Genomic DNA, 576,716 nt, shown 5'->3' with positions numbered 1-576,716 from the left:
TGCCGTAGGGCAATCTCCCGCAAAAAAACTAGCCTGTTGTTCTCATTACAGCGAAATTTTTTAAAGACAATAGTTTTTCGTGGGCTACATAACCCGGAAATTTTGTTCTGTCTGTCTGTCTGTCTGTCTGTCTGTCTGTCTGTCGTTCTGTCTGTCTCAAGATTCAGCCACCCGGCTAGAAGATGAAAGAATTCTAAAAGAGGAAGTTTACAAAGGCAAAACCTTTCCAAACCCATAAATTTTGTAGCATACTTCGTACTTGTCAACATTACCGACGAGAAGTGAAGCATTAGGCACATTTCAGGAAGACATCAGCGCAGTAGGGAACTAGGCAGTAGTATTTGAAGTAAATGTACGCGTGCGCTTGATATTTGCGACAGCACAAAACATGAGTTGAAAAGAACATTTTGACCTAGGCACGTAAAAGGAGCTCGTCCCCGAGCCCAGGCCTCGGGGCGGCTTCCCGAGGAGTGTAACAAGAACGAAAGGTTCCAATGGATAGCGTGCAAGCAGAGGAACGCGGTTGAATTGAATTTACTTGACCGAACCACCATCCTGTTTATAGTGCGGGGGGGGGGGGGCGAGAAGGGAGAGGAAGAGGGCTGGAGAAAGAGAACAGAGGCACTTAAATGGCAGAGGTGACAGAAGAGTATTGCCTTTCGGAAACATGCACCGGAGTGAGTAGATACGCGGCCAATTTTAATGTTTATAGTCCACTGCATTTTGCAACCGCGTCCTAAAACAACGCCTAAAGGTACGGCCAACTTCGCCCACGTGCCTTGGAAGTGCGAGGGCCTCTATACCACGAGAAGTTCCCGTTTATTTTTTCTTATTTGTTTGATCGTTTGTTCTGTCGTTCGTTCGGTCGGTTGGTCGGTCGGTTTGTAACGATGGCTTTTTCACGAAAGACGCGTTCGTTGTGGCAGAAACTAATTCTGTGAGGCCGACCACGGGATAGAAAACCTCAGAGACCAGAAATAAGTTTTCAGCACCGTTAGTGTATTCTGTACTGTGGAACCTCGTTCATACGTTTTTCACCGCACCGGGAAAACAAAATGCACCACTCTGGAAAACGCAGGAAAACGTTCGACAATGAACGAAAACAGTGCACCTTTGACTTGCAACCATGCTTTTCTGCATTTTTGGCTATTGAACCTTAAAAAAACTCGAGAATGTAGGATTCCCACCATTTGCGATCGTTGGAAAATACCACGCGTGGCAATGCAAGGTCACTATCGTTGTCGACTCTCTACTGCGCTGGCTGCTTCCCTACTGCGTTTACTGCATCAAGCTTTTCCCTAAAGGGAAAGTGCCTCCAGTTTTCGCGACGCCTTCATGGCACAAGTTCGCAAGTTCAAAGGAGTTCTCAAAGCTAGAAGCACACGATGACGAGGAGAGCGCGTGCTATTCATGGGGTGGTGCTTTTATGGCAAACACGCAATTCCGGCATTCCGAAGTGAAACTTCCATTGTAAGCGCAGTGATGATGGTGATGGCATAGAGTAACATAGGGCCATCCAGTGGGGACAAATAGAACCCGCGTGTGGCTTCATGCAGTCATTTCCGTACGCAAGCCGGGCCCAAAGCTAGAAGCGCACGATGACGAGTCGAGCGCGTGCTATTCATGGGGTGGTGGTTTTATGGCAAACACGCAATTCCGGCATTCCGAAGTGAAGCTTCCATTGTAAGCGCAGTGATGATGGTGATGGCATAGAGTAACATAGGGCCATCCAGTGGGGACAAATAGAACCCGCGTGTGGCTTCATGCAGTCATTTCCGTACGCAAGCCGGGCCCAAAGCTAGAAGCGCACGATGACGAGGACAGCGCGTGCTATTCATGGGGTGGTGCTTTTATGGCAAACGCGCACTTCCGGCATTCCGAAGTGAAACTTCCATTGTAAGCGCAGTGATGATGGTGATGGCATAGAGTAACATAGGGCCATCCAGTGGGGACAAATAGAACCCGCGTGTGGCTTCATGCAGTCATTTCCGTACGCAAGCCGGGCCCAAAGCAAGAAGCGCACGATGACGAGGACAGCGCGTGCCATTCATGGGGTGGTGCTTTTATGGCAAACACGCAATTCCGGCATTCCGAAGTGAAACTTCCATTGTAAGCGCAGTGATGATGGTGATGGCATAGAGTAACATAGGGCCATCCAGTGGGGACAAATAGAACCCGCGTGCGGCTTCATGCGGTCATTTCGGTACCCAAGCCGGGCCCAAAGCAAGAAGCGCACGATGACGAGGACAGCGCGTGCTATTCATGGGGTGGTGCTTTTATGGCAAACACGCAATTCCGGCATTCCGAAGTGAAACTTCCATTGTAAGCGCAGTGATGATGGTGATGGCATAGAGTAACATAGGGCCATCCAGTGGGGACAAATAGAACCCGCGTGCGGCTTCATGCAGTCATTTCCGTACGCAAGCCGGGCCCAAAGCTAGAAGCGCACGATGACGAGTCGAGCGCGTGCTATTCATGGGGTGGTGCTTTTATGGCAAACACGCACTTCCGGCATTCCGAAGTGAAACTTCCATTGTAAGCGCAGTGATGATGGTGATGGCGTAGAATAACATAGGGCCATCCAGTGGGGACAAATAAAACCCGCGTGTGGCTTCATGCAGTCATTTCCGTACGCAAGCCGGGCCCAAAGCTAGAAGCGCACGATGACGAGGACAGCGCGTGCTATTCATGGGGTGGTGCTTTTATGGCAAACACGCACTTCCGGCATTCCGAAGTGAAACTTCCATTGTAAGCGCAGTGATGATGGTGATGGCATAGAGTAACATAGGGCCATCCAGTGGGGACAAATAGAACCCGCGTGTGGCTTCATGCAGTCATTTCCGTACGCAAGCCGGGCCCAAAGCTAGAAGCGCACGATGACGAGGACAGCGCGTGCTATTCATGGGGTGGTGCTTTTATGGCAAACACGCAATTCCGGCATTCCGAAGTGAAACTTCCATTGTAAGCGCAGTGATGATGGTGATGGCATAGAGTAACATAGGGCCATCCAGTGGGGACAAATAGAACCCGCGTGTGGCTTCATGCAGTCATTTCCGTACGCAAGCCGGGCCAAGGCTCGTCAAACGTCAAAATGGCAGTCTGCTCATGTTTTCTGGGCGGGTTGAGAGTGTCAGAGTGCGACCAAGGATCCGGGAAGGTACTCTAAGCCACGACGTAACAGTGAGGCTTTCAATACATGGGACTCTATGTGAGCTGCGCCGTCACTAGACAAATCCACGTAGCAGCCGGGAAAACGCAGCACTGAGAAACGTAAAAGATGGGTTCCACTGTATTCGGTAGCTGTAACAGGGAAGCCGCGTGTAGTCCGTATTCTCCGACTCCGGGGACAAGAACGTTTCCAAGCGTGCGAGACGTGTGAACTTTCCCTGCTTACGGGTGCCGTTCCCCGATTCTCCACCGGGAACGAATACGCCTACAGCGCGATTACAGACCATCTACTGAGCCTGAATGACGTTGAAGGACCACTAGCAGCTGAGCGACTTGCGGAAAAAGTTTTTGTTGACTGCTGAAATTTTCATTTTTTTGTCACGTCAGCTTCGCTGGTCATCCGCATTAACAGAGTACAATAGCTTATTCTTTTTTATTTTTCGGTGTACCTAGTTGTCATCGTGCTGTTATAGTCGGCGAATATACTCCCACTAGATGGTTTGTCTTAGTAGCGCGTGAAGCATAGAAGAGAGAATCGTACCCCCGAAGGCCTTCTGATATGTCACTTCTGGCCACCAATTTCCCGCTCCTATTGACCATTCCGACAGCAAAGTTATCATTCTACAGAATTCCACCTTCTTTCATCCTCCCATGTGGCTATTCCCAATACTGTCCCGTATTTGGCTATGTTTTAAAGAACTGCCCACTGGAGGCTACCAAAGTGCTTGAATCTTCATATACTTACAGATGCGCGCCATCTATAAAAAAAAAAGGAAAATTTTGATTTCGAGGCCTTCAGGCGCCGGGACCTCACATTAGCTATACGGTGCGCAATAGCGGAGAGCACCGGATTAAATTTAACTACTCGGGGACCTCTACGTGGGTCCGAAATCGAGGCACGCAAGTGTTTTCGTTTTCAACGATTCCCAGAAAGCCAACAATGGTCGCTGGGATGGAACGCACGCCTTTGAGCTGAGCCGGGACACGCCGACACCATAGGCACGGAGGCGGTACAATTAAACTCTTCAATTCGTTAATCTCGTCTAACTACTATATGAGGATTTTAGTTTCACAATACTGTAACTTACCGAAGTGTGAACTTATCAGTTGCGACCACGTGCCTGTGGAGAGAAAACAGGAAACGGTAATCAGACACACGTACCGTTGTATTTCGTGCGCTCTTCATAGCTGCCAACCGACCACTACCGTGTGTAGTATTCGAATAAGTGTGCTTTCTTGCAACGCTTATTAATAAGCTGTTTTTCTTTTCATAGAATTGCGGCTGAGCTTCTCAAGGCATCTGAATCAAAACTGGGTTTCAGTCGAGCAGGGGGAATACAGCACAAAGAACTACCATCCTTTCCTAAAAAAAGTTGAGAGAAGCGCCGAAGCCTTTGCTAAAACGGCGTTCAACCTTCGCTTGGAGTGCGACTAATCGATCGTAAAACCTTCAAAGGACCAAATCGGAAACGAAGCACGAAACCATGCGACGATTTCTTGCGCGCGAAGGAAACGCAGGTACGAACGATCTAAATGTACACCGATTCTCCTGTCTAACCTCATTTCAGGTCAACACTGGCGTGTCGGCCTTCAGATAGGAAGTAACAGGGGGAGGGTTCAGACGGCGTGCTGGGATCCGCATAGTACGCTCGGCAAGCCGCATGCGGCCCGTGGACCGTAGGTTGCCGACCAGTGCTTTAGTGCATTAAAAACCGAACACATTCAGAGCCGTCTTCATTACTATACAGAAATTCACTGCTTAGAACACGTTTATTATGGGATATATCAGAAAGCTTATATCAAGGTACGCTGTATCAAGGGAATTTCATTAAATATCTGCCTAGGACACAATGTATCCTCATGACACTCCATACACCGAGCCGGTATATGTTTGCCGCTGTATGTGCTGTTATGGCGCCGCGTTGCATTTTCGGAGCTGTTTCCTCCAATTCTGATTTGTCACAGTACCATCACAACTAGAGCCACTAGATTAGTTTACTCAGTGGTTACAATCCCAACCTTCCCGAATGCATATCCTTATTGTATCTCACTTTCATCTCAAATATTGGACTCCAAACAGAAGAGGTTTCCTTTCTGACTCCTACCTGGTTTTGCGGCTCTAAGGCAAACAAGGTAATCCCCTGGTGAAATGTTTATAGGCGGTGCTGCCGCCTGGAAGCAGGGGTGGAAACTAGCCACGAAGCTCCTAAATGTAGCTGTCGGCCGTCTCTCTCAAGCCTGTTGTTCTTGCATTCTAGGATTTTGCCACAGGCTATTGGCGTATATGTGCGCTAGTCATTACAAGGGGCGCTACACATGCCACGCTCATCCGCAAGCATGCATGTTTTGACTGTGCAGGTACGCAAGGCGAAATATTTCAACAAAATGTAACTTGAAGCAAAGCCTACCAGCTGGGAAGAGGCATTCTTTTATAACGCTTGCTAGTTGAGGCTTGCGTCCTTTAAATTGCATTAGAAGAACGGCAAACTGAGCGGGTTCCTAATGGATCATAGCGAAAAACCTTTAGCCATCACAATTTAGGTGACGGTTTTGCGGGACAGTTGGTTAGGCTAAAGAATCCCGGGTTCTGAGAACGCATGATATCTTGGGCTCGTCAGAAACTCCTCAGAAACATAAAGATCGTGCGTAGCAACGATGGTACAGGTCCCGCTTCGGCGGCAAAAGGTAGGTCGTCGTCCTCCCGTGTGTACTATTATGAGCAATATGAAAGGGAACACGGGAACGCGTAGAAAACACCCTCAGACCCAGTTTTGAGTGATACGCAGCGGCCGCCGTCGGAAACAAAGTGGAAAGGGGGACGCTGTTCTAACAACTGTTCCCATTCCCGCCTTGCGTCTTATTGGCTGTCCGGCGATACCATATTATCGGTGAAATGACGTAAGCTGCGGCTTTGTAGAAATGTCAGCGTGGTAGGGGTGCCAACAGTTAGTGGAAGAGCGCCCTCTTTTCCCCCTTCGTTTTTTACAGCGCCGTCCGCGTATCGCTGCGAGTCTGTTTTGAGGCTGTTTGCCACGCGTTCCTGTGTTCCCTTTCATATTGCTCATAATAGTACATACAGTGTCGCATGGAATAACGAAAGTGGCGACGCATTTTGGGGCTTGAGTATTATTCGCGGCTTCAGCTTAACAGGATATGTCCCGTGGTTAACAATCGGCTTCGTCCGAGGGCACACGGCTGGCGGGAGGAAGAGTGTACGGCATCACACAAAAACAAAATAGTAGAACTTGATCCAGGGGTAATATATGGCATATCCCTATCATGCGGGAGGTCTCACTTCCGACAGACCGGCAGGTGTTTGAACATTGCTCTGAAGGAACACATGTGCGCGGTTAAAAATCGACCGTACTCAAATTTAGGAGAGCCTTGCCGCTCGTGCTAGAAAGGGACACAAAATGGCTGCGCAAGTTGACATCGACGCACAATTAACATTGAACTGCTTCTGTGAAGGCACATTTCACACTCGCGTTGTACCGATTCCTATGAAACAGGGAGCAACCATATCTTTTCATTAACAGATAAAACATACATTTTTAGCTGAAGTAAATAAAGGACCACACTGGCAATATCGCACTTGAAATGGGCGGGACCAACGTTTCCGAAACTGCTACGCTGTGGTGGTTTATTTCTTTTACTTTGACCTTTGGGCCTCTTGTTATCCGGCTGACGGGGCCGTGTTTCGAGCTAGGAAAGTGCGCAAAGAATCAGCCCCCACAGCGACAAGGCAGCCCGCGCACGAGGAGTTTCCTGACCATAGAGGAATATTGCGCGCTGCACCCGAATTTTCGTCTCTGCCATTTCCGGCACCTAAAAAAGAATTAGTATAACCATAGCGTGACCATGTGCTCAGTCAGTGTGTATATCACTGAAGCTCCAGCGACCAAGGTATCACACCAGTGACGTCACAAGGAACGGAAATGGTGGGTCAATAGAGAAACGTACTGTTACGGATATTACTTATTATGGAATTAAAATGGCCACAGTTCGGTTATGAGACAGCGTGAGGACGCAACACACGCTCTCGACAAATTCATACAAGCTTAACTACGGTAGTCACCTGAAAGCGTTGCCTCTTGTGACATTCTTCTATTTGGCTAGATAACTGCTGGAGCGACTAAAGTGCTTGCGTAGTACGCCAGGGAAATCACTACATGCCGTGATGAAGAAGCCCTGTATATTCCTGCCACAAAGTTCACAAAAGCGTATATCAGTGTGTTCACGTAGCTGCATATGTGACTACACCGTGCACGTGGCAAAGAAAGATTGCTAGCGGCGGCGTAAGATGATGGCAAACTATGACGTATACGCTTTCTGAACATGGAAGCAGGCACATCACGAACAAGTTGCCGAATGCCATCATGTTATACGCGGCCTCGCATCATGTGAGACTGATTTGTGCACCTGGTGGAGGAATCACCGCGACAGCAATCTGGGCAACAAAATATTACAAAGAAAAAAATAATATTGGAGCCTTCGCGTGAAATAAAACCCGGAAATCACCGAAGCCCCAACAGTGTCGATGGCATGTACACTTGTATGCTGGTCTAAGTGCAGTTGAAGTAAGTGCAGTAGCGAATAGATTGCGAAACAATACTCAGTGCGGAAAGATACACTGCTGCATTTGCCGTGCCACAGCGATTCTGTCTGTTCCAACCAAATAAGAAACTTTTGCTATCCTTCCAAACGAGTACTATGTTTCACTATACTTTGTTTCACTACGGTCGAGCATCATCTGTTTATTGTTTCCTGCATGTGTACTTTCACCGTATTATTTTGAACATTGCTTTTGTTCCGTACAATGACTTAAATCAAAAATCACTCTGTGCCACGCAACAAACAAGAGGTTGTAAAAAAACATTTCAAAATTTTATGCTGGCGACAATACAGCATGCCGTGTAGTTATTTCCCTGGCCTGGGTTAGGTACCAACAACAAAGATCTTCAGATGATACGTTTTTTGCGTTGCCGTGAGGGCAGCGACGAGTGTATACGCCACCAGTAAGTCAGAGCGAGCTCGTAATGACGTAATCTTCCGCAGTACACTTACTCTTAGTTGATGCGGCCGTATCTGCTGCTGTCTTTGTCTCCATCGTGGCTGACAGAAGGGAGAAATGGAGTATAATACGAACAGTGAGAGAGAGAGAGCTCTTAGAGGAATCAAAAAAAGCACTTTTGTGAATTTGAATCAACTAGCGTTTGGTAACTTCCTCAGCACCATGCCACCGACGAAAGGGGTTTTATAACCAAAAAATTGGAAGAAACTTTGAAAAACGTTCTAACTTCGAGTGCTACAGTGATGTATGGACAGGAGTTCCGTATAATGAGGCAGCACTACAAATGCAGTTATAGCGTGTTAAGTGCACGTTAGCATTCAAGTTGTACAATGAAACAGGTTCAAGAGTCCCACGGGAATCGCAAAGTCATTTCTGGCCGGTTGCTTAGGTAAGCGGCCGCCAATTGCCCATCGCATACAAGCCCTTCTGACGTCGTAAAAAAGTTGCGCGAAAATGGCCAGGGAGTCGCGACTGCTTTATTTGTTTCCGTTATGTCTTTTTAAATTTTGTGATAAAATTGGTGTCATTATTATTGGAACAAATCAGTCCCTCCTATTACTCGAACTTGTATTTTTCGTCCGCGATCTGCTTACGCTGCTTATTCGGAGCTGTCGTAGCTGCTGCCGCCGGTTCCGCCATTGGGCCTGCGAGGAGAAAAAAAAATGGGTGTAGGCTAATACATCCATGTCGGCAAACACAGCTACGGCACGCGCTAAAGCTACGTTAGTGTAATGTGGTAGGTCAGGTTTATTCTGTGTGATGTATTGACGTGAACAACCATTACTGCAAGAATCTCTGTCGAGTTACAAAAAAAAAAAAAACTTGGCACATGTCCCTATTATTTCGCAACCAATGGCACCGAGACACGATAGAGTTCTACTTTTTTGTTCGTTTCACCCTCCTGCACCCCAGGTCTTTTTGTTGCCCTCTATTCTCTCTTTCACTTCCCCCTCCCTCTTTTTCCCTCCTCCCCGTATTCATCATTCACCCTTCAATTCCTTTCCCTGTCACGCTCTACGCACCGATTATGATGATGACGATTGCTATTGGTTTCACCTTTGTAGCGGGGTGATGACATGTCATCTCACCAAAGAGGACTAATATACTTTTGTTTTATACTTTTGGTTTAATATTAGCGCTGCTCAGGGCAGGCACAAAAAAACTTACTAGGCACAAAATACTTTTTTTTTCTGTTACAGGTGGTAACTGTCCTAGGAAATATTCCCTTCTATGCATTTCGCCCACCAGTATTCTAATCGACAGCCTTGAGCTTAACTTCCTCTGTGCTCCCATTAAATCCTAGGGCTTCTGGAAGCCGAATATTTCCTCGTGTAGATTTGGATCCCACTATCCCCCTCTCAGCCCTCTCATTTCCCCTTCCTCTCCTCTTTCCCCTTTCTCCCTCCTCCCAATTAATTTTTCTTGCCCTCCACATTTCCCCACCCGACTCCCAATCCTCCTTTTTCGCATCGCCACTCCGTGCTTGTTCCTCCTCTCCTGCTGATGATCTCTCCCCGTGTCGAAAAACTCACTCCTTAGTGTTTCCCCCTCCGCTCTTCCCTTTCCTTACCCAGCAGCCTCACCAAGTTTGCCTGACCCGCTCGGGAGTCGGGTGTTTATACGTAGGTCCCTGGATAGTTGACCGCCGCTGGGTCACCAGGGATTTTTTAGTATCGGGTTCCTGGTTGGTGGCACACCGGCGGCCTGCGGGTCTGCCATTAACCGCTTTTAAAGCGCAAATCCCTGACCCACGAGTACTCACCGTAACCTTACTGGCTGTTTTGGGTGAGAGACAGGCAGAGCACAATTTTCGCCTGACAAAGAAGCCAAAAAAGACTGTCGTCTTTAAATGTGGTCTCTGCACAGAGCAAGGATACAAACGCAGTACGCGGCTGAAGCGCTTACTCGTCAAACATTTTGCGACGTGACGTTTTAACGTTATGGAAAGTATTCACGGGAGGCGCCCACGGTTTATTCGGTGCCCGTGTCCGAACAAAACGGAGAGAGTTACTAGCGCTGGAAAGCACCCTGGACGGTATTTTTCTCAAAAAGAAAGGCGCAGGACGTTGAACAAGGTGCACTGCATGCGTGCGTAGCCCTATCCAGCATACAGCGCGATGGAAGAGGAATGTCAGCGGTTGCTGCGTTTCAGCCACACGCAGAAAAAAATCGGCAAGTGATACCAGCAATCCTTCGCTTGCTATCAAGATTCTTTCTTGCAATAAGTACCTCAAGAAATAACCAAGTAATCAGGAGGAATAAAGCAAGTAACTGAGGACGAATTCGAGAACAATAACCAAAAATGTACAACCCGGCAAGCTTCGAAGCGTGTTGTGTGGTCATTTAAAGTGAATGGCGAGTATACAGCGTAGGCAAAGAGATAAAAATCACTTGCGTGTTTGACTACAGTCCAAAGTTTCCCCGTAGTAACTACGTCCGACAGCTGACAGCTGAATAATTTAGGAACAATGCCAGAATAAGAAATTATTCCGGCCTTCCTAGAATTTCTATACTGTAGGCACAAACTTCAACTTCCACAGCAAGTTCCTTCCAGCCGCAGTGGCTCAGTGCGTGCTGCTGATGAGCCAAAAGGCGCAGACTCGCTCCCGACCGTAGCGGCTGCTTTCAGATGGAGGCGAAAATCGAAAACGCCCGTGTGTGGAGATTTTTCAGCACGTTGATGATCCCCATGTTACGCCCTTTGCTCCCCTCCATCAGACGGCCGTGTCCAGGTGGCCAACATTAATCCACAATCCCTAAACGGCACGCCTCGTAACTCGGGTTTGTAGTTTCTCGGGTCAAACCCCAAAATTTCTAATGCACGAAGTTCGAGTATACCACAGGCACAGAAGGCTCACATCAGGCATTAGTTAACATGATGCAACTGTCTGTCTGATGTTACCCTACAAAGACGCACGAAACAATTTACTCTTCTAGGCGCTGGAACATCGGAAAAGCAGGAGGAGGTCCCACGTTGTTTCAAACCAACCACAAGAACAGAACAAAGGGGACTTTTGAACCTGCGGTGCGCAATTTGTTGCGCGAAAACGTCAATTTCCGTCTTCATCGCGCGTCACGATGACGGTCGCGGCAGGCTAGTGTTAACAGCCGGAATAGAAGCATTTCAGAAATACACGAAATCATCGCATAGCGCAGCGGCCGTTTCCTGCACTCTTCTCAGTAACGTAAAGCAAACAGTGTCAAGTAATGTTCGATCGGCAACGCCCGCATTTCAAGCCGTCTGCTTACCCATGATGAGAAGACTTGAGGAGCAACCGGAATAAATGGTGCCGATGTGACAATGATTGCAATGTTTCCAACACAAACGGTACATACCCGCTTGGGAGATGGCACCCCTGAGAAAATTAGGACAACGACCCTGTGGAGCGCATTCGCCTACCTTTTGTAAATAAAAATCCCCGAGTTTCTCGACTCGACTGGCGGCGACTGTTTTTGGCCGAACTGAAACAGAGAACACAAAACATTTCCTGCAACTGCAAAGAATTAACATGAAGTTTCTGGAAGAACAGCTGAGCCGCGTGAGCGGCTGCTTCACGGAGGAATTATAAATTGACATGCAGAGCAGAATGTTGCTAATAAAGCGCCCTCAAAAAAGCAGGTGATTTTATTGGGTGATTTCGCCCGACGGACACCGCTCCCAATCCTACATCGAGCCAGCTGGGAGGGGTGTCAGCATCCTCAACTCCCCCCCCCCCCTGCCCCTTCCGGGTTAGGCTTCACTTGTCAAGTCCAGCCGAAGCACAGTGGATAAATTTGGCCTGACCCCCTTTCCGATAAACGCGTTGGGGGAATTGTCATCGTCAACATGCCACGTTACGAAAAATACACTAAACCATAAATATGGGTGGCGCTCAAAAGAAGCAGTTGAAATGCTGCGACCACTGTTTTCTCATCTGCTGTAGTAGCGATTTTAAGCGGTTTCTGTGGCTTCATCATCATAAGCCGGATGAAAAGCAAAAGCTCGGAGAGAGAGAGAGAGAGAGAGAGAGAGAGAGAGAGAGAGAGAGAGAGAGAGAGAGAGAGAGAGAGAGAGAGAGAGAGAGCCTTTATCACAAAAGGAGGACCACTGGTCACGATGGACGGAAGGAATGCGTAAGGGAGGGTAGGAGAAAGTAAGCAAATGCTCGTCGTTCTCAGTAGTCTAATAACTGGGCGAGTTCCTGAAATCTGCAGATAACGGGCCAGTTCGTGGTGACCGCAATAGATTCTCGAGTTCGCACAGGTTTGCCAATGCGTTCGAGGTCGGACCCACTCGAGCAAAAACAGAAAGGTCTGCCGGCATGTATTCCCCTACATTCTACTCTGCGGGGATGCGAAGAAGGGAATAAAGGCCCTAAAGGAAGCAAGGTGAAAGAGAAGAGAAAAGGAAGAGGCAAAAAATAAGCTGACATGGAATTTTTCGTGGGGTTCGTAAAAGTCCAGGTGGCCTCACAGGACGAGGATATATGGTTCTCGATTGTCTCTGCGACGCCGATGTCGTGTAAATAATCCAACACTGCAACTAACCCTTTTCTCTGGGTTGATGGCGATGGCCATAGTCCAAGAAGAGCTTTCAGTGATGTAGTTCCATTGTTGAGGCACTCGATCTGCTTGACGAGGTGGTTCCTTTCCTGGCTCTATGCCGGGCACTCTAGCAAGTTGTGCTCAACAGTTTCTGGCAAATTATAGTCATCACAATAAGGACTTGGAGTTTGACCGAGGCGATGTCGGTAAGAGTGTGCAAGTGCTCCGTTGAGGGCAGCCTACGGTAAAGCCTCTCGCGTCGACGTGGGATCCGCTCTGGGAGCCGCATTCTCAGGTCAGAGTCGGCATGGTACAGCAAGGGGTGAGGAGTTTCGGGGAAAGACCAGATGCGGTTTGGTTCCTCTAAGGCAAGGTACTTCGCTAGCGCTGCAGCCTCGTGCTTTGTAAAGAAAATTTTCCTTACACTGCGGAGTTGTAGCCCTCTGCGAGCCGCCTCATCTCCTTTCTCGTTGCCAAGAATGCCACAATGTGCGGGTATCCCTTGCAAGGTCACGCGATTCCCAGCGACGTAGACTGGATAGTGCAGGTAGGTGACGCCGCGCGATACATGCTCGTGAAGGCTGAAGCAACTGGCGCGGCGTTGAGTTTGCAGCGCTGCCTTCGAATCTGTGAATATAGCCCATTCTTCTGGTGGCTGGCGAATAGTGTAGCGGCGGGCTAGCTTAACTGCATGAAGCTCGGCCGACGTGGATGACGTTGCACGTTCAGGCCTGTAGGACAGCGCTTGGCCGGTGGACGAAACGTAGACGCCCAAATGAACTACTGTGAGGTATAGATGAACCGGCAGTAAAAAATGTGGGCCGTATGCGAATAATGGCCACTGATGTGGGCAAGCGCGATTTGAAGAAGGCAAGCTTGAGGGAGAGTTTGCTTTAGGTTGACACCAGGTGTGTTAATTTTTATGCACACGGTTGAGAAAGTCCAAGGATGGGGGGGGGGGGGAGGATCAGACGGCATTATTTGTCGCGTTTTGGAAGGTACAGCTATGTTAGTAGAGGTTATCATTTTTTCGAAGCTGGAACTTTCGTTGTGCTGTACGACACGGGTCAAAACCATTTTACTGCAAAGCGGTATTCCTCTAACCAGCCAAGGAAATTTTCGTATCCGCGTCAGCAGAAAACTCCCAGGCTACTACTGGCTACACAAACATACATACAAGGCTGCTACTGGCTACTGGCTACACCTTGGCTGCACAAATAAACTGCATGCACCCCCAGGGACCGAACGTGGGCCCGCGTAAAGATGAGGAGCGAGAGCCAGTCATCTTGCCGACTATGCTACACTGGGATGTGAAGAAGGGGGAGACAGACGGTTGTTTGGATTCAGCGTCTGGGGAGGGGAAGGGCGCTCTTGGGCGGCGATGCATAAAACAAGAGTGATGAGGAAGCAGTGAGAAAGACGACGCCAAAGACGCCTTGTCACCCTCTTCTTCACCCTTCGAAAGACGCTAAAAGTAGCCGCTAGAAACGGCGCGCTACAAACTGCGCAATAAGATGCCGGCCCGTGCGACATGAAAGGAAGCAAAAAAAGAGCAGAACTCCCGCTCACACACTTCAGACAAATGGCACGCGAGCACTGAGAAGGTGGGAAATTTGAATCGCATTGAACAAACCTCCGTTAAATTCCTCAAGACAGGATTGAGACAGGGAGGCAAAGAGCGTGATGGGTGGTAGCAGTGAGGGGATGCCACGTGTGTGAATTCAAGTGACGCTGCATGGGTAATCGTTGTTGGTGTCGTTAACATCATCGCAGTCCATCCACCTTCACAGGGTGGATTGGAGCCTTTTTTGTGTGTGCAGTCGATATTCGGAATGTCTCCTGTAGCCAAAATGCATCTAAAGGCAAGTAACCAGATTCCGCAACTGTACCAGCCCGAAGATTTCCAATAGGAAGGCCAAGGCAGGTGCGCAGACGATTATTTCTTTCCCCATCAAGCTGCTGTTTCCTTGTGGTCGACAGCCGCTGCAAACCCAGCAGGCGGTAAAGCAGCAAGCCATCGCCAGAAGCCTTGCAGAACACCACAATTGATTGACGGTCACTGTACCATTGGCTACCGGCAAGGAACCCAATAACTTGCGCCGCCAATGAAATGCCAGTACGTAGTCTCTAAACCTCAAAGGCACAGGAGAAGTTTCGATCCATAGTTATCCCAAGGTATCTTTGAGTGCGCCCATACTGTAGGCAATGACACCCAAGGCGTAATGGGCACTGAGTAATCCGCTTGCGGATGAATACCAGGGCAACGCTTTTCTCAGGCGAGAGGCTGGGCGCAAGGTATTCCATATATTTTTAGAGCTTTCTGGAGCCTCTGCTTTGTATTTCGACGTGACCTTGCTGCACTCTGAATGTAGATGTCATCGGCGTAAATTGTGATTTTGGTGCCAGAGGGAAAGACAACATCGTTTGCATCCCAGCTGGGCAAGGGCTTCCTTAATATTTTTCAAATCATTCTTCTCTTGCGGTCCGTTAGCCCATTATTTGTCTTCGATTTTCTTGCAGGGGCCATGCAGACAAATACAAGTTCGTTTTATTCGAAATATTCGGTTTTTAGAGTGCCCCGGCGCTTTTCCGGCAGCAAACGATGCTTTATTCGCTGAAAATTAATAAATTTTTAATAAAATTTTGATTCTCCCAACATATAGTGTGTCGGGACGTGTGCGTTGATGTAACCAGGACAGGTCTTTAAGCGCACGTTAGTGCGCAGTTTAGTCTACAGCAGACTCCGGTACGCCTTTTTAACCATCAGTCCTCCTAGGTGGCGCCACCATACTGCGAGTAACGCTTTCGGTGCACTTGTACCTGGCTTGACTTTGTTGCGGTAGGTAGTAATCGTTTCGTGAAACATTGAGTATGCTCGCCAAACAGGGTCACGTAAGAGAATGTCGCTTACGCCCATCGGCCAGTGTCGTCTGAGACAAAGCCGAAGGGCCGGACTGCTGTGCAGCTGTAACAAGCATAGTTCGCGTAATACCAGCAGCAGTACGCACTGGTATTTGTATGTTTACGTGTACTTTCGTAACCTTCATTGTTTACCCCACCAATCTTACTGGTATAGAATGAATACCCATGACATTTATGCAAGAATAGCTCGTTCAAGCTTGTAAGCCGTGCATAGCTTTCGTCTGCTTTTGCCGATCTCAGCCAATCGCCCAGCTGTGCACATTACATCATAGGTTCTAGTGCGGGAAATGCGCTAGTGAGTCGCTTTGCCATTCCATTGTTTCCTAATTACATAGCTTATTTCAGCGAAGTTTACGTTTGAAAGTGTTGTAAGGATGACTCTATTTTGCCACACTTTCGAATGACCCAAACTTGTGTTTTGTCTCCATGGCCCTTTAATAGCATGAGAACTATCTGCTGATCAGCGATATCTTCTGAATATTTTAATGGAGTCACCGTTGAAAGCGATTCAAGCAAAATGAGGAAAGGATGTGTTTTAAAGCTTGTGTTTGAAAGTCAGCTTTTTCTGCAACAAACCAGCCATAACAAAAAGCCCGACACACTAAGGGCATGTATGTTTATGAGTAACTTAAGCAATAACACACTGTTTGCCAATATGGCATGGGTCTACATATTTAATTGAGTTGGTAAAGACATAAAAAATATATAGCTGTCATTCAGCAATATTCTGGCTTGCCTTGACAGGATGAATTGCCGATGATCAAAAAGATGATCAAAGGCTAGCATTCAAATTATGTGACACTGAGTTCCTAGCTAGGCTGAATGACAGCGTTTTTACGTCTAATTTTTTATAGTTTAATAGTTCGTTTCAGTGCCTGTCAACATCCTGAAGACCTGTAGGACAGCACCACTTCGTGTACATTAGTTTGGCTTAAAGCATTTGAAAAAAGTGGTTTGGCCAATTTTTTGTTATAAAGAAAGGAAGTCAAAGAGGTAACAAAAGAGATTCCCAGTCCCAAGTCATGCTATCGCATTAAAATACATAATAAGAATAACGTACTGAAAGATGTCATGCAGGAACACTAAAATGTATGCGTTTGCTAGTGTCAGTGCGGCATGTGAAAGAATGTTTACGTAAGCAGTGTGCATAGTACCACTAAAAAGAATAGTATACAGCCAATGCAGGCTGCCGGTGATGAGATATAGGGCAGAAACGGCGGCTTACTTTCAAACCAGAAAGAAAACTAATGTTGGCTCAATATGCCATGAAATGAAGAACGTTGGGAGTAACCCTTAGGGTAAGGAAAAGAGCTGCTTTGAATTGGGAAACAATCTCGCGTGTAGGATAGAATAGTTAAAGTTACCTAAGAAAAAGTAGACTTGGGCTGGCCGTGTAATAAGATGAAATGACAACCAGTATTCCCAAGCTAACTCGATGGAGAGACGAAGTAAAAAAATCGGTGGGCAAAGAATGGACTTGGGTGGCTCAGGACAGCAGCTGTTGGAGGTCAAGGGGAGAGGCCTTCCCCCTGAAGTGGACTTAAATAGGCTATTGATGATTGTTGCTGCGATTGTGTGCACTTGTGTGTTTTCCCAGATAGGATGTACTAAAAAAGCAGCGTCAAGAACTGGCCACAGTCACAAATACAGAGCCAAAGAAGACGTAAAAATATTTAGTCATGCGCAACGTTCCCATCGCAAGGCAAAAGGTAGATTTGATGCTGCAAAAAAATAGCAACCAATGCGTTTTAACAGTGAAAATGAGCCTACACTACACTCTGTCAATGACATTACTTTTAGACAGATGCTCCCAATTTGACACGACAAAATAAATGTGAAATTGGCTTGGTTTTGCCGATTTATGGCTGGCTTTCAGTTTTTAGTGCCTATTGTTACACCTACATTTTCTTTTTAGTTCTGAAAAGTTTGCTTGGCAAGTGTCAAATGTTTGATCTTGCGCAGAGCTTTTCATTTTTTGCAAACAGAGCAACATCACTGAAAACAAATTTACCGCAACGCTGAATTTTGCCGTCTACTTTCTTTAGAGGGACATTAAAGGTTACGTATTTTACTTGAACTGTTCGAACTGAACTTTTAATTCTGATTTGTGACCGAGGATGCTTTGTTTGCAGGGAATAAAAAAATAATGTCTCACTTTCTTCAGTTCCCTGCCATCTTGCAGGATGTAGCAGAATGTGTATGAACCGCCACGTAGTTCTCGGTAAAACTTAAGAAGGTTTGGTTCCTTTTACAGAAACTGTGTGAACGACCACAGTTAAAGGCAAAGCTGATTCCGAACTTAGTTGCCTATTTGCTGGTTGTAGCACACTACAGTAATGAGCAAAAGATGGTTCATGTACTATAACTTGGCCGTTATGTTTTAAGACACCCATAAAGTCAAGGCACTTGTATACAGCCGTCGTGAGTGTATCTGTCGGCACTTTACTTCCACAAAAATCATACGTTCCAATCAGTTATTCCACCGATGCATGGCTGTAAGCATTACTAGTCTTTTATTGTGGTAATATTTGGCATAGAAAACACACCAAGTATTTCACACCCTGCAAGTTCTTCAACCGAGAAAATAGAGCAAAAGCAAGCATCTGTACCCAGCAGGTAAGAAATGCTGTACATAATGGCTCTGGTAATTGTCATCATTGGGCAGATAATGGGACATGAAATTGAGAGCAATAAGTTACACTTTGTTTTAACTGCAGTTTCGAATATCGCTGCTTCATATTTATGGAGCATCAAAAAATTCTTCTAAACTGTGTACTTAAAGGCACCTTAATTGTATTTGCAGAGAGAGAGAGAGATGTTCACAGCATGTTACGTTTGTGAACTCCATTGGCATTGCATTTCACCCAGCACCAAAAAATAAAAGCACTGCACTTTAATTGCATAAATATGCAGATGTAGTAAAAAAACAATGTTTGGTCACCCAAATAACAACCCCATTGCACTAGCTTTGTGATCACTAAGCGTTGCACAACTACAAGTTACGAGAAAGAACTGTATGGAACCCATAGAAGAGGAGGTTTGGAGCGCAAGTTTTTGTGCTAGCAGGAGCCAGTGCGGCCATGAATTTTGTGGAGAGCTGTACGGCTAGAGTATTGTATTGCTGCCTGAAATCAGTGCCACACAATTATTGTTTACTAGTCACTCTTGTTCACGCTCTTATGGCTACGAAATTGAAAAGAATTGAAGGGAACCACGCGCAAAAATTGATTGTATGCAAGAGCTGTTCAAGGATATAAACAGAACAATGTAGCAGTGCTGGTTAGTAAAACCAGTGGAGTTAAAAATTTACATGCAACGTAAAGGACGATGAAACAGAAAATTTCTGTTCTGAACAACAGAGAAACTTTTGCTAAACTAAGCAATAGTACAAATTTGTCCGAAGGTGCACTCGCCGTTATAGTACTACTTGAAATATTTCAGAGGGCAGAACTTGAATGCATTTTTTACCACTGTGCTAACGAACTTCGGTAACAAATTCAATCGCTAGCAGTGCGCAAGCTCAGTACAGCAGGCACAAACAAATTTACAATAACATAACGGCAAAACTGAAGACTTTGTTAATCTCGACATGACAATGTTCAACTAGTGGAAATCTAGTACGCTGGATTAGCCTGAGTTGAAATTCCTGGTTTCATTCTTTCAGCGCGCATACAAGAACATATAGTGCCGCTCCGCCTTGATCACTACGAAATCCAAGATAAACGGCGATGCGTTTGGACATACGAAACATATTCACTCGTCTTAACACGTAAATAAAAAGAAACGGACACATCACGTCGCGTAAAAAATTTCCTGGCGACGATACGGGCAATCGCAGGCTTCAAAAAGTTTGGCTAAGGATTTCGCACCATCCTTCAGCACCGAACAATGGTAAGTCTGAAGCACAACGCGCAATTTTTTAAAAGTCACCACCACCCACCCAACCCAGCGGGTTGTTCTGGGGTTGCACACACAGAACAGGGAGGATTTGTTGCCCAGCTGGCACACACCACGGCAGCTGTCACCAGCTGGCAGACAGCATTTCGGATCGACTAGACCGGGACTGCGCAACGGATGCCGGCGTGGATTCAAAGATCTTTCGGCGCTTAACAAAATCATCGCAACAGCGCATGCTTTCCCGATGAACAGTTTGGCAGCTGTACAGGCGAATTGTAAAATGTATTTGGGACAACTCTGTTGCTGCTACTGCCACTAAAAACCGTGTAGCGCATGTGGCGGCTGCGCAGCCTCGATGTCAGATAAGTCAGAGGCCCCTAAGGCCACGCTTCCGTTGGAAAATAGACGAAACGGAACAGCGCGGCCGGGTCACCACTTGTAGGAAAGGGAGCCGTGGACTCGGTTATTCCCTGTGGCTGTCCTACATTTTTTCAGGTGCGTAAGGCCCGGATGGAACTTGAAGAGTCGTGTAGACATGCGACCGCTGGAGCGCAGTTGTGTTCCAACTCCCGTGTCGCATGGAACTGCTGACCTGGCCAGGCGCCGCTGATGATGATTGTGGGAGGATGCAGATGATGATGGTGTTGGCGCCACTACAACTCAAATTAAAAAAGTGAAACAGAAAAAGGCAAACAAAGAACGAACATCGTTAGGAATGCTTATTCGGCGGTGATATACGAAACCTTTTAAAAAAGACAAAACCAGAAAATCAGTCAAAACGGAGTAGCTGAAGCTGATGTAAAGCGAGCAAAACTATCCGGAATCACATTTACAACGTTAAATGTGTTATAAAGAGATTTCACGCATGATAAAAATAATTATTCTTTCAGTAAGCCACACAATTAGGAAAATGAGAAACCACTACGATTTTTGAGCTCGGGATTACAAACTTGCTATCCAGAAGGAGCATTACTTTTTACAAGAACGGGAGGCTTAGATCGTGCAAGTATAGATTATGCGTATCCCGTGGATATATGTTCCTGCGTTCCCCTCGGTGGCGCCATTTGTTACTTGGCTGTGCTGCTTAGGTAACGCCTATCGCGCCCCATTTCCCCTTCTACTTCATCTTCCTATTCCCTCCCATCATTCATACCTATCATTCATGTATCACCGGTAGAGGCAATGACCATCCCCATGAGTGAGAACACAAGGACTCTCGCGGCTATATAGAAACCGAACAAACCTCGCCAGCTCTGTAGACGTACTCGGTTCACTGACGCAATGAAAAGCTTGGCAACCACTTTAATTGTACCGGTAAAAATACGGCTGCTTATATAACAAATACAAAGAGCTGTGTTAAAGAGGACCTAATATACCGGAAAAATTTGAGACATTGTCCGCACTTTATTTTGACTGGAAAACCAAAGACTGCCGTTATTTCATTTTAAAAACAAAGCTTTCGAGCTCTACCAGCCAAACGTTCTTCGGTAGCGTGCGGGACAACAAACTCCCAACGCGTCGGAGGCGGCGTCGGGGAGAGGGAGGGGGGGGGGGGGGGGGGGGGGGCTTCACTCACGGAGCACACTAGAACGGCGCGGCGAATTTCTCAGCGTTCTCCCCGCGGGAGTGCCTGCTCGGCGGCGGAGGCGGCGGCGTCCGCGGTACTGCTTTGTCGTCTGCTTCAGCGGCGCTTGTGTTGGCCCTATTCCGGTGCAGCTTCGCGTCCATTGCGCGGTGCCTTAGCACGGCTTGATTAACTTGTTCGACAGCACCTCCAGGGTAACCCGCACCTGTCTGAATTAAATGGGCGTACGGCAAACATACGTTAAGTATTGGCTTGCAGGGCGGGAAAACAAAATATGCAAACCCCATACAGACATCTGGCCGCTAGAAAACCGCTACCTTTCGCGCTCTTTTTGCCACGAATGGTACTCCGTTTTCTAAATTGGTGATTACCAATTCCGTTGTGTTTTAAGAGGTATTGCAAAAACCGAAAGTACTAGCAAGAGGTTCTGATAAATAGGAATTAAAAAAGTTCCCTGAACTCTCTCGCAATTCTCAAACTTACTAAGCTAACTACTTTAAATCGGTATAAATGGGAATCACTACGCTCGCATGCGGCATTGTTTCGGTGTCTGCGCTTTTGTCGCGGGGGGGTGTAGCCCCAAGCTGGCACATCATGATGGCTAGGTTCCGCTTTCTCACCCTTCGAAAGACGCTCCTCTTCGTTTGCTTCCGACTCACGGCCTCGAGCGCTGCCTGTAGGGGCGCCACTGAAATCCCCCTAGCGGCCCGTTTCGAAAGCGGCCGTGGGAGTTCCCCGTCCCGCTTCCAACTGTCGCCGCTGCTTTTGCGCCACGTTTACGACCGATATTTAGCGTTTGTGGTCGTTGGAAATCCATGTTTATGGCGAGCAGAGGCTCTGTTCGCAAATGTGGTGTGTTTACGACAGTATAAATGTTTCTGACGCGATCTTAGTGTGGTATATTCGGCCAGCATAAGCGCAGGTGTGTTTTACGGGCCAGCGTTGCTGCACCGGCGTATACGCATGGAGCTGTTTGTAGTTTCACTGCCCTGAAATTTAATAACCGTGTCTCCGTAACCGGCGTTTCCTGAGATGTTCATGCTGCGGCTATAGACTACGCGGTAAATCGGTTTTGGGCGCTTACATATTATATAGGAGCACTCATACCTGACAGCACGCCAGTTACGTTTGCCAATATGCTACCTCCTATATTGATCACTACCAGTTACAAGCCATTGTGTCTTAATTTCGCGAACATTAAACAAAGTACGATGGATAACGCAGAATTATACCCGGAGATCAGCACACGACAAAGGGTCGTCTTGTCGTGAGGTCGCCTTTAAATATTCATCTGCTACATATATCCTCCGCGAGCAGCACGGAGACAGACTTAGAATGTAATTCGCGTCCATGAATAAACGCACAGGGAGCCTGCAGAATAAAGCAGAAACTGAACTCATAAGGCGTTATCAGATACTACACTCTTCCAACAACACCTTTTACTGCTTGTAAACTGCCCACCCTGTATAATCCCAAAAATGCGTCCGCCGAACAATCAGCTGTTCGTTAAAGTTGATTGATTGATTAATTGTAGGGTTGAACTGGCCGACGCAGCGCAGGCGATGAGGCGCGCCGTATTGGAGGGCTCCGGATTAATTTTGACCACCTGGGGATCTTTAAGGTGCGCCGAAATCTCGTACACACGGGCGTTTTTGCTTTTCGCCTCCATCAGAAAGCGGCCGCCGCGGCCGGGAATCGAACCCGCGACCTCGTGCTCAGCAGCGCAATGCCTTAGCCACTGAGCCACCGCGGCGGGTGGTTGGTAAAGTCGAAAAACAAAAGGAAAGTGAAGGCGAGATTTGTGTGTGCGATAACTAAAATGTTAATTGCTTGATTTCGCTCCGCATTTGAACACAGCGTCCCCCCCCCCCCCCTAACCCGGCCCATGTCTCGCGAAGTAGCAGTGCATTTCACGTCTGTTTGGTTTGGTGAGTTCTACCTTGCTTAAGTTTAGACGAACGTCTTTAGCATTTCCAAAGGTGCACTGTGTTTTTTCATTCCCATACGAGCTATTCCGTTTCTTTCGGACTTGACAGACTATTTGTTTTTCGGTGGTTTCATTGGCTTTCCTTGGTCCCTGCTATGAGGCGTGAGTGGGCACATATTAAACGACACACAGCTTCGGAATATACTTAGCATTCTCGCGCGCCTTATATTCCCATAAAAGGCACAATTTATTGTCCGGGATTGGGTAATCCCATCCCCGAAAGATATTTTTCTGCGACGTATATATTTTCGAAACGAAACCGCATTCGTTGTCCGCGCTGCAACACGAAACCAACCTCACACTGTGCACAGGCTAAGCGAGGCGACAGCAGAATTCACTTGTGCCTGACGTGTTCGAAGGTGACAGTGGTGATATGCAGCTGCGGTCGCGGACGCCCGGAAGAGCGGCGACGAAGCACGCAGAACCGCGTACCCCGGGTAGCTCTTGCAGGCGATCGCGTACTCCACGAAGACGCAGCTGCTTTTTAAGTGACCTAAACGTACTCTTTGCTTATAGGCGTCACCATAATTAGTTTTATAGGGCGCGAAATGCGAAAAGAAGCGAAACAGAACCAAAACACTGCACGAGCCCCGCAGCCACGCAGCGCAAATCCCGTAAACGCCGCGGAGAAAGGGCGTCAGGCGGCGCAGCGATCGCGAAGCTCGAGGCGTACAGCGGCGGCGTCCGCCGCTCTATCCCGGCCGCGTATTCCCAAACCATATCCCGTAGGGGCCCAGGCCGACCACAGCCCCTTCAAAAACGACGTCACAGCGTGACGTCACTTTCTCTTCGTGCGCGGCTTCATGCGACGTGGATTTTTTTGTCGTTCTGGGCGGCGGCCGATGGTTTCGCTCCGTGTGTGAGGCTGGGGTTGCGGCGCTGGGGAGCTGACGCACAATTAGTAAAAGTTAAAGGCCCAACCACATGCAGCGTACATTCGGTGTTTTCTCGCGTGGCGACGGGAGCTGACGCGCGAGCAACGCCGATGTCTACGCTCGCCAGATATCGGCGTCGACGCAGCTCAAAAAAGCAGGCGGAAAGCTGGCAGCAGAAGTCGGGTTTCACGTCCTTCTCGTGCTTTGGGGTCATTCCTTTCAGCAGAAGAAAATCAATTTCTTTTTAACTTGCGGTTATCGGCTGGCTTGAGACAAACTGCAAGCTATTTCTGTTCGAAAGCGCTCATTCATTTGTGGCTTGTTTGGTTTTATTCGCCAGATCGGGTATCTGCGATAGCTTTTTTTTAGTTAAATAAAAGAGCTCTGGCTACGTCGCTTGCAGTATTAGCATGATGGGGCTTTGCTGAAGATTGGTGCGTGACGACCAAGCCTTATCAACGCCAAAATGCTATCGCCGCATGCCCTTCCATTCGTTGCTACCGTGGTTTGCGTAGGGGAGAACGAGGTTTTGCGATAGCTTTTCTTGAATCAATAAAAATTCCCCGCATTTCCCCGAGGGGAAGAATGTGAAAGTGCGAATGCACGAGTTGAATTTGCGCGGTTCGGTAATGTTCGCGAAAGAGAGATCACACACACACACAACTACAAAGAAAGAAAGATGCATTTATTCACAGACACCTATTTGTGTTGTCGTTGTACTTGATTGCTAGCGGATCTCAGCTTTGAAATTTCGTGTCAGTACTCCTTTAAGCGGGTGCATTAGCCCTTCTCACGCCCGATTCCTGGCCAATCCCCCACGTGGGTATGTGCCATGTCAGCGGCCAGGCAGCGCGCGCCCATCTCCCCCCGTTGCCAAGGAAGACGAGGAGATTCCTGGCCAATCCCCCACGTGGGTATGCTATGCGGACATCGCCGGTGGACGCAGGTTCAGGGTCGCTTAAGAAGTGCATTAGCACTTAAAAATGGGGGCTGTGGTTACATCGCTTGTAGTAATAGCATAACTGCCCTCGGATCCAAGATGGGTGCGTAAGAAACAAGCGTTACTAGCGCTCAAATTTCTCAAACACGACCAAAGCAAACCACTCGACAATAATCGTTGGCAGCCTCTGTTAGGGTACCGAATTCTTGGGACCCTTCTTCGCCTCCTGGCGTGGTCGAGCAGTTGCACGCATGTGTGCTGGTGTTTGGTTTTGACCGTCTATGGTTCTAATATTGGCAAAACATTGTTTTTTTTTTAAATGAGGGTTTCACCGGCTTTTCTTTTTTTTTTCAAGGCAAACAAAGGGGGCAGAGTTCCTTGCCGTTGAATCTACAAGTGACGTTCAACGGTAACATCAGTATCAAAAGGGTCATGGTTTGGGCCTGTTGGTGATGCATGATGGGAACTGAAAGCGCAAATTAGACATTGTATCTCTATCCCATCTGTATCCATTTCTCAAAAAGAACCATGTTATCTCAGGCGATTATAAGTGTCTCTGCGCATGTGTGTTGGTATGCAAGTGGAAAGCGTGGCATGTATATATTGTGGTTCTTCCAAATACATTTTGTTGGTAGTTAGCGCTCGTCCTGTTGTCCCCTTTGTTTGTCCGTGTCTAATTTGCGCTTTCAGTTCCCTCAGTATCAGGCAGCCCCAAAATTTGCTTTGCTCACACATTGAATTCATGATGCTGCAGTTGGTACATAACATCAAGGCTAAATCAAGTAGCAGGTAAAGTTGTGCTAGGTGCGTCTTCGTTCGTCATCCTATCTTATTTCGTTCAGATTTGATGGTAGTAGTAGTAAACGTTTATTGTAATGACTTGAAATACATTTCGCAGGATCTCAACATTTGCCCGCAAATATTTTTATGAGGCTAGGTAGGGTCTTGTTACGTGCAGTTCAACAATCGACAATAACTGCTCATAAATGACTTCAACTAATGGCATGTTTAATACAAACGTGTCGAGCAGCGCACCAACGCGGCGGCTAGCGCGTGACTATACTACACTATACCGTGACTTGACCGGTCTCATGCCCCTGTGACACGGCAGTTTCAATCGCGATCGAGCTCGATCCCGCATGAACTCAATCCTGGTTTCTCAAGCGCGATCGAGGCTTCCAAGCGCAATCGAACAAAAGCGGGGATACTCCGTCCCCGCTCAGTAATGGCACAGAAGGTGACAACTTCTTTTAACGCCACAAATGTGTCAGATAACTTAACCCAAATGAGCGTGCGGTAACATTTACATAGTTACGTATACCTACGGCCGCGCGTAGTTACCAGACGCCGGCCGCAAGTACATTGTTAGCGCCATCTGGCGTACACGAATGCAACTTCTCGATCGCGATTGAAAGCGGCAGTGCATCGAGCGCGTTCGAAAACTCGATCGCGATTCACTTCAATCGCGATTGAAAATGCCCGTGTCTGCGCGTTGCCGCTGAACAACGCCGACGCTCGCGCGACGCGTGATTTCGCGTCCATGTGGTTCGGACGTTAACCTTTTCGTACCTATATGTTCAGGAAAGCACTGTAATTAAAGTAAAGACAAAAAATTGTTTTGGTCTTATGTGGTCGCACTGCTTCGCGGCGGTCGATGGTTTCGCTCCGCGCGCGAGCATGACGTGCGCGCTGGGAAGCTGAAGCACGAAGTATACCTTTGCATACCTGTTCTCGCTTGTCACTCTCCGCACTCTCCTGCGAGCCTGCAGACGCTCGTATTCCATCCTGTTCCTAGTTAAGCTAGTGCTGGGCGCGGTGCTCTAAGTGCGCGCGCAGGCGGACGATTTTTCACGTACATGTGCCCTAGCAAAAATTCTGATAGAAAATCTAATACACGTATATGCTTATTGCCACTAATAGACCTATCAGTTTGTATTAGTCTATTTGGTCTATCAGTTTGTATAAGTCTATTAGGTGTATTAGTCTATTAGGTCTATTAGTTTGTATTAGTCTATAAGGCCTATTAGTTTGTATTAGTCTATTAGGTCTATTAGTCTGTATTAGTGGTTATTAGTCCTATTAGTGCCAATCGGCGTGCTCGCCTTTTGGTAAAGGCATGCATCATAGGCAGATGGTTGCACCGTATCCTATGCAGGTACACAACTGCAGGATCTTAACACCACATAAAAAGATTTTCTTTTGCTGCATTGCCTTTATTTTTCAGTTTCCTCAACACTGGCTGTCTGGTCTTCATTTTGTGTCTTCGTCTTCTTAGGAGTCGGCTTTGAGAGGTCAGACATTTTTACGGCCAGGATCCTGTTGAGGTCCTTTTTCCGCTTTGCAACCTCTCCAGCTGGGCATGTCTTCTCCAGGTAGTGGGTGAAAAACTCTGCGCGAAAAGATGAACACAATTAACACAAAAGTCTGAGAGAGTGCACAGATTATTCCTGCCCAGTTTGCAGGTTAATATTTCCATCCGCGCACTCCTACTATCAAAAGGACTTGGAGGAAACAAGGAACTATCCAAGTATAAAAGCAATGTAATTGACTGTGTACTTTTGAAGCTACATTTGTTTTTTTAATAGCTGGGCAATCAGTTCAGCAAGCCAGCACTCATTCCTAAAATTAAATAAGGAGACTGGAGTGGCACACATGCTGCTTGTGCAGCTGGTGGTCTAAAAGTGTGCTCAAGGTTGCACTTTTTTTATGACCACATAACATTTATTTATGACCACACAACTCTCCAAATTCATCTAGCAAAGTTCTTTCTTTTTCTCTGCTCTGGTTAGTGGAGAAGTGTTGCGCACAGACAAGGCAAAATCTGGGAATCACCTAGGCCACCTGAACATGGGAAGTGGCAACATCAGTCACATTGCTAATGAAACAAGTAAAATTGTTGCAAATTTATAAACATTAGGGTTCTGGATGAATTTCCACTGCTGACATCTCTGAAAAATAAGCTCATTAGTGAAGGCCGGTTGAGTTCCACTAAACAAACTTTATATTTAAAGAAACTGAAACTAAACATAACTATATCTACATTTATGCTGCCTACATGGACCAGCAAAAGGCCTACCTGCCAAAACCAAATATTTGGCATTGTTGATGGCCGGCTTTGCGTCTCCCTTGGTCCGGTTTGACTTGGCGCCTGTGACGCTTCGGCCAACAAGCTCTTCAATTGAAAAAATCGCAACACCAGCCTCCCGGACAAACTTGCTGTCACCCTTCAGGCGCATGAGGCGAGTGTAGGCTCCTTCCGAGATGAAAACATCAGAACCCAGGTACACCTGAAACATTTTGCAAACCACAAATAATAAGCTTGTAATGAACCCTGCAATGCCAACAAGTGTGCAAAAATAAAAAAAATATTTTAAACGAATTGCTGAAAGCATAAAACGTGATAAAATAATTGTCCCTGGGATGGTGTATTTATGGTGCAAAACCAGGGTCCATAAACGTTCACGGATAAGCAAAAAACTTTTTGTATTCACTAACCTTCCCCTCAGTGGCGGCATAGAGCCCTTGCTCTCTCTCCGGTGCAGGTGGAGGCTGGGTCTGCTGGGCAGCTTTCACAGGGTACCTATTGTTGCTCGACTCTCGCAAAACCGGCAAGGTGGTCACCGCAGAAGGGATTGGAGACGCATCTGGGCTAACTGCGGCCACTGGGGCCACTGAGGCTGCTGAATACTGCCTGTTGATAGGGGTGCCTGCGGGCACACCGAAAATCCGCTTTTCTGGAATCGAACAAGGCATAATATTTGCATTTAAACCTTAGTTAAATAAATAAAAATTCCTCGCTGAAGTCATCCTGAGCAGACTCCACACAAAATATATATCTGCTACTGTGACGCACTACACACGAGACCGAGAAACACTATATAAAAAGCAAAAATAAGGCATGCACTATAAATGAGCTTTACAGTACAATCTTGATAAAAATTAGAGAAGTTTCAATGGAACAGTTTCTTAACTGTACCATTTAACATGTTGAGTATGGGTGCCAAAAAAAAGACAGCAAGAACTGGAACAAGCAAAATGTGCAGTAATCTTTCACTACGCAATAAATCCCACATTTTACGGGCAGAATGAGTATGGAGACTAGAGACATTTTCTTCAAATTCTGGTATTACTTAAGCAAAAAAAATCTAACTGCGCATTTTTGTGGCATATAGCTTGGGCCCATAATCTGCCATTGCGGTTACTGTCTTTACCGCATCATGCTATGCTGAAGCTATTCCCTCTGTAGATAGCACACTGAATAAAACAGACAGCATTTTCTCGATCCTATGAGGTTCCGTTCCGTGTGAAACCACTGTAGTTGAAGCCTTTGCAAGCTTCTGATGTTTAATTCCAAGAAATTCAAAGCCTAGCAAGGTATTCCATTACTTTTTGAAATGGAATACAAGCAGTACGTCGGAAATACCATCTTTCCAAGAGAAAGACAAAAGTCATTCTCTGCCCCTCCTAAAAAAGTAATCGGTGCTGGCATTCATACAAAACATGCAAGAAGGCAAATCAAGCTGATGTGTCAAATCAAGCTGATTGTAAACGATGAACTTTGCCCCAAACCTGCGTCAAACACTTTGCTGCACAGTGCTTTCGTGAGCATCTTTTTGCTCCTTGAAAGTTCAGCGTTCTCCGCCTTCAATTTTCTGTTCTCCTCACTGAGCCTGGCGTTTTCTTCCTCTGTGCCCTCGTCCCACACAAAATCATTCGGGAAGTATTTTTGTTCCTTTCTAACTTGCAGGTCCTTTGGCCTGCGGTCAACAGGTATTTTCCCTTCTTCCTAGAGATGAACGCAGCAAGTCATACCGTTAGATGTGCCAGCCGGCATTTTTTCCCTAGGCATAAATGCAGCCGAGAATGTAAGTCTATGGGCACCGTTTTTCAGACAGACGAATCATACAAAATTTAAATAATACTTTTAGTTTTTGAAAAGTGACCAAACATGTATGTTAGGAAGATCATGACCTTCTCCTTGGCATCAATCCTGGCAGCTAGAGGAGACGAGCTCTTGGGCCTTTACCACATGGACAGCGTGCTCATTAAGGTTCCAGACACCTTTTGTGCTCTACAATGACTTTTACGCGTGCTTGGTATAATAACATGCAAAGAAATGTGCCCAATTTGATTTGTAGACTTAAATAGTTGCTCACTGCCAACAATAACCCATTTTTTGGAGTAGGTTTCAACCTTCACCCATTCATGCATAGGTGCAAAGAAAGCGTGCAGGTTATCCTGAATTAAAACAGTAACATCAAAGCTCAAAGAGATCTGTCGGTGGGGGGAAGGGGGGGGGGGGAGGGCACTACGTCATTTTCTTCACTGGAATCCCCGAAGAGCAGGTGTCTCTCCTGCTTCCGAAACTCAGCCGCCACCACCTTGCACCTGGGCCTGGTCTGGTTTTTTTCCCCTTTTCCTAAATCGAAATTGTAGATCACTCAGGTATACAGCAGCAGGCGGAAAAGCTTTAGTCGTCATTTTTTTATGTTCAAGCGTTCATAGACGTGCATGCAGATTACGGCCTAAATGTATACGATGTGCACGAAGTGAACGTAATAGCTTATTAACGGGCTGTGTTCCGCACTTCCTGGTGCACAAAAGTCGATCCTTTAACATAAGCCTCGTGGCAAAAACACGGAGCTACGAAAAAAAAAGCGAAAATACAGACAAGAATAGGAGAAAATGGAGGAGGCCGAAGCCGCAGTTTGATTTAGGTAGAGGTAGGCACATCTAAGCAACGTTAAAAAATAATGCTTATTAGCAGTACGTCGCACCGGAATGGAGAGTATGATTACGCACATTGCGGCCGCAACCGCTAAATAAGCAAATTTATCAGGGCTAACATGCATGCACTGTAGTTGGTGCCGGGAAGCACATGTTTAATGCGCTCTTGTGTACGACTGATGTTTTAAATACAACGCAGGCAACTCAAGAACTTTAAGCATAGTGTACTTTTCTGAATGAATCGTCACTTGACGTCTCGGATTCGCAATCCAGCGAGTCCCCGTCATCAAGAGGACGCACCGGTATTCGGATGCGCTTCTTAAGGCCTTCCTCGGCGTCCAGCTTGGTGGCTAAAACAATTTCAAAACAATCTCAGAAATTGGCAAGATCGTTCTAACTGCGCGTGTAAGGAAGGCGAACGAGGACTTACCGATCAACTTCACTACTTGGGCGAGGTAATAACCACACTGCTTCTCATCGTCCCAAAAGACTTCCTACCACTTCGATTCTTCATATTCATTCACTCCTTTTGGGTTGAAATTTTTAATGTCGCTCACGGGCAAGGCAACTTTTTTGTTGTCGTCCCTAAACCGCACGTAGGCAAACATTTTCTCGCAGAACAAGAAAACACGTGTAACTGAGGCCGCTCCACGTATGGCTAAAGGACTGGCTTGACCAAATGACTTGACTTGACTATCCGGTCTGCTGTAGTGGTGATGCAAAACAAGAAGCAATGTTATAGACATTAATTATGCAGAATAAGCTATCACCAGATATATTTTACATGATGTAACTTTTTTATTGACATTCAGTTTTTAACTTTCCAGGGTGAGGTTTAGTGTGTGTTTTTTGTAAATTTCGGATAACTGTTATGCAGCGCCGCAGTCACCGAAGTGGTGCAGTGGTGAGGTTGCGGGCGGTTTTTGTGCCGCGTTACAGTACACTGTAGCCGCGTTATATTTTACCCACCCAATCAACAGGATAATTCGTCTTTATGAGTTTCCTGATGCACCGTAAGAGGCAGAAAAAATGCGCTCATGTTCTTTGAAAACTGTAATCTTTTGTAATTTTTTATTTAATGTATGTTGTGATGGGGCGAGTTAAGTGAGGAGCAAGGAGTCGACAAGGACGTAAAAGAAGTTGCGCAGCGTTCGCTTAACGCTTACAAGTTTCAGACATAGAGGAAAGCAGCACCAATCAGTCCTCAGCAAAGCGACGAAAGCGCTATTTGCTGCCAGGCGCAAAGTAAGTGCTGCCGTGCTCAACTTTACGTTATCAAAGGCAAGTGGGCAACGGATCGTCTACTTCGACCGCACCTACAACCCATACGGCACCACAAGGCTCTTTTTTAAGCCATGACCAAGGGGCTGAACCTGATGACAGGTGTGAGTTCAGTGAGATGTATGACAGCGATGGTGAGCACGGCGGCGAGTACAGTGCGTGTGACGGGTGTCCTGGAGAAGGCTACGACGACCTAAGTGACTGCGATGAGGTGGTCTTCACTAGTGGTTTTGAACACTGCAGTGACGAAAGTGACAGTGAGTCAGACGACTGTGGAGAACCTGCGGATGATTTTTTCTCCCTGTTTACCAAGGAATGCTTGCCCAACTCTGACATAACCATCAGGGAGGCTATGATGACGTTGATGGTGTTCAGTTCATCAGCTGGATTGAACTGGACGGACATGGAAAAGTTGGTTACGATGGTGAATCTTTCCTAGGGAGAGACGTGCTGCCCACATGTAAATTTTTGCTGAGGAAGGTGTGGAGGAACTTGAAAACTGATGTCGTTAAAGAACACTACTTTTGTCAAGAGTGCGGCTACAAGTTTCCAAGCACTAATGTAGGCGATCTCACCTGCCCCAAGTGCAGCTCAGTCAGCTCCCGTCAAAATGCCTTTGCAATCCTGGACATTAAGAAGCAGAAGGAGGTTGCTCTCTCTAGCAAGACGGTTGCAAGACGGCTGTTAACATCTCTAAGGCAGAGACAGTGTAAAGCTGCAGGGACAGTCATGACGGACCTGAGTGATGGACAGCTTTGCCAGAAAGTGATGAAGGATGCTTCGCCACATGATCTTTCCTTGACCTTTAACACTGATGGGACAAAAGTCTTTAAGTCAAGCAAGGCATCTCTGTGACCAATCGAATGTGTTGTGAACGAGCTGCCAGTGGCCCTCCGATGGAGCAATGTGTTCATGTGTGGACTGTATTTTGGAAAGGGCAAACGGAAGATGACGCCCTTTTTAGACCTCTTTGTTGACAGCGTCAACAGCTTTGGAACCATCAAGTGGCAGTGTGATGGGGTGACGATCGAGTCAACAGTTCGTGTCATCTGTTGCTGCGTGGACTCCCCAGCCCGTGCATCAGGGCTAAATGGCAAACAGTACAATGGCTACTATGGCTGCAGTTTTTGTCATCACAAAGGGATCCCAAGTAACGGTGAGTTTATACTGCTTTTATTTCTGTGTAAGTTCTTTTGAACACGAAACTGTTTTTATTAAATTGACAGAAGTAAAAATGCACGCGCTAGTGGTATATTTGCAGTGTTACTGACAGCAGCAAGATAAAATAATTGTTTTCTAGCATACCGACTGCTATAATGTCAGTGCAATTATTTTAAAAGACTGTATTTAGTTCATTCTGGTTATACTAAGCTAACATAAGATCAAAAATTAATGAAGACATTATTCACAGAGTTAGTAATTGTCTTTCACTTCCAGGGTCGATCAAGTACCCAGTGGTGAAGGAGGGTCACAATGCTGCTACACCAAGAACCAACGAAACTGTGTGGCAAGACATAAAAACATCGCTTGAAACAGGAGTGATGTCTCGCGGCATAAGAGGATTCACGCCACTAGCCCGTCTTCCTCATTTTGACCTTGTGTGGTCAGTTTGCCCAGACTATATGCATTGCATAGTAGAAGGGGTAGCAAGGCAGCTCGCTGGCATTTGGTTTACCCCAGGTGCATTCGCAGGAAAAACTGCTGAAGCTGATAACCTGAGAAAGCTGAACCACAGACTGATGCATCTCAAACCACCACAGTGGTTCACAAGGTTTCCACGAACCATTGATGAGCGGCCTTCGTGGAAAGCAAGCGAATAGAAATGGTGGATCCTTTTCTACGCTGCACCCTGCCTTGACGGCATTTTGGCTGACATCTACCACAATCATTTCTGCCTGCTTGTGGGGGTTGCCCACCTTCTTTTGAAGGACAGCATCACTCGATGTGATGTTCATAACGCCATGGACAAATTGTCGAACTTCGTCTTTCAAATGGAGGAATTGTATGGCAAAGGAGCCATGACTTTCAACGCGCACCGGTTTCTCCACTTGCCTAAAAGCGTTGCTGATTTGGGCCCCCTGTGGGCGCTTTCCGCTTTCATTTTTGAGACAGGCAATGACATCTTGCCGAAGCTCATCAGCAGTGCTAACGGTGTTCCAGCTCAAGTGTGCGAGCGGTTTGTCATGAAAATGCAGACAATGAAGCTTTTCAATACTTTGAAGATGTCGGTAAACACTGAAGCTATCTGCAGCCACTTCCTGGGCATAAACGTAGCTGGAAAAGGGGAATCGGGACCACTAAGAAAAGGCACTGTGTATAAAGTTGAAGGTGCTGAAAAAGAGGCATTTCCGAAAAAGTTTGCAACTGCCACACACAGTGGTTCAGTTCTAACGTGTAGCAGTGCATAGGTAGCAACTGCTCTCCGTAAGCTACACACGCCCTAAGAAGACTCGGAACACACTGTTTAAGCGCACGCAGGGGCAGTACCACGCTGTTAATGAAGTATGTCAGCTGGCTGACCACAGCTGCGTGTTATTGTGCGCCCATCTTGTGTGTGAGCAATACAAAAATATTGCTCACATTAGCACATTCATGCAGAATTCGCGGTGTGTAATCATCTGTCTTGAGGAAGTCAGCAGTGTATCTGTCGCGTTCACTGTCAGTGGCACTCACTATGTCGGCGATTTGTCGAACATGTTTGAGAAAGACTGAGCGTGTTCTACTAAGCACTGTAGCACTCAAGAGCATTACGTGACTCAGTTGGCTGTTGGCTGAAAAGCTGTCGTCCTGCGTAGGCAAGAAATTGTTTGGAAAAAGGCTGAAGGTACAAAAAGAAAATTCCTCTGGGCAATTGGTGTGCTTATGGGCTCTGAAGGTGAAAGCGTGGGGATACCGATGACTTTTTAACTGCTTCGTTGTATTTGCATCTCTCATTGCTTCAATTCATCTTTTGGTGTTAAACACTTTGACAGGCTTCGGCATTGTATTTTGTTCTACCTTTTTTGTTTAGCCTGGTTTATATGCTAATAAATGTTGGTGCATTTAACGAAATTCCAGTGCCTCATTTATCTTTTTTTTTAATTTAGTAGAGCACGTTTTCTTGCAGCTATCGTAGGTATTATTTATACCTGTTCTGGCCACTACTCACTCATCACTGGGCATACTGTTAAAAATTGAACAAAGCCCACACAATCATTACTAAGGCCATATCCGTATGGAAAATATATGTATGTGAGGTTTGATTCTGGTTCATCACTAACTTCACCATTGTTGTGACCTTAAAAAATTTGAGTTGACTAGTTAAAAATTTTCATGGCTGAAGGCAACTTTCCAGAAGTTATTTGATGCAGAGATCAAATATATCTGAACAATATTAGTTTCTAATACACTTCAATTAGTTGTTATGAACCACAGAGTAATAAAACAGCCGCGTTTAACTTGTCCACATTTTTAATTGAAGCAATTTCAAAAAAATTACATTTCTAATTCATCAGATTTATTTGTATTAGTTTCTGATAAAACAAATGCAGTCCTATCAGTTTTCACAAAACTTATACAGACTAATATATCTGAAGTCTAATAGAGCTGTTTAGGCCTATCAGTTCTCACAAAACTTATAGAGACTGATACCTCTAAATTTTATTAGAGCTGTATTAGTCCTATCAGTTCTCACAAAACTAATATAGACTGATACCTCTAAATTCTATTAGAGCTGTATTAGTCCTATCAGTACTTATAGACTAATAAATAATGTGTATTAGACTAATACATTCTAATAGAAAAACTGATAGAACTGATACAGGTTTGTATAAGACAATACGCCTCTTATACACCTAATACAGAAATGTATAAGACTGATACAAGTTTCTATTAGAATTTTTGCTAGGGTGGTCATTGTTTACGTTCCTGAAAGCGAACACTCCCGATCAAAACAGTGAAGACGAAAATGTTTTTTTGATCTTGGGTGGTGTTTTGTATTCTGTACGGAAGCGCAGAACATTTGCTCCCAATCCGTAGAAAGCACACGCGTACGTCTGTCGCTCATCTGCTGTTAACATCAGCGAGCGTGTTGGTCCGTTTTTATAACTGTGTCATTACCGTCAAATCTGAACAAAATAAGATAGGATGATGAATGAAGACGCACTTAGCACAACTTTACTTGCTACTTGATTTAACCTTCATTTTATGTACCGACTGCAGCTTCATGAATTCAAAGTGTGAGCAAAGCGAATTTCGGGGCTGCCTTGATACTGAGGTTACCGTTGAACGTCACTTGTAGGTTAAACGGCAAGGCAGTCTGGCCCCCTTTGTTTGCCTTGAAAAAAAGAAAAGCTGGAAGCTGAAAAACCCTCATTGCAAAAAAAAGATGCTTTGCCAAGATTCGAACCGTGGACTTTCAAAACAGAACGCCTGCACACAAGCGCGCCACCGCTCGACCACGCAGAAGGAGACCCGGGACCCAAGCATTTGGTACCCCAACAGAGGCTGCCAACGAATATTGTCGAGTGATTTGCTTTGGTCATGTTTGAGAGATTCGAGCCGTCATAACACTCGTTTCTTACGCACCCGTCTTGGATCCGATGGCAGTTATGCTACTACTACAAGCGATGTAACCACAGCCCCCTTATTTGAGTCAAGAAAAGCTATCGCAAAACTTTGGTTTTCCTTCCCAAGCCACGGTAGCAACGAATGGAATGGCATGCGCCGCTAGCTTTCTGGCGTTGATAAGGCTTGGTTGTCACGCACCAATCTTGCAGCCAAGCCCCATCATGTTAATACTACAAGCGACGTAGCCAGAGCTCCCTTATTTAACTCAAAAAAAGCTATCGCAAATACCCGACCTCCCGAATAAAACCAAACAAGCCACAAATGAATGAGCGCTTTCGAACAGAAATAGCTTGCGATTTGTCTCAAGCCAGCCGATAAGCGCAAGTTAAAAAGAAATTGATTCTCTTCTGCTGAAAGGCATGACCCCAAAGCACGAGAAGGACGTGAAACCCGACTTCTGCTGCAAGCTTTCCGCTGCTTTCTCGCGCTGCGTCGACGCCAATATCTGGCGAGCGTAGACATCGGCGTTGCTCGCGCGTCAGCTCGCGTCGCCACGCGAGAAAACACCGAATGTACGCTGCATGTAGTTGGGCCTTTAACTTTTACTAATTGTGCGTCAGCTCCCCAGCGCCGCAACCCCAGCCTCGCACACGGAGCGAAACCATCGGCCGCCGCCCAGAACGACAAAAACAAATCCACGTCGCCTGAAGTCGCGCACGAAGAGAAAGTGGCGTCACGCTGTGACGTCGCCGTTTGAAGGGGGTGTGGTCGGCCTGGGCCCCTACGGGATATAGTTTGGGAATACGCAGCCCGGCGTCGCCCACACCGCTGGTGCGTTAGGGACGACGCCCCCGCGAATTCGAGGTAAGGGCTGGCAGAATATCTGGTTTCACTATTTGTAGAGCCACGTGTGTGAATTCAAATGACGTCACATGGGCGATTCTTGTAGGTGGCGTTTAAAGCTTGGCTTTTAAATGCAGAGCATTTCAGTAACTCACGATGTCACCGCGTTAACGTCCGTAGTCCGCACCGTCGTTGTCCCTACTATATAAAAAAAATAATATCCGGCGCCCGGTTTCGATCCCTCGACCCTGCGGGCGGAACGCAATGTACATGGTGCTCTACCCACTGCGCCACAAAGCCGACACAGAATGGGACGCTACGAACGCGCCTTATATCGTTCACTCATTCAAATTACTGCTGACGAGCGCTCTCTCGTCAGCAGTTGCCACAAGTGCAACAACATTAACGTAATGCAAACTACTTAACGTCGTGCGCTCCCGGAAATGCTCTGCATTTGATCGTGCCCCTCGCGAGGGGGATGTTTCACTGCGTCTTCTCTCGGTCACGGGACCCATGGCGCCATCTGGCGGAGGAGCGGCACAACTCGTAGTTTGACTTGCATCTGATGTTCTTATCGCAGAAATCGGGTTAGGGTGGGGGGAAATCAGGAGCGCCGTGCTTTGTTCGAGGATCAGTCGCGGACGCTTCAGTCGCCATGGCAGGTAGCCTTAAAGTTGGGTAACTACGTAGTAGCGCTAAATATGAATTTCGCGATGCAGAAACGAAACCGAAACTGTTGTAAACTGTTTGCGAATGGTCCTGGGGTAAGTAGAACTACCACAGTACTTTGAACAACGTGCGCAAAGGCAATAAAACTGCCTAAAATCATAAAGTAGCTTTGCAACCAGGCACTGCTTGACATTTACTTGGTGCGTTTTGTCTAAACTACTTTCTTTACACCCATGGTTCTCCGAGTGCGCGTTTTCGGGTTCGGCCTTGTGTCTGTGTTAAATTTTTTTAACCACATTCACAGCGTGGATTGGAGTCAATTTTTTTTGTATCGTGGTTGTTACGAAGTTTGCGTACGCATAGCAAGAGCCGATCAGGCCCAGAGGCTCTTGTGGATCGCACCCCTAATGAGCAGTCTCTTTGCACTCGGAACTGTGCAAGAATAAGAACAGTAATTGTGGAGCTGTTGGTAAGTATTTTAATGCGGGTACTGTAAAACTGTAAATGTTGTGCGGGGTAGGTGAGGCCTACAATTAGTGCCGTGAATAACAAGTAAAAATCTGTCTTCGACTCTTTGTAATGTAACAAAGCAGTAGGACGTGCATGCCGCAGAATAGGTAGCATAAAGAACAAAAATTCAAAGTGGACTCCACTCTAAGACGCAGTTTATTTCAGTACAATTCCCGCCTTCGTCTCTAGTCATTCAACTTCCGGAGCAAAGGTTGTTGCCGTACGTAAGGTGTCCTTGACCGCAGGTGTCGTGAAAGGCGTCCATACACTTCTTCGGAATGGTGTTTGCCAGCGACGGTTTCGTCCACAACACGCACACTGGAGGGAAACAAAAGACATTCCAGATTTTCTGATACTACACAATTTTGAAATGGAGGGACCACATATGCTGAGATACACGACGGAAACAGCGAGTTGTTTTCTGGTTTCGTTCTGTTTTGCACTGTCGCTCTTCAAAACCATTGATTCAGATTGGGTAGGTTTTCTTCCTTATGAGAATGACAGCATTCATTGCATTTGTTTCACTATGTTATTAATTTTTTATGGTGTACCCGGACGCGGCAGCGGCAATTAATGGCGAAGTGCGCCCGTTATGCCTTTAGAATTGTTCTTTGCGGAACCTTTGGCAGTGCGTGCATGGGGACCAAGTACAAGGGTCTACGGAAGATTGTCAGCTAATTCTCAACAATGCAACCTAACGAAAGGAGCTTCGTGCACTTTAGCTGAAATTTTAGGGAACTTCTCGCACATTGAAACATGAGTGGATTAACATTCCCAAATATGTTGTTCTTTCATGTTTTTAAAACCTGCCTTTTCTATGACAGAGGCCCCGTTTTGAGCATCACACGGATTTTACAGAAGAGCCTGCAAGATTGGAAACAATTCGGTCATATAGCGCTTAGCCTGGCGTATATTATTTGGATAAGGCGCCCAATAGTTGGAATACGGCGTGCGTGTAACGGGAACAGAAACAACCACCAGGATTTTAAAGTCACCGTACACAATAAAGGAGCAACCACTGATGGCTTGGAAGGAAGGCAGATACAAGGAAGAAACAGGTGGCCCTGTAAGGTGCAAAGAACCATCAGATGATTGCCGGAGAACTTCACCATTCCAACATTCTGCCTAGCGTGAAACTTCTGGAGAAAAATTTCAAGATTAATTTCGGGAGTTTCGTGTGCTGGAGCTACGGATAGTCTATATTGCGCGCCCTAGTGGAGGACTCCGGATAAATTTTCATCACCTGGGAATCTGTAAAGTCCACCGAAATCGCAGCACACCGATTTTATTCGTTCACCCCTCTATCTGAAAAGTTGCCACAGCGGCAGGTACCGACCCCGCGCACGTGGGGTCAGCTCAACAATGCCTTAGCCACTGCCCCACCGCGGCAGGTAATTTCTGAAGCAAGAGCTCTGCACTGTGAAATGTGTTGCAAGCATGATTATGAAAATGAAAAAAAAATTGTTTTCAAGTTTGCGTTATTCTCTCAGTGTAGTGTGCAAAGCTTAAAACGTAAGCTGAAAGCGTTTCCATACATTCAGTCGTTGGCGACAACCCGGGTTCTAGGTGCGGAATATAGACCTCCACGTCCGTGCGCATAGCTTTTACAATCGCCAAAATTCACACAGGAACCGGCAGGATTCGAGCGTGTGTCTGGTAGACCAGACAGAGTTTGTGTCAGTCGTCTTACCCATTCTGCTACGACCGTGAGTTAGTACCCGAGAGTCAAACGGCTTACTCCCTTACCTGTACCGGTGCGGCGGAGTACCTTAGGACCTCCCGATGTCCGTCCCCGTCCATCCGTGCGCACACCATCATCAAGCGAAAATCAAGCGAAATCCTATTTGAGCAGTGAGTTGCAGTTTCATTTAGGGAATAATCAAACTACAACACACCACTGAAATAGAATGACGGTCGGGGCGCAAATCAGATGTCACTCGGGGCGCAACTTGTATGTCATTTCGAGTACCCGTACTCCGCACTCTCGCCATCATCCACGGAGTGAATATGCTGCCATTTTTATAACCAAGTTCACTTCGTTTCGTAAATAATTGTTATTTACGCAGTAATTCTTGGTGATCTTTAGACGTGCGAGCTCTGATTGTCACTGAACGTGGGGGTCTGTTAATCCCAGCGAAAACGTTTAAGAGTTTACTTCTGGTTCTCCCTCTGCAGCCTTGCGGTCGCATCTCGCGTCAATGGGATCTGGCACGACCAAGAGCAACCTTCAGACAGTGCTCGCTTTGATCCAGTCATTGCAGGATCTTTGGTTCCGTTCGTGCCAAAAACAATATGGCCTCCTCCAGCTGTAGCTGTACTAAACTACGACTAAAAGTGCCCCTAATCATGCAATGAAACTGTGATGGTATATCCTGTCGTTTTGCGGAAATTAATGAATTTGCTAAAGACACCCCGATCCCTATCCTAGGTTTTTCGGGAGCTGGATTGCCGGGTAGAAGAAAAAGAAGAAGAAGATGATGATGATGATCCCGCGGTGGCGTGGAGGTAGAACACCCGCCTGTGGTTCGAAGAGTGGTTCGAATCCCGGTGCAGCACAATTCCTACCGGATTAAAAAAGGCCGCGTGTTGATGCAATTTTAGAATGAGGCCTGGAGTGTGGCGTGATCCCGGTGACCATTGCCGGTAACGCCCTCTGTCACCAGAGAAGGATTGGCCATCCGGGCGTAGTAATAGCCACAATTTCCCGTGAATGCGCCAGTTAACCCACGGCCCTCAGTTTCAGTGGCCGCGAAGCAACTGACCACGGCGACGGTCACACCTGCGTCGCAGCAGAGGGTGCCAAGAATCTGTGGATCCGGCCTGGCCGCCGTTGGAATCTCAAGCTGGCAGCGTTGAACACGAGTTTCAGCGAGGTGAGTCTAAAGGTGTTGTTGTAGGAATCACAGCGCAATAAGTGTGGTGTAATACGGCTTAGCAAAGTGAGCAGGACAGGTGATGCCCTTACAGTGCTGAAAAATGGACAAGTGCTATGTTAGCATGGTCTAGTGGACAGAAGAGAACTTGGAGTGAGATTTCTAGTCAATAAAAGCATAGCTGGCAACATAGAAGAATACTATAGCATTAACGAAAGCGCAGCAGGTCTTGTAATTAGGCTCAATAAGAGGTACAAGCTCAAGGAGTGCAGGGCTACGCGCCCACATCCAGCTACGACGAACAAGTAGTGAAACGCTTCCATGAAGTTGTGAATTCGGCAAATGCCAAAGTAAAAGCCCAGTATACTGTAGTTATTGGAGAATCCAATGCCAATATAGGTAAGAAGCAGGCTGGAGACAAGGTAGTTGGGAGCTATAGTCATAACAAATGGGACTTACTAGTCGAGTTCGTCGAACGGAAGAATATATGGAACATGAATACCTTCTTCTGAAAACGGCAGTGCCGTAAGTCGTCTTGGAGGAGCCCTAATTGGCAGCATAAAAATGAAATTGACTTTATAGTATGCGGTAACCCTGGTGTCGTGCAGGATGTGAAAGTGCTCGGAAGGGTGAAGTGTAGTGACCACCGTATGGTATTTTCTCCAAGTACGCTAGATTCGAGGAGGAACAGCAACATGCTAATACGGAAGAAGTCGATCTGACGGAAGGTTGAAGAATTCACAATCATTTTGCAGAACCGATATTCAGTTCTAACCGATGAAGGGGAGTTTCTGGCACAGGAATCAAGCGAAACTCTTACACGCAGTATCACAGAGTGTGCAAGAGAAGTCGGAGGTATGATGGCGAGACAGGGTACTGGTAACCTCTCCCAGAAGACGAAAGATTTAAAGGGACACTGAAGTGATTCGTAAACATTGCCAGATTACTGTCGCAAATTGTAGTCCGAAGACCAAACGCAGTGTTTCGACCAGTCTGAGTGCGTTTGGGCGGATTTATTTAGTAAAAAACCCAATTCAAAAATGCTGTCCTCCTATCTGCATCCTCGCCCTTTTTCTGCGGCCCTTTCGTGCGACGTCAGAAGGAAATGACTTGGGTTGACTTCGGTACTGTACGACTCGCCAACCTTCCGACAGAGTCAGACGTCCCAGCGTTTAGTCCGCCGGCAGCCGAGGGGTCGTCGCAATTCGTTTGCTCAGTTGAAATTAAGCGGTGACATGTTTGTGAATAGGAGAATCTGACTTTCTTTACTTTGTTAGTTTGTACACTGTATCAAGCCACAATTCAAGGTGGCTCAACAGAAGCGCTGCACAAGCACACATGCGACGCTTCGCTGACTGCCACACCAGTACGATAATATAAAGCCACTTAAAGGCGCGACAAGGGTCAGCGAAGTTAACATATCTACTAAGGAAATAAAACCGACTGAAACTTTTATCGTACAGCGTAAAACTAGAGAGCAGGAAGCACTTTTTTTGTGCTGGGTGAACAAGCACAGCGGTCAGCAGCACGACCACACATCTGGAAACGCTTTTCCGTCTAAAAAATGCAATTGCTAGACGTGAGGTATTGTGTAAATTTGGGGGACGCTTACTGCACGAGTGCAATGCCACAATAGTCACCTAAGCTGCTTGAAATGCTGGCAGCGATTGCTGGCAGCGATCCACCGCTGGCAGCGATTGGCGCGTTGCCGAGTGGTCTGGAGCGCTCGATGTGTTATTTTGCAATTCGCCAGTGCGAATCCCCGAGAGTACATTTTTTTTGGTGAGTTCATTTTTGGTTTTCGGACGATCTCTTCTATACTGAGTTCACCATTTTTGAGCCATAATGTTCACTGCTCCACGAACTAGTTCACAGAACGCGTGCAGGCTGACACTGACGCACTAGGGAGTTCTCGTTGGCGTGCTATTACCATAAGCACCGACTGCTTGTGGGCAGTGGGCACAGGCCAGAATCAGCAGACCCTTGGCCTGGCGCGAACTCGCTTTTTACGATACAGGCCTCAGTGAGGCTTGCTCGAAATATGGGGCAAAAGCACATAGCATTTGAGCGTCTGCGGTGACGCGGAGGGCCTTCATCCACTGTGTAGGCCTCGCCCAGTGACTGCTACAATTTCAAGCCCTCCTGGGAGGCTTTTCTTGGGCATTTTACAGCCGACAACGTGGCGGAAGCGCAGTATGGCGGTTATTCAGATATCGAGAATGCCCATCCAACGATGCAATCGGATGCCAAGCATGTTGTTTTACGGAACCGAAACCGAAACTTGCTTGAATGCAAATCTTGGACATCGTCCAATCACGGTCCACCTCCTCCCGACGTCAGAGCCTTTAGTTGGTGCGGCCGCCGCGGACCGCGCATGGTAGTTTGTCTTCTTTTGAGCTTCATAAAATAATTACTGACTTATCTACCGGATGAACGTTGAAAAGTGTGCTAATTTGAGGTAGTCTACGCAGCGCAAGCAAAAACGGGAGCTTGCCAAATTCACTTCAGGGTCCCTTTAATTAGGAAACGGCGAGGCATTACACTCTGCACCCCAACTGACAAAATAGAACTAGCGGAGCTTTCAGAGTTAATCAATCAGCGTAAGACAGCTGTCATAGTGAAGTATATTATGGAGAAGATCGAGCATGCTGTAAAGAACGGAGGCAGCCTGAAATCAGTGAAGATGCGTCTAGGCATGGGGAAAAATTGGATGTATGCACTTAAAGACAAACAAAGCAATGTGATCATAAAGATCGATAAAATAGTTATAGTAGCGGAGAAGTTCTATAGAGATCTGTATAGTAGTCGCGACGTCCAGGATAATACAGAATGTGGAAGCAGTTCAGAGGAGGTAGACATCCCATCCGTTCCGACAAAAAGAGTAAGGAAGGCTTTGAAAGAAATGCGAGGTGGCAAAGCAACTGGTGCGGATCAGATAACAGAAGATTTCTTGAAAGACGGCGGCAAACTGTATTAGAAAAACTGGCAAACCTGTATACTCGATGCCTAATGACCGCGAGTGCACCGGAATCTTGGAAGAACGCTAACATCATCTTAATCCACAAGAAAGGTTGAGTGACATGAAGGTAAGCTTACTGTAAGTCGTTTACAAGGTACTGATCACGGAGCAAGATATAGAGGAGCGCCGTAAGTGGCCCAGAAAAAATAATTTGCTCGGGCCGATAACGTCCCCGCGCCGCCGGCCACCCAGCTTTTCCTTTGCTCTCTTCCTCCTTCGTTCGCCCTCTCGTCGCTGTGCCTCTGTTCATGGCTCTTCCCTTCTTCGCTCTCCCCAGAGGCATCTTTTCTTTTGCAGCGACGTCTGTCGTATGCCTGTCCTACTAAGCAGGAGGAATTCCTGCACGCGCGGAATTTTAAACACGCCTGCGCAGCCGGAATAGACGGCGCAGATAATCGCACGCCACCGCATACATGGCGATCGCTTATTCGGTATCAAGGGGCGTTTATTCTGAGATTATGAAGACCCGCTAAAAATATTTTACTAACCCAGCAGATGTAAGACGCAACTGAACGGCGACGACTTCAGAAGCACCAAACAATGAGCAAGAGTAATACGAAACGCCACAACATGCCGTCTAGCGTCATTCTGCTTACGACAGATCGATGCAGCGCAAACATTACCCTCTGTTGTCGGCCCGCTCTCCGTCCGCGTGCTTAATTATTTATGCTGCTTCTGCGCAGAAATAACGCTTACAAGGGTCGCCCGGAGTCGCCATCGGCAAACGTCAATGGTACACACATTTCTGTTCCAATGGCTGAATTGGACGGCTGCCCTGTTGTAATGAGTATACAAAAACACTGTCAGCTTGATAAGGCACTTAAGAATATCAAACGCAACCTTCATTGTAACTCATGCCGCAACTTACCGCCCAACGTTCACTGTCGCTCTACGGTCGTGTTATCTCGTCGATAACGCCGTGGACTCCAAATAAAATGCTGAGATTTGTATGGCTGCAATTTTGGTCCTACCAGGGTTCCCGGCGTTTGTGTTTTCTTTAAGCGGCTGACCAGCAAAACAACCGGCTCGCCAAACCTTTTTTTTCGGCGAGTCATCGCCACAGAGATATAGGGTCCGGACGAATTCAAATATGGCGAAATGAAGGCTTGTGAAAAGACCGCACTGTCAGGGCCTCGATCCTGAGCAAATTACTACGTCGCGAGCAGTCGCGGGTGATTTTATCGCGTTTCTGTTATTTTCTGATGAGCGTGCGAGTGCCGGTCCGTGTTCTAGGCACACTGTGTTGGACGTAAGTTGGCGAACGGCGAGAAAGCTGAGGGAACTTTTATAATCGCTAGTGATCAGAACCACTTGCTCCTTTCGCCTTTTGTAAAACCTGTTAAAACACTGCCGAATTGGTGTTCACAAATTTACAAAACGGAGTCGCATTTTCGGCAAGCACTGCGCAAAAGGTAGTGTTTGTATAGCAGCCATATGTCTATAGGTGGGCTCTACATTTTGTTTTCCCGCCATGCAAACCAATCCTTAACGTATCATTGCCGTACGACCACTCACTTCCTTCGGGTCTGGATTACCCAGAAGGTGCTGTCGAACAAGTTCATCAAGCCGTGCGAAGGAGGAGCGCAATGAACGCGAAGTGGCGCCAGGCCCAAAGCACTCCGTGCCCAGAACTACTGTCGTCGAAGCAGAGGATAAACGCCGACAGAATGCGTCCCGCCAACGCACCCGCCGGCGCACGGGGAATGCCGCCCGCTCAGCCGGCGGCCCATTCGCTACGCCATCTACGTTGTGCTCCGCGAGTAATGGACATTAAGGACCCGCAGGAGAGAGCGAAGTCGGTGCTCGTGTTTATCTTGCCCCGTGGTACTGACCATGATAATCGGTAACCGAATTTCTGAAACCTTAGGTTTCAGTCAGCCGAAAGAACAAGCAGGGTTCCGTAAAGGCTATCGAACAATGGACCATATTCACCCGATCAATCAGGTGGTAAAGAATTGCGCGCATTAACTTAACCCCAATATATAGCCTTCATAGATTATGAGAAAGCATTTGACTCGTTCGGAACCTCAGCAGTCATTTAGGCATTGCGGAAACAGAGTGTAGACGAGCATTACGTAAGAATACTGGAGGATATCTACAATGTGTCTACAGCTATCATCGCCCTTCATAAGGGGAGCAGTAAGATACCTATAAGGAAGGGCGTCAGACAAGGAGACACAATCTCTCCAATGTTATTCACAGCATGTTTACAAGAAGTATTCAGAAGATTGGATTGGGAACAGGTGGCAGTAAGGGTTAATGGAGGATACCTCAGTAACCTCAGATTTGCTGATGACGTTGCCTTGCTAAGTAACTCGGGGGACGAATCGCAAAGCATGCTTACGGCGCTGGACAAGCAGAGAAGAACCGTGGGCCTGAAAATTATTATGCAGAAAACTAAAGTTGTGCTCAATAACCCAAGGAGAGCACAGTGGTTTGAATTGGTGGCGAGGCGGTGGAAGTGCTAAGCGAATTTTAAGTGCTAAGTGCTCCTTAGCCCAAGCTGTCACCCCGGATCCCAACCACGAGGCAGAGATAATTAGAAGGATAGGAATGGGGTGGAGTGCATTTGGCAGGTATTCTCAGATAATAAATTACAGTTTACCATTGCCCCTGAAGAAGATTGTTATGACAGCTGCATCTTACCGGTACTCACCTACGGGGGAGAAACTTGGAGGCTCACTAAAAGTGTTCAACTTCAATTGAGGACGACGTAGCGAGCAATGGAACGGAAGATGACAGGTTTAATATTGAAGGCAGGAGGACAGTTGGATGGGTCATAGAACAAACGCGTGTTAAGGACATATTAGAAATTAAGAACAAGAAATGGGTGTGGTCAGGGCATTGTATGCGAAGGAAAGACAACCGGCAGTCATGCAGGGCAACAGAGTGGATCCCCAGAGAAGGCGAGCGTGGTAGGGGGCAGCCGAAGGTTAGATGGGCAGATGAGATCAACAAGTTTGCGAAGATAAAATGGTCGCAGTTAGCACAGGACCCCGATAATTGGAGATCTATTGGAGAGGCCTTTGCCCTGCAGCTGGCGTAGGTAGGCTGGTGGTGGTGGTGGTGATGATTATGATGATGATGATGGTGATGATCACGGTGGCGATGATATGATTCTCCCGGCCACGTCTGCGCCGCGTGTCTTAGCCCCGGCTTTCTCCGTCACCTACTTCGCTTCTCTGCTGCGTTCTTTGCTGCTGCTTGGCGTGCTGGCTGTGCAGCAATTCCTTGTCTTTGTAATTTTTGGTAAGGCACGGGCATTGAAACGCATTCCTGAATTCATGGTTAACCTGCCTTTTCCGGTCACGGGTTTCTAGGATGACAGGGTTTTTGCGGAATGAGTTGTGTGAGGCTACTTAATGAGGCCCCTCTTCACCTGTGTCTATTGGATCCTAATCCTGGTTAACACAGGAAAACATGCCTGGTACTTTCATACCCTCGAAAGAACATTGAATTTATGATCAATTTTTGTAAATTATCGCGGTACGTGTAATAAAGTTTTCATGTTTTATTCAATAATTTTACATGCCGTCAAAAAACCGGGCAAAGTTTCTCATGTGATTATCTGCGCCGAAATTTAGCGTAAGAAAAGGAGCTTACGGTTGTCAGGTGGGAAAGGAATTACGCCGACCAGGCAAGTGCTATAATCGCTGTAGGCGACCATAGAGGTGTAGTTGTGACAACTGTCTGAAACACAAACAATATTCAGTATGTGTTAGAATCTACAAAAGCACGTCATCACGTCAGAATAATGAGATCAGCCACTTCTGGTACAGCGTCTTGAAAAAGAGGGAAACCTAGGCCCGTATTTTATTCAAAATGAACGTGCGCTAAGATCAAATGGTATGACTAATGTGGACGCAATAGTGGCTAGGTACTTTACCACGCGCCATTACCAGCTCACGCAAGGGTTGTGGTAGGCTTATGTATACGAAATTTACATAGCTGCGGAGGTGTTTGCCGATCAAAATTTAAATAAGATAGCCTTTCTTGGGCTACATAAACGGAAACATTTGACTATCTGTCTCTCCCTCGATTGAAGCGCCCACCAAAAGGTAAACGAATTCTTGAAGTAGACACTTCTATAAGCCAAACATTTGCAAACTACTAAATATCGTACCGTAGTGATACTTGTTAACATGCTCGAGCAAAAAAAAAAAACATTGGGCCTATTTGACGCAAAACACCACTACATAAGTGGTATTTGTAGTCGTCTCCTAATGAAAAAAATAAATGGATGCTTGATTTCTGCATTGGCACGTACAAAATACACGTTCGACAATTTTTGACTTAAAAAATTCAGAGCCCTTCCACCCCGTGAAGAGGGATGGCCAGCAAAGCTGCGGTGCCGAGCCTCAACGTGAGGTTTGACTGGGTCGTAGTCCAAGGGGTGCACGAAGCAAAACACGTTTGTTTGTAATTTGCGATCGAGCATTGTTCTTGGTTATTAACTTAAAGTCCAGACCTGTCCAGTCACTGCCCCTCGCGCACGCGCAGAACGGCCCTTCACAGCACACGCGAAACTGCTCAACCTCGGCCAGTGTAGCTTACGCTACAAAACAGACCGGAATCGTGGGTAGAAATTTATTATAGCGCGGGTATGGTAATCACGGCGCATGCTCTATGATGTCCCTAGGACCTTTTTAATTTTGTATGATTTTTTCCATGCCCCGGGGGTGTGGCGCGCAGTTTTACGATTCCGGGGATTTGAGTGGGCTCCGCAACGTGGCGCTACGCTCGCTAGCGATTCCTGTCTACATCGCTCTGGGACCGGAGACGATCTGCTGGATGCTTGCCATTTACAGCTTTGCTGTAAAACTGCAAGGGGTACGCGTGTCGCGTCCTACAGGGCGGCGTTCCAAAAAGTCCAAGAGTAACAAATGGTTCCATTAGATCGCGAAAGAGCGATGGGGACGCGGCGAAATTGAATTGACTGCAACCCACCTACAATGCGCTTATTGTGGTAGGAGCGGGACGGCAGGTGCCGGGCGCAACAGCAGCGCGGGAAAGCGAACATAGCCTTTGCGTGGTTGGGACTGGAGACGAATTCCGTCCTTTGACGACATTTTCAGCGATGTGCGCAGATACGCGGGTATTTTTTGCGCCTAAAACAATCAATCTGTCTACATAGGCGGCCACGCAATACGTTACCCTGCAAGCTGTCACCGTGACGAATTTTCTTTACTTATTTGCTTTTCAGCTAAATTAAATTTCTTTTTTGTATTCTGCGATGTCATGTTTTATTATTTTCGTCAAGAGCCGATGGCGAATTTATGGTACAATACGCTATTAAGGCGTTCTCTTTAAATCTCTCACCAACGCGTATTCTGGCTAACGGCTGGGATAAATGTTCGCTGGGCTATGCAGAGGGTAAGAGAAGGCAAAGATAAGAAGATAATGTAATAAAACTTAGCGTGATGACTGCTTAGCATCCAGCTTGCTAAAACCATGCAATGTGTAAATTTCGGTATCCGTTAAGATTACATGTATTTTGTGTATGGCAATTGTGCTGTTCCTGGTCTGCTCTGAGTTGTCTCGTTGTGGACATGTGTGTAATATGTACCACGACGAGAGATATAGGCGCCCTTTGTAGCTGTAATAATGTGACATGGAGGTTGCATTGACACAGCCAAGCTATTAAACTGATATTCGTCCACGCACCAAATATCCCTGGTGTTGAAGTACTGTTGAAATAGAAAATTATTACTATTTGTTTTTTTTTATGCCCAACCACTGAAGATCTTCCTTTCCGCTATCGAAGCCAATGTAATTATTGCAGTGGAGATTTCGTTAAATAAATTCACTTTTACGGCGTTCGCATATCTCGACCGCTTGCCGGGGGTATAGCACGCAACATGTGCAGTAATGACACGCCTCCCTTGGGAATCAGCGCTTGAATGCAGGCTAGTTGGTTGAAGCAAGGAAACATGGTTAAAATAGCGCAGCTTGATACAGGACGCCAATGAAGAACGACGCAGGAGTAGCGCTGGTCCTGCATCCTCCTTCCTTGGCGTCCTCTCACTAGCTGCGGTGTTTTTGCCATGTTTCATCCTTTGGGAGCTCATGTCATTTGTTATCTTGTAAAGCTTTTCAAAACAGACTGCTGGCTTTCCATGACTGCTACTCAGATACAACTTGCCATGGCTCTACGCTAGTTTCCCCACCCCAACGTCGCAAGATTTAATTCAGAATAGTTTCGGCCGGGTTTTATGGACCTCCGGTAACCCCCCATGTGTTGACACTAGGACGAAATTCCTAATTAGGCACAACTGCACTGTGATAGGTTCAATTCAATTGAACTTTTATGCGTTCGCGTAGCTCGCACGCAATGTGATGGGACAGTGCACGGCGTTTTTGTAGTGACACGGATCCCCCACCAGCTAATAATTGTTTTACAGAATTTGCCTGACAGTTATTCATGACACATAGAGAAACAAACTTTTCCGGTGATTGGAGTCGTTTTCGAGAGTTTTCTATACCCCATGGCTACCGGAGGCGTCAATCTATGGACAAATGGTAGAAATATCTTTTTGTTTAGAACTCCGGGGTTTAACAAACTATTAATGAGCACCAACAAATATTGCAATGTTTTAGACCCGTTGTTATATTGAACCAGCCGGACATCGCCTGGTGCCATCTTTTGTAACATGACATTGTAGGAGGATTTATAAGTTGGCACTAATAAACTGCGTCCTGCTAACACGACTCTGGAGAAGACGAAGGATGGAATTGGGCGTAGCCCGGGTAAATTTGCCCTCCTTACGAGGCGGTACATCATAGCTTCATCTACCGTGATACACGGTACTTGTCCTGTAACTGCGTAACAAAAATAAAGGCAGCTCACACTAACGCGTAAGACTTCAAGGAAGCAAAGCTGTACGCAATCTTCACTACCATCACGAAGGGTTGAGTCCACGATTGCTGCCGATTTGCTTCTTCTTCGCTGCTGCAACAAAGTTTACTCCATCATTCTTGCTATCAGTGGGAGCTTCTTTCATTTTTTTGTAAGTGATAATCACTGGACATCACCTTCAATCAGCGTACCCCATGACGTGTCCATCTCATACCGAGCAAGTGTTACCATGATTACGACGAACACTGTAGATCTTTTTTGGGCTGTTGTATCACTTTGCCTTTGGGCTGTTGTATCACTTACGCTGTTCTACCACTTTGCCTTACAGCATATGCGTTAGCCTGAACCCCACTTGACTTTATTCCAATTTCTTTTCTAACCCTGTCATGTAAAGCATGAACAGTATTGGGCTCAAAGGGCATCCCTGTTTCAGTCCCCGATGGATGTTGACCTGCTGGGCGCATTTCTGTCCTTCCCAAGTAAGGTGCACTCTATTGTATTTATAGATTGCTCTAAGGAACTGTAATAACTCGTCATCTAATCCCTGAATTTTCAGCGTTCTCCGCAGCAGTTCTCTGTTTACGTTGTCATGTGCTCCTCTAATGTCCAAGAACGTAATCCATAATGGTCTATTCTGCGTTTTCGCAATTTCAATGCAATGCGTTATCACAAACAAATAAATCAGCCAATGGCCTGTCTTGTATATATCCATTCTGCAGTTCCCCAAGTATTTCATTTTCTTCCATCCATGCTTGAAATTCTGATTTTATTGCCTGCATTACGAATCTATACACCACTGACGTTACTGTAAGTGGTCTGTATGAATCAATAGTGGCATTGTTGCCTCTGCCTTTATATATTAAATTCATCCTACTTTCTAGCCAGTCCTCTGGTATTTGGTATGTATCAGCTTATCCATAGCCCTCATAAACGATTCTTTACTTTTAGGTCCAAGCAGGTTAATCAGTTCCACTGGCATTCCGTCTGGGCCCACGGCTGTCAGGGGGGCTACTCCTGTTTCCCTTCCTTCGCCAACCCCTACTTTGGCCGCATCACCTTCCCTTGAATAATAGAGGACTAGAACAAAAACAATGCTGGGCTATTTTGAATGGGCTGAGATGATCCCTGGTTGCCTGGGGCACTCTTAAAGGGATTGCCTGTGACCTCAGCATGTTGTACCGTATTTACCCGATTCTAACGCGCACTTTTTTCCCGAAAAAATAGGCCGAAAAATCGCATGCGCGTTATAATCGGATACAAAACCGAAACTGCCGAAACAGCGGAAATTTCGTCCCACCCATTGCCATCGCCATCTCAAGATGGCGCGAAAGCTTTTAGCAACGATTTTTCGGACGCAGCAAGCCTAGGCGCCTAGGCTTTTCTATTGGCACTCACACGAATCGTCAAATCGTTTCATGTGCGCGCTTGATAACAGCAATGGCAGCAGCGGCTCTCACGCGTTCAAAACGAGCGGTCAGCTGAAGCGTACACCTCTGGAGAAGCTCTCTGGATGGGCGTGCGAGGCGTGGGCCACGATCTCATCGACCATGGTTGAACGTTCGTTCAGAAGCGTGGCATCGCGAACGCGCTTGAAGGCACCGGGGCCGAGATGTTGTGGTCAGCGGAGAGCGACGAGGAGTGAGATGAGTGAGATTACTTCGGGCAATAAATCGCCCGTTTCTCTCGCATTCGTTTGTCTGGGTCACAAAGTCCCGTGCGCGTTACAATCGGAGGTACAAGTTTTTTCGTTTTTTTTTGCCAGGAAACTCGGGTAAACACGGTACTTAAAGTTGCAAGTACCTAGGTCACAACATTTATCTCACCTCCATCAATGTAGTACCAGGGTTTGTCCAACAAATCTCCGTAATGAATGTCCAAACGGGTAGATTTTCTGGAATGAAACATTTTCCACTGATGCAACTTCTGTGTTCCGCGAAATTTCTCTATTCATCGCTTTCGTCAGTGGTAACCTGTGGTCTAACTAAGGTTCGAACTTAGGTTACTTGGTTCTGCAAATTGTGACAAAAAACCGCGGTCGAATTTCGGATTTCCTTTTTTCGTCCTCGTCTATTGGCTGTTTCTTGTCAAAAAATCTGACCACTGGTGAACGTTTTCAAGTAAAAGCTGTACAACTAGTATAACTATAACTTCTGCCCAAAAGTTGTTTAGCAAAGCACTATGAAAACGCTAACGGGGAACCAAATGCATCAGGGCCTGATGATGCAAACAAAGATTTGTGCTACAGGCACATGTCCGCTTCTTTGCGCGGAGCTGCTCATAACGTGATTTTACACAGCTTTTTCACGGTACCGGTAATGACACCTGCGATGACGCTGCAAAAAATGGCACAAACAATTTTGCTATGCGTAAACGGGGCTCGCGCAATTTGTATGGGGAAACAACTACTCACAGCACACAACCAGATGAAAAACATCTCACAGAAACGGAACGAAAGACACGAAAGAAATAAACACGGGCGGCGCCCGTATTTGTCTCTTTTTTGTCTTCCGTTCTGTTTCTGTGAGCTATTCTTTTGCCCTGATTATGAACCAACTATCCCGTCTTCACATTCTAGAACACATCCAGAAAGGACGTGCTTTAACAAAATCACGTCACCAAAAAGTTCATAATCGAATATCGTGTAAAATAAAATGACGCAACCAACAGTGAAGCCGTTCGGATGCCCAAACACAAAATCCCAGGGTTAACTAGATTAAACGAGCCGAGACTGCCCGTTTAAAGGGTCCGAAACACCGAAGGAATTGTAAGCGATGCCGACAAAACAGCAATCCAGGAGTGGGGTGCATGCCGGGAGGCCAAATTAAAAGAAGTATGTAAATCAAACTGAAGTTTTTTAGCCAGGCAGGTGCACGTGTTCTCCCCTGACGAGGCGTGGGGGGCTGACGTCGCCGTGGTGATTGCAAAAGTACGTTGAATAAACACGGCAGCAATGAATGACCCAAAATCATACTATTCATCTCCACCAAGGAATTCCCGCGCCGAACGTGCCTTAGTTTCTTGTTAAGCAAGCGTCGCTTTGGCTGGCGGAAAGCAGAAGTACTCGCATCGCATGGCAACCAGGGTGGAATTCGTCCCGATCTCCAGAAGGTGGCTATAGTCAGTGGTTTTCAGCCATCTCACACATCAAAGCATACTCTTCATTCCTTTTAATTATACTCCTACTGCGGCCAGTTTATTAAAACATTCCTTGAAAATTGTTCATTTTGCCACTGCATTGTTGCAACAGGTGACTCCATTTCTTTAGATGCCGGCGTAAAAGTAGCCGCTTACTTAAAGGGACACTGAAGTGATATGTAAACATTGCGGGATTACTAGCGCAAATTGTAGTCCGGAGTCCCCAGGCCATGTTTCGACCACTCTAGGCGCGTTTACGCGATTTTATTTAGTAGAAAAACTAATTCGAAAACGCTGTCCTCCTCTCTTTACGCTCGCCCATTTTCTGTGGCGTTTTCGTGTGACGTCAGGAGGGGATGAGCTGGCAATTGGCTGCGCCACGGCTGCGCTACTGCACGGCTCCCCGGCCGACAGAGTCAGTCAGTCAGTCGGCCCAGCGTTTCGTCCGCCGGCCGCCGGCGGGTCGTCGCAATCAAGGAGGTTAAAAAAAATTGCTTGGTCGCAATTCGTTCGCTTAGTTGAAACGAAGCCAGGACACGTTTGTGAATGGAAGAATGTGCCTTTCTTTACTTGGTTTGTTTGTACACTGTATCTAGCTCCAAGTCAAGGTCGCTTCACACAAGCGCTGCACATGCGACGCTTCGCTGACTGGTACGCCAGTAGGAAAATATAAGGCCTCTTGAAGGCGGGAGAAGAGTCAGCGAAGTCAATATAGGTACTAAGCAAATAAAATCAACTGATATTTTTACCGTACAGCGTAAAACTAGGGCGCGGGAAGCACTTTTTTGCGCTGGGCGAACAAGCACAGCGGTCAGCAGCACGACTACGCATCTGCGAACGCTTTTCCGTCTACGAAATGCAATTGCTAGACGTGAGCTACTGTGGAAACTCGGGCGACGCTTACTGCACGATCGCAGTACAACAAATAGTCACCTAAGCGGCTTGAAATGCCAAAACTAAATAAAAGTGTAAACCGGTTGTACAATATATACCCTATATTAGCAAGGCATTCGCGTCCAGCTCCGTGGCCTAGCGGTCTGGGGCGCTCGGAATTCGCCGCAAATATTTTGCGAGTCACGAGTTCGAATCCCCGCGGGTACGTGCTTTTTTCTGTAAGTTAACTTTTTTGTTTTCCGCCGATGTTTTCTATATTGAGTTCACCTTTTTTGGGGCCGCAACGTTCATGGCTACACGAACTAGTTCACAAAACGCGTGCAGGCTGGCACTGGCGCGCTAGCGAGTTCTCGTTGGCGTGCTGTTGCCATAAGCACCGACTGCTTGCAGGCAGTGGGCACAGGCCAGAATGAACAGACCCTTGGCCTGGTGCGAATACGCTTTTTACGATACAGGCATGAGGGAGGCAAGCTCCAAATATGGGGGAAAAGCGCATGACATTTGGGCGTCTGCGGGTACGCGGAGGGCGTTCATGCACTGCGTAGGTCTCGGCTAGTGAATGCTGCGACTACAAGCCGTCCTGGGAGGCTTATCTTGTGCATTTTACAGCCGACAACATGGCAGAAGCGCGGTACGATGATTACTGAGATACTGAGAATGCCCATCCAACAAAGCCATTGGTTATGTTTTACAGAACCGAAACCGAAACTTGTGTGATTGCTAACCTTGCGCATCGTCCAATCACGGCGCTCCTCCTCTCAACGTCACAGCCTTAGTTGGTGCGGCCGCCGCAAACCGCGCATGGTAGTTTTTCTTCTTTCGCGCTTTGTAAAATAATTACCGATTTGTCAACCGGATAAACGATGAAAAGTGTGCTAATTTCAGCCAGTCTACGCAGTGCAAGCAAAAACGGGAGCTTGACAAATTCACTTCAGTGTCCCTTTAACTGGACCTCCTGCACTATTCCGCAACTGTCTGTGGCGCCTAAATGATGCACACTGTCAAGGGTAGTCTAGGTGGCGGCGCGGTTCTTGCGCAGATAGGATGTGTAGGCGGACATTTTACGGCCTAAACAAGCTGCGCACTCAACACCAGGCAGAAACTATACAGTAGCAGAAATGTGTTGTCTTGCAATGGTCCCCGCCGTCTGGAATCGCAAGCAGTATTTTTATGGACGCTACCTAATAAAAAAACATCACGTACCACAATTCACCAAAATTCCCTGGTATTCTCTGGCGATTCATCTAGCTTGCAAATTATTTTGGCCTTACGATCACAAGAAAGAGACTGGCTGTGTCCCATCGCAGCGTTTACCGATACAACGATACTGATAGCTTGTCCTGCAGCCAATCGACTACTCTGCTTCACCACTGCCTGGTTCGCGCTTCCAATGCCGCAACACAACGTGAAATTCGTTCACGTATACACAGAACGGCCGTTGGCTGACTCTGCTTTTCAACAAAGCCGGCTGCCGACATTGTGTACCCGGTCCATCATTCAGAAAAACAGTTCTGTACTAGCAACAGCTCTGTCGAAGGAACTGCTCTTCTGACGTGTTTCTCAACTTCCACCCCGCGGTTGCTGGTGCCATACACGACGACGCAACATGTAGTTATTTTGGTTTTGCCAGAAGTAATCATTGCTTTCTCCCTCTATTTTACTGACCTCGATTGCGAGAGAATACGTTGTGTAGCCAGCTCCCACCACTATTAGGTAAACCAGCGCGCTTAGAAAGCGCTTTCGAAGACATTTCTACCCCTTAACGCGCCAAGTGTTTTCATGAAACAACCAGGCATGTATATCGGAGGTTTACTCGCAGAGTTCAATTAAAACCGCTGCATATTAGTTTTCAGCGGCTGTCAGACAAAGTACGCTGATGCAGCTGCCGAAGTTACCACGCCGAGCAACCACGCAATCGTAACCAGGCAGCGAATACCTGAAAAAACTACTTTCGTTGCGTGGCAGGGTTCAAACACTGTATTAAGGAAATATGTGTATGTAGTTTTCTTGGGGACACGCCAGTTTAGAACACCGTCTCCAGGTTTGCTCCCCCGCGTAAAAACAACGCGTTTTGTCTGCTACATCCCTACTACTACTGAAAACTCTACTGCGTTTGTAATAGCGGTAGTACCTTGTGCTTATAAACAGTGACACATTTGTAATTAGTCTCTTTGTGTAAATAACTGTACAGTTGCTCGTTCCCCTGCCATCACGGCCGGTAGATGCCAACGCAGCAGATTTAGAGACTCACTTCCGTGTACCGTTGAGACCCGCGAAGTACCACGTGTAGCTCAATTGCTTTGCACTGGGGTCGTAAGACGTGCGGTTGGCGTCAAGGCAGAGAAACGTCGGGCAGTCCGTCGATACGTAAGCTGCCACAAGTACCGGAAGCTTGCTCATTGCCTGCGTGGAAGGCCACACCACCGACTCTAAGGTAGGCAAGACAAACCACCGAAAGCGTGTATGTACAATGTATAGTACTAGGCGTAGACATATTCACGTTCTGTGCATTAATTTTTATCAAGATACTCCCGGGCGTACAATTTTGGATGCTAGACGAACAGGGTAACTTCAAATCACATCATGAGCTTTTTCACGATCTTCAGCAATTTTACGAAGGGCAATAACTACTCCGTTCCTGTCATTTAGGCACAATTGCGCTGCTGCAATGGTGCGATCACCATGTTTGAATGATTCAAGCTGGAGCTTTTTTCGTTGAGATTGGCAACTATGCTGTTAACACAGCCAGGCATGGTTCCAAAGATGTGCACATTGCTTGGTGGAGTTGAGGCATGCGCTAGTTTGTTCATGTTAGCGAAAGCAGGCGGAAAGGTATGTTTGAGGATAAAGAAGATAAAAAAAAGCACCGTGCTTGATCTCGTATCATGGATTTGGTGTGCATTTGAATATTCGCAGGAAATAAGGAAGAGGACAAAACGATTTCAGTTACGTTCAACAGCCTCGCAAGCATTCTTTGATGGCCAAGCAGTTGAAATCAATGCGCGACAGAGAGTTTAGAAATACAGGCTGAGCGCAGGAAATACAAAATTATACCTATGTAACTTCTACATTTCTATTTTCAGCCCCGAAAAGTAGAACGGTCGATGAAAAACGATTGAAGGTGCATTGGTGCATCTTCAAGGATGCCTGAGCATCGCGGCCCCTCCCCTTTCTGGGTCAGCAAAGTCGCACCCAGTGCTTCTCTATTGCACCATCGCCTGCAAAATTCTCCGGTTCAGCGCGACCGTGTCCTCTCCGTAGCTGTTTTAGCTCCCCTCCCTACGACACCTTTGGCGCTTTCGCACTCATGTGCTTTGGATCATAAACCTGCCATCTCCTAGTTCAGCTGGAAAAGTAAACTGTAGACTTTCCCACACTTCCCCTCGGCACAAGCGACGCTTCACATAATCAAACCTGGAGTCAAATGGGGCGGCCAAACATTCCTCGATAACCCCTGCAACCACTGTCTTTGCGGACGTTTACCGAACACACTTCGCCTTATCTGTTCTAATAGTGCATGCAACAGCAGCGGTTGGCGACGTACTTTTAAAACAAAGCTTTACTAAATCCAGCGGTTTCGCGGAAAATGCGCAAGTTAACCATTTGACCGGAGACACACTCCCGGCAACACACCCCTCGAAGCGCATCGCGTGATTAGCCGGGCCTGCTGTCAGCGCTGCGAACGAGGCCCCTCTGCACAAATCGCGGCCCCTCTCGTTGCGGTGGCGGCGGTGCGGCCGCGCAGGTGATCGGCAACCGAACAAATCGGCAGCTTCCCAAATATGCGCCACTGCGAAGTCTCGGCCGATGTGACTCATATTGCGCCGCGTTCGTCGAGAATAAAAGCGAGGCCGGCCCTCCTCCTGAAAGCGTTGCAAGGGAGCGAAGGGCTTTGAGCCGTCATTGGCAACACAGCTACATTAACGGTTAAACAAGCGAAACCAAGACTCAACCACAGAGACTAAGTCAAGCTTTAGCTTTGCATATCCAAGGTTAGCTCAGCTAAGCCGATTCCATTTCTTCCAACTCCTGGTTGGCCACTATCCCTTATCTCCAGAATTGTGCCACTGGCGCAATGCCCCAATCTGTGGCTGTCGCAGCACGGCGGCCTTTTGTCAGTCTTCGCCAAATACAACTAAGTGACATCACCCATCCTGCTGCAGTCAAAGCCACAGTCAGTGTCTCGAGCGGCTGAAGGCTGTACCGATGGTGACAACAACATGGTGCTTTGTAACTACAACTATAAGAAAGCCTACGCTGATTAACACGACAAAACGCACCGAAGACGCAAGTGCGCTCTCTCGTACGCAACCAACCTTTCACAAGCTGCATCCACAGGTCAAATATTACAACTTTTTGATGTAGACTTTAGCATCTGCCATTGACGTCCAAGGTAGCTGTCAAAAAATTAATTTTCTCGCTGGCACTATCGCGGTACAGACTAATAATCCGTTCAAGGCCTTCGTCACGCCGGCCCGCAAAAGACTAGTATTTAGTCCTCTTACTTCGACGGCGTCTAGATATATCGGCACCCGGTGCAGCCTTTGCCATAATACACGTGGCTGTACGGGTAAACGTCCATTACGCGCAGCCAAGCTTCGGGCTGACCCCGTGCTGTCAACTTCACCATCAAGAGCTACTGGCTTCTGGTATCAGAAGAGCACAAAGAGAATGTACGCAGAGCTGATGGCTGCGCTAAAGAATACAGCGCTACCTGCACCACCACGTTATCGGTATCTTGCCCGCTACTTGCGTGGTTTTACCACAGGGCCGTGTAAATCGTATTCAAGTTAGTCCCCTCGTCTCCTCGTATGCAAGGGCTTCTGAGTCTAAGCTGCAGCTTCAGAGGATGACTAGTCCGCACGGACAAGCACGTATACCGCAATTTTAATACACCTGAAACTCTGGACGCTCAAAAACTCAAAGCGCATACTTGCGACATGTATTTGTGTATGCAGAAATCCGATTCCGCTTTCCATGGAGGGAAGGGAACCGAGCTTGAGTATGATTTATATGGCGTCATGCTAAAAACGCGCATGCAGCTGCTAGGCTGCGCTTATAACGTGGTGACGAACATAGGGATGGTTTCTAGAACTGAGCTTTCGGTTATGCCGGCATCGTGGCCCCAGCATTCCGGTAGCGGAAGCCGTGTTTGGTGATGTTGTGACCATTGCGCCAATAGTCGCATCATAGGACCTGCTTAACATTTAATTGTTTGACGTAATGTATTACAGCCGGGGCTTCTGCAAGAGGCCGAAATTTGGAACCGCTGGCGATTAGGACCACAAAACACTTGTCGTGGCCAGCGTGCGTGCGACAGGCGTTGGGCAACAGGGTACCGACGTTTATTAGTGGAAACAAGTGGAGTTCCGGCGAGTTTTGCTTTCCTTGATAATTGTCTAATTTGTCAACGGCGATAAGCACGCTTTTTTTGGAGGCTTCATCAAGCAGTTATAAAGTTGGTTCTGTGCAGGCGCCTTGTCAGTGGTGGTTGAAGGAAGTGCAGTTGCAGGAAGTGCAGTGATTGTGAGAGACATTTCAGCGTTGTATTCGCTCTTCTACTTTTGCTACTCTTCTGCTCTTTTCTACTCTACTTCTACTCTCCTCATTCACTTCGCTACTGCTCCCGTATCCACGGTTAAGGGATTCAGGTACTCAAGATTCCGGACGCGGACTGAGAAGGCGTGAATTTGTCGTAAATGTTAAACAATGACGAGAGCGTGTAATACTGCGCTGGCTATCGAGACGGGCATTGTGTTGAGCGACGTGGTTCGGGAAATAAATGATAGGGTATTTTGCAGACGTGAAATTTTTAACTGCCTTTAAGGTGTTGGCCCATTTAGTGGCGTCAAGCTTGTTTTAGAGCACAGCCAACTCCTTTTGTTTGTTTTATTACAGTATTGAAAACGCAATGATTCAATCTCTCTCAAAACATTTGTGCTTTGCTAGATTGGAAATGTAATATGGTAGTGCCTCACTAGTCTTACCTTGAATCCATCTGTGGGAACGTTGATATCAGGAGGTTTGGTGGCCGCTGGGTTGGGAGTGCAATAGTATAGCCACGGCAATGCTACGCAAATTGATAGATTGGGAAGACCCATACTTAAAACACTCGTGCTGAGAATTTGGCGCAACTGCCGAAAACACTCTAACCGTAATTCCAAACGAAATATCAGGCACTGTACCACCAGCAACGTTTTATATTCTGTTAGTACATCTTGTTCACCTTTGCTTTAAAGTATTGCCAGCAATGTTTTTTGCTTTGTTTAAGCCGTTATGACGGATATCGCTCAGCGTCATCTACAATAAAAACGACATTAACGTTTCTTTCCCTTTCCGATTTCCTTGGCCACAAAAGTACGAACTTAACTCCTCCATTAATGTTTCCGTCGGGAGGTCGGCGTCCGATGTTTTGATGGCCAGAGTGGTGAAACCGTAAAAAATACGGCAAGTAAAACGACAAAAATTGTTCTTAGAACAGAAAGTTGAATAAACCGAACCTGTCACGGTATTTTTGATATAACTGCCGGAAGCACAGGTTCGCACTTGGAGGAAAGAACTATTGCCCTCTCATGAATGGGCTTTTTGGAATCTATTATTTTACATTTTTATGTTTTCAGAAACCAGCCCTAGTAAGTTTAGTTCGAGCCTCTACCCCGCATATAAATTTCACCTGTTGTTGAGAACACCAAACAGACGACCCCTCTTCTGGAAGTAGAATTAGTTCTGAAGCAGTGTTTCGGGCCGCTAGCACTTCCGAGCGGCCTGAAATTCGAAATAATGAAAGAGTTAATACAATTTCTTTAGATACAAAACTCGCAACTGGCACGACGAACATGTTTCCCCAAGCATTTCGACAAATGTAGCACATGTGAAAGGGAGAGTGAAAGTTTATTGAAAGTGAAAGTGAAAGTTTATTTCACAAAATAGAACAGAAACATGTTATTATACAGACGAGTGTCCCATAGCCAACAGACTGTAAGGGGACCATCCATTACGAATATACAAACACCAAATGGGCGTGACAGCTCATCATATGATTAAGCAGTATAAAAACACGCGAAGGTTATCTATAATGTACATGCACACAAAAGTAGGCCTAATATATAGACAAGACGTTTTACAGACAATTTGAAGATAATACGGCCGAAAACATGAAAGAACAACAATCATAATTACGAAAAATGCAGGATCATAACAAAACCAAAAGAAACTCTCTGGTATTTTTTTAAAGCATGTAATAGGTGACGATGATTTCACCGTGATAGGCAAAGTATTCCACAATGTGACAGCTGCGTAGCAAGAACTTTTCTAGCCGTAATTAGTGCGAAAAGTTGGTAATTATAAATTACTAATTCTTGAAGATCTAGTGAAGCCTTTGCTTCGTAAACTAACAAGATCAATCAGATCATATGAATGGTAACAGAGCAATAATTTGTAAAAAATATTGACACGTAACAAGAATAAGGACGAAATAGTCCGGGTGAGTGATGGTAATTTAATAAGGCGAACTTGTGCCTCCTAGCCAATCAGCGAAGAAGTTGCTTCCTCCGGCCCACCACGCGCTAGACTGGCGTTATATAGCTCGTCCAGCTCGGTCCACGTGCTCTCGCGCGCCACTGCCCGCGACACTCTGCTCCTCCTCGTCGTCGACAGTTCGTCGGCACGCGCTGAAGACAGGTGGCTAGAGGCGTTCCCTTCGTCGTCGTCCTCTTTAAACTTGTTGTACACGTGACATTTGCCCCCCTCCCAAGATAGCATCGTCCCGATGCGTAGAGTCACCGTATGGTATGCTGCGTAAATGGCGGGGTCACGTAGCGCTGAGGTCACAAAAGTCGTCATCGGGAGAAATAAGGCTTCATGCGTACCACGTGGACTACTTCAGGTTGTGGCCGGCGGCGTGCTCGAGGAGAAGGGCAGGACGGAACAACTTCATAAGTCACGTCGCTTAACTTCCTTTGCACTGTATAGGGCCCGAAAAATCGCCGGAGCAGCTTTTCCGATAAGCCCCGTCGACGAACCGGCGTCCATATCCAGACTTGGTCGCCTTCTACAAACTGCACGTGTGTATGCCTGAGATTGTAACGCGCAGCGTCAAAGTTGTGTTGTTGCCGTATCCTCTGACGCGCAATCTGCCGTACGTCTTCGGCGCGCTGGGTGAAGTCGAAGGAAGGTGCAGCGTCGTCCCTTGAATCGTGAGGGAGCATGGCGTCCAGCATGGTAGAAACCTCTCGACCGTAAAGAATCTGGAAAGGTGTCATCCGCGTCGTTTCCTGTTGTGCCGTGTTATAGGCGAAGGTGATGTAAGGTAGAACGACGTCCCAGGTCTTGTGCTCGGCATCCACGTACATGCTTAACATGTCGGCAATTGTTTTATTGATGCGCTCCGTAAGCCCGTTGGTTTGAGGATGGTAGGCGGTAGGCTAGACAAACACTAAGCGCAAAACGGGGCTTCTATTACTAGCTGGCGTTATCATACAGAAGTGATAAGCACGCATTTTCTTTAATAAGAAGAAAAGTTACAACATTTTTTTTTTCAAGTCTTTATCTTAAGGGGCCATGCAGACAAAATACAAGTTTGTTTTTTCGAACGATTTAGTGTTTTATAGGGCCCTTAGCACTTGATCGGCAGCAAACGGTGCTTTTTTCACTAAGAAATTAAATATTTGAAGTCGAAATTTCAATTCCCGCGCTAAATCGTATTTGGGTGACGTCCACAATGACGTATTAAGAGCAGGGCCTTAAAACAAAATATAGCCTTCGGGCCAGGACTCCTCACCATCTCACTGGCGTCTGTTTGATTATCTTGTTTATCGCCCGCTTTCATAAATGGCACCCGAATACTTCAGAAGGGCCAGTGCTCGCACTTTGCTTCTTGCCGGACTTACCTGCCGTAATTTTATTACGGTTCATACTAATTGTTTCCTAAAACTTAAGCTATGACTCGACAAACATGGTCACGTAAGCGACCCTGCCGCTTGTGCCTGTTCGTCAATGTTGTCTCAGGCACGTCCAGTGCGTCGGATGGCTGTGTTAGCGGTGTGAGCTGGCGAAGTGCCACACTAACTGCTTCGTTGTTTACTTGTTCATTCGTAACCATAATTGTTTACCCCACAATTCACGCTTCTATGAGAAGAATGTGCCCTACATATAGGCACAAATGGCTAGTTCGACAAGCTTAATTTCCGTTTGCTTTTGCCGACCTCGGCCAATCGCACAGCAGGGCTTATGCCATCATAGGTTCTGTGGCGGGAAATGAGCTAGTGGGTCGCATGGCCATTCCTGTTTTTTCCTAATTATGCAGCCTATTTGAGCGAAGCTTACTTTGAAAGTGATGTCAGAGTAATGCTAACGAGGCAATTTTTCGAATGAACCAAACTTGTGTTTCCTCTGCATGGCCCCTTTAAGCCCATTTTATACAAAAACATTCGGAAAACAATTCGACCAACCAAAAAGGCAGCAGTTACTTCACAAAACTACCATCTGTTGCGGGTACAAACGCTAAAACTAAAATACCAATACCAAACATCTGAACCTTTTGTTAGGGGAGCTTGTTGGCATAATATTAATTTTTTTATGACAAACATCGTTTGTAAGTTTAATTTAAAGGCCGCAATGCTGTCTAATTACTCCAGGGACAACCAAGCCATCACGCATGTTTTATATAGACATGGACAAATACCACATTTTGCGGATGCAGTTGACAGGTCGTTACATAATGTGGTTGCCAAGGCGAAAAGTGAACACATAACTATGACTAAAGCACAAGTGTTTTTTCATAGGGGTGGAGGGCAGAAGAGACTAAAAATAAGATTTTTGTGTTATACTACTAAAATATACTAGCCTTTTTTGGAAGTCTCCACCAAGTGGCAACCTCAGATACGCGATAGAAGTACACATCGTGTAAATATGGCAAACCACGCCTCCATGTGGCCCCGCTTAGTCAGTATGTTTTCTGTGAGGCACAGTGGTATATTTTGTTATTTTTAATATTAACGCGTAGTTAGATTTCTTTGTACAATAATTTAGAATTGTAGGGCTTAGCAACATTAAATTATTCTTGAGGATAGGACATTCCGCGGTGGTGCTTCGTTAGCTGACATATCATTGCAGCGAAATGTTCGTGTGTGTCAGTTTGGCCGTCTATTCTGATTCCATTTCCTGATTACTGATTTCTATTATTCCGTTTCTGCGCACCAAATTTCTTGACTTCCTTGACAGATCAGTGCTATCTTTCCCGCCTGACGTGCAATCTGCTAGAAGAATTTCCTAGCTTTTCTCCGAATGTGCGCAAAAAACAAAAATAAAAAGCAAAATAAAAATTTGAAGCACGAACTCTCAAGAGACCATTATCATTACAAAAAAAAACATTTTATCACCAAACGTCCGACTTTCTGAAACCATCTTTTGTAAGTCGTTTATGTATAATAGTTGCAGTATGAACTAAAATAATGTGCTGACACGATACTTCATTATTTTGACAGTCCAAAAATGAAAGTTTGCCTTGTGCAATTGAAATATTTTATTAAATTTAAGGTCATATCCACCATTATTCTTTCAGTTAAGAAAAAAGCATGATGTATTTACACAAGCAGAAAAACCTTCATCTGTGTGCCTCTGAAACATATTTTGAGTGTTTTATTAAACAGAAAAATTATAAATACAGTACAGTCGCATTTAAAATTTTACTGAATATATAACTAAGAAATCCACACATTTCTGTCAGTTATTCATTTAGGGCATCCACCGAAATATCAAATTGAAGCATGAAATTTATTCAAAGATGTAGCAGGACCACGCTTTCCGCGGTCCATCCCCCTTAAAGGTAACGAGGAGAAACCAGCATGTTACATATTTACAAGAATGCGGCAAATATCGCCGCAAAGATTAATGCCACACTAAACTACCACTTAGCGCAAGCAAAGAAACTTGTTTGCTCTGACTGATTTGAATAATTTCGGCTAGGATTATATTTTTGCTCAGGTACAGCCATCAGCAGCGCTTAAAATCCCTACATTTCCGCATGTGAAAATTTATAGATTCACCTTTCATCCAAATTGTTATTTGTTCTTCAGGAGTTCAGAGTTGCGATTCAGTAGATTTTAATTAAAACACCTAGGGACGCCAGACTCCAGATCAGTAGGGATACCGGAAATATGAGAATATGTTAAACGCCTTCTCAACTATCTTCAAACGAAAACCATCTCGTGAAGCATATTCACTAGAAAAATGAATCTAGCAAATTTTTATAAATTGTCAAGCATTTGGCTTGTTTCTGCATGGACAATACAAATATGAGGCAAATTTATACACTTTTACTGCTTTTTCAGTACTGTAGCATTTACGGGATTCGGCCATCGACCTCATGCTTATAGAGCACAATTCAATGTTCGCCAGTCATTTCCTTTCACATGGCATCCTTAATTTCCACTATAGGTAGTGGATCTACGTTCGATGCGTCTGACACGTTTGATTTATGCCTGAGGGCGGTTGATAACGTAGCTCCGGAACCGGCGCCAAAAAGCTTATTTATCGAAACGTGCGCTGACTTTTTACACTGAGAAATAACTATTAAAAGTGTGTGGTGCATTTTACCGCTACAATGCACTAACCTGCAAAAGTTTTCCGTTTTCGGTTAGCACAACTTGTTTTTTTTTATAGCGAAGCTGTCTATGGCTTAGGTTTCGAAAGGTTTTTGTGCACGTCAGAAATTTGCGTTTTCAAAAACGAATCTCCCGAGTTTTGATGTAAAAGCGCGAGGCGTTTTATAGAGCCAAAATTTCGTGTCTCTGCGTTTGTTTTTATTTTATCGATCAGTCGTTTCAAACGAAATGCGTTCGTGAACGTGCGTTTAATTATTGCAACTACGTGTATTTGCGTGCTTGCTTGCTTTTACCAGGAACTGCACTTGCTTTAGCTAAAAAAAATATGCGTTCTTTATAATTTTACTTCTGTTCTGCCGGCTCCGCTTCAGTCGTGACTCCAGGGCTCCAGGGATGTGTAACCTTTTCACGTGTAGGGGACATGTAAAAACTATCTGTGTAAAAGTGCCGTCCTTCGCTTTTATCCTGCCAGCAAATACGTCTGCTCCCCGCAACGTTTTTAGACTAGGTCATTTGGAAAACACCGCGCCGGAGGCAGCCGCATTTCGTATCCCAGCCGAGGAGCGGCGCTGGTGTCGCGTTGAGATCGGCGTAGGGCGACCGGGTGCCCGCGTCGCGTTGAGTTGCGGTGTTTACTGTGCACCTGTCTCTCGTTGTGCGGCAGTGTGCTGTCTTGTTATGACTCGTTTTTTTTTTCTCTCTTACACGTTCATCATGTGTCATTGTCTTGTGGGCCGAGGCTGATACATCACTGCCATGCCGACCTGCAGCGCGCCCGGCTGTCGAAGTGGATATGGCTCCGAAGAAAAATCTGCCGTTCCGCGTCATTTCTTCAAACCACCGAACGACCCTTAAGTGCTGAAGGCTTGGTCTGCTGCCATTCCGCGAAAAAATTTCAAGGTGACGACGAAAACCTACATTTGCGATGTGCATTTTGAACCTCAGGACCTCATCACTTGTTATGAGCACGTCATCTGCGGCAGCGCTGTTGAGATTCCGCGTGGAAGGTGGTCAATTAGGCCAGGAGCGGTTCCCCGGATTTTCCCTCATATTCCGGTTCACTTGTGGAAACCTAAGATATTGACGCCGAAAAGGAAACCTCCGAAAGCAACAGAGCCAGTAAATCGAGAGGTTCGCTCTACCGAAAGAGAGGGCGGCCTATGCTGCGATGACAAAGAAAACGGCGTTCCCGACGAGTCGTGGGCATCTTCTGATCCAGATTTGTGTTCGGAGGAAGGAAGATGGTTTCATGCCTTCGAAGGACGCTCAAAGTTTGAGTCTTGGAATGTGGAGCTCCGAGCTGAGGACATCGTTTTCTTCAAGATTGCTGAGAGCAGCGGCATTGTTGTTATTGACAGGGCCGTTGCTGTGAGAAAAGACTTCCGTGTGGCTGTAAGCTCCAGGGGAAGACTTGTTCCTCCGAGCGTGTACCGCGAACGCGGTTCGGAAAACCTGCGGCTGCTCTCAAGCTTAAAGGAAGTGTCGGCGTTCCTCAGCTATGTGGACAACCTGAAAGTGTGCACGGGATGCAGCTGCAGTTCCTTTCCTTCTATTTCGGTAGCAACGACTGCTGTCAAGACACAGGACGTGTGGAGGCACGTAAATTGTTGTGGGCTGTCCCAGCAAAGCCTGTGCCCACAATGCAAGAGCACAAGAAAAAAATCTCCGCCTTCGAGAAAAACGAAGTAGAGCAAAGAACGCAAAAGGACAAACCAAGCCTCACCGAATGGTTCGGTCAAGAGCGCAGAACCTAAGAAAGAAGGTTATCAGAGCCACAGTTTTCCGAGAAAGAGCGAAGTAAGAAATGCGTGCTATGAAGGCGCACCTGTCAAGGTTGACTAGTAGTGAAGTAGATAAAGCCATAGGGGGGCTTCCTGAAGCACAACAGCTCGCTTTTCGTGCAGCGCTGAAAGCTTCAAAAGCAAAGTCAGCTAGAGGAAAGCGCTACGAAGCCGAATGGTTGATGGCGTGCCTCCTTTTAAAGATATCAAGCCCTTCTGCATATAGGCTAATGTCAAAGATGAACCTGTTGCCGCTGCCTACCTCTTCACGGCTGAAGCAAATTATCAAGGGAATGCCTTGCGAATTTGGCTTTAATAAGGTTTCGCTTCCAAGCATTGGCGCATTCATTCAACAAGAGCAAGGGGTCCGCTGCTATGGAACGCTCATACTAGATGAGATGAAAGTGCGTCGGACTGTCAAATTCAACAAACAAACCTATAAGGTTGACGGTTTTGTTGATTATGGGGATGATCAAGAGTAAATTACTGTTGCAGATCATGCCCTTGTCCTTATGTTTGTTCCCTCTTTCATCCATGGGTGCAACCGAGTGCCAGTTTCGCTACAAAGAATGCTGCTCCTGGTAGAGTCCTGGCAAGGATGGTTCTGGAAGCCGTCATACAGCTCCATAAGCAAAATGCAACGGTTGTAGCTGTTATTAGTGATGGAGCAAGTACAAACAAGACCATGTGGTCAGCCTTTGGCGTCACAGGCAAGTTTCACGCGCATGTGCACAAAACCGAACACCCATGAATTCCAAACAAAAGTTTTTACTTCCTCTGTGATGTTCCCCACATCATCATGTGCATTAGGAACCACCTCCTTCGCCACAAGTACGGTATGGTGAGTATGCCTTGTTTTTAAATTAGGTTGCAACAACAGGTTTTTGTGCATATTTAAGATACTAATACCTTGAAATCTTTTTCCTTGCAGATTGGTGAACACAAAGTCAACTTTGACCGTTACCGTGTACTGCAGGAAGTCGAGAGCAAGCAGCAGCTTCGTGGTGTTCCTAAACTTACAAAGGAGCATGTGGCCCCAGATAATATGAACGTGAGGCTGGATGTGCAGGTTGGTGCAGTTAGACAAGTCGGTGTTGCAGTTGCATTTTCCATAACTTTTTTATGCATGTCTACAACATGGTGCCTTGTTTTGTGCCCAACAGCTTTTCAGCCGCAGCACCGCAGTGGGCTTAAAGCTGTACAAGAGGCTTCAGCAGCCTGCACTGCAAAATTGTGATGGCACAGTTCAGTTCACAACATTGGTGAATGATGGTTTTGATGCTCTTAACGTGAAGCTCCCATGGTTTGGCATCCGAGGTTCATCGAAAGAAACTGAGGTATGCAAAGTATATCCTGATAATCTGTCTAGGCACTCCTAATGAATGTTAAATGCTTTTTCTTTTCCAGGTCATTACAGAATTCCTTTGCCTTGTAAACGTGACTGAACAAAACCACATCACGAAAGGAACTGTCATGTTTGCCTCTCAAGTCACAATCGAGTCTCTCCGGGTGACCCTGGCATCTGTCCTAGACCTCATCAAAGATCTTCTTTCCGAAGGAGCAGACTACGTTCTGACTGGAAAATTTAACCAGGACCCCTTGGAGGTAATCAATGAGGAAGCTTTCTAAAATGTTACATACGTGGTGTTGCAGGAAGATAATGTTCGGGTCTGTGCCTCTGAAACAGACGTCATACCATATTTTCACTGTCTTTCAGAGATTCTTCGGAGTCACCAGAACCTTCGGAGGGGATGAAGACCACCCGACAATTGTGAGCTTTTCACACATATACAGACTTTTAAGTCTGTACACACCTATCAAGATTTGCATCGTTGGTAATGTTGTGCCAGGGCCAACTGTCGTGCTTGCTGCTGTCCAAGAAACCATGAAGGCAGGAAAGAAAGAACGGCAGGCAACACATGAACGGCTGCAAGATGAGATCAAGTCGAAGCTGTCGGAGCTCTGCAATTCTTTAAAAGCTGCTGCGGCCAGAAAGTGCACTGCGCCAGACCATTCATACAGCACACCGACTGCACAAGCTTGTGTTGTGTACTACTTGTGTGGATATCTTGTACACTCTTTCTTGAAGCATGAAAAGTGTGTAGCCTGCATCACTGAAACCCAGTCATCGTATACGCAGTGCCCAGAAGCGTTTCTGACACTGGAGAGAGAATTCAAGGAGGCATGCCTGAAATATCCATCATGGGCACTTTTCACATGTTTAGAGGCGTTTAAACCAAGATCTCTTCTCTGCTGCAAGAAAACAGCCTCTGTGTGGACACCTTCTGGGACATCCTCGATTCGCTTAAGTGCTGTGGTGTACAAGGAGTTGGATGCTGTACGCACAAAGACACTCTGACTGCTGAACTTCTGCAGACCTATATAGTGTTGCGCATGCATTTTGCAGCAAAAGACGCTTGCAAACAGTTCACTGCTGGTGGCTGCGTTGCATCTGTTCGAAAGAAGGTGAAACTGATGTAGAGTGGATGGTAAACAAACAAATGCTGCTATGGTAAACAAATGCTGCCATGGCGCTTTAAAGGGTGCTGCATGTAAATAAAGTTTGTAAGCAGAAGATGTTTTGCCTGTCGGCAAGTAACTGTATTGGTTATGCATTATACTTGTTTGTGCCTCCTCCTTCACCACTACAAGCCTCTTTTGCAGCGGTAAAGAACGTTTTATTTTAAAGCCAAGGTAACTCCCTTCGTGAGGCAAATCTCAAGTAAATGCGGCGGTAAAGTTATGCAAGCTAGTTATGAGTCAACTGGGGTATATAAAGCACGACCTGCTTGATAAGTAGCCGGTCGTGACATAAACCAATGCATCATCGCAACACCTAATCGCACGCAGCTTTGATGGACGGCGGCGGTGAATCTGATTCGACAAAAATAAAAGGGCTATATCCTCTGCCACACGCGATTAGCCAGAAAAAGACCCCGAAATAATGAACACAAAAATGCATAATTGGCGGTTATCATTATTATTCTAAATGGCTATAATTGGTTGAGAAGCGAATAAAAACATATAAAAGCGCAATAAAAGGCCTCCACATGATGGCAACCCCAACTAAAAGCCACGAAATCTACCCCAATTTGGCTCCTCGTAGCCAAATATCGGGTTATAAAAAATTCAGAATTAACATAACCAGGGTAAGACTGCTTAAATATGAGTTGAACGTTATCGGAACTGCTGCACAACTTTTTAATAGTCGACGGTGTTCAAATATTTTTCCTAAGTTCCATTAACGGCTTCGCATTTATTCAGATATGACTTCCTTGCGCCGTTCAACGCGGACCAGTAGCAGACGAACCTCGGAGAACCGATCTCAATGCGACCGCAGCGCCACCGCTTCGTGGGATACGGGCTGAGGCCGTTTCTGTGGCATGGCGGGTGCGCGCTCTTTCCCAACTGGCCTAATCTAAAAACGTTGTCTCACCGTTACCAGACCATGTACTGAGAGTGAGTAACGTCAAAGAACGGCTAGTCTGAGCACGAGATCCGCCAAGAGTTTAAACTTGGTTCAAAAATCATTCACCTCAGGCTCACTGGTCATCCACGTACGCTGATTGGACTGGCTTATGATTTCTTTCTCTAAACTCTTTGTTTTCTTTTTAGCGCCTGGCGCCAGTCTTTAATTATTCACCCACTGCCAAGAAACATGCACCCCACCCATCACGAGGCGAGAAGAGCAGCGAGAGCTCGAGCGCTCAACACGAGCTTTGGAAAAGACCCCGGAGTCGTATACACGGACGCCTCCCGTTGTAGAGGCAAGCCATACGCAACAATAGTGGTATCGACCAAGAACAGTCTCCTGGTAAGCGCAACAGTCAAGACCACGGACATCACTGAAGCGGAGGAGATGGCAATTGCTCTGGTCCTCACACAGACGCCGGCACAAACAATTGTCACCGACTCGCAGCAAGCATATCGGAACTACCAATCAGGATGGGTGTCACCAGTTACCCTTAGATTGCTGCAGAACAAAATAGCAAATAGAAAAATCAAATTGGTGTGGACGCCTGCTCACGCCTCCATGGAGGGTAACGAGTTTGCCCACCAACAAGCCTGCGCACTCACACCCCAGGCTACGGAGGAAGGCGTGGAGTACTGCCCGCTTATCACTTTCAGAGAAGTCACGCAGCACTACCGGCTAGAAAGACAGACACTCCCTCCACCTCATCCTAGCCTCTCTAAGGAGCAGCAGACAGTCTTTCGCCTCATTCAATCTGGATCCTTCCCCCACCCAACAAGGCTACACCTCATGTTCCCGGAACAGTACTCGGCCGAATGCAAATTTTGTAAAAAACCAGGATCACTCCGCCACATAATTGGGGAGTGCGACTTCAGCTCAGAAAATCCACCCCTCCTCCATCCCCCCACCCCCTCTTTTAGAGAGCAATGGGAGATTTTGATGTCCAGCTCCTCACTCGCGACCCAGCTAGCGCTGGTCGACCGGGCGCAGGCGGCCATGACATCATATGGGCTCCAGTGAATAAGGAACCACTCCCAATTTAGACGCTCAATAAATGTATTCTCTCTCTCTCTCTCTCTCTCTTTTTAGCGTGGTCGCCAACGCATTATTGTTGTTGGAAGCCGAGACGCTCCATGATTTTTTTCGGTATTAAGTTGTTTTACCTCTACGACTTTCAAATGCACCGAACCCCCCGAGAAACAAAGCTAGTTGAACAAACATCTGCAGAATGTGCCGTATCAATGTTTCAGCCAAACTAGTTCAGGAAATGTTTTAATTCCATTGTTTCCGCTTTAAAAATACGCAGAAGGTATTCTAGTACCGACTTCTCTAACGTTTATTTCTAGTTTCCTGACGAATTGGGAGTTACTATTTTTGTCTGATATCTTTCTTGACCACACATTTATTACTATCATAAATTTTATATAGACTTCTATTGGTTTCTGCATGTTTACTGTATTTCCTGGTATACCGGTGCTTACATATCGCGATCGCGCATAGGGAATAATATGCGTTTCGAAAATATAAACCTAATGCGAACGAGTTAATTAAACAGGAATGCCTCAAATTGTACAGCGGTGGCTCGCAATCCAAGTGTGTTCTTTCGGTTTCGCAGCGAAAACCGCACCGCACGCAACACTTGCTCCTCGGCAGTCATGGAGCGAAAGCCGTCGCAAAGAGGGTGGCGCGCAGATGGCTGCACAGCCAAAGCATGGCACTTTCGTGAGACGAAAAAGGGCTTGAAATTTCTCCTGCGCTAAAAAAAATTCCCGCGCCTTCCCGCGAGGGGAAGACGAGGAAATGCAGAGCATCGGGGCCTCAGTACTGGTTGAAGGCAGTGTTGCTTCCATCGCTTCTTCCGTGATGCTGGAGTAGCAGACACGAGTAAACGTGGGCACGAGCTTCAACCAAGGAAGGAAGGAGCAGCGCAGTGACTGAAACACCAGCGACCGCTAGCCGCTATATTTGCAGCGCGCGCAGTAGAGGGAGAGCGGTACGGGGGGGGGGGGGGGGGAGCGCGCATGCGCAAGCAGCGCGCGCTCTTCTACGCCCCACCGCGCTGCTATCACGCACATGTTACGCCGAGACACGGCCGGACTGGAGGAGCGGCGAGCACGCACTTTCATATGAAAGTGCGCGCCCACCGCTCCTCCAGCCCGGCCGTGGCCTAGACCGCGACGGAGCGTTTCGGGGGTGACGAGCGAACGGGCTGACTACGACGCATGCGCGCACCTGCTGCGGACGCGGAGCTGTGGACGCCGTCCGACGCAGGAAGAGGCGAGGCTAAGAAATGCTCTGCATTTAAAAACTCTGTCGTGATAGATATATGCCCGCTACGGCGACCACAAACAATGAACTACGCCGCAGCAGCCGCCGAAACGAGCGTGCCGAGTTCAACTCGGCCGTGCAATATCTCTACCGAGTTTCCTCCGAGTTGTGTCAATCACACACACCCAGCCGATTTGTGGGCGCGGCGCAGCGAACGAAGCCCCACCCATCTATGGCTGCCATGGCGTCCACATCACCGGTAGGGTAGCGTTGCAGCCATAAAGTCATTTGCATTTGATGCATCAGTAGCAAACCTTAGAAGGAAAAAAATGTGCTATCCTACCTGAGCCGGCGGGGACTGAGGGTGGCCGGACGATAACAACACAGCACGTAGATCGCCGTGATAGTGAACGCTCTATTTTGTGAGCCTCGCCGTTTTATAGCGGTGGCTCAAGGAAAGGAAAAACCACGTGAGGTACTGACGTCACGATAACAAGCCTGCAAGTTTGCAACGTCAGGATACATCAATCTTCCACCCCTAAGATGAATAACGGTCTATCGGTTTCTTCTAACGGCAAGATCGTCGTAGTTGCGGAACCAGGTTGTCTTCACCGGGAAATGGGTTGCGCCGGCGCCGCTTCTTCCTTAGGAGGCACCAACGCTGTTTTTTGCACCGACGCTGCTTGTTTCGAAGAGGCCTTCGTCACTTTGGCTGGGCTCTGACGTGGGCGAACTTGATCCAAGTGTCGCTGCAGCTCACCTTCATCCGTCTGGATTGTGACCATGCGGGATCCCGTGGTTCCTTTTACAGTTCCTGGAAGCCAACGTTCTCCTTTGCCGAAATTGCGTGCCGAGACAGAGTCACCGGGGCCAGGCGTACTTTCGCTGTCCTCCTGCGTACAGAACGGAAAAAACACAGGCGGAGGAAGGCAGGTGTCTAGGCGCGACCGAATTTGGTATCCCAAGAGCCGCTGGGACGGGGAGTGTCTGTCTTCCTGAGGTGTTCTTCGATAGTTAAAAGAAACTTCGTTAAACGCGTGGGTAGACTACCCACCTTAAGCTTCTTCAAACCGTTCCTAATGGTCCGAACGGCCCTTTCGGCTAGACCGTTTGATTGCGGGTGGTAAGATGCCGTACGTAAGTGTTTGACGTTGTTTCCAGCCAGAACCTTGGCAAATGCGTCGGACGTAAACTGTGTTTCATTGTCGCTTACCACCGTTCTATAGTATACCTAACCGGCTGAAGATCTCGCGCAGCGCCGTGATAGTAGCCTCGGCCGTGGCGTGCGGCATGGTGACCCTCTATCCACTTGGTGTGCGAATCCACCACCTCCAAAATCATCATGCCGTTCAGTGGCCCTGCACAATCAACATGTAGCCGGGACCATACCTCCTGCGTCATCGGCCAGTTAACAGGTGGCTTCGCCGGGGGCACAGGCCGAAATTGTAGACACGAGGGACAAAGGGACAATTACTCGCCATTTGTTCGATGTCACCATCCAAACGTGGCCACCAGACACTCGTGCGAGCGACCGCGTTCATTGCGCAGGCCACCTGGTGAGTCTCGTGGAGCAGTTCTAGCATCTGTTCCCGTGCAGCAGCCGGCACGATGACTCGATGGCCCCAATACACGAGACCATGAACCACAGTCAGCTCCTACTTCCTTGAAAGATACGGTTGCAAGCACGGATCGGATCCTTTCCGGTCCCGTGGCCAGCCGTTCAGTGTGAAAGTTGGAACTGTCTGGAGTAGCTCGCCCTCGGAAGTCATCTGCCGGAGCACCTGTGACGAAAGATGCGTGTTGTCAAATTGTTGCAACGAATGCACGTACTCTGGAAGCTCCTCGGTGACTTCCTTCGGGGTGTTCAACGGAAGTCGACTGAGGGCGTCCGCGTTTTGGTTGTCAAGCCCGGGCTTGTACTCGATCTTGTACTGATGGGCTCCCAGCAGCAAAGCCCAACGCCGGACCTGGGCCGCGGCCATGAGTGGTGTGGGGCGGTCTTGTCGGATCAAACCCACCAATGCCTTGTGATCTGTAACAAGTATAAAAGATCGCCCAAGCAGGTAGTCCCGAAACTTTGTAACCCCAAACACCAACGCCAACGCCTCTCGCTCGAGTTGCGAATAATTTCGTTCCGCCTTAGACAGCCTTCGCGAGCAGAACCCAATCGGCTTGTCGATGCTTCCGACTCGATGAGAGAGCACCGCTCCTATGCCGTGCGGTGCCGCGTCACACTCGTGGAGCAGTGGCTTGGTGGGATAAAAATGCGTTAGCATCTTGGCTTGCTGCAGAGAGAGCTTCGACTTGTCAAACGCTTCCTGCTGTTTCGAGCCCCATACCCAGCGGGAATCCTTACTTAGCAGGTCGTAGAGCGGAGTGAGCAGGCTAGCCATGTTTGGAAAAAACTTGTTGTAGTAAGTGAGAAGAGCAATGTAAGAACGCAACTCGCTTACGTTCTTGGGACTTGGAGCCTTCATTACAGCTTCCATTTTTTCCATTGGCTGTAGACCTTCGCTGCTGATCCTGTGACCCCAGTATGAAACCTCAGGCCTGCGGAAGGTGCACTTGCTTTTCCGGAGCTTCACGCCATTCTCACGAAACCGCTGGAGTACCGCCTTGAGAGTGGTTCCCCCGTCCAGCTTCCTTTCTGCAACCACCACGTCATCTAGGTACACTTGTACCCCTGCAATACCTGTCAGAATGGTTTCCATGGTGCGCTGAAAAATAGCCGGAGCAGACGACACTCCGAAGGACAGGCGGTTGTAACAAAACAGTCCCCGATGGGTGTTGATGACAGTCTGCTTCTTGGACTCATCGTCCAATGGTATCTGATTGTACACGTCGCTCAAGTCGAATGTGCTGTACAAGTCTCCCTCGTTGAGAGTACCGAAGATGTCTATCACGGGGAGTGGGTATTGTTCCGTTTCACACGCTGCGTTGACGGTTAACTTGTAATCCCCACAAATCCGGATTGAGCCGTCTCCTGTTTCAATAGGCACGATGGGCGTTGCCCACTCAGAATGCGCCACTGAAGACAGCACACCGGATGCCAATAGTCTGTCAAACGCGACGTCCACCTTGTCCTTCATGGCGTATGGTGGTGGCCTTGCCTTGAAGAACTTCGGCACCATACCTTCCTTCACGTACAGGTGCGCGGGTGGTACCTTGAATAGGCCGAATTCCGGCTCAACCACATCGCTGTAGTCCGTCAAAATGGTCTCCAAGTTCAGACCTCCCTCGTGACTGGCAGAGCTGTACAAGCTAAGGACAGGAACTCCCAAGTTGTTTAGCTTTTGTATGAGGTCTCGACAGCATAAACATGGCCCTGACTGACGAAGCACTGTCACTAGCGCAGTAACGGTCTTATCACCGTAAGAAACTGGTAGAGTCAGCTTACCGGTTACTGGCAGTGGTCTGAAGTAGCACGATAGCTTCAAATCGGACTTCTTGACTTCTCGAGCGGTGGCCAGCTAGCTCGACGGCAGTTGTAGGCGTCCCAGGGTAACACACATACTGGTGAGCCAGTGTCTATTTCCATAACGAGGTCCACTCCCCCCCAACAGAACTTGCGCCATACTGGCCCGACGATCTTCTCCTCGACGACGGGGTCTTGCTTCAGAGAGGACAGCTGCGCCGACTGCGTTTGGTCGTCGTCCGACTCCAGGTCACCCGTAATGGCAAACGTCTTTTGCTTCCGCTTGCCTGTCGAACGGCATAGCGCTGCAAGGTGGCCTTTTCTTTCACACTGGAAACATTTGGCGTTCTTGAACGGGCGGGCCGCTTTGGAGTGCTCCTGGCTGCCGCAACGGTCGCATGCTTTCGATGGTCCGTGCCGGTCCTTGGTGCTTTTCTATGAAGACTTTTGCCGCCGCTCACTTGCCAGCTTGTGTAGTTCCAGCCCGTGGTTCCAGCTCGACCTTCACGTCCGGAGCTTTCATCAGCTTTGCGTCTTGTCCGGCTGCTTCCGCTGCGAGCACCATGTTTTCAGCTTCCTGCAAAGTCACCTTCGGTCGAGCCAGCAAGGCCCTTTGGGTTTCGACACTTCGAATTCCGCAAAATATTCTGTCCCGTAGGATGCGGTCCAACATTTCCCTGAAGTTGCATCGGTCGGCCAAGCTTCGAAGTTCCAAAATGAACCTTTGCGCAGATTCGTCCTCTTGAATGCTGCTAAAAAACTTGAAGCTCTCCGCTATCTCGTTCGGCTTAGGTGCGAAAAAGTCTTCCAAGAACTTCACTGTTCCCGCTTAGGATAACTGATTAACCTTATGCGGCGCACAACACCAACTTAACAGGTCGATGGTTTTTGTGCCGAGTGCCGACACGAGACGCGCTCTTTTCTTAGCATCATCTACAAAGCCGTTTGCTTCGAAGCACGATTCAATGCGAATTATATACGAAGTCCACTGCGTTGTCAAACTGTGGCATTTGGCCCAACATTTCCGCAGGCTGCCTCCGTAATCTTCAAAAGGCTGGTTCGATACTCGTCGCGATTGCTATCCTGCCTGAGCCGGCGGGGACTGAGGGTGGCCGGACTATAACAACACAGCACGAAGATCGCCCTGATGGTGAATGCTTTTTTTTGTGAGCCTTGCCGTTTTATAGCGGTGGCTCAAGGAAAGGAAACACCACGTGAGGTACTGACGTCACGATACCAAGCCTGCAAGTTTGCAACGTCAGAATACAACACATTGAACGAATGAAGTCCCCAGGCCACCATCAGTCAAATGCTGCCGCAGTCACAGAGGGGAGCGGTTCGGTCTGAATGAAGTGCTTGCTCTAGTCCGGACAATAGGAGCGGCCAAGACGAGAAGATTTTCCCACGGCAGTCGTATTCATGCACAGTAATCGATGACCAATGACACACCTTCAACTGCTAAAACGCACTCCTTAAAAGGTTGAAACACGCCCATGACACGCTAAATTCGGGCGATGTGTAAAACTACGCCCGCCGTCCGGACGTAAACAAAGTTGGTCACGTTTGACAGTCGGGTGAAGGGCGCGTTCCTTTCGCTGCAGTGAACCGCTTCGCCTACTCAGTTTGGGATTGCGCTGAGCTGCGCTGGAGCCACCCTTAAACCACGTTGCAAGCACATTTCAGTGGAAGAACAGAACACCGAGAAAATCGGACCCACCCGCACCGCTTTTATATGGCGGAGCTTTAAAGGAAGGCTGGGGCCAGGCCGGAGTTTTAAAAGGAATAGCTGTGTTATCTACTTTACATAACGTACTGCACATTGCAACTCGGTTCTTGACGGCGCTGCACGTGGATGTTTCAACGTGAGCGGCCTGAACTGGGCGCGCTGATAATGCCAAGCGTGCTCCGCGAGATTGCGCCGGTGTCGCTTGAGGTTTATCGGGTGCTGTACTATCACTACTTTGTTAACTCGAGCAGCTGGAAAGTCTGGACCGAGCCATCTCGGGCCTTCTGGAATGGCGCCCTTGGTCTTGATATGATATTGGGAACTTGCCGTTATGTGGGCTAATTACATGTATTCTTGCATAATGCACATTTCAAAAATACAATGAATTGCTTTATTCGCATATTTCTTGTTGTATTACAGCCTGTTGTGTCTCCTTGTGTGTGCGCGTGCCTGCGCGTGCGGAGCGGCTGCCAGGGGGCCAAGACGACCGCACGCACGTCAAATCAGCTTCGTACCAAAACAGTCATTCAATAAAAAATTCGACCCCAAATCCTGCCGCGAACCACTCCATCGAAAGAACTGGACGCCCGGTACTCGCCGTCAACTCCATCAGCTGAGTGAGCCCATTCTTTGAAATTTCAGGAACGTTTAACTTTCCCTGCTGTTGAGCTCCCGCAAGATGGCGGCCGACAAAAATACCTGCGTCGCCTACTCACGAAAACTCACAAGCAAGCAGAAGTCTCTCCAGTGTACGTCGTGCGGCAAATGCGCCCACTCGAAATGCATTGCTTGGCCCGACGAGGAGCTACAACTCCTGCGATCCGGTCAGATCGAATTCTCATGTGCGTGTAATGAGCAACCCAAGCCCTCCGATAACATCGTCCCGATTGAAGGGGCTCCCTCGGTTGCCTCGCCCCGCGACGAGGAACCATTCGCTCCCCAGCCGGGCGACCTTGACGGCCACTTCGGGGGGCTACGCGAGCTTCTTCTCAACGCGCTTCAGGGGATTTCTCTCCTCACAGACGAGGTCAACGCTCTGCGTCAGGAGAGCGCCCGTCTGCAGAGGGAGGCCGCCAAGAACTCCAGTCTGCAGGCCGCGGCGATCTCTTCTCTCCAAGACGAGGTGCGTGCGCTGCGCTCCGAGCTGGGGAGGAGAAAGCCACAATACCCCCCTCTCGCACCGGCTATGGGAGACAAAGCGAGGGAAGCTGCTTTGACCAGGGCCCCCCTCTCCGTGGATACTCGCAAAAACCTCTGCGCGTCCGAGAATGCCTCGTCGCCTGCTTCCCTGCTGCCGGCCACAACAAACTCCGCTAAATTGGCAGCAGTGACAGCACTCGAAACAGTCGCCTGAATTTTCTTCTCTGTCTGCGCAGCCCCTTTGCCGGCCGCTGTTTCTGCAGGAGCCTTGCCTTTTGCCGTGCGATCATCTGGGGCCTTCCACAGGCCTTGATCGTCGGCACGTGTGAGCTTCGACCAGGCTGATCAGCGATCCCCGGATCCTTCTGCTCCATCATCACCAGCCACCGCTTGGAGGCACTGCCTTCAGCGACGACAGCTATAAACAAGCCAGCATCGGGTGCCGCGCTTCATTGGCAGCAGTGACAGCACTCGAAACAGTAGCCTGAATTTTCTTCTCTGTCTGCGCAGGTTAGTGTCTAATTGCCAGAGAACCTCGTGTTCCTTGTCTTTTATTGCTGTCATTGCTGCCACTTGCACTGTTCTTGTCGTTGCCGTTGCGATATGCCCACGAACGCGGAGCTTGCAAAGATGGTTGCCGACATGCAACAAAGACTTGACGCTGAAACTGAGCGAACAGCGGAAGCTGTTTTCGGTAGGTTCTTGCTAAAAATGCAAATTTCCGGCGTTGATATCGTCGAGCTCAAGAAGCAAGTTGATGAGTTAGTGTCGAGCCTTGAGCATATGAACTCGCTTGTTGAAGATCTGCGCAGTGAGAACGCTTCATTGGTCGCCGACAACAAGGCACTGAAGTCAGAAAACTCGGCTCTGACTGAAAAGGTAGCTGACCTGGAACAGTACTCGAGGATGAACAACGTGGAAATAAAGGGTGTTCCTTGCACTCAGGGCGAAGATTGCATCGCAATAATGCAAACCATTGGGGAAAAGATTGAGTGCCCTCTAGAACCCCTTGACATCGACGTTGTTCATCGGGTCCCGACGCGTTCCGAAAACCAGAAAAATATAATCGCTAGATTTTGTTCCCGAACCAAGAAATCCGAGTTCATTAGCCAAGCACGCAAGGCGAAACTTTGTCTCGGTGATATTGGTGTTGTGGCATCACCAGACACCCCGGTCTACATTAACGATCACTTGACTCCAGGTAACAAGTCATTGTTCGCTAAGGCACTAACTCTAAAGAAGGAAAAGAAATGAATGTTTCTATGGACGGACAACTGCCACATCAAGGCGAGGAAGACTACTGACAGTAAAGTTCTCCGAATCCGCAAAGAATCCGACCTGTCAAAAATCGTGTAAAGTGACTGCACCAGACGTAACCTATGTAGATCATTATCATGCCTCAGACATCCCCATCATTCTTGGCTAATGAATTAAATCGTTTCTTTCTAGCGACTCTCAATCTATTATACATTTCAACGCACGAAGTCTGCGAAAACATTTCGACGAAATTCAAAATCTACTTTCATCCTTTGATAACCATTTTTCTATCATCGCAATTACTGAATCTTGGCTATCGGACGACGATAAGGACCTGTACTGCTTCCCTTCCTATTCACCCGAATATTGTCACAGGTTAACAAGTAACCACGGTGGTGTAGCTTTATTTGTGTCTTCTAATATGTCCTATAAGCGAAGGTATGATTTAGACATCTCTGTGACCAACTGTGAATCTGTATTTATTGAGTTCGATCCTTCTTTTCTAAATATTGATGGCAAATCTTTTATCTGTGGCTGCATTTATCGTTCCCCATCAACATCGATTCCTGAATTTTGCTTAGCTCTTCAAGAGTCATTGAACAGTGTGTGCTTGGAAAACAAAAATGTGGTTATCTTGGGTGACATTAACATAAATTTACTTGATAACACATCTTCCGGATGTATTAACTATACAAATACAATTCACAGCTTCGGATTTGAGTGTCTTATTAATATTCCAACTCGTCATGCCAGTACCGGCGGTAGTTCTCTTATTGATCACGCCCTGTCTAATCTACTTACTCCGCCTCTAGCTGGTGTTCTTAACATCGATATTACTGATCACTGCCCCATTTTTATCAAATTTAACGGTACCCAGCCCCAACGTTCGTCTGCTTTTGTAAAAAATATCTTGGACAAAGAAAAGTTCGTTGAAGCGATCGAAAAAGTAGATTGGTCTGAAGTTATGCACACAGATGACACGCAGAAAGCCTATTCCCAGTTTTTACTGATAATTTCATCATGCCTGCTTTCTAACTCCTGTACCCGAAAATGCAAAAGGCAATTTCCATTTGCACACAATCCCTGGATGACCGATACACTCCTATCGGCCATGCGCAGGCGAGATAATCTTTACAAAAAAACAAAAAAACGGCCTTTCAACATCAATTTACTTGCTCGGTATAAAAAACTAGCTAACGACATTTCTGCGCAACTGAAGACCGCCAAAAGAAAGTATTACGAACATAAATTAACAGAAGCTGGCCATAATTTAAGAAAAAAATGGGAAATTATAAATTCTTTCTTAAATAGACGCATGCGTCACGATCATGTCTCCAAAATATCGCACAATGGTATCGAGTACGTTAAACCCATTCATATGGCTAACGCTTTCTGCAATTTCTTTTTCAGTCATCATCAAAGTGATATTTTCAGTTATGAGCTTAACTACGCAAGGCTACCGCATTCATTCTTCCTTTCACCTACAACACCCCAAGAAATTTTTAATACCATACACAACCAAAAAATAACCAGCTCCGGGCTTGACAATATTCACCCCAGCCAAATACAAATGGTCGCTCATCTCATTTCGGAGGCACTTTCTCATTTAATTAATCTAATGTTTAAAAACGGTGTGTTTCCGGAGGAACTTAAGCGGGGAAAAATTATTCCAGTCTTTAAGAACGGTGATCGATCATTGCTTCCTAACTACAGGCCCATATGCATATTGCCATTTTTCAGTAAAATCATTGAAAAACTAATTGCAACTCGTCTAACAAACTATTTAAATAAATTTAATATCCTTTCTTCATGCCAATTTGGTTTCCGTCCTGGTTATTCCACTGATCTGGCCCTCGTTTCCCTTACCGACAAGCTAGAATCATTTATTGACGAAGGCTTCTACGCTGGTTCAGTTTTTATCGATCTGTCTAAAGCATTTGATACTATCAATCACTCTATCCTTTTTACTAAACTCGAATTGCTTGGAATTTGTGGTCCTCCATTATTACTCATTAAAAATTACTTGCGAGATTGCGAGAATTACTTCAGGTTGTTTCCGTAAGTGACGTCTACTCGCAAGCTAGAACAACTAACATTGGCGTACCCCAAGGTTCCATATTGGGGCCACTACTTTTTTCGTTATACATTAACGATTTACCGAATTGCCTTGCCTCTTCAAAATGTCTATTATATGCAGACAATACCACCCTCCACAACTATGACAGTACTGTTTTGTCACTAACGTCTAAACTAAATGTAGATCTTCGTAACATGTTACAGTGGTGTAATCTTAATAAGTTAAAAATTAATGCTTCTAAACCAAAGTTCGTTGTCTTCCATTCCCACCAAAGGGCCATAGCATCCACACCATCTGTTACCATTGACAATCAGCTAATTTTCGCTAGTGAATACTCCTCATTTTTAGGCGTCCTACTTGACTCCAACTTGGAGTATCATCATCATATTGCTAACGTAAAGAGAAAAATGGCTTACGGCATGCGCATCCTCATTAAAGCAAGATCTTTCTTCAGTCATTCAACGCTAATATCACTATACTATTCATTTATTCATCCACACATTACATACTGCATCTCGTGCTGGGGCAATACATACGACACTCACCTTAACCCATTACAAATAATACAAAATCAAGCTATTCGAATTATCTCATCAAGCACGTATGGCGCGAATGTTCATTCATTGCTTTGTTCAAATAATATTTTGTCTGTTTCTAAACTGGTGAGTTATAACCCAGGTATTTTTTTGTTTAAGGTGCTTCGCAATGAGTTTCCGTGTTTCTCTTTTTTGACCGCTAGTCTTGTTAATACTAACACCACTAGGTTTGCTTTTAAGCACAATTTCATTTTACCGAGAGTAAAAACTAACTACGGCAAGCAGTCCGCGCACTTCTCGGCTATTTGTCTATGGAATTCTACGCCACCCACCATTAAGTCTTCTAACACATTCCACAAATTCAAAAAAGAAATTAAGTGCTACCTGATGTCCCTGTCTCAGACGTAACCAAGATTGTTCCTGATGCTTTGTTTTTCAGTGCTTTTCTTTTCTAAATTGATTTTGTTTAGTTATTGCTACCATGTAATTTACTTATTGACTCTGCTTTACATCATTCTTGTACACATCCCTCTTTTCATTTACTGCTATTATTCAGTGTATTTGAAGTTATTCTTGGCAGGAGGTCCCGCTACAGTCTTTGACCTTGGGACCTCCTTCTGTATATAACCCCCATGTATCATTTGGAGATATTAATAAATTGATTGATTGATTGATTGATTGATTGATTGATTGATAAAGAGCGCCCGGGTGACACGCGCCGACCTGTGCGTGAAGTGGCCGTCGGAGCGAATACCAGCTCAGCAATCACCAGTGTTCCCCGTCGACCCGCCAGGAAAGCCCTGTTTGTGTCGCGCCTGCACCCTGACACCTCTGTGCCCGACGTTCTCGGGCTTGTCAACTCTGTTGTGACCGACGAAAGCGCTGTGTGCACGCGTCTAAAGAGCAAGTATCCCAGCTACGCATCCTTCCACATCAGCACCAGTGCCGATTCTTTTGCTGCACTCAACGATGCTGCAGTTTGGCCTAACGTATGCTTGTTCCGCCCTTTTGGAGGGTTTCTGAAAGAAGACCGTGTGCTTAGCTTTAACAACATCAATTCAGTATGAGCTTCACACTCTACTACCAGAATGTTCGAGGGCTCCGCACAAAATCTAAGCCCTTCTTTGATAACGTCGTCTTGAATAATTATGATGCCTACTGTACCACAGAGACTTCGCTACCTCACCACACTGTGTCTACCGACTATTTTACAGGCGAATACACCGTTTTTCGCAATGACCGAAATTATCTGCGACAGGGCAAAAGTATGGCGGTGGAGTCCTCATCGCCTTGAGGAAACCTTTACGTGCGGTCAGACGGTCCGATCTTGAGCTCTACAGCGAATGCCTATGGATCGAGGTGAAAGTTAAAGGTGCGAAAAATGTTCTTATTGGCGTGTACTATTTACATCCCGCTCTTGAAAATTCTTTGTTTTGTTCAGCCCTACAGGGTTAAACAGAGGTACTTAAACCTGAAAGCTATAACATTCTTCTGTTTGGTGACTTTAATTGCCCGGGCTTTTGGTGGGACCCCGCACAAAATACCAGCGGAGAGTCCAAAGCAGCTCATTTGTTTAACTTCTTTTCTTTCAATAACATCCAGCCTGCCGTCTTGCACCCAAACCCTGCTGGAAACGTACTAGACACTGTTTTCACAAACCTTAACTCTGTTGTTGTCGATCAGTTCCCCGAACCTATTGTGGCCGTTGACGCGTGCCACCCTCCTTTCGGAGCCTCAGCCCACATATGCATGGCGCACGACAACAGCGTTTCAACTCCCAGACATGACTTTGCTCGCGGAGATTACACATCTCTCTACCATTCGCTCCACTACGCAGACTGGACCTCTGTATACAACGCGCCCTGTGTGGACGTGGCCGTCCAGGAGCTAAACCAAACTGTTCATTACTTCATGGACCAACACATCCCAAAGCGGCGAATTCGCTCCTCTAAATTTCCATTCTGGTTTAGCCGTGAGCTGCGAGGCGCGCTTCGAAGAAAACGTCAATTTCACCGCTTGTTTAAGGCCCACAATGACCCGTCTGCTCTCGCTAGCTTCAGAGAATGGCGCTCCTCAGTGAAAAAGCTCCTTGCCCGGGATAAAAAGATGTTTACGGACTACTCTGAAACACCTCTTACCCACTCCCCTCGGGAGTTTTGGCGGTACGTCAAATTCCGCACACGTCATGCACGCGAAAGCATAACCCTTCAGGATGGTGACAAGATTGTGTCTGACCCTGAAGGCGTGTGTGAACTTTTCGCACGCCATTTTTCTTCGACATACTCGACATCTCACGACAGCGGCAGCGAACTGGATTTCGATTCTCACGGTCCTGTATTGCCAATCCCCAACGTAACCGAAAACGATGTTGTGTCCGCCATCCGCAAACTCCCATCGAAAAAGTTGGCAGGTTGTGACAGCATCCCTTGCTTCATCGTGAATGGTTGTTGCACTGTTTTTGCCCCTTTGCTCTGTCACATCATACGTATGTCACTGGTTGAGCAACATTTTCCAACTGACTGGAAAATTGGTTCCTACTTCCCTTTGCACAAATCCGGAAGGGCCACAATCCCAGCAAACTATAGGCCAATCTCTCTTCTGTCTTCATTTTCCAAAGTCTTCGAAAAGGTCTTGCATCGATACCTTTTATCAGCTATGCATCCACTGATTCATTTCAATCAACACGGCTTCATGCCCGGAAGGTCGGTACATTCAAATCTTGCCTGTTTTCTAAACGACATCGGCCCTCCAGTACTGTCTCGCCAACAGGTAGATACAGTATATTTTGACTGTAGCAAGGCCTTCGACATTGTTAATCACGATGTACTACTTCGCAAATTGTCCGCATGCGGTCTTTCCCTTGAGTTCTGCCAGTGGTTCGGCAGCTACTTAAAAGGCAGGTCCAATTGTGTTAGTTACCAAGGCGCTACTTCCCGGCCCTTCCCGATGACCTCAGGGGTACCTCAAGGCTCGACACTGGGCCCTCTCCTTTTTAACATTTTTTTAATGACATACACCCCGCTATTAAGCACTGTTCGCTCTCCCAGTATGCCGACGATATGAAGCTCTATTGCACTATTTCTTCACCTTTCGATCGTGTACTGCTGCAAAATGACATCAACGCAGTTTCTGCATTGTGTGACTGCAACTATTTAAAGCTTAACCTCTCGAAAACCATCGTAATATCATACACTCGCAAGTCTTCCCCGCTCACTTTTACGTACTTGCTGCTCGGTGAACCTGTAAAACGCGCTACCGTAGTGCGCGATTTGGGCGTAATGATGGATGCGAAACTGCTTTTTAACGCGCATGGGAGCTATCTGACCAACTCCTGTCTCCGTACGCTTGGCGTAATTTCCCGCGCGACAAGAGATTTCACCGACCGATCATGCATTGTTTCACTGTATCGCGCTCTCATTTTGCCCAAGCTCGACTTTGCTAGTGCAATTTGGAATTGTTCGAGCCCTTCGTTCTCCCTTCGACTAGAAAGAATTCAGAAGCGCTTTACTAGAACCGTATTTTCTCGCCACTCACCTATGAGCCGATATGAGCACGGTGGGCTTCTTAAGATCTTGAATTTCGATGAGCTATCAGCGAGGCGCTCCAGGTGCGACCTGGCTTTTCTGTTTAATTGTATTCACTCGAAGTTCGACTGCCCTTGCCTCGTAAGCTCTGTCCATCTGCGAGTGCCAAGCAGACCACTACGGCCGCATGGATGCTTTGATGTAGACAGATCAATGAGTTTGGCACCAGCCAGCCGGTGCCAGCTCACCTATAACAGTCTGTTTCTATCTCCTATAGACGTTTTTTGCAGCGATTTGGTACTGTTTAAGCGCTCTCTGAAATGTATGATATTTTGAATACGCATGCTGTGGAGAGGTCGCTCCTGCACTTCTCTCCCTGCTCTCGTGTTTCCTCACATACAGCGCTACCTTGCCCATGTTCGTACGTGTTCTCTTGTGCATACTCCAGACACGTCCACCGAGCCTTTACCGTTCAAAAATGTTTGTGTCTCCTTCCATAACACTACACTTTTGTATATATCTATCTGCACTTCCACATTTACCAATTTTTGATTTATACGCTGCCCATATTTGTACTGTTTGTATTCCTTCTACCCATGCATCTATGTATGTTGCCTGTTCGTATTCTTTGTGCCTATGTGTGCGGTGCATCACCCGAGAAGGCCCTGTGCTGTTGGTGAGCACTTCAAATAAATAAATAAATACATGCGGGTTTCTACGTGCAAGCGGCTGCAAATGTGGCATGTTTCACCTCGGTGGCGTTTGAATTAATTCAGGCATTCTGAACTCTGAAAAGGTGTACGGAAATCCTATGTTGGTGACTCGATGGTGGCTGCAGGCGAGTACGCATTTGCATGCTTTAATTTTTGACGTGATAAGGTGCTAAATGGAAGTAATAATCGGAATACCAATTACTGCAGTTACAAATGGACTAGTTAGTAGTTCCTTCCAACACGGTACACCATAATGTTTTATGACACCGTCTTTAACTTTTTGGGCATCTAGTAAAGTTATTGTGCAAGCCGCAAAAGAACTCCGTAAGTCCTGTTTTAAAAGCGCGCCTGGATTCAAACTGAAAACATACAGTCACCTTTTTTTCTGTACAGGAGAGCCAACGCAACTCATAATTTAATATTTAAACACTGCTTATCACACAGCCGAGTGACGGAAATGGTATCACCACTGGAACCACTCATTGCAACGAAACAACTTACTGCCGACTACAATAACTGGGAATACATAGCAATTTAGAAGTCCACCCGGACAGCCGATTTAATTTGATTTGATGTGATTTCATTTGACTGGGCCCGGACATAATTTGATTTTAAGTGGAAATGAACAAGAGAGCGCGTAAGCGAAAGTAAGCACAGCCCCACAGTTGACAAGCGCCGCCAATGACCGCACACGCTCCCGTCATAACCGGCGGCGGTTTCGTAGGGAGAGGTGGCAACACTGCAAGCCTGAAACAAAACGGCCCCAAGTGCTTCGGGCTGTAAGTGGCGGTACTCTTTAGAGAAGCTTATTTAGTGATGCTAGGCAGCACTTTAGGCGTATTAAAAACAGGGGAAGATAAAGGGCTGGGCATAGAGCTCCGATACTAATACACAGCAGGATCGCACCGAAAAGCTTAAGGTAAGAGCTGTTCATTGCCCCGAAAGTAATTGCATGTTGTGTAGGGTATGTAAAGCCCGCAAAATAATCAGGTGTGCTCTGAATAACAAGTAAAAGTCTGCCTTCGAGTCTTCATCATTCAACAAAGCAGTAGGACGTGAATGCAGTCATATAGGTAGCATAAAGAACAAAAATTTAAAGCGGACTCCACTCTAAGACGCTGTTTATTCGAGTAATATCCGGCGCTTCATCTCTAGTCATTCAACTTCCGGAGCAAAGGCTGTTGCCGTACGTAAGGTGTCCTTGACCGCAGGTGTCGTGAAAGGCGTCCATACAGTTCTTCGGAATGGTGTTTGCCAGCGACGGTTTCGTCCACAACACGCACACTGGAGGGAAACAAAAGACATTCCAGATTTTCTGATACTACCTAATTATGAAATGAACGGACCACATATACTGAGATCACTAGCAAAACTAGAAATACACGACAGAAACAGCGAGTTGTTTTCTGGGTTTCGTTCTTCTTTGCACCGTCGCTCTTCAGAAACAGTGATTGAAATTGGCTAGGTTTTCTTCTTGATGAGAACGAAAGCAGCATTCATTGCATTTCTTTCGCCGTGTTATTAATTTATTATGGTGTATCCGGACGTGGCAGCGGCAATTAATGGCGAAATGCTCCCGTTATGACCTTCGAATTGTTCCTTGCGGATCCTTTGGGAGTGCGTGCATGAGGACCAAGTACAAGGGTCTACGGAAGAATGTCAGCTAATTGTCAGTAATACAATTTAAGCAGAGGAGCTTCGTACATTTGAGCTGCAATTTTGGAGAAATTCTCGCACATTTAAAAGCAAGTGGGTTAACATTCCGAAATATGTTGTTCTTTTATTATTTGAAAACCTGCCTTTTCTATGAGAGAGGCCCCTTTTGGAGCATCACACTGATTTGACAGAACAGTCTGCAAGATTGGAAACATTTCAGCCATATAACGCTTAGCCTGGCGTATATTACTTGGTGAGGAGCCCAATAGTTGGAATATTCCGTGCGTGTAACGTAAATAGAAAGAACGGCGGGGATTTTAAAGTCACCGTAAACAAGAAAGGAGCAACCACAGATGGCTTGGAAGGAAGGCAGATACAAGGATGAAACAGGTGGCCCTGTAAGGTGCGAAAAACCATCAGATGATTGCCGGAGAACTTCATCATTCCACCTAGTGTGAAACTTCTGGAGGAACATTTCAAGATTAATTTCTAGAGTTTCGTGTGCCCGAGCTACAGATAGTCTATATTGCGCGCCCTAGTGGATGACTCCCGATAAATTTTCATCACCTGGGGATCTGTAAAGTGCGCCGACACCGCGACACACTGATTTTATTGCTTCCCCCATAAATCTAAAAAGCTGCCACAGCAGCCGGGACCGACCCAGCGTCCGTGGTGTCAGCACCACAACACCTTAGCCGCTGCCCCACCGTGGCAGATAACTTCGGAAGCAGGAGCGGTGCACTTTTAAATTGCGTGGAGCAATTATTCTGAGAATGAAGTAATTGTTTTCAAATTTGAGTAATTCCCTCAGGTTCGTGTACAAAGCTCCTAACGTAAGCTTGAAGCGTTTCCATACATTCATTCGTTGGCGCCGACCTGGGTTTTTATGACCAAGTTCACTTTGTTTCGTAAGTAATTGTATCTTTCCACTTGCACAGCAGTAAGCTATCAGCGCAACGCAGTAATTCTCGGTGATCTGTAGACGTGCGAGCTTTAATTGTCGCTGTATGTGGGTGTAGATTAATCCCAGCAAAAACTTTTAAACGTTCACTTGTGGTTTTCCCGGCCACGTCTGTGCTTCCTGTGTCACTCTTAGCCCCTGCTTTCCCCGTCACCTTCTTCGCTTCTCCGTTCTTTGCTGCAGCTTGGCCTGCTGGCTCCGCAGCCGTTCCTTGTCTTTCTTGCGAAGGCACGGGTATTGAAACGCGTCCCTGCCATTGATGGTTAACCGGCCTTGGCCGGTCACGGGTTTCTAGTACGACAAGCGTTTTGCGGAATGAGTTGTGTAAGGCTGCTTAATGCGGCCCTTCTTCACCTCTATTGATTCAATCCTAATCATGGTTAAAACAGGGAAACTCGCCTCGTACTTTCATAAGATCAAAAGAGATCAATTTTGTTAAAGCATCGGGGTGCGTATAATGAAGTCGCCATGTTTTATTCCATAATTTTACCTTCCTTTAAAAAACTAGGCAAAGTTCCTCAAGTGCTAGTTCGCACCGAGATTAAGCATAAGAAAAGGCACTTACGGGTGTCAGGTGGTAAAGGAACTATGCTGACCAGGCAAGTTGTGTAATCGCTGTAGGCGACTTCAGCGGTGTAGTTGTGACAACTCTCTGAAACACAAACAAGAACGATAGAAGGAACATTCCGTGTGCGTGATAGCATCTACAAAAGCACTTCATCACGTCAGCAGAATGATATCAGCCACTTCTGGTACAGCATCTTGCAAAAGCGAAAAACGTTCCCGTATTTTATGGAAAACAAAAGTATAATAGGATCAAGTGGTGCGGCTAACATGGACGCAATAGTGGTTAGGTGGTTTAGTACGCACCATTGCCAGTTTGCGCAAGTATTCTGGCAAGCTTAGTATTACAAAATTCACATAGCTTCAGAGGAGCTTGCCACTCAAAATTTAAAGCAGGTAATCTTTCTTGGGCTACATAAACGGAACATTTGATTGTATGTCTGTCCCTTGATTGAGGCCCCTAATTTTAAAGAATCCTGGAAGGAGACATTTCTATAGGCCATAAATTTCCAAACTACTAAATATCGTACCGTATTGATACTTGTTAGCATGCTCGAGCAAAAAAAAAAACATTTGGCATATTTTACGCAAAACACCAATACATATGTGGTATTTGTATTCTTCTGTTAAGGGAAACAATATATGGATGCTTGATTTCTCCATCAGTACTAATAAAATGCACGTTAAAAATGTTTGACTCAAAAGTCAAAGAGAACGCGCGTCGCGTCCAACGGAGCGGGAGGGGAGTGTAGCGCGCAAGAGCGGGGCGGGAAAGAGGAGATAGCCTTTGCGTGGTTGGGACTGGAGACGAATTCTGTCCTTTGGAGACATTTTCAGCGATGTGCGCAGTTACGCGGCCATTTTTGTTGCGCCTAAAAAAATCAAAATCTCTACATCAGCGCCCACGCCTACGTTCCCTGCAAACTGTCAGCGTTACGAATTTTCCTTACTTATTTGCATGTCAGCTAAATTAAATTATCTTTTTGTATTCTCCGATCTCATTTTTTATTATATTTTCATCAAGGGCCAATGGCGAATTTTTGGGTAGAATACGCTATTGAAGTGTTCCCTTTAAATCTTTCAACAACGCGTATTCTGACTAAATGATAATACAATGAAACGTTGCGTGATGACTGCTTAGCATTCAGGTTGTAAAGACTTGCAATGGGTAGTTTTTGATAGCCACTAATATTAAATGCATTTTTGTATGGTAATTGTACCGTTCTTGATCTGCTCAGAGTTGTCTTGTTGTAGACATATGTGTAATGTGTACCTGGCGAGAGATACACGTACCCTTTGTAGCTGTAATGATGCGTCATGTAGGTTGCATTGACACAGTCAAGCTACTATACGGCTACTAGTTCACGCCACCATTTATCACTGATGTTGAAGTACTGTTGAAATAGAAATATATTACTATTGTTTTTTACCCCCAACGACTGAAGATCTTCCGTTCTCCTCTCAGAACCAACGTAATCAACGCAGGGGAGATTTCGTTAAATTACTTCACTTTTTCGGCGTTCGCATATCTCGGCCGCTTGCCATGGGGACAGCGCGCAGCGTTTGCAGTAATGGCACGCCTTCCTTGGGAGCTAGTTATTTGTTACCTTGTAAAGCTGTGCAAAACTGACTGGTGGCTTTCCACGACTGCTACTGAGATAAAACTTGACATGGCTATGCAGTAGTTTCACCACTCCCACGACGCAATATTTTCTCCGGGATAGTTATGGCCGCATTTTATTGATCTCCGGTAACCTCCCATGTATTCTAACTAGGAGCAATATCTAATTACGTACAACTGCACTGTGATAGCTTCAATCCAATTGAACTTTTATGTGTTCGCATAACTGGCATGCAATGTGTTGGGACAGCGCGCGGCGTTTTTGTAACGACACGGATCCCGCCCTAGCTAATTAATTTTTTAGAGAATTTGACTGATAGTTGTTCATGACACACAGAGAAACAAAACTTTCCTGCGAATGTAGTCGTTTTCGAACGTTTTCTGTACCCCACGCCTGCAGGAGGCTTCAGTCTATGGACAAAAGGTAGAAATATCTATTTTTCTAGAACTCCGCGGTTACCAAACTATTAGTGAGTACTAACAAATATTTCAATATGTGGTAAATACGTTGTTATATTGAACCACCCGGACATCGCCCGGTGTCATCTTTTGTAACACATCATTGTATGAGGATTAAGAAGTTAACAGTAAATAACTGCGTTCTCCTAACGCGACTATTGAGAAGACGAAGGATGGAATGGGGCGTAGACCGGCTAAATGTGCTCTCCTTCGAGGCGGCGCATCATCGCTTCATCTACCGTGACTCATGACACTTGGCCTGTAACTGCGTGACAAAAATAAAGTCAGCTCACACTAACGCGTAAGACTTGAAGGAAGCTTCACTACCATCACAAAGGGTTGACTCCACTATTGCAGCCAATGTCCTTCTTCTTCGGTGCCACAACTACATTTACTAATTATTCTTGCTGCAAGTGGGAGCATTGCATTTTTTGGAAGTCACTGGACATAACCTTGGATGGGCGTACCCCAAGACGTGTCCATCTCACTCCGCGCAAGTGTTGCCACGATTACGGCGAACACTGTAGTTCTTTTTTGGGCTAATCTTGACCCGTCTCCCTAAGTGGGTATGCTTGGCTTGACAGACAGACTTGACAGACAAAGGAGGGGACTCTGGGTGGTCGTCGAGAGGCACGCACACCCGAGCGCTGGGCATTTTGTAGGTTTTGTAAACCACGGGGTGGTCGCCGCGAGGCCTGCGCTGACGTGCGCGTGCTCGGCAATTTCTTATTATTAAGTGCAGAGCACTTTATGGCCTCGCTTTGTCGTGTTAGCCTGCTAACGGTCGATGCGACTGCCGGAATCAGGCGGCGGCGCGAGATAACGGACCCAAGTAGAGTCTTCTGTATCTTTTTTTAGATGCAAAGCATCTCTTGCTCTCGGCTCCATCGTCCGTCGTCCGTCTTCCGTTCGTCCACACCTCTCCCCCTCTCGCCACCAGCTGTGCGATAGCGTGCGCGCTTCTCCTCTTCTTCCTCTCTCCACGCCAGCTGTGCGATAGCGCGCGCGCTACTCATCACCGCAGCTGCGCGATAAGCGCGAATGCGTGTCTCCTCTCTAATCTCCTCTCCACTCCATCTGCTCTATATAATAAACCCGGTCCACGTGCCGTTCCCTCAGTTGCTGCTTCGGTTGAGTCACGCTGCGCCATGCGGACTTCCGTCATTTTTCGTTATTTAGATACCCAATCTCGTGAAAGTTTCGGAACCTCCTAGATGCTTCGCATCAACTCAGGGTTCCCTCGCGGGAAGGTGGTGTCATTTTTTTCTTTTTCTCTTTATTACCTTCTTGGACAGGAGTACTAAGACAACACACGTAAATGATAGTACACCCAATTCAAACACTAAAACTGCAGCCCTTCTTGGGCCTGCGGGGCAATTTCAATATTCTTTTATTACAACAATGCTTCAATTGTGGGTAGCCACTCTCGTTTAGAGGGCTGAAGTTTATGTATCTGCACAAAAGAACCTATTGACTCTTTGAATTACTGTCGGATGTGTCTGGCATCTGGGTCGGAGTAGGGTACCACCATTCTGTTTCTCCAGACACTCAATTTCAAATAACGTTGCGGACATTGTTGTACCCTAAAATGTGAAATAATATATCGTGCGGCACATTCTCCAAGCCAATCTGGAGCATTGCAGCACCAGATCGTGTGGCATCGCAACAGTCCAGAATACAACGCGCTGCTCCTTATGCACATTTGTGAATATAGAACGCCATGCAATCCCACAAGGCTGGCGTGAACCCACAATATCTTGCATTACTGTTTGGAGCCGACTCGCTATATACTTTCATTTCAATTTTTTAATCTACATTTGTTAACGATATAGGCCCGGAAGATTGCACATCTGAGTCGGACGACATCGTCCATTTTGGGAATCAGCACAGTGTGTGACGTAGAGAAGTATAGGGGTACTACGCCGAGATCGTGTTCCTCATTAAATACCATTTGCCGCACCGACGCAATTTCATACTTAAATTTTTTTATAAAAAGCAGCCGTTCAATCATCCGGTCCAGGGCATTTCCCAACATTTAGATTCTCTATAGCTTCCACGACTTCATCAAGCGAAATCGGGATTTCCAAGTATTCTTTTTTTTCTTCCTCTAATCTGCGCATTACCTGAAGAAAACCTCGCTTAAAATTTTTATAATTACCTTCATGTTTTGCGAAGGGCTCACTGTAGTATTGAAACATGACAGTTTATGTAATCTTTGTATCACGGGTAATTGTTCTTTTATTTTCTATTTCTACGATGTCATCGCGCCACGCATGCCATTTTTAAGGCCTAAGGCTGGTTTGAACGGCATCTCACCGTCCGTTATCTTTTCAGCCCTTGCCAAGCGCGCCACGGTAACGCTCTGTGTCTATCGCTTCAAGTTTTTGCTTCACTGTTCGTATGTCATTTATGTACTCGCCAGGTATGATGCATTCTTCGGCTAAGAAGGCTTGTACAGTGCTCACGGATTGAAACGCGACACTGCGAGCGCGTGGCCGCCGGTACATGCGGCACCGCCCGTGGACGCCCGTGGAAGATACGTGTTGCATTGTGGTATACCACGAGGATGAGAGCGTGTTGACGGTAGGCTTACTGCTTCCAGTTGCCAGTGAGCGGGACTGTGGTTTCCCGCAGCGACAACGGGGCGCTGAGAGCCTAGAGCACTGGAACGCGTTTGTGCGCCGACGGTAGCAGCCCGGCTGTGCGCGCAGCCGATTTCGAGACTTCGTGTGTGCGCGCTCTTGTTACGCGTGCCCTTCGAATGCGGCACAGTAATGTTCATGTAATGCACAGTCACGCTCATCTGAATAAAAGAAGCTTCTGCATGAAGGAACAGCAAACTTTATTTCGGGATGTAAAATAAACAAAGGAAAGATGCCTTTGCCGGCACGTTTGCGTGTGGTGCGGTGCATTAGTACTTCCTCGGCTCTCCTCTTTTTTTAGTTTATATCATGGAATAAAGTTAGCTGCTCCTACTTGCAGACGCTCGTTTTATTCATATCAGCGGGACGAGCCTTCCATGCATATTATCTGTGTCGCATCGGAAGGGCACGCGTAAGAAAAGCGCGCGAGCAGACGATTTCGCGAAATTGGCTGCGCGGACCGCCGGCGGCTACCACCGGCGCACAAATCCGCTCCTGCGCTCCAGGCTCGCAGCGCACCGCTGGCGCTGCGTGGAACCACAGCCCCGCCTATTGGCAACCGGAAGCAGCAAGCCTACGGTTAAAACGCTCTCATCCTAGCTAGCTTCCACTTAGCGTCCTCGGGCGGCGCTGCATGTACCGCAGGCCACGCGCTCGCTGTGCCGCGTTTCAACCCGTGAGCACCGCACGTTTGGCCGCAATAAGGCCTCTTGCTTTGTCGCCTGATGTCTTAGTAGGCTCGACCTTTCAATTGCTTTGATTTTTACACTCTGTCTGATGAGTTCCCAATTTTCACCATAGCAGCTGCCCTCATTTTTCACACTTTCTAGCAAAGTTAGCGTATTAGCTATCAACACACCATCTTTTAAAGTTTCCCGTTTAGCTTCCACCTTTCCCAACTAAAGGCATTATTTTTTCTTTTCCTGCCAGTGCAAAACGAAACCACACAGTGATCAATGAAAGTCAGCGGGCATACTTTGTATTTTCGACAATCTGGAATCCATTCTAAGGACAGATACGCTCTGCCCAGCCTAGCGTAGCTAGCGCATTGGAAGTGTGTACAGAATGCGGGCCCATTGTTGAAAGTCGCTCCTACATCTTATAGACCACGTTCATTAATTAAATCACTCAAAACAACTGTACTTCCATCCCGAAAAGGCGTTGCACTCGTTTTATCGTGCCAAGAATAAACGCAGTTGAAGTCTCCCAATAACACTGCGAAACGATCCGATTTGCAGTAGTTTCCCACAGATTGGAAATCTTCTTTTCGCGCTCGAGCTTTATTTCGCGCATATAAACACATAACTCTACAGTCCTGATTTCACAGTGTAAAGTCGCACACAATACATCCTCTATTTACACATGCAGTAACACTTTCTCCCACAGCGCCAATACTTACTCGAACAGAAAGAAGACACCCTGCCGAATTTCTAACAGCGTGACTTACACAAACGTTATACTGATTTTGGAACCGCTGCGCCATGCTCTTTGTCTGGTCTTCACGGTCAATTTTAGTCTCTTGAATAGCAAAGACATCGATGTCCTTTTCCGTGCCTATTGGATATGACTCTTTTTGCCCCTTTTTTCGTCGGCTGCCCTCGAACATTAAGCGTGGCAAATCGCAACGACTTATCTACTGGCACGGTTGATTAGCGAAACCAGGCAACGAGCACTGCACTTACCTTTCATATTATGGCATATGAGTCAATGATCCCGAACCAAATCACTTTTCTTCGCGTGAAAGCGACGACGACCTTTGTTTGTTCACATTTCTCTTCCCGACGACGAATTTCCACTTCTCCTCTGGGTGTCGCAGCCGCTGCTCCTCCATCATATCCGTAGTTTGCCCCCTTCGTCGCTTTGAAGAGCCTTCTTGGTGTTCCATATTTTCTGCGTTGCTTCCTTGGGCTGCGTTCGCCGCTTGTTCTTGCTGCTTTCGGCTGGACACGTTATCACTTCTGGATGGGGCGTCCACCGATAGCTCCTTTGCGTCTGTTTCTGCCGTCACGATTACGACAAACTCTGTTGTAGCTTTCACTTCGTCGTCATCGGTGCCGCGTCTTGCTGCGCCCGCGTACGAGCGGGTGCATTTAGCTTGGTCATGTCAGTAATCGTGACACTCGCCGCATTTCGGGACCCGCCATTCCCTGCGAATGTGCCCCGCGGTGTTACACCGTAGGCCCATGGGCGCTCTTCCAGGCACGACCACAAGAGCCGTAACTTTGCCCAACCGTAGCTGGTGTGGGAGGCAGTCCAGGGTCACGTTCTCTGGAAGAACCTAACGTACGAACCGAGTCATCAAGTTGGCATTTACAAAGTCCTCAACACTCCCGCGGTCACTGGTCACGTCCTTCACTTCACCGTACGCCCCGAATAAACGTCGGATAGTGTCGTTCGTCATGTTGAATGACACCCAGTGAAGTTTCACGCGAATTTCTTGTCTGCTGCGGTCAACCACCAGACACACATGTTTTTTTTACGTCTAGAGCCCTACGTCCAAAATCTTCTTTGCTTCGCCCGTGCAAAACTTCACAAGCCACACGTGTGACGTTTGGTACGCTCCAAGTGCTACTGACCTCCTGAATGACACCTAAGTTCTTTAGCGGCTGCCTAAAATCTTCTATTATGTACGGTCGTCGCATGTTGTCACAATGCAGCACAACTGTGCGGTGCATTTCTTCTCCTGAAGGTATTTGCGGCAGAGTAATTCTGTAGTCCTTGGGAACGGCATAAAACGAGTTACCACGGCCTGCGTTGGCAGCTGACGCAGCTCGCTCGGAGCAAGGCCCTGCTCCTATCGGCATTCTGCTTCCGGCTGCCGATAGCAGCAGGGCCTCATGTGCCGGCTTCAGGGAGACACGGTGAGGCCAGTGAGGCTTCGAAAATCACGCGGTTTAGATAATCATAACCGTTTGAACCTCCTTAACCACTGACGCTTGTCATGCACCTCCTCGTTATTTATCGCAAAGAAAACTGCCGGTACATTTCAGGCAAAATCTGTGTATATAACCAGCAGCCCCCGCGTTCATTTAGTTAAGAACGCTCATTTGGTTGGTTTTTACGACAGCAAGCGAAAAAAGCGGCCCCGCAAGAAAGAACTGTCACTTTCGAAATGACGCAGAAAGGCTCCAGCCGCCGAAGAAAAAAATGGCGTGTTCGAAATGTCGCATAACGGCTCACGCCGCACAAGAATAAATGGCGGGTTTGAAATGACGCATTAAGTCTCCAGCCACGCAAGAAAAAAATTAAGCGTTCGAAATGACGCAAGACCGCTCCACCATACAAAATTAAAGCAAGCGAAAAATTACAGAACTCTCGCTAGAGCAGTTTCAGGCAGGGAGCGCGCGAAAACTGCGAAGGCGGGAAATTTGAAATAAATTTGGTGGCAGCTGTGAGCGGATAACGGCGCTGCAGCCCAATATGGCGAATCACTCTGCACTTCCGAAAGCTTCCTCATCGAGTGGAACGGCTTTAATTTTCTTTTTTTCACTGCGGACACGAAAAAGTACGATTTGGTAAACAGCTTCGCTGTTTTGTCGAGTATATATTCTCTATCCCAAATGAAAGGGCATCACTTAAAAAACCTTGACGAGAAACGGTTTGGCTGATAACGCCCTATAACTTTTTAAATCGAAATTTTTAGATCTGCGAGCCGTATGAGTCCCTCCCAAAAATGATGCCGGCAACCATGTCATAGAGTAGCTCGGCAACATACTTTTGCCTCTATGCGAAACGAAAACAATATTTAAAAATTGTCCCCAGCTAAAAAAGTTTGAATCGCAGGTTCTCCTTGTACGTTATGTGTTCTTTTTAATGCAACAGTCTATTGTGCACGAATGCGCCATCTGTTGGGATAGACGATAGGTAGAATCTGGCTTCACGTTATTGAGGTGGGAAGTTCGATTCTCACCGAGCGCGACGTTTTTTTTAAGCTGCCGTTGGCGTATTTGGAAACTGAAATAAAATATTTTTACAGAACAAACGCCTCTGCTTCCGGCAGAATCGTCAAAGCTCCTTGAATGGGTCTGTTTACTCAACGCTGCCGTTGATTCTCGGCATGGTGGCTCAGTTACCCACACTGAGAGCAACCCAGCGGCGGCGGGCGGTGCGTCTTTAGAATTTTCACAATAATGTCTCGAAATACATATACAATTTAACCTTGTACAAATATTTTTGTTAAAAGGTTTTTAATACGTAATTAATCAGTTCAGCAGTTACAGTAGCTGATATATTTGCAGGTCCCGTGACAGGGACACGTATTGTAGTGCCAAGTTTTGACACTACGAACCGCCACCCTTCCGATTTCAGAAAGTTTGCTGCTAAGTTAAAATTATTTCCGCCAATTTGTTTATAAATTGCTTGTGGTTACCGGGCTATATAAAACTCTGGCTTTCATATGAGCTAGAGAACATATACGCGACAAAAATCGGTTGCCTGTCCCTTTAATAAACCGCCTCTGTAGTAACCTGTTCCCACCAACGCTATCCCTCCCGATGCTTCCCAGATGGCCTTCCCTTTGAAGACCCTATTTGTCTCGCAGCTCTTGTGCTGTTCGGCGCAGAGCTTGGTCTACCAAGATTTGTATAGAATGGGGTCCACTGCGGTCGTGAAAATTCCCTTACGAGATATGATCTTCACCTTAGCCTTGGCTCCGTTCTGTGAAGGGAACTCCTGTGCAACCCTCATGGACGCATCAATATCTTCTACTTGGCTACTCCTCTTTCCCCTCCTTGTCCCACCCCTCCTTTGGCCGCATCACCTTCCCTTGAATAATAAAGGACTACAACAACAACAATGCTGGGCTCTTTATATTGGTCTTACATGATTCCTGGTTGCCTGGGGCACTCTTTAAAATGTTGCCTGTGACCCAAGCCCGTTGTACTTAATTAGGGTTGTAAGTACCTAAAACAAAACATTTATCTTACCGCCATCAATGTAGTACCAGGGTTTGTCCAAAGAATCTCCGTAGTGAAGGTCAAATAGGGTAGATTTTCTGGAATCAAACATTTTGCACTGATGAAACTGCTGTGCTCTCTGAAATTTCCCTATTCATCGCTTTTATCAGTGGTAACCTGTGGTCTAACTAAGGTTGGAACTTAGGTTACTTGGTTCTGCAAATTGTGACGAAAAACAGCGCTCGTATTTATATTTCCTTTTCTCGTCCTCGTCTACGGGCTATTTCTTGTTCAAAAATCTGACCACAAGCGAACCTTTCCAAACTAAAGCTAAACTGCTGGTACAACTGCAAGTTCTGCCCAATATTTCTCGTTTAGCACAGTAGTATAAAAAGCTAACGGGGAACCAAATCCAGCAAGGCCTAATGATGAAAACAATGATTTGTTCTACAGCTGCCGGTCCGTTTCTTTGCAGCTTACACGGAGCTGCTCGTTCCTTATCTAACACAGTTGTTTCACGAGAATGGTAATGACACCCGCAAAGACGCTGCAAAAGATGACAAAAACAATTTTGTTATGCGCAAGCGGGACTCAAGTAAATTGCATTGGGAAACAACTAAACTGACGCCAAACATGAAATCCTAGGGTTAGCTAGAGAAACCGAGCTGAGAATGCCCGTTTAGTGGGTCCCAAGCACTGAGCAAATGGTAACGATATCAACCAAACAGCAATCCAGGCCTGGGATGCGTGCCGGGCAGCCAAATTAAAAGCAAAGTATGTAAATCAAACTGAAGTTTTTTTATCCAGGCACGAGTACGTTTTTTCCCCCGACGAGGTGCGGCGGGGTGACGTCGCGGTGGTGATTGTAAAAGTAAGCTGAATAACCACGGCACCAGTCGATGACCAAAAATCAAACTATGCGTCTTCACCAAGGTATTCTCCCGCCGAACGTGTCTTTGTTTCTGGTTAAACAAGCGTCGCTTTGGTTGGTGGAAAACAATTGCAGTCGGATTACATGGCAACCAGGATTAAATGTATTTATTTATCTTGAAAATTGCCGCAGAAAGACGTTGCCTAAAAAGAGAAATACACAGGACGTCCTGTGTATTTCTCTTCTTAGTCAACATCTTTCCGTGCCGATTGTCAAGATGAATCAACACCAACTCGGCCAACGTTCCATCCTGTTAAACTTATTTTTTTATTTATTTATTTATTTATTTATTTATTTATTTATTCATTTATTTATTTATTTATTTATTTACATATACTGCTTGCCAGAGGCCAAAGCAGGAGGGGCAAAATTATACAGTTATCCTACACAACATTTCAATACAACATCAACAAAAGGTTAGAGAAAAAGAAATGCGGAAAGCGTAATATTTTTATACAAAAGCAACGAAGGAAAAGAGTGGGGAGGGAAACGTGAAACAGTTGAAATAGTTAGAAAAACAATTTCAAATTTCGGCGTACTTAAGCTCAGGGGAGTGTAAACTGTTTGCAGGCAAACCGTTACACTCCTCAACGGTACGAGGAAAAAAAGAAAATTTGAACAAGTTAGTACCAGCAAAATATGGTATTAAAAAAAGTGCGTGTGATTGCCGGGTCTGACGTGTTCTTACTGGTGTGAGGTAGGGGTCAGGGTCGAGAGGAAGCTTGCGGTTTGAAAGGAGGTACAAAAATTTTAGGCGCAAGAATCTGCGTCTTGACTGCAAAGTTGGGATACCATTTGAAAGCATAACATTAGTGACAGAACTACCGGGTCTATTGAGAGAATAAATAAAACAAACTGGCCTCCGCTGAATTTTTCGATGCATCAATGTTACTTTCAGTGTAAGGATCCCAGGCAATGCATGAGTATCCTAATTTCGGGAGTATCAATGATTGGTAAGCTAAGTGTTTCAATTTCGTAGGAGCATGCTTAAGCTTATGCCCTAGCATGCATAATTTTCCAAAAGCTGCGGAGGAAACTTGTTTAATGTGGGAATTCCAACTTAAATTATTTGTTAGAGTGACACCAAGATACTTATATTCCTTAACTTCATGAAGAGATTGGTTAGAGAGCGTGTATTCAGTTAGTACTGACTTTTCCTTCTTGGTGACACGGAGAAGAACTGATATATCCAAGTTTAGTTTCATCCCCCATCGGTTGCACCATAGACTTATATTGTTTAGAGCTGATTGGAGAGCTTCTTGGTCATCAGGATTCTCTGTCGAGTTAAACAGATTACAACCATGCGCGAAAAGACGAACATTAACAGGTGGGTTTACACAATTCACTACATTATTACACTATATCGAAAATAGTAGGGGACCGAGTACACTGTCCAATGGAACACCTGAAGTAACCGGCAGAAGAATTGAATTTTAATCATTAATGCAGACAAACTGGGAGCGATCAGACCAGTAGTTAGAAAACCAGGCTAATAGAAAATTGAGAAGTCCAATTAGCTGTAATTTAACCATACTTTTTCCGGATCTCCTGAAGATGGCTATCGTCAGTAGCTCTGCAGTCATCTCACACATCACCGTATACTCTTCATTTCCTTGAAATATGCTCCTAGTGCTGCCAGTTCATTAAAACATTCCTCGAAAACTGTTCATTTTGCCACTGCATTGTTGGAACTCGTCCCTCCGTTTCTGTAGATGCCGGCGTAAAAGTAGTCGCTTACTCAACGGAACTCCTGCACTCTTTCGCCACCGTCTGTGGCGCCTAAAAGATGTACACTGTCAAGGGTGGCGGCGCTGTTCTTCCAAGCATGTGATAAGTAGGCGTACATGTTACGGCTTAAACAAGCTGCGCACTCACAACACCAAGTAGAAACTATAGGGTAGCAGAAACGTGTTGTCTTGCAATGGTCTCCGCAGTCAAAAACGCAAGCAGTATTTTTACAGACGCCACTTAATAAAGGAGAATCTCGTACCACAATTCACCAAAAGTGCCTGGTCGTTCTTTTTGGTTCATCTAGTCGGCACGTTCTTTTAGCCCTACGATCACAAGAATGAGACTTCGCTGTGTCCATGGCACCAGTTACCGATAAAACGATACCCATAACTTGTCCCGCCTGCAATCGACTACTCTTCTTGACTACTGCCTGTTTGGCGCTTAGAGTGCTGCCAAGACGCTATGAAATTCGTTCACGTCTACAAGGAACGAGCATTCGCTGACTCATTTCTTCAACAAAACCGGCTCCCAACATTGTGTACCGGGTATATCATTCGGAATTAAGTTCTGCGCAAGCAATACTTCCGTCGAAACGACTCTGTTCCTGACGTGGTTTTAAACTTTCACCCGGTGGTCGCTGGTGCCATACACGACGAAACAACATGTGGTTCCTGTGGTTTTGTCTGCAGTGATCATTGTTTTCGCCAACTATTCTACTGACCCCGATCGCGAGAGAATACGTTTCGTAGGCAGCTCCCTCCACTGTCACCTGACCCAGCGCGCTTATAAGTCGCTTTCAAAGCCATTTCTACCCCTTAACACGCCAAGTGCTTTCATGAAAGATTTATTCATATCATTCAATTGAAAATCATTGCATATTACTTTTCAACAGCTGCCAAACAAAGTACGCGGATAAAGCTGCTGAAGTAACCACGGAGCGCAACAATGTAATCGTAACCACGCAGCGAATACCAGAACAAGCTACTTGAATTGCATTGGAGGGCTCAGACACAATATTAAGGAAACATTTGTATGAAAGTGCCATGGTGACACGCCAGTTCAGAATTGTGGACAGAAGCATCGGTGTGCTCGCTTCGATCTCCGGATTTGGTCGGACCTAACACCGCTTCCGGTTTTGCTCCTTTAAAAAAAATGAAGGAAGCTCACACTAACGCGAAAGATTTTAAGGTAGCGAAGCTCTACGCAACCTTCACGACCATCACGGCGGTTTAATTCCACGATTGCAGCGAATTTGCTTCTTCGCTGCCGAAACGACCCTTACGCCATCATTGTTGCTATAAGTGAGCGCGTCCTTCATTTTTTTGCAAATGATATTCAATGCACATCACCTACCTTAGAGAGGCGTACGCTATGACGTGTCTTTCTCGTTTCTAGAAAGTTTTTCCAGATTACGGTGAACACTGTAGTTCTTTTCTTTTTTTGGCCAATATTGGCCAATCTTACTAAGCGGCTATGCCTAACTTGACAAACGTGCGCAAGGGACACTGGGCGGTCGCCGCCAGGCGCGCGCACTCGAGCGATCGGCGTTTTCTTGTTTTTTTTCCCAGGCGGTCGCCGCATTTTTAGTTAATCTCCCTGAGTGGGTATGCTTGGAATGACAGACGTGCGCCGGGGACGCTGGGCGGTCCCCGCGAGGCACGCACACACAAGCGCTCGGCGTGTTCTTGGTTTTGTTAACTGCCGGGCTTTCGCAGTGGGGCCCGCGCTCACATGTGCGCGCTCGGCAATTTCTTGGTATTTTTAACAGCGGACACGCAGAATTACGATTTGCTAAACAGCTTCGCCATTAAAAAAACACGTTTTGTCGGTTACATTCGCACTACTATTGCAAACACTCTACGCTTGTAATAATGGTAGTACCCCAGGCAGCACAGCAAGTCCGATTCTTGACCACCTACGGCTGTTCTCCAGAATGCTCGGCCATCGGCAACAAACTGGCCAGCGTTGAACATAAGATAAACTGTTTGAATACGGCCACCATTCTTAGCGCACGTTTTCGGCAGCCAATGTTCTTAAGTTAGCTTTCGCTCGTTAACCGTCAACACGGTTTCCCCTCGGCGAAAGTTACTCAGAAGTTATCTGGCGAATCAACCACCGGCGATGAACAGAACTTGCTCCAGCAACGTTCAATCAAAAGACAGGCGGCAGGTTTCCCGCCGCCGAGTACTCGCTTGTTGCTTGAAAGCGGGTTTACAAAAGATGATCAGCTTGTGCACGGCCACCAGTCGACCGGTTTGTTTCCGCTTGCAGGGGAACCCATGATGAATGGCTGTTGCCCAGTTCTAAGGTACTCGGGTTTCGTGGGCAGCCGTTGTTCAAAAGTTGTTTTGGAAGCGTACGTTATCCGGTCCGCTTATGAATCTGCACACTCCTGATCTTCGAAAGGTGAACGGCTGAAGTCTGTCGCAGGTCTAGCGCTTATGGTCACTAGATCCAACGGGTCATTAGATCCAACGAGTCAGGAGATCCACTACGTCACGTGATGCCCGAGTCAGAAGATCCAAAAAGTCGAGAGATCCAACCGAGTCACTAGATCCAACGCGTCAACAGATCCAACGAGTCATGAGATCCATCCGAGTCCTTAGATCCAACGCGTCACTAGATCCAACGAGCCATTAGATCCAAAGGGAGGAACCGCGCGTGCATGTATTTCTTTGGATTGGTTGGTCGTTGTGTTTATCGGTTTGTTTTTGTGTACTAGCATCCACGAATAACCGGTTGATGAACTGCTTGCACTGTCTAAATGCCTAAGTGTGAAAGCAAGAATGAATTGACTGCAAGATATTTTCGCCATTGAAGTGGTACTGATTTTGTGCAGGCCACAATTAGGTCTCAACCGTGATTTATATATGCATATATTTCGCAATTAAAAAAAAACAGAGAGCATAACTAAGTCGTCATGATTCGCAATTTCAGTAATTCGTTTCAGGCGTTAGCGCTGCTATTCAAAGAACATTTTCAAGAAAGGTAATGAAATCAAGGAGGATTGAGGAACGATCCTTAATAAGTAACTACAATTTCAATCGTTTAAAAATATGCAGATACATAATTATGCGTAAATATTACAATATAAGAGCATACGCAGTTTTTATAAAAATATATCCTTGAGATACCGCCCAAAGACAAACCAATACAACGCGATTGAGGCACCCTCTTTAGTACAGAATTACTGGAGAAATCGTTTCTAAGAAATTGAGAGCACTTATGATTATGCCGGGATAAAGAAAGGTATTATTAACATAAAAAAATTCCCCGCATTTCCCCGAGGGGAAGAATGTGAAAGTGCGAATGCACGAGTTGAATTTGCGCGGTTCGGTAATGTTCGCGAAAGAGAGATCACACACACACACACACAACTACAAAGAAAGAAAGATGCATTTATTCACAGACACCTATTTGTGATGTCGTTGTACTTGATTGCTAGAGCGGATCTCAGCTTTGAAATTTCGTGTCAGTACTCCTTTAAGCGGGTGCATTAGCCCTTCTCACGCCCGATTCCTGGCCAATCCCCCAAGTGGGTATGTGCCATGTCAGCGGCCAGGCAGCGCGCGCCCATCTTTGAAATTTCGTGTCAGTACTCCTTTAAGCGGGTGCATTAGCCCTTCTTACACCCGATTCCTGGCCAATCCCCCACGTGGGTATGTGCCATGTCAGCGGCCAGGCAGCGCGCGCCCATCTCAGCCCGTTGCTAAGGAAGACGAGGAGCGCGCACCCGCAGCTGTTGCTATGCGGATTACGGCGGCGGACGATTTAGGCTCGCTTAAGAAGTGCATTCGCACTTGAAAACTGTAATTGATTGCAACTGTTCACTGTTTTTTTTCTCCTATTATCAATTGCTGAATCACCTGTTTGTACCGAAATCAACCTGCACTGGAACGTGCGGGTGCTGGAACTGTGCGTGTAATCGTATGTTCATGCACTCAAAAGGCTTTGTAAAAATACCCCCAAAACAAATGTGTGATTTCATTTTTTTTGTACCCCAAATTTGGATTCTGAATCCCGATGGACGTTCGCCTTAATGGTCCGGATCCTCCCCCAATTTCTCTCGGCACATGGGAACGGGGTAAGGGGCGTGCAAGGCGCCGGCTTCCGCGGGAGCTCACCAAGAACTCTTGCACTTGGATCGGGCCACCGCTACCATTCGTGTCGTTTAATGTGCGCTGCAGCATCCGCTAGCCAAGACAACCCATGCAGGAGCTCAAGGCACAGTTTTCCCAAGTACGCGCCGAAGCGGACGACGTGGGCGATTGAGGGATGAGGGACGCGAGGGTGAAGGTGAAAAATTCGTCCCCGCGAGTGGACGAACATTTCAGTATTCCGGTATTTTTGTGAACGGTGCTCTGCACTATCGGATTCGCCGAACAGAGAATTGTTCCCAGGTCGTCAGTACGGGTGCTTTCCCTGTTTTACTATCTTGCATGAACGTAAATATGCGTGCATAAATTTCGTTGTCATACCGCAAACTTCGTTTTCATGGCCCCCTTTTTGTTTTGGCAACGAGAAGTCCCCCGAAGAGGGCAAAGCCACCCCAACCTACGGTTGGCGTCCAAGACGGAATATCAACGAACAATCACTCTGTTATTATTGACTCCTCTCCAGCTTTCCTGCTGAAAAATGTAACTGGACGGGAATCTAGTTAATTCACAAGAAAAAACGATATTTCGTACTGACCAAGGAGTGGACTTGGATATGAAAATCCGAATAGTTTGCGTGTCATTATTATAAATATCAAAAGTTACTACTCATACACTTCAAAGGGATATTTCAAAGACCATGAAGCCTGGGAGAACAAAGTTATAAACTTGAAACTGCGCACAAAGCAAGCTTTTGCCCCATCATTGGCTGTGCGAAAAGTCATTGCACCGCGCTCAATAACTTAGTAATCATATATGGAAGAATTGCGGTAAGCCGGAAAGCTGCACCTTGTCTTTTTTTATTCAACTATTTGTTACACCCCATTTATTTTGCGAGTAGGTGGCAATGAAGTTATTTTTTACAGGGCAGCTGTAAGTCGCTCGCTCGTGTGCATTTCTACTTTGCCCTGTTATGTCAGCAAGATCGTTCAGCAGATTACGCTTGGCGACAAAGCCCCGACTTATTCGGGAAACTGCTGTAGCATTAAATCCAGCGTAGACATCTCAGGTAAAATTATGGGGCCGCCTGACAGATCTTTCATCACGGTGAGTTCATTTAGTTGTCGTAATTAGGTGCTCCACAGTGAAATGGTAATCGTTGAGGAATTCCTATTTGTTGTAAACATGTGGACATCTACAGAATGAGAATGGTTTCAGAAAATGGCTGTAACTCTTGTTTTGGTAAGGAGACCCCAAAACATATAAATGAAGTCTGACTGCTCAGGAAGCTACATGATCGTGGGGAGTTTTAGCTTAGGCGATATCACAGGTAATTACCAGTCCCAGTTTTGATAGAACGAAGATAAAGCTGCTGCTCTTAAGACATTTCATTAGCGCCTCGAAAAGAACGTAAAACAGGCAACCTCATGTTTGTCTGTTAGAATAAAACTGCAGTCATTTCAAAATAAATTACTATATTGAACTGAGAAATAGCTTAAATCGCAAAAACAACCGTATTGTGTTCCTTGGGCTCGTTCGAACTACGTCCGGTGAATACGCTCGCAAAAAAGATACAACTGGCTCTCGGTAATTAAAAGTAGCTTAATAAGAATTTTCGGTTAACTTGAAGGGATGTTCTAGCTGGTCTCGGCAATAATACGTGCAATTCAATAGAAAAAAATGCCCGATGATTCGAAGCCAAAATCAATCATGTCGGTTAATTGGAAGGTATTTTGAATAAAAACAAACAGGTGGCAGTCATATCTCGATGAAATTAAAATTCTTCGGCGTGCAGACACCACAGTGCACTGTGTTATGTCGGCGCCACGGCAACTGCGGCCGCGCGCAGCCAGTTCCGCTGAAAATCGTGGGAACGTACGCATCCGTATACTTTCTTTGTACGCTCTTTGTTGTACACAACTCCGTGTAAGCAGTTTGCGTGCTGGACGCTCCAGGCTTCAACTTTAGCGACGAGTCTTAACACTTAGCACAAACAATGTCGTGCGCTTGAATTGGCGAGGAAATTCGAGGTTGCGACCAAAATAGGGAAGGAAGACGTGTAGCGTAGTTATGGCAATGCTTTCATGGTGCTTTCTGTTTGATTGATTGGTTGATTGATTATGAGGTTTAACGCGCTGACGCTACGCAGGCAATGAGGCGCGCCGTAGTGGAGGACTCCGGATTAAATTACACCTATGAAAATCTTTAACGTGCGCCGAAATCTCGAACACACCGGCGTTTCGCTTCCATCGGAAAAGCGGCCGCCTCGGCCGGGAATCGAACCCGCGTCCTTGGGCTCAGCAGCACAACGCCTTGGCCACTGAGCCACCACGGCGGGATTCTGTTTATTTCCCAGCTGGGTTAGTTCGAAGATTTTTGCGGTCCTCATGGAGTTCGTAATATATGAGTCAACTGAACTGCGAAATCGCAATTCAAAGCGCTTTTGTAACTCATTTCGTAACATCATTTTCATTAGTCTCTAACAGTTCACTGTCTAAAGGCTGAGCAGGAATGATGATCAGTTTTTATGCGAAGCTTTCGTATTTTGCTACCAACTGTGCGCATCGTTGCTGAAGTTGTTTGTTTTGGCTTTCTGCGTTTTTAAAGCGAAGCTTCCGAGAGGTTCAAATATTCCAGCAAATATTCAACAAATAGTCGTGTTTTGGCAATGCCGCATAACCATCCCCTGGCCTAAAGTAACGCAGAATTGCAAACAAGAACATTTGTAATAAATAGGTTCGAATCAAAAGGTCCGAGGGCCGCATGCGGCCCGCGGGCAGCGCGTTTTAAGCCCCGGCTTCAAAGAAATAGATCAGGAGCCCGGCGGGCCGGGAACGGCTAGCGGGGCTCTGTGGTCGCGGTTGGTGTCAAGAAGACGACATAGGCCATGTCTGAAGGATCAGTACATGTTTTTTTCCAATGCAATCGGAGATGCCGAAAAAAAAAGAATGAAACGAGATCGAGGAACGATTCTCAACAAATACTTACACGAAAAATCGTTTCAAGGAAGTCGAGTGCATTTATATGAGGCTGTGTCTTATAAGCCCTCCACTAAAGCGACACCCACAGGCGTTGTTTTGGTAAAAAGTGCCCAGTAGGGCTGTAGTGGCTACAATATACTAGGCACCGTAGTCTGGCACTGCTTCGCCTTCCACTAAAGCAACCTAACGTAAACGAATCTAACACAACCTAACAAACAGAAAAAAGTTAGGACACCGAAAACTAACTTAAGCTGTGAGAATTATAATTATAGCTGAAAATGCAAAAGAGAGAGAGAGAGAGAGGACCGACAACGACTCCTGCGTTATTCGCACTTTCCAGCGAATATAGATGGCGCGACGGGGTATCCAAAATGGAGGACGGGACGATGATCGGGACGTCGCGTATACGCGCGCGCGTCTGTAGGAAAAAGCCGATCAGGGTCCATTAGTGTCTCTTCACACCATCTTTTCCCTTGCCGATGTGACACGAAGGTGCTTTGCCGAAGGCGAAGCAGTCTCTAACGCCAGTCACAGTGTTTTGCGGCATCAGGGAGGCCACCAATGACATGCTGAGCATCGAGGGATTGTTCCTGCAACCAAATAGCGTGACCAGCCAACCGCACTGCGTGAACGTTTGTTGGCACTGCAGGTTCTATAAAGGATGCTACACTTCCATCCATGCTCGTAAAATTGTTCAAGCATACTTTACGAATATTTATTAGCCACCAAGCAGAGCTCGGTAGACGCAACCGAAGATTCAGCGTTTGTTATTGCCACTTGCGCGATTGTGTCGACTAGTCAACAACACAATTTTCGCAGTCTTGTACCGACCGCCCTCTGGAGATGCCAATCACTTCATTGACTTTGTCGATTCTTTGCTCGAGTACGCATCCTATGGAAGATATCATCTGGTTCTTGGTGGTGATTTTAATATTGTTGCGGAGCAAGGAAAACGCTTATTTACAAGTAGTAAACGAATCTGTCTCTATTGGCAGATAATTAGGAAGGCAAATTCGGACAGGCAGCTAGGTCCTTCAGCTCGTGCACACGCTAGTCCACCCGAGCGTCTTCTTCTTCCTCGACGGATAGCCAGGCTGCCGCACAACCATGGCACATGCCCACTTTGGGGGATTGCGCCCTTTGCAAGTCGAGTGTCTGGCCAGCTCATTTCTCTAATAAGTTCCACGCAGCATAGCTCCCCCGCAGGATAAGCACCGACTCGGTGCTGTGCGGCTACTATGTGGAAGGGGAATCAGGGGAGTGGTACGGCTTGAGGCGGGCGACGTGGACGATGTCACTCCGAGGTTCAGAGCTGGAAGGGACGACGGGGACGATTTCATATGTAACGTCCGTAACTTGACGAAGTACTTTGTAAGGGCCAGCATAGCGGGAAAGCAGCGTCTCAGAAAGTCCCACACGGCGAGTCGGACACCATAGTAAGACGAGGGACCCTGGCGAAAAGTGTACGACGCGGTGACGTTCATCATATCGGTTCTTCTGGCTGATTTGTGAAACGGCGAGGTGGGAACGGGCAAGCTGACGTGCTTCGTCAGCTCTTGCGATGGCTTCGTGGACATATTCGGTGCACGGGTGGGTTTCGGGAGGCAGAATGGTATCAAGCGGCATGGCCGGTTCCCTCCCGTAGAGAAGGTAAAAGGGTGAGAAGCCTGCAGTGTCGTGACGGGGGGAATTATACGCGAAAGTGACGAAAGGCAGCACAATGTCCCAGTCGCTGTGGTCACTAGACACGTACATTGCAAGCATGTCCGTAAGGGTTCTATTAAAACGCTCAGTAAGGCCATTCGTTTGCTGGAGGTTGCGGAGGTCATCCCCATCCTGGCCCCAGCTCCTCTTCGTCTCGGCTGCTGAACATCGCACAAAGGTTCTTGGATCGCGTCGGCCCGCCCCAGCCCCGGTGAGCCATGGACGCACCATTCCCCAGCCCCGTGTCCCCAGCCTGTGACTTGCCGAGACCAAAGGACGTGACCAGCCGCGATCTGAACAGAAGACGACACCGTTCCCTGCCCTGAACTCCGGCGCGCCTCCGAGGCCGTTGGACGTTGCTTCACTGCGTCGGCGGACATTGCTCTTTTGGGGTCAGTGCTCACCACGACGAATCATCCCCATCCGTGGCGGTGAGGACTCCCTCTTTCCTCTCATCGCGCATCGTCACCGCATCTGTACAGTTACTAAGGCCTCGACCGGGACGGTCGCTTTCGACGAGGGGGATGTGTCACGGGAAGAAGATGACGAAAGCTATCGGCCCAACCTCCGGAGAAGAAGACCCAGCTGGGCGGGCTCCCTCATGGCCGACATCGTGTAAATAGTGTGAATACATCACTCGCATCTTCCATTGTTCATTTCCTGTGTCGTGCCGCCACGTAACAATATTAACCTTTTCTCCGACACTTCAATGTCTAAATCATTAATAAACCGGGTAACGTCTTGTGGTTTCAGAAATGTAATTAATTCTCCTACTCGCATTACGGCAACTAGTTCGTCAATACTAGACATTTTCATCACTAACGCTGATACACCTGTTACAGCCTCGGGAACAATAAGTTCTGATATCAGTGACCACTGCCCAATATTTATAGCATATTCCGTTTCTGCGAAGGCAGCGCAAGCGAGTGGTACTACGTTAAAATGTCAACATATAACACCATTTAATCTTGATGCGTTCAGAGAAAAAATACAAAACAGTAACTGGTCCCAAGTCCTTGCTCAGTGCTCGGCAGATAGTGCATATGATTTATTTATGGAAATTTTCCAAAAACACTACAGTGAGTCCTTCCCAGTGAAAGAATTTAGGCCCCGGCGACAAATACGAAAACCCTGGATTGGTCGAGAGCAGTTTAAATTAATCAATGAAAAGAATAAATTATATCGTCATTTCCTAAGCACGCGAAATTTATCGATTCTTGCAGCGTTCAAAAAACTCAGAAATCGCTTAACATCTGAGCTGCGAAAAGCGAAGGCTCACTACTATCAACAATTGTTTTCTGACGCGTCACACCGACCGGATTACACATGGAAAATTATAAATGACGCTCTTGGCATGCGCAGAAACCCAACCGACATGCGCGAGATTACTGTAGACGGCGCGGTCCTGTCACGCACTTCGCTCTCTGAACATTTCAATAGGCATTTTATCAGTTCAATTGCAGATACCACGCTTCCTTCAGCTGAACCGTGTACTCTCGGCTTAACCGCCTCCGAAACTCTGTTTTTATTGCCAACTGACTACAGTGAAGTTCATCGCACATTTCTTTCACTGAAAAACAGTAAAGCCACTGATACCGACAACATTCAAATTAGGCCAGTCAAATATGTCCTCGATTGCATATGGCCGTCCCTTGTACACATTTTCAATCTCTGTTTAGAATCTGGTTGCTTCCCCTCAAAAATGAAACGAGCAAGAGTTTCAGCAATATACAAGGCAGGAGATAAAAATGTTCCCACCAATTACAGGCCGATTTCTGTTCTCCCGGTATTTTCGAAAGGCCTGGAAAAAATCATTCTTTCACGTCTAGAATCATTCTTTTCAAAACACAAAATGTTATCACCTCGCCAACATGGCTTCCGCAAGGGATGTTCTACGGAATCCGCACTGCTTATGCAAAAAGAAATAGTTTTGAAAAATATAGAATTGGATAACCCAACTCTGGGCGTTTTTGTCGATTACAGCAAGGCTTTCGACTCTATTAGTCATGAAACACTTCTAAAAAAACTATATCGGTATGGCGTGCGTGGAGTGCCACACCTTTTGCTGAAGTCTTATCTGACCGATCGCATGCAATCTGTTGTTATGAATGGTTATCCATCTTCGTTTCAAAATATACTGTTTGGAGTTCCACAGGGCAGTGTTCTAGGCCCCGTCTTATTCAATCTGTATGTCAACGATATTGTAAATATTGATGAAAAAACTGAATTCATTTTGTACGCTGATGATACCAGCCTCTTTATTACCAGTGACAGTACTATGAACCTTTTTTCGCGCGCAAATTTTGTTCTGTCCAAATTGCTCGACTGGTCTAATGAAAATAGTTTAAAAATAAACGTTAAGAAATCAAAGGTTATAATATTTACAGCAAAGAACAAACGTATACATATTAGTAATGAACTATACCTGGGTTCATCACGCATCGATATAGTAAAAGAGCATAAGATCTTGGGGGTGGTATTCGCGCAACGCATGACATGGAACTCTCATATTGAATTGTTAGCCAAAAGGTTATCCTCTGCTGTTGGTGCGCTATATCGTTGTCGTGACATTTTTCCAGTAAGTGTTAAAGTCCAAATTTACAACGCCCTTTTCAGATCTCACTTGAATTATTGCACTTTAGTTTGGGGCACGACCACTAAAAAGAATATTAATACCCTCCTACTACTTGAAAAAAAAGCAATCCGATGCATTAGCATTTTCATAATAACAGCGCTACTGACACAGACAGAAAGGAGAGGGCACAAACACGGCGCCGTGTTTGTGCCCTCTTCTTTCTGTCTGTGTCGGTACCGCTGTTATTATGAACATGTACCAACTCGCCCAGTCTTCCGTTTTAGCATTAGCAATGTTCCGTATCTGCATCCCACCAAACAGTTATTCGAACAACACAACATAATCAACATTCAGAATCTGTATAAGTACCGCCTCTTGTATTATCTTCATTTTTCGAGAACTGCCCACCATGCTTTTCTTGTTGAATTATCAGGTTTATCATTGCGGACTGAAACAGGTCGAACTCGTGAACGAGATAAATATGTGGTTCCTCGGCGTCGCACCGATTACTACTTACAGTCACTTAGTCACAACATTCCTGTGATGCTAAACCGCTTGCACCCACATACTGCTGAATGTGATAGGTTTAGTCGCAAAGAATTGCACTCTCTAATTTTTAACGATAAATTGTAGTGATGTTCTTATTAACAATGTTTTTTGTTCTTTTTTGCTCTTCTTAGAAACGTTTTCCGCAATATGTTTTATATTTCCCAAAGATGATTTTCTATGATTGTTCAGTGTATAGTAATGTTGTTTCTATTTAATGTGTGGTTTCCTACCAAAGTTGCCGCAGCTGCACCGCCACTCTGGCCCCGTCAAGCTGTCTCTACAGCTTCTTGCCAGAGTGACTGTAAACATTGTTCACTGTACCAATGTTTAAAAATAAAACTTGATTTTATTTGATTTGATTTGATTTGAAGTGCGAATAATGCGAATAAATTATCATTTTGTTGGGTGTTTTTAAAAGGAAAAATACAACGGTGTTTATGCAGGTTACAGGTAATAATAAAAATACCGAAACTAAACATCAAACGCTGACGCCTCTACTTCAGGGCCTGTTACATCAGCTGTGCTGTGCTTTCAGCGCGCTGTCGGAAATGGCGATGCCGCAGTAACAATTTTATTTATTTATTACAAATACCTAAGTACATCGTCCATTCCTTGGGGGGGGGGGGGGTTCAGAAAGAAAAAAAAGCAGCAAATTCAAAACAGTAATCACACATAATGCTAAAAAGAGAACGAAGCGCAAACAACCCAACAAAGCACAAAATGCAACTGGAATGCAGCATTTATTAAAGGAAACCAGCACGTTAATGAAAGAACCATGAGGTTCTCGTGTTGGTTCTTGGTTTCACTTTCTTCTCGTGCGTGCGCATAGGAATGTTATGTGGCGGCACGGCGCCTTTCTTCAACCGCGGTTTCAGTGGCTGCAGACCATCTATTAATACACGACACACTCATCTTCCACGAAAAAGACACCATCAATAACGAGAGACCGAACTAAACTTACGGATATTGCTCCAGAAGAAGTCAGCTTTCGTGAAGTGACTACTGCAAACCCCATTGTGTTGCTGACACCTTTCCCAATGCGGAGCATATATAGTTATCCAAACCTTTCAGACTTTTTTATATCTAGGAAAGGTATGAACGCTGGCTTTTCCCGGCACTGAGCGATTTCTATACGGCGGTGCACAGCACATTCGATTGCTTTTTGGTTTTGCGGTCTCAATCCCCACGTTTCCGAACGCTCCGGCTGCCTTCGCCCGGGACGCCGATCATCTACAAACTGCTTCCGAAAAAAGGCGTGCGGCGGCGCCACCGTTGCTGGAAAGTGCGAATAAGGTTAAATGGACCTTTCCAGCACCGGTCCTCCTAGCGGCTTCCACGGCGAACTATGATGATGATGATGATGATTTAGTGGCTTTCCCTTTGAATCGGGGCGTCGGTTGTCAGCAACCGACTTGCCTGTTTTATTAAGCTTGCTTGCCCTACAACCAGCTAACCTATAGATTTGCTTCCTCCCTCCCATATCCCTCTTTCCTGTTCTAAACTCATCGCCCCCACCCCCCTTTTTTCTCCCCTCGCTGTTCTAAATTCTCATCCGTATGATTACTCCGCCTGCGTACTAAAATTAGCAGTAAGGTGCCCCCTCTCCCAAAGTCAAGCTTTCCGAGAACCTGTGCAGAAAATATCCCCGTACCGCAGTCCCCCCACCTGTCACGTGTACCTTTTACATGAATGTCACGGTAGCAGGCGCACTTTCCCGTGACTAATCTGCAGTGGTCGCCGCACCCCCTTTTACTATTTTTTTTTTTCATTTTCCTTACTCCCTGACTGATAACCGAGTGCTCGCAGCGTGGTCAGTCTCAAAAGTCTTTGCCCCTTTCTTTTGAATGTGTTGTGTGCGCTTACGAACTCACCACGAGCTGTGGAAAAGGAATAAAGGCGTGCTGCGCTAGAAAGCATACCCGCTACCCAAGCAGTAAGCTGAGGGGCGCCCTTTTGTTCATTTTGTAAAGCGGGAAGGGTAGGCGGTGGGGGCACAAAGGTTTCTGGCCTAACTACCCTCCTCTCCCTCCGCCCCACCGAGTCAGTAGATCCAAAGGGTCGGTACATCCATCCGAGTCATTAGATCCAACGCGTCACTAGATCCAACGGGTCAGTAGATCCAACCGAGTCGCTAGATCCAACGCGTCACTAGATCCACCGAGTCAGTAGATCCACGAATGGATGTAATGACTCGTTGGATCTACTGACGCGTCGGATCTAGTGACTCGGAATCCAGGTCTAGCACCGCCCGTGCCCGATCACCGCAATTTCCAAGGTCATGCGTGGACACGCGCCCAGCCACCGAACAGTGTGCTGTATATACATGCGCACTGATGGACAAATGAACGAGGACACAAAAACATTAACCGAATACGCTGAATCAAAGATAATGTATAGTGAAGACAAAATAATGGCTTGCTAGTGGTATATTTGGAAAGGCACATTTTCAGTCTTGTGTTGTGACATGTGTTCCCGCTTTGTGGATATCCTGCTTGCCACTTTGGAAACACTGGAGGCTAAGGATAAGCTGAAATGCTGCTGCAAACGATCGACGAACGGCAGCGTTTTCCAGCCCCCGGATAAATAAAGTTCGGTAAGTTCATTTTTGCTGGCCATTTTCTTGCGCGACTAAGGTTCGGTGCAGAAACGTGTTACGGCTAGATTTCCCGCTTCTGCTTCAGTCTCACGGTGTGGTTCGCGGAAGCTAAATTCAAATTACTGATGGTGACGACGCTTGATATGCCTAGCGTTGCTGATGGACAGGTGGTAGGCACAGCGGAGGGGGCGAGGAAGTCTGAAATAATTGCCGGTGCTCTTGATGTCATCGTGAGGAATGAGGTGTTTTGTACCGTATGCAGGTTTTTATCGCACGAGCTCTGTTTATACAGGGTGATCAAAGTTAATTGGACATGTATTTTTAAAAATAGGCGCTTAGATTTACGCGAAGACCACCTCTACAGTGAGGTTATGCTCCCAGGGGGACACATAATAAGGAGGTACTTATTGATGTAGGCGGTTTACATAACTAAAATTGGTTAATTACGTTTTTAGTGGCGGCAGTAACCAGGCATGTTTGTATTGGAAATTTATACGCGATCGTGTTTCTACGCAGTTCCAATTGGCAAAATTCTTCTAGCGCATCCGTAGTCCGAGATATGAAACGGCGAAGTTTAATCGCCGTTCGCATGATTACGCATGCTAGAAGTCAAAGCCGGCGCATAGCTCCTCCCTTTTGTTCTGTGTTTCGATAGCGGTTCCGAGTACTGCAGATTGCAATACCGCCAGCCAAGAATGAATGGGTTCCAGTTATCACTTTTTCCTGGGTCTCCACCGCGTTGTTGAACTAAACACCGTACACAGCAGGCACGTCACAGAAGGGAGGATCTTTGCGCCGGTGCAGACTGTCTTGCATGTGTAATCATGCAAACAGCAATTAAACTTCGCCGTTTGATATCTCAGACTACGGATGCACCAGAAGGATTCTGCCAATTGAAACTGCCTAGAAACATGATTGCGTCTAACTTCCCAATATGTCTGGTTACTGTAGCCAGTAAAAAGTTAATTAGTCAATTGTACTTACTTAAGCCTCCGAAATCAATAATTACCTCCTATTTATGTGTCCCCCTGGGCGCATAATCTCACTGTAGAGGTAGCCTGCGCGTAAATCTTATCGCCTATTTTTTAAAAAAACCTCTCGGCTGGGCGGTTTCACCGCACTATCATGTGACTTCGATAGCTGGGCCACTTTGACGAAGGCAAAACACAATATGCGCCTGCTCAACTTTTCGGAGCTAAAACTTCCCTTGAGAAAAAAAGGAAACACGCGAATAGTTTCAAAATCCTAGCTTAACAATAAAAGCCTTTTCCCATTTTCATTTTTATCTGATTTCTGGCTGAAAACCTTTCCTAATGCTTTATCGGGTTCTGTTTCCTTGTAAACTATTTTTTTCTTTAACCAATTTGTAGTTCAGGAGCACCTCGGCTGAACTCGCGAAAGTTGTGCGCTCTCACCTTGAGCGGGGTGCGGCTCGCGGTGTTCTCTTTGGGGGCCTTCACTATATCACAGGCCGTGGAGTTTTTTTTTTCTCCTCAACGTGGAGGAGTTTATTTCCCGTCTGGTGCCACAAAAAAAGCAGGCATCGCTGCCTAGTCGCAAGCGCCTGCTCAGTCTGGTAGGCCGTTTTCACAGTAATGAACGTTTGTTGTCGAGGGATCTCGTTGAACGGGAACTATTTAGTCGGTCACTCAAACTCCTTGCGCACTCAAAACACAACGGAACCCCCAAAACTCTACGTACAGGTTCACTCTTAGAAGAGGTTGGTACACAGCGCCGACGAACAGGAAATGCAAGAAATAAGCCGTGAAGTTGACCAGCGACAGCAAATAGGACAGCCATGGCCGTATTGACGTTGTTTAGGCCATGCCAGGGGTGCATAATGAGTAAAATTGAAGAGAGTGCGGTTGGTTTTTCCGCGTCTTTCACAGTTATTTGCGCGCCCAACGCTTCACATGCACGTGTAATATTTGGCTCAGGTATTCCTGGCAGTGTAATCAAAACGTCGTGCAGGTTTACTTCCACTGCTCCAAGAGTGTGGTAGGGTCCCTTTAAAGCAAAATACATAGCACATTAGCAGTGCAAATATCTGCAGGGGACTCGAACTGCCTTTCTAGTTTGGTGACAGTGGGAGCTTCGCAGAGTTGTAACTTGTCCTTTCTTTGTTTTTGTTTTGTGCTGCAGGTGCTCCTGAGCATGGCAGCTGTGGTTTCCGTTGGAACTCTGTCCATGACCACAGTAGCGGTTGCATCAAATGGAAGCAGCATAACTGTAGGAGCAGCGATTGAGAAAATAAATCTGCACCACATTTTGGGATCAACAGTCTTTGTCAGTAGCTGAATTTAATTGTTTACTTAAAAGCACAAATGATTGCTGTTACGAGGTTATAAATTCTGCACTTGGCTGTAGAAACAGCTCCACTATAACCATTCTAGGCCTGGATGAAAGCTGCAGCACCACAATTAATATGCTTCCTGCAGTGGAACGGCCGGACGAGCATGTTGCATGGCTAAAGTTGAACCATGGCTGATCGGCTCTGGTTCAACAGCTGGCCCCCAAGCAAGGATGAATAGCCGTCGTCTGTAAAAGTTGAACGGCCGTGGATTGTTAAACGTTGAACGGCCGCCGGCCAATAAAAGAACGGCAACACGACAGCAAAGTCTGGTGGCCGAAGGGCGGTTGTAGGCCCCTTGGCGATGCTTTGGTCAAAGGTGAGCAGCTGTTCAGCTTCCACCACGGAACTTTCAGCGCACGGCCAAGGCACACTTTTGAGTACGGGCTTTACACTCTGATGGAGAAACGGCAGAGCAGAAATTACCCGGCCAGAGATGAACACCTTATGCTCAGCCGTACATGCTTGTGCTGCTTGGGACCTTTGTAGTATAAACAGTTAAATAGTAGTAATTGCTTTCGTTGTGTAAATAACTGTGCACTACCTTGTACCAATCTTTTCAGAGCCGGCGGAGGCCAACGCAGCAGATTTACACAGACTTACTTTCGTGTACCGTTGAGACCCTCGAAGTACCACGTGTAGCTCAGTCGCTTTGTGCTGGACTCGTAAAATGTGCGGTTGGCGTCAAGGCAGAGGTACGTCGGGCAGTCCGTCGATGCGTAAGCCGCCACAAGTTCTGGAAGCTTGCTCATTGCCTGCGTGAAGCAGCAGACCACCGACTCTAAGGTGGCCAAGACAAACCCCCGATCACATGAATGTATAATGGATAGTACTGGGGTAGACCTATTCACGTTCGTTGCCTTAAGTTTTATCAAGGTAATACTGGGCATACACTCCTGGATGATAGACGAACAGTGTAACTTCAAATCACATCATGAGTTTTTTCACGATCTTCAGCAATTTTACAAAGGCCAATTTACATCGTTCATGTCATTCAGGCACAATTGCGCTGCGGCAAGAGTGCGCTCACGAGGTTCGAATGATTCAAGATGGGATTTTCTTCGTTGAGATTGGCACGTATGCTGTTCAAATAGCCAACCACGGTTCCAAAGGTATGCACATTGCTTGCTGGAGTTTAGGAATGCGCTAGTTCGTTCATGTTAGCGAAAGCAGGCTGAAAAGCATATTTGAGTTTACACAAGATGAAGCAAGCACAGTACTTGATCTCGTATCGTGTATTTGGTGTGCATGTGAGTGTTCTCAGTAGATAGGGCTGCGGAGAAAACGAGTTTAGTTACGTTCGACTACCCCCCAAGCATTCTTTGGAGGCCAAGCAGTTTCAATCAAGCCGCGACCTGGAGTTTAGAAATAGAGCTTGAGCGCAGGAAATCAAAAATGATACCTATGCAACTTCCACATTTCTCCTTTCAACCCCGAAAAGTAGAACGGCCAATAAAAAAACAATATTGGATTCATTGGTGCATCTTCAAGGATGCCTGAGCATCCCGGCCCCTCCTATTTCTGGGTCAGCAAAGTCACACCCAGTGCTTCTCTATTAATCTATCGCCTGCAAAACTCTCCGTTTGAGCGCGGCCGTGTCCTCGCCAAACCTGTTTTAGTTCACCTGTCTACTACACCCGCTTTCGCCCTCATGTGCTTTGGATCATAAACCAGCCATCTCCTTGTTCAGCTGGAGAAACGCCCTGCAGACCTTCCCACACTCCCCCGCGGCACAAGCGACGCTTGACAAAATCAAACCTGGAGTCATATGGGGCGGCCAAACACCCCTTCACAACCCCTGCAACCACCGTCTACGCGGACGCTTACCGACCACACCCCGTCTCATGCGGTCTAATTTTACATGTAACAGCAGTGGTTGGCGACGCACTTTTTCAACTTGGACTCCTCGTTGGCCACTGTCCGTTTATTTCCAGAAATGTGAGACTGACGCAGTTCCTCTCTCTGTGGCAGTCGCAGAACGACACTCTTTTGTCACTCTTCGCCAACTACAACTAAGTGACTTCATCCATCCTGTAGCAGTCCGTCACAATCAGTGTCTCGAGCGGCTGAAGCCTCTACCCATGGTGACAACAAGATGGCGCTCAGTAGCCGCAATTATAAAAACGCCTAAGCTGATGAACACGCCGAAACACATCGAAAACCCAAGAGCTCAGTTACGCACACGACGAACCTTCCACGAGCTGCCACGAACCTTCCACGAAAGATCAAACTCCTTGTTCTAGACTGTACCAAAGCGTGGTTATTCCACTGGGTGGTGAATCCGTCATTGAAGCTTTAGGTAACTGTGAAAAAAATAATTTCTGTTGTGGGCACTATTGCTGTACAGACCATTTCCCACTTTGCCCAAGGCCTTCGCCACGCCCACCAACAAAGACTACTATTTTGTGCTCTTACTTCGGCGGCGTTTCGAGATATCGCACCCCAAGCAGCCTTGGCCATATTACACGTGGTCGTACTGTTAACCGTCCAGCACGAGCAGCCAACCATCGTGCTGACGCCAAGCTGACTACACCGTCAAGAGCTAACGGCTTCTGATATCAGAAGAGCCCAAAGATAATGCACGCAGAGCTGAAGGCTGAACTTCAGAAGACCGCCCAACCTGCACCACCACGTTATCTGCGTCTTGGCCGCTACTTGGGTGGTTTTAGCACAGGGTCATCTAAGTCGTACGCAAATTTGTCCTCTCTTGTCCTCGCATGAAAGACCTTCTGAGTCAAAGCTGCACATTGAGTGGAATCCTTGTGCGGCCGGACAAGCACTTCTATCGCAATTTTAACACTCTTTAAGCCCTGGACGCTGAAAGGTAGGAGAGTGCATACTTGTAGCATATATTTGTGTATACAGAAATTAGACTAGGATTTTGATGGGAGGAAGGGAACCAAGTTTGAGTATGAGTTATACGGCCTGGTACTAAAAAACGCGCACGCCACGGCTAAGCTGCGCTTGTAATATGGGGACGAACAGGGACGGCTTCTAGAGCTCAGACTTCGGCTATGTGGGCATCGTGGCCTTGGCATTCCGGTAGCAGAAGCCGTGTTTGGTGATGTGACCATAGCGCTAATAGACGCATCACAGGGCGTGCCTAACATTTCATCGTTTGAGGTCGCGTATTGTGGCCGGGGCATCTGGAAGAAGCCGAAAGCTGGAACCGCTGACGATTGGGACCGCAAAACAATTGTCGTGGCCAGCGTGCGTGCGGCAGGCGTTGGGCAACAGTGCAACGAGGTTGACGTGTGGGCACCACTGGAGTTCTGGCGAGTTTTTCTTCATTGATTGACGTCTAATTTGTCAATGGCGACGCCATCGAGGAACGGCATAAGGACGCCTTTTGGAGGCTTGATCAAGTAGCTTTAAAGTTGGTTCTGTGCAGGTGACTTGTCAGTGGTGGCTCGCGGACGAGAGAGTGCTTCCCAGCGTTGAAGGAAGAGCAGTCATTGTGAGAGAATTTTCAAACGTGCAATTCACTTTACACTTTTGCTACTGCTCCGGTATCCATGGTTGAGGGCTTCAGGTACCCACGTTTCCGGACACGGCGTGAAAAGGCGTGAATTTGTCGTAAATAGTAAACAGTGACGAGAGCGTATAATGCTGCGGTGGCTATTCAGACGGCTATTGTGGCACCGACGTGGCCTGGGAAATTATTGATAGGGTATTTTGCAGATGTAAAACGTTCACTTGCCTTACGGTGCTGGTACATTCAGTGGCGCCAAGCTTGTTTAAAAACGCATCCTGTACACTTGCCAACTGCCACTGTCACTGAAAACATTTGTGCTTTGCTCGGTTAGAAATGTATTACGGTAGTGCATCGCTAGTCTTACCTTGAATCCATCTGTGGGAAGGTTGATATCAGGAGGCTTGGTGGTCATTGGTTTGGGAGTGCAATAGTAGAGCCACGGCAATACCGCGCAAATTGATCCATTTGTGGGAACGTTGATATCAGGAGGCTTGGTGGTCATTGGTTCGGGAGTGCAATAGTAGAGCCACGGCAATACCGCGCAGATTGATAGATTGGGAAGAACCATACTTAAAACACTCGTGCGGAGAATTTTGCACTAGTGTCTTCAAACACTCTAACCGCAAATTGGAACAAAATCTCAAGCACTGTACCACTAGCAACGTATTATATTCAGTTTTTACATCCTGCTTATCTTACTTTAGAAATATTACCTGCAATGCTTCCTGCTTCCTTTAAACCGCGATGACGCATATCGCTCAACGTCATCTACAATAAAACCTAAATAAACGCTTTCTTTAATTTACGATTTCCTTGGCCACAAAACTATAAACTCAGTGCTTCGCTAACTCCCCCATTATTGTTTCCGTCGGGATGTCGGCATCCACTCTTTTGACGTCCACAGCGGTGAAACCGAAAAAAAAAGGCCAGTAAAATGACAAAAGTGATTCTTTGAACAGAAAGTTGAATAAGCCGAACCTGTCGTGGTATTTTTTATAATACTGCCAGAAGCGCAGGTTCGCACCGGAGGAAAGAACTATTGCCCTGTCGTAAATGGCGCTTTTTAGAATCTATTATTTTACAGTTTTCTACATTCAGAAAACAACGCTAGGACGTTTTCTTCAAGCCTCTACCACCGAGATGAATTTCATCTGTTGTTGAGGACACCAAAGACCATCACGCTCTTCTGGAAGTAGAGTAGGTTCGGAAGCAGCGTTCCTGGCGGCTAGCACGTCCGAGCGGCCTCAAATGTGACATTAAGAAAGAATTAATACCATTTCTTGCGATGCAAAACTCTCAAGTTGCACGACGGCCATGTCTCCCCCAACCAGTTTGACAATAGTAGCAAATGCATTACGTTTATGTTTTCGCGGCTGGACAAAATCAGTTGCTGCCATCATGGTTGTGCTGTTGCGTGTGCGAAATCACGGCAAACTAGGCGTCAGTGATGTAAATTAAAGGTTCATGACAAGAAAAGCTGAAAATTCTGATGATAGAGAATCCCATCCTGTGATTGCTTGGTGTGCCCATGATGATACAACCACAAACGGGAAAGTATCAGAAAGGCTGTCGATGAATACGCATGCTGTACAACAATTATTTGGATTTATTGGCATGCCATTACCACCATGCATAGCCAGAGCGCTAGAGGTGGTTCTCACCTTACGCAGGCTGAGTACCAGTGAGCACAAAATATGGATATGCTGACAGCGGTTTCGACTGCGGTGCCTTCAACAATACATTGTAAAATCTTGGGACAGCAAAGGAGAAATTGTTAAAGTTAGTAAAACGCAGTAATCTCTGAAAAAAACTGAATCTTTTATTTGGGTGGGGCCGCTGTTGACAGACAAGACAAAAGTGCCTAAATGGCAGGTCAGGGCTCCAAGCGTGCGGTATGGGGCGAGGCGCAGTGTGTAGTGCATTTAGTGTCTTTTTTAAATGGAGAAGCGAACGTAGTTGAGGGGATCATTTCCTCATTCATATCGCCCAGGCCTTGAATGTAACGCTTCTGCTGGGTGGCAGAAGAGGTAGTTTACAACCGTCCATGACGCTACTCACGTATTTTTAGGTAGACGTAGCCATTAAACGCTGAAAAGGCATATCAGAATGCTACTTCAGTTCGGAGGTCTCAGGTTTCCTCACTCTGAAATAGAACTGCTAGGCTAAATCCCGTCGTGCGTAATCGGCACCACTCTATTGAAAATACCCAGGCCAACATCAAGTTTTGAATATTGTTTTCAATGCTTAGCATCACTCACGCACATCTCTTACTGAGGGAGATACACACCTTCCCACAGCATGAAAAAAACTAGTCACCAAATTATACTTTTCGGGCAATTTACTAGGTGGCGCTGTGTGTGTCCTTCGCCATGTTCCAGCTAATGTTCCAGCTAAATGTTCCAGCTACTACGGCAACAGGGATGGATGAAATTCCTATACGGCTGGTCAACCGACTGGGTCCAAAAAGCAAGGCACAAATGATTCGAAAAATCAAAAAAGTGATAGAAACTAAGCAAGCACCGGACAATTGGCGTAAGAGCAGGATGAAGATGATATATAAAGGTAAAGGAGACAGGGCTGATGCCAGTTTGCACAGGTCTATTACAGTTACCTCAGTGGTATACAGGCTGGCAATGCAAGCTATAAAAGCGGAACTACAGGCGTGGATAGAGGGGAACAGCATACTGGGAGAACTACAAAATCGTTTCAGACGAGACAGACGCTTAGAGGACAATTTATTCGTCTTAACCCAATGCATAGAGGTCTCAATGGCTCAGGAGCGACAACTATGGATAGCATTTCTCGATATAAAGGGAGCCTACGACAACGTAGATGGACAAATTCTATAGAGCATACTTGAACGGGAGGGATTAGGCCAGGACTTTATACAGCTGTTGCAGGGAATTTACAATGACAGCGAGGTGGAAATTACCTGGGAGGACCAAAAGTGCATGGCACCGGTAGTCAGAAATAAAGGTTTAAAGCAGGGTTGTCCTCTGTCGCCATTGCTGTTCATGCTGTACATGGCTAGACTAGAAAGAAAGCTCGAAGGCAGTAAAATAGGTTTCAATCTATGTTATAGCCGCAAAGGACAGGAAGTGGAACAACATATCCCGGGACTGATATATGCAGATGACATAGTACTACTAGCAGATAGCAAACAGTGTCTGCAACATCACACAGATATCTGCCGGGAAGAAGCCAGTGAAGTGGGCTTTGAGTTTACCACAGCAAAGTCGGGAGTACTAGTTTTCAATGACAACGCCCGTAACGAATCGGTATTCGTTCTAAAAGCAGCAATACCGTGGGCAACGGAATACAAATATCTGGGCATATGGTTAAACGAAGGTCAGGCGTATCTAAAAACTCATGAAGAACATTTAAGAATGAAAGGCAGAAGAAACGCCTCTATCATGAAGCACAGAGCACTGTGGGGATATAACAGATACGAAGTAATGAGAGGAATCTGGAAGGGAGTAATAGTACCAGCACTCACCTTTTCAAACGCACTAGTGTGTGTCAAATCAGAGATTCAATCAGAAGTAAATCAGAGAACTAAATCAGAGGTCCGGAGGTCGATTGGCATTAGGAGCACACAACAAATGAGGCAGTGCAGGGAGACATGGGATAGGCATCCTTCGAACGGAGAGAAGCACAGAGCAAAATATGTTTTGAAGAACGACTTAAAAATATGAATGATCGAAGATGGGCGGCCAAAGTGTTACGGTGCCTTTACAGGAAAAGCGTGGACACACAATGGAAGAAAAGAACCAGAAGGCTCAGGACAAAGTATATGAAACCTGGAAGTGCAGGGAAAACGACCAAGGCAATAAAAAATGAAGTGAAAGAAACAGAAACAACGATCTGGAAAAAGAGGGTGGATGCGAAGAAGTCCTTAGATATCTACAGGATCGGGAAGCAGGAGATGACAAGAGAAAAAGTATTCGATAATACCAAAGGGAGTGCATTGCTTTTTGAAGCCCGAGCGGGTTGCTTGAGGACAGAAACGCTTATCCGCTAGCCGGTACAGGAAGAACTATGCGCAGACTGCGGAAATGAGCCAGAAACCATGCGACATATTGTAACGGAGTGCAAAAGTATCCCTCCAGTCCTCAATGATGGAGCCATCCGGCTTCCGGAAGCCCTTGGCTTTAAGGTTAGCGGAAAAGTGAACTGGACATCACTAGAGGTTAGTAAAAGAAGGTTAGAATGTTGGTGGGAAAAGAGCAGAGAACAATCTGGGAACACACGCGAACAAAGAAGTCAGACTAGCACAAAAAATTTATAAAAGTATTTGCTCTTTATTTTGACATTATTATTTATTTATTTTGTTTGTATTTTTGGCGAGGTAATTGTACAGTAGCGTTGCGACTAAAGCCGCTATGAAACGCCACCCCGTTACAAAGGGGAAGCCACTAAGCATCATCACCATCATCATCGCCATTGACTTGTGGGTGATTCAGATCAAGGCGAATTGTTGGATGGGGGTGGTTGGCCTAGGGCGCGTAGGAATACGTCAAGCATGGAAATTTAACATCAGTGAAGTTAGCTTGAAAGTTAGCTATAGGCAAACTTAGCTCTACCGTCTGCGCCCGCATCGTCTTGCTGACATCCGAAAGGCACTGCGTTCGTCGGGAAGGTCGTGTCGGTGCTTGCAAAAGTGCTAGCCGAAACAACAAGACCAATCACTTCCACTCCAGTTTATGTACATATGCTGAAAACAAAACGTGACCAAAAGATAAAAATCTCCAAAGATAAAAAAATCTCCTGTTGTTCTTCTGTCTAGATTTGAGACATCGTATAGCTCATCGGTAACTAAACAATGCGCGCGAAACTGGGCGACTATTAACTAGGCGGCATAAGTTATACAGAAGTGATAATCACTCATTTTCTTGTAATAAAAAGAAAATTTACAACGCTGTTCTTTACAAATCGTTATCTCACGCCATTTATACAAAACCTTACCAGACAGACAATTAGACCAACAAAAAAAATGCAGCAGTTCCTTCAAAAGACTAATCTGTTGCGGGTATGGACACTAAAACCAAAATAGCGATACCAAACAACTCAGGCACGTGTTAGGGGAGCTTGTTGGCATTGTTTAAGTTTTTTATGAGAAATATAGTTTGTAAATACAAGTAAAAGGCCTCAGTGTTGTCGAAGTACTCCAGGGACAAGCCGACCAACATGCGCGTTTTACATGGGTGTGGAAAAATCGCTCAATTTGATTGGTGCAGTTGTCACGTCGTTATATAATGTCGTTGCCAAGGCGAAGGTGAAGACGTATTTATGATTAAAGTGCAAGTGTTTTTGATAGGGGATAACGGTAGAAGTGACTAAAATTAAGACTTGCGTGTTAGACTACCAAAATATGCTAGCCTTCTTCGGAAAAGATTCACCAAGGGCAACCTCAGATACGCGCCACAAGTACACATCTTTGAAATGTCGCAACGCACGCCTGCATGTGGCCCCGTTTAGGCAGTGGACGTTTTCTGTGAAGCACAGTGGTATATTTGTTTTTTTTATTATTGAAGTGTAGTAAGAGTTTATTGTACAATAATTTAGAAAAGAAGCGCTAAGCTACTTTCATTTCTTATTAAGGTTAGCACATTCCGCAGTGCCCACTGGTCACCCGAGAACAAGCCGTAGTGGCGGCCCCTTAGGCCAGTGATGTCAATAAAGGTTTATATATATATATTGTTACGAGACATCACCATCAAGTCGGGATCATCATCAAGGAGGGAAGAGGACGCTGAGAGGGACGCGCGTGGAGTTCGGCCCCTTGCTTGGACGGCGCTTAGTCAGTCTTACTGTGCCTTCATGGGGCGAAATACTTCTCCTCCATAGACCTTCGCTCGGGTTTTTGGCAAATTGCAGTTGATGAGCTCGACCGGGAAAAGACCGCTTTCGTCACTACCGACGGCCTTTACCAGTTCAAGGTTATGCCGTTCGGTTTGTGCAACGCGCCAGCCACCTTTGAGCGCATGATCTCTCTCCTGCGCCTATTTAAATGGTCTACTTGCCTCTGCTATCTCGATGACGTCATCGTGTTTTCTCTCTCCTTCGAGACCCATCTCCAGCACCTGGGTGAAATCCTGGCTCTTTTCCGTCAGGCCAACCTGCAGCTCAACTCAGCGAAGTGCCGCTTCGCGAGGCATGAACTAACCATTTTGGGCCACCTCGTCGACGCTCAAGGAGTACAGACCGATCCCGATAAGATCAAAGCAGTTAGGGACTTCCCTGTGCCCTGCTCACCGAAAGACGTCCGCAGTTTTGTGGGCCTCTGCTCATATTTCCGCGGTTTTATGAGAGGCTTTGCTGATATCGCCAGTCCTCTAACCGATGTTTTGGAAAAGGACTCCATCTTTGCGTGGGGACCTGAACAGGCCAAAGCCTTTACCACATTGGTGCATCTCCTCACCACATCGCCCATTTTAGCCCACTTTGATGTGTCTGCACCCACCGAAATCCAGACTGACGCTAGCGGCCATGGAATTCGAGCCGTGCTGGCTCAGCGCCAATCAAGCAAGGATTGCGTGATCGCCTACTCCAGCCGCCTCCTATCTCCAGCAGAAAGAAATTATTCCATCACAGAACGGGAGTGTCTCGCTCTTGTGTAGGCTGTGGGCAAATTTCGTCCATACCTCTACGGCCGACCGTTTTCCGTTGGGACGGATCATCACGCGCTCTGTTGGTTAACATCACTGAAAGATCCAACCGGCCGCCTCGGGCGATGGGCTCTCCACTTCCAGGAGTATTCTTATTCAGCCCTCTACAGATCGGGCCGCCTGCTCCAGGACGCCGACTGTCTGTCACGCTACCCCGTCAAACCTCCTGAGCCTACGTGTTCCGACGCATTTCCATCCCTTCTCGCGATTTCCTCTTTCTTCCAACTTGGTAAAGAGTAGCACCGGGATGAATTTTTCCGCCAGATCATTGAACACCTGAGTAACGCACCTTACGACCCATCAGTACAATTTTTCCAATTCAAGGACGGTGTGCTGTATTGTAAGAATGCACGCCTGGAAGGTCCCGAGCTGCTCCCTGTTGTGCCTGTCCACCTTCGTTTGGACATCCTGGAGCAACTGCACGGCCATCCAACAGCTGGTCATTTAGGAGTTTCAAGAACATACGACCGTGTCCGACGGCGTTTCTTCTGGCCAGGGCTTTACCGCTCTATTCACCGTTATGTCAGTGCATGCGACAAGTGCCAACGTCGGAAAGCACCAACGACGCCACCCGCCGGCCCTCTTCAGCCACTGGACATACCGGTCGAACCATTTTTTCCCATTGGTTTAGACCTGCTTGGTCCCTTTCCCCAGTCTGCGGCCGGACATCGGTGGATTCCAGGGGCCACTGATTACGCGACCCGCTACGCAATAACACGGGCCCTTCTAACCAACTGCGCTACTGATGTCGCAGATGTCCTCCTTTACGGGGTGATCCTTCATCATGGTGCTCCTCGTCAGCTATTGACTGACCGCGGACGAAACTTTCTGTCGCGAGTAGTCGACGACATCCTTCGCTCCTCCGCAACCACGCACAAATTTAGTACTTCCAACCATCCGCAGACCAGCGGTCTTACGGAGCGACTTAACAGGACCCTAACGGATATGCTTTCCATGTACGTTTCGGATGACCATCGCGACTGGGACATTGCTTTACCTTTCATTACTTTCGCATACAACTCGTCCCATCGTGATACTGCCGGATTTTCGCCCTTTTACCTCCTCTTCGGTCGAGAGCCGGTGTTGCCCCTGGACACCTTAATCGAACACAACACGCCGCGTTCTTGTTATGTCCAAGATGCCATTGCCCTAGCTGACTTTGCCCGCAGCATATCGCGCACCAGGCTTACGTTATCCCAGGATTCTCAAAAGTCCCGTTACGATCGACGCCACAGCACCCGCCACTTTGAGCCAGGTTCCCTCGTCCTGCTCTGGTGTCCTGCGCGCCAAGTAGGGCGTTCTGAGAAGCTGCTCACCCGTTACTACGGCCCCTACCGTGTCCTGCGCGAAGTGACTGCTCTGAACTATGAAATCACACCTGTCGTTCCGGCTGACTCATCGCGCCCTCCGAAGACTGACATCGTCCATGTCGTCCGCCTAAGGCCCTACCGTTCACAGCCTACTGTTTTACCCTGAGAAGCACCGATACGGTGCTCCTACGGGAGGGGGTTCTGTTACGAGACATCACCATCAAGTCGGGATCATCATCAAGGAGGGAAGAGGAAGAGGACGCTGAGAGGGACGCGCGTGGAGTTCGGCCCCTTGCTTGGACGATGCTTAGTGAGTCTTACGTTGCCTTCTGTGTGTGTGTGTATATATATATATATATATATATATATATATATATATATATATATATATATATATATATATATATATATATATATATATATATATATATATATATATATATATATATATATATCCCCAGTGGCGCTTCCTCAGCTGATATACCATTGTAGCGAAGCGTTTGTTTGTGTCTGCTTCGCCGTCTATTACTGATTCCCTTTATAATTACTGATTCCTATTATTCCCTTTCTCCGCACCAGGTTTCTTGACTTTCTTGACAGATCAGTGCGACCTTTTCCGCCCGACGTGCACTCTGCTAGCAGGATTTCCTAGCTTTTGTCCGAATGTGCGTAAAACAGGAAAATTAAGAAAAAACAATTATGAATGTGAAGTATGATTTATAAAAACACCATTTTCGCTGACAAACAAAACGTTTTCTCATCAGCCGTTCAACTTTCGAAAACCATATTTTGCAACTCGCTTATGTATTAGAGATGCACTGCGAACTACAATTATGTGTTGACACAATCTTTCATTATTTTCATGGTACAATGATTGAAATTTCAGCTTGTTGAATTGAAATATTTTTTTTAATCTAAGTTAATAAGCATAACCAACATATTTCTTTTGTTTTGGACAAAACCTGATGTTAGAAAAAACTTGTGTTGGACAAAAACACAAGTAGAAAATCCTTCAGCTGTGTGCCTCCAAACCATATTCTAAGTTTTCTATTAGGCACAGAAATTGTGAATATAGTACAATTGTATTTCAATCAATAAAATCAATTGAATATATTTCCAAGAAATTTACACATCACTCGTAGTTATTCATTTAAAGCATCCACGGAAACATCAAACTGGTTGCTAAAAAAGCAGCGAAGTTATTCAAAGATGTATCTGGACCACTATTTACACGGTCTATCCCCCCTTAAAAGTAACGAGCGTAACTGGCATGTTCCATAATTACAATAAAGGAACAAATATTGCCTCAAGGAGGTATGCCAGTCTAAACTACCACTTAGCGCCAGTAAATATGTTTTACTCTGAGTGGTTTGAATAATTTTGGCTGGAATGTTATGTTTGCATTTACCCAAATGCTCAGTTATACCTATCAGCAATGGTTGAAATCCCAATGGTTGAAATCCCAATGGTTGAAGTCCCAATGTGAAAATTTAAAGATTCACCTTTCACCCGACTTGTTAAGTCTTCTTCGGGAATTCAGAGTTGCGATTTATAATTTCTTAATTAAAACACCTAGGTACTCCAGACTCCCAATCAGTATGGAGACCGGAAATATGAGAATATATTGGACGCCTTTTTAACTACCTTCACACGAAGACCATCTCGGAAACCTTCGTCACTGGAGAAAAAAATTTGCAAATTTTTCTAAAGTTGCAAGCATTTGGCTTGTGTGTGCATGGGAAAATAGAAAGATGAGACAAATTTATATACTTTTGCTGTCTTTTCAGTATAGTAGCATTCATGCGATTCGGCCAACGAACTCGGTCATTGTTCGCCAGTCGTTTCCTTTTACGTGGCATCCTTATTTTCCGCGATAAGTAATAAACCTACGTTCAATGCGCCTTACACGTTTGATTTGTGTCTGTGGGTTGTTGACAACGTAGCTTGCGGAACCTGCGCCAAAAAGATTCGTTATCAAAACGAGGGCTCAGTTGTTACACTGAGAAATAACTAATAATAGATGCCTGACATCAACTTTGTGCATTTACGTAATGTTGCAAAAGGATGGCCAGTTATGGTTCATTACAGTGGGTGGCATTGGAGTTCCTACTGAGGCATCTGTCCACTAATGAACAGTGCAGCACCTACGTGAGTCTGTGCGGCAAACTCACACTACTGTAAGCACTGGCTGGTATACAAAGCCATAGCCGGTCGTGACAGAGCCTACGAAATTTCGAAAGGCGAAACATGCGCGTCGTCAGGGTGTGGTGCATTTTATCGCTTACAATGCACTAACCTTCACGAGTTTTGAGTTTTTGCTGAGCACACCTTCTTTTTTCATTTTTCATAGCGAAGCTGTCTATGGCTCAGGTTGTGTAAGGTTTTTGTGTCCGTCAGAAATTTGCGTATGCAAAAACGCATCTCCCGGGAGAGAGAGAGAGAGAGAGAAGGCTCTTTATTGGAAAAGCAGAGAGGTTTGCCGGCATTTACCATCGCCTAAATGCTTCTCTGCTGTGGGTTTGGGATGAGGGAAGAAAAGGCCCAAGAAAGAGCTGGGCAGGAAAGAAAAAAAAACTGTCGTGGACTTGGCAGGGTAATGGACTTACATGCATATATTTGTTGTGAGCTTGGGCCACACAATTTTTAATTTGGAAATTAGGCCAATTTCATCCAAATAAAAGAACAAACTCCGTAGAGCTTGGCGCTGCTGCGACTGATGAATCCATGGTCCTAAAATAATTCTGAGAGTAATTGGTCCCTGTTCTAGACGTTCAATGTTTTCAAGGTAGTGGGATCTCGGTTACATGTAAGCCGCACATCCTAATAAAATGTGTTCAATTGTTTCGACGCAAGCACAGTTGTCCCAGTGCGAATTTGGCGTCGCTCCAAGGCGAAATAGCTAGCTATTTGTGTATGCACAGTTCAGACGTAGATGATGGTACAACGTTTCCAGGTTACAAGAAATCTGTCTCGGGAGTCTCTACTTTAATTCTGGGTCAATAGTGTGCAAAAAGCAGCGAGTATTTTGTAAGTTGCTCCATAGACTGAATTTTTCAGTCACCGCGAAGACCTGAGCCATTGCAGAAGCTTCTGCTTTCGTGAAATACAGCGTGCGGTATTTTCGGTAAAGAAGACCTTTACGGGCCGCTTCGTCCCGAGTTTTTATGTAAAAGCGCGACGTGTTTTAGAGCGGCAGAATTTTGTGTTTATGTGTTTGTTTATCTTTCATGGGTAAGTTTTTTCAGGCAAAATGGGTTCGCGTACGCGAGTTTAATTATTGCAAATACGTGCGTTTGCATGCTTGCTTGCTTTAATTAGGCGCTGAGCGTGCTTTAATTTAAAAATTTTGTGTTCCTTTAAATTTCACTTCTGTTCTGCCAGTGTAAAGGGGTGGCTCCGCTTTAGTCCTGACTCCAGGGCTCCTGGAGTGTGCAAAATTGTGACGTGTAGGGAACAAGTAAAAACTAGCTGCTTCAAAGTACCGTGCTCCGATTCTTTGCTGAGAGAAGATACGTCTTCTCAACGGTACCAGACTATCTATTGAGAGTGAGTGACGACAAGGAACGGCTAGTCAAGAGTTAATACCTAGTTGAAACGTCATTCACCTCAGCCTCACTGGTCATCCACGTACGCTGAGTGGACTGGCTCATGATTTCTTTCTCTGAACTCTTTGTTACCGTTTAGGGTTTTATTTTTTGTACAAAGCATTGTCGCGTACGTATTATTGTTGTTGAAATGCGAGACGCTCCACGATTGTTTTAAGATACAGTTGTTTCACCTCTACGATTTTCAAATGCACCAGACCCCCTGAGAAACAGAAAGCGTGAGTTCAAGAAAAAAACAACTGCATAATGTGCCGTATCTATGTTTCAGCCAAACAGGTTCAGGAAATGTTTTAATTCAATAGTTCCCGCTCTAAGAAATACTCAGAAGTTATCTTAGTCCCGACTTGTCTAACTTTTATTTCTAGTTTCCTGACTTTTAATTGATCTTACTTAGGAGCTCCAAACAAATTTGGAAGTCACTTTTTTCGTCTGATATCTTTCTTCACCGTACATTTCTCACTATTATCAATTCTATATAAATTTGTGTTGGCTTCTGCATGTTTACTTTATTCCCCGGCATTCCGATGCTGACACATCGCGATGGCCGCTGGAGAATAATATCGTTTTCGTAAAACTTAAACCCCCTGCATTAAACTCCGCAGCTTATCAATTGGCTCATTGTTTACAGAAATGCCACAAATTGTGCAGTGGTGCTCCTAAGACAAGTATGTTTTTTCGGTTTTTGCAAATGACGGCCGCGGATTCCTGAGATACATTCCGTTGTAAACGCGCTTCTCCGGCGTACAAGTTGCGGCAGCTTTTATAGTGAGATGTCCCCTCTTTTTAAAAGATGATTCACGGTAATCACGGCGTCTGCCACCGCTTTCCGTCTTTGTTCTTTAATTTTTTATCCGACTGAGCTTCAGTTTTGTGCGGCACTTCGTCGACCGAGTTTATCCTTGGAGCTCTCGCTCTATAGCCTATATTTGTTGATTTGTAATAAACTGGATAACGTTTACGCCACTTTCACCACTTATTCTTTCTCTTGCGTTGTGTTACTTCTGTGATCTCCTAGTGTATGCATTCAATTTTTCCCAATTGCAAGCTTCTTGTTTGTTACCCTAAGGCTTCCTTCTTGAATACCATTCTTCAATTCATGCAACATAATAGCTGCAAAAAAAGAGCATAAACTTTGAGTACGACATCAAAATGGGCGGTGGGTTCTCATTTTATGACGTAATATAATCCTCCCGAAGCAATGGCCCTTTCTACCTGGGAAATGTTTGAGTAGGGCCAAGTGACAAAGTCCTTTGGCGGAACTATAGCTACGCAAACATAGTTAATTATCATACCCAGATGATAACATAAAGTTTCCGGCGGTAGTGGCGTCTCTAACGAAATGAAACCCTTGATCTTCGTCTTTTGCAACACCCACAAGTCCAACACTTGTGAGTGTGCTCAGAAGCGTCAGTGATGATGTGCGGCACATCGTCGGAGATGCACAGCAAACGCATTTTCGTTAACGCTAACCGCACATTAGGCTCCACAAGACGCAATTGGTCCCTAGTCCTATTTTCTATGAAATTTCTTTCCTACAAACGTTGTCACAAAAGGTCACAATAGGAATACGCATGTCTAATGTTTGATCCTTACCCTTCCATTCTGACTCACGAACTGAGAATAGTTCAAAATATTAACACTTATCTCGTCGTACACCCTGCTGTTAGTGCCAAGGCATTCGTAATTTGGGCAGTCGGTAGATGCGAAGGCCGCCGCAGGAACAGGGAGTTTTCCCATTGCCTGCATAAAAGTAGACGCCGTATATGTGCAAGGTGGCCGCCACACAAAGGCGAGCACATTACTTACAAAGGAAAAGCTCGGGACAAGACCACATCCTGGCTTTCGCTTTAGGAATTCTATGAAATTATTATTTTGTCTGGTGTCCCCATAATCAATGTAATGTTTCACCAAAGATGACGTCACAAAATGCTTAATCAGCTCAACAGACGGTACTACTGGCGTTATAATATATTGGAAATCTTATTCGGGCTGTGGTTAAGGTGCTTAGATAACGAGATCACGTCGTTCGGACGATTCAGAGGAAAATTCTCTCAGTGTAGGCAGATCACTTTCCCACAATCTCGTGAGCAGTGGCTCTGAAAATGGGGAATTCGCTGAAGGCGACACAAGAGTGATATCGTAATTTCCGTGTTTTTGAGTACATATTCCTGACATGTCAAAGCATTCCTGATATTTATACCTGCTCTTCTGGCATGAATTCATGGTAAAAGTGGTTAAATGAATAATGAGTAGAAGGAATTCCACAAACTTTAACGCAAGTAATTCAACGCATTTTTCTTATAAATAAATAGACGCTCGTATGCTGAATAAAATAACGGATTGTTTGGCTGCGGTCACCAGAGATTACAATGTAAAAGCGGCATGAAATATTTCCTGTGAAGCATTCACCCCGGAAGTTTGAATAAGGGCTTTAGATAAGCGCCCTGGTTAGACAAACCCGCCTTAAAAGCTGTTGTTTTAGGCCACACAGGTTGGAACACCTAGGTAAATAGTTTTCTCTTTGTGCACCAAAACATTTTTTCTACCATATGTACCTATTTTTCAGTGGAACACATCTGTCCTGGCAAGGATAAAGTAACCGCGATAACCAATACTGTATCACAAGACCAACACTAAAGCCACTAAGGTTGTAATAAAACGCCCTAAGTGTAATTCAGAATTTATATGTCAACACCCCAACAATTAACCTTCTTCAGCAGGTTATCTGTTACGGGCATTCCCATTCGGAATTCCTGTGCGCGCTCGTAATTTTTTTGAATTTTAAATTATAGCATTCAATCTGAATTCCTCATATTAAAGTTATTCGTCATATTTTAGCCTGGGACGCTGGACATGTTATTCATAATCCCGTGAAACTGACGGAGACCTTGCCTTCAATATTCTTTTGCCTTAAATACTTGTTCACCTTTAATATTCTTTTGTCTTAAATAATTGTTCAATTGTTTAAGCTCCTACTAGATAAGTAGGACCGAAGTCAATATCTGTTTTGGAAATTCACACCTGACAAACTGATTTCATCTTTCGCGCTACTCACAACTTTAGGTAATATATTTTATTTTGTGTTCCTAGTTAGCCTTACTTGAGTACATTCCTTCAACAGTTTGACAGTTTCACCTCCCTTTCCTGCTGCAGTAGATATCGCATTGGGGGTATTGAGGGGCAGAAACCTTCAACCATGGCGACTATCTTTCTACCTCTAAACTGCCAGCGCAATACTCGGTAATTCAATCTGAGGGGCACGCCAAGAACGCGCCCAAAAGGAATAGGCTTCTGCGAGCGTAGCGCACGCGCCTTCAAGCCCGCTACCAGGATGATCTCCCAAGCGCCCAAACGGCGAATACACACGTCGACATCTATAACCACTGGATGTCATCATCATTCATCATCATTTATTATACCCTTAAGGGCCCCTTGCGGGGTATTACATAAGGGGGATAGCAAGTACAGAAATTCCACAGCCGGTGATGGTAGATGGTACAGGCGTAGAAGTGAGGCAGATTCATAAACAAATGGCAGCAACACAGCAAATATATATAGATATGTACCTAAAGGAACTGTAACAATAAAAATAAGGAGCGAAGACCCCTTTCAAAATAATTAATATGAGCCATTGATTGGCCACATGAACCAATCAATCCCACACATGTCCCCACCCACATGTCACCCAGCACTCACTCTTATTGTAACGGTCTAATAAACACTCACGTGTTTATTAGACCGTTCTTTGGCCATTCGGTGTTGGTGGCTCCATCAAAGCCCTAGGCACCCGTCACAAAAACGCGATTAGTCGCTCGCAATCCAGCGGCGCACAGCCGTAAGCCCTCACTGCCCTGTTGCTCAGAGCTTTTGGTAAACAGGGTATCCACTACTTTAGTTTTGTTCCTTTGCTCACTAACAGCCCATACATCGACCATGCCTAGCGATGCTTGACTCGACACTGCACTCGTCTCCGTCGAGGGCTTCACAAGCGTGTCAGTTCCCGAAGCGCTGCGCCAGTAGGCACGTGCGCCTGCCTTGTCAGCTCATCCGTGTAACAATGGTTGATTTCCGTGTGGACGCTACATCCGCCTTTTCTTATTGTGCCGGCTAGCCTACACTCAAGCTTTTTCACTTTTACCGCCACCTGAGCACACTGTGTGCTCCATTCGCATTGACCTCAGCCACTCAACGTTACACGAACTCCTAAATGGGCAGTATAAAAGCGTAAATGGCGTATACTATACACAATTATTTGCGTGAATCTCTACATACCTGCAAATACCCTGTGTCGTGTTCATGTGCCTTCTGAAAAGCACTAAGGGCCTTTTTTGCGTACATAGCTTGAGCTGTAATTCTTTTAAATAGTGGGCTGCGTGCTAGAATGTGACACCTGTACCTGACCATTAAGAAACTTGCAGCGCCACCATTATGAGCGTTGGTTATCATAAGTGGAGGGTGTACGGGGCCCACAACGCAAGCCACGTGCAGTAGGGCGAACAAGGCCGCACGGCAGGGCTATCCCCTTAATCAATGCTCTTTTTCCTGGCCGGCCTCATCAATGGTAATAACAACACAAGACCAGGTTAGCTTGTACACGGCACCTTTCCACCGCTTAGTTCCAAATTCATGGGACAACTTCGAACTTGTGAACTGTGCACCAGAGATAGTAATAAATTTTCGCACGTCGCATACCGCCAGCGAAAAGGCACTGACGAACTGCTTGCTCTCGTCCCGTAATAGCCATTGCGAACCAATAAATATGAATCCTTCCCCGCCGGAGGACACCATGCCTAAACAGTAAGAAAGAATCCTGTTTTTACCATTCATCGCAATAATGGCTGGTTTTAATCATCGAGGTGGTATTCCATGCATTTTCGTACTTTAGTGCGCAGGCCCACCCAGTGCATATTTGATCGAATCAGTGGACAGCGTAGTTCTCCACAGGACAGGGAAACGTGGTACATTGTGAAGGCAATATTTTCCTCGACACCTTCATGAATATGGTGAGGGCAGTCTGAATGGCCCATATGTTCGTACTTGTTCTGTGCAACCAGCAACCGGAGTGCAGTCAAACCCGGTTATAGCGAATTGCAATATGCACCAAGATTAGTTCGATATATCGAATAGTTCGATATGGCCGGACCCGCCTATAACGAGTTTATTGTTACGAGTTCGCAATACGCGGGAATCCCCTTGCCATCCCCGCGTGCAGAAACAAACAAAATAAAGTATGCCATTACCCTGCACAAAACAATCGATTTATTGCAAATAATAAAGCTACTTTCCACCTTAACTGCCTATTTCCAAAAAAAAAAAACCGCCGCGGTGGTTCAGTGGCTAAGGCGTTGCGCTGCTTAGCACGAGGTCGCGGGTTCAATTCCCGGCTGCGGCGGCTGCTTTTCTGATGGAGGCGAAAATCAAAAACGCCCGTGTGTACGAGATTTCGGCGCACGCTAAAGATCCCCAGGTGGTCAAAATTAATCAGGAGCCCTCCACTACGGCGCTCCTCATCGCCTGCGTTGCCTCGGCGCGTTAAACTTTACAATCAATCACTTCCAAAAAAAGCGGTGATTTTTGTTTTCCCTTTCGTTTTCGCAGCGCCAACTAGCACAGCATTCTTTACACGAGACGTTGTTTGCACCAGTTCGAGACCGTGTCCTTCAATATCGAAGAAATATTGGCGGAGGACATCGACCGCCGAAAGCACTTCATTAAACACCAGACGGCTTTCACTTGCGGCATCCTCTGCCTCCTCGGTGCTTTTCATCAGCATTACGACGGTGCTGCTGACGGTACCCGCGTCTGAGGGGCTTACAGTGACGGCAACGTCGTCGTCGGCGCGCAGGAAATCTTCAAATGACACTCCTTTCGGCACGGCATCGGGAAGGTTGGCGAGTGCGCGTCTTGGTTCGGACTCACTGACTCGGCGGTTTCCATCGTGAGTTCCGCACGTCGGAAACAGTTACGGAAAGTGTCGGGCGCCATGTCACTCCATACGAGGCGCAATGTCTCAGTGATCGCGGCCAATCAACATCTCAATCGCCGCTCCGAGACCATGCATATTGGCGGCCATTCTACGGACGCCAAGTTCGATATATCAGTTGTAAAGTTCGTTATAAGGAATATGTTTCGCGTGTATTTCCGCAACTGATTTATTTTTGTTCGATATATAGCATAATTTGTTCTATCCGGGTTCGTTATAGTCCGGTTGACTGTACACACACGCCTGGTTGGCCGGCGCCAAAAACTTGGTCTTTTTTTTTTAAATTGAGTGAGTTTCTCTTGCTTATGTGACTGTTCTGGCACAATAGTAACCCCCCCCCCTTCGTATTTTGGAAAGCCATATCAGCTATAAAATTGTGAACTTAATTTGACTATTTTTGCCCCCCTGTCCACCCACAAGATGTTTGTAGGTCTTCCCGACAGGGTAAAACTTATCGGTTTTCGCTTGTTACCATATTGGACGTAACCTGCTTCTAGGGATAGACGCACAATGGCCAGACGGCCCGCCTAACATCATCAAAGACACACGTAGAGTAACGATTGACCACTGTTGACGTAAATTCTTCAGAAAATAATAATAAGTTCCCTCCTACTTCAGAGGCAACGCCACAGCTCAATTTGGGGAAAACACACTTGAAGACTGCGACGAGCGCATTCCCTTAGTAGCAAACTGGAAAGAACCTTTCTGCACGTTCAACAAACGAAGCGCCGATTTAGCGTGTGCATCATCATCTCCCCTTATTTCGAAATAGCTTTGTAACCATTTCGGTTTTCACCCTCCTCATTGAAACATTCTTACACGTGTTTAACTTCAGCTGAATCATCGGAATCCCCCGCCTCCATATTTTTTTCTATTCGTGTTCTGATCGCTTTTAACAACCGCCTCTACTCCTGCGTTCCAATTTAATCCAAAGTCTTCAAACGGAAAGAAAAAACGCAGTGTGGCAAATCCGCGATGTGTAGACGCGCCGCGTCCCCCCGCCCTGAGGGTTCCACTAAACAAGGTGCTCATCCTTGTTTTCAACGACATCTTTTAGGCATGCTGATGTCTTTTACCCGTACACTTTTACGGTTGTTCACAACGCAATGACTTAATGTCACGTAAAATATGCATGTTTTTAACGGTCTGAAGTGCATAAACTTAGTGCTTAGCTGCCCTTACCTTGAATCAAACTGCAGCAAGGTTCGTATTAGCAGGAGTTTGTTGGGTGGGCGCGGATTGTTGGGAGAACACTAGCATGCCCATCAAGGCAATACTAGACAAACTGGCAGATCGGGAAGACCCATAACAAAACATTCCGTCTGAGAAATTTCCGCTAGTGTCGTCAAGTAATTTTAACGGTCAAATCAATGCGAGATTCACAGGACTGTGAGATTCGACATTTTAAATTCTGTAAATCGAGCTCGTTTTATTTTCTCTTGAAAACAGCGGTTGAAATTGTTCCTGCGTCAGTTTACCCAAAAGTGCCCACAGCTTTGAGCAGCAGGGATGATAAGAAAGGCTAAAAATCTTTTATGCACCTTCACTTCCACGGCACTCAACAGTATGAATTTAGAGCTTCATTCATCTGTCGAAAGATCGGATACGGTGGTTTATTAGCTGCAGTGCAGGAAGCTAGAAAATTGTAGCCATTAAAAAGCCACGTAAACCTATTGGCTTCGAGGAATATATAGATAAGGCTCCGTTTAAATTACCTTTGCAAGTGACCCCGAAATCTCATGCAGTCAAATCAGAGACGATGCTATAGCACTGTGTGACCTGAAACTTTTTGTAATTCGTATTTGCGCTTCTTTATTTCTTTGCAAACTATAGGAAGCCATTCATTATACGCTATTTTACCTCCAGTAGCGCGTATCTCTCAACGGCGTCTACAATAAATAGGGCGTATACTTCTTATCTCGCTTGAGTTCTGCTTGGATAAAAATAGCTTCAGTGCTCCGCTCACCCCACATTCATAGCGTCAATAGGAAGGCCGTTATCGGATATTTTTATGGCCGGATTGATGCGAGTGCAAACGCTATATCCGTTCCAGAAGGTCACTGACTTACTCACCGACAAGAAACAAAAAAAGACCATCCTAAGTATTTTTACTAGTGTCGTTGCGTACAGGTGCACACATGTGGTGGCCAAAGGTATTCCACTGTGGGTCCTTGGCCCTTTTACAACCGCTTAGTCCAGAGCATCACCATTTTTTCTCTATGGCAGCAGGATCCTTCCGGTGCTGTGCTGCATCGGTGATGAAGAGACCTTGGGATGTTCGCAATGAAAACGGCTTTCTTGTTTTAATGCGCACTTGGCGTATTTTAGTTTTTATGAAAGGATTTGGGTCTTCACCCAATCCGCGGTTCAGACATGCACTTCGGACAGACTTCAACAAACTTGCAGTGTTCAAACGTTTCAGACGACCGAAGGTCATGTGTATTGCTACCGCAACGAGCTTGTTAACAACCGCAAAAACCACAGGTATTTTCAAGTCCAGGGTAGCTTTGCAATTCGAAAATGGCTGAAGATGGGAATGGCCAATGCTGTAAATACTTCGCCTTGTTTTCGAACATACATTCGCCTGATCTCCGAAGCCCATATTGAGGCGTTAGTTTCAAAGCAATGAGCACGAATGTTCACCACTACAATAAATGAAGTCTACACGAAGACCGCGACATTGTGTTGCGTGCAATAAATTTTCGCCAGTGTGTGAAGCACTCAGTGAATGTATAACTTGACATCCCAAGCTGGAGCTTTTTTGCGGCATCAGTATAAACTTTGAACTCCAGTATCGGTGGTCTTTTTGCTACAATGTTAAACTTGAATATTATGAGCGTTTTTGGTGCATAACACGTCTAAAAATAAGGTTCCTTTATCAAAGAAGGAACTAATTTTATGCAACGGCCAGGACAAGATGCTTCACTTTCCTCGTGTGTATTTTGGCTTCGATTGGTTTTAGTCTTATTGGTTACTGCGTTGTCAAAGTGGAAATGCACATTTCTTCAGAAAATACAAAATGAGGAAACTTTTGTCGCCGTCCAACGTAGGACCAAAAACTTGAAGCCCGGGTTTTTCGATCCGTTTGGTGTAGTCTATAAAACACCTTGTCTTGGGGTTATTTTATAGCGTAAATTCCAGGGGAGCGCAGCAGTATAAAATACGTGGTCACGTGTACATAAGAGCCCAATATTGTTGAAGTTAAACGCAAATAAACAAAGCATTAAAACGCAACGGCAGTGGCATTACGCACTGATTGCCGTATCCACAAATTGTGTTATGCTGTGTGTAGAATAGTTGTTTTATTAGACTTTTTTTCTACTTCTAATTACCCTGCAAGTATTTTCTCTCAATGACCGATAACCTAGCTCGTTAGCAAAAAATATTTTGCTTTTTGGAAACTTTCACGGTTGTTCTCGAAGGATAATTACTAGTCAAGAGGGTTGTATACACGAAACAGCGTTAACGATGCCTCACCCACCAACTTTCGAAGACCTGTGTTTGCGGAATATCTCATGAAGTAGAGACGACAGTATAACTCGGGGAGTTTGTATGAAGCCTAGTTAAAATGATAAATGATCACATCAGTGTTGGGACAATATGTTAAAGTAGCGGCATTTTCAATTCATGATTTCTAGCTTAAGACTACGCCAACCTTTGTTTTGCACCGGAGCTGCTTTGCGCTACGTTCTGAGCGAAATTGCGTGCGTCTATCGGGTCGCGTCGATAGACGCACGCAATCTAGTAGTATTTTTTTCAATACGGTAGTTTGAAAAAATGGCTACAGCGCGAATATAAACAGGGACGCAGAAAGACGACGGGACGTACGCTGACGTCCAACTGAATTTAATAGGGGAAACCTCGCACCTTTTTTACGCACTCTTCATGTTAACACCAGTAAAATATTTAAAAGATAGAACAAGAACAACAGAAAATACACATATATTCTCTGATAGCACACCACCATATCAACACACGTTACCCACTTGGCACAATCTATACAGACACCACATTAAGTCATACCCGGTGTACCACACGTGTTGGAAAGGAAATCTATCTCTTTTTTGGACAACGCAAATTACGCCTGGCTTACACATTTACTGCCCTGCCTTTCAATTTCGTGTGCCTCAATTATTTCTCGCGTAGTTTGGTTTCCGCTTCTTCCCGTCCCTTCGCACATGTCAAACTGAGGTTTACACCCGCAAGATTTGCAATGCAAGGCTAAGAACCCATCATTTCCTTTTCTGAAGTTGCTGTCGTGCTCCCTCAATCGGTCACTAAGGCATCTGCAAGTTTGACCGACGTAAACGGACCCACATTTCCTCAGGGGAATGCGATAAACCACACGCTACACTCATGGAACGTACTGCACACGATGCTTTAAGTGACACCCAGGGTTCTTCGCACCTTACGCCCTAAGAAAGTCGTGCCCCATGCTGTGCAAACTGCCTTCGATACTGAAACGTTTCAATTCAAGACAATGATGAAACTAAGGCGAGCGAATGATATAATGGCGGCCCATGACGACACAGGCGGCCTTGATGTCAGCTGCATAGAGGCTAGCGCCAGATTCCCCTCTAGAGCATATTGTAAGAAACTCAGTCTATTATATCTATCAGTCTGTATTAGTATATTAAGCCTATCAGTGTGTATAAGTTTCGTAGGTCTAGCAGAGTTTATTAGGCTGATAGGTCTACCAGCGTGTACTACTTCTATCAGAACCAGTGGCAAGTTTGAACAAAGCAATGAAACTTGGCAGCACATTTTATTATCAGGGTATGGAGATTCCTATGGCTGACAGATATCTGGTAAAATATTTTAACGATGCATATGTTCGTAACCTCATTAGGAACGAACGAATCCACAATACGAATCCACAAAATAGTTGCAGCATGCATTCAAACAAGCTCGTCAAACCTGTATGGCGCAGCCACAGGTACAGATCGAGCGCATTAATGGCCGATTGAACACCATCCCATTGTGACGCAACTTCAAAACGGCATTCAACCTACCGCAACACGCGATTATATTGGAGTCTCTTCATTGTGAGGCATTCTCTAGAGACTAAACAAAGGCGTCCGAAGCAGCGAGGTGACGGGTCAAAGATGGGTCGTGAGGCGGCCCGGACCATAATCGTCAATGTTAAGCGGGCGCTACACACATCGCCAACAGTTCTCGATGGCGTGATGCACACGCTTTCTTCTATGTCAGGCGTTCGTTACACAGCATAGCAGAATGAGCAAAGATGTCCGAATCGGCGAGGTGATGGGTCCAAGATGGGTCGCGCTGCGGCCTGGTTCATACTTGCCAAAGCTATGCGGGCGTTAGACACATATCGAACACTTCTCGATGACGCGATGTACACGCGTATGATGTGAAATAACGCTACAAGCCGCTTGCTTCTAGCCTTCTTCCCGAATGTACACACACGCCAGCCGCACTATGTTGTTGTCGCCATATTGGCTACACAACGAAGACCATGGCATGGCTTGGCTTGCTTGGCTTCGCTGTGGTCTTGCCGGCGTAGTTGAATTTCGGGCACTTAGTTAAATTTTGCCTCTCCATCTTCTTGGTGACTGGTGTAGATGAAATAATGAGGTTCTTGAAGAAGCTCGAACCGAGAGGACGATCTCGACTCGCTACGATGACCGACGTTCGATGCTTGAAGCAGGTGAGGGATCAGGACTGCCTTTCTTGCTAGATATTAGGTTTATTTACACTATTTAGATTACTGCAAGTATTTACATCAGGACAGAATGACGGTTACATTGTCACCCTGCCCGCAGCAGCCTGTTCGGCCAAAATCTGTACTGAACTAGGTCTCTCGACCGACCTCGGACAAAACTCAACACTCCAGTTTTAATCCCAAGAACCCCGTCTCCTAAGGGGGCGTTCAAGAAAGAGCGAAAACGTCTTTCGCAATAACTAATATGAACCATTGATTGGCCACAAGACCCAGCCAATCCTGCACATGTCCCCATTTGCGGTCACATGGCCCAAGACTCTCTCTCATGCACTTATAGTACGTTTCCCACGCACGTTATTGCAACCGACAAGCAAATACAGACATCTGCCACCTAAAGCCATTGACCGCGCGGAGTGAACACACCATTACAATGAGCGGGTGGCGCCTGCTCAAAAGCCAAAGCTGACCGCTTAGAGCGTCTTCGCGCGGCTAATATCTTACACACTTGTCCACGCGCGCTCGCCGCCACAATGAGAGAGAGAGAGAAATCACTTTATTTTCCAAGCAAGTTGGCTAGGAACGCGTGGTGGCTGCCGGCCGAAGGCTGGCGGCGACGGTGGCAGCTCGGTCAACCAGAAGTAGCTGCACCCCCGGTTGCGAGCTGCCCAGCGCGTCCTGCCACTGCTCGACGCTGGAGATGGGGGAGAGTGGGTTAAGAGGGCAGGCCCACATGGCGTGGGTTAGAGTGTCCAAAGAGTCACAGAGGGGACAGTTGGGTGAAGGGAACTCAGAGGGATAGATCTTGTGGAGGAGGGACCGACTGGCGAGGGAGTTTGTCTGAAGGAGTCGCCATAGGCGCTCCTGATCGTTGGTGAGGGATGTGTGGGCAGGGGGATAGCGGCGGCGGGAGAGGCGGTAATGCTCCGTGACCTCTTGTTACGAGAGCAGTCGATCGAGGGCCGACCGAGCACCATGGTAGGGAGCAGGAGCGAGCCCAGCACGGCTGGTGAGTTCTCGTGCTGCTTTGTGGGCCGCCTCGTTGCCTCCCACCCCAGTGGGCCGGAGTCCAGACGATGTCGACTGGTTGATGAGGGGAATTTTGGAGGATAATTTTGAGTGCCGTAGCCGAAATGCTACCGCGAATGAAGTTTTGAACGGCCTTCTTCGAATCAGTGATTATAATGTGTGGTTGCGGCCTAGTGATAAGGGCCAGGGCAATTGCCGCCTCTTCCGCCGTTGCGGGGTAAGGTGTCCGTACGGTAAGGGAAGTGACTGAGGGAGAATTGGGGTGAGTGACCACTGCGAGAGCAAATCCTTCCGCGTGTCGGTACTCCGCGGCGTCTACATAGATGGTGGTGGGGGAGAGGGGGTATTTATCCGAAAGGGCATGGGCGCGCTGGCACCTGCGCTCCGCGTGATGCACTGGGTGCATGTTGCGCGGGAGTGGACGTATGCAGAGGCAGTCTCGGATGTCTCGAGGCAACGAAGCTTCGTTCTCTACCGCTGCCGGGATGCCAATTCGTAAGCGGTGAAGAATGTGCCGCTCTGTGTAGGTAAGTGGTAGAGAGGCGGCGTAACTGATTAATACGATGGGCGTCTAGTAGCTCGTGGGCAGTATTGTATACTCCCAACGAGGCGAGTCTGGCAGTGGACGAGTATAGGGGAATTTGTAATGCTGCCTTGTATGCCTTTCGGATGAGGTAGTCCATTTTGTCTATGTCGAAGGTGGTAAGCTTAAGGTAGGGGAGAGAGTACGTGATCCGACTGATGATGAAAGCCTGATTCGTTCTCTCTCCTTGAGCCCGTGGTGGCGGCTAGCGATTCGTCGAATAAGGCCAATTGTTTGATTTACTTGAGAGTTAAGTAGGAATAGGAGTTTAGCGTTACCTCGATTGCGTTGTATAATTAGGCCTAGCACCTTAAGGGTTTGCACCTCTGGGATTATTCGGTTGCCGAGGGAAACTTGTATGTTCGGCGAATCACGACAAGACCGGGCAGGGATAATGAGCAGGGCAGATTTTTCTGGAGAACAGGATAACCCAGCGAGTTGCGCCTCTGTCTCCACGATATGGGCACCATGTTGAAGGGGGGGTAAGAGGAGAATGGCCCGGAGCAGTGGATGGACGGCGCTAAGCAGCTCACCTGGGGTGTCAAGAGATTGCTGGCTTGGTGGGTCGTCCCTGCTGCGCTCTGCAGGGGTGGCCAAGTTGCAGCACCGGCTTGGGATCGATGGGACAGGTCCGGTCCACGCCCGCTTTGTCTGGAGGAACCGGGCCCGGGAGGGTGACGTCTGGGGTCCTCTTTTCCATGGCCAGGTGGGGTAGTAGCGGAATGGGAAAGGTGCTGCGATGTGATCTGGGCGTAGGTGGGTGTTCGGCGCTTGGGTTGATATCTCCTGGGGCAGTCCGTTGAGCCGGTGAGATGGGCGCCACCACACACGATGCATTGGGCATGACATGGGTGTTGCTCCGTGGGGTTGACTTGGCCGCACCGGGGGCAACGGGGAAGGGGTTGGGGGGGGCAACTTGGTGCGGGGGCAGGCGTCCGGCCTGTGGCCTGAAGACCAGCACAGGGGGCAGGCTTCGGTTTTTCGTCGAAATGGGCGGCAACGGTACGTCGTTGAGCGATATCGTATCCAGAAAGGTACCCTTGTTCCGTGGAAAAGTATCTGGGCCATGTTCGACATGTTCAGTCTTTTAGCGTCCAAAATTGGAAGGTCAGGGTTGAACTCGCAAATACTCTTGCAGACTTGCTCTTCGGTGTCGTCCTCTGGGATATTAAATATTACTCCCGTGACCGTGTTGGGCGGAGCGGCCACATGGGCTAAGACCGGGAAAGCCTGGTTCTTGATTTGAAGGGAGGGTATCGCCGCGTATGTTTCTGCGCGTTCTTCGGAGGGTGTGCTCACCAGGATATAATTGGCGATCCTGTGCGGTCGTATTTGGTCCGCGTGGCTGAGGGGGAGATTGGCCTGAGTCAGCACTGCGTCGGCAATCGTAGCGGGTGGTAGCGCGGAGACATCAAGACCACCGCGCGGCCTGAGAACGATCTTGACATCCTCGGAGGGCACAGGCATTAGTGGAGGTGCCCTCGCTGCAGGGCGTCGATGACGTAAGGGCGAAGGCTGCTCCTTGCCGGCATTAGGCTTGGTGGCCGGAGGACGGTCAGCCTGGTGATAGCTTGTTTGGAGTGAACGTTGGCGGCAGCGGACGTCCGTCCAGTCAGGGTGATTGAACTCTTCGGGGTCCACATCCACCCCCTCGACGAGATTCTCCATGGCGACGCCTCCGACGGGCGTCCGTGGTGGAGAGACCGCGCCGGTTGAGGCGGCGAGCACGTCGGGGCCGAGCTAGGCCTAGCTTTTGGAACACCGTGGTGGAACCTTCAGGCGCCGATGATTTAAAGAACTGAGGCCGAAATCACCAAAAATTGGTGTCGGGCGAACACTCACGTTGTCGGGGACGCGATGGTATGCCACTCAACGCGGTTGAAGGCAGTAGGTACGGTCTGGGAAGAGGTTTTGCCGGAGCCGACGTGGATTGCGTGAGCATCCCTCGGCCCCCTAACGGAGTTTTTCCCCGCCACAATGAGGGAATCGTGGCTAATCCCCTCCTAGACTAATGGACGCCGTTGCCCGCGTCTAACCCACGGGAAGAGCCGCTCCAAGCCCAGGCGACCACCTTCGAGGCGAAAGACCCATCAACGAACAGCGCCGACACGGGTTTGGAAAATCCTCAAAAACTACGCCGTACGCCTTTTCGACACTAAGAGACGGCCCCCTTTCGCTTCCCGTCAGCTGTTTACCGAACGACCGTATACCAACAGAGGTACTCGGTCTAAGCAGCCCCGTCTTTTGCCACACAAAAAGGAAGGAGCACAAAGCGTGCACTCGGCGGCCCCCAACCTCGCGTCTATGCGGCTGCATGAAAGGAACGCAGCATGACAGCTACAAGCGGAGGCAACGCCGATACATGAGCCACCGGCGGATTTCATTAATTAAACGAGGATCCCGAACTTAACAGCTTGGCTTCGCTGTTGTCTTGCCGGAGTAGTTAGATTTCGGGCACTTTTTACGGCCTCGTAGGCGCAGCATCAGCTCTCTTCATTTCTGATAGCAGCGTATTTTTTAGAAGCGAAATGAAAAAAAAAAGTATTGACTTATTCTGCATCATAATTTTGGTTAGAGATTTACAGATTATCAGTGAACAAAACACTTCACAATATTATACCAAATGAATGAATTTATTCATGCAGGAGAGGTCGAACGCCTCATGTTGGGGAAAGGGAAGAGGGGAAGCGGGTAAAATGCTTGCAGGTGGCATGGGTTCATTTCACACATCTGCCCCGCACACGGACCACTTAGTGAAGGTCATTCGGAGGAAAGTAACTTTCCAAGAGAATCGACTGGTGGTTTGCCGGTGTCTTTATGTCCACCCCGCACTCGGACCACCTCAAGTCTACTGAACAAGGTTGGCATCTTTCGCGAAAGATCAGAAGGACATGCACGTTTCCGTTTGGTTTTGCTGTGGCTTTATCCATTCTTCGTACGTCCGAACATAGTGTGGTTTGCGTCTTCACCTTTCTTCGTCCAGCCTGTCGCATTCCCATATAAGGTGCTTAACACTGGGTCTACTATTGTGACATAGCGTGCATATACGGAAAGGTGGTGTGGCTATAGTGCCATCCGGTCTTTTTTTGGCAAATCGTCGCATTCATTCCCACCTCTCTCTTATGTCTGGCGTGATGGCATAGCCACTCCGCGCTTTGCAGAGTAGGACCTGTAGGCCCCGTGGAATGTTCAAAGGAATCGGTTAGTCGGGTTGTGGCGTATTTTCCTTTAGCGTTAGTTGCCTAATTTTATGGCGAATTCTCCTCGCAATGGCGTCTTCGTTGACATCCAGAGGAGGTAACGGGTCACTCAAACGACATATACTCTGGTGGGAGGGATTGGCTAAAGATGCCATATCATGAGCGGCCTCGTTGCCTGGGTTGTTCTGGTGCCCAGGGGTCCAGTCCATGAAGATGGGGATGCTCTGAAGATCGATCAGTCGTTGCACTGTATTGTGAATGGTGCGGGTCAGGCTGCTCGCTGGGTTTGGGTTTTAGAAGTCTTGTGTTGCGGGCGCGTTGTCCGTATATATATTGATTCATTTCGGTTTGTGTTTAGTTAGAATTTTCCCAATGTCTCTACAGAGTAAAGTGAGAGTTAGGAGGATAGCCTGCAGTTCTGCTATGGTGGAGTCCAGTTCAGCCGCAGTGGACATAGTGACTACTTCCGAGAATGATGGGTCAGAATCATGGTAGACGCTTCCTGCTATGGCCGCTTCTTTTGTAGACGCGTCGGTGTATTTGGCACATGTTCCTGGCTCTGTGCAGCGACGTAGCCTGGAGAGCGTGGCTCTTGGATGTCTGTATCTGCAATGTTCCTTGTGGAACCGAGGTTTATGCGTGACTGATTGGGTCCGAAGCCAAGGTGGAGGTGGTGGTGTGGCTGGATGGGTACGGATCGGTTGTGCTGATGTTGCGGGTCTCCTCGTAATGGGATAGATGTCTACCCTGGATTGTCACTGTCCTACGGTCTTCATGGAAGCCGTTGGCGTGTTCTATTAGAGATTCGATTCTTGGCAGCTCTGCGTAGGTATAGAGGTGATCAGTCGGCGCGTGTTTTGGGAGGGCGGTAATGCATCTGAGTAGCTTGTGGTACAAGATTGTGAGTTGCTTCAGATGAGTACGAGTCAACTTGAAACAGGTACTTCCGTATGTGATTCCGGCTGTAAAGACAGCACGACCTGCAAGCTGAATGAATTGCGTGCTGGACCCTCCAAATGTGTTGCCAATTCATTTTAAAAGGTGTATTGTTGCGTCCCAGTTTTTCCGTAGTTATTGAATCCAGGTAGTGGCGTTGCCTTTGCCTTTGACTGGAACACCGAGAAGTGTGATCCAGCCATCTTGCGGTTCACATAAGCATGGATAAAAAGGTGAAATTTGTCACGTTCAGAAGCACTGCCTCCTATTTTCAGTACCGTAGACTTGGTGGGGGATATCTGCACGCCAGTTGATGTTAGGTCTTCAAGGATGAGAAGAGCAGCCTGGAGTTGTGTGCATGATACTTCAGTGGTTGCGTAGTCATCTTTTCCAGTCCATAAGTTGATGTCGTCAACGTACATAGTCATGCGGACGCCGCTCCCTTCATGAATTGCTATGACGAGCTTACGCATGACTATATTAAACAATAGTGGTGAAATGATGGATCCTTGGGGTACGCCTGTATTGTTACCAAATTGGATAGGAGAAGGAGGGTTACCAGACTTGACCTTCACATTGCGATTTTCCGGAACATTTCCCGCACGGGGCACATTGAGCAATCTTGGTGAGGATACTCGCGACATCGCGGACCCCGAGCCCCCCAACATAAGCTGTGAGCTACCGTGGTGGTGTGTTTTTAAGATGAAGGGTAGAAACCTCAAACGGTGGCCGTCGGGGCCCAGGTCAAGCTCCGGCGGATGGCCTCCCTGTCTGTTTACCAGGCAGGGAGCCGGCCGGGACCTCTCAAACTATCGGGGTAAGGTTTGACAAGAAAGAACCCTCGTCCCCTGCTTTTATACTATGCTATGTGGTGTTTTCAACTCCCCCCCCGTGATCGGTCCCTGAAAAGGGGCCGCACCGAAGTATCTTTTCCCCTATCGCCATCGGTAACCTTTCCTGAACCGGATAATTTCTCTCCATTTCTTGTCATGGCATCCCTCGTCGAATTTATCCTCTTGCATCGCAGTCAGTCTTCTTGATCGCAAAATATCTTGCAGCCATAATAGGAAAATTGCATAAGGCCAAAAAACAAAGGTCTGGTGAACTCCTCATTGAGGCAACTGACAAGCAGCAGTCTACAAAGCTTCTAGCTCAGACTAGACTGGCTGATTTAGACATCAGGGTCACACCCCATCGGGCCTCAACAGCTCGCAGGGTGCGATATACGAGCCAGACCTTCTGAACGAAATGGATACAGATCTCCTTGCGGGCTCGAAGGAACAGGGCGTCACTACCGTGAGACGCATCGCCATCCGCAGAGACGACAAGGAGATTGCCACGGAGCGCATCATCTTGACTTTTGACCGCGCAGTTCTTCCACAACACGTAAATGCAAGCTTTATCGATTGCTCCATCCTTCCCTACATCCCCAACGCGCGGCGCTGTTTTAAGTGCCAGCGGTTCGGGCACGGTACCAACTCCTGCCGTGGCTGAACGACTTGTGCAAAATGCTGAACGACTTGTGCACGGAGCACATCATCTTGACTTTTTACCGCGCAGTTCTTCCACAAAATATAAATGCAGGCTTTATGCGGTGCTCCCTACGTTCCTACATCCCGAACCCACGGCGCATTTTTATGTGCCAGCGGTGCGGGCACGGTGCAAACTCTTGCCGTGGCCGAACAACTTGTCCAAAATGCGCGGCTCAAGATCATCCGAGTGACAATTGTCCATCTAGCACCCCCACTTGTGTGAACTGCGAGGCGCGGCATGCGGCATACTCCCGCAAATGTGAAAATTTTGAAATCGAGAAAAAGGTATTCAACATCAAGGTCACTGAGAACATCACCTTCCCAGAGGCGAGAAAGAGGTTCGCCTCTTTCTCCCTGGGAAGGTACGCTGAAGCAGCTCGCCGGGCGGAGGAGCGGGGTCTGGTTTACCCAGGGACCCAGTTCAGGGAGTCTAACCTGGTACCTCCACCGCCCCCGGTGAGTTGCTTCAGGCAGCCCTACCCGTCACCACGCCTCTTGCTGAGGCAACAGCAGTTGTGGTGCCAACTGTCTCTGTTGGGACCGATGCCGCTCCCGCCACTGCCTTTCCGTCCTCCAGTGCATTGGAAGGTGCCCGAAGGGATGGACACCGCGGGCCTCGCAACGGCTCCTACCGCCCGTGCCACCGCTGGCACCCCCGACGCCCTCGGCGGTGGCGGCTCAAACGAAGGGTCCCTGAAGGGGGTCCAAGTCCACGGGACCCGGCTCGCCGGGCACCCCTCTGACACCTGACAAGGATATGGATGTCGGGCCGTTCCTGCCTGCAACGCAGCGCAAGGAGGGGCCTCCGACGTCCAAGCCTACAGAAAGGCCCAAAAAGCCCCTTCCGAGAGTACAAGCCCAGAAGGCGGCACACACACACACACACACACACACACACACACACACACACACACACACACACACACACACACACACACACCAGTCATTCTTAAATGTAAATAATGGGAACACAAAATCATCCAGTAGAACTGCAGAGGCCTCCTTAAAAATCTTGACGATGTGTATGAGATGATGCCAGTCAGCAAAGTATCATGTGTCTCCACGAAACTCACCTGAATTCAAAACAGACGAATTTCTTAAATTGGTACATGGTATTCAGAAAGGACAGGGTTGGCTGCACTCACTCTTTGGGTGGTGTTGCCGTTGTCGCCCAGAAATCATTAGCATGTCGCCCTCTCTCTTTAAACACTGTCCTTGAGGCTGTAGCGATCCGTACGATAATAATAGGTTGATAACGGTATGCTTCATTTACATCTCCCTTGATTTTGCACTTCTGAGCTCCGATTTCGAGGCACTGGTTGACCAGCTACCCGAGCCATACATCCTCACAGGCGACCTTAATGCGCACAACTCTCTTAGGGACTCCTCCCGAACGGATGCCCGAGGTCGCCTGATAGAGAAGTTTCTAACATCCTCTGGAGCATGTCTTTTCAACAAAAAACAGCCTACATACCATAACTTAGGGCACAATACATACTCGCAAAATACATACTTGGCTATTGGTTCTGCAGTTCTCTTTCCATGTCTTGAGTGGGGTGTGAGCACGGACACATATGGTAGTGACCATTTCCCCACTTCACTAACGTATGTACGTACAGGCCCAAGCAGTCCATCTTCCCATAAGAAGTTTAAAGAATCAAAAGCAAACTAGAGCACATTCACAGAAACATCTAAGCTACACCACACATCCGTAAAACACCTACACGTGCAGGAAGCCGCCCAACTCATCACGGCGCACATCCTTGATGCTTGCCAAAAGTTCATTCCCCAGGCCTCCAGTGCGTCCCGCAACCCTAAAAAGGCTTTGGTGGCATGAGGACTGCAGGTGGGCGCGAGAGGCCCAGAGTATGGCATGGGGGTCCTTCGTCGGTACCCCACGTCGGATAATCGCATTTCTTTTAAACGGGCAAAGGCTTTCGGAATGCGTGTGCGTCGTGAGGCGAAAAGGGATAGTTGGCGCGCCTTCCTCACTTCCATCAACTCATACATAGACACTCACAAGGTATGAGCAAGAATAAGTATACTTAAAGGACAACATACACATAGCGTACCCCTGCTTAGTACAAAAGGGGACACACTCGAAGACCAGGGTAACACACTTTCACAACACTTCCAACACGTTTCCAGCTCTGCTCACTACACAAACACTTTCCTGAAACATAAAACCGCTTGTGAAAAGAAGTCCCTACATGGCAATAACAGGTCAAAATCTGGTTACAATTCTGAATTTGCACTCAATTAGTTGATGGCTGCCCTGAGCACATTTAAACCTTCAGCTCCAGGTGCAGATAAAACTACATACACCATGATACAACACCTACACCCAGACACTCTTGAAACACTCCTAAACCTATACAAAAAATATGGCTTTCGGGGCACATTCCACACTCTTGGAGGGAGGCCATAGTAGTGGCGTTCATGAAGGAAAGGAAGGACCCTTCCTCTCCAGCCCATTATCGCCCCATTGCCCTGACAAGCTGTCTGTGTAATCTCTTTCAGAAGATGATAAACAGGAGACTCGTGTACTTAAGTACAACAGTCTTCTCGAGGGCCGCCAGGCAGGCTTCAAGGGCGGGGCGATCTACAAATGACCAACTAGTAGCGCTAGAATTCTACATTAAAGATGCCTACCTACATAAGTAGTACTGTAAGACAGTATTCTTTTATCTTGAAAAGGCCTCTCATACTGCTTGGCGGTATGGTATCCTCAACGATTTGAAGTCCTTTGGCATGTCGGGTGACATCATGAACTCTTGCTGGTTATTTGTCCGAAAAAAGATTTCGTGCGAGAGTTGGCAGCGCACTCTCAAGGGTTCATGTGCATGAAAACGGCATTCCGCAAGGTGGAGTACTAAGCAGCACTCTGTTTATTCTAAAAATGAATTCCCTCAGAAAGGCATTGCCACCATCAATTTCCTGCTCAGTCTATGTAGACGACGTGCAATTATCCTTTATGTCTTGTAACCTGTCTATCTGCGAGCACCAAGTTCAGCTTGGTGTTAACAAACTAGTCTGGGCAGATAGCAACGGTTTTTTATTTAATCCAGGAAAGTGTACTTGTGTTTCGTTTTCGAAAAAACGTGGCATTCGGCTGGATGCAGACATCACACTCAATGGTGTCTCAATTCCTGTCAGAAATGAACACAAGTTTTTAGGTGTAGTCCTTGACAAAAAGCTTACATTCATTCCACATATAAAACACCTTAAACATAAATGCTTGAAGGCTATGACAATACTAAAGATTCTCTCCCACACTTCATATAGTGCTGACTAACAGCTTCTTTTACGTGTTTTACTAGCCTGATAGGTTCACGATTGGACTATGGATGTGTTGTTGATGGGTCAGCTAGTAAAACGTCCCTCAAAATGCTGGACCCAGTGCTTCACCTGGGGTTTCTCCTGTCATGTGGCGCCTTCCGCACTAGCCCGGTCGAAAGCCTCTATGTGGAGTGTAATAAATAGAACGTACAACGTCAGCGAGCATACACAGATCTCCTTTATGCGCTTAAAATTTCATACATGCCTCACAATTCTTTTAAATCAGTTTTTTATGATACATCCATGACTGAACTCCTGCTAAATCGACCATCGTTTTCTGCGCTTACAGAGTTAGAGAGTAAGCGTCAGAGCTTGCTGTCTTCTTTTTAGATACCATCCAAACTTCTCTAACAGATTTTATAGCACCATGGCATCTCCGCTTTGTATCATGCGACATATGTTTCGCACATATAGATAAAAACCGAGTTTCCAAATGTGCACTTTTGCAGCACTTGTATTTGCTGCAGAAGTATCCGTGTTCTGAATTGTAAACGGACGCCTCTAAAACTGCGACCTCTGTGTGCTACGCTGCGCATGGACCCGGCCTTAATGTCACTAAAACTCTGAATAGCAATACTAGTAACTTTACGGCAGTGGCGTATGGTGTACTTCTTGTTAATCATATACTTCAAAGACACATCACACAATCCATTATCTGTACAGATTCCCTCAGTGCTGTGCAGGCATTGTCGCCAACAAAGTCTTCCAAAAACCATGTTGTCAATCTGATCTTCAAGGGTATTATGTCTGTGTATGTCCAGAAATTTGAACTGGTCATTTGCTGGATCCCTGGCCATTGTGGTATAGCCGGGAACGAAGTCGCGGATCGATTGGCTGCTGCTGCTACACTCTTGAATACAGTACACATAACCGCATTACCCTACAACGACGTGAAGCCACACGTCAGACAACTTCGCAAAACATGGCAAACACACTGGAGTGGACAAACAGACAACACGTTACACGTAATAAAACCGCACTTGGGACCATACACCACCGACACACGCAACAGATACACAGAAGTCGCCTTGGCTAGATTACGGATAGGGCACACACATGCAACGCGCTCGCACCTTCTCACTGGATCTCCAAGACCTCTGTGGTGCGGAGAGGCCCTATCTGTGATCCACATCCTCATACAATGCAAGACACTAGAAAAAACATGACACAGACACTTCTCAGAACTATACACACAACACATTCCACTACACCCATCGTCCTTTTTAGGGAACGACCCATAATCACCCGCAAGCGTGCTTTTAAGTTCCTGAGTGATGTCAAGTTTTTGCATCTCATTACTTACCATGCATATTGACACCCTGGCGCTTTACACCAGTAATCTACATAGTCTTTTATGTCATTTCACGTATATTTATAGTTGAGTTTAGTAGAATCATCCCGTCCTCATAAAACAACTTTTCATTAGCGCTCTTTGCCCGTAGTCGGCATTGCGCCAAAAAACCCAACCATCATCATCAGCATTTTTGAGAAAACTTGCAATATAATTGTATTCAGCCGCCATGCCGCAGGGCCTTATAGGAAGGGCGACTCGGCGATCCGCCATAACGTTGGCGGTAGTTTTCTGGTGTGCTTGTTGGTTAGCAGCCTGTGGGTGGCGGTTAATAGTACTTCAGTACTAAGCACACTGCTACAACACGTCGATGCGATCGACGTGGATGTGAAAACGATGAGCTGGTGAGCTTCCCTTTGGCGTCTGACGCTGTGCACAAGACGAAAGAGATGTCGACAAAGCGTCGCGCCGAGTGCACTCGGTGTGGTTTCGTCCCGTCAACGACGGCGGCATCAACAGACAAGATACCCACCAAAGTTTACTGCGATCATTTCGTTTCTGGTTATATTTCCAGCTCAGCACATGCATGCGCTGTTTTCGTGCGTGCCGAGCGCGCTGGCAGTGTATCGAGCTTCTCACTTTGCTTCTTGGGCGCGATTTCGCTGGGCCTGAAAACAACAGAAAAATGAAATGAACAACGTCATCTGGTCCTAATGTTACGTGTGCGCGCTAATAGGTTTGAGTTCCGTGATAGAAGGGTTAAAAGTGCATTCGCCTAATCATTACTGCCCACGACGCGCACGAACAAGGCGCAACGACAATCGTCGAGCTTAGGTCTCGCAGTCGTGCAATCATCAGCAAATTCTTCTGACAGTACGTGTCCCCCTGACCGTAATCACCTGCCTTATCACCCGGGTTTTTTTTCACGGGAAAAGTGCAAAGCGATGGCAGCTTGAATGTTCTATGAAACAGCTCGAAACGTATGCTGTTATGTTCCCACATGCAACGTACGGCTCGGCGCTGATTACATAAAACCCCTCGATGTCCTGATTGTTTCTTCTTATCTCCGTCAACAATTCTGCGTCTGCTTGCATTCTGCAGAGAAACTAGGCTGCCTCATGACACTAACTCAACGCTGGGCTCTAAGACTTGACCTAAGCTACATTAAAGCCGCTTCGATTGAGGTATTTGCTCACTCTTTGCAGCACAAGTTGGACACATGGTGTCCTGATTGTCTGCCTAGTGGTTATGAGACAAGTGCCGTACATAGTGGGGTGAATCTTCTACCTTGTGTTTTATTACATCCACCAGTTTATTTGCAACAGCAGTACTGACAGCAGAAAGCCGATGTTGTGCCCTAATTACACTGTGGGGCATTGTCCTCGATCCTGCCCTGTTACGTTTATGTGTATGAAAATGTGTGCTGTTGTGCCATGGATATTTTCATTGCCATCGCATAAGATGCAAAGTGAGGAATTCTCGAACAATTGTTGCAGGCAGAGAGCCGACGAAAAGAAGCACCAGTTGCAGGCCCTAGATCAGTACAGCAACCTTCCAGCACAAATTGTCCAAATAATGGCATTGTGAATGGATGTGTGGACATCGGTGACACAGCTAGAGGTCTTAATTTATTACAGTCAAGTTTTGATGCTTCTTTTTTTCTTACTGGCTGCCCTTTTGTTTACAGTCCCCTGAGTCAGAATTACAATGCTTGTGAAAGATGTACACACATAACAGGACATTCAAAACAAAATGGTGTAGCTTGTAGTTGCGTTTGAAGACACGGCCACTATTTACACAAGCCCTCGCCTTCTCTGCAGGTCAGTCAAGCGACTCGGACAAGGACTGTGGAGTGCCGGGGGCTCAACGTTGTGTATGTGCACCTGCTTACATTGAAAAGGGTCCAGAACAAGGATACCTACGGCACAACGTGCCCACGTGCTTCAAACAGGCATTTGGAACTTTGGTGGCAGTTGTAGCATGGGTTTCGAAGTGTTTATTGACAGGTCATCTTTAGTGCAAAGACATGGTCTAGCTACAAGAATAACAATACTGCCACGTTTCTGTTTGGGATTGCCCGACAGCGAGTGATGACTTTTATTTGTGAAAGCTGGAGAGGCAGGACAAGCAACAGGACGGTGACCGAGTGCAGCATACTCGACAGGTTGCCACCAGGTAATAGCTTATTATTGGCAGTTGTGGGTGGTTGAGATGTAACATGAGCTCGACTGCTTTAGGAATCAGAGACTGACAATCTCGTCTCTCTGAGACGTGTGCATAAGTTTGATTTTCTGTACATAGAAATTCACGTATGTAATAAACGTCTCCCCTTTCTCATAGACCATTTTGTGGCTAAGTGGTTCTCATAAATATTCAAACAATCAGATGTTACACAAGTAAAAAGACACACTGAACGGGCTGCTTTAGTGTTCAAAACAAGATGGCAATTTAGATTAAAAACGAAATGCACACTTGCATACCCACATTTGCAAACATTAAGCCATGATAGCGAACAAAGAATGACGAGACACATTTGGAGTACAACGTTCATTTTAACCTCACCAGCGGCAACTCCGGGAGAAATGCTGCGACTGCCTCCATACAAGAAAAGATCCTAAACAATGTGCTTACAACATGGTGCTTCCACTAAGCAACTACTAATTGATACATCGTTACATACAGGCGTCAACAAAGAATAAGCATTGAGGTGAGTCGGACACATTCAGCCTCTACATCCATTCAGCAGCAGCCATGGCCCCAGTGTCTCTGTCGACCGGCCCTAGGAGTTATTCCCCTGCGTAATGTAAACAGCGTGGTTAAAGGGTGATGGAGTATGTATTGGGCACAGTGCAAACAAATGTCAACACGGTCACTGCCATCAATAACAAAGCCTGTGTAAAGGTTACTGCAGACAATCGTTATGACATGGACTGTTGAACTGAAACAGAGGGGCATAAGCATCCATGAGCAAATGAGGGAAAAGTATGAGCTAAATAATGCTTACGAGGTGCTCAACAAAAACTAGGGGAGGCCAAACAACTGATCTACCTGGCTGCCCTCTCCGTGCAGTTTTTTTTTTCGCAACGTAGTTGAAATTGTCCACGAAAAGCATTTCCCTGTAGGGGACCGAGTTGTGAGCGTTCCCGTTTCATTGCTGCTCTCGAGCGCTGCCACGATCAGCCGAGCACGAAATGCGCCGTGCGAACACCGGCTTCGCGGTACCGCTCATTCGAGCATTTTTCGCCGCTAGCTGGAGAGCGCCCGAGTATGATCTTATCAGTACACAACACAACATATGATACACAGCCAAAACGTAGCGAAACAAACGATAAAGACTAGCGCTCCGTTTCTCGCTTCCTCGCCTCGCCCCGTCCTTGCGCAGTATCGCAAGTTGCCGCAGGTGCGATCGCCAGCTTCCAGCACCGGTTTTTCTGTCGTACGAAACTATAAACACTGTCACTGCCGCTAATCTAAAGTGATACGGGCAAGGTCTTTTTAAAACGCTGCCAAAAGTGCTTACCTTTCAGTGCACAATGACGCCGCCGCCAACTTTCTTCAGCTCTGGCCGCTGAACAATCAGCCACTAGTCAAACGGTTGTGGTCACCTAGTGACTTAATGGCTTTAAAGGGTTGACGCGTCACAGAACTAATCGTGTGAACAAGGTAATATTCAATGTCCGAGCCTTACACTGTAGGCAGAAGCACAGAGTCGGTTCTCTAGGTTCCCGAGCAGCGACGGATCGACGCACCACCACCGCTGCTTTTTCTTCATTGAACTTTTAAGCGCCTGCACCCAAATTGAAGCATAAGTGTTCAAACACAACCAAACAACCACCACTTGTCTGATCACTGTCAACGCCGTGCACGATAACAACATTCACATAACGACACCGCCTCCCAGTTTGCCCGAGCGAGTTTGATCGCCGCCACTGTCATGGCCGCCGCCGGCACGGCCAAGGTTGCCAGCATACTTTTGTGCTGCGGTGACGTCATGTGAATACTCCTTATACCGAAAGAGCAGCATGCACACACTACGGCAGGAAGTCAAATTCCCTTTGGACCACACTGAGCCCGTTGAAGGGGAAAACTAGGGTACAATTGCAACATTGTCTTTCCGGCGACTTTAGGGTGGTCTTCGAGTCACCAAACAAAGCCAGTTTATGCTTTGGGCACTTAAGGGTACCGCGCAGAACCTCTGCCTTGAGCAGGGCAACGTATGCACACTTACGCCAGCAAGCTGGCTAACCGGACAAAATGCGAAAATGAAGGACAGTCCTGGTTGCATCTGTCTCACTTTTGCGTACACACTGCAGAGAACTCGCTCTTTGATTTGAAAACTTCTGGTCCTCAAGCTTCTTAAAAATACTATGCGTGAATTAAATCGCCAGCTTCTGTAGGGAAAGGAAGCTGCTGTCAACGAGAACACCATGTTTTTTTTCTTTAAAGAGAGCCTCTGCGGTGAAAGTGGCAAATGCCGCAGCAACAAAAAAGGAAATCAAAAACAATGCTCTGACATATTTTGGCTCGTAATTTAGTGTCATTGTCTATCTAAAGCTAAAACAAAAACTACATATTTTTGTATTGCTTGGCACCCAGCCAATCATTTTCGGTGAGCTACTTCCAGCTGTGCAGCAAAACGGCGTTTCAGATCTGTAGCTTTCATTGCATTGCCACAGAAGTTTCTCACAGTATCACCTTGAAAGTGGCTATCATGGATGAAAGACAAAAAATCACTGCATATACCTGTTGGACTAGGGTATATTTTTGGAATCGTTTTCTTTACATTTTTCAGCAGTGTACAATTTTTTTCATGCCTAATTTAGTTTTTTTTATTTAGGCAAAGGCTGCTGCGCCCCGGGGACCCTTTCTCCCGGGGTGCTCCAGCCTCGCCTGATCGCTCCTGGCTGGAGCGCCCCACGGAGATGACATCACCTGTTTTTAGATGCGACGCATCTCTTTAACTCGCATTGTCCCTCCGGCGTCTTCCGTAGTCCGCATCCCTCCCCCATTCTCCTCGACGCCCCAGCTGCGCGCCCTCCCCCATTCTCCTCGCCACGCCAGCTGCGCGCTAACGCCGCTTTCACCGCAGCGCCATCTCCATGTTAGCACTCGCTCCCGTTGCTGTGCCACCTGTGCGTCAGCGCGCGTTAGCACTCGGTTAAACATCGAACACATGCACATGCGCTGCTCTCTCTCATTCCCCTCACCGTTAATGCGCGGTACATATAAACGCGGTAACTGCGCCGCTCCGCTCAGTCGTTCCGCCGCTCCGATGACATCCGATGATTTGCATGGAGACTAACAGGCCTGCTATCGCGATGGTCGGCGCAACCGTACGTAATATAATGGAGACAACAAATTGACAGGCTAAATGGAAACAACATAACGGAAACGCACCGGAAACCACACGATGCGTCGCATCTACCCATGGTTCCCCTCGCAGGAAGATGGTGTAATTTTTTTTTAATTATTACTTGGATTTGGTCGTCCTTGTTGATCGCCGAAACCTTGGTCCACGGCCAGACTGGAGCTGCGGTGAGCGCGCCTTCAAAGTGCGCGCCCGCGCTCCCCGCTCCTCCAGCCCAGCCGTGGGCACTGGCTTTGCCAAGTGGCCTTGCCGGCTCTCATTTGTAGGTCGGCTGTGCTATTCATTGTCTACGATGTATTACATGCCGTAAGTGCAGGCTGATAACACTCCTCCTTGGTACATCGGCTGTAGTTCAGTGTTGTGTTATCTACGGCGCACCTGCGGGCGAGGCAAAACCACTCCGAGTGGAGGATTGGGGGATTGTGTTGCACGTTTAATTTCGCCGGCTTTTGTCACCACACTTTTTTCTTTCTTTTTATTCTTGGAGGTGTGTGGGCCAGCTCACGCCATCAGGTTTTATCTACTAAGAATGGCCCTGTGTCCCTAAACGTGGGCACTGGCTGAAGGGGCTGCGGGCAAAGGTCTAAATAGTGTTGCATGAACGCTGCTTGCGCCACGTCTTCGCCGGACTGCTGCCTGCGTTCTCGTTTAGATGATCGAATATGTGGCTTTTATGCAGAGAAGAATAGGCGGAAGGAATACCTTTAAAGGCCCTCATTTGACAAGAGTTATCTTGGGCCTAGACGTTCTCATTTCTGGTGCTCACTGGATCTTCCACAAAATAACTTAAGCTTATATAGTGGCTCTTGTGCTCGCCGCTGAACACCAGCGTTTTTATCCTTAGTTTTGGCGCAGCAGCCTGAAATGTTTTGCAACCTCACCATACTTTCTGTGCATAAAAAGACCAGCAGGTGCCTTTTTTGGGGGAGTGAAAACAGCACAGCTTGGACAAAAGAGGCCGGAGTTAAAGTGTATTGGATGCGACAAAAAGATATTTGGAGTAAACACTGTGTTGATGCTTTTTTTCGTCGTGCCTAAAACTCTGTATCATTGGTCATGTTGTACCAACTTTTCTGAGCTTCCAAAGTTGCAATGGATACACTGCAGTGCTACAAGTACTGATCACAAAATGTCAAAAAATTTGGCTTCTGGTACAGTAAAACGTTGCCACCCTTGTTAGGGATGGCCTGGAAAGGATCACGCCAAAGCAGGAAGCACCGACCAATCCAGGAGATACACTGTACTTTGTTTCACCAACTTCATGCATCGTTGTAAAAATTGTGCTGGTAATCAATAAACAGCGAGAGCACAGCGTTGTACCTCACGCTGGTAAGGGCAGCAAATATAGCGCCAACAATGGTCTTCCACATAAACCATGCCCACAGCTCCTTTCAGCACCAAATTGATAAAAGTGTTGTTGCACATAATTGCAAACGTCATGTTAGTAGCGCTGCTTCTGGTCATAGCAGCAGCTGTCCAACAGCCTACCACTGCAAGTGATGAAGAACCTGCGTACCATGTGACGTTTGTTGTCCAAAAAGAAAGAAGCACTCAGGCCTTCGTTTCCTTTTGCGAGTCATTGCTTTTGCTTTCATCATTAAAAATCGGGTGCCGCGACTTGAAAATTATTTCTGATGGGCATTGTTGACTGCGCCCACTCCGGGCACAATTTTTTTTACTGCGAGTCAAACGAATTGAATGTCTCGCACCTTTGATTTACAGTTCTGAAATTGCAGGTCTCACAAATGTGGCTTCTGGCACAGCACAACGTTGCCGCCCTTGTTAGGGATGAACTGGAAAGAAAGTGTGCCATTACATTATTTCAAATTGAAAACTTCTTTGTTCGGTCTGCTCTTTGGGCCTCATTGTGCAAATCTCACCTGTTAAATGGGCCATGCAGACAAAATATAAGTGTTTTTCATTCAAACAGCTTGTTGTTTTATGGTGCCCCCAGCGCTTGTCCGGCAGCAAATGATGCTTTATTATCTGAAAAATAACAATTTAGGAGAAAATTTTGATTCTCCTGTTAAGTCATGTTTCGCGACGTCTGTGATGACGTATCTGGACCAGGTAATAGCGTCCTCGATAAACACACACCGGTGTTGCCCCAGAACCAGCGCTGTGCACACTGCCCCATGACGGGGCGCACCGGCACGAAGCGTTGATAGACGAAAGAAAGAGCGGTTCTACCCCATCTACGGTTCGTAGCCATCTTTTGGGCTATGAGAGCAACTCATAAAAGCATTTATGTGCCAATAAAGCAGCTCAGTATGACACAGCGTTGCTGCAAACTGATATTTATTGAAAACTACACAACCTATATCCCGCACACATGCGCGACAACGTACGCATAATGAACAGCCACCTACAAGCCACTTCTCATCATCTGAGAGCCACATTAATGCGACTACCAGCAGTCACGAATATCCCTTGAGCTACGGCAAATACGTAGGCCCTTCACGGTCTAGGCACTCTAGAGTCTCTGCATGATACCTCATTCGAACAAAACGAATACAAAGCTCCAATATTTACTGCTACTGGCTGGCGCATGCACACTTCATTGCAGTAAGCAAAATTCCCACATAACACATAATGTTCGTGCACTCATATGCATTCTCTGGCCGTTATTAGCGCCCGTCCTGATGAATTCGCAAGAAACTGGTCCTTGTAAATAATGATATACCCCCGCTTTTCGTCTTTACACGAGTGCATCGACGTGCCGTAGCTGCAGCAGACGGTCATGCAGATGGCGGAGAAAACTGCTTCACCAATGCCGATCATGATGCATCTTGGGATTGTACCCCTGCGCTCCGTTGACTCTCGCGGTGCACGACGCTGCAACCAAAAATTGCCCACCGACAGTGAACCCCAGTTAATTGGGGGCAGATGGCACACACCGCTGCAGTTTATTGAAGATGAAAAGGCACACTGGTGTGCCCCGGTGCGCAGTACGGTCTACCAAGGATGCCATAGGTGTTCAAGTGAATGTTAGTGTGCTGTTTAGTCTGCAACTAACTGCAAAACGCTTTGTTTACCATCAGTCATCCTAGATGGTGCCGCCATACTATCAAGACCTCGGTCCTCACTCGCTTTGTTTCTGACCGTATTTGCACCTGGCTTGTTTTTGCTACGATTTGTAGTGATTGTTTCGTGAAACATTGAGTATGCACGACAAACGGTCATGCAAGACAATGTCGCTTATGCCAATCGGCCAGTGTTGTGTGAGACAATCCCAAAGTGCCGGACTGCTGTGCAGCTATAACAATAGCATAGTGCGCACAGTACCAACAGCAGTATGCACTGGTGCTTTTATGCCTACGGGTACTTTCGTAACATCTATTGTTTACCCGATCATTCTTACTGCTACAAAACGAATATGCTTTAAATTGAAATGCAAATAGCTCGTTCTGCAAGCCCTGCCTAACTGGCGTTTGTTTTTGCCGGCCTCAGCCAATCGCACAGCTGGGCATATTGTCATAGGTTCTAGTGCGGGAAAGTGGGTCGCATGGCCATTCTCTTTTTTCCTAGCAATATAGCCTGATTGAGTGAAGTTTGTATTACAAGTGGTGTCAGTGTTATCCTAACGAGGCAATCTTTCAAATCAACCAAACTTGCAATTTGTCTGCATGCCCTCTTTAATTACGCTGCATAAAGTAACAAACTCTGCATCATTACAATCTGATGCATAGTTTATGGTAGCATTAGCAATGCTCTATTATCAGGACTCTTTCCGACAAATGAGCATTTTCCTTTCATATATAATTCTTGGGTAGTCATGTCAGTAGCAAATTTTCTATTAAAAATGCTACCAGACATGAAGGAAGAAAGGTCTCTAAAAATATTTCTGGATAGATTTGCACCCAGTATGCAAATTTATTCTGATTATATATTTCTTAGAATTGCGCACAGGGGTTCATTTGACTGCTTATGCATATTGATACTAACATAAGTTCTTACAGGCTGCAGGAGGTGTACTAACGGAGGATCCAGGCCACCAAGCTAATGACATGTTGCTCTGAAGCATTCCTTTTTATTTGTTTACTTACGTGTTATCTTTTCAGCGTCTGGCCATGCCCAGCTGTGTTATCTGTGTTCAAAGTGGAGCATGTGTTACAATCCTTTTTGTGTGCTGAGCTGGCTATTTTACTTCATAGAAAGAGTCGGCACTAGGCTAGAATGTTCTTCATTGATCACCAGTATTCTCAACCTAATCAGACAGTTCCAGAATGAATTGCACGGAAAAATAAATGCTCGCATGGCAAATACCACGGCATTCGATTTGCCAGCACTTGCTTGTGCACGTCACATTTTTTACTGCTCCTTCACTGCTTGTGTGTTCTTTGAGTTGTTAGTGGAGCACAGTTTTGCTCCAATAAACTTTGTTTTTTGAAGAAACATGTATCGTCTTAGGCTACATGACAATATTCATGAAGCACTGTGCGTAGTACTGTAAGGTGGCTCTAATAAAAATGAAATCTGACGCAATCGCAATCAGTTTCTGTCGGCACTTTGGGCTTGTGCACGCTAAGACAATGTCTCAGTGATTGTTCGTTCATCCGATATAGCTCTTGGATCAAAGCTGTTTTGTGGGACCCTGAATTTACTAATGCTTCACCGCATAATGTTTCTCTGTTTCTGGATCATCAATGTTGAGATCTGATAATTTTGCTTAGCAGTACTTGCTTTTCGCATGCAAGTTTTATGAGCCTGAAATGACATGGCTAAGTCCATCATTTTCAGATTCACTCAGCGTCGTGCATACATTATCATCCCAAAGGTCTTGCAAAAATTTTGTCAATCTGGTTTTTAAATCTTTGATGTCAGCGTATACCTCAAATCTGAATGTGACCGTCTGCTTTGTTCCAGGTCACACTGGTATTGCTGCCAATGAGTTGGCTGATGAAAGGGCCACTGCTGCTGCACTCAGAAACCTTCTACACATAGCAACAGTACCCTACACTGACCTCAAGACACTCATCAGACAACACCTGAAAAACACACTGGAGTGAACAGTCAGACAATCTACACGTAATAAAGCCACACTTGGGACGATACACAACTGACTCACACAACACACACAGAAGTGACCTTAGCAAGGTTACAGATAGGCCACACACATGCAACACACTTTCGCCTGCTCACTGGATTGGCAAGACCCATGTGCAGCAGGTGTGGAGAGGCCCTATCCGTAATCCACATGCTCATCCAATGCAAGGCACTTGACACAATATGACACAAACACTTTCCCATCATACTTTTTGGGAGACGAGCCCATGTTTTCCATCAAGCGTGTTTTTAAGTTTCTTACTGATGTCATGTTTTTACATCTCATTTCTTACATGACTCATGACAACCTAGCCCTTTACACCAGTCATCTTCATTACCTTGTGTTTTACTTTGTTTATTTTTACTGAAATGGTTTACGTTTACATTCCTCTCACTCAAATGAACTAACCATCCTTTGGCTCTCTTTGCCCTCAGTCGGCCTTGCGCCATAAAAATCCAAACATCATCTATTGAGGCATACAATAAGAAAAAATGCTCTCTGCCATAAGAATACATGCATTCAGTTGCACACGTGGTTGGTGCTTAGCTCGTGTCAGAAAAAATGCATGAATGTTTGTGACATCTGTATTATGTGGTCACATGGGCACGTGGTTCTTAAGTTTGGGTCAGTTCCAATAAAATTTCAGTTGCTAGTGATTGCTACAGTTTGTCTTTTTTCCTTTTTCGTCCATGTCGACAGTGTGGTACTTCAAGATGTCAAAGATTTATTTACACTGTCTACATAAACAGGGCATTTAGGAAGTGTGTGAACATTCTTGCTCAGGACAATTTTTAACAGAACTACCTTTCTCGCGAACAGCAAAATTACAATGGTTATTGTGAAGTGCAGTCACTCATGAGAAATCTGCTTACTTGCCAAAAGTGTTCCTGAGAGATACTGCATACATATGGTCCTGCCATTGTTTTATGTCGTGCAAGCCCAAAATGTGCTTGCGGACAAAGATTTTGCAATGTACAGAACCCACCAGTTTTACAACAGCAAGCGAGCTCTTTTTCAGAGTGCAATATGAGTCCGCTGAAAAAGTTTCCACAATATTGTTGTAATTGCACAATCATTGTGCCTTACCGAAGTATCCTTTCAGACCACTTTTTTGCATATCATGAACTGGGCTTTTTGTGGGTATGCATACTCTCATGTTTGACAAATGACTGCTTTTGAGCAAAGCTTTTCTGACAGGCATTACACTCGTAGCGCTTCTTGCCAGAGTGCAATGCTTCATGATCAACAAAGTCACATCTGATAAAGCCCTCCTGACAGATTTCACACTTAGGGCCCCTCCCGAAAATGCGCTCTTTCATGAACAAGCTGGCTAGACCTACTACTCAAGCCCTTCTGACAGATACTGATCAACAAAGTCACATCTGATAAAGCCCTCTTGACAAATTTCACACCTAGGGCCCCTCCCGAAAATGCGCTCTTTCATGAACAAGCTGGCTAGACCTACTACTCAAGCCCTTCTGACAGATACTACACAAGTAGTCCTTTCTTCCCGAATGCGATCGTTCGTGAGCATCCAGGCCACTTTTCTGAGCAAAGCTCCTTTGACAAATGCTACACACGTAAGGCTTCACGCCAGTGTGCAGCCTTTCATGAATAACCACGTTATATTTATGAATGAACCTTTTTTTGCAGATGGTGCACATGTAGGCCCTCTCCCCAGAATGACCTTTTTTATGAGCATCAAACTGGCTCCTTCCAGCAAAGCTCTTCGTACACACGGTACACACATAGGGCTTTTCACCAGTGTGCAATCTTTGATGGTCAACAAGGTTACATTTATAAGCAAAGCTTTTCTGACAGATGCCACACACATAGGGCCTCTCGCCAGAGTGACATTTTTTATGAAGAACTAAGTTGTGCTTTGTCGCAAAGCTCTTGTTGCAGGTACTACAATTGTAGGGCCTCTCACCAGAATGCAATTTTTCATGGTTAACCATCTTGACATTTGTAATAAAGCTCTTCTGGCAGATGCTACAATGATAGGGCCTCTCGCCAGTGTGCACTTTTTCATGATGGTCCAGATGGCCTTTCTGAATAAAATCTTTAGGGCAGAAGCTACACTTGTATGGCCTCTCCCCAGAGTGAAGTCTTTCGTGAACAACAAGTTGGCTACTTATAGCAAAACCTTTTTGACAGATGCTACACACATGGGGCCTTTCACCAGAGTGCAGCCTTTTATGAGCATCTAGGGCACCTTTTTGAGTAAAGCTTTTCTGACAGATGTGACACACATAAGGCCTCTCACCAGAGTGCAATCTTGCATGGGTGACCAGGTGGCCTCTTTGAGCAAAGCTCTTATGACAGACATTGCAGGCATAACAATCCTTGCCAGAGTGCAATCTTTCATGATAAACCAGGCTGCGTTTTTCAGTGAAGCTCTTCTGACAGATGCCACACACATAGGGCCTCTCGCCGGTGTGCACTCTCATGTGCGTGTCCAGGCTGCGTTTCGCACGGTAGGATTTCTCACACACTGTACAGCTGTAGGGTGTCTTGGTGCTGCGCACTTTCCCATGAGTGGCCTGGAGGTTGCTTTGTTGGCAGGACAGGCAGGGAAACAGCTTCCCTCCAAACTGGATTTTCTTACTGTCAGTGGAAAAACTCGTAAGTGGGCAGAATGAGACACAAGATTAGAAAAAAGTCCAGGAATAATTCAAGAAACAAGCTGAATGCCAACTGCTTGACTTAAAAACAAGTTTTGAAAAAAGAATGAACTGTTAATGCGAACACTGCCATAGTACAGACAGCAGACGACAAAAATGTCAAAAATTCATAAACGATTATGCAAGTTTAAAGTTTCACTGTCTGCAGTAGGAACTACATGTGTAGATCACGTTTAAACTTTACATTTTGCATTTCTGCCAAACAAATTGAGCATTTATTAGGCATTTATTTATTCACATGCCTGAAAACTGACCAGTGATCTTAAGTAATTACCGTATTTTCCGGTGGTTTAGTCGCGGTTTTTTTCTGAAATTTTCGTTGCTGCGTCTTATCTACCGGTGCGACTTATATATGGAATAAATCCGGTTTGCGGCGGCCGCGCGTGGCCAGCGCACGTTAAGACACAGCTTTATGGTCTAAATGAATCCGAAGGCCACCGCTACGGCGTTTCTCATAGGCCATATGTCCCTTTAGGACGTTAACCCAAAGAATTTGCACCTTTTTCTAGCAAGAAACAATGATAATGGCCTGCGACAACCGCGCGCCACTTTCTGATAATGGCCTGCGACAACCGCGCGCCACTTTCTGCCATGCGCAGTAACCACAGTTCATAATCATTTCAAAGTAACATTAAACTAGGTTGCAAAAACAAAATGTAGCTTATAAATTATTACAGAGAGCTACTCTGAAGGAGGTAAACGTGCTGCTAATTTTTAAAATGATAGCTTGCTGATAAGTTTCGATTTTCGGGCCCCTTCCGTTCACATCACTTCCCTCCGCCATGACACCTTTATTGCGCTGATTTACGACAGCACGCAAGAGACGCGCAACGTTGGGAGAGGTGGCCAAATGGGTTTCCGACTCTTGGGACTCCATTTCTACAAAAACAGTTGTAGCCAGAATCATAAAGGCCGGAGTGATCCGGTCCGCAAGTGGTGACGAGGTTGGCGAAGTAGACATCAGTTAGTTGGAGGACGACAGCGATGCTCCAGCGGAACTCCACTTGAAGTTGCTGAAATATTTGTCAGCCAGTCGGAGGAAGAAGACTTCGATGGTTTTGCCTAAATGCCGTCTGTAAGTACATGCCATCTGTGTATATCAATAAACTATTTTTGAGAAGTTAGTTCTGTCTAGACTTGGGACGGTATATACACATGTCTAGCCCTCCTTACCGGGGGATGCGTCCATGGGCGGCGGCCGCCGCATCCATGTACTTTCGCCACACTTTCTAATGATCTGATTCACTATGAGTTTACCTAATTAACAAGTTCATCTTGTACACCGGTGCATCTTATACACCGCTGCGACTTATATACGTTTTTTGGGAAAACTCATTTTGAGGAGGGTGCGACTTATACAAAGGTGCGACTTATAGACCGGAAAATACGGTACAAGGTCCTCAAATATATGGCCAAATAGATATGTTACACCAGAAGGTTGCCAAAACTGCATGTTTTACCAATGCACAAAACATAGCAGAAAATTTCTCAATTTATAGTATTTGCATGGCTAGGAGTAGCATCTGTGCATATTTTGTGATTGCAGCATGGCCTCCGCAATCACACCGCGCGCGTTTTCCTCTGGCCGTCCCAATCGGCCGGAGAGAGCGTAAGTTGAAAAGGGGGCGTGGCCGCGTCTTCCGCCGCAGTGCGGCGCTCGCCACCTATACATCAACTTTTCCGCTGCAGCTTGGCGCAAGCGAGGAAACGCGCGTTTTCGCAGCTTGCAGTCAAATTGAGTCCAGCAGCCAGCTTTAAAATGACAGGTACAAGACAATAACCAACAAATTTATTATAGTTAACTTAATTCATAATATGAGGAGCCAAGTACAAAGCTTAAACAGCAATCGTATGAGCGAAGCGCAGTCGGTTCTGGCATTCTATGCTGCGGTTTCACGTCCCCATTTCGATTTTTTTTAGATTTGTTTATCTTCTTTGCTGGGGTTTTTTGGCGCAAGGGCATCTAAGGCCAAAAGCGCCATTGCTATGATGAGGTGAAAATGTGCTGATGAAATGAGTGCAAATAGTGCATAAAATTACTTCAGTGCAAAGGGCCGGATCCGAAAGATGAGTAAGGAGCGTGATGAGGCATGTAATGAGCTAACAGTGTATAGGGCCATGGTAAATAGTACCCTACGGATGAACAAGGTAATGAGGTGGACAAGAATGCTAATGCTACTTTCTAAAACAAACCTGCTATAAAAAACCGATATCATCAAGGTATTCTAAAACTCTGCTGAAATTGAACACAGGACAACCTGATAAAAACATTGCAATGTGCCGTGGCATATTCTTACGGTACATTTCCGGAAAATAGTGTCTCCTTTCCGGTTCCATGGCCGAGCACTCAACCAAAACATGGAGGACTGAAAGACTCTCGCCACATCTGCCGCAGTTCAGCGGATGGTCACCAGTCAGGAGGTAGGAATGCGTGCCATGTGTGTGTCCTATTCGTAGTCTGCATCGCCAGACCTCAAAGGCCCGGCTTTTTTCCCTGGTAGCTGCTCGGCCAATTATAGGTTGTACCAAGTGAAGCTTGTTGTTTACTTCTCCGTCCCATTCTATCTGTCAGAACTGAAGGAGTATGTGTTTTACTGCTGGTTTCATATCCAGGTAAGGTGCTTGCGTGATGTCAATACTGGTTCTTTCAGCAGCTCTGGGGGCAGCCAGGTCGGCTTCCTCGTTGCCAGCTATGCCACAATGGCCAGGAACCCAACACACTATAATTTCTAAACTTAGCTGGTGTGCTTTGTACAGAGCTTTAAGAAGGGCAGTAAATGTGGGATTCTTGGTGTCCTTTCCTGTGGACAGGGCTGTGACAACGCTGAGTGAGTCTGTGAAGATAACAGAATTATGTGTTTTGCTTGTGATAATGTGGTCCACAGCCAGATATACTCCGTGTGCTTCTGCAGTAAATATGGTTGTGTTTTTATGCATTGTTTTTGCTATTGAAAGATGCTGTCCAACAGCTGCACAGGCCACAGCCAATTTGGTTTTCGATGTACAAGTGAAAAACTGAGCAGCCTTGTACTTGTCTTGGAGGTATGTGAAGTGCTGTTTGACTTCCAATAGTGAGCCTTTCCTGTCTACTTGTCTAAATGAGGTGTCGCATGATATGATGCTCGTATCCCAGGGTGCCATGCGTTCATTTGGGGTCATTTTGAGGGTGTCATCAAACGACATGGATAGTTTTTAGAGATGGAATTGATCAACAGTGGAAGCGGTTGAGCTAAGGAAGGTCGATTTGAAAAGAGCAGCATTCTTGAGTTATCTCTTATCAGCGAGTCACACAGGTGCTCGGGCTGTGACGTAACCTACAGGGCATAGGTAATACCAATAAAAGTTCGCTGGTACTCCAAAGACCAACAGTCTGATTCAGCATAGAGGCTCAGTACTGGACTAGTGCAGAAGGCACCTGTGGCCAACCTGATGCCCAGATTGAGGACAGGATCAAGCATTTTCACTGCAGTGCTAGAGGCTGACCCATAAACTATGCATCCATAATCTAGGCGAGACAAAACAAGACTTTTGTAAAGGTGTAGTAAGCACTTCTAGTCAGTGCCCCATTTCATGTGTGCTAGTATCTTAAGCACATTCATTGACTTCAAACACTTCAGTTTCAGATGCTTCAGGTGGGGGTGAATGAGAGTCTTGAGTCAAAGATCAATCCAAGAAACTTATGCTCTATTCTAACATGAAGCACTTGTCCATAAGTCGCGGTTTTTTTCTGAAATTTTCGTTGGTGCATCTTATCCACCGGTGCGACTTATGTATGGAATAAACCTAATTCGCGGCAGACGCACAAGGCCAGCGCATGTTGAGACACACCTCTATGGTGTAAATCAATCCCAAGTACACCGGTACGGCATTTCTCATAGCCCATATGTCGCTTCGGGACATTGCATCAAAGAATTTGCAGCTTTTTCTAGTAAAAAAAATGATAATGGCCTGCGACAACCACACGCCACTTTACAGTTCAGAATAAATTCAAAGTAACATCAAAATGGGTTTGCAAAAACAAAATGCAGCTCATGAATTATTACAGACAGTTACTCTGAAGGAGGTAAACGTGCTGCTAATTTTTAAAATGACAGCTTCGAGAGAAGTTTTGATTTTCGTGCCGCTTCCCATCGCGTCACTTCCGTCCGCCATGACACCTTTATTGCGCTGATTTACGACAGCACACAAGAGACGCGCGACGTTTGGAGAGGTGGCCAAATGGGTCTCCGACTCTTGGGACTCCATTTCTTCAAAAACAGTTGTAGCCGGGTTGATAAAGGCCGGAGTAATCTGGTCCGCGAGTGGTAACGATATTGGCGAAGAAGACATCAGAGTCAGAGGACGACAGTGATGCACCGGTGGAACTCCCACTGAAGATACTGAATTATTTGTTAGCGGGTCTGAGGAAAAAGGCTTCGATGGTTTTGCCTAAACGCCGTTCGAAGTACATGCCATCTGTGTGTATCCATAAACCATTTTTGAGAAGTTAGTTATGTCCAGACTTTGGATGTTATATGCCCGTTTCTAGCACTGCTTACAGGGGCATGTGTTAATAGGCGGCGGCCGCCGCAACCATGTACTTTCACCGCACTTTCTAACGAAGTGATTCACTATGAGTTTACCTAATTAACAAGTGCGTCTTATACAACGGTGCGACTTATATACGTTTTTTTTTGGAAAAACTGTCATTTTGAGGGGGGTGCGACTTATACAAAGGTGCGACTTCTAGACCGGAAAATACGGTATATTTCTGGTGCAGGGGCAATGCCCCTTTTTTTCAAGAACAGTACACATGCACTTTTTGAAGGGTTAAACTTGAAGCCATTCCCATCTGCCCATTTGGAGAGCTTATTCACTGATAGCGTAATTTGGCATTCACAAAAGGAGAGATTGCGGGACTTGAAGCCAATCTGCTCATCATCAACATGGTTGGCGGAAGTACAGTGCGTAGGGAATTCATTTTTACAATGAAAAGTGTGCAGCTTAGCACACCTCACTGCGGCTCCCCTGTCTCTTGTGTAAATGGTTTAGAGAGAGTACTGCCTATCCTCACACGAAATGTCCGATCAGAGAGGTAGCTTTCAATTGTTTTGAGCATATTTCCTTATATTCCAAGGGCACAAAGATCTCTACATATATCAAACCGCCAAGTAGTATCATAGGCCTTTTCAAGGTCAAAGAATATAGACAAAAAGTCCTGTTTATGCGCAAACGCATATCTTATTCCAAGCGCACAAGTTGGTCAAGCGTGGATTTTTGTTCTCGAAAGCCACAGTGGAATGGATCCACGACCCTGTTTGCTTCTAGAAAATACATTATTCCTTGGTTGATCACTTTTTCAAATACTTTGCACAAACAACTAGTCAGAGCTATAGGTCTGTAACTCGAGGCAACACCTGGGTCCTTGCCTTCCTTCAATACTGGAACAACAACGGCCTCTTTCAGCCTTGGAAGGATATATCCATTGTTCCAGATCCTACTAAAAAGTGATAGTATTGCAAGTTGAGTTTCTGGGTGCAAGTTCTTGATCATTTCATAGTGAATATTATCGGGTCCAGGTGCTGCTTTACCAAGTGTGTTTAGGCAAGCTTCAAACTCGGCAATAGAAAACTCAGCATTATATGCCTCACTTGGAGGTGATTTAAGATGAAGTTGCAGTTTTTCTTCCCTACGTTTTAATTTAAGAAACTTGGCTGAGTAGTGCACTGCACTTGAAACCGATTCAAAGTACGCTCCCAGTGCATCTGCCTGATCTTCCAAAGTGCCACCAGCATTATCAACTAGAGGGCGGGGGCAAGTCTGCTGCCCTTGCAGTTTGCGTATCCTATTCCATACTTTATTTTGGTCGGTGTAGGAGTTAATGCCCTCTATGTACTTCTCCCAATTCTCACTTTTAAGTGCGAATGCACTTCTTAAGCGAGCCTGAATCGTCCGCCGCCGTCATCCGCATAGCAACAGCTGCGGGTGCGCGCGCTCCTCGTCTTCCCTAGCAACGGGGGGAGATGGGCGCGCGCTACTCTCCTCCTCCTCTCTCCGCTCAGTGACTGCGGGTGTTGGGCGCCTCCTCTCCACTTCGGGCGGGAGAGCTCTCGCTCGCATAGCGGGCGCTCCGCATTCCGACGCGTGAGGGCGCTCGTGTAGCCCTCGCCGTAACGGCGGGCGCTAATCTCCTCCTCCTCTCTCCGCTCAGTGACTGCAGGTGTTGGGCACCTTCTCTCCACTCCAAGATCACGATATCCACCGTAATCGCGCAATCAACAACCGTGCATTCGCACTTACACACTCTCCCCCTCGGGGAAGTGCGAGGGAATTTTTTTGCTATCCGACTCACTCTTCTTGACTGGGATTTGATGTGTTTGAAGTTTATGTAGTTCTCAGTCGTGGGAGAGTTACGGAAAAGGCGCCATGCTGCATTTTGTTTCTTCCTAGCACTTAGCAGTCCTCATTCCACCAGGGAATTGGCTTTCTTTTTGGGTTACCAGAACTTTGTGGGATACATTCACTAGCGGCTTCAATTATGTGCTTTTCGATAAAGGAAAGTGCGCTGTCGATGTCCAGCAAATCTAGATAGGCACGTGGGAGACAGGTGAGCTGTCGAAACTTTTTCCAGTCAGCAGACCCCATCCTCCATCGTGGTACACTGTTCTGCCCATGTGTCAACACTACCTTTTCTTTTAGCACGATTGGAAAGTGGTCGCTTCCATAAGGGTCATCCAGGACGTGCCAGTCCAATTGTGGGAAGAGAGTAGCGGTGCGGAGAGCTAACGTATTTTCCGGTGTATAAGTTGCGGTTTTTGTCTGAAATTTTCGTTGGTGCGTTTTATCCACCGGTGCGACTTATGTATGAAATAAATCTGATTCGCGGTGGCTGCGCATGGCCAGCGCACGTTGAGACACTGCTCTATAATGTAGATCAATCCCAAGACCACCGGTACGGCATTTCTCATAGCCCATATGTCGCTTCGGGACATTGCACCAAAGAATTTTCAGCTTTTGCTAGTCAAAAAGAATGATAATGGCCTGCGACAACCACGCACCACTTTAGGCCATGCGCAGTAACTACAGTTCAGAATAAATTCAAAGTAACATCAAACTGGGTTGCAAAAACAAAATGAAGCTCATTAATTATTACAGACAGTTACTCTGAAGGAGGTAAACGTGCTGCTAATTTTTAAAATGACAGCTTGGAAATAAGTTTTGATTTTCGTGCCGCTTCCCGTCGCGTCAGTTCCGTCCGCCATGACACCTTTATTGCGTTGATTTACGACAGCATACAAGATACGCATGACGTTTCGAGGGGTGGCCAAATGGGTCTCCGACTCTTGGGACTCCATTTCTACAAAAAAAGGTGTAGCCGGGTTGATAAAGGCCGGAGTAATCCAGTCTGCGAGTGGTAACGATGTTGGCGAAGAAGACATCAGAGAGTCGGAGGATGACAGTGATGCACCGGTGGAACTCCCACTGAAGATACTCAATTATTTGTTAGCGAGTCTGAGGAAAAAGATTTCGATGGTTTTGCATAAACGCCGTCCATAAGTACATGCCATCTGTGTGTATCCACAAACCATTTTTGCGAAGTTATTTATGTCCAGACTTTGGATGTTATATGCCAAAGTCTAGCCCTGCTTACAGGGGGATGCGTTACTAGGCAGCGGCCGCCACAACCATGTACTTTCGCCGCACTTTCTAACGATCTGATTCACTATGAGTTTACCTAATTAACAAGTGCGTCTTATATACCGGTGCGTCTTATACAACGGTGCGACGTATATACGGTTTTCTTGGAACTTTCATTTTGAGGGCGGTGCGACTTATACAAAGGTGCAACTTATAGACCGGAAAATACGGTAAGTCAACTGATGAGGATGTTTTGTGCGTGGGACTAAAGTATGTGGGCTTCTTTTTGTTCAATATGCAAGCTCCAGTGGAGACTAGTAATTTTTCTATCATTCGCCCTCTTGATTTATAGTCATGATGGGCATTGTAGTCCCCTGCTATTATATACGGCTATGGGAGCTGGTCCATTAGATTTTTAAACTCAGATTTCTATAGTCGCTTGTCTGGGGGAATGTAAATGGAGCATATTGTTATTAGTCACTGCAACCATATAACTCTCACAACTACAGCCTCTAGTTCAGTCCTGACTTTAACTTCCTTAGCTGTGGTTGACCTTTGAAGGATAATAGCCACACCACCCGATGGTTGGTTGGTGTTTTGCTTGTAATTTCTGTATGTGATGTACTGGGGTAAAAAGTCTGTGTTTGCTGCTTAAATGGGTTCCTTGGAGACACATGCCAGAGGTGCATGCTCCCAGAGCAACTCCTTAACGCCTTCCAAGTTATTCAAAAGCCCACTGCTTCTTCTTTGGTGGGGTTTTTTGGCGCAAGGGCATCTAAGGCCAAGAGCGCCATTTCTATGATGAGGTAAAAATGTGCTGATGAACTGAGTGCAAATAGTGCATAAAATTACTTCGGTGTAAAGGGCCGGATCCGGAGAGTGATGAGGCATGGAATGAGCTAACGGTGTATAGGGCCATGGTAAATAGAACCCTACAAATGAACAAGGTGGACGAGAATGCTACTTTCTAAAACAAACCTGCTTTAAAAAACCGATAGCATCAAGGTATTCCAAAACTCTGCTGAACTCGAACACAGGACAGTCTGATAAAAACATTGCAATGTGCCGTGGCATATTGTTACAGTACATTTCCGGGAAATAGCGTCTCCTTTCTGGTTTCATGGCCGAGCACTCAACCCAGACATGGAGGACTGAAAGACCCTCACCACATCTGGCACAGTTTGGCGGCTGGTCACCAGTCAGGATACTTGCGTGATGTCAATACTGGTTCTTTCAGCCGCTCTGGCGGCAGCCTGGTCGGCTTCCTCGTTGCCAGCTATGCCACAGTGGCCAGGAACCCAGCACACTATAATTTATAAATTTAGCTGGTGTGCTTTGTACAGAGCTTTAAGAAGGGCAGTAAATGTGGGATTCTTAGTGCCCTTTCCTGTGGACAGGGCCGTGACAACGCTGAGCGAGTCTGTGAAGATAACAAACTTGTGTGTTTTGCTTGTGATAATGTGGTTCACAGCCAGATATACTCCGTGTGCTTCTGCTGTAAATATGGTTGTGTTTTTATGCATTGTTTTTGCTACTGAAAGATGCCGTCCAACAGCTGCACAGGCCACAGCCGATTTGGTTTTCGATGCATCAGTGAAAAACTGAGCTGCCTTGTACTTGTCTTGGAGGTATGCGAAGTGCTGTTTGACTTCCAATAGTGAGCCTTTCCTGTCTACTTGTCTAAATGAGGTGTCGCATGATATGATGCTTGTATCCAAGTGTGCCACGCATTTATCTGGGGTCATTTTGAGGGTGTCATCAAATGAGATGGATAGTTTTGTAGAGACGGACTTGATCAGCAGTGGAAACGGTCGAGCTAAGGAAGGTCGATTTGAAAAGAGCAGCATTCTTGAGTTATCTCTAATCAGGGAGTCACACGGGTGCTCGGGCTGTGACGTAACCTTCAGGGCATAAATAATACCAATAAAAGTTCGCTGGTACTCCAGAGACCAACAGTCTGATTCAGCATAGAGGCTCAGTACTGGACTAGTGCGGAAGGCCCCTGTGGCCAACCTGATGCCCAGATTAGGATAGGATCAAGCATTTTCAGTGCAGTGCTAGAGGCTGACCCATAAACTACACATCCATAATCTAGGCGGGACAAAACAAGACTTTGGTACAGGTGTAGTAAACACTTCTTGTCAGTGCCCCATTTCATGTGTGCTAGTATCTTAAGCACATTCATTGCCTTCAAACACTTCAGTTTCAGATGCTTCAGGTGGGGGGTGAACGAGAGTCTCGAGTCGAAAATCAATCTGAGAAACTTATGTTCTGTTTTAACAGGAAGCAGCTGTCCATTTAAGTAGATTTATGGTGCAGGGGCAATGCCCCTTTTTTTCGAGAACAGTACACAGGCACTTTTGGAAGGGTTAAACTTGAAGCCATTCTCATCTGCCCATTTGGAGAGCTTATTCACTGACAGCTGAATTTGGCGTTCACAAAAAGAGAGATTGCAGGACTTGAAGCCGATCTGCACATCGTAAACATACACTGAGTAAAACATGGTTGGTGGAAGTACAGTGCGTAGGGAATTCATTTTTACAATGAAAAATGTGCAGCTCAGCACACCTCCCTGCGGCACCCCTGTCTCTTGTGTGAATGGTTTAGACAGAGTACTGCCTGTAGAGGACGCCACCTGTTGACTTGAGTAACTGGGAGGTGGCGCCCCCACTCTGTATAAAGGCATTGGCGGGGATTAAACGGGGCTTTTTGTTGTTCGTGAACTGCGCGTGGTTGCGTCATTCTTCGCGGGCTTCACGCCCACATTCGGCACGGCTCGCGGCATCCGCGCCACCCGGGCGCGTCTCTACATGGTGTCAGAAGTGGGATCCTGCGAGAACCGTGCAACATGGAGGATAACCCAGCCGGCGCCTACGCCGTGACCGCCAGCTTCACGTTTCGAACCCCGCCGCAGTTCACTTTCGACAACCCAGCCCAATGGACCGCTTGGCTTCAACAATTCGAGGATTACTCCTTCGCCTCAGGGCTGTCATCCGCCCCCGAAGAAACCAAGGTACGCACGCTGCTCTACTGTATGGGTCCCCAAGGTCGCGAGGTGCTTTCGTCTCTTATGTCAGACGCTGAGGCCTATCGCTCGTACTCCGGCGTGACAACGAGTCTTTCAGGATATTTTGTACACCCCGTCAACGAGGTATACGAATCGAGCAGGTTCCACAAGCGCATGCAAGAGGTAGGCGAGTCAGTCGACGCGTTTTTCACGGCGCTCCGAAATCTCGTGAAGAAATGCAACTACGCCTCTCGGGAAATTGACGACCGGCTGGTTCGGGACAGATTTATCGTAGGGTTGCTTGACTCTCGCTTGACCGACCAGCTCTGCCGCAATCCAAAGCTTACACTGGACGAGGCGCTCATCCAAGCTCGTCAGTACGAAGACGCTGAAAATGAGAAAAGGCGGCGTCAGGGGACAGACCTTGCACCAGACGCACTGAACGTCGACGCCGTTGCGAATAAGCAGTACCGAATGGCCGCCGCCCCAGCGCGCGAAACTGCACGAAGTAACGTCTGTCGGCCTCCCGAGTACCGTGCCGGCCCGAAGTCGGCATGCGATTTTTGCGGCCACGCCCCTCATCTGCGATCTGAGTGCCCAGCACGGTGGGCCACATGCAACCACTGTCGCAAGAACGGTCACTTCGCGGCGGTTTGCCGCTCGAACAGTACTAGGCGCTTAAGCCAAATCCAGCTCTGCGCCGTGGATGCAGCGCAAACAGAACGCCGGCACGTTGTTGTTCATGTCAATGGACGCCCCCTTCAATTCAAGGTGGATACTGGGGTGGACGTTTCGGTCGTACCTCCGAGCTTCGCGGGGTGCCCAGTAGACCTAGACAAACCCAATAATGAACAAATGAACAGTTGATGGAGCCGGGCCGCTGCCGCCTAAAGTTGCTCGGGACATTTCCTGCTACCCTGTCGTGGCGAGGCCGGACGGTATGCAAAAAATTGTACGTCGTAGCAGACATTGACTCTCCTCTGCTGGGGTATTCGGCGGTAGTGGACCTGGGAGTCGTCCAGTTTGTTGACGCCGTGGAAGACGAAGCTCCGAAAAGGCCCCCAACGTCCGACAAGGCGGCAGCTTCGCTGTTCTCAGGCCTTGGCGAGATGCCTGAAGAATATTACATCCGCATCAAGCCTGGAGCGGTTCCATTTTCTCTCAGCATTCCTAGGCGCATTCCTATTCTCCTCGAAGGCGTAGTCAAGAAGGACTTAGACGCGATGGAAAGGGACGGGGTCATCCGGCGAGTCACTGTGCCAACCCCGTGGTGTGCTGGTATTGTGCTGGTACCCAAAGCGGATGGAGAGTACAGAATTTGTGTCGATCTCACGAAGTTGAACCAAGTAGTTCTCCGGGAGAGACACCTTATGCCCACGGTGGACCAGGTACTTGGGCGTCTTGGCAATGCCGCAGTCTTCTCAAAACTTGATGCAAAATCGGGGTTTCATCAAGTAAGGCTATCTGAAAGCTGTCAGGAACTGACTACCTTCATAACCCCATTTGGTCGCTACTGCTACCGCCGCCTGCCCTTCGGCATCACCTCCGCTCCCGAAGTGTTTCAGCGCCAAATGTCTCGGATTCTAGAGGGTCTGGAAGGATGTGTGAACATGGTAGATGACATTCTAGTATTCGGCAGGGACCGTTCCGAGCACGACAGCAGACTCCAAGCAGTCCTTCGCAAGTTAGAACAAGCGGGCATCACGCTGAATGCCTCGAAATGCTCCTTCGGGGTATCTTCCGTCAAGTTCCTTGGTGTAGTGGTAAGCGCCACTGGCATCTCGGCTGACCCCGACAAGGTATCTGCTATTGTGAACATGAAACCGCCGACAGATACGCAAGGTGTCCGTCGTTTCCTGGGCATGCTGAACCACATTGGAAGGTTTTTGCCGAACCTGTCTGCCGTCACTACACCGATTCGGCTCCTTTTGAACAAGAATGCAGTCTGGAACTAGGACCAAGCGCAATCGACCTCTTTCGAGACATTGAAGAGAATGGTGGCATCTAATGCTTGTATGGCCAGCTACAATCCAGAGCTACCCACTTTTGTGTCGGCAGATGCCAGTTCGTTCGGGCTAGGCGCGGTTCTCTTGCAGGAGCAACAGACGGGAGAGCGACGGGCTGTCGCGTTCGCATCAAGAGCACTGACTACTGCTGAGCAGCGGTACAGTCAGATTGAGAAGGAAGCGCTTGCTGTCTCTTGGGCCATCGAGAGGTTTGAGGAATTCCTGCGCGGACTCAGCTTTGTCGTTGAAACAGACCATCAGCCGCTCGTCAGGTTGCTTGGCTCCGCCGATCTTGACCTCATGCCCCCTCGCATCCAGAGATTTCGCATAAGGCTCATGCGATATCAGTTCACCGTCAAGTATGTTCCAGGGAAGTACCTGGCCACTGCAGACACCCTCTCTAGGGCTCCTGAATGCTCTTCTACGTCCAAAGTGGACAGCACAGAAATTTTTGTGTCTATGGTCGTGGCAGCCCTTCCTTTAACCCTGGCCGTACGTCTTGAAGACTTCAGGTCTCACCAAACTTCAGACGGCGAGTGCTCAATGCTGAAAGCATACAGCATGAAGGGGTGGCCTCGACGAGACCGGCTGCCGCTCAGCATGACACGTTACTGGGAGCACCGTGGGGACTTCACCATATGCGAGGACCTGCTGTTCATGGGCGGACGTCTAGTTGTGCCCGCAGCACTACGCAGACATCGTGAACCTGCTGCATGATGGTCATCAAGGCGTCAATCGATGCTTGGCGGTGGCCCGAGACTCTGTGTGGTGGCCCGGTCTCAACAGCCAGGTTAAAGCAGCCGTAGAGAACTGCCCAGCATGCGCTTCTACACGTGTCCAACGCTGTGAGCCCATGATTCCGACCGAGACACCATCAGCTCCGCGGAAGAGGGTGGCCATCGACTTGTTTCATTTTGCTAATCAAGATTTCCTTGTGGTTGTAGACTACCGTTCTCGCTACCCAGAGGTCATCACACTCCGGTCCACTTCTGCGGACGCCGTTATTTCTGCAATCAAGAGCACGTTTGCCCGACACGGCATCCCGTTGACTGTAGTCAGCGACAATGGGCCACAGTTTTCCTGTAAAGCTTTCGAGGACTTTGGGAAGACCTACGGGTTCACACGTCACGAGCAGTCCACGCTACCCGCAGTCCAACGGCGAAGCAGAGCGCATGGTTCGCACAATCAAGGAGCTGTTTCTGAAGGCCACAGACCCATTTCTGGCTCTGCTAGCATACCGTAACACTCCCGGTGTGTCTGGCTACAGCCCGGCTCAACTGCTCATGGGACACTCTCTGCGAACTCGTGTGCCAGCCACGGCTTAAAGCCTTGTTCCAGATTGGCCACAAGTGAAAGAATTCAATGACAGGGATGCCGCCCAGAGATGAAGACAACAGTGAGACTACAATAACCAGCACGCAGCGCATGACTTTCGTGCTCTCGACGATGGGGAGGAAGTATGGGTACGCGACACGCAGTCAAGGGCGACGGTCCTAAGCCCAGCTCAGAGACCACGCTCGTACATCGTCCAGACGCCCAGTGGCATACTAGTGAGAAACCGCAGACACCTCGTCCCTTGCAGCAATCCTCAGTCAGCCCCCTCAGATGACACGGGAAGCCCCAACCGTGCGGCCCCGACATCTGCGCCGTCTCCAGGACCACAGCGGGCAGCAAACGGTGCCGCATCGGACACTCCAGCTCCTGCACCTGCTGCAGGATCGCCAGGCCACCGTTGCACGCGATACGGCCGGCACGTGGTGCCACCTCGCAGACTGGATTTGTGAGACTGCTGCAAGGACTGTTTCTTGGTGGTGCTCTTTTGTAGCACTTGTGTTTGAGAGCTCCGGAAGGAGGGATGTAGAGGACGCCACCTGTTGACTCGAGTAACTGGAAGGTGGCGCCCCCACTCTGTATAAAGGCATTGGCGGGGATTAAACGGGGCTTTTTAATGTTCGTGAACTGCGCGTGGTTGCGTCATTCTTCGCGGGCTTCACGCCCACATTCGGCACGGCTCGCGGCGTCCGCGCCACCCGGGCCCGTCTCTACACTGCCTATCCTTACACGAAATGTCCGATCAGAGAGGTAGCTTTCAATTGTTTTTAGCATATTTCCTTGTATCCCAAGGGCACAAAGATCTTTCAATATACCAAACCGCCAAGTAGTATCATAGGCCTTTTCGAGGTCAAAGAATACAGACAAAAAGTACTGTTTATGCGCGAACGCATATCTTATTTGGGACTACAAGCGCACAAGTTGGTCAAGCGTGGATTTTTGTTCTCGAAAGCCACACTGGAATGGATCCAGGAGCGTGTTTGCTTCTAGAAAATGCATTAATCTTCGGTTGATCATTTTTTCAAATACTTTGCACAAACAGCTAGTCAGAGCTATAGGTCTGTAGCTCGATGCAACTGCTGGGTCCTTCCCTTCCTTCAATACTGGAACAACAATGGCCTCTTTCAGCCTTGGAGGGATATATCCATTGTTCCAGATCCTATTAAAAAGTGATAGTAATGCAAGTTGAGTTTCTGGGTGCAAGTTCTTGATCATTTCATAGTGAATATCATCAGGTCCAGGTGCTGCTTTACCAAGTGTGTTTAGGCAAGCTTCGAACTCGGCAATAGAAAACTCAGCATTATATGCCTCACTTGTAGGTGATTTACGATGAAGTTGCAGTTTTTCTTCCCTACATTTCAATATAAGAAACTTGGCTGAGTAGTGCGCTGCACTTGAAACCGACTCAAAGTATGCTCCCAGTGCATCCGCCTGATCTTCCAAAGTGCCACCAGCATTATCAACTAGAGGGCGGGGGCAAGTCTGCTGTATCCTATTCCATACTTTATTTTGGTCGGTGTAAGAGTTAATGCCCTCTATGCACTTCTCCCAACTCTCACTTTTTGATATCCGTCTCCCTCTTCTCGATTGGGATTTGATGCGTTTGAAGTTTATGTAGTGTTCAGTCGTGGGAGAGTTATGGAAAAGGCGCCATGCTGCATTTTGTTTTTTCCTAGCACTTTGGCAGTCCTCGTTCCACCAAGGAATCGGCTTTCTTTTGGGTTACCAGAACTTTGTGGGATACATTCACTAGCGGCTTCAATTATGTGCTTTTCGATAAAGGAAAGTGCACTGTCGATGTCCAGTGAATCTAGACAGTCACGTGGAAGACCGGTGAGCTGTCGAAACTTTTTCCAGTCAGCAGACCCCATCCTCCATCGTGGTACACTGTTCTGCCCATGTGTCGACACTACCTTTTCTTTCAGCACGATTGGAAAGTGGTCGCTTCCATAAGGGTCATCCAGGACGTGCCAGTCCAGTAGTGGGAAGAGGGTAGCAGTGCAGAGAGCTAAGTCAACTGATGAGGATGTTTTGTGCGTGGGACTAAAGTATGTGGGCTTCTTTTTGTTCAATATGCAAGCTCCAGTGGAGACTAGTAATTTTTCTATCATTCGCCCTCTTGAATTGTAGTTTTCACAGCTCCAGAGAGGATGATGGGCATTGTAGTCTCCTGCCATTATGTACAGCCCTGGGAGCTGGTCCATTAGATTTTCAAATTCAGATTTCTGTAGTCGCTTGTCTGGGGGAATGTAAATGGAGCAAATTGTTATTAGTCGCTGCAACCATATAACTCTCACAGCTACAGCCTCTAGTTCAGTCCTGAGTTTAACTTCCTTAGCTGTGGTTGACCTTTGAAGGATAATAGCCACACCACCCGATGGTTGGTTGGTGTTTTGCCTGTCCTTTGTGTGTGATGTACTGGGGTAAAAAGTCTGTGTGTTTGCTGCTTAAGTGGGTTTCTTGGAGACGCACTGCCAGAGGTGCATGCTCCCAGAGCAGCTCTTTAACAACATCCAAGTTTTTCAGAAGCCCCCTCCAGTTCCACTGCAGTACACTACAAAAAGACATTGCTAGTATTGAGACGTTTGTTACTAAAGACAGGCTCAGCTTGTTAGCTGCCAGAGCCTTTTCTAGTAGGAGACACCTTAGGGAGCTCTGCTTTTTTTATCAGTTCCTGGGAGTTCGTATGCTCCAGCGGTTTGTGGCGATCCTTCGGCGTGATTGACGTAGAGGATGGCTCACTTGTGTCCATAGCCTCGAAAGAAGGCTTCTTTGTTGACGGTTTGAGACCTGGGGCCTTGGCTGGCCTCCGGTTCTCCTGTGAGGTTACGACCGTCTCAGTGGTGTTAGTCAGCTGCGCAGACCGCGAGGCTGCAGCTGACACATTGGCCGTTTTCGGGCCACCATTTCCTTGAGGTGCAGCAGGTGTCGCTGTTTGCACCTGGGGGGCTGAAGATGTCTCCTGAGGTCCTCTCAACGAGGTCCCTGATTGGACAGTTGCCGCACGCGGCGCCACCCCCTGACGCGCCACGTCAGCGTATGCTATCTTATGCGTGATAGCAAGACGCCTGCGTGCTTCGGGGTAAGAGATGTTTTTGTTTACTTTCAACGCAATGATTTCTTTTTCTTTTTTCCACTGCTGGCATGAGCGTCAGCATGCAGCATGGTCACCGCTGCAGTTGACACAGTGTGGTGGGGCAGTGCAGCTTTCCAACACATGGTCGGTTTTGCTGCATTTTGCACATGTCTGCTTACCCCTGCAACTCTGTGATCTGTGGCCGAATTTCTGACAAGTATAGCACCGGCGCGGGTTGGGGACGTAAGGTCTGACTCGGATTTTCACGTAGCCAGCTTCTACAGTCTCCGGGAGAACCGTTGTGCCAAAGGTGAGAACAATGTTCTTGGTGGGGATTTCTTTGTTTTCGCGGCGGATGACTATCCGCTGAATTTTGATGACATTTTGCTCATGGAAGCCTTCAAGGAGTTCATTTTCAGTAAGGTCTAGGAGGTCTGCTTCACTTATACCACCACGCACAGTGTTCATGGAGTGGCGAGGACTGACAGTAACAGCGGTGTCACCAATTTTGTCAACTTTGAGGAGCTTGTCACATTGAGTCTTATCTTTAAATTCAATGAGCAGGTCGCCATTGGACATTTTTTGTGCCTTGTAACCAGCCCCAATGAGGTTCGACAGACATTTGGACACAAGAAATGGTGACATCTTTTTCATTGTTGTGTTCTCATTTTCCGAGTGCATCACGTGGAAGCGTGGAAAACACTCTTGCTTCTTTGAAAGAAAAAAATTCAAAGGTGGTTGCCTCGGTGCATCCTCTTTTAAGAAAGCGATTCATGGAAAAGGGATTTGGAGATGCCATACAACAAGTATGTGTTTGGTGGCAAGGCCGGTCGCCCACCACCGAGCCCAACAAGGGAACGTGGCTTTTTCAGCACACGCTAACCGTACCTTGCCACTATAACCCTATGCTTGAAATCAAGAGTGATGTCTTTACTCAGGGTTAACCCTCGCCGTCTGGAGAAGCATGGAAGCAAAGAAGGAAGGAGATGACAGGACAGGGTTAGGAAAGACTATAGGAAAGCAAAAGAATGAAGAAGAGGACAGGAAAAAGCGACTGGCTTATTCCCCCCAGGTCGGGTCAGACTGGGGGTACTGTCTATGGGAAGCGGGGGCCGAAGTGGTGTGTTGCCTCTGCCAGGGGGCCATGAAGGTCCAAAACAACCCTGGCTTTGGCTCAACCACCAGGATGCCCTTTTCCCCGGACACGGCAAAGCCACGCACAGCCGAGGGCGTGGGTGGGTCCAACCCACACGGGCTCGGGGTCCGGGGTGTTGCCACTACCGTCACCTTGAACTCACAAGGTGCCCCTGCGAGGGGAAGCCCACTGCAGTACACTACAAAAAGCCATTGCTAGTATTTAGACGTTTGTTAGTAGAGACAGGCTCAGCTTGTTAGCTGCCAGAGCCTTTTCCAGCAGGAGGCACCTTAGGGAGCTCTGCTTTTTTTATCAGTTCCTGAGAGTTCGTATGCTGCACGGGTTTGTGGCTATCCTTCGGCGTGATTGATGCAGAGGATGGCTCACTTGTGTCCATAGCCTCCACAGAACGCTTCTTTGTTGAAGGTTTGAGACCTGGGACCTTGGCAGGCCTCCGCTTCTCCTGCGAGGTTACGGCCGTCTCAGTGGTGTTAGTCAGCTGTGCAGACTGCGAGGCTGCAGCTGACCCGTTGGCCGTTTTCAGGCCAACATTTCCTCGTGGTGCCGCAGGTGGCGCTGTTTGCACCTGGGGCGTGTAAACAGCGCCACCTGTAAACATTTGAGAGTAGTGTGTGTCAAATCAGAGATTCAATCAGGGCTAGGAGAAAATCAGGGGGTTGTCGGTCGATTGGCATTACGAGCACACAGTAAAACAACAAATCAGGCAGTGCAGGAAGACATGGGATGGACATCCTTCGAAGTGAGAGAAGCACAGAGCAAAATATGTTTTGAAGAACGACTTAAAAATATGGATGATCAGAGATGGGCGGCCAAAGTGTTATGGTATCTTTACATGAAAAGCGTGGACACACAATGAAGGAAAAGAACCAGAAGGCTCAGGACAAAGTATATGAAACCTGGAAGTACAGGGGAAACAACCAAGGCAATAAAAAATGAAGTGAAAGAAACAGACAACGACCTGGAAAAAAAAGGATGGATGTTAAGAAGTCCTTAGATACCTACAGATCGGGAAGCAGGAGATCACAAGGGAAACATTATTCGATCATACCAAAGGGAGTGCATTGTTTTTTGAAGCCCGAGCGGGTTGCTTGTGGACAAAAATGCTTATCGGCGAGCCAGTACAGGAAGAACTATGAGCAGGCTGCAGAACTGAGCCAGAAACCATGCAACATATTGTAACGGAGTGCAAAAGTATCCGCCCAGTCCTCAGTGATGGAGCCATCCAGCTTCCGGAAGCCCTTGGCTTTAAGTTTAACGGAAAAGTGAACTGGACAGCAGTAGAGGTTAGTAAAAGAAGGTTAGAATGTTGGTGGGAAAAGAGCAGAGAACAACCGGGAAAGACATGCGAACAAAGAAGACAGGCTAGCACAGAAATTTCGTAAAAGTATTTTGTTTTTATTTTGAAATTATTTTTTTTTATTTTGTTTGTATTTTTTTGGCGAGGTGATTGTACAGTGGCGCTGCGACTAAGGCCGCTGTGCAACGCCACCCCATTACAAAGGGGAAGCCACTAAGCATCATCGGGCTGAAGAAGTGTCCTCAGGCCCTCTCAATGAGGTCCCTGATTGGACAGTTGCCGCATGTGGTGCCGCCCCCAGACGCGCCACGTCGGCGTATGCTACCTTATGCGTGATAGCAAGACGCCTGCGTGCTTCGGGGTAAGAGATGTTTTCTTTTACTTTCAACGCAATGATTTCTTTTTCTTTTTTCCATTGCTGGCATGAGTGTGAGTATGCAGCATGGTCACCGCTGCAGTTGACGCAGTGTGGTGGGGCAGCGCAGCTTTGCGACACATGGTCGGTTTTGCTGCATCATGCACACGTCTGCTCACCACTGCAGCTGTGTGATCCGTGGTCGAACTACTGACATATTTAGCAGCGGTGCGGGTTGGGGATGTAAGGTCTGACTCGGCATTTCACGTAACCAGCTTCTATGGTATCCGGGAGGACCGTTGTGCCAAAAGTGAGAACAAGTGCTTGGTGGGGATTTCTTTGTTTTCACGGCGGATGACTATCCGCTGAACTTTCATGACATTTTTCTCGTGAAATCCTTCAAGGAGTTCATTTTCAGTGACGTCTAGGAGGTTTGCTTCACTGATAACACCACGCACAGTGTTCATGGAGCGGTGAGGACTGACAGTAACAGCGGTGTCACCAATTTGTCAACTTTGAGGAGCTTGTCCCATTGAGTCGTATCTTTAACTTCAATCAGCAGGTTGTCATTGGACATTTTTTGTGCCTTGTAGCCAGCCCCAATGAGGTTTGACAGACATTTGGACACAAGAAATGGTGACATCTTTCTCATTGTTGTGTTCTCATTTTCCGAGTGCACCACGTGGAAGCGTGGAAAACACTCTTGCTTCTTTGAAAGAAAAAAATTCAAAGGTGGTTGCCTCGGTGCGTCCTCTTTTAAGAAAGCGATTCATGGAAAAGGGATTTGGAGATGCCATACAACAAGTATGTGTTCGGTGGCAAGGCCGGTCGCCCACCACCGAGCCCAACAAGGGAACGTGGCTTTTTCAGCACACGCTAACCGTACCTTGCCACTATAACCCTATGCTTGAAATCAAGAGTGATATTTTTGCACAGGGTTAAGCCTCGCCACCTGGAGAAGCATGGAAGCAAAGAAGGAAGGCGATGACAGGACAGGGTTAGGAAAGAAAACAGAAAAGAGGAAGAATGGAGAGAAGGACAGGAAAAGGCGATTGGCTGATTTCCCCAGGGCGGGTCAGACTGGGGGTACCGTCTGCAGGAAGCAGGGGCCAAAGTGGCGTGCTGCCGCCACCAGGGAGCCGTAAAAGTCCAAAACAATCCTGGTTTTGGCACAGCCACCAGTATGCCTATTTCCCTGGACACGGCAAAGCTACGCACAGCCAGAGCGTGGGTGGGTCCAACCCACATGGGCTCAGGGTCCGCGGTGTCACCACTAGCATCACTTTGAACACACAAGGTGCCCCTGCGGGGAGATTTGTCGATGTGAAGTTACACGCGGTGCCCTTGAAAAACCCCTCACGTCCTCACCCAACATTATTTACAAGAGTGGCGACTTGCATAAGCATCTGTCGTATAAATGCAATATTAAGACTGTTTCTGATTGGTATGCATGTCACGATAGATTTGTTGCCGCGGCTTTTAAAGGCTGGCTTAGAAAATCGTAAGCATGCAAGTCCAACACAAACCAATGGTGATACATTCAGACACCACTGTCCATTGCAATTCAGTGCCAGCGAGCATTTGCGAGGTTTTAGAAAGCGCTTTGTGTGAACTAATATAGCGCATTTGCGCGGCTGTTAAGAAAAGCTAATCTTGCATGGTCTGCAAAAACTACACGATACATCGTAGCATATAAAGCTGCATAAGTATCGCCAGAGTCCTTCAATGCTTTTCTGGTCACGAAACTTCTCCGTAACGCTATGGGAGAGCTTCATATGGGGACCAAAGCTCCCGCGCGGTGGCGCTACGAGTCCGGTGAAGGCGGCTTGAACGGCGGCCGCCGCATTTGCAGTGCGTTGGAGCGCGAGCTTGCTGGTGTTTGTTGTGTGATATAGCTTTCTGCAGTAATCACGAAGGGCAAACTATGTGAACTACCATGCCTCTGAAGTGCTGTGTACCTGGTTGCCACTCTGGCTATCGGAGTACAACGTAAAAGGCTTCGCTGTTCTGCCTCCCAAGCGACCGCGAACAACGCCACAGGTGGAAGCGAGCCATTCCACGACAGGAGACGGACGCTTTCAGCTTCGAGTCGAAGGCCGTTCGTGTGTGCGAGAAACATTTCGACCCTACGGACATTATTCGAGCCGATGAGTTCGAAGTAAGTGGGCAATCTGTGCTTCTGCAGCACGAGAAGCTGAATCTCCGCTTCGATGCCATACCCCGGATATTTCAAAACCTGCCGGCGTATTTTACGAAGCCCAAGCCACGGTCGCGCTCACAACGAGAAAATCCGTCTGCAAAATGTCGTCGCTTTTAGGCGCTGAACAACGATGGGACTGCAGCTACTGTGATTTTGGTTATCCAATCAGACATTTTGAATTTGGAAGGCGGAGCATGGCTATCTTTGCCTGCATATATATATATTTTTAACTTGACCGCCGCGTTTGCCTCCTTCGTGCTGATAAGCCCAAGGACGCGGGTTCCCAGCCGCTTTTCTGATGGAGGCGAAAAGAGAAAACGCTTGTGTGTTCGAGATTTCGACGCAAGTTTAACATACCTGAGTGGTTAAAATTAATCCGGAGCGCTACACTACAGAGCGCGCCCCATTGCCGGAGTAGCGTCGGCACGTTAAACCTCATAATCAATCAATCAATGTTTTTTAACTTGCCGTTTGGGTGGGAGGGGTGTGACAGGCACTGAGCGGGCGAATTTTTATCTGTTGACACCCTATGCCTATAAGAACAGCCGAGAAAGTCGCTCAAGGCTGTAGCATTTACTCCTACCCTGGCCCCTCCGCGCGCAATTATGCTGCTTCCATTTTGTGAGCGTTTCTTTTTTTCCAGCTGTCCACGCTCACTTTCCGAATCTCGAATATTTTTTTACATTATTAGCGCGCTATAAAATAGCGCAAACACAGCGCTAACCCAACGTGTTGTATGTTTGCACACCTATTTGCTCAGCGCAGCATGTCGCCCAGGGCTGAATACACATTTAATTCTGGCGCTAGTAAACTCAAATGATGCAGGCGGCTGCAAAGGCTAGTCAAAAATTGAAAACGTCAGATGTCCACCTTCTCAAAGCGAGAACGTAGCGGTGCCTGCCGCAGCGAACGAAAACAACATATATGCCTCAGTAACACCCGTGGTCTTGCCTCAATTTCACAGCTGAGCTACGCGACAACAACTGACTCAAAAACATGCGCACTTCGCTCGCGTTTTTACCGGTGGAAATGAAGAGCAGATGAAAGCAGGCGCGTTGCCGACGGAGAAACCGCCGGCCCGGAAGCGTCGTCGCCCGCCGGCGAAGCCTTCACGTTAACAGGGGCGATCCTAGCGGCAGCTTTTGTCCCCGAATGAAACTTCGGCCAGAGTTTCGTGACCAGAAAAGCATTGAAGGACTCTGGTATCGCGGAATGTGCGACTTATTTGTCTGCGTTTACAATTGAGAATGCTTTTTGCTTGCATACCTGTGCGCGTAGATATACCTCAGCTAGATTGGTGGTTCCATATAAATTCAACAATTAAATGTGCTAACTCCGCTATTTTTTTTTATTTTCAAAGATCACTTTGAAAATTTGTTACTTTTTATTTTTGTTCTTCTTTTCTGTTTTCAAGTTCCATTCAATTAATTAGATCGATTTACGCTATTTTTAACACATTAAATATCTTACAATGCGAATTATGCACTTCTCTGCAAAGGCAGGGGGTTTACATGGTTGGTCGTTCTCACAATATTTTTGCATGTGTTTCCGTAGTTGTTTTCAATGCTTTTTTTTTATTTTTGTCTTCCTTTTTGGAGGAGGTGTATGAATGTGCAAGTTTTTTATTTTGCAAGCTAGCTTGTATAATTATTTTCGGCTTTTGGTTCTTTTAAGATCTCCTACGACCAATCGTCTCCGTTCACACCATTTTAACGATTATTACATGTTAACTCCGCCAATTATTCATTTTGGCGCAAAGGCAGGGCGTTACACTTTGGTCAGTTTTCATGATTTTTTTTATCCTTTAATGTTTGTGAGAGCTTTTTATTGTTTTCTTCGCTCTGTGTGGGACATGTATAGAACTCATATTTTTGAATTCGTAAGTTCAATTTTATAATTTCGTTCTAGGTTTTGTATTTTTTGTTTTTAAAATACCAATCGATCAATTGTCTCTATTCACGCTGTTATGCATTTCAGTGCAAATGCCGGCCGTTACAAAGCCATAAATAGTCTGTTCATGATTTTTTTTTATTCACGGTTTTGTCATTATTTTCGCTGCTCCTTTATTTTTGTTTGTTTTGTGGAGGAGCTGTAAAGATTTATATTTCTGAATTTGTTAATATCAGTTCTATATTTCTTATTTTTCTCCTTTCTGTATTTTTGTTTTTTTTTTTCTAGGTTACGTTCCACTAATTATCTTTATCTATGCTTTGTAGTGATTAACTCCGCCAATTTACATTTCTGTGGAAATGCAGGACTGCACATTTGGGGACGTACGTGGGGTACTCGAAGGTTGTGTATACGTCCCCTCTGGAATCATCCAACAATGACAGGCTGCTCTTTTTCTAAATGCGATTGTATGCCTCATGGCATAAAACGTACATTACAGTTATAGTTGGCTTTCGCTCCGCAGAAGAACGCGAGGAAGCAGTGGTGGGGTCCCTTTATGAATCAATGAAGATCGGGTGGCTCGACTTGCAAGGGCGAAGGCCTATGCCTCGAAGGTGTCGAGTTCTCGCCTGTTCCAATGAAGGACACATCCATTACAGGCGTTCTGTGTAAGAAACTTCGACAGGAGCTGAGCAGAAATGCGGCCAATAAACTCGCAAAGACACTCGTGCCAAGACCAGAAAAACTGCAGTGTTGGCATGCCGCGAAATGCCACATAAACGGCGGCCCAACGGGCTGAACGATGCATTCAATGCACTACCGCCTGGCGGTGCGTGGGGGAACTAGCGCGCTTAAAAAATTTGGCTGGGGCGCGCGGCGATTGGGACAGCCGGAGCAAAACGCGCGCGGGGAAATCTCGGAGGCCATGGTTGCAGTATAGAGGTGTATGCATAACTTACCATACGATAGCTTCAGTACAGTGCCTAAATATCTCTACTGCACAGCCGGTTATGTGCTAAGTGAAAGAAATTCTGTTTTTAGAACCTGTAGCATAAAATGCGAGCTACCATAACAGAATAGTGCTATTCAATCACTTTATTAATTGTTGAGAGTGGAGCTGCACTTTTAAAAATCTTTTTCACTGTGAAATGAGGTAAGATCTTGTGATAAGAGTGCTTGGAAATGTAGAACTGCTTTTGGCTACTGCATGTCGGGATCTCAGTCACAAAAGAGGAACATGACATCAATACTCCGAGTTGACAAAATATAGCTTGCCAAAAATCATGAGCACAAACACAGCTTGAGGTGGAAAATATTTCAGCTCCAACAGAAAACAGCCGAAAATGAAGAAACCGGTGAAAATGAATACACAAATAAATTGCAATGCCAAGAAAGCAGGTTGAAAACCGAGATGACTTGAAATGTAGAATAAGCACAAGAGTTAGAATAGACATTATTCGACAATTGGAGCTGCTTTGAGCTCACAAACTCTCAGCTAATAGCCGCCAGCAAAATGTGACCGCCTGCTTTGGTAGCATCAACAAATTTACGTATAAACTAAAAAAACTACAGCAGTAAAAAAGGTGTATGATGCGCCTCGTGTCTCATTCTACCAACAGTCCTTCCACAACCTTTTTTCAAACAGATACTGAAACTATACAGCAGCAAGCGCCAACCATTTTATGGTGGGGGGAGCAGCATTAAAGGGACACTGAAGTGACTTGTAAACATTGTGGGATTGCGAGCCCAAATTGTAGTCTCGAGTCTGTAGGCAATGTTTCGACCACTCTCGCTGCGTTTACAAGACTTTATTCACTAGAAAAATCAATTCGAAAATGCTGTCCTCCTTTCTGTATCCTCGCCCATTTTCTGTGGCGTTTCATATGACATCACAAAAAGGTGGCTTGGCTTCACAGCGCTACTGCACAGCTGGCCGACACTCCAACAGAGTCAGTCGGCCCACCGTGTAGTCCGCCAGACGTCGACGGGTCGTCACAATTCATTCGCTCCATTGAAACTAAGTCAGGACACATTTGTGAATGTAAAAATGTGCCTTTACTTAGTACACTGTATCAAACTGTAAATCCGGTATCCAGTATCAAGCTCTAAGTCCAGTAGGAAAACCTAAGGCCAATAGAAGGTGGGAGAACCAGAGAAATTAATATAGGTACTAAGAAAAAAAAAATCAACTGCAACTTTTACCGTACAGGTTAAAAATAGGGTGCAGGAAGCACTTTCTTGCGCTGGGTGAACAAGCACAGCAGTCAGCAGCATGACCACACATCTGCGAATGCTTTTCCATCTAAGAAATGCAGCCGCTAGACAAGAGATACTGTGCGAATTTGGGGGACGTTTACTGGAAGGGCGCTATACAAAAAATAATAATTATCTAAGCTGCTTGAAATGCTATAACCTAATAAAAATGTAAATTGGCTATACATTAAATAATTTATATTTCTGTTTCTGGCAGCGCTGGCTCATGGCCAAGTGGTCTGGAGCTCTCAGTAAGTTGTTTGACAAGTTGCAAGTTCGAATCCCCGATAGTGCATGCTTTTGTTTTGAAGTTGATTCCTGTTTTTGGCCAATTTTTTCTATATTGAATTTCACCTTTCTGCGCTGTAACGCTCATCGCCCCACGAGCAAGTTTGCAGAGTGCACAGACTGACACTGACGCACTACTGAGTTCTGTTTGGCGTGCTGTTGACAAAGCACCGACTTCTTGCAGGCAGTGGGCAGTCTCTAATCAGCAGACCCTTGGCCTGGTGCGGACATGCTCTTTACGATACAGGCATGAGTCAGGCAAGCTCCAAAGATGAGAGAAAAGCGCATCGCATTTGAGCGTCTGCGGTGATGCGGACGGCAGTCATCCACCGCGTACGCCTTGGCTAGTGATTGCTACGATTCCAAGCCGTCCTGGTAGGCTTATCTGCCACATTTTAAAGCCAACAACATGGCAAAAGTGTGGTATGCCAATTACTGATATCGAGAATGCACATCCAATGATAATGTCTGATGCCAAGCACGTTTCACGGAACCGAAATCGAAACTTGTTTGTATGCTAATCTTGGACATGTATGCTAATCTCTCCAACTGAATTATATTCTTGTACTCTTTCCAGCGCCTTGTTTCCTAAGCTAAAGAAGACCTTATTGGCATGCTTATTCTTCATTACTTTATTTTATTCATATTTTTATTCCCACAGCTATGCTAGCTGATTGTAGTTCCTCAAGCATTTTTTGCAGATGTTTTGCAGTCTCACTCCAGCCGATGCAGCACCTAGCACAGCATCGCCACAACTAATTGCCACTGCGGGGAACTTCCAGATGTGACGTTCCTATCAGGACTCCGTGCGGTTGTCGCCTCTCCCCAGTAGCCCTTTTACTCGCAGCCTCATGCGAGTGAGTTGTGAAATTTGAGCATCTTGAAAATAATTGCTTTTGCACGCTTCTGTAATGCGAGCAGCTGAAGAAGCACTGGGTTGCTGAGCCATAAAGAGCACATTTGAAGAGTACCGGCGTCGGTTGACACAAGGCAATACACCATCGGCGAGCACGTACGGCAGTTGCACAATGGCTGATTTTGTGGTCGCGACGGCGGCAGCAGGCTCTCGGCTCACTCGAAGAGCACGTGAGACATATGTATGGCACGCGAGGTGATACACTGTTGGCGCAGCTGGTCGGTGTGTCAGCATGAAGAACTACTCTGGCAGCTGTGTGGCACACTCTCTACGAGTGTGCAATATGCACGACGGCCAACGTGAGACCGTACACTGTTGTCTCGGCTAGGGTTGCCACCTTTCCCCGAAAAAAAAAACGGCCCTGGGGGAGGAGGGGAAGGCGATGTGGTATATAGAAGGTTATATTTGCGTTGAAAAAAGGCGCCTTTCTTTACATGCAATGCCTTTTATTGTATTGTTTTCCTAGAGAGAAATCAACATAACGTTTGTACTGAAAGTGCTTCAAATTTGGGTTATTGCTCTAAATGTGCTGCACTGAAAAGTAACCGTCCTCGCTGACTGCGGTGGTGGCATTTTGTTGTGTTGTTACTCCCTTTGGTCCCCCTCCATCTAAGGGAGTGCGCTCGCCCATGTTTTTTCTCTGCTCGCATGCCTTTCCGCAGCTTGTCGACACATATTTATCGTCGCAGTTGGTGAATTCACGCTTATAAAAGGCCAAAAAAGATTTATTCACGGCACAATGGCCAAAAAACAGGCCAATGACGGCCGATTTTAAGTACAAAACGGCAACCAGCTTGCTGTCTAAAAACCAGGCAGGCCGGTCCAAAACAGGGCAGGTGGCAACCCTAGTCTTGGCCAGTCAAGGCACGAACAAGTATGGCAGATTGCTGTGCAGCCCACTGCACGATAGCAGCTGGTCGACTCTTTGAGAGTGCGAGTGGTGCGAGTGCGGCCGACACAAGGCGACACGCTGCTGTCACTGTTATCGCGCTGGTTGGGGCGCGACCAAGAACAGCATGCGATGCAATGCATGGAATCGTTTCAGCTCAAACATCTTCGTCAAAAAATAAAAACTTGCCACTATTTGCAGCATTTCTCTCACCAGTTAAAAAAAAACATAAAAAAGGGGGCACATTTGGCAGCATTGAGCCTTGGGAAAAGTCACAGTTTCAAGACACCAGCGAAGACACTGCAGTGCTTTCATCGCTGGATGGCATCATTATCTAAAGATTTGGAAGGGGCACCTGGCTAACAAGAACAAAACTGACAGTGTAAAGAAAAAATAAATTCTGGATTTAAAATTCAAAAACATGCGCTGAAACCGAAATCATACATGCTATAGCCAGCATGTTTCGACGCTTTCCTGCCACGGAAGCTTTTTCTTTTCTTTTCTTTTCTTCTCTCACGAACACAGGATGGTTAGATCGGCACAGAGTATAGTGGCTGTGCCGACAGCCATCTAGCGCTCAATACTGCCTTTTGTGTACCTATTTTCTAGCTCCAAGCTTTGCCATGTTCCCTCGCGATGCCTGTGTTTTCGTTGTACTGGACGATTATAGGTGCGTCTGAGCAGCTCACAGCAGAGAAATAATGGTTGAACTTCCCAACCCCTTTCGGCGCATGTTAAGTGTTTAAAAAAATGGATGACCCGAAACACATGAAATGCGTGCAGTCTCCTTGCAGGCAGCTGTGGGAGAATCCGCCAGCTGCGACCACTCGATTCCAGAGTGTAACGTCACTTTTGGCCGGCCGAAATGGCCACCCTTTTTTTCCAGTTTCGTTTTCAACAGAGAATTTTTTATCTTCGTTTACAATGCAGTAACGCATATTTGGGCCTCCTAATTTTGCAGGTAGCATTTTTTAAAGTAATAATATGGGAAAATAGTGCATTTAAGGAGACAAAAATTTCGTTGCAGTTGGCCTTTAAACATGTTGTCTATAAGTCTTATGTAATTCTTTTAAATGCAGAGCATTTCTTAGCCTCGCCTGTTCCTGCGTTGGACGGTGTCAACAGTTTTGCGTCCGCAGCAGGTGCACCTCTCCTTCCCTTCTCTCTCTCAACAGCAGCTGGCGCGCGCATGCGTCGTAGTCAGCCCGTTCGCTCCGTCGCGGTCTCGGCCTAACAGGTGCGTGATAGCAGCGCGGTGGGTCGTGGAAGGGCGCGCGCTGTTTGCGCCTGCGCGCTCTCCCCCCCGTACTGCTCTCCCTCTACTGCGCGCGCTGCAAATATAGCGGCTAGCGGTCGCTCGTGTTTCAGTCACTGCGTTGCTCCTTCCTTCCTTGGTTGACGCTCGTGCCCACGTTTACTCGTGTCTGCTACTCCAGCATCACGGAAGAAGCGATGGAAGCAACACTGCCTTCAATCAGTACTGAGACTGAGGCCCCAATGCTCTGCATTTACTCGTGTTCCCCTCGCGGGAAGGCGCGGGAATTTTTTTATTCCCTGGTCCCTTAATGATCCCTTAGCATGGTGGCTAATTTGGCTAATTTTTTATTCCCTGATCCCTTAGCATGGTGGCGGTTTGCACTGAGTCAAACGCTTTCTCATAGTCGATAAATGCCATGTAAAGGTGTTTAGTGCATTCTGCAGATTTTTCTATCACTTGATTGATAACAAGGAGGTGATCTATGGTTGAGTACCCTTTCCTAAAGCCAGCCTACTCTCCGGTTGTTGGGAATTCTGGTTGGCTCCAAAGCGGTTAACTATAACTTCGTATGCGTGATTTTATTTAGAAGAAACATCAATGCAAAAGTGCTGTCCTCCTCTTTACATCCTCCCTACCCCCCTCCGACAGAGTCAGTGGACCAGCAGCTCCCAGCATCGGCGCAATTTGTTCGCTCAGTTAAAACTAAGCTACAATATGATCCCTGCCTGAAAGAATGTGCCTTTAGCTTGTTAATTTGTGGACTTTATTTAGCTCAGTAAACTCTATGAAGACAAAGTAACCCCTCACAAGCGGACATGCGACGCTTCACTGACTGCTATGCGAGTAGCAAATCAAAAGCCAACTAAGCGTGGGGGAAGAATCAGCAAACTTATTATAGGCACTAAAAAATTAAAATCAACCGAAAACCTTATTGTAAAGCGTAAAACCAAGGTGCAGGAAGCACTTTTTGTGCTGAGTGAACAGGACAGCGGTCAGTAGGATGATCACACACTTGCGATCGCTTTTCTTAGCTAGCAAATGCAGTTGCTAGAGATAAGATATTCGCGTGAATTCAGGGGATGCTTACTGCACAAGCGTTATCCAAGAAATAGTCAGCTAAGCTGCTGCGAAGCTAAGCTAAGTCAGCTAAGCTGCTTTCCCCGACAGCACTGTGGGTAAGGCCGATTGATCTGAAGCACTGTGTACGCTGTTCCCCGCTAGGACAGGTTCTTTTTTTTACATAATTTTTATGTACTGTGGTAATGTTTTCGATACTGAATTCACAACTTTACACTGCAACCTTACTTGCTCCATTAGCGATGGCACAGTGCATGCAGACTGACATTAACGCACTGGCAAGTTCCCGTTGGCGTGGTGTTGACATGGCTCAAATTGAATGACGGACGGGGCACAAATCAGATGTCACTCGGGGCGCAACTTGGATGTCATTTCGAGTCCCCGTACTCCACACCCTCGCCATCATCCATGGAGTGGAAATGCTGCCATTTTTCTATACAAATCCCTCTAAAATTGCACGCGTTTTGTGTTGCCAGCATTGAATATGCCTGCGTGCACATTCTGTGCCCTTAGTAAGGCTAAGAAAGCTGCAGAATAATGGCTGCACAATGACAATGCGCGCCACAGGAAAAGACCATGATTCATTCTTGGTTCCCTGCATCAACTATTTTTTTAAGCGTAAAAGAAATCTCTGGTCTTTCTTTCAGCGCCGCAGTATGTATTTTTCCCATTCACTGCGGCCACTGGCAATGTCGACTGCTTCTTGAGTGCTGCTGACTGCTGGTTGGCACAGTGCCAAATCAGACAACTCTTGGACTAGTGTGAACACACCTCTCATGACACAGGGATGAGAAAGGCAAGCTCCAAAAGTGAGGGCAAAGTGCTTGCAGTGGAACATCACCAATGACGCAGAGGGTGTTCAGCCACTGCATACGTCTCGACTAGCAAACATTAGGACTCCAAGCAGTGCTGGCAGGCTTATCTGCCACATTCTGCAGCCGACAACATGGCATGGTATGCCCATTTCTGAGATGTCGAGAACGCCCAGCTAATGGCAACATCAGATACCTCGCATGTTGTTTCACCGAACCGAAACAAACTGGTTTGGATTCCAATATTGGACCTTGTCCAATCCCATTGCAACTCAAATACGCATCACTGCTGTCAGTTGTTGCAACCACTGTAAATGTCACATAGTATTTTTTCTTCTTTCAGGCTGTATAAATTAAACCCTGACTTTTCGACAGGACGAACGATAAAGTGGGTTTATTTGAGCCAGTCTATGCAGTGAAAACAAAAACAGAAGTATGACCAATTCACTTCAGTGTCCCTTCAACACGTCAAAACTACAGGTGCACTTTGTGCAGTGCATTGTGAATGGCTGCCAGCCAATTAGACCCCCAAGGTCCTTCGATGTGCAGTAAAACCTTGCCCCATGGGCGTTTTCTTGTTTTTCGTTCCATCAGAAAAATGGCTGCAGGGGACATTCTCAACCATGTCCAAATAAATGGCATTATTATAAGGAGACCAATATTTTTTATTGCTGCTTTGATAAGATTCTGCAGGAATTATGTTTGGGTTCGCGTAATACATTCTCCCATGTTCAGCAGACTACCAATTCCTTTTATTCTTTATATCCATAGGAGCATTCCTGAGTAGCTTTGCTGCACAAGACGCCTTAACAGAAGCAGACAAAAAAATTACTCTTTTATCCAGCAGCTCTCCACCACATTTACGTTCTACAATCAAGAACACTGCAAGCACTGTCACAACCCACCTTTTGCTTTTTTTGCCAGGAAGTGGACGACAAGAGCACGAGTGATGACCCGACTTGCCAGCAAGGCCCACACCACCCCGTGAAGCACGGTGTCTCTCCAATGGGGTACCAGGTTGGGTGTCTTCCTCTTTAGGAACTGGAAATCAATGCATCCAAATGCAATGACTGTCATGAAAATACCGACACGATCTACACAAGAATGTACCAAAACCTGAACATGTTTGCCTCCTGCTCAGACTTTAATACTGGTGCAGCCAGGGGCATTATTATTACGTGCAGGGTTTTGCATACCACTAAACAGCATTAAATTGCAAAAAGCATGAATGCTGACAACATACATTCGATTTGTCTGCACAAAAAGTGTAAAATGTAAGGATTTTCAAATACGCATACCTGTGTATGAAGGCTAACGTGGTATCAGAGGGATTCCTAAATCAGGATTATGGAGATCGTCAACCATTTTCGATGCACTTTGCGAAATTGCCGGAGCGCTAGTGGAGCAGCAGTAGACCATTCTGGCAACACTGCTCCGCCATCATGAAGGAAGCGAAAAGGCAGCAAACACAGAGCAGCTAACGCCTGCTGCGGTGCAATTTTGCATGCGCTTGTCGTAAAGTTGTTTTTCCGAGAACTGGGTGGGAAAATAACTTTGCTGCTCTTCGTTTGAAGAGCAGCATATTCCAGACTTTTATTCGAGGTCGTCGACTGACAGACGCTATGAGAACCAACAGTTTCAGCGTTAGGATACCATTACCTGGGGTAACGAACAGCAGCAAGAGAACACAGGATTTGTTACTTAAAACGAACAGCCTTACCGCTGCCTGCTTGTTTAGTCATTCAGTTCTAATTGTGTTTATTCGATGCACCCTTGCCCCATTGTAGTGGCAGCTGGCTGCTATGAATGGACAATGAGGGGTCTGTTCTTTGCTGAGCGCTCATGTTGCGACTGTTCAAGCTTTCTAAGCCATTCACGGAACGGATGAAAGCATGCCTAAAGACGCTGCTCTTGTCTCCACGAAATGTTCCGAATAAACTTTCGTTGCCCTGCAGACAATAAGATATTGTCCCTCATATCTCTTCATTGCTGCGATGTCTTTTTTTTCGTCCGTTTGTCAGTCGGGAACTCGTGATAGGACACATGAAAATAAGTTATGAGAGTTATAAGCCCTTCATGCATCTTCCACCTATATCACATAAGCAGTCCAATTCGTGCATTGCGTCAGGGGGTTTGTACTTACACCAAGATTTAGAGAAAAGCAGGGTTGTAGTAGAGATCAAGTAGGGCGTGCTCGCTGCACGGTATGCGCCGTTGACACCACGAGGGAACGGAATCCGCATAGTGTAAAGACAAGAAATAAAGTCCTAGACCGCATTCCCGATCTACTGCCGTTGAAATGTCAAAACAAGCCCAGAGAAACCTGCCTCCAGGCTCCCATTTCTGGCTGCACCAACACAACTCTCCTTAATGAATGTTCGCGTTAAAACTTCAGCAGTCATGATCGGCACGCGAAACTACCACAAAACAGTTCTCAAAGAAAAAAAAAAAGGAAGACGAGCGCGCTTGCGATTGACAGACGTTGAAACATCGTTCAGCGCAGGCAGAATGAAGCACCAATTCAGGCTCAAATTTGCATGCAAAGAAACAGTTCTGCTGTCTAAATGTTCTCCGCTAATAATGGCGGATGTTGTGGCCGGCACGTGAAACGCAGCTCTCAAGACAGTGCATAAAAAAGACGCATTGCCCTGGAGATTGCCACGTTAAAACGGGAGATGCTAAAGGTGCGTGCCGTACCTACCTTTCGCCCAGTATCACTGCATGTAAACATGCTGCTTGTAAAGAGGTACGCAGCAGTACGTGGGCAACGTCCTTATAATGGTACAAGAACACTTGCAGCATATACAAAATAAGCCAAAAAATCACTTTATGAGGCTCCAGAATAGTAAACCGATGGGTCAAAACGCGTAACCAAAACACCATTCCTGCACGACACTTCCTTTATCATGGCGTTGCTGCATTAAGCACCAGTGTTGCCACCACTGAATATTCAGTGTTGCCCGCCTTTTTGCAAAGGGGCTATGGTAATAAAGATGCTGAACCAGATTTAGGAAGCGTGTTTTACAAAGTCAGATACTAGGGAATTATTTCATTAAACAAGGCCCCACACAGAATCTGCAGGTTTGCAAAAAGCGTGCTAGCAATCTTTTTTGCTACTCTCGGTGTTTTTCTGTAGATGAGGTCAGCAATGTTTTCACTATTTACATTTAAAAAGCCAGGTACTACTTACACAATGCCATGAGTTCAGCAGACAGACTCTCAAAACTTAACTTTTTGGAGTTTTACGTGCCGAATTCACCCCCGCATATAAGCAACAGTGGGGTGAAGGGTCACCGATAATTTAAACAAGCTGGACATTTTCAATATAGGCTGAGTATGGTTGCCATTATAAAAACAGATGCCAGAAAAACCGACATGCACAACCTGTCATGTCTGTATTCTTTTCCTGCATTTCCTACTCGAGCATTTCCTGCATTTCCTACTTTTCCTACTCGAGCATTTAATTACCAGTGATCCCAAAGTTGTAGGATATTTATTATGCTGCAAATTCTCAACGCACAGCTGTTTTCAATTTATATCTACCTTAATAAAAAAAACTGCGAACATGGCCTGGCTTGAAATCACATCCTTGGGCTCAGCAACCCAGCTAGCCAATTGAGTTTTGCCAAATATTCAGCATGCAAATGAAAACGTGGCATTGGGCAAGTTGTAAAGCAATTATAAACAACCATTCCAGATTGAGAGAACAGTCCATAGCCCCCGCATACAAATTATAACAGGCGTCTGCCAGTTCAAGGAAACTAGAAGACTTCAGCATGCTCATTTATGCTATGTGTTGCAATACTTATTTTAAACCTTGCACAGATAGGAATATTAGGTATCTGAATGAGTATTTCACCACTACTTTCGACTGTAAGCCCCAAGGCGAGCCCATAATCTCTATGATTTCAGTGTAAGTGACGTACCCTAACTGCCCCCATCAAAACTTCTGTTTGAGATGTCTTTTCAACCTAGCGGCAGTTCACAATATTTGAAAACCCTCTTACACCAGCTGATGTGACCAGATTTTTCATTTTGGGCCACTGTGCAACCAAGAGGCCACTGCAGCCCTTATTGGCAAAGCTTTTCACCATACAGTTTGGAAAAATGTACCCCCGTACCTAAGAAAGCAACTTGCATATGGAGCACTTGCAGTGTGGACATGCATGTACCCATAGCTAAATATAGGGTCTATTCGTTTCCCCTGCACCACGTGAACCACTTCAGGCAGTGCAGCACTTTGCCGTTCGTTTCAGTGGTGCAGCTCGCGGCACCTGAACCGCGCCGTTTGATTCACCGGTGGTGCCGACGGGTGCAGGACAAGTTCACGGCTCTGCCTGCACTCCCTGCCGAGGAGGCGCAGAAGCAGACGACAAAAGTGCAGGGCTGGTTCCGGCAATGACGGAACCCACTTTGCACCGCTGTGAACTGGTTCAAGAGGTGCAGGCTGAATCGAATAGACCCATATATTGCAACAAACCATGCATTTCGTTTTGTTTACTAGTGTTTCATTATCAGCGCGTGGCTGTCTTATCTCTGTTTAAAGAGGAGAGCATATTTTTTTCTCCTTTTGTATGACACACAGGCAGTCTGGCAATCTTATTAACGGGCCACTAAAGGGTGGAAACAAGTTGGCCTATTGTGATGAATTATGGTTAATAAGGAAGAAAACGCCAAAAACGGGAAAACAGGCGACGATGCCCCATATGCATTTGGGTACTACGGTTTGTGATGTCACAAAAGTGTTGAATGGCGAGCACTCATTGAAGAAGTATCTATAGATCTTTTCCTAAAATAAACAGTTCCGAAGTGGTTGAGCACATGAAATAAAAGTAAATCAAAGCTTTCCATGAGCCCATCGTATCTACAAACAGACTAGAGCCTTTATAAACCACCAGGCAGGCTGCTTCAGTCAACTATTCAGTCAGCCATCATGTTTTCAGTTTTGTTTTCGTAAAGCGTTGGTGCGCAATTACCCTACGACCTACGATCAATACCCTAGATCAATAAGTCAATAACCTGCGACGGTGAGCATCCGAGCTTCTGCAAGCAATATACTTGGCAGGAAGCAACTGAAGTACCTACATTCATTATAATCAGCAAATGAAACGAGATGCACTGCAGGTGGTTAAGCAAGCTGCCTGAGCTTCCAATCTCCCATCCTCTGCACATGGAACATGAGTAGTAGGAGGAGTAAACCTTTATTTAAAATGTTGCTAGAGGTAAAGTGCGCCTGGTTCTAACCTACTGTATTTACCCGATTCTAACGCACTTTTTTTCTGGAAAAATAGGCCGAAAAATCGCATGCGCGTTAGAATCAGATACGAAACCGAAACTCCCACCCATCCCCATCGCCATCTCAAGATGGCGCCAAAGCTTTTAGCAACGATTTTTCGGACTAAGGCTTTTCCGTCGGCGTTCACACAAATCGTCAAATCGTTCTACTTGCATGCTTGATGCAGCAATGGCAGCAGCGGCTCCCATAACAGCAATGGCCGCAGCAGCTCCCGCACCTTAAAAACGAGCGGCCGGCTGAAGCGTGCGCCTCTGGAGAAGCTCGCGGGATGGGCGTGCAAGGCGTGGGCCACAATCCCATCGACCATGGTTGAATGCTCGTTAAGTGGCATCGCGAGCGCTCTTGACGGCACCGAGGACGAGATGTTGTCGTCAGCGGAAAGCGACAAGGAGCTCTTGGAGAGCGACGAGGAGGGAGATGAGTGAGATTACTTCGGGAAATAAACGTTTGCCCATGATAATGGAGTTAGGCGCAATTCTGGCATACTGTTGCTATCAGTCGAGATGAAGTAGACCGCCCGACAGTCATTTTTTTCAATCATAATAACTGCCGGAGTAGCAATTTTTGGCATTGCAAGTAAAAAAGCGGACCGCTGTACGATTTCGAAAAGCAGCTTTCGTTATAGCCTACGCCTCGGCTATCACGTCGCTCTCTCTCAAGGGAACAAACGCACGCGGACAGTGAATCACTATTTCTACTATACATTACGTACAAACGGCTTCGTGAATATTGGCCCAGTATTTTTTGCCTTGCTGCAGATCGAGAATCAAATTATAAAAGTGGTCTGAAACTATAAGCCAGCTTCCACAGCTAAATGATGCCCTAAAGCACGAAAACATTTCCTATCTACCACTGTTTTCTACTTAAACCAGTGACAGGTGCTGTTGAAAACATTTTACTTGAAAATAAACTAAATCTAACGCTCAAAGTAAACGCTTCGCTTGGTCTATTATTTGGGAGAGGAGCAGCTGCGTTAGTTTTTGCACTTCGTGAAAACGACGGCCGATATTTGTGCAGATTTATTTGTTGCTACAAGAAAGGCTGATTTTGGTTTACTTAGCGAGTGAGGAAAAGTCGCACAAATGTTTATAGCCGCGTGTACAACTCTATTTAGGTAGTCAAACTTTTGGAAAAGTTTAAAGGATGGAGGTGGTGTTGGGCCAGCCTAAATATGGCCAATATTTGAAGCGGAAGTGCAAGTGGTCAAGAATTTATAAAAGATCTTTTTTTTCTGTGGTAAATGCAAAGGAATGACAAACGTAAAGCAAGTACTCGTTTCACGCTATTTTTTTGTTTGAGTAAAAATATCGTTTTCAAATAAAAAGAGTTTTGCTAACTCCGAGACGTTCGCAAGCACGTGAATAGTTTGTAGACTTCTAATCTTTTTTTTTTTTTGCATTGAAAAAAATGCGAATATTACTGCCTATGTAGTTAGTTTAAACATATGATGGCAACGGCGTTACAGCACGCTTGTGTAGCAGAGAAACCCAGAGCGAACACATCCCTGCGCCCGGCGGAGTGCCCTGCAAGTCGCCGGAGAAGCGCGAGCTTTACGGGACAGGTTCCCCAACCTCCATCACAGGCGGCTCGGAACTTGTTTCGACGACTCTCCGCCAGGTGCAAACATCGTTTTGCTTGGAGGTATTTTGAACGGCAGTACCTACCACTCTGCGATTACGAAGCTAAGGATTTTGCTGTGGCGATTTTAAGAGCAGCGGCTACTTATTTGGACAAAAAAAAAAACTTGAGTGCAGTTGGCCTTTAATTCAAATCAGTGTTACTATAAATAATAGCACTCTAGATAAATCTGTGCCATGCAAATGCTGCAATTTGATTCCCCGACACTTGTCGGGACACATCACTTCGACAACCACTTCTACGGCAGTTGTGTTTTCGTTTACTTTATTGCAGAGCACAAGTTTGCTTCAATAAATAAAATTCTAACCTGAAAATTGCTTTTCAGTTTGCGAGCTTGCACTGATGAGGAGCGTCAGGGTCAGGGCACACTGTGTACCTGCAAAAAAATTGATAGCAATGCACAGTGAGTTGTAGAAAGATGGTACAGGAAAGCTACCTATGGCACTGGTGGCAATGGTCGCCTGGATCTGTTGGTTGCAGGACACATCCTGGCTGCAAGGTCCATCCGTAGCCATTGCAGAAACACAGCTGTTCAGCGTCAACAATGTCAGAGCATGTGGGACACTATTTCTCGTACGGCGTCTTCTGGAAGGAAAAAAAAAACCAGCAGGAAAAATCCACACACACAATGCGAAAGGTGCTCAGGAACATGCAATTATCTACCAGACATACCTTCGTTGGAATACAAAACAACTCCTGGCCTATGCATGTATTGTTCCGTACCTTGTGTACGAGATATGATTGCTAGAGCTATCTCGCAGCAACTGTTTGTACACCCCATACAGGTTTTGCCATTTAGAGTTTCTTCCTGGCGCACGATACAATCCTGAGAATCCAAGGAAAATTATGCAGGCCCCTGCTTGATAGCAGACCAAAATTAAAGATGGCAGCTGTACAGCTGTAAAGAGAAGAGCTTACGGGGAATGCTTAGAACTTTCTGAGAATGCAAGAGCAACAGCCTAGTTTGACGTTCTGTAGATATGCTGTTGAACTTTCTCCGGAACCTTGTGGGTGTTCCCGTTTCCACTTAAAGGCCAACTGCACTCAAATTTAACCCTGGCTAAATGCCTTCGAAATGCGTAGTAGGTACCATGAGAACTACTGCGACGCGACCGGTAGCTCTGTGCAATGGGTGGTTATTCAGTTTCAGGCACTCATAATACCGCCCTTACAGACGACAAAGCACCTGCCGGCGTGTCGCGCAAACAGCCATTTAGCGGAAGTGACATACCAGCCGCCCAGGCCGATCGGCCTGCCTCGCAGCGGGAGAATCCCGGAAACTCGTAATTCGCACCAGTACACCTGGCTTTCATGGCTCCGAAGAGTCTTCGCTAACCATACAGTTCTCTCCTTTCCGAGTGTCGTCGCGACATCATGCCAACACGGTGTGCTGCTGTCGGAGCGCACGAATAGTGTCGTGCTTGCGGGACAAGTGCTCGCTTTTCCGCGCGCCTCCCACACCCCGCACGCGTGCGCTCACACTCTCCTCCTGGCTGGCCGAGCCAGCCGTGTCGGCCGGTCCGCACAGCTTGCGCCATCAGCACCGTCAGGCCAGGCTGTCTGGCCGCTCGCGCCGACGGCTGATACGTCACTTCCGCCTGCCCATAATGGCCGCGTTTTGCCCAGTTTCATTTTCAAAATTGACGATTTTTGCTGCTTGCTTGCGGCGCAATTACGCACATTTTACGCGTCATACTTCGTACTTCGCTGTCTTTTTAGTCATACTATGCAGGAACACTGATTTCGCGCAGTCGAAATTTTGAGTGCAGTTGGCCTTTAACCAGCTCCTAGACGGCATGCTCCAAAGCTCGTTCCACTCAACTGCCATCGCCAGGGGCCGCCTCTTGGGCCCTGTGTGTATCTAACTCTCACAGAACATTCCACTCTGCCCCTTTCCTCCCCCAGTCCGGGGCACAGAAAGTTCATCCATCATCAAGGCAGCGCACTGTGCAAGTGTGGCAGAGGCCTAACCATTTCTGGCATGTGCTCCCTTATCCTTTTGTGGAGCCCTCTCCAACCACCCCTCTTTTTTGGCGCGTGTTCCTCAGCCTGGACCTCACGCTTTGATATTTTGCACAATTCTGCCTCCCACACAACAATTTCTTGCATCTCGCACATTACATGAAACATATCAGGCTTCTGCCTCTAAACAACAAGAAACAGCTTTGCCTATGCTCAAACACCTTGTTTCACTCTATTACTTGTAACTCGCGACTCCCTTAAGTGGCTCTTCTGAGTCATACCAGAGAATCAGGTCAAGGCATTCGCCCTTTAATGGCTGTACGGAGCCAACTGCAGATGGCTGCAGAGAGCCATCCTCTCGCACTTGAAGTGCCACACTTTTGAAGGAGTGAGCGACGGTTTACTTGGGAATGACCGTCTATGCGCCAGCAACAGAGTATAGGACTTCTTTCCAGACGGCTTGTGCAGGGTGCCCTATGGCATTTGCTTGTCCCCTCTGGCAAATGCTTCTCACACTGTGGCATTTAATTCTTAATTCTTGTTACAAGTAATATAGTTTAAAATTGCACTCGGTAGCTTCCTTTTGGCAAGTCTCATTACATATTCCATTGAATTTTATCGGTACATTGTTTTTCAAGTCCACAAAGATGTTCTAAAGAATGCTAAAATGCAAAAAAATGCAGGCAACAGAAACACCTAAGCAAAGCTAACAGTACTGCAACAGAAATGTTCACGAATGGAAAGCAAACACCGCAAAAGCCTACAGTGGGCAAAAATAGGTGACCGGTAAAAAGTGCAAAGGTTCATTGGTACATTGTCAGCTCCCACGGAGCTCAGCCACTTCCAGCGAGAGCTCTTTTAGCTCCTGTATGCCAGCGGCTTTCAAGCATGTGTTCATGTTGTTTATCTCTTTCCACTTAAAAAAAAAAACCTCATGCATCGCACATTCAATTAATAACAACGCTGAATGCTACGAGGAGTACCTCAAAGTAAGCACTGTGACAAATAACAAGCACATACGCGCCTGAAAGCCACCGGCGTACAAAAGGCCAGGTGAGATTTCGAACCGGAAGTTCAGGGAGCAGACAACGCACCCATGCGCACTTGCATTTTTTACCAGTCACCTACGTAGTACCACCTTTGTGTAGCTTTTGTGATCATGTGATGATTACGCTTCCACTACAGCCACCTACTATGGAAGAAGTGCCTCATTCATTTTCATCGAATCTTCAATGCTAGATGTAAGAATAAAACACATGGTCAGACCATTTCACATTCGATGCAGATTTAATCAATGCGTGGCAACATTTCTGTTTGTGTGGGGTCACACTTGTGAGAAAGGGACTGCAGATTTTGAGACATTCTCCTTTGAGACACTCTCCCCTCCCATTCTGGTAGTGCAGGGTCTGGTAATCCACTGCTGGCTCCTTCAAGAACGAACTCCGGCACTCACCATTGTTCTGGACACACTAAGGCAGGTTCAAGAACCAATCTCGGCCCTCTCCTCCGTGTATTGTTTGTTCAGCACTCAAAACTCTTCTTCCTCACTTGCGTCCTCGGAAACCACAGCTCTGCGGCATGATCACCTTCTATACACACACCAAACCATAAGCCGACCAGTGCATCTCCCACGCTCTCTAGAAGAGTCTCAGCAGCACTTTACGTTACAACACGTGAACCTTCCTCACTGCCAGCCTCTGTGGTAGCTCATGCTGTCGGAGCCATTCAGTACTCGGCTAAATCGAGGATGCGGGATCAGCTTCCCAAGCACCTCCCTCGTGTTCCACGTAGCCAGCTGGCGTCCTTTGCGACAGGGCCATGAACACGTCCACCTTAATTTCTTCCCCGCCCGTGTGTAAGTGTAGCAACTACTCAGTTACTGAAGGAAAAGAACAGCGCACAAAAATGGCAAAACACCGGAACAAGAGAATGAACAGACGCAGTGCTTTGTCTGTCTGTTCTCTCTTCCCAGTGTTTCGTTGCTTTTGCGTGCTGTTCACTTCGTTTAGGACTGTACCAAATCGCCAAGTCTTCCGTTTCAGCTGCTCAATTACCCTACATCGCAATGCACGTGCCCTTCGAGCACACGATAACCCAGTGGAAGAAGGAGCCTCTAAGTTTATAGGTGGACTTGAATGGACGTTATCATAGAAACCAGCTAACTTTCCTGTTGAACAACAGTTGAATCCCGCTGCTAAACTTTCCAGCCTCGCTGCTTCACACCACACCTTGAGTACGGTGCACTTGAATAGTTCTATTCTAGTGGACTGTAGCTTGATGAAAACTTGGTGACGTAACTCGCAACGTGAGCTGTTACGCAGTGCACACGTGGTACCGTGATACACACAGCCACGTGCTATTGTGGCTTTCAGTGCATGCCGTGCATCCAAGCGAAGGGCCGCGTATGCGCAGTACGAACAAGTTACGAGAGTTTGTGACCAACCTATATATGAAAGGCCATCGTCTTTTCACTGTCTGTTGGGACACAAAAATAAAGGAACATATCTGTGCGCGCCGTTTTCACTGGGCTCAGCGGCGATATTAGATAATGCTCGCGTGAGCGGGCGCTGAACGCGGCGGAAAGACAGGCCAAAATGCTCACACGCCAGACGATGGTCTTCGCATACCAAGGTTACAACAAGTTGCGAGAATTCGTCCTCTCGTACGTGACTAGTCGTGAGACCTGTTGCGACCCATGGGTTGCTTAAATAACCCGACATGGGCCGCCTACGGAAGAGGGTCGTCGCTTCTTCAACCCCGGACGAGGACAGCGCCTCCTTCCTCTGACGCTGCCCACACTTCGGCTACTGCGGGCTTTAAAAGGTGGCGGCCTCCGAAGGGTTGAGGACACACAGACGCGAGCCGTACCTTTTCAGAAGCAGCTGCGGGACCGAGGGTGCTTCAGCAGGGGAGGTCCCCGGCCGTCATAGAACGCGCACACACAGCGCCTTGTCTGCGCCCGGCTGGCCACTGAGGTGAACTACTTCCCTTCCCGCGCGTCTGATCGCCAGCCTCAAAATACTGCACACAACCTACGCGATGCACAACGCCGAAACACCACTGGGAAATTTACCAAACGGATAGAATGCTTTGTTTATTGTCCCCTGTGATGAGCCGTAGTGAGCCCTCTCGCCGTTCTTGCCCGGTGGACGGCCGTCTGGAAGAAACGGCGCTGCAAGCGCACGTCAGCCAGGCGGAACTAAAGTCGAGATGAAGGGACTTTAGGAGGAACTCTTGTTGTTGTTGTAATGTGTATTTATTAACACTAATTACACTCCGTGCCTTGACCTTTGTCATAGGTGGAGAAGGAGGTCTCGTGCTACTCTTCAACTGCCTGCTAATAAGCGCGCTGCGTGACCTGTACGTGCGCTTGCAGCCCCACAGAGGGAGGGCGGAATGTCACCGCTCTGCGCCGTCCATGCGCCGTCAAACGGCTCTAGGCCATCTGAGTAATCATTACGCTGCCTTTTCTGAGACGAGGTCAACTGCCTTAGACGAGACCAACTGCCCTACGGGATTCTGCTGTGCCATCACCTCCTGTATTTTCTGTGCATGGCGCTGCTCTGTGGACCGTTTATGAGAGCAGCTCGTGCCAGCGCCCGTCAAGACGGCCGGTGGATCTGGTGAGAGCCGCTGAGAAAACATCTTCCTGGCCGCCGCAGGAGCTTCCCAAAAGGTCTGTCTGCCTTGGAGCGTCGTGCTTGTCGCCTCTCCTGCCCCGCCATCTGACCCCGACATTTGTTCACGCATTGAGCGACTCGTGTGCGCCGCTTCTCAGTCCGGCTGTCTTCTCTCAAGTGGTTGGCTACGTACTGGCCATCCTGCGGCCGCCGCTGCTTGCAGTGGACTTCGTAGAGGACGGAGTGGCCTAATGTGACCGCATGTCCCGCGGGCGGCCTTGGTTGTGGATTCCAACTCCCTTCCGTGCAGTACCGATTTCAGGGGACCTTGAGCACGATCCATGGCCATGAAACCCGGGTCGCTGCAATTGTGGGACGAGCACTTTCGCATACAAAATGCCACTCGTCGCTCTCGAAGGTGTCGGCAAGCAGAACCGCCTAAGCTACGCTGCAGTGCGACCATAACCCCTGTTACACCTAATTAGTGAGCTGAGCGGAATACGTCAAAAATCATTGGTGACCCGTGCGGTTTCCATCATGTGAGGAGGCATTTGGCTGTGGTCTTGCAAAGCAGCTCGTCCTTAGTGTCGGCTCCTGTCTTATGGGCAGCTGTTCGGCCGACATCTCCACGGAAGTCTAGCCGATTTCTAGTGGGTAAACAGAGTGCATGTTCTCCTCCCCAGAATGTGCTCCTCTCCAGTGAAGGGATGAGTTCTGATTGGAGAACACCGAGCCAGGGTCAGTCGCTGTTAAACTTCTGTAGAGATGGGCAAAACGGCTCACTTCAGTGAGCGGCTCAGAACGGTGCGTTCACTGAAGTGAACCGGTTAATTTGAACGGTGCAGTGGTTCATTGAACTGTGTTAAGCATAATGTAAATTATTGCTTAATTTAAGTGCGGGAACTTTTCCTTGTTGTGGGAACCGTTCTTTTGTCTCAGCATCCGGTGTATTTGTACAGAAAAGAATTGGCTTCACCGTCAGTACAAAAGTTTTACTATCTTTGTGGTATTTCAAGGTCACTCTCGGTTGATATATAAAGAAAAAGAATGGAATTTTTTTTTGTCAGCCTAAGGCGTTGCACTGCTGAGCACGAAAATGCGGGTCCGAGATCCGGCCACGGCAGCCGCTTTTCTGACGTAGGCGAAAAGCAAAAACGCCTGTGCGTACGAGATTTCTGTGCACGTTAAAGATCCCCAGGTGGTCAAAATTAATCCGGAGCCCTCAACTATGGCACGCCTCATCGGCTGAATTCCATCGTTGCAATAAACCCTACAATTAATCAAATCAATAAATTTTTTGTCAACTTTATTAGCTCACAAACATGCTCTCTACTAGTGACCTGTGATGCCAGAAAAAGTTATTCCGGGAAACGTGATACAAGAATGTAATTTTAATACATGAAATCTAAATTGTGGTTTATGAACAACACTTTTCTTAGTTTATTTGAAGCGAGATGGGTCCGCTTTTTGGCACCGATAATAGATCACGCAAAAGTTGCACACAAGACCCGGCTGGGTCGGCTGATGCCTCTACTAACTCTACCGGAACATGCCGACATGATTTGTCCAGAGCCACCTGGTTCAGCACGGTTCTGTGATCGAGCGAGCTGCCGTAGAGCAACGGTTTTTTTGGGAGAGCCACTCCTTGCCGCGGAGCACTCTCCCAAATAACCGCCGGGAGCCGAGCAGTGCTGCTGAACGGCTCACTAAGCGGCTCAGAAGATCTGGTTTGTTCCTGACTTGGACTATAGCTGAGCGCAGAATTGTAACTGTGGTGAATCATATGTCACAGGAGTTTATTTTCTCATTACTGTCAAAATGCAGATGCAGTTCTTTTACTGCTGCCTCCCGATCTGCCATTCACCGCCACTGCCGCGGTCTCAACCGCCACTCCCAAAGTGCTGCTCTCGAAAAGATCTGCTGAGAACCGCTGCTCCCAAAGAGCGGCTCAGAAAATTCAAAGAACGGCTCAAAAGATCCAGCTCTCTTGACTCGGACTATCTGCTCACACGACAGGAGGCGCTAAAGGAATTTGTAAAATTAGCCCCACCTGGCCCGGCAGGGCAGTTGCTTTCTCATGCCGATAATAGATGGCGTGAAACTCGCACCAAAGAGCCGGCTCATTTGACCCGTCTCTTCGGCTTGGCTCTGTTGTGGCTCGCTCAGTTCCACACGGATCACTGAGCGGGCGAGAAGGGGCTTCCTCTCCTCAAAGGAACCGCCGCTCACTTTACTGAGCCATGGCTCACCCGCTCTTCAAAAAGAGTGACTCGAAATATCTGGCTCGCTCCTGGGCAACGCATCTACAAACTCCTGACTCTGTCCGAGAAATGGCGGTGGACCTGTTAATGCCCCATTGAACTTATTGGACCTGTTCATGCTGCCCACGATGGACCTGTTCACAATGGACCTGTTCATACTCCCCAAACTTATTCAGCCACATCTGAATTAGGTATGCGTTAGGTGCTGTCCAACTCTGACCAACTAATGTTTTAATGGGGGTGAAACGCTACTGGCTGTGTGGAAAAGTGCCGCTTGAGCATGGCACGAAAGAATAGGCAATGTTTTAGTCAGCTTCCCGTTTTACAAGTGCTTTGAAGCTGGTGCTTGCGTTGCGGTTTGTGATGCAAAAGTGAATAACTTTCAAGAACACAGTAACGTTCTCAGGGACTTCTCAGGGACTCAGGGACTCAGGGACTCAGGAACGTTCTCAGGGACTCAGGAACTGTACTTGAAAGCGCTGCAGGAGCCATTCAAATTATAATTGGGACAGATGGTTTATGGGCTAACTAGGCATAATTAAAGTGATCATACAGTGTTTACAGACTCATCACTAAAAACAAGCCTTGCTGTTTAATTACAATCACAGCTAGTTCGAATTGTAAGGTCACATTCCGGGCGAATTTGCACTTTGCATTGCCATGAGCCAAGCATCAATTATCTGTGAAATCCCTGGTGAAGAGTGGAAAACTGCTCGAATGTTGCAACACGTTTGTATCTTGTTTACATTGCTTACTGCCTTAACTTGATGCTGGTATTCACTCGATACAGATGACCAGACAAGGGTGGAAGGATTTTCACTATAAGAAAAGCTTTTTTTGGTGCTACATGTTCACTTATTGTCTTTGACACCCCTTCATTACTCCAAAATCACAACAAACTGTATGCACTCGCATGCGAGACACCTCACCAGCTTGCGAAAGGGGCGAGAAAACATTATATGCAGAGTGAAAATTCTGTTTAGCCGAGAAGAATTGCTTAGCTTGCACAATTGCTTGCTTTTACAGGCAGGCGTGTGCAAATAAGGGTTCTGAGATCATTACCGGGGAGAAATGTTGTGGTCGCAGTAGTGTGTGCTGCACGCCTTATGCTAGTGTTGCAACAGCTTTCACGTGTTTGGCCTCACATCTAATAGCATGCCAAAAAGCGTGATAGACAAACCTCTAAGATTGGGATGTAAACAAGAAGTTCACAATATCGTTTACAGACCTGTTGTTCAGGAACAGTTGTGTGTGTTAAACCCATCTTCGTTACTTCCCGATGAGATTGCGGGTCGTGTGTTGTTTGTTTGACAAAATGCCTGTAGGTCTTCTGTTTGTCTGAAACATAAAGTAGAAGTGCATGCGTGGCAGACACAGGGTGATACTCTGTGATACCTCTTGCAAGCCTATCTAGCACAAACGGAATTGGAAAATGCTTGCAAGGTCTATGAGCCGTTTCTCATAGGAGCAAAGCTGCTCTGTTTAGCCGTTTGTCTGTTTCAGGAAGGCTTGTGTGCTTGGCTAAATTGTTTGCATGTGGTATTCGGCTACAAAGTGAAACTAGCAATAGGCTTACTGCCAGACTTCGTGTTAGCACAATTTTCACTGGTAGCTGTGTTTTCTGCTTTGCTTCCTTTCAGAGGCTGCTACAGTGGAGAGAGTAAGCATGCCACATGGGGCATCACCAACGCCCGGGAGGGACTTCACCACGGCAATGTTTACAGCTGCAGCCCAAAGCCGGGATGTGTCCTTCCTCAGCCAAGAAACACAGGCAGCCGTTACCAGTAGTGCCATAGGTACCATCCCTGTTCTGTCCTGCTATTCTGGATGCATTAATGACTAGGAGTCTTCATTGCAGGTACACAGTGTGCTCTGCTGTTATTCGCCAGCGCAAGCTCCCAAACAGAAGAGGAATTTCCAGGTTAGACTTTTGGGATGTTTCTTCGTTCAAACATCCTAGTATGGGCCCTGCCAATACTCACAACATATCTTGATTCGCATAACCTTTAATGAGTTTGGAACTATGTCTGTTCTTGTGTGCACGCAGTGTTACTCAGAAGCTATGAGAGTTGTTTTCGTGTGTTGAATTGAAAGAGGCACTGAAATGAGTTAAATATTAACTATCCATTCAGTTGATAGTGAAGAATGCATAGGGTATGTTCTGATTGTGAAACGAAATGGACAATCAGAGTTCCTCAATATATGCCAGTTTCAAAACTCCCCATAACCACCTTCTATCAAAAGCTGATGTGCGGTTGATCCTCTGCACTGGAGCAAACGGAAAAATCATGGGGTAAGTTGACAAGTGTCATCTGTTGGCATAAAGTTGAAGTAGGTAGTGCCAAAATGCTTGCGGCTGCTGCGGCAACTCGTAAAAAAAAAGAAACAAATATTGCCTGTGTTATCTTTTCTAAATTTAAAAGCACAGCTCATTTTATTAAGTTTTGTCATTCAGTAAGTGTTGTAGCAAAGTCTGGTGTTTTGTGTCCTAGGGGCCACGCGAATAGACTTGCCACTCAGCTTTAACGGAGCAGGGGGGCTAGCTCCGCCCAGATTCTGAACCAGTTTCGCAACTCATATATTGAGGAACTCTGATGGAAAAAGTGTCGGATGGTACAGCGGGATGGAGGCAACACTTGTGCTGTTTGTGTGTAGAAGCACCGTGAGTTTTCATGTCTGTCTTTCTGTTCGTTTGCCTTTTAAGCTGTGTACCAACTATCCCTAATTTTAGCGCCGTTATTTTCTCTTTTCCCAGTTAATTTAAATACATTTTGTGATGAGAAAAGTGGGTTCAAAAGTGCAGCTTGTTCTGCGTGGTTGTTCTTGCCGATTCACAAGATGCTGGTTGTGACAATGAACTGGTTACCCCATGGGGCTACGTAGAGAGCACTTTAACGGCAGAACTATTTGCGGGCTTGCAATGTTCATCAATAATTCCCGTCACACCAGGCAAAGGTACCCCACTAGGCCGACAGATGGCACTGCCGCTGAGACTGCCGCTTCTTGACGCGGGTGAAGGTACTAAGGTCCCTAAAATTACTAAGGTAGCGCCAACTGCTCCCTCCTTCTCTGCTGCCCTCCTCTTTTTCTTTCCCCTCACCCGCGGCGCCGCAGTGCCGCCATTTTTCTTGCCTGCTTCAGAGCAGATGCCCTTGCAATGCTTCGGGCCGCTCGCTGCAGTTTTAAGTGCGAAGCACTTCTTAGTCGGGCCTACTCCTGCTTCCACCGCCGTCCTCCGTCCGCAGCCTAGCAACGGAGCTAGCTACCGTGCCTAGCAACGGCGCGGGATTTCCGACGCGTGAGGGCGCTCGCATAGCGCCTCTTCTCCCCCCTCGCCTAATCTCCTAAAGCCCCTTTACTACTCTCCAGCTCGCAACACCCTCTCTCGGTGCGCCAGCCAGGCCACTACACTTTATAAAAGTGTAGTATAAAAAAACAGCATCCGGCGCCAGGTTTCGATCCGAGGACTTTGCGGCCGCAGCGCGACGCTCTACCGACTAGGCCACGGACGCGACGCTGATATCAGTGTTAGTAACGCGCCTTATATCTTTAACGCATTCAAACTACGTCGTCAGCGGCGTGCGTTGGCGACTCAGCGGCGTTATAGCGGTTTGATAACTGCGTGGTGTACACGTGATACTACAAACCCGCTAGTTCTGCATTCTCTCACGTGACTGCGCCTCCTCTCCCTTCACTCCGGTCGGCGCTTCGCAGCTGCGGTGCACTGCGGTGCGCTCCTCCTCTCGAACATACACGTTAATTCACAAAGATTTCCGCAGAGGGACAAACGAGGCGTGTTAAGCCGAACGTGATCACGAGGGGGTGTTAATGTAACTAACGGGCAAAATGCCACCAAACTTCAACAAACTTCCCCCATAGCATCACCCCGTGCTTCGCACTTCCTCATACTCCCCTTCGAGGAAATGCGGGGGAATTTTTCATGCAGTTTGCTCTTGTTTTCGCACCGCACTCGCTCTTTGGTAGCATTTATAGGATTTCTAGAGCCCCGTTTTACCAACACGCACTGAGTGAGGGTGTTTTGTTTTATATTTTTGTCTACAACGGGATTTTTGCGGAGTGGATGCCGCTGGCGCATATCCACAGCGCGGTTTTTGTTTACAAGTGCGGCATGCTGTAACATCTCAGGGTAGCTCGTGAATGCGAAAGGATCGAGCGTAGACATTTCAAACTGCTCTGTTACGGTAGTTCCGTTCTTGCATTCGTGTGACTGCAGTCATGCAATCACTGTACAGAGGGCTTGCACACGGTTCGCAACAGTATACAGAGCGCTTCATTCGCAAATGCCGTCGTTCGAGCGCTGCGCGGGCATCCTTGCATTCGCCTTTCTTGCGATGGTTGTGAATCATTAGCGGCGTTCACTCTGTATCCGCTTTTACTAACAACATATAGCCTACCTTAATACCGCTCAGTTTAGAGTGTTTGCCATTTTTGTAGGAATGTTTCTTTCACCTTCATGTCGTTATAGGCTGCTGTGAATATATTAAAAAAATATACACATGCTGTTGTGCCTGTGTGCACGTGCAGCGACGTGAAAAGTCCCTGCTTCCCCAACTTCACAGCCAGATACACTAAATTGCACTCGGTGCGAACTGAGTGAAAAGCGCACGCTTGTAATTCTGGGAATAGGCGCCAGAGAAGACTGCGGTCAGTCGATCGGGTAAAGTGAAAAAACAGATTTGTGGCCTGTTATTTCTCATACGAACCACAGATCGAGTCCCTCTAGGTACAAATTATGTAACAGTTAATTAATCATGCTATACGGTTTTTTACCGGGCACGGTCATTTACAGCCATTACACGGGAATACACACGAAAGAAATTCGAATGAGAACCAATGTCACAATGATTATCAAGAGAAAAGAATAAGGTATATCACAAAAATCGATTGGTGCCACCAAATAGATATTTTATTGGAACAAACATCCATAATGACGTCATGCATGTGGCTTGTGCTGCTGACGTGGCTTCCTGTGAGAAAAAATGCAGGGAGTGGCATTTTCGTTTAGTTCTTTAACGCCAAGCTTCTCCAATATCCGTTGCTCAAATTGATCCGTGAAATAAGCCCATTGAGAAGTGAAAAAAATGTCACCACCGAGTTAAAGATGCGCCACAAACGCTCTGCAAATATAGGCAATAATGCATTGCAGAAGAGTTAGTGACCGTTCTACCAAAGCATGGTCAAATTCGTGTTCGTGTATCTTCTCAGTGCCACGTCCACGCTCAACTCTGAACCCTAAACTCTTACACTAAACCCTTTTAAGAAGTGCTTTGCTGGACAAAAATGGGTCTGCTGAAAATAATATAGTCGCCCAGTGTGTTGGTTCAAATCGCAATGACTGGATATGCTGCACCATTGACTACTAAGATGAAGTAAGCGCGCACACTGCAAATGTACGGCATCACGTATAATGCAAACGTAAGATGTAATTAACGGTACTCTGTGCATACACGGAAGAAAGGGCGTACAGCCATTGCGGTGCGAATATGCATTTCAAGTGCCCATTTAAACGTGCGCGAATTTAACAAAGCTATAACAGAAATTGTGAATGAAACGTACGTCAACGACACGGTCACTAGATTAGCTGGCCTTAAATTGTTTTACCTAGCCGCAATTTTTTTTCTTGTAACAGCCTCAATTTGCGCCGGACCGACCAAGCACATATTACGCAGCAAATCACTCCAGTGTCATAACAACGGTATTATAATACCACCCGGGTCGCTAACACACAACACATGACTTCACACCACAAAGAGCTTACACGCACTCGGAATGCACACGCCACATGATCAGACGCAAGCTGCCGTCAGCCAAAACAAGCGCGAATTCAGGTGAACAATTCTCGTGTCACGAAAACCTTACAACGACTGACTGAACATGCTGCGCCGCTGATAATCATGCTGGAAGTAAGCGGGCACATAACAAATACACGGCCACTTATCCAAAGCAAAGCTTATGACGGGACGAACTCGCCATTGCTTGCAATGCCTACTCAGAACAAAGGGTGGACGACGGTCGCGGAGGGAATACGCATTTCTTCATAAGTGAGCGCTCAAGCTTGCGCAGAATTTAACAGAGCAAGAAGAAGCATTCAGAAACTTACCTCACAAAAGAGTGATGGAAGCGTCGGCCTGAAGTATTCCCATTCAAATCTATGCAACCAAACTTTTCTCCTTTCTGCATCGCGTTTCCCGGATGGAATAACGTAGTTTTTTGCCCTCCCTGACGATATTCGCGCTGCCTGAGGCGCAACACATCGGCACCGAGAAGCAACACAAAGCGACACCGATGTGACATTTGTTTGGAACGAGCAGCTACTTCTTACTTTGCTATTAGCTGGCGCCTACGATAAAGCCGGCACTGAAGCTCTGTGGCTCGGCAGCCAAAAATAGTGCCGCAGCGGCGGCGTTGCACAATGTCCCAGCCGGCGAGGCGACCCGGCGGTGGAGGCAGAAGATAAATACCATGTGACTATTCTATTGGCCAATGGCGGGCGGCATTGGCTGGAGGAAAAGAAAATAGCAAAACATGGAGGAGGAAAGGAGTGCGGGTGAGGGCAGAAGGCGGCGAGATCATAGAATGGCGCTACCTTAGTAATTTTAGGGGCCTTAGAACGTACCCAGCTGGGCTGACATTGCCACTGCCTTGATGCCGTCCAGTGCACGATCTCGACTTGTGTGCCAGGGGGCCCTAGAGCGGAATGGTATGTAGCAGATAGCACAGCCATCTGACAGCCTTTCTCTTGATGGACTCCAAACGGTTGGGAGGTCCCAATGTGCTTGCTGGTGAATGACAGCCCATACATGGTACGGAAATGGGGGACATAGAAGGGCGAGAACGTCAGTACATGCTCGCCCAAAATGCCAGCTATGGCTCTGCCGTTTCATCAGATTTCACAAATGTGGAAGTGGCTTTAAGTTTTTAGCCTAAATAATGTGTGCAAATTTGTGTAAGCAAAACAGGTCTTGGTAATCTCCAATAAATGAAAATCAATGTTTTGAAGGGTTAGTATTTGTTGGTAAACATTAGAATTCTGTGCCACATAACATTGCTCTTTCGTAATGTTTATATTTATCATGGCTGTCATCTGAGATTATCAATGGTTGCACATCCTCGATGTTTCAGGCATTAGAAAACCGCACTTCTCCCACTTTGTCAGCTGCGGAAAGGGCCAGATAAGCCTCCAAGCGCCACTTGGAATCGTACCGTTCACTAGCTGAGAAGTATGCAGTTGCTGAACACCCCTCCACATCATTGGAGACACTCAAATGGGAGACGTTTTGCCGGCACCCTTGGGACTTGCTTGGCTCGTGCCCGTTTTCTAAGAGGCACACTCGCACTAGGCCAACACTCGACTGATTTGTCACTGTGTCGGCAAGCTGTCAGTGCTGCTGAATTCAATCAACACTAAGGCAATGAGAACTCACTAGCACGTCAGTGTCTGCATGCAGTGTGCCAACTCACTCATGGAGCAACAAAAATTGCCGCGCAAAATGATCAATGTGGTATAGAAAGCGTCGCTTAAATAAAACGACATTAACTGAAAAAAATGACACCACCTTCCCGCGAGGGAACCCTGGGTTGAAGTTGCAGCATTCCAAGCAGCTGAGATGAGTATTATTTGAATAAAGCTTATGCAGTAAGCTTTCTCCAAGCCTCAACAAATATCTTGTCAGTAGCGACTGCATTCATTAAGCAGGAAAAGCAATTGTAAAATTGTGTTTATGCTGCTGACCACTGTGCTTGTTGACCTTGCACAAAAAGTGCTTGTTGTACCGTTGTTTTATACTTTACAATGAAATATTTGGTTACTTTTAATTTATTATTACCTTTGTTGTCTCTAACCTATAATACTACCTATACTGTCTCTTGTGCCCTCAATTGGCCTGATATTTTTTACAGGTTTACCAGTCGCACAGGCATATGCTGCTCACAACTGCAGTGGAGAAAAGTCAGTGAAGCCTTGTAACACCAGTATACTCTTTGCATAAGCCTTAAAGTGGTGGTATTTTAGACTTCATCGACATTACTAAGCTTATTCACCCCACAAACTAACAGAAACGAGCCACGTTCTTCAGGGCACAAATCTTGCCAGGGATCAGTTTTGTTTCACGACCAATTTCTCGCGACCCGTCGGCAGTTCAGTGGGCTGTGAAGTGGGCGCAGTCAAGAAGATTTGCAAATGTAAGCATCATAAGTAACACAGGAAATTGACAAGGAAAATGCAGAAAGGAGAACAACAGTTCCGAATTGATTTTTCTACCAAATTACGTAAATGCACCCAAAGCGGTTGGGAGCAGAGTACTTTAATCTGCATATGTGAGCTTGCAATATTTACAAATCACTTCAGTGTCCCTTAAAAGCAAATGGCTTTGCTCCTTCACGCAAGGAAATGTGGAGTTCTTTTGGTGGCTCGCTGAGTCCTTGATACAATGAAGCACAATGGTCTTTCAGGCTCACCTTTTGGGCAATGGCATTCATGAATGTTAGCATCCAAAAGCCTTGGATGGTGGCTTTCCTGAGCGAGGCTGCGGGAACATCTTGAAGCAGGTAGACAACTTGCAGCGATTTGCATCCACAGTAGGCGAGTTAAAAATGGGCCATGTCTTTGGCTGCGAGAACCTTCCCATCAAGTGTTTGATGGCTGTACAAGTTAAATGCCACAGGTGATAAGACGGATCCGTCGCAGCCGCTGGGAATTCTATGGGTGGCCATGCACTATTACGGTCACTTCATGAGCTGACGTATCTAATAACGAGACGGTTCCATGGAATGGCCATTCGTTGCTGGATCCTGATTCTGCATTGATAAAAATCTGGTGTGACATGCAGACAGAGGAATAGTGGCGCTTCTTTTGACAGGACTTGTGAAACTGTGATTGATCTTGACAGTGTGATTTAGGGGTTTCAATCTTTTCCGCTGCAGTGACACTGTTTTGGAACGTTGTTTTCAGCTGGACATGGACACGGTTTGGATTCATAGTGCAATCGGCCATCAGTGCTGAAACTGGGCATTGCTAGAGGTGTGATTTACTAATGGCCTAATGAAATTTTGTGGATTGTGAGCTTATTGGTAAAGAACTCTTCCTGCTGCTTATGTATGCTTTCGACCTGTCGGTTGGACTCAACTGCTTTCTGAACCATAAAACTGGCATCATGTTGCAGCCATGCTGGCAATTTGTGAATTTCTGTACCAGTTCCGCATACAGTGTACCATACTCGCAAGGGTTCGAAAGCGTGTAAAGAGCAGTAATGAAGTCCTCCACGTACTCACTTTCTTGTTAGACTTGTGTTTTAACACGGGCTCATTTAGTAATTTTTCGCAGCGCAATCAAGTAACGGCCAAACGGCTGCAGCATGATTCCTATGTTCTCAAATTCTTTTCGGACGGGTTGAAGTTCTAAATATGTCATCCACTTGGTGTGAGCCTAGCCTGTCCTAGAAACGAGAAGCCATAAGGAAATGCTTGACCTGCTTCTTTCACTTCAGTCACTCGGCAGAAGTCTTGAAGCAGGTTTTGGGTGGCTGGATGACGAAAGATGGCTTATGCAAGTCGCGCAGTCCGAACCAGCGACTCTGCTGTAATGTATGTTGCCGCAGAAGGGGCGGTCGCACGGAAGTGGTGGTTTCAGGGCAGACCTGCCATGAAAATCGTGTTACTTCTGTCACCATGTTAAAGATCAGGATGTAGGCCTAATGCAACCAGGCAAATACTGGCCTGAGCTGGCTCTTAGCTCCAGACACGGGCTAGGCGGGATCCTGGCCCACGCAGCACATCACACAAGCATGCCAGTATTGTTTTGGGTTGGACACTTGATGTGGCTACTGCCTACTACAGTTCGCTTTTGTGTAATGAATCAAATGCCAAATGCAGCTGCTTGAGCGATGCCACCATGTCCATTCAATTTAGTAATTTTTATACCCTAATTCATTTACATTAAAAAAAACAGTTTGCGGGGTTGTACAACAGTGATTGCCTGTAGTTGCTCTGACCGTTGAACATTTTCAGTTCGGGCAAATGTGGGCAGAACTCAAGCTGGTGCCTTGGAGAAAGTTCCGGCTTCAGGAGATGGGGCTGACATTGCGGCGAAAGCATGTTCTCACACCTGCTCCTGCCACCTACGTTCTGGAAACACAAGGTGGGTTTCAATGCTTGCAGTGTTGCTTGCAGAATATAGACACTGTGGAAAGCCCAGGCATAAAACAGTTTTGCTGACTGCAGGTGATATGATGGAGCAATCTAGCTGAGTATGCTCCTGTACAAATTGAGATAACATCGCATGAAACATTGGTTTAAATGAACCTCCATGTAATACGCACACCAGTATAATCACAGCCAGTATTCTATTGGCTGTGATACTATTGGCTGCAAAAAGTTTTGTCTGCATATTCAGTTAACTGCATCACAACTAAGTGGGGACCACGCGAGTCATTTGAGCATTTGGTTCACATTTATGAAACTGCAAAACTGCTAACTAATCAAGTACAGACATGGTGCCTGGTCAGAGATGGAAGTTTATTCCACAGGCTGTGCAGTGTACAAAGGAAGGAGATCAAAAAGGAAGTTATACATTAAAAGGACACTGCAGGGTAAAAACAAGTTGGCCTGTATCAATAAATTACTTTGCCGAGAATCTAAATACAGTTAAACCTCGATATAACGAAGTCGTACTTGGGGCCGCAAATTTCGTTAAATCGAGAATGTCGTAAAATCGAGGTTTCAATTTTACAGTTCATTTAACCAGTTATTGGGGTTTCAACACTTTGGCCCTCGCCAGGCAACAACTGCTATGTAGTTACCTCTCCACTTAAAGCGAAATTTGTACTGAAACTGGCCGCGAAAATTGTGTGAATTAAGAGTTTCAACACTTAGGCAATGGAATTCGGATAGCCGACAGTAGTTCATGTGTCGTCGTAAAACCGGTGCTTTTTCCGCAATGCCTCATAAATGTGGTAACAGGCTAGGTATCCACTTTTTATTTTTTTTTCATTTCAATCACTACTAAACGCTGGTGTTAGTCAATTGAACCGCGTTCATGCCTCGTGAACTTCACCCCGGCGAGGTGCTGGTTCGAAGTTGCGCCTCTTTTCGTCCATTCAGTGGTAGGCTTAGGCGCGGCGTTGAGGGGTGCGGCAGGCCAACAGCGGAAGGGTGCTATGAAACTTTCGAAATACTTTTTTTATGTACAAAGGCTCTGAAGTATGGGCACATGATGCAACCACAACACTCGAGATAGCCATGATTGCGAGTTGAGCAGAGTACACTTGGACCGACTGTGTTTAGCAGCGCTTACATGCCCCCGCTAAAGCGGACAGCTTACATTAAATATCTTCCGGACAAATTCGATTAAGCAATTAATTTTATGCCCACTAAGCCCTAAGGAAACCGATTTCTCCGCGTCGCAGCTGTCTAATGAACACGGGTGAAATGAAGATGATCACGTTCAAAGATTGATTTATTGCCACCAGCACTTGATGTTCAAGCCATAGTGAAGAAGTCCGTAAGCAGTGCTTGGCATTTCTTGACCTCGTATGCTGACAGCGCTAACGAGGCTAGCTCTTAACTCTTTCGTTACCGCGCAAAATTGACCAATTTTGAAGGGTCTAACAAAACATTTTTTTTTGTGCTATAAATATTGGTTAGGCACACATTGCAGTGACATAAAATGCAGATTATTCCACGCGCTTTCCAACCATACCAGTTTTAATAATGTTTTCCTAAATAATAATTGCAAAAAAAAATATCGAATTTGACAATTTTGTCCACGGGTCGAAGAAAATAAGAAAAAGTAAGTTGTGTATAATAAACGACCAGTAGTAGAAAAAATTTAGAATATACATTTTGTAGGTAGACATTTCAAAAACCCGTCCTAGAAAAAAAATTGAGTTGCGCAGTGCAATTTGTGAGATATAAAAAAAAAATGTTAGCGCGCGTGGTGCCCGTGCCATGTGGTGAAGCCCAACCACTATTTCAAATTTTGCTATTTTAGATGGTTCTCTGGAAGAAATTTGGTAGTTTGACATTATTAAAGGCCCAAATTAGCCTCCACGTGATGTAAAAACACCTTGTCAATGATTACGACCGGCACAATATTGAAGGCAAGCAAGCGATGTGAAAAAAATCGGCTTGGAGTTGAGAACCAAACTCTTTGGTGGATGCTTGTTGACGTTCTGATCATCACTTATCAGTCAGAACTTTCATTTGCGGTTTATTATCATGTTCTGACTCACTATGGTAGCCCTGCTTGCAGGAATAAGGCACAATGCGCTAGAATCATGCCCAGCAAGCTTTCACCAACCCGCCGTCAGGCTGTGAAGCGAGTTCAGCACCTCGAGCCTACTACATTGCAGCGCCACCTAACAAATTTGAGAAGAAACAAATACAAGGCTGTTGGAGACTTCGTCAGAATAGATAGTACTACTAAGAAGCGACACTAGACCTCCGGAAATACCTCGTATGAAACCGAAACTGGCCGGTGAACAGCTGGTGGTGTTCAAGGCCAATTGGAAGCATTCTCCTCGTCTGAACTGATACCCGAATTCGAAGACTTGGTGTTATCGTTTGACTTTCAGCGGAAGCTCTTATCGCAAAAGCAAGGCGTAGATAAAGTGGAAGCGCGAGCGGCATGCTTGTTTTGAGGAGCAGTAGCGGGGAACGGAGGCGCCATGGCAAATGAGCTTGTAGTTGGGTAACTGCGTAGTAGCGCCAAATATGAATTTCGCAATGCAAAAACGAAACCGAAACTGCTGGAAACTGGTTGAAAATGGCAGGCACACTTGCTAGACATGCGGGGGACCATCAGAAATAAGCTTTGGGAGAATAAAGCTGCCCTTTGACCGAACCAAAGATCATAAGTGAATAGCTGGGGCCATTTTCAAGTAATTATCACCTCTCAACACTGTCGGATTACAAAGTTGACCTCATTATTTGGTATTTGACTTGCCAGGAACCTTTTGACAAAAAAAATATTACGGTAATGCAGCCTAACCACGATCTGCATCCTTTTTTCTCAAGTGCAGCAGCCACGCCCCCTTCCTCAAAAACACACGCACCTAAGCTCACAAAAAACGCCGTCAAAAATCTCAATGTCGCCGGAGCGGGAAAATTTAAACTGATTCTAGAAGGGCAGTGCCTAGACTAACCACAGGCCGCATTAGGTGTACGAGAAACAACTACAACATGTTGAAATAGGCAATATAAATCATCGATCACCGGTGATCGATTTGAATAGGCGTGGTAACGAAAGAGTTAAACATTCGCGTGCGCCTGCGTGCCTCTGCAGAATGTCGATGGCATCCATAACTTCGGTGGCCGTCGGTCTACCGTCAGTTTCACCGACACTTCCTCAGGCTCTTGTTCGGAACTTTTTTTTTTCCCTTGGAGTGCTCATGCTGCTTACAAGACTCAGCTAATGATGCACGACCAAACTATGAATATGGTTATCAGTGAGCACAACCTAGAGCGGCAGCACCGTGAGGAAGGACGCGTAGAAAAAAAGCTTGAAGTAGGTTTCGGCAGCCTAAACATAGAGGGCGCTGGTGTAACCAACAATGGAGACGTCAAACGTCTATGACCGCAAGCGGTTTAAGCAGCTTCACTTTTAATTGTTGTCAACCGCAGATTTCACCGCTTTTCTTTCATTTTAGCCGTTTAAGAGTTAATGCGAGTACTGAATGTTTTCAACGTAGGCTCTGAAGGCAAAATAAAACACGCCTCGAGCAGAATTTTGTTCTTCCTTTCTTGCCATGACTTCGTTAAATCGGAAGCGCCGCACGAAATTACTTCATAAAATCGAGAAAAAAATGCATGCATTCAACAAAATTTTGATAGAAAACTTGAAAAAATTCGTTATATCGTGAATTTCATGAAATCGAGGTTGGTTATATCGAGGTTCAACTGTACACCATTCTCGCGACTAGTAGTTTAATAAAGCAGAAAATGCCAGAAACGTGGAAACAGGTGTCGACTCCTCATACTCTTTTGGGTGCTACAATTTGTGATGTCATAAAAGTTATGAATGGTGAGAGCTCGTTCGAGAAGCATCCATAGATGTTTTTCTTGCATAAACAGTTCTTAGGTGGTTGGCACAAAATAAATGTAAATGAAACCTTTATATCAGCTCATCATATTTAAAGAACACAGCCTACGGCTTCTATACATTGCGAGACAGGCTGCTTTTGTCGTTCTTCAGGGTCGGTTATCATGTTTTCAGTTTTGTTTTGGAAAAGACATGCTCTACATTGGTGCACAACTAGCAAAGTCAATAATCTACGATGTGAATACTTGAACTTCTGCTAGCAATAACCCTGGCAGGAAGCGGCTTAAGAAACGAAATGTTTAAGCGATCCGCCTGAGCTTCTAATCTTCCATTCTCCGTGTGTGGATTTTACTATGAATAAAGCGTGCTCACACCAACTTCTGACCTTATCGCTCGTGAACGGCAAAGGGGCAATTACCTCCAAGCTGCTGTCGATAATCCGTAAGCACCACACAGCTCTACGCTTGGGCCCAGGGGAGCCAGTCAGCACAACTGAATTGTAATATTGGCATGCAGAAATATGTTTGATTGATTGATTGTAGGGTTTAACGCACCAACACAGCGCAGGCAATGAGGCAAGCCGTAGTGGAGGGCTGTAGATTAATTTTGGCCACCTGGGGATTTTAACATCTGCCATCTGCCCTCATCACAAAAGTGGTGGCCGCAGCCGAAAACTGAACCCGCGTCCTTGTGCTCAGCGGCACAATGCCTTAGCCATTGAGCCACCGCAGCGAGTAGGCCGAATTATGTGGCTGGCGGTTTATCCACGTATCGTACAAAAAAACATCTTCATGGTCAGCTTATCAAGTTCGAGTGCTCGAAGCGAAGAGCACAAGTGCCACTGATCACATTTCACTGATGCACTGTTTATCGTGCCGGGAAGGTGCCAGCACGTGAGAGCTCGCTAGAGCGGTGCCGGAGAAAGCTCACACAGTGTACCCGTTCCACGTACTGCCTCACAGGTGTGTGGCCTTGGGCTGCGATTGATGCGGTCTTGTTTCCATGGGCATCACCGACATGTCAAAAAGCATTTCTTGTTCCCTGGGGACAAATTATAGAAGTTGTAGTGGACCTCGAAGTCCTCCGGCTGCCAAGCCGTCGAGAGAGAGCGGAGAGCGCACGTCTGATAATAATGAGGACTTTAATGGCATCTACTAGAAGTGGCGCGAGCCGGCGCTGCCACATGAGCATGCGGCAGCTCGTGACAAGCATAATGAATGATGATGATTTGCGTCGTCTGCTACAACGGATGACAAAGAGCAAGTCACAACAGTCTCCCCCACCGACAGATGACGCTAGGTGGCTTCCAATGGTTGAATAGTGGTACGGGAAACTTGACTAGTGTCACAGGGCAAACGTAAAGAGCGGGTCCTGACGTCTTTGTCCCGTCCACCTATCAGCACTTCTATTCGTGCCAGGGTCCATAGTTGTCTTGGACGTTGTGTTTCGCCGAGTAGAACGGTACTGTTATTTTTCAATAAGTGTCTTTTTTGGAGGACGTTCCAGGTGAGATTTCCGAGCATCATTCCTCTAACATACGCAGAGCGCTTTCTCCGCCATCGGTGTTTATACCGCCTAACTTGCTGCTTCTTACAATTTGTCCACGGTGTTTTGCAAGCCAGAGCCAATTTGTGAGGGTGCGAACAGGAACGGTTTCTAAACCAGGGAATGTTGCTGTGAACGGAAAACCTTTCTTGCAGGTGTCGGACCTTTGATGAGAGCGTGCTTTTGCTGCCTTTGCTTCCTGTTTTCCTCCTTGGAAGACTTGTTGTCTTGGCTTGTTTTGTTACTTGTCTGCAGCACAATTTTTCCTGGATACCTCACTTAGTGCTTGGAAAGGTGTCTTCTAGCTCGTGCCTTGTTTTGGCGTTGGTGTCCTTTCGACTCGGTCTGCTTTACAGACGTTAGCTCACGAAGGTGTCCTGCATCCTTTGAAGCCTGTTCCCTGTAGTACTGAATTATCTGGGGCGGGAAGGGAAAGATGTCCGACTCTTTGTTGCAATGAAGTCCTACCACTTTTGAGGTTCCAGAAGGCAAACAAAATGATTTTTCCGGTGAAGCCAATCCTTGTTCTGAAGCGCCAGATGCAACAGGGTTGTTGCTGGCCAATTTAGATGTAGTCATTGAAGGTTCTCGGAAGATCATTTCATTATTGGGCATCTCGATTGCTTCTTCAGTAGTGGACTCTTCTCCAGTGTCGGGATCGTTCATACACTTGGAGTCTTGTGGTAGTCGGGCTGTCGTTGAGTGCCAGGTTTCTATGGATTGAAACTGGTGGTTTAAAGTAGCCGTTAGAATTTCAGGGCTCGAAGCAGCTCCTAGAGGCACCCGAGGTATTTTCCGTGCATCTAAGTCCTGTGGTGGATGTTCTGCTTGTGGGGATGTGCGGTCGCTCGTTGGTATTGGATGAACGGTCGCCGGGCATGGCGTCAAAGGCCGGCATTTCTGCATCTTGAAATGTAGACTAGCTGTCAAGGTGACAACCTTGTCGCGGTACTGTCCGGCGTTTAACGTTTCACTCTCTAGCAAGTCGTCTGGGGTCTCCTCAAAAATCGCGTCGTCCACTTTCTCAATTTGTACATAAAATGCGCCGAATCGCTCGAGCAGTACACTTACTGCAGATGGTGTCGCCTCTCGATTTCCTCTTATGTGACCTTCCGCTTCCATTAGAAGGCCATCCAGTTGCGCTCGTAGTCTGAGGCGTCGTCGAAGTTGCCGTTCCATTTGGTCGCACGCAGCTGGGAACCTTCACCAAGATCGCAGGTGCCGCGTTGTTTCCTCTGCTCTGTGCATCGATGTGCCTGGCGTCAGCTAGAAGTCCCGGGTTCTCAGCACCATGTGTTGGACTTCTGGGTCCTCCAGCTGCGGCACAATGCTCAGAAAGCAGAGCGCCACATCTGATGATAATGAGGGCTTTAATGGCATCTACTAGAAGTGACGCGAGCCGGCGCTGCCACATCAGCATGCAGCAGCTCAGGACAAGCATAATGAGTGATGATGATTTGCATCGTCTGCTACAAGGGATGACAAAGTGCTTCAACTTGCTTCAACTTGTCAAACGCTTGTTGTGGTGACCCTGTTTTTTCGACAGCAGCAGCGTGAGGTGCTGCAGGATGTCTGCGATATTTGGAAGGAACCGAGCAAGATATGTCACCATGCTAAGTATCCTTTGTAGCTCTGTTCTGTTTGTGGGTGGTGTCATTTCCTTAAAGGGCCCCTGAGATGGGGGTTTTTGGGGGGTCGATGGTATCGGAGCGCAACGGCTATTTCTTGAACTAATCGTGACGTATTTGTGCGCTCTTGATTTAATCAATTTTTTACGAGCGTAAAAACATCAGAAAGCTACAAAAAACATCTTTTGTGTGTGGGTGCTTTTACACAGTCACACATATTTGTTTTATACCGGAGTGTAAAGCACTTACACACCGGGCCAAACCGGGCTTGACGCTCCTCCGTTCTCGGCGGAAGGATACAGTGAGCGCAGGAGCAACGACGCTTGCAGCCAGCATGATCGCTTAGCGCTCCGTGTCTGGTGCTTTCTTGGACGCTGTACCCGAAAGGATTCTTTGCACCATCTGTGTTTCGAGCGTAGCCTCGACGTTGTTTCAGAGGTGGTAACGAACGGCGCGCCAAGGGAGCGCCGCGCCGACGACGAAGGAGGAGCTCCGCACGCAGCGCTTGGACGACGCCGGGCACTGCTCGTGATCACGAGGCGCACGCTCAAGTGCGCTCACGCGGGCTGAATAAATCAGTTCAAGCCCAAACGCTGTCGCAGCTGATTCTCTGCGGCGGTCGCGACAAGGGCAAGAGCATGCTCATCCCGTAACGACAACTGCCAAAGAGTTTCATTTCATTGCTTCCCATCAAGTCATGATCGCAGGAAAGTGTGGTTGCTGCACCGGCCTTCTGAATGAACCTGTTGCCTAGTGTCCTTAGCGCGCTTTACCGTTTACCGTGTTAAATGAAGCAAGAGTAGCTGTTTGCCGCTGAAAACGAAAGGATTGCACTCTGCGGTTTCTGCATTCCGGCTTACCGGCTCTGCCGAGTAGCGACATCTGGCGAATTTGTCGCAAAGCAAATGACACAAACGTTTGTTGCCCAGAACTGTTCGCTTACGCTTGAAATGGCTTGAATCTTAGACGTCTTAGATTGAACTCTCACAATACAATATTTTTTTTTTAAAAGAGCCGTATACTTCTACTGTAGAGCTTAAAAAATCTAAAACATGACGTTGACGCCGCCATCTAGTGGGAAGAATTAGGACCAAGTATTGCATTAACCAGAATTCAGTGGACACCGCTAAATATTTCGATATAAAATGAGTAGGATATATTGTAATGATTCCGCAGTTACCTATATTACCTTGCCCAAGACGATTTTGAAAGCATAAAAGAGCTATGCTAGTTCATAAAGGCTTCTGAACCATTGTAAGTGTGGGAAGCTGGAGTAGGGGCGGAAATTTTGCTCGCTCATTCTAAAAAAAATTGTCATTTATCGTGCTCCTGATCATCATTTAGCAAGAATGTAGTAAACAACATCAACTAAGATTGCTTGCATGAAGCGCAGAGCACAGCGCATTTGCTGTGCCGTAAAGTTCCGGAAGAACGCCCACCAAAATTTAAGTACAGTGATATCAAGTGAAAAATACGAGATGGGCGAAATTTCGGGTCAAGCGCGGAAAGGACGAATAAGTGACCGCCTCTACACATGAAGAGATGATTCGGGTTTGTTTTGTTCACTCATCGGTGCTAAAGCCATGGATTTTACGGGGTGGGCGCGCGTCTTTCAGTAAATTGAATATTTCACCCGCAAAAGGGGGTGGGCGATGTTTCGGGGGAGGGCGTTCACTCGGAACTTTTCGGTAATCTAATCAAAACGCGAGCGTACATTTCGCCGGCGCAGGGGGCTCGCTACTACAGTCGGTAGAAATTCTAGCTCTGTATCGCTATGTAGCGACGGTAAAAATAAGTTACCGTTCACGGAAACTCTCGCGCATGCAAGGTCGACTTCCGCAATCACCAATATCTCCTGCTCAAAATCCGTAAAGACTGAAAACGTAGCTTAAAAAAAAAAAAAAAAAAAAAAGACGTCGTCTCATGTGCGACCCGCTCGCTGAAGTAACCATGGTAACGACGACGCTCTAAACCAAACCGCCGCCGTCAAAAATCGCGGACATTCCGGCGGCCAACCATGAAATGAGTGCTTCGCCTCGGACGAGGTCGGACTATGTCGTCATCGCAAGCCGCCGAACCGACAAATAGTTCTGTCTCGTCGGGGTAATAACTTTTGTTAGCGTGAGCGAATATGCTTACTATTTTTGGACTTGTTTCTACAAGAACTATAGAGTAGAGCTCTGACACAAACAAAAACACTTTGAAATCCATCTCAGGCCCCCTTTAACTGCTGTGATCTTAGACTCATCAGGCCTGATACCTTGCTGTCCAATCTTGTGTTCCAGGTATGGCAGTTCTGTAGAAAAGAATGTGCACTCGCTCTTGTTGAGTGTAACACCTGCTTCCGTGAGCCTCTGCAGTATTTGACAAAAAGACTCGTGCTCCTCTTGTGTGGCTTACAAGGATGTCGTCCATGTGACATATGACATGGCTCATACCTTGCAGGATGGTAACCATCTGCCTCTGGAACAGTTCTGGCGCATAGGCGATACCAAATGGTAGTCAGTTAAACTTGATCCTTCCAGATGGCGTTATGAACGTCATAAACTCCTTGCTGGCTTCCGCGAGCTGAATCTGCCAAAATCCTGATTTTGCATCCAGCTTTGAGAACACTTTTGCCCCAGAGAGAAGCCCAAGTGTGTGTTCAAAAGATGGAATAGGATGCCACTGTCCCAGAACGAAGTGGTTGAGCTCTGTAAAGTAAACACAGATTCGCACATCTCCAGAGGGCTTGGGCACGACCACCACTGGCACGCACCATTCGGTTCACTCTTCGACTGGAGAGATGAAAGCCTATATAGCCTCTCTTCTTTTAGGAGTTGTACGGCCGGCCACCATGGTGCTGCAACCACGTGCCTCGAGAAAGAAGAAGAGAAAAACACTGAGGGGTAATAAACCGTGTTTGCTGTAGCTGGAGTCACCCGTCTGTTTGCCTCTGCATACATCAGTCAAAGTCGTATTAAACAATAGCTTCCAGTTTCTTGGAGGCGCGATGAGAGGGGGAAAGCTTTTGGTAGCTTTTGCTGGCTTTTTTTAATCAACAGTAACTCGGCTCATACTCAGCCCTTTTAAACCATTTTGTGGCAGGAGGTTCCTTGGATAGCACTTTTAAGCAAGTGCGCACATAAAATCGCAACCTTTGAAACCCTGTTTAGGGACCCGTTAAGAATCCCTGGTGGTCAAAATTATTCTAAAGCCCTCCACTCCACTGCGCCTCATAGCACAGGTGTTGCCTAAGCATGTGAAACCCTATCATTTTTCAGCGTGCACTTTATGCTGAAAGCACATGAACCAGGCATCTTCTGCACAACAGGTTGGAATCATTTTGCAGAACAGATATTCTTTATTGAAGATGTTTTGTGTAAAGCTTTGCTTAGATCTGCTCCTTTAGAGGCACCGGACACTGAAGTTTGCGCACAACTGCTGCGCCATCTGTCGCCGCCGCTTAGCAACTCTGGGTCGGTGGATGTCATGACCAGCTGCTCAGCGCACGTAAAAACACGTGCGCTGCGTGCGGTTCGACATTGTGGGGCGGAAGTTTTTTAAGAAACATAGTTATAATTGCAAGTTGCAGGGTCCGAAAGGATCAAAATGCTGCAGGAAAGAATTAGTGGCCATGCCGCTACTGCAGCGTGAAGGACTGCCACAATCGCGAAAGGCAGCCTGCCATCGTTCTGTACAGGTTTCTCGAGCAGCCCTGGAGAATAAGCGTCGCAAGTAATGGATTTCAGCAGTAAGAAAGCCATGACATTTTTTGTCAGTAGAAGGAGTAAAATTATGAGTTACGATGACTGTTTATGCACAGCGCTGACACGAAGGGCCGTAAAACTAAAACGTTTGCTTTCAGTGTTCTATACACAGCGCGTGCTGTGATGAATGGCATGCCGTCGTAGTATTTGCATAACACAAGGTATTACAGCTTCCACCACTATTGTTTTATTAGCAGTAACCTTTCTTTAGCGACATTCACGGCACCGAATGGATGCCAAAAGGCGGCACAAGATTATGTTCACAGCACTTCGCGGGTGATGCCAAAAGCAATGTCAAGACGGTCAATACGCATCTCGCTTACTGCCCTACTTTGTTCCGTGAAGTGTACAGAGTTCGGCCACGCATTCCAAGCGAGAGCGTGGCAAGCTATCAACGGCAAGGTTGCATTCACTCGCGCTGACTTCTTTAATGCGTTTTGCGTACTCTGATAGTTGAGGTACTATTGTTTAAGCAGAGGTTGGGCAGGAGGAAATACTTTTTTTGAGAATTCTGAATGGCCTGAACAAACTGTATCACAATTAGCCGCTAAGACGACTGTAACATTACTCACAAGATAGAAGCTGAAACAAAACGGAATCTTCGTAAAGACAACCGCAGCTCCGCAGCAGATTTCCAACTGTGTGAACTGCGTTTACTTTGTCATCAGCTAATAACGTTTCCAATCCGTTGTTAATTAGTGACAACACAAACCGAGCTGAAGCAGGGCAACCAGAAAAGTAACTGCAGTGTCGTTGCGTGAACAGAGGAAACAACACAAACACGCTTCTGTCGTGAAGCGCCGTTGTATACGCTGGGGTCACTTTATTAGGCTGTAAAACAAGAAAAAATAATACTGACCTGAATTAGCGCTGTAAATAAGCTTCCCTTGCTAAGAATGGGACTTCGCAATGATGTCTGTCCCATCAATTTCTTTCACGGCGTACACGTGCACGGGCACGTACAACCTCTGTAACTTCTCGCGCACGCGAGGCCAACAGTAGTAGTTCAGCCCCGTAATTGTCCGGAAATCGCACAGAAGCACTTGAGACATGCGGAAACTATTTGCCAGAACAGTTTTCAAGCACGAAACACCTTTCAAAAACTATCGCAGAGTCGCAAACACAAACAACCGAGAGGTGCCAAATATATGAACGCGCGCGCGCAAAGTTAGCTCAAGCTTCCGCGGGGCGGCGCTGGGTGTACTTTATTCGTCGCGCCCTCTGAGCAGTGACCGGTCCCTATACTTTTATAAAAATGTGGAAATGTAAAATTAGGTCTGCAATTTACATTAGAGAGAAGTTGTTGCTCCATTTTATGCATGTGTAAAACTATTCTGTCAAACTCCTGATAATATGTTATTTGGCCATCTATGTAAACAATTTATTATTCATTTTGAAAGCCAGCTTGGCAATTTTTTCACGTTTTTATGATAGGTAATTAAGTGCACTTTCGTTTGATGGTAGTGTAAACAGTCACCATTGTGGAATGTGATCTTTTTGTGTAGAGCCTACTTCCAGGCTTTTCTAGCTTGTTTCTCAGTCCGTAAAATTTGGTATTAAATGCTCAGCCGATATTCAAATGCCTTGTGCTTTTCCTGCTTTGTGACTGAGTGTTTGCCTTCAACACGGTATTTTTGCCATCCAAAACTGTTTGACTGGCTCAAGTGATTGGCTTGTTTCCTTCATTTTTATTGTGCAATTTCTTCTAATCTTGTCTTTAATGTTGCCTACTTAGGAGTTTTTCCAGTGAAGCCAAGAAATTCCGGTGTGGAGAGAAGCAGCATTCCTGCCTGAACTGTGAACTGTTCAAGCATCAGACCACTCATAAGGAAGTGTGTACCACCAGGAGGGCCTACAGCTGCACTGTTTGCACAAAATCCTTGCGTAACAAATGCCACCTTGAAATACACACGAGAAAAAGTTTTACTAACAAACGTAACATGGTTAGCCATGAGAGATTGCACTCCAATGAAAGGCCTTATGTGTGTGGCATATGTCAGAAGAGCTTTAATGCAAAATATTGCCTTGTTGTTCATGAGAGACTGCACACCGGCAAGAATACCCACACATGTGGCACCTGTAATAAGAGCTTCACTCAAAGGTGTGCCCTGGTTACTCATGAAAGACTACACTCTGGTGAGAGGCCCTTTGTGTGTAGCATCTGTCACAAGAGCTTTACTCAAAAAGGCCACCTGGTTCTTCACGAGAGAGTGCACTCTGGCTTGAAGCCCTACGTGTGTAACGTCTGTCATAAGTGTTTTACTCGAAAGGGCCACCTGGTTATTCACGAAAGATTACACTCTGGCAAAAAGCCGTATGTGTGTAGCATGTGTCAAAAAAGCTTTTGTAGAAAAGGTGACCTGGTTACTCATGAAAGACTGCACTCTGGCGAGAGGCCCTACATGTGCAGCCTCTGTCCGAAGTGCTTTGTTGATAAAAAAAACCTGGTTGCCCACGAAAAATTGCACTCGGCCAAAAAACCTTATGTGTGTAGCATCTGTCCAAAAAGATTTACTAACAAACATAACATGGTTAGTCATGAGAGATTGCACTCTGGTGAAAGGCCTTATGTGTGTGGCATATGTCACAAGAGCTTTACTCAAAAGGGCCACCTGGTTATTCACGAAAGATTACACTCTGACAAAAAGCCTTATGTGTGTAGCGTGTGTCAAAAAAGCTTTCGTAGGAAAAGTGACCTGGTTACTCATGAAAGTCTGCACTCTGGCGAGAGGCCCTACATGTGCAGCCTCTGTCCGAAGTGCTTTGTTAATAAAAAACAGCTGGTTGCCCACGAAAGATTGCACTCGGCCAAAAAACCGTATGTGTGTAGCGTCTGTTCAAAAAGTTTTACTAACAAATGTAACCTGGTTATTCATGAGAGATTGCACTCTGGTGAAAGGCCTTATGTGTGTGGTGTCTGTTAGAAAAGCTTTACTGTAAAATATAGCCTGGTTGTTCATGAGAGACTGCACTCCGGCGAGAGGTGTTATAAGTGTAACATCTGTCAGAAGAGCTTTACTCAAAAGGGCTACCTGGCGACTCATGAAAGATTGCACTCTGGTGAAAGGCCACATGTTTGCGGGACCTGCGGGAAGAGGTTTGCTAGAAAAGGCGACCTGGTTACTCATGAAATATTTCACTCTGGCAGCAGGCCTTACGTGTGTACCTTTTGTCAAAAGGGTTTTGGTAAAAGAAGCCACCTGGTTGCTCATGAAAAAGTGCACTCTGGCAAGACACCGTAACAGCGTGGCTCTGTCCGTATACCTCTACAGAAAAAAAATCACCTGGACAGGCATGAAAGATTACATTCTGGCGAAAGGCCCTATCCGTGCAGCATCTGTGAGAATAACTTTATTAGTAGATCCCAGCTGATTAACCATGAAGTATTGCACTCTGTTTAGAGGTCTCCTGCATGTAGCATCTTTCAGAAAATCTTAATTGCCTATAGATGCCTGATCATTGCAGTTCACGTCCACTAAAAATGTTACCTTTTTTAATCATGTCACTTTTTGAGTGTTAAATGGTCTTTGAGTGCTTAATGAGTCTAGCAGGTCCACTACTGATTTTAAATTGTTATTAGGACTCCCAATCCTGTGTCTCCACCCAAATGAGAATTTTTGCTGATAACAGTTGGATTGTTTGAATATTTTGTACAATGGCCATAAAGCTTTGCGAGGTGGTCAATGTGGTCTGAATGTTAAATGAATGATTTTCGTCATACAAATGACCTAAATCACATTAAAATAACTAAATCAAAGTATGCCCTTCAGTAATCATTCTGCCAGGATGCTTACCTTCTAGGTACCTAATAATGCTACCATTAACCTCGTCTGTAAGTAATTTTTTGGAGATGGCTTCCTGGCTAAACAGTCATGGCACTATTAAAGTCACCCTAGAATTAGCTAACAACCCCTTCAGCTTTCTTAACTGTAACCCTAAACAGGCTTGCTCCAAGCCACCAAACGTTCTTTTATTACAAGAATATGGTGAAACATATTCATCAGCCATTTGCTATCACAAGCAAGTCTGCATCGTAACTGATACTGCACACACCTGGTTTCATATGTGCCTACTATTCAAGTCATTCTACCATCACAGCATTAAAGCGCCAGTCGCTGCTGTCTATTACTATTCAGCATTCGCTTTGTAAATATTTTTTGAACTGCCTATTTATTTTTTGGTGCTTTGACAAGCACTAGAAAGTTAAATGCAAAAAATGTCATTCGAGTGGTCTTTCTGAGTCATTCATTCCACACACCATGGGTAATGAAATGCTTCACCTCAGAAAAAGTGGTGTCAACATTTCAAGGAATAATTCAAGCTGCTGACACCATCTGTAGTTTTGACTTTTTGTTTTTCTTTTCTTTCTAAACTTAGTTAAAATGTACCCTCTTTTATGTCCCTAGACTCAATTTGCTTGTGCTGTGGCTTACTTTTTTAACTGCACTCTTCATTTGTGTTTGAATCTTAATGTTTCATATTTTCCTATACATATTCATTGTTCTTGACAATTACTTTTTGCAATAAAATATATTTTCTAGCTTAAGTTGCACACTGATTTGAATTTCTAATTTGAACCGTTTTGTTTTTTCTGCATTAGTGTATTACAATACTTGTGTGCTTGTTCTTACGTAACACGTTCCTGAAGCACCTTTAGTGTGTTTATATGCACTTCTCTGTCAGCTGCCCACTTCCCGCTTGTTTTTGCCTGTGGTTGATGCAGCACTTGTCAAATACGCATAGCAAACTCGGTGCTTGCTCACACAATTTTCGCTTACATGTATGTTGATACTTGATACCTTAATGGACACCTCCTATTGTTGTTCATAATTTTGTATTGTTTAGTTCCCCCACGGTGCGCATACTACCCATTTTGATAAAAAGGTAGGCACCTAAAAGGTTTCTTGTTTGGCACCGCTGCAATGCATGTTGCCCGCAGGTCAGCACTATCACATTGTAAAACGCTTTCCCACTTAGGCCAGGTACCAAATGATATTGCCTTCTACATTCATCGCCTTTGCAGTGGAGCCCAACATTCAAACTTCAAGATTGTGCATGCAACAAACTAGCATAAACCAAAAATTCCAGGTAGATCTCAAAAAAGAAGTTTTGCTTCTTCCACAGTCACTTCAGGAACACTACTGTAGCATCAAGCTTCATGTGTCACTGAACTAAAGGGCTGTGAATAATAATGAACCACTTGCAGAGCAGCAGTTTATTGCAACAGGGTAGTAAGCTGGGCGAGTTGATATGCGCGATATCTTGGCAGTGACACTTGTTTGGTTAACTTGCCTGTCCCCGTCGTTTTTGCATTGTTACCAATAAGCTGTTTATTAACTGACGAAAGGGCATAAGCGGGAAAACTGGTATAGTCACCTATAAAGTTTCGCACACTGCAATTTGTGACATCACAAATCGGCAATAGTAAAATAGAATTCATAACATGTTCCTAAGGGTTTTTGTATCTACCTCGTATCTACATGTATCTACCTCGAGGTAGATACATGTAAAATGCAGTCCGGAACTTCTGTTGGATGCAGATGTTAAAGGGACCCTGCACCACTCTTTGAGCAGTGCAAGTAAACCTGCGTGGCGCGCTTAGCTTAGACTACCAGAAATACCTGAGCCAAATATTGCACGTGCACATGAAGCGGTTAGCGCGCAAATCGCTGTGACACGCGGAAAAACCAACCGTGCTCTCTTCAGTTCTCCTCATTGAGCACCCCTTTGAGCACGGTGCCTTTGTTGGAGCAAACTGCTGTTTACCGGGGCGGGAATTTTTATGTTCACTCTATGCACCCAACTGTTTTCCTGTGGTTCTGGCACACCAACTGAGCAGCCTTGCTCCTTAGGATGCCTCACTGTAATGGCTAAAGCATGCTTGTCTCGGAATGACCGTTTTATTGAAAGCATGTTGCTGTCCGCCTGTGTCTTATTTTCAGGAGAGAAGAGCATTTATAAAACATACCTAACTTTTTTGTGTGTGTCTTTGGTTCATAGTTATAAGGCCAAGCAGTTGATTCTATTTTGGTAGTCTCATTTTTCCACTAACCACTGTGTGGGGTTACATTAAAAAATCCACGGTCTACCAACCGGGAAGAAAACAAGATTTTCAGGGTGGGGGGGACTGGAGAAGCTGAGGGGATTTCTGCTTCTATCAGGGAAAATGTTGCGGATGCGCAAATAATCAATACTTTGGAATGTCGGAACGAGTAATGCAAAATTGGATTCATGTGCAAATGGAATAGTGTCGTAGAAGAATTTTTGAAGTTGGAAAGCGTGCGCCGGTGTTTTCCAGTAGTGGCGACGGGCTTTTCCGCACTGCTCTGGTGGCAAGAGGAAGACGGTTTCGGGGCCAGCTCGGAGGGGAGAGCAAGAATCTGTTCAGGCCTTTATCATCAATCAGGTCACGAGCGCCTTGATGCCTCAGTTGGTACCTGCGTTGCCAAGCACCCTCACCTTGGTGACCCGTGTGAGAGCTGCCAACACCCCTGGCCCCCAGTGCTAGGCTGGCCAGCCGCAGTTTGGTGTGCAGTGTGGCTTTATCAGTCTTGCATCTCGGGCATTGATCTCTCGGCATATGCGGCTAAACAGTTTGGGCTGTGGGTTTCGAGGAGTCCGAGTGGAATGGTCAGTTGTGGGGAGAAAGTTGACTGCCGCGTGAAAAAGGCAGCATTAGCTATTCCCCCTCCTGCGTCCACTGCCAAACTCGCCTGCGAGCTACTTCAGGTTCGTGGTATTAATCAGCTACGCCACCTTTCCACTGCTTATACAGGGCTGCACATACCGTTTCTTTTCGCGCGTATGGCCCACACCAAAAATGCCAAAATTTCAGTGGCGAAGTAGAGTAGAAGAGTGGCTAATATGCTGGGTTTTGCCTTTAGTGCAGCTTCACGGCAATGCGCGTTGTGCTGTGAAGCTCCTACGCAGTAACACTGACTAAAGCCTTCTATGGCAGCGATTGCGCAAAAACACAGTTAAAATCGCCCACCAAAACTGAAACAAAAGCATGGCAAACTGTTCGCATGGTGACGCAGTGAAACATCAACCTCGCGAGGGGCACGATCAAATGCAGAGCATTTCCGGGGGCGCACGACGTTAAGTAGTTTGCGTTACGTTAATGTTGTTGCACTTGTGGCAACTGCTGACGAGAGAGCGCTCGTCAGCAGTAATTTGAATGAGTCAACGATATAAGGCGCGTTCGTAGCGTCCCACTCTGTGTCGGCTTTGTGGTGCAGTGGGTAGAGCACCATGTACATTGCGTTCCGCCCGCAGGGTCGAAGGATCGAAACCAGGCGCCGGATTGTATTTTCTTTTATATAGTGTAGGGGGAGGGGTGCGGACTACGACGGTGCGGACTACGACGGGACAACGCGGGTGACATCGTTAGTTACTGAAATGCTCTGCCTTTAAAATTGCAGGAGGCACTGAAACAACAAATTCTTTGCTGCAGAGACTCATTGGACATAAAGCTTTCGCGCCAAAAGTTGTCACGTTAGCATTTAAATAAAAAGGACATATGCCTACAGTTAGGCCTCAATACAATAGAAGTCAGCGCTTCACTGGGCTATATTACATCCCACTAAAACTTCGCACCAACCACGCACAACCTGTTGAGCACATGTTCATAGTAGTATTTGAAGCACTTGAACTGCAGCTAACGCTGTGCCGCACCAGACATGCAAACAAGCACTACCACTTAAGACACTCTTGGCGCCATCCTTGCAGCGGTCGCAATTCGTAAAACACCGGCCACCTCCGCCAACTCGTGCCCATCCTCGCGAAACACTGCCGCAAGCCCACCACCAAAACAAAAATGACAATGCTTCAAGCAGCACGGGACATCGTAGAAGCCAGACATCGTAGAATCCATCGTAGAAGCCTGAGACATCGCAGAAGCCAGCTTAAGTCAGCAGAGCTCATATCCGAGCCAACTTGGTGCAGACAGCGTGCAAGCTGTTTTTTGTTGCAACATTGACCCCATGACATTGGTGAAGCACAAGTATTTCCAGCAGTCATTTAAAGTTAGAATTTCCGTTCTTCCCACCATCCCGGAAAGGCGACTGGTTTGGACTTTTAATGGCTTATGCGTGCGGCTCAAGCATGGCACAAGGGCAATCGAGGCAACAAAACGCTCCCTTTGGCAACGACCAGGCACACAAACTGTGAAGCGGGGCACTGGACACGTGTGCATGGCTCTCCACAGGATCGATCTCTGCATTCCAGAAGACAGCTGGGACCAGGGCTCTGCATCGTCCCCACCTGATCCCGAATAAAGTTTTACTCTCTCTCCCTCTTCACAGCGTTCCTTGTGGAGCACAAGTGTCGGGGGGCTGGGCCCATTCTGCGAGAGATGTTCCCCAAGTGTCGCGATGTGAAACACTAGTTTCGGCTGATCAAAGTCAAGTGCAGCCAAAAGAGGGTATATCCTTTAGCAGGCACAAGGTAGCAAATTAGTTCTACAATCGTAATTATACTAGCTAGTTTCTAATAATTTTTGCCAACAAACAGCACGAACCCAGACAACACCAAACATCCTAAGGACATCCCAAAAAAGGCCCTAAATCCCATGTCCCAAACAGCACAGCCTATGGGCATCCCTGGGACTTCCGCAGTGGGAGTGTCCTAAAAATGTCCACGAATGGCTGTGATTGGGATGTATGCGGAAGCGCATGCGTGCTTTTTGTTGATTCGGTCAGCCCAATGTTTTGTTTTTGTGCATAGATGAATAAAACGCATAGGCGCGTGTAATGCGCGTGAAGGACGTACAGCCGTAAAGCAAATGCCTCGCGTACCCGCAGGTAGCGCGTGATTGTTACAAGAAGTGCTTCAGAGAAAGGCTAGTACACTGATTAAACCAACTGAAAACGCTGCTTTTGAGCACGGCAACTTTCTAAGGGAGGAAAGAACCGTCCCGCTCAGATGGCCTGCTGCTTGGTTCTGGGTCTGCCTTGTTGCCATTTTATTTCGTATTTATGTACAATATTTCAAACTATAAGTTAAAAACTAAAATTTATATTTTATTTTAATTATATCTTAATACATTTTTAAAGCTTCGTTGTTATCCTACACCATTAGAGACGTCTGTGAGCTTTTCACGAAACTGATTCAGCCGATTCAGCCATCGCAGTTTTATTAACATGGCCGCCCGCGGATGGAAATGTGCGCCGTGCTGCTGGAACGTCATTTCACAAGGTAACTATTGCAAGTCGTTTATATGTACCACTCAGTGTTTAAACCCTTCCAATGCCCCTCTTGTGTTTCATGCATGATTTCTTGCTCTGTGGTCGAAGGTGGGTGCTCAGTGCGGAAACGGTCGAAAGGCTTCTCCCGCGGTGGCGGGAGAAGTTGCAACGCTTGTTGCACTGTTTCGCGTCGCTCAACTTGTTTTGTACCTCTAGCTGTTGATTATTTTACATGACTTTATCATGCAACTAGTGTAGAAGGGGCATCACTGCAACAGATAAAAAAAACGCCGCAGATGCCGGAAAGCCAAGCAAGAACAACTCTAGACAAAGAGACATTATTGGGCCTCAATAGTTTGACTAACTAAAACTTTTCGTGTAGCTTAGTTCCTGGTTCTAGGCCTCAATCACCAGTCCCGCGCTTCCCGGAACGAAATCACTCATTTCTCGCATGTATTTAGATAAAACCACGTCTCGGGTTTTGTCAACGCGTGAGACAGTCCAGTGACAGCCCTCGGTACTGACTGCGTTTTTTTCAGAAATGATAGAGCGGCATAGCGCAGGCATCATGCGTTATAATTTACGCGTTGAACATTTTTCACTGAGTAGCATGTCAGTGTGTGATGTGCTCAATTTACTCAGCTCGCGTGATCGCCTGCCCTTGTATGTGCTAATGACTATACTTCAGTATAAATGTGGCTTGCTGCTGTAACTTTGCGGCCGTTTGTAGATGGGCATGTTGGCGACTACACAACCTCCATAGCAAAGAGAATTTCGGCAAACTATGCAACAAATGGCAACGTGATCTGGGTCGCTTTGAATACCCAGATCTGGGCCACTTTGACGACTGTTTTAAAGAAGGGCACTGTGGGGGTAGTTGTGCATCATGTTTAAATGGCTTCAAAGACTGACTTCACAGTGTGGTTACTCTTAAAAAGCCTTAACAATTTTTTATGAGCGGTAAACACAACCTTTCACTCATTTTGTTTGTAATCTTTCTCAAATTGCACGATATGCTCTGAATATAGGTATTGCAGTCAGTCTTTACTGCCAAGCAGCTATATTTCTTTTTTTTTGCAGGTTCCTGTAGCCTCTTGTTGGCAAGCAGACACTCAGAGATGCAGTTAGCAGTTTTTACAGGCAGCTTTAAACCTGGTGGGCATTACCAGAAAACTGCGACTCCCGTGTCTAGTGTCATCCTTGTTATTGTTACTCTGTTATATTTCATTGTGCTTTGCACCATTGGATCCTAGGGAAGACTAATGGAATGGCGCATTTGACAAACGTTTAATGGTAAATGGCTGCAGTAGCTTGCGTGTGTGTGATGCGTAGTGCCAACAAGCATGATTGTAAGAGCCAGTTCAAAATCTCTTGACTGAAAATTATTTAGGAAAACTTTCATTTACACCTGAAGCAGGTGAAATGTTTGGGCAATCACGGAATGTAAAGGTCATGTCCATGAAACAGAACTAAATTGATCGTTCATAAATCAAAATAGCAAAATTTCTATCTATCACGCATCAAATTTCTGCGCAAAACAACCCACAAGCTCCTCAAGGCTTCGCATGGCAGCGGGCTGCTTTAGTGTTGTGAGTTCTGGCCGCGAGGTTTATTTTGACTGTAGCGCAATCACGAGAGCATGTATCAGGAAGGGCATTAGAGATCAGCGAAGCTCAGCTTGTACTCGTAAGTATGCCGTTTTACCCATGATGTGAAATCACCATGGGTAAATGTTTATCTGTACACTTCGGTAATTCTCGAGTTGTGTTTCCTTACTGGCAGTGTTCAAGCTAGCCGCTGTCTGCCCTGTTCATTGAATTCATTACAAGTTGTTTTCTAAATTATGTGCAGGCAGCTTCATGGGCCATGGAAAGCCTCCCCAGCCACATGGAACTCCAAAGGATAAGAAGACAGCAACACGGTTCTGACATGCTGCAGAAAGAGCTGCGGCACACTAGAAAACTCTTGGAGCTCCAATGCAGTGACTGCCAAGGAATATGAAAGTCGTTTAATCTCATGTTCTTTTTCTTGATTGCTCATGTATATTTTCCTGACACTAATCTAAACTGTTTTTTTTGTGTGGTAAGCTACTACGTGGTAAAAAAACTACGGAATTCAGGGCATCATGCCAGAATAAGGTGCATGGCACCAGTACTCCCTCAGGGTGTGGTTCTCCATTTGGACGTTTGTATTGTCTCTGCTGTGCGTCAACTAACACCACATACATGGCTAATGTACTATTACAAAGTGCAGCCGGTCTAGTTTTGAGTGAAATCAATATTATTTATTTTATTGCATGAGAGACAAATTCAAATTTAAAACTCGAGAAATCTTATTTTGCTTCACTTGCCTCTGTATTTTCGAAGTTATAGAAAACAATTCATCAGAAATTGGATAGATTGCTGTGCATTCATAATACATACCAATTAGTGGCTGCATGATGGAATTCAATTGGTTTCAAAATTTCTTCATATTTCTGCTAAAAAAGTCTAAAAAGGGAAATTCTCTACTTGATATTTATATGACTCAGTGCAGAGCAGTGATAGTTTTTTGTACATGTTGGCCGTAGACTGATTTTTTTTTTTTGCCGTCAAAATTTGGCTGCATTTGTAATTTTTTAATTGCCAAGGTTAAAATGTCGCAATATACATCCTTACACGGTCCCACATTTTCAACGCTAACTCGTAAGTATGCATGCACATATATTTCCACATTTAGACCTCGGTACGTAAAATGGTAACAAAATGCAGCCAAATTTTAAAGGTAGGAAAATATGCATACAGCCAACTCGTGCAAACTGTTATTCTTCTGCTCTAAGCCATGTAATGTTACCTGTTCATCAATTTTCTTCTGTTAGCTTTTATTTGCCTTTTAGCAGGCAGGTGAAAACCTATTTGGCTGAGAACAAATTTGTCATCATGTGGCCAATTGGCATGTCTTTTAGGCACACAGCAAATGTCCTCCCTTTACGTTGAATAGTTTTACATAATTCTTTTCGAATGTAGGTACATGTGATCCAAAATTTTATTTTATAATTTTAAAATTGTGAGCTTTTTTTTCATTTGCAGTAGATTTTAAAACTAGTATTTTATATCAATCAGAACTAGATCAGCTGGCCTTTCGAATGATTTCTATGTGTGTGGTGCAAAGCGATGCCTTACGGTAGCCCAGTATTGTTCAAAAATGGCCACGCGGCCCGAGGGAGTGTGACTGCTACATTAAAGGGCCATGCAGACAACATACAAGCTTGTTTTCTTCGAAAGATTTGGGATTTTGTAGTGCCCTTTGCAAGTGTCGGGCAGTAAATGATGCTTTATTCGCCAAGAAATTAATCAGTTCAAGTTAAAATTTTGATTCTCCCGCCAAATCGTGTGTTTTGTGACGTCTGCCATGACATCACAAGGAAGGGTCTTCAAGCTAAGTTCAAGTGCGCCGTCCTGCCTGCAGCGGACTGCGGAGCCTTTTTTACCATCAATCCTCTTAAATATCGCCACCTTTGCTTTGTTTTTGACTGTATTTGCACCTGGCTTGGTTTTATGACGGTAGGTACTAATTGCTTCGGGAAACATGGGGTACGTCTACAATTAGGGTCATGTAAGACAATGTCGCATCGGCCAGTGTTGTCTGAGACAACCCCAAAGCGCCGCAGTGCTGTGCTGCTATAACAAGCATAGTGTGCGCAGCAGTTAACGGCAATACGCACTGGTTCTTCTTTTGTAACTTCCATTGTTTCACCCCACCATTCTTACTGCTATAAAATGAATATGCATTACACTTAAGCGAAAATAGCTTATTCTGCAAGCTTATAAGCCCTGCCTAACTTGCGTTTGCTTTTGCTAGCCTCAGCCAAATGCACGGCTGTGCGTATAGTGTCATGTGTCTTAGTGTGAAAAGTGAGCTAGTGGGTCGCATGGCAATTCCCTTTTTAATTATGTAGCTTATTTGAGCAACGTTTACATTTTAAGGGGCCATGGAGACAAAGGTCAAGTTTGGTTCCTTCAAAAGATTGCCTCGGTAGAATCAGGCTGACACCACTTTTAACGTAAACTTCACTCAAATAAGCTACATAATTAGGAAAAAAGGGAATGGCCATGCGACCCACTAGCTCATTTACCGCAGCAGAACCTATGATGTCATATGCCGAGCTGTGCGATTGGCTGAGGCCGGCGAACGCAAATTAGGCAGAGTTCATAAGCATGCCCAAAGAGCTATTTTCATTTAAATTTAGAGAAGTGGAAGTTAGGAAAGAAAACGTAAACATTGAAGTACCTCTGCATACTGCTGTTGGTACTGCACGCACTATGCTTCGTTTAGGTGCATAGCACTGCGGGGCTTTGGAATTGTCTCGGACAACACTGGCCAACTGACGCAAGCGACGGTGTCTTACGTGACCATATTTGTCGAGCGAGCACCATGTTTCACAAAATGATTATTTTCTCCATGAATAAAAACAAGCCAGGTTTAAATACGGTCACAAACAAACCAAAAACATAAAACTGCTTTCCATGGTGTGGTGGCGCCATCTAGGTCAACTAACAGTAAGCAAGTCTCCGCTCCACACCAACTTTAGCTGAAAGACCTGCTCTTATGATATCACTGCAAAGCAAACGTCATTCAAACACTCGTTTTGGCGTGAAAATCAAAATTTTAGCTTAAATTGATTAATTTCGCAGTGAACAAAGTATCGTTCGCTTCTGGACAAGCACTGGGGGCACTATAGAGCACGAAATCTTTCGAATAAAACAAACTTGTATTTTGTCTTCATTGCCCCTTTAAAGTCGTGTCAAAATGTTTCTATCGAGGCAATCTTTCTAATGAACCAAACTTGTGTTTTGTCTGCATGGCCCTTTTAATGGTTTTCAGTAACTTTCTGTGCACTAATGTGCTTTTCCTGTGTCGTGAAGCATGTTTCACCTTTTGGTATTTCATAAAGTACAGCACTTTCAGACCTTATTCTTTATGCCATAAATTGCTTAAAAATTAGGCTCACCCTATTTTGTAAATGAATTATTCAGGTGCATGGCACATTTCTGATGTAAAAGAGAAGAGACGATTCTTAACTTTCTGTACATAACTCGTGCTACCTTTAAAAATTTTTCATGTGAAATTTCACTTCTGGATTCATTGTCAAAAACAGAAGTAAAGTAATGCATCAAGTTATAAAGAACTTTTGTTTGTGGTATTAAAAGTGTATGGTGTACCTTTAAGACTTTAGTGCTGCTTGATTTTGCCACTGATTTCTGTTTTGTACGAAATTCTTCCAATAAAATGGTTTTGCAAGGTTTTGCAGAGTTCTAATTGTGCACTTGAGTGGAGGAAAAGCTCCATTGCAATGGAATGTTGAGCTATAACCACAAGCATTAATCAAACGTGTCCTGAAAAGGACCTACGAGCACCTTTTTGGAACATCCCAAAAATTTCCTTTCTTTGTTCTAAATGGGATGTCAGACCTCCCAGCAAAGTCCTAGTCTGGGACATCCCAGCGAGGTCTTTTTTTGTATCACTTGGGATGTTTTTGGAACTTAAGTGGGATGTCCCTGGGAGTTCCCAAACTCCCAGGTGGGACATCCCTAGCACTTACCTAGGATGTATGTGCGTTGTCTGGGAATACACAGTGTAACAAAGAGGAAAGACAGCGATGACTTCCAGCTAGTGCCCTGTTTGAAACGTATGACCCACATAAATAGCATGCGCTTTGTAACATCAACCTGCAAAAACAGCACAACACCATGCTCCAACTTTTCTGATACAACCCCCATGAGCAGTGCCAGCTTTCATACAGGTAACGTGGTTAAACTCCATTGCCCTTTGAGAATTGATTGTAGGGTTTAACGTGCCGACGCAACGCAGGCGATGAGGCGCGCCGTAGTGGAGGGCTCCGGATTAATTTTGACCACCTCGGGATCTTTAACGTGCGCCGAAAAATCGTACACACGGGCGTTTTTGCTTTCCGCCTCCATCAGAAAAGCGGCCGCCGCGGCCGGGAATCGAACCCGCGACAGCCCTTTGAGAACATGATCATAGCGCTAAAGAAGACACACCTTACTGGTGCATCCAAACACCAGCAAACAGCAGTTAATTTGAAATGATACCGTAAGCTTGCAAGCTGGCACAACTCAGTGCGATGGCAGTGGCAACAAAAAACCTGTGCACAATTAGAGCCCCTGTTGCGGCAATTTTCAGCGTGGCGACAGTTGTCCCACTGCCCTTGTTAACCTATATTCGAATCTCCTAATGCTATTTAGAGACTCGTTGCATTGGTGGCATACTGGAATTACCATTGTGTCGACCCACGGAGCTCATCAGTTGCCATTCGAGTATGCGAGTCTGCCGATGGAAATTTTTTCTGCCGGCTGTTGCCCTGCTCTGCAGTGCTTCATCGTGAATTATTTCCTGCTGGCGTGGCCATTCCATTCTATGCAGACAAACAAAATGCGCACGGGCCGCATGCAACCCAGACAACCCACAATGTCCTCAGGACGTCCTCAAAAGGTCCAAACATCCTCACTGATTTTGCTATATCCTCAGGACATCCTCAGTACGTCAGTGTGGTTGGTGTCCTATAAACGTTTATTTGAGGACTTTCTCAGGATGTGCTAATTTTGGTCACTACAAGACAATGGGAACGTTCGCTAATATAGTTTTCACGCGCAGGTATTTCACACAGATAGTGATTAACGTTCTCGTCCACCTTGTTTGTTTGTAATACAGGTAAAAAAATAGCGCTTCTAATTTTACTGGCTGGGTACCTTTTCAACATTCAGAAGAATACAAACATCTTCAGCAAATTTTAAAATTAAAAATGATGCAAAAGAGAAAATGTTCAGTACGTGCATGCGTTCTGTGTGAAACAATTTTTCAGCACTTTTATTTTGTTGCTGGCCACCATGTGCAAGTACTTATTCTAGTCAAGCCAAGTTGAAAGTTTGAAGACGAGCCAGTCGGCCTTGAGAAAGATGGCTGCCACGCACGGAGGAATAACAAACGTGACTCTCTGTATAATTTTACTGGATTCCAAATGTCAGAAAGCAGCGAGCGGCAGCTCAGGCGGGAACGGAAGCGCCACGTCGATGCATTTTTGTTGGCAGCGCGGAAATCGACTTTGTGCCCAAGCCGTCGACATCGCAACAACGTGGGCTTTGTTTAGAAGCAACTTAATTAGATGCTAGAACACGCTCGAGTTGTAGGCGTAATCCCAGTCCGAGCAACCACCAGCAGCAAAGTTCGTGACATACTGCTGTGTCTGTAATAAACCGCCGCCACACCGAGAGTCACGTTGCGCGGCCCCTGTCCAACGGAGATCAAGAGTTGTCATACCACAGTTGTGTTAATGAAGACGATGGAGACACCACGTTGGCGTTTCGGCACAAACTGCAGGAAAGGGCGGTAAAGTCTAAATCGACCCTTGCCGCAGTTACATCACTGCTTGGTGTGTTGCGCAGCCACACGTGTTTTTATTCACTGCCATCGTCTGGAAAAGCCCTGCTGCACACACCAAGGTCCAGTGGTATTTCGCAACGTTCATGGGGAAAGTACACTCGAAAGCTTTATACCGGGTGTTGCAACGATAATTGGAACACTTTAAAAAATTTTCTTGAGCGAACCGCCACTCGGTTCACTCTCGAACTTCACACGAAGGTCGCATTTTGTGGTCTATTTTGTTTGACACCGTGAACAACGACGGTATTTACCTGTTTATCCTGAAAATAAATAAAAACGATTTTCACCTGTGGAAAAATGGCGCTGATTTGGACGTGCGAGTTCGAAAACAGGGTTTTCTGATCGTCTGCTAGCTCATTCCTAGGTGCATTTTCTGATCGTCTGCTGCTCCATTTGGCTCATTCCTACCGTGAGTCCCAAACGTGCGTTTCGTTCTGCATACCCCCGGTGGTTCCGTCGTTCCAACATCAACTTGCGCTGGCTCGCACGTTCAAATCAGCCGCCAGTTTGCCGTAGGCTTTAATAGTTTTTATTTATTTCCAGAATACAAAGGTAATTACCGTCGTTGTTCCCAGTATAAAACAAAATAGACCACAAAATGCGATCTTCGTGGCAAGTTTCAGTGCGAACAGAGCGGTGGTTCGCTCAGGAAAGTTTTTTTAAGTGTTCCAATTATCTTCGCAACACCCTGTATAGTAAACACGGGAGTGTGTGTCGCTCAGTAAATGCAGAGAGGTCTAGTGATGGGATGGTGAACTGTCGCAGCTCGTACATTTGGCGGATCCACCCCCTGGCAACGGTTTATTGCGCTGCTGCAGTAGCTATGTTACATACCTGGACATGATTCCAGAGAATACATGTGCAGATGAAGGGCTTTTTATCAAGCGCGAAACGGCGCGAACGGATTAAAACGTTTTCTTTTTGCTTCCTAATTGGGTGATAAAAAAATGTTATCCTCCGTGACTAACTGATGCAGCAGGCAGGCATGCGATAAGGCGTTTCAGGGAGTGCATCCGCCAACCGCGCAAACTGCGAGAGCACGCCATCCTCTCACCAGAGCGCTCTGCATGTATTGAGCGGCACTCGCCCCCGTGTTTACTGTAATAAAGCTTTCAACTGTACCAGCACTTCAGTGTAAAAGCAGGACTGTGCAAAATACTTCAGGATTGTCCAGAGCTCCCTGCAGAACTCAGCCTTTTCTTCAATATAGACGGCCTGGAAATATGTAAAAGCACGAGAACTACCTTTTGGGTCACTTTTGGCCATGCGAACAATGTTGAGAAGGAGCTATATGTTGTGAGTGCTTCTTCGGCCGTAGCAAGCCCAGTGACGCGAATGATTCGCTGTCAGGTTTTGTTGATGAAATGAAAGTGTTGTTTGGTGATGGCATAACTGTTAGATCACAAACCCCTTTTTATGATGCTGCATGCATTCGTATGTGATGCTCCCGCTAAAGCGTTTGTTTTGTGCACAAAAGGCCATTCAGACTTCTTCTGCTGCTCAAAGTGCATTGTGAAAGGCAAACATGAGAACAGGGTGTGTTACCCAGATATCAGACAGGAGTTTCGCACAGATCAGAGCTTTCGTGACAAGGCACAGGAAGAACAGCACGCGGGTATACCTATAGACCTTATTGAGAACGTTCCCCTTGATTACATGCAACATGTTTGTCTTGGTGTTATGCGCAAACTACTTGCTTTGTGGTTTCGGGAGCCACGACAAAACCTGTGGACACTTGTAACCAATGAGGTTTCAGAAGGAAACTTTGAATTATCCGAATTCGTTCCGTGTGACTTCAATAGGAGGCCACGAAGTCTTCCAGAACTGGACCACTCGAAAGCTGCTGAACTACGCTATTTTTGCTGTATGGAGGGCCTGTAATACTTTCCACAGCATTACCTGAAAACTTGTACCAGAACTTTCTCACTTTCCATGTGGCTATCCTAATCCTTAGAACATCTTGTACGCCGGCATGCGAGGTGCTGTATGCAAATGGACTTTTGAGGTATTTTGTTAAGGGCTTTGCTGCTGCCTATGGTGAGCACAATGTCACACACAGTGTGCATGGATTGTGCAATTTGGCATCTGATGTTGAGCATTTGGGCCCCTTGGACGCATGGAGTGCGTTTCCATTTGAGAACCATGTCGACACTAAAGAGGGTGGTGCGTAAGCCCCAGTATTCCCTAGTGCAACTGTGCTGTAGGTTGGCGGAAAAGGATATAAATCTGAAAAACCTCAAAAGCCTACAAGGTGCCCTTGTTTGTCCATTGCATATGATTCTGGACCACTTGTTGCTCCCTGTCAGGACCCACAGTTTAAGAAAGTGATGTGTCCCGGAAATGTGGTTCTTGGAGTTGTTGCAAGGAACAGCTGCTGCCTGCTCAGTGATGGGTTTTCATGCTACGGGTTCTCAATGTGTTTTCATGCTACCTGAAGCTTCTAAAATGTTATTGTAATACACTTCACGGTCGCTATCGACTTTTTGCTTAACATGTTCAGAAACAGCGATCCACTTAAATTTAAATTTAGCCCACCTGTGAATTGTTAGTATGTTGATAGATCTAATTGGCATGGAGGATGGTGTGATGGAAAGGGCACTGTCAACACCTTGGGAAGAAAATAGCTTAAAATTTTAGAGAAACATTTGGAGTGTGGTCTATGCATTCTGCATTGTAAGCTAATTGGGTAAAGGTAATTAAATAATGGCTACTACTCATTCAGCACAACTTGGAAGGCACTGCACCATGACCGGCAATACTTCCCCTTTAGATTTTTGAAAATATAGCCGTGCAACTGGGTGAGCAAATTTTTTAGCATTTTAGTCAGGTTGTCAAAGTCCGTAATAATGCGACGAAGTTGCAATGCACTCATTTTTTATAGACAAGAATTTTGCCGGGTTGGACATTTTCTGGTGGCCGATGCACCACCTGGCGAGCATTTCTTGGGGACTGCGGGGCCAACAGATGACGCCGCAGTCACACACACTGTTGGGCCGTACCGTGCGTGGTTATCAGACATCCCAGCAGCATGGAAAATCGGTGTCACTTAATCGGTATGTTAGCAGCGTGAAGTTTAACAGTGCCTAAAGGGGTACGTTTGAAGCGTTGGACAGCTATCAGCTTTGCCCATTAATTAAGTTCTCAACCCACTAAGGTGGCGTGCCCCCCTACACGCGCTTTGTCCTGATGGGGGTTGCCTGTGAGGCTACATTTCGCCGCGCCAGCAGGTCGTACACCTGACCTTTTATCACCAATTGATATTTATTTTTTCTTCATTCAGGGCAGGTTGCAGTCATTGCCTCTACTTGGCAATGTACAGAAGCTATTCGTCTGAGCGTCATTATGCCATTGTTGACTGCACCAACAATCCACGTAAGCGCAAAGTGCTCATACAAGAAACGTGCGAAGTGCACCACAGCAAAAAAAGTGTCGGCGTGTGGGGAGTCTATTTGCTGCACAAATTTCCTGCACCCCTCGAGTCCCGCCGCGAATGGGTCGTTGTGCTTAAACGGAAAGACTTCAAAAGTAGGAAATTTGTGAGAGTAAATACCGTCGTACTCTACTTTGGGAGCACTGTTTATTCACCCTCATGCTAAACACTTTTTGCACATTTAAAGAGGTTTTGCGTTTTAGCGATTTACCGAAACGACCGGGCATGCTCCGCAACCGCGACACTCCTATTTCGCTTTCAGCTCGCCGTTTTCGGGTGCCCTAGCTGCAGCAAAGGTGTAGGGTTGATTTTTACCACTTTCCTGTCGATGAAATGAACAGAGAATACCTCCAGATCACAGACACATGCGATAAGGATTTAGCATGACAGTGAATAAACAGTGCTTACAAAGCAGCGTAGGACCGTACCGTCTCTCACAAATTTGCTAGGTTCCAACACTTTCCGATTCAGTACGACGACCCATTCACGGCGGCTCTCGAGGGATGCAGGAAATTTGTGAAGTGAATAGACTCCACACATGCAGACACTTCTTTTGTCATGGTGCACTTAACACGTTTCTTGTATGAGCACTTTGCGCTTATGCCGATAGTTGGTTCAGCGAACAACGGTGTAATGAGGCCCGGACACCGTAACTTGGCTGCTGTGCATTGCCAAGTTAAGTCAATGACGGAAACCTGCCCACAATGAAGAAAGTAAACGTCAATTGGTGATAAAACGTTGGGCGTTCGTCCTGCTCGCACAGCAAAACATATCCTTACAGGCAACCCCCATCACGACAGCACACGTAGGGTGCACGCTTGCCGCCTTAGCGGGTTGAGAACGGAATTAATGGGCAAAGCTGGCTTCTTCCCGTCGCTTTAAACGTTCCCCTTAAGCACTGTTAAAGTTTACGCTGTTGACATATCGAATCAGTGACACCGAGTTTCGATGCCGCTGGGACGTCTGATAACCAAGGACGCCACAGCGCAACAGGGTGTGGTTGTGCTCTTGTCTGCTTGCCCCGTAGTCCCCAAGAAATGCCGAGAAGCTGGCTCATCATTAGTTACAAAATGGCTAGTGCCAGTTCAGAGAAAATTCTTGTGTATATGCTTTGCTAATTTGTTCTGCTTGTACCATTTTTCTAGGGTCGTTGGGGCAGTTGGACACCAGTGACTACTAGTAGGCTCTCCAGTGGACTCCGATGACGATTTACAGCATGTCGCCTCACATCGCACAACAATGCATTTACTTGTGCAATAAATCACCATCTCCAGCATATGTTGCATACTTGTGTCATAACGAGGAGGCTTGGGCAGTACTAGTTTTAGATTAATGCTGCACATAAAGGCTGTACCCAGTGGAGATTCCAAGGGTACACAGTGACATACCTTGGCAAAGACTCAATTGCACAAATACCTCGGGGATGGCAGTATCAAGCCCAGGCCCCTCCTTTCTCGAACACCCTGTGCATAACACCTAGCAAAAAAAAGCATGGCTAGAAAGTAGTCCTCAAAATCCTGACGTCGTACAGTAGTCCTGCGAATGTACTGTAATCATCCTTGGCGGCATCTTGAGGATGTTCTGAGGATGTGCTGAGGCCGGACAATAGGACCTTTTCAGTACCAATTGAGTATCAGAAGAGGACATACTGAGGACATCATAATGTCCTCAATAGAACGTCCTCGGGATGTGCTCAGGATGTGTTTGTGTTGTCTGGGAACAGGCATGTGCTTGCGTTGTTGTGTGGGAAGCAGGTTTGCCCAACAGGTACCAGTCGGCTGCGCAGTAGCACCCAATGTATTCTTAGATGCAGGTACCTAGCGCATTCACTCTGGTTCATTCCACAGAGGCGAAAGCAACACTTTCTCATGTTTCTCAGATGGTGCTTCTCAATGTCCTAAATTATGCATTGCTCTAAACAAAGAGGCAGAAAAATATTTTATGAATTCACGAGCAGGAGGATGATAGGGCCTCCACCCCGTACTTTCACCACGGCCTTCACCATCGCTAGAGTTACGTCTGGATGTTTGAAATTATTAGTAATGTTCAATTATTCACAGTGACTCTTCGTGGCTAGTCAGTGAGTGGAAGTGGTTTGATTTGTTTAGTGGAAATCAGAACAAACTGCTTTCACCGTGTGTTGTGAAGTGGTTTTGCAGAAGTGGTTTTGCCGGTTGGGTAAAAATCAAGCATGACTGCGTGGAAGGGCAGTCTAAGAGTGGGGAGCATGTCACCTGTGCGATTGGTGTAAGTGCTTTGTACCTTTCAGAAATTCAGCAGGGATATCCCGTGTATTACGTTTTTTGGCAAGCTTGTCCAACATACCTTTAGACACAGCAATACATCATCCATTGCTATCAAAAGCAACACGAAGCCAGCAGTTGAGAAGAAAAGGGTTTGCTAGTAATAGTGAAAGAAATTCATGCTATTAAGAATGGTTCAGAACGGCACGTAAACAATGTTTGCGAACATGCACAGCACTTGACAATATACTGCAGTGTTACATTAGCACATGCAAACATAATTGTAAAGAGGGTTATGGCATGTACAAATAAGTGTGTAAGGTTAATTTAGTGCTAATTTGCTGCTTGCACAAGTAAATAAAAATACCCTACAGAAAATATGACAAGGCAACTGAGATTAGCAGCAAATAGAAACAACCCGCCGCGGTGGCTCAGTGGCTAAGGCGTTGCGCTGCTGAGCACGAGGTCGCGGGTTCGATTCCCGGCCGCGGCGGCAGCTTTTCTGATGGAGGCGAAAAGCAAAAATGCCCGTGTGTACGAGATTTCGACGCACGATAAAGATCCCCAGGTGGTCAAAATTAATCCGGAGCCCTCCACTACGGCGCGCCTCATCGCCTACGTTGCGTCGGCGCGTTAAACCCCACAATCAATCAATCAGCAACCACGCAGAGTGACCTAGATGGTACTCTAGTGAATGTACCAGGTGTATTGCTGAAGCCACTGACGCACCAGCTAGCCTGCCATAACTAGGAACGATCACGTACTATCGACCAAAAAAGTATACGGACCACGGCGTCGGCAGCCGGTGCGGCTGCGGGGCTGCACCGCGGCGCAGCTGTCGCGCTCCGTGTGCTCATGCCGAGAGTGCCCAGAGTGACGCCAAACTTCGTTCTCGCTTTCGGGAGGGTGCTTGTCACGCCTGCGAACTTTCCAGTGCGGCGTTAGGTCGCTCCGCTGATGACGTTCGCGACGAAGGGAATCGTACGTACATCGCCGTTCATCGAGCACATGGCGCACATGGCGCTGTCACGCAGTAGCGTACGATCGCAGGGCATCAAACCACTTCGCTGCGAATGAACTGAGACTCGCTCTGTTGACGGGGGAGCTGTTCTAGTGCTGGCCTTGACTACAGTCTCTGCTCGAATCCTGTTACGATCTCTCTGCGGAGACCTGCCGGAGAGAGAGAGTGACACCATGACACGGGCAGCTTTCTCCAGTTTAGAAAAAAAAATTATAATAACAAGACAGGTCCTTGGGATTTCATATTTTGATATAAGACGCCTCATTTTGCCCCAAGAAAATGCCTTCCCTGCAATGCGCTATCGCTTATATGTGAAGCCCACCTTAAGGGTATCAGTGCAAGCTTAGTCTTTGCAAGCTGGATTTTCCACATGGTGTGTCGCACAGTGAAGTGTGGCCGTGTACGGAGGGACTGTGATTACAAAGAAACGTCTTAACATAGTGTTATCCAAACTACCCCCCCCAAAAAAAACAGATTACTTGACAATTAGCCACTCGGACGACCCTAACGTTACGCGCAAGAAAGAAGCCGAAGCCAAACAGAATCTTCGCATAGACAACCCACAGCTCCGCTGTTTCTGAAGATTTCACACCGGGTGTAACTGGGTTTGCTTTTTTCTTGTAAAGACAAGCATGCATACACATAAAAAAATACTTGACCCGAAGAATATCACAGGAGCAAAACATTTATTTACACCATCCAATTTGTTTTTGTGTTTCCGCTAGGCAAGGAGGAATACACCCGTTTGATCTGGAGAGTTGTAGCGTCGTTTTCTTCTTTTCGTTTTTTATCGGCAGCGCCAAAAAGTTTGCCGTTTAGCTTGCCACAGAAGTTGAAGTTTCATTTGTGTTAAGCGCAGCACCAGTAATATTGCCGTAGTCAGGGCGGAGTTTTATTGTATTTCATTACCATAACTGTGACTAAGTGCTAGTTGTCTTTGAAGTTCGCTATAAACGGATTTGACTGTATCACAGAGCAGCACTACCATCGCACTGTCGAATCCGCGTCACCGGCAATTTCTGCGAATGCCCCCACGTACTGATCTCGTGAGCCCCTTAATTTAAAAAGCCGTTCCACTCAATGTGAAATCTGTCGGAAGTGCAGAGCAGTGATTCGCCATAATGGGCTGTACCGCCGTTATCCGCTTACTGCTACCACCACATGCAATTCAAATTTCCCGCCTTCGCAGTGCTCGCGCGCCCCCTGCCTGAAACTGCGCCAGTGGGAGTTCTGTTCTCTTTGCGCTTTTCTCCCCCGCGCGTGCCGGCGTTGCACTGCCACATTTTGCGTTTTAAAAACCAGCCCAACTGAAGCAACGCGGGCGCTGCAGGTTAATTACGTATATTTTCCCTCAAATGTACCCACAGTTTTCTTTGCGCTAAAGAACGGGAAGGTGCATGACAAGCGCCAGCGTTTCACGAGTTTCGAATATATATATACCGCTTCGCTTTCGAAGCCTCCGGGGTACGCCGCGAATAACAGCGTTACCCCGGAACGCCGCCTTGGTGCTCTATATACTTGGGTCGAGCGAGCGAGCTAGGACGACAGGGCGAGCGCCTAAAGTGCTCTGCACTTAAAAGCGACCGTGGACGTGACGCAGGCGCTGCGAGTGCAAATTGCTGCCGCAGCTCGAGAACGACGCGCCACGCTCGAGACAATGGGTGGGAAGACGCGCGCAAGGAGCAGCCGGCCGGTCTGCCTACAGGTCCGCCTACAGATGTGTTTGGCTTAGCACTGCGACGGATATTCGATTGTCGCTCTCGTAATCGGTGCAGATTACGATTTTTAATGCAACCCGCCACCGCATAATTAACTTCTTCGTCGTATGTGCTGCGATGTTTGGGACTTGGGTCCCATTTCGTGCAGCCGTAACAAGATATCGCTCGAGCTACCTGCGCCGGCCTGCGCCACTTCGCGGCCGTGGCCGCCACCAGCGCAGCGACCGTGCGGCTCGCTCAGTGTGCTTTTCGTGTCCCCGGCGCGTTTTCGCTTCCAGTTTAATAAAAAGCTATAAAAATAGAGTGCCTGGAATCGCTGTAAATCTAGATCGCGCCAGCTGTCCGATGAGCCGACGAAATCACGGCGCCTCCGCCACCAACGATCGGGTTGTTCGTTGCTCGAGAGCAGAAGCTGCGACGTCCGATTGGAGCGGCGTGTTTCCGTCTGATAAATGCTGTAGTGGCAAAACTTCCGGTGACGCCACGCAAAAATAAAAAACAAAGAACAAATACACAGAAGCCGTTTATGCATAAGTAGTAATGAGGATGATCATAAAAAGTAAAAATATAGCTGCGTGTGTAAGCATTTGCATCGAAACATTTTACGCATTAACGAAAGAGGGGCGGATGCGCCACGAGCGCCTTCTAATGGTAGTACAGTGGTAGAAACCTCCCGTAAAAAAAGAAACAATGGCGTCTTTTGATGTGTGCGATTTGTGTACGAACTGTTACGAATGGAGTGCATCATACGGCTCTAAAGTCGTCTGCGCCGTGTGTGTCTTGTCAAGTCGCCATTTGTACGTGAGAAAGTCGTGGTGGGCTGTTTTTACTCGTAGCATTGTCACCTATCTCCTGCCGAGAACGTCCTGGCTTTATTTTTTGCTGGTGTGATGCGTGTCTGTGTAACGCATTCTCACTGGTGCGTGGCTTTGTTCTACGACAGCAGCGGAGACAAGCTGCAAGGGTTCTTTTTTCTGGCTGTGAACACGGGCTCACCCGATGTTAAACGTGAGGCCTACGTAGCTGGCGCTACAGCTCATATTCTAGTTCACTCTACTGACAACGGAAGTATCCTTTACGCAGCGGTTTCACAGGTTGCTCTGGGCGGTAGTACAATCGGAGCAACGATGCGTTTTTATCCTGACGTGAACAGGCGTGATTACGACATCATTGAAGAGATGTGGAAAGCACAAAACGGTTGTACACAATCGTCTGAGACTGCGTAGCTTACAAACAAAGCAGTATGAACGAGCGTGAATATTGCCGCGAACCATGTACGGGTTTGTTTATTTATTGTTTGTTTTTAATGCCCGGCCGCGCCCGGCTCTGTTATCTGTGTCCCTTGCGAAGTGTGTGTTCCATTCTTTATTTTTATGCCGCACGGGCTATCTCATTCAGATAAGCAGAGTGTTTCGCCCTAACGCCGCTAGCCCAGAATAATCTTCTGTGATCTACAATGTTCTGGATGCGAATCGACGGTTCCAGAAACCCTCGCGCCGAAAGATAAAAGCCTGCACAGCAGACGCCGCGGCATTCGACTCTGCGACGTTCGCCGACGCAAGTCACTTTGTTGACCGCTGCTTCGCCGCCACTGTATTCTTTTGAGTTGTTAGGGGAGCACAAGTTCGCTCCAATAAACTTGTTTCTCCTTCAAGACAACTGCGTCGTCCTTGGCTTCGTGACATCTGGTGGAGGTGCCGGGTACTCACCCTTTATGCTCTCTACGACATCTGGAAGCCGCCAAGCCAGCCCAACCAGAGAAAGCCGCCGACTGCAAGGATTGCTACCCGAGTTCGGTTTGATGCCAGAACGGCCCAAGAAAAGGAACGCTGCAACCAACACCATGGTGCAAGAAACAACGTCGCCAATCGTCCTGCAGCAGCCCGGGAACCGCCATCGTTCCGGGGAGCCCCCGCTGAAGACCCCGAAGAATGGTTGGAGAAGCGTGAGCGCGTCCGCATCTTGAACAGGTGGGACGACGAAGTAACTTTTCGGCATGTCTTCTTTTCCTTAGAAGATGCTGCTCGAACTTGGTTCGAGAACCATGAGAGTTCTTTGGCCGACTGGACTCTATTCAAAAGAGAGTTCCTTAAGACCTTCACTACCGTTGTGAGAAAAGAGCGAGCTGCGCTTTTGCTTGAAACTCGAACGCAGCACCCCAACGAAGGTGTCGTGATCTTCGTTGAGGAGATGAAGCGATTTTTAGCCGTGCGGACCCCGAAATGACCGAATAAAAGAAGCTCAGGGTTCTAATGCGAGGAGTGAAGCAAGAGCTTTTTGCTTGTCTAGTCCGTAACCCGCCGAAGACGGTGGCTGAATTCGCGTCTGAGGCGGCCGCGATGGAAAAGACGCTAGAAATTCGAACGAGGCAATACGACCACCCTGTCAATGCGCTGTTTTCGGAGACCATCGGTGCCGCAACTGGAAGCTCCGATACATTGCGCGAGACCATTCGAGCAGTGGTCAAGGAGGAGCTTCAGAAGCTTTTTCCAACAACGCCGCAACCTCAAGTGGCTTCTCTGACTGACGTCATCCGTGAAGAGGTTCAACAGGCGCTGGGAACTTCTATGCCTTCAGAAGCACCCCGTCAGCCCCAAGCGATGACCTACTCCGCAGCTCTTCGTCAACCCCACCCTGCTCCAAACCGCCGTCAAGAGGCCCAGCCATACCGCCGTCCAATGCCGCCCGCCCGACGCCCTGCAGACCAATACCAGACGCCAAGGAAGACAGACGTGTGGCGAACGCCCGATAATTGCCCGTTGTGCTACCACTGCGGAGAGGCCGACCACGTCTAACGTCGCTGCCCTTACAAGAGGCTTGGTCTGCGAGAATTCTCCGTCGACGCACCACGCCCCCGACCCGGCCAGCGCCCTACTGAGATCGACGAATACCTGTCCAACACGAACCGAGACCTGCCCGCTTCAACCGTTCGCCGTCGCCCTACCGGTACCAGTCGCCAAACCGCCAGAACACCGCTGACTTCTCACGTGAAAGGTCCCCCAGCCCACGCGGGGGAAACTAAAAGCAGCAACTTCTGGAGGTGAAGTTGCAGAACGGCGAAAAAACGAAAACCCTCCAACGACGCATGGCCGCACCGAACACCCTACCTGCAGCCCAACGACTCGATCTAACCTGGACGTGACTCCCGAACCCAACGACGACACGACGCGACGCGTACCCGAAACGACAGAGCCTGCCGCTGAGAAGATGACGAGAATGACGACGCATGGTGCCCGACCGTCAACACGTACAAGCCGAGATACAACGCCCCGACGCACCAAAAACTCCAGGAAAGCGGCGTCCGACGTCCAGTTGTCCATCGACGGCTTTGAGGTAGTCGCCCTCATCGACACGGGAGCCGACTACTCGGTGATGAGCGGCTCATTCGCGTCGAAGCTGAAGAAAGTTACGACATGGGACGGTCCGCATATACGCACAGCAGGAGGCCATCTCGTAACGCCAAGTGGAACGTGCACATCACGCGTCACCATAGGCGGCACCACGTACCCTACTGAGTTTGTTATTTTGCCTAACTGCTCCCGCGACGTAATTCTCGCCATGGACTTTTTGACGGACAACGGCGGAATATTTGATCTGCAGACCAAGTCGATAACTTTTTCCTACGATCACTCCACGACGCCGCAGCCGAACCCCGATCACCGTGCTGCTGTCAGAATCGCCGACGATCACATCACCCTGCCACCCCGCGCAAGCTTGATGATCGCCGTCTACTGTGAGGATGCTGCTTCTGACATCGACGCTGTCGTAGAGAGTGATCGAAGGTTGCTTCTCGACCGCGGTGTCTCCGTCGCAAGAGGCATTGCGCACTTTGAGCAACGCCAATCTCACGTTTTGGTCACTAATTTCACCGAAGAGTACCAGCATTTAAACAAGGGAGCTGCAATTGCGTTCCTCGAAGAAACGCAAGAAGCATATGACGTGATCGCGGTCGCCGACTTTGAACGCACACCCGATGACACCTTCATGCTTCCGCACCCCTTCGACGTGAATCCGGCGCTACCGCAAGAACAACGGAACAAATTATTGGCTTTGCTGCGTCGCTACAGCGAGTGTTTTTCATCGAGTTCAAAATTACGTCATACACCCCTAGCGAAGCACCGTATTATAACTGGCGATGGAGCCCGACCTACCCGACAGTCACCATACCGCGTCTCTTCCCACGAACGGGAAGCCATCCGGACTCAAGTCGACAACATGCTCAGCGACGACATTATACAGCCATTGAAAAGCCCCTGAGCTGCGCCGGTCGTACTCGTAAAGAAAAAAGACGGCACATTAAGGTTCTGCGTTGACTACCGGCGACTAAACAAAATCACGAAAAAGGACGTGTATCCCCAGCCACGAATCGACGACGCCCTTGGCCACCTCTGCCATGCCAAGTACTTCTCATCGATGGATTTGAAGACCGGCTACTGGCAAATTGAAGTGGACGAGAGAGACCGAGAGAAGACTGCGTTTATAACCCCGGACGGCCTATACGAGTTCAAGGTGATGCCTTTTGGGCTATGCACGGCGCCAGCAACGTTTCAGAGAGTCATGGACACTGTGCTAGCTGGCCTGAAGTGGCACACTTGCCTCGTATACCTCGACGACGTTGTGGTATTCGCCCGGAATTTCGACGAACACCTTGCAAGGTTGGAGTCTGTACTCGAGGCCATTCGTACATCGGGTTTAACGCTGAAGCCTGAAAAGTGTCGTTTCGCGTATGAGGAGCTGAAGTTCTTGGGCCACGTCGTCAACGCCGCGGGAGGCCTACCTGACCCGGCAAAAACTTCGGCCATTGCAAACTTTCCAAGGCCGAAAGAGAAGAAGGGCGTGCGAAGATTTCTCGGACTGTGCGCATACTACCGGCGCTTCGTCGCAAACTTCGCCCGCATTGCAGAGCCACTCACACGGTTGACGAAAGATAGCACGCCTTTTAGCTGGGAAAGCGACCAAGAAAAGGCATTCTACGAGCTGCAAAAACGCCTGCAAAGCCCTCCCGTGCTCGCTCATTTTGACGAAAACGCCGAAACAGAAATGCACACCGATTCCAGCGATATAGGCTTGGGTGCCGTTCTCGTCCAAAAGCATAGTGCTGGCGAAAAAGCAATCGCCTTTTCAAGCCGTGGTCTGTCGAAGGAGGAGAAAAATTACTCAGCCTCTGAAAAAGAGTGCCTCGCAATTATATGGGCCATTTCAAAATTTCGCCCATACGTATATGGTAGACCATTCAAGGTTGTCACAGACCACCATGCGCTGTGTTGGCTCGCCAATTTGAAGGACCCCTCTGGCCATCTTGGGCGGTGGAGCTTGCGCCTGCAAGAGTTCGACGTTACAATCGTCTACAAATCCGGCAGGAAACACTCCGACGCCGACTGCCTGTCCCGCGCCCCCGTCGACCCGCCACCACTAGACTTCGGTAAAGACAGCGCGTTCTTCGGAGTCGTTACGGAGAGCGACCTAGCCGCCCAGCAGCGTGCCGATCCCGACTTGCGCGTCATGATCGACTACCTCGAAGGAAGAAATGTCGCCGTGCCTAGGTCGTTCAAGCGGAACTTGCCAGCATTCAGCCTCAAAAACTCAGTCCTCGTGAAGAAGAATTTCAGCCCCGGAACGAGAACGCATTACCTACTTGTCATCTCTGCGGAGCTCCGTGGCGAAATTTTGGAAGCGTGCCACGACGACCCGTCTTCCGGACATCTCGGTACAGCTCGCACTATTGCAAAAATCAAGGCAAAGTACTTCTGGCCCCGCCTTACATCCGACGTCACCCACTACGTTCGGAGTTGCCGTGACTGCCAGCGACGAAAAACGCCGCCGACACGACCCGCCGGCTTTCTGCAACCGGTCGCCGTCCCGTCCAGGCCCTTTCAACAGATTGGAATGGACCTTCTAGGCCCGTTCCCTACGTCACAATCACAGAACAAGTGGATTGTGGTGGCGACAGACTACATGACACGCTACGCAGAGACCGCCGCTCTTCCGAGGGGCACGGCACAGGAAGTCGCAAAGTTCTTCATAAGCCAAGTTGTGCTGCGACATGGAGCCCCGGAAGACCTAATCACGGACCGCGGAACGGCCTTTACTGCGGAGCTGATGCAAGGAATATTACGCTACAGCAACACGGATCATAGAAGAACGACGGCGTACCACCCCCTAACGAACGGACTAACAGAACGTCTGAACAAGACAATCGCAGATATGCTGTCAATGTACGTTGATGTTGAACGTAAGACTTGGGACGAAGTCCTCCCGTATGTCACGTTTGCGTACAATACAGCGACGCAGGAAACTACGCAGATGACACCGTTCGAGCTTGTCTACGGAAGACGGCCGACTACGATGCTCGACGCCATGCTTCCGCATGTAGAAGACGGCGACCTCAACGCCGACGTCCAAGGATACCTTCAACGTGCGGAGGAGGCCCGCCAGCTCGCTCGAGTCCGTATAACGGACCAGCAGCCGGTGGATGCCGGCCGCTACAACCTCCGACGCCGAGACGCCGAGTACCAACCAGGGGATCGTGTGTGGGTTTGGACTCCCATTCGACGACGCGGACTCAGTGAGAAGCTTCTGCGACGGCATTTCGGACCCTACCAGATTCTACGACGTGTTGTCCAATTAACCTACGAAGTGATCCCCAGTGGTGATTCCGGCACATCACGACGACGCACGCGACCCGAAGTCGTCCACGTGGTTCGCCTCAAACCGTAATTCGCAAGATGACGAGCTATTTTTGTTGTTGTTTTGTTGTTGCTGTTTGTTCGGACTGTCGTTTTATTTTAGCATCGGGTCGATGCACTCTTAGAGGGGGGGTAATGCCGCGAACCATGTACGGGTTTGTTTATTTATTGTTTGTTTTTAATGCCCGGCCGCGCCCGGCTCTGTTATCTGTGTCCCATGAGAAGCGCGTGTTCCATTCTTTATTGTTATGCCGCACGGGCTATCTCATTCAGATAAGCAGAGTGTTTCGCCCTAATGCCGCTAGCCCAGAATAATCTTCTGTGATCTACAATGTTCTGGATGCGAATCGACGGTTCCAGAAACCCTCACGTCGAAAGAGAAAAGCCTGCACAGCAGACGCCGCGGCATTCGATTCTGCGACGCTCGCCGACGCAAGTCACTTTGTTGACCGCTGCTTCGCCGCCTCTGTATTCTTTTGAGTTGTTAGGGGAGCACAAGTTCGCTCCAATAAACTTGTTTCTTCTTCAAGACAACTGCGTCGTCCTTGGCTTCGTGACAATATTGTTCAGGTAATCAAATGCGCTGGCGTTATATACCGAGTGTTTCATTACTGTTATGGACTATAGTTGTTCGTAAGCATAAGTAGTTATGTCGGCCGTACAGATGCACTGCACTACATATCATATATATGTGTGTGTGTGTGCGTGTGTGTGTACTCGCACATTACACAAGTGGTGCCACATGTTGGCGTCTACGGACAATATGGCGGCACGTGGTGCTTCTGCGGGCCACTAGATCTTTTTCTCCCTGGGAACAAACAATCATTAGACAGTCCTGTCTGCACAAAACAATCACCCAATACGGTCACCGTTTGTACGCAGAAATCACCAATACAGTCGCTGTCTGTATGATCCCTGACTGCTGTCAAATCACTGTACGTACTCTTGGAAGTGCACTGGAGGTCTGCGACTTCTCCTGGGCCGGTCAGGTGGTGGCCCCGGCATCGAGTCCGTTTCCCTCTACTGGTACACTACATTTTCAGTGCCAGAGCCTGGAGCCAGACTTTGTGGCTGCGAACCTTGCGGCTGTGGTGGGCTCGGTGGCACATGTGGTGGTACAGCGCGTGAAGACTCAAGTTGATCTGCGGATGAACTCGCAGATTTTGTTTTTGGCGAACCCCCAGGTGCAGTGATCCAAGTCTTCGATGGTGCAGCTCTACTTTGGTACAACGTCAACGGGGGCATGTACGTGCAACATCTGTCCTTGTTAGTTTCTTGCCCTGGTGATGCCTCTTTTGGTACCGCTGATAGCTGTGAAGCGTTTCAAGTTCGACCGTCTTCCAGATAGAAGGACCAGCGGCCAATTTTTTTTAGGATTTTTAATAGTGGTCCATAACTTGGAGTGCCCTATGGTCCAGGAACTCGTATGTGGGTGCCAATTTGGAACTTGGGGACCCTTGCAGCTCGCTGTTGCTCAGCGTATGCCTTACTTTTTCGTTGACACTCTGCGACTCTTTTTTCGAGCGGACTCATCTCCCGTGAAGGATTTGTGCTGAAGTCTGCTGTCGGCTGACCAATGACGTCCAAAGAAGTTCTCATGTGTCGGCCATGTAGTCCACTAAAAATGTTATGATGCGTGGGGGTGATGACAGAGAAACAGGTTGAACCCCAACATCAAAGTAGACACCCGTACGTTTAATTGTCAGTGTGAACAGTAAGAATGTTCATCACACTCTCAGCGTCTTCGTCTGGAACAATTTCGGCGACTCGGGCCGAGCGTCTCCCACGCCCGCGCCGCAAACTTCGACAGTACTGTTGAAAGGGACCTCGAGGCGGCCACACGTGAAGCAGGTTCAACCGCGGGATACAGAGGCAGACAGTTGGCAGTTTTGTGTGCCGCAATTTCCACACGCGGCTGTGTTTCCGGAGTACGGGACGACAGCGCCACTACATAGGACACTACAGTAGTATTCCTTACAAGTGATGAGAAAGGTACCAAAGACATTGCTGGATTTGAACCCCGTTATTGCAGAATGCTGAAAGTATGTGACCCCACGACATTACCCAACTGAAACGTTCCGTATATACGGAATTATGGGAATACGGAGTTCATACGGATTATGGCGCCTCCCAAGCACTCCAGGGTAGATGCTATTATGAAAATCAGGGGAATCACATTATTTTGCGCAGTAAAAATGTGTGGCACAGGTTTCGTGTTTTTATTTTCAATGTTAAGCAAAATGATGCTCCGTATGTTTTCCGCATACTCCCTATATACGGAATTCATACGGACAATGATTTGGCGGCTCTAGTAAACTTACAGACATAAAATAGGTGTCAAATTTTTCGATAAATATACGCTATTTCGTTCACCTGTCTTTCTCAAATATATTCCGTTTTTTGTGGCGGCTTTGTGGGATTATAGGAAAGTACTCCGTATTCCCATATTTCCATATATGCGGAAACTTTTAGATATACTTCGCGTGTTTTTGATAAATTGATTTTAAAAATCCACATACACGCAGTGTTTTATTATGCCTGCTACGCTGCTGGTTCGTTGTTCCCGGAATCCCGTTGCTAATGAAGGTGGCATCAAAAGGGCCGACTAAGGGTGTGCTGATCTCAAATTGCCGTTATTTTGTTGGCAATGTTGGATTCTGTCTGAAGTGTTGTCAGCTATTAAAGTTCATGAAGTCGAGGGTTTGACGGAAACCAGTCTGGTCGGGAAACATGTTGGAGTAGAAGCGGAGACACCGACCAAAAGAAACTTTAAAAAAACTTTAAAACAACAACATGACGTTTCGGCTTCGTTACTGAAGCCTTGTTATTTTGGAATTGGAAAGTTATTTTGGAATTGTGCCGTGCATTTCTGAGGAATGAACCCAGCAATTTATCTTTCCTTTATTTTTTTTAAGAGTTTGTAGAATGGCCTTCGTGAGCAATAAAAATGTGCTTTTGAAACTGTGTTTCGTAGTGATGGCTAAAGTTTCATTAATACATTTTGGTGCTTGTACAGTTTTACAGTAGAGTATAAATTTTTCCAAGTAGTTTACAAAGTGTATTGGCAAACAGTCAGGTGTCCAGCTTCCCCTTGCAATGATAGAGCCGTTATTCTACCAAGTGGGACAATTGTTTCAGAGGCTTCCCATAAATCTTGTTTGTTTAGATTCAACACCTCTTCCACACACTTGGAAGATATTATTGTTCTAGCAACTATGACGAGTTGGAGGGGCTTCAAAGTGCTGTGTCACTGATTTTCAAGCATGCACAGTTGCATCTGATTATGCAGGTGCGGTAAGAATAGAAAATGATGCGGCATATCAGAATAGTTCAGGACTTTAGCACTTCATGTTGCTGCTTTTCAAGAATATTCTGGCTGTACAGCAGCAGTAAGAATAGGAACCAGTCACCCAGCATGTTGCAATGGATTGATGTTAATCCTTCGAGGTGCTAATGTTGCTCATTTGCAGAGGTGGGCTGTTGCTTCTGACTAGAAGGCTACGGCAAGAATTGCAGACTTATGTAGTACGCTGGAATGGATTCATGTGAGGCCCTAAGGCTGTAAAGCCGCTGCTTCTCAAGCACACCTCTTGTTTACAACCAGGAAGCCGCGGTGAGAGTTGAAGATGCTTATGTAATGTAGTACAATGTATTCATACCAGGCCTTCAGACTGTGAAGTTGGTGCTTCTCATGTACACACCAGTGTAATTTTTGTATAGGACCCACACCTCCGCCGTCACCTTTGTCAGCTCTCCCAATATTGGCGTTTTCAATGTGCGTGCACAGCCTGGAAAGCTTTCATGGCGCAGAAAACACTACTCGAACACCGTGCCATGAAACAATTTTCTTTATGTTGTGCGACGGCTTACGAAGATGTGGCATCACTTTAACCCTGTTTTCAACAAGCCTCTGCACTTTGGTTTTGCCTTTTAAACTTGATACGGAGGCAGCCTGCAACCGCCTTAAGCACTGGTGTCAGAAAACCCTCTGCAATTAACCTATGAGCCTGGTGGTCAGTGTGTTCCTGGATTACGTCGACGCAACCTTTCTGCAGCGCACTGCAGAAACGTAATGTGGCTATGCCTCATCAGCGATGGCTCAAAGGTACTGCACTCACCTTGTATGGGGAAGTGCTGGGTTCGAATCCACGCACCACCGAGCACCCACTGGTTTCTTTAATGGGTACAGGCGTCCCTGGTCGAGTGCGGACCTTTGAAAGGATAACTCACGCCTGGAAGCTGCCTTTACCCTTGCGAGGACCTTCTCACCTTTGTAAATCTGGTGGGGGCCCGGCCTTCTACAGCACCGCATTGCCGAAGGGTGGAAGAGCCTCGAGGCATGTCCTACCACAGGCAGTTACCAGCGTAGCTGTGGAAGTCACCATGTGCATTCGTGTGCCTTGGTGGTGCCGGGCAATAGGGAAAATAGGTACAAGCCTGGCGCTCGGCCCTTGTTAACACTAGAAGATACTCCTGGCGTGTGACTACAACGCTTGAAAAGTTGACCCAGCTTGTACAGGAAATCCCCTCTATGGAATGAGGTGGCTGGAAAGCGCAATTTTTTTTTGGTTTGTGCCCCCACACGATTGATCGAATCAATATAAGAAAAACGGATCGCTAGCACACATCTTCACCTCAAAAATTGGAATTAATGGGACAAAAAGTCTACGCGAATTGTAGCGAAAACTGGAAAGCGGCAATAAAGTACATACTTTACTGAAACACTGGCGCTGCCGCCAATTACTGAAATTTTAGAAATTGGAGCTGATGGTAGATAGCTGCATTGCAGTTGTAGAGAATAAGTGAAAAATGTTTTCTCAATGGCACCTGCATGATTTCGGTGACACAGGTTTTGGGACTGTGGTACCGGGGTTCTTGCGCCCGGCCGCGGTTCCCAAGAAAGGACACTGAGCCCCCTCGATCACACCTTTACTTGGAGTCCCGCTACGCCAAGGTACACCGCTCAGCCGATCCGGCTGCACACACGTCGCCCAGCCGAGTCCGCCATGTCCTATCCTCGCTCCACTCGCGCCACCTCCTCATCCTCAGCCGGCACATGTCCATCCCGTGCGATTGTCCCCCGCCACTATTGCCGGATTACCACACTCTCCCCCCCTCCGAAGAAAAGGCCGACGCTGGCTGCCCTCGGCTGCAGTCGTCGGCACTCTCGAGGGACTCCCACGGCTCAGCCCGGATGGCAGTAGACCGGTGCCACAGGTGGCCTCCTAAGACCCGGGGGTCCTTGCAGAAGGTCCAAACGTGGCAAGGTCCTGTCCGCGGGCCTTGCTCCGCGGGTCGCGTCGGCACTCTCGAGGGACTCCCACGGCTCGGCCCGGATGGCAGTAGACCGGTGCCACAGGTGGCCTCCTAAGACCCGGGGGTCCTTGCAGAAGGTCCAAACGTGGCAAGGTCCTGTCTGCGGGCCTTGCTCCGCGGGGGTGGTGTCCGGCGCAGTCGTCAGCAGCTGTCCGCCTCGAGCTCCTGCTTCATCTTGGCGAACTCCTCCTTGGTCATGGAGCCATCGCCCTCGCCGAGCTTCTGGAGCTTCTCCCGCGAGGCGTCGAAGTCCGGCCGCGGAGGGGCCGGGGGAATGATCATCCCGGCGTAGTCCTCGCTCTCCTCCAGGGCGTCATGGAGCCAGATGAACTCCTCGTGCTGCCGAAGCACAGAGAACTCCGGCTTCTGGAAGTCCGACAGCGTCGTCTTGGTGTGGACAGTGAACTTGACCTTGTCCCTCTCGCTGAGGGCATCCGAGATGTCCACCACCATAGACTGGTCCGCCAGGTCGATCGTGTCTGACCGCATCTTCAGCGAGCTGTCGGTCACATTTGCCGCGGAACACCAAAACGAGGAAGAAGACCACAATGCCCTTCCCAGGAACCACGGCCGGCCCCACGTTCAGGGCGCCAAATGTGGTACCGGGGTTCTTGCACCCGGCCGCGGTTCCCAAGAAAGGACACTGAGCCCCCTCGATCACACCTTTACTTGGAGTCCCGCTACACCAAGGTACTCCGCTCAGCCGATCCGACTGCACACACGTCGCCCAGCCGAGTCCGCCATGTCCTATCCTCGCTCCACTCGCGCCACCTCCTCATCCTCAGCCGGCACATGTCCATCCCGTGCGATTGTCCCCCGCCACTATTGCCGGATTACCACAGGACTTACATTCTCAGATGTAGGCAATTTATATTTTAAGCACCTGCAATGCAGCCTACTGGGGAATGGTGCTATGAGATGCCTCATACCCTACACTGTACCAACAAAGTGACGTGACTCTGGTCTCTGAACCACTGCTAACTGGTACGGACAATAAACAAAACTGTTCGCAAATGACAGTCAACAGGTGCAGTTTAAGTTTGACGCTCTCTTTATCTTCTTTTGCTGCTAACCTTTCAATTTTGACACATACGCGTTCTGGGGAAATAACAATTTCGAGAAATGTGAGCATGCCCGTCGTAAAAATGGTCCCAGCATCAGATGCTGCAGTATTCCAATATTATTCCTGCGATTATATCACCGTTTGTTAGCTGGCTGTGAAAGAAATCGTGCAATGTACTTTCCGTCCTTACATTTCAGAAACACAATACCCAGAACTACAATTTTTTCGGAGGCGGTGTTTTTGTTCGTGAACTTGACTAAAAACTAAACGTGGATTGAGTAAAAATGGTTACTACAGGTGCAGGAACGCGCTCTTTATCAAGCGTAGAAAAGGTGACGGGGATTTCGAGAAAGCCCTGACGACGGAACGCCAAACAGCGTGCCCGGCTCACAACTCGCAGTGAGGGCAGTCAGTCTCAGCGCATTTTTACCCAACCGCCACCGATCACTGTTAATTGGTAAATACCCTTAATAATTACATCGATAATTACAGCTTCGGGCGACTGACCTCGGGGCAAGCAACCGCACTGAAATGGTCCATGTGAAAAGCTTGGCATACTGCTGAAAAACAATGCGATCACAACCATTGTCACTCAAGATTGTAGACACAAGCAGGGCACCTCCTGTACGATCGCGCTCGCCCGCTGTTTATTATTATTATTATTGGTAACTGCTGCTACCACTTGTAGGCGCTCGTGGCGCATCCGCCCCACTTTCGTTAATGCGTGAAACGTTTCGATGCAAATGCTTACACGCGCAGCAATATTTTTACTTTGTATGATCCTTATTACTACCTAATGCATAAACGGCTTCTGCGTATTTGTTCTTTGTTTTTTATTTTTGTGTGGCGTCACCGGAAGTTTTGCCACTACAGCGTTTTGGAGACGGAAACACGCATTGGAGCGGCGAGCCGCGGAAGCGACCATCACAAAGTCGTGACGTGTCTGGATGTTGCTTATTTGCAAAATATCCAGGGAATGTCGATTGCGTGAGCTCCTCCGCTGGCTTCCCGGTTGCGTTTCGCCCACTTCAAAATTAATTTTATTATGTTGTGGGCTGTATTTGCCGTTTTTGCAGATTGCGTATGTGTGTTCCACCAATCTATTTCACAAGTTATCTGGCCTTCAAAATTTTGTGTCAGCGCCCCTTTAAATACGGCGGTAGCCATGTGAAATAATAGATTTACCATTGAGTGAAACCGCCGGGGGATAACTGCGTTTCTGCGTCCTCGCTGTGAACACATACACTGCGCAGTGCGCACTTGCGCGTATTTACAGCCTGCTGACCAACCTTTTAACAACGTGCTCGTATTTCACAGCAGCACGTAATCCGCTCAGTTACCCTTTTTTTAAAATGCAGAAACCAATGCAGTAACTATGGCTTCGTATTGGAAAAAAATGAGAACAATCCGGGAGTAAATGCAAAGCCTTCAAAGCAACCTTCACACTATGCCGGCCTGCGGTTCGTTAGGAGGGCGATATTATTCCACCATCGCCGTCTTATTTCGAGGCTTCTACCTTTTAGAACATTTTTTTCTGCCATTGATGCAGTGTTTTGTCTGTATCCGTCGTAATAATAGTTATGGTAGGTGCCTTTGCGAAGGCACGTTCGAGGGCGATGAAGGCGGCTTGCACGGCCCCACCTACTCAGAGTTGTACGCGTATGCCGCGACTGGCGCTACAGTCGCCCGGCAAACTCGCATTTGCGAATGCTGTACTCTGCTCTATCAGACGTTCTATCAGACCTTGACGTGAACCAGAGAACGGTATGTAGTCTGGCCTTAAGCGCGCATAGAAAAACAACTAACGAAGCGGTACAGGGGGATATGGGCTGGGCGTTGTTTGAAGTTCGAGAAGCACAGAGCAAAATATGTTCTGAGATGAGGTTGAGAGCAATGGATCAACGAAGGTGGGCAGCTAAGGTTTTTAGGTACCTATACTTGAAAAGCGTGGACACGCAGTGGTTAAGGAAGACTAGAAGGCTAACGATGAAATGGGGAATGGGGAAAGAACAGCGGAGAATGCAAAACAGCCAAGGGAACCCAAAAAGAGGCAAGGCAGATAGAAACGAATAAATGGATAGAAAAAATGGAAGCTAAAACGTCGTTAGAGGTGTACAGGGCTGAGAAATTGAACATTAGAAAGGAAAATTTCTACGATAATTCCCAGGGCGGTGCTTTGCTTTTTGAGGCTAGAGCAGGTTGCCTGCGAACTAAGAGCTTTGTGGCGAAGTATTCACAAAATGAGGGGGTATGCGTGGTCTGCGTCAAAGAAACAGAAACTATGTGGCACATAGTTTTAGAATGTGAGGGTATCCATACAAATCTACATGAGGGAGATATTCGGCTTACAGAAGCCCTACGATTTAAGGGTAGCACAGATGAAGCTAACTTCAAGGCGGTCGAGGCGACGAAAAAAAGATTACAATGCTGGTGGACGAAAAGTAGAGAGGGGAATATTGCCTAGGACAGTTACCACCTGCAACAGGAAAAAAAAGTATTTTGTGCCTATTAAGTTTTTTGTGCCTGCCCTAAGCAGCGCTAGTATTGAACCAAGAGTATAAAGCATAGGAATATTAGTCTTTTTTGGAAAGATGGCATGTCATTACCCCGCTACAAAAGGGAAACCAATAGCAATCATCATCGTCATCACCAAAGTCGAGTGCCCTTAGCCTATTGGCGGTGAGATGTTTGAGTGGCGCCCCCTGGCTCTGACGTCGGCTTAGGGACTCGCGCCGCTGTCGTCTGCTACACTCCGCTTGTGAGGGGCAGCTGTGTCTGTGCTAGAAATCGCCCGCTTTGTTGCTTTAGTGCATTAAAAAGCGTATTTCTAGTGATTCAGTTATTTTGTCAGCTTCTGACGCATCTGAATAATTTGAAGCTGTATCCCCCACAAGTTTGCAACACACGAGGAGATTGAGAGCTTTCTTCAGGGCATCGGTCAGAAGATTGTGTGTATCGAGTTTATTCGCGAGAATCAGCGCTCAGAGCTCCTCGATAAGTATTCAAAATGCGTAGGCTTCCCTACAGTATTTTTGAGATGCTTTTACGAAGACTCAGTGTAATTCTACGTTCCAAACAGCGGGCCCATACACGCACATCGCACAGCAGCAAATAAAGCATCTAGGCTTCTATTTCTTTCGTTGCTGCTGACTTGTATCAGATAAATGTTTTTGTTTTTTTCTCTGCCCGATGCATTAATTTTTCTGCGTCGTCACAAACGCCTTATTAGTAGGTTTGGGGATGTTTTGGAGGCTCACAAAGATCGTGTGGATATTTTCTTGAAACTGTATGGCATACATTCCCTTCTTCATAAATTGGCTTTCGTTATGGCTGCTCACAAGAAGGTGTATATCCCCAGCGTACGATGTTTATTCACATTCAAATACAATGAGAAGGTTTGTGCTACGCCACCGCGATCACGCCCCAAACACCGTTGTCCACAGTACTCGAAGGCGGCTTTTGTGCTGGGAATTTGTATCGTAACCATCGTTATCACAACGAACTGACTCTAAACCCGAGCAATGATGACATGATTACGGTGTTTAAGGCATGATATACTCGCTGACTAATGCTATAAATAGTATACCTGCATATATTACAAGAATCAAAACCGATGAATATTTCCAAGCAGGTCTTTATTGCTTTCCAACCCTTCCAGGCGCAAAGAACAAATCTATTCTACTCGGGATGGCGTTCTATGAATTGAAAAAAAATACTTTTACTCTCTTGTCCTGGACTGAGGGCCTGGGTCCTGGCCCACTAACCAGCTCGGTTTCATTAAATAAAGTTTTCGCCTCCTCCTATTCCTCCTTGTCCTGTTGAGTGCAGTTTTCCTATAACGCATATGCGAATATCGGGAAGATATGGCTGTGGAAAATGTATCCAAATATCCCGTCAGGTCTGAACAGACAGAATCTTATTTCATCTTTAATGTGGACGTGACTCGTTTTTCTCAATAAACCCCCTACTGGTTAGAAGCCTGCTATAAAACCAGCACGCGCCTTACACACAGTGGGTTATTTAGAGCTCAGTCGACAGTTTTTGCAGCCCATAGCGCATGTCGGCAAACTTTCATGCCATGACAGCATAAAGTGATCCGATACAATACTTTCGAGCGTTCGGCAAGGTCGCAAAAACTGTCTTACCTTATGATTACCATGCACCGTAATGCCTTCTGCCAAAGCCGATAGCCCTGAAGGCCTAGAATTTGTTTTGGTCTTCTGTTTTCGCTGTTGTTAGTTACTAGCAGCTGGCTGGTCGCTTTGTTCGAAAGATTGCTTAATACAGAAGCTGACGCCTAGCTCCGACTCGTCGCGCTCCGCACAGAACCGGATTCGCAAGGACGGGGGCGACGCCAGCAATGTTCCTTCCGTAGCGGTATCCTAAACTATATTTTAACTCACGCCTTGAGCTATACTGTATGCGATTGTAAGTTTATTATAAAGATAAAAAATTACGCACGAGCAAAATCTGGTGCGGACAAGCGTCAGACGTCAACCGAGCGCATAGAAACAGCAGGGAGAGCGAGCCCGAGCGAAGCAGACGACAAATGCGAGAATCGATTGATTGATTGATTGATTGATTGTAGGGTTTAACGCGCCAACGCAACACAGACGATGAGGCGCGCCGTAGTGAAGGGCTCCGGTTTAATTTTGACCACCTGGGTATCTTTTTCGTGCGCCGAAATCTCGTGCACACGGGCGTTTTTGCTTTTCGCCTCCATCAGAAAAGCGGCCACCGCGGCCGGGAATCGAACCCGCGACCTCGTGCTCAATTGCGAGAATCCCTAAGCTGACGTCATGGAGGCGCGCTTCGCAGCGCCGCCTGTGTTCGCGCTCACCGCCAGTAAAGACTTTTCCTAGGGAGTTCAAGCCGAAGAAAATTCAGTCGCTGTGGAAACGACAAGAGAAGTGTGCATGGCAGCTGCAACATTCGCTTGTAAATAAAATGCATCCGAGTGCATCATGCTTTGCTAGCTGGACGTACATGCCACTGGCAGAATCTGTTTCACCCACCAAGCGACTAATTCTAGCTGAGATCAGCATTACATTCCCAGCTCGGAGCAGCAGCCTGTTGGTCCCAGCTGTGAATTTGACCATAAACCAGTTCAACTGGGACCAACAGAAGCCAGCACAATGTTTTATCTTGGGTGTATTTTCCAGGTAATGAAGCCTTACTGGATAGCCGGAGTCAGTCTACCGCATGCGAGTACTCGAACCCGTGCGTGAGTCTTCGGATTTTGCTGGAACTAGTGTGCGGCTGGTAGCACTTTCTCTAGCGAGACTACCCAGGGTCCCCTGTTACCACGTACATGGCCGTCCACTTTAGGCGCGAACACGGCGCAGCGTGGCTGCGCATCGAAGCTAAGCGGCGCAAGCGCATATGGGCTCGGAGGCGCGGCTTCGTGTCGTCTGCTAGCACGGGAGCGCGCTGTGCTTGCTTTGCTGGGAAGCAAGCATGCTTGTAGAGTGTGACACGACCGCGTTGCGGGAAAGCGCACTTCTCTCACTGCACCGCGTTGTGTAATTTCTGCGTACGACAACTGAGCACTTCGTCTTTCAGGTACGCGGTCCCAGTTAAATGCATGTATTGTTGAAGGCATTTCAGGACTGGGTTGTCTGGGGTTAGAGGGTTTAACGCCGAAAAACGAGTCTTGCTACGAAGACGCTCTAGGGAAGCGCTCCGGTTAACCACCTGAGGCTCTTTACCGGGCACTGATACTATGCAGCAAACGCGCGTTTTTGCATTCCGCCGCTTTTGAAAAGGGGCCCCTGCTACTGGGATCAAAAATTGGACTCCCGGTTCAGTCTATCCAAACACCCTAACCACTGAGCGACCGTGGCGGGCCAGGTAAATTCCTGGCGGGTATCTCAGGGCTTCACCGTGCACCCTTGAACTAAAGATGGTCACGGAACTAAGCTTTATTTTCCGCGTTTTCTCCCAAAAGCAGACGGCCATATAGCCTGATATGCCGTCCGGCCCGCTTTTTTTAACAGCGGAGCTGTTGTTACTGGAGGTAAGTCCGCCGTTACAGACAAAATACCAAGAAAATTCCGAGCACTCGTGGGTGCGCGCCTCACGGTGACCACCGAGCGTCCCCATCACGCTCAGTGGATTTAGCAAAAATAAAACAACTGTCAAAAACCGCGAAGAACAAGAAAATGCTGAGCGATCGTGAGCGCGTGCCTTGCGGAGACCACCGATTCCCCGGATCGTGCAGCGGCTTTAGCAAAAAAACGGAAAAAACACCAGCGCCTTCGTCAACCGCTCCCGCGTATCTAAGAAAAACTCCAGCGCTGACTCTAAAGATCTAATGCTAAAGCTGAAAAGAAAGACACCCTGCTTGGGAGAGGTCACCGCGACCGCTACATTCTCTGGAAGCCTTTATGGATAATTGGAGACATGGCTACGAGTGCGCCAATCCTTCCCGAGACGACTTGCAGATCCCGCCACCGCTGCCTCGAGTCGATGACGAAGAGATGGTGGAAGGATACAATGTTGAGGATGAGTTTGCATCCAGCACTCGCCGCGAGGAAAATGACCACCTATTTGATGCATATGACGACGATAACTAGCACCGCAACTATGCAAGTAAGCAATGATATTCAAACGTAACGGTGTCCACTAACGCTCACCTACAACAGCTTCGCCATTCAAGTCTTGTGAGTAATGGCAAGTTTCCTTCATTTTTTTATCGGAGTGTCATATCCTAAGTGTAGCTCGAAGGCGCTCGCAAATTGTTCGATGCAACTTCGAAGGTGATCAACGAACTCATGGAAATCTGCAACAAAAAGAAATCAGCATACGTTTAGTCCGCAATGCAAGTGTTTGTTTATATGTAAGGCATTGTTTGCATTATTAGGCAAACGTATTGAACATAACAGCGGTTTTTAGAGTTCGTGGCGTTTGGCAGGCAACACGTGCGAGGACGGCAAAGAAAAGAATGCAGGAGTTGTGGGCTTGAAGAACGGAGAAGCTGTTCCGCAATTGTGCAGCATGGAACTGGGTACCGCAGATTCATTACTCACGTAGTCTCATTGCGAGGAATTGCGGGTCGTACCAGAACGGAGGATACGTAGCAGGTGGCCACAAAGTGAACAACCGCTGCCTCCCAATAACTAGCCAGGTAGGCAGCGCAAGCAATGTCATATCCATTAAAATGGAGTAGACTAGAGCTGAACCAGCGTAGAACTCTGCCGGAGAGTAGGACGATTATGCTGGGTGCGTGACCCGCTGGCTGGGAGACAGGTAGAACCATCTCGACTACGCGCGATATTCATGTATATCAAAAAAAGTCAACACACATCGATACTCAAAGTCGCGAGATAGAAACCCAGTCGCTGAGACCAAAATTCCTAAAAGGCAAAATCCGCAGACACCAATGTGCTGCGCACCAGTTCATACCAAATAAATCCTGGTGGCCGAGATCCTAGGTACCCCTCCTCTACAGACTACAGCGTCTCTCATTAAACCAAAACAAGCCAGTTCTGAAATGCTTGCAACAGTACATGCATTTAACTGGTACACCGAACCTGAAAAGAGGAAGCGTTCAGTAGTCGTACGCAAAAACTACACGACGCGGCGCAGTGCGCTTTCCCGCAGTGCGGTCGCGGTGCGCTGAGGTGCTACAAGCATGCCGAGAGTTAAGACATAACCACATGAGCGCGAAATCACGCGTCGTGTGAGCGTCGGCGTCGTTCAGCGTCAACGCGCGGGCCCGCAGGAGAGGGCGAGTAACCGCATGAGACCGGTGAAGTCGCGCGCCAGCCGCTGCGTCGGCGGGCGTTGCTGGACACGTATGCCATCCTGTTGAAGTCGTTTATGAGCAGCTATTGCCGATTCTTGAACTGCAATTATCCAGACTTTAGCTTTAGCAAAAAAAAAAAACTCACTTGGCGTCTTTATTCATTGCTAAGTATGCTGGCGGGCAAATATTGAACGCAATGCTGCGAAATGTATCTCGAGTCATCACGGTCAAATCTGAACAAAATAACATATGATGATAAATGAAGACGCACCTCGCACAACTGCTTTACTTGCTACTTGATTTAACCTTCATGTTATGTACCGACTACACGTTCATGAATTCAAACTGTAAGCAAAACAAATTTCAGCGCTGCCTTGATACTGAGGTTACCGCCGAACGTCATTTGTAGGTTAAAAGGCAAGGTACTATGGCACCGTCTCTGTACCCTGTAAAAAAACTGATCAAACCGTCGCCGCAAAAAAAAACCAAACAAAAAACCGGGGCTTTACCAGGATTCGAACCACGAACCTTCACAACAGAAGTCCGGCACTCAACCGCTCGACCATGAGAGGATTTGTTTTTCTTTACGGCATGGAAAACTGCCCTTAATACAGCCTACAAAAGTTATGAGTCATCCAAGAAGATGCACATCACTGCAGCTAAAATAAGCCGTCCGTTAAAACTCTCGCAAGCAGACGCACGCGTCCAACAGATGCAGCCATTCTGGTGGGTCACTTTGCGCCGCATAAATGCTCCGCACCAATGCAGCTTGCTCCCAAAAAATGGACTTCGTTGGGCGAGGAGGTTCCGCGTGCCTGTCCGTCATACGGCACTTCCACAAGCTATACAATCCGATCACAACAAATATATCATAGGGCACTCCAGTAACACCTCTAAAAGGTAAGAACCGAATTGCATAAGGGGTATTGTCCATGTCCTTTTTAGAGTTCGTTGCAACACATCCCAGAAAAACACCGCATCCCGGCACAAAACAAAACAATGATCAATGGTTTCAGGTTGATTGCATAAGCGGCAATTGTGAGACCAAGGAATAGACATTCCTTTCTCGCGCAACCATGTTTTCACTGGGAGTGTTGAAGTATGCAGCTTAAAGGAGTACTGACACCAAATTTTGATACCTAAAAAATGATATAATTGGCTTCAGTAGTTTGTACAGATGCCTCACAGAAATTTTTGCAGCGATCCGAGGCCGGAATCACATCTAAAATCGATTTTGATTGTCCAGGCTGCGAGCTTCCACAAATCGGCAGCACTAGCGCAATCGCTTTCGGCGTGACGAAACATTGGCCTACGTATCTGGCCGGTTCAGGGTGACGTCATATAGTCGTTTTCAGAACCGGAAACGATATCCTGCGCTGCTGTTGTCGGTGGTATTCGTTTGGGCAGGAGACGTGGGCGTAGCTGTGTGAGCAATGCTTGTAAACGTTGCGTGTTCGACGTCTTTGCTCTTCAGTTCGTTGCCGGCGCATGGTGTTCGGCACTGGTGCCGAAAACGGCGTGGTGCGCGATGACGACGGGCACCGCGGCGATGCGGCGGTGCGCGTCGCCGAGCTCGCCCAAGTTGTGCTATGGCAAGCTCGCGGTATGCGAAGTACTGCTCGTGGAAGCCTGCCCGAGCAAATCGACGACGACGCCAAGATGCATTATTTTCCACGTGACGACATGCAGCGCTAAACGTGGACTTCGTGGAGTTCGTGCACGCCGGCGGCCGCAAGAACTGTCGCCCAAGCCAGCGGGCTCGGGGTTGCACGGGTCACCTTGGGTGTTGGGAACTTAGTATCGTGGCGACTATTTGATCGCTGGTATCTGTACAACTGCGAATGACCATCCCTTACACAACTATTCACAACACTATCATCCCCTTTTTCGCATATGAAGCTTTATTTTGGCAATAATTTCCGTTTCTGCGATCGGTGACCAAGACGTCTGCCGCGGCCTGTTTTGATTCTAGCGCGCAGGTGGCGCCATCTTTCGGCCGCTCGCCGCACTGTGGTGCCGACAGTTCTGGGTCGGAGCGCCGAAACTCCGCTTCCGGTCAGCGTAGGCTTACCACGGCGGCAAATATCTGAACGCCACTTTTAAATTCAGCGCTGATAACTCCTAGCACAATTTTCAACACACTAACATCTAGTTTCACGCATGTAGAGCTTCTTTTTCGTGATTAGATTGATTAGAAGAGTGGCGACAAGCTGTTGCTATCACGGTCTGCGCCGGTTCGAGCCGCAGTGATATTAAAAAACGGACGACGGCAAAGACATCGCCGGCCTAATCGCCTGGCAAAATAAAGTTGTTCTGTCTGTCGGGTGGCAGTGACTCATCCGAGTCTGAAGATTCAGACGACATGTCGACTGCGCGGGCGAGTCGCGGACCGTGTGCAATCGTAGCAGACGATGCGGCGAACGCATGGAGGAAAGAAAAACGCCCCTGACGTCCCGGGTGAAACCGTGACGTAAGGCTGCCCGCTTGCAGGCTGGCCTTCGAACGGCCATTTTCCCGCGCGGCGACCAAATTTGAAATTGGTTTCAATAAACGTGCTATAATCAAATTCTGTGTTGGCGGCTGACGGCTTTCGATTCGATTTTCGTAATTACTGGGCCAATAGGTATTCTTTACAGCATAAAAACTGAAAGCGAGAAATTTCGTGTCAGTACTCCTTTAAAGAAAAACGTTTTTGCATTTGGAGGAAGACACATACGTGTAACCCGCTTCCAAACACTGTCCTAATGGTGGTCAATATAAGGCTGGCGATAAACCGGCACTGGGAACAGACTCTCTAATAAAGGGTTCGTCAAAGCCTTCCTAGAAAGGGTAAACAGATATTGCAGGGAAAACCTCGCAGTAAGGAAATTGAAGGTGTCGACCACCTCCTTTAAAAACCCCCATGGCCACTTCGTACTGACTTCACCAGTGAAGACAAGCAAAAACGGTAAATGAAAACTTATGCGCTGTTGAATAACGTTGAGCAGAAGTGGATGATGCGTCACCTCATAGAAGAAAAACCGAGATACAAGCTGATGTACAAACAAATGTATCAGCCCAGCACTCCCAGACACTAATGGAAGAAACAAATTGTCCCTACGCATCGGTTCCCATTGGGACCCCCACACAAATGTTGCAAAAACTCTATGTAGAGCTTGTACTTTAGAAAGCGCACAGTGCAGTACTTGCAGCACTAAACAAGCTTTGCGACAAGGAAGACATTGCAAACGTGCGCACGCGCAAACACAGAAAGTTCTCGCCCCATTCATGCCTGAGAGGCTCGCTTGACTTTTTGGATTGCCAATGACAAATGAGGCCCGGTGTTTCGTATTTGGTGCAAAGGTACACCTAGGTATTGAAGTGCGTCCTTATCCCAAGTAATGCCACCAAATAAGGACGGTTTCGCACCCCATTAACCAAACCAAAATCCCTTTGTTTTTTCCATATTCACAGCTGCTCCAGACGCGCCACAAAACTGCCTTGTGAGATTAAGGGCTTCTTGAACGCTTTTTTTATCAGCACAAAAATAGGCAATTTCATCACCGTAATAAAGGACCTTAACCTCACAGGATAGCGATGAAAAGCCCCGTACTCTTTCACTATGCTGAATACTAAGGCACAGAGGTTCGAGGTATAAGGCAAACAACAAGGGTGAAAGGGGGCAGCCCTGTCTAACAGACGGCTTAATCCAAACGGGCTTAAACAGAACGCGGTTGACGACCAGTTGTGTGGTGCACTGTTTGTAACAAAGCTGAATGCCTTTTAACAGCCCATCCCCTAAATTTACCGCTGCCAATAGCGCGAACAGAAAATCGTGAGAAACGCCATCAAATGCCTTTGAAAGGTCAATTTGGATAAGGGCCACCTGCTCTGCCGAATCAGACACACACTCCAATATTGAACGGGCAACATGTATGTTTGTTTGAATGCTCCTACCTCTAATACCGCAAGTTTGGTGAGGTCCTACTAAACTAGTGATGACAAGTTGAAGGCGCCTAGATAAAATTTTTGCGAAAATTTTATAATCTGCATTGCAGAGAGATATTGGCCAATAGCCGTCAATCGATTTCAGCTTTTGTTAATCTTGCGTTTTCGGAATTAAAACTGTGTGTCCTAAATAAAAGGTTGGCGGCAAAACATCGTGGACGTATGCTGCTGTGAATATGTCTAACAGAACGGGAGCAAGGATAGTAGAGAACTTTTGATAAAACTCTCCGCTCAAACCATCTGTCCCCGGGGTCTTGTTTATCTTATTACAAATGACAAACACTATATTCACAGAGATATATACAGGATCACATCAGATGATTGCAGGGTATTCGTCGTGCACAATAGCAACTTTACGCATGCAGAAAAATAGGCGTTTACGGCCTTTACCCTAGCATGGCGTAAGCATGTTCTGCCGGCAAGTGTAAGCTAGTGGCATCGCAATGCTGGCACAGTTTGGGCGGTAATTACACCAGCACGAACGTTGTCGAATGGATGACGGTGCCTTTTGTGCACCGCTTGAAGGGAATGGGATGGGAGCGCAGGGAGGGGAAGGGGGTTCTGTGCAAGCAGAGGTTAGCAGGAGTGTTTCCCGGTTCTAGCCATCAAATTGAGTCCTATCTCTTCCGCTCCTTTACCTTAAATTCTGAAAGGACACGTGAACCCTGCGCCAGTGCATCACGCAACTGGGAGTCTGAGTCAGGCCCGTCAAGGGCGGCCACTGCCCACTTCGCCTTCTGAACAAAATGCCTCCACGCCGGCCGAGGGTGTTCAGCGCATTCAACAGCATCCACCCTTGCCCTCCAAAGCGAGTGGAGTCCCATGACGTGGATGCAATCTCGGAGGTGTGGGAGATCCGTGTCTGCATCCAAGAACCTTAGGTTGGTCCACGTGAGCTGCCATTGTGTGCCAAAGGAGCACTGCAGCTCGTCCCAGAAATACGATGCCGTATTGCACTCTAAGAATGCATGCTCGCCCGTCTCCCGCCTTCCGCACAGCGGACAGTTGGCCCCTCCAGGGAGGAAGAAACCCCGCTCTTCCTGCCTTGCCTTAGTTGTGAGTATCCCTGCGTGCAGACGGAAGAAGAAATCTTTCGATCTTGTTGGGACGGGGAGCTTCCGCACACGCCGTAGGACGTCACTTTTTAGATGGCCCAAAAATGGGGAGCGGTACAAGGGGGGTGGGAGCGTCTGTTCCACCAAATCCCAGTAGAGCTTCCTCGGCTTCACTGCGCACAAATACTCCCAGGAGAAGAGTTCCTGCAAGAGGGCCAGTGCCCCCGCCACTTCCCTGTAAAAGCCTGTTGCACGGGCGTCATGTGCCAGCTCTGCTGTTATAACGAGCCAAGGGGCCAGGTGTAGGGCGCCTACAGTTTGGAGAACCGCCTGAAGAAAGCCATCACTGCGATCTCGGAAGTACACAAAGACCCCCGGCTTCGGCACTCCAGAAAATGTTAGTGCGGCGCATGGGTTCATACGTGGATCTCCAGACGAAAACCGGAAACAACCGGTGTAGCTTGGACACTGAGCCTGCATCAATAGTCGAGACACGGGCCGCGTACAAGATGGCCGGATATGCCACGGCGTTGCAAACATGTGCCCTAGAAAAGAGGGCAATATGTCGCGCTCTCCAGGACTCCAAGTTCCTTCCAGCAGCTGCCAGTTTCGTCTGCCACCGGGGGGCGATGGCTGCGCCGGTATCTAGGTTTACCCCAAGGTAGCGGGTGATAACCCCCCTCCATCGAACTCCGTAGAGTTGTTGGGGTTTGGTGAGCCATTCGCCTAGCCATGCTACCTCTGACTTCAAAAGGTTGAGCTGAGCCCCAGAGAATCGACAAAATTCTTCGGCCAGTGCAACAACCTCCCCCGCCTGCTCTCTCGATGTGCACACAAAGGCGACGTCATCCGTATAGGCCAGGACATTTAGTTCTTCGTCTCCGAGAACCAAGCCTCGGATCGACTTGGACGCTATTGCAATCCTGCAGAGAGGTTCTATGTACAGTGCGAATAGAATAGGGGACATGGGGCAGCCCTGCCTGACCGACCGTCCGATCGTGATTGGCGGCCCCAATTCCCCATTCATGATGATGCTGGTAGCCATTTCTGAGTAGCAGGTCTTAATCCAATCTACCATTGTATCTCCTATCCCATATTGAATAAGGAGCATGAACAGAAAGGTGTGGTTTACCTGGTCGAAGGCCTTTTTAAGGTCGAGTTGTAAGACAGCTAAGGGGTAAGTGCCTGACTCTGACACCTCAGAGACCGTCCGCATGCGATGCAAATTGGTGTTAATGGAGCGGCCCCTAAATCCGCATGTCTGATGAGGGCCCACCACACTACTGAGGGCCATCTCGAGTCGTCGGGCCAGGATACATGCTAGGATTTTAGAGCCTGCCGACAGTAAACTGATGGGCCTGAAATCTTCCACATTCGGTACCATATCTTGGACGGATTTTTTGGGTATGGGGACCAAATTACTGTTCCGCACTTTTGTGTTTTGGATATTGTCGAAGACAGATACCAGAACAGGGCTGATCTCTTCACGGAATACCTGGTAGAATTCAGAAACAATCCCCTCAGGCTTCGGTGACTTATTCTTTGATAGTTTTTTTTATCGCGTGTTTTACCTCTTCGCCCGTGACCGGGCTGTTTATTATGACTCTAACGTCCTCTGGCACCATGGGCAGCTCACCAAGGACGTCTGGTGGGGGATCGTCAAGCTTCGAGCGCAAGGAAAACAGCTTACCGTAGTACTCACAGAAGGCATTCGCCACCTCCCCGCTCCCACTAGCAATGCTACCGGAGTGGTTTACCTCGGAAATTGTTTTAGAGGCGGTCCTTGCTCTCTCGAAAGCACCGAAAAGCTTCGATGGCTGTGCCTCGGACACTACTCGCTGCTCCCTGCTCCGCACAAGAGCCCCCCAATATCGTATTTCGAGCTCAGACCGGATTTCTTCCTTGACGCTGCGAGTATCCTCAGCGAACTCTCCCGGTCTCTCCTCATCCGCTTCTACGAGAAAGCGCAGACATTCTACTAGTGTACTTAATTTCGCCTTTTTGTCTCGCGCCTCGTATTGCCCGACTGCAATGGCTGCTCCTTTGACGCGCTTTTTAAAACGCTCCCACGCAACCACGTCGACGGTTGAAGCGTTAAGCGCTTCTATCTCCCCTCTTATGCGGCCGACGAAGGCAGCGTTGTCAAGGGCCATAGCGTTCATCAGCCAACGACTGCCGACCTTTCTTTTGATTTCAGGCCTGATTTTGAGGGAGCATGCTACGAGGCCATGGTCCGAGAAAGCGACAGGGGTGACGGTGTAATCGGTCACTAGTGATAGCGCGTCACCCGTCACGTAGACCCGATCTAAACGAGCTTGTGACGTGCCACGCCACCTGGTGAAGCGAGTGGTCGACCACCCGCGCTGCAGCGCCACGTCAATCAGGTCACCTTCGCGAAGGATAGCTTTCAAAATACGTGCCGATGGCTCCACTACACCCCGAGCACCCGCTCTGTCGCTGGCATTGACAACACAGTTAAAATCGCCTGCTAGGACGAGGCGATCCGGAACCGCGAGAATGTCCCGAATGGAAGAAAAGAAGTCGGCACGCGCCGCCTGGTCATTCGGCGCATAAACGCATACAAAGCGTGTAAGCTCCTCTCCCACCAGGACGTCGACGATGCAAAAACGCCCGTCCTTTGCCAGCTCGCAGTCAAATACGGTTACGAAATCATGCTTCCGGATTAGAATTGCGGTTCCACCCGCTCGCGTAGGAGTGAGGTTGTAAAAACACCAAAATGGTGGCCACAAAAACGGACGAAATTTTGGGCGTCCTCTCGTGAGGCAATTTTGGTTTCTTGTAGAAAAGCCACGTCTATATTTTTTTCGTTTAGAAGGTCGGCCAGCCAATGTTTCCTTTTATGTGAGGTTAGGCTCACCACATTTAACGTGGCTAGCGTTACTGCGTTCTGGTGTGCTGTCATGGTGAGAGAGGAGCTTACCGACTGGGCTTTCAACTCGTTCCGCCTGTTGAGCTTCCCTCAAGGTTTGTTGACCCGGTGTCTCCCTGGCTTGGCTTGTTGGTAGCCGCACCGCCGTGTTTCCCGCGTGCTTTCCGTCGCGTCTCAACTCCCGTGCGCGGTGCTGCGGCGACCTTCGTCGGGAGCTCCTCGTCCGCGTCTTCACAGCTGGACCCTCCTGGCTGGTCGTTCAGGAAGGCCGCCTCCTCTCCCTCAACATCGGTGGTTTTCGCCTCCTCACTCCGCTGTTCGCCGTCGCCGTGGGCTAGGGGTTGGTTGGGGCAACGGTCGGGGAAGCCTCAGCATCACGCTTGGCGACCGGTTCCTTGAGTTCGCCGGCCGCGCCGCTCTCGTGGGCCCCGTCGCTGCATTGCGGCAGAGGGGAAAGGGTGTTGTGTGGCTGCGGCACTTCCTCTTTTTCCATTGCCCCGCCGGCCGCCGTAGTGTGGGACGCTACGGTAATCCGGCTTGTTTCGACTGCCGCAGGGTGCGTGAGGGCCGCCGGAGACTGCTCCTCCTCGCTCGGCGGGCTTGGGGCCGGTGTCAGTGGCACAGACATGGCCGCCATCTCTTCGGCATCCATGTATTCTTCTAAAGATTGCGCTGCCTCAGGTTGCCTGGTAGTGGCTGCGTACGACTGCGAGCAGTCTGCCTGCGAATGCCCGAACGAACGGCAGGCGCGACACCACGGTGTCGTGCACAACCTCCGGATGTGACCGATCTGGCGGCACCGCAAGCACATGGGTGGTCGGCCGGGTACGTCGATCAGTATAGTGCTCCCGTTGATCAGGGCTTGATGCGGCACTGCGTCGAGCGAGTTGGGCTCCCTGGGGATGATGTGCACCACCCTGGTGGTGCTGGTCATGTGCTCTATGCCGGGGCGACGCCACCCTTCTCTAACGACGCGCAGTACTCGGCCGAAGCGGGCGAACTGTCGTGTGAGCAGCTCGTCCGGGGCTTTGGGCGGCATCCAATGGATCTTGACCTCTTTTTCCTGCTGGTTGGGGTTGATGACCAGGCACTTCCTCCCTTTGGCCTTGATCTCCGTTTGCAATACCAGCTGCTGCATTTCTTTCTCCGTCCTGAAGGTCACCATCCACCCGTGGTTGAACTGAGGGGGCCCCCCAGCAAACCATAAAACATCTTGTGGATGTCCATTCTATGTATCTTCCCTGATATTCAATGTGCAGAGGATATTCGTGAACGCCCACTTTATGTCCGCAAGATATTCAGGTGATGTCCCTATTGCCTCGGAGTAGACATCCACAAATACGTTCGTCGGATATCCACAGGATGTCCTAAAAATTCATGGAAACTTTCTGTGGACATTTCACAGATATCCGGACGACATCATGTAATGTCCATTTGATGCCATGTTGAGGCATTCTCAAGACCTTATACATTATTATATAACTATTTATATATTATTATTAGTGACATGAAACCATCTCCAATTTGTATTGCAAAGAAAAATGGTATTTATTTCACAATCATTTCAATATCCACCCGATTGGATCCACCCGATCCAATATCCCCCCACTGTAATGCCTCAGGCGCTGTGGGTACTGTGTAAATAAATAAATAAATAAATGAACCTTGATGGAAGTCCAAGACCTAGAAAACATTAAAAAAATAAAAACCGCACCAGTTAAATGCTTGTTAAATAGCTATTATTGAAACAGCTACTTACACCATTATGCCTATTGAAAGAGTGACAGGTTAAAAGAAAATTGCAATCAACGGGGCGGGTCAAATACTTTACAAACAAATACACCAGCAACATGCGTGCATATATGAATCGTTTCTTAACGGTACAACTAAAATGAGACAAGAGAAAACACACAGCAAAGATTTCAGCTTTTGAATAAAAACAGTGCCAAATAAACAATGTGATTCAACTTGAAGCCATGAAAACTTAAGCAAAGAATAAATTTTAAATGTAACAAACCCACAAAATATTTTAAATTAAAGTTATCATGAAGTTAAACAGAATACCAGAGAAAATAGGAGCTGCCAGAATATTTAAGAAATAGGCCGGAAAAGCAAAGGCAAATTTAGTCTCTAAAAACTAGCGCATGCTAAAATATTACGCAAAAGAAGGCACGTGCTTGGATTCATGTTCACGTGTTCTGTAAATGTTCAGCCAGGCAAGCCTGGCACAGCGGCCAGTGGCCGTTTTGGAAAAATAAAGACAGTTCGTTCTGGGCAAACGGCTCGGCTTGTTCTCATGTCTTTCGTGGGCCTGATGGCCTACTGTTCGCGGTAGTCACTCTTACCGCTCGGCCATCCGTAATTCTACACATCTAACAACTGGCGACGAGGATGAAAGAAAGTTTCATGTGAGTCTTCGTTCCCGCACCGTTCTGCCATCCGTTCACCATGCCAAGTTCGGCAACCTCGAGCCGTTCGAGGGGGGAGGAGACGACTGGCCCTGTTACGTGGACCGGCTCCGAGCATTTCTCTTGGCCAATGATGTCGCCCCAGAGTAGCGTATTCGTCAGCTGCTGCGTATTCATAAGCGTATTCATCAGCGTATTCATCAGCTGCTGCGGCCAGAAAACGTATGCTTTGCTCCAAAATTTCGTCAAGCCCGCCAACCCCAGTGACAAGACGCTGGACGAGATTCTTTAATTCTTGGAAGCCATCTGCCGTCGTGCAGCGTTTTCGTTTCAACTCGCGCGTTCGCGCAGAAGGGGAATCCGTCAGCAACTTCATCGTAGCACTAAAGAGCCTTTCCGAGCACTGAAACTTTGGTGCTGAACTCGAAAACATGCTCCGCGACCGCATCGTGTGTGGCACAAACAACGCGGACGTCCAAACAAGACTGCTGGCAAAACCGGACCTCACCTTGGACGATGCCGTGCAGACCGCCCTGGCAATGGAAGCAGCAAAAAAGGACGCAGGCGAGATAGCCCAAGCTAACACGAGCAGTGCTTTCTCGACTCACCGTGTCTCTTCAGGCTCGGGAGGCGTCACCTGCTACCACTGCGGGGACGGACATTTTGCATCGAAATGCAAGCATTTGAAGTCAATCTGCAATTACTGCCACAAACGAGGTCACTTGGCGAAGGTTTCCAACTCGATACGAAAGGACAGCCAAGCCCAAAGCTACAGCCCTTCCAAGGCACGTTCGTTCTCGGCACGAAGTTCACCGTCGTCGAGCAACCTTCAACGTGTGAATACTGTCCGCGATGAGGACGCCGCTACATCTTCCGAAGTTTTCGACATTTGGCCAGTTGACTACGCCACGCCGTCTCCGCCTTTCACCGTCACTGTTGACGTTTGCGGCAAGCCGCTCCGCATGGCAGTGGACACAGGGGCAAGTGTCTCCGTCATGGCCAAGTCGCGTCTTCAGTTTTTGCCTTCGGTTCCTGTGCAGCCGTCACAACTGCTTCTGCGAAGCTATTCCGGGGAACTGAAAGAGGTTCAGGGCAAAGCTGACGTCAGCGTGAAGTTTCATGGCAAGGAGGCCGACCTACCTATTTTTTTGACCGGGGACGGATCGCCCACTCTTCTAGGACGCAAATGGATGCGTGAGCTGGGCATCGGCGTTTCCGACGTTGAAGTGAACGTACACGCACTTTCCGACATCAAAAACCTAGTCCAAGACTATGCCGAAGTGTTTGAAGAAGGCCTGGGAACGTTCAAGGGTGCTAAAGCTTCTCTACATGTTCCTTCAGATGCTCCGCCTCGTTTCTTCAAGCCACGCCCACTGCCGTATGCCTTGACAGATGGAGTCACTCAAGAAATCCAAAGATTAAGGAGATATTCCATTCTTGTTCCAGTCAAGACAGCAAAGTGGGCTTCACCTATTGTTCTTGTGACCAAAAGGGATGGACGCATCAGAATCTGTGGAGACTTTGGTGTCACCATAAACCCAGTGGCAACAGCGGAACTGTACCCCATTCCAAGGATCGAGGACCTGTGGACTGTGCTTGCTGAAGGTGAGAAATTGCGTACCAGCAAGTTGTCCTTGACGAGGCCTCTAGAGAGTACATCACCATTTCGACGCATATGGGGTTGTTTCAGTACACCCGGTTGCCTTTTGGCGTCTCATCAGCTCCAGCCATATTTCAGCGTGAAATGGAGAACTCGCTCAGGGGACTGCCACACGTAGCAGTCTATTTCGACGACATTCTTGTAACTGGAGCACCTTCGCAACCTCCGTGCTTCAGGAATCTGGCCTCAAGCTGAAACTTGAAAAATGCCACTTCGTGCCACAAGTTGAGTATCTCGGGCACATCATCAGCAAGGAAGGCCTTTCCCCGAACGTTGACAAGGTAGCAGCCATTCTGCATGCTCCTGTGCCTCAAAATGTCAAGGAACTTCAGAGTTTCTTGGGACTTGTCAACTTCTACACGCGCTTCTTGCCCAATCTTTCGTCACTCCTTCGTCCACTGCACTTGCTTCTTTGTGAAGGGAAGAAGCGGGGGTGGGGACAAGTACAACAAGATGCATTCACTGCCTGCAAGCACTTGGTGACATCAGCCCCAGTTCTTGTGCATTTCAACCCTGCCAGGCCTGTTTGCCTCAGCTGCGATGCATCGCCTTATGGTATAGGTGCAGTCCTGGCACACAAAGATGCTGATGGCCGGGAACATTCCATTGCTTTTGCCTCGAGAAGCTTCTCAAAAGCACAACAAAACTACAGTCAACTCGACAAGGAGGCATTGGCTTTAGTGTTTAGTGTGGATCGGTTCCACCAATACTTGTGGGGCATCTCATTCGAAGCACACACTGACAACAAGCCATTTCTTGGACTGCTGGGTGCCAACAAGCCCGTTCCCGTGCAAGCTTCGCCTCGAGTGGTCAGGTGGGCTCTGAAGCTTTCTGCGTTCAAGTGCGAATTTGTATACAAGCCTGGCAAAGAGCTCGGCCACGCTGATGCTCTTAGTAGACTGCCTCTGCCAACTGACACCACTGCATTACCACGACCTGCTGACATCTTCTTGCTGGAGGAGGCATATCCGAGACTCCTTTCACCTGGTGTTGTGGCCCAAGCCACAAGAAATGATCCAGTTCTGGGTCGTGTTGTTCTTGCTGTTCTGAAAGGAGAAAGCCTCCCAGTGGGACCAGAGTGGAACCCCTTCAACACCAGAAGCTTAGAACTCAGTCTCCACGAGGGTTGCCTACTCTGGGGATCAAGAGTTGTGATTCCAAGATCATTGCAGGTCCAAGTTCTTTGTGTTCTTCATGCCAGCCACCCGGGTATCGAGAAGAGCAAGATGATTGCCAGGAGCCATGTTTGGTGGCCAGGCATTGACGATGACATTGCCAACAGTGTGAAGAGCTGTGCTACGTGCCAGACTTAACATCGAGCTGCACAGCCGGTTCAGCAGACCCCATGGCCTTTTCCACAGCAACCCTGGTGAAGGCTTCACATTGACTTTGGGGGACCATTCCTAGGTCACACGTTCTTGGTTATTGTGGATGCGTTCTCAAAGTGGATAGAAGTCTTTCCTGTGTCTTCAACATCTGCAGAAGCTACCATTTCTGCCTTCAGAATTGCATTCGCTCAGCACGGCCTGGCTGACGTCATAGTTTCGGACAAAGGTCCTGCCTTCACCAGTGCCCAGTACCTTGAGTTCTTAACTCGAAATGGAATACGCCGCATGCTCGTACCGCCGTATCACCCTGCCTCAAACGGTGCAGCTGAACGAGTTGTACAAACTGTGAAGAACAAACTCAAGAAGTCTGGCTCTGGGAACTTCCAAACGCAGATCTCCAGGTTCCTGTTCCACTACAGGACCACACCACATGAAGTTACACGTCGGCCACCGTGTGAGCTTTTGACGGGAAGAATGTTCAAGACTCCGCTTGAACATTCTTCAAGAAACAACTCAAGCAGAAGTTGTGTTGTTGACAACGTAGCTTGCGGAACCGGCACCAAAAATTATGAGAACCCGGTCTCCATTGTTACACTGAGAAATAACTAATAATAGATGCCTGACATCAACTTTGTGCATTTACGTAATGGTGCAAAAGGATGGCCAGTTATGGTTCATTACAGTGGGTGGCATTGGAGATCGTACTGAAGCTTGTCTACTAATGAGAAGTGCAGCGTCTATGTGAGTCTGTACGGCAAACTCACAAACCGCAAAGCCATAGCCGGTCGTGACAGAGTCTGCCAAATTACGTAAGGCAAAACATGCGCGTCGTCAGGGTGTGGTGCATTTTATCGCTTACAATGCACTAACCTGCAAGAGGCTTACGTTTTTACTGATCCCACCTTGTTATTTTATAGCGAAGCTGTCTATGGCTCCGGTTTTGTACGGTTTTTGTGTCCGTCAGAAATTTGCGTATGCAAAAACACATCTCCCGAGTTTTGATTTAAACGCGCCAGGCGTTTTATAGCGCCGAAATTGTGTTTATGTGTTTGTTTGTCTTTCATTTGTGAGTCGCTTCAAACAAAATGCGTTCGTGTACGTGCGTTTATTTATTGCAAAGACGTGCAGTTGCATGCTTGCTTAATTTTACCAGGAACTGCGCTTGCTTTAAATAAAAAAATTTACGTTCTTTTTAATTTCACTTCTGTTCTGCTGGTGTAAAGGGGCGGCTCCGCCTCAGTCGTGACTACAGGGCACCGGGTATGTGTAAAATTTTCACGTGTAGGGGGACATGCAAAAACTATCTGTGTAAAAGTGCCCTGCGTCAATCCTCTGCTGCGAACAGAACGTCTTCTCACCGTTTCCAGACCATCTACTGAAATTGAGTGACAGCGAGGAATGGCTGGTGGGAGTACGAGATCTGTCAAGAGTTAATACCAAGTTCAAAAATCATTCACCTCAGCCTCGCTGGTCATCCACGTACGCTGAGTGCACTGGCTCATGATTTCTTTCTCTGAACTCTTTGTTGTCTTCTGGGGTTTTATTCTTGTACAAAGCGTTGTCGGGTACGCATTATTGTTGTTGAGAGGCGGGACTCTCTACGATTTTTTTCGAGATAGAGTTACACCTCTACGATTTTCAAATGGACCGGACTCGGCGAGAAACAGAAAGCGTGAGTTGAAGAAAAAACATCTGCAGAATGTGCCGTATCTATCTTAAAGCCAAAAAGATTCAGGAAAGGTTTTAATTCAGTGATTCCCGCTTTAAAAATACGTGGAAGCTACCCTAGGACCGACTTGTCCAACTTTTATTTCTCGATTCCTGGCTTTTATTCAATCTTACTTGCACCCCCTCCTTCCCCCTCCCCCCTTAAGAGCTCCAAAGAATTCGAGAGTCGATGTTTTAGGGGCGAAGCTCCTTAAAGGAGTACTGACACGAAATTTCAAAGCTGAGATAACTATGTAAAACGCTTCCTTTTTATCAGGAGATATCTCCCAGCAAGTTTCAACAGCAACCGTTCAGCGAAACATATTTAAAATCCATTTTAATCTTCGCCCGCACGAGAAAGGCCAGAGCGGGTCGACGTGACATCATCTGCTACGTGCCCCAAACTGTCGACGTCGGGGCTCCCGTGACGAAGCCGACGCGCTGGCTGTGGTTGGCGCGCGCTGCTCGGGCGTGTGTACACGTCATGGTTTTGGGACTGACGTCATGCTGCCAGGGCCTGTGGGGACGGCGAAGACCTCGGCCGGTGTGGCCGCGCGCGTGCGCTCACTCGCGCGCGCTTCCAGAGAGGCAGCGGTACGGCAAGAATGGTGACGCCATGTGATACATGCTGTCATGGCGGCCGTTTTTTTGTCGAAACCGAAACTGGCACGAATAAACGACGCCGTAAATGAATGTTTATGCTGCGCTCGACCGCCTAATCTGTCATTCTATGATTAGTGGGCTGGTAGGCACGCATAGCAGCGAAAAACCGTAACATAAAAATTTCGTGTCAGTACTCCTTTAAGACGTGGGTCTGTCCATCCTCGACGTATGTATGTAGCCACCTCTAGTTTAGTTCTTGGATTGTTTACTAGATGGCGTGGCTACCTCTAGTTTAGTTCTTGGATTGTTTACTAGATGGGGGTACTTGTATATGATGAAAAGATGCGCTTGGATTGTTTACTAGATGGCGTGGCTGCCTCTAGTTTAGTTCTTGGATTGTTTACTAGATGGCGGGGAGCGTTGTAATAAAATCCGTTCGCTGTTGGCGCGCGCTCGGAGTCGCCCGATGGATAAGGCTGCAGATGTGCGAGCCCGCAAGGCAGAAGCGCTCCGTGAAGCTGCGCGACGCCGCCGCCAAGATCCTGCCGTACGAGAGCGGGAGGCCGAAGCGTGTCGTCTGGCTGCGCGACGACGCCGCCAAGATCCCAGCGTTTGAGAACGAGAGGCTAGAGCGTCACGGCAACGGCGCGAGGACCCTGCCGTACGCGAAGCCGCACGGCTGCGGCGCGAAGAGGATCTCCAAAACGTCAGAGAACGGGAAGCGGCGAGAAAGCGCGCGTATCGGCAGGCAGACCCCGATGCAGTGAGAGCTCGTGCGGCGTCTGCAAAACGCATCAGGCGAGCTCAGCCCCAAGGTGCCGACGCGCGGTTTAAGCGAGACTTTCTAGACGTTACGTTCGGACACAGATGTAGTGCGCGAACTTTCACTGAAGAGTCACGGTTTTACCGATGATTTCCCCTCAGGAGCTTCGCCCACTCATCATCATTCACCCCGTGGATATGCTGTGAATTTTTTGTCTGAGATCTTTCTTGACCACACATTTCTCCCTATCATCAATTCTATGTGTATTTTGTTGGATTCTGCATGTTTACTCTATTCCGTGAGACTCCGGTGCTTGCATATCGCGATGGCCGCTACATTAAACTCCATAGCTTATCAATTGGTTCGTTGTCGACAGGAGTGCCACAATTTGTGCAGTGTTGTCTCGCAAGCCAAGGGTGTTTCTTCGGTTCTTGGAAATCACGGCTGCTGCTTATCGAGATAAACACCGTTGTAAATACACTTCTCCGGCGAAGGGTACCTGTAAAGGCTTAATTCATTCTCTAAAGTTTGACCAGCTCTTATAGTAAGGTGTCCGTCTTTTCAGATGATTCACTGTAATTGCGTGTCTGCCATCACTTTCCCTGTCTTAGTTCCCTAGGTGCTTGTGCGACTGCTCTTCAGCTTTCTGTGGCACTTCGTCAACCAAGTTTATCATTGCAACATTATCTATACAGCCTAATTTCGGTTGATTTATAATTAACTCGAGAACTTTTACGCCACTTTCATCACCTAATCTTTGTCTTGCGTTGTGTTACCTCGGTTGTCTCTGAGTGCATGCATTCTTTTTTCCAAATTGAGCGCTTCTTGTTCGTTCTTCTTGAATACCATTCGCCAATTTCTGAGACATAATTGCTGCACGAAAACGAGCATAAAGTTTGAGGACACTACCCAAATCGGCGGTGGGTCCTCAGTTTATATTCAAAAGCAATTGGCCTTTCCACCTGCGAAAACTTTCAGTAGGGCCAAGTGACAAAACCCTTAGGCGGAACTGTAGCTTCAAAAACGTAGTTAGTGAGCATGGCCAGAGGATGAAATAGAGGTTCCACTGGTTGTGGCGTCTCTAACGAACCGAAACCCTGATCTTCGTCTTTTGCAGCACTCGCAAGTCCATCACACGTGAATGTATTCAGAAGCGTCAGTGATGCTGTGCGCCACATCGTCGGAGATGAACATCAAGCGCATTTCTGTTAACGCTAACCTCACCTTGGGCTTCATAAGACGCAATTTGTCCCTAGTCTATTTTCTATGAAAGGCTTTCTTACAAACGTTGTCACAAAAGGTCACAATAAGAATGCGCATGTCTAATCTTTGATCATCACCCTGCCATTCTGATTCATAACCGAGAACAATTGAAAATATTAACAATTAACTCGTCGTTACAGCACGCTGTTAGTGCCAAGGCATTGGTAAGTTGGGCAGTCGGTAGATGCGAAGACCGCCGCAGGAACAGGGAGTTTACCCACAAGTAATGTTCGGAGGTCTAAGTGACAGGGCAAAACTTACCGGTTTTCGCTTGTTACCATACTGCACGTAACCTGCTTCTAGGGACAGACGCACCGCTATTGCCAGACAGAACGCCTAACATGATCAACGACACACGTAGAGTAACGATTGACCACTGTTCACGTAAATTCGTCAGAAAACAAGAACAAAAGTTATAAAGGGTCCTCCTACTTCAGAGGCAACGCCAAAGCTCAATTCGGGCAAAACACACTTGAAGACTGCAACGAGCGCATTCCCTTAGTAGCAAACTGGAAAGAACCTTTCTGCACCTTCAAAAAACGAAGCGCGCCGAGTTGGTGCGTGCACGATCTTCTCCAGTTACTTTGAAAGCGCTTTGTAACGACTCCAGTTTTCATCCTCCTGATTGAAACATTGTTACCGGTGTTTAACTTGAGCTGAATTACAGTGTACTAGTACACTGTAGCTGAATCATCAGAATCACGGCCGCCATATTTTTTTCGATTCGCGTTCTGGTCGCTTTCAACAACCGCCTCTACTCCTGCGTTCCAATTTCATCCAAGGTCTTCAAACGAAAAGGCAACAGCTGAGTGTGGTAAATCCGCGATGTGTAGACGTGCCACATTCCTCCGCCCTGAGGATGCCAGCAAGAGCTGTGCTCATTCCTTGTTTGCAGCGGCATCCTGCAGGCACGCTGTCAGTTACGTGCACATTTTTACGGTTGTTTACAACGCAATGACTCACTGTGACATAAAACATGAATGTTTTAACGGTCTGAAATGCATAAATTTAGTGCCACGATGCACTTACCTTGAATCAAACTGCAATAAGGTTCGTATTAGCATGAGATAGGTGGGTCGGGGCGGATTGTTGGGAGAAGAATAGTATAACCAAAAATGGCAATCCTACACAAATTGAGTGATCGAGGAGAACCATAATGAAACCTTTCGTCTGAAAAACTTCCGGCAGTGTGGTCAAGTAATTTCAACGGTAAAATCACTGCAAGAGCTACAGGACTGTGAGATTCGACATTTTGAATTCCGTAAATCAAGGTCGTTTTATTTTCGCTTGAAAGCGGTAGAAATCCTTCCTGCGTCAGTTGACCCAAGAGGGCCCACAGCTTTGAGCAGTAGGGCAACGCCGTCTGTATAATCCTTGCATAACGCGTAAGCGAAAAACGGCCAAACAGCCACTCCCCTGTTGCTCTCCCCTACCCTTTCCCGCTCCGTAGCCTTCCTGCGTACTTTCAAGTCCACCAGCCAGCGCCGCTTCGCGGAAACTATGCAAAATGGTTGACAGTTTGTCCAGTGTTCCCCGGGCGGCGCTCCGACGCCTTCGAGGCAAGCTGACAGTTACACGCTGCAGCGTTCGCTACTTGCGAGCAGTGACGTAAGGCGGGACGTCCGCCGCTGCGCGCCACATAGCGGATGAGTGCCTGAAGTAAGCGTCCCTAGCGCTCCCATTGGAAAGGGGGCGACGCGTTAGGCAATGTTTATACAGGCGGCGTTGAGCAGGGTGATAAGAAAGGCTATAAATCTTTTATGCACCCTCAGTTCCACTCCACTCAACAGTTCGGGCCTCGCTAAAGCGCCCCGCGACCCTTTCATTCATCTATCGAAAGGTCCGATTCGGTGGTTTATTAGCTGCAGTGCTAGATGCGTAAAAATTGAGGCCATTAAAAAGCTACACAAACGTATTGCCTTAGAGGAATATATAGATAAATCTCCGCTAAATTACTTTTGCAAGTGACCGCGAAATCTCAGGCAGTCAAATCAGAACCAATGCTATAGCACTATGTGACCTGAAACTTTTTGTAATTGGCATTTGCAGCTTCTTTATTTCTTCACAAATATAGGAAACCATTCGTTCTGCGTTATTTTACGCGCGGAGCTCTCAACGGCGTCGACAATAAATAGGGCGTATACTTATCTCGCTTGAGTTCTGCTTGGATAAAATATAGCTTGAGTGCTCCCCTCACCCCACATTCATAGCGTCAATGGGAAGGCCGTTATCGGATAGATTTGTGGCCGCACTGCTGTGAGCGCAAACGCTATAGCCGTTCAAAAAGGTCACAGTCTGACTCACCGACAAGAAACAAAAAAAGACCATCCGGGGTGTTTTTGCTAGTGTCGTTGTCTACAGGTGCACACACACGGCGCTCAATGGTATTGCACTGACGGTCGTTGGCCTTTTTACAACCGCTGAGTCCAGAGCATCCCCATTTTTCTACATATGACAACGGCAGCGATCCTTCCGGTGCTGTGCTGCAACGGTCATGAAGAGACCGTGGGATGTTCGCAACGGAAACGGCTTCCTTGTGTTAATGCGAACTTGACGTATTTTAGTTTTTATGAAAGCATCTGGGTCTGCACCCAAGCTGCGGTTCAAACATGCACTTTGGACAGACTTCCACAAAATTGCAGTATTCAAACGTTTCGGATGGCCGGAGGGCAACGAACTTGTTAACTACCGCAAAAACTGCAGGTATTTTCTAGTCCCTGGGTTGCTTTACTATTTGTAAATGGCTGAAGATGAGAATGAGCAAGGCTGTAAATACTGCGCCTTGTTTTCGAACATGCATTGGCCTGATCTCCGAAGCCCATATTGAGGCGCTAGTTTCAAATCAATGAGCGCGGATGTTCACCACGACAAAAAACGAAGTCTACACGAAGACTGCGTCATTGTGTTGTGCGCAATAAATTTTCGTCAGTGTGTGAAGCACCCAGTGAATGTATAATTTGACATCCCAAGCTAAAGGCTGGAGCTTTTTTGCGACATCAGTATAAATTTTAAATTTCTGTACCGGTGGTATTTTTGCCACAACGCTGATTCTGAATTTCATGAACGCTTTTGGGTGCATAAGAAGTCCAAAATTAAGGCTCCTTTATCAAAGGAGGAGCTAATTTGTTGTGCTTTTCAGCATTGTGGCAAAGACCAGGACAAGATGCTTCACTTCCTCATGTGTATTTTGGTTTAGAAGGACTTCACCAGCTACGGTGCTCCCTTCCGTGCGTTTGGTCGTGTTGGTTACTACTTTGTCAAAGTGGAAATGCACATTTCTTCAAAAATACAAAATGAAAAAAACATTATCGCCATCCAACGTAGGCACAAAAAGTTGAAGCCCTTGTTTCTCGCTTCGTTTGCTGTAGTCTATAAAACACCTTGTCTTGGGGTTATTTTATGGCATAAATTCCAGAGGAGCGCAGCAATATAAAAAAGCGGTTATGTGTACATTAGATCCCAATATTTTTGAAGTTAGACGCAAATAAACAGGCGATAAAAAACGCAATTGCGGTGGCATTACCCACGGATTGGCTTACCCTCAATTTGAGTTATGCTCTGTGTAAAATAGTTCTGTTTCATTAGACTCTTTTTTTTACTTCTAATTACCCTGCAAGTATTAATATTCTCTCATTGACCTATAACGTAGCTCGTTAGCAACTTCTGCAATTAGGTATCCACAATTCCCTTTCTGAGCTCCTCGAAGCACAGCGGGTCCAGCAACTCACTCGCCTTGCCCTCACCCCTACGGGTCGCACGGTACTGCATAAACTAGGCTACCCCACTCCTCTTCCTTTAGACACCCCCCAGCGTATCCCTCCGTCACTCCGCGCTCACATCTCACTGTTAAAAAAAAACATCAATTTACGTGGAAACGGCAATGGAACATGTAATGTTCGTCGATATTACACCCCCTTTGCTGTTCCATCCAAGTAACAGGAACTGTACCGTAGCACTGCAAATTTTCTATTTACGTAACAACATCCGATATGTGTGGGGAACTACGCCTGGAGAAGCACTTTACCCGAGTGTTTTTGACGCAGGGGTCACACACACTGCGGCTGATCCGAGGTCTCAATAACGTCTCGCATTTTATCGGCCTTTATTTTTCCGCGGACGTCATCGCCACATGAGCCGCGCACGCAGTGCGGAACACGACACTTTATCGCGGCGCGGATGCCGGGAGCGGCGATCTACTGGGGTTCCCGCCAACGTAGGTTCCCGCGTCGTCAGTGCGGTCTACACTCCGACCGTCATTTCAAGTACCGAAGACTGCGTCTGGCAGCCCAGCTTTGTATGGATTTTGCGCCACACAAGATCGTTTTGCAAGGTATGTACCATTCAGCCATTCATAACTGAGGTATACGATGCGCTATCCGCTTCTTGTGCGTCGCTGATGCGGCGCCGAATTACCTTAAGCCTAACGTGGTTTCTGTTTTGCAAGTGCGATTAAAACGTATTTACACCGCATGCTTGAAGGCAGCCGTTTGGGGGGAGAAGAGTGAGCGAGAGTGAGGTGACATGGGGATGGTGAATGTACTGCGCAAGCGTTTGTTTGTTCGCGATGTGGGAGCGTGATATTCCACTGATAGCGTCGCGCCGGGCGAGCGAACGCTTACCTGCGGCACTTATTCAAAGTCTTGATAGCGGGACTCATCTGTTCAGTCTCGACCTCGCCGCGGGTAGTGCACGGGTATTCCGAGGATTCTCGAAACCATTGTGATATATGGGAAAAACGAATGCCGGATTGCTCCTCGGGGAGTCCGCGGCGAGTCGAAGGTTGATAATCGAAGAGGCGCAGTGTGGCATCAAACAGTAGTAGCCGGGCGGGCGAAGGCTTTTTTGCGGCAGTGATTTTGAGTTATAGATAGCGTCTTATATATTATAAGAAGTTTCTAGCACATGAAGCAGGGAGTTGATAACTCTAGTGGCGCTGTCAGTGCAATTTTTGGCTTTTGTGTAAAGTCGCTGCACGCCAGGAGTGTGCCGCGCAGAGCTTTCCCGCAAAGCGTTTGCGTCGTGCGGACAAACCAACTTACTTTACGTTGTTGTCCGAGGGCAAAAAAAAACCAAAAAATATAAGTGAGTGTTTCGCAAGGTCATTTCATTGCCTCCGGGATTGGACAAAAAAAAAAAAAAGGCATGGATGACGGCCAGTTTCAATGCCGGACCGATCGTGGTAGAAATGTGTTCACCCGAAAGCGCAGAATAAAATTACATACATACCGGCTGCCCCAGGCACATGCAGTGCTTTATTCAGCGGTTGCGGCCTACGAATGTTCGCCGCGCGGCTTGAAGTTGAAAACCGATCCTCGGGCTTTCGCGGGCGGCGGGAAGCGGAGCGCCGGGCAGTCGCCATCTGAGCACCCCACGAAGGTGTACCCCTTGTCATCGCCTCCTGTATTGCGATGCCCTTGTATAACATGGCTCGCAGTCGGATTAAATTGGTTGTTTTTAGTGTATAGGTTGTTTTTAGCGTACGTGAAGTGTATACGTTGTCCTCAACATCGTCATGGGCAAAACACGCTTGAAATGCTAATGCTTCCCGTTTAAGAACCTATGAAGTTAGGAGGCGTGTACGTGCTTCTGACGCCGGGAATTTCCGGCCTTTATTTAGCGCGCGACTGGCGTTGCACCTTTAAACACGGCGTGGAGCAGGGAATTTTCTGCGAGCAGGAAAGCGATTCTCCATTCATTTCATTTCATTTATTGCATACTGCAGACCTTCGCAGGTCCAAGCAGGTTGGCACGTATGGTACAAGTAAAAAGTACATATACAGGCACTAAAGTAAGGCAGAAATGGAAAAGGAAAAAGGAAAGAATTTGACACACAAGAACAGGTTTACAGACCCAAACAAAACACAGTTAGCAAAACAACCAAAGTGAATCCTTATACAGAGTCTTTTAGGAAGTTGTATTCTTGCACTGTTTGTGGAAAGAAAGAAAATTTAAATGTATCTGTGCATTCAAAATAAGGTGTTAGGGTTGATGCGATATTGGCCTTTGCGGTACATGCTTCTGATGTACATTGCAAAATTGACGCTCTATTGTTCCGCCGTGTGGCTATTGGCACCGCTGGCAGTATTACCCAGCAGCAGCCCATGTGTATCTGTGTGAGGTAAAAAAAAAGTTCCTTGCAAACGAATTCACCACAGTGAAACCAGGAAGCAAAGCACGCTATAAGCCTTGAGCGATATATCGCCTAGCTCGCGTTCCGAGTAGATTTTCTAGAAAGTTGTGAGAAGGTGATATGACATAGTCAAATCACCACTTAACAAAATTAGCGGGCGATTTTTTTTTCGATTTAAGTTCCACCGAGAAAGCGTAGTATCTAAGTTTATGTCGGGCATACCGGAATCCATCGTGGTTGCTTCGATGGTGCACGGTAGTGCCTTAGTGCTACAAATGAAGTTTGACTACAGCTGCTTTTTTTGGTGTATTTTCTTCCATGTTTGCCTTTCAGTTAGTAGTGGGTCCAAAGGGCAAAGAAGGTTCTCATGGATGAAAGCCTAAAATCAGAGGAGGAGCAGGATCAACGTCTTCAGGAACACCTGTTCACAACGTTCTATTCATCGGTGCGGCTTAATATCAACACAAATGGCACGAAGGCCAGCGATGTGCAAAAAGAGTGGCCCCTTCTATTTACGCAGCACCACTTCCTGGCACACTTCGAAAGGTACCTCATGAATTGTGCATGCAGTAATTGTTTCTACACTCATTAATACCAATCTGATGGGACTGAGAAAACACATTTATTCAGAAAAGTTACGTCTAACCGAAGCTCATGATTGCCATTAGTATTACGTATATTACGTAAGCACCAAAGTAAAGCCACACTGCAGTGTATGGTTGATGATTGAACAATATTCGAATTCGTTACAAAAAAATGCTTTTTTACACACGCTGTCCCAGCTAATGAGAATAAAATGGTAGAATTGTTGATAAAGATTTTGAAAGTTAGCGGTGCATGGCATACAAAGTGCTTCTAGTTACCTGATAGTTAACACTGTTAAGGCTGCTTCATCTCTCATCCAGCTGGTCATAAAATGTTGGGCTCTGGCTTGATAAGGCTTGTGAACCTTAAGTGTTGGTTTCATCTAATTGCAGTGGTGTATAGTACGACTTCAGAGCCTTTCTACACATTTTGTCAAAGCCTTCGTGCTGCTGTCAAACGACACTGGTGTCACAGACACTACTTGTTTTCTGTGAGCCCTGGTTGTTACCATCAGGCTTCTTGCACAAAACCTCGCTTGTTGGATGCTTGCAGTGTGAATCTTCATGCTTGTGTTAGTGTTTGTGGGCAATTGTGGCATTGCGATTTAAAATTTTTGTAATGACGGAAAGATGACGAAAAATTAAGCACAATTCAGTTACACAATGACATGCCAGCCATTTTATGCTTCACATTAAAGAATAGCCATTTAACTGTCCATTTTACAATAATGCAAGCGCACAATACCCCACCTCTATAGTTGCCCCGGCTGCCCATTAAATAAAGTTCTTGTTTATCCTGCTGGCTGCTGATGATCGTGCTGGCACTTTTTTGATCGTTCTTTTTCCAGACTCACTGGCACGAGACTGCGGGGACTGTTCTCGGAATCGAGCGTGGAAGATCATGAGCTGCTTCATGCATTTTTCCGACACCATGTCAAAACGGAGGAATCACTGCAGTGGCTCCTTCAGACAGACAGGGCAGCACGAGAACAAAGTCGTCCACGGGCGCTGCTCATCGGTCTCTTTCCCCTGATGTGCCTGTTTTTCAAAGAGAAAATTGCGTCGCTCTTCTGTGTTGTGGAGGTAAATACTTCATAACCCTTATTGGCATGCACAGACCAAGCCACACCCTCACACATGCCACAACAATTAGTAAAAATATGATTTCAGGTAGTACTAGGTATTTTTCCAAAACTCGTTCTTTGTACATTGTGAAGCCTGCCAAAAATGTACACAGTTGGTGTGATTCTAAGAAACAGGAGGACTCACATCAAGCAAAAAGCAATAATAAAGTAAAAAGTAATGCAGGAAAAGTGACGTCCTCAATTGGCTTCATTCATATCATCAAGTATTGTCTCTAGGTGCTTCTCAGTACTTGAAATCACGAACTTGATTTTATTTCTTGTGCGTATTATAGCATCTTAAAAACTTGATGTGGATATGCACCGTGAACAGTGAGCAAGGCTGTTTGGTGCCGTCTGATATGCGCGTAGGTATGGGTGTCAATCGATTATTATGGGTGGATGTCCATTTCCCCAAATGTTTTTATAGAATGGCAAGATTGTTCACCCTGCAGTCGAGCTTTGTGGGGGCACAAAACCACAGTCTGCTTCTCTTTCGCTTTGTTATGCTCTGTGGTTGTTGGCAGACTTGCAGCTCTTTCAAGGAATAAGGGGTAGAAAAAATCGGGAACATAACATTTGGTTCAGAATTTTTAAAGTTACGCAAATCAGTTTACATGTAGCAGAACTAGCAGTCATGCACTGTTTCTTACATCTTGTTACACTTTTTTTGCTAATTCTTTGGCTTCTTCGAGCTATTTTACTGTTACTTGTGCTATTTTGTTCCTTTTTATCAATTCACACAAACTGTTTGGCGGCATGTTTTTGTCAGGAATTCGCTTATGCATGACATTGACAGGTGTTTTTTATGTACAACAAAACTCCTTTTCCTTTTTATGCTCATTTTTTTACGATGCAGCAAGCGTAGTGGTGAGAATGTAAATTCATTGTCTGGGATTCAGGTTAGAATTTTGGTAGGATCACAGGTGAACTTAAAACCAGAAAAATGCTGTGAATACTTCTACAGCTCTTTCTGAGTTCATTCCACTCACAGAAAATTTTATTGAAGGGACTAAATTTACCCTGTGTTGTGTCTAAGGAACATTGGACGTACCCTATCGCAGAGGCTAAGGGTACACTATGGATGTATTCTGGGGTACACTGTTCACACGTTTTCCTGGTTCATTGTGCAGTTCACAGTCTCAATTGATTTTTAACAAACTTTCCAAACCAATTCTACTGGCTGAAATTTACGAAGCGCCTACAGTTCCGTTAAACTGGGAAATACTGCTGCTCGAACTCCCCGTACCATTGCCCAATAAGATGTCCAATAAGTTGTGCGCATATAATGCAGTTTGCCTGCTACAAAAGAGATGCAGCAAGCGTAATGTGTGTTGGTTAACCAAGGTTGACAACGGAAATGTAGATGTTTTCTCGTGCATACATTTACAACTTCTACGCCATATTTAAAACACTTTAAAATAATGCTGAAGGGGTTAAAAACTAGTCCGTGTTTCCGTTAGTGCTTGGCAATGGCGTGCTTGGTGCAGCGGAATTATGGACGGAAAGTATTCACATGGTCATGCTACGTGAACAGTGTATGCACAGAATCTGTATGTTGTGCACATGGCAGAAGTGAAATGAACTGACACCGAACGCTCAGGCTATCGTTAACCGTAATATAATGCAGGCGTTATTTCTCAAACCGTATGCTGCGCAATTTTTATTTTTCACCGCAAGTGGAAAATTTGAGTCAGGTGCTATAAAAATGTTGGGCAGCATCTTGTTATGAGAGTCGAGATGTGCTGGGATGATTGGTTATAAGTCATTTTTTCAGATTCTATATTGTTATCAGTAGACTGCACAGTAACAAGTGTTCAAGCTTATGCAATTGGAAGCACCTGTTTCCCCTGAAGTATATTTTTGTGACAAACTCTATGCTGCCACTGAAAGCTTGAGCCTGATTCCTGTACCAGCTTTGGTAGCTATAGCATAGCAACCCCACAGGGCACCATGATGCATGAAGTTCAAGCCATTCTTGGCCGCAGAACATAGTGCCACCGTTAGATATGAACAACACTGGTACGGTGGCTGTGCCAGTCAGCTGTGATCTTTGGTGTGCTTTATTGCAGCACCATGCAAAGCATACTATAACATTCTACAGTAATTCCGCAACAGCGTGCTGGTAAACGAAGACAAATTTACTCGGTGCAATGGGCAAATGAGAAGTTACGTGAAGGCAACTTTGCATCATGCCCAGCAAGAGAAACGCACGCAGAGCGTCTCTTGTGCATCATACCACTTGGACAAGTCATTCAGGAGCTACATTGTTTGGTTCGAAAGCTAGTGATCATTTTTAAGTCGCCAAAACAGGTTGTTGTGTTTGCAAACACGGCATCTGACTGCACGATAGTTCTGTGCAGGGTACCCCATGCAATTACACTTGTAGAGACGTGTACACCTAAACTACTAACTGGGCCACTTGGGTGTTATATGTTGGGCTTTAATCCCAATATGATGGTCCAAAAGTGATAACACAAACTTTAAGTTTGGGTATAGCAGAAACTCTGACGTCTGGAAAGTCTGGCGGGGTGGTCTGTACACCGAGTGCCGATTTTTAATTCATGACTTGGGTTATACAATATCAATAACAAGGGAGTCATTTCAGATAAGATCGAACAAAGCATGGCTGTCGACCTCTTCAATTCGCTTGAAATTTTTTACCTCATTCCCGCATGTATATAATGTGCGGATTCACAAATATTCTCGGTGGAAAAAATTGTGGCCGAATGAAAAAAAATTTGGAAAGCACCCGCGTGGACCCCGGCTGCTACCTGCCCCTGCGCCGTGGCCAAATTTAGGGACGTCTACCAAAAAATATGCACATCAGGCGAGAATGGTAATTTTTATGCTTAATCTACGCCTGGTGTACATTTCGCCCCCAAAATATGGTTGGCTAGAAAAACATATTTTTCTAATAAACTTCCAAATCTTGCTCAGAAACCATTTTGTTCTGTACTTTGGAAGCCAGTATTATCGTAAGTGCTGGAGCTATAGCGTTCAAATTGTATTGAGGGCTGCTCCTGGCAACCACAAATAAGGGCCGTAAATATTGTGTCTGTGCAAGCTACGGTTAAAAAGCAACTGACGCACGAGTTTAAAAAAAAAAAACGAAAACACTCCAAGTTCAGAGGCTTATCTAAAAAATGGTTTCACTATTGTTGAAATGCATGTATGTACTTCAACGATAATTAAAAACATGTTGCATTATTTTGTTCTTGACGCGCTACAGCGCGACAAAAAACCTGGTCGGCCAGTTCTTCACAAGATTCTGAGACACGAAACAGTGAGAGCAACTTCCACCGAATGTGCTGACATTTTATCATTTTTTGTACCAAAGGCAAACAATTACTTATAGATAGTATTTCGAAGAATTCAGAAGTGAAACTGAAATTTTATGTGAATTTTGGAATGAAAATAAAGCCTGCGCACTGCTAGACGTGTACTGCTTAAAGAAAAAATGAAGGAACTCCAGGTTCACACGCATTAAAAAAAACGCTTCTTCGAGTTTTATGAAGCTTTTCACAGATAGTTTCCTCTAAATTTACTTGCGTGAGCCAGTTTGGTCGCTAATTCAGTAATTGAACCAGTGTGTCCGGAGAAGGACCGAAGAGGGGCGCACTACCTGGAGGCGTTACCCGCGCCGGGGTCATGTGTGGCCGATGCCCGTTTTTAATACTTGCCATGTGTGCTGCCGACCGGACGGGCTTCCGTTGAACCTCTGAATTCTGGCGAACGAAAGTTACGTCCAGGCGAGTTAAAAAACAAGACTGCGTGCACCTTGTCAAATAGCTGATCTTATGAACCAAATGTAGCGCATCATGGCAGCAGTGCACACAAGAAAAGAGCGTTGATAATGTAAGACAAAGAGTGACCGCGATTGGAAAAATCTAGAGGAAGCTCTAAAATTAGAGCCGAAGAACTTAAAAAAAGGTGCGCTGTATCCGTGGTGTGCAATGACGCACAATATTTGTGGGGCTCACACAAGGAAGTTTAGAGGAAAATATCTGTGGAAAGCTTTATAAAACTGGAAGCGTTTTATAAGAAATACGCGTGAGCCTGGAGTTCCGTTTTTTCTTCAACCTACAAGTTTTTTCTCCAAACTGTGCAAGTTTAGTGGTGCGCAGATTGTTTATTTTCGTCCCAAAATTTACACAAAAATTTCAGTTTCACTTCTGAATTCTCCGTGAGTAATCGTTTTCCTTTGGTGCAAAAAATTATAAAATAGCTGCACATTCCGTGGAAATTGCTCTCACTGTTTCGTGTCTCAGCACCTTGTGAAGACCTGGACGATATGAGGCTTTGTTCTCGCGCTGTAGGCGCGTCAGGAAGAAAATGATGCAACATGTTTTTAATGATCATTGAAGAGAATTTCAGCAAAATCGAAGAAGTGTTTTTTTGAATAAGCCCCTGAACTTGGAGTGTTATCGTTTTTTCTTCAATGTTGCACGCCAGTTGCTTTCTAACTGTAGCTTGCACAGACGCTATATCTACGGGCCTTATTTGTGCTTGCCAGGAGCAGCCCTCACTAAAATTTGAAGGCTCTAGCTCCCTTACTTACGATAATACTGGCTCACAAAGTACAGAACAAAATGCGCTCTGAGCAAGATTTGTCATTTTATTAGAAATATGTTTTTCTAGCCAACGATATTGTGGGGGGAAATGTACACCAGGTGTACATTAAGAATAAAAATTACCATTCCCGCCTGATAAGTATATTTTTTGGTAGGCGTCGCTGAATTTGGCTGCGGCGCAGGGGTAGGTAGCGGCCGGGGTCCACGCGGTGCGTTCCAATTTTTTTTGTCGGCCAAACTTATTTCCACCGAAAATATTTATGAATCCGCACATTACATGCATGCGGTAACGAGGTAAACAAATTTCAAGCGAATTGAAGAGGTCGAACAGCCATGCTTTGTTCAATCTTATCTGAAATGACCCAAGACACATTCAGGCACATTCACATCTGGTCTTCACATCTGGTATTTCGGTCCTGCAGGACCACAACGAGATAGATAATACCCTTCTTTAACCTCCACCCCCGGTTCAGTATAGGGGCAAACGGGTAGCTTTAGGACAATCAAAATCATTCAGTTTGCATCGTGGCATTTACTGAATCTGCACTTTCAGTGAGGATACAAACATGTATGTCCGCAGAAACTGGTTATGGGCTAAAAAATTGTGCAACATAATATTACGTCTTATCTTTCAGGAAACTTGCAGGCATGAACCCAGAAGAGGGCACCCGGCAGTCATCTCGAAAAATCACTACCATTCACCCCAAAGTCCGGACCGCTCTCGAAAAATTGGAGACATTCCGGAGCAAGTAATTCGATTGTGCAGCCCTGTTTTGAAGTCCTCAAATTTAAGTTTTGCACAACCGTTTTATTTTTTTACTTCGTTCATTCCTTTGGTTTCGTAATGCCTATTTTTTAGTAGTCTTGTACCATGTAGCACATGTAGTCGAAATAAACGTTCCAGCCTTACAGAAGTGTTTTAATTCACTCATGGTGAGGCCACAGTTGTGGCGCAGCGCCGTGAGGACACTCTTGTCGGCAACGTTTGGCAGTTTTTGCTTCCTCTTAGGGTAAATGTAACGTGTGCCTTAAGCCAGTTTTTGTTTTTTTGCTTGAATTTTCACTGTAAACGTTTTTTGTTCAGTAGCAGCAATGGGCTTTGGGTTATTCATGCTATTTTATTTTATTTTTAATGTCAGTTTGTACCGCTGATTAAAAAATAGCAGGAATGAAAATTCAATGCGGATTATCTTCATGTCAGAAAATTTGAAAACATCTATACAAATGCAGCATTCAGCCTATCTTGTAGGCTGAATGTAGCTTGTAGCCTATCTTCCAACTTAAGCCGATTCCAGGAGAGCATGAAAATTTGGTACTTGACAGAGTGCGTGATATTGACTTTCTATGAACTGTTAAGGTGATAAATGTACTGTGTGCTACAATAGAGCTTTTGTAACGTAACACACACTTGCAGCATACGCACAGCCAGAGAACTTGCTAGGATGCTATGCGTTTTTATTCAGTCTGAATAGTTTTGCATTCAGGAGCTTTAAGAAAAGGCTCAAGACTGTTTTGTTGCTGCTTTTGTTGCTACAATTTCACTGACGCAATCGTCTTGAGCTTGCAGCTTTTTTAAAGCTTCCTTAATGCAAAACAATTCAGATGGAATAAAAGTGCTTTGAATTCCAGCATATTCTCTGGCTGCACGCACGCTGCAAGTGTGTGTTACGTTACAAAAGCTCTATTGTAGCACACAATACATTTACCATTTTAACAGTTTACGGTAAGTGTGCATGTTTACTTCATTACCACACATGTGCCATAAAAAGACATTGCAACACAATTCCTGCATTTAAAAAGAATAGGAAATGTTCTGTAAACATGTTGTACGGTACATTTCCTGTAGGTATGTTGTATAGAACATTCTCTGTTCGCTATAAATATGGGTGATGTTCCGTAGCCTAGCTACACGGGACTTGTACTGCTTCCCATTTGTACGGAACATTTCCTGTAATTTGTTCCATAATCTAGAACCACGGAACACGTCCCATCACCTGACGCTACAGAACATGTGCCATAATTTTGTAGTACGGCACATGTTGTGGCAACAAGGTTAGCATGAACATGTCCCGTAAATTGATGGGTATTTTTTTAACAGTGCATCCCCAAACACATGCACCCTTCCTTCAATCAAGGCAGAAGACAGGCCCGCGTCACCCGCCTCCGGGCCGAATACCACAACAAACCGGACACCCGATACACGGACGTCGCTCCGTATACATCCCGCCCTGCTCACGTACTAGTTGTCGTCGACTCCAAATCTGTCAATGTTACCTCCCTCAGCATTCTCCACGCAAGCACCATGACGGCTGAAGAGACAGCCATCGCTCTAGCAGCGACCACGGCTTCCTCTAACTACGTGGCAATCCTCACAGATTCGCAACAGGCTTGCCGCAACTACTGTACAGGCCGCATCTCTCCCTCAGCGCTGAAGATACTATCATCAATCAAGGATCCACCCCACATCCAGATTGTATGGACACCAGGTCATTCTTCCCTCGAGGGAAACGAGGCGGCACACGCCGCTGCCCGCGCTCTTACATTCCGGGCGTTTTCGTCGACGGAAGAGGACCTTTCCGAACCCTCCATCTATCCCCCGGTCCCTCCCCGATACACTGAAATCCTATATCATTATCGCCAACTGCGGCTTCAATACCCTCCTCCTCACCCATCCCTCAGCACACAGGCGGCTCGCATTTGGCGTCGACTGCAGACCAACACATTCTACAACACCACGATACTCCACATATCTCCCTCCACTTACCCCTACAACTGCCCTTCTTGCTCCGTCCCAAACACTACCTACCACCTAGTCTGGGAATGCCCCTACGCGCCAAACCCCCTCCCTTCCCCATCCCCTGAGCAGTGGGAGCGCGAGCTGGCCAGCTCACGGTGCGAGGACCAAGAACGTCTCATCACTCGCGCCCAAGTAGACCTGTGCGCCGCCGCGCCACGCCGCCGCCGCCGCCTATTTTGGTCGCGCCGTCTGCGCCGCCGCCGAAGTCGCGGGAATGAGCACGCCGCCGCCGCCGCCGGGCAAAATTTTCGGCGCGCCGCCGGCCCCGCGCCCCGCCTATTATTCTTTTCTTTGAGGGGAGCTGCTGAAGGGCGACTCTTCTGAAGAACGAAAGAGTATGAAAGGAAAATACGTCGCTTCGCTGGAAGTTGTCGTTTCTCCCTCTGCAAGAAATGCCTCTCTCAGCGGTGCTGTTCGTCAGGAAATAATCGCGACCCACCATTGTACTTTCTGCCTGGAATCAGCTCATTCTGCTGCTCGTGTGGGGAGACTTCTGGTCCCCTTCCTTCTCCGAATACCTTTTCTTCCCGGCCCGTCCCATAGCAATCCTCTCACATTGCATGCGTACCGCGACGTTGTTAACAAAGGATAAATGCGTGATTGCCAACCGTGTCGACGCGCTTGACTCGGAATCCTCTTGAAGCACCCCAGCTTCTCTCGCTGCCACACAAGCGCGACATCTTTCTTGTTTTAGCCGCTTTCCCAGAAGCTCTGCAGGCACCCATGTTACCCCAAGCATCCATGGTTAAACAGGCCCACCTAACTCTCTGTGTCAATAGCCCTCTTTCTTTCTTCTCCAAAGGGAAGTAGGACGGAGGGCAGGAGCGAACGCAAACTTCAGCCCCTGAAGCCATATTCGTTCAAAAGTGTTTGAGCACCTTCCTTCTTGATAAAGGCCGGTCTCTTGGCGTATTAATAACATCGTCATCCAACGGGGATAAAAGTATACACTGCAAGGAAAATAAAACATTAACACAAAAGTAGCGGTCGCAGAGAGACTGAAAAGAATAAATGCGAATGAAAGAGAACGACCGGAGTACACAAGTCTCCACAATCAGTGCGCCAGCTCCTCCCGCCACTCGTCGATTCTCTCAAGGGGACAAGCCGCTAACATCGAAGAATGAAACCCCATAATCAGCACGGGAACAGTGCACAAGAAACCGCCGCAGTAGCACGCAAGCTTGAATTGTCAGCGTCATTACGGGAATAGTGCACGGGAAGCGGGTCAATAAATGAACTGTCCAGTTACGCAGGAAGGGTCTATAAAAGCGCAGCTAGGATCTCCGCAACTGTGAGCCTGGTACAAGCATTCACAACTCATTAATGTCAGCAATGCATTACTTAAACGAATGTGAAACACAAAATTGGAAGGAAATTCTAACACCCGCACAACTTCAGATAACCAATGTCGTATTTGAGCAGCTACATGTGATAAAATAGCGTCCCTGAGGGCAGAGGAGCGTACGTCATGCTGCCCTTTCTGCGCTGTAGGCCAGTTAAGTAGATGATTTGGAGAAAAATAATTCAGAAATAATGGTGAAAGGTACCATAAGAAAATCTGCAGGAATTCAGAGGGTTGTCTACCAATGCTTTCTTACTCCTTGCCTTCATTGTGAGTTCTTTACAGCCGAATTAGGCTATGGGTGCCCAAACAGAGCTTCGACGAGCAATGTCCACGCTTCGCAAGATTCACAAAAGCTATGATTTTGAAACGTAAACGTTGTATATTGATAGCGCGTGCTGCGCGACGTGAACGTGATTGATTGTGGGGTTTAGCGCACCGAAGCTACACATGGGCTATGAGAGAGAGAGCGAGACAGAGAGAGAATAAATTTCGTCAGCACAAAAATTGCGGAGTAGTGTCCTCATTTCAGGACCCCATTCGTGGTGCCAGCTGCGACGACCATTTCCACCAACCGAAGCTGGTTGTCCGCACTGGATCAAAATTAATCCGAAGCGCCTCATAGCCCACGTGTTTTTTGACAACTGTGAGTAAAAAAAACCCATGGGCTAGAGGCGCGCTGTAGTGGGGGGCTCGGGATTAATTTTGATGCCCTGGGGATTTTTACCGTGCGCCAAAATCTCAACACACGGGGGTTTTCGCTTTTCCACTCAATCTGAAAAGCAGCCACCGTGGCTGTGATGGGTGAACCCCGGAAACGGAAAAAATGGTCCCAATGACCATATGAAAAAAAATGGTCCCATACTCCAGTCGACGTGTTTCCCTTGATTTTACCCCTTTGCGTTTTAGCCAAAGGGTTGAGGAAGAGATAGAATGCTTTAATATTCCCATAGGGGCACAAATTAACGCGTCTGGATCCGGCTAAAACCTAACAAACCAAATTGGGTCGACAGACGGACGGTTTGATGGATGGATGGATGAATGGGTGGGAGGGTGGGTGGGTGGATGGATGGATGGATGGATGGTAGGGTTGAGCATCAATTAAAAATTTTAATGCAAGTAATTGGATTAAAACCGCACAAACAACAACTGCGAAGCCTGGAACCGTCGGTTTAGTAGCTTAGTCGGACACATCCATCTCAGTGTCTGGAATGTCATAGAAGCTCTACGCTGCGAGGTTTCATCAGTATCGGTGAAAATTGCACTAGAAGCCGTGGGAGCTCCACCAAAGAAGCGCGCAGCGTCGTCACAGGTCTAGGACATTTCGTTGCTGGACATTCCAGTATAGTGAACTAGAATACTTCCAGTGCAGGACATTTCGGTGCGGACATTTTGGTGTACGGACATTTCGGTGAACGCACATATCGGTGTACGGACGTTTCGGCGCACGGCATTTCCTTGCGCGAACATTTCGGCGACCGTATTATCGGGTGCTTGTTAGTTTGAAACAGCCGTTATATTTTTATTTTTGCTTAACATGGGTTTTGGAGAACAATCTAGGGCAGCGATTTCATTTTAATATTGATGCCGTGTTCGCGATTTTTTGCCACGTATTTTTAGAAACTGAACATTTGTGTATTTTTCTTTAATACCTTGTTCAGGGAACACCTGTTTTGCAGCCAGCTAATTGAATTATTTTGCCCGTGGTTTTTTTTATTTACGACGAGACAATATTATTCGCTCTTTTCTGGGGCATGCTAATCAGCAAAGACGATGTTTACGATGGCTAACGCATTCTTTATGTATTTTTTTCTAAATAAAACGCACACTCTCACAATCCAAAACTTTACAAACATTCGGTTGCCTATAAAAATGCAGACAATCTTATGAAGAGTTTATTTAGGCTGCGCTGTCATGTTTAAATGAATTTGGAGACACTGCTCTCGCCAGATTTTTTTTTTTTTTTACGGACAAGTCTAGGATATTGTCGCGGAGGAAGAACGGGCCTTTTGAAAACAGCTGCAGCTTCTATATCTTCTCCTCAATGCTGATCAAGCGCGTACAAATACCACCGATTCCGTTCGGCCAAACCACCCTCCGTTTTAGCTTTTCATGCTTACTTTCATTTCATTTTAATTCCCCCCCCCCCCTCCGTCTGTAAGTTATAACCTTCCCAGATTTCTTTTTCAATAATATGTTCAATTCCCCGTGGAAATCTTACAGGCAGAGCGGCCATCACCTTCTCCAAAGAGTCACCGCATTGATGCAAGAAAACGCGATACATTCGGCGTGATGTCACACAACCTCTCTAGTGCACAACAAAAAGCCACCCGAAAAGCCGCTGAGGACACAATGACCAGGATCGTTGGCGCCTGTCGCCCCCATCGAGGAACAAGCTCGATAGCTACAAGGCTTCCGCGCGTCACGGCCACACAGAAGGCGCCCCTCTTTAGGAATCGCCGTCTTTCCTTTCAGTCGCCCCACCTGCAATTAACTCTTCAAGTCGCGCATATCATGGACACCACAGACATTCCTCCTTTTCTTCCATTGTAAGAGGAGAAAATTTTGAATGAGCTGGTTTTGCGAGAGCTAGCGTCACTATTTAGTCACTTATTTAGTGACGCTAGCGAGAGCCGCGACAGTCGTATTCACGTTTTCTATGCCCAGTTTACACTTTGAAGAAGCACAAGGGAGTCGGGACACCCCCCTCTCCCTCTACCAAGGGGGCTAGCTGGTATAAGCACTGCTGGTTATACCCCGCAGTGCATAGCCCTCCCCACTCCCATCCCTTTAACCACTCCACCGCAAGTGCGTTCAATGGCCAGTTTTTGAGTAGAACCATGCCCTCCTTTATATGGTAGAACCAACACCGACTGCAAGAATAAATCGGCAGATAAAATTATTAATGATTAAAATGGATGCACGCGTGCTTAAGCTAGCTCATTTCCTTTCCTTCTTTCTTTTCGCAGTGGTTTGGCGGACGGAGAAGGGGGGGGGAGGGGGGAGGGGGGGGGAGATAGGAATGGACTAAAAGCAGCAGCGTCTTGCAGCGGTGGGTGAAGTGAAATCAAAGCCTTTCGGTGACACTTGAATTAAAATATTAGAGTTGTTCACGTGAATGCTAGAATAAAAAAAGAGGTAGAAGGGAAATAAATTAATAACGTAAGTAATTTTAACATTTAATTTCGAAATTGGGTTTTAGGCGCTAATGCTCCGCCTCTGTTTAAGCGTTCTTTTCCTTGCAGTGCGGACCAAACACAACTCTCGAACGTAAAATTATATCATCTGACGAAACTAAAGTATTACAGCAAAAATCTTTAAAGAAATGCCTGGGACATTCCGTGCACCGAAATGTCCGCACCGAGACGTGCTGCACCATGGAGGAATTCCTCCATGTGCTGCACCGAAATGTCCTACACATAAATGTCCGGATCTCCCACGGTTTTTGCATATTTTTTTTCCCCCCAAATTCCTAACTCTCTCTCTCTCTCTCTCTCTCTCCACCACCACCACCACCCCCTATTCCGCGCCGCGCCGCCGCCGGTCCGGGGACCCCCGCGCCGTTTCACGCCGCCGCCGGAGGTGGGAACACCGGCGCGCCGCCGCCGGCGATTTCTGACCGGCGCACAGGTCTACGCCCAAGCAGCTGCGCTAGCTCGCGGCTATCTGGACTGAGAAAGCCACCCACTTTTATGCTCATTAAATGTTTTCCAATCCAATCCAAAAAATATGTTGCTTTTTGAAAACTTTCACAGTTGTTCTCGAGGGCTAATTACTAGTGAAGTGGGTTGTACACAAAAAACAGCGTGAACGATGCCTCACCCACCACTTTCAAAGACCTGTGTTTGCGGAATATCTCATATGAAGTAGAGACGACACTGTTACTCGGCGAGTTTGTATGAAGCTTAGTTACAATGAAAAATTTTCACTTCAATGTTGGTACCACTGCAAAGTAGTGCAATTTTTAATTCATCGTTTCTAGCTTGACACTACGCCAACCTTTGTTTAGCGCCGGAGCTGCTTTGCGCTAGGTTCTGAGCGAAATTGCGTGCGTCTATCGGGTCGAGTCGACAAAGAACAGCACGCTGCCGCTCTGCAGCTAGTCTAAAGAACTCTGTGGTTATGAATGTAATACAGGCATCTTGAAAAAAAAATGGCCGTCTATCTGCTCGTTCCGCTGCAAATGTCGTCGACCGATCGTCTGCGTCCCTGTCCCTCGCCCATCGCTCCCGCTTTTCTCCTCCCGCCGCGCTCCTCCTATGATAGACTTGGCACATTTTAATTCAATTCAATTCAATTTCTGCGCGTACCAAGGCCAGCGTTCACTCTCTGGACACTTTGTTAACGTCGCGCCTAGCGCTCAAGCCAGGTCTCCAGCCACTCGCCCAAGTGGCACGCGCAAGCGCTCTTTTGTATGTTGTGGCAAAAATCTATATAGTTTTCAATGCGTTTCTTGTTTTCTATCCCAAAATTGCGCTCACGTCGATTTTAAATTAAATACTGCATTTACCAATTGTGTGTTGATGTCTTGCGTCGAATATCCTTATTGCTTTATTTTTACTGAACAATGTAAAAAAGTATCAACTAGTCTTTCAGCTTCAGTTGTGCGGAAATGTTTCCGCGGTATAAAGGCCTCGTTCGAGCGTACTTCTAACTTTTGGCCGGGCGGCTGAAACGAGGGACACGCAGACAGACACACATACACAAACAGAGAAACCAACGTTTTTGCGCTTAAGTAGTCCTAAAAAGCCTACCGTCTTTACAACTTACTCAAATGTGGTACCTAAACTGACTATACATTGCGCCGAGTTTGATTTACTTGTCTTCACAAGCTCAGAGTGAAGTTGCAAACGTTGCGCAATTCTCGTCTGCTGTCAATACACGTGTGTCCACGGAAAGTGAATGGTTACAGTAACCAACTATCCCGAAACAAATGTATAACAAAATACATAGAAGCAATTTCAAAGAAATTATATGTATGTATCTTTGTTCGATCAATTGAATAGCTACAGCGCGAATACAAACAAGGACACAGAAAGACAACGGGACGAGCCCTGACTTCCATTTGAATTTAATAAGCGAAACCTGGCACCTTTTATACGAACTCTTCATGTTAACACCAGTAAAATATTTAAAAAATAGAACAAGAACAACAATAGAAAATGTTTCAGTGCTTAATGGCACTGATAGACCTGCCAATCTGTATTATTCTATTAGGTCCATCGGTCTGTATTAGTCCATCAGATCTATCAGTCTGTATTAGTCTATTCATAGAGTTACTTATTAAGTATGCTAGAGTGGAAACTGCGCCGGCTAATCCTTGTCTTCATGGGGTTTATGGGAAGACTTTTGGCTTGTGCTTGGCATGATAATTGGATTCTTAAACAGTTTTTGGGATTTGCTTTCTTCACTATGCATTAACACGTCTACAAGCTACGAGGAAGCCGAAATCTTCCCTGTTCTGTGGTAGCCGTGTTCGGTGAAACAGCAGGCAGTGCGTGATCGTGTACTGACGTTGGTCATGTCGCAGTCGAAGGACGTATTACTTGGCGGGTAATATGCCGCCGCGAAATTTGTTGCTGACGAAAAGAAGAAACAAAACGTACTTCGACGAATACCAAATACAACAGATACAAGTGCCTGTATCCGTCCTATCTTGTCATCGTCCACGACTGCTTATCGCCACGCTCTTTTTTCATGTTAAACTGTAGCTGACGGTCAGTGCACCGGTTCACCACGAAGACGATGTTTTCATAGGCACGCTCAAAAAACTTTCCAAACTCTTCGAACAACTTGTTAATTGAAATAATGCCAAAATTAATAAAATAAGGGTCTGTAATGAGTTTTCCTCCAAAATATTAATATTGTTCGCAACAACCACCTCGGATTGCAGAATAGAAGCCACGACCGGTCGGGCAAAAATACGTTTAACTTACTTTTTCCGTAGTTTCGCGGAAACACGGTCCACCTTAAATTTGTTGGAGATATTAAAACGATCCGGGCCTGCCAGTAATAAGGAACTTTCAGCGGAAGGTTTGGAAATAAATGTTAGGTGACAGCCGGGTCTCCGACTAATGTAGTGGAGCCACCAGCTCTGCTGTTTTTGCAGTTTTGCTCCATTATTGCAAGCTCCGCCAATTTGTTTTTAAAACTCGATTGAAAAAATTTATATACATGCAGTGAACGAGATGGAACAGACTACACTTCATTGTAGTGGCACAGTTTATTTCGCAGGATTTAAAACTTTTCTCAAGTTCCGTTATCTTCTTGAAGCTGCATGCACTCCTATGCAAACATGGATAGCCCCTTTGACAGCCTGGGGCAAAGCAGTGGGAGTTCGACTTCTTTTAGGCATCTTTCTGACACGTCACCCATTGTAGAAACACGCTTCCACAATGCTTTAAAGAAACACTTAAACTTTTGCACAGGTGACACCGCACGCACATGCGCGCCTCGAAATCCGCGTTTCTTCCGGGCGGCGGCGGCGGCTGATCGGCTGCTGCTGATGATGATGATTAGCGGCTTCCCCTTTGTAACGGGGTGGCGTTGCAAAGCGGCCTTAGTAGCAATGCCACTGTACAATCCCCTCGCCAAAAAATACAAACAATCTAAATAAAAAAATAATATCAAAATAAAAAGAAAATACTTCTACAAAATTTTTGTGCTAGTCTGACTTGTTTGTCGGCATGTCTTCCCAGATTGTTCTCTGCTCTTTTCCCACCAACATTCTAACCTTCTTTTACTAACCTCTACTGCTGTCCAATTCACTTTTCCCCTAACCTTAAAGCCAAGGGCCTCCGGAAGCTGGATGGCTCCCTCACCGAGGACTGGACAGATACTTTTGCACTCCGTTACAATATGTCGCATGGTTTCTGGCTCCTTGCTGCAGCCTGCGCATAGTTCTTCCTGTACCGGCTCGCGGAGAGGCGGTTTAGTCCGCAAGCAACCCGCCCGGGCTTCAAAAAGCAATGCACTCCCTTTGGTATTATCGAATAATTTTTCCCTTGTGATCTCCTGCTCCCCGATCCTGTAGATATCTAAGGACTTCTTCGCATCCATCCTCTTTTTCCAGGTCGTTGTCTCTGTTTCTTTCATGTAATTTTTTATTGCCTTGGTCGCTTTCCCTGCACTTCTTCCAGGTTTCATATACTTTGTCCTGAGCCTTCTGGTTCTTTTCCTCCACTGTGTGCCCACGCTTTTCATGTAAATTTAGATACCATAACACTTTGACCGCCCATCTCTGATCATCCATAGTTCTAAGTCGTTCTTCAAAACATATTTTGCTCCGTGCTTCTCTCATTTCGAAGGATGCCCATCCCATGTCTCCTTGCACTGCCTCATTTGTTGTTTTACTGTGCGCTCCTAATGCCAATCGACCTACGGCCCTCTGATATACTTCTAGCCCTTATTGAATCTCTGATTTGACACACACTACTGCGTTTGAAAAGGTAAGTGCTGGCACTATTACTCCCTTCCAGATTCCTCTCACTACTTCATATCTGTTATATCCCCACAGTGCTCTGTGCTTCAGGATAGAGGCGTTTCTTTTGCCTTTCATTCTTAAATGCTCCTCATGAGTTTTTAAATACGCCTGACCTGCGTTTATCCATATGCCAGATATTTGTATTCCATTACCCACGGTATTGCTGCTTGTTGAACGAATACCAATTCGTTACGGGCGTCGTCATTAAAACCAGGACTCCAGTCTTTGCTGTGCTAAACTCTAAACCCAGTTCACTGGCTTCTTCCACACGGATTTCTGTGAGCTGTTGCAGACACTGTTTGCTATCCGCTAGTAGAACTATGTCATCTGCATATATCAGTCCCGGGATATGCTGTTCTACTTCCTGTCCTTTGCGGCTATAACATAGATTGAAACCTATTTTACTGCATTCAAGCTTTCTTTCTATTCTAGCCATGTAGATCATGAACAGCAATGGCGACAGAGGACCAGCCTTCTTTAAACCTCGATTTGTGACTACCGGTTCCGTGCACTTTTGGTCCTCCCAGGTAATTTGCACCTCGCTCTCATTGTAAATTCCCTGCAACAGCTTTATAAAGTCCTGGCCTAATCCCACCCGCTCAAGTATGCTCCACAGAAGTTCTCCATCTACGTTGTCGTAGGCTCCCTTTATATCGAGAAATGCTATCCATAGTGGTCGCTCCTGAGCCATTGACACCTCTATGCATTGGGTTAGGACAAATAAATTGTCCTCTAAGCGTCTGTCTCGTCTGAAACCATTTTGCAGTTCTCCCAGTATGCCGTTCCTCGCTATCCACGCCTGTAGTTCCGCTTTTATGGCTTGCATTGCGAGCCTGTATGCCACTGAGGTAACTGTAATAGGCCTGTACGAATCGGCATCAACCCTGCCTCCTTTACCTTTGTATATCATCTTCATCCTGCTCTTACACCAATTGTCCGGTACTTGCTTAGTTTTTATCACTTTTTCGATTGCTCGAATAAGTTGTGCCTTGCCTTTTGGAGCCAGTATGTTGACCAGACGTATAGGAATTTCCTCAGTCCCTGTAGCCGTATTAGCTGGAACATTTTCTTCGGCTTTTTTCCAGTTTAGATTCTCCAACTTTATCTCTCTATCTATACGCACCTCAGTTGCCCCACTCCCTTAATGCTGTAGCCCTCTCTCCGTTCTTCTGACTTCTCTTCTATCATCGTGCTAGACGCGCAATAAAGCCACACTTGGGACGATACACAACTGACACACACAACACACACCGAAGTGACCTTAGCAAGGTTACAGATAGGCCACACACATGCAACACACTTTCGCCTGCTCACTGGATTGGCAAGACCCATGTGCAGCAGGTGTGGAGAGGCCCTATCCGTAATCCACATGCTCATCCAATGCAAGGCACTTGACACAACACGACACAAACACTTTCCCATCATACTTTTTGGGAGATGAGCGCATGTTTTCCATCAAGTGTGTTTCTAAGTTTCTTATTGATGTCAAGTTTTTACATCTCATTTCTTACATGACTCATGACAACCTGGCCCTTTACACCAGTCATCTTCATTACCTTGCGTTTTGCTTTGTTTATTTTTACTGAAATGTTTTACTTTTACATTCATCTCACTCAAATGAACTAACCATCCTTTGGCTCTCTTTGCCCTCAGTCGGCCTTGCGCCATAAAAATCCAAACATCATCTATTGAGGCATACAATAAGAAAAAATGCTCTCTGCCATAAGAATACATGCATTCAGTTGCACATGTGGTTGGTTCTTGGCTCGTGTCTGAAAAAATGCACGAATGTTTGCGACATCTGTATGATGTGGTCACATGGGCACGTGGTTCTTAAGTTTGGGTCAGTTCTAATAAAATTTCAGTTGCTAGTGATTGCTGCAGTTTGTCTTTTTCCTTTTTCATTCATGTCGACAGTGTGCTACTTCAAGATGTCAAAGATTTATTTACAGTGTCTACATAAAGAGGGCATTTTGGAAGTGTGTGAACATTATAATGCTCAGGAAAATTTTTAATAGAACTACCTTTCTCGTGGACAGCAAAATTACAATGGTTACTGTGAAGTGGAGTCACTCATGAGAAATCTGCTTATTTGCCAAAAGTGTTCCTGAGAGATACTCGGGGGTGAGACAGCTGAATAAGATTTGGGAGCAGTTTTTGGAGCAGCGAAGTATCGATTTTGGAGCAGAAGAACCTTGATTTGGAGCAGAAGAGCGACATTTATTATATCACCTTAGGAGCCAAAAAAACTCAAATTTTTGGGAACTCACTGGTGAAAAATGGACTTTTAATTGGTTTTGAACATACATAACACTGAAACAGCCTTTCAGTAAAGTTTTTTCTACCAGAGTATCACAAGGTACGAACTGCACTACCTTTTTACTAGCCATTTTTGAATGGCTTCTTAGGCTCTATGCATAGATAGCGTGGAGTTCCATTGATAATTTCGAATTGAGAAACTAAGTGATCATAAGGCATTTTTATTATCATGTGAATGCCAAAATTATTATTTTTGTAATCCCATGCAGACTCGTCTTTACGCACAAGTGTAGAGCCACGGCCAAAGCGAGGTCACAGTCGTCGCACCCCACCAGCCCTCCCATTTCAATTCCCAAGGTGCATTTTCAATACGATAGTAATCTGAGTAACGTTGGTATGTTTATCCGCCTCCCTTCTTTTGGCAATAAATTTCACTTCAGATAAATGAATAATTATTACTAGCGAGCAATAATAGCCCGACCCGCTATCGAAGACTGCTTGAACATTTCGCGGCGATGTAACCTGCGCCGCCACTTCTGCAGCGTCGATCGTCCCATTCCCGTCGCTCGCAAGTCCGCTGGGAAAGGCATCAATAATTCAGTGTTTTATAACACCGCAATCAGTCCGAAATTTCACTTCAAGCACGTACCGGCCTCACACTCAAGGCCGAAACACGGCGAATTCGGGGGCGCCATGTTGTTTTTGATGAGCCCCCATCTTTTGAGTAGCGCCCCTTCCAGCAACCGATCAAACGACTAAATGTAAACCCAGACACCCCCATAACTAAAACCAAGGTAGAAATTGGCGAAGAGCGTTCTGCCTCAACCACAAGGAACTGCTTTGCCCGGCGGCCATGTTTTCATATCTTCATCACACCAAGGTGGCGTTGCCCAGTAATGTCGTTCCGGAGATACAGCGCTCCAAAAATTGCCGTTTTTTCATCAACTTGCACAAGCGGTTTGACGCCTCAGTACACCTAAGCATTTTTTCTACAGGACTTTGCAATGGTTTTAAATGGGAAATTTTTAAAAACACACAGAGTATAACATGTGCAACCCGACCTTGTGACTTTCGAAAAAAGCTACCTCGGGGACAATTTTAAGCAGGTTTTTTTTATGGAATGATCAATCAATTCAACCTTTACAAACAGCATCACCTTGGGGGTGCTGGAAAATTATGCTGTCAGTAAGCCTTTTTCCGTACTGGAACTGACGGGAGCGTTAAAATCCTTGGCTATCAGATTGTTTTGGAGCAGTTTGGCGCAATTTTTGCGATTTTCAAGCTTTTGGAGCAGCCTGGCGCAGGAAAACAAATTTGTATCAAATCTGCGCAATATACGCAGCTGTCTCACCCCTGGATACTGCACACATATGGTCCTGCCATTGTTTCATGTCGTGCAAGCCCAAAATGTGCTTGCGGACAAAGATTTTGCAATGTACAGAGCCCACCAGTTTTACAACAGCAAGCAAGCTCTTTTTCAGAGTGCAATATGAGTCCACTGAAAAAGTTTCCACAATATTGTTGTAATTGCACAATCATTGCGCCTTACCGAAGTATCCTTTCAGGCCACTTTTTTGCATATCATGAACTGGGCTTTTTGTGGGTATGCATACTCTCATGTTTGACAAATGACTGCTTTTGAGCAAAGCTTTTCTAACAGGCACTACACTTGTACCGCTTCTTGCCAGAGTGCAATGCTTCATGATCAACCAAGTCACATCTGATAAAGCCCTCCTGACAGATTTCACACTTAGGGCCCCTCCCGAGAATGCCCTCTTTCATGAACAAGCTGGCTAGATCTACTACTCAAGCCCTTCTGACAGATGCTACACAAGTAGTCCTTTCTTCCTGAATGCGATCGTTCGTGAGCATTCAGGCTGCTTTTCTGAGCAAAGCTCCTTTAACAAATGCTACACACGTAAGGCTTCACGCCAGTATGCAACCTTTCATGAATAACCAGGTTCCATTTATGAATGAACCTTTTTTCGCAGATGGTGCAAATGTAGGCCCTCTCACCAGAATGACCTTTTTTATGAGCATCAAACTGGCTCCTTCCAGCAAAGCTCTTCGTACACACGGTACACACATAAGGCTTTTCACCAGTGCGCAATCTTTGATGGGCAACAAAGTTACATTTATAAGCAAAGCTTTTCTGACAGATGCCACACACATAGGGCCTCTAACCAGAGTGACATTTTTTATGAATAACTAAGTTGCGCTTTGTAGCAAAGCTCTTGTTGCAGGTGCTACAATTGTAGGGCTTCTCACCAGAATGCTATTTTTCATGGTTAACCATCTTGACATTTGTAATAAAGCTCTTCTGGCAGATGCTACATTGATAGGGCCTCTCGCCAGTGTGCACTTTTTCATGATGGTTCAAGTGGCCTTTTTGAATAAAATCTTTAGGGCAGAAGCTACACTTGTATGGCCTCTCCCCAGAGTGCAATCTTTTGTGAACAACAAGTTGGCTACTTATAGCAAAACCCTTTTGGCAGATGCTACACACATAGGGCCTTTGACCAGAGTGCAGCCATTTATGACCATCTAGGGCACCTTTTTGAGTAAAGCTTTTCTGACAGATGTGACACACATAAGGCCTCTCACCAGAGTGCAATCTTGCAGGGTGACCAGGTGGCCTCTTTGAGCAAATCTCTTATGACAGACATTGCAGGCATAACAATCCTTGCCAGAGTGCAATCTTTCATGATAAACCAGGCTGCGTTTTTCAGTGAAGCTCTTCTGACAGATTCCACACACATAGGGCCTCTCGCCGCTGTGCACTCTCATGTGCGTGTCCAGGCTGCGTTTCGCGCGGTAGGATTTCTCACACACTGTACAGCTGTAGGGTGTCTTGGTGCTGCGCACTTTCCCATGAGTGGCCTGGAGGTTGCTTTGTTGGCAGGACAGGCAGGGCAACAGCTTCCCTCCAAACTGGATTTTCTTACTGTCAGTGAAAAAACTCGTAAGTGGGCAGAATGAGACACAAGATTAGAAAAAAAGTCCACGAATAATTCAAGAAACAAGCTGAATGCAAACTGCTTGCAGTTTTGGAAAAAGAATGAAGTGTTAATGCGAAACTGCCATAGTACAGACAGCAGACGACAAAAATGTCTAAAAATTCACTAAACGACTATGCAAATTTAAAGTTTCAGGAACTACATGTGCAGATCACATTTAAACTTTACATTTTGCATTTCTGCCAAACAAATTGAGCATTTATTAGGCATTTATTTATTCACATGCCTGAAAACTACCCGGTGATCTTAAGTAATTACAAGGTCCTCAAATATATGGCCAAATAGATATGTTACACCAGAAGGTTTGCAAAACTGCATGTTTTACCAATGCACAAAACATAGCAGAATAATTTTTCTATTTATAGTGTTTGCAGGGCTAGGAGTAGCATCTGTGCATATTTTGTGATTGCAGCATGGCCTCCGCGATCACCCCGCACGCGTTTTGCTCCGGCCGTCCCAATCGGCCAGAGAGAGCATAAGTAGAAAAGGAGGCGTGGCCGCGTGTTCCGCCGCACCGCGGCGCTCGCCACCTATGCATCAAATCTTCTGCTGCAGCTTGGCGCAAGCGAGGAAACGCGCGTTTTCGCAGCTTGCAGTCAAATTGAGTCCAGCAGCCAGCTTTAAAATGACAGGTACAAGACAATAACCAACAAATTTATTATAGTTAACTTAATATGAGGAGCCAAGTACAAAAATTAAGCAGCAATCGTACGAGCGAAGCGCAGTCGGTTCTCGCACTCTATGCTGCGGTTTCGTGTCCCCATTTTGATTTTTTTTTAGATTTGTCAATCTTCTTTGGTGGGGTTTTTTGGCGCAAGGGTATCTAAGGCCAAGAGCACCATTGCTATGACGAGATAAAAATGTGCTGATGAAATGAGTGCAAATAGTGCATAAAATTACTTCGGTGTAAAGGGCCGGATCCAAAAGATGAGTAAGGAGCGTGATGAGGCATGTAATGCGCGAACGGTGTATAGGGCCATGGTAAATAGTACCCTACGGATGAGCAAGATAATGAGGTGGACGAGAATGCTAATGCTACTTTCTAAAACAAACCTGCTTTAAAAAACCGATATCATCAAGGTATTCTAAAACTCTGCTGAAATTGAACACAGGACAACCTGATAAAAACATTGCAGTGTAACGTGGCATATTCTTACGGTACATTTCCGGGAAATAGCGTCTCCTTTCCGGTTCCATGGCTGAGCACTCAACCAAAACATGGAGGACTGAAAGACTCTCGCCACAACTGGCGCAGTTCGGCGGCTGGTCACCACTCAGGAGGTAGAAATGCGTGCCATGTGCGTGTCCTATTCGTAGTCTGCTTCGCCAGACCTCAAAGGCCCTGCTTTTTTCCCTGGTAGCTGATCGGCCAATTATAGGTTGTACCAAGTGAAGCTTGTTGTTTACTTCTCCGTCCCATTCTTTCTGCCAGAGCTGAAGGAGTATGTGTTTTACTGCTGGTTTCATATCCAGGTAAGGTGCTTGCATGATGTAAATACTGGTTCTTTCAGCTGCTCTGGCGGCAGCCAGGTCGGCTTCCTCGTTGCCAGCTATGCCACAATGGCCAGGAACTTAACACACTATAATTTCTAAATTTAGCTGGTGTGCTTTGTACAGAGCTTTAAGAAAGGCAGTAAATGTAGGATTGTTGGTGCCCTTTCCAGTGGACAGGGCCGTGACAACGCTGAGTGGGTCTGTGAAGATGACAGACTTACGTTTTGTTTGTGATAATGTGGTCCACAGCCAGATATAGTCCGTGTGCTTCTGCTGTAGATATGGTTGTGTTTTTACGCATTGTTTTTGCTATTGAAAGATGCTGCCCAACAGCTGCACAGGCCACAGCCGATTTGGCTTTCGATGCATCAGTGAAAAACTGAGCAGCCTTGTACTTGTCTTGGAGGTATGCGAAGTGCTGTTTGACTTCCAATAGTGAGCCTTTCTTGTCTACTTGTCTAAATGAGGTGTCGCATGATATGATGCCCGTATCCCAGGGTGCCACGCGTTCATTTGGGGTCATTTTGAGGGTGTCATCAAACGAGATGGATAGTTTTGTAGAGATGGAATTAATCAGCAGTGGAAACGGTTTAGCTAAGGAAGGTCGATTTAAAAAGAGCAGCATTCTTGAGTTATCTCTTATCAGGGAGTACACGGGTGCTCGGGCTGTGACGTAACCTTCAGGGCATAGGTAATACCAATAAAAGTTCGCTGGTATTCCAAAAACCAACAGCCTGATTCAGCATAGAGGCTTAGTACTGGACTAGTGCGGAAGGCCCCTGTGGCCAACCTGATGCCCAGATTGTGGATAGGATCAAGCATTTTCACTGCAGTGCTAGAGGCTGACCCATAAACTACACATCCATATTCTAGGCGGGACAAAACAAGACTTTTGTACAGTTGTAGTAAACACTTCTTGTCAGTGCCCCATTTCATGTGTGCTAGTATCTTTCAAGCACATTCACTGACTTCAAACACTTCAGTTTCAGATGCTTCAGGTAGGGGTGAACGAGAGTGTCGAGTCAAAGATCAATCCAAGAAACTTATGTTCTGTTTTAACAGGAAGCAGTTGTCCATTTAAGTAGATTTCTGGTGCAGGGGCAATGCCCCTTTTTTTCAAGAACAGTACACATGCACTTATTGAAAGGTTAAACTTGAAGCCATTCTCATCTGCCCATTTGGAGAGCTTATTCACTGATAGCGTAATTTGGCATTCTCAAAAGGAGAGATTGCGGGACTTGAAGCCAATCTGCACATCATCAACATGGTTGGCGGAAGTACAGTGCGTAGGGAATTCATTTTTACAATGAAAAGTGTGCAGCTTAGCACACCTCACTGCGGCTCCCCTGTCTCTTGTGTAAATGGTTTAGAGAGAGTACTGCCTATCCTCACACGAAATGTCCGATCAGAGAGGTAGCTTTCAATTGTTTTGAGCATATTTCCTTATATTCCAAGGGCACAAAGATCTCTCAATATATCAAACCGCCAAGTAGTATCATAGGCCTTTCAAGGTCAAAGAATATAGACAAAAAGTCCTGTTTATGCGCAAACGCATATCTTATTCCAAGCGCACAAGTTGGTCAAGCGTGGATTTTGTTCTCGAAAGCCACAGTGGAATGGATCCACGACCCTGTTTGCTTCTAGAAAATACATTATACCTCGGTTGATCACTTTTTCAAATACTTTGCACAAACAACTAGTCAGAGCTATAGGTCTGTAACTCGAGGCAACACCTGGGTCCTTGACTTCCTTCAATACTGGAACAAGAACGGCCTCTTTCAGCATTGGAAGGATATATGCATTGTTCCAGATCCTATCAAAAAGTGATAGTAATGCAAGTTGAGTTTCTGGGTGCAAGTTCTTGATCATTTCATAGTGAATATTATCAGGTTCAGGTGCTGCTTTACCAAGTGTGTTTAGGCAAGCTTCGAACTCGGCAATAGAAAACTCAGCATTATATGCCTCACTTGGAGGTGATTTATGATGAAGTCGCAGTTTTTCTTCCCTACGTTTCAATTTAAGAAACTTGGCTGAGTAGTGCGCTGCACTTGAAACCGATTCAAAGTACGCTCCCAGTGCATCTGCCTGATCTTCCAAAGTGCCACCACCATTATCAACTAGAGGGTGGGGGCAAGTCTGCTGCCCTTGCAACTTGCGTATCCTATTCCATACTTTATTTTGGTCGGTGTAAGAGTTGATGCCCTCTATGTATTTCTCCCAACTCTCAATTTTTGCTATCCGTCTCACTCTTCTCGATTGGTATTTGATGTGTTTGAAGTTTATGTAGTTTTCAGTCGTGGGAGAGTTACGGAAAAGGTGCCATGCTGCATTTTGTTTCTTCCTGGCACTTTGGCAGTCCTCATTCCACCAGGAAATTGGCTTTCTTTTTGGGTTACCATGACTTTGTGGGATACATTCACTAGCGGCTTCAGTTATGTGCTTTTCGATAAACGAAAGTGCGCTGTCGATGTCCAGCAAATCTAGATAGCCACGTGGGAGACAGGCGAGCTGTCGAACGTTTTTCCAGTCAGCAGACCCCATCCTCCATCGTGGCACACTGTTCTGCCCGTGTGTCAACACTACCTTTTCTTTTAGCACGATTAGAAAGTGGTCGCTTCCATAAGGGTCATCCAGGACGTGCCAGTCCAATTGTGGGAAGAGAGTAGCAGTGCGGAGAGCGAAGTCAACTGATGAGGATGTTTTGTGCTTGGGACTAAAGTATGTGGGCTTCTTTTTGTTCAATATGCAAGCTCCAGTGTAGACTAGTAATTTTTCTATCATTCGCCCTCTTGAATCATAGTTTTCGCAGCCCCAGAGAGGATGGTGGGCATTGTAGTCTCCTGCTATTATGTACGGCTCTGGGAGCTGGTCTATTAGATTTTCAAACTCAGCTTTCTGTAGTTGCTTGTCTGGAGGAATGTAAATGGAGCATATTGTTATTACTCGCTGCAACCCTATAACTCTCACAGCTACAGCCTCTAGTTCAGTCCTGAGTTTAACTTCCTTCACTGTGGTTGACCTTTGAAGGATAATAGCCACACCACCCGATGGTTGGTTGGTGTTTTGCCTGTCCTTTCTGTATGTGATGTACTGGGGTAAAAAGTCTGTGTGTTTGCTGCTTAAGTGTGTTTCTTGGAGACGCACTGCCAGAGGTGCATGCTCCCAGAGCAACTACTTAACGCCTTCCAAGTTATTTAGAAGCCCACTGCAGTACACTACAAAAAGCCATTGCTAGTATTTAGACGTTTGTTAGTAGAGACAGGCTCAGCTTGTTAGCTGCCAGAGCTTTTTCCAGCAGGAGACACCTTAGGGAGCTCTGCTTTTTCTATCAGTTCCTGAGAGTTCGTACACTGCACGGGTTTGTGGCTATCCTTCGGCGTGATTGACGCAGAGGATGGCTCACTTGTGTCCATAGCCTCCACAGAAGTCTTCTTTGTTGACGGTTTGAGACCTGGGGCCTTGACAGGCCTCCGGTTCTCCTGCGAGGTTACGGCCGCCTCAGTGATGTTAGTGAGCTGTGCAGACCGCGAGGCTGCAGCTGACACGTTGGCCGTTTTCTGGCCACCATTTCCTTGGGTGCAGCAGGTGGCATTGTTTGCACCTGGGCGTGTAAACAGCGCCACCTGTAAACATTTCACAGTAGTGTGTGTCAAATCAGATTCAATCAGGGCTAGAAGTAAATCGGGGGGCTGTAGGTCGATTGGCATTAGGAGCACACATTAAAACAACAAATGAGGCAGTGCACGGAGACATGGGACGGGCATCCTTCGAAGTGAGAGAAGCACAGAGCAAAATATGTTTTGAAGAACAACTTCAAAATATGGATGATCAGAGATGGGTGGCCAAAGTGTTATGGTATCTTTACATAAAAAACGTGGACACACAATGGAGGAAAAGAACCAGAAGGCTCAGGACAAAGTATATGAAACCTGGAAGTGCAGGGGAAACGACCAAGGCAATAAAAAATGAAGTGAAAAAAAAAACCGAGAAAACGACCTGGAAAAAGAGGATGGATGCGAAGAAGTCCTTAGATATCTAGAGGATCGGGACGCAGGAGATCACAAGGGAAAAATTATTCGATAATACCAAAGGGAGTGCATTGCTTTTTGAAGCCCGAGTGAGTTGCTTGTGGACAAAAACGCTTACCCGCGAGCCGGTACAGGAAGAACTATGCACAGGCTGCAGAAATGAGCCAGTAACCACGCGACATATTGTAACAGAGTGCAAAAGTATCCGCCCAGTCCTCAGTGATGGAGCCATCCAGCTTCCGGAAGCCCTTGGCTTTAAGGTTAACGGAAAAGTGAACTGGACAGCCGTAGAGGTTAGTAAAAGAAGGTTAGAATGTTGGTGGGAAAAGAGCAGAGAACAATCTGGGAAGACATGCAAACAAAGAAGTCAGGCTAGCACAGAAATTTCTTAAAAGTATTTTGTTTTTATTTTGACATTATTTTTATTTATTTTGTTTGTATTTTTTTGGCGAGGTGATTGTACAGTGGCGCTGCGACTAAGACCGCTGTGCAACGCCACCCCGTTACAAAGGGGAAGCCACTAAGCATCATCTGGCTGAAGATGTGTCCTCAGGCCCTCTCAACGAGCTCCCTGATTGGACAGTTGCCGCACATGGTGCTGCCCCCAGACGCGCCACGTCAGCGTATGCTACCTTATGCGTGATAGCAAGGCGCCTGCGTGCTTCGGGGTAAGAGATGTTTTCTTTTACCTTCAGCACAATGATTTCTTTTGTTTTTTTTCATTGCTGGCATGAGCGTCAGTATGCAGCATGGTCACCGCTGCAGTTGACGCAGTCTGGTGGGGCAGCGCAGCTTTCCGACACATGGTCGGTTTTACTGCATCATGCACACGTCTGCTACCCACTGCAGCTCTGTGATCCGTGGCCGAACTTCTGACAGATTTAGCAGCGGCGCGGGTTGGGGATGTAAGGTCTGACTCGGACTTTCACGTAACCAGCTTCTATGGTCTCCGGGAAGACCGTTGTGCCAAAGGTAAGAACAATGTGCTTGGTGGGGATTTCTTTGTTTTCAGGGCGGATGACTATCAGCTGAACTTTGATGACATTTTTCTCGTGAAAGCCTTCACGGAGTTCATTTTCAGTGAGGTCTAGGAGGTTTGCTTCACTGATAACACCACACACGGTGTTCGTAGAGCGGTGAGGACTGACAGTAACAGCGGTGTCACCTATTTTGTCAACTTTGAGGAGCTTGTCACATTGAGTTTTATCTTTAACTTCAATCAGCAGGTCGCCATTGGACATTTTTGTGCCTTGTAGCCAGCCCAAATGAGGTTTGACTGACATTTGGACACAAGAAATGGTGACATTTTCCTCATTGTTGTGTTCTCATTTTCCGAGTGCATCACGTGAAAGCGTGGAAAACACTCTTGTCTCTTTGAAGTAAAAAATTCAAAGGTGGTTGCCTCGGTGCACCCCCTTTTAAGAGAGCGATTCATGGAAAAGGGATTTGGAGATGCCATACAACAAGTATGTGTTCGGTGGCAAGGCCGGTCACCCACCACCGAGCCCAACAAGAGAACATGGCTTTTTCAGCACACACTAACCGTACCTTGCATCTATAACCCTATGCTTGAAATCAAGAGTGATGTCTTTGCACAGGGTTGACCCTCGCCGCCTGGAGAAGCATGGAAGCAAAGGAAGGCGATGACAGGACAGGGTTAGGAAAGAAAACAGGAAAGAGAAAGAACGGAGATTGATTGATTGAACGGCATTGATTGATTGTAGGGTTTAACGCGCCGACGCAACGCGGGCGATGAGGCGCGCCATTAGGAGGGCTCCGGATTAATTTTGACCACCTGTGGATCTTTATCGTGCGCCGAAATCTCGTACACACGGGCGTTTTTGCTTTTCGCCTCCATCAGAAAAGCGACCGCCGCGGCCGAGAATCGAAACCGCGACCTAGTGCTCAGCAGCGTAACGCCTTAGCCACTGAGCCACCGCGGCGGGTAGGACAGGAACAGGCGACTGGCTGATATCCCCAGGGTGGGTCAATCCTGGGGTAACGTACCGTCGGCAGGAAGCAGGGGCCAAAGTGGCGTGTTGCCTCCACCAGGGGGCCGTAATGGTCCAAAACCACCCTGGTTTTGGCTCAGCCACCAGTATGCCCTTTTCCCTGGACACGGCAAAGCCACGCACAGCCAGAGTGTGAGTGTGTCCAACCCACATGGGCTCAGGGTCCGCGGTGTCGCCACTACCGCCACCTTAAACACACAAGGTGCCCCTGCGGGGAGATTTTTGATGTGTAGTTACACGCGGTGCCCTTAAAAAACCCCTCACGTCCTCACCCAACATTATTTACAAGAGTGGCGACTTGCATAAGCATCTGTCGCATAAATGCAATATTAAGATTGTTTCTGATTGGTATGCGTGTCACGATAGATTTTTTGCCGTGGCTTTTTAAAAAGGCAGGCTTAGAAAATCGTAAGCATGTAAGTCCGACACAATCCAATGGTGACACATTCAGACACCACCGTCCATTGCAATTCAGTGCCACCAAGCATTTGCGAGGTTTTAGAAAGCGCTTGGTGAACTAATATACCGCATTTGCGCGGCAGTTAAGAAAAGCTAATCTTGCATGGTGTGTAAAAACTACACGATACATCGTAGCATATAAAGCTGCATAATTATCTCGGAATGTGCGACTTATTATTTGTCTGTGTTTACAATTGAGAATGCTTTTTGCTTGTATACCTGTGCGCGTAGATACAGCTCAGCTAGATTGGTGGTTCCATATAAATTCAACAATTAAATGTGCTAACTCTGCTATTTTTTTTATTTTCTAAGATTACTTTGAAAATTTGTTACTTTTATTTGTTTTTCTTATGTTTTCAAGTTCCATTCAATTAATAAGCTCCATTTACACTATTTTTAATAGATTAAATATCTTAAAATGCGAATTATGCACTTCTCTGCAAAGGCAGGGGTTTACACGGTTGGTCGTTCTCACGGTATTTTTGTATGTGTTTCCGTAGTTGTTTTCAGTGCTTTTTTATTTTTGTCTTCCTTTTTTGGAGGAGGTGTATGAATGTGCATGTTTTTTATTTTGCAAGCTAGCTTTTATAATTATTATTTTCTGGTTTTGGTTTTTTAGGATTCTGTACAACAAATCATCTCCGTTCACACCATTATAATGAATAATTACACATGTTAACTCCGCCAATTATACATTTTGGCGCAAAGGCAGGACATTACACTTTGGTCAGTTTTCATGATTTTTTTTTATTTTTGCTTCCGGCTTTAATTTCTGTGAGAGCGTTTTATTATTTTCTTCACTCTGTGCGGCACATGTATAGAACTCATATTTCTGAATTCGTAAGTTCATTTTTATAATTTCATTCTAGGTGTTATATTTTTTGTTTTTAAGGTCCCAATCAATCAATTGTCCCTATTCGCGCTATTATGCATTTCAGTGCAAATGCAGGGCGTTACAAGGTTATAAATAGTCCGTTCGTGATTTTTTTATTGACGTTTCTGTCCTTATTTTTGCTGCTCCTTTATTTTTGTTTGTTTTGTGGAGGAGCTGTAAAGATTTATATTTTTGAATTTGTTAATATCAGTTTATATTTCTTATTTTTTTCCACTCTAAATTTTTTTTCTAAGTTGCATTCCACTAATTAGCTCTATCCACGCTTTGTAGCGATCACTTATATTAACTCCGCCAATTCACATTTCTGTGGAAATGCAGGACTGCACATTTGGGGCCGTACGTGGGGTACTCGAAGGTTGTGTATATGTAACCTCTGGTATCACCTAACAACGATAGGCTGCTGTTTTTCTAAATGTGATTGTATGCCTCATGGCATAAAACGTATATTACAGTTATAGTTGGCTTTCGCTCCGCGGAAGAGCGCGAGGGGGCAGTGGTGGGGTCCCTTTATGAATCAATGAAGATCGGGGGGCTCGACTTGCAAGGGCGAAGGCCTGTGCCTCAAAGGTGTCGAGGTCTTGCCTGTTCCAATTAAGGACACATCCATTACAGGCGTTCTGTGTAAGAAACTTCGACAGGAGCTGAGCAGAAATGCGGCCAATAAACTCGCAAATACACTCGTGCCAAGACCAGAAAAACTTCAGTGTTGGTATGCCGCGAAATGCTACATAAACGGCGGCCCAACGGGCTGAACGATGCATTCGATGCATAGGTGCGCACTACCGCCTGGCGGTGCGCGGGGGTACTAGCGAGCTTACAAAATTTGGCTGGGGCGCGCGGCGATTGGGACAGCCGGAGCAAAACGCGCTCGGGGGAATCTCAGAGGCCATGGTTGCAGTATGGAGGTGTATGCATAATTTACCATACGATAGCTTCAGTACAGTGCCTAAATATCTCTACTGCACAGCCGGTTATGTGCTAAGTGAAAGAAATTCTGTTTTTAGAACTTATAGCATAAAATGCTAGCTACCATAACAGAATAGTGCTGTTCAATCACTTTGTTAATTGTTGAGTGGAGCTGTACTTTTAAAATTCTTTTTCACTGTGAAATGAGGTAAGATCTTGTGATAAGAGTGCTTGGAAACGTAGAACTGCTTTTGGCTACTGCTTGTCGGGATCTCAGCCACAAATGAGGAACATGACATCAATACTCCGTGTTGACAAAATATAGCTTGCCAGAAATCATGAGCACAAACAGTAGAAAATGAAAAATGGAAAATGGAGTAGAAAGTGGAAAATATTTTAGCTCAATCGGAAAACAGCCGAAAATGAAGAAACCGGTGAAAATTCAGACAAATAAAGTGCAATGCCAAGAAAGCAGGCTGAAAACAGAGATGAATTGAAATGTAGAATAAGCACAAGAGTTAGAATGGAAATTATTCGACAATTGGAGCTGCTTTGAGCTCACAAACTTTGAGCTTATAGCTGCCGGCAAAATGTGACCGCCCGTTTTGGTAGCATCAACAAATTTACGTATATAACTAAAAAAACTACAGCAGTAGAAAAGGTGTATGATGCGCCTCGTGTCTCGCTTTGCCAACAGTCTCTCCACAAACTTTGTTCAAGCAGATACTGAAACTATGCAGCACCAAGCGCCGACCATTTTTTGGTGGGGGAAATCAGCATTAAAGGGACACTGAAGTGACTTGTAAACATTGTGGGATTGCGAGCGCAAATTGTAGTCTCGAGTCTGTAGGCAATGTTTCGACCACTCTCGGTGCGTTTACGCGACTTTATTCACTAGAAAAATCAATTCGAAAATGCTGTCCTTCTCTCTGTATTCTTGCCCATTTTCTGAGCATTTTATATGACGTCACAAAAAGGTGGCTTGGCTCACAGCCTACTGCACAGCTGGCCGACACTCCAACAGAGTCAGTCGGCCCACCATTTAATCCGCCAGACGTCGACGGTCGTCGCAATTCATTCGCTCAATTGAAAATAAGTCAGGACACATTTGTGAATGTAAGAATGTGCCTTTACTTAGTACACTGTACCAAACTCTAAATCCGGTATCCAGTATCAAGCTCTAAGTCCAGTAGGAAAACTTAAGGCCAAAAGAAGGCAGGAGAGAACCAGAGAAGTTAATACAGGTACTAAGAAAACAAAAATCAACTGCAACTTTTACCGTACAGGATAAAAATTGTCTGCCGGTAGCACTTTCTTGCGCTGGGTGAACAAGCATAGCAGTCAGCAGCACGACCACACATCTGCGAATGCTTTTCCATCTAAGAAATGCAGCCGCTAGGCAAGAGATATTGTGGGAATTTGGGGGACGTTTACTGCAAGAGCGCTATACAAGAAATAATTATCTAGGTAAGCTGCTTGAAATGCTATAACCTAATAAAAATGTAAATTGGCTATACATTAAATAATTTACATTTCTATTTCTGGCAGCACTGGCTCATGGCCAAGTGGTCTGGAGCTCTAAGTAAGTTGTTTGACAAGTTGCAAGTTCGAATCCCCGATAGTGCATGCATTTGTTTTGAAGTTGATTCCTCTTTTTGGGCAATTTTTTGTATATTGAATTTAACCTTTTTGCACTGTAACACTCATCGCCCCCCGAGCAAGTTTGCAGAGTGCACAGACTGACACTGACGCGCTACTGAGTTCTCTTTGGCGTGCTGTTGACAAGCCACCGACTTCTTGCGGGCAGTGGGCAGAGTCTCTAATCAGCAGACCCTTGGCCTGGTGCGGACATGCTTTTTAAGATACAGGCATGAGTCAGGCAAGCTCCAAAGATGAGAGAAAAGCGCATCGCATTTGAGCGTCTGCAGTGATGCGGAGGGCATTCATCCACTGCGTACGCCTTGGCTAGTGATTGCTACGATTCCAAGCCGTCCTGGTAGGCTTATCTGCCACAGTTTAAAGCCAACAACATGGAAGAAGTGTGGTAGGCCAATTACTGATATCAAGAATGCACATCCAACGATAATGTCAGATGCCAAGCATGTTGTTTTACAGAACCGAATCTTGCTTGTATGCTAATCTTGGACATCGTACAATCACATAGCACGTTTAACTGACGTCACTGCTGTTAGTTGGTGCGGCCGCCGCAAACCATGCATGGTAGTCTTCTTTCCGGCTTGATAAAATCAATACTGTCCTATCGCCCAGAAAAACGATGAAAAGTGTGTTTATTTTAAGCCAGTCCATGCAGTGCAAGCAAAAACAGGAGCTTGACAAGTTCACTTCAGTGCCCCTTTAAAGGCACACTGAAGTGAGTTGTAGACATTGTGGGATTACTTGCGCAAATTGTAGTCTGGTGTCCCTAGGCACTGTTTCAACCATTCTCGGTGCATATCATCAATGTCAGCCTACTCAAGCACGCCTCTCCCATGAACTTCCAACAGCTCCTCTACTACGCTGCTCGAGTCCACTGTTGGCAACCAAATATCCGTATTTCATCCCTCCATTGTCTTATCGGCCTTCCCTTTCTTCTGGACCCATCTCTTGGTGCCCACTCTGTTACCCTAATTGTCCGCCGATTGGCAGTCCATCTCACTACATGGCCAGCCCAAGTTTAATTCTTTGTCTTTACATGAACTACGATATCATCTACTCGAATTTGTTCCCTGACCCAGGTAGCTCGTTTCCTGTCCCTAAGTGTTACTCCTATAATTATTCATTCCATGGCCCAGTGTGCCAATCTAAGTTCGTTTTCCAGTTGTTTAGTAAGGCAACAATTTCCAGCTCTGTATGCCATCATCGGCAGCATGCACTGGTTGTATATTTTTCTCTTGAGTGATAGAGGTAGCCTACTTTTCATTATTTAGGAGTGCTTGCCGAGTGCTCACCAGCCCATACCTATCCTGCACCGGATTTCTCTCTCGTGATTGGGGTTAGCACTAACCCTCTCTCCGACTGAGTTATATTCTTGCACTCTTTCTAGCGCCTTGTTTCCTAAGCTAAAGAAGACCTTTGGCATGCTTATTCTTCATCACTTTCAATTTATTCATATTTTTATCCCCACGGCCATGCTATCTGACTGTAGTTCCTCAAGCATTTTTTGCAGATGTTCTGCAGTCTCACTCAGCAATAGTATGTCATCTGCAAACATCAAATGACTCAAGTATTCTCCATTTATCCTCAACCTTTTGTTTTGCCAGTAAGGCTTTCTGAAGACTTCCTCCAGACATACTGTGAACAGTTTTGGCGAGACGGTGGATCCCTGTCTTACCCCTTTTCGGATGGGGAATTTATCACTTTGCTTGTCAAGTGTGGCCCTTCAAGGCCAACAGCAACGAAAATATACCTACCCCTAATTCTGTTTCAACGTGTTGTATATACCGCTAACGTCTCTTCTGACCTAATTTTTATTAAACTCCACATACGCAGAGTATTTTTATTAAAATGGTTCAAAAACATGCCACTCCAGCCGATGCAGCACCTAGCGCAGCGTCGCCACAACTAATTGCCACTGCGGAGAACTTCCAGATGTGACGTTCCTGTCAGGTCTCCCGTGCGGTCGTCGCCTCTCCTCAGTAGCCCTTTTACTCGCAGCCTCATGCGAGTGAGTAGCTCAATTTGTGATCTTGAAAATAATTGCTTTCGCACATTTCTGTAACGCGAGCAGCTGAAGAAGCACTGGGTTGCTGAGACATAAAGTGCAAATTTGAAGAGTACCGGGGTCGGTTGACACAAGGCAATACACTATCGGAGAGCACGTATGGGAGTTGCACAACGGCTGATTTCGTGGTCGCGACAGCTGCAGCAGGCTCTCGGTCCACTCAAAGAGCACGTGAGACTTATATATGGCCACGCGAGGTGATACACTGTTGGCGCAGCTGGTCGGTGTGTCGGCGTGAAAAACTACTACGGCAGCTGTGCGACGCACTGTGAGGTCGCGGATGGGCATCTCTACGAGTGTGACGGCGCCCTGGACTAAAGGTGTTCAGGAAAATAAAGTTTACTTCCTTCCTTCTACGAGTGCGCAATACGCACAACGGCCAACGCAAGGCCGTACGCTGTTGTCTCGGTTAGGGTTGCCACCTTTCCCCGAAAAAAAAACGGCCCTGGGGGAGGGGGGAAGGCGATGTGGTATATAGAAGGTTATATTTGCGTTGAAAAAAGGCGCCTTTCTTTACATGCAATGCCTTTTATTGTATTGTTTTCCTAGAGAGAAATCAACATAACGTTTGTACTGAAAGTGCTTCAGATTTGGGTTATTGCTCTAAATGTGCTGCACTGAAAAGTAACCGTCCTCGCTGACTGCGGTGGTGGCATTTTGTCGTGTTGTTACTCCCTTTGGTCCCCCTCCATTTAAAGGGAATGCGCTCGCCCATGTTTTTTCTCTGCTCGCATGCCTTTCCGCAGCTTGTCGACACATATTTATCGTCGCAGTTGGTGAATTCACGCTTATAAAAGGCGAAAAAAGATTTATTCACGGCACAATGGCCAAAAAACAGGCCAATGACGGCCCATTTTAGGTACAAAACGGCAACCAGCTTGCTGTCTAAAAACCGGTCAGGCCGGTCCGAAACAGGGCCGGTGGCAACCCTAGTCTTGGCCGGTCAAGGCACGAACAAGTATGGCAGATTGCTGTGTAGCCCACTGCACGATAGCGGCTGGTCAACTCTTTGAGAGTGCGAGTGGTGCGAGTGCGGCCGACACGAGGCGATACGCTGTTGTCACTGTTATCGCGCTGGTTGGGGCGCGACCAAGAACAGCATGCGATGCAATGCATGGAATCGTTTCAGTTCAAACATCTTCGTCAAAAAATAAAAACTTGCCACTATTTGCAGCATTTCTCTCACCAATTAGAAAAAAAAACAGATAAGAAAGGGGGCACATTTGGCAGCATTGAGCCTTGGGAAAAGTCAGTTTCAAGATGCCAGCGGAGACACTGCAGTGCTTTCATCGCTGCATGGCATCATTATGTATCTAAAGATTTGGCATGGGCACCTGGCTAACAGGAACAAAACTGACAGTGTAAAGAAAAAATAAATTCTGGATTTAAAATTCGATAACATGCGCTGAAACCGAATTCTTACACGCTATAGCCGGTATGTTTCGACGCTTTCCTGCCACGGAAGCTTTTTCTTTTCTTCTCTCATGAACACAGGATGGTTAGATCAGGAGAGAGTATAGTGGCTGTGCTCGCGCCCATCTAGCGCTCAACACTGCCTTTTGTGTACCTATTTTCTAGCTCCAAGCTTTGCCACGTTGCCTCGCGATGCCTGTGTTTTCGTGGTACTGGACGATTATAGGCGCGTCTCAGCAGCTCACAGCGGAGAAATAATGGTTGAACTTCCCAACCCCTTTTGGCGCATGTTTTTAAGTGTTTGAAAAAATGGATGACCCGAAACACATGAAATGTGTGCCGTCTCCTTGCAGGCAGCTGTGGGAGAATCCACCAGCGGCGACCACTCGATTCCAGAGTGTAACATCACTTCCGGCCGGCCGTAATGGCCACCCTTTCTTTCCAGTTTCAATTTGAAAAGAGAATTTTTGATCTTCGTTTACGATGCAGCGACGCATATTTGGTCCTCCTACTTTTGCAGGTAGCATTTTTTTAAGGTAATAATACGGGAAAATAGTGCATTTAAGGAGGCGAAAATTTCGTTGCAGTTGGCCTTTAAATATGTTGTCTAGAAGACTTATGTAGGTCTTTTTTATTCCATCGTCCCTTAATGCTTTTAGCATGGTGGCGGTTTGCACCGAGTCAAACGCTTTCTCATAGTCTCTAAATGCCATGTGAAGGTGTTTAGAGCATTCTGCAGATTTTTCTATCACTTGATTGATAACAAGGAGTTGACCTATGGTTGAGTACCCTTTCCTAAAGCCAGCCTACTCTCTGGTTGTTGGGAATTCTGGTTGGCTCCAAAGCGGTTAACTATAGCTTTGTATGCGTGATTTTATTTAGAAGAAACATCAATGCAAAAGTGCTGTCCTCTTTAGATCATCCCTACCCCACTCCAACAGAGTCAGTAGACCAGCTCCCAGTGTCGCCGTAATTTGTTAGCTCAGTTAAAACTAAGCTACAATATGATTCCTGCCTGAAAGAATGTGCCTTTAGCTTGTTAATTTGTAGACTGTATTTAGCTCAGTAAAGTCTATGAAGACAAAGTAGCCCCTCACAAGTGGACATGCGACACTTCGCTGACTGCTATGCGAGTAGAAAATCAAAGGTCAACTAAGCGTTGGGGAAGAATCAGCAAACTTAATATAGGCACTAAAAAAAATAAAATCAACCGAAAACCTTATTGTAAAGCGTAAAACCAAGGTGCGGGAAGCACTTTTTGTGCTGAGTGAGCAGCACTGCGGTCAGTAGGATGATCACACGCTTGCGATCGCTTTTATTAGCTAGGAAATGCATTTGCTAGAGATAAGATATTCGTGGGAATTCAGGGGATGCTTACTGCACAAGCATTATCCAAAAAATAGTCAGCTAAGCTGCTGGGAAGCTAAGCTAAGTCAGCTAAGCTGCTTACCCCGACAGCACCGTGGGTAAGGCCGAGTGATCTGAAGCACTGGGTACGCTGTTCCCTGCTAGGACAGGTTCTTTTTTTCACATAATTGTTATATACTGTGGTAATCTTTTCGATACTGAATTCACAACTTTACACAGCAACCTAATTGCTCCATTAGCGATGGCAGAGTGCGTGCAGACTGACATTAACGCATTGGCCAGTTCTTGTTGACGTGGTGTTGACATGGCTCAAATTGAATGACGGACGGCGCACAACTCAGATGTCACTCGGGGCGCAACTTGGATGTCATTTCGAGTCCCCGTACTCCGCACCCTCGCCATCGTTCATGGAGTGGAGATGCTGCCATTTTTCTATACAAAATCCCCTCTAAACTTGCACGTGTTTTGTGTTGCCCAGCATTTTATATGCCTGCGTGCACATTCTGTGCCCTTAGTAAGGCTAAGAAAGCTGCAGAATGATGGCTGCACAATGACAATGCGCGCCACAGGAAAAGACCGTGATTCATTCTTGGTTCCCTGCATCAACTATTTTGTTTAAGCGTAAAAGAAATCTCTGGTCTTTCTTTCAGCGCCGCAGTATGTATTTTTCCCGTTCACTGCGGCCACTGGCAATGTCGACTGCTTCTTGAGTGCTGCTGACTGCTGGTTGGCACAGTGCCAAATCAGACAACTCTTGGACTAGTGTGAACACACCTCTCATGACACAGGGATGAGCAAGACAAGCTCCAAAAGTGAGGGCAAAGCGCTTGCAGTTGAACATCACCGATGACGCAGAGGGTGTTCAGCCACTGCATACGTCTCGAGTAGCGAACATTAGGACTCCAAGCAGTGCTAGCAGGCTTATCTGCCAAATTCTACAGTCGACAACATGGCAGAGGCGCGGTATGCCCATTTCTGAGATGTCGAGAATGCCCAGCTAATGGCAACGTCAGATACCTCGCATGTTGTTTCACCGAACCGAAGCAAACTGGTTTGGATTCCAATATTGGACCTTGTCCAATCCCATCACAACTCAAATACCCATCACTGCTGTCAGTTGTTGCAACCACTGCAAATGTCACACGGTATTTTTTCTTCTTTCAGGCTGTATAAATTAAACACTGACTTTTTGACAGGACGAACGATAAAGTGGGTTTATTTGAGCCAGTCTATGCAGTGAAAACAAAAACACAAGTATGACCAATTCACTTCAGTGTCCCTCCAACACGTCAAAACTACAGGTGTGCTTTGTGCAGTGCATTGTGAATGGCTGCCAGCCAATTAGACCCCCAAGGACCTTCGATGTGCAGTAAAATCTTGCCACACGGGCGTTTTCTTGTTTTTCGTTCCATCAGAAAAATGGCTGCAGGGGACATTCTCAACCATGTCCAAATAAATGGCATTATTATAAGGAGACCAATATTTTTTATTGCTGCCTTGATAAGATTCTGCAGGAATTATGTTTGGGTTCGCGCAATACATTCTCCCATGTTCAGCAGACTACCAATTCCTTTTATTCTTTATATCCATAGGAGCATTCCTGAGTAGCTTTGCTGCACAAGACGCCTTAACAGAAGCAGACAAAAAAAATTACTCTTTTATCCAGCAGCTCTCGACCACATTTACGTTCTACAATCAAGAACACTGCAAGCACTGCCACAACCCACCTTTTGCTTTTTTTGCCAGGAAGTGGACGACAAGAGCACGAGTGATGACCCGGCTTGCCAGCAAGGCCCACACCACCCCGTGAACCACGGTGTCTCTCCAATGGGGTACCAGGTTGGGTGTCTTCCTCTTTAGGAACTGGAAATCAATGCATCCAAATGCAATGACTGTCATGAAAATACCAACACGATATACACAAGAATGTACCAAAACCTGAACATGTTTGCCTCCTGCTCAGAATTGAATACTGGTGCAGGCAGGGGCATTATTATTACGTGCAGGGTTTTGTATACCACTAAACAGCATTAAATTGCAAAAAGCATGAATGCTGACAACATACATTTGATTTGTCTGCACAAAAAGTGTAAAATGTAAGGATTTTCAAATACGCGTACCTGTGTATGAAGGCTAATGTGGTATCACAGGGATTCCTAAATCAGGATTATGCAGATCGTCGACCATTTTCGATGCACTTTGCGAAATTGCCCGAGCGCTAGTGGAGCAGCAGTAGACCATTCTGGCAACACTGTGCTCCGCCATCATGAAGGAAGCGAAAAGGCAGCAGACACAGAGCAGCTAACTCCTGCTGCGGTGCAATTTTGGCATGCGCTTGTCGTAAAGTTGTTTTTACGAGAACTGGGTGAGAAAATACCCTTGCTGCTCTTCGTTTGTTTGAAAAGCAGCATATTCCGGACTTTTATTCGAGGTCGTCGACTGACAGACGCTACGAGAACCGACAGTTTCAGCGTTGGGATACCATTGCCTGGGGTAACGAATAGCAGCAAGAGAACACAGGATTTGTTACTTAAAACGAACAGCCTTACTGCTGCCTGCTTGTTTCCACGTGGGGATACCATCGCATGGGGTGACAAACAGCAGCAAACGAACACAGGATTTGTTACTAACAACGAACAGCCTTACCGCTGCCTGCTTGTTTAGTCATCCAGTTCTAATTGTGTTTATTCGATGCGCCCTTGCCCCATCGTAGTGGCAGCTGGCTGCTATGAACGGACAATGAGGGGTCTGTTCTTTGCTGAGCGCTCATGTTGCGACTGTTCAAGCTTTCTAAGCCATTCGCAGAACGGATGAAAGCATGCCTAAAGATGCCGCTCTTGTCTCCACGAAATGTTCCGAACAAACTTTCGTTGCCCTGCAGACAGTAAGATATTGTCCCTCATATCTCTTGATTGCTGCGATGTCTTTTTTTTTCGTCCGTTTGTCAGTCGGGAACTCGTGATAGGACACATGAAAATAAGTTATGAGAGTTATAAGCCCTTGATGTATCTTCCACCTATATCACATAAGCAGTCCAATTCGTGCATTGCATCAGGGTGTTTTACATCTAAATTTATAGAAAAACAGGATTGCAGTAGAGATCAAGTATGGCGTGGTCGCTGCACGGTATGCGCCGTTGACACCACAAGGGAACGGAATCCGCATAATGTAAAGACAAGAAATAAAGTCCTAGACCGCATTCCCGATCTACTGCCGCTGAAATGTCAAAACAAGCTAAGAGAAACCTGCCTGCAGGCTCCCATTTCTGGCTGCACCAACACAACTCTCCTTAATGAATGTTCGCGTTAAAATGTCAGCAGTCATGATCGGCACGCGAAACTACCACAAAACAGTTCTCAAAGAAAAAAAAAGGAAGACGAGCGCGCTTGCGATTGACAGACGTTGAAACATCGATCAGCGCAGGCAAAGCGAAGCACGAATTCAGGCTCGAATTTGCATGCAAAGAAACAGTTCTGCTGTCTAAATGTTCTCCGCTAATAATGGCGGAAGTCGTCGCCGGCACGTGAAACACAGCTCTCAAGACAGTGCATAAAAAAGACGCATTGCCCTGGAGATTGCCACATTAAAACGGGAGATGCTAAAGGTGCGCGCCGTAGCTACCTTTCGCCCAGTATCACTCCATGTAAACATGCTGCTTGTAAAGAGGTACGCAGCAGTACTTGGGCAACGTCCTTATAATGGTACAAGAACACTAGCAGCATATACAAAATAAGCCAAAAAATCACTTTATGAGGCTCCAGAATAGTGAACCGATAGGTCAAAACGCGTAACCAAAACACCATTCCTGCGTGACACTTCCTTTATCATGGCGATGCTGCATTAGGCACCAGTGTTGCCACCACTGAATATTCAGTGTTGCCCGCCTTTTTGCAAAGGGGCTATGGTAATAAAGATGCTGAACCAGATTTAGGAAGCGTGTTTTACAAACCCAGATACTAGGGAATTATTTCATTAAACAAGGCCCCACACAGAATCTGCAGGTTTGCAAAAAGCGTGCTAGCAATCTTTTTTGCTACTCTCGGTGTTTTTCTGTAGATGAGGTCAGCAATGTTATCACTATTTACATTTAAAAAGCCAGATACTACTTACACAATGCCATGAGTTCAGCAGACACTCTCAAAACTTAACTTTTGGGAGTTTAAGTGCCGAATTCACCCCCACATATAAGCGACAATGGGGTGAAGGGTCACCGATTAATTTAAACAAGCTGGACATTTTTAATATAGGCTGAGTATGGTTGCCATTATAAAAACAGATGCCAGAAAAACCGACATGCACAACCTGTCATGTATGTATCCTTTTCCTGCATTTCCTACTCGAGCATTTCCTGCTCTTTTCCTACTCGAGCATTTAATTACCAGTGACCCCAAAGTTGTAGAATATTTATTATGCTGCAAAATCTCAGCGCACAGCTGTTTTCAATTTCCACCTTAATAAAAAAAAAACTGGCAACATGGCCTGGCTTGAAATCACATCCTTGGGCTCAGCAACTCAGGTAGCCATTTGAGTTTTGCCAAATGTTCAGCATGCAAATGAAAACGTGGCATTGGGCAAGTTGTAAAGCAATTATAAACAACCATTCCAGATTGAGAGAACCGTCCATAGCCCCTGCATACAAATTATAACAGGCATCTGCCAGATCAAGGAAACGAGAAGACTTCATCATGCTCATGTATGCTATGTGCTGCAATAATTATTTTAAACCTTGCACAGATAGGAATATTAGGTATCTGAATGAGTATTTCAGTACTTCTTTCGACTGTAAGCCTCAAGGCGAGCCCATAATCTATGATTCCAGGGCAAGTGACGTACCCTAACTGCCCCCATCAAAACTTCTGTTTGAGATGTCTTTTCAACCTAGCGGCAGCTCACAAAAATTGAAAACCCTCTTACACCAGCTGATGTGACCAGATTTTTCATTCTGGGCCACTGTGCAACCAAGAGGCCACTGCAGCCCTCATTGGCAAAGCTTTTCACCATACAGTTTGGAACAATGTGCCCCGGTACCTAAGAAAGCAACTTGCATATGGAGCACTTGCATGTGTGGACATAGCATGTACCCATAGCTAAATATATATAATACTGCGACAAACCATGCATTTCATTTTGTTTACTAGTGTTTCATTATCAGCGCGTGGCTGTCTTATCTCTGTTTAAAGAGGAGAGCATATTTTTTTCTCCTTTTGTATGACACACAGGCAGTCTGGCAATCTTATTAACGGGCCACTAAAGGGTGGAAAGAAGTTGGCCTATTGTGATCGATTATGGTGTATGATAAGCAAGGAAATGCCAAAAACGGGAAAACAGGCGACGATGTCCCATATGCATTTGGGTACTGCGATTTGTGACATCACAAAAGTGTTGAATGGCGAGCACTCATTGAATAAGTATCTATAGATCTTTTCCTGAAATTAACAGTTCCGAAGTGGTTAAGCACATGAAATAAACGTAAATCAAAGCTTTCCGTGAGCCCATCGTATCTACAAAGAGACTAGAGCCTTTATACACCCCCAGGCAGGCTGCTTCCCTCGACTATTCAGTCAGCCATCACGTTTTCAGTTTCGTTTTCGAAAAGCATTGGTGCGCAATAACCCTACGACCTACGATCAATAAGTCAATAACCTACGACGGTAAGCACCAGAGCTTCGGCAAGCAATATACTTGACAGGAAGCAGCTAAAGTACATTCATTAGAATAGGCAAATGGAACGAGAAGCACTGCAGGTGGTTAAGCAAGCTGCCTGAGCTTCCAATCTCCCGTCCTCTGCGCATGGAATAGGAGCAAGAGGAGGAGGTAAAGTGCACCTGGTTCTAACCTACTGTACTTACCCGATTCTAACGTACACTTTTTTTCCGGAAAAATAGGCCGAAAAATCGCATACACGATAGAATCGGATACGGAACCGAAACTGCCGAAACAGCGGAAATTTCATCCCACCCATCGCCATCTCAAGATGGTGCCAAAGCTTTTAGCAACGAGTTTTCGGACGTAGGCTTTTCCATTGGCGTTCACACAAATCATCAAGTCGTTCCACTTGCATGCTTGATAACAGCAATGGCAGCAGCGGCTCTCACGCGTTCAAAACGAGCGGTCGGCTGAAGCGTGCGCCTCTGGAGAAGCTCGCAGGATGGGCGTGCAAGGCGTGGGCCACAATCACATCGACCATGGTTGAACATTCGTTCAGTGGCATTACGAACGCTCTTGATGGCACCGAGGACGAGATGTTGTGGTCAGCGGAAAGCAACACGGAGCTCTTGGAGAGTGAGATTACTTCGGGAACTAAACCACCCAATTCTCTCGTACTCGTTTGTCGTGGGCATGTGCGTGCCTTGCGTATTCGCTTGGGCTTAGTAAAAATTAAATAAAGCTCACACTAACGCATGGCATCTCACTTCTCCTCCGTCTCTGCCACCAATCTCGTCCCTTCCGGAAGCGGTGGCAGGGACGGAGGAGAAGTGGGATCATCTAACACCGGGTTTGAGATTCCTTTCATTTTCTAAAAAAAAGAGTTTCCACTCCTGTGCTTCACCAATGCAACACAACCAACCACCATTAATGGATCATGCATTGATTTAACCCTAGCAAAGAATATCTGTTTGAAGTAATAAAGATTGCGGCTCAGTGCATTTAACTTGTCCTTCATTTCACTCTTTGTAGAGCCATGTGTGTGAATTCAAGTGACTTCACATGGGTAACCATTGTGGGTGTCATTTGCAGCTTCGCTTTCCAACCACCTTCACAGGGTGGATTGGCACGCATTTTTTTTACTGTTTTTAAATGCTCTCAATCTAAACTTTCCACAAATGATAGCATTTGTCTAGACTGTTTTTACATTTCCTGAAAGGCCAACTGCACTCAAATTTTCGACAATGTAAAAATAGTGTCACCTAATAGTACTTATAAAAAGGGTTCGAATTGCAAAATACTACGCTTCAAGCACCAACGAGAGCGACACAAACGGCTCGCGACATTGGCGTTTTCGGAACCGAAACTGAATAGAAAAGGCGTCCATAGCGGTGGCCGGACGTGACGTACGTTAGCGTCACTACATAAAGGCTTTTAGAGTATCGGCACTCTTTTCTCTCATTGTTATGTGCCACCAGGATCTTCACTGGTCGGTCAGCACCACATGATATTTGTTTACATTTGGGCGCAGCCATTTTGTTTTCGAGTGCCTCTACTCTCTCTTTCTCCCGCTCTCTCTGCTGCGCGGACGCGAGAGTGAGGGCCGGTCACACTCTACCCGTCACAACTGGCGGCGTTTTCGTTAGGAGAGATGGCAACACTGCAAGCCAGAAACAAAATGGCCCCCAGACGCTTCGGGGTGCACGAAGTGGCGGTACTCTTAAGCGTAGCTTATTTAATGACGCTAACGTACGTGATGGAACGAAAGCAGCTGCGCCAGAACCAGTGGCCGCTCAGAGCCGCCTTCAAATGCACATCGCAGCCCCGCATTTCGCTCTGTTATTTCCACAGAAGAACTTCCACTAACGTTTGCCCATGATAATGGAGTTAGGCGCAATTCCGGCATCCCGTTGCTATCAGTCGAGATGAAGTAGACCGCACGACAGTAATTTTTTTCCATCATAATAACTGCCGAAGTAGCAATTTTTGGCATTGCAAGTAAAAAAGCGGACCCTGATTTACAAAGCAACTTGCCCGTACGATTTCGAAAAGCAGCTTTCATTATAGCCTACGCCTCGGCTATCACGTAGCTCTCTTCGAAGGGAACAAACTGCACGCGGGCGGTGATCAATCACTATTTACATTATACATTACGTACAAACAGCTCGTGAATATTGGCCCAGTATTTTTCGCCTTGCTGCACATCGAGAATCGAATTATCAGAGTGGTCTGAAACTATAAGCCAGCTTTCACAGCTAAATGATGCCCTAAAGCATGAAAACATTTCCTGTCTACCGCTGTTTTCTACTTTAATCAGTGACAGGTGCTGTTGAAAACATTTTACTTGAAAATAAACTAAATCTAATGCTCAAAGTAGATGCTTCACTTGGGAATTAAACAAAAATCTAGTCTATTATTTAGGAGAGGAGCAGTTGCGTTAGTTTTTGCACTTCGTGAAGACGACGGCCGATATTTGTGCAGATTTATTTGTTACTACGAGAAAGGCTAATTTTGGTTTACTTAGCGAGTGAGACAAAAGTCGCACAAATGTTTATAGCCGCGTGTACAACTCTATTTAGGTCGTCAAACTTTTGGAAAGGTCTAAGGATGGAGGCCGCGTTGGGCCAGCCTAAATATGGCCAATATTTGACGCGGAAGTGCAAGTGGTCAAGAATTTATAAAAGACCTTTTTTTTGTGTGGTAAATGCATAGGAATGACAAACGTAAGGCAAGTGCTCATTTCGCGCTATTTTTTTGTTTGAGTAAAAATATCATTTTCAAGTAAAGAGTTTTGCTAACTCCGAGACGTCGGCAAGCGCGTGAATAGTTTGTAGGCTTCTAAACTTTTTTTTTTTTGCATTGAAAAAAATGCGGATATTAATGCCTATGCAGTTAGTTTAAACATGCGATGGCGACGGTGTTACAGCGCGCTTGTGTAGCAGAGAAACCCTGGGCGAACGCATCCCTGCGCCCGGCGGAGCGCCCTGCAAGTCGCCGGAAAAGCGGGAGCTTCACGGGACAGGTTCCCCAACCTCCATCACAGGCGGCTCGGAACTTGTTTCGGCGACTCTCCGCCAGGTGCAAACGGAGGTATTTTGAACGGCGGTACCTACCGCTCTCTGCGATTAGGAAGCTAAGGATTTCGCTGTGGTGATTTTAAGAACATAGGCTACTTATTTGGACAAAGAAAAACATGAGTGCAGTTGGCCTTTATTTCAAATCAGTGTTACTATAAATATTAGTACTCTAGATAAATGTGTGCCAAGCAAATGCTGCAATTTGATTCCCCGACACTTGTCTGGACACGTCACTTCGACGACCGCTTCTATGGCAGTTGTGTTTTCTTTTACTTTATTGCAGAGCACAAGTTTGCTTCAATAAATAAAATTCTAACCTGAAAATTGCTGTTCAGTTTGCGAGCTTGCGCTGACGAGGAGCATCAGCGTCAGGGCACACTGTGTACCTGCAAAAAAATTGATAGCAATGCAGAGTGAGTTGTAGAAAGATGGTACAGGAAAGCTACCTTTGGTACTGGTGGCAATGGTCGCCTGGGTCTGTTGGCTGCAGGACACATCCTGGCGGCAAGGTCCATCCGTAGCCATTGCAGAAACGCAACAATGTCAGAGCATGCGGGACACTACCTCTCGTACGGTGTCTTCTGGAAGGAAAAAAAAAAACAGCAGGAAAAATCCACACACACAATGCGAAAGGTGCTACCAAGTATTCTGCTCAGAAACACGCAATTTGCCTACCAGACATACCTTCGTTGGAATACAGAACTCTTGGCCTATGCATGTATTGTTCCATATCTTTTGTATGAGATAAGAATGCTAGAGCTATCTCGCAGCAACTGTTTGTACACCCCATACAGGTTTTGCCATTTAGAGTTTCTTGCTGGCACACGATACAATCCTGAGAATCCAAGAAAAGTTATGCAGGCCTCTGCTTGATAGCAGACCAAAGTTAAAGATGGCAGCTGTACAGCTGTAAAGAGAAGAGCTTACGGGGAGTGCTTAGAACTTTCTGAGAATGCAAGGGCAACAGCCTAGTTTGACATTCTGTAGATATGCTGTTGAACTTTCTCCTGAACCTTGTGGGTGTGCCCGTTTCCACTTAACCAGCTCCTAGACGGCACGCTCCAAAGGTCGTTCCACTCATTTGCCATCGCCAGGGGCTGCCTCTTGGGCCCCGTCTCTAACTCTCACAGAACATTTCGCTCTGCCCCTCTCCTCCCCCAGTTCGGGGCACAGAAAGTTCATCCATCATCAAGGCAGCGCATTGTGCAAGTGTGGCAAAGGCCTAACCATCTCTGGCATGTGCTCCCTTATCCTTTTGTGGAGCCCTCTCCAAACACTGCTCTTTTTTGGCGCGTGTTCCTCAGCCTGAACCTCACACTTCAATATTTTGCACAATTCTGCCTCCCACACAACAATTTCTTGCATCTCGCGCATTACATGAAACATATCAGGCGTCTGCCTCTAAACAACAAGAAACAGCTTTGGCTATGCTCAAACACATTGTTTCACTCTATTACTCGTAACTTGCGACTCCCTTAAGTGGCTCTTCTGAGTCAGACCAGAGAATCGGGTCAGGCATTCGCCCTGAAGGGGGCTCGCTATTTAACGTCTGTACAGAGCCAACTTCAAACACCCCCTTGTGCAGAGAGCCATCCTCTGCCACTTGAAGTGCACTGGAAGTGCCACACTTTTGATGGAGTGAGCGACGGTTTACTTGGGAATGACCGCCTATGCCAGCAACAGAGTACAGGACATCTTTCCGGACAGCTTCTGCAGGGTTCCCTGCGGCATTTGCTTGTCCCCTCTGGGAAATGCTTCTCACACACTGTGGCTATTATGCATTCAAATGCGTTAATTCTTGTTACAAGTAATATAGTTTAAAATTGCACTTGGTAGCTTCCTTTTGGCAACTCTCATTACATATTCCATTGAATTTTATGGGTACTTTGTTTTTCAAATCCACAAAGGTTCATCCTTGAAGGTTGACATGTCCATCCAAGACATAGATATTGTTCACCGTGTACAAACAAGAGGTGACGGCCCCTCCAATATAATAGCCAGGTTTGTCTCCCGCAACAAGCGTGACCAGTTCTTGCTTGCTGCCAAGAAGACCAGGCTAAACACTGGAATGCTCGGCTTTGGGGGAAACGAACCCGTTTTCGTCAACGAGCATTTATCCCTAGAAAACAAAGTTCTGCTTGGGAAGGCCATCAGGACTAAGCGCGAAAAGAATTGGAAATTTGCCTGGGTGGTTGATGGCAAGATTCTGATGCGCAAAACCGAGAAATCAAAGGCAGTACATGTCACATGTGAGGACGACCTTGAAATGATAACGTAGATGCACACACAAAGCATCACCTTCTTTATTGGTTGCAATGGCGATGTTCAATCCAAGATGCACCGAAGAAGACATATCTGTTTTTTACACTAACATCCGCAGCCTAAGAAGAAATATAAACGACCTGTCTGCCTTTATTGCTCAACAGAATCATCAGTTTACCGCTCTAGCTATTGTAGAAACGTGGCTAAAAAAACACGAAGAAATATCGCTTCCTGGTTACACGATGGTCTCTAACCCGCGTGATTCGCACTCCCGTGGCGGAGGCGTCGCACTTTATCTTAAAAACAATTTTGCCTACTCAGTCCTAACAAAAATTACATGCTCTGTACCAGAGATTGAAACACTTTTTATCTTGATGGAACATGGTATCATTCTTGGCGTGGTCTATCGGCCTCCTAATTCCAGTCTTGACGATTTTCTTGAGAGACTTGAAAATGTTTTTTCATGCATCACCAGCGAATATAAAAAACCTGCAGTCATTGTTGGTGACGTAAATATCGACACTATGAACGCATCCAATATAGATTACACCAACTTGCTCGAGTCCTATAATTTTCGTAATTTAATCACAAAACCGACACGTGTTACAAGTTGTTCGGAAACCTTAATCGATCATGTTCTAACAAACATTGATGTAGGTGCTGACGCCGGGGTTTATAGTAGTCCGATCTCAGATCACTATCCTGTTTATGTGACCATTCATGACTCAGGAACTACAAAACTTAAAATTACAAACTTCGCTAATAATCTGGATTATGGCGTGATACGCAAGCACCTCCATTCACTGAATCCTGATCTAATATACAGTATTGATGTAAATGAAGAGTTTCAAAACCTCATTGAGACTCTTACCAACATAATAACCAGCAGTAGCCGATATACACGTGCCCACTCACGCGACAAGCCAGTTTGCCCTTGGATGACTAAACAAATTTTAGATGTTATAAAAAAGATTACTGGTATCATAAATGGAGACATAACAAAAGCAATGAATATTATTTCCGTCAATTCAAACACACCCGCAACAAGACTGTTGCTCTGATGAGGACTCGTAAAAAGGAATTTTATTCGAGTCTCATCACACACGCCTCTGGCAACACTAAGAAAATATGGAATATTTTAAAAGAAGTTATAGGACACTCCCAGAAGGTACACTTAGCCCCTGACAATGTTACTCAAACAACGGTTGAAACCTTTAACTATTATTTCACTAGTGTTGGCCCTGACTTGGCGGCCAAAATTTGCATAAGTAACACACACAATTCTATCCTTACGCCAATAAGCAACACTTTTGTTATGGAAGACATCGAATTAAATGAAATAGTGGCGATAGTTAACAGTCTTCCCAAAAACAAAGCCGCAGGCTTAAATGGTATCACCGCCCGCCTCATTCAAGAGAAAATTGACATACTTGGCCCCATACTATGTAATCTATTCAACCACTCTCTCCTTGATGGTATATATCCATCACGTCTGAAAAAAGCAAACGTTACTCCTGTATTTAAGGAAGGTGACCAATCTGAGCCATCCAGTTATCGACCAATTTCAGTTGTAAGTGCTATCAATATTATTTTTGAAAAATTAATTGCAAAACGCGTCCACAAGTTTCTTGAAAAGTACCGCGTCATCTGTCCGCAACAGCATGGATTCTGCCCACGATACTCTACATCAACAGCTGTGCTCTCACTTACGCAAATGCTTAATACCACCCTGCATAATAATAAACTTGCCGCTGTAGTATTCTTAGATCTTCAAAAAGCTTTTGATACAGTCGATCACAGTATTATGTTGGATAAGCTTAAAAATTATGGCTTCCGAGACAAAACCTTTCATCTATTTTCCAGTTTTCTCACCGACCGTCAGCAAAAAGTGTCCATTAACAATATAACGTCTTCACTACGATACATAACAACAGGTGTTCCACAAGGGTCCGTGCTTGGGCCCTTACTCTTTACCCTCTTTGTAAACGACTTGTGTCAAATAATCTCTTCTGAAATGCTCATGTATGTCGATGACACTGCTGTCATATTCACAGCCAATACTGAGGATGAACTTCAGGATAAACTGAACACAGAGCTAGCTAAAATATCAAACTGGTTTTCAACAAACAAATTGACAATCAACACGAAGAAGACTAAATACATGATTTCTCACTCTCCGAGAAAACTTGTAAATTACAGCATAATTAAACCGATTATTAACGATAATGCACTTCAACAAACCAGTTCCTTCAAGTATCTAGGTATTATCTTTGACAGCAATTTAAATTGGAAGAACCAAATTACGCATGTTTGTTCGAAGGTAGCATCTGGATGCTACGCCCTTTTACAAGCTCGTGATTGTTTTGACGCAAAAATCCTGCTTATACTTTACCATGCCTTTATCAGCAGACACCTGACATAATGTTTAGAGTCCTGGGGTTGGACGTTCACTACGTACCTTAACCCCATCAGACGATTGCATAAACGTGTGATTAGAATTATGAATTTCGCCAAATACAATGAACACAGTAAGCCTTTGTTTACTCAGCTTCGACTATTACCTTTTGATCACATGCGTGAGGATAAAACGGCTCGAATCACATACAGCATAGTAAGGAACAATCATCCATTTCCTGTCTCCTTATTTAATAGTCCATTACGGCACACAAGAAATTTCAGCCTTAACAATTTCAATCTTCCCCTTACTCATAATGTTTATGGTGAGCGACTTATACAGTACGTTGGTGCGAAAGTGTGGAATAAAATACCTGCTGACCTGAGGAATGACCATAACTTCTGCAAAAAACTGAAAAATCATTTTCTGCTGTTATATGCCCATGAATGTCCCCAACACTAGAAACGTACTTGTTTTTTTTTTGTTTTGTTTGATCGCAGCACGATCACTTGCGTACAGTCGCAAAGTTCGCGGCCTTTCTTCTTCTTTTTTTTTCAAATAGTCATCACGTGTTATGTTGGTATTGGTTGTATTCGTATTGGTTGTATTGTATTGGTTGTATTAATTGGTATTGGTTGTATTGGTATTGGTTGTATGTTGGTATTTGTTGTATTGGTAGTTACTGTAATCTGACAGTATGTTTATACACTGATTGATAACAATGAGACTGCTTATAACTATGTATTTCCGAATTTGGTCCCACAAGTAGCCTTTGGCTAAGGGTCCAAGCAGTGTTTGCAAATATTGTGTACCTATGCTTGAAATAAACCAATGATTGATTGATTGATTGAAAGGTGTTCTAAAAAATGCTAAAGTGCAAAGAAATGCAGACAACAGAAACACCTAAGCAAAGCTAACAGTGCCGCAACAGAAATGTGCACGAACGGAAAGCAAACACGGCAAAAGCCTACAGTGGGCAAAAATAGGTGACCGGTAAAAAGTGCAAAGGCTCATGTCTGCTCCCACGAAGCTCAGCCACTTCCGGCGAAAGCTCTCTTAGCTCCTGTACGCTAGCGGCTTTCACGCGTGTGTTCATGTTGTTTATCTGTTTTCACTCTTAAAAAAAAACGCTCATGCATCGCACATACAATTAATAATAACGCTGAATGCTACTAGGAGTACCTCTGAAAGGTAAGCACTGTGACAAATAACAAGCACAGACGCGCCTGAAAGCCACCGGCATACAAGAGACCAGGCGAGATTTTGAACCGGAAGTACAGGGAGCAGACAACACACCCATGCGCCTTTGCTTTTTTTACCAGTCACCTACGTGGTACCACCTTTGTGTAGCTTTTGTGATCACGTGATTACGCTTCCTCATGAATTATAGAGTTTGCAACTACAGCCACCTACTATGGAAGAAGTGCCTCATTCATTTTCATCGAATCTTCAATGCTAGATGTAAGAATAAAACACATGGTCAGACCATTTCACATTCGATGCAGATTTAATCAATGCGTGGCAACATTTCTGTTTGTGTGGGGTCACACTTGTGAGAAAGGGACTGCAGATTTTGAGACATTCTCCTTTGAGACACTCTCCCCTCCCATTCTGGTAGTGCAGGGTCTGGTAATCCACTGCTGGCTCCTTCAAGAACGAACTCCGGCACTCACCATTGTTCTGGACACACTAAGGCAGGTTCAAGAACCAATCTCGGCCCTCTCCTCCGTGTATTGTTTGTTCAGCACTCAAAACTCTTCTTCCTCACTTGCGTCCTCGGAAACCACAGCTCTGCGGCATGATCACCTTCTATACACACACCAAACCATAAGCCGACCAGTGCATCTCCCACGCTCTCTAGAAGAGTCTCAGCAGCACTTTACGTTACAACACGTGAACCTTCCTCACTGCCAGCCTCTGTGGTAGCTCATGCTGTCGGAGCCATTCAGTACTCGGCTAAATCGAGGATGCGGGATCAGCTTCCCAAGCACCTCCCTCGTGTTCCACGTAGCCAGCTGGCGTCCTTTGCGACAGGGCCATGAACACGTCCACCTTAATTTCTTCCCCGCCCGTGTGTAAGTGTAGCAACTACTCAGTTACTGAAGGAAAAGAACAGCGCACAAAAATGGCAAAACACCGGAACAAGAGAATGAACAGACGCAGTGCTTTGTCTGTCTGTTCTCTCTTCCCAGTGTTTCGTTGCTTTTGCGTGCTGTTCACTTCGTTTAGGACTGTACCAAATCGCCAAGTCTTCCGTTTCAGCTGCTCAATTACCCTACATCGCAATGCACGTGCCCTTCGAGCACACGATAACCCAGTGGAAGAAGGAGCCTCTAAGTTTATAGGTGGACTTGAATGGACGTTATCATAGAAACCAGCTAACTTTCCTGTTGAACAACAGTTGAATCCCGCTGCTAAACTTTCCAGCCTCGCTGCTTCACACCACACCTTGAGTACGGTGCACTTGAATAGTTCTATTCTAGTGGACTGTAGCTTGATGAAAACTTGGTGACGTAACTCGCAACGTGAGCTGTTACGCAGTGCACACGTGGTACCGTGATACACACAGCCACGTGCTATTGTGGCTTTCAGTGCATGCCGTGCATCCAAGCGAAGGGCCGCGTATGCGCAGTACGAACAAGTTACGAGAGTTTGTGACCAACCTATATATGAAAGGCCATCGTCTTTTCACTGTCTGTTGGGACACAAAAATAAAGGAACATATCTGTGCGCGCCGTTTTCACTGGGCTCAGCGGCGATATTAGATAATGCTCGCGTGAGCGGGCGCTGAACGCGGCGGAAAGACAGGCCAAAATGCTCACACGCCAGACGATGGTCTTCGCATACCAAGGTTACAACAAGTTGCGAGAATTCGTCCTCTCGTACGTGACTAGTCGTGAGACCTGTTGCGACCCATGGGTTGCTTAAATAACCCGACATGGGCCGCCTACGGAAGAGGGTCGTCGCTTCTTCAACCCCGGACGAGGACAGCGCCTCCTTCCTCTGACGCTGCCCACACTTCGGCTACTGCGGGCTTTAAAAGGTGGCGGCCTCCGAAGGGTTGAGGACACACAGACGCGAGCCGTACCTTTTCAGAAGCAGCTGCGGGACCGAGGGTGCTTCAGCAGGGGAGGTCCCCGGCCGTCATAGAACGCGCACACACAGCGCCTTGTCTGCGCCCGGCTGGCCACTGAGGTGAACTACTTCCCTTCCCGCGCGTCTGATCGCCAGCCTCAAAATACTGCACACAACCTACGCGATGCACAACGCCGAAACACCACTGGGAAATTTACCAAACGGATAGAATGCTTTGTTTATTGTCCCCTGTGATGAGCCGTAGTGAGCCCTCTCGCCGTTCTTGCCCGGTGGACGGCCGTCTGGAAGAAACGGCGCTGCAAGCGCACGTCAGCCAGGCGGAACTAAAGTCGAGATGAAGGGACTTTAGGAGGAACTCTTGTTGTTGTTGTAATGTGTATTTATTAACACTAATTACACTCCGTGCCTTGACCTTTGTCATAGGTGGAGAAGGAGGTCTCGTGCTACTCTTCAACTGCCTGCTAATAAGCGCGCTGCGTGACCTGTACGTGCGCTTGCAGCCCCACAGAGGGAGGGCGGAATGTCACCGCTCTGCGCCGTCCATGCGCCGTCAAACGGCTCTAGGCCATCTGAGTAATCATTACGCTGCCTTTTCTGAGACGAGGTCAACTGCCTTAGACGAGACCAACTGCCCTACGGGATTCTGCTGTGCCATCACCTCCTGTATTTTCTGTGCATGGCGCTGCTCTGTGGACCGTTTATGAGAGCAGCTCGTGCCAGCGCCCGTCAAGACGGCCGGTGGATCTGGTGAGAGCCGCTGAGAAAACATCTTCCTGGCCGCCGCAGGAGCTTCCCAAAAGGTCTGTCTGCCTTGGAGCGTCGTGCTTGTCGCCTCTCCTGCCCCGCCATCTGACCCCGACATTTGTTCACGCATTGAGCGACTCGTGTGCGCCGCTTCTCAGTCCGGCTGTCTTCTCTCAAGTGGTTGGCTACGTACTGGCCATCCTGCGGCCGCCGCTGCTTGCAGTGGACTTCGTAGAGGACGGAGTGGCCTAATGTGACCGCATGTCCCGCGGGCGGCCTTGGTTGTGGATTCCAACTCCCTTCCGTGCAGTACCGATTTCAGGGGACCTTGAGCACGATCCATGGCCATGAAACCCGGGTCGCTGCAATTGTGGGACGAGCACTTTCGCATACAAAATGCCACTCGTCGCTCTCGAAGGTGTCGGCAAGCAGAACCGCCTAAGCTACGCTGCAGTGCGACCATAACCCCTGTTACACCTAATTAGTGAGCTGAGCGGAATACGTCAAAAATCATTGGTGACCCGTGCGGTTTCCATCATGTGAGGAGGCATTTGGCTGTGGTCTTGCAAAGCAGCTCGTCCTTAGTGTCGGCTCCTGTCTTATGGGCAGCTGTTCGGCCGACATCTCCACGGAAGTCTAGCCGATTTCTAGTGGGTAAACAGAGTGCATGTTCTCCTCCCCAGAATGTGCTCCTCTCCAGTGAAGGGATGAGTTCTGATTGGAGAACACCGAGCCAGGGTCAGTCGCTGTTAAACTTCTGTAGAGATGGGCAAAACGGCTCACTTCAGTGAGCGGCTCAGAACGGTGCGTTCACTGAAGTGAACCGGTTAATTTGAACGGTGCAGTGGTTCATTGAACTGTGTTAAGCATAATGTAAATTATTGCTTAATTTAAGTGCGGGAACTTTTCCTTGTTGTGGGAACCGTTCTTTTGTCTCAGCATCCGGTGTATTTGTACAGAAAAGAATTGGCTTCACCGTCAGTACAAAAGTTTTACTATCTTTGTGGTATTTCAAGGTCACTCTCGGTTGATATATAAAGAAAAAGAATGGAATTTTTTTTTGTCAGCCTAAGGCGTTGCACTGCTGAGCACGAAAATGCGGGTCCGAGATCCGGCCACGGCAGCCGCTTTTCTGACGTAGGCGAAAAGCAAAAACGCCTGTGCGTACGAGATTTCTGTGCACGTTAAAGATCCCCAGGTGGTCAAAATTAATCCGGAGCCCTCAACTATGGCACGCCTCATCGGCTGAATTCCATCGTTGCAATAAACCCTACAATTAATCAAATCAATAAATTTTTTGTCAACTTTATTAGCTCACAAACATGCTCTCTACTAGTGACCTGTGATGCCAGAAAAAGTTATTCCGGGAAACGTGATACAAGAATGTAATTTTAATACATGAAATCTAAATTGTGGTTTATGAACAACACTTTTCTTAGTTTATTTGAAGCGAGATGGGTCCGCTTTTTGGCACCGATAATAGATCACGCAAAAGTTGCACACAAGACCCGGCTGGGTCGGCTGATGCCTCTACTAACTCTACCGGAACATGCCGACATGATTTGTCCAGAGCCACCTGGTTCAGCACGGTTCTGTGATCGAGCGAGCTGCCGTAGAGCAACGGTTTTTTTGGGAGAGCCACTCCTTGCCGCGGAGCACTCTCCCAAATAACCGCCGGGAGCCGAGCAGTGCTGCTGAACGGCTCACTAAGCGGCTCAGAAGATCTGGTTTGTTCCTGACTTGGACTATAGCTGAGCGCAGAATTGTAACTGTGGTGAATCATATGTCACAGGAGTTTATTTTCTCATTACTGTCAAAATGCAGATGCAGTTCTTTTACTGCTGCCTCCCGATCTGCCATTCACCGCCACTGCCGCGGTCTCAACCGCCACTCCCAAAGTGCTGCTCTCGAAAAGATCTGCTGAGAACCGCTGCTCCCAAAGAGCGGCTCAGAAAATTCAAAGAACGGCTCAAAAGATCCAGCTCTCTTGACTCGGACTATCTGCTCACACGACAGGAGGCGCTAAAGGAATTTGTAAAATTAGCCCCACCTGGCCCGGCAGGGCAGTTGCTTTCTCATGCCGATAATAGATGGCGTGAAACTCGCACCAAAGAGCCGGCTCATTTGACCCGTCTCTTCGGCTTGGCTCTGTTGTGGCTCGCTCAGTTCCACACGGATCACTGAGCGGGCGAGAAGGGGCTTCCTCTCCTCAAAGGAACCGCCGCTCACTTTACTGAGCCATGGCTCACCCGCTCTTCAAAAAGAGTGACTCGAAATATCTGGCTCGCTCCTGGGCAACGCATCTACAAACTCCTGACTCTGTCCGAGAAATGGCGGTGGACCTGTTAATGCCCCATTGAACTTATTGGACCTGTTCATGCTGCCCACGATGGACCTGTTCACAATGGACCTGTTCATACTCCCCAAACTTATTCAGCCACATCTGAATTAGGTATGCGTTAGGTGCTGTCCAACTCTGACCAACTAATGTTTTAATGGGGGTGAAACGCTACTGGCTGTGTGGAAAAGTGCCGCTTGAGCATGGCACGAAAGAATAGGCAATGTTTTAGTCAGCTTCCCGTTTTACAAGTGCTTTGAAGCTGGTGCTTGCGTTGCGGTTTGTGATGCAAAAGTGAATAACTTTCAAGAACACAGTAACGTTCTCAGGGACTTAGAGGGGCCGGCATCAGATTGATAACTTTTTGACTGCTGTGGTGGTAAGAAAATAATAAAAATGCCAGACATGGTGTGTTAGTCACCACACACCTGCATTTGCACCCAATGGGATGAGCAGTGCGGGTGGGTGTGACAATATGTTGGCGCATGTTGAGTATTGGATCATCGTAGTCATGCCAACACCAAGATTTTAACAGAACGACTAGTGGGAGGCCATCAACTGTACTTGAAAGCGCTGCAGGAGGCATTCAAATTATAATTGGGACTGGTTTATGGTCTAACGAGGCATAATTAAAGTGATCATACAGTGTTTTCGGACTCATCACTAAAAATAAGCCCTGCTATTTAATGGCAATCACAGCTAGTTCGATTTGTGAGGTCACATTCCGGGTGAATTTGCACTTTGCATTGCCATGAGCCAAGCATCAATTATCTGTGAAATCCCTCGTGAAGAGTGGAAAACTGCTTGAATGTTGCAACACGTTTGTATCTTGTTTATATTGCCATGAGTGAAGCATCAATTATCTGTGAAATCCCTGGTGATGAGTGGAAAACTGCTTGAATGTTGCAACACGTTTGTATCTTGTTTACATTGCTTACTGCCTTAACTTGATGCTGGTATTCACTCGATACAGATGACCAGACAAGGGTGGAAGGATTTTCACTATAAGAAAAGCTTTTTTTGGTGCTACATGTTCACTTATTGTCTTTGACACCCCTTCATTACTCCAAAATCACAACAAACTGTATGCACTCGCATGCGAGACACCTCACCAGCTTGCGAAAGGGGCGAGAAAACATTATATGCAGAGTGAAAATTCTGTTTAGCCGAGAAGAATTGCTTAGCTTGCACAATTGCTTGCTTTTACAGGCAGGCGTGTGCAAATAAGGGTTCTGAGATCATTACCGGGGAGAAATGTTGTGGTCGCAGTAGTGTGTGCTGCACGCCTTATGCTAGTGTTGCAACAGCTTTCACGTGTTTGGCCTCACATCTAATAGCATGCCAAAAAGCGTGATAGACAAACCTCTAAGATTGGGATGTAAACAAGAAGTTCACAATATCGTTTACAGACCTGTTGTTCAGGAACAGTTGTGTGTGTTAAACCCATCTTCGTTACTTCCCGATGAGATTGCGGGTCGTGTGTTGTTTGTTTGACAAAATGCCTGTAGGTCTTCTGTTTGTCTGAAACATAAAGTAGAAGTGCATGCGTGGCAGACACAGGGTGATACTCTGTGATACCTCTTGCAAGCCTATCTAGCACAAACGGAATTGGAAAATGCTTGCAAGGTCTATGAGCCGTTTCTCATAGGAGCAAAGCTGCTCTGTTTAGCCGTTTGTCTGTTTCAGGAAGGCTTGTGTGCTTGGCTAAATTGTTTGCATGTGGTATTCGGCTACAAAGTGAAACTAGCAATAGGCTTACTGCCAGACTTCGTGTTAGCACAATTTTCACTGGTAGCTGTGTTTTCTGCTTTGCTTCCTTTCAGAGGCTGCTACAGTGGAGAGAGTAAGCATGCCACATGGGGCATCACCAACGCCCGGGAGGGACTTCACCACGGCAATGTTTACAGCTGCAGCCCAAAGCCGGGATGTGTCCTTCCTCAGCCAAGAAACACAGGCAGCCGTTACCAGTAGTGCCATAGGTACCATCCCTGTTCTGTCCTGCTATTCTGGATGCATTAATGACTAGGAGTCTTCATTGCAGGTACACAGTGTGCTCTGCTGTTATTCGCCAGCGCAAGCTCCCAAACAGAAGAGGAATTTCCAGGTTAGACTTTTGGGATGTTTCTTCGTTCAAACATCCTAGTATGGGCCCTGCCAATACTCACAACATATCTTGATTCGCATAACCTTTAATGAGTTTGGAACTATGTCTGTTCTTGTGTGCACGCAGTGTTACTCAGAAGCTATGAGAGTTGTTTTCGTGTGTTGAATTGAAAGAGGCACTGAAATGAGTTAAATATTAACTATCCATTCAGTTGATAGTGAAGAATGCATAGGGTATGTTCTGATTGTGAAACGAAATGGACAATCAGAGTTCCTCAATATATGCCAGTTTCAAAACTCCCCATAACCACCTTCTATCAAAAGCTGATGTGCGGTTGATCCTCTGCACAGGAGCAAACGGAAAAATCATGGGGTAAGTTGACAAGTGTCGTCTGTTGGCATAAAGTTGAAGTAGGTAGTGCCAAAATGCTTCCGGCTGCTGCGGCAACTCATAAAAAAAAAAGAAACAAATATTGCCTGTGTTATCTTTTCTAAATTTAAAAGCACAGCTCATTTTATTAAGTTTTGTCATTCAGTAAGTGTTGTAGCAAAGTCTGGTGTTTTGTGTCCTAGGGGCCACGCGAATAGACTTGCCACTCAGCTTTAACGGAGCAGGGGGGCTAGCTCCGCCCAGATTCTGAACCAGTTTCGCAACTCATATATTGAGGAACTCTGATGGAAAAAGTGTCGGATGGTACAGCGGGATGGAGGCAACACTTGTGCTGTTTGTGTGTAGAAGCACCGTGAGTTTTCATGTCTGTCTTTCTGTTCGTTTGCCTTTTAAGCTGTGTACCAACTATCCCTAATTTTAGCGCCGTTATTTTCTCTTTTCCCAGTTAATTTAAATACATTTTGTGATGAGAAAAGTGGGTTCAAAAGTGCAGCTTGTTCTGCGTGGTTGTTCTTGCCGATTCACAAGATGCTGGTTGTGACAATGAACTGGTTACCCCATGGGGCTACGTAGAGAGCACTTTAACGGCAGAACTATTTGCGGGCTTGCAATGTTCATCAATAATTCCCGTCACACCAGGCAAAGGTACCCCACTAGGCCGACAGATGGCACTGCCGCTGAGACTGCCGCTTCTTGACGCGGGTGAAGGTACTAAGGTCCCTAAAATTACTAAGGTAGCGCCAACTGCTCCCTCCTTCTCTGCTGCCCTCCTCTTTTTCTTTCCCCTCACCCGCGGCGCCGCAGTGCCGCCATTTTTCTTGCCTGCTTCAGAGCAGATGCCCTTGCAATGCTTCGGGCCGCTCGCTGCAGTTTTAAGTGCGAAGCACTTCTTAGTCGGGCCTACTCCTGCTTCCACCGCCGTCCTCCGTCCGCAGCCTAGCAACGGAGCTAGCTACCGTGCCTAGCAACGGCGCGGGATTTCCGACGCGTGAGGGCGCTCGCATAGCGCCTCCTCTCCCCCCTCGCCTAATCACCTAAAGCCCCTTTACTACTCTCCAGCTCGCAACACCCTCTCTCAGTGCGCCAGCCAGGCCACTACACTTTATAAAAGTGTAGTATAAAAAAAACAGCATCCGGCGCCAGGTTTCGATCCGAGGACTTTGCGGCCGCAGCGCGACGCTCTACCGACTAGGCCACGGACGCGACGCTGATATCAGTGTTAGTAACGCGCCTTATATCTTTAACGCATTCAAACTACGTCGTCAGCGGCGTGCGTTGGCGACTCAGCGGCGTTATAGCGGTTTGATAACTGCGTGGTGTACACGTGATACTACAAACCCGCTAGTTCTGCATTCTCTCACGTGACTGCGCCTCCTCTCCCTTCACTCCGGTCGGCGCTTCGCAGCTGCGGTGCACTGCGGTGCGCTCCTCCTCTCGAACATACACGTTAATTCACAAAGATTTCCGCAGAGGGACAAACGAGGCGTGTTAAGCCGAACGTGATCACGAGGGGGTGTTAATGTAACTAACGGGCAAAATGCCACCATACTTCAACAAACTTCCCCCATAGCATCACCCCGTGCTTCGCACTTCCTCATACTCCCCTTCGAAGAAATGCGGGGGAATTTTTCATGCAGTTTGCTCTTGTTTTCGCACCGCACTCGCTCTTTGGTAGCATTTATAGGATTTCTAGAGCCCCGTTTTACCAACACGCACTGAGTGAGGGTGTTTTGTTTTATATTTTTGTCTACAACGGGATTTTTGCGGAGTGGATGCCGCTGGCGCATATGCACAGCGCGGTTTTTGTTTACAAGTGCGGCATGCTGTAACATCTCAGGATAGCTCGTGAATGCGAAAGGATCGAGCGTAGACATTTCAAACTGCTCTGTTACGGTAGTTCCGTTCTTGCATTCGTGTGACTGCAGTCATGCAATCACTGTACAGAGGGCTTGCACACGGTTCGCAACAGTATACAGAGCGCTTCATTCGCAAATGCCGTCGTTCGAGCGCTGCGCGGGCATCCTTGCATTCGCCTTTCTTGCGATGGTTGTGAATCATTAGCGGCGTTCACTCTGTATCCGCTTTTACTAACAACATATAGCCTACCTTAATACCGCTCAGTTTAGAGTGTTTGCCATTTTTGTAGGAATGTTTCTTTCACCTTCATGTCGTTATAGGCTGCTGTGAATATATTAAAAAAATATACACATGCTGTTGTGCCTGTGTGCACGTGCAGCGACGTGAAAAGTCCCTGCTTCCCCAACTTCACAGCCAGATACACTAAATTGCACTCGGTGCGAACCGAGTGAAAAGCGCACGCTTGTAATTCTGGGAATAGGCGCCAGAGAAGACTGCGGTCAGTCGATCGGGTAAAGTGAAAAAACAGATTTGTGGCCTGTTATTTCTCATACGAACCACAGATCGAGTCCCTCTAGGTACAAATTATGTAACAGTTAATTAATCATGCTATACGGTTTTTTACCGGGCACGGTCATTTACAGCCATTATTAATGGAGGCGCCTGGACAGAATTGTTTTGTGCTGGGATGTGTTCTGGCATATTTGTACATTGCACTAACACGGGAATACACACGAAAGAAATTCGAATGAGAACCAATGTCACAATGATTATCAAGAGAAAAGAATAAGGTATATCACAAAAATCGATTGGTGCCACCAAATAAATATTTTATTGGAACAAACGTCCATAATGACGTCATGCATGTGGCTTGTGCTGCTGACGTGGCTTCCTGTGAGAAAAAATGCAGGGAGTGGCATTTTCGTTTAGTTCTTTAACGCCAAGCTTCTCCAATATCCGTTGCTCAAATTGATCCGTGAAATAAGCCCATTGAGAAGTGAAAAAATGTCACCACCGAATTAAAGATGCGCCACAAACGCTCTGCAAATATAGGCAATAATGCATTGCAGAAGAGTTAGTGACCGTTCTACCAAAGCATGGTCAAATTCGTGTTCGTGTATCTTCTCAGTGCCACGTCCACGCTCAACTCTGAACCCTAAACTCTTACACTAAACCCTTTTAAGAAGTGCTTTGCTGGACAAAAATGGGTCTGCTGAAAATAATATAGTCGCCCAGTGTGTTGGTTCAAATCGCAATGACTGGATATGCTGCACCATTGACTACTAAGATGAAGTAAGCGCGCACACTGCAAATGTACGGCATCACGTATAATGCAAACGTAAGATGTAATTAACGGTACTCTGTGCATACACGGAAGAAAGGGCGTACAGCCATTGCGGTGCGAATATGCATTTCAAGTGCCCATTTAAACGTGCGCGAATTTAACAAAGCTATAACAGAAATTGTGAATGAAACGTACGTCAACGACACGGTCACTAGATTAGCTGGCCTTAAATTGTTTTACCTAGCCGCAATTTTTTTTCTTGTAACAGCCTCAATTTGCGCCGGACCGACCAAGCACATATTACGCAGCAAATCACTCCAGTGTCATAACAACGGTATTATAATACCACCCGGGTCGCTAACACACAACACATGACTTCACACCACAAAGAGCTTACACGCACTCGGAATGCACACGCCACATGATCAGACGCAAGCTGCCGTCAGCCAAAACAAGCGCGAATTCAGGTGAACAATTCTCGTGTCACGAAAACCTTACAACGACTGACTGAACATGCTGCGCCGCTGATAATCATGCTGGAAGTAAGCGGGCACATAACAAATACACGGCCTCTTATCCAAAGCAAAGCTTATGACGGGACGAACTCGCCATTGCTTGCAATGCCTACTCAGAACAAAGGGTGGAGGACGGTCGCGGAGGGAATACGCATTTCTTCATAAATGAGCGCTCAAGCTTGCGCAGAATTTAACAGAGCAAGAAGAAGCATTCAGAAACTTACCTCACAAAAGAGTGATGGAAGCGTCGGCCTGAAGTATTCCCATTCAAATCTATGCAACCAAACTTTTCTCCTTTCTGCATCGCGTTTCCCGGATGGAATAACGTAGTTTTTTGCCCTCCCTGACGATATTCGCGCTGCCTGAGGCGCAACACATCGGCACCGAGAAGCAACACAAAGCGACACCGATGTGACATTTGTTTGGAACGAGCAGCTACTTCTTACTTTGCTATTAGCTGGCGCCTACGATAAAGCCGGCACTGAAGCTCTGTGGCTCGGCAGCCAAAAATAGTGCCGCAGCGGCGGCGTTGCACAATGTCCCAGCCGGCGAGGCGACCCGGCGGTGGAGGCAGAAGATAAATACCATGTGACTATTCTATTGGCCAATGGCGGGCGGCGTTGGCTGGAGGAAAAGAAAATAGCAAAACATGGAGGAGGAAAGGAGTGCGGGTGAGGGCAGAAGGCGGCGAGATCATAGAATGGCGCTACCTTAGTAATTTTAGGGGCCTTAGAACGTACCCAGCTGGGCTGACATTGCCACTGCCTTGATGCCGTCCAGTGCACGATCTCGACTTGTGTGCCAGGGGGCCCTAGAGCGGAATGGTATGTAGCAGATAGCACAGCCATCTGACAGCCTTTCTCTTGATGGACTCCAAACGGTTGGGAGGTCCCAATGTGCTTGCTGGTGAATGACAGCCCATACATGGTACGGAAATGGGGGACATAGAAGGGCGAGAACGTCAGTACATGCTCGCCCAAAATGCCAGCTATGGCTCTGCCGTTTCATCAGATTTCACAAATGTGGAAGTGGCTTTAAGTTTTTAGCCTAAATAATGTGTGCAAATTTGTGTAAGCAAAACAGGTCTTGGTAATCTCCAATAAATGAAAATCAATGTTTTGAAGGGTTAGTATTTGTTGGTAAACATTAGAATTCTGTGCCACATAACATTGCTCTTTCGTAATGTTTATATTTATCATGGCTGTCATCTGAGATTATCAATGGTTGCACATCCTCGATGTTTCAGGCATTAGAAAACCGCACTTCTCCCACTTTGTCAGCTGCGGAAAGGGCCAGATAAGCCTCCAAGCGCCACTTGGAATCGTACCGTTCACTAGCTGAGAAGTATGCAGTTGCTGAACACCCCTCCACATCATTGGAGACACTCAAATGGGAGACGTTTTGCCGGCACCCTTGGGACTTGCTTGGCTCGTGCCCGTTTTCTAAATGGCACACTCGCACTAGGCCAACACTCGACTGATTTGTCACTGTGCCGGCAAGCTGTCAGTGCTGAATTCAATCAACACTAAGGCAATGAGAACTCACTAGCACATCAGTGTCTGCATGGAGTGTGCCAACTCACTCATGGAGCAACAAAAATTGCCGCGCAAAATGATCAATGTGGTATAGAAAGCGTCGCTTAAATAAAACGACATTAACTAAAAAAAATGACACCACCTTCCCGCGAGGGAACCCTGGGTTGATGCAAAGCATCTCGGAGGTTCCGAAACGTTCACGAGATTGGGTATCCAAATAACGGAAAATGACGGAACTCCGGGCGGTGCAGCATGACTCAGTCGAAGCAGCAACTGAGGGAGCAGTGCGCGGACTTGGTTTATTATATAGAGTAGATGGAGTGGAGAGGAGGAGATGGGAGAGGAGACGCGCATGGCCGCTTATCGCGCAGCTGTGGTGATGAGTAGCGCGCGCGCTACCGCACAGCTTGCGTGGAGAGGGGGAAAGGAGGAGCAGCGCGCGCGCTGTCGCACAGCTGGCGTGGAGAGGAAGAGGAGGAGAAGCACGCGCGCTATCGCACAGCTGGTGGGGAGAGGTGCGGACGGACAACGGACGACAGAGCCGAGAGCAAGAGATGCTTTGCATCTAAAATTTCTCCCGGGATTCAAACTTGCTCATTGCGATGCACTACATGCTATGCTTCAGACTACTTGTCAAAAACACCATCGCTTCAGGGTAGAAAATAATAACCATAGAAATCTGACAACTAACCTTTCATGTCATGCAGGCTGTTTATTTCTTAAGTTGCAGCATTCCGAGCAGCTGAGATGAGTATTATTTGAATAAAGCTTATGCAGTAAGCTTTCTCCAAGCCTCAACAAATATCTTGTCAGCAGCGACTGCATTCATTAAGCAGGAAAAGCAATTGTAAAATTGTGTTTATGCTGCTGACCACTGTGCTTGTTGACCTTGCACAAAAAGTGCTTGTTGTACCTTTGTTTTATACTTTACAATGAAATATTTGGTTACTTTTAATTTATTATTACCTTTGTTGTCTCTAACCTATAATACTACCTATACTGTCTCTTGTGCCCTCAATTGGCCTGTTATTTTTTACAGGTTTACCAGTCGCACAGGCATATGCTGCTCACAACTGCAGTGGAGAAAAGTCAGTGAAGCCTTGTAACACCAGTATACTCTTTGCATAAGCCTTAAAGTGGTGGTATTTTAGACTTCATCGACATTACTAAGCTTATTCACCCCACAAACTAACAGAAACGAGCCACGTTCTTCAGGGCACAAATCTTGCCAGGGATCAGTTTTGTTTCACGACCAATTTCTCGCGACCCGTCGGCAGTTCAGTGGGCTGTGAAGTGGGCGCAGTCAAGAAGATTTGCAAATGTAAGCATCATAAGTAACACAGGAAATTGACAAGGAAAATGCAGAAAGGAGAACAACAGTTCCGAATTGATTTTTCTACCAAATTACGTAAATGCACCCAAAGCGGTTGGGAGCAGAGTACTTTAATCTGCATATGTGAGCTTGCAATATTTACAAATCACTTCAGTGTCCCTTAAAAGCAAATGGCTTTGCTCCTTCACGCAAGGAAATGTGGAGTTCTTTTGGTGGCTCGCTGAGTCCTTGATACAATGAAGCACAATGGTCTTTCAGGCTCACCTTTTGGGCAATGGCATTCATGAATGTTAGCATCCAAAAGCCTTGGATGGTGGCTTTCCTGAGCGAGGCTGCGGGAACATCTTGAAGCAGGTAGACAACTTGCAGCGATTTGCATCCACAGTAGGCGAGTTAAAAATGGGCCATGTCTTTGGCTGCGAGAACCTTCCCATCAAGTGTTTGATGGCTGTACAAGTTAAATGCCACAGGTGATAAGACGGATCCGTCGCAGCCGCTGGGAATTCTATGGGTGGCCATGCACTATTACGGTCACTTCATGAGCTGACGTATCTAATAACGAGACGGTTCCATGGAATGGCCATTCGTTGCTGGATCCTGATTCTGCATTGATAAAAATCTGGTGTGACATGCAGACAGAGGAGTAGTGGCGCTTCTTTTGACAGGACTTGTGAAACTGTGATTGATCTTGACAGTGTGATTTAGGGGTTTCAATCTTTTCCGCTGCAGTGACACTGTTTTGGAACGTTGTTTTCAGCTGGACATGGACACGGTTTGGATTCATAGTGCAATCGGCCATCAGTGCTGAAACTGGGCATTGCTAGAGGTGTGATTTACTAATGGCCTAATGAAATTTTGTGGATTGTCAGCTTATTGGTAAAGAACTCTTCCTGCTGCTTATGTATGCTTTCGACCTGTCGGTTGGACTCAACTGCTTTCTGAACCATAAAACTGGCATCATGTTGCAGCCATGCTGGCAATTTGTGAATTTCTGTACCAGTTCCGCATACAGTGTACCATACTCGCAAGGGTTCGAAAGCGTGTAAAGAGCAGTAATGAAGTCCTCCACGTACTCACTTTCTTGTTAGACTTGTGTTTTAACACGGGCTCATTTAGTAATTTTTCGCAGCGCAATTAAGTAACGGCCAAACGGCTGCAGCATGATTCCTATGTTCTCAAATTCTTTTCGGACGGGTTGAAGTTCTAAATATGTCATCCACTTGGTGTGAGCCTAGCCTGTCCTAGAAACGAGAAGCCATAAGGAAATGCTTGATCTGCTTCTTTCACTTCAGTCACTCGGCAGAAGTCTTGAAGCAGGTTTTGGGTGGCTGGATGACGAAAGACGGCTTATGCAAGTCGCACAGTCCGAACCAGCGACTCTGCTGTAATGTATGTTGCCGCAGAAGGGGCGGTCGCACGGAAGTGGTGGTTTCAGGGCAGACCTGCCATGAAAATCGTGTTACTTCTGTCACCATGTTAAAGATCAGGATGTAGGCCTAATGCAACCAGGCAAATACTGGCCTGAGCTGGCTCTTAGCTCCAGACACGGGCTAGGCAGGATCCTGGCCCACGCAGCACATCACACAAGCATGCCAGTATTGTTTTGGGTTGGACACTTGATGTGGCTACTGCCTACTACAGTTCGCTTTTGTGTAATGAATCAAATGCCAAATGCAGCTGCTTGAGCGATGCCACCATGTCCATTCAATTTAGTAATTTTTATAGCCCTAATTCATTTACATTAAAAAAAACAGTTTGCGGGGTTGTACAACAGTGATTGCCTGTTGTTGCTCTGACCGTTGAACATTTTCAGTTCGGGCAAATGTGGGCAGAACTCAAGCTGGTGCCTTGGAGAAAGTTCCGGCTTCAGGAAATGGGGCTGACATTGCGGCGAAAGCATGTTCTCACACCTGCTCCTGCCACCTACGTTCTGGAAACACAAGGTGGGTTTCAATGCTTGCAGTGTTGCTTGCAGAATATAGACACTGTGGAAAGCCCAGGCATAAAACAGTTTTGCTGACTGCAGGTGATATGATGGAGCAATCTAGCTGAGTATGCTCCTGTACAAATTGAGATAACATCGCATGAAACATTGGTTTAAATGAACCTCCATGTAATACGCACACCAGTATAATCACAGCCAGGATTCTATTGGCTGTGATACTATTGGCTGCAAAAAGTTTTGTCTGCATATTCAGTTAACTGCATCACAACTAAGTGGGGACCACGCGAGTCATTTGAGCATTTGGTTCACATTTATGAAACTGCAAAACTGCTAACTAATCAAGTACAGACATGGTGCCTGGTCAGAGATGGAAGTTTATTCCACAGGCTGTGCAGTGTACAAAGGAAGGAGATCAAAAAGGAAGTTATACATTAAAAGGACACTGCAGGGTAAAAACAAGTTGGCCTGTATCAATAAATTACTTTGCCGAGAATCTAAATACAGTTAAACCTCGATATAACGAAGTCGTACTTGGGGCCGCAAATTTCGTTAAATCGAGAATGTCGTAAAATCGACGTTTCAATTTTACACTTCATTTAACCAGTTATTGGGGTTTCAACACTTTGGCCCTCGCCAGGCAACAACTGCTATGTAGTTACCTCTCCACTTAAAGCGAAATTTGTACTGAAACTGGCCGCGAAAATTGTGTGAATTAAGAGTTTCAACACTTAGGCAATGGAATTCGGATAGCCGACAGTAGTTCATGTGTCGTCGTAAAACCGGTGCTTTTTCCGCAATGCCTCATAAATGTGGTAACAGGCTAGGTATCCACTTTTTATTTTTTTTTTTCATTTCAATCACTACTAAACGCTGGTGTTAGTCAATTGAACCGCGTTCATGCCTCGTGAACTTCACCCCGGCGAGGTGCTGGTTCGAAGTTGCGCCTCTTTTCGTCCATTCAGTGGTAGGCTTAGGCGCGGCGTTGAGGGGTGCGGCAGGCCAACAGCGGAAGGGTGCTATGAAACTTTCGAAATACTTTTTTTATGTACAAAGGCTCTGAAGTATGGGCACATGATGCAACCACAACACTCGAGATAGCCATGATTGCGAGTTGAGCAGAGTACACTTGGACCGACTGTGTTTAGCAGCGCTTACATGCCCCCGTTAAAGCGGACAGCTTACATTAAATATCTTCCGGACAAATTCGATTAAGCAATTACTTTTATGCCCACTAAGCCCTAAGGAAACCGATTTCTCCGCGTCGCAGCTGTCTAATGAACACGGGTGAAATGAAGATGATCACGTTCAAAGATTGATTTATTGCCACCAGCACTTGATGTTCAAGCCATAGTGAAGAAGTCCGTAAGCAGTGCTTGGCATTTCTTGACCTCGTATGCTGACAGCGCTAACGAGGCTAGCTCTTAAACATTCGCGTGCGCCTGCGTGCCTCTGCAGAATGTCGATGGCATCCATAACTTCGGTGGCCGTCGGTCTACCGTCAGTTTCACCGACACTTCCTCAGGCTCTTGTTCGGAACTTTTTTCTTTCCCTTGGAGTGCTCATGCTGCTTACAAGACTCAGCTAATGATGCACGACCAAACTATGAATATGGTTATCAGTGAGCACAACCTAGAGCGGCAGCACCGTGAGGAAGGACGCGTAGAAAAAAAGCTTGAAGTAGGTTTCGGCAGCCTAAACATAGAGGGCGCTGGTGTAAGCAACAATGGAGACGTCAAACGTCTATGACCGCAAGCGGTTTAAGCAGCTTCACTTTTAATTGTTGTCAACCGCAGATTTCACCGCTTTTCTTTCATTTTAGCCGTTTAAGAGTTAATGCGAGTACTGAATGTTTTCAATGTAGGCTCTGAAGGCAAAATAAAACACGCCTCGAGCAGAATTTTGTTCTTCTTTTCTTGCCATGACTTCGTTAAATCGGAAGCGCCGCACGAAATTACTTCATAAAATCGAGAAAAAAATGCATGCATTCAACAAAATTTTGATAGAAAACTTGAAAAAATTCGTTATATCGTGAATTTCGTTAAATCGAGGTTGGTTATATCGAGGTTCAACTGTACACCATTCTCGCGACTAGTAGTTTAATAAAGCAGAAAATGCCAGAAACGTGGAAACAGGTGTCGACTCCTCATACTCTTTTGGGTGCTACAATTTGTGATGTCATAAAAGTTATGAATGGTGAGAGCTCGTTCGAGAAGCATCCATAGATGTTTTTCTTGCATAAACAGTTCTTAGGTGGTTGGCACAAAATAAATGTAAATGAAACCTTTATATGAGCTCATCATATTTAAAGAACACAGACTACGGCTTCTATACATTGCGAGACAGGCTGCTTTTGTCGTTCTTCAGGGTCGGTTATCATGTTTTCAGTTTTGTTTTGGAAAAGACATGCTCTACATTGGTGCACAACTAGCAAAGTCAATAATCTACGATGTGAATACTTGAACTTCTGCTAGCAATAACCCTGGCAGGAAGCGGCTTAAGAAACGAAATGTTTAAGCGATCCGCCTGAGCTTCTAATCTTCCATTCTCCGTGTGTGGATTTTACTATGAATAAAGCGTGCTCACACCAACTTCTGACCTTATCGCTCGTGAACGGCAAAGGGGCAATTACCTCCAAGCTGCTGTCGATAATCCGTAAGCACCACACAGCTCTACGCTTGGGTCCAGGGGAGCCAGTCAGCACAACTGAATTGTAATATTGGCATGCAAAAATATGTTTGATTGATTGATTGTAGGGTTTAACGCACCAACACAGCGCAGGCAATGAGGCAAGCCGTAGTGGAGGGCTGTAGATTAATTTTGACCACCTGGGGATTTTAACATCTGCCATCTGCCCTCATCACAAAAGTGGTGGCCGCAGCCGAAAACTGAACCCGCGTCCTTGTGCTCAGCGGCACAATGCCTTAGCCATTGAGCCACCGCAGCGAGTAGGCCGAAATATGTGGCTGACGGTTTATTCACATAGCGTACAAAAAGACATCTTCATGGTCAGCTTATCAAGTTCGAGTGCTCGAAGCGAAGAGCGCAAGTGCCACTGATCACATTTCACTCATGCACTGTTTATCGTGCCGGGAAGGTGCCAGCACGTGAGAGCTCGCTAGAGCGGTGCCGGAGAAAGCTCACACAGTGTACCCGTTCCACGTACTGCCTCACAGGTGTGTGGCCTTGGGCTGCGATTGATGCGGTCTTGTTTCCATGGGCATCACCGACATGTCAAAAAGAATTTCTTGTTCCCTGGGGACAAATTCTAGAAGTTGTAGTGGACCTCGAAGTCCTCCGGCTGCCAAGCCGTCGAGAGAGAGCGGAGAGCGCACGTCTGATAATAATGAGGACTTTAATGGCATCTACTAGAAGTGGCGCGAGCCGGCGCTGCCACATGAGCATGCGGCAGCTCGTGACAAGCATAATGAATGATGATGATTTGCGTCGTCTGCTACAACGGATGACAAAGAGCAAGTCACAACAGTCTCCCCCACCGACAGATGACGCTAGGTGGCTTCCAATGGTTGAATAGTGGTACGGGAAACTTGACTAGTGTCACAGGGCAAACGTAAAGACCGGGTCCTGACGTCTTCGTCCCGTCCACCTATCAGCACTTCTATTCGTGCCAGGGTCCATAGTTGTCTTGGACGTTGTGTTTCGCCGAGTAGAACGGTACTGTAATTTTTCAATAAGTGTCTTTTTTGGAGGACGTTCCAGGTGAGATTTCCGAGCATCATTCCTCTAACATTCACAGAGCGCTTTCTCCGCCATCGGTGTTTATACCGCCTAACTTGCTGCTTCTTACAATTTGTCCACGGTGTTTTGCAAGCCAGAGCCAATTTGTGAGGGTGCGAACAGGAACGGTTTCTAAACCAAGGAATGTTGCTGTGAACGGAAAACCTTTCTTGCAGGTGTCAGACCTTTGATGAGAGCGTGCTTTTGCTGCCTTTGCTTCCTGTTTTCCTCCTTGGAAGACTTGTTGTCTTGGCTTGTTTTGTTACTTGTCTGCAGCACAATTTTTCCTGGATACCTCACTTAGTGCTTGGAAAGGTGTCTTCTAGCTCGTGCCTTGTTTTGGCGTTGGTGTCCTTTCGACTCGGTCTGCTTTACAGACGTTAGCTCACGAACGTGTCCTGCATCCTTTGAAGCCTGTTCCCTGTAGTACTGAATTATCTGGGGCGGGAAGGGAAAGATGTCCGACTCTTTGTTGCAATGAAGTCCTACCACTTTTGAGGTTCCAGAAGGCAAACAAAATGATTTTTCCGGTGAAGCCAGTCCTTGTTCTGAAGCGCCAGATGCAACAGGGTTGTTGCTGGCCAATTTAGATGTAGTCATTGAAGGTTCTCGGAAGATCATTTCATTATTGGGCATCTCGATCGCTTCTTCAGTAGTGGACTCTTCTCCAGTGTCGGGATCGTTCATACACTTGGAGTCTTGTGGTAGTCGGGCTGTCGTTGAGTGCCAGGTTTCTATGGATTGAAACTGGTGGTTTAAAGTAGCCGTTAGAATTTCAGGACTCGAAGCAGCTCCTAGAGGCACCCGAGGTATTTTCCGTGCATCTAAGTCCTGTGGTGGATGTTCTGCTTGTGGGGATGTGCGGTCGCTCGTTGGTATTGGATGAACGGTCGCCGGGCATGGCGTCAAAGGCCGGCATTTCTGCATCTTGAAACGTAGACTAGCTGTCAAGGTGACAACCTTGTCGCGGTACTGTCCGGCGTTTAACGTTTCACTCTCTAGCAAGTCGTCTGGGGTCTCCTCAAAAATCGCGTCGTCCACTTTCTCAATTTGTACATAAAATGCGCCGAATCGCTCGAGCAGTACACTTACTGCAGATGGTGTCGCCTCTCGATTTCCTCTTATGTGACCTTCCGCTTCCATTAGAAGGCCATCCAGTTGCGCTCGTAGTCTGAGGCGTCGTCGAAGTTGCCGTTCCATTTGGTCGCACGCAGCTGGGAACCTTCACCAAGATCGCAGGTGCCGCGTTGTTTCCTCTGCTCTGTGCGTCGATGTGCCTGGCGTCAGCTAGAAGTCCCGGGTTCTCAGCACCATGTGTTGGACTTCTGGGTGCTCCAGCTGCGGCACAATGCTCAGAAAGCAGAGCGCCACGTCTGATGATAATGAGGGCTTTAATGGCATCTACTAGAAGTGACGCGAGCCGGCGCTGCCACATCAGCATGCAGCAGCTCAGGACAAGCATAATGAGTGATGATGATTTGCATCGTCTGCTACAAGGGATGACAAAGTGCTTCAACTTGCTTCAACTTGTCAAACGCTTGTTGTGGTGACCCTGTTTTTTCGACAGCAGCAGCGTGAGGTGCTGCAGGATGTCTGCGATATTTGGAATGAACCGAGCAAGATATGTCACCATGCTAAGTATCCTTTGTAGCTCTGTTCTGTTTGTGGGTGGTGTCATTTCCTTAACTGCTGTGATCTTAGACTCATCAGGCCTGATACCTTGCTGTCCAATCTTGTGTCCCAGGTATGGCAGTTCTGTAGAAAAGAATGTGCACTCGCTCTTGTTGAGTGTAACACCTGCTTCCGCGAGCCTCTGCAGTATTTGACAAAAAGACTCGTGCTCCTCTTGTGTGGCTTACAAGGATGTCGTCCATGTGACATATGACATGGCTCATACCTTGCAGGATGGTAACCATCTGCCTCTGGAACAGTTCTGGCGCATAGGCGATACCAAATGGTAGTCAGTTAAACTTGAACCTTCCAGATGGCGTTATGAACGTCATAAACTCCTTGCTGGCTTCCGCGAGCTGAATCTGCCAAAATCCTGATTTTGCATCCAGCTTTGAGAACACTTTTGCGCCAGAGAGAAGCCCAAGTGTGTGTTCAAAAGATGGAATAGGATGCCACTGTCCCAGAACGAAGTGGTTGAGCTCTGTAAAGTAAACACAGATTCGCACATCTCCAGAGGGCTTGGGCACGACCACCACTGGCACGCACCATTCGGTTCACTCTTCGACTGGAGAGATGAAAGCCTATATAGCCTCTCTTCTTTTAGAAGGAGTTGTACGGCCGGCCACCATGACGCTGTAACCACGCGCCTTGTGAAAGAAGGGGAAAACACTGAGGGGTAATAAACCGTGTTTGCTGTAGCTGGAGTCACCCGTCTGTTTGCCTCTGCATACATCAGTCAAAGTCGTATTAAACAATAGCTTCCAGTTTCTTGGAGGCGCGATGAGAGGGGGAAAGCTTTTGGTAGCTTTTGCTGGCTTTTTTTAATCAACAGTAACTCGGCTCATACTCAGCCCCTTTAAACCATTTTGTGGCAGGAGGTTCCTTGGATAGCACTTTTAAGCAAGTGCGCACATAAAATCGCCACCTTTGAAACCCTGTTTAGGGACCCGTTAAGAATCCCTGGTGGTCAAAATTATTCTAAAGCCCTCCACTCCACTGCGCCTCATAGCACAGGTGTTGCATAAGCATGTGAAACCCTATCATTTTTCAGCCTGCACTTTATGCTGAAAGCACATGAACCAGGCATCTTCTGCACAACAGGTTGGAATCATTTTGCAGAACAGATATTCTTTACTGAAGTTGTTTTGTGTAAAGCTTTGCTTAGATCTGCTCCTTTAGAGGCACCGGACACTGAAGTTTGCGCACAACTGCTGCGCCATCTGTCGCCGCCGCTTAGCAACTCTGGGTCGGTGGATGTCATGACCAGCTGTTCAGCGCACGTAAAAACACGTGCGCTGCGTGCGGTTCGACATTGTGTGGCGGAAGTTTTTTAGGAAACATAGTTATAATTGCAAGTTGCAGGGTCCGAAAGGATCAAAATGCTGCAGGAAAGAATTAGTGGCCATGCCGCTACTGCAGCGTGAAGGACTGCCACAATCGCGAAAGGCAGCCTGCCATCGTTCTGTACAGGTTTCTCGAGCAGCCCTGGAGAATAAGCGTCGCAAGTAATGGATTTCAGCAGTAAGAAAGCCATGACATTTTTTCTCAGTAGAAGGAGTAAAATTATGAGTTACGATGACTGTTTATGCACAGCGCTGACACGAAGGGCCGTAAAACTAAAACGTTTGCTTTCAGTGTTCTATACACAGCGCGTGCTGTGATGAATGGCATGCCGTCGTAGTATTTGCATAACACAAGGTATTACAGCTTCCACCACTATTGTTTTATTAGCAGTAACCTTTCTTTAGCGACATTCACGGCACCGAATGGATGCCAAAAGGCGGCACAAGAATATGTTCACAGCACTTCGCGGGTGATGCCAAAAGCAATGTCAAGACGGTCAATACGCATCTCGCTTACTGCCCTACTTTGTTCCGTGAAGTGTACAGAGTTTGGCCACGCATTCCAAGCGAGAGCGTGGCAAGCTATCAAAGGCAAGGTTGCATTCACTCGCGCTGACTTCTTTAATGCGTTTTGCGTACTCGGATAGTTGAGGTACTATTGTTTAAGCAGAGGTTGGAGAGGAGGAAATATTTTTTGAGAATTCTGAATGGCCTGAACAAACTGTATCACAATTAGCCGCTAAGACGACTGTAACATTACTCACAAGATAGAAGCCGAAACAAAACGGAATCTTCGTAAAGACAACCGCAGCTCCGCAGCAGATTTCCAACTGTGTGAACTGCGTTTACTTTGTCATCAGCTAATAACGTTTCTAATCCGTTGTTAATTAGTGACAACACAAACCGAGCTGAAGCAGGGCAACCAGAAAAGTAACTGCAGTGTCGTTGCGCGAACAGAGGAAACAACACAAACACGCTTCTGTCATGAAGCGCCGTTGTATACGCTGGGGTCACTTTATTTGGCTGTAAAACAAGAAAAAATAATACTGACCTGAATTAGCGCTGTAAATAAGCTTCCCTTGCTAAGAATGAGACTTCGCAACGATGTATGTCCCATCAATTTCTTTCACGGCGTACACGTGCACGGGCACGTACAACCTTTGTAACTTCTCGCGCACGCGAGGCCAACAGTAGTAGTTCAGCCCCGTAATTGTCCGGAAATCGCACAGAAGCACTTGAGACATGCGGAAACTATTTGCCAGAACAGTTTTCAAGCACGAAACGCCTTTCAAAAACTATCGCAGAGTCGCAAACACAAAAAACCGAGAGGTGCCAAATATATGAACGCGCGCGCGCAAAGTTAGCTCAAGCTTCCGCAGGGCGGCGCTGGGTGTACTTTATTCGTCGCCCCCTTTGAGCAGTGACCGGTCCCTATACTTTTACAAAAATGTGGAAAGGTAAAATTAGGTCTGCAATTTACATTACAGAGAAGTTCTTGCTCCGTTTTATGCATGTGTAAAACTATTCTGTCAAACTCCTGATAATATGTTATTTGCCCATCTATGTAACAATCTATTATTCATTTTGAAAGCCAGCTTGGCAATTTTTTCACGTTTTATGACAGGTAATTAAGTACACTTTCGTTTGATGGTAGTGTAAACAGTCACCATTGTGGAATGTGATCTTTTTGTGTAGGGCCTACTTCCAGGCTTTTCTAGCTTGTTTCTCAGTCCGTAAAATTTGGTATTAAATGCTCAGCCGATATTCAAATGCCTTGTGCTTTTCCTGCTTTGTGATTGAGTGTTTGCCTTCAACACGGTATTTTTGCCATCCAAAACTGTTTGACTGGCTCAAGTGATTGGCTTGTTTCCTTCATTTTTATTGTGCAATTTCTTCTAATCTTGTCTTTAATGTTGCCTACTTAGGAGTTTTTCCAGTGAAGCCAAGAAATTCCGGTGTGGAGAGAAGCAGCATTCCTGCCTGAACTGTGAACTGCTCAAGCATCAGACCACTCATAAGGAAGTGTGTACCACCAGGAGGGCCTTCAGCTGCACTGTTTGCACAAAATCCTTGCGTAACAAATGCCACCTTGAAATACACACGAGAAAAAGTTTTACTAACAAACGTAACATGGTTAGTCATGAGAGATTGCACTCCAATGAAAGGCCTTATGTGTATGGCATATGTCAGAAGAGCTTTAATGCAAAATATTGCCTTGTTGTTCATGAGAGACTGCACACCGGCAAGAATACCCACACATGTGGCACCTGTAATAAGAGCTTCACTCAAAGGTGTGCCCTGGTTACTCATGAAAGACTACACTCTGGTGAGAGGCCCTTTGTGTGTAGCATCTGTCACAAGAGCTTTACTCAAAAAGGCCACCTGGTTCTTCACGAGAGAGTGCACTCTGGCTTGAAGCCCTACGTGTGTAACGTCTGTCATAAGTGTTTTACTCGAAAGGGCCACCTGGTTATTCACGAAAGATTACACTCTGGCAAAAAGCCGTATGTGTGTAGCATGTGTCAAAAAAGCTTTTGTAGAAAAGGTGACCTGGTTACTCATGAAAGACTGCACTCTGGCGAGAGGCCCTACATGTGCAGCCTCTGTCCGAAGTGCTTTGTTGATAAAAAAAACCTGGTTGCCCACGAAAAATTGCACTCGGCCAAAAAACCTTATGTGTGTAGCATCTGTCCAAAAAGATTTACTAACAAACATAACATGGTTAGTCATGAGAGATTGCACTCTGGTGAAAGGCCTTATGTGTGTGGCATATGTCACAAGAGCTTTACTCAAAAGGGCCACCTGGTTATTCACGAAAGATTACACTCTGACAAAAAGCCTTATGTGTGTAGCGTGTGTCAAAAAAGCTTTCGTAGGAAAAGTGACCTGGTTACTCATGAAAGTCTGCACTCTGGCGAGAGGCCCTACATGTGCAGCCTCTGTCCGAAGTGCTTTGTTAATAAAAAACAGCTGGTTGCCCACGAAAGATTGCACTCGGCCAAAAAACCGTATGTGTGTAGCGTCTGTTCAAAAAGTTTTACTAACAAATGTAACCTGGTTATTCATGAGAGATTGCACTCTGGTGAAAGGCCTTATGTGTGTGGTGTCTGTCAGAAAAGCTTTACTGTAAAATATAGCCTGGTTGTTCATGAGAGACTGCACTCCGGCGAGAGGTGTTATAAGTGTAACATCTGTCAGAAGAGCTTCACTCAAAAGGGCTACCTGGCGACTCATGAAAGATTGCACTCTGGTGAAAGGCCACATGTTTGCGGGACCTGCGAAAAGAGCTTTGCTAGAAAAGGCGCCCTGGTTACTCATGAAATATTGCACTCTGGCAGCAGGCCTTTCGTGTGTACCTTTTGTCAAAAGGGTTTTGTTCAAAGAAGCCACCTGGTTGCTCATGAAAAAGTGCACTCTGGCAAGACACCATAAAAGCGTGGCTCTGTCCGTATACCTCTACAGAAAAAAATCACCTGGACAGGCGTGAAAGATTACATTCTGGCGAGAGGCCCCATCCGTGCAGTATCTGTGAGAATAACTTTATTAGTAGATCCCAGCTGATTAACCATGAAGTATTGCACTCTGGTTAGAGGTCCCCTGCATGTAGCATCTTTCAGAAAATCTTAATTGCCTATAGATGCCTGATCATTGCAGTTCACATCCACTAAAAATGTTACCTTTTTTAATCATGTCACTTTTTGAGTGTTGAATGGTCTTTGAGTGTTTAATGAGTGTAGCAGGTCCACTACTGATTTTAAATTGTTATTAGGACTCCCAATCCTGTGTCTCCACCCAAATGAGAATTTTTGCTGATAACAGTTGGATTGTGTGAATATTTTGTAGAATGGCCATAAAGCTTTGCAAGGTGGTCAATGTGGTCTGAATGTTAAATGAATGATTTTCGTCATACAAATGACCTAAATCACATTAAAATAACTAAATCAAAGTATGCCCTTCAGTAACCATTCTGCCAGGATGCTTACCTTCTAGGTACCTAATAATACTACCATTAACCTCGTCTGTAAGTAATTTTTTGGAGATGGCTTCCTACCTAAACAGTCATGGCACTATTACTTAAAGTCACCCTAGAATTAGCTAACAACCCCTTCAGCTTTCTTAACTGTAACCCTAAACAGGCTTGCTCCAACCCACCAAACGTTCTTTTATTACAAGAATATGGTGAAACATATTCATCAGCCATTTGCTATCACAAGCAAGTCTGCATCGTAACTAATACTGCATACACCTGGTTTCATATGTGCCTACTGTTCAAGTCATTCTACCATCACAGCATTAAAGCACCAGTCGCTGCTGTCCTCCCTATTACTATTCAGCATTCACTTTGTAAATATTTTTTGAACTGCCTATTTATTTTTTGGTGCTTTGACAAGCACTAGAAAGTTAAATGCAAAAAATGTCATTCGAGTGCTCTTTCTGAGTCATTCATTCCACACACCATGGGTGATTAAATGCTTCACCTCAGAAAAAGTTGTGTCAACATTTCAAGGAATAATTCAAGCTGCTGGCATTATCTGTAGTTCTGGCTTTGTTTTTCTTTTCTTTCTAAACTTAGTTAAAATGTACCCTCTTTTATGTCCCTGTATTCAACTTGCTTGTAGTGTGGCTTACTTTTTAACTGCACTCTTCATTTGTGTTTGAATCTTAATGTTTCATATTTTCCTAACATATTCATTGTTCTTGACAATTACTTTTTGCAATAAAATATATTTTCTAGCTTAGGTTGCACACTGATTCGAATTTCTAATTTGAACCGTTTTGTTTTTTCTGGATTAGTGTATTACAATACTTGTGTGCTTGTTCTTACGTAACTTGTTCCTGAATCACCTTTAGTGTGTTTATATGCACTTCTCTGTCAGTTGCCCACTTCCCGCTTGTTTTTGCCTGTGGTTGATGCAGCACTTGTCAAAGACGCATAGCAAACTCGGTGCTTGCTCACACAATTTTCGCTTACATGTATGTTGATACTTGATACCTTAATGGACACCTATTGTTGTTCATAATTTTGTATTGTTTAGTTCCCCCACGGTGAGCATACTACCCATTTTGATAAAAAGGTAGGCACCTAAAAGGTTTCTTGTTTGGCACCGCTGTAATGCATGTTGCTCGCAGGTCACCACTATCACGTAAAACGCTTTCCTACTTAGGCCAGGTACCAAATGATATTGCCTTTTACATTCATCGCCTTTGCAGTGGAGCCCAACATTCAAACTTCAAGATTGTGCATGCAGCAAACTAGCATAAACCAAAGATGCCAGGTAGATCTCAAAAAAGAAGTTTTGCTTTTTCCATAGTCACTTCAGGAACACTACTGTAGCATCAAGCTTAACGTGTCACTGAACTAAAGGGCTGTGAATAAAAATGAACCACCTGCAGAGCAGCAGTTTATTGCAACAGGGTAGTAAGCTGGGCGAGTTGATATGCGCGATATCTTGGCAGTGGCACTTGTTTGATTAACTTGCCTGTCCCCGTCGTTTTTGCACCGCTACCAATAAGCTGTTTATTATCTGACGAAAGGCCCTAAGCGGGAAAACTGGTATAGTCACCTATAATGTTTCGCACACTGCAATTTGTGACATCACATATCGGCAATAGTAAAATAGAATTCACAAGATGTTCCTAAGGATTTTTGTATCCACCTCGTATCTACATGTATCTACCTTGAGGTAGATACATGTAAATAAAATGCAGTCCGGAACTTCTGTTGGATGCAGATGTTAAAGGGACCCTGCACCACTCTTTGAGCAGTGCAAGTAAACCTGCGCGACGCTTAGCTTACACTACCAGAAATAGCTGAGCCAAATATTGCACGTGCACGTGAAGCGGTTAGCGCGCAAATCGCTGTGAAACACGCGGAAAAACCAACCGTGCTATCTTCAGTTCTCATTGAGCACCCCTGGCATGGACTAAACGACGTCATTGAGGCCATGGTTGTCCGATCGGCTGTCGCTGTCACTGGTCAACTTCACGGCTAATTTCTCGGATTTCCTGTGACAATCCGCCGTCGTCGGCGCTGTGTACGAACCTCTTCTATGCCTGAACCTGTAGGCACAGTTTTGCCGTTTCTTTTGTGTTTTGAGTGCGCGCAGAGCTTGAGTGATTAGCTCAATACTTCTATTTCAACCAGACCACTCGACAACAAACGTTTATTGCTTCAAAAACGCCCTACCAGCCCTAGCGCGCGCTTGCGAGCTGGCACCCATGCCTGCTTTTTTGGTGCACCAGACTGGAATAGAAAAATAAAAAACTCCCCGTCCTTTGATATATCGAAGGCCGCGGAAGAGAACGCCGCGAGCCGCCCCCCTCTCCAGGAGAGAGCGCGCAGCTTTAGTCGCATTGTCCGCGGTCGAGTTGAGAGGGAACGATTATGCACGATTTCTCATCGTGCGTAGTTTCAGTGATAGCGAACGGATTTTTATAATTCTTGTGGGATGAGATTGCTGGGACAAGACTTTACCCCAAAATACATTCCTAGCGCTAGTAGTCGATGGTAAGTGCTGCAGGGCCCCTTTAAAGGAGATAGTCTTTGGCTACTCGAACCTGAAAATTTCGGTCTGTGCCTCTGTTCAGCATTATGGCCAAAAGCTAGTACACTACTTGAACGAGCTGTTTATATTGGCTAAACTTCTCCAAACCAATAATTCTGGAAATGCTTTCTTGGTGGCACAAAAATGATCTAGATCAGAAATATGTCTTGATGCATACTCATAGCACTGCTCAGATGAGCAAAAAATTAAAGTGACATGACTTTATTTCCCATAACATTTGCACAAAACTTGGGGAAATTGTGGAAAAAAACTGGTTGATTCCTCTGTCATAAAAATCGGTAAAACACGAAAGTGAAATGTGCAGCGAAATCTGCAGCTGACATGATTTGCGGGTCGGCGGATGTCTTGTGGGTGTGCTTGGTGAGCGGGTGTAGCCCGAAACAAACCATTCCCGTTGAGCCCGCCCCGCTTGAACGCATTCTCGAAACGCCCTTCCCGTTTGACCACTTTCTGTTTCAACCTGTTCCCAAAACACCCTTCCCATTTCAACCCGCTCTCAAAAAGCGCGCCTCAAATAGTTCAGGTGAGTTTCCGAGCTCGCTCTGCGCTTTTATGCCTCCGACATTGTGCTGGGCAAGATAGTGTAGATTACTGAGTAATTATTGTGACATATTTTACTCATTTCTTGCCTAAATATTTAGCGCGGAGGCAAATTCTGTTTTACATTGACTCCAACTCTACTAGGTAGATGGCACCACCAACACGTTTTCTTTTTAAAGCTCTACAGGTGACAGCTACAGTGTTCTCAAAACAAGTAGAGTTATTGTTGACTGATTGTAGGGTTTAACGCGCCAACGCAGCGCAGGCGATGAGGCGCGCCGTAGTGGTCTCCGGATGGATTTGGACCACCTGGGGATCTATAGTGTGCGCCGAAATCTCGTACACACGGGCGTTTTTGCTTTTCGCCTCCATCAGAAAAGCGAACGGCGCGGCCGGAAATCGAGCCCGGGACCTCGTGCTCAGCAGCACAACGTCTTAGCCACTGAGCCACTGCGGTGGGTAACTAGAGTTTTTGTGAACGCTTCACCCGAAAAGCAAAATATTCGAGCTACTTTAAACGTAAGCAACTAGATGTGAGCAACAAAATTATGCGTGATTTGCTTTGAGACTAAATCAGCACATGCCGCTACTTGCGCCGCCGCGGCTGGAATACGCAAACCGCAAACGGACCGTTTTCAGCGGGGAACAGAAACTCCTGCTCCCGGTAACACAGTAAACGGCGTCGCAAACATGGTGACGATATGGCGAAACTCTCTATTATAGACGAATAACTACCTAACTGCTTGGTTTTGCTTTTCCACGTACTGGGTGCCAGCCTATGTATTTTCCGTAAAAAGTACACGCAAGAAAATACAGCTTGTGGTACGTGTTCTTAATGCCTGGGTTAAAAATATGTGCGAATCATTTCCTTCAAGCAAAGATTTCAGCTTTAGATGGCCATTCTTTTACAGACATTTTCATTTAAAGTGACGATTAGCAGCACATTAAAGTGGATCGTACGACTGGCTTGGCCCATAATAGTTACCGCTTTCATAACATACGTTTTTTCTGTAGTTAGATTTGGTAATTATATTTCGCAATGCCTTCTGCCTGCGTAAAAATAAAACAGTAGCCCTGTACTACCCCTAACATATGTCGCGAGGCCTTTTGCCTGCGTAGAAATAAAGCAGTGGCTCTGTACTACCCCTAATAAATTAATAATTGCATTTGCTAAAAAACCCAACTTCAATTTCGGCAAGAAGTACGGGCGCTACAAACTGGCACTGCGACCGCAGAAAGGTTCTATTTTGTTAATTCTCGCCCTTTCTTTTGTGTGTGTGTTGCATATAAGTGCATGTGCATTCGCATAGAGTTAATTGCATTCGTATATGCAACCGTATGGACGGACCATCACCGTTGCCGCGGAGTACGCACGCGAGAAACCGCTCGACCAATGCAGAAGCAGACGGAACGGTGTGGTTTCCGCTGTAATTCACACACGCTGTACCGGGTCGGACGTAACGCAGCAGCCTACGTGTTGTTTTAAAGGGCGCCGCGTATCGTAAAACAGACCATTGCAAAAAGGTTGCAGGTTAATAGGGCGTCTGCATACTTTGGCTCCGCCAGCCGTAACGTTTTTTTACGGTGAAATACGTCTGACATAACTTCAATTTAATTTTCAGGTTACGACGGACGCAAGTAATTTTTTACTTTCGGTTACGTCGGACGTAATTCAAAGCGAGAGGTTAAAATACGGTCGGACGCACCTTGAATTTCAAAAATCGCACGCCTCGGGCTGAGTCACCCGAGTCGAAACTGAGCTCGTTATTCTGGGAAGGGGCTTATAGGGAAAATACGATGCGGGAAGGGCGTTTTGTCATCCAAGAAGATGCACATCACTGCAGCTAAAATAAGCCGTCCGTTAAAACTCTCGCAAGCAGACGCACGCGTCCAACAGATGCAGCCATTCTGGTGGGTCACTTTGCGCCGCATAAATGCTCCGCACCAATGCAGCTTGCTCCAAAAAAATGGACTTCGTTGGGCAAGGGGGTTCCGCGTGCCTGTCCGTCATACGGCACTTCCACAAGCTATACAATCCGATCACAACAAATATATCATAGGGCACTCCAGTAACACCTCTAAAAGGTAAGAACCGAATTGCATAAGGGGTAATGTCCATGTCCTTTTTAAGAGTTCGTTGCAACACATCCCAGAAAAACACCGCATCCCGGCACAAAACAAAACAATGATCAATGGTTTCAGGCTGATTGCATAAGCGGCAATTGTCAGACCAAGGAATAGACATTCCTTTCTCGCGCAACCATGTTTTCACTGGGAGTGTTGATGTATGCAGCTTAAAGAAAAACGTTTTTGCATTTGGAGGAAGACACATACGTGTAACCCGCTTCAAAACACTGTCCTTATGGTGGTCAATATAAGGCTGGCGATAAACCGGCACTGGGAACAGACTCTCTAATAAAGTGTTCGTCAAAGCCTTCCTGGAAAGGGTAAACAGATATTGCAGGGAAAACCTCGCAGTAAGGAAATTGAAGGTGTCGACCACCTCCTTTAAAAACCCCCATGGCGGCTTCGTACTGACTTCACCCGTGAAGACAAGCAAAAACGGCAAATGAAAACTTATGCGCTGTTGAATAACGTTGAGCAGAAGTGGCTGATGCGTCACCTCATAGAAGCAAAACCGAGATACAAGCTGATGTACAAACAAATGTATCAGCCCAGCACCCCCAGACACTAATGGAAGAAACAAATTGTCCCTACGCATTGGTTCCCATTGGGACCCCCACACAAATGTTGCAAAAACTCTATGTAGAGCTTGTACTTTAGAAAGCGCACAGTGCAGTACTTGCAGCACATAAACAAGCTTTGCGACAAGGAAGACATTACAAACGTGCGCACACGCAAACACAGAAAGTTCTCGCCCCATTCATGCCCGAGAGGCTCGCTTGACTTTTTGGAGTGCCAATGACCAATGAGGCCCGGTGTTTCGTGTTTGGTGCAAAGGTACACCTAGGTATTGAAGTGCGTCCTTATCCCAAGTAATGCCACCAAATAAGGACGGTTTCGCACCCCATTAACCAAACCAAAATCCCTTTGTTTTTTCCATATTCACAGCTGCTCCAGACGCGCCACAAAACTGCCTGGTGAGATTAAGGGCTTCTTGAACGCTTTTTTTATCAGCACAAAAATAGGCAATGTCATCCCCGTAAGCAAGGACCTTAACCTCACAGGATAGCGATGAAAAGCCCCGTACTCTTTCACTCTGCTGAATACTAAGGCACAGAGGTTCGAGGTATAAGGCAAACAACAAGGGTGAAAGGGGGCAGCCCTGTCTAACAGACGACTTCATTGAAACTGGCTTAGACAGAACGCGGTTGACGACCAGTTGTGTGGTGCACTGTTTGTAACAAAGCTGAATGCCGTTTAACAGCACATCCCGTAAATTTACCGCTGCCAATAGTGCGAATAGAAAATCATGAGAAACGCGATCAAATGCCTTTGAAAGGTCAATTTGGATAAGGGCCACCTGCTCTGCCGAATCAGACACACACTCCAACATTGAACGGGCAACATGTATGTTTGTTTGAATGCTCCTACCTCTAATACCGCAAGTTTGGTGAGGTCCTACTAAACTAGTGATGACAAGTTGAAGGCGCCTAGATAAAATTTTTGCGAAAATTTTATAATCTGCATTGCAGAGAGATATTGGCCAATAGCCGTCAATCGATTTCAGCTTTTGTTAATCTTGCGTTTTCGGAATTAAAACAGTGTGTCCTAAATAAAAGGTTGGCGGCAAAACATCATGGTCGTATGCTGCTGTGAATATGTCTAACAGAACGGGAGCAAGTATAGTAGAGAACTTTTGATAAAACTCTCCGCTCAAACCATCTGACACCGGGGTCTTGTTTATATTCTTACAAATGACAAACACTTTTTTCACAGTGATATATACAGGATCACATCAGATTATTGCATGGTATTCGTCGTGAGCAACTTTACGCATGCAGAAAAATAGGCACTTACGGCCTTTACGCTAGCATGGCGTAAGCATGTTCTGCCGGCAAGGGTAAGCTAGTGGCATCGCAATGCTGGCAGAGTTTGGGCGGTAATTACACCAGCACGAACGTTGTCGAATGGATGACGGTGCCTTTTGTGCACCGCTTGAAGGGAATGGGATGGGAGCGGAGGGAGGGGAAGGGGGTTCTGTGCAAGCAGAGGTGAGCAGGAGTGTTTCCCGGTTCTAGCCATCAAATTGGGTCCTATCTCTTCCGCTCCTTTACCTTAAATTCTGAAAGGACACGCGAACGATGCGCCAGTGCATCACGCAACTGGGAGTCTGAGTCAGGCCCGTCAAGGGCGGCCACTGCCCACTTCGCCTTCTGAACAAAATGCTTCCACGCCGGCCGAGGGTGTTCAGCGCGTTCAACAGCATCCACCCTTGCCCTCCAAAGCGAGTGGAGTCCCATGACGTGGATGCAATCTCGGAGGTGTGGGAGTTCCGTGTCTGCATCCAAGAACCTTAGGTTGGTCCACGTGAGCTGCCATTGTGTGCCAAAGGAGCACTGCAGCTCGTCCCAGAAATACGATGCCGTATTGCACTCTAAGAATACATGCTCGCCCGACTCCCGCCTTCCGCACAGCGGACAGTTGGCCCCTCCAGGGAGGAAGAAACCCCGCTCTTCCTGCCTTGCCTTAGTTGTGAGTATCCCTGCGTGCAGACGGAAGAAGAAATCTTTCGATCTTGTTGGGACGGGGAGCTTCCGCATACGCCGTAGGACGTCACTTTTTAGATGGCCCAAAAATGGGGAGCGGTACAAGGGGGGTGGGAGGGTCTGTTCCACCAAATCCCAGTAGAGCTTCCTCGGCTTCACTGCGCACAAATACTCCCAGGAGAAGAGTTCCTGCAAGAGGGCCAGTGCCCCCGCCACTTCCCTGTAAAAGCCTGTTGCACGGGCGTCATGTGCCAGCTCTGCTGCTGTTATAACGAGCCAAGGGGCCAGGTGTAGGGCGCCTACAGTTTGGAGAACCGCCTGAAGAAAGCCATCACTGCGATCTCGGAAGTACACAAAGACCCCCGGCTTCGGCACTCCAGAAAATGTTAGTGCGGCGCATGGGTTCATACGTGGATCTCCAGACGAAAACCGCAAACAACCGGTGTAGCTTGGCCACTGAGCCTGCATCAATAGTCGAGACACGGGCCGCGTACAAGATGGCCGGATATGCCACGGCGCTGCAAACATGTGCCCTAGAAAAGAGGGCAATATGTCGCGCTCTCCAGGGCTCCAAGTTCCTTCCAGCAGCCGCCAGTTTCGTCTGCAACCGGGGGGCGATGGCTGCGCCGGTATCTAGGTTTACCCCAAGGTAGCGGGTGATAACCCCCCTCCATCAAACTCCGTAGAGTTGTTGGGGTTTGGTGAGCCATTCGCCTAGCCATGCTACCTCTGACTTCAAAAGGTTGAGCTGAGCCCCAGTGAATCGACAAAATTCATCGGCCAGTGCAACAACCTCCCCCGCCTGCTCTCTCGATGTGCACACAAAGGCGACGTCGTCCGTATAGGCCAGGACATTTAGTTCTTCGTCTCCGAGAACCAAGCCTCGGATCGACTTGGACGCTATTGCCATCCTGCAGAGAGGTTCTATGTACAGTGCGAATAGAATAGGGGACATGGGGCAGCCCTGCCTGACCGGCCGTCCGATCGTGATTGGCGGCCCCAATTCCCCATTCATGATGATGCTGGTAGTCATTTCTGAGTAGCAGGTCTTAATCCAATCTACCATTGTATCTCCTATCCCACATTGAATAAGGAGCATGAACACAAAGGTGTGGTTTACCTGGTCGAAGGCCTTTTTAAGGTCGAGTTGTAAGACAGCTAAGGGGTAAGTGCCTGACTCTGACACCTCACAGACCGTCCGCATGCGATGCAAATTGGTGTTAATGGAGCGGCCCCTAAATCCGCATGTCTGATGAGGGCCCACCACACTACTGAGGGCCATCTCGAGTCGTCGGGCCAGGATACATGCTAGGATTTTAGAGGCTGCCGACAGTAAACTGATGGGCCTGAAATCTTCCACATTCGGTACCATATCGTGGACGGATTTTTTGGGTATGGGGACCAAATTACTGTTCCGCATTGAAGGTGGGAGCACTTTTGTGTTTTGGATATTGTCGAAGACAGATACCAGAACAGGGCTGATCTCTTCACAGAATACCTGGTAGAATTGAGAAACCATCCCGTCAGGCCCCGGTGACTTATTCTTTGATAGTTTTTTTATCGCGTGTTTTACCTCTTCGACCGTAACCGGGCTGTTTATTATGACTCTAACGTCCTCGGGCACCATGGGCAGCTCACCAAGGACGTCCGGTGGGGGATCGTCAAGCTGCGAGCGCAAGGAAAACAGCTTACCGTAGTACTCACAGAAGGCATTCGCCACCTCCCCGCTCCCACTAGCAATGCTACCGGAGTGGTTCACCTCGGGAATTGTTTTAGAGGCGGTCCTTGCTCTCTCGAAAGCACCGAAAATCTTCGATGGCTGTGCCTCGGACACTACTCGCTGCTCCCTGCTCCGCACAAGAGCCCCCCAATATCGTATTTTGAGTTCAGACCGGATTTCTTCCTTGACGCTGCGAATATCCTCAGCGAACTCTCCCGGTCTCTCCTCATCCGCTTCTACGAGAAAGCGCAGACATTCTACTAGTCGACTTAATTTCGCCTTTTTGTCTCGCGCCTCCTATCGCCCGACTGCAATGGCTGCTCCTTTGACGCGCTTTTTAAAACGCTCCCACGCAACCACGTCGACGGTTGAAGCGTTAAGCGCTTCTATCCTTCGTTAAGCGCCGACGAAGGCAGCGTTATCAAGGGCCATAGCGTACATCAGCCAACGACTGCCGACCTTTCTTTTGATTTCAGGCCTGATTTTGAGGTAGCATGCTACGAGGCCATGGTCCGAGAAAGCGACAGGGGTGACGGTGTAATCGGTCACTAGTGATAGCGCGTCACCCGTCACGTAGACCCGATCTAAACGAGCTTGTGACGTGCCACGCCACCTGGTGAAGCGAGTGGTCGACCACCCGCGCTGCAGCGCCACGTCAATCAGGTCACCTTCGCGAAGGATAGCTTTCAAAATACGTGCCGATGGGTCCACTACACCCCGAGCACCCGCTTTGTCGCTGGCATTGAGAACAGTTAAAATCGCCTGCTAGGACGAGGCGACCCGGAACCGCGAGAATGTCCCGAATGGAACAAAAGAAGTCGGCACGCGCCGCCTGGTCATTCGGCGCATAAACGCATACAAAGCGTGTAAGCTCCTCTTTCACCAGGACGTCGACGATACAAAAACGCCCGTCCTTTGCCAGCTCGCAGTCAAATACGGTTACGAAATCATGCTTCCGGATTAGAATTGCGGTTCCACCCGCTCGTGTAGGAGTGAGGGCGTAAAAACACCAAAATTGGTGGCCAAAAAAAACGAACGAAATTTTGGGCGTCCTCTCGTGAGGGAATTTTGGTTTCTTGTAGAAAAGCCACGTCTATATTTTTTTCGTTTAGAAGGTCGGCGAGCCAATGTTTCTTTTGTGTGAGGTTAGGCTCACCACATTTAACGTGGCTAGCGTTACTGCGTTCTGGTGTGCTGTCACGGTGAGAGAGGCGCTTACCGACTGGGCTTTCAACTCGTTCCGCCTGTTGAGCTTCCCTCAAGGTTTGTTGACCCGGTGTCTCCCTGGCTTGGCTTGTTGGTAGCCGCACCGCCGTGTTTCCCGCGTGCCTTCCGTCGCGTCTCAACTCCCGTGCGCGGTGCTGCGGCGACCTTCGTCGGGAGCTCCTCGTCCGCGTCGTCACAGTTGGACCCTCCTGGCTGGTCGTTCAGGAAGGCCGCTTCCGCTCCCTCAACATCGGTGGTTTTCGCCTCCTCACTCCGCTGTTCGCCGTCGCCGTGGGCTTGGGGTTGGTTGGGGCAACGGTCGGGGAAGCCTCAGCATCACGCTTGGCGACCGGTTCCTTGAGTTCGCCGGCCGCGCCGCTCTCGTGGGCCCCGTCGCTGCATTGCGGCAGAGGGGAAAGGGTGTTGTGTGCCTGCGGCACTTCCTCTTTTCCCATTGCACCGCCGGCCGCCGTAGTGTGGGACGCTACGGTAATCCGGCTTGTCTCGACTGCCCCAGGGCCGCCGGAGACTGCTCCTCTTCGCTCGGCGGGCTTGGGGCCGGTGTCAGTGGCACAGACATGGCCGCCATCTCTTCGGCATCCATGTATTCTTCTGAAGATTGCGCTGCCTCAGGTTGCCTGGTAGTGGCTGCGTACGACTGCGAGCAGTCTGCCTGCGAATGCCCGAACGAACGGCAGGCGCGGCACCATGGTGTCGTGCACAACCTCTGGATGTGACCGATCTGGCGGCACCTTAAGCACATGGGTGGTCGGTCGGGTACGTCGATCAGTATAGGGCTCCCATTGATCAGGGCTTGATGCGGCACTGCGTCGAGCGAGTTGGGCTCCCTGGGGATGATGTGCACCACCCTGGTGGTGCTGGTCATGAGCTCTAGGCCGGGGCGGCGCCACCCTTCTCTAACGACACGCAGTACTCGGCCGAAGCGGGCGAACTGTCGTGTGAGCAGCTCGTCCGGGGCTTTGGGCGGCATCCGATGGATCTTGACCTCTTTTTCCTTCTGGTTGGGGTTGATGACCAGGCACCTCCTCCCTTTGGCCTTGATCTCCGTTTGCGATGCCAGCTGCTGCATTTCTTTCTCCGTCCTGAAGGTCACCATCCACCCGTGGTTGAACTGAGAGGGCCGCCCCAGCAAACCATAAAACATCTTGTGGATGTCCATTCAATGTATCTTCCCTGATATTCAATGTGCAGAGGATATTCGTGAACGCCCACTTTATGTCCACCGGATATCCAGGCGATGTCCATATTGCCTCGGAGTAGACATCCACAAATACGTTCGTCGGATATCCACAGGATGTCCTAAAAATTCATGGAAACTTTCTGTGGACATTTCACAGATATCCGGACGAGATCATGTAATGTCCATTTGATGCCATGTTGAGGCATTCTCAAGACCTTATACATTATTATATAACTATTTATATATTATTATTAGTGACATGAAACCATCTCCAATTTTTATTGCAAAGAAAAATGGTATTTATTTCACAATCATTTCAATATCCACCCGATGAACCTTGATGGAAGTCCAAGACCTAGAAAACATTAAAAAAATAAAAACCGCACCAGTTAAACGCTTGTTAAATAGGTATTATTGAAACAGCTACTTACACCATTACGCCTATTGAAAGAGTGACAGGTTAAAAAAAATTGCAATCAACCGGGCGGGTCAAATACTTTACATACAAATACACCAACAACAGGCGTGCATATATGAGTCGTTTCTTAACTGTACAACTAAAATGAGACAAGAGAAAAAACACAGCAAAGATTTCAGCTTTTGAATAAAAACAGTGCCAAATAAACAATCTGATTCAACTTGAAGCCATGAAAACTTCAGCAAAGAATAAATTTTAAATGTAACAAACCCACAAAATATTTTAAATTAAAGTTATCATGAAGTTAAACAGAACACCAGAGAAAATAGGAGCTGCCAGAATATCTAAGAAATAGGCCGGAAAAGCAAAGGCAAATTTAGTCTCTAAAAACTATGCGCATGCTAAAATATTACGCAAAAGAAGGCACGTGCTTGGATTCATGTTCACGTGTTCTGTAAATTTGCTTCTGAGAAGTAGGGCCACCAGTTGAAATCTTGTGGTTGATCCAGAAAGCTTATTTCTTCAGCAGAAAGAAAAGAGCGGCAGCAAACTTCGCAGCAGCGGCAGCCGAATATGCATTTGAATAAAGGGAAAAGGAACGAAATGGTACCCTTCTTGGAATGGCAGAATCTAGAGAAAACGCTAGTTGCCCTGCAAGAAAATGTCGTATATCTTGGTTAGCTTCAGCTTATTGCTGACATTGTGATAGTTTCTTACCTGCTACTTGAGACGTTGATCAAGGGGCTGGGATAAAGCTTTTGTGATGGCAGTCTCAGAAGGAAAGCTGGAAGAAAATACCAAATAGTAATTTAGAGTCACGAGTAGCATCACAATCGCAAAGAAATACCTTGAACAGAGATTGATGGTAATTATTGAAGTAGAAGTACGGCCGGGTCCTTGAAGTGAAGCCGATCGGTGATCTGAGAACCGTGTGGTGCAGCCGAAGACAGGAACCGAACACCAACCGTCGATTTCCCGTCTCTTGAGACGCGAAGTCCTTCGAGCTGTTCAGTATGAGACAGTTGTGGTAACAACAGGCGAGCAAAGAGCGAGTGAGCGACTGAAAAGCGCGGGAACCACGGGAACCCAGCTCCCCGTCGCAGAGGGCGAGAATGGTTTCCCCCTCCTCCAACGCCGCCGCCGTCGCTTTTGTCAGTAGATACACCAAGCAAGTACGGAGAAGTTGCGAGGTAGTGCGCGGCGCTCTCGGGGGGGGGGGCAAAAGCACGGCACTTGCTTCGCGCCCTCTCCGAGGCCCCGACATAGAAGCCCCCTCCTCGCTCACTCCATCGCAAGTGGAAAAAAAAATGGGCCCATCTCCCCGCGTTTTAGTGCTTGGGGGGTTGATGCTATCACGTGTACACCACGCAGCTATCACGCCGCTAGCACGCCGCTGAGTCTCTAACGCACGCCGCTGACGACGTAGTTTAAATGAGTCAAGGATATCAGGCGCATTCGTAGCCTTTGATTCTGTGTCGGTTTTGTTGCGCAGCGGGAAGAGCACCATGTACCTCGCGTTCCGCCCACAGGTAGTGAATGCGTTGTATCAGCAGCTTCTTGACGTAGTTTAAATGAGTCAAGGATATCAGGCGCATTCGTAGCCTTTGATTCTGTGTCGGTTTTGTTGCGCAGCGGGAAGAGCACCATGTACCTCGCGTTCCGCCCACAGGTAGTGAATGCGTTGTATCAGCAGCTTCTTGACGTAGTTTGAATGAGTCAAGGATATAAGGCGCATTCGTAGCCTTTGATTCTGTGTCGGTTTTGTTGCGCAGCGGGAAGAGCACCATGTACCTCGCGTTCCGCCCACAGGTAGTGAATGCGTTGTATCAGCAGCTTCTTGACGTAGTTTAAATGAGTCAAGGATATCAGGCGCATTCGTAGCCTTTGATTCTGTGTCGGTTTTGTTGCGCAGCGGGAAGAGCACCATGTACCTCGCGTTCCGCCCACAGGTAGTGAATGCGTTGTATCAGCAGCTTCTTGACGTAGTTTAAATGAGTCAAGGATATAAGGCGCATTCGTAGCCTTTGATTCTGTGTCGGTTTTGTTGCGCAGCGGGAAGAGCACCATGTACCTCGCGTTCCGCCCACAGGTAGTGAATGCGTTGTATCAGCAGCTTCTTGACGTAGTTTAAATGAGTCAAGGATATCAGGCGCATTCGTAGCCTTTGATTCTGTGTCGGTTTTGTTGCGCAGCGGGAAGAGCACCATGTACCTCGCGTTCCGCCCACAGGTAGTGAATGCGTTGTATCAGCAGCTTCTTGACGTAGTTTGAATGAGTCAAGGATATAAGGCGCATTCGTAGCCTTTGATTCTGTGTCGGTTTTGTTGCGCAGCGGGAAGAGCACCATGTACCTCGCGTTCCGCCCACAGGTAGTGAATGCGTTGTATCAGCAGCTTCTTGACGTAGTTTAAATGAGTCAAGGATATCAGGCGCATTCGTAGCCTTTGATTCTGTGTCGGTTTTGTTGCGCAGCGGGAAGAGCACCATGTACCTCGCGTTCCGCCCACAGGTAGTGAATGCGTTGTATCAGCAGCTTCTTGACGTAGTTTAAATGAGTCAAGGATATCAGGCGCATTCGTAGCCTTTGATTCTGTGTCGGTTTTGTTGCGCAGCGGGAAGAGCACCATGTACCTCGCGTTCCGCCCACAGGTAGTGAATGCGTTGTATCAGCAGCTTCTTGACGTAGTTTAAATGAGTCAAGGATATCAGGCGCATTCGTAGCCTTTGATTCTGTGTCGGTTTTGTTGCGCAGCGGGAAGAGCACCATGTACCTCGCGTTCCGCCCACAGGTAGTGAATGCGTTGTATCAGCAGCTTCTTGACGTAGTTTAAATGAGTCAAGGATATCAGGCGCATTCGTAGCCTTTGATTCTGTGTCGGTTTTGTTGCGCAGCGGGAAGAGCACCATGTACCTCGCGTTCCGCCCACAGGTAGTGAATGCGTTGTATCAGCAGCTTCTTGACGTAGTTTGAATGAGTCAAGGATATAAGGCGCGTTCGTAGCCTTCTATTCTGTGTCGGCTTTGTTGCGCAGCGGGAAGAGCACCATGTACCTCGCGTTCCGCCCACAGGTAGTGAATGCGTTGTATCAGCAGCTTCTTGACGTAGTTTAAATGAGTCAAGGATATCAGGCGCATTCGTAGCCTTTGATTCTGTGTCGGTTTTGTTGCGCAGCGGGAAGAGCACCATGTACCTCGCGTTCCGCCCACAGGTAGTGAATGCGTTGTATCAGCAGCTTCTTGACGTAGTTTGAATGAGTCAAGGATATAAGGCGCGTTCGTAGCCTTCTATTCTGTGTCGGCTTTGTTGCGCAGCGGGAAGAGCACCATGTACCTCGCGTTCCGCCCACAGGTAGTGAATGCGTTGTATCAGCAGCTTCTTGACGTAGTTTAAATGAGTCAAGGATATCAGGCGCATTCGTAGCCTTTGATTCTGTGTCGGTTTTGTTGCGCAGCGGGAAGAGCACCATGTACCTCGCGTTCCGCCCACAGGTAGTGAATGCGTTGTATCAGCAGCTTCTTGACGTAGTTTAAATGAGTCAAGGATATCAGGCGCATTCGTAGCCTTTGATTCTGTGTCGGTTTTGTTGCGCAGCGGGAAGAGCACCATGTACCTCGCGTTCCGCCCACAGGTAGTGAATGCGTTGTATCAGCAGCTTCTTGACGTAGTTTGAATGAGTCAAGGATATAAGGCGCGTTCGTAGCCTTCTATTCTGTGTCGGCTTTGTTGCGCAGCGGGAAGAGCACCATGTACCTCGCGTTCCGCCCACAGGTAGTGAATGCGTTGTATCAGCAGCTTCTTGACGTAGTTTAAATGAGTCAAGGATATCAGGCGCATTCGTAGCCTTTGATTCTGTGTCGGTTTTGTTGCGCAGCGGGAAGAGCACCATGTACCTCGCGTTCCGCCCACAGGTAGTGAATGCGTTGTATCAGCAGCTTCTTGACGTAGTTTAAATGAGTCAAGGATATCAGGCGCATTCGTAGCCTTTGATTCTGTGTCGGTTTTGTTGCGCAGCGGGAAGAGCACCATGTACCTCGCGTTCCGCCCACAGGTAGTGAATGCGTTGTATCAGCAGCTTCTTGACGTAGTTTAAATGAGTCAAGGATATCAGGCGCATTCGTAGCCTTTGATTCTGTGTCGGTTTTGTTGCGCAGCGGGAAGAGCACCATGTACCTCGCGTTCCGCCCACAGGTAGTGAATGCGTTGTATCAGCAGCTTCTTGACGTAGTTTAAATGAGTCAAGGATATCAGGCGCATTCGTAGCCTTTGATTCTGTGTCGGTTTTGTTGCGCAGCGGGAAGAGCACCATGTACCTCGCGTTCCGCCCACAGGTAGTGAATGCGTTGTATCAGCAGCTTCTTGACGTAGTTTAAATGAGTCAAGGATATAAGGCGCATTCGTAGCCTTTCATTCTGTGTCGGTTTTGTGGCGCAGTTGGTAGAGCACCATGTACCTTTCGTTCCGCCCGCCGCGTCGTGGGATCGAAACCAGGCGCCGGTAACTGTTATTTCTTTTTATAGTGTAGGGGAGGCTGGCTGCTGCGGACGCCGACGCACGGGTGACATCGTGAGTTATACAAATGCTCTGCATTTAAATCGCGGCCCAGCTTTCTCGCGCAAACCCTGCCGCAGCCCAAAACGAAGAATCTGACGCCACGCGTGCGCCGGCTCCCTCCTTCTCCCTAGAGCGGGTTTCACACGACGGAGAAACCCTCTCTTTTTGGCCCGCGGGACCCGCTCACGTGAGCGGTTTTAGGCTCCGCCCCTAGATGGGGATAGCCCGCGGTGGCTCCGCGAAAGAAAGGGCCTCCGCATGTTTTGGCTCGACGGCGGTGGCCCTCGCTGGGGAATAGAACCTGTTCCTCGGCGCTGTCGTCTGCTAGTCACTCCGCGTAGCTCCGCACGTGTGGATGCGCCGCCAGGCCGGATAACTTGGTCACGTGCTGTTGACGTCACATATCCGTCCGCCTCCCTGAGAGGGTTTCTCCGTCGTGTGAATCCCACTTGAGCAGGGCTTTTGAAGCTCCTTTCATGGTGGCCGAGCTCGTGCGGGCCATTCAAAATGCAAAAAGCAAAAGTGCGCCAGGGACTGGCGGCATCACATACCAGGCTATCAGAAACGTAGCCGCGAGGCAGCGTTCGCGCCTTTGTGACTTTGCAACTTCCACTGGTCTTCCGGCACCCTCCCTGCTCAATTTGGCCTCAAACTTGTCTCTCCCATCCTAAAAAAAAGCAAATCTCACAAACTTTTCTCCTCTTTTCGTCCTATTTCACTCACGAGCGCTGCCTCCGAAATTCTCGAATCCATGGCGCTCGCACGCCTTGAATTACCCGTATGCGCGAATCTGCAACTTGAACCCTCAGCAGCAGACGGGTATTCACCGCCAGCGCAGGGCCATGGATTCAATTGCCCACCTTGTCTCTGCGCTAGAAAACGCGAAGGCTACCAAAAACCGTGGCCTTTGTCGTCCTTTTGGACATTCGCAAAGCCTTCGACTGCTTACCCCACGCTGCTATTCCCGATGCAGTAAAACGCTGCAAAATTACTCGGCCGTCACCGTCACCCTCATCTTCCCCGACGTTACAAGACTGGACGAGGCCCGCCACTCCATCGCGCAAGAACTAAACAAGCAACACCAAGACGCGTGGGTTGCATCATGCAATGCACCCGCTCGCATCCCAAGCATGAAATTTGGGTGACAAGAGTCCTGCCTACTCAGCAGGCTCCGTACTGGCTCCGTGCTGCAGGCTCCGTACCAGTGCTCGCCTACAACTGTATGAGAAAATCAACAGTCCCGCTTGTTCTTCATCCACATAAATCAAGCAGCCTAAAATATAGAATTGAATTCCCCAATCAATCAGAAAGGCAAACCAGATTTCGCTCAAATTCTAAATGAAATACCTACCCTCTCTTCATTTGAAATATGAGTTAGAAACAGGCCAGAAACTTCTTCAAAGATTAAGAAACGACGGGGATGAGGGGATTTCAACTAAGACACACTGTGTGGCTGGGGCCCCTATATGTACACCGCGCTATGAATGCGAATTCTCATTGCAAGGAAAAAAAATGTAAATTTGTGGACATCCTAGCAATATCGCGTAATGATGTTATAATAACACACCTGCAGTGATTTCGCATGGATGTCCACAAGCAGATGATCTTGGGTGAAACATTGTATGGACATCACATGAATGTGCTGAAATGACATCGGATATTGACCATTTCTGGATATCCTATGGACTTTCGTGGTTTGCTGGGCCAGGTTGGTGATCGGCTTCAGGTCCGCCACTGCAAATATCGCTGCGACGATGTCGTCGATGCCGTACGGTCTGGCCAAAGGGTCCGCGTGCAGGAATACGGCGTTCTCGCTCATTTTTTTGGTCGCGAGCGTGGGCAGCAAGGTCCGGTAGGCCGTTGCGGCCGCCGGCGCAGGCGAGAGTCGTCAGAAAACCGGTCCGGCGCGGCCGCGCCGGTCCTTCTCGGGGAGCTTTCCGGGCGCATGACTTTCCCCGGGGAAACCTGGGGAGCGACTCGACCGTGCGAAGAGACGAGGAACTCGAAGAAATCGGCGTACCAACTGAGGCTGTTCTCGAATAGTGTCGTGTGTGTGCTTTCTTTTGGTCGTATTTGATAGATTTGATCAGTAGTAACGCTTGTTTCTTCCGCACCGATCTCGGAGCCGAGGGCAATAATGCTAGTGCTGCAAGCGACGTAACCACAGCTCCCTTATTTGAGTCAAGAAAAGTTATCGCACATCCCCGGTCTCCCCTGCGCAAGCCACGGGAGCTACGAGAGGAAAGGAATGTGCCGCTAGAATTCTAGCGTTGATAACGCTTGCTCGTCACGCATCGATCTTGCAGACAAGCCATATTATGCTAAAACTGGATGCAATGTAGCCAGAGATCCCTTATTTAACTCCCACAAAGCCATCGCAGATCCCCGATCTCCCCGATGAAAGCCGAACTAGCCACAAACGGATGAGCGCATGCGGACAGAAATAGCTTGCAATTTATCTCAAGGCAACCGATAACCACAAGTTAAAAAGAAATCGATTGTTTTCTTTTGAAAGGAATGACCCCAAAACCATGAGAAGGACAAAAAACCTGGACGCTGTCGCCCGCTTTCCGATGCTCTCTCGCGCTCGTCGACGCCGGTATTTGGCGAGCGCAGACATCAGCGTCACTCGGGCGTGAGCTCGCGTCGCCATGCATTTCTGGCAACGCGGGACCACGTCGGCGCGTGAAAACGCCAAAAGGTACGCTGCATGTGGTTGGGCCTTTAGGCGTGTGCCGGCGGAGGCTGGCGACCAGACAGCGCTAAAGAACGGGCGCAAGGATTCCTCTCGGGAGGCGATTGGAGGGCAAGCCAGGAGCGTGCCTGCGCCTCCGAGAATCGTCCCGGGGGCTGTTCCAGGGTCCCTCTGCTGCAACACGGGGTGCCTGTTCCCGCTGGCGAGATCCGGAGGCATGTTCCGGGCCAAGGTTCGGGGCGAGGCCTAGACTGGTCAAGCACGAGCGTGGGCATCGACATTCTGTACCTGCGACCACTGCGTCTCAACAGGCGACGTTCCACCGACGTTCCACACGTTCCATCGACGACATCCCGCCCAGCGTCGAATAGACTGCAATGTGAGCGTGTCCCCTCGTTTTTCCTTTCCGCGCGAACTTCGGTTCGGACTTGTGTCTTAGTTTTTCCTCCGCGTTGCGCGTGTGCTGCATTTTGTTATCGTTCAAGTTCCTTGTGCATTTCTCTAGTGTTTGTGTGCCCTCAAAAGAATATGTTTTTTTTTTAGTTGTGCTGAAACCATGGCATCACTTGTCGTTGATCCTCCTCCGCGAGCCACACGCCCGTCCGCCTAACACGCGGCCTCACAATTTCTGGCGTCCGCAACAGGGCTGCGTGCTCTAATTCCATCTTGAGACTAAGCCGGCAAGTGGGTGTAGCAAGCGAGGATGGATCTAGAACAGTTGATGTCCATCGGGACGGAGTTAGGACTGTCCGGACAAGCTCTAAAGTAATGGATTGATGAGGAACGCACGAAAGAAAGGGACCGGCGCGCAACTGAACGCGAGGCGGCTAAAGAAGCGGCAATACTAGCCCAGAAGAGAGAGTCCGAAACCAGAGCTCGCATTGAGGCTGAACGGGCCCCGGTAGAACTTCAGCTGCGGCTTCAGCAAGGGTCACAGAGTTCTAACAATATGGGAGGCGACCCCGCGCCTAATGCAGCACAAGGCGTCCACAGCCCTCACAAGTTCATTCCTGCCTTCAACGAGGATCCGGATAAGCTTGACGCATACATCCAGCGTTTTGAGAGGGTGGCAACCAGTCAAGGGTGGCCCTCAGACAAGTGGGCGCTGTCCCTACACTTGTGCTTGACTGGTGAAGCACTCAGTGCCGTTGGTCGCATGTCTTCCGATGATGCCATGGATTACCCTAAACTAAAGCAGACCCTGCTACAGAGGTTCAGGTACACCGAGGAGGGCTACAGGTGCAAGTTTAGGGAGTCCAAGCCACACAACTCGGAGCCAGGCCGCCTACTGCGGGCCGCCTACTCGGCTACTGTGACAATTGGCAGGAGCTGGCCAAAACGGAGCAGACGTACGCCGCACTCCGAGACAAAATGGTGGCCGAGCAATTCCTCAACAGCTGTCACGAGAAACTAGCCATTTTTCTCAGAGGGGCTTACAAAAACCTGGACCAGCTAGTCGAGACCGCCAACCACTACCTTGAAGCGCAAGGTCTCACCAACTTGGCAAGGAGCCGAGAAGACTAGAGGGGCAGGCCACCTGAAGTCGACAGGCCTCCTGACCAGCAGGATCGTAAGACCAGGCCATACTGCTTGTTATGTAATAAGCAGGGCCATCGGCCAGCAGACTGTTGGACGAAGTCGAAGTCTCCGGGTTCCAGCCAGCCCAGCAAGAAGAATGCCTTCTGCTTGAGGGGCCGCAACCTCGGACACCAGGCTGAAGCTGTCGCAAACCTGCCCGAGAACGAGGGTCAAGCAGCAAGCTCATTGCCTGGACCGAATTCATTTGAGATGGAAGCACCGAACAAGTTTCAACGACGCCAGGCTCCGCCAGAGTATGACTGCAGAAACAGACGCAAGGTGTCTCACGAAAGAAAGCCGGTAATAGCAAGCACGGTTCTTGGAGAAGGCAGCGTCCGCGTACCAGAAGACACGCGTGGTCGGAACCTGCCGTCGTCTTCGCAAGCTGTAGCAGGGTCGAAGTCCCACAGTTGCGCTATCACGTCAAAAAGCGAGGCTCCAAGAACAATGCCGCAGGTACCTGCCATTGCTGAAAGCCCCTGCACTATCACCTCTGCTGGGCCCTACAGCTGCAATGTCGGCAGAAAGGTGACATTCAACGGAGCGGTGATCGAGTTCGTGAAGACTGCTGGTATTCTTTAGCGATGGCATCAGTTGCCCTCCGGAAAAGGAAGAAAGCAACTCGTTGTCCCCCAGGAACTACGAGGCATCTGTTACAATGTTAGCACAAGTGCAGCGCCCCCACGCGGCGCTGATAGTTTTATGTTCAGCCAGGCAAGCCTGGCACAGCGGCGAGTGGCCGTTTTGGAAAAATAAAGACAGTTCGTTCTGGACAAACGGCTCGGCTTGTTCTCATGTCTTTCGCGGGCCTGATGGCCTACTGTTCGCGGTAGTCACTCTTACCCATGGAGGAAAGAAAAGGTTAGGAGAGGCCCTGACGTCACATTTGTGAAGCCGAGTCCCGCCATGACTTGAGCCCACGGGGCCCAGCACTCTATCCCATCATCATTTGCTGTCTCCGGTTTGATTTGACTAACATGGCGTCACCCTGCCCTCCCGCTTCGAAGCCAAAACAGCTTCGTCGCTGATTCCTCGGTGCGATGTCATCTTATAAGCTGTTGATTTCGCCTTCAATTCGCCCATTCCAACCCTCACCTAAAGTTTCAATCGAAAAACGGTCTTCATTTTTGAGATAGAAGGACGATTTTTCAGCTCTTAAGCCTGGCAAAGTAGCGTTTGCCGTCGTCATAGCAACAGGCTCGCGCGATGGCGAACGCAGACGCCTCCGACGGCAGAGTTTTCAAACTGGCCTAATCTAAAAACGTTTGTCGTAGCGAATGCGCTGGTTTGCAAGCGTAGCGAAGCAGCCAAATACCAAGCGCCTTAAAAATTTGTCCGTTCTATTCGCCCAAATTTGGCCGCCGCAGTTGTAAACAAGCAACATTGTCCATGGGTTCAAGAAAAATCACGTAACTTCCTCCACACTTTTCGCAATGCATTGGGGTGCTAGGGGCCTCTCCTGAGTATTCTTTCCTCCATGCTCTTACCGCTCGGCCATCCGTAATTCTACACATCTAACAAGTGGTGACGAGGATGAAAGAAAGTTTCATGTGAGTCTTCGTTCCCGCACCGTTCTGCCACCCGTTCACAATGCCAAGATTCGGCAACCTCGAGCCGTTCGAGGGGGGAGGAGACGACTGGCCCTGTTACGTGGACCGGCTCCAAGCATTTCTGTTGGCCAATGATGTCACCCCAGAGTAGCGTATTCATCAGCTGCTGCATATTCATCAGCGTATTCATCAGCTGCTGCGGCCAGAAAACGTATGCTTTGCTCCTAAATTTGGTCAAGCCCACCAAGCCCAGTGACAAGACGCTGGACGAGATTCTTTTAGTTCTTAGAAGCCATCTGCCGTTGTACAGCGTTTTCGTTTCAACTCGCGCGTTCGCGCGGAAGGGGAATCCGTCAGCAACTTCATCGCAGCACTAAAGAGCCTTTCCGAGCACTGCAACTTCGGTGCTGAACTCGAAAACATGCTCCGCGACCGCATCGTGTGTGGCACAAACAACGCGGACGTCCAAACAAGACTGCTGGAAAAACGGGACCTCACCTTCCACGATGCCGCGCAGACCCCCCTGGCAATGGAAGCAGCAAAAAAGGACGCAGGCGAGATAGCCCAAGTAACACGACCAGCGCTTTCTAGACTCACCGTGTCTCTTCAAGCTCGGGAGGCGTCACCTGCTACCGCTGCGGGGACGGACATTTTGCATCGAAATGCAAGCATGTGAAGTCAATCTGCAATTACTGCCACAAACGAGGTCACTTGGCGAAGATTTGCAATTCGATACGAAAGGACAGCCAAGCCCAAAGCTACAGCCCCTTCCAAGGCACGTTCGTTCTCGGCACGAAGTTCACCGTCGTCGAGCAACCTTCATCGTGTGAATACTGTCCGCGCTGAGGACGCCGCTACAACTTCATCTTCCGAAGTTTTCGACATGTGGCAAGTTGACTACGCCACGCCGCCTCCGCCTTTCACCGTCACTGTTGATGTTTGCGGCAAGCCGCTCCGCATGGAAGTGGACACGGGGGCAAGTGTCTCCGTCATGGCCAAGTCGCGTCTTCTTCAGTTTTTGCATTCGGTTTCTGTGCAGCCGTAACAAGTGCTTCTGCGAAGCTATTCCGGGGAACTGAAAAAGGTTCATGGCAAAGCTGACGTCAGCGTGAAGTTTCATGGCAAGGAGGCCGACCTACCTATTTTTTTGACCGGCGACGGATCGCCCACTCTTCTAGGACGCAACTGGATGCGTGAGCTGGGCATCGGCGTTTCCGACGTTGAAGTGAACGTACACGCACTTTCCGACATCAAACACCTAGTCCAACACAATGCCGAAGTGTTTGAAGAAGGCCTGGGCACGTTCAAGGGTGCTGAAGCTTCTCTACATGTTCCTTCAGATGCTCCGCCGCGGTTCTTCAATCCACGCCCACTGCCGTATGCCTTGACAGATGGAGTCACTCAAGAAATCCAAAGATTATGGAGAAATTCCATTCTTGTTCCAGTCAGGACAGCAAAGTGGGCTGCACCTATTGTTCCTGTGACCAAAAGGGATGGACGCATCAGAATCTGTGGAGACTTTGGTGTCACCAAAAACCCAGTGGCAACAGTGGAACTGTACCCCATTCCAAGGATCGAGGACCTGTAGACTACGCTTGCTGGAGGTGAGAAATTCACAAAATTGGATTTCCGAGATGCGTACCAGCAAGTTGTCCTTGGCGAGGCCTCTAGAGAGTACGTCATCATTTCGACGCATATGGGGTTGTTTCAGTACACCCGGTTGCCTTTTGGCGTCTCATCTGCTGCAGCCATATTTCAGCGTGAAATGGAGAACTTGCTCAGGGGACTGCCAAATGTAGCAGTCTATTTCGCCGACATTCTTGTAACTGGCGCAAACGATGCTGAGCACCTTCGCAGCCTCCGTGCTGTGCTTAGCAAGCTTCAGGAATCTGGCCTCAAGCTGAAACTTGAAAAATGCCACTTCTTCGTGCCACAAGTTGAGTATCTCGGGCACATCATCAGCAAGGAAGGCCTTTCCCAGAACGTTGACAAGGTAGCAGCCATTCTGCATGCTCCTGTGCCTCAAGATGTCAAGGAACTTCAGAGTTTCTTGGGACTTGTCAACTTCTACAGGCGCTCCTTACCCAATCTTTCGTCACTCCTTCGTCCACTGCACTTGCTTCTTTGTGAAGGGAAGAAGTGGGAGTGGGGACAAGTACAACAAGATGCATTCACTGCCTGCAAGCACTTGGTGACATCAGCCCCAGTTCTTGTGCATTTCAACCCTGCAAGGCCTGTTTGCCTCAGCTGCGACGCATCGCCTTATGGTATAGGTGCAGTCCTGGCACACAAAGATGCTGATGGCCGGGAACATCAAATTGCTTTTGCCTTGAGAAGCTTGTCAAAAGCAGGACAAAACTGCAGTCAACTCGACAAGGAGGCATTGGCTTTAGTGTTTGGTGTGGATCGGTTCCACCAGTACTTGTGGGGCATCTTATTCGAAGCACACACTGACCACAAGCCACTTCTTGGTCTGCTGGGCGCCAACAAGCCCGTTCCCGTGCAAGCTTCGCCTCGAGTGGTCAGGTGGGCTCTGAAGCTTTCTGCGTTCAAGTGCGAACTTGTATACAAGCCTGGCAAAGAGCTCGGCCACGCTGATGCTCTTAGTAGACTGCCTCTGCCAACTGACACCACTGCATTACCACGACCTGCTGACATCTTCTTGCTGCAGGAGGCATATCCGCGACTGCTTTCACCTGGTGTTGTGGCCCAAGCCACAAGAAATGATCCAGTTCTGGGTCATGTTGTTCTTGCTGTTCTGAAAGGAGAAAGCCTCCCAGTGGGACCAGAGTGGAACCCCTTCAACACCAGAAGCTCAGAACTCAGTCTCCACGAGGGTTGCCTACTCCTGGGATCAAGAGTTGTGATTCCAAGATCATTGCAGGCCCAAGTTCTTGGTGTTCTTCATGCCAGCCACCCGGGTATCGAGAAGAGCAAGATGATTGCCAGGAGCCATGTTGGGTGGCCAGGCATTGACAATTACATTGCCAACAGTGTGAAGAGCTGCGCTACGTGCCAGACTATACATCGAGCTGCACAGCCGGTTCAGCAGACGCCATGGCCTTTTCAACAACGACCCTGGTCAAGACTTCACATTGACTTTGGGGGGCCATTCCTAGGTCACACGTTCTTGGTTATTGTGGATGCGTTCTCAAAGTGGATAGAAGTCTTTCCTGTGTCTTCCACGTCTGCAGAAGCTACTATTTCTGCCTTCAGAATTGCATTCGCTCAGCATGGCCTGGCTGACGTCATAGTTTCCGACAACGGTCCTGCCTTCAACAGTGCCCAGTACCTTGAGTTCTTAACTCGAAATGGAATACGCCGCATGCTCGTACCGCCGTATCACCCTGCCTCAAACGGTGCAGCTGAACGAGATGTACAAACTGTGAAGAACAAATTCAAGAAGTCTGGCTCTGGGAACTTCCAAACGCAGATCTCCAGGTTCCTGTCCCACTACAGGACCACGCCACATGAAGTTACAGGTCGGCCACCGTGTGAGCTTTTGACGGGAAGAATGTTCAAGACTCCGCTGGATGTCCTGAGGCCAAGCCTGCAGGCATCTGTACTTCTTAAACAACTCAAGCAGAAGTTGGGTTGTTGACAATGTGGCTTGCGGAACCGGCACCAAAAATTATGAAAACCCGGTCTCCATTGTTACACTGAGAAATAACTAATAATAGATGCCTGACATCAACTTTGTGCATTTACGTAATGCTGCAAAAGGATGGCCAGTTATGGTTCATTACAGTGGGTGGCATTGGAGATCGTACTGAAGCATGTCTACTAATGAGAAGTGCAGCGTCTACGTGAGTCTTTACGGCAAACTAACACTACTGTAAGCACTGGCTGGTACGCAAAGCCATAGCCGGTCGTGACAGAGCTTGCCAAATTACGAAAGGCAAAACATGCGCGTCGTCAGGGTGTGGTGCATTTTATCGCTTACAATGCACTAACCTGCAAGAGGTTTACGTTTTTACTGAGCCCACCTTGTTATTTTATAGCGAAGCTGTCTATGGCTCCGGTTTTGTACGGTTTTTGTGTCAGTCAGAAATTTGCGTATGCAAAAACACATCTCCCGAGTTTTGATTTAAACGCGCCAGGCGTTTTATAGCGCCGAAATTGTGTTTTTGTCTTTCATTTGTGAGTCGCTTCAAACAAAATGCGTTCGTGTACGTGCGTTTATTTATTGCAAAGACGTGCAGTTGCATGCTTGCTTACTTTTACCAGGAACTGCGCTTGCTTTAAATAAAAATTTTACGTTCTTTTTAATTTCACTTCTGTTCTGCTGGTGTAAAGGGGCGGCTCCGCCTCAGCCGTGACTACAGGCACCGGGTATGTGTAAAATTTTCACGTGTAGGTGGACATGCAAAAACTATCTGTGTAAAAGTGCCCTGCGTCAATCCTCTGCTGCAAACAGAACGTCTTCTCACCGTTGCCAGACCATCTACTGAAATTTTGTGACAGCGAGGAATGGCAGTGTGAGTACGAGATCCGTCAAGAGTTAATACCTAGTTCAAAAATCATTCACCTCAGCCTCGCTGGTCATCCACGTACGCTGAGTGCACTGGCTCATGATTTCTTTCACTGAACTCTGTTGTCTTCTGGGGTTTTATTTTTGTACGAAGCGTTGTCGGGTACGCATTATTGTTGTTGAGAGGCGGGACTCTCTACGATTTTTTTCGAGATAGAGTTACACCTCTACGATTTTCAAATGGACCGGACTCGGCGAGAAACAGAAAGCGTGAGTTGAAGAAAAAACATCTGCAGAATGTGCCGTATCTATCTGAAAGCCAAAAAGATTCAGGAAAGGTTTTAATTCAGTTATTCCCGCTTTAAAAATACGTGGAAGCTACCCTAGGACCGACTTGTCCAACTTTTATTTCTCGGTTCCTGGCTTTTATTCAATCTTACTTGCACCCCCTCCTTCCCCCCTCCCCCCCTTAAGAGCTCCAAACAATTCGAGAGTCGGTGTTTTTGTCTGAGATCTTTCTTGACCACACATTTCTCCCTATCATCAATTCTATGTATATTTTGTTGGATTCTGCATGTTTACTCTATTCCATGGGACACGTGCTTGCATATCGCGATGGCCGCTACATTAAACTCCATAGCTTATCAATTGGTTCGTTGTCGACAGGAATGCCACAATTTGTGCAGTGTTGTCTCGCAAGCCAAGGGTGTTTCTTCGGTTCTTGGAAATCACGGCTGCTGCTTATCGAGATAAACGCCGTTGTAAATACACTTCTCCGGTGAAGGGTACCTGTAAAGGCTTAATCCATTCTTAAAAGTTTGACCAGCTTTTATAGTAAGGTGTCCGTCTTTTCATGATTCACTGCAATTACGTGTCTTCCACCAATTTCCCTGTCTTAGTTCCCTAGGTGCTTGTGCGACTGCTCTTCAGTTTTCTGTGGCACTTCGTCAACCAAGTTTATCATTGCAACACTGTCTATACAGCCTAATTTCGGTTAATTTATAAATAACTCGAGAACTTTTCGCCACTTTCATCACCTAATCATTGTCTTACGTTGTGTTACCTCGGTTGTCTCTGAGTGCATGCATTCTTTTTTCCAAATTGAGCGCTTCTTGTTCGTTATTCTTGAATACCATTCGCCAATTTCTGAGACATAATTGCTGCACAAAAAAGAGCATAAACTGTGAGGACACTACCCAAATCGGCGGTGGGTCCTCAGTTTATATTCAAAAGCAATTGGCCTTTCCACCTGCGAAAGCTTTCAATAGGGCCAAGTGACAAAACCCTTAGGCAGAAATAAAGCTTCAAAAACGCAGTTAATGCCCAGAGGATGAAATAGAGGTTTCACTGGTTGTGGCTTCTCGAACGAACCGAAACGCCTGATCTTCGTCTTTTGCAGCACTCGCAAGTCCATCAGACGTGAATGTATTCAGAAGCGTCAGTGATGCTGTGCGCCACATCGTCGGATATGAACATCAAGCGTTTTTCTGTTAACGCTAACCGCACCTTGAGCTTCATAAGACGCAATTTGTCCATAGTCTATTTTCTATGAAAGGCTTTCTTACAAACGTTGTCACAAAAGGTCACAATAACAATGCGCATGTCTAATCTTTGATCCTCACCCTGCCATTCTGATTCATAACTGAGAATAGTTGAAAATATTAACAATTATCTCGTCGTTACAGCACGCTGTTAGTGCCAAGGCATTGGTAAGTTGGGCAGTCGGTAGATGCGAAGACCGCCGCAGGAACAGGGAGTTTACCCACAAGTAATGTTCGGAGGTCTAAGTGACAGGGCAAAACTTACCGGTTTTCGCTTGTTCCCATACTGCACGTAACCTGCTTCTAGGGACAGACGCACCGCTATTGCCAGACAGCACGCCTAACATGATCAACGACACACGTAGAGTAACGATTGACCACTGTTCACGTAAATTCGTCAGAAAAGAAGAACAAAAAGTATAGAGGGTCCTCCTACTTCAGAGGCAACGCCAAAGCTCAATTTGGGCAAAACACACTTGAAGACTGCAACGAGCGCATTCCCTTAGTAGCAAACTGGAAAGAACCTTTCTACACGTTCAAAAAACGAAGCGCGCCGAGTTGGTGTGTGCACGATCTTCTCCAGTTACTTTCAAAGAGCTTTGTAACGACTCCAGTTTTCATCCTCCTGATTGAAACATTGTTACCGGTGTTTAACTTGAGCTGAATTACAGTGTACTAGTACACTGTAGCTGAATCATCAGAATCACGGCCGCCATATTGTTTTCGATTCGCGTTCTGGTCGCTTTCAACAACCGCCTCTACTCCTGCGTTCCAATTTCATCCAAGGTCTTCAAATGAAAAGGCAACAGCTGAGTGTGGTAAATCCGCGATGTGTAGACGTGCCACATTCCTCCGCCCTGAGGATATCCGCCAGCAAGTGCTGTGCTCATTCCTTGTTTGCAACGGCATCCTGCAGACACGCTGTCTGTTACGTGCACATTTTTACGGTTGTTTACAGCGCAATGACTCACTGTGACATAAAACATGCATGTTTTAACGGTCTGCAATGCATAAATTTAGTGCCACGCTGCACTTACCTTGAGTCAAGCTGCATTAAAGGGACACTGAAGTGAATTTGTCAAGCTCCCGTTTTTGCTTGCACTGCGTAGACTGGCTCAAATTAGCACACTTTTCATCGTTTATCCGGTTGACAAATCGGTAAATATTTTACAAAGCGCGACAGAAGAAAAACTACCATGCGCGGTTTGCGGCGGCCGCACCAACTAAGGCTGTGACGTTGGGAGGAGGGGCGCCGTGATTGGACGATGCCCAAGGTTAGCAATCACACAAGTTTCGGTTTCGGTTCTGTAAAACTTAACCAATGGCGTTGTTGGATGGGCATTCTCAATATCTCAATATCGTACCGCGCTTCTTCCATGTTGTCGGCTGTAAAATGCACAAGATAAGCCTCCCAGGACGGCTTGTAGTCGTAGCATTCACTAGCCGAGACCTACGAAGTGCATGAACGCCCTCCGCGTACCCGCAGACGCCCAAATGTCATGCGCTTTTCCCCCATATTTGGAGCTTGCCTCCCTCATGCCTGTATCGTAAAAAGCGTGTTCGCAGCAGGCCAAGGGTCTGTTCATTCTGGCCTGTGCCCACTGCCTGCAAGCAGTCGGTGCTTATAGCAACAGCACGCCAACGAGAACTCGCTAGCGCGCCAGTGCCAGCCTACGCGCGTTTTGTGAACTAGTTCGTGTAGCCATGAACGTTGCGGCCCAAAAAAAGGTGAACTCAATATAGAAAACATCGACGGAAAACAAAAAAGTTAACTTACAAAAAAAAAGCACGTACCCGCGGGGATTCGAACTCGTGACTTGCAAAACATTTGCGGAGACATACCTAACGCCCGAGACCACTGAGCCACTTTTTTTTTTTACCGGTTTCAGACATCACAAAAACGTGCTACAGATAACAAACGCTAGCTTTGCCTAAGCCAGCGTATTATGTCTAAAAACGGGGCATAGACAACACTTTCTGTACTTCCTGCAGCCCCTCGGGTGTACTAGGTTGACCCTTCCACATTTCTACAATGCGATGAACGCTTTCACAGAAATACTGCCTCGCGGGCCGTCCATCAACGTCCGAGTAACGAGCTGCCAATCAAGACCTCCATATTCCGTGGAGGACCAGAAACATCAATAGGTCGTAAGGCACTCCATTATCGTTCTCAACTGCCAGAAACCGTATACCATGAGGATCCAAGGAGAGTTCCTTTTTCAAAGTTCTCTGAAGTACATCCTACAAAAACACCGCATCCCAACAGTCCAAAAATACATGTTCAACAGTTTCCGGCTTCTTGCATAGCCAGCAGTCTGCTCCCCAGGGCACGAACAAACCCTTCTCAAGCATCCACGTTTTAACCGGGAGCACACCAACATGAAGCTTAAAGAAAAACGTTTTAACACCCGGCGGAGCAGCCATTGCTTTTACACGTTTCAAACCATTTTGTCCTGGTCCACTTCGAAACATGGATCTGTATAGTGGCACAGGAAAGCAGATTTCAACGAGATCTTTGTACAACTTCTTCTTCGACACAGAAGTCAAATACTCCATGGAAAAACGCGAACATACAAATTGTGTTGCCTGTACGACTTCCTTTAGATATCCGTGAAGTCCTCCGGTATAACACAAAGATGACGTAATAACAAACTGAGGCAGAAATCTACCTAACCTAACCTGAATTACAGTGCGAAGTAGGAGGTCCTTCACCTCACGCAAAAAATAAAATCTATTGACTACTTGTCGCAGAAAAAGATGCGATAGTGACAAACCACCATCACGCACACGTCTGAAAAGATTAGCTCTACTCGTCCGTTCCCAGGTCGAGCCCCAGATAAAAACAGCACATACACGATGTAACCTTTGTACATTTGCACGCGAACAATGAATAACTTGCAAAACGTACCACAGTTTAGCGAACAGAAACAAATTACACACCGTCGCCCGTGCAAACACAGACAACGTTTTACCCTTTCCCTCCCACTTTTCCGCTTTCTCTCGCAACGCCGCTGTCTGGCTTCGCCAGTACGGCTCGCTGTCGCGGTAATTTTCCAGCGGGACACCTAGATACTTCGCAGGCGTAACTTGCCAGCTGACACCTTCAAACACACTGGGTGTCCAGTCCCAGCACCCATGCCAGAACCCCAGACACTTTTTCCAATTAACGGAACTTCCAGTATATTCACAAAAGGAATTAAGTATTTTAATGGCGCTACTGATACTTTCTCTATCACGGCACAAAAAAGCAATGCCGTCCGCATAGGCAAGTACACAAACCTCACATGCCTGCAACCGAAAGCCATGAATACTGTTGTTGTTATTTACGCTTGCGCAGAGGGCCTCAATGTATAAACAAAAAAGTAAAGGCGAAAGCGGGCACCCTTGGCGAACCGAACGTGTGACCTTGATTGGACGACACACCGACTTGTTAATAACCAAACTTGTCGAACACCCTTTATAAGCCATTTGTACACCCCCCGCTATTATTCTTCCCAAGTTTACTTGTTCCAAGATGCTAAAAAGCATTTCATGAGAGACTTTATCAAAGGCCTTTTCGAGGTATATTTGGAGCATGGCTACAATTAAGTCCATACTGTCACAACATTCTAGGATGCTTCTCGCTGCGTGTATATTACTTGTTATAGATCTTCCTTTTATACCACATGTTTGGTGCTCCCCCACTATATCTGTTATCACCATCTGTAACCTCCCTGCTAGAATTTTCATTAATATTTTATAATCGACGTTAGTTAACGTGATTGGCCTATACGCTGTGACCTTCTTTAGTTCATCCCTGTCATCTGTTTTAGGTATGAGCACAGTGTGCGAACTTGAGAAAGATGGTGGCAATCTATCCCGCTCATATGCTTCCTTATAGAGTTCACACAATATTATACTGAGGTCATCACGAAACGCTTTGTAAAACGCCGCGCACAACCCGTCTGGTCCCGGAGACTTGCCCGGATTTAAATCGTCAATTGCTTTCTTAACTTCATCAGGTGTAATTGAAACTTCCAGACTATCTTTAACCTCGTCGTCAATGACCGGCAAGAAACGCATAAAATCTTCCCTAAACCGGTCTAAGTTTACCGGTTGACATGCAAACAAACTATCGTAATACTCACAAAAGACGTTCGATATTATTCTCTGAGCCACGGAGCGGGACGCGACGTCCTTGCTAATATAGGGTATATATTGTACAACCGGTTTACACTTTTATTTAGTTTTGGCATTTCAAGCAGCTTAGGTGACTATTTGTTGTACTGTGATCGTGCAGTAAGCGTCGCCCGAGTTTCCACAGTAGCTCACGTCTAGCAATTGCATTTCGTAGACGGAAAAGCGTTCGCAGATGCGTAGTCGTGCTGCTGACCGCTGTGCTTGTTCGCCCAGCGCAAAAAAGTGCTTCCCGCGCCCTAGTTTTACGCTGTACGGTAAAAATATCAGTTGATTTTATTTCCTTAGTACCTATATTGACTTCGCTGACTCTTCTTCCGCCTTCAAGAGGCCTTATATTTTCCTACTTGCGTACCAGTCAGCGAAGCGTCGCATGCGCGCTTGTGCAGCGCTTGTGTGAAGCGACCTTGACTTGGAGCTAGATACAGTGTACAAACAAACCAAGTAAAGAACGGCACATTCTTCCATTCACAAACGTGTCCTGGCTTCGTTTCAACTAAGCGAACGAATTGCGACCAAGCAATTTTTTTTAACCTCCTTGATTGCGACGACCCGCCGGCGGCCGGCGGACGAAACGCTGGGCCGACTGACTCTGTCGGCCGGGTAGCCGTGCAGTAGCGCAGCCGTGGCGCAGCCAATTGCCATCTCATCCCCTCCTGACGTCACACGAAAACGCCGCAGAAAATGGGCGACCGTAAAGAGAGGAGGACAGCATTTTTGAATTAGTTTTTCTACTAAATAAAATCGCGTAAACGCGCCTAGAGTGGTCGAAACATGGCCTGGGGACTCCGGTCTACAATTTGCGCTAGTAATCCCGCAATGTTTACATATCACTTCAGTGTCCCTTTCAGGTTCGTATTAGCATGAGATAGGTGGGTCGGGGCGGATTGTTGGGAAAAGAATAGTATAACCAAAAATGGCAGTCCTACACAAATTCAGTGATCGGGGAGAACCATAATGAAACCTTTCGTCTGAAAAACTTCCGGCAGTGTGGTCAAGTAATTTCAACGGTAAAATCACTGCAAGAGCTACAGGACTGTGAGATTCGACATTTTGAATTCCGTAAATCGAGGTCGTTTTATTTTCGCTTGAAAGCGGTAGAAATTCTTCCTGCGTCAGTTGACCCAAGAGGGCCCACAGCTTTGAGCAGTAGGGCAACGCCGTCTGTATAATCTTTGCATAACGGGTAAGCGAAAAACGGCCAAACAGCCACTCCCCTGTTGCTCTCCCCTATCCTTTCCCGCTCCGTAGCCTTCCTGCGTACTTTCAAGTCCGCCAGCCAGCGCCGCTTCGCGGAAACTATGCAAAATGGTTGACAGTTTGTCCAGTGTTCCCCGGGCGGCGCTCCGACGCTTTCGAGGCAAGCTGACAGTTACACGCTGCAGCGTTCGCTACTCGCGAGCAGTGACGTAAGGCGGGACGTCCGCCGCCGCGCGCCACATAGCGGATGAGTGCCTGAACTAAGCGTCCCTAGCGCTCCCATTGGAAAAGGGGCGACGCGTTAGGCAATGTTTATACAGGCGGCGTTGAGCAGGGTGATAAGAAAGGCTATAAATCTTGTATGCACCTTCAGTTCCACTGCACTCAACAGTTCGGGCCTCGCTAAAGCGCCCCGCGGCCCTTTCATTCATCTGTCGAAAGGTCCGGTTCGGTGGTTTATTAGCTGCAGTGCAAGAAGCGTAAAAATTGAGGCCATTAAAAAGCTACGCAAACGTATTGCCTTAGAGGAATATATAGATAAATCTCCGCTAAATTACTTTTGCAAGTGACCGCGAAATCTCAGGCCGTCAAATCAGAATCAATGCTATAGCACTCTGTGACCTGAAACTTTTTGTAATTGGCATTTGCAGCTTCTTTATTTCTTCACAAATATAGGAAACCATTCGTTCTGCGTTATTTTACGCGCGGAGCTCTCAACGGCGTCGACAATAAATAGGGCGTATACTTCTTATCTCGCTTGAGTTCTGCTTGGATAAAATATCATAGCTTGAGTGCTCCCCTCACCCCACATTCATAGCGTCAATTGGAAGGCCGTTATCGGATAGATTTATGGCCGGACTGCTGTGAGCGCAAACGCTATAGCCGTTCAAAAAGGTCACAGTCTGACTCACCGACAAGAAACAAAAAAAGACCATCCAGGGTGTTTTTGCTAGTGTCGTTGTCTACAGGTGCACACACGCGGCGCTCAATGGTATTGCACTGACGGTCGTTGGCCTTTTTACAACCGCTGAGTCCAGAGCATCCCCATTTTTCTATATATGACAACGCCAGCGATCCTTCCGGTGCTGTGCTGCAACGGTCATGAAGGGACCGTGGGATGTTCGCAACGGAAACGGCTTCCTTGTTTTAATGCGAACTTGACGTATTTTAGTTTTTATGAAAGCATCTGGGTCTGCACCCAAGCTGCGGATCAAACATGCACTTTGGACAGACTTCCACAAACTTGCAGTATTCAAACGTTTCGGATGGCCGGAGGGCAACGAACTTGTTAACTACCGCAAAAACTGCAGGTATTTTCTAGTCCCTGGGTTGCTTTACTATTTGTAAATGGCTGAAGATGACTGCGCCTTGTTTTCGAACATGCATTGGCCTGATCTCCGAAGCCCATATTGAGGCGTTAGTTTCAAATCAATGAGCGCGGATGTTCACCACGACAAAAAACGAAGTCTACACGAAGACTGCGTCATTGTGTTGTGCGCAATAAATTTTCGTCAGTGTGTGAAGCACCCAGTGAATGTATAATTTGACATCCCAAGCTAAAGGCTGGAGCTTTTTTGCGACATCAGTGTAAATTTTAAATTTCTGTACCGGTGGCATTTTTGCCACAATGCTGATTCTGAATTTCATGAACGCTTTTGGGTGCATAAGAAGTCCAAAATTAAGGCTCCTTTATCAAAGGAGGAGCTAATTTGTTGTGCTTTTCAGCATTGTGGCAAAGACCAGGACAAGATGCTTCACTTCCTCATGTGTATTTTGGTTTAGAAGGACTTCACCAGCTACGGTGCTCCCTTCCGTGCGTTTGGTCGTGTTGGTTACTACTTTGTCAAAGTGGAAATGCACATTTCTTCAAAAATACAAAATGAGGAAAACATTATCGCCATCCAACGTAGGCACAAAAAGTTGAAGCCCTTGTTTCTCGCTTCGTTTGCTGTAGTCTATAAAACACCTTGTCTTGGGGTTATTTTATGGCATAAATTCCAGAGGAGCGCAGCAATATAAAAAAGCGGTTATGTGTACATTAGATCCCAATATTTTTGAAGTTAAACGCAAATAAACAGGCGATAAAAAACGCAATTGCGGTGGCATTACCCACGGATTGGCTTACCCTCAATTTGAGTTATGCTGTGTGTAAAATAGTTCTGTTTCATTAGACTCTTTTTTTTACTTCTAATTACCCTGCAAGTATTAATATTCTCTCATTGACCTATAACGTAGCTCGTTAGCAACTTCTGCAATTAGGTATCCACAATTCCCTTTCTGAGCTCCTCGAAGCACAGCGGGTCCAGCAACTCACTCGCCTTGCCCTCACCCCTACGGGTCGCACGGTACTGCATAAACTAGGCTACCCCACTCCTCTTCCTTTAGACACCCCCCAGCGTATCCCTCCGTCATTCCGCGCTCACATCTTCGTGTCTCCCATCCCCAAACACATGCACCCTTCCTTCAATCAAGGCAGAAGACAGGCCCGCGTCACCCGCCTCCGGGCCGAATACCACAACAAACCGGACACCCGATACACGGACGTCGCTCCGTATACATCCCGCCCTGCTCACGTACTGGTTGTCGTCGACTCCAAATCTGTCAATGTTACCTCCCTCAGCATTCTCCACGCAAGCACCACGACGGCTGAAGAGACAGCCATCGCTCTAGCAGCGACCACGGCTTCCTCTAACTACGTGGCAATCCTCACAGATTCGCAACAGGCTTGCCGCAACTACTGTACAGGCCGCATCTCTCCCTCAGCGCTGAAGATACTATCATCAATCAAGGATCCACCCCACATCCAGATTGTATGGACACCAGGTCATTCTTCCCTCGAGGGAAACGAGGCGGCACACGCCGCTGCCCGCGCTCTTACATTCCGGGCGTTTTCGTCGACGGAAGAGGACCTTTCCGAACCCTCCATCTATCCCCCGGTCCCTCCCCGATACACTGAAATCCTATATCATTATCACCAACTGCGGCTTCAATACCCTCCTCCTCACCCATCCCTCAGCACACAGGCGGCTCGCATTTGGCGTCGACTGCAGACCAACACATTCCACAACACCACGATACTCCACCACATATCTCCCTCCACTTACCCCTACAACTGCCCTTCTTGCTCCGTCCCAAACACTACCTACCACCTAGTCTGGGAATGCCCCTACGCGCCAAACCCCCTCCCTTCCCCATCCCCTGAGCAGTGGGAGCGCGAGCTGGCCAGCTCACGGTGCGAGGACCAAGAACGTCTCATCACTCGCGAGAAAGCCACCCACTTTTATGCTCATTAAATGTTTTCCAATCCAATCCAAAAAATATGTTGCTTTTTGAAAACTTTCACAGTTGTTCTCGAGGGCTAATTACTAGTGAAGTGGGTTGTACACAAAAAACAGCGTGAACGATGCCTCACCCACCACTTTCAAAGACCTGCGTTTGCGGAATATCTCATATGAAGTAGAGACGACACTGTTACTCGGCGAGTTTGTATGAACCTTAGTTACAATGATAAATTTTCACTTCAATGTTGGTACCACTGCAAAGTAGTGCAATTTTTAATTCATCGTTTCTAGCTTGACACTACGCCAACCTTTGTTTAGCGCCGGAGCTGCTTTGCGCTAGGTTCTGAGCGAAATTGCGTGCGTCTATCGGGTCGAGTCGACAAAGAACAGCACGCTGCCGCTCTGCAGCTAGTCTAAAGAGCTCTGTGGTTATGAATGTAATACAGGCATCTTGAAAAAAAAATGGCCGTCTATCTGCTCGTTCCGCTGCAAATGTCGTCGACCGATCGTCTGCGTCCCTGTCCCTCGCCCATCGCTCCCGCTTTTCTCCTCCCGCCGCGCTCCTCCTATGATAGACTTGGCACATTTTAATTCAATTCAATTCAATTTCTGCGCGTACCAAGGCCAGCGTTCACTCTCTGGACACTTTGTTAACGTCGCGCCTAGCGCTCAAGCCAGGTCTCCAGCCACTCGCCCAAGTGGCACGCGCAAGCGCTCTTTTGTATGTTGTGGCAAAAATCTATATAGTTTTCAATGCGTTTCTTGTTTTCTATCCCAAAATTGCGCTCACGTCGATTTTAAATTAAATACTGCATTTACCAATTGTGTGTTGATGTCTTGCGTCGAATATCCTTATTGCTTTATTTTTACTGAACAATGTAAAAAAGTATCAACTAGTCTTTCAGCTTCAGTTGTGCGGAAATGTTTCCGCTGTATAAAGGCCTCGTTCGAGCGTACTTCTAACTTTTGGCCGGGCGGCTGAAACGAGGGACACGCAGACAGACACACATAGACAAACAGAGAAACCAAAGTTTTTCCGCTTAAGTAGTCCTAAAAAGCCTACCGTCTTTACAACTTACTCAAATGTGGTACCTAAACTGACTATACATTGCGCCGAGTTTGATTTACTTGTCTTCACTAGCTCAGAGTGAAGTTGCAAACGTTGCGCAATTCTCGTCTGCTGTCAATACACGTGTGTCCACGGAAAGTGAATGGTTACAGTAACCAACTATCCCGAAACAAATGTATAACAAAATACATAGAAGCAATTTCAAAGAAATAATATGTATGTATCTTTGTTCGATCAATTGAATAGCTACAGCGCGAATACAAACAAGGACACAGAAAGACAACGGGACGAGCCCTGACTTCCATTTGAATTTAATAAGCGAAACCTGGCACCTTTTATACGAACTCTTCATGTTACCACAAGTAAAATATTTAAAAAATAGAACAAGAACAACAATAGAAAATGTTTCAGTGCTTAATGGCACTGATAGACCTGCCAATCTGTATTATTCTATTAGGTCCATCGGTCTGTATTAGTCCATCAGATCTATCAGTCTGTATTAGTCTATTCATAGAGTTACTTATTAAGTATGCTAGAGTGGAAACTGCGCCGGCTAATCCTTGTCTTCATGGAGTTTATGGGAAGACTTTTGGCTTGTGCTTGGCATGATAATTAGATTCTTAAACAGTTTTTGGGATTTGCTTTCTTCACTATGCATTAACACGTCTACGAGCTACGAGGAAGCTGAAATCTTCCCTGTTCTGTGGTAGCCGTGTTCGGTGAAACAGCAGGCAGTGCGTGATCGTGTACTGCTGTTGGTCATGTCGCAGTCGAAGGACGTATTACTTGGCGGGTAATATGCCGCCGCGAAATTTGTTGCTGACGAAAAGAAGAAACAAAACGTACTTCGACGAATACCAAATACAACAAATACAAGTGCCTGTATCCGTCCTATCTTGTCATCGTCCACGACTGCTTATCGCACGCTATCTTTTTTCATGTTAACTGTAGCTGACGGTCAGTGCACCGGTTCACCACGAAGACGATGTTTTCATAGGCACGCTCAAAAAACTTTCCAAACTCTTCAAACAACTTGATAATTGAAATAATGCCAAAATTAATAAAATAAGGGTCTGTAATGAGTTTTCCTCCAAAATATTAATATTGTTCGCAACTACCACCTCGGATTGCAGAATAGAAGCCACGACCGGTCGGGCAAAAATACGTTTAACTTACTTTTTCCGTAGTTTCGCGGAAACACGGTCCACCTTAAATTTGTTGGAGATGTTAAAACGATCCGGGCCTGCCAGTAATAAGGAACTTTCAGCGGAAGGTTTGGAAATAAATGTTAGGTGACAGCTGGGTCTCCGACTAATGTAGTGGAGCCACCAGCTCTGCTGTTTTTGCAGTTTTGCTCCATTATTGCAAGCTCCGCCAATTTGTTTTTAAAACTCGATTGAAAAAATTTATATACATGCAGTGAACGAGATGGAACAGACTACACTTCATTGTAGTGGCACAGTTTATTTCGCAGGATTTAAAACTTTTCTCAAGTTCCGTTATCTTCTTGAAGCTGCATGCACTCCTATGCAAACACGGATAGCCCCTTTGACAGCCTGGGGCAAAGCAGTGGGAGTTCGACTTCTTTTAGCCATCTTTCTGACACGTCACCCATTGTAGAAACACGCTTCCACAATGCTTTAAAGAAACACTTAAACTTTTGCACAGGTGACACCGCACGCACATGCGCGCCTCGAAATCCGCGTTTCCTCCGGGCGGCGGCGGCGGCTGATCGGCTGCTGCTGATGATGATGATTAGCGGCTTCCCCTTTGTAACGGGGTGGCGTTGCAAAGCGGCCTTAGTAGCAATGCCACTGTACAATCCCCTCGCCAAAAAATACAAACAATCTAAATAAAAAAATAATATCAAAATAAAAAGAAAATACTTCTACGAAATTTTTGTGCTAGTCTGACTTGTTTGTCGGCATGTCTTCCCAGATTGTTCTCTGCTCTTTTCCCACCAACATTCTAACCTTCTTTTACTAACCTCTACTGCTGTCCAATTCACTTTTCCCCTAACCTTAAAGCCAAGGGCCTCCGGAAGCTGGATGGCTCCCTCACCGAGGACTGGACGGATACTTTTGCACTCCGTTACAATATGTCGCATGGTTTCTGGCTCCTTGCTGCAGCCTGCGCATAGTTCTTCCTGTACCGGCTCGCGGAGAGGCGGTTTAGTCCGCAAGCAACCCGCCCGGGCTTCAAAAAGCAATGCACTCCCTTTGGTATTATCGAATAATTTTTCCCTTGTGATCTCCTGCTCCCCGATCCTGTAGATATCTAAGGACTTCTTCGCATCCATCCTCTTTTTCCAGGTCGTTGTCTCTGTTTCTTTCATGTAATTTTTTATTGCCTTGGTCGCTTTCCCTGCACTTCTTCCAGGTTTCATATACTTTGTCCTGAGCCTTCTGGTTCTTTTCCTCCACTGTGTGCCCACGCTTTTCATGTAAATTTAGATACCATAACACTTTGACCGCCCATCTCTGATCATCCATAGTTCTAAGTCGTTCTTCAAAACATATTTTGCTCCGTGCTTCTCTCATTTCGAAGGATGCCCATCCCATGTCTCCTTGCACTGCCTCATTTGTTGTTTTACTGTGCGCTCCTAATGCCAATCGACCTACGGCCCTCTGATATACTTCTAGCCCTTATTGAATCTCTGATTTGACACACACTACTGCGTTTGAAAAGGTAAGTGCTGGCACTATTACTCCCTTCCAGATTCCTCTCACTACTTCATATCTGTTATATCCCCACAGTGCTCTGTGCTTCAGGATAGAGGCGTTTCTTTTGCCTTTCATTCTTAAATGCTCCTCATGAGTTTATAAATACGCCTGACCTGCGTTTATCCATATGCCAGATATTTGTATTCCATTACCCACGGTATTGCTGCTTGTTGAACGAATACCAATTCGTTACGGGCGTCGTCATTAAAACCAGGACTCCAGTCTTTGCTGTGCTAAACTCTAAACCCAGTTCACTGGCTTCTTCCACACGGATTTCTGTGAGCTGTTGCAGACACTGTTTGCTATCCGCTAGTAGAACTATGTCATCTGCATATATCAGTCCCGGGATATGCTGTTCTACTTCCTGTCCTTTGCGGCTATAACATAGATTGAAACCTATTTTACTGCATTCAAGCTTTCTTTCTATTCTAGCCATGTAGACCATGAACAGCAATGGCGACAGAGGACCAGCCTTCTTTAAACCTCGATTTGTGACTACCGGTTCCGTGCACTTTTGGTCCTCCCAGGTAATTTGCACCTCGCTCTCATTGTAAATTCCCTGCAACAGCTTTATAAAGTCCTGGCCTAATCCCACCCGCTCAAGTATGCTCCACAGAAGTTCTCCATCTACGTTGTCGTAGGCTCCCTTTATATCGAGAAATGCTATCCATAGTGGTCGCTCCTGAGCCATTGACACCTCTATGCATTGGGTTAGGACAAATAAATTGTCCTCTAAGCGTCTGTCTCGTCTGAAACCATTTTGCAGTTCTCCCAGTATGCCGTTCCTCGCTATCCACGCCTGTAGTTCCGCTTTTATGGCTTGCATTGCGAGCCTGTATGCCACTGAGGTAACTGTAATAGGCCTGTACGAATCGGCATCAACCCTGCCTCCTTTACCTTTGTATATCATCTTCATCCTGCTCTTACACCAATTGTCCGGTACTTGCTTAGTTTTTATCACTTTTTCGATTGCTCGAATAAGTTGTGCCTTGCCTTTTGGAGCCAGTATGTTGACCAGACGTATAGGAATTTCCTCAGTCCCTGTCGCCGTATTAGCTGGAACATTTTCTTCGGCTTTTTTCCAGTTTAGATTCTCCAACTTTATCTCTCTATCTATACGCACCTCAGTTGCCCCACTCCCTTAATGCTGTAGCCCTCTCTCCGTTCTTCTGACTTCTCTTCTATCATCGCGCTAGACGCGCAATAAAGCCACACTTGGGACGATACACAACTGACACACACAACACACACCGAAGTGACCTTAGCAAGGTTACAGATAGGCCACACACATGCAACACACTTTCGCCTGCTCACTGGATTGGCAAGACCCATGTGCAGCAGGTGTGGAGAGGCCCTATCCGTAATCCACATGCTCATCCAATGCAAGGCACTTGACACAAGACGACACAAACACTTTCCCATCATACTTTTTGGGAGATGAGCCCATGTTTTCCATCAAGTGTGTTTCTAAGTTTCTTATTGATGTCAAGTTTTTACATCATGACTCATGACAACCTGGCCCTTTACACCAGTCATCTTCATTACCTTCGTTTTGCTTTGTTTATTTTTACTGAAATGTTTTACTTTTACATTCATCTCACTCAAATGAACTAACCATCCTATGGCTCTCTTTGCCCTCAGTCGGCCTTGCGCCATAAAAATCCAAACATCATCTATTGAGGCATACAATAAGAAAAAATGCTCTCTGCCATAAGAATACATGCATTCAGTTGCACATGTGGTTGGTTCTTGGCTCGTGTCTGAAAAAATGCACGAATGTTTGCGACATCTGTATGATGTGGTCACATGGGCACGTGGTTCTTAAGTTTGGATCAGTTCTAATAAAATTTCAGTTGCTAGTGATTGCTGCAGTTTGTCTTTTTCCTTTTTCGTTCATGTCGACAGTGTGCTACTTCAAGATGTCAAAGATTTATTTACAGTGTCTACATAAAGAGGGCATTTTGGAAGTGTGTGAACATTATAATGCTCAGGAAAATTTTTAATAGAACTACCTTTCTCGTGGACAGCAAAATTACAATGGTTACTGTGAAGTGGAGTCACTCATGAGAAATCTGCTTATTTGCCAAAAGTGTTCCTGAGAGATACTCGGGGGTGAGACAGCTGAATAAGATTTGGGAGCAGTTTTTGGAGCAGCGAAGTATCGATTTTGGAGCAGAAGAACCTTGATTTGGAGCAGAAGAGCGACATTTATTATATCACCTTAGGAGCCAAAAAAACTCAAATTTTTGGGAACTCACTGGTGAAAAATGGACTTTTAATTGGTTTTGAACATACATAACACTGAAACAGCCTTTCAGTAAAGTTTTTTCTACCAGAGTATCACAAGGTACGAACTGCACTACCTTTTTACTAGCCATTTTTGAATGGCTTCTTAGGCTCTATGCATAGATAGCGTGGAGTTCCATTGATAATATCGAATTGAGAAACTAAGCGATCATAAGGCATTTTTATTATCATGTGAATGCCAAAATTATTATTTTTGTAATCCCATGCAGACTCGTCTTTACGCACAAGTGTAGAGCCACGGCCAAAGCGAGGTCACAGTCGTCGCACCCCACCAGCCCTCCCATTTCAATTCCCAAGGTGCGTTTTCAATACGATAGTAATCTGAGTAACGTTGGTATGTTTATCCGCCTCCCTTCTTTTGGCAATAAATTTCACTTCAGATAAATGAATAATTATTACTAGCGAGCAATAATAGCCCGACCCGCTATCGAAGACTGCTTGAACATTTCGCGGCGATGTAACCTGCGCCGCCACTTCTGCAGCGTCGATCGTCCCATTCCCGTCGCTCGCAAGTCCGCTGGGAAAGGCATCAATAATTCAGTGTTTTATAACACCGCAATGAGTCCGAAATTTCACTTCAAGCACGTACCGGCCTCACACTCAAGGCCGAAACACGGCGAATTCGGGGGCGCCATGTTGTTTTTGATGAGCCCCCATCTTTTGAGTAGCGCCCCTTCCAGCAACCGATCAAACGACTAAATGTAAACCCAGACACCCCCATAACTAAAACCAAGGTAGAAATTAGCGAAGAGCGTTCTGCCTGAACCACAAGGAACTGCTTTGCCCGGCGGCCATGTTTTCATATCTTCATCACACCAAGGTGGCGTTGCCCAGTAATGTCGTTCCGGAGATACAGCGCTCCAAAAATTGCCGTTTTTTCATCAACTTGCACAAGCGGTTTGACACCTCAGTACACCTAAGCATTTTTTCTACAGGACTTTGCAATGGTTTTAAATGGGAAATTTTTAAAAACACACAGAGTATAACATGTGCAATCCGACCTTGTGACTTTCGAAAAAAGCTACCTCGGGGACAATTTTAAGCAGGTTTTTTTTATGGAATGATCAATCAATTCAACCTTTACAAACAGCATCACCTTGGGGGTGCTGGAAAATTATGCTGTCAGTAAGCCTTTTTCCGTACTGGAACTGACGGGAGCGTTAAAATCCTTGGCTCTCAGATTGTTTTGGAGCAGTTTGGCGCAATTTTTGCGATTTTCAAGCTTTTGGAGCAGCCTGGCGCAGGAAAACAAATTTGTATCAAATCTGCGCAATATACGCAGCTGTCTCACCCCTGGATACTGCACACATATGGTCCTGCCATTGTTTCATGTCGTGCAAGCCCAAAATGTGCTTGCGGACAAAGATTTTGCAATGTACAGAGCCCACCAGTTTTACAACAGCAAGCAAGCTCTTTTTCAGAGTGCAATATGAGTCCACTGAAAAAGTTTCCACAATATTGTTGTAATTGCACAATCATTGCGAGTATCCTTTCAGGCCACTTTTTTGCATATCATGAACTGGGCTTTTTGTGGGTATGCATACTCTCATGTTTGACAAATGACTGCTTTTGAGCAAAGCTTTTCTAACAGGCACTACACTCGTACCGCTTCTTGCCAGAGTGCAATGCTTCATGATCAACCAAGTCACATCTGATAAAGCCCTCCTGACAGATTTCACACTTAGGGCCCCTCCCGAGAATGCCCTCTTTCATGAACAAGCTGGCTAGATCTACTACTCAAGCCCTTCTGACAGATGCTACACAAGTAGTCCTTTCTTCCTAAATGCGATCGTTCGTGAGCATTCAGGCTGCTTTTCTGAGCAAAGCTCCTTTAACAAATGCTACACACGTAAGGCTTCACGCCAGTGTGCAACCTTTCATGAATAACCAGGTTCCATTTATGAATGAACCTTTTTTCGCAGATGGTGCACATGTAGGCCCTCTCACCAGAATGACCTTTTTTTATGAGCATCAAACTGGCTCCTTCCAGCAAAGCTCTTCGTACACACGGTACACACATAAGGCTTTTCACCAGTGCGCAATCTTTGATGGGCAACAAAGTTACATTTATAAGCAAAGCTTTTCTGACAGATGCCACACACATAGGGCCTCTAACCAGAGTGACATTTTTTATGAATAACTAAGTTGCGCTTTGTAGCAAAGCTCTTGTTGCAGGTGCTACAATTGTAGGGCTTGTCACCAGAATGCAATTTTTCATGGTTAACCATCTTGACATTTGTAATAAAGCTCTTCTGGCAGATGCTACATTGATAGGGCCTCTCGCCAGTGTGCACTTTTTCATGATGGTTCAGGTGGCCTTGCTGAATAAAATCTTTAGGGCAGAAGCTACACTTGTATGGCCTCTCCCCAGAGTGCAATCTTTTGTGAACAACAAGTTGGCTACTTGTAGCAAAACCCTTTTGGCAGATGCTACACACATAGGGCCTTTGACCAGAGTGCAGCCATTTATGACCATCTAGGGCACCTTTTTGAGTAAAGCTTTTCTGACAGATGTGACACACATAAGGCCTCTCACCAGAGTGCAATCTTGCATGGGTGACCAGGTGGCCTCTTTGAGCAAATCTCTTATGACAGACATTGCAGGCATAACAATCCTTGCCAGAGTGCAATCTTTCATGATAAACCAGGCTGCGTTTTTCAGTGAAGCTCTTCTGACAGATTCCACACACATAGGGCCTCTCGCCGCTGTGCACTCTCATGTGCGTGTCCAGGCTGCGTTTCGCGCGGTAGGATTTCTCACACACTGTACAGCTGTAGGGTGTCTTGGTGCTGCGCACTTTCCCATGAGTGGCCTGGAGGTTGCTTTGTTGGCAGGACAGGCAGGGCAACAGCTTCCCTCCAAACTGGATTTTCTTACTGTCAGTGAAAAAACTCGTAAGTGGGCAGAATGAGACACAAGATTAGAAAAAAAGTCCACGAATAATTCAAGAAACAAGCTGAATGCAAACTGCTTGCAGTTTTGGAAAAAGAATGAAGTGTTAATGCGAACACTGCCATAGTACAGACAGCAGACGACAAAAATGTCTAAAAATTCACTAAACGACTATGCAAATTTAAAGTTTCAGGAACTACATGTGCAGATCACATTTAAACTTTACATTTTGCATTTCTGCCAAACAAATTGAGCATTTATTAGGCATTTATTTATTCACATGCCTGAAAACTACCCGGTGATCTTAAGTAATTACAAGGTCCTCAAATATATGGCCAAATAGATATGTTACACCAGAAGGTTTGCAAAACTGCATGTTTTACCAATGCACAAAACATAGCAGAATAATTTTTCTATTTATAGTGTTTGCAGGGCTAGGAGTAGCATCTGTGCATATTTTGTGATTGCAGCATGGCCTCCGCGATCACCCCGCACGCGTTTTGCTCCGGCCGTCCCAATCGGCCAGAGAGAGCATAAGTAGAAAAGGAGGCGTGGCCGCGTGTTCCGCCGCACCGCGGCGCTCGCCACCTATGCATCAAATCTTCTGCTGCAGCTTGGCGCAAGCGAGGAAACGCGCGTTTTCGCAGCTTGCAGTCAAATTGAGTCCAGCAGCCAGCTTTAAAATGACAGGTACAAGACAATAACCAACAAATTTATTATAGTTAACTTAATATGAGGAGCCAAGTACAAAAATTAAGCAGCAATCGTACGAGCGAGGCGCAGTCGGTTCTCGCACTCTATGCTGCGGTTTCGTGTCCCCATTTTGATTTTTTTTTAGATTTGTCAATCTTCTTTGGTGGGGTTTTTTGGCGCAAGGGCATCTAAGGCCAAGAGCACCATTGCTATGACGAGATAAAAATGTGCTGATGAAATGAGTGCAAATAGTGCATAAAATTACTTCGGTGTAAAGGGCCGGATCCAAAAGACGAGTAAGGAGCGTGATGAGGCATGTAATGCGCGAACGGTGTATAGGGCCATGGTAAATAGTACCCTACGGATGAACAAGATAATGAGGTGGACGAGAATGCTAATGCTACTTTCTAAAACAAACCTGCTTTAAAAAACCGATATCATCAAGGTATTCTAAAACTCTGCTGAAATTGAACACAGGACAACCTGATAAAAACATTGCAATGTAACGTGGCATATTCTTACGGTACATTTCCGGGAAATAGCGTCTCCTTTCCGGTTCCACGGCTGAGCACTCAACCAAAACATGGAGGACTGAAAGACTCTCGCCACAACTGGCGCAGTTCGGCGGCTGGTCACCACTCAGGAGGTAGAAATGCGTGCCATGTGCGTGTCCTATTCGTAGTCTGCTTCGCCAGACCTCAAAGGCCCTGCTTTTTTCCCTGGTAGCTGATCGGCCAATTATAGGTTGTACCAAGTGAAGCTTGTTGTTTACTTCTCCGTCCCATTCTTTCTGCCAGAGCTGAAGGAGTATGTGTTTTACTGCTGGTTTCATATCCAGGTAAGGTGCTTGCGTGATGTAAATACTGGTTCTTTCAGCTGCTCTGGCGGCAGCCAGGTCGGCTTCCTCGTTGCCAGCTATGCCACAATGGCCAGGAACTTAACACACTATAATTTCTAAATTTAGCTGGTGTGCTTTGTACAGAGCTTTAAGAAAGGCAGTAAATGTAGGATTGTTGGTGCCCTTTCCTGTGGACAGGGCCGTGACAACGCTGAGTGGGTCTGTGAAGATGACAGACTTACGTTTTGTTTGTGATAATGTGGTCCACAGCCAGATATAGTCCGTGTGCTTCTGCTGTAGATATGGTTGTGTTTTTACGCATTGTTTTTGCTATTGAAAGATGCTGCCCAACAGCTGCACAGGCCACAGCCGATTTGGCTTTCGATGCATCAGTGAAAAACTGAGCAGCCTTGTACTTGTCTTGGAGGTATGCGAAGTGCTGTTTGACTTCCTAGTGAGCCTTTCTTGTCTACTTGTCTAAATGAGGTGTCGCATGATATGATGCCCGTATCCCAGGGTGCCACGCGTTCATTCAGGGTCATTTTGAGGGTGTCATCAAACGAGATGGATAGTTTTGTAGAGATGGAATTAATCAGCAGTGGAAACGGTTTAGCTAAGGAAGGTCGATTTAAAAAGAGCAGCATTCTTGAGTTATCTCTTATCAGGGAGTACACGGGTGCTCGGGCTGTGACGTAACCTTCAGGGCATAGGTAATACCAATAAAAGTTCGCTGGTATTCCAAAAACCAACAGCCTGATTCAGCATAGAGGCTTAGTACTGGACTAGTGCGGAAGGCCCCTGTGGCCAACCTGATGCCCAGATTGTGGATAGGATCAAGCATTTTCACTGCAGTGCTAGAGGCTGACCCATAAACTACATATCCATATTCTAGGCGGGACAAAACAAGACTTTTGTACAGTTGTAGTAAACACTTCTTGTCAGTGCCCCATTTCATGTGTGCTAGTATCTTTCAAGCACATTCACTGACTTCAAACACTTCAGTTTCAGATGCTTCAGGTAGGGGTGAACGAGAGTGTCGAGTCAAAGATCAATCCAAGAAATTTATGTTCTGTTTTAACAGGAAGCAGTTGTCCATTTAAGTAGATTTCTGGTGCAGGGGCAATGCCCCTTTTTTTCAAGAACAGTACACATGCACTTATTGAAAGGTTAAACTTGAAGCCATTCTCATCTGCCCATTTGGAGAGCTTATTCACTGATAACATAATTTGGCGTTCACAAAAGCAGATTGCAGGACTTGAAGCCAGTTCAATTCCCGGCCGCGGCGACCGCTTTTCTGATGGAGGCGAAAAGCAAAAACGCCCGTGTGTACGAGATTTCGGCGCACGATAAAGATCCCCAGGTGGTCAAAATTAATCCGGAGCCCTCCATTACGGCGCGCCTCATCGCCTGCGTTGCGTCGGCGCGTTAAACCCCACAATCAATCAATCAAAGGACTTGAAGCCAATCTGCACATCGCCAACATACACAGTAAAACATGGTTGGCAGAAGTGCAGTGCGTAGGGAATTCATTTTTACAATAAAAAGTGTGCAGCTCAGCACACCTCCCTGTGGAACCCCTGTCTCTTGTGTAAATGGTTTACACAGAGTACTGCCTATCCTCACACGAAATGTCCGATCAGAGAGGTAGCTTTCAATTGTTTTTAGCATATTTCCTTGTATTCCAAGGGCACAAAGATCTCTCAATATACCAAACCGCCAAGTAGTATCATGGGCCTTTTCAAAGTCAAAGAATACAGACAAAAAGTACTGTTTATGCGCGAACGCTTATCACATTTCGGACTCCAAGCGCACACGTTGGTCAAGCGTGGATTTTTGTTCTCAAAAGTCACAGTGGAATGGTTCCAGGAGCCTGTTTGCTTCTAGAAAAGGCATTAATCCTCGGTTGATCACTTTTTCAAATACTTTACACAGACTAGTCAGAGCTATAGGTCTGTAACTTGAGGCAACCCCTTGGTCCTTGCCTTCCTTCAATACTGAAACAACGGCTTCTTTCAGCCTTGGAAGGATATATCCATTGTTCCAGATCCTATCAAAAAGTGATAGTAATGCAAGTTGAGTTTCTGGGTGCAAGTTCTTGATCATTTCATAGTGAATATTATCAGGTTCAGGTGCTGCTTTACCAAGTGTGTTTAGGCAAGCTTCGAACTCGGCAATAGAAAACTCAGCATTATATGCCTCACTTGGAGGTGATTTATGATGAAGTCGCAGTTTTTCTTCCCTACGTTTCAATTTAAGAAACTTGGCTGAGTAGTGCGCTGCACTTGAAACCGATTCAAAGTACGCTCCCAGTGCATCTGCCTGATCTTTTAAAGTGCCACCACCATTATCAACTAGAGGGTGGGGGCAAGTCTGCTGCCCTTGCAACTTGCGTATCCTATTCCATACTTTATTTTGGTCGGTGTAAGAGTTGATGCCCTCTATGTATTTCTCCCAACTCTCAATTTTTGCTATCCGTCTCACTCTTCTCGATTGGTATTTGATGTGTTTGAAGTTTATGTAGTTTTCAGTCGTGGGAGAGTTACGGAAAAGGTGCCATGCTGCATTTTGTTTCTTCCTGGCACTTTGGCAGTCCTCATTCCACCAGGAAATTGGCTTTCTTTTTGGGTTACCAGGACTTTGTGGGATACATTCACTAGCGGCTTCAGTTATGTGCTTTTCGATAAACGAAAGTGCGCTGTCGATGTCCAGCAAATCTAGACAGCCACGTGGGAGACAGGCGAGCTGTCGAACGTTTTTCCAGTCAGCAGACCCCATCCTCCATCGTGGTACACTGTTCTGCCCATGTGTCAACACTACCTTTTCTTTTAGCACGATTAGAAAGTGGTCGCTTCCATAAGGGTCATCCAGGACGTGCCAGTCCAATTGTGGGAAGAGAGTAGCAGTGCGGAGAGCGAAGTCAACTGATGAGGATGTTTTGTGCTTGGGACTAAAGTATGTGGGCTTCTTTTTGTTCAATATGCAAGCTCCAGTGTAGACTAGTAATTTTTCTATCATTCGCCCTCTTGAATCATAGTTTTCGCAGCCCCAGAGAGGATGGTGGGCATTGTAGTCTCCTGCTATTATGTACGGCTCTGGGAGCTGGTCTATTAGACTTTCAAACTCAGCTTTCTGTAGTTGCTTGTCTGGAGGAATGTAAATGGAGCATATTGTTATTACTCGCTGCAACCCTATAACTCTCACAGCTACAGCCGCGAGTTCAGTCCTGAGTTTAACTTCCTTCACCGTGGTTGACCTTTGAAGGATAATAGCCACACCACCCGATGGTTGGTTGGTGTTTTGCCTGTCCTTTCTGTATGTGATGTACTGGGGTAAAAAGTCTGTGTGTTTGCCGCTTAAGTGGGTTTCTTGGAGACGCACTGCCAGAGGTGCATGCTCCCAGAGCAACTCCTTAACGCCTTCCAAGTTATTTAGAAGCCCACTGCAGTACACTACAAAAAGCCATTGCTAGTATTTAGACGTTTGTTAGTAGAAACAGGCTCAGCTTGTTACCTGCCAGAGCCTTTTCCAGCAGGAGACACCTTAGGGAGCTCTGCTTTTTTTTATCAGTTCCTGAGAGTTCGTACGCTGCACGGGTTTGTGGCTATCCTTCGGCGTGATTGACGCAGAGGATGGCTCACTTGTGTCCATAGCCTCCACAGAAGGCTTCTTTGTTGACGGTTTGAGACCTGGGGCCTTGACAGGCCTCCGGTTCTCCTGCGAGGTTACGGCTGCCTCAGTGATGTTAGTGAGCTGTGCAGACCGCGAGGCTGCAGCTGACACGTTGGCCGTTTTCTGGCCACCATTTCCTTGGGGTGCAGCAGGTGGCATTGTTTGCACCTGGGGCATGTAAACAGCGCCACCTGTAAACATTTGACAGTAGTGTGTGTCAAATCAGATTCAATCAGGGCTAGAAGTAAATCGGGGGGCTGTAGGTCGATTGGCATTAGGAGCACACATTAAAACAACAAATGAGGCAGTGCACGGAGACATGGGACGGGCATCCTTTGAAGTAAGAGAAGCACAGAGCAAAATATGTTTTAAGAACGACTTAGAAATATGGATGGGCAGCCAAAGTGTTACGGTATCTTTACATGAAAAGCGTGGACACACAATGGAGGAAAAGAACCAGAAGGCTCAGGACAAAGTATATGAAACCTGGAAGTGCAGGGGAAACGACCAAGGCAATAAAAAATGAAGTGAAAAAAACAGAGAAAACGACCTGGAAAAAGAGGATGGATGCGAAGAGGTCCTTAGATATCTACAGCATCGGGACGCAGGAGATCACAAGGGAAAAATTATTCAATAATACCAAAGGGAGTGCATTGCTTTTTGAAGCCCGAGTGAGTTGCTTGTGGACAAAAACGCTTACCCGCGAGCCGGTACAGGAAGAACTATGCGCAGGCTGCAGAAATGAGCCAGCAACCACGCGACATATTGTAACAGAGTGCAAAAGTATCCGCCCAGTCCTCAGTGATGGAGCCATCCAGCTTCCGGAAGCCCTTGGCTTTAAGGTTAAGGGAAAAGTGAACTGGACAGCAGTAGAGGTTAGTAAAAGAAGGTTAGAATGTTGGTGGGAAAAGAGCAGAGAACAATATGGGAAGACATGCAAACAAAGAAGTCAGGCTAGCACAGAAATTTCTTAAAAGTATTTTGTTTTTATTTTGACATTATTTTTATTTATTTTGTTTGTATTTTTTTGGCGAGGTGATTGTACAGTGGCGCTGCGACTAAGACCGCTGTGCAACGCCACCCCGTTACAAAGGGGAAGCCACTAAATGTCATCGGGCTGAAGATGTGTCCTCAGGCCCTCTCAACGAGCTCCCTGATTGGACAGTTGCCGCACATGGTGCCGCCCCCAGACGCGCCACGTCAGCGTATGCTACCTTATGCGTGATAGCAAGGCGCCTGCGTGCTTCGGGGTAAGAGATGTTTTCTTTTACCTTCAGGACAATGATTTCTTTTGTTTTTTTTTCATTGCTGGCATGAGCGTGAGTATGCAGCATGGTCACCACTACAGTTGACGCAGTGTGGTGGGGCAGCGCAGCTTTCTGACACATGGTCGGTTTTACTGCATCATGCACACGTCTGCTCACCACTGCAGCTCTGTGATCCGTGGCCGAACTTCTCACAGATTTAGCAGCGGCGCAGGTTGGGGATGTAAGGTCTGACTCGGATTTTCACGTAACCAGCTTCTATGGTCTCCGGGAAGACCGTTGTGCCAAAGGTAAGAACAATGTGCTTGGTGGGGATTTCTTTGTTTTCAGGGCGGATGACTATCAGCTGAACTTTGATGACATTTTTCTCGTGAAAGCCTTCAAGGAGTTCATTTTCACTGAGGTCTAGGAGGTTTGCTTCACTGATAACACCACACACGGTGTTCATGGAGCGGTGAGGACTGACAGTAACAGCGGTGTCCCCTATTTTGTCAACTTTGAGGAGCTTGTCACATTGAGTTTTATCTTTAACTTCAATCAGCAGGTCGCCATTGGACATTTTTTGTGCCTTGTAGCCAGCCCAAATGAGGTTGGACTGACATTTGGACACAAGAAATGGTGACATTTTTCTCATTGTTGTGTTCTCATTTTCCGAGTGCATCACGTGAAAGCGTGGAAAACACTCTTGTCTCTTTGAAGTAAAAAATTCAAAGGTGGTTGCCTCGGTGCGCCCCCTTTTAAGAGAGCGATTCATGGAAAAGGGATTTGGAGGTGCCATACAACAAGTATGTGTTCGGTGGCAAGGCCAGTCACCCGCCACCGAGCCCAACAAGAGAACATGGCTTTTTCACACACGCTAATCGTACCTTGCATCTATAACCCTATGCTTGAAATCAAGAGTGACGTCTTTGCACAGGGTTGACCCTCGCCGCCTGGAGAAGCATGGAAGCAAAGAAGGAAGGCGATGACAGGACAGGGTTAGGAAAGAAAACAGGAAAGAGAATGGATGGAGAGAAGGACAGGAACATTGATTGATTGTAGGGTTTAACGCGCCGACGCAACGCGGGCGATGAGGCGCGCCGTAGTGGAGGGCTCCGGATTAATTTTGACCACCTGGGGATCTTTATCGTGCGCCGAAATCTCGTACACACGGGCGTTTTTACTTTTCGCCTCCTTTAGAAAAGCGGCCGCCGCGGCCGGGAATCGAACCCGCGACCTTGTGCTCAGCAGCATAACGCCTTAGCCACTGAGCCACCGCGGCTGGTAGGACAGGAACAGGCGACTGGCTGATATCCCCAGGGCGGGTCAATCCTGGGGTAACGTACCATCGGCCGGAAGGAGGGGCCAAAGTGGCGTGTTGCCGCCACCAGGGGGCCGTAATGGTCCAAAACCACCCTGGTTTAGGCTCAGCCACCAGTATGCCCTTTTCCCTGGACACGGCAAAGCCACGCACAGCCAGAGCGTGGGTGTGTCCAACCCACATGGGCTCAGGGTTTGCGGTGTCGCCACTACCGCCACCTTAAACACACAAGGTGCCCCTGCGGGGAGATTTGTCGATGTGTAGTTACACGCGGTGCCCTTAAAAAACCCCTCACGTCCTCACCCAACATTATTTACAAGAGTGGCGACTTGCATAAGCATCTGTCGCATAAATGCAATATTAAGATTGTTTCTGATTGGTATGCGTGTCACGATAGATTTTTTGCTGTGGCTTTTTAAAAAGGCAGGCTTAGAAAATCGTAAGCATGTAAGTCCGACACAATCCAATGGTGACACATTCAGACACCACCGTCCATTGCAATTCAGTGCCACCAAGCATTTGCGAGGTTTTAGAAAGCGCTTTGTGAACTAATATAGCGCATTTGCGCGGCAGTTAAGAAAAGCTAATCTTGCATGGTGTGTAAAAACTACACGATACATCGTAGCATATAAAGCTGCATAATTATCTCGGAATGTGCGACTTATTATTTGTCTGTGTTTACAATTGAGAACGCTTTTTGCTTGTATACCTGTGCGCGTAGATACAGCTCAGCTAGATTGGTGGTTCCATATAAATTCAACAATTAAATGTGCTAACTCTGCTACTTTTTTTATTTTCTAAGATTACTTTGAAAATTTGTTACTTTTTATTTTTGTTTTTCTTTTGTTTTCAAGTTCCATTAAATTAATTAGCTCCATTTACACTATTTTTAATAGATTAAATATCTTACAATGCGAATTATGCACTTCTCTGCAAAGGCAGGGGTTTACACGGTTGGTCGTTCTTACGGTATTTTTGTATGTGTTTCCGTAGTTGTTTTCAGCGCTTTTTGTATTTTTGTCTTCCTTTTTTGGAGGAGGTGTAGAATGTGCATGTTTTTTATTTTGCAAGATAGCTTTTATAATTATTATTTTCTGGTTTTGGTTTTTTAGGATTCTGTACAACAAATCATCTCCGTTCACACCATTATAATGAATAATTCGGGGCTCCCGTGACGTGGCCAACGCACTGGCTGTGGTTAGCGCGCGCTGGTCCGGCGTGTGTGTTACGTCATGGTGCCCGGGCACGTGGAGATGGCGGAGACCACGGCCGGCCTGGTCGCGCGCGTCCACACCGCCAGTGGCGCGACGGGAACGCTGACATCACGAGCGCCCTCCTGTAACGGCGGCCGCCTCGGTGTTCGTTTTGTCGAAACCAAAACTGACACACATAAATGTGGACGTAAATAATTATTTACGCTAACTCCGCCAATTATACATTTTGGCGCAAAGGCAGGACGTTATACTTTGGTCAGTTTTCATGATTTTTTTTTTATTTTTGCTTCCGGCTTTAATTTCTGTGAGAGCGTTTTATTATTTTCTTCACTCTGTGCGGCACATGTATAGAACTCATATTTCTGAAATCGTAAGTTCATTTTTATAATTTCATTCTAGGTTTTATATTTTTTGTTTTAAGGTCCCAATCAATCAATTGTCCCTATTCGCGCTATTATGCATTTCAGTGCGAATGCAGGGCGTTACAAGGTTATAAATAGTCCGTTCGTGATTTTTTTATTCACGTTTCTGTCCTTATTTTTGCTGCTCCTTTATTTTTGTTTGTTTTGTGGAGGAGCTGTAAAGATTTATATTTTTGAATTTGTTAATATCAGTTTATATTTCTTATTTTTTTCCATTCTGAATTTTTTTTCTAAGTTGCATTCCACTAATTATCTTTATCCACGCTTTGTAGCGATCACTTATATTAACTCCGCCAATTTACATTTCTGTGGAAATGCAGGACTGCACGTTTGGGGCCGTACGTGGGGTACTCGAAGGTTGTGTATATGTAACCTCTGGTATCACCTAACAACGATAGGCTGTTTTTCTAAATGCGATTGTATGCCTCATGGCATAAAACGTACATTACAGTTATAGTTGGCTTTCGCTCCGCGGAAGAGCGCGAGGGAGCAGTGGTGGGGTCCCTTTATGAATCAATGAAGATCGGGGGGCTCAACTTGCAAGGGCGAAGGCCTGTGACTCAAAGGTGTCGAGGTCTTGCCTGTTCCAATTAAGGACACATCCATTACAGGCGTTCTGTGTAAGAAACTTCGACAGGAGCTGAGCAGAAATGCGGCCAATAAACTCGCAAATACACTCGTGCCAAGACCAGAAAAACTTCAGTGTTGGTATGCCGCGAAATGCTACATAAACGGCGGCCCAATGGGCTGAACGATGCATTCGATGCATAGGTGCGCACTACCGCCTGGCGGTGCGCGGGGGAACAAGCGAGCTTACAAAATTTGGCTGGGGCGCACGGCGATTGGGACAGCCGGAGCAAAACGCGCTCGGGGGAATCTCGGAGGCCATGGTTGCAGTATAAAGGTGTATGCATAATTTACCATACGATAGCTTCAGTACAGTGCCTAAATATCTCTACTGCACAGCCGGTTATGTGCTAAGTGAAAGAAATTCTGTTTTTAGAACTTGTAGCATAAAATGCTAGCTACCATAACAGAATAGTGCTGTTCAATCACTTTGTTAATTGTTGAGTGGAGCTGTACTTTTAAAATTCTTTTTCACTGTGAAATGAGGTAAGATCTTGTGATAAGAGTGCTTGGAAACGTAGAACTGCTTTTGGCTACTGCTTGTCGGGATCTCAGCCACAAATGAGGAACATGACATCAATACTCCCTGTTGACAAAATATAGCTTGCCAGAAATCATGAGCACAAACAGTAGAAAATGAAAAATGGAAAATGGAGTAGAAAGTGGAAAATATTTTAGCTCAATCGGAAAACAGCCGAAAATGAAGAAACCGGTGAAAATTCAGACAAATAAAGTGCAATGCCAAGAAAGCAGGCTGAAAACAGAGATGAATTGAAATGTAGAATAAGCACAAGAGTTAGAATGGAAATTATTCGACAATTGGAGCTGCTTTGAGCTCACAAACTTTGAGCTTATAGCTGCCGGCAAAATGTGACCGCCTGTTTTGGTAGCATCAACAAATTTACGTATATAACTAAAAAAACTACAGCAGTAGAAAAGGTGTATGATGCGCCTCGTGTCTCACTTTGCCAACAGTCTCTCCACAAACTTTGTTCAAGCAGATACTGAAACTATGCAGCACCAAGCGCCGACCATTTTTTGGTGGGGGAAATCAGCATTAAAGGGACACTGAAGTGACTTGTAAACATTGTGGGATTGCGAGCGCAAATTGTAGTCTCGAGTCTGTAGGCAATGTTTCGACCACTCTCGGTGCGTTTACGCGACTTTATTCACTAGAAAAATCAATTCGAAAATGCTGTCCTTCTCTCTGTATTCTTGCCCATTTTCTGAGCATTTCATATGACGTCACAAAAAGGTGGCTTGGCTCACAGCCTACTGCACAGCTGGCCGACACTCCAACAGAGTCAGTCGGCCCACCATTTAATCCGCCAGACGTCGACGGTCGCCGCAATTCATTCGCTCAATTGAAAATAAGTCAGGACACATTTGTGAATGTAAGAATGTGCCTTTACTTAGTACACTGTACCAAACTCTAAATCCGGTATCCAGTATCAAGCTCTAAGTCCAGTAGGAAAACTTAAGGCCAAAAGAAGGCGGGAGAGAACCAGAGAAGTTAATACAGGTACTAAGAAAAAAAAAATCAACTGCAACTTTTACCGTACAGGATAAAAAATTGTCTGCAGGTAGCACTTTTTTGCGCTGGGTGAACAAGCACAGCAGTCAGCAGCACGACCACACATCTGCGAATGCTTTTCCATCTAAGAAATGCAGCCGCTAGGCAAGAGATATTGTGGGAATTTGGGGGACGTTTACTGCAAGAGCACTATACAAGAAATAATTATCTAAGCTGCTTGAAATGCTATAACCTAATAAAAATGTAAATTGGCTATACATTAAATAATTTACATTTCTATTTCTGGCAGCACTGGCTCATGGCCAAGTGGTCTGGAGCTCTAAGTAAGTTGTTTGACAAGTTGCAAGTTCGAATCCCCGATAGTGCATGCATTTGTTTTGAAGTTGATTTCTCTTTTTGGGCAATTTTTTCTATATTGAATTTAACCTTTTTGCACTGTAACACTCATCGCCCCCCGAGCAAGTTTGCAGAGTGCACAGACTGACACTGACACGCTACTGAGTTCTCTTTGGCGTGCTGTTGACAAGCCACCGACTTCTTGCGGGCAGTGGGCAGAGTCTCTAATCAGCAGACCCTTGGCCTGGTGCGGACATGCTCTTTACGATACAGGCATGAGTCAGGCAAGCTCCAAAGATGAGAGAAAAGCGCATCGCATTTGAGCGTCTGCAGTGATGCGGAGGACATTCATCCACTGCGTACGCCTTGGCTAGTGATTGCTATGATTCCAAGCCGTCCTGGTAGGCTTATCTGCCACAGTTTAAAGCCAACAACATGGCAGAAGTGTGGTAGGCCAATTACTGATATCAAGAATGCACATCCAACGATAATGTCAGATGCCAAGCATGTTGTTTCACAGAACCGAATCTTGCTTGTATGCTAATCTTGGACATCGTACAATCACATAGCACGTTTAACTGACGTCACTGCTGTTAGTTGGTGCGGCCGCCGCAAACCGTGCATGGTAGTCTTCTTTCCGGCTTGATAAAATCAAATACCGCCCTATCGCCCAGACAAACGATGAAAAGTGTTTATTTAAGCCAGTCCATGCAGTGCAAGCAAAAACAGGAGCTTGACAAGTTCACTTCCGTGCCCCTTTAAAGGCACACTGAAGTGAGTTGTAGACATTGTGGGATTACTTGCGCAAATTGTAGTCTGGTGTCCCTAGGCACTGTTTCAACCATTCTCGGTGCATATCATCAATGTCAGCCTACTCAGGCCCACTGCAGTGCGAAGGCCTCTCCCATGAACTTCCAACAGCTCCTCTCCTACGCTGCTCGAGTCCACTGTTGGCAACCAAATATCCGTATTTCATCCCTCCATCGTCTTATCGGCCTTCCCTTTCTTCTGGACCCATCTCTTGGTGCCCACTCTGTTACCCTAATTGTCCGCCGATTGGCAGTCCATCTCACTACATGGCCAGCCCAAGTTTAATTCTTTGTCTTTACATGAATTACGATATCTACTCGAATTTGTTTCCTGACCCAGGTAGCTCGTTTCCTCTCCCTAAGTGTTACTCCTATAATTATTCCTTCCATGGCCCAGTCTGCCAATCTAAGTTCGCTTTCCAGTTGTTTAGTAAGGCAACAATTTCCAGCTCTGTATGCCATCATCGACAGCATGCACTGGTTGTATATTTTTCTCTTGAGTGATAGAGGTAGCCTACTTCTCATTATTTAGGAGCGCTTGCCGAGTGCTCACCAGCCCATACCTATCCTGCACCGGATTTCTCTCTCGTGATTGGGGTTAGCACTAACCCTCTCTCCGACTGAGTTACATTCTTGCACTCTTTCTAGCGCCTTGTTTCCTAAGCTAAAGAAGACCTTATTGGCATGCTTATTCTTCATCACTTTTAATTTATTCATATTTTTATCCCCACGGCCATGCTATCTGACTGTAGTTCCTCAAGCATTTTTTGCAGATGTTCTGCAGTCTCACTCAGCAATAGTATGTCATCTGCAAACATCAAATGACTCAAGTATTCTCCATTTATCCTCAACCTTTTGTTTTCCCAGTAAAGCTTTCTGAAGACTTCCTCCCGACATACTGTGAACCGTTTTGGCGAGACGGTGGATCCCTGTCTTACCCCTTTTCGGATGGGGAATTTATCACTTTGCTTGTCAAGTGTGGCCCTGGCCGTATGTCCCTTCAAGGCCAACAGCAACGAAAATTTACCTACCCCTAATTCTGTTTCAACGTGTTGTATATACCACTAACGTCTCTTCTGACCTAATTTTTAAACTCCACATACGCACAGTATTTTTATTAAAATGGTTCAAAAACATGCCACTCCAGCCGATGCAGCACCTAGCGCAGCGTCGCCACAACTAATTGCCACTGCGGGGAACTTCCAGATGTGACGTTCCTGTCGGGTCTCCCGTGAGGTCGTCGCCTCTCCTCAGTAGCCCTTTTACTCGCAGCCTCATGCGAGTGAGTAGCGTAATTTGTGAATCTTGAAAATAATTGCTTTCGCACATTTCTGTAATGCGAGCAGCTGAAGAAGCACTGGGTTGCTGAGACATAAAGCGCAAATTTGAAGAGTACCGGGGTCGGTTGACACAAGGCAATACACCATCGGCAAGCACGTACGGCAGTTGCACAATGGCTGATTTCGTGGTCACGACGGCGGCAGCAGGCTCTCGGTCCACTCGAAGAGCACGTGAGACATATATATGGCCACGCGAGGTGATACACTGTTGGCGCAGCTGGTCAGTGTGTCGGCGTGAAAAACTACTACGGCAGCTGTACGGCGCACTGTGAGGTCGCGACTGGGGATCTCTATGAGTGTGCAATACGCACAACGGCCAACGCAAGGGCGTAGGCTGTTGTCTCGGCTAGGGTTGCCACCTTTCCCCTAAAAAAAAAAAGGCCCTAGGGGAGGGGGGGAAGGCGATGTGGTATATAGAAGGTTATATTTGCGTTGAAAAAAGGCGCCTTTCTTTACATGCAATGCCTTTTTAATGTATTGTTTTCCTAAAGAGAAATCAACATAACGTTTGTACTGAAAGTGCTTCAGACTTCGGTTATTGCTCTAAATGTGCTGCACCGAAAAGTAACCGTCCTCGCTGACTGCGGTGGTGGCATTTTGTCGAGTTGTTACTCCCTTTGGTCCCCCTCCATCTAAGGGAGTGCGCTCGCCCATGTTTTTTCTCTGCTCGCATGCCTTTGCGCAGCTTGTCGACACATATTTATCGTCGCAGTTGGTGAATTGACGCTTATAAAAGGGCAAAAAAGATTTATTCACGGCACAATGGCCAAAAAACCGGCCAATGACGGCCGATTTTAAGTACAAACCGGCAACCAGCTTGCTGTCTAAAAACCAGTCAGGCCGGTCCAAAACCGGGCAGGTGGCAACCCTAGTCTTGGCCGGTCAAGGCACGAACAAGTATGGCAGATTGCTGTGTAGCCCACTGCACGATAGCGACTGGTCAACTCTTTGAGCGTGCGAGTGCGGCCGACACGAGGCGATACGCTGCTGTCACTGTTATCGCGCTGGTTGGGGCGCGACCAAGAACAGCATGCAATGCAATGCATGGAATTGTTTCAGTTCAAACATCTTCGTCAAAAAATAAAAACTTGCCACTATTTGCAGCATTTCTCTCACCAGTTAGAAAAAAAACAGATAAAAAAGGGGGCACATTTGGCAGCATTGAGCCTTGGGAAAAGTCACAGTTTCAAGATGCCAGCGAAGACACTGCAGTGCTTTCATCGCTGCATGGCATCATTATGTATCTAAAGATTTGGCATGGGCACCTGGCTAACAGGAACAAAACTGACAGTGTAAAGAAAAAATAAATTCTGGATTTAAACTTTGATAACATGCGCTGAAACCGAATTCTTACACGCTATAGCCGGTATGTTTCGACGCTTTCCTGCAACGGAAGCTTTTTCTTTTCTTTTCTTCTCTCATGAACACAGGATGGTTAGATCAGCACAGAGTATAGTGGCTGTGCTCGCGCCCATCTAGCGCTCAACACTGCCTTTTGTGTACCTAATTTCTAGCTCAAAGCTTTGCCACGTTGCCTCGCGATGCCTGTGTTTTCGTTGTACTGGACGATTATAGGCACGTCTTAGCAGCTCACAGCGGAGAAATAATGGTTGAACTTCCCAACCCCTTTCGGCGCATGTTAAGTGTTTAAAAAAATGGATGACCCGAAACACATGAAATGCGTGCAGTCTCCTTGCAGGCAGCTGTGGGAGAATCCGCCAGCTGCGACCACTCGATTCCAGAGTGTAACGTCACTTTTGGCCGGCCCAAATGGCCACCCTTTTTTTCCAGTTTCGTTTTCAACAGAGAATTTTTTATCTACGTTTACAATGCAGTAACGCATATTTGGGCCTCCTAATTTTGCAGGTAGCATTTTTTAAAGTAATAATATGGGAAAATAGTGCATTTAAGGAGACAAAAATTTCGTTGCAGTTGGCCTTTAAACATGTTGTCTATAAGTCTTATGTAATTCTTTTAAATGCAGAGCATTTCTTAGCCTCGCCTGTTCCTGCGTCGGACGGTGTCAACAGTTTCGCGTCCGCAGCAGGTGCACCTCTCCTTCCCTTCTCTCTCTCAACAGCAGCTGGCGCGCGCATGCGTCGTAGTCAGCCCGTTCGCTCCGTCGCGGTCTCGGCCTAACAGGTGCGTGATAGCAGCGCGGTGGGTCGTGGAAGGGCGCGCGCTGCTTGCGCCTGCGTGCTCCCCCCCCGTACTGCTCTCCCTCTACTGCGCGCGCTGCAAATATAGCGGCTAGCGGTCGCTCGTGTTTCAGTCACTGCGTTGCTCCTTCCTTCCTTGGTTGACGCTCGTGCCCACGTTTACTCGTGTCTGCTACTCCAGCATCACGGAAGAAGCGATGGAAGCAACACTGCCTTCAATCAGTACTGAGACTGAGGCCCCAATGCTCTGCATTTACTCGTGTTCCCCTCGCGGGAAGGCGCGGGAATTTTTTTATTCCCTGGTCCCTTAATGATCCCTTAGCATGGTGGCTAATTAGGCTAATTTTTTATTCCCTGATCCCTTAGCATGGTGGCGGTTTGCACTGAGTCAAACGCTTTCTCATAGTCGATAAATGCCATGTAAAGGTGTTTAGTGCATTCTGCAGATTTTTCTATCACTTGATTGATAACAAGGAGGTGATCTATGGTTGAGTACCCTTTCCTAAAGCCAGCCTACTCTCCGGTTGTTGGGAATTCTGGTTGGCTCCAAAGCGGTTAACTATAACTTCGTATGCGTGATTTTATTTAGAAGAAACATCAATGCAAAAGTGCTGTCCTCCTCTTTACATCCTCCCTACCCCCCTCCGACAGAGTCAGTGGACCAGCAGCTCCCAGCATCGGCGCAATTTGTTCGCTCAGTTAAAACTAAGCTACAATATGATCCCTGCCTGAAAGAATGTGCCTTTAGCTTGTTAATTTGTGGACTTTATTTAGCTCAGTAAACTCTATGAAGACAAAGTAACCCCTCACAAGCGGACATGCGACGCTTCACTGACTGCTATGCGAGTAGCAAATCAAAAGCCAACTAAGCGTGGGGGAAGAATCAGCAAACTTAATATAGGCACTAAAAAATTTAAATCAACCGAAAACCTTATTGTAAAGCGTAAAACCAAGGTGCAGGAAGCACTTTTTGTGCTGAGTGAACAGGACAGCGGTCAGTAGGATGATCACACACTTGCGATCGCTTTTCTTAGCTAGCAAATGCAGTTGCTAGAGATAAGATATTCGCGTGAATTCAGGGGATGCTTACTGCACAAGCGTTATCCAAGAAATAGTCAGCTAAGCTGCTGGGAAGCTAAGCTAAGTCAGCTAAGCTGCTTTCCCCGACAGCACTGTGGGTAAGGCCGATTGATCTGAAGCACTGTGTACGCTGTTCCCCGCTAGGACAGGTTCTTTTTTTTACATAATTTTTATGTACTGTGGTAATGTTTTCGATACTGAATTCACAACTTTACACTGCAACCTTACTTGCTCCATTAGCGATGGCACAGTGCATGCAGACTGACATTAACGCACTGGCAAGTTCCCGTTGGCGTGGTGTTGACATGGCTCAAATTGAATGACGGACGGGGCACAAATCAGATGTTACTCGGGGCGCAACTTGGATGTCATTTCGAGTCCCCGTACTCCACCCCCTCGCCATCATCCATGGAGTGGAAATGCTGCCATTTTTCTATACAAATCCCCTCTAAAATTGCACGCGTTTTGTGTTGCCAGCATTGAATATGCCTGCGTGCACATTCTGTGCCCTTAGTAAGGCTAAGAAAGCTGCAGAATAATGGCTGCACAATGACAATGCGCGCCACAGGAAAAGACCATGATTCATTCTTGGTTCCCTGCATCAACTATTTTTTTAAGCGTAAAAGAAATCTCTGGTCTTTCTTTCAGCGCCGCAGTATGTATTTTTCCCATTCACTGCGGCCACTGGCAATGTCGACTGCTTCTTGAGTGCTGCTGACTGCTGGTTGGCACAGTGCCAAATCAGACAACTCTTGGACTAGTGTGAACACACCTCTCATGACACAGGGATGAGCAAGACAAGTTCCAAAAGTGAGGGCAAAGCGCTTGCAGTTGAACATCACCGATGACGCAGAGGGTGTTCAGCCACTGCATACGTCTCGAGTAGCGAACATTAGGACTCCAAGCAGTGCTAACAGGCTTATCTGCCACATTCTGCAGCCGACAACATGGCATGGTATGCCCATTTCAGAGATGTCGAGAACGCCCAGCTAATGGCAACATCAGATACCTCGCATGTTGTTTCACCGAACCGAAACAAACTGGTTTGGATTCCAATATTGGACCTTGTCCAATGCCATTGCAACTCAAATACGCATCACTGCTGTCAGTTGTTGCAACCACTGTAAATGTCACATAGTATTTTTTCTTCTTTCAGGCTGTATAAATTAAACCCTGACTTTTCGACAGGACGAACGATAAAGTGGGTTTATTTGAGCCAGTCTATGCAGTGAAAACAAAAACAGAAGTATGACCAATTCACTTCAGTGTCCCTTCAACACGTCAAAACTACAGGTGCACTTTGTGCAGTGCATTGTGAATGGCTGCCAGCCAATTAGACCCCCAAGGTCCTTCGATGTGCAGTAAAATCTTGCCCCATGGGCGTTTTCTTGTTTTTCGTTCCATCAGAAAAATGGCTGCAGGGGACATTCTCAACCATGTCCAAATAAATGGCATTATTATAAGGAGACCAATATTTTTTATTGCTGCTTTGATAAGATTCTGCAGGAATTATGTTTGGGTTCGCGTAATACATTCTCCCATGTTCAGCAGACTACCAATTCCTTTTATTCTTTATATCCATAGGAGCATTCCTGAGTAGCTTTGCTGCACAAGACGCCTTAACAGAAGCAGACAAAAAAATTACTCTTTTATCCAGCAGCTCTCCACCACATTTACGTTCTACAATCAAGAACACTGCAAGCACTGTCACAACCCACCTTTTGCTTTTTTTGCCAGGAAGTGGACGACAAGAGCACGAGTGATGACCCGGCTTGCCAGCAAGGCCCACACCACCCCGTGAACCACGGTGTCTCTCCAATGGGGTACCAGGTTGGGTGTCTTCCTCTTTAGGAACTGGAAATCAATGCATCCAAATGCAATGACTGTCATGAAAATACCGACACGATCTACACAAGAATGTACCAAAACCTGAACATGTTTGCCTCCTGCTCAGACTTTAATACTGGTGCAGCCAGGGGCATTATTATTACGTGCAGGGTTTTGCATACCACTAAACAGCATTAAATTGCAAAAAGCATGAATGCTGACAACATACATTCGATTTGTCTGCAAAAAAAGTGTAAAATGTAAGGATTTTCAAATACGCGTACCTGTGTATGAATGCTAACGTGGTATCAGAGGGATTCCTAAATCAGGATTATGGAGATCGTCAACCATTTTCGATGCACTTTGCGAAATTGCCGGAGCGCTAGTGGAGCAGCAGTAGACCATTCTGGCAACACTGTGCTCCGCCATCATGAAGGAAGTGAAAAGGCAGCAAACACAGAGCAGCTAACGCCTGCTGCGGTGCAATTTTGCATGCGCTTGTCGTAAAGTTGTTTTTCCGAGAACTGGGTGGGAAAATAACTTTGCTGCTCTTCGTTTGAAGAGCAGCATATTCCGGACTTTTATTCGAGGTCGTCGACTGACAGACGCTATGAGAACCAACAGTTTCAGCGTTAGGATACCATTGCCTGGGGTAACGAACAGCAGCAAGAGAACACAGGATTTGTTACTTAAAACGAACAGCCTTACCGCTGCCTGCTTGTTTAGTCATTCAGTTCTAATTGTGTTTATTCGATGCACCCTTGCCCCATTGTAGTGGCAGCTGGCTGCTATGAATGGACAATGAGGGGTCTGTTCTTTGCTGAGCGCTCATGTTGCGACTGTTCAAGCTTTCTAAGCCATTCGCAGAACGGATGAAAGCATGCCTAAAGACGCTGCTCTTGTCTCCACGAAATGTTCCGAATAAACTTTCGTTGCCCTGCAGACAATAAGATATTGTCCCTCATATCTCTTCATTGCTGCGATGTCTTTTTTTTCGTCCGTTTGTCAGTCGGGAACTCGTGATAGGACACATGAAAATAAGTTATGAGAGTTATAAGCCCTTGATGCATCTTCCACCTATATCACATAAGCAGTCCAATTCGTGCATTACGTCAGGGGGTTTGTACTTACACCAAGATTTAGAGAAAAGCAGGGTTGTAGTAGAGATCAAGTAGGGCGTGCTCGCTGCACGGTATGCGCCGTTGACACCACGAGGGAACGGAATCCGCATAGTGTAAAGACAAGAAATAAAGTCCTAGACCGCATTCCCGATCTACTGCCGTTGAAATGTCAAAACAAGCCCAGAGAAACCTGCCTGCAGGCTCCCATTTCTGGCTGCACCAACACAACTCTCCTTAATGAATGTTCGCGTTAAAACTTCAGCAGTCATGATCGGCACGCGAAACTACCACAAAACAGTTCTCAAAGAAAAAAAAAAAGGAAGACGAGCGCGCTTGCGATTGACAGACGTTGAAACATCGTTCAGCGCAGGCAGAATGAAGCACCAATTCAGGCTCAAATTTGCATGCAAAGAAACAGTTCTGCTGTCTAAATGTTCTCCGCTAATAATGGCGGATGTTGTGGCCGGCACGTGAAACGCAGCTCTCAAGACAGTGCATAAAAAAGACGCATTGCCCTGGAGATTGCCACGTTAAAACGGGAGATGCTAAAGGTGCGTGCCGTACCTACCTTTCGCCCAGTATCACTGCATGTAAACATGCTGCTTGTAAAGAGGTACGCAGCAGTACGTGGGCAACGTCCTTATAATGGTACAAGAACACTAGCAGCATATACAAAATAAGCCAAAAAATCACTTTATGAGGCTCCAGAATAGTAAACCGACGGGTCAAAACGCGTAACCAAAACACCATTCCTGCGCGACACTTCCTTTATCATGGCGTTGCTGCATTAAGCACCAGTGTTGCCACCACTGAATATTCAGTGTTGCCCGCCTTTTTGCAAAGGGGCTATGGTAATAAAGATCCTGAACCAGATTTAGGAAGCGTGTTTTACAAAGTCAGATACTAGGGAATTATTTCATTAAACAAGGCCCCACACAGAATCTGCAGGTTTACAAAAAGCGTGCTAGCAATCTTTTTTGCTACTCTCGGTGTTTTTCTGTAGATGAGGTCAGCAATGTTTTCACTATTTACATTTAAAAAGCCAGGTACTACTTACACAATGCCATGAGTTCAGCAGACAGACTCTCAAAACTTAACTTTTTGGAGTTTTACGTGCCGAATTCACCCCCGCATATAAGCAACAGTGGGGTGAAGGGTCACCGATAATTTAAACAAGCTGGACATTTTCAATATAGGCTGAGTATGGTTGCCATTATAAAAACAGATGCCAGAAAAACCGACATGCATAACCTGTCATGTCTGTATTCTTTTCCTGCATTTCCTACTCGAGCATTTCCTGCATTTCCTACTTTTCCTACTCGAGCATTTAATTACCAGTGATCCCAAAGTTGTAGGATATTTATTATGCTGCAAATTCTCAACGCACAGCTGTTTTCAATTTATATCTACCTTAATAAAAAAAACTGCGAACATGGCCTGGCTTGAAATCACATCCTTGGGCTCAGCAACCCAGCTAGCCAATTGAGTTTTGCCAAATATTCAGCATGCAAATGAAAACGTGGCATTGGGCAAGTTGTAAAGCAATTATAAACAACCATTCCAGATTGAGAGAACAGTCCATAGCCCCCGCATACAAATTATAACAGGCGTCTGCCAGTTCAAGGAAACTAGAAGACTTCAGCATGCGCGTGTGTGCTATGTGTTGCAATACTTATTTTAAACCTTGCACAGAGAGGAATATTAGGTATCTGAATGAGTATTTCACTACTTCTTTCGACTGTAAGCCCCAAGGCGAGCCCATAATCTCTATGATTTCAGTGTAAGTGACGTACCCTAACTGCCCCCATCAAAACTTCTGTTTGAGATGTCTTTTCAACCTAGCGGCAGCTCACAATATTTGAAAACCCTCTTACACCAGCTGATGTGACCAGATTTTTCATTTTGAGCCACTGGGCAACCAAGAGGCCACTGCAGCCCTTATTGGCAAAGCTTTTCACCATACAGTTTGGAAAAATGTACCCCCACACCTAAGAAAGCAACTTGCATATGGAGCACTTGCAGTGTGGATATGCATGTACCCATAGCTAAATATAGGGTCTATTCGTTTCACCTGCACCACGTGAACCACTTCAGGCGGTGCAGCACTTCGCCGTTCGTTTCAGCGGTGCAGCTAGCAGCACCTGAATTGCGCCGTTTGATTCACCGGTGGTGCCGACGGGTGCAGGACAAGTTCACGGCTTTGCCTGCACTCCCTGCCGAGGAGGTGCAGAAGCAGACGACAAAAGTGCAGGGCTGGTTCCGCCAATGACGGAACCCACTTTGCACCGCTGTGAACTGGTTCAAGAGGTGCCGGCTGAATCGAATAGACCCATATATCGCAACAAACTATGCATTTCATTTTGTTTACTAGTGTTTCATTATGAGCGTGTGGCTGTCTTATCTCTGTTTAAAAAGGAGAGCATATTTTTTTCTCCTTTTTTATGACACACAGGCAGTCTGGCAATCTTATTAAAGGGCCACTAACGGGTGGAAACAAGTTGGCCTATTGTGATGAATTATGGTGTTTAATAAGGAAGAAAATGCCAAAAACGGGAAAACAGGCGACGATGCCCCATATGCATTTGGGTACTACGGTTTGTGATGTCACAAAAGTGTTGAATGGCGAGCACTCATTGAAGAAGTATCTATAGATCTTTTCCTGAAATAAACAGTTCCGAAGTGGTTGAGCACATGAAATAAAAGTAAATCAAAGCTTTCCGTGAGCCCATCGTATCTACAAACAGACTAGAGCCTTTATACACCACCAGGCAGGCTGCTTCCCTCAACTATTCAGTCAGCCATCATGTTTTCAGTTTTGTTTTCGTAAAGCATTGGTGCGCAATTACCCTACGACCTACGATCAATACCCTAGATCAATAAGTCAATAACCTACGACGGTGAGCATCCGAGCTTCTGCAAGCAATATATACTTGGCAGGAAGCAACTAAAGTACCTACATTCATTATAATCGGCAAATGGAACGAGATGCACTGCAGGTGGTTAAACAAGCTGCCTGAGCTTCCAATCTCCCATCCTCTGCACATGGAACATGAGTAGTAGGAGGAGTAAACCTTTATTTAAAATGCTGCTAGAGGTAAAGTGCGCTTGGTTCTAACCTACCGTATTTACCCGATTCTAACGCACACTTTTTTTCTGGAAAAATAGGCCGAAAAATCGCATGCGCGTTAGAATCAGATACGAAACCGAAACTCCCACCCATCGCCATTGCCATCTCAAGATGGCGCCAAAGCTTTTAGCAACGATTTTTCGGATGAAGGCTTTTCCGTCGGTGTTCACACAAATCGTCATTTCGTTCTACTTGCATGCTTGATGCAGCAATGGCAGCAGCTGCTCCCATAACAGCAATGGCAGCAGCAGCTCCCACAGCTTCAAAACGAGCGGCCGGCTGAAGAGTGCGCCTCTGGAGAAGCTCGCGGGATGGGCGTGCAAGGCGTGGGCCACAATCCTATCGACCATGGTTGAATGTTCATTCAGTGGCATCGCGAGCGCTCTTGACGGCCCCGAGGACGAGATGTTGTGGTCAGCGGATACCGACAAGGAGCTCTTGGAGAGCAGCGAGGAGGGAGATGAGTGAGATTACTTCGGGAAATAAACGTTTGCCCATGATAATGGAGTTAGGCGCAATTCCGGCATCCTGTTGCTATCAGTCGAGATGAAGTAGACCGCCCGACAGTAATTTTTTTCAATCATAATAACTGCCGGTGTAGCAATTTTTGGCATTGCAAGTAAAAAAGCGGACCGCTGTACGATTTCGAAAAGCAGCTTTCGTTATAGCCTACGCCTCAGCTATCACGTCACTCTCTTTGAAGGGAAAAAACCGCACGAGGGCGGTGATCAGTCACTATTTCTACTATACATAACGTACAAACAGCTTCGTGAATATTGGCCCAGTATTTTTCGCCTTGCTGCACATCGAGAATTGAATTATAAAAGTGGTCTGAAACTATAAGCCAGCTTCCGCAGCTAAATGATGCCCTAAAGCACGAAAACATTTCCTATCTACCGCTGTTTTCTACTTTAACCAGTGACAGGTGCTTTTGAAAACATTTTACTTGAAAATAAACTAAATCTAACGCTCAAAGTAAATGCTTCACTTGGGAATTGAACAAAAATCTAGTCTATTATTTCGGAGAGGAGCAGTTGCGTTAGTTTTTGCACTTCGTGAAGACGACGGCCGATATTTGTGCAGATTTATTTGTTGCTACGAGAAAGGCTGATTTTGGTTTACTTAGCGAGTGAGGAAAAGTCGCACAAATGTTTATAGCCGCGTGTACAACTCTATTTAGGTAGTCAAACTTTTGGAAAAGTTTAAAGGCTGGAGGTGGCGTTGGGCCAGCCTAAGTATGGCCAATATTTGAAGCGGAAGTGCAAGTGGTCAAGAATTCATAAAAGATCTTTTTTTTCTGTGGTAAATGCAAAGGATGACAAACGTAAAGCAAGTACTCGTTTCACGCTATTTTTTTGTTTGAGTAAAAATATCGTTTTCAAATAAAAAGAGTTTTGCTAACTTCAAGACGTTCGCAAGCACGTGAATAGTTTGTAGACTTCTATTTTTTTTTTTTTGCATTGAAAAAAATGCGAATATTACTGCCTATGTAGTTCGTTTAAACATATGATGGCGACGGCGTTACAGCACGCTTGTGTAGCAGAGAAACCCCGGGCGAACACATCCCTGCGCCCGGCGGAGTGCCCTGCAAGTCGCCGGAGAAGCGCGAGCTTCACGGGACAGGTTCCACAACCTCCATCACAGGCCGCTCGGAACTTGTTTCGGCGACTCTCCGCCAGGTGCAAACATCGTTTTGCTCGGAGGTATTTTGAACGGCAGTACCTACCGCTCTCTGCGATTACGAAGCTAGGGATTTTGCTGTGGCGATTTTAAGAGCATCGGCTACTTATTTGGACAAAAAAAAAAAACTTGAGTGCAGTTGGCCTTTAATTCAAATCAGTGTTACTATAAATAATAGCACTCTAGATAAATCTGTGCCATGCAAATGCTGCAATTTGATTCCCCGACACTTGTCGCGACACGTCACTTCGACAACCACTTCTACGGCAGTTGTGTTTTCGTTTACTTTATTGCAGAGCACAAGTTTGCTTCAATAAATAAAATTCTAACCTGAAAATTGCTTTTCAGTTTGCGAGCTTGCACTGAAGAGGAGCGTCAGGGTCAGGGCACACTGTGTACCTGCAAAAAAATTGATAGCAATGCACCGTGAGTTGTAGAAAGATGGTACAGGAAAGCTACCTATGGCACTGGTGGCAATGGTCGCCTGGGTCTGTTGGCTGCAGGACACATCCTGGCTGCAAGGTCCATCCGAAGCCATTGCAGAAACACAGCTGTTCAGCGTCGACAATGTCAGAGTATGTGGGGCACTACCTCTTGTACGGCGTCTTCTGGAAGGAAAAAAAAACCAGCAGGAAAAATCCACACACACAATGCGAAAGGTGCTACCAAGTATTCCGCTCAGAAACATGCAATTATCTACCAGACATACCTTCGTTGGCATACAAAACAACTCTTGGCCTATGCATGTATTGTTGCGTACCTTTTGTACGAGATAAGACTGCTAGAGCTATCTCACAGCAACTGTTTGTACACCCCATACAGGTTTTGCCATTGTGAGTTTCTTGCTTGCACACGATACAATCCTGAGAATCCAAGAAAAGTTATGCAGGCCCCTGCTTGATAGCAGACCAAAGTTAAAGATGGCAGATATACAGCTGTAAAAAGAAGAACTTACGGGGAATGCTTTAAACTTTCTGAGAATGCAAGGGCAATAGCCTAGTTTGACGTTCTGTAGATATGCTGTTGAACTTTCTCCTGAACCTTGTGGGTGTGCCCGTTTCCACTTAACCAGCTCCTAGACGGCACGCTTCAAAGCTCGTTCCACTTATTTGCCATCGCCAGGGGCCGCCTCTTGGGCACTGTGTGTATCTAACACTCACAGAACATTCCGCTCTGCCCCTCTCTTCCCCCAGTTCGGGGCACAGAAAGTTCATCCATCATCAAGGCAGCCCATTGTGCAAGTGTGGCAGAGGCCTAACCTTCTCTGGCATGTGCTCCCTCACACTTTTGTGGAGCCCTCTCTAAACACGGCTCTTCTTTGGCGCGTGTTCCTCAGCCTGAACCTCACACTTCAATATTTTGCACAATTCTGCCTCCCACACAACAATTTCTTGCATCTCGCGCATTACATGAAACATATCAGGCGTCTGCCTCTAAACAACAAGAAACAGCTTTGGCTATGCTCAAACACCTTGTTTCACTCTATTACTCGTAACCTGCGACTCCCTTAAGTGGCTCTTCTGAGTCAGACCAGAGAATCGGGTCAGGCATTCACCCTGAAGGGGGCTCGCTATTTAATGTCTGTACAGAGCCAACTTCAAACACCCCGTTGTGCAGAGAGCCATCCTCTGGCACTTGAAGTGCCACACTTTTGAATGAGTGAGCGACGGTTTACTTGGGAATGACCGCCTATGCGCCAGCAACAGAGTACAGGACTTCTTTCCGGACGGCTTGAGCAGGGTGCCCTATGGCATTTGCTTGCCCCCTCTGGCAAATGCTTCTCACACACTGTGGCTACTATGCATTCAAATGTGTTAATTCTTGTTACAAGTAATATAGTTTAAAATTGCACTCAATAGCTTCCTTTCGGCAAGTCTCATTACATATACCATTGAATTTTATGGGTACATTGTTTTTCAAATCCACAAAGGTGTTCTAAAAAATGCTAAAGTGCAAATAAATGCAGACAACAGAAACACCTAAGCAAAGCTAACAGTGCCGCAACAGAAATGTGCACGAACGGAAAGCAAACATCGCAAAAGCCTACAGTGGCCGAAAATAGGTGACCGGTAAAAAGTGCAAAGGCTCATGGGTACATTGTCTGCTCCCACAAAGCTCAGCCACTTCCGGCGAAGGATCTCTTAGCTCCTGTACACCAGCGGCTTTCACGCGTCTGTTCATGTTGTTTCTCTGTTTCCACTTAAAAAAAACGCTCATGAATCGCACATTCAATTAATAACAACACTGAATGCTACTAGGAGTACCTCTGAAAGGTAAGCACTGTGACAAATAACAAGCACACACGTGCCTGAAAGCCACCGGCGTACAAGAGGTCAGGCGAGATTTTGGTACCACCTTTGTGTAGCTTTTGTGATCACGTGATGATTACGCTTCCTCATGAATTATAGTTTGAAACTACAGCCACCTACTATGGAAGAAGTGCCTCATTCATTTTCATACAATCTTCAATGCTAGATGTAAGAATAAAACAGATGGTCAGACCATTTCACATTCGATGCAGATTTAACCAATGCGTGGCACCATTTCTGTTTGTGTGGGGTCACACTTGTGAGAAAGGGGCTGCAGATTTTGAGACATTATCCTTACGAATCTCCCATTCTGGTAGTGCAGAGTCTGGTAATCCACTGCTGGCTCCTTCAAGAACGAGCTCCGGCACTCATCATTGTTCTGGACACAGTAAGGCAGGTTCAAGCGCCCTCTCCTCCATGTATTGTTTGTTCGGCACTCAAAACGCTTCTTCCTCACTTGCGTCCTCGGAAACCACAGCTCTGCAGCATGATCAGCTTCTATACACACACCAAACCATAAGCCGATTAGTGCATCTCCCATGCTCTCTAGAAGAGTCCTTCAGTCACAGTCACAGTCAGAAGCACTTCATGTCACAGCACGTGAAACTTCCCCACTGCCAGCCTCTGTAGTAACTCATGCTGTCGCAGCCATTCAGTACTCGGTTAAATCGAGGATGCGGGATCAGCTTCCCAAGCACCTCCCTCGTGTTCCACATAGCCAGCTGGCGTCCTTTGCGACAGGGCCATGAACACGTCCACATTAATTTTTTCCCCGCCTGTGTGTAAGTGTAGCAACTACTCAGTTACTGAAGGAAAAGAACAGCGCACAGAAATGGCAAAACACAGGAACAAGAGAATGAACAGACGCAGTGCTTTGTCTGTCTGTTCTGTCTTCCCGGTGTTTCGTTGTTTTTGCGTGCTGTTCATTTCTTTTAGGATTGTACCAACTCACCAAGTCTTCTGTTACAGCTGCTCATTTACCCTACATTACAATGCACGAGCACACGATAACGCAGTGGAAGAAAGAGCCTGTAAGTTTATAGCTGGACTTGAATGCAGGTTTGCATAGTAACCAGCTAAATTTTCTGTTGAACCACAGTTAAATCACGCTGCTAAACTTCCCCGCCTCGCTGCTTCACACCACACCTTGATTAGTGTACTAGAATAGTTCTATTCTAGTGCACTGTAGCTTGATGAAAACTGGGTGACGTAACTCGCAACGTGAGCTGTTACGTATTGCGCACGTGCTATACTGTGATACACAGAGCCACGTGCTATTGTGGCTTTCAGTGCATGCTGCGCATCCAAGCGAAGGGCCGCGTATGCGCAGTACGAACAAGTTACGAGAGTTTGTGACCAACCTATATATGAAAGGCCATCGTCTTTCCACCGTCTGTTGGGACACAAAAATAAAGGAATATATCTGCGTGCGCCGTTTTCACTGGGCTCAGCGGCGATATTAGATAATGCTCGCGTGAGCGGGCGCTGGACGCGGCGGGAGGACAGGCCAAAATGCTCACACGCCAGACGATGGTCTTTGCATACCGAGGTTACAACAAGTTGCGAAAATTCGTCCTCTCGTACATAACTTGTCGTGAGACCTGTTGCGACCCATGGGTTGCTTAAATAACCCGACATGGGCCGCCTACGGAAGAGGGTCGTCGCCTCTTCAACCCCGGCCGAGGACAGCGCCTCCTTCCTCTGACGCTGCCCACACTTCGGCTACTGCGGGCTTTAAAAGGTGGCGGCCTCCGATGGGTTGAGGACACACAGACGCGAGCCGTACCTTTTGAGAAGCAGCTGTGGGACCGAGGTTGCTTCAGCAGGGGAGGTCCCCGGCCGTCATAGAACGCACACACACAGCGCCTTGTCTGCCCCCGGCTGGCCACTGAGGTGAACTACTCCCCTTCCCGCGCGCCTGATCACCAGCCTCAAAATACTGCACACAACCACAGAACAGGTAGGATTTTGACACAACCTACGCGATGCACAACGACGAACCACCACTGGGAAATTTACAACACGGATTGAATGCTTTGTTTATTGTCCCCTGTGGTAATCCCTAGTGAGCCCTCTCGCCGTTCTTGCCGGACGGTGGACGGCCGTCTGGGAAAAACGGCGCTGCAAGCGCATGTTTGAGAGTCCACATTGCTTTGCTATTTCATCAGCCAGGCGGAACAAAAGTCCAGAGTAAGGACTTTAATGAGGAACTCTTGTTATTGTTGTAAAATGTATTTATTAATCCTAATTACACTCCGTGCCGTGACCTTTTTCATCGGCGGAGGGGGAGATCTCGTGCCACTCTTCAACTGCTGCGCGACCTCTACGTGCGCTTGCAGCTCCACAGAGGGAGGGCGGCATGTCACCGCTCTGCGCCGTCAAACGGCTCTAGGCCATCTGAGTGATCACTACTGTCTTTTTTGAGACGAGGTAGACTATTTACCAACTGCGCTACGGGATTCTGCTGTGCATAGCGCTGCTCTGTGGACCGTTTTCATGCTGACAGTCAGGCGCGCAGCTGATGAGAGCAGCTCGTGCCAGCGCTCGTCAAGACGGCCGGTGGATCTGGTGAGAGCTGCTGAGAAAACATCTTCCTGCCCCCCGCAGGAGCTTCCCAAAAGGTCTGTCTGCCTTGGAGCGTCGTGCTTGTCGCCTCTCCTGCCCCGCCATCTGACCCCGACATTTGTTCACGCATCGGGCGACTCGTGTGCGCCGCTATTCATTCCGGCTGTCTTCTCTCAAGTTGGTCGCTACGTACTGGCCATCCTGCGGCCGCCGTTGCTTGCAGTGGACTTAGAAGACGGAGTGGCCTAATGCGACCGCATGTCCTGCGGGCGGCCTTGGTTGCGGATTGGCGTGTCTGTTCCATTCCAACTCCCTTCCGTGGAGTACCGATTTCAGGGGACCTTGACCCGGGTCTCTGCAGTTGTAGGACGAGCACTTTCGCATACAAAATGCCACTCATCGCTCTCGAAGGTGTCGGCAAGCAGAACCGCCTAAGCTACGCTGCAAGTGCAACCGTAATCCCTGTTACACCTAATTAGTGAGCTGAGCGGAATACGTCGAAAACCATTGGTGACCCGTGCGGTTTCCATCATGTCGGGAGGCATTTGGCTGTGGTCTTGTAAAGCAGCTCGTCCTTAATGTCAGCTCCTGTCTTATGGACAGCTGTTCGGCCGACATCTCCACGGAAGTCTAGCCGATTTCTAGTCGGTAAACAGAGTGCATGTTCTCCTCCCCAGAATGTGCTCCTCTCCAGTGAAGGGAGGAGTTCTGATTGGAGAACACCGAGCCAGGGTCAGTCGCTGTTAAACTTCTGTAGAGATGAGCAAAATGGCTCACTTCGTGAGCGGCTCAGAATGGAGCGTTCACTGAAGTGAACCGATTCATTGGAACGGTGCAGTGGTTCATTTAACTGTGTTCAGCATAATCTAAATTACTGCTTAATTTAAGTGCAGAAACTTTTCCTTGTTGTGGGAACCGTTCTTTTGTCTCAGCATCCGGTGTATTTGTACAGAAAAGAATTGGCTTCACCGGCATTACAAAAGTTTTTCTATCTTTGTGGTATTTCAAGATCACTCTCGGTTGATATATACACGGTTTCGCCAGCGCTCGCCGCTTTCTGGCAACATTGTGCGTTCACTGGAAACGTGCCCTAGAAAGCTTCCTGTTTACATTGTTCTACCGTGGTTTCAGCCTGCGTTTGTGGCGGCAGCTGCTTGTGTTTTGATATTTTCGGCCGATAAAATTATTCCGATGAAGCGCTCGCGACTCAGACAGTGCTGTGTTGTGCCGGGATGCAGTCTGCGTTCCGGAACAAATTTGCTATCGGAAGTCAGAACGTTGTGCGTCCCGAGAGATGAATGCAGAAGCAGCGCCTGGCTTGCAGCTATCAAAAGGGAAAACTGGACTCCCACAAAGAGCGCGCAGATTTGTTCTGCCCACTTCATCAAAGGGAAGTAAAGCGCAATGTATGCTTCTACTGCACAAAGGTGATGCTCAGACGTTAGTCTAAGGTCCCCAATTACAAGGAACACGTCGGACGCCGTCGTGTTCCACCCATAACAGTAACCGTGGTGACGCTTTAGTTGGATAGCAAAGCTGCATGCTAACGCCGAAAATACATTGTAAAGGTGTTTCTTGTAGTTTGAGGCTTAATTATCAGGGATGTGTACTGTTCGAAGCAACACTCGGGACACCAAAGTAGCCGCGCTCCGCATGAATCGCCGCACAGCGTACGTCGCGTTGCCCACGTTTTGTTGTTAATTACAGTGGCGCCGTTACATTTGCTTTTTATGAGAGCGACGCCTGTGAGTGGGTTTTTATCGGTGCGAGCAACTGACTCGTAGTTTGTCGTGTTGCCGCCAATGGAAATCGTCGCACTCCAGCTAATTTACCTTTTTGTGTGAGAGCGGACTACATGTAGGCGGGTTAACTCGAAAGTTTGATTCATGAATAGTGTACTATCCAGTAAGCCATAGTTGTTCTCGTGACTCAGCCGCACCTGACGTCATCACATAATGAGTACGTTTTGTTATCTCAGTCACACTGAACACCTTAGATCGCGACCGATTCCTATCGGCGCCGATCTCTATCAAAACTGCCCATTGTGACACAGGCGCAGTAGAAAGCGATTTTTCGTGATGTGCGCCAAACGTTTCAGTGTGTCAACTAGCCCGTTTTATGCAGCCTAAAATACGTTTAATGAAGCGTAGGTTCTGTTTATGTGAAGTGGCGTACCGTACACACCCCTTCTTATGTGAAAAAGTGGTGTTCATTATTACGACATTGTTCATAGTGTTGTCACAGTAGTAGTCATGTAGTCGCTAGACATCGCTGTAAACACATCTTAAGGAATGCGCCAGAAATAATGCAGCAGCAAACTCAAACACACCAGGCAAACACCGCTGCGACGGCCGCGACCATTAGAAACCATTACCAGAAGGGCCGCACCGGAAGTCTTCTGGGGCGAACCGTTCGGCACATTCATGTTTGTTTACAAACAGCGAAGCCGTCTATAAAGAAAAAGAATGGAATTTTTTTTTCAGGCTAAGGCGTTGCACTGCTGAGCACGAAAACGCGGGTTCGAGATCCGACCACAGCGGCCGCTTTTCTGATGGAGGCAAAAAGCAAAAATGCCCGTGTGTATGAGATTTCGGTGCACGTTAAAGATCCCGAGGTGGTCAAAACTAATCCGGAGCCCTCAACTTGGCACGCCTCATCGGCTGCATTGCAGCGTTGCATTAAACCCTACAATCAATCAAATCAATAAATTTTTTGTCAACTTACAAATTAGCTCACAAACATGCTCTCTACTAGTGAGCTGTGATGCAAGAAAAAGTATTCCTGAAAACACGATACAAGAATCTAATTTTAATGCATGAAATCTAAGTTGTGGTTTATAAACAACACTTTTCCCAATTTATTTTAAGCGAGATGTGTACTGGCACCGATAATAGATAACGCAAATGTTGCACACAAGACCCGGTTGGGTCGGCTGATACACCTCTACTAACTCTACCGGAACATGCCGACATGATTTGTCCAGAGCCACCTGGTTCAGCACAGTTCTGTGATCAAGTGAGCTGCCGTAGAGCGACGGTTTTTTTTGGGAGAGCCACTCCTTGCCACGGAGCACTCTCCCAAAGAACCGCCGAGAGCCGAGCAGTGCGAGCACTGCTGATGAACGGCACACTGAGCGGCTCAGAAGATCTGGCTCGTTCCTGACTTGGACTATAGCTGAGCGCAGAATTGTAACTGTGGTGAATCATATAGGTCACAGGAGTTTATTTTCTCATTACTGTCAAAATGCAGATGCAGTTCTTTCACTGCTGCCTCCCGATCTGCCATTCACCGCCACTGCCGCGGTCTCAACCGCCGCTCCCAAAGTGCGGCTCTCGAAAAGATCTGCTGAGAGCCGAGAACCACTGCTCCCAAAGAGCGGCTCAGAAAAACCAAAGAACGGCTTAAAAGATCCGGCTCTCCTGACTCGGACTATCTGCTCACACGACAGGAGGTGCTGGAGAAATTTGGAAAATTAGCCCCACCTGGCCTGGCAGGGCAGTTGCTTTCTCATGCTGTTAATACATGGCGTGAAACTCTCACCAAAGAGCCGGCTCATTTGACCCGTCTCTTCGGCTCAGTTGGCTCTTTTTCCTCCATGGTTGGCTCTGTTGTGGCTCGCTCAGTTCCACACGGATCACTGAGCGGGCGAGAAGGGGCTTCCTCTCTTCAAAAGAACCGCCGCTCACTTTACTGAGCCATGGCTCACCTGCTCTTCAAAAAGAGTGGCTCGAAATATCTGGCTCGCTCCTGAGCAACGCATCTCCAAACTCCTGACTCTGTCCGAGAAATGGCGGTGGACCTGTTCATGCCCCATTGAACACAGGGAGGCGCTCCCCAAACTTGTTCAGAAATAATAAAAATGCCAGACATGGGGTGTTAGCCACCATACACCTGCATTTGCACCCAACGGGATGAGCAGTGTGGGTGGGTGTGACAATATGTTGGCGAGTGTTGTGTATTGGATCATCGTAGTCATGCCAACACAAGATTTTCACAGAACGACTAGTGGGAGGCCATCAACTGTACTTGAAAGCGCTGCAGGAGCCATTCAAATTATAATTGGGACAGATGGTTTATGGGCTAACTAGGCATAATTAAAGTGATCATACAGTGTTTACAGACTCATCACTAAAAACAAGCCTTGCTGTTTAATTACAATCACAGCTAGTTCGAATTGTAAGGTCACATTCCGGGCGAATTTGCACTTTGCATTGCCATGAGCCAAGCATCAATTATCTGTGAAATCCCTGGTGAAGAGTGGAAAACTGCTCGAATGTTGCAACACGTTTGTATCTTGTGTATATTGCTTACTGCCTTAACTCGATGCTGGTATTCACTCGATACTGATGACCAGAGAAGGGTGGAAAGATTTTCACTATAAGAAAAGCTTTTTTTTGGTGCCACATGTTCACTTATTGGCTTTGACACCTCTTCATTACTCCAAAATCACAACAAACTGTATACACTCGCATGCGAGACACCTTCTAACCAGCTCGCGAAAGTGGCGAGAAAACATTATATGCAGAGTGAAAATTCTGTTTAGCCGGGAAGAATTACTTAGCTTGCACAATTGCTTGCTTTTACAGTGCAGGCGTGTGCAGATAAGGGTTCTGAGATCATTTCCCGGGGAGAAATGTTGTGGTCGCAGTAGTGTGTGCTGCACAGCTTATGCTAGTGTTGCAACAGTTTTCACGTGTTTGGCCTCACATCTAATAGCATGCCAAAAAACGTGATAGACAAACCTCTGAAATTGGGATGTAAACAAGAAGTTCTCGTTTACAGACCTGTTGTTCAGGAACAGTTGTGTGTATTAAACCCGTCTTCGTTACTTGCTGATGAGATTGTGGCTCGTGTGTTGTTTGTTTGGCACAATGCCTGTAGGTCTTCTGTTTGTCTGAAACATAAAGTAGCAGCGCATGTGTGGCAGACACAGGGTGATACTGTGTGATACCTCTTGCAAGCCTATCTAGAAACAAACGGAACTGGAAAATGCCTGCAAGGTCTATGAGTCATTTCTCATAGGAGCAAAGCTGCTCTGTTTAGCCATTTGTCTGTTTCAGGAAGGCTTGTGTGCTTGGCTAAATTGTTTGCATGTGGTATTCGGCTACAAAGTGAAACTAGCAATAGGCTTACTGCCAGTCTTCGTGTTAGCACAATTTTCACTGGTAGCTGTGTTTTCTGCTTTGCTTCCTTTCAGAGGCTGCGTGGAGCGGGCATTCTCGTTGCTAAAGTTTATTTTATCTGACGAGAGCTCTCGCCTTTCACCTAGCACACTTGAGGACGTGCTGCTTCTGAGGTCATATTCAGTGCCGTAAGATGTGCCTGAAGTGCTTCATTTTTTGTGTGCTCTTGTGAATGACATTTCAGGAAGTGCAGCTTCTGAGGTCATGTTCAGTGCCATGAGATGTGTCTAAAGAAGTGCTTCAGTTTTTGTGTGCAGTTGTGAGTGCTCTTTAACCACTTTAATTTTTACCAGAAATCAATAAACATCGCTTTCTGTTTTTCTTTTTAATTCTTGTTCTCATTTTCTTCGTGCAAACATGAACCGTTACGAACCATTATATTTTTCGTTCCGGAACTAAAACGAAACGGAACTTTTCTCTATGGAACGAAACAAGAAACGAAACGAAAAACATTTGGTTCCGACACTCTGCTTGGTATTGTTCCAGAAAGAAAGTTGAATTTTGCCTGCGCAAAGCAAACATAGCGGGAGGATACACAGGTGGCAAGCTCGCTGCAGGGCAGACCGCTATTCAACATTTGGTGGGCTCTTAAAAGAGCCGTTTGGAGCTTCGGAGCTGAAGACTGCAGCATGGTAAGCCTCACTTCATTTGCTCGATGCCGGAGAGGTCGTCATCTGCACTCCCACAGCTGTCGCCGTCTTCCTCCCCAAGGCTGATGATGATTGGCTCCACATGGTTGCTGAAGCCACGCGCCTCTCGGCACTTGTCCTCAATGCCAATGACGTGCTCAACAGCCTTGGCCTAGTTGTTTGGAGAAACATTCTCAGCTGCTGTCATGAGGAGCTTCAGCACACTGTCAGTCTTGAAGGCAGTGTTCAGCCTAGCAACTTCTCCTTTCATCTGCGCCCAGATCAGCTCGATGGGGTTAAACTCGCAGTGGTATGGTGGCAACCTCAGAACGACGCACCCAGCCTTTTCTGCCGCGACATCAACTCTGAACTTCACAAACTGGTCTTTCACCGGCGCCACCAGTTCAAGAAGCTGCCTCTTTGTCATCGTTGCATCACACGGGATACCTTTTGATGTCAGCCTGGCTAGTATGTCAGGCTTGCGTGAGGACATGGTTGGGACAGTCTCCAGGCGCCTGGAGTGGTAGGACACGTTGTCCATGACCACAACACTACCCTGGGGCAGCTTAGTGGAACAGAGTCAAACCAAGCCTCGAAATGCTCGCCGTCCATTTCCTCGTGATAGTCTCCCGACTTCGTTCCTTTGAAGACGGACAGACAGGCGTCAACAAAGCCGTCCTCGTTGCCGATGTGGGTGACCATCCGCCGCGCTCCTCTTTCGGATGGCTGTTTGAGCCCAGTTGTCAAACCACGCTGGAAAGCGTCCTCAGACGTTTTCATATTGTCTCGTCCCTCCAAGCCTTCGTCACGGTGTGGCCAGCGTTTACCCAAGTTTCGTCTGCGTAGAACCCCTTGCGGTGCTCGGGACAAAAGAGATGGGGTACGCAGGTCAGGCGTAGCACCCCCCGTCTCTTGCTGTCCACGTAAAGTAACGCTGTTTTCAACAAACAAATCTCGCACAACTGTCCGCTCTGCTACGAACCTGACTGAAGTCAGCTGCGGCCGAAGGGTGGCCGTCAGGGTGGCGAACACATTGCCGCCCATTTGCTGAAGCCAGCCGACCGCCCGATATGAGAACCGAGGTTCGGGATAGACCGCCAGGCAGGAGAAGAGAAATACCACGGGCGATTGCAGGCTGTTGACGCACACCCCGGGCGTGTCTCGACAAGCACACACAGCGGTAGTCCCAGTGCACGTTCCGACGCAAACGAGTTTCACGCGTGCACAATCACCAGCATGAAAACGCACGCATGACAGAAACAAGCAATACGACTGCAAATATCACCGCATCACGCAGAAATAATTTTTTATTTCTCTATGGCCCCCGCCATTCATGGATCTATAAAAAAAAACCTTAGTGCGGAGAGCCGTGTCTACTGCTTATCGCCGCCGTGACGGGCGGTATGAGCGGCGCTGCAAGCGTATCTTCCAGTGACGTCCGACGGTTATTCACCCATAGCCTCCTTCGAGCACTGCCGCCACCTTCCATCATTAACCTTGTACCATCCCTGTTCTGTGCTTGTACGTGCGACGGCTCACTAGGCCCAAGCGTTCGCTAGACTTCCTTTGTAACGTAGAGAATTTCCGCGTACTCTTTTGTCTGCATCGTTCGTTGTGTGCAGAATTTAATGCTGCCCTGCAGGAGTCCGTGAAAGCCGTTTGCGCGGGAAGGCACATTTCAGGGAGGTAGCTCACGCTAGTACTAGCCTCACGCACAGTGCGCCTGTCAAGACGGCCGGGGATCTCGTGGACGACAGCATCGTTCCGGGCCCGGGCCCGTCTCAGCTGCGCCTGAAAAGGTTGGTGTGCCTTCGCTCGTGGTGTTTGTCGCTTCTTCCCTCTTGCGAATGGTCCGGAGCCTTTGTTGCCGTGTCGGACGGCCGGTGTTGCTCCGCACGGACGTGTCGTCGTACCCACGAGGGCCACCCTTCGGCTCTTCGGCCGTCTCCTGCGGGCTCTTCGGTAGAGCGGAGTGACACGCATAAGCAGCCTCTCGCGGGAGCTGGTCTTGGTTGTGGCCACGGAGCAAGAATGTTGTGGCTCAGAAGTTTCATTCGTTCAAATTCTCTCCCGTGCAGTTCGGTTGGTTCGGTTTTCCATTCTACGCCACCCGTGGTGATGTAATCTGCTGCAGTCATTTGGGATTATTTTCGATGCTAAACTACCATTCATGGTTCATGAGTGTGGCAGCGCGTATCCATCCAAAAAAGCTGCGCTATAATAGCAAAAGAATCGTCCCTTGATGCGTGAAATAAAATGCGTCGCGCGCTCCGACCGGAAATTGCTCTACGCATGATTTAATTCGCTCGCGCCATCTACCGGGGTGAACGACGGTTAAACTGCCCGCTACGCGAAGTAGGTACGCGGGAAGTTTGAAACAACCAGCGTTATTTGTGTAAGGCCGCACTGCGGGAAATATCACGCTCCCCTTGTAGCAACTACCCAAGAGTGCAAGTTTTCGGCGCAACCTAATATCTGCAGATGGACTAAATTATTTCGTACCCCTCCATAGGTTGATAGGGTGCGGAATTGAACTGAAATAAGCGTTCGCATTGTGCGTGGGATGGACCCGCCGCGGTGGCTCAGTGGCAATAGGCGTTGTGCTGCTGAGCCCAAGGACGCGGGTTCCATTCAGGCCGTGGTGGCTGCTCTTCTGATTGAGGAGACCAGCGAAAACGCCCGTGCGTTGAGGTTTTGGCGCACATTATAATTGAAGATCCCTTGGTGGTCAAAGTTAGTCCGGGCCTTTCCAGTATGACGTTCCTCAGAATGTACCCTTCGGCGCGCTGAAACCCACAATTGATCAGAGTTGTTCGTGGAAGATTCTCAAGTACTGCGGGGAGAAATCGGGCGGACGAGATGGGGGTTTAGAGGAAACTGCAAATGTTGCATGCAACGTACATTTACGCCTTCTTACGCCGAAAATAAGCCTGTTGCTGTGTGAATTACGGCGCCCGCTGTTTGGTTGCTTTTTTTTTTTTTTTCGCTGTAGTATGAATCGTCTCAATGTGCTAAGTTTTTTTTGTTGATGTCGCTGGTAAATTATTTTGGTCATGATTTTTAATTTAGGCGTATAGTAACACCAAAGCAGTGGAAAATGAACATGAACAAGCGGGTGAGCATATCTGAGGTGAGCAAGTATAGCTACGTTCCTGCTTATCTCACATAAACATTGTAGAGAAGTTGTGGGAATTTTCCACTAATGCGTGAGCAATCTTATAGCAAGATTTGGATATTAGTGGCAAAATTGGGCTAGCCTTTATGTCGTTTTAGTTTGCATTCGGCTTGACTTTAGTCTGATTACAATTTTGTTTCATTTTTATTTATGGTTGTGTAATTTTACCGATTGATACCTGTGCTACACGAGCGTTTGTTTGGAAGGACATTTCAGGCGAATGACCTTTGAAATTTCAAATGTCATTCGAACTGGAAGGAGTTCTGCGATCTACACGATCACTCTCAAAAGCAGTTGAAAGTTTACGTGTTCACCCGCCATGTTTTGGTGTCGCCACTGCTGACATGTTTCGTTCTTGGCGAAAATGTAATTTTAGAGTTAAAACGGGCAAAGAAGCAATTATTAGAGATCAAATTGATAACCAGCTACAAGCGCGCACAAAACATGCACAAGGCAGCCAGTTTCTTTTTGTCTTTTTCAGCACCACCGGTGTTGAGAGTACCAAGTTACCTCGTAATCGTAGAGCGAGTGACAGAGAATTAAAACAAGTGAACAAGTGAAAAATTATGAAGATCTTGCACTTCAAACACAAAGTTTTACTGCAAATAATTGTTTTTGTTATTACGGCTTGCCGAAACTGAGCCCGAGGGTACAACCGTTCGTGTTTCAAAGGCCTTTGAGACTCTCAAAGGTCAGTTGTCGTGCTCCTTTGACTCAAATGCCATTTTAACCAAATGCCTTTGAAAAACGTCGTGAAGCAGCTCAAAAGTGTCATTTGAGTCAAATGACATTCGACTCAAAGGCCTTCGAAATGCTTGTGTAGCACGGGTATTACTCAACTTCACCAATCGTCCATTATCGTGGAAATGGCGCGAAAAGTTGCGATCGATTTTAATGATTTTGGGCCGTGTTTTTGGTTGGCCTTTTTTTTTACTGGCTCATTTTTGTCGTCGTCGTGTCAGGACGGTGTACAAAGTCGACAGGGCACAGATGCAGTAGACTTGAAGGCTGTTGCAAAAACTACAATATTACAATTCTGGTGGAACTCGCGAGTGCAAGGGAAATTATAGTTTAGGACGTCTGACACATGTAACGGTAAATTTTATTTCAGCCTGCCGAAGCTTAGTAGCTGCGCTAGGCCTAAAATAAAGATTGATTGATGGATAAATAATTTATTGAGTAATTAATCGATCGATCCATCTGTCGCTTGATTGGTCAATTGTTTTGTGTCCCTCACGCGTGTCACCTCACCAATTAAGCTTGGAATTCATTAATGTTTAATTGTAGCACTAAATTTTAAGTTCGGTCTGTTACAGGTTTTAGGTGTTCTAGGCTATATTTCTTTTGCGTCTGGGCTTTCACCGGCATTATAATTTTCTTTTTAAATGCAGAGCATTTCTTAGCCTCGCCTCTTCCTGCGTCGGACGGCGTCTGCAGCAGCGTCTGGACGGCGTCTGCGTCGGACGGCGTCTGCACCTCCTTCCCTCCTCTCTCTCAACAGCAGCTGGCGCGCATGCGTCGTAGTCAGCCCGTTCACTCCGTCGCGGTCTCGGCGTAACAGGTGCGTGATAGCAGCGCGATGGGGCGTGGAAGGGCGCGCACTGCTTGCGCATGTGCGCTCTCTCCCCCGTACTGCTCTCCCTCTACTGCGCGCGCTGCAAATACAAAGCGGCTAGCGGTCGCTCGTGCTTCAGTCACTGCGTTGCTCCTTCCTTCCTTGGTTGACGCTCGCTCCCACGTTTACTCGTGTCTGCTACTCCAGCATCACGGAAGAAGCGATGGAAGCAACACTGCCTTCAACCAGTACTGAGGCCCCAATGCTCTGCACTTGTGTTCCCCTCGCGGGAAGGCGCGGGAATTTTTTTTACTGTTACAACGTTGAAATCTACTGCCTTTGCTGCTTTGTTCATCGCCCTGCCACAACAAATACAAAAACGTCCCCTCCGAAAAAAAAAGCATTTTAACACAGGTCAAAAGGTCATAAAATGCCCAGCAGAAAAATAGGTAATTGGCGAAGTTGTGAAACTTGATGCTATAGGCACCGGTCACTGCTCAGAGGGCGCGACGAAAAAGTACACCCAGCGCCACCCCGCGGAAGCTTGAGCTAACTTCGGGTCGGTGAGAGGCAGACGGCGGCCGCGCGCTCATATATTCGGCACCTCTCGGTTTGTTTTTGTGATTCTGCGATTGTTTTTGAAAGGTGTCTCGACCTTGAAGACTGTTCTGGCAAATAGTTTCCCCGTGTCTCAAGTGCTTCTGTGCGATTTCCGGACAATTACGGGGCTGAACTACTACTGTTGGCCTCGCGTGCGTGAGAAGTTAGAGATTGTACGTTCCCGCGCGCGTGTGCGCCGTTAAAGAAATTGACGGGACAGACATCGTTACGAAGTCCCATTCTCAGCAAGGGAAGGTTATTTACAGCGCCAATTCAGGTCAGTAGCCAGCGTATACAACGGCACTCCACGACAGAAGCGTGTTTGTGTTATTGTTTCCTCTGTTCGCCCAACCACACTGCAGTTACTTTTTCGGTTGCCCTTCTTCAGCTGGGTTGGTGTTGTCACTAATTAACAACGCTGCCAACGCATTCCAAACGTTATTAGCTGTTGACAAAGTAAACGCAGTTCCACACAGTTCGAAATCTGCTGCGGAGCGGCGATTGTCTTTACGAAGTTTCGGCTTCTATCTTATGAGTAATGTTAGAGTCGCCTTAGCGGCTAATTGTGATACAGTTCGTTCAGGCCGCTCGGAATTCTCCAAAAAAGTATTTCCTCCTCCTCCCAATCCTCTGCTTAAACAATAATAACCTCAACTTTCAGAGTACCAAAACACATTAAAGAATTCTCCTCCCCATCCTCTGCTTAAACAATAATAACCTCAACTTTCAGAGTACGCAAAACGCATTAAAGAAGTCATCGCGAGTGAATGCAACCTTGCCTTTGATAGCGTTCCACGCTCTCGCTTGGCATGCGTGGCCGAACTATGTACACTTCGGTGAACAAAGTAGGGCAGTAAGCGTGATGCGTATTGACCGTCTTGACATTGCTTTTGGCATCACCGCGAAGTGCTGGGAATGCATATTCTTGTGCCGCCTTTTGGTATCCATTCGGTGCCGTGAATGTCGCTAAAAAAAGGTTACTGCTGATAACACAATAGTGGCGGAAGCAGTAATACCTTGTGTTATGCAACTACTACGACGGCATGCGATTTATCGCAGGGCGTGATGTGTATGAACACTGAAAGCAAACGTTTTAGTTTTACGGCCTTTCGTGTCTGCGCTGCGCATAAATGGTAATCGTACTCATAAGTTTACTCCTTCCACTGACAAAAAATGTCATGACTTTCTTACTTCCTCGACTTTTCTTACTGCTAAAATCATTTCTTGCGACGCTTATTCTCACACGGCTGCCCGAGCGAGAAACCTGTACAGAACGATGTCAGGCTGCCTTTCCCAATTGCGGCTGTCCTTCGCGCAAAAGTAGCGGCGCCGCCACTAATCCTTTCCTGCAGCCTTTTTATCCGTTCGGACCCTGCAACTTGCAATTATAACTATGTTTCTTGAAGAAACTTCCGCCACACAACGTCGAACCGCACGCAGCGTGGTGTTTTTACGTGCGCTGAACAGCAGGTCGTGACATCCACCGACCCAGAGTTGCTAAGCGGCGGCGAGAGGCGGCGCTGGAGTCACGCGCAAACTGCAGTGTCCGGTGCCTATAGTGGCCAGTTTAAGTGTGCATAATTCGTAACGAAACAAAAATAAAACAAAAGTGTAACAACACTGACGGAAAAGTTGTCAACATAGCGCAATGCAAACTGAAACATCAAAAATAAGCGCAATCTGGCTAGCTTTTTATTGTATAGGGTTTAAGGGGGGAGGTGGGTCTTTGGACAATTTTTTTTATTTTTAGTGCCAGCTTGATGAAAATTGGCAGTCTTGAGCAGTTTTTTATGCTGATTTCAAATATGTAATTGGTTTTAACATAGCAGAATAGGTTGAAGAAATACAGTGCGTTGAAATTCATTTATTGAGGCATTTCTTACGGGGGTTTAGGGCAATTTCGCTTTATCAAACTCAGAGATGAATTATATGGCCATAATGCCAAAGGTCTACTCTGCCAGGCTATGCTATTTTTATTCATTTCAAAAGCTTTTGCAAAGTATGCAAAAAGTGAACATTTTGTACTAACAATTTCTATAAAATTATTTCATCATTACTCAGTTTTGCTTATAGGTGAACAGCGACAGAGTGATAAAAATAGCATAGCCTGCTAGATCAATTCAATACGAATACAATGATACCAGTCTTGTCATCCTAGCTCAAGAGCAACATAACAAAACCCCCCGTAAGGCGGAGCACGGTCTCGCAAAAAACGAAACTGAGAAAAACGCATTTGAAGTTTCCGATCATGGTAACTTTTGTTACAGCGCAGCTACAGTAATAAAAATAGCATCACTGTGTAGCTCAGTCTTTTGTGAAGAAAAGCACACTAAGTATGTGTCTGTACCACAAAAATAAGCGTAAAAAATTCAGCGTAAACCAAGCATAATCTCTGAAAATAGTTGAGAAAAAGTAAATTTTCTAATAATAAACTTCAGAAACCAGATGTACACTTTCCCAGTTTATTCCAGTGCATCTGAAAACTACATACAAGCACACACATCACATACTGCAGCCTTTTCCGCTACCTGTAATGCTAAAGCACAGCAGCCAATGAAAAAGTGACATTATTCCGTCATTCTTTTCAATACTAAAGCAAAGACTTGGGTAAATTGCAATTTTCTAATCAACGCTAGGGTTGTACAAATAGCATCACCTGCTAGAGCAATTCAATACGAATTGAATGATACCAGTCTTATCATCATAGCTCAACTGCAAGATAAAAAAAGACCCCGTAAGAGGGAGAGGCATCCCTCAAAACTAAAAACTGCAGGGCCGTGGCTGGATATTGCAATTTTTTGATCAACACTAGGGTTGTACCAATAGCATCACCTGCTAGAGCAATTCAATACGAATGCAATGATACCAGTCTTATCATCATAGCTCAACTGCAAGATAAAAAAAGACCCCGTAAGGGGGAGAGGGATCCCTCAAAACTAAAAACTGCAGGGCCGTGGCTGGATATGCTTCAGTGATGCTTCAGTGATGCAAATAGCATCAGCTGCTAGACCAATTCAATACAAATGAAACTATACCAGTCTTGTTATCCTGGCTCAAGAGTAAGATAAGGAAACACCCCGCAAGGAAAAGCGTGACCTCACAAAATAAACTAGAGCTGCAAGTGGACTTCAATTTGGCGATGGATACCAGAGTGATAAAAACAGCATCACCTGCTAGACAATTTGGCGATAGATACCAGAGTGATAAAAACAGCATCACCTGCTAGATCTAATAATTAAATGATACCAGTCTTATCACCCTAGGGCAAAAGCCTGATAGTGAAACACTCAGGCAGAGCATGACATCGCAAAATAAGAGAGAAATGCATCTTTAGTTTCTAACTCTTGCTACAGCATGGCCCAATATAAAAACCGCCGTGTCACTCTGTTCCTCAAGAAAAACAAAAAACAAATATGCGACCGTACCACAAAAATAATCAGGAAGGCTCTATGCAAGTAATGAAAAACTTTTGTAAACAGCGCTGGAAAACTGCACTTCTTGCTGAACTTCAAGTACGGTAGTTCCTACTTTGCACTTCCTTCAATGTCTATGCAAACTAAAGAAAAGCACAAACATATTGTGCTGCCAACTTTGTTTTTCACAAATGAGACCAAAGCACAACAGCTAACTAAATCCGGACGTTTTCACGCGGCGCTTTTCGGACCAGATTCGTACGTGACAGGCGATCTCGGCACCGCCGTCTACGGCGTCTTCCATCGTGTTTCCGTACGCTTGCAGCGCGTAGTTCCTTGAGGTAAAAGTCTCCAGGCATTGCGGCACGAGACGTAAAGACGTTGTGACAGAATTGCAGTCACTAACGGCAAAGAAAACACACCTGAATTGAAAATACTGCGGCGCCGAACGCGCGCCTGCAAAAACAAAACGAAAAAAAAATGGCGGCTCAACGGCGCCGGCCAATCAGAGACGCGGAACGGGGGGCTCGACTCGAGCGCGCCTGCTCCTGCCAATCAGCGGCTCCGAAACGACCTTCGGTAAATCGGCGGTACCGCTCGTTCTCCTCATGCGACGCCATTTTGAGTTGGCGCAAAATACGCACAAAGAAATCAGCTACAAAGCGAGCCCAAGATGGCCGCCGCCGGCAGTCTGCTTCGAGTGTGGCGCGCGCGCGAAGTTCAAGCTTTTTTAGCCCGTTTTTCGGCGTTTTGCGGCTCCCGCTGCGTTTTCAAAGTCATTTTTGAGATTATTCCCGATCAAATTCAGCGGTGAAACTTTTAGAGTAGGTGCTTGAAGGTACAAAGACTTCAAAAATGTGTTTTTCCCAAAATGCGTATTTTCGCGATTTTGGACCATTCTAAGACCCGCGTCCCCCCTTAACGTGCCGACGCAACGTAGGCGATGAGGCGCACCGTAGTGGAGGGCTCAGGATTAATTTTGACCACCTGGGGATTTTTAACGTGCGCTGAAATCTCGTACACACGGGCGTTCTTGGTTTTTGCCTCCAGCAATTTGGCTATTATGATGATTAAAAAACTTGGGATAAATGCAAGCAGAGAATATTGCTTACGCATTATTGACAATTCTCACAATTTCTGTAAATTTTTGTCAGATCCGCCAGAACCATTGCTACTTAGCAATATGGTTCCGGCGGATCTATGTTGTCACCTGCTTGTTTGAAAAGCATTAAGTAGAAGTTTTCTGTTCGTGTTTTGTTACTCAGAAGGCTATATGTTTGCACCTAATGTCACCTGCCGCACCTCATGTCACCTGCGTTTACTCGAAAGTGAAGGTTTGAGGTACTTATTTTAGGAATTTTTTTTTGTACCTAAATGAATAAAGTGTGCCATGCACTACCAAGTGTTTACGACGCTAGGAATTTTGCGTATCAAAATTTGGCAACTCCTACTGTAGCTGTACTCGTACTGTGCTGTACTGTACTGTACAGTACGTACTGTGCTCACCTACGGGGCAGAAACTTGGAGGCCCACTAAGAGGGTTCAACTTAAATTGACGTTGATTCAGCGAGCAATGGAACGGAAGACGATAGGTGTAACATTGAGGGACAAGAAGAGAGTGGAGTGGGTCAGGGAACAAACGTGTGTTGAGGACATATTAGTAGAGATTAAGAATAAATGGGCATGGGCAGGGCATGTAATGCGAAGGCAAGGTAACCGTTGGTCATTAAATGTAACAGAATGGATCCCTAAGAAGGCAAGCGTAGCATGGGCGGCAGAAAGTTAGATGGGTAGGTGAGATCAAGAAGTTCACGGGGATAAATTGGTCACAGTTAGCACAAGACCGGGATAATTGGACATTGATGGGAGAGGACTTTGCCCTGTAGTGGGCGTAGACAGGCTGGTGATGATGATGATGATGACTGTAGCACGTGGGTAAACAGACTAGCCAGCCGTTCCTTAACACGCATCACCGCGTGATAGCGCCACGACGCCCAGCCGGTTGAGTGGTGCGCAGAGCTGACAATGTGACCAGAAACTTGCGAAAACTATCCCACCATGGCCGGTCTAGAGCGGAGAGAGAGCAAACTTTATTTGCTTTATTGATTAGGGAGGAGGTGGGGTGGGGAGGTTCACGGGGCTGCCGCGACGTACAGGACACGCACTGCCGCCGCTCTAGCCGTGAAAGGGTCAAGTCCCGATTGAACATTTTAAACTGAAACAATGTACGTGTGAACGAATTTTTCTTCACCAAAGAAAGCATATTTTAACGGACTCCCAACTTAGCGCGAAACCAGACGCACAGAATGAAGAAAGCATGCATCAAAATGCTGGAGCCCTCGCGCGTCTAGGGAGGAGCACGTTTTTCCTTTAGCAGTGGCAGCGCAGCAACTGCGACGAAGAACGGCGCAGTTGTGTCATTGACCGTGTCCGCAGTTTAGACAGGAGTCACCATGGTAGATGGCGAGAGCGATGGAGTCGTGCGTGGAGCCGACGTGCGTATAGCATTGCTCATGCACAATACGTAGGAAACACAATACACTCCATGACCTTTTCAGTATTTATCATGTGTAGAGGCTTTTGTTGTCGTGTAAAGCAGCAAAGCTGCAAAGTTTTCTGGCTTTTTGATAGTAGTCCAACCTGCACCCAACTGAGAGTGAAGGAATATAAATATTTGGGCGTGTGGACAATTGAAGGGGATAACTACTTGAGAACTCACGAGGAGCAACTCAAGGGTAAGGGAGAGTGAAACGCAGCTATAATGAGGCAGATAGCTTAGGGGGGTATAACGAATATGAAGTAGTGAGAGGAATGTGGAAAGGAGTAATGGTTTCGGGTCTCACATTTGCGAATGCAGTGCTCTGCTTAAAATCAGATGTTCTGGCAGGCCTTGAAGTGAACCGGAGAACGGTAGGCCATTTGGCCTTAGGAGCGCATGGAAAAACAACTAACGAAGCAGTGCAAAGAGATATAGGCTGGCTGTCGTTCGAAGTTCGAGAAGCACAGACTAAAATATGTTTTGAGAGGAGGCTGAAAGCAGTGGATCAATGTAGGTGGGCAGCTCAGGTTTTTAGGTGCCTATACTTGAAAAGCGTGGACATGCAGTGGCTAAGAAAGACTAGAAGGCTGACGATGAAATACGGAAAGAACAGTGGAGAATTCAAAACAGCCACGGTAACCAAAACAGAGGCAAGGCAGATAGAAACAAATAAATGGAGAGAAAAAATGGACGCTAAAGTGTGAAAAGGAGGAGATGCAAGGCTGAATGCAAAAAAGGGTACGTAATTTCAGCTGGCGTTGTGCCTGCCCAGTGAAGTTTGTTTTACACCCGATTGGTGGCCGCATGGACAGCAGAAATAGTCGCCAGCCATGCCCGCATTTCATGTTGGTACTGATGCTGGCACCAACATTGTGTCGTCTGAGTAAAAAGAGGAGAAATATTAATGCCAGGCCCTCAAAAACTAAAGGTACATTATGAGAAGAAACAAATTAAATATGTTTCAAAAGACTGGAAAGCCACGATGTAGTTTCTGATTCCACAACTTCTTAAAGATTTTTTTCGACATTTCGTGCGGCCCTGCCACCGGCACAAGCTGTCCGGCATACAATGCATGGCGCCACAGAGCCAAGTTACATGGTATTTCTGCAAACTGGGAGTTGCTTGCCCAACTCCCACTCACACCCAAATTTGCCTAACCTTCCTTTGAACTCCATTTTTATTTGTTGTGCTGTCGACTATTTTGGGTGTTTTCACTTGGCCATTTAGCGTGTGGCTAAGCCAGAGACACTGGATTTTCAACCTATAAAGTTAACTATTGCTCTCACGTACACAATATGAGTAATGGCAATTCGGATATAAAGTGCACTGGTATCCTTTTGTCCCAATATTAAAACTTGCATGAGGGTACTATTTTTTCTCCTATCAATAAAAAAGGGAAGGTATTCTTTGCCAGTCATTGTCTCCAAGACATGAACCATGTACGAAGTACTCTAAACTCAAATCGCTTCAGCTGTGTCATTCTATATGAGTACCCAAGTTTGCAGACAAATACATTCTAAGGAACTGCATTTCTTTTCGAGGCAAAGCTCTAAGCAGCTGAGTAGCGCTTCTGCGTGACACTCCTGCATTATGGCCCTGTAAATGATAGGGCTGAAGGATAAGAACAATCCGTGGGTGGTCTGCAAGTTGTTTTGTATAGCAGGAAAGCTGCTTTGTTTGTTATTTGTCTGGTTGAAAATGCATGTCTTGTGGGCTAATTGTGTGCGTGACGTTTTCTTTTGCTATGTGAAAGTAGTGGTTGCACTATGGCAGATTTTTTTGCAATGTAGTTGGATTATGATAATTTTTTCGTGTGGTTGTGTTTTTCACTTCCAGGAGACCCCGCAAGAACAACAGCAAGCATGCCACGTGCAAAATTATTGATGCCCAGAAGCTGTGTTGTGGCAACGTCTCTGGATGAAGCCTGGAGTCAGGGTGTCTCCTGCAGCCAATATGCACAGACGGCCATTACCACTAGTACAATAGGTGCTGAGCCTATTCTGCTGAACCGCTAGGTGGAATGCACTACTGACTGAATTTTCTTTTCAGGTACGCAGTGTGCCCTGACAGCATTCATCAGTGCTGGCTCCCAAACAGAAGTGGAATTTTCAGGTTTGATTCCTGCATTGTTCTTTCTATTACAGGTATCTCACAGAGTAGGCAAAGCAGGTGAAAATTTGTTGTAAAAACTGTTATGAATAACTTTTGCACAATTTTTTTATACATGCGGGATGTGGTAAGCTGAAGCCATGAGAATTTTTCTTTGCAAGTGAAAGTGCACGAAGTAGTTTGTGGTATTGGCGGTGAGCACGACAACGGGCAGCGCTGCAAAGCACGTCTCTCTGATGTCAGATTAGAGATTCTCGCATTTGTCATCTGCTTCACTATGGCGCAACCTCCCTGCTGTTTCTTTGCACTTGGTTGACATCTCATGCTTGTCCGCACCAGATTTTGCGTCTGCGTAACTTTTATTGTAATAATAGACTCAAAATTGCACACACTAGCTCAAAGCGTGACCAGCCTTGAGGCAGTTGCTGTCCGCGTGATCATTTTTGGTCGGCTGATTACAATATGTTTCTTATACATTCCCCCGGATCATCAATTGTCTACCTCAGAATTTGAGTCGTTGCTAAATGAGCTTCCTGAACCATTTACCGTATTTTCCGGTGTATAGGTCGCGGTTTTTTTCTGAAATTTTCGTTGGTGCGTCTTATCCACCGGTGCGACTTAGGTATGGAAGAATTCCGGTTCGCGGCGGCCGCGCGTGGGCAGCGCCCGTTAGGAGACACAGCTGTATGGTCAAAATGAATCCGAAGCCCACCGCTACCGTTGTGTTTCTCATAGCCCATATGTTGCTTCAGGACATTAAATCAAATAATTAGCAATTTATTCCAGTCTAAAACAATGATAATGGCTTGCGACAACCGCGCGCCACTTTCTGCCATGCGCAGTAACTACAGTTCAGAATAAATTCAAAGTAATATCAAACTGGGTAGCAAAAATAAAATGCAGCTTATAAATTATCACAGAGAGTTACTCTGAAGGAGGTAAACGTGCTGCTAATTTCTAAAATGACAGCTTGCTGATAAGTTTCGATTTTCAGGCCGCTTCCGGTCGCGTCACTTCCGTCCGCCATGACACCTTTATTGCGCTGATTTACGACAGCACGCAAGAGACGCGCGACGTTTGGAGAGGTGGCCAAATGGGTCTCCGACTCTTGGAACTCCATTTCTTCAAAAACAGTTGTAGCCAGGTTGATAAAGGCCGGAGTAATCTGGTCCGCGAGTGGTAACGATGTTGCCGAAGAAGACATCAGAGTCAGAGGACGACAGTGATGCACCGGTGGAACCCCCACTGAAGATACTGAATTATTTGTTAGCGAGTCTGAAGAAAAAGGCTTCGATGGTTTTGCCTAAACGCCGTTTGTAAGTACATGCCATCTTTGTGTATCAATAAACCATTTTTGAGAACTTTCTGTCAAGACTTCGGACGGGAGATGCACGTGTCTAGCCCTCCTCAGCGTGCGATGCGTTGATAGGCGGCGGCCGCCGCAACCATGTACTTTCGCCGCTCTTTCTAACGATCTGATTCACTGTGAGTTTACCTAATTAACAAGTGCGTCTTGTACACCGGTGCGTCTTATACACCGGTGCGACTTATATACGTTTTTTCCGGAAAAACTGTCATTTTGAGCGGGGTGCGACTTATACAAAGGTGCGACTTATAGACAGGAAAATACGGTATCTTAGTTGGAGACCTAAATGCACACAACAAACTCTGGGGTTCTGGGCGAACTGACGCTCGCGGCCGCTTGATTGAACATTTCCTAGTATCATCTGGTGCGTGTTTGTTCAACAAAAAACAGCCCACATATTATAACATTACACACACCACGTACTCACACATAGACTTGGCAATCGGTTCTGCTGTTCTTTTTCCACTCGTTGAGTGGCAGGTGGAGAAAAACCCTCTTGGAATTGACCATTTCCCAGTATTCTTGAGATGCCTAGACAGAGACCCTTACACTCCCACCTCAACTAAAAGGTTTAAAGAAACCGCTGCAGACTGGGAGAAATTTAAGCAGAAATCTCAACTCGCATACAGTTCCATAGAACACTTGGGTATTGATGAAGCTTGTAGCCTTGTCACGGCACATATCCTTGATGCTGCAGAGAACTTCATTCCCCAGACTTCTGGTAACACAAGTAACCTAAGGCGGCCCTGGTGGAATGAAGACTGTCGACAAGCACGCCAGGCACAGAACAAGGCGTGGGGCATTCTTCGCAGGTACCCCACTGCGGACAACCTTGTAGCGTTCAAGCGCACCAAAGCCATGGGAAGGCGCATTCGCCGTCAGGCCAAAAACAATAGCTGGAGGTCCTTCTTAACTTCAATAAATTCTTTCACCGATACAAGAAAGGTTTGGAACAGGATAAGAAAACTAAATGGACAAAGCACAAATGGCTTACCCCTTGTTTACACCACTGGTGGCACCCTAGAGGACCAGGCAAACGCGTTGGCACAATACTTCGAACACGTCTCAAGCTCTTCACATTACACAAGCACAGTTATACACTACAAAAAGTCAGCTGAGTGGAAGTCCATACGTGACCACAAGCAATCAAACGACTCCTATAACTCTCCATTCTCCCTTCACGAGCTCATGACTGCGTTGGCTGGTTGCAAGCCTTCGGCGCCAGGTGCAGATAACATTACGTACGGCATGATCAAACACCTTCATACAGACACAATCAATACTCTCCTGTTTTTATTTAACAGAATATGGCGTGCTGGGCACTTTCCTAAGGCATGGAAACAGGCTATTGTTGTGCCACTGCTGAAAGAGGGAAAGGATGCATCCTGTGTTTCAAGTTATCGTTCAATTGCCCTGACCAGCTGCTTGTGCAAGCTGTTCGAAAAAATGATCAACAGAAGGTTACTATACTTCCTGGAATACAATGGTATTCTGGACAGCTGCCAGGCAGGTTTTCGGTCGGGCAGATCAACAACAGACCAACTTGTCGCTTTTGAATCCTATGTGAAAAATGCCTTTGTTAACAAACAGTTTTGTATGTCCATATTTTTTGATCTAGAAAAAGCATATGACACTTCCTGGCGCTACGGCATCCTGCGAGACCTGAAATCTTTTGGAATTTGTGGGAATATGCTTAATGCCCTTGAAAGCCATTTGTCTGAACGAACATTCAGAGTGAGGGTCGGGGCTGCAGTATCCGCGCTGTATATGCAAGAAAATGGCGTTCGTTAGGGTGGAGTACTTAGTTGCACACTTTTTATAGCTAAGATGAACACACTTGGAAAAGCTCTGCCCCACACCATTTTTTACTCCATTTATGTGGATGATGTTCATATCAGTTTCCGGTCCTGTAACCTGTCTATCTGTGAACGGCAGTTACAACTTACCACAAACAGGCTTGTAAAATGGGCCGACGAAAGAAAATGGCTTTAAGCTAAATCCTCAAAAGAGCACATGTGTCTTATTTTCCAAGAGGCGTGGTATTCACCCTGAGCCCACCGTCCAGCTCAGTGGAGTGGCTGTGCCTGTGAAGAAGGAACACAAGTTTTTAGGGATTGTGCTAGATCAAAAGCTGTCATTTATTCCACATATAAAGCTACTCAAAATATAATGTATAAAGGCAATGAATATCCTAAAAGTCCTATCCCACCACTCCTACGGCGCAGATAAGATGTGCCTGCTGCGTCTCTACAACAGTTTAGTGAATCGCGGTTGGACTATGGGAGCGTAGTATACGGGTCAGCTTCGAAAACCGCTTTAAAAATGCTTGACCCTGTTCTGCACCTTGGGCTTCGCCTTTCGTCAGGAGCTTTCCGAACGAGTCCTGCACAAAGCCTATATGTGGAATGTGACCAGTGTTGCCTGGAAGACCAGCGCTTATACACAGATCTACTGTATGCCATGAAGGCAACATCCATAAAAAATCACCCTTCTTCGTTTATTGTCAATGACACCTCTGCCATGCACTCGTTTCTCAGTCGGCCCTCTATATCTATGCCTTTTTCGTTGAGAGTGAAAGTGCACGCTGAAGAGCTTGGGGTTTCTTTTTGCGAGACTTACAAAACTTCGATTACAGACCTTGTTGCTCCCTGGGAAATGTCCCCGATTTCTTGTGATTTATCTTTTACAGCCATGAACAAAAGAACTGCACCAAGAGAACTCATCTTGCAGCACTTCCTACATCTACGACACAAATATACCTACACAACGTTTTGCACAGATGCCTCCAAGTCCGCCCATTCTGTGTCATGCGCTGCACATGGCCCAAACGTTGCTATCACAAAGACAATGAACAAAAATACTAGTATTTCTACAGCTGAGGCACACGGCATTTTAACCACTGTGGAACACATTACAGATACCAGAATACACAGTTCCATTATTTTTACAGACTCCCTGAGTGTAGTATTAGCACTCCATTCAGGAAAACCAACGAGAAACATTATTTTAAACCGTCTTATCAAATCCCTAATGTCTGCTTACGCTCTAAAATTGACTGTAGTAGTGTGCTGGGTACCTGGGCGCAGCGGAATTTCGGGCAATGAAATTGCTGACCAGAATGCTGCTGTGGCGGCTCTCCGCAGTGTTGTAGATATCCCACATGTGCCCTACCTAGACATGAAACCACTAGTTTCTGAGTATGCTTTAGAGGCGCTGGCAGGTACAGTGGGACACACAAATCGAAAACAAACTGCACATTATAAAACCACACATAGGGATAAACAACAGAGAAAAGGAACAGGTTCACAGAAATATCAATATGCAGATTAAGAATAGGTCACACACACGCTACACACTCATCTTTTAAACGGAACCCCACCACCATCTTGTGAGAAATGCGGATGAAGACTTACAGTCCTTCATGTATTGATTGAATGCTTGGCATACCATGATGCAAGGAAACGACACTTCCCAGAACTATACACCTACACGATACCCTTACATCCATTCTTGTTTTTATCTGATCAACCCCCGATTAGAAGTGAACGCCTTTTAGCCTATCTCGCTGACATTGGATTTTTAGCACTCATCTCATACCATGTGTGACATCAGGGCCACCCAATGCAAATAGTGAGGGTGGTTCTGAGCGTTTTCATAACGTGCCAGGGACGTCACCGCCATCCCTGTTATGTTATGGCGCTCCCAGCACACACATAAACATCGTCACTGTTACCTCTCATCTTATTCATCTTCGCTTCTTAGAATAAGGGCCCTTTACACCTATATATACACTATTTTTATCAAGTACATCACAATCATCGCCATTGCATTTTAACAAATGTGACAAAACAAACATTGTCTTGGCGCTCTTTGGCCTCAGACGCCCTTGCGCCAATAAAATATACATAGTAGTAGTAGTAACTTCTTACGTCATGTAGCCGGTTGTAAGGATCCGTTTGGTAGAAATTTGTACATGATCAAAGTGAACATGTTTGCTTTTTTTGTGGCAAAACAAATGCCAAATGTAGCTTCTAGGGATATCTCACTGTATTTATTCACTTCGATGATTTGTAAAATTCTACTACCTTATCATTAAAATAGAAGCTCTTCTGGATTGCAAAATAGTGATTGTTAGCTGCTTTGACTTGATTTTTTCAGTTCGGGATGTGGACAAAACTCGAGCTGTTGCCTCAGAGAAAGTGCTGATTCCGGAGATGGTGCTGAAGTTGCGGCAGAAGCTGGCCCTCACTCTCGCTCCGGCCACCCATGTCCCGGCGACAAAAGGTGGGTTGCGATGCTTGCAGTGTTGCTGCTTGTAGAATATGAACACCGTTAACAGCCAAGGCCTTAAACAGGAATTTGTTTTGGCGAGTGCAAGAAATCTTGTGCAGCAAATCTAGTAGTTGAGTATGCTCCTGTACAAGGGGGAAAAAAACAGCCTTTAAAAGAAGTAGATTGGGAAAGACTTTATCAAATGCTCTAGCGAAATCAAGGAATACACAGACTCTGCATGAGCAGTGGTACAAAATCAAGTGAAGCTTATGAGTGAATGAAAACAGTTTCGTTTTGCGCGAGAACGTCTTGCGGAAGTCGTATTGAGCCGAGGTAAAAAAGGAGTTTATGAGACTGAAAAGATGTTCAAGAATTTTACTTGGGATGCTTATTAGGGATATGGAGCAATAATTACTGGGCGAATGTCTGTTACCGGGCTTGTGCAGCGGGACCACCTTCCCGACCTTGAAATCTGCAGGTATTTCGTGGGTGTCCAGGGTCTGCTGAAATATTTTATATCGGGCAAGAGAACAGGAAGCAGTGTTTTTCGGTAATTTTACTGAAATCAAATCTGCACCTGGACAGGAAGACACTTTCGAGGATTCGGTTATTTTTGCTATGCCATGCGGTTCAATTACAATAGGAGTTAATAAGGGGTAATCAAAGTTGGCCGAGTAAATTAGAGCCCAGCTAACTGTGCGAACAAAGTTTTTGCAGAATTCAGTGTTAAGGACAAAAGGGCACCTGGTTTCGGGTACAAACTGGTCATTGCTATCTGTTAGTTGAATACAGTTACTTTTGGCTAGATTAATGATGCTCCAACATATGTGTGGGTTACTATCGAGCCGTGATTGTAACGTGTTTTGGAAAGAATTCGTTTTAGCTTGTTTACGGCTGAAATATTCTCGGTATTAGCGGCTTTGTATGCAATCCTACGGGCAGTCGAGGTTTGACATTTCTTTGCAGCTCGGTGTAATCTTTTCTTGCGATTTGACAGTCTCTTTAGATAAGTGTTATATCATGGCGTGTCAGTTTTTGTTTTCAGACTGCGTGAAGGGATGTACTTACAAACTAGTTCATGTACCTTGTTTTTAAACGTTTTCCAATTATTTATTTATGTATTTATTTATTTATTTCAAGTACAGTGCTCACGGATTGAAACACGACACTGCGAGCGCGTGGCCTGCGGTACATGCGGCGCAGCCCGTGGAAGCTAGGTGTTGCATTGTGGTATACCACGAGGGTGAGAGCGTTTTACCCGTAGGCTTGCTCCTTCCGGTTGCCAATAAGCGGGGCTGTGGTTCCACGCAGCGACAACGGTGCGCTGCGAGCCTGGAGCGCGTTTGTGCGCCGGTGGTAGCCGGCCGGCGGTCCATGCAGCCAATTTCGCAACATCGTCTGCTCGGGCGCTCTTCTTACGCGTGCCGTTCCGATGCGACACAGGTAACGTGCGTGTAAGCACGGTCGCGCTTATCTGAATAAAACGAGCGTCTGCACGAAGGAACAGCCAACTTTATACTTTATTCCATGATATAAACTAAAAAAAAGGAAAGCCGACGAAGGACTAATGCACTGCACCACACGCGAACGTTGCTGCAAAGGCGTCTTTCCTTTTTTTTACTTTCCATCCTGGAATAAAGTTTGCTGTTCCTTCGTACAGAAGTTTCTTTTATTCAGATAAGTGTGACGTTGCATTACATGAACATTACTGTGCCGCATTGGAAGCGCACGCATAAGAGCGCGCGCACACGATGTTGCGAAATCGGCTGCGCGCACAGCTGGGCTACTGCCGTTGGCGCACAAACGCGTTCCAGCGCTCCAGGCTCGCAGCGCCCGCTGTCGCTGCAGGGAACCACAGTCCCGCTCATTGGCAACCGGAAGCAGTAAGCCTACGGTCAACCCGCTCTCATTCTCGCGGTATACCACAATGCAACACCTAGCTTCCACGGGCGGCACTGCATGTACCGGCGGCCACGCGCTCGCAGTGTCGCATTTCAATCCGTGGGCACTGTACCCTCAACCACACAAGCATTGAAGAGGGGAGTGGGTTTTGAAAAAAAATACAAGTAACAAAGCGGCAAGAATGTAACATAGACTACATATGCTGGTAGTACAAACAACAAAAGTACATAAAAATACGCTAGGGGTTCTTCTGGACAGATCTGTAGAAATATTCGCATTGTACACAACAAGCGGAAAGCATTTGCCCGCTACAAAGCAAACTACACAAAGTTTACACAGTACTACTCAAGAATTGTGCAAAAACATGCGCTGAACAACAGTTATTCAAGAGAAAATGAAAATGAGCAAAAAACAATAACAGCAACACGGACAGAAATAAATTCATGTGGAATCACTACACCCGAAAAAGGCGAACGATCGGCGAAAAAGATTTAAATCTGCTATTGATGCTATATCACCGGGAAGGTGGTTCCATTCGGTTGAGGTTTGCGGCAAGAAAGAATAAAAGAATGAGTTTGTGTGGCAAAAAATGTTCGCGACTTTGTAAACGTGGTCAACATGTTAAGAGCGATAACATGGCCTTGCAATTAGTTCACTGGCTAAACACTGGTGGTGATAAATTTTATTGAATAAGCATAGACGGGACACTTTTCTTCGTAATGATAAGAGCGGCATTTGCAGAGTTAACTTCATTCGTGTCGTGCTAGCAGCTCTGTTGTAGTTTAAAGGATGAAACAGGCGGCGTTATTCTTAACAAGTTCAAGGGTGTATTGCAAAGATGTTTGATTCGGATGCCATATTGAGGCGGCATATTCTAATTTTCGTCTAACAAGAGTTTTGTAGAATAACAGCTTTAATGAACCCGGGGCTTTGCGGAAATTTTGCCGAAGGTAGCCTAATGTGCGGTTGGCATTACTGGTTATGTATTTGATGTGTGCTGTCCATGAGAGAGTTGAAGTTATTAATACTCCTTAATAGCGATAAGATGAGACGGCTTCCAACTGGGTGTCACTAAGGTTATAAACTGATATTATGCTCCAGTGAGTGTTCCACAAAGTTTTCCATGAATTGATCTCCGAATATTGAGAGTTCACTATTTATGGCTTGGAAGTTTGCCCTAGTGTAATCATGAATTACTTTCGTGGTATGCATATTTTTGGGCACTGGGAGGTTTACCTCAAATGATAAGGTAAGATGGTCGCTCATTCCGGGTAGGTGTGCAATCTCTGAAACTACTTCAGGACATGTTGTAAGAATTAAGTCCAGTGTGTTACCCATATCACTTGTTATTCTAGTTGGCTGAGTGAACCATTGCGAAAAATTAAACAAAGACCAGATATCTAGGAATTTATTGGTATTGGAGGCTTGTGAACTAGATACTCGCTGAACCGATGACCAAGAAATATTTGAGAAGTTAAAGTCACCCATTAGAAATATCGGAGCAAAGGGATGTCGTGTAGTGACAATGTAAAGTGTGTCGTGCAATTCAGAGTTAAAACAAGATAAACACATTAGCAATCGCGGTAGCAGATTGCAGATATGAACTTACGGTGACCTATTTCTACGCATGCCCAAACAGTTTCTAGTTCAGTATTAACAGGGATGATAAGAGAAAGTAGCGATTTCTTAATAGCAAGCAGCACACCACCACCTCGGTGCAAAGTATGGTCACAGTGATAAGTTTAGAGAAATGAGACATCTTTAAGAATTCACTGTCATCAACATTAGAATGAAGCCAAGTTCCATCTAGAGCGATGATTTCAGCATTGCAAGTGTCTATCAGGGAGTTCAAGAATTCGCCCTTGTCGGTGATTCTTCGAACATTTACAAGAATAATGGTAATGCCTGCTGCCAACAAAAATGCACCAGCTCCCCTCAATGCATACTAGGAGTCATGAATGAGCGCACTCATCCCATTATGGAAATCCGAGGGTGCACGTGGCACTTCCTTAACGCTGTCCGTTGCCCTGTCGTGCATAAAACATTTGTTTTATGCCATAAGCTTGTTGTGCGGTACTGTGAAAGAATGGTTGTGACTGTTTTTTATGAAACTCGATAAGCTTGCTTTGCGCCAAGTGTGTGGCTGGGGAAAAGTAATCCGAAATAGATTTTTTTCTAGCTCTAGCTTTGGTCGTATGGATTATATCTTTTCTTTGAATTTAAAGTTGGCCACTTTCATGATAACAGGACGGCATTTTGTTTCATCGAATGTACCGAGGTGGTGTGTGCGTTCAATCGCATTTTGGGGGAAAATTCACCAAGCGTGGATGAAAGAACAGATAGCGTTTGTTTTTCAGTTTGCTCCCATGTCTCACACGAGTCCGGAATGCCATGAAAAATTACATTGTTCTGCCTTGAGCGATCCCGAAGGCCATAAAGCTGAGAATTTAGTAGCAATTGCTGCATCGCTACTCGCTCTGTGGCTCCTTCAATAACCGCAAGGTTGTCTCCGTAATCGTCGCACTTGCAAGTTTTACTTTCAAGACATTCCAGACGGCGTGACATGTCACATTCCAGACGGCGTGACATGTCATGCAGTTTTAGTTCTTAGACTGATGGCTGGATTTGAGCTCATCAACATCAGACATTACTTCAGCTTGAGATTTAGCCATTTCTGTGGTCTTTTTGTTAATTTCTTTAAGGAGTTCGAGCACAGTGTCATATCTTTCTGGCTGAGCTTCATCCTAATTTGCAAAGTCAGGTCGTAATGCAACCTTAGGGGGGCCAAGTTAGTCTCGACATCCCCCGACAGCAGGAGCAAAAGTCGTGCCATCAGTACACTCACACAATGTCACACATAAAACTTGTGGGCATAGGAGCAGTAGCAGAAAGTGTTGGTTTATTTAGCAAAGATAGCGAGGCAGTTACGCACCTGTGGTACGAAGAAACGGAATGCATCAGGCATTGTGCCATTAGCACTGCTCCCATGCCCACTAAACGCAACATCGGTGCGAGGGCAGCTCAAGTCCACGCTGGCTGTAAGGGTCGCTGCAAACGGTTCTGGAGTGTGGGGCCTTATCGGCTGCAATGTCAACATACCCACCCGCAGATATAGTTATACAACTTAATGGAAAGTGATGCTCATGCATTTTCACATTGCAAGAAAAGCTTAGGTACCCGAAACATTTCTGTTTGTGTTTAGTTTGACCTAAGGTTTCTACTTGTGAGCTGTGTTTTTATATGAGATTCGTACAGTATAAGTATGCCGTGCTCCTTTTTTGTGATCATATTCTGGACTCAGTACTCCACAATTCTAAATTTCCAGCCACGTTTCTCACAAGTTTATACTTCATTATTAAGTGAAGAAATATTTTTCGGAGTATGGCATCACTGTGGACAAATTGATAGAACTAGGTTATTTAGGTAGCTAGAATTTTATGCTACAAATCCTGAAGCTAGGCTTCTTCATAACAGGTCAGCAGTTAAATGTTTTGATGTCAAGATATTTAGGCACTCCAACAATGTTTGTTTCGTGTGCTCCTTTACATTGTTTTACAAAAGATGCACTGATACTTATGTTAAACCGGTATCTACTGTAATTAGGTGAGAAGTTTTTCATATGGTTTCTACATGAGTATAGTGTGCTATTTTGTCATAATCTTGGTAATATATTTCTATTTGGGCTTGTAGCTAAGCATCATTCATTCATATAGGAAGATGGCAATTTTGATGCATGGGTTTGTGAAGGTGTAATTAGAGCTTAATTTTCTTTGATGAAAATGTAAACACTGGATCTGGTGTGTAATCCATGTGCTATTGTGATACATTGAAATACAAAGAACAGAGCGTGTGGCTTTCAGTACACGAGGCGCGTCCTGGCGACAAGCTGAGTATGTGTAGTACGAACAAGTTATGAGAGCTTGTGTCCAACTTTGATGTGGAAAGACCATTGTTCGGCGTGTGAGCATTTTGGTTTGTCTCCCTGCAGACTTCGGCGTCCACTCGTGTGAGCGTTATCTCACTTTGTCGCTACGCTGAGAGAAAATGGAACACGGAGCTATATTTCTTTATTTTTTATTTCGTGTTGAGCAGCCAACAAATGACAGAAAGAATATGGTCTTTGCATACCAAGGTTTGTCACAACCACGAAGCAAGATAAACAGGAGTGCCGACTTCACTCTCCGACGGACCGTTAATGTCCCTCACTCGCGCAGCACAATGTAGATGGCGCTACGAATGGCGCAGCGATTCCCGTGCTCCGGAGCTGCTCAGTTTGCGGGGCGTGATGGCGAGGCGCATTCCGGTGGAATTTATCGTCTGCTTCGGAGGCAGTTCTATTGGTGCAGCTTCGCGTCCGTTGCAGGCCTGATTAACTGGTTCGACAACACCTTCTGGGTAACCGGTACCCGACGGAATGAAGTTGTCGTACGGCGAAAATATGTTAAGGATTTGTTTGCAGAACGGGAATACAAAATGTAGCGACCACAATCAGACATCTGGCCACTAGAGAAGCGCTTCCTTTTCCGCACTTCGTGCCACGAATGGCAGTACATTCCGTAAATTGGTGAATGGAAATTCTGTTGTGTGCTACATGTATTCCAGAAGCCAACTAGTTCTAACAAATAGCGATTCTAAAAGTGCCTTCCACCTTCTCACCACTTGTAAACTAAACTTGCTGGCTCAAAATCGGAATGCTAAACAGTGAGCTTACATGCCGAATTTTTTCAGTATGTTTGCTCGTATCACACAGGGGTGTAGCCCCGAGCTTTTCTTATTCTCCTTTGGGACTGCATACGGCACCACGCATTGAATTATGCGTACTGCTAGTACTGCATACCATGCTACTGTATAGCGCACGGCGCTCCAGAGAACATTATCCTCACAGTCGAAAGCAGCTTGCTGCTTGGTGCAAAACGCATCTAAAATGCGGAGTGTTGCTTGAAAAATGATGATTGGGGCTAGGTGCTTTTGAAAGCAACAATGAGTTTCAAATCAACTTAATGATTTGAATTGCATGAACAGCTGCTTCTTTCATTAAGGGGGCAGACTGGTCTTAGAGCTGTTTTTTTTATTTACTGACCAACTTTAATGAAACTGCACAGCAATATGGAGTTTTTTGTGCTGATTTCAAATCTGCAATTAGATTTCTTGTAAGTTGATTATATTTTGGCATAATTAGTGATTAATTACCATTAGTTTGGGACGCAATTAAAAAATAATCATGGCACACAGAATAGCGCTAACCACATGGATAGACAGAGAAATGACTAAAGAATACAATATAGGAATTACTTTTTTGATTTAGCCATTTTTCGTCTCTTTACAACACACTGAACTTCACTCCTCCTGTACTCTGCGAGAAATGGCTCACAAGTGGTGTCAATTGAACACGATGATAATTTTCCAAAACCTCCACTTCAAAATTTGTTTCCTATATTGTATGCTCCACACGTGTAGGTATCATTAGAAAAAAAAATTACAGCCCTACCTGCTCTGGGTGCCGAGATATTTGGGGACAAAACTGAACGAAGTCCTAAAATTTGAGTTTTGAGAAAAGTGCAAAAAACAAATGGCACACGTTTTAATGACAGATACTACAGCGTATGTACAGATTTACAGTGCGAGATTGCTAGTAACCACCAGGAATGTAGTCTGACTGCTTATTAGCTCTTGAATGACGCTTTTTTAGGGCCTGTTGGACTCTTTCAGCTGAGGTGTGCTTGCGAGCCGAGTCTTGTGCTCGTTGATGGTCCTTCTCGGTCATTCGTTTGGTGCTCTTCACGCTAGGGTTTAAGCTGAGGGCTTTCAGGATTCCTGATGAGGTTTTCGCATTGCCAGCATTAAACCTCATCACTGCCTCTGCAACAGCGGCTTGAACAGTGAAGAGCGACGCATAGCGCTCCTTGGGTGCCAGTGCCCAGATGAGCGAATGAAGGCTTTCGTTGCTATTCTGGGTTTTACCCCGTGAACACGTTTCGAGCAGCTTCTTATTCGACAAGCGCTGATAAATTGGAAGCAGGGCTTTGCACACATGTGGTGGCAAATTATACCGGTGCTTTGGCATGGGTTCTCCCTTGGCAAGTGCTGCATTTTGGCGGCACCAAGAGTCGGGGCCAGTCGGGCACAGGCTGTGATTGTGCAGTGCATCATTTGACGTAATGTGGTGGTAGGTCGCCATGACTGCCTTTTCCATTGCCTCAACATCACCTTTGTGAGACTTGAGGGCCCAGCCGTAGTAAGAGCTTAGCTTGGTGACAAGGTCACCCGTCAGCCTTCCCTTTCCTCCAAGATTTTCTGAGCCACTACCCTTGTGCTTTGCAAGCGCAGTTTTTAAATTGGTGAACATGCACTTCTGTACATGATTCACACAATCTTCTTTTTCAATTTGAATGAACCCGTACACCTTTTTATCTTGCAAGGCGAGGAAAGTTCGACAATCGCCATCACAGAGAATGGTTGTGTATCTTAGCCCATACTTTTGAAGCGACTGTTCGAAAAGGATAAGGGCTGCTTCCACTTCCATCTCTCCAGATTTTTTTTCCGTGTTTTTCTGGCAGATGTGGGTAGCACGCCAAGCTTCATAGGCCGGATCACCTTCCTTCGGCCCTCGCTCACACCCCGCGCAAAAGTTGCTCACCACAACATAATCGATGACAAGCCCAGTGAAAAGTTCAATAACCACACCCACACCTATGTGGGATGAGTGTCCACGAGTCATCCACGACCCATCATACGACACGGCAATGTTCCCGGGGTTAGCGACATCCAGTTCACGGTAAAGTTCGCGAACCGACCGTGCGCTTTCACTCGTCACTTTCTCGGCAGCGCGAGCTGCCGCTGGGGTTAGCTTTTGCTTTACGTACCCTTGCCAAGTTTTCTTATGAAGACCGCGGTGAGAAATGTTCATGGTTGAGAAGATGTCATTTAGAGCAGCTTGGCGATTTCCGGTAGTTTGCATCGCGCGAGCAGCGAGGATGTTTACAGCGAAAGGGTTCATTTTCTGGGTTCCGTCGACGCGCGGCGAGCTCCATGCTGCCGTGACATCTCCACAGTTCGCACACACCACCATTAGTTTTACCGCAAGGCCATACTCGCGGTCACATTTCTCAACGCGAACGTCTCCGCCACATATTCTGCACTTCACAGCGCTAAAAAGCTCATTCACCGACTCGAGGTTCACAATGACGAAGGCCGTCTCGTCGACAGGCTGGGCCTCTTCGTCGCTCTTATCCAGACGACCAAATTTCCTTTTCGTCGCTGGGGTTGACGCAAGCTTCTGTAGTTTTGCTTCGGCGTTATCTTGTCTTGCCTGAAGATCTGCTGGCTGCAGCATCGTCGTATCTCGGCGGACGCGGCTGCTGCGAGTCGGAACTTCCAAGGCCGGTAGGCGGGTTAGGCCTAGGTCAACATCGGCAGCTTCAGTGGGCGACGCGGTGTCCCGTTCTTCGTCACTTTTCTCTGGGGGTGCAGCGTTGCGGTTGAAGTTACTTCCCATAGATTTCTTCCTTTTTCTGCCGAATTTATGTCGCGTATTGAACTTGCGGCCCCGGTTCGGCATAGTTACACGCTCGCCGTTATCGAAGATGGCTACCCGCTTGCCCTGCACTTTGCGCGCAGCAGACGCTGCTGATCCGCATCCGCCAATCAGATGGCACTATTTTGGTCACGTGAGCTCAGCAGCCAATAACGGCGCGCATTTGACCTTTTTTTGTACGCTTTTTTCTTCCCGACCAGAGAGAAAAATGAGGCAGCCGTGGCGGGAAATCAAAGACGAAGAAGCGGTCTTTCAAACGAGACCAAGATGGACGCTTTCGTTAGCCGAGAACGCTAGCTACGCTTGGCAAGAAAAGTGCCGTTTTACCATCGAATTATGAGCGAACTGCGCGGTGGGGTGCACTTTAAAATGATATTTACAGTAAAATACAGTGCCTTTTGGTGAGAAAATTTGCAAACTGATAGAAAAAAGGCCGCGGATGCCGAAAATGCCATTTTTAAAAAATCGACTTTTTGACCATTTTTCGGCCTCAAAGACCCGTCTGCCCCCTTAATTCAGGCTAGTTGTGAGTAGTGCCGACACAACCACGCCAGGGGCACGCGGGGGACGCTTTGAGAGGCGTTTCCGTATCACAACTCCACTTATTACCAATATGTTCCATGCTTTTTCGACACACCACTTGCCTTCTCCCCGTCCCTCTCTAATTTGTGAGTACTTGCAACCACTCAATTGGTTGTGCAGCTGTTAATTACAGCACGTAGATACGACATGCAGGGGGCAGACTTTCGTCGATGGCACCATTCATAAGATAAGATATTAAGACAGGTAGATTCAGCACATGTTAAAAATTTAATTAAATTACAATTTAAATTATTTTAAATTAACTGTAATTTTGGAAAACACCCAAGCACTTCTTATGTCGCAATATAGGTAATTATCCGGCTTCCCTCTTTGTTCTAGAACAAATTTATTTTCACAAACCAGATCATCAGAATACTTTGCTCAGCAATGCATCTGGCGGTATGCGCTGGAGGCATTGACAAGATTACACGACTGCACAGTGACAGTGAACATCGGGCCGTAAGTTACGACGCGGGTTGAAGTAACGTTAGCGTTCGAAATTCTTTGCTCGCGTAATGACGCTGACAGCGCCTTTCCATATTCATGGCCAGGCGGCAGCCGTAAATTCCTTGTGTGGAACTGTATGCATCATTGCCGCACGCCTATGTCGACTGCAGACGTAAACGTTGTGTGTGTGCAGAAGAAGCATAAATCATTAAGCGTGTGGCAGGGTAGCAGGCGACCAAGAAAGAGCAATTTTTGCTCTGTACCACTTTACCGTAGGCTGAATCAGGCTATAGTGCATATTGCAGTGTGCGATATTACTCTGGCTCATTTCCTGTGTGGTTCTCTGAAATTGTCGTATGATTTCATCTTAGATCTCCTGGGTTGTATCGATATTCTTCAGTCCACCTTGATGATTCTAGACTAAACGTTCCATATTAGTGAATAAGCAGTCGTCACATATGTGGCAGTGTGCGATCACCCCGCCGCTCATTGTGGCCGCGCACCGTGATTTAGCGCCTCAGATGCGTGCACTGTTTGACATGTTAGAAGACAGATGTCGCGGCGAAGGGTAACAAGCCGCTGCGGAAAGCAAGCAAGGGGAGAGCAACGTACAAAGGCACAACAATGAGAGGGGCACAAAAGAGGGAGAGAGCAAAGTGAAAGCTGGGCACTCAGTGGCGCGGGGACATTATCGTCCCTCGCACATGATTTTTTAATTTTTTCTGTTCCACAGTTGGCACTCCTCTTTACCTTACTCCGTGGTCACAACCCTTGTAACTTCTTCCTACTGTGCATACCCAGCCAGTCGCCAGGATGCACAGCATATAGTGAAAGCCACGCACTTCTGCATATTTCAATGTCTCACGAAGTTACTTAAGGCCTGCTGTCGTGCTTTTTTAGCATGTCAGGAAATCCGTAGATTTGGTATGTATAGCTGATTAAATTTTCAGACATCTTGGGCCTTCTCTGCTCTGTCCACTGTGCGAGCATTCACATAAACACTGCATTCTTTAGACGCAAGATCGGGTTTGTTAGGTCAACCAGTTTTAGTTTAGCTTGTTGCTTGCATTATTCTCACTCAATTTTGTCTCATCTTGTGTCTCAATCTGCCTTAGGAGTCTTTCCACTGACAGCAAAAACAATCCAGCTTGGAGAGAAGCTGCACTGTGAACCATGCAACCACCAGCAGTCTACTCGTGGGGAAGTGCGTGCTGCTGAGGCGCACTGCAGCTGCCGTGATTGCCGAAACTCCTTTCTTGAAAAACGCATCCTGAGTGGACACAGTGAACTGCACCCGGCCGAGATTTGTAGCACCTGTAATAAGAGTTTTAGCTGCAGATCCAAACTGGTTACTCATGAGAGATTGCACTCCGGTTATAGGCCCTATGTGTGCACCATCTGTCAGAAGGGCTTTACTAGAAGATTCAACTTGGTTTCTCATGAAAGAATGCACTCTGGTGAGAGGCCATACATGTGTAGGTTTTGTCCAAATACCTTTGGTACAAAATACCACCTGGGCAAGCATGAAAGCTCGCATTCCGTTGAGAGGCCTTATCAGTGTACCGTTTGTCAAAAGGGCTTCATTTCTAGATCGCAACTGGTTAACCATAAAGCAGTGCATTCTGGTGAGAGGCCCTACAGGTGTAGCATCTGTCAGAAGGGCTTTACTAAAAGATGCAACTTAGTTGCTCATGAAAGATTGCACTCTGGTGAGAGGCCATATATGTGTCGGTTGTGTCCAAATACCTTTGCTACAAAAGGCCAACTGGACAAGCATGAAAGATGGCATTCTGGTGAGAGGCCGTATCAGTGTAGCATCTGTAAAAAGGGCTTTTTTTATAGATCGCAACTGGTTAACCATACAGTACTTCATTCTGGTGAGAGGCCTTACCGGTGTAGCACCTGTAATAGTAGCTTTACTTACAGAGTCCACCTGGTTGCTCATGAGCGAATACACACTGGTGAGAGGCTTCATATGTGCGGCATATGTCAGAAGGGCTTCCCCTGGAAAACTCACCTTGCTGTTCATGAAAGGAAACACACTGGCGAGAGGCCCTACACATGTCGCGTCTGTCAGAAGAGCTTTTCTACAAGATCTTACGCAGTTAAACATGAAAAATTTCACTCTGCTGAGAGATCCTATGTATGCTACACCTGTCAGGAAAGCTTTTATGATAGGCGCAGCCTGGTTAAACATCAAAAAGTTCACTCTGTTGAGGGTTCCTACATTTGTAGCTTCTGTCCGAATACCTTTACTCAAAAAGACCACCTGGACAGGCATGAAAGATTGCACTCGAGTGAGAAGCCCTATGGGTGTAACACTTGTCAGAAGAGCTTTGCTCACAAAAGGTCCCTTGTAAGGCATGAGAAAGAGCATACCATCAAAAAGTCCACTTCATGATGTGTTGCAAAAGTTTACTGGATGGAAACATTGGTAATGACAGTGCAGTCGTTAAAAAATTGCTGAAAAATTTTCCACTGGCACATATATTGTACGTGGCAAGCAAACAACAATTCAGACAGGCGGCCGCTGCTTGTGTATAACCAGGCACCCATACACGACTATATTGGACAAGGGCGCCGGTGAGGAATGCGACACCAAAGTAGTGTAATGTGCCAGCCAGCTGCACCAGTCTGCTCTAACCTGCGGACATGTTCTGGAATGAGCGCTGCAAGGCTGGTCCTTGGGAGGCTTTTATGCGAAAGAGAAAACGCCGCAAGGCAACCTGCGTAAGCCATTAAGGCAGGATGTTCTTGGCTTCTTAGCTGAGGCGTGGTCTTCTGTTCCAGAAGAAACTTGCGTGTTCTTTTAGAGGATGTGGCATCTCAAATGCGTTTGACGGGTGCGAGGAGGGTGATCTTCATGAACAGCTGTCAGAGACTGGTGCCATTGTCCCCAAAGACCCTGCTTGAACCTCATTTTTGGATTGGATTCGGAGGAATAGTTTTGCAGCTTTGATAGCGACTGGATTGTGTGTCAGAATGTACATTTTTAGCATTGACTTGTTGAAGTGTGATAAATAAACCGGTTCGGTTGTGCAGGCTACAGTGATTTTCTCGTGATTGGCGCCACTTTGTATATGGGAGCCGATCCAGATACGGGCCCCCTCCGTATCTCTTGACCAATTGTCTACAAGTATGGGGGACGCTTGCTCGGTATTTTACAGTAGTAGCTGTCTGCTATGAAGCCATGATGGTAGTAACGCCTCATTTTGTTTTGTACCTTATTTTATCAGTTATTCATATTAGCAAAAGAGGTTTTCTTGTTCGGTAGGCTTTGCTTACTTATTTTAGCAATACATAAACCATAGACAAAATGGGTGGTGTTAAACACTGGAATTTATTTCAGATACTGTTAGCCCTTATGGGCTGTTACAGCAGTGGGCATTTACATCATAAATAACACTCACACGCACAAAAACTGCTCAAGTCACAGTGCAAACGAAGACAAGAAAAGAACTCATTAGTTTAGAAATATTTCCGTGTTTCACAAAGCTTTTCGAATCTGGCCAAAATGCTCTAGAATATAATAAACTGAGCTACTGATAACTTAAGCTGGTTTTTTGGTGAACTGCCGTTGACAGTCACCTTTCTGTGGTGCCAAGTTTGAGTTCATGCCGTGTAACCCCTCTTGCTGTGGAACGACCAAAACATTGGTTTTGGGGCCATTCCTTTGTTACAGGTGCCACATCAACACTTGCCTTTTCTCTCAATTAGCCATTTAATTTTTGCATTATTAACTGCATACCACTGGTTCAGCTTGTGGGCTCCTACTGGCCTTACTTCAGTGGGATGACAAATTTTTCATACAATTTTCACAATTTCATTACCCAATGTCTACTAGCCTTACACTAGAGTACTGTTGCAATGAAGAAAAAATCTTAAATAAAAAATGTGTGCTTCTGTGGAATGAGCAGTGCTGATGGTAGCTGCTTCAGATACATCACCATATCTGTACAGTTCGATAATTTGCTCAGTAATACTTAGTGTTTTTTCTAAACAGGCTAAACCATAATTGTGAGCACCCGTGCCCTTGCTAGTTTAATTCCGCATGGGGATTGGATGCTGCATGAACAATATTTTTAGTCTTACAATCACCTGCAGAAAAGACCGCGAATTATCAGGAATTTTGAATAATTTGGAGAAACGGAGAGAAAACTCAGCGAATTTGTGCTTCGGTCAGAAAAAATTAGTTGTAATTTACTAATGCAATGAAAGTCACAAAAATGCGGCCAGAGAGGATGCGTTTCATGTGGCTCTGTGCGTAGCCACCGCCGGCCTCTTGACGAAGGGGTGACAGTAGCAATGTTTGGTTTTTGTTGCTTCTCGAGTACTTCAAGACCTCTCGGGAGCTGTGGTTGTAATTATGATAGGTTCTCAGGTGCACATGACACCTTGTGTCACACGCTGTCACTGAGATGCACAGTTTGGAGCTCCACTCAGTTTATGCCTGTTGTTTCCTACCTGGCTTTCGAACAAGGCTTTTGGGAAACGTGCGCGTACCACGCAGTAATTGATCATCAAATGAGTTTCCGCAAAGATTTAATTTGTAGGATTCTGTCCCCAATACTACAAATGCCCTTTGTTAAACAGAAATATTATCATTTATGATATCTATCCCTGACCTGACAAAATCGGCACTCCAGTCATTTGTGGCAATGCTCGATTACCAGTGACAATGCATGCAGCGGTATATGTTTTCGAGCACAGTTAGCACGTTGTTCCGATGTAAAATATTTGGGCATTTTAACAGGACATGATGCCTCAAAATTATGCGATGTCAACTTCCCCATTCCACTGAAATACCGATGGGCATGAAGGCGGCAGCAAAAAATGGTTGCAACTGAGCCAAGACCAATCGCTATAGTCACCATAGAGGTGACACCAGGCTGCCGCATGACTTGAGCGACAGAGATTGCCTCGCTTTTGTTGTTAAAGTCGCAAGCAGTATGAGCACACGTTCAAAGAATGTGTGACATGCCTCTCGCAAATGAGCGCTTCAAAGGCCACCTCCCTCCCCTTGCAGTGTTTTATCGGCAGAGCAGATATTTTTAGGCACAGTCCCTGAGCAATTGAAATTATAGTAGAATCTTGTTGATAAATTCGCAGTTCACACAGTTTCTCGGTTACTACGCTCTCACTTGTGAACACGAACTGCCCCACAGTTCGTTTCTTGCCCCGGATGGTACGTTTCTCTCTCACGTTTACCTATCAATGCACTTCTACTGTACTGTGCATAGATATAGAAATATCCCACATTCTGAAATATTTTCTTGAGAATGTCAACTTGGTAAAGACCTGGCATCACAAAGTCCCACTTGGACTGTGTAACACTCATTGCCTTCAGCTGCTCAGAACTTTTAATTTTGCAGTTCTGGAGGAGAACTACACCCAAGTTGGTGATTCGGCTGCATCGGAGAAATTCACTTCTTCACGAGATGGCGCCGACGTTTCGGCAGAACCCAGTCCTCGCACCTCATGCGACCAGCACTCTGGCAACACAGGGTGGGTTGTGGTGCTTGCAGTGCTGTGTGCATGCAGAACATATATAGTGTGGGAAGTGCAAGCTTAAAGCAGCGAATTATTTTGATTAGTATCTGGGGCAGCAAAAAACATAAGGTGCACCATTAGGAATAGCAATGAAAGCTGTACCAGTAGCTCGCAGACCACTGGATGGAATGTACAAACCTGTATGCAGTATGAACGGTATTGTAATCTGATCTGAGCCTTTGAAATCGTAAAATTAGAAAGTGTTTTAGTGGCATAATGCCATTTAAAGGGGTCCTGAAAGGCATTTTGAGCACACTAAATAAACCAGCGCAATCATTAGGTTGTGTGGTCAGCGTCGTCTGTGAAAAGTATAACGTTTTTACGTGTAGCAGAAAGCTCCCACTTTCATTGCAAAGTTAGTAGGCGTGTTTCCACCCGTTCCTGTGTGTTTTTTAGCTCCGCCATCTTCCCGCATGTATGTCATCGATTCCCCCATGTGTGAAACACCCGTGTGTGCGAGATTTTGGCGCATGTCAAAGATCCCCAGGTGGTGAAAATTAATCCGGAGCCCTCCACTATGGTGTGCCTCATCACCTGAATTGCGTCGACGCGTTAAACCCTACAATCAATCAATCGATTCTCCCATGTGCGTCACAAAGCAGAAATTTTGCAATTGGATGACTTTTTCTCTCACTTCCAAAAAAAGAAGTGTCGTCTGCTCAGCATCGACAGGTCACGGCGGTGCCTTTGGTTAATTAGCGCTTCTGCAGCATGCCTAATGCTATCGCGTTCGTCCATATTTATCTTTTTTTACTCTATTATCACGCTTCTCGTTAAGGCGCGTTAGTTAGACCGACACTGCGGCGACGCCGACTTGGCAGACTGCCTTTTCACATGACAGCAACGGCAACACGAACACATTGGCTGATCGAAAGACCATGTATGTGACTGGCTCGCTGATTGAAGACACCGACAATACCGATCAGCCAAATGCTCATTGCAATCGATCGAGAAGTGAAAACTGTGCCCCAACAACATTTGTGCCATAATGAATGTGGTTCTGTTCTGTTAGTTCCCAGAGTGTAATAAACAACGTTGGTGACATTCATACAGCTCAACTTTAGTGCTAATGTGATTCGTAATTTGGCTTACATTGGTTGGGCTGTTTACTTTGGCGACAGTTTGTTAGTTGCAAACTACATATTCATGTGCGCCCAACAATGCTTGTAGAAAATATAAGCTTGGTTAGGAGCAGAAGAGGAGAAGAAGAGGAGTTACAGAAGGTTTATTAGGTAATAAGGAATAAATATCGAGTGAAGTTTTTAGCGTACAGGGTAAAACAAAATCATACCGAGCACTGTCCCCGCAAGGCGAAATCCAGTCGCAGCCGGAACAGCACTGTCGCTGGAGTTCAGCTATGGTGGGGGCTTTATTAAACCTTACTGCGCAACTATTCAGGAAATGTTCAGTTAACTGGCCGGGAATTCTTCAAATCAAGAAAAAACATTGATGACACAAGTGGTGGGTGTCAATGTAGTATACACGTTATTTCCACACTGTTTCCAGCTTTGTCGTGGTGCAGTGGCCTGGAATCACACAATCAAAGTCCCTGGCTTAAATCCCAGCAGGGTTTTGCTTTTTTTCTTCTGCCTTCTAAGTGGCATGGTTTACGAGTTGTATTCGCAATTACAAAACAAAACTTTTTGGTCAAATTGTGGAACTACCATGTCAAACGTCCATGCATCGTTTAAGTCATAGGCAGGAGTAATTCAGTTGTGTTGGTATTAAACTTGTGTTTTGTGTATATAAAAAGTCAACTGTACTTTTAGAGGACTAAATACTGATGTGTGTATTTTGCAAAATTGGTTTGTCTTTATATAGAGGAAGCAGTTTTCTCCCATTCATTTAAACAAGACACGAGGCAGACTTGGGAGGGGGGAGAGGGAAATAAAGGATTGCGGCCAGCAATCCAAGCCTCCACATATCTCTGTTGGCGGCACTTAGCATCCAAAAAAATGCGCGCCAATCCAGCCTGAGAAGGTGGTTGGAAAGCGAAGCTGGAAAACAAACCCACAACAATTACCCATGCGACGTCACTTGAATTCACACACATGGCTCTACAAAGAGTGAAACCAGAGACAGGTGAAATGCCCTTAAGCACACCCTTTATTACTTGAGAGATATCCTTTGCTAATATGGTAAAAAAGCGCAATAGACGGGGACAGAATAAGAGAGAATGACACGGGATGAGCACTAGACATCAACTGATGCTTTACTGACAGGAAGGCAACATAGATATAAATGTACCCGTCTATTGCGCTTTTTTACCATATCGGAGTCCTATCACCAACTCGCCCAAATTTCTGCATTGAATAGTCCTTTGCTAATGTTAAATAAATGCATGAACCATGAATGGAGGTTGGTAGAGTTGTAACTAACTTTTATATTGCACCAGGAAATGAACTAATCAACCTTTGATTGCCATATATCGAGCCCTTATTGTTTGTGTTTGGTTACATATGATAAATAAATGATTGCTATTCCTTTACTTACCCAATTGGCTTTACCAGATATGGATTAGTATGGCCTAATTAAAGTTCTCTTTTGTATGGGGAAAATTGAAAGCACTGGACTTGGAATCTGATCTATAATATGTAACCTGCTCCCACACTTTTTGTCAAAGATTGTTTGACCGAAGTGCTAGCGAAGTGGGGAAAAAATTTAGACACCTTAAATTTTCTCTGGTGTGCACATTTTAAAGAGTTTGTATTAATGCATTTATTGGGTGGAAATCTAGTTTGGTAGGTCACAAAGATTGCATTTTTCTTGTTGCTTGCAATATTCCCATTCCATATTTACTATTGTGTCTTATTTTGCCAACCTGAAACTTTTTTCAGTGACTGTGAAAAAATTAATTTCAGAGGGATGCTCAATTCCTGCCTGTCCCGTCAGCAATGCAACCAGCCCCCTCGTAAGGTGAAAGTGTGTTCTAGTAATATGCGCTACACCTGCACTGTTTGCAAAAAAAGGTTTAATGAAAAATGCAGCCTGGACAGCCACATGAGAGTGCACTCTGGCAAGGAACCCTACGTGTGTAGCACCTGTCAGAAGAGCTTCGCCCAAAGAGGCGAGCTGGTTGATCATGAGAGATTGCACTCAGACGAGAGGTCGTATGTGTGGAGCACCTGTCAGAAGAGCTTTACTCAAGGAACCGACTTGGTTTATCATGAGAGACAGCACTCCTCGGGGGAGAGGCCGTATGTGTGCAGCACCTGTCAGAAGAGCTTTACTCTGAGAGGCAACCTGGTTAAACATGAAAGACTGCACTCTGGCGAGAGGCCATATGTGTGCAGCATCTGTCAGAAGAGTTTTACTCAAAGAGCTAACCTGGTTGTTCATGAAAGATTGCACTCTGGCAAGAAGCCCTATGTGTGTAGCACTTGTGAGAAGAGCTTTGCTCAAAAAAGCCAGCTGGTTGATCATGAGAGATTGCACTCTGGCGAGAGGCCGTATGTGTGCAGCACATGTTTGAATTGCTTTTCTCAAAGATCGAGCCTAATTGTTCATGAAAGATTGCACTCTGGCAAGAGGCCCCATGTGTGCAGCACCTGTCAGAAGAGCTTTACTCAAAGAAACAACCTGGTTAAACATGAGAGACTGCACTCTGGTGAGAGGCCATATGTGTGCAGCACCTGTCAGAAGAGTTTTACTCAAAGTGCTAACCTGGTTGTTCATGAAAGATTGCACTCTGGCGAGAAGCCCTATGCATGTAGCACTTGTCAGAAAAGCTTTGAACGCAGATCACGCTTGGTTGCTCATGAAAGGTTGCACTCTGGCGAGAGGCCCTATGTGTGTAGTACCTGTCAGAAGAGGTTTGTTCATAGATCCAGCCTGGTCACTCATGAAAGAGTGCACTCTAAGAAAAGACCCTAATTGTGCATCTCCTGTCAGATTTATGCCTAAAAAGGAGACTTGATTGCTCATGAACTGCAGTTAAATGGGAACCCATGCATGTGTAGTGTCGAGAGAATCTGCCTACTAAAACAGACTGCCTTGTTTTTCGTAAACGATCGCAATAATGTGAGACATGATGTGTGTGGTATCCATTGGAATAGCTTCACTACTGCAAGTCACCTGGATGATTGTTAATGATTTCATTCTTTGCAGTGTGTGTCCACAGCAGGCGAGCTGTTTCTCAGTTTTTGTTTCTCATAAATAATGGCACTTTGGTGACTTGAACATTAGGCAAAAGCTGTTTGCACAAGCAATTGCACTCGTAAAAAAGCTATGTTTGCTATGCATGTCGAAAAAGGCATTGCTAAAACGGTGTTTGATATATAGATTCCATCGTAGAGAAAAATCTTACGCCTGTAGAATTTGCCATAATCTGGATTTTTTAAATGTGTAGGTAAATAAGGACGAAATACTGTAAACACGTTATAAAAGCCTCATGTTTGCAGTGTTTGTCAGAAAATTCTGGACAGCAGCATGAACAAAGGCTTGAACGAAGGGAACGGAGAAGACAGCGCTGGTCCTGTCCATTCCCTTTGTCCACGTCTTTTTTCGTGCTACTGTCCAGAATGACGCCATACCAACTTGCCCAGTTACCCACTGTGTCAGAAAAGTTTTGCCCAGAAACAGGCACATTTTAGAAGGGTTCTGAAACACCCGCCGGCAACACTTGGATGTATGTATGATCAAATAAAGCAATGCCTTGGTAATCACCACCTCCTTGAGCTTTGTTGAGATTATAAGTGTTGTATATTTGATTTCAGTTCCGTGATCACTGCCGCTGGTGGCGCCAGTGTTGTTTAAGTATACAAGCATGCGCAATTTTGAATAAGGGGTCTTTTGTTCTGATAGTACTCTAGTTGTCTAGTCATTCATTCATTGGCGGCACACGCCGCCACTACATTGACGAGAATGCTTATTTAGGAGGGGGCGTGATTTTCGTAATGTTTGCCAACGGTTTCCCGCGCCTAGAGTGTTTCTGGACTCGCACCACTTCCCCCATTCCTGCCCATGCCTGGTCGTCCTGCTGGTGCCTGGCTGCAATGGATCTGCCTGTTTGAGAATTTTCTGCTTGCATTGGGTCTCGGACTGTGCGCCGGACCGTCGCAAGGTTCTACTACTGCACACACAGTGTCAAAAGCCAGTGCATATTTCATACTCTGCTGCTTCCATCTTCGGCCAACAGTAAGCCCGGTGAGCCAACAACTACTGATAGAGAATCAGGATCTAGCAAGGACACTAGTCAGACAAAGCATAAAGTGTTGTTATTGTTAAACATTATTGCTGTCATAGTGCTGCATGTGCACTCCACGACACCAACCAATACTGTGGTCGAATGGCACCATTTCGGTAGACGTGTGCAGCAAGTCGGTGAAGCAATCAATAAGTATGTTACCGCATTACAGGAGCTTTCTGCTACATGCTCTTTTCCTTAGGAAGATTCCCTGCATGACCAGTTTGTTGCGCATGTATCATCTCTGAACTTGCGCGAGCGGTTGCTTCTTGAAAGGTCTCTTTTGTTCACTCAAGTTGTACTTATGGTGACGCAATTTGAACAGGCAACCAATGATCCCCAAGAATTTGCCACCAAAGATGTTCACTGCATAAATGCTTGCGAAAACACCTTTGGCGGCGCTATATTTTGACAGCCGCTCGAAGAATTCATGCAGCCAACAGGCACATTTTTATTGCTGTGGGTCAGCTCAACACAATGCTGCTTCATTCCGCTGTCCCACTAAAAGCTAGCGGTGTCATCGTTGAGGTGTTAGTGGCCATTTTTGCTTGGTATGCAAGAGAGACGCCGCCCTGGTTCGTGAAGCAAATGGCAAAAATTTGCCCACTAAAGAAGTATTGAGCATTCTGACTGTGACTACATTGCCCTGCAATTTACATTTCGGTAGCAGTTGGTCGAATAAACATAACTGTCCTTGTGGATTCAGGGTCATCGGTTTTCATTATTACGTATGATCTGTTCAAGCCACATTTTGAAGGACAGTCACTTTCAGCTCTTTGAATTAGACTACTGGGTTATTCGAAGAAAGTATCTGGTTGCTTCATTGCAGATGTCACATACAATACATACATAGCAGGTCCTTTTGTCAGACAAGGCCTCTCGTTTTTGGGCGTTGATGCAATCAAGGCGCTCGGTCTGCAGATTGATCACTTGTCGCTACAGTGTTTAAAACTACAGCGCTGCATACTAGTGCCCGAACAGAGCAGTCCTCTGTAAAGACAGATGGGCAGCGGCCCATTCACCTTCCATCAGAATTAGTTGAAGAGTTTGGTGCTATTTTCGATCCAGGGCTTGGCATCGCAAAGGGTTTTGTGTGCTGCATGAAAACGCGATCGACAGTACAGCCAGTTGCTTCAAAACTTGGGCGCCTTCCGCTCTCACTGTGGCCGTGAGTCTCGGAAGAACTCTGCCACTTGGAAAAAATGGACGTGATGGAGCGAGTAGAGGCATCGGAATGGGTGTCCTCCATTTCATGGTTAAAAAGGATGGAAGTATCTGTCTGTGCATGGATCTTCGACAGGTAACCAAAGCTGTCGTAGCAGATAGCTATCCCCTCCCTCATACAGAAGAGCTATTGCAGTCTAGTAGGTGCAACACACTTTTCCAAGCTTGACCTCGCATGTGCTTATTATCAGGCCATGCTTCACCCCGAGATGTGTGATTTAATGGCATTTATAACAGAGGACGGCCTCTTTCATTTTAAGCGCGTTTTCGACTGGCTTCAGCACCATCTGCCTTTTATAGTACTATGTAAAAAATTCTGCAGGGTTGTAGCAGCGTCCCGTTCTATATCGATGACATCATGTTGTTCGGGAAGGTCAGAGAGGAGCACATGGCGAATTTTACAGCAGTGCTGAGGTGCACTAAAGAAGCTGGACTCAAACTTTACGCAAAATGGGTCACCAATACGCCAGAGCTTGTATTTTTGGGCCACAGGATAACCGCAAATGGTATTGTGCCGTTGAGGAAAATGGTTGTTTCCGTTCAAAACTCCAGTGCCCACTTACCCAGCCAGCATTTGGTCATTTCTGGGATTGGTCGAATATTACGCTAGGTTTATTCCCAACTTCACTGACATTGTCGAATCAATGCGTGTTCTGCTAAGAAAGGGGCAGCAATTCATTTGGTCTGACGAGATAGACGCCAGTTTTAGAAAAAACGAAGATGCACTGGCACCTAGCACTATACTGAGAATGTTCGATGCCTCTTTTCCAGTTTTAGTGTCCACTGACGCATCAGGGTGCGGGCTTGGAGCAGTCCTACTGCAGGTGGACAAACATACTGCACACTGTCGCTTTTGTGTCCTGAGTACTTTCTACAGCTGAGAGGAACTATCCAGTAGGAGAGCAGGAAGTGCTTGCAAGTGTACTGTGAGGATGCCGTTTCATGACCACGAAGCGTTGGTGGCATTGCTTTCAACCCAAGGGTCAGGAAGGTTCCCCTTCTGGGTAAAGTGATGGGCAGAAGGCCTGTTGTGGTACAACTATGCTGTGAAGTACCACAAAGGCTCTCAAAATCAAGTGACGGGTGCACTTTCACGCTTGCCCACATTATCTTTATGGGAAGAAGAAATGCTGTTAGATAAGGTGGTGTCAGTTCTCGAAATCCCTTCTTGCGTTACCAGAGAAAAGTTTGAACAGGCTTAGTTGCAACATAGCACACTACAACAAAGCAAGATCTATGTAGTCGTCGTGGCCAGCAAACAAATCCATATTGGATGATCACCAGCTGTTCTTCAAAGTTCGTGACGAACTCTCAGTGGTAGACAATCTGATCTTGCATGGTGAATGGCTAGTGGTTCCCACATCACTTACGGCGCAGATAATAGCCGCTGCTCATGAGGCGCATCCCAAAGTGGTGCGAACAAAAGCACGGCTACGGAAAAAATATTGGTTGCCAGCCATGGACGGCCAAGTCGAGCTAGCTATCCATAGATGTAGCATATGCGAAGAAGCAGACAAGAGCATCAAGGTGCGAGCTACACCCTTCCAACTGGTCCCCTTTCTTGAGCAGCCATGGCTGAAGCTGGCCATGGATGTGGGCCCATGTGAGGGGGCGCCCTATGATTGTAGGTATGCGATCACGCTTGTTGTTTATTATTCCAAATGGCCTGAAGTGCTTTTCTGTTGCGAAACAACCAGAACAGTATCATTTCGGTGCCTTTATTTGGCAGCAGAGAAGGTGGAATGCTTCTGACGATGGACATGATACAGGCGAGGGCGAGGGAGATCACAAACGGACGAGGTGTTGTGCAGACTCAGTTCAATGCCAGCGGGGGCTTGGGTGCTCGCTTTATGAAGCAGTTCGGGTTCAGCCTGCGACAGCAGACGTCTTTGTGTCAAAAGTTACCCCCTGACTTTGAGGAGCAGCTAGTCGCTTTCCAGTGCTTTGTCATCAAGATGAGAGTGGAAAAGGACTAGACTGGCCAAATCAGTAACGCCGATCAGACCTCAGTGTATTTTGACATGACTCTGGCCTACACCGTTTATGACAAGGGCGCGAAAGAAGTGAGTGTCAACTGCAGGCTACGAGAAGCAGTGTACCACCGTGATGTCTTGCATTGCCGATGGGCAAAAGCTGCCGCCGTAAATCTTCCTGCCAGCGGTTTCCCCTAAGGACGTAGTGTTAGCCGACGAGAATGGTTGAATGAGTGGTGCCCTCGTCGAAAATTGGGTCAAGACTGGCAGCGCCGTGCCGGTACTCTGGTGTTAAAGGAGTCACTCCTGGTTCTGGACTCCTACCGTGCCCACTTGATAGATGCCATTAACACCGTGCTTTTAGAGGGTGGTACGGACATTGCGGTAATACCCAGTGGATGGCAAGCCAACTACGACCGTTCAATGTGGCTATCAACAAGCCATTTAAGGACAGACTGCGGAAACAAAACGACAGGCTGATACTGGAAGATCGCCAACTGACACCGACCAGGTGCATGAAGCACGGTTCACTCAGCCAACTGCTGAACTGGGTTACCGCGGCATGGGATGAAATTACAGCCAAGGTAATTGTGTGGGCCTTCCGGGAGTGAAGAATTTTGAACACGCTGGACGGAAGTGAGACCAGTGCACTGTGGGTAGAGGACAGCGACAAAGAAGACAGCGATGTTGACGACGACAAGTGGGCATCAAACAAGCTATGACAAGCACCGCAGGCATAATAGACGGCATGGTCTAGTCTCAGTCGAGTGCCTTTTTTTCATTCAGCTTACATTCCAGGAGAGCTTTTTTTTTATTTTCTGACCTGAATTTCAGGGGTTGGCCTAAAATCGAGGCTGGCCTAGATTAAGGTACCTCTCCATGTCATTTAAAAAAACGTTTATCAATTTTAGAGAGATTAATTGCACACTATGACACTCAGTAACTCAGTATTCTGGAAAGCTAAAAATGTATTCCATTATTTTTGTTTTAACTTGGAAAGATAGGTCGCATTCACCACATTTTTTGATGTCCGATCAACAGGAGTAGCATTTCGCACTGAAAAAGACATAATGGCTGTTACAAATTTTCCAAAACTAGACCAACTGATCAGAGTAGTCATTTTACCCATTGTTCAACTTGTAAGTTGTGGAAGGCATTAAAATAATTGTGAGGTTTTTCAGCTTGTCTTCTTCTAGAGTAGGGCTGCCATTTTAACCAAATTTCATTATTGCCTTGCCTTGTCGATGTCAGAAACCCATACTTTACATTTCTGACGCTGCTTTATTGCACATTAGTAATTTATCCCATTTACAAGCAAGTAACCACACTGTTGTTACTGAGATTGTTTAACATGCGATGGTCATAGTGAAGGGTGTATTTCCGTTTTACCTGGTACATGCGAACTTCTAACTGCAAAAAAAAATCGCGTTTTAAACTTTTGAGGCTCCTGGGGATGGTAAATAGGTATGCTTTCTTTTAAAAAATCTTTTTAGTTCATAGGGAAACTTTTACCGCACTAGAAAATCTGTCTACCTGTACCTTAAACATTTCAGTGTTAATAGGAAAGTACAGCTTAATACATCCAGGGACCTTCAAGGTGTCGACAAGCACAGGTCAGAACCGTCACTGCCACTCTGAGTCCGAGTTGCATGCTGTATGCCTGAAATTGCTTCCGTTTGGTTTAACTATTTCCGTGAGAAGACAAGATGCCGAGGACCGGCGGAACGTTCTTGCTTTACTCTTTGTTGTCTCCTAACATGGCGAGTTCACCATCGTCAACAGGCAGCTTGTCTTTCCCAGGGTGCTGTTCACGAGCTGCTTCGCAGTTTGTGTGGCTTCGCTGGACGGTTAAGGCAAATTATGCACAGCTGCTTGATGCTTCAGAAGGCCACCCACGCCGTCATATGCACTTTTGTCTTGTTGCAGAGAATAGCCACTTTGTCGTCCTGCACGCACTGCTCTGCATCAGAGGAACTGACGTTTGTACTTAAAATGGGCGTCACCTTCATCAGTTATATACGTTATTGAAGTGTATATTGGTGCATGCTCTTCAAGCAATTGCTTGATTCTGACCAACCCCAAGCATGCATGGGCCGAGTCAAGGCTATGGGAGAGATGTGAAAGCCTGCGGACAAAACGATCCGGGCCTGCCAGTCACAATGGACTTTCAGAAAGAAATGTGAGGTGATAACATGTGGGGCGGAAACTTGGCGCCTTACTAAGCAGCATGAAAGGCAACTTAGGTCGGCTTAACGAGCCATGGGACGAATAATAATTGTAGTAACACTTAAGAGACAGGAAACGGGCTTCCTGGATCAAGGACCAAACTAGAGAAGAAGATATCATAGTTAAAAATGAAAAAGAAATTGGCTCAGGCTGGCCACGCAATCGGTGGGCTACCAGGGTGACAGGGTCGACACCAAGCGACGGGTCTACAAAAACAAGAAGGCCACTTACTTAATGGAGCGATGAAATAAGGAAATTTGGAGGCAAAGAATGGACTCTGGCAGCGTGGTGCAGGAGCGGTTGGAGGTCGACAAGAGAGGCCTTCGTTCTGCACTGGATTTGCGCAGGCTGATGGTGATGGTGCACCATACGGGTCTCTAATGAAGGGACAGGGGCCGCCAGCTTTGTCGTTTCACTGGCCTTGCACCACTAATGCGAGCAGCGCCAATTTTTGCTTATTAATGGCTTCCAAACTGCTGCCACCCATCCTGAAAAAAGCTTCTTGCATTTAGTGAACTGGAAGCCCCATTGCTTGAAGCAGGATTGCTACCAAGGCTCGCACCTTCCACAGTCGATGAGAGCCCTAATTTCCTTTCCGGTGGGTCTGCATGTTTGGCACGTACAGAGACTGCTTGTGCTTAGATGTTCTTATAACATCACCCAGTAACGGTTCAGAAGCCAATAATCGCATACCTACCCTTCTAATCCCAAATTCCTGTGCTCAGTGTAGTTTCACCTGGTGTAACTTATGTTTATCGCTGACGTTCTCGAAAACCCCAGCACAAGCTTCTATGCAAAATGAAACAAGAGGCTGAGCAGTACATTTCCCATGCTTTCTGGCCACGTTCAAGTGGACAGTGATGCTTCATCTTTGTCATCCTGCGAGTGCAGGTTGTGCTCTGTTCAAATGGGCATGCGTGACAGAGGTTTACAGAACAACTCCTGTATTTCAGGAAGCAGCCATTATCCAGAGGGTATAAATAAGACCACCTGAATAAAGGTTGGTTCGTTATTTCTTCCTTCAATGCGCCGATGTTGCGGCGTGTAGAAGTCTTCCGACGGTCTGTGTCGGTGCCTGATGGTTGTGGCACTGATGACACCACGATGAGAGTTGTTGAGGGTTTTTAAACTATATTTAAGCGAAAGACATAGACAGGATATCTACAGACTGAAATAGACACAGTAAGAAATAAAGTGGGGTTCTTGGTCAGCTAAGACTTTGTGCACGTGGCACCCCCCCGTCAGCAACGGACCCTGACCTAAGACTACCCAAGTGGTGACTTCCTCCCTAGCCTGACCTGGTTAGCCCGGCAATACGCCGGCCGTGCATAGCACATTAAAACCTTGAGGATTCGACCCCGAGACCTCGTGGTTTTAATGGGTCACTGTCTCCACCCCCGATACACAGGCCAATCAGCATCCCCTGGCGATCTGATTGGTCGGGTTACCACATCCGGGCTTAAACTGCGGTGGGCAACGCCCCCCATAACGCTGAAACATTGGTCACCCTCTCTCACCAACCAAAAAGGAAAATATCAAAAGCAAATGAAACAGCTACAACAAACATTCGGAAACCTGCGTGAACACGTGCAAGCGCCAGGGACAAGCTTCTACGAACGCGGTCTGCGTCGCCTGTTCCCACGCTTCTCGTCCAAGACCGGACAGCCACTCCACTCCAGCTGGAACCCATAACTGTCCATCTTAAGGAAAAGCGGCGTGCCTCCAGGAGTGTCCGCCGTTGACAGGCGATGACCGGTTAATTGGGCCATGCGCCAGAACCAGCGCGTCGGGACAACAGGACACGAGGCCGGCGCAGGCCTCGCATCTCCCGCGCCCATCCCGGGCCACGCTATGCGAACAGCCTCGCACGCCTTCACTCCGCGCGCGCCCTGGCCAACAAAGGGGGCACTTTCCCATAAATCGACCGCCGTCGAACCCCGGTTGACAGCTCGAAGCTTCCCCGTCTCCGGCGGCGCGACGGACCTAATGGTTTTACAACCGGCTAAACAAAAACGTAGTGGGCCAAGAGCCAGCTACTGCAAAGCTTCCTGAGTGCCGTTCAAGCCGCTGTACCTCCAATGTTTCCCCACAGCTGCACCATGCACTCCGACCAAAACAACGCGACGACGCGGCTGTGGCCCGAGATTTTAGCAGTCTGTCCGTTCCGTCATGTACGTTGCTACAGGGTTTACCAGGACCTGTCTGCGCCTGCGCGCGTGGAAGGGCGAGGAGGCGCGGACATGGCGAAGGCAGGCCAGCGGAACTAATCCCCCTACCATGACGAATGCCCGAGTGCCCAAACGTGTCCCGGTCAACACGCAAACTACATACCGGACGGAACGGACGGACTGCTATATAATGTGTCCTCACGCGAGCGGCGTGACCCAGAGGCCGTTTGCTCTTAACAAGCTAGCTGCCATAAAGTCATTCATTCCCAATTTCCGGAACCGTGCCGCTCCCTCTGCGTTCGACACATTCCGCGTCGCTAGCGCCTGGATCCTGCATTTCCCGGCCAGCGTTGGAGTCAAACAGCAACTGCTCCAAGAACATGCTATGCCCCTGGTGAAGAGGCTGAAGGGTGCGAACTCTGGAAAAGAACGCGCATTCCCTGTGGGCAAAATCTACTTGGGCTACGAGGATTGAACAACTGTCAGCAACCGAGCTAACTTAAAAGAATTGCCGCTTTGTAATGGCGCAGGCATTGCCTTATTTGCATTCTGGCGCACGGATATTTTCCCTGCCAGGGCGTGCAGTAAGAGGGGGGGGGGCAGCGAAAAGAAGGCTGACGCGACAACTGTATTTCATCTACGAGTCCATTCAATGCTGTTTTTCTGACTTTTGTCGCGACAACATTACAGTAAAAAGTCACCAAACATCATAAAAGCTGCATTGGTCGTCCATGATTTTGGATTTGCTAGGCATATGGCGAATCTTGCTAATTAGCAAAGGCGCTGGCGTAGCTTTCGCGGTGCTATTTGCGGACACTCGTACTCGTCGGCGCTGAATGATTTGCTGCAGCTTCGTAAGTCGGAGCACGCTTTATGAGGACGCCCGTGTGTTCGAGATTTTGGCGCACGCGGTCGAAATTAATCCGGAGCTTTCCACTACGGCGCGCGTCACCGCCTGAGCAGCGTGAATGAATGAGACTAGGGGTTCGTGAGACTACGGGTCGAGTGACATTTACATGAGACGGGCATTCCACGCAGGAGAGTTCTAGGCGTCGTCACTCCTCCACCATCGCCGAGACAGGCGGCGAAGGCCGGAAGGTGGACATCGGTGGGGGAAGCTTGGGACACAGACCACTAGGCAGGAGACGCGAAAAGCGAAGGCAGACGGAAGCGGCTGCGAGCCCAACAGCGTTTTCTTTGCAAAAGCTGGCGAGATTGCCGGGGGGTTTTCAAAAGCACACACACAAGACGCTAGTGCAAGAGCGGTTCGGCACCAGCGTGAGCCGATTTCGTGATCAACGCCTTCCCGTGGAGACTACTTGGCGCACACCTGATCGCCTGCATGTCAACACACCTGCACCATGGCCTATGTTACAGTGAGAATGTCACCCTGTCCTGTCGCTCCAATGCCCATCGAGGAGGAGGTTACCGTTGAGGACGGCAGGTACGCATAGTTTTTGATGGCATTGTCGATGCGCGCTTTGGTTTCAAGCTGGGAGTAAGGTTAAAACAAGCGTTTATGGGGAGAAATGCAGAACAACTCTCACGAATAGATTTGCTTGACGTTATCGATTATGTCGAAATGTGCACAATTAGCATCACGTGTTTCGTTTGTTCAGCTGTTTTTTTCCTATTAACTCTGGTTTTTTCTCCCGAGAAACTTGCCGTGTCGTCTAGGGGAAGGCTTGTGTCTACTTGCGAAAGCTCGTACACTCGGGTAAGATGGAGATAAGATAAATATGTCATTAAGAAAGAATTACCGAGCAGTGTTCAGTGTGGTGCTCCCGCCGCGGAGACGCAAAGACGCGCGTGCCCCGCGCAGGCCCGGCAACCCAACACCGCAACTGGTATAAATCGAGTAGACGCTTGCAGCGCCGCACACCATGAACGGCACTCCATCGCCAATCGTTTGACCGCCGGATGGTTCGGTACACTTTATTTTTTAGTGTACCCAGGGCAGTGCGCCTCCGTCTTTGTACTTGTGCGCGCTGTTGGAAAGATTGAAATTGTGCGTGCGTGAAAGTCGTTTGCACGGAACGCACAGTGCAGAAACGTAGCTCATGCCAGTACGCAGCCTTACGAAAAGGAAGGTTGTAACGTCGTGCGTGATAGACGCCCCGTTGATTGTGCCGTGACCAGCTGTGAGAACATCTCCGTGGGCCTCGCAGCGGCGTCTCGCGAGGTTCGTCGTGCTTGCCGCCGGGTCTCCTGCCTCGGGGTCCGTGTGGCGGCCGCTCTTCAGCCCCAACTAGAGCCGCTAAATAAGCTACCTGATCTAGTGGCTCTAGCCCGAACTCTCCAGGAAAGTTCAGCGTTGAAGGGAGCGACGCGTCGCCAGCGTCCAGAGATCAACGCTGTTTTCGGCTGTGGTTGAGTGACGGAGCCTATCGAACCCCCGAATCTTCTTCTCTGGAGTGGAGCCCATTTCAGGTAGTCAAACGCGGCTCATAATACCTGCTTCTTAAGTTATTCCAGGCCCATTTTCAACGCCAAGCTGTTCAGTATACCACCGCAAAAGCTACGGTGGAATATGATACTGGGTGGCAAAATACGCGTGCCTCCGCGGCGAATAAAAGCGAGGAGGTACAGTCGAAAGTTATGTGACAGTAAACACGGGAACGCGTGCCGCTCAATACATGCCGAGCGCTCTGGTGAGAGGCTGGCGTGCTCTCGCAGTTAGTGCGGTTGGCGGGCGCACTCCCTGAAAGCGTTTTTTGTCGCGCGGTTGCCTCCTCCATTAGTCACGTCACAGATTATAACACATTTTTTGATCACCCAATCGGACAGCGAAAAGCAAACGTTTTAATGCGTTCACTCCGTTTCGCGCCTGATAAAAAGCCCCTCATCGGCACATGGGTTCTGTGGAATCGTTTCCAGATATCTAACGTAGCTACCGCAACAGACAACAGCGCAATCACCCATTGTCAGGGAGTGGATCCGCGAAATGTACGTACGATGCCAGTTCGCCATCCCATCGCTAGACCGCTCCGCATGTACTAGTGACGCGCGCTCCCTTGTTTACTGTCATAAAGCTTTCGACTGTACTTGTAAAACAGCGTCTGTGCGGAATATGTAGTTCAGGAAATTAGCTCATGATTAATCATGAGCTAATCATGATTAGCTCATGATTGGCTCATTAGCTTAACCACAACTGAGCTCGTGTTCTCTCTACTGCAGTTATACATTGAAATACGAACAGCGGTGTACGTGGCTTTCAGTGCATGCCGTGCATCCTGGCAAAGGGCCATGTATGCGCTGCAGGAAAAAGTTACGAGTTCGTGTCCAACCTTGGTATGCAAGTGCCATCATTCGGCGCGTGAGCATTTTGGTATCCTCCCACCGTGTTCGGCGTCCGCTCATGCATGCGTTATCCAACTTTGTCACTGCAATGAGTGAAAATGGCGCACGCAGCTATATCCATTTTTTTTTTAATTTCATGATGAGCGCCCAACAGACGGTGGAAAGATGATGGTCTTTTCATGTCAAGGTTGGTCACGAACTCTCGTAACTTGTACATAACTCGTAACATAACTCTCGTAACTCAGTACATGCCGCGCATACGCGGCATGTACTGAAAACCACGCGCTCTGTTCGTATTTCAATGTAGCACTGTGGTACGTGTGAAGGCGCCTGGTGAGCTTATGCCAACACATCGATGTGGGCCTTGCAGTTGCTTCTGAAAAGTTCTGTTTGCCTTCGCTAGTCATGGTGGCTGTGTCACATCGCCGTGTTCCCTTTACCAGATGGCACCCTAGGTCCACAGTAGCTTTTACTCTTGTTCCGAGTTGGGTTGATTGGCGTGTAGCATCCCAACGCCGCCGGTGTGTGCTGTAGTGAAGTGATTACGCCTCGAACTGCACAGGGCTTCCATGGAATTGCCGACTTAGGGTAAAGCTACTTGACACATGGTCATGGAACTTGCCACAGCTGTTTGAAGAGGATTTTTCAAGATAAAACGTGATTTGGCGCTCATGAAGGGGTCAGCAAATACCACTCTGAAAGCTTCCCTGGGATCACATTAGAACTGTGCATTTGTGCCAACTGTTGGACTGTTTCTGCCTGCAAGAAATACTGTAATGTTCGCACAGCCTTACATTGTGGCCAGCAGTTTATTGAAATAGCGTACAAAAAGAATACATCTACACTCGAGGCATTCCAAGTTCAGACTGCACAATGAAGACCGCTCTCGCACATATCGTCTTCCCATAACGCACCAATTGTTTACCGAGCCAGAAGTGCACTACTAGGGACTCGGCAGAGCGGCACCACAAAAGCGTGCACGATGTGCAGTTTCTCATATCACACAGTTGTGGGGCCTTGGGCAGCGGTATATGACATTCCTTCCTCCTTAGATGAAATCCTTGTAATGATCAAGTGGGTGTCCGACCTCTAGAGGTCGCAGCCATCGAGCTGTATGAGGGATGGACAACGGCGCAGGTTGCGATAGTGCCTTTACCTCTTTTGACACGCATATCGTCCGCAAATCCCCACTTTGTTGGTTGTTGGAAGGAGTGTTTTGCCTGGCTTGCAGTTCTGCATATGTGATCCATATGGCGGCGTACAACCTCTCCGGTGGAATATTTGGTGAGCCGTGACCGGGGACCGATGTGAAATAGAAGCTCGACTGGAATCCAGTCTAGTTTCTTCCGGAATTGGTGAATGAGCACACCATCTTCCTATGAGAAGTGTCGGGCATTGCCCAGTCCAGTGTCAGTTTCCTTTATTTCCTTTCCCATGGGGAGTTTTAGTAGGTCCAGTGGGTGGAAAAGCTCTCGGCCGGACATAGCTGTAGCGGGTGTTCAGGGGTCAGGCAGCTGTGCATATTGCGACGTTTTGATACAAATTTGTTTTCCTGCGCCAGGCTGCTCCAAAAGCTTCAAAATTGGAAAAATCGTGCCAAACTGCTCCAAAACAGTCTGAGAGCCAAGGATTTCAACGCTCCCGTCAGTTTCAGTGGGGGAGAATGCTTTATGACAGCATAATTTTTCAGCACCCCCAACGTGATGGTGTTTGTAAAAGTTTAATTTATTGATCAATTAATAAAAAAAAACCCATAAAATTGTCCCCTGAACAGTTTTTTTGAAAGTCACAATGTCGGTTTGGTGATGATATATTCTGTACATTTTTAAAGCTTTCCCATCGAAAACCATTGCAAAATACAATGTTTACTGAGGCGACAAAACTTGTTCAAGTTGATGAAAAAGCAGCAATTTTCGTGGCGCCGTATCTCCAGAATGACATCACTGGGTGCCGCCATCTCGGTGTGGTGAAGATTGGAAAACATGGCTGGCGGGCGAAGCAGTTGCTAGTGGTTCAGGCTAGTTCACTCTAGGTCAGGCAGGGTGCTATTCGAAGATTTATACTGTGGTTTTGGTTATGGGGGTGGGGACATTTAGTTGTTTGATCTGTTACAGGAAGTTACGCCACTCGAAAGACTGAGTTCATCAAAAACAACATGGTGCCTGCGAATTTGCCGTGTTTCGGCCTTGAGTGGGAGGTGCAGTGCGTGCCTGAAGGGAAATTTTGGACTTGTGGCGATGTTATAAAACACTGAGTTTTTGCTGCCTTTGACAGCGAGCTTGCGAGCTGGGAATTGGACGATGGACACTGCAGAAGGGGTGGCAGGCAGCATCGCCGCAAAATGTTCAAGTAGTGTCCGGTAGTTGGACGGGCTGTAATAATGGTTCATCTAGTAATAATAATTCATCTATCTGAAGTGAAATTTAAGGCCAAAAGGGAGATGGCTAAACATGCCAACGTTACTCAAATTACAATCCTAGTGAACGTGCGCCTTCGGGATTGAAATGGGAAAGCTGCTGGGGTGCGACTTTATTGAAAGGCTATTTCAGTGTTATTTACGTTCAAAACAAATCATAAAGTTCACTCCCCCCCCCAATTAGCCAAAAATTTGATTTTTTAGGCACATAATGTGGCATAATAAATGTCGTTAACTGCTCCTAATCAAGGTTCTTCTGCTCCAAAATCGAGATTTCGCTGCTCCAAAAAGTGCTCCCAAATCTGATTCAGCTGTCTCACCCCTGGGTGTTTTTACCGTTCTGATGTGGACTGTTGCATGCTGCCGAAACAAAAAGCAAGAAATCTGGTGTTGAAAGCTGCCGGTGTCGTCTTGATGCAGTGCCCTCTTCAACTCAGCAACATAATGCTCTGCTTGTCCGTTGGTAGCACGATGGTATGCTGCGGGTGTTATGGCTTGTACTCCATTTGCAAAGTAGAATTCCTTTCGCTTGAGATGAAAGCAGTTTAGTTGTCGGACACAACTTTTTTAGTATGTCAAATGCGACAAACAAGCTTCGTAGCACGTGAATAACAGCTTCTGATGTTACTTGTGTGGGGGTGAGACAGCTGCGCATATTGCACAGTTTTGATACAGATGTGTTTTCCTGATGCCAGACTGTGCCAAAAGCTTGAAAATTGTTAACATTGCTCCAAACTGCTCCGAAACAGTCTGAGAGCCAAGGAGTTTAGCGCTCCCGTCAGTTTCAGTGCTGAAAAATGCTTACTGACGGCATAATTTTCCAGCACCCCCAAGGTGATGCTGTTTGTAAAGGTTGATCATTCAATAAAAAACCCGCATAAAATTGACTCCCGAGATAGTTTTTTCAAACGTTGCAATGTAGGGTTGGCATTCTGGAGTTTTTTAAAGTTTTCTCATCGAAAACCATTGAAAAGTCTTGTAAAAAAATACTTTTGCGTACTAATGCACAAGGAACTTGTGCAAGTTGATGAAAAAACGGCGATTTTCGGAGCTGTGTATTTCCGGAACGACATCACTGGGCGCCGCAATCTTGGTGTGGTGAAAATTGGAAAACATGGCCGCCGGGCGAAGTAGTTCGTGGTTCAGGCAGAGGGCCCTTCGCCTATTTCTACCGTGGATTTGGTTATGGGGGTGGCTGAGTTTACATTTAGTCGTTTGATCTGTTGCGGGAAGTTGCGCGACTCGAAAGACGGGAGTTCATCAAAAACAAAGGGGTGCCCAGAAATTCGCCGTGGTTTGGCCTTGAGTGTGAGATGCTGTGCGTGCTTGACGTGAATTTTCGGACTCATTGCGGTGTTATGAAACGCTGAGCTATGGGTGCCTTTTACAGTGAGTTTGTGAGTGGCGGGAATGGGATGATCGACATTGCAGAAGTGGTGGTGCAGGCTACATCGCCGCAAAATGTTCAAGTAGTGTCGTGTCTGAAAGCGGAACGGGCTATTATTGCACGCTAGTAATAATGGTTCATCTATCTGAAGTGAAACTTAATGCCAAGAGGGAGGAGGCTAAGCATACCAATGTTACTCAAATTACAATCGTAGTGAACGTGCACTTTGGGGATTGAAATGGGAGGGCTGGTAGGGTACGACTGTCACCTTGTTTTGCGCAACTTTTGCCGTGGGTCTACACTTGTGTGTAAAGCCTCGTATGGGAATACAAAAATATTAATTTAGGCATTTACATCATAATAAAAATGCGTTACAATTGTTTAGTTTTTCAATTCGATATTCTCAACGGCACTCCACACTGTCTATACATTGAGCCTAAGCATTTAAAAACGGTGTCTAATAAGGCAGTGCAGTTCGTACCTTGTGATGCTCTGGTAGAAAAAACTTTATTGAAAGGCTGTTTCAGTATTATGTACGTTCAAAACCGATTAAAAAGTGCACTTTTCCCCCATGAGTTGCCAAAAATTTGATTTTTTAGGCTCCTAAGGTGACATAATAAATGTTCTGCTCCAAATAAAAATTCTTCTGCTCCAAAATCGAGAATTTGCTGCTCCAAAAACTGCTCCCAATCTGATTCAGCTGTCTCACCCCTGCTTGTGTCACGTGACAAACTTCAGCCCATTTGGTATAGCGTTCTCTACAACAAAAGTATATATGTTCGTCAATAGGACCTCCAAAATCAACATGTAGCGTGTGCCATGGCGTCTGTGGGTGTTCCCAAAGTGGAGTTGGAGCCTTTGGTGGGTTTTGCTGAATTGCTTGGAATTCAGGGCACAGTTGTCTTCTCTACCCCTTGGTTAATACCTGGCCACCATATATAACTTTGTGTGTGCGCTTTTCTTCATCGCGAAAATGCCCTTGTGGCCTGCGTGAAGTAGCTCCAAATTTTGGGGTCGTGCGGGCTTGATATGATGACACGTGATCCCTACGTAAGGCCTTCCATACAGGTTGCAAGTTCCTTTGACTTGCGTCGGTGCAGCTGAACTCATCTGCTAATTTGTCCACTGTGCCATCTTGAACAGCATTGTACTCACAAAGTAGAATGCTATCTTGCAGCATGAGACCAGCAATCTTCGTAGCTCTAAATGGTGGTCTTGAAGGAGCTTCAAACACCAAGACGTAACCAGGTGGTTATGGTTCGTCTTCGCTGTCAGGCCAAGGCAGATGACTTAATGCATTGGCGTTTTGGTGGCTCTTTCTATGCCTGTAGATGAGGTTGTAATCATATGCACTGAGCTTGATGTACCATTTAGTTATTCGTGGAGACAGCTAATGAGCTATAGTCTTCTGAGGACCAAGTATGCCGAGGAGAGATTGGTGATTGGTGATATGAGTATGTGTCTACTGCTCTAACCACAACTGTTATGACATTTGATCTCGCTTATTACAAAAGGCCCTTGAAATTGATTAACAGTGGAAATATGGTTTGCTTAAAGATTAATGGCCCTGTATTTGCGGAAAAGTCCTAAAGTCTCCATGTTTATTATCTCAATGCTGCAGCTTTTTTTAAAAAAAAAGCCTTTTTTAAATAGAAAAGCTTTTGGCACTAAAGCCTGCCAGGATCTTGGCAGAGCAAAACATGTACGACACCCACACAGTGACAGTGTGACAGCCCCGCAATCGGGTCGAGGGCCTAAATATGCATGCATGGTTCATAGCCCTGGAGTTCTGGATACAAGGAATTCACTCTGTTTAACCATTTCTTTGCAGAAGGCATGTCTGATGGCCAACTGGTGTGCATGCACTTAGCTGCCCGAAATGAGACTAGCAATAGCATTGCAGCTGGTACTCTTGGTGTTTGTATCTAATTTTTTCTGGTATTGTGTTTCTTGCTTCCAGAAATCACAACACCGACAGCAAGCTTAGCGTACCCTGTGCAACATCATTGATGCCTGATGGCTGTTTTAGCAATGTCTGGGGATGCCGCCTCCAGCCAAGATGTATCCTGCAGCCAAAAGACACAAGTCACTGTTACTACCAGTGCCATAGGTACCTGCTCTGTCTTGTCGTGTACAGCTTGTCTTGCCGAACACGAAACCTGCTCTAACTGCTTGGCATTACTGAACATGAATTTTTTTTGCAGGTACACAGTGCTCGCTTACATTCCTTATCAGCACGAGCTCACAAACAGAAGGGGAATTTCCAGGTTAGAGCTGATGTTTTTTCTTCTAGTGTGAGCATTTTATCATGGAGTGGTCGACATTGTTTAAAAAAACCAAATTGTTTTTCGTTTCTTGCACCATTTCTTCCTGCTTTGTGCACTGTGGTATTGTAAGGGTGTGAAGATTTTTTTCATGTGTTGAACACAAATTGCACAAAGTGTGCAACTGATATGTGATTTGAAAATTGAAGTGTGTCAGCAAAGAGCCCAACATTTGAACCGGCAGACTTCTGCAAGGCCACCGCTAAGGTCTGGGCAACTGATTACAGATCCAAAAAAGATTCAGGCGAGAGATATAATGGCCTTATGGCTGAAATCAAAATAAACTGAAGGTTTGCGGTCTCCAATCAAGCTCTAATGCACTGTTACCCATGCTCCTGCCTCGTTTAATGGTGATGCCTTCGAGGATGTGGAAGATTCAATTTAGAATTATCAGAAAATCAGTCGCGTACTTCACTAAGGTAACTGCTTGCAACTTGTTTGTCAACCAGGAGGTGGCTATTACATCATGAAAGCCTTGCCAAGAGGTCTTCCAGCAGTATTTGCTGAACCATTTTTTGTGTCATGGAGACTGAAGTGTTGAAGATCTGTACCTAGGCACTTAATGACTGCGTTACAATGTTTTTGGGAGATGTTGAGCAGTTTACCACATAGGATCTGCTTAAAAAGCAAGGTGTGTGCCCTTATGAGAGGCACTTTTTGGGTATTTGTAATCTGCCGGCAACCATCCAGGAGTTTGAGACCGAGGACACAAATATGAAAGAATTGCTGGCAGGGAAAAGTAACCAGTACCACTGTTTAAAGGCTCTTCGGAAGGGAAAATGTTTGGGCATATTGGTTCATAGCCACACAGAAAACAAGCGCAGTAATAAACCGAGAACAAGGCGCGTGTCCTGTCTGACTCGTCCTCTGTTTATGTCTGCACTTGTTTTCTGTGTGGCGGTTTAAAGGCTGCCTTAAAATTTTCTGCATCCATGACTTCATGATTTTACCTAGGCAGCATTGATGATAGCTGCTTTTGCAAAATTATCCACGACGGACTTCTGAGAGTGCTGCAAAGGCTGCTTCAACGAGTGAATGGCCAGCCATGCTGGCAGTTGCACAAGACATTTGTGAATTACCGCTCGTTTTACTGAGAAAACCTGTCTCCCAATTCTCAGTAAAAGCAAAATATGGCAATGGTTTTGTAAAATCTAGCCAAAAACAAAAGTAGTAAAGAACATCTGCAAACATAGCGATTCTTCCACTTGGATAGCAGCAAGCATTCCACACATAGTTTGGTGCCATCGAACAACTTGTGTGCCTATACAGGCGACATGATGGCACTCGTGGCCACCAAAAATTAGTACTCCGTTTCGAGTATAACGTTTGCCACTGCTAATGAATTCCTCCAACCATGACCTACCTTGAAATTATGTACCGATGGTGGACACTTTGTCGTGGGTATTAGAAGAATGCGAAGCACACGATATGTGCACTTGCACCTCTAAATCCATGGTGAGGCCTTCTCTGTAAAATCTGCTGCCCTAAAGAACTGCTGCACAGGCATCATTCCTACTATGGACTTCTACAAATATCATGCCATTGTTTGTCTTGGCATGAACAGTCGTGCATTTCAGAAGCAGGAGGCTTCACAGGCCTCCCCACACCAACCAAGTTGCACAGCACCAAAGCTTCAAATGAAGGCAAGAAATATTTTTTCTTGGGCCAGCGTGTGCTTGCTAGTCTAAGCAAAACTGTTCAAAGTGAATGCTTTGCCTCCAAGAATTTCATTTCACCATCATAAGTTGCGCAGCAGAGTGATGCGAAATGCCTGTCTCAGCTCCAGTGGAAAATGCCCAAATGAATGTTGATGGTGTTGGACACAGCATTTTTGATATGACAATGCAACAGTGACCAGGTCGTGCACTGGACAAGGTGAATAAAAGCTGCCAAGGAGTTGACCTTGATGAAATTTTTTAACTTAACTCCTCCCAATTTTGTCTTTTAATGTGAACAGCAGATTGGGATTTCTCATGCCAGCGTGGCTTCGCTGTGTGGTCATTGAATCTTTGATTGATTGTGGGGTTTAACGCGCCGACGCAACGCAGGCGATGAGGCGCGTCGTAGTGGAAGGCTCCGGATTAATTTTGACCACCTGGGGATCTTTATTGTGCGCCGAAATCTCGTACACACGGGCGTTTTTGCTTTTCGCCTCCATCAGAAAAGCGGCCACCGCGGCCGGGAATCGAACCCGCGACCTCGTGCTCAGCAGCGCAACGCCTTAGCCACTGAGGGTCATTGAATCTTGTCATGACCACTCGACTGGTGCACATCTTGGAAACAGCTGCAGATCGAGCATGAAATTAGGAAACATTACTGGTGCGGTCTTTCCATATTAGTTTATCATTATGCCCAAATAAGCTGAGAATGCCAGAGGCAAAAGGCAACCACAAGCTTGAGTAGGCCGAATTCAACAATTAAAGCACGAATAATAGTTTCTGAACAAATAGGCATAGATTGTATTTTCATAGATTGTAGCATAGATTGTAGTTTCAAACCCTTTTGGGTTTGAAACTAAAGGAATTGGTAGAATATTGACAGCCTGTTCGACTCGCTACATGTCATTTAAAAAGTTTGTATTGCACACAAACTATGAAAAGGTGAAGTTTTTTATGGAGTATCTTGTTTTGAGGCATGGTGCTCGTCAAAAACCACATCACGGTGTTCATGCCTGAACTTACACAGGATATACTCTGATAAAAAAGCCATACCGCTCAATGAAATATATTCGGCAGCCCATTGTGACAAGAACAGTAATCTCTGTGTACATAGGTGTCAAACACCAAACGGGGACAAAGCAGTTCACTTGGTGGTGTTTTGCATGTAACAGTGCAGTCGAGGGAAAATTGGTGTCTCTCAATTTTATCTGGTGCACATCAAAAATGTGAATATGATTCTCAGTGCATTTTTTGCCCTCCTACCTTGTCACTTTTGTGCACATAGGCACCGGAGTAGTAATGTCCAAATGCTCAAAAAGACCCTGACAACTTGCAAGGGCCAGTGTCTAACACGAACAATCGGTTAATGGTTATAGCCGCAGCCTCTATCTGCATGACATACACTGCACTCCTGGTGCTAGAGTTTGGACTTAGACACCCGTATAATGCTGCCATTTTTGCGACAGGCCCTTGAAGCCATTCTCTGGCCTGTGAGACACTAATACCATAGTTACACAGCGGAAGTAACCGCAGTTAAGTTTAACCGTGATTACTGAACTTTAACCGTGGTTTTCGGAAACTGCGGTTTTGGCTTTTACACGTGAAATTCCAAGTGTGGTGAAATTCCACTTGGTTGTGAGCATAACAAAAATAAATTAACACACTTTTAACTTCACGATAAAATAACTTCACGATAAAAAAGAAACGAGAAGCAGTGTAGACAAAAGGAAATATTGTTAAGACAGTTGCTTCAGACCCAAACGCAACGCACTCGTCCGCAGCAAGATTTAGAAGGGGCTCCCCCAACAGCTCGCAACCGGCTTGGTTTTCTTGGGTCTGCTCAGTGTTGGGAACTTTAGGCTTAGCATCACGGTGGATATTTGACCGCCGCTATCTCTACAACTGCGAATTACAGTCTATAGCACAATTTTTCACCGCACTAACATCCACTTTCTTGCATGTGGAAGTTCTTTTCCGCAATAAGATTGATTTCGAAGAGCGGCGATAAGCTGTTGCTGCCGTGTTCTGGGCCGGTTCGAGCAGCTTGCAGTGCCGTGCGGGCAGGCGTGCTAGCGTGTTTGCAGGCACGGTTGACATGCGCGCCGATCGTTTCTGAGTGCTGAAAACGCTTCATGATTGCCTGCTTTATTCATTTTTTGGGCAAATGTTGCGCAAAATTTACAAATTTAGCATGGCTTTTGTCATAGTCAATCTGCACTGCGCTCATCTGCACTGTAGGCATTTTACTTGTTTAAACATTTGTGTGTGCCCAGGATGCTGTTTCCGGGGCTCCTCGTGGTTTTCCTTCCCTTCTAGCAATATTTCTCAAATCTTTATGCTCGTTCTGGCTGCTCCAAAAGCCGATTTTGCTGCTCCAAAACCTACTTTTGGCTGCTCCAACAACTGCTTTAAAATGTCTCGACTCAATCACATCAATGGATGATAAACTGTTCTGAAAGCTTAGAGAAAAAATTTTGCAGGGAATAAAAATAAATGACTTTGTAAACATCTTTATGGAGTGGGGGCACGTGCTGCGTCGCATAAAATAAATTTATTGTAGTGTATAATATTTTGGTTGATATTCGAATGAGATGTGTGAGTGGTGAAGGTTAAGCTCAAATTGAGTTGGAGTCTTCAATAACTGCAGAAATGCTGTATATATAATAAAATCTCACAGAGCAATATTTTTACCACAAAAATAAAAAGAAAGCACTCAGACTCACAATTGTGTCTCAGTGTGAACTGGTTCCATATCAAGGTTACAAAGAATGGAATGTTTCAATTTGTAATTTCAAATTTATCTATTAGTCTGTTCTACATAAGCCCAGTAGTTGAATTGTGTGAATGGTCTTGTCAAAATTGGTGCAGGAAACATTTTTTTAAATTTAACACTGTATAGCAGGTGCTATACAGTATTATACAAAGGGTGCACCATTTTGTTTACGTTACAAGAGGGTGCACTCGTTATCTGATTGGCATGATTATCATACGTTATTCAGCAAGCGACCTTTGTGCTGAACAAAAATATTAAGAGCGCTTGCAGATAATGAATGACGAGCTTGAAGACTGTGTTAACTGGAAGCATCTACAATGGGTTTTTTTCTTCCTCCCAAGAGATATCCCGTCAGAAGATATATTTTGTTTTTGGTGTAAGTTTGAGTGCTCAGTGCAAATAAGAGGGCAGCGGGGCCGAAAGATACAAAGGATAGAGGGTGACCAACTAGTCTACTGTGTCTTTTGAGCGATGCAGTAAGATTCTTCAGGTGCCAATAAAACAGCGCCACCTATCACCCAGACTTCTTTTGACTTAGGTATGCAGTCGTATTTCATAACTGTCCAAATAATAGAGAAATTGTAGGTCCAATCTATATGTGAAGGTGGTTGTACTCGATTAGCTTGTCTGCTCTGTAACAGTGCAAGTGCATTAAGTGCAATGTTGGCAATATTGTGCGTTTCGGCACTTTCACAAAATGGGAAAATATAGAGAAAGCGTTCGCTTAAAAATAACCCTAACCTGGTGCGACGTACTCTGAGGTTAACAATGGAAAAGTCTGCGACTTGCATGAAACAGAAAATACCGCCATTTGCCATGCGAAAGTGGTTGTCGAGTGAAGCTGTTGTAAACCAATACACATGCTGAAACCTGACGCATGTGCTCAGTGTCTTGGGCACGAACTGCTGGGTCCCCCTAGTGTGATGCATGCACTTGGCGTCTTGGGCAAGAGCTGCCAGATTTTGCCTACGACACTGTTGAGCTACACGATTTTGCACCCATCGTTGCTCATTGTATTTGCACTGCTCTTGGGAAATGTTTAATTTAGATGGTCTACCCATGGCAGTCTTGTAATGAACTGAAATGAGTTGCTTGTTGCATCTCACATAAGGGCAGCTTATCATTAACCCAATACTCCACAACATACATCCCATAGACCACGCGAGCCACAGGAAACAGAGCACGGGCTTTCCAAAAACGACTCCCCGCACAATCTGAGCCGAGGCAAGCCTCGAGCCTTCTCAGGGGGTCAGATTCGCCGGAGATAAACTTCTTATGTACAAAGAAATACCGTTCATTACCACCTCGACCACCGTAGGCACCCTCCGGCTCACGCCAACCTTACTAATTCCATAGAACACGCGGCGTCTCCTTCAGTCGAACACTTTCTCTAATCCCGCTTTACTCCACCGAATCCATCTTTCATTATCACCTTCCCTAGGATGCTTTGCATGTGGCGCCCTTGCCACTCTTCTTCACATCTTCTGGGGGTGCCCTAAAAAAGATCCCTTTCCCCTAATTTCCTGTGGTGAGCAGTGGGAGGAGGCGCTGGGGAGCTCTGACCAGAGATACAAACTTCTTTGGTCACCAGAGCTGCCAATGTCGCCGCCCGACACAAGCCAGCGGCCACAACCGCCCCCTGAGCCACATAAAGTTCAATAAAAATGTTGTAGATGCAAAGCACCTCTTAGTCGACCCTCCGTGGTCCGGCGTCTGCACCTCTCCTCTCTGTCCCCCTCTCCACGCCAGCTGTGATAACGCCGCTCTCCTCGCCGCTCGGCTCGTCTTGCGCCGGCTCAGGAAGACGCCGGCAACACTGTCGCCGCAGGAGCCCTAACCAGCTGTGATAATGCCGCTCTCCTCCTTGCCGCTCCTCCTCGCCACTCGGCTCGTCTTGTGCCTCCGAAGACGAGGCTGCACAGAGGAGAGCTCGCGACGCCGATTGTAAACGGCAGCGTCGAGCAGCGGATTCCTCGCTACGAAAACGAGAAGCCGCTTTGAAACGCCAGCGGCGAGTAGCTGATCCAGATGGCGTTCGGCAACGTGACAACGCTTTGAAACGCCAGCGTCGAACAGTGGATTCCTCACTTCGAGAACGAGAAGCCGCAAAATGTTCCCCACTACTCGATAAATAAAGAAGACATCTAATACGCTACTACACGTGTCTTTAACAACCAATTAACACACTACTACTCCACGGCTTTGCATCCCTTCAGGGTTCCCACGTGGGAAGATGGTGTCATTTTTTCTTTCTCTCTCACATGAGGGCTTCAAATAATGTCAACCCTTATTTTTGAAAGCAGTGGCAAACCTTATCTCTAGAAGGAGGGGGTTCCCATTGTTCCCAATGGGGGGGTTCCAATTGTTCGGAGGCGCCTTATAATCCATCAGGTGGCTTCTGTGCTTGTAGTTTTAGATGCGACGCTCAGAGCATCTCTTGGCGGCGGCCCTGTCCTTCCTGCGTGCGTCCGTTGTCCGTCCTTCCTGCGTGCGTCCGTTGTTGTCCGCAGCCTTTCCACACTCTCGCGAGGGGCATTGGATTGGATTCGATTGGATGGAATTGGATTGGCTTAGATTGGGTTTGGATTGGATTAAAGTGGATTGTGTTGGATTGTGTTGCGTCATAGCCGCGGCAGATGCGTTGGCGCGTGCCCAGGTGAGAGCGAACACACTCTCTCAAATCTGCGGGTGTGCGGCCCAGCGCGCTCTCACTCCGCCGGTGGGCGCCGCTACGTGCGGTGCTGCACATGTGCAGTTCTCTCTCTCTCTCTCCGCGGTCTCCTCTCCTTCGGGCGTGCTGCACATATAACTGGTGTGCCGCTCTCCGGCAGCCTTTCGGCCGACGGTTGCTCTCCACTTGCGCTTGAAACACCTCAGCGTCGCATCACACCAGGGTTCCCGCGAAGGGAGGTGGGCGTAATTTTTTTTTTCAAATTAATCTTAAACTGTATGCTGTATGCCTGATTGCAAAGAAACATGTCGTCTGCCTTCAATTCTTGGGCTGTGGTTTTTTTGCTTACAATGACACGAACTATCAGACCAATGAGAAGCCACCTGCTTCGCTTTAAAACTGAGGGGTACGCATTTTCCAGTACTCATCTGCAACTATGCACTCTTGCCGTTATTAGGCTTAACACAAAGTAGTCTCAACATTAAGCCTGAGAAATGTCACGTGACATCTGCTTCATACGTCAAGCAGCCAGTTGTTAGGATGCCGTTTAAGTTGATATTGTCACGAAGCCAAGGACGACGCAGTTGTTTGGAAAAGAAACAAGTTTATTGGAGCGAACTTATGCTCCCCTAACAACTGAAAAGAATACAGAGGCAGCGAAGCAGCGGTCAACAACGTGACGTACATGCGTCGGCGAGCGTCGCAGAATCGAATGCCGCAGCGTCTGCTGTGCGGGCTTTTATCTTTTGGCGCGAGAGTTTCTGGAACCGTCGATTCACATCCAGAACATTGTAGATCACAGAAGAAAATTCTGGGCTAGCGGCGTTAGGGCGAAACACTCTGCTTATCTGAATGAGATAGCCCGTGCGGCATAAAAATAAAGAATGGAACACGCGCTTCACATGGGATACAGATAACAGAGCCGGGCGCGGCCAGGCATTAAAAACAATAAATAAACAAACCCGTACATGGTTCGCGGCATTACCCCCCCCCTCTAAGAGTGCATCGACCCGATGCTAAAATAAAACGACAGTCTGAACAAACAGCCACAACAAAACAACAACAAGAGTTCATCATCTTGCGAAGTACGGTTTGAGGCGAACCACGTGAGCGAACCACATATCAATCGCCGAACCGTCGTAGCAACGCTGACTTCGCCCGTGGAAGGTCCCCCAGCCCACGCAGGGGAAACTAAAAGCAGCAACTTCTGGAGGTGAAGTTGCTCTACAGCGAAAAACCGGAAACCCTCCAACGACGCAAGGGCGCGCCGAAGACAGTGATTCACGACGCGCCGTCATCCCGACGACTTGACCTAACCCTGACGAGACTCCCGAACACGACGACAGCTATACGCCGCGACGCTTACCCGACCTGACCGAGACGTCCGCTGAGAAGACGTCGACCACGACGACGCACAGTGCCCGACCGTCAACACGCACAAGCCGAGATGCGACGCCCCGACGCACCCGGAACTCGAGGAAGGCGGCATCCGACGTCATGGTGTCCATCGACGGTTTTGATGTAGTCACCCTTGTAGACACGGGAGCCGACTACTCCGTAATGAGCGGACCATTTGCGTGCTAAGCAGTATGACCGCAACTTTGTTGGCGCGGCCAATGCGAACGACTTTGGCAGCACGCAGATCCCGGCCGACAGCCTACGCGAGACTATCCGCGCAATAGTGAGAGAGGAGCTGCGGAAACATCTCCCAACGCCGCCGCAGCCCCAAGTCGCTTCCCTCACCGACGTGATTAGAGAAGAAGTGCAACAAGCGTTGGGAACTTCTACGCCATCCGAGGTACCCCGAGAGCCACAAGCTATGACATACTCCGCGGCTGTTCGTCGACCCCGCCCTGCTCCAACACGCCGTCAAGAGGCCCCGCCGTACCGCCGCCCACTGTCACCCGCCCGACTCCCGGTAGTCCGAAACCAGACGCCGAGGAAGACGGACGTATGGCGAACTCCCGATAACCGTCCTCTGTGCTACCACTGCGGAGAGGCCGACCACATCTACCGTCGCTGCCCATACAAGAGACTCGGACTGCGTGGTTTCTCCGTCGACGCACCTCGCCCTCTCCCTGGCCAACGACCACGTGAGATCGACATGAGATCCACGTGAGGTTTCTGGTCTATATATACTTTTTAATTTTGCGATAAAAATCGTGTTTTTTTTAAACTGACAATCAGGGAGAAATTGTTTTTTGCAAAACCATTCTGAAATGTGGGTTTTTTGTGGGGTGTAAACTAGAGATGTACTAAGTAATACACTCAGTTTATTTTATCAGAAGGTATCACGGGCTTATTAACTTTAAAGCGTTAAAGTGGTGTTTGTTTCAAGCTGGTAATCGGGGAACGTCGGGGTTTTGTAGAAATACTCTCTGAAATTTGGCGTTTGGAAATGAATTGGTAATGAGGACTGTAAAAAGGTTTGATAACATCCAAGAAACGGAGCCATTTATTTACAAACAGCTGGCTATTCATTTTTACACATCCGTGTTTACGTACATTACTATCTCCATGTGCAACATGGTCTCCATTTGAGGCCTTCCAATCTTTCAACATACCTCAGCCAGGAGAAAGTTCTCTTTGCATCACAGCTTCCATTAGCTAGGCACAACAATGTCAGTACCACATTTGCGAGCCTGCAGTAATGAGCAGTAGAGTCATATACTGGTTGAGAATGGCGGACCATCTGCGCCGGATTGTGCAGATCGCTACGAAAAGGTTCATTCAGGGAGAAATCGGATTTAGCTCAATTCTCCTGAAACATTCTCCTGTTTGAGGCGTAAAAATTGATTAGAATCGGGTTGGACCCGAAACTGAACAACCCTATTTATACACAAAAGGAGGCACATTTGCTTTCGTGTGAGAAAACAAATGGCAAACATAGCTGCTTGAGACATGTCACCATATTTGTTTGCTTTTATAGTTCTTTTAGCCATACTTTCATGCCATTGCAATGAACGGTCTGCAGGATTGTATGAGAGTGATTGCCTTTAGCTGCTCTGATCGCTCATTTCTTTCAGCTTGCCATGTGGACAAAACTCCAGCTCGTGCCCCAGAGAAACTCTCTGCTTCAGGAGATGGTGCTGACGTGGCAGAAACTAGTCTTCACACCTGCTCCTGCTGCGAAAGTTCTGAGAACACCAGGTAGGCTGTAATGCCCGCAATCTTGTTTGGGGAACATAAAACACTACAAAAGCTCAGGCTTAAAACAGGCATTCCTTTTGCTCAGGGCAATAGATCTAATTTGGCAAATTCAGTTGGGAAGGCTTCTGTTCAAATTAAAATAACAGCTTGCGAAACACTGGGTGCAATATATATGCACCTAATATTACAGGGTCATATTGTCAATGCCCACAATGATAATTCGCAGATCCCAGATAAAGAGGCGGAAGAAGCAGACTTTTGCTATGGCAGTTCAATCCGTGCCAATGCCTACGGTCGCAGAGCTTTTGCTGTAAATATTGTAAATATATCTTTTCACGTCTGCTCCCACGTATCAATATGGTCATCTTACAGGCAATGCTTTTAGCACCAAAATTGGCAAAAGCCATCATCCACGTATCCAGCTTAATCACATCATAACGAAGTGCAGACTAAGGTGGTGATTTGAGCTAATTGGTTCACATTTATGAGAATTGGGGACTGCTAAAGGGGAAACAAGGGGAAACTACACACAATGCTGATTAAGATCTAAAAGTTTGTTCCACAGACTGCAATATATTGTTACTGGTGTAATGGGTGCAACTGATTCACCATCCAGTAGGAGCCTCTCCCTCCTGAGCTTGCTGAGTCTTGTCCGGGCAGAGTTGCATAGATCGGTAGAATGACTACCACGACAATTTGGTGGCAGCTATTTCCTTCCAACGTTTGAGTCACCAGTCCCCATTTGAGTACTACAAAATGCCTTGCCGGCCATGCCCGGTTACTGCCTACTACCACTTTTGAAGCCCTGTCACTAGCTTGAGTGCATATCTCACATCAACATGTGGCTACATTTCCCGGTTTCGTCAGTGGCGCCAGCTGTGAGGTCCTCAGCTTTTTTCATGGTTTGCAATGGGTTTGCGGAACATTACTCGCTGTCTCCCTGCATTTTTACATGAGCAGGCAGCACAGCCAGCCAATTATGAAGCAACAGATACCACCAGCCTCTGATGACGCCTGTCCCCAGTACCTACAAGCCGTGCTAATTCTCCCACGCCACGCCATCACTCCAGTCCTCCACCATGGGGAACTCCTGCGACCTGTAGGGGTATGGTTGCCATAGGGTCAGTGTCAAAAATTCCCCTGCACTCGGCAGTATCTGTGGGAGAAGCAGCGTGCAGGAAACAAACAGGAAAACTAACGCAGAAAACAAAGGAACTTATTGTGAAACCTTATAACATGAAATTGTTTAGTACGGTGAATGAAATTGAATTAACAGTGCTGACAAGATTGGTAGAAGTAAAATAAATTATATTCATGCGTACAACATGACAGTTATCGAGGGAACGGTGCAGACAAGAGGCAGCTTGAAGGCAACAAAGAGGAAGCTGGCTATTGGCAGAAACAACGTATGCACTGAGAGACGAACAGGGTAACATTATGCACAATATGGACAAGATAATAAAAGTAGCAGGATGATGCTGCACCAGGCTGTACGCCAGCGATGTTGCATCAGGGGTAACCACCACAGGTAAATTTGGGGGCAAACAATGGACTCGGGCAGCGCAGGGCAGGATCCGGGGTAGGTCACTGGGAGAGGCCTTCGTCCTGCAGTGGACATAAATAGGCCGTTGATGGTGGTGATGATGATTATGATGGTGATGATAAAGGAATGATTGGATTTGTGGCATGTGTTAAAGAAGGGAACTGCTGCTTTTGCAAAAGAACTTCAATTGAAAATGCAAAAGCTCATGGAAGATGTAAAACTTCAGGCTTCTTGCTGCAGCACAAAATCAAGTTTCTGAAAGAGTGAGAGGTGTTCCGTTTGTAAGCACTCATAAGTTATTGTGCATTTTTAATACTGTATCTACTGTAAAAGAACCTTTTCAGGCAAGGGATTGTAGTCAAGCAGCATGTGCTGTTTATGCAAGTGCCTGGTATCTTTTCTACCACTGGATGAGTGACTTTCTATGCACAAAGTGTCCGTTGAGCAAGCTTATCAGCAGGGTTTTGTGCTTTGAATCGTCAAGGAAAACCAGGATAAGTAGGGGAGTTTTGAAAAGTAGAATTGGTAGACCCCCTGAATGTGGCCAGGTCATTTCCATTGGGGCCAGAGTTGTAGGTGGAGCTGCTATAGGGCGAGTGAACCTTGGTGCTTGAGAGTGGAGAGTTTCTTGGAAAAGAACGTCAACAGGGGCTAGATTTGACCAGATGGTTCATGAGGGAGGTGGTGACGGTGAGGGAGGTGGTGACGGCAGTGCTAGAGGCGTTGGTGAACAATCCCTAGGGAGCATCTGGCTAAGGATGAGAGAGCAGTGCGAATTGCAGAAGGCAGATTTTCAGTATTTGAATGCCTGTAGTAAAGCTAATGTCCAAGTGACAGATTGCTTGCTTCATAGGCCAGCCAGTGTGTCTTGAAGAGAGACCTGATAATGTGGCTGCTTTAGGTATGAAGCAGATAGAAATTGAGCATGCCAAGAGAACGGCGGCAGTTGTTTGCAGTGGTAGGTTGAGGATAGTTTTGCAGGGTCAGAATGCACTCAGTCAAGGGTATAGTTGTTTCTGACCTGATTTGATGAAAAGGCGATCATCATTTGGGCGAGTTTGGTTTCAACAAAATTAGTTGGGAGTACAGGGTTACCCTGTCATCTTCTTTTCCTCGTGTCTGTGTCTACTACACTGCCGTTTTAGATTTGATAGCTGAGGAAGGTGATGAAGGGGGCACTGAGCGGGCTCTGTTGGATGTTGTATGTGAACGTGCTGATTGTCAAGACGCCGTGATTGTTAACACGCTAGAAAAGTTGGCAAAGGTGCTGGCAGTGGTCCTCTTTATTGCGGGAGAAGACCAGAATGTTCTCTAGATAGGTAAAGCAGAAATCTATTGAGGGATAATACCCATCATGGATGGTGGGGGCTTTGTGAGCAGGGTAATCTCCCAAAGTTTACCAGTTATTGGTCTTTTTGGTAGCAGATGGAGTGGTGTTGCATAAGGTCCCTCCGAGCAGCGGGTGATTGCTTTGCCAATCGTGTTCAAAAAGGGCTCTTCTCAGTGTCCAGTAGGCCAGCTTTTGCACAGATTACATTCAGCACAGTAATTCACAGCCGTTTTCTCATTGGAAGCCTTACTAAGGCATGTGACTACCTTAAACAGTACCACCCTGTTAGCCTGTGTGGTTTCTCTTTAGACTCTAAGAAGCTGTACTTTTCGCTTCCACATGCCAAACTCTTGGGGGTCGTCACTGAGTGCATAGACCACTACGAAGGCTTAACTTCCAAATGCCTGCAGAATGAGCGTCGGCACGTTCTTTGCCCTAGGGTCTTCTTTGGCCATGTTGCCATACCAACCCACATACACAGTTTCACTGCTCAACGGAAAAACATGCGCATAAATTCTTGCAATGTGAGGAAAATTTTAGGTTCCCCTTACCTTTTACCTTTCTGGCTCTGTTAAACTTGAACCGAATTTTTTTTACCCTAACTTTGTTTTGCACATCATCCTTGGTGGGCGGTATTTTATTAAATAATGTCATGCTCCTTTTTGCGATTCAGATCCATACTAAATAGGCTTGTGCAAATGTACATTTTTACCCACATGTATCACAAGTTTTCACTTATTATGAATAGGGTAAATATTTTTAAAGGCATGGCTTCACTGCCAAGCCACTGACAGTACAGGATTACTTGAGCAGCATTTGTTTCATGTTACGAATTCCAGAAACTAGGTTTCTCCCTCGTCACACGATGGCAACAAAATGATCCACAGTAGCACTTTATGGTTGGCACTCTACTAAACTTCTCTCATGTAAAGTTCTTACATCTGTTTTATATATCATGACTCATACGAGACGTGTAGATGCTAATGTTAAACCTGAAATCACTCTAGGTTGGACAGCTTTGGCTGCTCGGTGCATATGTAAAACAGGCTGTTTTCTGGAACTCATGGCAATTTATTTCTATGGAGCCATATATGTGCAAAGTGACTATTCTGTTACAAAGATTACTTGGTGTTTTTCTCGTGTATGGTGGCCTGATTAGTGCTTACTGTTGCTTCATAAAAATTTAAATAGTGGAATTGTATGTGACCTTTAAGTGTGGGACCTGCTGCCGGCTTTCTTTACTGTGACTCTGAATGGAAGCTTGGTTGTGAAATGCTTGATAAATTTTCCAACACCTTGGGCCTTCTCTGCTCTGTGTACTTGGGAGTGTTTCCGTGAACTCTAGGCATTTTTTCATGCAACACTGGTTTGTTAGGTTAAGCACTTGTCATTAACCTTTTTTTGCATTATAATCGCACAATTTTTTTCTAATTTTGTGTCTCATTTTCCCCACAAGGAGGTTTTCCTCTGACAGCAAGAAGTTGCAGTTTAGAGAGAAGCTCTATTCCTGCACGTCGTGCAAACAACACAACTACCAGACAACTCATCGGGAAAAGTGTGCCACCGAAAGTTTCTACATGTGCACTGTTTGCAACAAACCCTTCTATAAAAAACGCAGCCTGGACGACCACATGAGAGTGCACACTAGCAAGAAGCCACACATGTGTAGCACTTGTAGTAAGAGCTTCACTTGTAGATCCCAACTGGTTTGTCATGAAAGAATGCACTCTGGTGAGAGACCTTATGTGTGTTGCATCTGTCAAAAGAGGTTTACTCAAAGAGGTAACCTGGTAGCTCATGAAAGATTGCACTCTGGCAACAGGCCTTATGTGTGTAGCACCTGTCAGAAATGCTTTGGTAGAAAAGGGAGCCTTGTTATTCATGAAAGATGTCACTCTGGAGAGAGGCCTTATGTATGTAGACTCTGTCAAAAGACTTTTGCTAATAAAAGTATCCTGGTTGCGCATGAAAAAGTGCACTTCAGTGAAAGGCCGTATGTGTGTAAAATCTGTCCAAAAAGTTTTAAGGAAAAATGCGAACTGGTCGCTCATGAAAGATTTCACTCTGGCAACAAGCCCTATGTGTGTAGGATCTGCCAGGAGACGTTTTCTGAAAAAGGTTGTCTGCATGTTAATGAAACATCACAATCCCTTGAAAAGCCTTACATGTGTAGCATCTGTCAGAAGAGTTTTAACCAAAAACGCAGCCTTGTCGCTCATGAAAGGTTGCACTCAAGCGAAAAGCCTTACATGTGTAGCATCTGTCAGAAGAGCTTTAACCAAAAACGCAGCCTTGTTGCTCATGAAAGGTTGCACTCAGGCGAAAAGCATTACATGTGTAGCATCTGTCAGAAGAGCTTTAACCAAAAACGCAGCCTTGTCGCGCATGAAAGGTTGCACTCAGGCGAAAAGCCTTACATGTGTAGCATCTGTCACAAGAGCTTTAATAAAAAAAACGCTCTGGTTAGGCATGAAAGGGTGCACTCAGGCGAGAGGCCATACATGTGTAGCTTCTGTCCAAATACTTTTACTCAAAAAGCCCACCTGGACAGGCATGAAACAGTGCACTCTGGCAAGAGGCCTTATCACTGTAGTATCTGTCAGAAGAGCTTTATTTGTAGATACCAGCTGGTTAACCATGAAAAATGGCACTCTGGTGAGAGGCCTTACGCATGTAGCACTTGTGAGAAAACTTTTACAGCGAAGGGAAACTTGGTTTCTCATGAACGGTTGCATTCTAGCAAGAGATTTTATAGGTGCAGAACATGTCAGAAGATGTTTGCTCACAAGCGCTCATATTTAAAACATGAAAGAATGCATACCAGCGAAAAGCTCACTTCCTAACTTGACAGACAAGGTTCGCACAGGCCCTTGAAAACCTTGATAACCCTTGAATTTAGAAGCGTCAATTTCAAGGCCTGGAAAGTCCTGGAATTTTTAAAGGGTCCTTGAAAACCCTTGATTTTTCTGGAGATAACAAATGGCCCTATCTTTTAAAGTGAACGTCGTGAATTTTAGGTGTTAAAAATGTAAAGAAACATTCTAACAATCAAGTTTCAGTGTATTGCGTGAAATTACAAGTTGTGGATTCTCATTATTACGCGGCAACATTGGGAGCAGCACCCCTCAATAGAATTCATATCACGATACAATCCCGTGAAAGCCGGCTTCTGTTCTCTATCTTGCATGTTCCATCTAGTCTGTGGAAGGCCTTTCTATGCATGTTTGCTGTGCCTCATACGCTCCATCTGCGTTTGCTTTTACGTGCAAATGGTGGACGTGTACATAGTTCATCCTGCCTTGCAGCAACAGTTGCTGAGTTAATTTCAGCTGATACTCTTGCTGACGAAGCAGGAGATGCAGGCAACATTAAGTTTTTAAATCAAACAGCCTCAGCAAAACACAAAGAAAAAAGAAAAACCTCTAAATATAAACTATGAAAAAAAAAAAGCTGGGAGAGCATTCATGAACCCATAGCGCCTATCTGAATGGGCATTACTGTTCTTAGGTATTCGGCAATATCAAAATATCGCATTTTGTTGAAAAAGTTATAAATAATCCCAGATAAAACATGAGATGCGGACCTTGAAAATGTGTTTTCTGGTCCTTGAAATTCGTTGAAAACCCTTGAATTTTTGGTTTTGATTCCCGTACGAACCCTGATCAGAAAAGTGGCCTAGAAACAAGCATTGGCGAGTAACGGCGCCGATGCAGTCACAAAAAAGATTGTGAAAGATTTGCACTGGCAAACATTGCACTATAAAAGATTACACACTTGTGTGTGTACAGTGGTTTGCATGCATTGCTTAAAGGAGCACTGACACGAAAATTTTATGTTACACTTTTATTGCTTTTATCGATGCTTAATGGTCTGGCCAACCTGAAACAGCACTTCAAATACTTCAGCTCGCGATAGTTCATTACATTGAACGGCCTGAAAATCGTTTGTTTCAAATTCCCGCGCTTTCATCCCGAATGGCGCATATGACAGACTCCCTGCCTGACCTTACCGCTTTGTGCGAACGTCACCGGCGCCCGCTTGAGAGGGTGTTGCGCCCGCTCGCCGCTCGTGGGGCCGCGCGCATGAAGTGACGTCACAAGTTTTTGACGAGCGCTGTAGTGTTACTTCTTTTTCCTCTCCTGGAGTGATGGTGTCCATTTGCTGAGTGCCGCTGCGTGTGCTGCTCTGTCGGCGCGATAAATGAGATCCAATTGAGCTATGTTCTGTGCGTCGCAGGCCGCTCATATTTCAGCCAGGGTATTCTGTTGAGTGAAGGAAGCGAACTGTGCAATAATATTAACGCCGAAAATTGGTGACAGTGCTCCTTTAAAGATTTGCTCACAACCATACCTTGGCCATGCATGGGGGGAACATTGAGGGGCCCAATTTCTACACTCTTTTGGAAGGGCTTTTAGGACTTATTTGTTATGAGACTACCTTATATGATAATCACTGTGCTAGTGATATCTATTTAATGTTGTGCTACAAGAAATTGATTGATTGATTGTGGGGTTTAATGCGCCGATGCAACGCAGACAATGAGGCGTGCCGTAGTGGAGGGCTCCGGATTAATTTGGACCACCTGGGGATCTTTATCGTGCGCCGAAATCTCGTACACACGGGCGTTTTTGCTTTTCGCCTCCATCAGAAAAGCGGCCGCTGCGGCCGGGAATCGAACCCGCGACCTTGTGCTCAGCAGCGCAACGCCTTAGCCACTGAGCCACCGCGGCGGGTCTGCTACAAGAAATCAAACTTTCCTTTGTCGAACTATAGCAATAGTTAAAATGCTCAGCGATCTCCTGAGTAATTCGTTTTCTGTTGTTGGGGTTGTGGACTTTGATCGTTGATGCGCTAGACTTTGTATTGTCATTCAATTATGTGTATCGCGTCTGTCCATCAGTCAGACCAAGCAAGCTTGGCGTTAAATACAAACTGCTTCGAATTCTGTGAGTTTTGTGTAATGTTGCAATAATCTTCGCATTAATTCGTTTGTAACTTTCATCTCTTGTGAGTGCTAGTACTTATATAATAATACTGTATTATATAATAATACCACAAGAGGTAATAATACCGCAGTGCCACACTTCGGGACCTCTTTCTGTAATATCAATCCCCATGCACTGTGTCTTTGTTATCGGCTACAATAAACTGAATTGAACTGAATATCTCGTATCACCTGCAGGTGGTGATGTACTGTATCATTGTTTTTTTAATCACTCTGCATAGTTTATGGAAAACGTAAATGCTGGATAGGCATGCTGAGCCTATGGTTTCTTCCAGAGCCCGGTTCTGCCATATGATCATCAATCTTAAAGACGTTTATGACCAAAATGATTCTCGCCCTGATTGGTCTACCCTTCTTATTAGTTCAATGTTGCCCTGATTTTAAACTGTGTACATAATTATTCATTGTTTAGTTTTGTTTTTCAGCTTGCAATGAACTCATTTGTATGTGTACGTAGTTGTAAATATGTGTTGTAAATATCGTTTCCTAGATTCACACGTAGTGCAATAAATACCATGTTGAAAACAAAAAAAGTCAGAATGGCATACCCGGGTAGATATCTGCTTCATATCAAAAGGAACGCAGGTTCGATTCCTACCACGGGAAGTGCTCTTTATGCACTTGATTTGCCTTTACTCATCATCATCATTTTGTGAAACCCATTGTGCATAAAGTTGGCTTTCCTGCAAAGCGTTCTGGTGATGGATGGTTTTACAGGCATAGAAAGCGTTGCTTCAAATATTTTGCACAAAAGGAGCATTCACGGACCTGAAAAAAGCCCCCAAAGGCAGGGGTCGGCAACTTTTTGAGGCAGAGGGGCTTGTTGTGTGAAGTAACAAAAGGTTGATGTGGGCGAGTTGGTACGTTATGCTCGAAAAAATAATCTATTAAATTCTAGTTGGAAGTTCGGCACTGTGTTGTGTGTTACATGTTTCTTCTTCGTCCCTGTTTTAGCACCGATTAATATTTCTAGCTTGTTGTGTGAAGTCGACTGCAGGAGCCAGGAGGCAAATCGGAGCGGGGGACGGGGTTCTTTTTGCGACCGGTGCAAACAAAGGAAGTAAAGGCCTTACCTGGCTAAGTGTGAAGATGGAGCCATTGCCAGCTGGAAGCAATCTTTTTTTGTTCCTTTCTAATCCTATTTGATGTGGAAATTGCCATGTCAGCCTTCAGCTAGAGATGAAGTTGCGAGGAAAGGGCGGTTTTGACGTGGCGGGGGCCGCATAATGCTTCCCCGCGGGCTGCAGGTTGCCGACCCCTGCTCTAAGAAGATCGTGTGAAAAATTACCCCACCTTCCCTCGAGGGCAACCCTGTGGACATGCGACGCATCTTGGGGCACTAGCGTAGGCTTTGGCGTTGGCGGCCGCTCGCTTCTCGCGTATGGCAGCGGCTTCACGTTGACGAAGTTCAGCATCGGCTGCTTGCTTCAACCGTTTGCGTTCGGTATCACGTTTACGAAGTTCGGAATCGGCTGCTCGCTTCAAACGTTTGCGTTCAGCATCACGTTCACGCCGCTTCGCAGCCTTGTCTTCAGTGGTGCTAGCATTCCTGTTATCACAGTGATCGGTGCTTGTTATGGTTGCGCGGGCGATAGCAGAATTATTAGGCTCCATTCAACGCATCAATGGAAATCGGAACGCCGGTTCTGGAACGACCGTGGCTATGACTCAACGTGGCGCGGCTATGACGCAACACAATCCACTTTAATCCAATCCAAGCCAAGCCAACCCAATCGAATCCAAACCAATGCCCCTCGCGAGAGAGTGTTCGCTATCGGAGAGGAGACGGGGTGAGCGGCGGGGAGCGCAGCTCGCGCGGCGAGGAGAATGGGGGAGGGGTGTGGATGGACAACGCCGTATGGAGGGACAAGGCGAGTGAATGAGATGCAGTCGCATCTAAAACCTAATACAACAGATAGAACCTTGTTACCCTTAAAAGAGTAGGCGCTGGTGAAAACCTGCTTGTTGTCTCTGAACAGGTTTTTAAAGGAAAGTGTGCCCAAACGAAAAAATGATTCCCTAGAAATTCTGTGCTCTAGCATCGTAGCTGCAGTGATTATTTGACCGGTTTTCCTGGTGAAATCCACTTTTTAAAGGGTAACAACTCGGCAGGGTGCAAGTTGCAATTTAAGGCTTCAAGGCAGATATTTCCTTTGACGAAAAATTCAGTGCTCTTTAACTCCGAAGATGGAACGCCAGTGAAACTGTAGCTGTGGTTGGTTTTGCTCTAGTGAATTTATATATTATTGTTATTAGCTCCCGTTGGCGTTCCAAGTGAGGAAGTTGCTTTTCATCCGGGAGAAATTTGCAGCTACACGATGGGGTGGAGCTTGAGCAATACTGCAAGTTGGGCTAGTTCTTGCATGATTCAAAACTTCAAAGCGCACAATAATCGGAGACAGAGAGGAGTGACACCCACAAGCGCTTACTAGAAACTACCGGTTTATTAAAACACAAAATTTACACATGAACACAAATCGTAGATTGGACAAACAGGGTGCTGATTAGCGTGTTCGCTTTCCCGTGAAGAGTGATAGATGATTTGCTTACACACTTGTTATTATGTCTCTTGATAAAGTAGACCTCGACCAGTTTTCTGACAATCTGATCATTATGCCTCTGCAGCACCACTGTATCATCAAACAAATGGTGACACCCACACTTTTTACAATCCGCAGGAAAATTGGCGCCAGTGGTATTTGTCATAGTGGAAGCATGCTCTTTCAGACAGACGTTTAGACAGTGTCCAGTCTGGCCCACATACACAGACTTACATGATAGCGGAATTCTTAAACGACGCCAGTCACACAACAAACAAAAGGCTGCACATAGGTGACGTAGCCACACTCGTTCCTCCCATTTCTAGGACGATCCTTGTTATTAACACTGCGGCAGAGACTGCCAACTTTTGTTTTTGCAGAGAGCAACACCCTTACGCCGTATCGGGACCCCACATTCTTCAAACCGTGCGCCATTTTATGGACGAACGGGACTACATCACATTTTCTGTCACGTCGGTCCTTCACTTCCTCTGAAAATTTGCACTTGGTCTGGTGCACAAGGCTACTACACACTGCCGATTCCCTCCGTCTGTGACACAGTTCTCCTACAGAATTAACTCGTTCCCCATTGCCGCTGGAGCATCCACAAATACCTCTGAGTTCATCTCTCACCATCCATGTCATTGACATTACACATACAAACCATTTGCTCAGACGCCGCGCGCACGCTCGGCTGCCTACACCAGTCTAAAACTTTCATCTCCGGACGTAAAAAAACTAGCCAACCTAACGTTCGTATGACCAAAATTGGAATATGCATTATCAATTTGGCATCCCTCACAGGCATACCTCACCCACAAGTTAGAAGCCGTACAGAATCATGCCGCCCACTTTATCTGCTCACAGTACTGCACTAACACCAGCATCACTGCACTAAAGCAATCTTCGGACCTGCATTAACTTGAGCCACGCCGGATCATATTACGCCTCTGCCTTCATGCCTTTTATTATCACCCGAAATGCAGACACCCTCACTTAAAATTGCCACATTGAACCTCGTCCCGTACGAGCCACAGAAACGCCATAGCACGACTACCCAGCCGTACTTCATCAATGCTCAACTCATTCTTCCCTCAAGCAATAATCCTACGGAACCGTTTGCCCGATACAGCAGCCTCATGTGCAGACCGCCAATTATTCCGTGAAAAATTGCTCAACCATGTTCCACAATACATGCGCATGACATGTGCCTCATGTGTTTCTTTTCTTTTCCACTTTTGAACTGTATTTTTGTAGTGTAAGTTTGTATTTGCTGCTATTATTGCTCTACCTTTTTTATTTGTTCTTTTTTTCTTATTTGTTGCCTTCTAATCTTTTTTTCATAACGTTGCGTCGTACGTTTCTGCACGCCCCACCCCCCGTTATGTAATGCCCTCAGGGCCCTTACTGTGGAAATAAATGAAATGAAATGTATAAATTTTTTTTCGATGAACCGGTAGTTGCGAGTAAGCGCTTGAGTGTGTCGCTCCTCTTTGTCCCCATTTTTTTGTGTACTTTGGAGCTTGAGGTGGGTGTGGTTTCAGCTGCAGGTTTCGTGGCAGTGACTTTCTATTTTCATGCCAATTCCCGCTTGTGTTTGCACTGACACCCCTTCAATTCGCGGTCTTCCCCCGAACAAATGACATACGTCTGCCTCATGGCGATGTATAAGTGTCATTGCTGCTAATGGCACAGTGGCTTGAAACAAGCAATTGCGCAACTTCTGAAAGAAGCATTAGTGCTGGAATTGATAATAATGGAGAAGCAGTGCCTCATAAAGAGAAACCTGGGAGTGTAGCCATATGCCAATTTTCTGTAAAAGAGCTCCCTGCCCAACATTAACTGTGCATTAACCGAAGTGACCACAGACTTTTATTGCAGCTCACAACAGTTCAAGAACTTTGGCAATGGTAAAAACTCTCAAGACCCCAGAAGGGGAGTTTGAAATTGGTTTGCATTTGATGCCAAGAACATTAGTTTTTTAGCAGTTGTAGTTTGGCTCGGCTGCATGGCAGCAGTGTCATCACCCTGTTGCCTTTGAAATGCCAGCAACCAGATGACAACACACAGGCTGCACTAAGCACTTACGCAGAATCGGAGCAAACATTACGTTCAGTTTTGTTTTGCTCTTTCAACTACCAGCCACAAGAAGGTAATTTTCTAAATGTGAGGCTAATGTGGCTTTTGCAAAAAAAAATTAGTGCCTTTCCACTCTGTGAAGAAGGATGACCTGCAAAGCTGGACGCAGTCTATGGAGTTCACGAAACAAAACATGTTTATCGTGATTTGCGATGGAGCATATTTCCAAGCCAATTATACGAATGAAGCTCTTACGGATCCAAGCTTTGTTCCTGCAGATAGACCAGCCTGTGCCCCTCCCTCGTCGTAAGCATATTACTGTTTGTGTAACGCCAGATTTAGACTGTTGCCGCAACTGTTGTAACTTTAAAGAATTACGTCATCTCACGCCTCAGGCAACCGAACTGCGTGACATGGCATTTTTTTACGTCCATAGATGGGAAAAGGGGTTTTGCGTCGGTAATCTGAACATAGGATAACACACAAACCCAATCCGCTCTACCACTAAGGACTCCGGACAGGTCCCATTTGGCTGTTTAACGACCGCGTTTAAATCTCGCACCACCACAAGAGACATGCCATCCTACAGAACGGGCATGAAACCTGTGGCTACGTGGGCACGCCTTCCTCCTCCCTCCCACTATTCTCCACTACAAACCTGCGTACGCATAAACCGGCCACCAGTCATGTGCGCGTGCTTAGAAGTGACAGACGCCATGGAAAATATCCCCTGAACGCCCTCTGAAAAAGTGATAATGGCTCACGCCGGCGTTCCAAGCGGGCAATTTGCTGCTGACCGGGTAGGGATTCGCCACTACTCCACCAGCTAAACTTGAGGCGGTGACGGCGGTGTCAGCAGCTTTCCGTTGTTTTTGCACCCATTCACGCTTGTGTTCGGGCCAATGCTTCGATTCTTGCTCTTCTTCCTCCAAACGAACGGCATGCATCCGTCCATAATGATTTAAAACCTGGAAGCCCTTGAGCTTTATTGTCGCGTACAAACATCTGGCTGTCCGTTTTCTTTCCCCCTAGTAGGCATCTCACTGTTTGTGTAAGATGTCGGTGTAACTCATCAACCTACACCTGAACCGCTCGATGGAGTAAGACAGGCGACTAATCGCATACACCCATGTAATTTGTATATCTTAATGCCAGCACATGCGGAATTCTATCGGCAGCAGCATGACGCCTAGCTGTGCCTGCGCGCCCTTCTTTTTGTACCCGCAAACCGTGCACCCATAAACCGCTAACCAGTGATGGTGCATACATAGGCGCGAAGGAGACCAGCGAAAATGTCGATCGCAGCGCCTTCCAAGCTGAAAAAGAAATATGGGCTCAAGCCGGCTTTCCAACGGGAAATTTCTCTTCTACCGGGACGGATTCGCAGCAAGCGAATTTGAGTGGAAACGGCGATTGCGGATATCCGTTGTTTTAGGGGCAGCCGTTACCTGGGCTTTGTGGGAGCGGCGTCTGTTTGTGACCGCATAACCGAGTGAGCGAACGCAGCAGCGACGACAGAAAGAAAACGGAGAGGAGCGTCTAGCGAAGGGTGAAGTGGAGCACGACACGTGCGGCTACGACGTCATCTCTCTCACTGCCTTTCCCCCACACATCTTTCATGAGTCGCCAGCAAGTAGCGCCCCCACCTGGCACTTTTCCCAGACGCAGTTCCATTTTTCGCTAATCCAAACCACGCGACGTTTACGCGGGAGGTTCAAACACGATACGCAACAACATGCTCGCTGCTCTCTTGTGCGGGGCTAATCCGAACCACGTGAATTTGCGCGGGAGGTTCAAGCACGATTTGCAATATGCTGGCCGGTGGCGGCAGCGCACTGCGAGGTAGCAGCAGAGTAACGCACGCCGCCCTACGTTCGCTGATCACGCGAACACTTCCTGAGACGCAGCAGATATGCGCCGTGACCTAGAAGACTGGAGCTCGCGCTGCGCTGCGCCCTGGAATTGCGCCGAGTAAATCGATCACACCGGAATGAAAACGAAAAACCTCTAAGTCCTAAAGTAAAAATGCAGTAAATGGCACTTTGCAGTAAAAATGGCACTGCTATGCGAGAAAAGAAATTGGCATCCTCACCATCTTGGCCGTTCCACCTTTACTGCTTTTTTACTATCTGGCTTCTCTCTTGTTTGCTGAAGATGTGTACTTACTGACCCATATTAGTGCGAATGGTATTTGCTCAAATGCAAGAGTGTTCAAATGTCTCCGTTAAATGAATGCATGCTGTGTCGGCCATTAGTGCCGTAACTACAGTGACGCCTTTGTGGGTGCTTTTAAAACTCCTGTTAGAACTCCTGTGCATAGTCAATGTCAATGAAGGCTCCCAATGGGTTCTGGTTTTCTCTGCTTTAACATGTCTCTCCATTGCGAAAATTATGGTCACGCCTATATTATAAAATAGAGGTTGGAACATTTAAAAAAAATTCCGGTCTCGGGGTTGCTCTAAAAATAAAATTTCTCATCAACCTTCGCTCTCCGTTCCCGACGCCCGCATCTGGCGAAGACTTCAAACTAACACATACCACAACCACGTCGCCCTCCACCGCATCTCCCCAACCTGCTATGCACCCAACTGCTCACGCTGCGACACTCCCAACACGACCCTGCACCTTGTCTGGATGTGCCCACTGAACCCCCAACCACCCGATCCCCCTTCTGTAGAGCGATGGGAGAGCGCAGTTGCCAGCTCGAGGACCAGGAAGCCCTGATCTCTCGGGCGAAGGCGGCGGCGACCCTGCTCGGTCTACCGGAAGGATGGCCACCCACCGCTCCTAACTCTTTCTCTCCCCCTCCCCTCTCCCTTTTTCTTAATAAACGTTTTCCTCCTCCTCCATTAACGCTGTTGTGTATGTTTTGTGGCCGACCCTATGAACACGCCAGCCGCAGCAGATTCCCCCTGTCCAGCACCACACGGAAGTGTTGCATGTTGCCACCTTGTTTAGATTTCATGATAGGATTTCCATACCGTTAGAGTGGTAAGGTTTGCTTAGCGGTGCCACTCTTTCCCAATTGGTCAGGCACACAGCCTAGTTCAGGAGGTAACAAGCTAGAAAAGACTTACTGCTTGCTGGTTTTTTAGGGAAGCTCACTGGCGAACCACATATGAGTTAATGGTATGATGAATGGCCAGCCATCTGGGTGAAAATGGTTCGTCTAAGCGGGCGAGCTTTTGTAACGAAATGCTATAAAAGGTGCACCTAAGTGGTCGGCCGCTTGGCAACATGTGGTATACACAGCAGACCTAGCTGGTTAACAATTTGAAAACAACTCATACAAAAAGCACATCCAATGAGCCGGCCGCTTGAAGACAATTGGTGCAATTGGCGGGCATAACTGGTGTGGCATTTGGAAGCAGATGGCAAAAGAAAGGAGATGGGCGCATGGTGATCGTGGCAGACGATTGGAACATGCGCTACTCCGAGGGGGAGATAATAGGACGGGTGAGGGGGTCGGGAGGGTACAGGTGGGCGTGTTCCCTGGTCAGGTTAGTTTTTGAACAGGCGAGGGAGAAGATCCGGGAAAACATGCAGGGGCGGAACGTCGTGGTTATTCGCCCCGGGCACGAACACAGTCGGCCCCTGGCGGCGGCGGGACGAACCGCTGCTAGTGTGGAAGGCGCTCTCGCGTCGTCTGCTTTTTCACGTTGCGTGCGGCGCAAGACGCGTGCTGCACACGATAAAACAACCAATATGTGCGCTCGTTTGGCAGTAAGCAATGACATAGTTACCTCTGCTTGCGCATTTTCTCTAGAAACGCAATAATCAGCGGCCGTTGCGGGTTAAAGGGACACTGAAGTGAATTTGTCAAGCTCGCGTTTTTGCTTGCACTGCGTAGACTGGCTCAAATTAGCGCACTTTTCATCGTTTATCTGGTTGACAAATCGGTAATTATTTTACAAAGCGCGAAAAAAGAAAAACTACCATGCGCGGTTTGCGGCGGCCGCACCAACTAAGCTGTGACGTTGCGAGGAGGGGGCACCGTGATTGGACGATGCCAAAGGTTAGCAATCAAACAAGTTTCGGTTTCGGTTTCGGTTCTGTAAAACAACATGTTTGACATCCGATGGCGTCGTTGGATGGGCATTCTCAATATTCCAGTAATCGTAGTACCGCGCTTCCGCCATGTTGTCGGCTGTAAAATGCATAAGATAAGCCTCCCAGGACGGCTTGGAATCGTAGCATTCACTAGCCGAGGCCTACGCAGTGCATGAACGCCCTCCGCGTCCCCGCAGACGCACAAATGCATGCGCTTTTCCCCCATATTTGGAGCTTGCCTCACTCATGCCTGTATCGTAAAAAGCGTGTTCGCACCAGGCCAAGGGTCTGTTGATTCTGGCCTGTGCCCACTGCCCGCAAGCAGTCGGTGCTATGGCAACAGCACGTCAACCAGAACTCGCTAGCGCGCCAGTGCCAGGCTGCGCGAGTTCTGCGGACTAGTTCGTGGAGCAGTGAACGCTGCGGCCCAAAAAAAGCTGAACTCAGTATAGAAAACATCGGCGAAAAACGAAAATTTACCGTATATATAAAAAAGCTTTTACCCGCGAGGATTCGAACTCGTGACGGGCAAATTCACTTGGGATGATATACCTAGCGCTCCAGACCACACGGCCACAGGCAAAAGCGCTGCGGACAATGGAAATATAAGGTATATAATATATAGACGGTATTCATTCAAAAGTTTAGCGGGCGATTTTCTTCGCTTGGCCACACTGAAAGCCGCCATGTCTGTGGCCACTGTGCTAGCGCATGCGCTGTGCGCCCGCATCTCGAGAAAAAAAAAAAAAACACTGGTGTCCCGTTTATCGTCTGCCGCGTTTCAACCCAATTATCGGTAGTGGCGTCAAGAGATATATTATTAATCGCATTCACATTATGTGGTTGCGCTCTACCTGCCATCGATAACTTCGCATCACCGGAGGATGAAACCGCGGCAGCGAACGGCCGGAACGGCGCGCAAAAGTCCGACACTGCAGTTGGCTGCCGCCGTGGATGCCGACGCAAATGCACCCGCACCGTATCCACGACTTTGTCTGGTAAGTTCCCTCTAATACATGGTTGAGCACAAAAACTGAATAATTTCTTTGGAGAGGTGTTTCACGCGTACGCCGATTTAGCGATGGTAGCGAATGCGAGGCCGCTTCCCGAGCCGTGCTGTCTCTCGAGCGCTGACGGATCGCAAGCGACCTTTGAACAAATCCCTCGAGTTTGGCTTCCGCACGGCAACATTTTCTGCATATGCCTTCGGGCGATCGCTTTTCTGCGAGCATACGCGTGACTTGGTCTATCGCGACGCAGTCGCACGCATACGTGGGCTCTAACGTTTTTACCGCTCTACCTACTCGTGCACGCCCCCGTGTGCCAACATGTTTTCAAATAGATTGGAATGAAAACTTAGGCAGGCAGCAATGCGCCACCATCAGCTTCGCAGTCACCAGTCGCGGTCGCACGCTGGATGCCTTGTCGGTTGTTCGTACGAGGGATAAAAAACAGGCGCGCTCTTGTTTTTTATTTAAATCGCGGCAATCACTGACATCACTGAGATTTTCTTCAGACTCCAATTCCAGAGAAAATCTGCTGTTGCAGTGACCAACCCGTTCCGCTGGTGCCGTGTAGATTCAGACCAACCCGTTCCGCTGGTGCCGTGTAGATTCAATGCGCAAGTCTTGACGCAGAAAAATTACTAGGACCCAGATTTCGGAAGTACCTTAATTTGAGCAATGAAAAAAAGTTGGGCATTTTGATTAGTGAACAAAGCGGAGTAACGCTAGTTCCATCTTTGCATCGTTCCTTTTAACTGCGCTATTTTTACTGTGCACCTTAAAACACCCAGTTATTCCTCCCTCCCCTTCTGTGCTTTTACTACATAGCTGCATTTATTACATGGAATGGCGAGTTCATTTTTAAGCAATGCCTTGGGCACAGATGGTATCTAGCATGTTGCTTTATGCACCATTCTTTTTTTAATCAACCAACCTACCCAATCGACAAGCAGACCATTCATATTCTTGCAGGCTCTGTTTTCACCATCCTTGCGTCTGCACATATGTGTATTTGTTAAACGTTGCCTTGCATACCTTCTAGTCCAGACTTAATATTTGAAATCATTTGAAACGCCGGTTTGATTCCTGGCCACAGTTGCCGCTTTTCTAATGGAGGCGAAAAGCAGAAATGCCCATGTTCGAGATTTTGGCACACATTAAAAGATCCCCAAGTGGTCAAAATTAACCTTAGTCCCTCACTACAGTGTGCCTCATCGCCTGTGTAGTGTCAGTGTGTTAAACCTCATAGTCAATCAAAGTGTTCGTACAAACCTTCTACAAAGCAAGCACAAGCCGTTTTCAACTTTATGTGGTCACTGGTGAACTGACTGTTGTAAGACTGTGCATCGCAGCATGTTTAAGTTCACATGTTACTACTCACTCTTGCAGGTCTGAAGCATGAGATCAACCACTGGCTCTCAACAGCCACTCCCCCAGTCCGGGGAAGTCAACAAAAAGCCATCCAGCCACCACTAGGCACACAAGGCTGCAGAAAAAACTTGGCATAGCGTATGCATGTTTCTGGCCTATTTTTGCTTGTCTTAAGTTAAAGTTTATGCAGCCTGTGTTGCTTTTCAGTTTCAGTTGTACAACTTTTTTTGATGTTGATTATGCATTTTCGTGTTGAAACGTATAAAAATGTGCAGTGCCAAAGGGACACTGCACCTCCAAAGCAAACTTCATTTTAGATTTTTGTATCCTTCACCTCCGTAAATGCTGGCATCATTACAGGAGTACTTGTCGAACGTTTTGATGTGTGGGTGTTTGCGTCTGTCCCGAATGCAAGATGGTGTGCCACTGTCCCGGACCTACCCCACTTCTGATAGTGATGAAAAGCATGTTATAGTCTTCGCATAAGCCATATGATGGCCAATTCTTTAAATACGTGTGAACATCCACTGCCTGACTACTCTTTACGTCCCAGCTTTCAGCCTCTCATCAGTGCTAGTAAACATCCTACGTGAGGCTGACCCCTTTGCTAAGCTGCACAGAAAAAAGGTCAACCCAACAGCTCAGCCAATTATCAGCAGCTCACAATCCTTGTGAATCCTCAGTTGCTGTCAAGTGCACAAATAACTCCGCCATGTGCTGACCTTTGTGAGAGAGAAACGAGCCAAGAATGCCCCAGCAGCACATCAGTGATGGCCTCCCAGATGGCCGATGGGATTCTCCAGGTACAGCGCACCCCCTCGAACATTTTACTATGCTGCACATAAGCAAGTGCTAGCATTCGTTTTGGCAAGGCTCCTTCCGTTCTCCCATACCTCCATACACCCCCAACCCCTAAAAATATTTCTGGCTGTACCAACAGTTGATGGACTGTGAAGAATGAGCACCCTGGAAAGAACTAAAGGAGGTATTTCAGGTGTGCATTTGGAGGTTGTCAGGTGACACACTGTTGAGTCGAGTTGATACGTGCAGCATACCACGGTAGCAATGCACCAAGCATGTGTGATCCTGCATTCAAGGCCAGTGCACTGCAGGCGTATTAGTAACTGCACTTGCATTGGGTCAAATTAAACTACGCAGCTGTTGAGAAAAACAATGGGGTGTACTCACGGGAGCAAAACTCTAGCTTGATGCAAGCAGCAGCTGAAAGGCATTACATGCTGCCGCATGAATAAGTGCCTCCTGCCAAGAAGACACTGGCTGTACGGCCTAGTTTAACAGTACGATGTTCATTTCGTGCGTGTTGCTTTGGCTACATGTGGCTTCGGCCTTGTTGAATCGTTTTAGCGATTAGCGGTCAGTAATGCATTGAACGTTTTTTTTCTTGACCTCTGATTGGGAGCTTAAGCATGCGACAGGCTTCATTAAAATCAGGTCCTAGAACTTCGGGATTTACACTCTATGCGCAGATTGTGACTATTCGTGAAGGAAGAGGACAATAGAAAGGAGCAGTAAAAAATTCTTTAGGGCCTCATCTGGGGAGAGTGACCATTTGGGCTCCTTTCCTCGGTTGCAGCAAAGCCAAGGGAATGCGAGCTGTGGACCAGCGACCAAGGACAACTCCACCCGGAGCTGGGATTGTGTGCGCTGGACGTTGTGTCGTCGGCTGTCGAGCACTGAGGGCCAAAACCATCAAGGACAGGTGGCCATATCCATGCCAACAGAACCAACCTAAACAACAAGGTGAGCTGGGCAGCTACGGTCTCCCACGGCAAACACACTCAGAGACACATGGTCCCCCAGAGTCAACACACTCGCGGCAGACATTCCGATTCATGCTCAGAAATTAACAAAATCCATCACATGCTTGAGTCCATTATCGTTGGAAAAAAAAAAGTTTCAAAAGCAGCCCTAACTGAACTTAAGGGAGTCGACACCACTGTCAACCCCGCCTCTTCCAAAACTTCAGACCAGCATCTCAGGCCATCGTTGATTCCAGCCACAGTGGGTTACCAACCTTGGGGTCCTCAGAAATTGGGTCCGCAGATGCGATGGACAATTCTCCATCTGGCTCTACTCAGTTAAAACGCTGGGACAAGAAAATTGGCCTTAGCAAACCCCCCTTGCTTCAGGGTCGGATGATTAGTACGTTACGGAAGGTGTGCTTCAAAATTTTGGAGAACAGATCATGGAAACCCTCGTGCGCCATTCAGAGCCATGTTAGCACAATTTGAGGATAAGATTGGTGCTGAAATCACTGGTCTCAGCATTTGCATCACCGGTTCTTTGAGGATGCTGCGTGAAGGGGAATGGGCCCCATAAAATCGACTGCACGTGCGTCTGGCCTCCGTGAGCGGACAGTTTCAAAGTGCTCACCAATCGTCTAAAGGCACATTCTCACTGGCGACTTGGCACGTTGCGTGACGTCGCAAGTGATGAGCCAGGCATCGCTTTTTCTTGCTTTGCGACGGAGGACAAGATCACTCTAGGACTGAATCCCCTTGTCGCGCCAAGGCAATGCAAAACCGGATAGCCAATCATGGCTGAGGAGTCAGCTGACGTAGCTGCAAAGGAAAGATTTGTTTACATCCAGCAATGCAAACAATGGTTAGCCGCTGCTGCCGCACAGGGCTGACTGTGCCTGTCGGGTCAGGGGTCAGGCCGGCAAGGAATTTTTCATGCGCTTCGGTTCTTTGGTCAGTGACTTCAGGGTATGCGTGTACTAATCAACAAACAGCGTAGAAATCATTAGTGTGGAAAGTATTTTCAAATGGCAAACACGGTGTAGAACTTGGACCGTTCGGAAGCGTCAAAACTTCTGCGTCTGTGAAAAGAAGTGAAATTTGCAGCCGGGATGCGAGTATTGATGCATCGAATTAATTTCTAAATGCAAAACATGGCTGACCAGCACGTTTCTCCTAAATGTATGGAGCCCTTCTCGCAACACCTCCAAATTGACCAAGCTTTTTTAGAAAACTCTTGAAATTTTCCATTTCCACACGTTACTCATTGTCGGTGATTTTAATGCACATCACACTGAGTGGGGATTGCAAGCATGACACCATTAAAAAGCGAAAACCTTTGGCTTGTTGCCCAACAAGAAGGCCTCACCCTTACCACTGACCCCACGGATCCCACCTGCACCGGAAGTAGTGTGAGCAGTGATGAGCAGCAGTGTGAGCAGCCTTGCCTCACTTTTACAGAACACACGTAAAGGAAGACCACTTTGCGCAACACATAAGAGAATCTCGGCAGCGACCACCCGGCAACATCAAACGAAGGTCTGGTAGGCCCGCTTATCCTCATTTACCGAGATGCATTTCAAGGGCTCTGAGTGGTGCAGCGGGATTCCTCACACTCGGTGATTGGTCCACATATATGAGAAACAACTGACATCAAGGCAAAGGCGGATCAACTAGGCCGAGATGCTGAGCAGGTAACTAATTATACATTTGAAGCAGGGAACCAATGCCAGGTTGACTTGCAGCTTCCCCACATGTGGGAGGCCAAGAGTGGTTTGCAACAGCGGCTCCACCACAAGAACAAAGTCAGTTGCAACGTATTTTGTCGCCTGGATTGGCTTGACCAAGACATTAAAGAATACTCAGTTATTACGACAAAATTGGCATGCAGCTTGCGATTGCAGCGTGAGAAGCAGCTACCCAAGACATGAAACGTCGTCTGATGCTTAATCGATCTTGGTAAGAGCCAAGCCACACATCGATGCAACCTAATGGGGAATTCCATTGAGAGAACAGGAGCAGTGGCGTCGTACAGTGAGGAGTAGGTGACAGAACACTTGGGGGCATGCGGGAGCAGGGCCACTGCACCTGCCATGAATGCGGCACGAGCTCGGAGAGCAGGTGGGGGAGGAAAAAACGACGAGGGGAAAACACGGTCCAGACCGGCTGTCCTGGCTTGTGTCGCTGAGATGGGCATACATGATAGCATTTATCAGTTAAATAAGGGCGATCCGGCTACATTACTTGCAGTAGCAGCAATATGAGGCCTGTCTGCAAGATTGACGAGTGAGAAACAGGCGGTATCACTACGAGGGCCTCTAAAATACAACAAAAACAAGTAACAGAGGCTATTTTGCTCATATGCACCATCTCTCGGGGTGAAGTAGAGGTTAAACTGCCGGCTACTTGTTTTTGTAGTCTCTGGTTCGAATCTCCCCGGCGCCGTTCTTTTTTTTTCTCTCTCTCTGTCTTTCTTTCACTTCAGCCTTTAGCGTTTTTGAGAACTGAGAATGAATATTTCAGTAGAAGAAACACCCCCGCCCCACACAGAATCGTTAAATGACGTACAACCAAAGTGGGAAGCTCCTTCACTGGGTCTGTTTACTGAACGGCACCGTTGATTCTGGGCATGGAGTTCAGTGAAAGTAAAGCCCCTCCATTATGGGCAGGGCCGCGGCGGAGGGGCTTTAATTTAGAGCAGCCCCGCGGCGGCGCGCGCCATGTCGTCACTTCATGTACCGTAATTACCCGATCCTAACGCGCACCCTTTTTCTGGAAAAATAGGCCGAAAAATCACATGCGCGTTAGAATCGGATACGAAACCGAAACAGCGAAAATTTCGTCCCACCCATCGCCATCGCCATCTCAAGATGGCGCCAAAGCCTTTAGCAACATGGAGGAAGACTTCCTCCATGTTTAGCAATAATTTTTTGAACGGAGGACGCACAAGCGCCTATGGTTTTCTATCGGCGTTCACACAAATCGTCAAATCGTTCCACTTGTGTACTTGATAACTGCAATGGCAGCAGCGGCTCTCACATGTTCAAAACGAGCGGTAGGCTGAAGTGTGCGGCTCTGGAGAAGCTCACGGGATGGGCGTGCGAGGCATGGGTCACGATCCCATTGACCATGGTTGAACATTAGTTCGGAAGTGTGGCATCGCGAACGCTCTTGGCGGCACCGAGGACGAGATGTTGTGGTCAGTGGAAAGCGACGAGGAGTGAGATGAGTGAGATTACTTTGGGAAATAAATCACCCATTTCTCCCGCATTCGTTTGTCTGGGTTATAAAGTTCCGTGCGCGTTACAAACGGAGGTGCAAGTTTTTTTGGTTTTTTTGCCAGGAAAATCGGGTGCGCGATAGAAATGGGTAAGTATGGTAGCTCAGCCGGACGAATATACAGCGTCCTGCCGAGGGAGATTTCGCGTTGCGCGAACTTCGTCGTGAAAGTTCGCTCCACGTATTCCAGCCTTTAGGCATCCCAGAAATCTCTGCGGAAAAGCATGTGTGAGCAAAGCCGGGAAAAGCACGTGTGGCGGTGCGAAGCATTCGCATGCTCGTAGGGCTCGCTGCCCATTCCACAAAGTTGCAAATGCACGATGGATACCGCCACGCTCCCCGATACAAGGGAGCAAAACACACACACACACACACAAAAAGGGGAGGATATGACGTTAAAGGTCATGTGACTTCCTTCGTACTGTGCTCACTCCGCTTTTCAAGCGGGAGCAGATCGAACTGCTCGCACTACCACTGGATGACAGTGCTCCCACTCCTGTTCAACCACTGAAACACGCCTGCTCAGGAGAGAGCACTTTCAGAGTGCTTTTGAGTGCTCCTGCTCTCCCAATGGAATTCGCCATAAGTGTCATTCCCTATCAGTTTGGTAGCACGGACAAAGAACTACTGAAGGTTATTCAGGATCTTCATATTGCAAGCTGTGCTGCCAAGGTACTGCCCCCCTACTCGAGCCGGAATAATGCCCTCCTCAACATTACTTCGGGCAAGGTACGCGGCTGCCATTACGGCCCTTTGCACAAAACAAAATGTGCTTTTAGGCAAAATGACATCAGGAACAAATGCTTGTAATCTAGGTTATGACTTTTTGGAAGCCCTCACTCATTAGCTCAATATGTTTTGGGATAGAGGTCACATTCCGAAATAGTGAAAAAGAGCCAAAAATATTTTCATCCCTAAACCTGAAAAAAAGCTTACGATTGAAATTCTCCAGCCATTATCTCTCATTCCATGCGTGGGAAAGGTTCGTGAACATGGAGGAAAACTCTCTTTCTGCAACACAGATTGAAGGCGGGCCAGTTGGTACATAACTAACTTATAAAACAGCGCTAGAAACAAGACTACAGAAAGGGCACACAGACAGGGCGCTGTGTGCCCTTTCCGCTGTGTGCCCTTTCTCTTTCTGCATACCATGATCAGTTTCAGACGTACACTTTCTACAAAGGTTAAGGCAGCACAAGCTTTAGCTAACAGCCAAACAAGGAGTCACATTTTAAGCACATTGGACATTAACCTTCCTTGCAGCACGACTTTACAAGTAGCTATTCCTACAACGCTGAGATTGCATCCTCATTCCCCCTCTTCTCGTGAAACGCACCCCAATTACAACGACGAGCGACGATAGGCCAGGGCCCAAGCTCTGCGCAAACGCTAAGCTAAATGTGAGGACATGGTTTACAGGGACGCAGGCAACTATTTTCGTCTCGACGTAATATTAGTTGCTGTAGTCAATAACCAGGGAAACTCCATTGCCTCTGGCCCGCCCCACATGACCTCCCCAGTGGTGTATGAAGCAGCAGCCATTGCACTGGCAATGGTGGCCTTCACAAAAATCAGAACAGTAAAAAAATTCAGGGAATCTTGCGCTCACGTGCAAGACTTGATCATTGGCGGACACAAAGTTGAGTTTTAGTGTCGTTGTGGTGCCGTGGTTGACGTCGGCGGGATGGCATTTCATTACCTTACGTTGAGCAACGCCCGAGTGAGCTCGTCGTTTTCGTCGATGTTTTCTTGTGCCGCCCTGTAAGCATGACTTATCGTCTCTAGCAGATGCTTTGCACGCCGAGCCTGTCGAAGCACACCGGCCTCTTCCTTTCCTCGGCCATGCCAACTATCTGCGGCCTATCCACTATCCGCGACAAACTATGCACACGTATCAAGGCACGCGGGCATGAATGGGTGTGCATTTTTGTAGTATTTTAAAAACTGCGGACACCATACAGAAACAATTTTCTCAACAGCATCGCTGTTAATTAAAACCTCCAAGTCTGATATCCTAAATTTCTCCCGAGGGCAGATTTCCGAAGAGGCGTCTGTACCTCTAACTTTTGGCTTCAACCCCGGAAACGAACCAGCAAGTTACATCTAATCTGGACCGCTGCCCTCTTTGGCATGGCCAGGAGTGAATCCGCACACAACGCCGCTTGCGGCTTCACCGACCAAGCGCACGTCAATCTGGACGGTGGCTTCATCTCACTGTCGGGCAGGAACAGAGTAGTGTCCAACACGGATATCCCCAACCACTGTCGGCTGACCTGAGCCTGTATCCCTCCCGGGAATCTGTGGTTTGGAGACACCTCCAGACAAATTCGTGTCGGAGCTTAATTGTCTACAGCTACTGTTACCCAGGACAGGTAACAGTAGCTGTCCCCCCCACCCCTCCTGCAGAGTGCCATAGGTGCCAGGAATGAGCAGGCCTAGCACACATGCTATGTCAGCGTCCTTGCACAGCCACACCAAGTTGCAATGTTAATAGCCGTGAGCAGTGGGAGACCGAACTGCACAGCTCCTACTTGGGGAGAGTAGAACAAGGGTAGGAGCAGTAAGCACCCTGGAACTATCATCACATCTGTCTCTGGCCCTCCAACACCTTTCACCGTATGAATTGTTCCAATTTTTACTGCCCCATTTGCTCAATTCTTAGTTCCCACCCCATTTTAATAAAAGGTGTATTGAATGTTAAATACTCCAAATCTTTGTGCATCAACCGGAAGTGCATCTATCGTAAGTGCAAGGGGCATGAATAAAAGGGGATGCTTAGAATAAAAAAAATTACAATGTAGCAGTGAGTCTGTTAATTTTAGCATGTTTTAGCTATGATGGGCATGTAAATTGCTTTTCAGTGATGCTGTGTGCCAGATACTAAGTTCCCTTCTATGTACAATGTACACAATGTCGAGTTTTTCCCAGCAGAGTCCTGGGTATCGCGTTTACAATAGTGAAAATTGACTATCTGCTACCGTACTTATTTTTTTTTGTAGGTCTTCAAGCAAAGCCTGCAAAGCTGTTAGTAAGCAACAGGTTAGTGGGCAACAGCAGAAAAAGTTTATTCAGCACACAGTATGTCATTTGTGATGTCACTGCTTAAAATGATATTTGCATTTTCCTCACGCTAAAAAAATCACAGCAACTGGACAGTATCATACACAGAAAAGTGTTGAAACAGTTAAAGGCATTATTTAAAATTTAATGGCATTTAAATTTAAAGGCATTATACCGACAGGTAATAGTTTTCTGGTAAATACACAAAATAATGTCACACTCTTAAATTAAAAAGATAATTGAGATTGATGTGATTTCTCTAACATAGCACGTTAATAACAAGTGAACAAGACGACGAGCTGCAGGCTTACAAAATTGCTTCACCGATGCAGTTGTTGGAGTGAGAAAAGAAATCTTTAAATACAGGATGTGTTGAGGACAAATGATTATCAATACGAGACGTGCCCAGTAAGTGCAGTCTTCTGCTGAATGGCAAACACCCAAAAAAAATGACTTGATACACTTAATTTACGACTAAAAACAAACTGCAAAAAATGCGAGTATAATCAGATTGCAAGGTAAAACTGACAGGACTAAATTCCTTGGCAAGTTGCAGTATTCCAAAATGGTTTTACCAATGCTGCAAATATAACCCGCCGCGGTGGCTCAGTGGCTAAGGCGTTGCGCTGCAAAGCACGAGGTCGTGGGTTCGATCCCCAGCCACGGTGGCCGCTTTTCTGATGGAGGCGAAAAGCAAAAACTCCTGTGTGTGCGAGATTTCGGCGCACGTCAAAGATCCCCAGGTGGTCAAAATTAATCCAGAGCCCTCCACTACGGCGCGCCTCATCACCTGCGTTGCATCGGCGCGGTAAACCCTACAATCAAGAATCATCAATGCTGCGAATACAGGAGGTAGTGACCAGAATGACCACTGGTACTAGACATATCCACTGGCTGGGTTATGGGTGCACATTAACGTTCCTGTAAATGTCTTTAGAACAGGAAGTAAGGGACTGTTTCGAAGAAAATGGCATTCATTGTTCATGCCCATCACTTTAGCTGACACTACTGTGGAGAACAGGAAATTAAAAAATCCACGTGCAGTTCCACATATCATTCAACAGACTTGCAGCTACTTATTATGAAGATTCCCTGCAAACTAACAAGGGTTATGTTTACAACTATGACCAAATTTAAGACATTACTTGAAAAAGTGAAAATTCTCTGAGACTTGTCATAGTAAATTGTTTTGTTGTTTTGCTTACTCTACTTAGCTGCAAAAACTTTTTAACAGATTGCAATACAGATTCTAACGCGAGTTCAGCATGTTTGTTCCAATTCTCCAGGCTCTTTTGAAATAAAGTTGCATCGCAAAGGTGGTCAGTCTCGTATTTTACTTTCCAGAGTACCTAGGCCTGCAGTCCTTGCAAAGCCAGTTTTTCTTTTTTGGTACACACTTTAGTTTAGTGCATGCCAGGTGAAAAAATTTTCCTTTGCAGCCTGCATTCTGGCACTCTACCATCGTTCCCGATCTGGTGCCACCACAGTAGCAGAACCCCACGTCTTTGTCCTCGCCCCCCTTTGGCTGTTGCCCCATCCCTGTCCAGTATTTGAAAAGGATCTCTGGAATCAACACTTGCTCAAAAAACCGCTGGCATTTGTTCACAATCTCGTTGCAAAAGGCAGAGTCAAACTGTATCCTTTCAATGTGGCAGTCTTGTACTGTCCACACTACAAAGTCACAATAGCGCAGCCCAGTAGCAAACATCTGTACTTGCACCTGATAGAAGTACTGATGCCCTCGGTTTAATTGAAGGCGGCCACCTGAACCCTGGGTCAAAATACCTTGCGTCCCGCTACAAACGTCCGCAACACATTGTGCTGTGTAAGGGCACTTGATCTCGAGTGCACCCTTGCCACAGCACTCACAGGAAATCACCCCATCAGGTGATGCCGCCAGGAAGGGGTACTCAGAACAGATGTGCAACCCAGATGCAGTGCACTCAAGGTTGATGTGAGAAGATGACACAGTTGACACATACTGCCTCCTGGCTACATCCTCCTTGGAGTGCCCCCATTCAGTTGCCCGAGAGGAAAAGGTGGAAGCCTCCGGGTAGCACATCCTCTTGACGAGACTTAGAGATGGTTGCGTCAGTGACGTGTGGCATGCAGCTCGAGCATTGGATGCGGTTACTCTTCCTGCTCGGAAAGCAAACCACGTCGTCGATTTGGCTTGCTCTCTTGTTGTTTTCTCAACAGCACGGCAAACCTGCACATTATTAATAAGTACCCAAAGCTGTAGCAAATTTTCTCGCTGTCAAGCTAGTCTTTTATTTTTTTTAACATTTCTGCAACAAGCTGGCTTTTTCCGAAACTTTTAGCAAGGGTTTTATTGACAACCAAGGAAGCCAAGAACAGATGGTGGTGCCTGATTGATTGCATGTATAAGGATAAGCTGAACATAGTAGTCCAAAGCAAGCATACCTCGTGTATGAAAAACCAGATCATTATTCTGCGTTATTTTTAGTGATTATGATACCAACAAAATAAACTTTAAGCACTTGAATAACATGACCTCCGCACTTGCAACATCCCTCTCACTGCCTACCACTTAGTGCATTCATGCCTAGACAACCCTAAACTCTTCCTCAACCCATCTCCTGAGCAGTGCGAGTCTGTGCTTACCAGCTCGGCTCCGGAGCAAAAACAAGCTATGGTCGACCGGGCACCGGAATCAGCACGGACTCCTGGACTTGGGAGCCTGATCGCAACCAGTCTTACTCATTTCCCTTTATGATAAATAAATGTTTATCTCCCTCTCCCTTGGGTGTCAGAATTATTTATACTTCTTTAAGACAAGTCTTTTCAAGAACTACTTTCTTCACTGCCATTATTTTGGCTTCTCCTGGAGCACGAAAAATCGTGCAAGTGTTCCCAGTCACTTGCACTGTTTTGTTGCTCACTTCAGCCTTGAGGGGTCCATTTTAAATAAAACAGTTCGGACTCTGCCAAGAAGGCTGTTGATGTGCTCTTGGCCAGTAGCTTTATTTTCCTACTCTTAACAAGTAAACTTTAAAAAACTGAAATCGATATCCTGTTTCAGGAAGGAGATGTAGTAGCATTTATCACTTCTTCAGTCCATTTTCTCCGACACTGATCGGCAACACAGCATCGACCAGATATCTAATTCTACCGACGCGAGTCCAAATTTGATTGGTTACGAGGAAATCGTTTCCATGCTTCTCAACCTAAAGCTAAAGTCATCACCAGGGATAGATAATATTCCAAATTTTTTTTTACTGTTACGCAGAATCACTTGCTCAATTTCTGGCAATTATCTTCCGCACTTCCTTCCGTTTTGGTGTTGTACCCACTGTGTGGCGGATTGCACGTGTCGTCCCAGTCTTTAAAAAGGGTGATCGCGCCGTTCATACAAATTATCGCCCGATTTCACTTATCAGCTGATGCTGCAAAATCATGGAGCACGTTCTTTCGGACTACTTGACTGATTTCTTCAACCAGCACAATATTTTAACTCCATTTCAGCACGGCTTCCGTAAAGGTCTTTCAACAATGTTAGTATCGTGCACACATTCTCATCAATTGTCGATCAGTCAGGCCAAATTGATGTCATTTTCTTAGATTTCAGCAAAGCATTCGAGCGAATTTCACATTCAGGCCTTTTATTTAAACTAAATCAGATCAAAATTCCCTATCAACTAATTAATTGGACTGCCTCGTATCTAAAAATGCGCAAGCAATTTGTTGACAAAACTGGTCATATTTCAGAAAACGTCCCAGTAAACTCGGGAGTACCTCAAGGAAGCGTCCTAGGTCCATTGTTATTTTTGTTGTATATCGATGACATAACTACATGTGTCGATGAAGGCGTTGGTATTCATCTATTTGCTGACGATTGTCTTTTATATTCAGCTGTAAATTCTAGCAATGACCAAACTACTCTAAATAACAGCTTAAATGCCATAACTAACTGGTGCGACACCTGGGATATGAAGCTAAATCACGATAAGACAGTAATGATGCGAATAAGTAATAAAAGTCCTATTTTATACCAGTACTTAATTAATTAGAGGCGTCCAAATATCCCAAGCTAGCAGTTTTAAGTACCTCGGCGTCACATTTACTAGCAACCTTACGTGGTCAACACGCATAGATACTACTTGCGCTTCAGCCCGACGTAAACTCGGTCTTTTGAGGCACAAAATCAAGAATTCACCGTCCAATGTCAAGACCCCTTCCAAGACCCCTTCTAGAATACGCAGCTATTGTTTGGGATCCTTACACAAAAAAGGACATCAATAAACTCAAGCGAATTCAGAGACTTGCTGTACGTTTCTTTTATCACCGTTACTGTCGTAATGATTCCCCAACCAATTTAATGAAACTAAACAACATAATGACACTGCAAGCTCGCCGGAAATTAGCTAGACTTAAGTTTCTCTACCAACTCTGGAACCGCGAATTTCTACTTCATCCTTCATTGTACTTGCAGCCTCTTTCATCCCGGCCAACCAGGAACTATCACCCTCTAAAATTCACTCTGATTTTTGCTCGCACAAACAACTACAAACACTCTTTCTTCCCTCGTACTATAAGTGAATGGAATGCGCTGCCTCCCGAAATGTTTGCCAAGAAATGCACGTTCCTTCACTGAACGGTTACAAAATTAGTTCTTTCACTAGATTTGTATAATGACCCCTCACTCCAGCCCCCCCCCCACACACACACACTTTTACTTTTGTTTTTCTTTTTTTCTCTGACGTGTTTAATCACACGTGCATCTCTTGGTGTTTTCCCCCCTTGCCTTTGCATTTTTGTGCAATGCACTTCTCTATGTTTACTCTTGATGTGTATTTTTATCTCAATGTAACAATTCATGTACACCGCCACTCCTGCTTGGGCCACCTGTGGCCTGCAGTATTGAATAAATAAATAAATAAATAAATTTGTTGGTGATACATAAGCACTTACATCTTCTTCAACAGCAAAGCTTGCGGAGAACTTCCGGCACTCTTCAATTACGGCATCCTGTTCTTTTGGACAATCTCTTGACAGGCCTCCAAGTACGGCTGAAGCGTATCTGACGGTAGTTGGTATGAATTCGTCGTTGTAGCCTTCAGTCACTGCGAAGATGGCTGCCCTCGGTTCTGCACTGCTGACTTCCTTCAGGAATGAGGCGAATTCCTGGTCTGTTGGCTTGGCCACCAGTTGCACCTTTTTTTTTGTTGCAGGCTGGCTGCTCGTATCAAGGCGTCTCTTCTTGGACTTTGCAGATGCAAAGTCTATGCTTGAAAGTGGCACGCATGGCACATTTTTTATGAATGCAGGAAGCCAAATGTTTTCCACATCAGTGCTTGCTTGGCCACGGTTGAATTTTGAAACTGCTTTTACGTAGTAAAGCACAGCTCCTATGTGTGAGCATGCCTCACCAAGTCCAGCCATGCATGTGCAGTGGGCAAGCTTCACAAGACCATCACGCCGAATCAGAAGCCACGGCTCAAGTTGTCGTGCAGAAAGGGCCTGGGAATGGTTGACCTGGTTAAAGAGAAACAGAAAAATGCATAACATCGTCGTCTTTCACTCTAATAATGTTTATCAACACAATAACATCGAATCATTTTGCATGCAACACATATGACCAAGTGACGGCTGCATGGCTTGCAGCATTCTGGTGGATACCAGAAAAATAATGTGACATAAATATCTCACGAGGTCTGCTGGCTTTAAAAAAAAAAAAACAGAGGCAAGGCTGCAGTCCTACAAAACAATTTTTATGAAGCTCCTCTTCCTCTAGTAAATGAGCATACTTTGACTTTGCACACAGAACATGCAAAATTCGTGAATTTACTGACAAGACAATGGAAAGGGAGGTCCACCAGTGCATAATTTCTCGCTCCTTGGGGTGTACAGCGGAACGCCTGCTGATGTGAAAAATTAAGGGGGAGAAGATACGGGAGGCAAAGGAGAGATAGACAACAAGATAATAAAACAAAATGTATTTCAGACAGACGTGTTGCTGGGCGAGTTGGTACATATGACAGAATTAAGATTTAGCGGAGCGAAATACACGGACGTTGTCGCTGTGCTAAATCTTAATTCTGTATTTCAGAGCCTCCAGTCCACGAAGATGATCAGTTTCGTGGACTGGGGGAGCCAACACCATTTCCTCTCGCAGTGTAGATCTTAAATGCCAAAATAGTTACCTTGGTGACCACAATGACGTGCTCTCCAACTTGTCGCAGTTTTGGTTCTTGCACGAAACCACTGGTGAGGTAGTTGTGCGGTTCAAGCGATTTCACAGCTTTGAATTCTTCGTGCGTCAAGTAGCCGGTGGCGTGCACTAAGTAGTCCTTAATGTCTGATTCGTCCACTTTGGGTACAAGGTGCCCGCTCACCGAAATCAACGAAGTTGCCTCATCCGTGAACAACAGAGGGTCTACGCCGCCGCACTCGGCTACTTTCGCTTCGTAGCGCTGCCGGGCCTCCTGGTCCAAACTCTGCCCATAAGAGCTGAGCAGTACAGCTGGTGGACTAGCCATTAAGCCAGCAAATCCCCATACGGTCTAACGCATTAGTGGCACACCATCAGCCGTTCAACGATAGACGAGAGATAAGCACCACACAGCAACACGCGAAAGGCGAAACTAAGAAACGCGCATGCGCGAACGGGAGCGCGGGAAATACGCGCTTGCTTAGAACGCCGGCGCGGGTTTTCGGATATCCCGATGTGCCGTTCGTTCTGAGCGCGCTATCCTTCGCCCGCACACTTGCTAGCAGTGCTCGAGCAATTATTGTGCAACCGTTCTTGGACGTCGCCAGCGATCATGGTTAACTGCATCGTCACTGGATGCAAGAACAGGTCGCATTCAAAAAAAAAAAACAGAGTGAGAACGTGAGAAAGGTCGGCTTCTTCCCTGTGCCAGCGATCATCCGTGGGCAATGCAGCCGGACGCTGGAGCTTTCTACAAAGCGCCGCGACGAATGGTTTCGCCGCCTCGAACGTGCACGTGACAGGACGGCTACTCATTACAGAGTATGCAGTGACCACTTCGTCTCGGGTAAGTGCAACCACAGTCGCTGCTTGGAACAAAGCGTTAATAGTTGTCCCAACAGTGCCTGCTTTGCGACTCGATTTATGAAAATGTTTCAAACAGGTCCGCGCACTTTCGAAGCGGCGTTTAAACATTTGGAGCTTTCAGGAGAAAGTGGAATAATGGTCAGTTGTAATTCTAATACTTGCAATTTTTAGGGTGCATAAGTGTAGTGTTTCAGCAGCCTGTTTCAGGCGCCGCTCCATGGCTTGGGGTTGAAATGGAGGCCGTGATAAATCCTCGTCTGCGTCGGCATTTTCTGGCTTTTTAGCTTCGGCGGGAAGTCTCGCGGTGTGTTCTTTGGAAACCGGCGTGGCGTCCGCCAACGCTAGTAGTCAAGTCGGTCGTAGTTGTAGTCCTCAAACGTGCCATTGCGTCCTCTTCAACAGATGCGTAGTCGGAATGCCGTTCGATTTTTTTGAACGAAATCCAAATGTAAACACTTGCGGCAGGAGCGATGGCGCGTGATGCGCGGAGAAGTGAAAGAAGCGAGAGAAGCGCGCTCGCGCTATGTTGTACGTTCACTGCTCGCTTCCAATAAACTAAGAATTTGGCCAACTATGTGTCCTTAATAAGCAAGAGCACTACAATAACGTAATGAAAACCTGGAATTGTCACGGAAATCCTAAGGTCCTTGAAAATTTCGGCATCGCTTGTGTTGTCTTTACCACATGTCGCTGAAGCCGTGCAGAGAAGCCACACATGTGTTAGGAAATTTAGAACCTACTCATTTGAACAGATTCACATGGTCCGAAAATGACTAAGTTCATGAATTTAACTTCACTTCAGGCTTAGTTTTCAATTGCTTCTTTTTTTTCACTGAACATAACTGGCCACACACCCAGAGAATGGTATTGAAGGGGCACTGGTTGTACAGTGTGGCCGATACCATGACTCGTACACGCTCTCTAGTAGCAAGGTGAGGGAAAGACTTTACTTTCATAAAGCAGGTTGCAGAGCACACTCCTTGGAGTTAGTGCTGTGCATAACTCACTTGGGGCAAACATTTCCAGTTTGGCACAGTTAAAAAAAAATTTATGGTTGCTTTCTGGCTACGAGGAGCTACTGTATTCCTCCATCGCCCTGTTACAAGAGTGTGCTATTGTAAAAAGTTCGGAAGCATTACTTATTGCAACATGCAGGGAAGCCAGCATACTTGATGGACTGCTCGCATCCAGACTGAGTACCAAGCTTGCGTATGGGCTGTGAAGTAAAGCCAACAGCTCTTTCAGAAACAAGGTACGTGTACTTATGCAAATCCTACTGGGCAATGTTTAAAGTGAAATAAAAAAACAGTGTCTCTATATTGCACTAACAACAATAGTGATGATCACCTTCAACGTGTGGCTGTCTTTCACATCAGTTTCCAAGAGTTAGTAGAAAAACCAAAGGGGCTCTTTCCAGCTTATGTTGCAATTGCACAATAATGAATGCAGAGAGCTGTTTCACTAAGCCTTCAAATGACATGCAGTAGTGTGTAGTATTATGCTGAGAGACTACCACAGTTTGGGTGACTGCAATGTATGTGGAGAACGTTAGCAGTTGCTGCAGTGCTAATGTTCCAGCACAGGAAAGGTCAAGTCAGCTCTTATTACTAATGCACAGGGTAACGCTGATGGAGCAAAGGTTTCAGGCATTTGCAGTTACCAAAAACTTGTGTCCTTTTTCGGGAGCAAAAGTAACGCCCTCACAAGAAAAAGAAAAAGGAAGCTGGGAAATTTACATTAGTAGGAGGCCTCTATGCATTGCTGTCCACACATTGGTGTTAGACAAAGAATTTCTTTTATCAAGCAGTTTACTTTCATATGCAGAACACTGTACTCACGATTTTAATGTGTTTTAAAAAGGGATTCCACTTTTACTATGGGTATGTGTGTGGTTGTGACACCGCACACACATTCTCCTCATCGTGGAAATATTTCTTCCCGATAAAGCTGGTGCAGTTTTAGCATTGTTATCTCCCTTATCCTGCAAAATTTTTTGTCTCGACATTAAAGGCCAACTACACTCAAATTTCACCTCTGCCAAATTTACTTTGAACATACAGTTCGCACCACTGAACCAACTGGGACATGACTGGGACAGATAGCTCCATCGCAGGTGGATCGTGCAAACAGCCAGGAAGTTGAAGTGGCATTGCAGCCAGCCCTGTGCCTTGTACGCTTAGCATGGCCAGTGCATAAGGTGTTGACCCCTGCTTCCCCATGGACCTATTACTGTGTAAACTTTCGTTGTAGCTGCGTACAATGAGCCATGCTCATGGACTACCTGGAGCTGGAGCAAAACAAAGCCACGACAACCTGAAATAGCTATTTTATCACACTAGCCAGCCTTGTTTACTCGTTTTAGATTTTTTTTTCAAGGCAAACACAAAAGGTTTGGTTATCCTCCATCACACACTCTGGCTGCTTCACTGTGGATTTGCAGCCTTCAGGATGTCACTTTGTCTGCTGGTACTGGTGCTACATACCCTACAGTCGTCAGATCTCGATTCAAGAGTGTGCTAAAGATAATGCAGTGCAGGGACTTATCTGTAAAAGCAAGGAATGGAATTCCATTTACCGTAACTTACTTAATATATGAGACCGTGCACACATACGTAACTTGAAGT

General features: G+C 46.7%; 7 protein-coding genes, 4 long non-coding RNA genes and 4 pseudogenes across 31 annotated transcripts; 9 read left to right on the top strand and 6 right to left on the bottom strand.

Annotated features, from left to right (window-relative positions):
• Window positions 1-32,095: 32,095 nt before the first annotated feature.
• LOC144159750 (uncharacterized) lies at window positions 32,096-34,799 on the top strand (annotated as a pseudogene).
• Window positions 34,800-38,707: 3,908 nt separating this feature from the next.
• LOC144157647 (uncharacterized) lies at window positions 38,708-61,548 on the bottom strand. Its single transcript, XM_077688465.1, has 5 exons — window positions 61,312-61,548; window positions 57,576-57,727; window positions 53,119-53,186; window positions 48,043-48,129; window positions 38,708-38,865 (listed from the first exon to the last, which is right to left on the bottom strand). Exons 1-5 carry the CDS (start codon window positions 61,423-61,425, stop codon window positions 38,741-38,743), a joined length of 546 nt encoding a protein of 181 aa, XP_077544591.1. The 5' UTR covers window positions 61,426-61,548; the 3' UTR covers window positions 38,708-38,740.
• Window positions 61,549-64,277: 2,729 nt separating this feature from the next.
• Window positions 64,278-69,358, top strand: LOC144159749 (uncharacterized; annotated as a pseudogene).
• A 395-nt stretch (window positions 69,359-69,753) lies between these two features.
• On the top strand, window positions 69,754-71,189 carry LOC144157646 (uncharacterized; annotated as a pseudogene).
• Window positions 71,190-89,942: 18,753 nt separating this feature from the next.
• Window positions 89,943-98,551, bottom strand: LOC144157645 (uncharacterized). The gene is made up of 3 exons (XR_013319811.1): window positions 98,422-98,551; window positions 92,019-92,105; window positions 89,943-90,120 (listed from the first exon to the last, which is right to left on the bottom strand). It is a non-coding gene; the product is annotated as an uncharacterized LOC144157645 (long non-coding RNA).
• Window positions 98,552-161,993: 63,442 nt separating this feature from the next.
• On the bottom strand, window positions 161,994-163,799 carry LOC144158278 (uncharacterized). Its single transcript, XR_013320004.1, has 2 exons — window positions 163,468-163,799; window positions 161,994-162,573 (listed from the first exon to the last, which is right to left on the bottom strand). It is a non-coding gene; the product is annotated as an uncharacterized LOC144158278 (long non-coding RNA).
• Window positions 163,800-167,056: 3,257 nt separating this feature from the next.
• LOC144158273 (uncharacterized) lies at window positions 167,057-466,219 on the bottom strand. Of its 16 annotated transcripts, none has more exons than XM_077689058.1 (6): window positions 215,806-215,947; window positions 211,678-211,826; window positions 211,549-211,617; window positions 205,213-205,348; window positions 172,461-172,816; window positions 167,412-167,982 (listed from the first exon to the last, which is right to left on the bottom strand). In XM_077689058.1, the coding sequence occupies exons 1-6, from the start codon at window positions 215,826-215,828 to the stop codon at window positions 167,912-167,914; spliced, it is 804 nt and encodes a 267-aa protein (XP_077545184.1). In that variant the 5' UTR covers window positions 215,829-215,947; the 3' UTR covers window positions 167,412-167,911. The 16 variants fall into 16 exon arrangements, with proteins under 16 accessions (XP_077545188.1, XP_077545185.1, XP_077545184.1 ...); XM_077689047.1 differs by lacking the exon at window positions 167,412-167,982 and adding an exon at window positions 171,337-171,530 and having other exon boundaries at window positions 171,656-172,816; window positions 215,806-215,948; XM_077689062.1 differs by lacking the exons at window positions 167,412-167,982; window positions 172,461-172,816 and adding an exon at window positions 167,057-167,133 and having other exon boundaries at window positions 215,806-215,937.
• LOC144158276 (uncharacterized) lies at window positions 182,485-184,890 on the top strand. Its single transcript, XM_077689065.1, has one exon. It carries the CDS (start codon window positions 183,344-183,346, stop codon window positions 184,367-184,369), a length of 1,026 nt encoding a protein of 341 aa, XP_077545191.1. The 5' UTR covers window positions 182,485-183,343; the 3' UTR covers window positions 184,370-184,890.
• Window positions 216,678-242,611, top strand: LOC144158277 (uncharacterized). The gene is made up of 5 exons (XR_013320003.1): window positions 216,678-216,879; window positions 220,725-220,880; window positions 220,943-221,005; window positions 229,111-229,240; window positions 241,798-242,611. It is a non-coding gene; the product is annotated as an uncharacterized LOC144158277 (long non-coding RNA).
• Window positions 307,620-317,607, top strand: LOC144157644 (uncharacterized). Its single transcript, XR_013319810.1, has 4 exons — window positions 307,620-307,905; window positions 310,039-310,251; window positions 311,138-311,372; window positions 316,620-317,607. It is a non-coding gene; the product is annotated as an uncharacterized LOC144157644 (long non-coding RNA).
• Window positions 329,532-346,685, bottom strand: LOC144159748 (uncharacterized; annotated as a pseudogene).
• On the top strand, window positions 366,249-391,331 carry LOC144158270 (uncharacterized). Its single transcript, XM_077689039.1, has 5 exons — window positions 366,249-366,454; window positions 370,560-370,715; window positions 370,778-370,840; window positions 379,569-379,698; window positions 388,375-391,331. Exons 2-5 carry the CDS (start codon window positions 370,586-370,588, stop codon window positions 389,879-389,881), a joined length of 1,830 nt encoding a protein of 609 aa, XP_077545165.1. The 5' UTR covers window positions 366,249-366,454; window positions 370,560-370,585; the 3' UTR covers window positions 389,882-391,331.
• A 293-nt stretch (window positions 466,220-466,512) lies between the features above and the next one.
• LOC144158271 (uncharacterized) lies at window positions 466,513-512,244 on the top strand. 6 transcript variants are annotated; one of them, XM_077689042.1, is made up of 6 exons: window positions 474,043-474,332; window positions 477,100-477,269; window positions 485,652-485,801; window positions 485,865-485,927; window positions 491,449-491,574; window positions 503,143-506,192. In XM_077689042.1, exons 3-6 carry the CDS (start codon window positions 485,678-485,680, stop codon window positions 504,426-504,428), a joined length of 1,599 nt encoding a protein of 532 aa, XP_077545168.1. In that variant the 5' UTR covers window positions 474,043-474,332; window positions 477,100-477,269; window positions 485,652-485,677; the 3' UTR covers window positions 504,429-506,192. The 6 variants fall into 6 exon arrangements, with proteins under 6 accessions (XP_077545171.1, XP_077545167.1, XP_077545168.1 ...); XM_077689043.1 differs by lacking the exons at window positions 477,100-477,269; window positions 503,143-506,192 and adding exons at window positions 507,400-507,532; window positions 510,415-512,244 and having other exon boundaries at window positions 474,046-474,332; XM_077689044.1 differs by lacking the exons at window positions 477,100-477,269; window positions 503,143-506,192 and adding exons at window positions 507,400-507,532; window positions 510,439-512,244 and having other exon boundaries at window positions 474,048-474,332.
• Window positions 498,627-501,350, bottom strand: LOC144158269 (uncharacterized). Its single transcript, XM_077689038.1, has one exon. It carries the CDS (start codon window positions 501,020-501,022, stop codon window positions 499,094-499,096), a length of 1,929 nt encoding a protein of 642 aa, XP_077545164.1. The 5' UTR covers window positions 501,023-501,350; the 3' UTR covers window positions 498,627-499,093.
• A 17,420-nt stretch (window positions 512,245-529,664) lies between the features above and the next one.
• Window positions 529,665-551,850, top strand: LOC144158275 (uncharacterized). The gene is made up of 4 exons (XM_077689064.1): window positions 529,665-529,723; window positions 531,345-531,423; window positions 539,909-540,032; window positions 544,362-551,850. Exon 4 carries the CDS (start codon window positions 544,483-544,485, stop codon window positions 545,746-545,748), a length of 1,266 nt encoding a protein of 421 aa, XP_077545190.1. The 5' UTR covers window positions 529,665-529,723; window positions 531,345-531,423; window positions 539,909-540,032; window positions 544,362-544,482; the 3' UTR covers window positions 545,749-551,850.
• Window positions 551,851-576,716: the final 24,866 nt, after the last annotated feature.

This window comes from Haemaphysalis longicornis, unplaced genomic scaffold (genome assembly GCF_048455015.1).
Source record: "Haemaphysalis longicornis isolate Haplotype H1 unplaced genomic scaffold, Haemaphysalis longicornis Haplotype H1 scaffold_10, whole genome shotgun sequence".
NCBI classification, from domain to species: domain Eukaryota; kingdom Metazoa; phylum Arthropoda; class Arachnida; order Ixodida; family Ixodidae; genus Haemaphysalis; species Haemaphysalis longicornis.
This window is presented reverse-complemented; position numbering and strand designations above follow the sequence as displayed.

Excerpts from the sequence above, each read along its gene's own strand:
- LOC144157647 (XM_077688465.1), bottom strand. The coding sequence starts at position 61,425 with ATGGGTCTTCCCAATCTATCAATTTGCGTAGCATTGCCGTGGCTATAC. Across the intron at positions 53,187-57,575 it reads GGTCTCAACGGTACACGGAA|AAAATCTACCCGTTTGGACA; the intron begins GTGAGTCTCTAA and ends GTTTCATTCCAG. Across the intron at positions 48,130-53,118 it reads CTGGTACTACATTGATGGAG|ACAGTTGTCACAACTACACC; the intron begins GTGAGATAAATG and ends TTTGTGTTTCAG.
- LOC144158276 (XM_077689065.1), top strand. The coding sequence starts at position 183,344 with ATGGAGGATAACCCAGCCGGCGCCTACGCCGTGACCGCCAGCTTCACG.
- LOC144158273 (XM_077689047.1), bottom strand. The coding sequence starts at position 215,828 with ATGCGAAGACCATCGTCTGGCGT. Across the intron at positions 211,827-215,805 it reads CGAAGACCATCGTCTGGCGT|AAGACGCCGTACGAGAAATA; the intron begins GTGAGCATTTTG and ends TTTTCCTTCCAG. Across the intron at positions 172,817-205,212 it reads CCTGGCAAAAAAAGCAAAAG|TTTTTCCACTGACAGTAAGA; the intron begins GTGGGTTGTGAC and ends CCCACTTACGAG.
- LOC144158270 (XM_077689039.1), top strand. The coding sequence starts at position 370,586 with ATGCCACATGGGGCATCACCAACGCCCGGGAGGGACTTCACCACGGCA. Across the intron at positions 370,716-370,777 it reads CGTTACCAGTAGTGCCATAG|GTACACAGTGTGCTCTGCTG; the intron begins GTACCATCCCTG and ends TCTTCATTGCAG. Across the intron at positions 379,699-388,374 it reads CTACGTTCTGGAAACACAAG|GAGTTTTTCCAGTGAAGCCA; the intron begins GTGGGTTTCAAT and ends TTGCCTACTTAG.
- LOC144158271 (XM_077689041.1), top strand. The coding sequence starts at position 485,678 with ATGCCACGTGCAAAATTATTGATGCCCAGAAGCTGTGTTGTGGCAACG. Across the intron at positions 485,802-485,864 it reads CATTACCACTAGTACAATAG|GTACGCAGTGTGCCCTGACA; the intron begins GTGCTGAGCCTA and ends TTTTCTTTTCAG. Across the intron at positions 491,575-503,142 it reads CCATGTCCCGGCGACAAAAG|GAGTCTTTCCACTGACAGCA; the intron begins GTGGGTTGCGAT and ends AATCTGCCTTAG.
- LOC144158269 (XM_077689038.1), bottom strand. The coding sequence starts at position 501,022 with ATGCCGAACCGGGGCCGCAAGTTCAATACGCGACATAAATTCGGCAGA.
- LOC144158275 (XM_077689064.1), top strand. The coding sequence starts at position 544,483 with ATGTGCACTGTTTGCAACAAACCCTTCTATAAAAAACGCAGCCTGGAC.